This window comes from Puma concolor, chromosome F2 (assembly GCF_028749965.1).
Source record: "Puma concolor isolate L17-30 chromosome F2, mPumCon1.1.hap2, whole genome shotgun sequence".
Lineage (NCBI taxonomy): Eukaryota > Metazoa > Chordata > Mammalia > Carnivora > Felidae > Puma > Puma concolor.
The window spans coordinates 35127527-35608392 of NC_141684.1; the positions used below are offsets into that span (position 1 = coordinate 35127527).

The 480866-nt window shown below is 43.4% G+C and overlaps 3 protein-coding genes and 12 long non-coding RNA genes across 30 annotated transcripts; 9 read left to right on the top strand and 6 right to left on the bottom strand.

The window, feature by feature from the left end:
• The first annotated feature begins 49723 nt into the window (after window positions 1-49723).
• Window positions 49724-73350, top strand: LOC147571927 (uncharacterized). The gene is made up of 3 exons (XR_015246519.1): window positions 49724-50614; window positions 66706-66896; window positions 72988-73350. It is a non-coding gene; the product is annotated as an uncharacterized LOC147571927 (long non-coding RNA).
• Window positions 73351-86600: 13250 nt separating this feature from the next.
• LOC147571928 (uncharacterized) lies at window positions 86601-91018 on the top strand. Its single transcript, XR_015246946.1, has 2 exons — window positions 86601-89234; window positions 90325-91018. It is a non-coding gene; the product is annotated as an uncharacterized LOC147571928 (long non-coding RNA).
• A 2919-nt stretch (window positions 91019-93937) lies between these two features.
• On the top strand, window positions 93938-114414 carry LOC147571929 (uncharacterized). The gene is made up of 3 exons (XR_015246945.1): window positions 93938-94273; window positions 111512-111638; window positions 113974-114414. It is a non-coding gene; the product is annotated as an uncharacterized LOC147571929 (long non-coding RNA).
• A 3773-nt stretch (window positions 114415-118187) lies between these two features.
• Window positions 118188-124747, top strand: KLF10 (KLF transcription factor 10). Of its 2 annotated transcripts, none has more exons than XM_025922835.2 (4): window positions 118188-118370; window positions 121419-121652; window positions 121755-122667; window positions 123149-124747. In XM_025922835.2, exons 1-4 carry the CDS (start codon window positions 118335-118337, stop codon window positions 123406-123408), a joined length of 1443 nt encoding a protein of 480 aa, XP_025778620.1. In that variant the 5' UTR covers window positions 118188-118334; the 3' UTR covers window positions 123409-124747. The 2 variants fall into 2 exon arrangements, with proteins under 2 accessions (XP_025778620.1, XP_086551997.1); XM_086695871.1 differs by lacking the exon at window positions 118188-118370 and adding an exon at window positions 120052-120452.
• A 26409-nt stretch (window positions 124748-151156) lies between these two features.
• Window positions 151157-193130, top strand: LOC112859470 (uncharacterized). The gene is made up of 3 exons (XR_003223514.2): window positions 151157-151227; window positions 156225-156324; window positions 192961-193130. It is a non-coding gene; the product is annotated as an uncharacterized LOC112859470 (long non-coding RNA).
• LOC147571930 (uncharacterized) lies at window positions 172159-184438 on the bottom strand. Its single transcript, XR_015246492.1, has 4 exons — window positions 184138-184438; window positions 174693-174942; window positions 173289-173346; window positions 172159-173002 (listed from the first exon to the last, which is right to left on the bottom strand). It is a non-coding gene; the product is annotated as an uncharacterized LOC147571930 (long non-coding RNA).
• Window positions 183456-188085, top strand: LOC147571931 (uncharacterized). Its single transcript, XR_015246493.1, has 3 exons — window positions 183456-183736; window positions 185792-185879; window positions 187642-188085. It is a non-coding gene; the product is annotated as an uncharacterized LOC147571931 (long non-coding RNA).
• A 4868-nt stretch (window positions 193131-197998) lies between the features above and the next one.
• Window positions 197999-207706, bottom strand: ODF1 (outer dense fiber of sperm tails 1). Its single transcript, XM_025922715.2, has 2 exons — window positions 207260-207706; window positions 197999-198561 (listed from the first exon to the last, which is right to left on the bottom strand). Exons 1-2 carry the CDS (start codon window positions 207574-207576, stop codon window positions 198129-198131), a joined length of 750 nt encoding a protein of 249 aa, XP_025778500.1. The 5' UTR covers window positions 207577-207706; the 3' UTR covers window positions 197999-198128.
• Window positions 207707-207806: 100 nt separating this feature from the next.
• On the top strand, window positions 207807-220696 carry LOC112859471 (uncharacterized). Of its 6 annotated transcripts, XR_015246487.1 has the most exons (8): window positions 207807-208154; window positions 208406-208637; window positions 209684-209818; window positions 212059-212228; window positions 213121-213243; window positions 219406-219613; window positions 220329-220446; window positions 220531-220696. It is a non-coding gene; the product is annotated as an uncharacterized LOC112859471 (long non-coding RNA). The 6 variants fall into 6 exon arrangements; XR_015246486.1 differs by lacking the exon at window positions 213121-213243; XR_015246489.1 differs by lacking the exon at window positions 213121-213243 and having other exon boundaries at window positions 220333-220446.
• An 8812-nt stretch (window positions 220697-229508) lies between these two features.
• Window positions 229509-233378, bottom strand: LOC147571932 (uncharacterized). Its single transcript, XR_015246743.1, has 2 exons — window positions 232399-233378; window positions 229509-230116 (listed from the first exon to the last, which is right to left on the bottom strand). It is a non-coding gene; the product is annotated as an uncharacterized LOC147571932 (long non-coding RNA).
• Window positions 232696-318817, top strand: LOC147571933 (uncharacterized). The gene is made up of 4 exons (XR_015246741.1): window positions 232696-232917; window positions 307234-307393; window positions 317060-317290; window positions 318379-318817. It is a non-coding gene; the product is annotated as an uncharacterized LOC147571933 (long non-coding RNA).
• LOC147571934 (uncharacterized) lies at window positions 233403-235968 on the bottom strand. The gene is made up of 2 exons (XR_015246742.1): window positions 235460-235968; window positions 233403-233729 (listed from the first exon to the last, which is right to left on the bottom strand). It is a non-coding gene; the product is annotated as an uncharacterized LOC147571934 (long non-coding RNA).
• Window positions 318818-319632: 815 nt separating the features above from the next.
• UBR5 (ubiquitin protein ligase E3 component n-recognin 5) lies at window positions 319633-458064 on the top strand. Of its 8 annotated transcripts, none has more exons than XM_086695593.1 (59): window positions 319633-319766; window positions 361748-361792; window positions 362172-362253; window positions 362757-362833; window positions 363939-364058; window positions 375424-375613; window positions 375803-375962; window positions 376553-376702; window positions 378493-378704; window positions 388656-388772; window positions 388853-388963; window positions 389786-389940; window positions 390769-390886; window positions 394188-394372; window positions 397066-397175; window positions 398004-398116; window positions 399467-399610; window positions 399707-399818; window positions 400285-400439; window positions 400686-400883; window positions 405065-405275; window positions 406451-406577; window positions 410565-410716; window positions 411144-411239; window positions 411565-411688; window positions 414990-415087; window positions 416302-416450; window positions 416969-417060; window positions 418175-418321; window positions 418409-418527; window positions 418610-418736; window positions 418826-418955; window positions 420278-420438; window positions 420560-420799; window positions 425077-425200; window positions 425805-425916; window positions 427356-427487; window positions 428004-428265; window positions 428816-429080; window positions 429251-429462; window positions 432252-432482; window positions 432971-433044; window positions 434228-434400; window positions 434502-434615; window positions 435634-435854; window positions 437278-437398; window positions 437488-437592; window positions 440500-440743; window positions 442418-442529; window positions 443103-443247; window positions 444315-444445; window positions 446292-446352; window positions 448553-448728; window positions 448954-449038; window positions 450440-450595; window positions 450946-451059; window positions 452503-452647; window positions 453895-453980; window positions 457458-458064. In XM_086695593.1, exons 1-59 carry the CDS (start codon window positions 319705-319707, stop codon window positions 457668-457670), a joined length of 8403 nt encoding a protein of 2800 aa, XP_086551719.1. In that variant the 5' UTR covers window positions 319633-319704; the 3' UTR covers window positions 457671-458064. The 8 variants fall into 8 exon arrangements, 7 of the variants coding, with proteins under 7 accessions (XP_086551719.1, XP_086551721.1, XP_086551720.1 ...); XM_086695595.1 differs by having other exon boundaries at window positions 446292-446346; XM_086695594.1 differs by having other exon boundaries at window positions 437488-437586.
• LOC147571935 (uncharacterized) lies at window positions 382113-387846 on the bottom strand. 2 transcript variants are annotated; one of them, XR_015246814.1, is made up of 2 exons: window positions 387098-387846; window positions 382113-382958 (listed from the first exon to the last, which is right to left on the bottom strand). It is a non-coding gene; the product is annotated as an uncharacterized LOC147571935 (long non-coding RNA). The 2 variants fall into 2 exon arrangements; XR_015246815.1 differs by having other exon boundaries at window positions 382113-382995.
• LOC147571936 (uncharacterized) lies at window positions 388010-399548 on the bottom strand. 2 transcript variants are annotated; one of them, XR_015246817.1, is made up of 3 exons: window positions 399455-399548; window positions 392092-392424; window positions 388010-388148 (listed from the first exon to the last, which is right to left on the bottom strand). It is a non-coding gene; the product is annotated as an uncharacterized LOC147571936 (long non-coding RNA). The 2 variants fall into 2 exon arrangements; XR_015246818.1 differs by lacking the exon at window positions 399455-399548 and adding an exon at window positions 392944-393593.
• Window positions 458065-480866: the final 22802 nt, after the last annotated feature.

A 480866-nucleotide genomic window follows, 5' to 3' on the forward strand; every position in this document is an offset into this window, starting at 1 on the left:
CTTGGAGTCTCTCCCTGCCATCAGGCACCTTCTCATTGTGACTCTGCATTGCATGAAAGAAGGGAAGGGAAGGGGAGGGGAGGGGAGGGGAGGGGAGGGGAGGGGAGGGAAGGGAGAAACTTTGGGGTAAGCAAAATAGCATGGAAGACATATTGAAAAGGTCCATGCTGATGTATGTTTTAGCAGAACCTGAGGTTTATCTGCGTGGCTATGCCATGCCGTGGTAAGGGATGGGTCGGGAAGGTATTTAAACCCTCACTGAGCCTCATGGGTTTTAAAATGAAAGAGTGCAAGTAGGATTTCTAAAGTCTCTTCAGTAATCAGTCCAGGCCTGAAAGCCACAAGGCCAGGCGGCCATCCACCAGAACCTGCTGCCCGCACGGGGCCTGAGACCCCGTCGCATCACGGAGCTCTCCAGATGTCTGGCGGGTGGGTTCCCTCCTGGACCACAGCTGAGCTGGATGGTAATGGATAAAATCACCATCTTTGAAGGTAGGACCTTTCTCTGTCCTGTATGGCCTGAGCTGTGAACGAGGAAGAAGACACTCATTTGTTGAACATATATTTCTTTGGCACCATCTATGTGCCAGTAAATAAACCAGATAAAATTGCCTGCTCCTGGGAGTTTCCATTTGACACAAAAGCATAGGAACTTCCCCTCTGTGTTCATTTCCTGGGGCTGCTGTAACAAAGTACCACAAACTGGGTGGCTTAAACAACAGAAACGTATTTTCACCCAGTTCTGGAAGCTGGCAATCTGAGATCAAGGTCTTGGCATCGTGGTTCCTTCTGGGGACTGCAAGGGAGAATCTGTTCCATGCCTGTCTCCCAGCTTCTGGTGGTGCGCTGGCCATCTTTGGTCTTCCTTGGCTTCCTGATGCAGCGTCCCATCCCTGCCTTCATCTTCTCCCTGTGTGTCTGTCAGTGTCCAAATTTCCCTTTTCGTAAGGATGTCAGTCATATTGGATTAGAGCCCACCCTAATGACCTCATTAACTTGATTATCTATGAAAAGATTCCATCTCCAAAAAAGTCACATTCTGAGGTACTGAGGGTTAGGATGCTAACATATCTTTTTTTTTTTTTTTGAGGGGGGGTAGACACGATTCAGTTTATGACACCCTCTAGAGAAAAGCCTAGGCAAGTATGGAGGAGAGTCATTTGCCCTTGAGGTACCTGGTATCTCCTGCTTCTTCAAGGTCTCATGTGAATGCCCCTGATTGGTGGAGCCTATATCATGTGCCTCTTTGCTGCAAGGCAGGCTGGGAAATCAAGTTTCTGGCTTCTACCTTGGGGAGGCATGGACCTCTACTGTAGGATTTTCCCCAGATATAGGAAGAACCTTCGAAGGATTCATGCAAAGATGGCCACAAAGCACAACAGAAATGCTATGCAGGTACTTTCAGGATTTCTCCAAGGGGACACAAGAGCAGAGAATGGAGACAACAGCTTCCATTTCTTACTTTAAAAAAAAAAATCTGTTTTTAATGTTTATTTTTGAAAGAGAGAGAGACAGAGAGAGAGAGAGAGAGAGAGAGAGAGACAGAGCATGAGTGGGGGAGGGGCAGAGAGAGAGGGAGACACAGAATCCAAAGCAGGCTCCAGGCTCCCAGCTGTCAGCACAGAGCCCGATGCAGGGTTCAGACCCACGAACCGCGAGATCGTGACCTGAGCCGAAGTCAGATCGTAACTGACTGAGCCACCCAGGTACCCCCACAGCTTCCATTTCGTATGGCTTCCCTTTAGTGCCTAGTATTAGGTGCTGTTCACTATAGGGACAAAATATTGATGCCTACAGAGGACACCTGGCAAATCTAGATAACGGCCAATAAGTAACATTTAGTAAACATTCACTATGTGCCAGACATTTTTCTAAGCTCTTTATAGGCATTGCTTCATTTAATCCTTACAACAGCTTTATGAGATAGGGGTGATTATCAGCCCCCTTTCACGGATGAGAAAACTAAGGCACAGACAGGGTAAGTAACTTAACCTAGCAGGTGGGAAAGCCAGGATTGGAACCCAGCAATTTCAGTCTGAGACTGAGAGCTTAACCACTGTGCTTCCTAATAGAGATGGAAGAAGATGGAAAGTGGAAGAAAAGCCTCCCCAGCCAGTGCTCAGGGAAGGCAGATGCGTGCCATGAGCTGGACGGAACTACCCCTGAGTGGCATGTACGTTGTCACACTCTCTGAGTCAAGGTGGGTGTGGTGCTGGCCTGAGACACACTGACAAAGTCGTTGGGAATCCTGGGAGAGAGGTATGGGAAGGGGTGGGGGGTGGGAAGGAGGAGCGAGCCTGCTGCTAGAGTCCGGGAGCTTCAGCCCAGGAGGCCCTGCCTGGTGTGCCTGAGGAAGGCCTACGTCACGGCACTGGCTTCTGAGCTTCCAGACTCAGCTGGGCTGGGCAGCTGGAAGCCCGTTTCCCTGCAAGGGCAGGGAGGGCCCAAGCCAGTCCCTTGCCAGGGTGCTGCCTGGAGAGGACCGGCATTTCTCCACGAAATCTTCTCGTGGTGACCTAGCGTTGGGCCTCGGAGGGACCAGGTGGCTGCCAGGGCAAGACCCTGCAAGCTGAGGTGCATTTGAACACCTCAGCTGTGGCAAAGGTGGCTCAGGTACCTGCCGCCTGCCCAGAGGCAGAGACCCGGGACTTCTGTGCCCCCCCTGGAGGAGCCCTTGCTCCTCCCTACTCCTGTGACCCTGGACATTGGAACATTGCTATTTCTTTCAACTTTTTGCACAAGGAGGCAAAAATAGACAGGACACATTCTTATATCCCCAGGCATACCCAAACTGGAGGCTCCCCTGGGGCCCTGGCCCAACGGATCAGGCCCCAGACCTCACATCCTCCAAGTCCAGAACACAATTTCAAGAGTACGCATGCACTGGGAGTGTTTCCCATTCACCGGTGAGCCCGAGTAATACATATTTGTCGAACATGAGAAGCACTAACGCCCTGCGTGTACCCTCATGTCCGGTTGTCTCCCCACAGATAAGATGTAGAGAAAAAGGACATTCTCAGAATTTAAAGAATGAGGTGTGGCCAGGGTTAAAATACAAGGTGGCCTATTAAATTTGAAAGCCAGATAAAACAAGGAATATTTTGTTAGTAGAAGTATGTTCCAAAGACTGCATGGGATATATCTATCCTAAAACAATTATTCATTGTTTCTCTGACACTCAAATTTAACTGTTCATTGTGTATTTGTATTTGTTCCATTTGGCAACCTTGGGTAGGTGTTATCCATATCCACCCCAGTAGGGGAAGATAGAGGGGAGAATTCTAGAAAAGAGGCTGGTAGGCCTATGCCAAATCACGGGGACTCCAGGGAGGCCAGCCACCCCCCCCCCCCCCCCGCTCCCGGGCTGCTGCAGTGGGGCCCTGGGAAGCAGCTCTGGGCCTCTTCTCGGAGCCCTGTCTCCCTGGACAGAAGAGGCAGGGCCCAACGGCTGCAGAAGGAAGCCTTGAAAACAACCTGAAAACAGTTCTTCTCTGGGCAGTTGCCAGTGCAGGAGAAGATAAGCTCAGGGTATTTGGCAACGTGTCTGGCTTGTCTCCTACGGGCTTGAGGGGTCACACTGACTCCCAAGGGTATGGAAACACGGCACCACGCCTCAGCTGACCCTCTAAGCTCCCTAGCCTACACTGACCTCCCCTTCAGGTCTGGCTGTGTCAGCCCTGCCTCACACTGAATTCCCCCACATTCTCTGGGGCTGAGGTCACTGAATATCTCTGGGCCTTTCCTGCAAGGTTGGAGTGCCTACCCAGGGGCACGAGCTGGGTGAGTTATTTGTGCACTGCACAAAGGTACCCTGGGAGGCGAAGCGTGGACACCTGTACCCAGGAACCTGGAGAAAGCACTGGGTGAGAGAGTCCGGCAGTCTCCTCCACAGGCCGGGGAGCCCCCCCCACCCCCACCCCCACCCCCAGGCCTGAGAGCCGCAGGTCCACCCCCCTCCCAGCCCCCCTGCTATGCTAGCTCTGATGCAGTATAGGCCTCCTCAGGGCCTTTCCCAGGGCTGTGTGGGAGCTGCTCTTGTGTCCTTTCCCAGTGAACAGGGCAGGAGAGGGAGGGAGAAAGGGCAGGCCTGCTCTGGGAAGTTTCAATTTGTATGTTGGACCAGAGCATTCACGGCAGTGCTGAGAAACAAAGCAAGGACGGCCTATGAGCAGAACATCTCTCTGATAATCTTGTGAGGTGCTTTTAATCCCATTTTTACAGAAGATGAAACAGACCCAGAGAGGTTATGGACCTTTCCTCAGGTCATACAATTAATAAGTGGTCGGGGGTGGGGGATAGGGGACAGAAATCCTACCCAGAATGCTCTGACTCCAAAATCTGGGCCCATTCTATTCCATTTGACTGCCCAGGAAAATTCTGGTCTAGCTCAGGAGGAAATATCTACTGTCAACTCTGTTACTCTGTTATTGTCAGGTTCCTGGCTTCCCCGTGACCTCCAAGACTTGGCTGTGACTGAAATTTCCACTAGAAAATAATGCTGAAAGGACACAGCTGTGCTCCTCTGTGTCTACACCAGGAACTCCATCTCCCGGGCTCTCAACCCTCCTCCCACAGAGCCGAGTGGGTGCTCAGGGCCAGGCTGTGGTGGTTTCAGCACACGGAATTGTCCCCAGTCCCTGCCCTTGCACGACTCACCTGGTAATTCCCGAGACTAAAAACCACACTCCCTGGTGATCAAACTCCTAAATCTAACCATGTGATTGGTTGAGTTTGGTCAAATTGTGGGATATAGGCCCCCCATGATGTCCTCCCCACCTACAAGGAATGCTGGGTGTTATCCCCGCCACCTGAGCCCTTCTCAGATCTCTCCGCACACAGGGAGTCAAGCCTTCCTTGTCTTCCCCTTTTGGCTTTCAGTGTTTCCATTGTTTCCATTGCTCTCTGACTCTCACACCACCTCGCCTCACTAATCTTCCCCCCCCCCCCCCAACACCTCACAGCAGTAAGATGACAAAAGACTTCCAGTCCTGAGCCCGGTGGGGGAAAAGTGAGGGGAGGCTTGAGCAGGGTGAGCTGGGAGGGAAGAGAGAGTTCTCTTTCTCCTAATCATGAACCTCACTCATGTATTCGTTTGGTTGCCCTGAGTATACGTTGGCTGGATGGGGAAACACAGGAGGGGTTGGAGGCTGGGCTTGACAGCCCACGCAGCTCTTTGCCCAAGGTCTGTTCAAAGAAGTGCGCTGTCTATCAAGGAAGTCATTAAAATGGACTTCCAAGCCCTCCTTGCACTTCCTCTGCTGAGGCTCAACTCAGCTGTGCTTCTCAGAAGCGCCTTTCTTCTTTCACATTCGTAGCTCCTCCAAGTTTCCAGAACCATCCAGCCTACACCATGTCTCTTCTTGGCTGGAGTGTGGGTTTCGGAGCCAGACTGCCTGAGTTCTAATCCTGGCTCAGAAACTTATCAGACTTGGGCATGTTACTTAATCTCTCTCTGCCTCAGATCCCTTGACTCTGATGTGGGTTGAGAACATCTACTGAAGCGTACTGCTTAAAGTTGTTGCAAGGACTGTCGTGGTAACAGTCCTAAAAGATGGAAAGTAGCCTTGGCCCACGGCAGGCACCATGTAAGTGTCGGTAGCGATCAATGTTGTTACTATTATGATTATTCTCTCTCCCCTTCCCTCTTACCCCACATCTGCAGTTCGATCTTTATCACCCCACTGTCCTCCCAAAGCCTTGGCAGGCTGGCTGAGGGTGGCATGGGTGGCTTGGAAATCTGCAGATGCTCACACGGCAGGGAACCTGTGCCGAGTGTTGGAGAAGCCGTCGGGACCCTGCAGATGATCCTTAGGTGGAAAGGACAGCCGGCCTCCACTGCACTGGGATGGATGAGCATCCTCGTTCCTGCACAGGAGGAAGTTTATCTCCCGGTAGCAGGAGAGAACTTCTCCTTCAGGTCCAGTCTAGTTTGGAGGGACAACTCATCTGTCAGAAGCCTGCTGAGTGTGACCAGCTGGAGGTTGCAATCAAGACACTCATGCAACAGGACTCTGGTGGGTTGGCTGGTGGCCTCCCAATAGGTATGTTCGTGTCCTAATCCCCCAAACCTGGGACTATGACCTTATTTGGACAAAGGATCTTTGCAGATGTAATCAGGAATCCTGAGACGAGAGCATCATGGATTATCCAGGGTGTACTAGGTCCAATGACAAGTGTGCTTTGAGCAGAAGATAATTCACAGATATGGACGAGAAGGCCATGTGGAGACAGAGGCAAAGGTTGGAGTGATGTGGCCTCGCACCAGAGAAGGCCTGGAGCCACCAGAAGCTGGACAAGGCCGGGAAGGAAGACTCTGGAGAGAGCATGTGACACACTGCCTTTGAGCTTCTGTGAGAGAATACATTTCTGTTGTTTTAAGCCACCCAGTTCGTGGTAATTTGTTACCACAGCTCTAGGAAACTAATACAAGGACCAGTTGCAAACCACCCCCCCCCCCCCCAGAGGAAAAGAGAACCTTGGCCATGGTCTGAAATGGGAAAGACAGAGCAAGGTGAAACTCAAAGGATCAATGGAGGACTTTCATTGAGGTAGCTGCATATGATGGTGCAGGTTGTGCACTGCACAACAGTGGGGGTGCCATTTACAGCTTGGTTGTAGTGTGACTGCTTATTGCTCAATTGTTCCTGCGAGCGTCAGGAAGGTGTCTTGAGGAAGGGGTACCTTTTTCTGAAACACACGAAGGCACCCTATGGCCTTGTTGGGTTTTAGTGAGAAAATCTAGACAGTGCTGTATGGCCACACTCCACTGATACTGTTCAACACCCAACCCCGGATGGTGCAAGGACCCAATAGCTGAAGGAGGAAGAGAGAAAGGGTTGCCTGAGGAGGTAAGAGTTTCCTCTCCAATTTGCTGATTCCCCACATCTCTTAGCAATCTTTTATGAATCTGCCAGTCATGAAGTTAGCTAAACTCTTTTGAACCTATTTTTTTGTTTTCTTCCCTTGATTTTGAATAATGAACTTTTAAAAAAGTTTTTATTTAATTAATTAATCTCTCCACCCAACATGGGGCTCAAACTCACAACCATGAGATCGAGAGCCGCACAGTCTTCTGACTGAGCCACACAGGCACCCTGGGAATAGTGAACTTTTTTATGGAGATGACCATAGAGATGGGTAGGGGGTGCCAGTTTGGGACTCTTGAGCCTCAGGGTCATTCGATTTTTGAAAGCGGGTTCTTTGGAAGCAGGTCTGTTTAAGCTCCCGGTCAACTCTGCAATGGGAAGGTTGGGAGCCCTTCCTGTCTGAGCCGCCCCGTGTTACCCAAGTACAGCTGCACGTGAGCAGAATGTGGTGTCAAAACTCATGTTTTAACTGCCGCAGAGCAGGACATTTAGCTGGGTGTGGTTTCATCTCTCCGAGGGACAGGAAGACTTCTCTGAGGTGGGAAGAGAGGTCTAACATGTCACTTGGTGATCATCACGTTCTGCCTGCATGTTGGTAAGAGATGAGGTTGGACTCACCAGACTTTTAGGGGTAAGTCTCAGCCTGACAGTGAGGACCTGGTTATTCTGGCAGCCTCAGCATCTCCTGGGAGCTTGTTAGAAAGGCAGACTCTCAGGGGCGCCTGGGTGGCTCAGTCGGGTAAGTGTACGAGTGTACAATTTTGGAGATCGAGCCTTGTGTCGAGCTCTGCTCTGTCAGTGCGGAGCCTGCTTGGAATTCTCTCTCTCCCTCTCTCTGCCCCTCCTACGCGTGCACGCATACACTCTCTCTCTCTTTCAAAATAAGTAAATAAACATTAAAAAAAAAAAAAAAGATAACAACCCAGGCAACAACAGATGTTGGCGAGGATGCGGAGAAAGAGGGTCTCTTTTGCCCTGCTGGTGGGAACGCAAACTGGTGCAGCCACTCTGGAACACAGTATGGAGGTTCCTCAAAAAGTAAAAATAGAACTACCCTACGACCCAGCAATTGCACTACTAGGCATTTATCCAAGGGATACAGGTGTGCTGTTTCAAAGGGACACATGCACCCCCATGTTTATAGCAGCACTGGGGCGCCTGGGTGGCGCAGTCGGTTAAGCGTCCGACTTCAGCCAGGTCATGATCTCACGGTCCGTGAGTTCGAGCCCCGCGTCAGGCTCTGGGCTGATGGCTCAGAGCCTGGAGCCTGTTTCCAATCTGTGTCTCCCTCTCTCTCTGCCCCTCCCCAGTTCATGCTCTGTCTCTCTCTGTCCCAAAAATAAATAAAACGTTGAAAAAAAAAAAAATTTTATAGCAGCACTATCGGCAATAGCCAAAGTATGGAAAGAGCCCGAATGTCCATCGATGGATGAATGGATAAAGATGTGGTAAATATATATATATATATATATATATATATATATATATATATATACATATGTATGCAATGGAGTATTACTCGGCAATCAAAAAGAATGAAATCTTGCCATTTGCAACTACGTGGATGGAACTGGAGGGTATTATGCTAAGCAAAATTAGTCAGAGAAAGACAAATATCCTATGACTTCACTCATATGAGGACTTTAAGAGACCAAACAGATGAACATAAGGGAAGGGAAGCAAAAATAATATAAAAACGGGGAGGGGGACAAAACATAAGAGACTTTGAAATATGGAGAACAAACAGGGTTACTGGAGGGGGTTGGGGAGGGGGGATGGGCTAAATGGGTAAGGGGCATTAAGGAATCTACTCCTGAAATCATTGTTGCACTATATGCTAACTAACTTGGATGTAAATTAAAAATAAATTAATTAATTGAAGGAAGGAAGGAAGGGAGGGAGGGAGGAAGGAAGAAAGAAAGACTCAGACCTGGCCCTAGACCTGCAGAATCAAGATTTGTTTGTAAGGATCCCCAGGTGATTGGGGAGCAGAGCAAAGCTTGAGAAGCACTGAGCTAGAACAAGGCCTATTTCCTGGCATTGATTTAATGGACTTATCTTAAATTAGTTCAGAGCTGAACTGACCTTGCTGTTTCAGAATTTTGTTGGCTTTGCTGCCTTGGAGAAACTTCCTCTGAAATAGAAATCTACCGAAATGGTTCCCAAGCCTGATTATCTCAAGTGGACACCCTTCTAAGGCAGTGAATGTTCTCGAAGCTGACGGTCAGCTGTGTTCCACGTCCCTGATCTTTGGGTGGGTGACCCTTTGGGAGTAGAGTAGGGAGTGGGAGCCTCCTTTCAGGGCCAGCTCTGAAGCGTGGCTCTGCATCTGTGGCCACTTGTCCTGCCTCACCTGTGCTCTGCCTCCCCGGAGACCAGTTGCAGCACCTCCACCCTCACTTGTGGCTTCCCCACACCAAAGCCTGAAGGATTGGGGATCCTTATCGGGATTTTCGAAGACAGCCAGCAGCCCAGGGCTGATAGCAAAAAAGCGTATGAGCCTACTCTCTATGGGCTTAAAGAGACACAGCATCACACAATTAGAGAAAGGTATCAGCAAGTCTACAACAGCCACACAACAAGAGACGCAGCTGTTTAAAATGATATTTTTTAATGTTTCTTTATTTTTGAGAGACAGAGAGTGAGCGGGGAAGGGACAGAGACAGAGGGAGACACAGAATCCAAAGCAGGCTGTCAGCACAGAGCCCGACGTGGGGCTTGAACTCACGAACCATGAGATCATGACCTGAGCCAAAGTTGGATCTGAACAAAATAGGGTGTTCAAAAATGATGATTTTTTTTTTTTTTTTTTAATGGGGCGCCTGGGTGGCTCAGTCGGTTAAGTGACCGACTTCAGCTCAGGTCGTGATCTCGCAGTTTGTGAGTTCAAGCCCCACCTCGGTTCTATGGTGGCAGCACAGAGCTGACTTTGCTTTGGGTCCCCGCTCTCAGTCTGTCTGTCCCTCCCCTTGCTTGTGCTCGCGCTCTCTCTCTCTCTCTTAAAAAAAAAAAAAAAAGCTTGTTAATTTAACAAAAAGTAGAGTGCAAATTAGAATCACAGTGCCTTCTCATTTTTAAAATAAAACTATATCTGTGTGAATAGGGAAATGATATCTGGAAGGATATATTCCAAAATCTATGGTGTCAATGCTCTTTAGCTGAAGGCCACCGGGAATACACGGGGAGTGGGGTTTATCTGCTTATTACAGTGAGGGAGGGGGCACATCATGGGCAACACGAGGTATCTCAGGACGAGGCTGAAAGCAATTAGTTCCAGACTTGGGCTTGCGCTTGGTGCTTTGGGGGGACAGTTCCAGCAAGCACGGCTTTGCTCTGGGTCGGATGCGGCGGAGGCACCGGGGGTAGTTTTATGATTGGATATCTTAATAATTCTGGTCAATGGAGTGCTAAGAACGAAGAAGGGGAGCTAGGCTATAATTGGTAAAAACAGGAACAACGGTTGCCATTAGCCAGGATAGGGGGATGCTTGGTTGTTTTTGTCGTTTGCACAACGTTCTTGTTTTTGTCTCATTCAGACATGATTGCAGAATGGTCTTGTTTTCGTCTTGACCTTCACAATCCAGTAGCCTTGGCTGGTGTTCTGTGGAGCTGGTCACGCTAAACAGCAGAGCCAGACTCGGCTGTGAGGGCCAGGCGAGCGCCCAGCTGTCAGGGGCTTTGCGCTACCTGCATGGGGCCACCTCCGGGTGTTGGCACGAAGGGTGATTTTTACTTTCCACCTCACATTCTGGGAAAAAAAAAAAAAAAAGGATTCTTCTGACGACAATCAACAACAAATAGACAATCTACTTGTCTTTAGAAAACAGCTGTTTCCTTTCTGGGAAAAACAAATCACCTATATAAGAAAATGCTAAACCGGATAAACCATATGCCAGTGCATTTGGTGGGAAAGGCAGACAGCCCAGCATGCTGAGCCCCCGCCCCGGGGAATGAGAGTCCCAAACAGCTGTCCAGTTCCACATCCTGCAGAACAGCCCCAAACATTCTCCCAGGAGGCCAGCCGGGCGTGCCAGGGTTAGAGTTTAGATTGGATGGAAACTGGTGTTGCTCAAGACCTCAGCCCGGGGTCCAGACGGTGAGAAATGTGGCTGGCCTGTCAACAATGGGTGGAGGCCACCTGGACACCTGCTTGGTGGGGTCCCCAAGGCAAGAGGCGGTGCCATGACCCAGAGCTCTATTGGCTTGGACTGCCAGTGGAATCTGCCGTTAGACTCACCGGGGAAATGAAACCCGCCCCACCCCCACCCCCACCCCCACCCCCACCCTCCCGCCTCGCAGCCACCTGGACCAATCAAATCAAGATCCCTGGGGGCAGGGCCCAGGTAGGAGTATTTCTTGGCTCCTCCCCCCCGCGATTCCTCCAACTTTCCCCTGCTCTGACCCTTGTTCATTCTACTTCTGTGATCTCTACCCTCTTCTTTCCATTCCCATCACCTCTAGTCTGGGTCAGGCCCTCACTTCTCTCCCCGCAACCACCTCTGTCCTCCACACTCCCTGACTGATGTTTGTAGATAAAAATCGGGGTCACTGGTTCTCAGCCCTGGCAGCGTATTAGAATCACCAGGGGAGATTGAAAAAGCACTCCCGGTGCCTGGGCCCCACCCTCCGAGTTTCTGATTCCTTTGGGCCGAGGTGGAGCCCGGGCACTGGTGTTTTGTTTTTTTTTTTAATTTCCCAGGGGATTCTACGGGGTAGCCCGGGCTGAGAACAGTAGCTTTCCAGGCTTTTATTCCCTTAGCTCCGTAGGGGCCAAATGAAGAGCTAACCGTGTAAACTGAGGCACAGGAGTTCTTGAGGGCTCCTCTAGGCGAGTGTGTCACAAAGGGGAGGGGGCGGCCTCCCCTATTTTGCCAGAAAAGACCTTATGGCTCTCTGTGCCTGCGCAGGCAGCCAGGTGGTGTGGTAGGGGAGGAATTCAACAGCTGCAGCAGTGATAGCTGGTGATGACGGGGTGGGGGGAAGATAGGAAACACGTTCTAGGTGATGTCCCAAAACACTTGAGGGAAGCTTTGCTGAGGGCTGGCTCTCTGGTAACAGATGGGGGCATAAGCTGAGGGAACAACATTCATCTCTGTGAACCCCTGACTGCAAAGAGCTCTGAGCCCAGGAGGCTGGCAGTGGATGTTGTGGGGTCCTGCCCAGATCCCCCTTCAGAACCCAGGCACTCCGCCCGCAGCCCTTCCCCAGGAGGTGCCCCCAGCTGAAGGGAGCTGCCGCGTTCCAGGCTGTACCCCTCCGGGACAGCAGCCTGCACCCCGTGACTGGCCAGTCAGTGAGGGGCACAGAGACCCGCCCCTTGCCTTATTTAGGACATCCCAGCTTCGGAGCTTTCCGTGGGATCAGCTAAAGCGGTGCCTGTCGCAAATGCACCCCGGTCCAGCCTCTGCCCCTATGCTGTCTTGCTTCCTTTACTCACCTGTGGGTGTCACTCTTCTGTTCTCCCCAGTAGGCCACCCCACACACAAACCTCTCCCTCAGTCTCCGTTTCCGGGGCAGCTGACCTATGAGAAAGTCCCTGAATATATGTGTGTGAGTGAAGAACGAACAGGGCCCGAGGGGTGCGAAAGGGGGGTGGGGCACCACCGCTGCTCTGGGGGCCTCGTGGAACATCCATAGGTTCAAGGACCAGCAAACTGCGAATCTGATTGCGTAACTCCCCTTCGTAAAATCCCTCAGTGACTCCCTACTGCCTGTGGGGAGCTGGAGAGCTCTTGGCTCAGGTGCGTGAGCTCCTCTGTAATCCGGCCTGACCATCAGCTGCAGGCACCTCTTCCTCTCCCTTGCTCTCCAGGCTACCAAAACTATCAGCAGTCTTCCAAAGGCGGAGCTGTCTCTCACCCCTGCCTCCACGCGAGCAGCTCGCTGGCGGCTCAGAGTCTCTGGAAACCCTTTCTCCACATCGGTCATTTGCATTCCCCCTGCACCGAATCATCTGTCTCCTTGCTCCCCTTCTGGCCTGAATATTCTTGAGGCTCAGGATGGGACTTAGTTATCTGTCTCTCCAGGGCCCAGCACTATAATACCACGGCAGTGGCTGCTTCCTTCCTTTCTTGTATTTTTAAATGTTTGTTTATTTATTTTGAGAGGTGTTGGGGAGGGCAGAGAGAGAGAGGGAGAGAGAGAATCCCAAGCAGGTTCTGGGCTATCAGAGCAGAGCCCGATGTAGGGCTTGATCTCATGAACCGTGAGATGGTGACCTGAGCTGAAATCAAGAGTTGGACGCTTAACTGACTGAGCCACCCAGGCACCCTATTTTTTAAATTGTGGTAAAATGCATGTAACGTGAAAGTTACCATCTTAACCGCTTTAATATATATTTTTTAAGTAAGCTCCACGCCCAACGTGGAACCCAACTCGAAGCCCGATGCGATGCGGAGCCCAACGTGGGGCCTGAACTCACGACCCTGAGATCAAGAACTAAGCTGAGATCAAGAGTCGGATGCTCAACTGACTGAGCCACCCAGGCGCCCCACTGTCTTAACCATGTACAATTCAGGGTGCCTGGGTGTCTCTCTCCCTCTGCCCCTCTCCCCTGTTTGCGCTTTCTCTCTTTCATAAATAAATAAATAAATAAATAAATAAATAAATAAAGTGTACAATCCAGTGGCCTTTAGTATAGTCACAATGTTCCAGAACATTTTAATCACTTCCAAAGAGAACTCCCTCCCTCCTCCCAGTGCATTAGGTAGTCACTCTCCATTACCCTCTCCTCCCAGCTGCTGGCAACCATTAATTTACTTTCTGTTTCTATGGATTTGCCAATTCTGGATATTTTATGTAAATGGAATCATACAACGTGTGGCCCTTTGTGTCTGGCTTCTTTAGCTTACAATGTTCATCCAAGTCAAAATATGTATCAGTAATTCATTCCTTTTTATGACTGGATGATATTTCATTGTATTGATATATCACATTTTGTTTATCCATTCATCCAGTTGATGGACAGTTGGGTTGTTTCCGCCTTTTGGCTACTGTGAATAGTGTTAGGGACAACACTGTACAAGTTTTTGATTGAACAACTGTCTTCAGTTCTCTTGGACACATGGCCAGGAGTGGAATTGCTGGATTATATGGTAACTCTATGTTTCACTTTTTGAGGAGCTGCTAGTCTTGTTTTCCATAGTGGTTGCCCCATTTCACATTCCCATCAGCAATGTACGAGGGTTCCAATTTCTCTACATCCTTACCAACACTTGTCAGTTTCCATTTTTTGATTATTGCCATCCCAGTGGGTGTGAAGTGTCTTCTCGTTGTGGTTTTTTTTTTTTTAAATTTATTTTTTTTAACGTTTATTTATTTTTTTGGGACAGAGAGAGACAGAGCATGAATGGGGGAGGGGCAGAGAGAGAGGGAGACACAGAATCAGAAACAGGCTCCAGGCTCTGAGCCATCAGCCCAGAGCCCGACGCGGGGCTCGAACTCACGGACCGCGAGATCGTGACCTGGCTGAAGTCGGACGCTTAACCGACTGCGCCACCCAGGCGCCCCGATTCTCGTTGTGGTTTTGATTTGCTCAGCACCTCTTTTTGACGCCCTCCTGTGACCCAGACACTGTGCTAGGCTCTGGGGACACTACAGAGAACAAAATAGACAAAGACTCTGCTTTTGTGGAAGTTCATCCTGGTAGGGAGGTGACACAGGAGAACGCAGTTAGGAGACTTAACTCCATTAGTTAGCAGGGACATTAGTATCGTTTGGTTGCAGCTGGGGAAAGAGAAACGCAACCTCTTCGGGCTTCTTCTATCCCTCCTCACCCTGGCGGGATGGAGCAGAGGTTGTAAACTCAAAGGCTTACGGGGCTCCCAGAGGAGAGGGACAGAGTGGTGAGTGTGCCTGCGTCTGTACGGGTATTGGGGGGGTGGTGCTAAGGTGAACTAGGGGGCACCAGCCCTGCCTCCCAGGGCAGAAACTGCTTTGTACTGGCTTCTTCCTGCCAAGTGGTAATGTGGACCTGGGCCTGGCCTCATACAGGCTGGAGATAAGATTTTTACACAAAAGCTTCCAATTGGTAATGATGGCACAGAAATTTTACGACATGGTTTGCGGGCCAGGTTTGGTGAACTGTCTACCAGTATGTGATTCTGGCAAATACGGAGCGTCATTCACAGCGTCGAAATGTCTAGGGGTGGACCTGGGAACCTGCCTTCTTTTTTCTTTTTTTTTTACGTTTTTGAGAGAGAGATGCACAGCGTGAGCGGGGGAGGGGCAGAGAGAGAGGGAGACACAGAATCCGAAGCAGGCTCCAGGCTCGGAGCTGTCAGCACAGAGTCCGACGCGGGGCTCGAACTCACGAACCGTGAGATCGTGCCATGAGCAAAGTCAGACGCGCTTAACCCACTGAGACACCCAGGCGCCCCGGGGTGGGGGGGGGTGGTGGAATCTAAACAAGCCTCCTCTCTGTCCCCTCCCTCACCTCTAGGGTGGTCTGGTGCTCAGTGGAGTCTGAGAGCCACCACGCTGGAGTTGCCAGGGAGGCAGCTTCCCATGGAGTCGCGGGCTGGGCAGGCAGGATCACGTTCCCTGTTTGCGCTGGCATGGAGCATCCGTGGCTCGGTCCCAGTTTGTCAGGGCAAACAGTGTCCAGAGCACATACTTCTCTGTGCCAAGAGCAGGGAGAGGCAGAGAGGGGCCCCGTAGGAAGAAGACGCCCGTGCTCCCTCCCAGCCTTGCTCTGGCTCTCCACAGCCCCACATGGTTTGATGTCAGTCCCAGTGGCTTTTACCCTAGTGGGCAGTGCGACTGCCAGCCTGATGCCTGTTGCTTCCTGGGAAACTTTCTCTGGATGGGAACCCTTTGTGGGGAGATGGCCCAAATAGAGATGTCAAGTTCTAGGACAAGGCAGGCGCAGCCCTCCGGACAGCCTGGGTGCTGATAGATGGGTGTTAAGCAATATGTTTGTAGGTCTCTTGCCTAATTGTCACAAGCGCAGTTAAAACCGGCAGTTTTCCGGCAGGGGGTGTTTGTTCTGAAAACCCACAGACATCTCTTTAACAGCTGGGAACCACCTGGCTTCTGGAGGTGTTTATTCTGAAGCCACCATGACACTTCACGGGGTTCACCTAGTGAGTTGGTTGCTCTGTGGGGTTAGCATTCCCATCCAATATTTATAGGCATGTAGTTCAAGAACTCTGAAATGTCTCCTTCCCTCTCCGTGTCCCCCGTCCCCTCGCTAGGGCAAGGCACATGGGAGGAGCAAACATGTTGGTAGAGAGAGTAACATGAAGGAAAATATCAATCTGGGGTTTGTCTTCCCGGGGACGATTATCAGAGGGATCCATTCCATTCACCCCACCAGCCTGTGAACACTCATTTACATGTTACAGCTAAGGAAGAAGCTTTGATCTCCCCAACAGAAAATAACAAGAAACAAATTAATGAGACATGTTTCTATGCACATTTCTATCCCTAAAGGGTCTGCTTTTAAGTCTTCTTCCTAGATTGCCCTCGGTAAATATTGTCAGTTGTTAAGAACCATAATCAACACAAAATATAGCTGCTCTGAAGCGGTATGGTAGTCTTAATCCCTGTAATAAGAGAGCAAACTTAGTGGAGATCATGGGTCATAACAAGAGCTAACATTTGCCGAGCACTTTCTATGGGCCAGGTCAGTACTGCGTGCTTTACTTGGGTTATTTCATTTAATCTTCACAAGTCTGTGAGATTTAATCCTCAAAACCATTCAACCAGGGAAGTAATACCACTATTTTACGGGCAGGGAAAGTGCCTCTTAGAGGCTGAATATGCTAGATGCTTTACATGTTTTATATGATGTGATCCTTCGGCTAATCCTGTGAGATTTCCCTCCCAACAGCCCTATAGGAAGGCATTATTACCTTTTCAGGGATGAAGGAACTGAGGTGTCAGGCAGTTAAACATGCCCACGTTTGCACAGCTGTTAGGCAGAGGGGATGGAATTTGAGCCAGATACACCCCTTACCCTCTAAATTATACCGGGAAACACAGCTTAGGTAGACATGTGCATATACATTCATTGTGTCAGTGTTTATAAAGGAGAAAAACCTGGAAACCACCTAAATGTCCATCAGTAGAAACGTGAGAGATAATAAATGAATACTGTTGCTTTAATCTGGGGATGAGTCATTATTCAGGAATAAGTCTAATGCAAGCTGAGAGGGGACGGTGGGGACTAATTTCCAGCAGGCATCCTGACATTCCCTAGAAACTGTCATTGTAGAAGAAAGCAGAGCATGGGTCCCTGTTGACTCCTCACCCCTGACCCAGGAATCCAAGAGCATTTTGCCCCTCATACTCATGGTCGTCTCCCAGCCTGTCTCAGGGACAGTAGTCTATCGTGCCAGCCTCCATTCTTGACTTCTCTCCTTCTCTGCTTACCCTCGTCTCCTTTCAGAGCAATGAAGTCCTCTTATTTCCCCTTTGCCCCCACCCTGCTGCCCTGTGAGGATCCTGGCCCATGGTGTTATTTGGGCCTGGATTCCAAGGCTTTTCTCACCACTGTCATTTGTGTCATGGACAGCGGGCACTTGGGTCTAAAAAGGACTCTCTACCCCCCTTTCTTCTTGGAACCGGTCCCTCCCACAGTTCTGGCCAAGAATTGGAGTGGGGGCTCCCATCTTCTTACAGATCCGTTCTCCTTACTCTCTATAGACTGGCCAGTCAGGGCTCTCTTCTGGAAGTTTCCAACTTGGGAGCACAGAGAGAGGGCAGTCTGTGTCTCTGTGGGGACTGAATGTAGTTCTGGAACTGCCAGAAGTCGGTGCCCCTTTATGGGTGGGGAAAATCAAGCTGCAGTAGAGGAAAACCAGTCTAGCCTACAGGAAAAGAGGAACTAAATACCCAGAAGGGGCATCTGCAGGCACCCTTGTTCCTGTCACCTGTTTTCCAGGCCCCACCTGCATCCTGCCTCTGTGTGACCAGGGGACGTGAGCTAGCACAAACCTCTTTGTTCCTGTTCAATCTCAAGAGGCAGGAAAGTGGAGGGGTTAGGAGGAAAAGCCTCCCTGAGTTTTAACCCTGGCTGGCCACGTTGTGTGATCCCGGGCAGATGACTCAGTGACTTTGTGTAAAGTGGGGACAAGAATAATAATTCCTTCCTCATAGAATTGTTGAGAGGAGCAGCAGTTACGGTATAGAGGACTTAGCTAGAGCTTGACGCACAGTAAACGCTCTACAACATGACCTATTATTACTTGTGCTTGAGTTGAATTTTCTGTCACTTTGGCTGGAAGAGTCTTGATCAACACAAAGCCTTCCCTTACTTGCCTCTGGGTTAAAATGTTCCCAAGCACCCATGTGTCTCAGGAGCAGGAAATTACCAAGCCACTCAGGTGTGCCAGGAAATGCCAGTCAGAAGTGTTTTCTCCGTGCCGTGCGCTGGCACCCGCCATCCATCGCTGAACTGTCCTGTTCCCACACCTGGAAAAGGTAAAGTCAACATGGCTCCTCTCCCTGCCCTCTGGCCTACTAAGGCTGTTTACAGACTTCTTCCCTCTGATTAGGAAACCAGATCCCTTCCTTCTGGGGAGTTTGCCTGGGTCTGCAGCCAGACCCTGCCTGGGTCTCTGTACCTACAGGAAACCGGATGTGAAGCTGGCTTATGGAGGAGCAAGCAGAAAATACAATCTCTCAGGATATTTGTTCCAGTCCTTTTCTAACTCTGTCGGCTTATTCAGTTACCGAGCGTCTAGGAAGTATTTGTGCTCACCACCATCCGGGTAACTGATTTAGAGGGACGAGGGGACTTCTGGGAAGACAAAAAATGCAGGGAAATTCAAGTCGGTGGGGAGTCGCTGGACACCTGCTCTGTGCACACCATTGCATGGGAGAGATTGGAACCACAGAGGCCCTGGTAAAGAGTAAAGGCGGTAACTAATTAATAGCTCCCTGCAGGATGACCTCCCTCTGCTCCCGGCCTCCCTTCTGCTATCACCTCTGACCTCCAGGAGGGCAGGGGGTATTCTGCTGGGCTTGGGGCATGCTGGGAGGCAAGGCGCAGGAGCAAGCAAAACTGAGGGGTGAATGGCCAGCGAGGCTGAAATGGCAGTCTCAAGAGAAGCCCTGGACAGTTCCGCTCAAGGCCAAATGATGGCCAGGGAGCTGCAGGCCAGCTCCAGGTATAGATCTGATTTGAAAGAGCACAACAGGGTCTGAGCTTCCAAAGTGTGGCACAGAGATGGTGTAAGGGTTAATAGGCTAACGTAGGAGCCAGCCTGGGAGAGTAGGAGCCTGAGGGACCCCAGCAGAAATGGCTGTGAGGGCAGCCTGACCTCTCCTTGAAATATTCTGGAATACCTAGAAGAGAGAGAGAGAGAGAGAGAGAGAAACTCATGACTCTCTAGGGATAGAAGCCCATGGGACTATAGTGTCAAGGTCAGTTTTTCTAAACCCCACAAGCCAGTGGGGAAAGAGGGACTAGTGTCCTGCTTTGCTGCCCTCCTCTCCAGACAGGGGTGGGTAGGGATAGGGATCTGAATGTTCTTGTGGGCTGCTGGGCTAGGCAGAGCCTAGGCGGGGTTTGGCATTTGTTTAGCAGATCCCCAAGTTTGGCTCACAAGCAAAAGGAGGGGGTACAGCTTTCCTTATCTCTCAAGGGTGCTGAGATGAGTGAAGGCCACTTGCTGTCTTCAGTTAAATATTTGGGCTGGGCCAGTTCATTGTGAGGCTCCCTTTTATCTGCATCACTCACTCACTATCTCTTAAACTCCTATGTTTAAAGCACTGTGCTAGGCATAGTACTTTAAAAAAAAAATCTTTTTAATGTTTGTTTATTTTTGAGAGACAGAGACAGAGTGTGAGTGGGGGAGGGGCAGAGAGAGGGAGACACAGAATCGGAAGCAGGCTCCAGGCTCTGAGCTGTCAGCACACAGCCCGACGTGGAACTCGAACTCTCAAACGGCAAGATTATGACCGGAGCCCAAGTCGGAAACTTAACTGACTGAGCCACCCGGACACCCCTAGGCATAATACTTTCACTCATAAGAGCTTTACATGCATCATGGATGATCTCATTTAACTCTCAGTTCAGCTCTATAGGGTAGATACGCAACTCTACTCTGACAGTCTATGAGTCTATGTGATCATATATTTAAAACAGGCTCACTACGTGCCAGGCACTGTTCTAGGTGGTGGGAACAGGACCAAGTCCCTGTTCCCATGGTGTTTGCTCCCTGGGCAGAGATATAATTAGCAGGGAACAAACACATAAAGGGGATGGCTTCAAGTAGCTAAGTGAACCTAAGAAAGTAACAGGGGATGATGTGCTGGGGGTGGGTGAGTAGCAGTTGATGACAGCCATATCTCCTGTATTGCTCTACCCATCTCTCTAGTTGAGTCAGGAGGAGGCTAGAACACCCGGGCCTCTGCTCAGTGGAACTTTCAGGCTAGTCAAATTGTGAACTAGGCCGGGAGATGCGAGAACCCACTTGTACCGCTCTGCCAAGGTGGTGACAGGTTATTATTTATCACAATAAATCCCCAAAGCATGAAGCGCTTGGCTGGTTCTGGAGGCTGGCAGGTGTCACAAGGGCTTGTGCTACAAAAAGCATGTATTGTGGGTCAGTTTGAGGTCATAGCACCTTCTGAATATGTTTGAGTTAACTTTAAAAAAAAATGTTTTATCTAAAAAAAATTTTTTTTAACATTTATTTATTATTAAGAGGCAGAGACAGAGCATGTGCAGGGGAGGGGCTGAGAGAGAGGGAGACACAGAATCGGAAGCAGGTTCCAGGCTCGGAGCTGTCAGCACAGAGCCGGACGTGGGGCTTGAACTCACAAACCGCGAGATCATGACCTGAGCCAAAGTCGGATGTTTAACCGACTGAACCACCCAGGCTCCCCTGTTTTATTTTTTAAAAGGCCAGATATATACATAATACTAGATTTAAAAGATATAAATCTGGTATACACCGCAAAGTCAGTCTTCCTCCAACCCTGCCTGCAGGCTGCCCCCGCCCGGCCCCTTCCCTCAGGCCACCACCCCTGTCCAGGTTCAGGTGAACTTGAGGGGTCTACATGGCTCCCATTCGGTTCTTGGGCTTCTTATACTTTTGCATTTGGATTGATATTCATCACACTTTACAACCCTTGACCCTCCCCTCTGCCAAAAACTATGCCCGCTACCTGAAGAGAAGGCCCAGGGGAGAATCCCGGAGGCCTGCACGAGGTCTTTAGTGGGATGAATAGAAGCAGGTCCTGTCTCAAGGGGGGCAGATCCTGGCATGGCTAAGAGAGTGGGTTTGGAGTCAGCAGACCTGGGCACAAATCCTGGTTCTGTCTCTTTCAAGTTGAATAACTTAGGCAAGTGAAGGAATCTCCCCCAGCCCAGCGTCCTCCTTTGTAAGCTGGAGATAATCATTACTGCACCGAGGCCACGAGGATTACATGAGCTAATGCAGGTAGTGCCTGGTCCCGTACTTGGCACAAAACTAAGCTTGTCATCATCCTATAGTGAGTTCCAGGCACCTCCTGAGTCCTCATTTGTATGCAAATGTATTCATGTCAAAAGACACTCTCACTAGGGCGCAGGAGTCACAGAAGGGTCACCTGCCACCTGTGTGTGTATATGTGTTGCGGGTGGAAATTGAAGGCCGGTGTGACTGGTGTTGCTTTGGTGGGTCCCAGGTTCTAGTTTTGCTGCCCACCCTCTGTCTGGATTTGAGCGTGTCATTTAGCCTCTCCGGGCCTCGGTCTCCTCATCTACTAGATGACAGAATTGGTCTTGATCATCTTCAGGTGCCTCCTGCCCTCACACGCGGGGATTCTGTGCTCAGGAGGGGACTCCGGGTATGTGTTCTCACGGCTCTGGCCTTCGGGCTTGACACTGAGCTGGAAGAAGCCTGGGCTGGCCCTGCCCACTGGTGTGAGGAATGGAGGGCTCTGACTGCCTCCTCAGTGTTCTCTCGTCTCCTGTGTTTTCTGTAACCCTTCTCTCCCCTGATAGAGTCTGGGCAGGTGAGGTGTAGGGCCCCTGCTTAGTCTGGGGAGGTCAGGGGTAGGGATCAGCCAAACTCAGACTCATAAGGGACGTGCCCAGCTGACATCTGTAGGCGCATGGGACCAGAGTCACCGTGGCACGTCGCCACCGTACCTGTCACCTGGAGCCGGGCTCCAGGCCGCCGTTGTCAAGAACGGGGAGGGTTGCTATGAAAATAAACCCTGTGCAGCTGGCCGGGCTGTGCTCGCAGGCGACGTGCAGACCTGAACTCTTGTTTGACAGAGTTTGCGTTCATCAGCGCAGTGAAGGGGAAACTTCCTGGCAGGCATGACAGGCTCCCTAATGCCTCCAGGGAGGGGAGCACCGTGGGGGACTACCTCTTTCAGCTGGCGTGACAGGGAGCCGCTGGAGAAAGAGCTTCACTGTGACTGCTCCTGCAGGTTAAAATTCGCTGGGGGATCTGGGAGCGCGCTCTGTAGGGAGCAGCGGATTGAACTGTTCTTCCATGATTTCCGTGTACAAGTGAGAGTCCAGAGAGCAAGGCGACGCTTAAGTGATGTGCCCTACCTGCGGTGGTCATTCTGCGTCCGGGCCCTGTTTCCTCAGGTAGACCGCAAGCTGCAGAGGGCAGGGAGCAAAAGTGATGTTTACGGGTAGCAACCTCCCTGCCCCTCTCCTCCAGACCCCCACTGCCTTGCCCCTAGTCTTGGGGCCGCCGGTAAAAGCTGTGGGTGATGTTTGTTGGCAGGGACAGCGGGGAGGAGGAGGAGCTGGCCTCCGTGCAGAAGGCCGAGCTTTTCCACAGGAAAGGAAGCAGCAGCCTCCCCTGCCCCTCTGCAGCCCCACGCTCCCCACGTGACCTGACAGTGCTGACCAGATGTCATCCCAGACAGCCGTAGCTCAGTGCCCGCGGGCCTCTCACCGTAGGCCTTCCGCCCCCTCTCCCTGGACCGTACCGTGCATCACATGGCTGCTGCAATCTGAGGGACCCTGCGTGAGAGACAGAAAGCTCTGGATGTCTGGATGTCTTCCGAGCTTTTACTTAACTCTTACTCTTTCGAGACTGTTGTCTCTCTGTCAGTTTTCTTCTGGAAGAACAAAGCCCACCTGGAAAGGCCCCTCGAAGCGGGCTGTGCCAAGCCAAGGGCAAGGGCACTCTTGGGAGACTGGCTGCTTTGCCCATCAGGGCCCTTTTCTCCTCAGGGCCAAGGAGCCCAGCTGGCCCCATCCATGTGCAGGAGGGAGTTAGGGAAGGGCATGGACCTTCAGGAAATGACCTCTGCCTCCTCTTGTCTGTGTGGTAGACTTATGTTAATATGGCCCTCTTCTGCCTTTTCCAGGGGTAGGATCTTTTTACAACATTGCGGTAGTCTGAATAATGGCCCCTCGAAGATGGCGATGTCCAGATCTCTGGAACCTGGGAATACGTAACCTTACACGGTCAAGCAGACTTTCCAGATATGATTTAGTAAGGGATTTTGAAATGGGAAGTTTTTCCTGGATTACCTGGTAGGCCCAAAGTAATCACACAGGTCCTTATACGGAGAAGGCAGCAGGTCAGAGAGGAGACAAGTGCCATCTCCTGGCTTTGAAGACGGAAGAACAGGTCAGAGCCAAGGAATGCAGATGACCTCTGGAAGGTGGCAAAGGCGAGGAAACAGATTCTCCCCTAGAACTTCCAGGAGGAAAGCAGCCGTGTCGATTTTAGTCTTCCGACTTCCAGAACTGTAAAAGAGTAAATGTAGGTTGTGTAGAGCCACCAAACTTGCCGTAATTTGCTGCAGCAGTAACTGGGAGCGAATATACACATGAACAAACGCCATGGCTCCTCCTATGATTGTTTTCAGCCACATTGGATTGATGAAGAGAATTCATAATGACAATAGGCCACCTCGAGTTCAGTAATGCACTTACAGTCTGTTAAGCACACAGCAGCTACAAACATTGGAGAAGCAGTATAACCCACACCCGGCTCATACCAGGTGATGGATTCATTCATTCATTCATTCATTCATTCATTCTGAACATGAGCTCTCTCCCAGACCCTCCAGGTTCAACTTTCAGCCTCAAGGTCCTCACCTGTAAATGGGAACAATTATAATACCTACCTTATATTATTATGAGGAATAAATGACTCAACGTCATTTGGGAAACGTCCTAGGCACACTGTAAGTGCTATGAAAGTAATTGCTACGATTTTTATTAAGACATAGGATAGCTGTGAGAGACATGCTATTTATTCCGTCAGTAGATAATGTGCAAATAATGTTTAGTCCTGCTCTACTGCACTGTACTTTTGCTTTGTTTTAAAAAAAATTTTTAATGTTTATTTCTGAGACAGAAAGAGCATGAGTGGGGGAGGGGCAGAGAGAGAGGGAGACACAGAATCGGAAGCAGGCTCCAGGCTCTGAGCCGTCAGCACAGAGTCCGGCGCGGGGCTCGAACTCACAAACCTTGAGACCATGCCCTGAGCCAAAGTCGGTCGCTCAACCGACTGAGCCACCCAGGCACCCCTGTACTTTTGCTTTTTAATATGTCCCAAGAATGCTTAGCCTTGCAGAGAAGAAAATACGAATGCTCACCTCAAATCAGCACAAACACAACGGATTCTTTTCTTATGGGTTCTCAGCCTGATCACGACGCCCAGTTTCTTAGACATTCATTACTACCATCAGCCAAACTTGGAAGACAAACCCCGCTCCCAGTCCAGCTTGTCTTATTAGGACCCTCCAAACCAGATAGGGGTCTCCCGGGCCCTGGGAAACAGAAACTATGGGTGTCAGCACCATAGCCATTTACCTCTTTGTTCAAGTGTGAGGCAGCAATATGCCCAAGCCTAGCGGGTGGGGAGCGTGAATGTGGCTGGGTTTAACCTGTTACGGTAATCCCATTTATCTTCGCCAATTAGCTGGGGTCTGAAACCAGCACTAGCCCCTTAGATGTGAGTAAATGTCTGATGGTGGATTTCTGGGAACGTTTTTCTTTTCTGAAAAAAGAAAAAAAAAGTTTAATTATGGTTCAGGCAGGAAGACAGACACCACTCTAGGTATTTCCAGCAGGAAGGAGCTCTACACATGGAATTAAGTGGTTACACAACTGCTGAAAAGGCTGGAGGAGCAAACGTAAAACGAGCCGCAGGGAGAATCACAGGTCGCTGCAGACCACAGCGGGAGATGTTCACGCGCATTCCTAGAGGCCACTCTACGTTCTCGTGTTCCCCTCTTCTCTTCCTTCCTTCTCTTCCAAGTCTTACACAGGCACCTCCAAGGACCGCATTCGAACCCCGATCCTTGCCAGTGAAGGATTCTGGGTTCTGTAATTTTCAGGCTCTCAGCCTCCATGGCAAAAGGGACGCACTGGCAGTAGGTAGTGGTGAAGACACTCTGGGACAGAGAAACTTTGTCTTCCTCCTTTTGCATTTTTTTTTTTTTTTTAAATCAGTACAAGAAGTATGGGACTCATAGTGCTTGGGATCAAACTGCGCTGGAGAGTTACTCTTACTGTACATCCCTGTGCATCGCTTGTCTTTTTCACACGTGTTTCTAAAGCTAAATAAGGGCATTTCCCAGCAGTGGAGAGTTTAGCGGGCAAGTTCCTATTTATCCCTCAAGACCCAGCTCCTTTAAGAAGACTTTCTTGATCCTTCTCCCAGATCTTTGTTCTTTTCTTTATCTCTGTGTCGACACCTCATACCTGGTATATACTTGGTTCCCAGGAAACGTTTGCTAAATAAACAGCCCCTAAAATCCACCAAGCTTCCTGTCCCTTCTGCCTGGCCTTGACAAGTTTTCTTAGAGTGCCACTTCCTCATTGTTATTCCTTTGCTCAAACCCCATCCTATTTCCAAACCCCATCAATCTGGAACTTGGCCCGAGTTTCCAGGGTGTTCCCAGGCTGGCCTCGCCTGGCCTCACTAAACGTGCTCCCAGTGCTAGAAATCCTACCCACCCATTGAGACTCAGCCTTCGGGAGGCTGCATGTGTTGATTCCAAGCCTTTGACTGTTAGTGAGGTTGACCATCTTTTCATCTGTTTATCGGGCATTTGTTTTTTTCTCTTGCAAATTATCCATGCATGTTCTTTATCCACTTTTTCCATATAGTTTTTTTTTTTTTATCAAATTTTACAAACCCTTCTCAGAATGTAACAATTAGCACCTTTGACTGTCAAATATGGTGTCAATATTTTCCCTGATCTTTTGCTCCCCCTTCCTGTGTGTATGTGTCGATTTTTCTTTATTACTGAGGAATTTAACTCTTCGTGTAATCATATTCATTGACCATTTCCTTGATGAGAGCTGGGCTTCCTCTCGTATGAGGCTTGGAAAGTCTTTCCTAATTTCAGAATAATAACAATGCTCATCCGTAGTGTCCTCTAATACTTTAATAGTTTCTTTTTAACTATGAGCATGAATTTTTTATGAATATTTAAATTAAAAATGCTCCTGGGCTATCTCCTCCCCTGTATCCCCACCACCACTGCCCTAGATCCTTATGCACTCTTGCCTGAACTATGAAAAGAGCCCCTGGCTGTTTGCTCTGCAATTTCCATTCAGGCCCTTTTAAGTGGGGGGTGGGGGGTGGGGGCTCCTGCAAGTCTGTCTGTGATGCTTGAAGAGCCAGTGGGGGTCCACTGTGGCTCCAGCATTGTTTCTGCTCGCTTCCTATTGGCCAGCTCTGCCACTCCTTGCTTCGGGCCTCCCCCTCCTTCCGACCTCTCCTCCCCCTCCAGCCTCCCCTTTGGGCCTCCGCTCCTTGACAAGCTCCATCCACCCTTTGGACTGATGACCCAGTGTGGAAGCTGCTGGCTCTGACCTGCACGTCCCCATATAGACCACCCATGGTGTCTGCTCTCCGGTTGTTGAGACCTTTGTCCCCTGGGCTTGCACTACCTCGGGGCGTTGTCTTCCGGAGGAGGCCCGATCACCAGACTCCCCACCACTGTTCCCATCACCACCACGTGCTTTCCTAAAACACAGCTCGCTCCCTGGCTCTCCAATTCTCCCCACGTCTAAGAATGAAGTCCAAACTTCATTTGTTTCACATCGCATGCCAGGCTCGGCTCAAGTATATTCATATATACTGGGCTCGATATATAAGTATATTCATCTTATATTCGAGCTGTGTTTGTAGTTGTCACTCTTGCTTTGTAAGCTCCCCGAGGGCATGAACTGTACGTTAGCTAGGACCCCACATTTAGACAACCACAAGAATAGAAATGTAATTCAAACTCACTTAAGGACCTACTAGGGAAAAGTTTTGCACCGAGGGCTGAGAACGTACCAGGGTTGGCCCAAGCTGGGTCCCCGTGCCACCCTCAGATTAATCCATTAGGACATGATGTCAGAGTGGCTTCCGTGGGAACCACGGAGATGCAGCTGGGGCGGGGAAGGAGCAGAGAAAGATTTCAGTAGGGAAGGGGCGTGGGGTGTGGCTTCCTGGCCATGAACCGTAGGTGCCCACTACTCCTGCACTCACGTTGGGTTCTGGTCAGGGATGTCTCCTCCCTCTGTCTCATTCATGATTCATTCCAACTCTTTTCTTTGTCGTTTAGCCTTCCGAATTTCAGACCCTCCTCTTCTCCTCTGCACAGGGGGTCTGTTGTTTTGCTTGCCCAGGCGATTGTTTGCCTGCCTTGTTCTACTGCGTGCTGGTGAGAGTGGTCTCCTCTACTTTTCCTTTGAGGAATTAGTCCCTTCCACCCGAGTTCCAAATCACAGGCCACGTGCTCCCCCCATCCCCCACAGTTGGGCCCACGGCCCAAAGTAAGCCAATCCAGCTCTTTCCCTGAAAATTCGAGTCCAGGGGAGAGTTAAAGCTGCCACTTCATGGGCCACCCTCTAGAGACCTTCAGGGTTCCCAGTCTGCCCCCAGAGCACCCAGTCTTGTCCTTCCTGAGTGCAGCCATTCCTTCTGATTCATGAACTTCCTTCAGGATCTGGTTCTGGATCCCCGCACAACCAGATGTGACCAATTCCTGCCTTTTAGCATTTTGCTCAGACCTTTCTTTTAGTATTTGTCGCCTTCTGACTCGCCTGTAGTTATTTGGCAGTTCATCTCCATTGATTCAACCTCTATTCACACACTGATTATATGTGCCAAATAAATTCTCTTTTTGCTCAAGTTGGAATTGTATTTTATAGTTCGAAACCCAAATCACCCGAGCTGATAAGCCACCCTAGCCTCACAGAGCGGGGAGGAGGTCTGGCACTGTCCCAGGCGCGCCCATGCACGGCTCATCCTGGCAATGTCGGATCATAGAGAGCTTGGGCTCACACTTGGGCTGTGCACCGTTCACCGCTGTCCCTGCTTGTTTGTCTTGCCCCTTAGCTGCGCTGTGAGCAGTGTGGTGCAGGCACCATAGCATCTACTCACCGTACCTGGGGGAGAGCTGGGCCCGTGCCATGCAATCCATTAGTATGGATGGAACACTTTCCGTCAGCCTGACTCTATTTCGAGGCTGGCTACCGCGACCTTTCCACCCAGAGAATCCTCTCCTCTTGTTGGGTAGCAAAGAGGGACAAATATCTGACTGGGATCATTCCTGCCCAGCAGCCTTCGCTGAATCCCTGTTGGCAAGCCCACAGCTGGCCAGTGGAGAGCCCCTCACGCTGTGTGAGCTTCCTGGGGCTGCCACAACAGAGCACCACAAACTGGGGGTGGGGGGGGGGTGGTTTAAACAACACAAATTTATTCTCTTACAGTTCTAGAGACTGAAGTCTAAGATCAAGGTGTGGACAGGGGGGCTCCTTCTGGGGGCTGCAAGGGAGAATCTGTTCCATGCCTTTTCACCTAGCTTCTGATGGTGTGTTGGCAACCTTCGGTGTTCCTTGGCCTGCAGACACAATCGTTCCAATCCCCACCTTCCTCTTCGTATGGTGTTCTTCTGTGCACAGGTCTCGCTCTGCCCATATTTCCCCCTGTTATAAGCAATCGTTTTGGATCAGAGCCCACCCTAATGACCTCGTTAGCTTGATCATCTGCAAAGACCCTATTTCCAAATGATCCCCCATTCACAAGTACTGGGGGTTGTCAATATCTTTTGGGGGAACGCCAGTGTACTGCACTTACCCTCTTCTCCCACTGCTGCTCAGTATGCTGTTGTGTCCTCCGAATGCATAGCTGTGAGCATACCCTGTATTTAAGCTCCTAGGGAGGCCTATGCTCTTCCCTTGGCTGACATCCTCTCTCCCTCCTCCCCGTGCTGAGTGCTAAAACCCAACTGGGCCCAAGGTTCAAACTCAATGCCACTTCCCCTTTCCTCAGAAAAGCTTTCCTGATTCCCCACCCAGATGCGACCACTTCCTGCTCCAAACTCCTTTGTTGTTTGGATCCCCCTTCTAGTATTTGTCAGTCTGTCTAGTATATTGTTATTTGCCTATTTATTCGTTCATTCAACATTTATTCAATATGAGTCAACATTTGTTATGCTCTGTGTACTAGGCGCTCTGCTAACCCCTGGACATCCAAAGATCAAACAGAACCCCTACCCTGGAGAACTTCCTACACAGAGCAACAGTCAGGACAGTAGCTACACTGAAATGAGATATGGACAATGATGGAAATCTGTTGCTGTTGTTTTCAGTGTTCACGTATTTGTTTTGAGACAGAGAGCGAGAGCAAGTGGGGGAGAGGCGGAGAGAGAGAGAGAATCACAAGAAGGCTCCATGCTGTTAGCATAGAGCCTGACACAGGGCTCGATCTCACAAACTGTGGGATCATGACCTGAGCTGAAACCAAGAGTCGGACGCTTAACCGACTGATCCATCCAGGTGCCCCAAGGGAACTCTGTTTTTGAGCCCGTTAATTAATTGCATCTTGGGGGTGCAGTGAACCTTTCACTTCCTGGGTGATGTCGGAGACTGTTTGGTAATGACACGGGTATGGAGTCCAGCAGCCGTGGTTTGGAACCCAGTAAACATGAATGATTCACGATGCTTAATCTTGAAGCCTGGGCACCTTTGGAAGTGGGGGCAGGGAGGGAAGAGCATCTAAGCAGCTGGAATAGCACGTGCAAAGGCATCAAGGCAGGCAGGAGTGCAGCATCTTCAGTGGGAGGTGGGGTGGGGTACACAAGGAGAAGATGAAAAGAGAGGAAGGGAAGGTAGAGAGCCTGGTCTTGGTGCAAAGGTGGAGTGTTTCTAACTCTGTACCCTTTATCCTGAGCAAGCTCATAGTCGTAATCCCTCAATCAGTGTTTATTAAACGAATTCAGTGGTTGGATTCAATCCCTCCAGGGACATACTCATTCTTACTGGGAAAATACAAGCCAGCCAAAAAAATCTTCAACCAGTTTAAGTCAGAGAGATGCCGTGCAGAGCATCTCAAGGCTGTGTGAGGCCCTACAACCTTCCAGAAGTGGCACAGCTTCAGCTGGGAGTCTGGGCCCCTTGGTGGCCTAGACCCTCCTCCTGCCCTCCGGTTCCCGTCTCTCCTCTTCTGCTCTCAGAGGGTCCATGCGGCTATGCCTAGGATTAGGGCTATGTTAGGGGCCAACTGTGTGACTGTGGCCTCTCCTGGAGTTTGGACCAGCGCTGGCTGGGTCAGCTGAGGACAAGCAGCAGCCTGTGGCGTCTCCTCACACTGTCCCAGGGAGAAGTAGTCCTGGGAACTGCCTCTGATCTTCTGGGAATCCATCTCCCGGCTTTCTAGTTCTTCTCTCTTTTCCTTTTTCTCAGGCTTCTTAGCAATCCCGTTGGACCAAGACAGGCGAGTCAAAAGTCCCCAGGACCTGTGGCAAGCAGGAGATATCCTCTGAGTCATGTGCTGTCTCACACCTGGCCCACCCAATGGTCTCACTTCCAACAGGACAGACTCACCTTGCCAAGGTCATAGGACATGCCAAAGGTCAGAGAACACATTCTCTGTCAGGCAGGAAGGCACTGAGATCATGCCACTGGGGTCCTGCCTTTCCTGGCCCAGTGACAGTTGCTAGAGAGGGTTATTTCAAAACTGAGAGACGGTTCTCCAATTCCCTCTTGATTTCTTGATTTTTGACTCAGCAAGGCATACAACACTTTTGTGCAACATAATAATAATAATCGTAACCAACACTTTTGTAAACACTTGCATGTTGGCATTTTTCTAAGTGCTCCATGCCATTAAAGAGCAGCTCTCTCCCTGACTGGGCTAAGCTGGGTGGCTTGTTCTGTCACCAATTATGGCTTCCTTTAGCAATACTAGATTGTCCAACTCTGATTCAAGAAGGAGGCAGAAAAAAAGTGCTGGTCTTAGAACTAGATTCGCGGCTCCCCTGGGCCAAGTAATTAGCTCTGTGACCTGGGGCAAACCACTGAGCTTCTCCGCGCTCTAGTTCCATCCACGGTGACATGGACTTCACGATCATTCCTTCAGGCTCACCTCATGGTGCAGGTGGGAAGCCCAAATGGGATAAGGGGTGGGAAAACCCTGTGGACGCTTAGAACTGTACAGATGGAGCTTTGTCATTAATGGCAAGAGCTCTCACTGACCTCCCTGGCCGAGGAGGGGACTGTGCCTCTCACAGGAGAGTGGACCAGGGCAATAAGGAAGCCAGGGCAATCCCAGTCTTGCCTCGTCCCACATGGGCAGGCTTTTGTGTGTTGGATGAAGAAAGCTGGGTTTTGAATTCAGGTCTGAATTCCCGTCGCACTTCTGCCCCTTAGTCGTGACAACTCCAGAGTGACAACTCTTGAGTCCCTTAATGTCCCAGCAAGTCAGTTAGTCACCTGTAGTGTGGGCCTGAGGATACCCCGTGAGGCAGTGGGCGATGCATAATAGGGGCTTGAGAAATGTTAGTTTTCTCCTCCTTCCTCCCTCAAGTGGTAGGTTGGGTCCGCAGTGGTTCTGCGGAGATTCACGATGTGAGCTGCATCTTAGAGCCACCTGGGGGACTTCTAGTAAATCCTGCCCAGGACCCATCCGAGATCAATGAACATAGAACCTCTGGGCGGTGGGGCCCAAGCTATGGTTGTTTTCAAAATTCCCCAAGTGATTCCTGGGGGCGGTCAGCTGGAGAGAGGCATAGGGCCCCGGGATAGAATGCAACTGCCCCGTAGCTGGGGCTGGCACCCAGGCTGGCCCCGACTCAACTGCACCCCCTCTCCCATATCCTCACTGTGCTTCACTTTAATGCAGCCTGTGTGAGAGCTGAGCAGGGCAAGCGTACTCACACGGTTTTTCCCACCCAGCCTGGTCGTCCCCGAGGAATGGTTCCTTGGCACTGGAGTTCCTGTCTTGGTCACCTCTGCTTTCCTTTCCTTCCCTGCCCATCTTGGTAACAGTGCAGGGGCTCTGCCCTCACCACCGGCCCCCACACCCTCTCTTCTGTCATTCACGGCACATGTACCCAGGCATAGACACCATGACAGGCATTAGGAGTTTCAGACCCAGGTGAGATACCAGGATGGGCTCCAGGAAGGCACTCACGTGGAACAAAGCCAGTGAGGGCCGCCTGTGGAGGGGCGGGGCAGCCAGCAAGGGCCCTGCGGCCCAGCAGAACTGGCTCCAGTTCTGGATCCATGGTGTAGCCTTGTCCCCTTAATTTAAACTCGTCTACTCCATCTACAAGTAGGGCTTATCATACTCCTAGGTTTGTAGTGAAAGTCAAAGTCAGTGAGGGAAGGAAAGAGTATGCATATGGCAGGTGTTCAGGCGTGACAAAGGAGGCCAGTGCGGAGTGACCGAAGCAGGAGCAAAGCTCTGTGGGCTTCCTCCTTCCTCTCATTCTCAATTGATCTCTCAATGATCTCATTGATCTCATTTCATTGCCACCCCATCTTTCCCTCCTCCCTCCTTTTTCTCCCCTTGGATTCTCTCCTCCCTTTCCTTTAACTAGGGGGGTAATGGCCATTGCCTCCATTCAGCTGGCACTTGATCATGCAATTGATAAACATTTATTGAAGAGCTGTTATGTCCCTGCTTTCAACTTTAAAAGCAGATGACTAGAATTGATTATCCTCAACTAAGTTTCCTGGGTGCACGTGTGCACCTGTGTGGGTGTGCGTGTGTGCATGTGTGCGTGTGTGCACGGGGGGTTCTCCTTTCCCAGCGCTGCTGCTGGCAGGAAATCACAGTTTCCTGTCCTGGGGGCAGAACAGCTGCTGGGCAGACTGAGTTGGAGACTCAGTTGGCTGCTGAGCCCCTTAGGGTTGGTGTCAGCCTGAGAGTTTCCTAGAGGGAAGGAATCAGACAGGCTGGGGACCGGCTCCCATCTGAGAGCTATCAGCCCCTTCTTCCTGACCAGAAGGGAGCCGGACCTCGGGCCTGGAGGCTGGGCCTGCTTCCAGTGACCCTGTACGGAGTATAGACTATTTCTCGAGGCGCTCCCAAATGGATCTCATTCTATGTCACTCCCACAGCTACTGTCCCCTCACCGGCCACCTGACTGCTCCCTCACTGGCCTCACTGACATCACCCACACCCTAGATGCCTAACTCAAAACCTACGTGCTCCGGGTGTGCCTCTTCCCTCTCCCCCACCCGAGGCCCACATTTCCATGGAAGAGAAAAGTGGCACCACTGCCCACAAAGAAACCACTAGGGGAGCCTTACCTGCGGCCCTCCAGCTTCCCATGACTATCCAGATGGGGCAGAAGCTGATACCTGTACAGGGATTCAAACCCAAAGGCCGGGCTGACAATCGCATTGTACTAACTTCGCAGAGTGACAGAGGGTAACTAGAGTGACGGAGGTGAGCGTTTCATAGTGTATAAAAGTACCGAATCGCTGTGTGGTACCCCTGAAACTTACATAATATTGTATGCCAATTACAATTCAATTTCAACATTGTTATTCATAAGAAGTCCCCCGCAGCTAGCTGCTCACTCCTGAACTGCTGGCTGGTCAGAGTTTTGCTTGTGTAACATTTAAACTACTAATTCTTCCATAAAATATTACCACCACCTTACTTACTCCTTTGTTAAATCGGAGAGCCGCAAAAACAAGTACTGTAACCCGGAGAAATGATAATGTGCCAGGCCTCAGGATTCAGGTTATCAGTGGGAGGCTCCCAGACAAACCCATCTCCAACTGATAAAGCAGACCAGTCTCCAGAAACTTCTAAGGCCTGTTGTGCTGCATGGACAGGCACAAAGAGAAAGGAGTCGGGCTCTTTTAATCTCTCCACAAGTGGGGTCTGAAGTTCTTCGCTCATAAAAAGCTACATTTTCAGTAAGAACATGATGGAGTTGTTTTGTTAATAGCTAAAGTAGGAGCCTTTTCTGTTTTTTAATGTATGTTTATTTTTGAGAGAGAGAGAGAAAGAACGTGTGAGTCGGGGAGGGACAGAGAGAGGGAGAGAGAGAGAATCTGAAGCAGGCTCTGAGCTGCCAGCATAAAGCCAAACGTGGGGCTTGAACCCACGAACCGAGAGACCACGACCTGAGCGGAAGTCAGATGCTCAAATGACTGAGCCAGCCAGGAGCCCCACAGCTCTTTCTTTTTATTTTTTTGAAAAGTTTTAAAAATGTTTTTATTTATTTTTGAGACAGAGAGAGACCGAGCATGAGCAGGGGAGGGGCAGAGAGAGAGGGAGACACAGAATCGGAAGCAGGCTCCAGGCTCTGAGCCGTCAACCCAGAGCCCGACGCGGGGCTTGAACTCACGGACTGTGAGATCATGACCTGAGCTGAAGTCAGATGCTTAACTGACTGAGCCAGCCAGGTGCCCCACAGCTCTTTCTTTTTATTTTTTAAAAAAGTTTTAAAAATGTTTTTATTTAATTTTGAGACAGAGAGAGACCGAGCATGAGCAGGGGAGGGGCAGAGAGAGAGGGAGACAGAATCCGAAGCAGGCTCCAGGCTCTGAGCTGTCAGCACAGAGCCCAACAGGGCGCTCAAACTCAGGAACCGTGAGATCATGACCTGAGCTGAAGTCAGACGCTTAACTGACTGAGCCACCCAGGCGCCCCACAGCTCTTTCTTTTTAAAACACGTTTTGAAAATAATCATCTTGGGGTAAAAGTAACGATCTGTGAGGAAGTCTTTGAGTCCAATTTTTAGGACTTCTCTGGGCAATGGTGCCATGCATAGTCATGGCACGCATGGTCCAAGTGCATCATAGTAAACATGCAGATGTCCCCCTTGTGCTGACAGGACTCCTAAAGCCCTCTGTTGGGGGAGCCAATTCCTTTTTGCTCTCCTCAAACTCTCAGAGGTCCAGGGCCTGTCTCGGTTCCATACCTGGCTCCATATCCCCAGCTTGAAACTTGCTGATGACTTTGGCCCAGTAGTCTTTTCCTTCCTTCCTTTCGTCTCTCTGGAATTACCCATCACCTGCGTGATTCTCTGTTTAGCCTAAGCTTCCCCCACATAGACAGGGAGCTCCCGGAGGGTAGGCGCTAGTCGGCTTGCTCACCTCTGTACCCCTAATGCTTCGCTCGGAGCTTGGCACACATCGGAGCTCCACAGCTGGCTGCCGGATGAATGAGCTGAACGGCCACAGCTCTGGGTCCCAGTTCCAGGTTTCTGTGGGTGTTCTGCTGCCCCAGCCACCCCGGTTCCAGTTGCTTTAGACTTGGCTCCCCATCAGGGAGAAGGTGGGATTCCACAAGGAAGCTAGCAGATGGGTAAGCAGCAGTCCGTTATCCATCTCAAAGGGCCATTATGAAGATTCCGTGTGGTTGTATCTGGCATATCAGTACCTACAGGACGTTAGAAGACTGTATTTGTTTATTTCTGCCCATCTCTCTGACCTTAAGTCGCCACAACGGCCTTACCCACTGTGAGGACAGGACCCTCCAAGACTTCCTGGGACACCAGAAAAGCGTGCAGAACCCGTGCAGTCAGAGGCCCATTGGGCTCTGTTGCCACTATTCTTTTCTTTCTTTAAAAAAATTTTTTTTGGGGGTTTGCCTGGGTGGCTCAGTCGGTTAAGCGTCTGACTTCAGCTCAGGTCATGATCTCACGGTCCGTGAGTTCGAGCCCCGCGTCGGGCTCTGTGCTGACAGCTCAGAGCCTGGAGCCTGCTTCAGATTCCGTGTCTCCCTCTCTCTCTGCCCCTCCCCCGTTCATGCTCTGTGTCTCTCTGTCTCAAAAATAAATAAACGTTAAAAAAAAATTAAAAGAAAAAAATTTTTTTAACGTTTATTTATTTTTGAGAGACAGAGACAGAGAACAAGCGGGGGGCGGGGGGGGGCGGTGGGCGGGCAGAGAGAAAAGGAGACACGGCATCTGAAGCAGGCACCAGGCTCTTAGCTGTAAGCACAGAGCCCGACGCGGGGCTCGAACCCACAAACCGTGAGATCATGACCTGAGCCGAAGTCAGTTGCTTAACTGACTGAGCCACCCAGGTGCCCCATCACTGCTCTTTTCGATAGTAGGATCTAGGCCGGTGCAGTGGCATGGACAAAATAGGAGTTTATTTGCCTGCTGGTCAGTGAGACCTTTTAGGGGAGACTCTACCATTCTCCTTACATAGACCTCTGGCTCCGAGTTGCTTTAGTTCTTGGGATCTGCCAGCTGACCAGAAGAGGGAAAGGGAGACAGGCGAGCACTCACCTAATCAAGAGGACAGAAATCACTTCTGTTTGTACCCCATTGCCAAGAACTCAGTCGCATGACCACATCTAGCTGCAAGGGAGGCCAAGAAACATAGTCCTTAGCTGGGCAACCATGTTCCCGCTTGAAACTCCATTATTATGAAAGAAAGGAAAAGCGGATGTTGGAGAACAATAGCAGGTTCTGCCACCGTGGTCTTATGAAAGCTGGTGAGATGATCAGAAAGTCCATAATCAAGGCACTGCCCTGCTGAAAACATTTCAGTGGTTCCCCCATTGCCCTCAGGATAAAGCCCACATTCTTTAACATGGCTTATAGTCCCCCCTGCATATAGCTCTTCAGCGTGCCATCATTCTGGAACATTCTTGCCCATCCTAACCTGTCCCAGCTGCATGGAACCACTTTTAGTGTCCCAAGTGTATCTTTATGTCACCTGAGCTGACACGAACATGCCTTCCTTTCTGCCTGTTCTTTCCCCCCAGGGTTTTCTCTTGAGCCTCCCAGCATAGATGTCCAGCCCCACCTATGTGCCTCGTTAGACCCCCATCCCAAGTGGTCTTCTGAGCCCCAGACTCTTGTGTACATCTGTCTTCTGGATTGCCTCTACTTGGAGGCCCCACAGGTACCTTAAACTAAAGTCCCAAATGGGATCATCATTTCCCTTCTGTCCAATCCTGTTCTCCTTCTGGATCCCTGAGACTAACCCCACCATCCATCTACCCAGAAGCCCAGGACAGAATCCTGGGAGTCATTTTCTCCCCTTCCTCTCCTTGATCCCACATCCTCTCAACCACCCTGGCTCACCTGCACTTCCTAGTCTCTACCCTCATGGCTGTGACCTTGGTTCCAGCCCCTACCACCTGGCACCTGGATTTCTGCAGCAGACTCTGAGCTCTGAGCTCCGAGCTCCTGTCTTGTCCTCCCATCCATTCTTCACACTACAGCCAGAAGGTGGTTCTAAAATACCAGCTCAGTCAAGTTTCCATCTTTGTAAAGCCCTTTAGTGGTTCCCCATTGACCTGGCTCCTGCTCGCCTTCCTACTGCCTCCCTTACTGGCTTGCTCGCTGAATTCCTTGCAGATCTTTAAAGCGATGCCAAGCTCCCTCTAATAACCTTCTTGCATCATTCTGTGCTTCACCCCAAGGTACTTCCCACGTTTGCCTGGCTGAGCCCTTGCGCTTGGCTCCGACGCGATCTCCTTCGGGAAGCCTTCCCTGAGCACCGAGGGGCGGCAGATCCCCCTCACGTGCAGTCCCATGTGCTCTCTGCGACTGTGGGGAGCACATGGATGTCACAGTTTCCTCATCTGCCGCTCAGGGAGCCAGGCGGTCCGTTCTGCGGGGGTCACCTTGCCCACCTCCCCCTGAGCCTTCACCTGTTTCTCAGGACTCACGGCTGCTGCACCTTGTTCTGGCCTTCTCCACGCAGTGATGAGGGCGGCCACGTAGAGGACACGGTGTGCCCCGTGCTCTCCTCACTGTCCCTTTGTGATGGAGTCATCCAGCTGACACCAATGCTGCCGGGACGGTGACTGTCCCTTGCAGGTGCGGAAACACGCGTCCACACATCTGGGACACATTGGGTCTGTCTGACCCCACCGTGCAGCTCTTTGTGCAGGCGCTCTTTTAGCTTCACCCTTCCCCAGAAATCAGGGCCTCTCACAGAGTCTGGGACCATCTCGTTCCTTGCCTCAGGGCTCTTGGAACTCCGCAGGCCATCGCTGTGGCCTTTTGCCAGGACAGAGTCGTGTCTAGCCTGTGCTGTGCCAGGGCAAGGATGGCCAGGCTGACCAGCCCTGGTAGTGGCCTGGCCCGGGGCTCCTGGCTCTGGTTCCATCATCATCCCACAGCTCAGCACGGCTATCACGTGGTGTCCGATACCACCCCGGGGACACAGAGCAGTTTCCCTGGAGATGCCAGCCTTGCCGTTTTCCTGTGAAGCCCACACATTTACCCAGAACAGCAGGAATTTCTAAAGTGAAGGCTGGTCCTCCTTTTTTCCCAGGGAAGAGACACTTCATGCTTAGCTCCAGTCCTTCTTATTAACAGGCGGTTTGAACCCTCAGTAGTCCACTGGCTCTGTGACCCCGGGCAGGCACCTCAACCTCTCTGAGCCTCAGTTTGCCCAGATGTAAAGTGCAGTAAATACTTGTGAGGGTTAAAAGAGGCCACTTGTGGAAAGCACCAGAACAGTCCTGACCGTTAGTAGGTGTTCAATCGCCGATAGCCCCTGCCATTATGATTGTTGACTTCGTTCCCTCTGCCCACCTCTTGAGATTTCTAAGCTCCTGGCACAGGCATCGGCTCTCTCCTTGGCATCTCTCTCCTTTCCCTTTTTAAGGACATTTCTGCTGCTCCAGCTGCGCAGTCAGCCCCAGTTCAGACCCTCTCGGAGTCCTGAGGTCCTGCCAGCAGTCCCAGCCCCAACCAACCCGAGTCCTCCGCCCACATTCCTGCTAACTGTAGTCAGGGATCTGCCGAGGTCTGGCAGGGTGTGTCCCTGCCTGGGAGGGAGGGAGGGGGTGGAGGAGGTGGGGGGGAGCGAGCGACAGCTGCTCTTTTGTCAGCCAGTCACGGCGGGTGAGGCCAGGGCACAGCCTGTCCAGGCCAAGAACAGGAAACAGGTGGACTTTGCTGAGGCCCAGATGGGGGTGGGACGTGAGGCAGCCCACGTCTGGGCTTGAGGAGGTGCATGGCGAAATGAAAAGGACTCGCTGCGTTCCCAGGCCGGGGAGTCTGGAGGCCCTCAGCTGGGTTTCAGGTTGCTTTGGGACAAGGCAATCGACTGACTCATGCAGCTGTGCATTGAAAATTGTTTAGTCACCCTCCGCCTCTCTGTTAGGGTGCAGGTTAAGTTGCTGTAACAAAAAGCCCCCAACAGACGATTGTGTAAATGAGGCAGGACTTTACCTCAAAGAGCAGCCAGCCCCCCCCACCCCCACCTCCCCGGCGTGGCTCGGCCTCAAGCAGTCATTCCTGAAGGCGAGTTTTCAGGCTTGTGGTTCTACCATCCCCAGAGACTGATATTCTAAACCTGGGCTCCAAACAGGGCTGGCCAGAATTCGGGGGCTGTCTGAACTTGCATGAGAAAACATCACTTCTTGATTTCCACCATGGTGTACCTGAAAATTAACATTTCTTTCCATCATGACATCAGGCCACAAACACAGGAGTGTTGGTGGTACCTGCCACCTCGTCTCTGACAGAAACCACAGATATTTTTGTATCACACTTAGTTGTTGTAGATGTTGGGAAATCCCACTTATACTGATTGCCATTACTTTGAAAGCAGGGTAGTTAGTAATATGTACTATTAGGCCGAATCTTTAATATTTCAACAGTATTTCAATATAACTGTTTTCCTTTGTAATCTTATGATTTTTTTCTATGAATTTAAGAACATTCTTCTGAGAAGCATCCATTGACTTCTCCAGACAGCCAGAGGGGTCTGAGGCACAAAAAAACAAAAAACAAGCAAAAAAAAAAAAAACCCAAGCAGCCCTGCCTCGTGCTTTGCTCTTGCTGTTGCTGGGAGCTAGGCCACCGCTTGTCAACATTCCAGAAAGGGAGAAGGGTACAGGTGCAGGACAAACAAATTCCTTCTGTGCAAGCAATATGGAACTTGCACGCTTCACTGCTGTCATCCTCTGTTGCCAGAACTCAGTCACATGGCTATACCTAGCTGCAAGGGAGGCTGGGAAATAGGGTTTTTCCCTTGGCAGGAATGTGCACAGCAGGACTCTATAGTTATGGAGGAAGGAAAGAATGGATTGGGGACCAGCTAAGGGTCTTCCACAATCTCCAACAATTCTCCTGCCCCATCAGGACCCGGATCTTCTGAAGCCATCACCTTCTCACCATTCCTGCTGTCTGCCTCATGGCCACACCCCATACCTGGCCTTCTTCAGTTCCTTCCTACACCCCAACTCCCTGTCTTCCCTCACGTGGCATAAGGGTCCAGAACTCCATCCTTCTTGTCTGCCAGTCTGGGTGTTCCCCTCCTAGGCTAATGCTCCCACTGTGCCCCCATCGTCACCCTCTGCCCACTGGAGCCCTTCGCTCCCGAATTCTCTGTTCCTCTCCTCCTGCACCATCACTTCCTTACTATGTGGTTCCCACCGCCGTGGAAACATACCCTTACTTCCCCATCCTCAGGAAACTTCTCCTGACCTCACTTCTCCCACCAGCTCTTGTCCGTTTCTTCATCCCCCTTCATAGCAAAACTCCTTGGGAGTGGTCTGTACCTGCTCTCCACACGGTCTCTCTCTGCTTCTCTCTCAGACCACCCCAGGCCACCTTCCTTCCCCACCACTCTGTAGTAACTTCCACTGACAAAGTCACCGAAGATCCTCGTGTTGTTAATTCAGTGATCATTCCTCTCATCTACCAGACTCAGCAGCCGCACTGAGTCCAGATAATCACTCCCTCCTCCTGGAAACACTGTCTTTCCTTGGCTTCCAGGATACCGCGCTCTCTGGGTGTCCCCGTGACCTGGGGGTTTGCGCCTTCTCCCTGACCCAGCACTGGCAAGCCCCAGAAGTCAGACCGTGGCCCCCTTCTCTGTCCACAGTCCCTTGATGGTCTCACTCATTCTCATGACCTTGAATGCTAACCATATGTGGACAACTCCCAATATTATTTCTCTACCTGGTCTCCCCTGATGCAAATCTCATGTATCCAGCTGCCTACTTGACTTCAAAAACCATCTCAAGCTTCACGTGTCCAAATCTCATATCCTAATCTTATCCCCAAAAGCTTCGCCTCCCCTAGACTTCCCCACGTTTCCAGTTCCTTAGGCCAGAGATCTCAGAGTCAGACTTATTCCACTCTTTCCATCACATCCTATCTCCTGTTGTCATTGTCTTCAAAATCACCTGGAAACAGGCCACCACTTCTCATCTTCCACAGCCACCAAACCTGTCCTCATTGCAGCCATCTCCCACCTGAATTCTTGGAATAGTCTCTAACTGGTCTCCCCGGTTCAAGGCTTGCCTTCTATAGTTTCTTCTCAACTTGGCAGATGGAGGGATCCTTCCAAAATAAAAGTCAGTCCCCCCATCTCTCTTTGAGTATGGTCCAAATTCTTCATGATGGCCCACAGTACCTATCTCATCTGGTCCCTGTCACCTTACTGATCCCTCTCTTGCTATTTTCCCCTCACTCACAATAGGCCTTTTTGTTATTCCTCTCACTCATTAGGCATGCTCCTGCCTCAGGGCCTTTGCATTGGTGGTTCCTTCTGCTGGGAAGGCCTTTCCCCAGATGGCCACATGAGTCCCTCTCTCACCGTCTTCAGAGCTTTCTCATGTGTCACTTTCTGCGTGAGGACCTCCCACACACCCTCCTTCCCCCAGCAAACCTGATCTCCTTTCCTGCCTTATTTTTTTCCATAGCACTTATCAGCATCTGCCAGGCTATGATATTATTTATTTCGTTACAGTGTATTTCTCCTCAGTAGTATGCAGTCTTCTTGGAGGCAGGGATATTTATTTAGAACAGTACCTAAGAAACAGTTATTGAATGTATAAATTGACTATCTTCTTCTAGAGCCCTGTTAGGCCCTATAGGAAGGTTTCTTTCTTTTCTTTTCTTTCTCCACCCCCCTCCACCCCCCCTGATGCTGCTCCCTAGAAACTCTATCCAAAACATTAAGGTAGGGCTGGGAACCCATGAGCATGAAACAGATTAGTTGGTGGAGACCAAGGGCACAAAACAGAGAAGGTAGAGTGTGTGCATTTATTCAACATGCCTTTGAGTGCCTTCTATGGACCACCCCTCCCCCCATGCAAACACTGACATTATAGTGGAGACAGCTGGGCAACTCCTGTTTACAGTGTCATGTTTTCACAGGGTGAGCCCTGCAATGGAGGGGATGAGACTGATGACAGTCCCGGCCCATCCGGGACAGCAGGGAATGCCGGTGTGGTACAGTGACCAAGGGCACTGTCTTAGGCAAATGACTTCTTCTCTCTGAGTCTCCCTGTCAACATCTGGATATGGAGATACTTATGGGGACAATTCTTACCAACTTCACTTGACTACTGTGGGGTTTACATGAGACTAGAGAGGAGTTTACTGTGAATCTGACAAAGCTTGAACGTCAAGGCCCTTACTTGCCCAGGCTCCTTCCAAAGCCCTAGCTATTTGTTCATAAGGTCATTTTTGGGGATAATTTTTCACTCCCCTTTAAAAAGAAGGCCTCCTAAGTTGCTTAAGTGTCAGGGCCCACAAAACCTGAGTCTGCCTCTGCATGAGACCATATGTGGAGTGCTCAGCATAGATCCTAGCATAGAGTGATCGCTTAATAATGTAAAAATAGGCACACCTGTGGGAGTGCAAGCTGGTGCAGCCACTCTGGAAAACAGTATGGAGGTTCACCAAAAAACTAAAAATACAACTACCCTACAACCCAGCAATTACACTACTAGGCATTTATCCAAGGGATACAGGTGTGCTGTTTCGAAGGGACACGTGCACCCCCATGTTTATAGCAGCACTATGGCAATAGCCAAAGTATGGAAAGAGCCCAAATGTCCACTGATGGATGAATAGGCAAAGAAGATGTGGCATTTATATACAATGGAGTATTACTCGGCAATCAAAAAGAATGAAATCTTGCCATTTGCAACTATGTGGATGGAACTGGAGAGTATTATGCTAAGTGAAATTAGTCAGTGAGAGAAAGACAAAAATCATACGACTTCACTCATATGAGGACTTTAAGAGACAAAACAGATGAACATAAGGGAAGGGAAACAAAAATAGTATAAAAACAGGGAGGGGGACAAAACAGACGAGACTCGTAAATATGGAGAACAAACTGAGGGTTACTGCAGGGGTTGTGGGAGGGGGGATGGGCTAACTGGGTAAGGGGCCCTAAGGAATCGACTCCTGAAATCATTGTTGCACTACATGCTAGCTAATTTGGATGTAAATTTTAAAAAATAAAAAATAAAATAAAATAGGGGCACCTGGGTGGCTCAGTCAGTTAAGCATCTGACTCTTCATGTCGGCTCAGGTCATGAGCTCATCATTCCTGGGATCGGCCCCGCATTGGGCTCCTCACTGACAGTGCAGAGGCTGCTTGGGATTCTCTCTCCCTCTGTCTCTCTGCCCCTCCCCCACGCTCTTTGTCTCTGTCTGTCTCTCTCTTTCAAAATAAATAAATAAACTTCAAGAAATTAAAAAATGATAAGCATGAAATAAATAAGTAAAATGCATTTATACATAAGCATGGGAAAGGGGCGTCACAGAGGAGGTGTCACTTGAACAGAGTCTTTACAGACAAGTAAAGGTTTACCAGGTTCCAAATAGGGTACCAGGAACACAAGCATCTCCCAGGTTTTGCAGGGATGTCTCCACGGGCCTCATTAGAGACCGCAAGGGATGCCTCTGCTCGGATAATAAGAGCTACCATTTGTTGAGCCCTTTGCATGGGCCACTGTGGTGCACTAAGAAATCTGTTTGGTCTTTGTCCTCAGTTCCTGGTACAGAGTAGGACGTCCAGAGGGAGAGGGGTGCTGGAGGCATCTTTTGTTATAATATTTGGTCTTTGACCCTGGTTCCTGACACAGAGCTCCTAAATCCCTTGTAGAGTGATGGGAGTTACAGGAGTATTTTTACACAGAGTTCCTGGATCCCTTGAGATTTCCGGGGTGACAGGAATATCTTTTGCTCTGATGGGACAGCTCTTGGTGGGCTCCTGGATCAGGGCTGGTCACCAGAAAGACCAAGCCTGAGTAAAGCTTGGAGCTTCCAGTCCCACCCTTCATCCTCTGGGGAGTGGACAGGGGCTAGAGATTTAATTAATAACGAGCATGCCTACGTGATGAAGCCTCCATAAAAATCCCTACAGCGTGGGGTTTGGAGAGCTTCTGGGCTGGCGAACACATGGGGTGCTGGGAGGGCAGTGAGCACTGAGCAGGCATGGAAACTCCACGTTCCTTCTCCCATAGCTCGCCCCTAGGCACCTCTTTATCTGGCTGCTCATCATTGCATAATAAACTGGTAAATGTAAATAAATAGGTGTTTCCCTGAGTTGTTTTTTTTTTTTTTTTTTTTGAGCCATTATAACAAATAAACCCGAAGATGGGGTTGGGGGAGCCCCATTTCTAGGCAGTTGGTCAGAGTACAGGTAACAGCCTGGGACTTATCAGTGGCATCTGAAGTGGGGGGAGGGGTGCAGTGTTGTGGGACAGCAGCCTCAACCCTGACTCGGGGCAGTTAGTGTCAGAATAGAAGTACAGGACACCCAGTGGATGTCCGAACGGTTGGAAAATCCCCACCCGTTGGGTGTCAGAAGTATTCTGTGAGTGTAGAAGAAACACGGTTTTGTTTTGTTTTGTTCTGTTTTCCTTTCGGCCACTCTCAATGCTTTCCCTGAATCAATGTGTTGATCTTCACCACAAACCGTGAGGCAGATAGGTGCTCAGAGGTGCAGAGAGATTTAAGTACCTGCGTAAGTTCAAGCTACCCAAGGGCACAGCTGGGACTCAACCCCAGCTTTCTGCCTTCAGAGCACCGGCCCTCAGTCTTTCCTGGATCTGCCTCCTGTGGGTGGCTCATGGAAGTTTCATCTGCCAGCAGTGGCTCCTGGTTTCCCTCTGTGCCTCTGGGATGGATTGTGCCCCTGTGACCCCGCTTCCCTAGGGCCCTAGTTCATTCTCATATGCTGCCCTGAAGGCCGATGCGGGTCCCCTATCCGGTCCCAGGCAGCCCTGCCCCTGACTTCAGGGAAGGAGGCTCAGACGCTGGCCACCTCCCCCAGCCTGAGCGCCTGCCACAGCCCAGCTCACAGAGGGCGGAGGCAAGGCAATTACCCGGAAAATGCAGGCAAAACTCCCACAGAACCACAGGGCCTTCTTCTTCTTCTTCTTCTTTTTTTTTTAAAAAAGCTCTGATGCGACAGTGTGGTGGCAGGAATCTTACCCAGTCTCATTTCCCAGCTCCCATCACAGCTCAGCCCCTGAGAACCTGCTGCTGAGCAGCTCAGAGCATCCCTTTGCTCTATGTGAAAATGAGAGTGAGACCCCCGGGAGCCAGCCTAACACTGTGTGTGCAAGATGAAAGCAGCCAGCATCCCTCAAGTCTGCAGTTCCTCTCCCTTCCCCTCTTAAATCTACAAAACACCCAGATTCTGGCGCCGCAGGAAAAAAAATCGAGGCAATTGCCCAATCCCCGGACCTTTCCAGAGTGATTATCGTTTGAATAAGTCAGGCAATTGCCTTGCCTTGCTTTGGTATACTCTTGCTTTAGGCATTTGACAGATATTGTCCATTATGCTACATTTCGGGACAAACACGGCTTCCCTCATTTCTTACACCCTCACCTCACAGGGACCCAGCCAACCGGAGCGGAGAACAAAAAGAAATTGGGCAGAAATAACCAGTACTCCTTGCACGTGGACAGCAACCTACAACATCGGATGTGCCACTAACCCCTTAAACCACTTTGTAGAGGAGAGCCCGTAGGGGTTGAAAGAGAGTCATGACTTCTCAAGGTCACTAGTCTGATCAGTGGCAGAGCTAAGACTGAAACTCAGAGCTTCTGGTTCCAATCCAGCTCCTGTGGTAGGGTTCCCGTGGTAGAGGAGTGCACATGAAAACGTAGCTCTGACACTGTCGGTCCCTGGGGGGGTGGCGGGGGGCGGGGAGGTGGCGGTTGACAATTGCTAGCTTTAATGTGGTACTTTACTGTGGATTGGGGTTATTGCCTAGTAAGTACACTTTTAGACCAGAGCTGTGGGGTACATACGATCCCTTCTTTTCTTTCCTTTCTTCTTCTTTTTTTAATGTTTATTTATTTTTGAGACAGAGGGAGAGCATGAACAGGGGAGGGTCAGTGAGGGGGAGACACAGAATCCGAAGCAGGCTCCTGGCTCTGAGCTGTCAGCACAGAGCCCGATGCGGGGCTCGAACTCCCGGACTGCGAGATCATGACCTGAGCCGAAGTCGGCTGCTTAACCGACTGAGCCACCCAGGCGCCCCTGATCCCTTATTTTCTTATGGAAGACTGTAGACCTGGAGGGTGAGGCCCGGCCCCACAAAGGACCCCAGCAGCAGGGATCCAAAATTCAGCATCTCCAGTATGCATCTGGCCAACAGCTATGTTATACTTGGCCCCCAAAGTATCCTTTAGAGTGTGGATATTTTTGCTTACATTTAAAAATTAGGAGGGGCGCCTGGGTGGCGCAGTCGGTTAAGCGTCCGACTTCAACCAGGTCACGATCTCGCGGTCCGTGAGTTCGAGCCCCGCGTCAGGCTCTGGGCTGATGGCTCAGAGCCTGGAGCCTGTTTCCGATTCTGTGTCTCCCTCTCTCTGCCCCTCCCCCGTTCATGCTCTGTCTCTCTCTGTCCCAAAAATAAATAAACGTTGAAAAAAAAAAATTTAAAAATTAGGAGAACTCACATAAAACTTGGTGTTTGCTGCGGTATCTCTTAAAAATGTGAAGATGGGCGGGACGAGGAGCTGAGCAGTCTTGCTCCCCCTAGAAGGAGGGTGTATTCTCCTGGACGCCAAGTTCACAGCCATTCCATACTGTTTCGTGATGCCACCCGTCTGGCCCCTGTGGGTACTGGGGCTTTTGACTTTTGCTACAGGACAGAAACTCTTAACATTCTAAAGGTTATGGATAGAATTCAGGGGATCCACGAACGTGAGTGGGCAAAAAACGATATCTTTATTTTCATGAGGCTGTACCCAAAACTGAACTTTCCTTCCATTATGACTGTAGGCAGTGATCATGATAGTCATGGGATCTGTGACTTTGTCACCAGAAGAAATCACAGACATTTGCATATCACATTAGAGCTTTGGGGATGTCTCCAAATGTCATTTGTGTTTATTGCTACTCTAACATCAGGGCCTGTCACTAGATCTCGTTCTTTAATGCATTTGATAAAGAAGCACATTTGTTGTGATAGAAGTTTGATTTTCAAAATATAGTGTGATAACTGATTTTCAATGTAATTGGTTTCTTTTGTAATCCCATGTGTTTTATGCATTTTGAGTATTTTTTAATTGAAGTATAATTAACAGTGCTATATTAGTTTCAGGTGTACGATATAATAACTCAATTCTGTGCAGTACTCAGTACTCATCATAAGTGTACTCTCAATCGCCTTTATCCATTTTACCCACCCCCCAACCCACCTCCCCTCTGGCAACCACCAGTCTGTTCTCTGTATTTAAGAGTCTGTGTTCTTGTTCAGCTTTTTTTGTTGTTTATTTTGTTTCTTAAATTTCACATGAGTGAAGTCATGTCATTTGTCCTTCTCTTTTTCACTTAGCGTTATACCTTCTTAGGTACATCCTTGTGGTTGTGAATGGCAAGATCTCATTCTTTTTTTTTTTTTTTTTTAATTTTTTTTTTTCAACGTTTATTTATTTTTGGGACAGAGAGAGAGCATGAACGGGGGAGGAGCAGAGAGAGAGGGAGACACAGAATCAGAAACAGGCTCCAGGCTCTGAGCCATCAGCCCAGAGCCTGATGCGGGGCTCGAACTCACGGACCGCGAGATCGTGACCTGGCTGAAGTCAGACGCTTAACCGACTGCACCACCCAGGCGCCCCAAGATCTCATTCTTTTTTGTGGTTGAGTAATATTCCATTATATCTATATCTGTGTAGCTATATCTAATCTATATATCTCATGTCTTTCTCCATTCATCTATCCAATGGACACTTAGGTTGCTTCTGTATCTTGGCTATTGTAAATAATGCTGCAGGGGCGCCTGGGTGGCGCAGTCGGTTAAGCGTCCGACTTCAGCCAGGTCACGATCTCGCGGTCCGTGGGTTCGAGCCCCGCGTCGGGCTCTGGGCTGATGGCTCAGAGCCTGGAGCCTGTTTCCGATTCTGTGTCTCCCTCTCTCTCTGCCCCTCCCCCGTTCATGCTCTGTCTCTCTCTCTGTCCCAAAAATAAATAAACGTTGAAAAAAAAAAATTTTAAAATAATGCTGCAATAAAATAGGGGTGTATATCTTTCCAAATTAGTTGTCATTTTCTTTGGATCATATGGTAATTCTATTTTTAATGTTTTGAGGAACCTCCACCCTGTTGTCCAAATCGGTTGCACCAATTTGCATTCCCACCAGTTGTGCTCCCAACAACAGCTGGGGAGGGTGACATTGTCACCAACACTTGTCATTTCTTATCTTTTTGATTCTAGCCATTCTGACAGGCGTGAGATGATACTCATTGTGGTTCTGATTTGCATTTCCTTAATGATGAATGATGTTTCCTTAATGATGAGTGACGCATCTTTTCATGCATCTGCTGGCCATTTGTATGTCTTCGTTGGAAAAATGTCTATTCAGGCCTTCTGGCCATTTTTAATAAGATTTTGTTGTTGTTGTTGTTTGGTGTTGAGTTGTATCATTTCTTTATATGTTTCGTATTTTAACCCCTTATGGGGTATATCATTTGCAAATCTCTTCCCCCATTCAGTAGGTTGCCTTGTCATTTTGTTGATGGTTTCCTTGCCGTGCAAAAGCTTTCTATTTTGGTGTAGTCCCAATAGTATATTTTTGCTTTTGTTTCCCTTGCCTGAGGAGACCTATCTAGAAAAAGTTGCTATAGCCAATGTCAAAGAATCGCTGCCTGTGTTTTCTTCTAGGATTTTTACGGTTGCAGATCTCACATGTAGATCTTTAATCCATTTTGAATATATTTTTGTGTATGGCATAAGAAAGTGGTCCAGTTTCATTCTTTTGCATGTAGCTGTCCAGTTTTCCCAACACCATTTGTTGAAGAGATTATCTTTTCCCTATTGTATATTCTCGCCTCCTTTGTCCTACATTAATTGACCATAAAAGCACGGGTTTATTTCTCGGCTTTCTGTTCTGTTCCATTGATCTATATGTCTATTTTTGGGCCAGTACCATACTATTTTGAATACTACAGTTTTGTAGTATATCTTAAAATCTGGGATTGTGATATTGCCAGCTTTGTTCTTCTTTCTCAAGATCCTTTTGGCCATTCGAGGTCTTCTGTGCTTAGATTTATTCTAGTTCTGTGAAAGATGTTGTTGGTATTTTGATATATTTTATGCATTTATCCTGCGAAAACGTCCATAGGCTTCACCAGCCCGCCAAAGGAGTGGAAAGTGCAAAACTGGGCTCACATCTTCAACATATGGCTGTCAGATCCCTTGGGCTGGGGAGAGCAGTTCTAGAACCTTTTAGAGGAGTGGGGCAGGAGGTTCTACACACTCCCATCCAGTCCCTCCCCAGTGGCTTCATACTAGGCTCCCAGCCCAGGGCGTGGGGCCCTCTGAAGTCTCCTAGAACCTGGGGAGCACTCAGCCTCCGAGCAGGAGGCTATGCTAGGCTTCTGCATTCAGGGGCCTGAGCCCCAGGTCTCCAGGGTCCTCTCTAAAGCAACCTGAATTCGCACCTGCAGGGAGAAAAGCTTAGCTCCCCCGCCCCAAGCGCGATGCCGGTTTGACCCGGGCGGGAGCCAGGAGCTGGTCTCGGTGCCCGGGCGGCTCCCACCTCTCACGGACTGAGCGCCCCGGGTGCTGACTCATGCTCGGACTCTCCCGTCCAGCCGGGTGCACGCCCACGACGTGCCCTCCTTCTCGCTTCTCCACTGCTTCCTCCCAGGCGCTTCCAGGCGCCCACACGCGCGCTCCCGTCCCGCCGCCGCCCCTCCTAGCAACCGCCCTCCGCTCCCCCTGCCAGATCCGGAAACGGGCGGTCTGGTCCGCTGCTGCCTCCGGAACCCTGCAAGCCGCTAGGCCTCCGCCTCCGGCTCCCCTGCCCTCTGCTGAAACCACCCTGCTGAAGGTCGACCGAGCCCGCCTGCCCCGCGAGGACAGGTGGCCCTGGGCCTCCCACTCCCGCTCCCGCCCTGCGGCGCCGATGCTCCGGCAGCCGCCTCTTCCCGGATGGACCTGCTCGCTCCCCTGGTTTCCATGACACTGCACTTTCCCACGCCGCCTCCGAGTTTCTGACAGCTCGTTTCCTCGCTGGCATCGCCCCCCCCCCCCCCCCCCCCCACTCAGCCTCTCCCCGTGGGCCTGCCCGAGGCGCTGCCCTGGGCTCTCTCTCCCTCCTCCCGCTTGCGTGCCCACGGGCTCCCCCTCCGCCCCTGCCTCGTGCCACCCCCCCACTGCTGCCTCTCCAACGGCTGCCGTCCCTCCGTAGCCCCCAGTCCCACGTGGCTAGGGCTTACGGAGCTCTTACCCTACCCCCACCCCATGTCCTAAATCACTGGACGTCAGACTGGTGCCCCTGGAGGTGTTCAGGCGTGGTCTGGCCCACCAGCCACATGACCTGGTGGGATGTCCTGGAGGTGACTTCACATGCCCCCTGCGCCTGAGCCCCGCGGCAGGCCTGCGCGAGGTAAGGCTGTGAGGGTGCAAGGCTTACAGGATGGGATTCTGTAAAATGGCTGCACGAGTTCAAATCCTGCCTCTGCTACTTGCCTCGGGCAGGGTCCTGTATTTGTTCATCCATTTATGTAGCAAATGTTAATCGAGCCACTTCTGTGTGCCAGACTCTGTTGAAAACACAAATGGAAAAACCAAGCGGCTCCCCACACTCTTGAGTCATGGCCTTAATCAAATAAGGTCCAAACAAACGCCAAACTGTGACTCTGACGAGCATTGTGACGCAGAGGCACAGGCTGCTGTGAGACCCCCACCTCCAGAAGGTCTCCTCTGGGCTGTCAGACACAGTTTCCTTGAGGACATGCTCTTGAAGCTCAGGTGTGAAGAATGAGTGTGGGGTTATGAGGTGTGACAGGCTGAATAATGGCCCCCAAAGATGTCTACATCCTCATCCTCGGAATGTAGGAATGTGTTACCTTACAGGGCAAGAAACCTGTGATTCTATTAAGGAGTGGAGCTCTGAGTCTCCTGGATTATCTGGGTGGCACAATGTCATCACAGGAGGCCTTATAAGAAGGCGGCAGGAGGGTCAGAGTCAGAGATGTGAAGATGGAAGCAGAGGTCAAGTGATGGCGTTGCTGGAAGGGGGCTGTGAGCCAAGGAAGCCTCTAGAAGCTGGAAGAGGCAAGGAAATGGATTCTCCCCCTCGAGCCTCCAAAAGGAGCAAAGCCCTGCTGGCCCACTTTGGAGACTTCTGATCCTCAGAAGTATGAGACAATTTGTGTTGTTTTAAGCCACTGTTTGTGATCATTTGTTACAGAATCAATAAGAGACTAACATACTGTTTGAAGAATGGAAAAGCGTGTGCCGAGGCCGGGGAAGCGAGATGGGTACCTGTGATTTAAAGAAAGGAAGTATGGTTGCAGCGTATGTGTGGGTGTATGTGTGGGTGTGTACGTGTGAGTGTGTGTGAGGGGGTGGCAGCCATGGGGCTACACAGCTGGGCAGGCGCCAGACCGTGACCGCCAAGCAGCTCTTTCAAGCAGCCATTGATTGGTTGATGTTATCAACCCCTTTAAGCCTCAGCCTCCTCATTATAAAAAGATGACTTTATAGGGTCATGGGGAAAATGAAATGAGGGGTGCCTGGGTGGCTCAGTCGGTTAAGTATCTGACTTCGGCTCAGCTCATGATCTCGCGGTTTGTGAGTTCGAGCCCCGCGTCGGGCTCTGCGCTGACAGCTTAGAGCCTGGACCCTGCTTCAGATTCTGTGTCTTCCCCTCCCTCTGCCCTTCCCATGCTCATGCTCTGTCTCTCAATAATAAATAAACGTTAAAAAGAATTAAAAAAAAAAAGAAAATGAAATGAGACAGCGTAAGTCATGATAGCTGTCGGTAAGTGCTCATTTAATGTTAAGTCCTATTCTGATCCCGTGGCGTTCCTGCTGGGAATTTGGTGGAGCCCCTCTGGGGCTGTGGAGAATGGAAATGGAAAGGCAGACGGGGTGGGGGGGGGGGGGGGGGGGGGGGGGGCGGCAGTTCGGCCCTCAGTCAGAGCAGTCGAGCTTGTGTTCGTTTGCTCATTGGATTTGGCTTATGCTTACGCTCCTGTTTAAATAAAAGGTTCCTCAGCTAAAACAGTTTGAAAACCACTGCTCTAGTCCGTCTCTGCTTCTTCCCGTAAAGGAACCCTGCTGTGGAGGTGCCACCATGATTCGTCCTGCATCAGAACCAGTCCCCGACCACTAATGCCTCAGCCCTTCGTGGTCCAGCGGCCTGGGCTTTGGGGTCAAACTGGGCACTTTGTAACATAGAGTCCATTTTCTTTCCTGGCACTTCCTGTGATCTGTGTTATGTTTTCTTGCATCTTTCCTTTACATCTGTCTTCCTCACGGGACGCTAAGGTCCACGGGGCCAGGAATCTCTCGTTTTGTTAACCACAATATCTCCAGGGCCTGACGCTGTGTCCCGACATGATAATAACGGGGAACGCTTGGAAAATGCCCCCTCTGTCCCAGGCACATGTCCTCTATACACATCCATGGACTTAATGCTCAACCCTACCTCACATAGTCAGCATTCAAGGTTTGTGTTGAATTCACGGCTTCCCATCACTTGCGCGCCTGGTGAGTTTCTTAGCCTCTTTGAACCACGGTGGCCGCGTGTGTAAAGTGGGGAACAGCGTCATGGACGGTGGTGGTGGTGGCGAGGAGGAAATGGTGTCACGATGTCTGCCCGTCTGCAGGCTTTGGGTCTGGCGGCAGCAGGCACCCAGGAAAGGGTAGCCGTGGCACTGACCTCCCTGTGCTGGGTACCGAGTGCCCTGGTTCTGGCCGTACCGTCTGGACAGGGCCTCAGCTTCAGTCTCATGCCCCGAGCCGCAGTGGATTCCTTCCCTCCACCAGCCTAGTCACTTCCTGCGAAGTTTCTCCTGCTCACTCCTCCTCCTCTTTCTCCCCTGGGCCCAAACCAGCACATCTGCCTTTCTGGGCTCCCACTCCCCGCCCCCCCACCCCCCGCCCATTCCGATGAACCCTGCAGGCAGCTGCTTCCTTCTGTACTCCACTTCCGTTCCCACCTTCCCTCTGTGGGGGGGGGGGGGGTCCCCAAAGGCTCCTACAACCCATACCATCAAGTGTGACCCTGCTGGGATCCCGAGGACCAGCGTAAGTCCACACCCTGCCCAGTGCCTCCCAGGCCACCACTATCACCTCTGGCAGGAGCCTCTACCTGTGGCCTGGCCCTGTCTGTCAGCCTTTGCTGAGCCCTCTCCTGTACCCTTCCAGTGTCCTGCGTACCTCCATTGCTACTCATCTGGCGTGGTCTATACGTGTCTGTCTTTCACGTGCCTGATGTAAGTGTGGTGGAAGTGGGAGATCCCCGAGGACCAGGATTCACTTTTTTTTTTTTTCAGTGCGAAAAAAGATGATCTTTATTAAAGCACAGGGGCAGGGCCCATGGGGCAGAAAGAGCTGCGGTCACTTTTGCTCTTAAGTAATTCTGGAATGTGTCCCCTTGTCCCCTATTCCACCACCACCCTAGTTGAGGCCACCCCAGTCTCTCACCTGGATGATCACAAAATATCATGGTCTGTCTCCTCTGGCCTTGTCTCCTCCCATTGGGCATTAAGGTAATCCTCGGAAGGCACCAGTGAGTTTATGGCCCTCCCTTTCAGGGTCTCCATTGGCCTCAGAGCCCTTGTGACCGGTTTCCCTCCCTCCCCATCTAATTGGATCCAGACACACTGAGCTGACTTGTAGCGGCTTGAATGGACTGAACTCTCCAGATGATTGAAATGTTCTTCCTTTTGCTCAAGACTCTCCCTTTCTTCTCCTGTCCGGCCCTCCTCTACCCGTGGGCTAATTCCTGCTCATACCCAGATCTCAGCTGAGATCCTCCACCTGGGAAAGGGCTCCTTGGCTACCTGTAGCCTTGGCCACATGACCTCCTCCGACCCTACACACTCCCTGCTTTATTGTGGGGAACACAACGGGGAGTGTTGCCTATTTGTTGTATCCAGCTTGCCTGTCAGTTCTTTAAGGGCAAGGCCCCTGTCTCCACTACCCCAGAGCCAAGCACAATGCTTGGTACATAGTTGGTGCTTAATAAATAAATAGAACTGAACTACTCCAGAAGTTTGGTCAGGCCTCCCAATCCCTAGCCGTCTCTAAATTTCACCCACTCTTCTTGATAACAAAAGCCATGGCTGACATTTATCGAGTGCTTATCTTGGGCCTGGCACTTTGTTAAGCACCTTGTGCATATCGTTTACTCCTCAACAGCCTTGCGAGGTAGGAACTATTTTATAGACACTAAGTCTTCGACAGGTGACATAACTAACCTAAGGGCACACAGCGTGACAGGGTAGAGCTGGAGGGGAACCCTGCTAGTTGACTTCCTTCTCAACCTCAAGATGACCCTGTCCTCCACGCCCACTCGTTCCCCACCTTCTTCACCAAGTCTTCTCCTGCCTCTGGCCCCCAGGGTCTCTGTCTCACTAGATCCTTCTGGCCACTTCATCTGTGCTATTGCTCCCTGATTGCACACTGCCCTGAACAGCTCTGTGGTACAGAGGTTTTGCAACAGTTAATCTCTCTCGCTAGTGACAAAGTCCCCAGGGACAAGGGCTGAGTGAGATCTGTTTGTCTAGAACCCGTGGGATATCCAGCACAGTGCCAGACACATGGCTGACACCCAGTTCACCAGTAAAACAAAGGCCAGGTCTCCAGGCTCCTGTCCATCTGAGGAGGTGGCTTGGTTGGTTCTGGTCTCTCTTCTATTCCTAGATCCATTTAAATAATGAGGAAAAGTGTCAGGGCTCAAGGGCATTCGTTGATGGAAAACTCCAGCATTTTTCTAATCCCAGTGCTTGGGGGAAGGGAATGCCAAGATTCATTGATGCTAAGTTTGTGAGCAGCATCTTGACTTCATTTTTCTGGTCAGGGAGTCCCATTTTTAACCATAGCATGTTCCTGGAAACCATGTCATAAATCAGATTATCAAAAAGAAGATATTTAAAAGAGGATATTTAATCAGCAAAAATTTCATGCCCCGAGCACTTACTATATGCCAGGCAAGCAATGAGCTAGGTGACGGGAGTCAAGTTAAATATGACATGACTGTGCTGTCAGCGGTCTCACTGTCTGGCTAGAGTCATGAAGCAACACATCACGGCAAAAGGCACCTGAGTTTTGCATGTTCTTCCTCCCATCTGCCTCTGCGAGCTCATACCAAGTGTTTCTAGAAGTTTCCCATGGGTGTTTCCCATGGGGCTCATGTCTAAGTCCAGGCATTGCCACTAACACGTGATTTCCATGATCGCTTCCCCCTCTTCCCGGTGTAAAATGTACCACACCCCTGCTGGGCACCTAAGGCTGATGATGAAGCAGGTCTAGGACCTGTTCTTCAGTGAAACAATTCTGCAATGCCTGACATGGCTGGACCATGTCAGGAACCCCTCCCCTCTCCCCTCCCCACATGACCCAGACTTGATTCCATAGGTTCTGAGCTCTCAGGCTGAGCTAGGTTATATTCAGATGCAGCCCTTCTTTAATGACGAGGGCTCACTCACTAAGGCAAAGACATCTGCTTGACCTCTTGTCCCCATGGGACGAGCCCTCATTCAGAAGGTTCCTCGCTCCTTCTAGAGCATCAGCCCCTGGCAGCTGCCCCACCACTTCCCTACAGAAGCCCACACTTGTCCCGGTTTTGCCACAGACACAGCTCTCTACTCCCCCCTGTTCCTCTTACACACGAACTACTTATTTATACTCAGATTGAGAAAAAAGACAAGAAGGAAATATTCTAAGAGGTTGTGATTCTGGGAGACGTTATTTGCTTTTTTATACTCTGCTATCTTTTCTGAAATTAAGAAAATAAGCATATGTCGCATTCATAATCCCCACCCCCCAATAAAAGCTTTTAGCTGTGGTAGATGTTGTTACAATACAAAATTAACAACACAAGCTGTACAAGCAAAGAGGAAAGAAAGATACATTTTAAGGTGTCAAGGAGAAGTAGAAAATCTTCCAAAAGGAATAATGTTACAATTGGAGGTTCCTAAACAAATGAATCCTAAATACAGCCAAAAAATATACCATAAAACCAATGCCATAGTGACTATAAATCTCCACAATTATTCAAAAGAGTAAAATTATTTTCCAGGCCCTACAAAATACACACATCACATTGATTATATAAAGGCCTGCAATGAACTTTTAAGTGTGTGTATCACATATTAAACAACACCCACAACTTCACAACCTTTATAACATAGCAAGGCATGGTAGGTTAGCTATAATAAACAGTACACATTTAATTGACGATAGTTATGTTCACTTTCCACTTTAGAAGTGGGGCAATGCTTGGTCTCATGACTTCCCTTTCTCTGAAACGAACAGGGATGTTCAAGATCACTCCTTGGAGATCAGCGCTGAGCATAAGGGGTGTGATTTAAGTGTCTATTTGCTCTCGGTAATGATGCTCTACTGAAAGTCTTGTATTTATTTTATTTTATTTTATTTTATTTTATTTTATTTTATTTTATTTTATTTATTATTTCATTTCATTCCTGCTTATTTATTTTTGAAAGTAATTTTGATTTTTTAATGTTTATCTTTTAAAGAAGTTTTTTATAATTTTTTTTAACATTTACTTATTTGAGAGAGAGAGAGAGAGAGAGAGAGAGAGAGACAGAGTGTGAGGGGGGGAGGGGCAGAGAGAGAGGGAGACAGGATCTGAAGCAGGCTCCAGGCTCTGAGCTGTCAGCACAGAGCCCAGTGTGGGGCTCGAACCCGTGAACTGTGAGATCACAGACTGAGCCAAAGTCAGACGCTCAACTGACTGAGCCACCCGGGCTCCCCTAACGTTGATTTATTTTTGAGAGAGAGAGATAGAGTGTGAGCAGGGGAGGGGCAGAGAGAGAAGGAGAAAGAGAATCTGAAGCAGCAGGCTAAAGGCTCTGAGCTGTCTGCACAGACCCTACCATGGGGCTTGAATCCACAGACCGCAAGATCATGACCCGAGCCAAAGTTGGACACTTGACCAACTGAGCCACCCAGGCACCCGGGAGTCATTTTAAATATCTGGAAGGGCTGATCTGGCAACTTCTCCTTCCTTCTCGTCTGCGTACTGAAAGCCACAAGGCAGGGATCAGCATCAGGTTAGCGCGGGCCGTAGGAAGGCTGCCACGGGCTCTGAAGTCCGGCCTTTTCATCCTTTCCTTCCTGCGGACCACCCAGCAGCAGTAACTGTAAGTGACCGCAGTCAGTGTACAGACCCCGCTGCTGGGTGGCTGTCTTCATCTGGGACAGTGACAAGAAAGGGATGGCTGGGGGAAATCAGGCGTAGGAAAAGACCTTGGCCATGAGCTGCTCTCACGCCTAAGAGCCGCCACCAGTGACATAGAAAGGGCACGCTCTGTGCCTGGAATTACGACAGAGATGGTTAATCGTACGTCATTGCTGCAGCCGTGAGAGGTAGTATCATCCCCGTGTTATAGGTGAGAAAGCAGAGAATCAGAATCCGCGAGCTTAAGAGACTTACCGTATATTGGTTTGCTGCAGCTGCCGTAACAATGCATCACAAACCGGGCCCCTTAACAGCAATTTCTTGCCTCCTGGTTCTGGTGGGTGGAAGTCTGAGAACAAGGTGCCTGCAGGGCTGGTTCTGGGGGCTGTGAGGGAGGACCTGTTCCACGCATCTTTCTCCTAGCTTTCGACGTTTGCCCGCAATCCGTGGCGTTCCGTGGCTTGTGGTTACGTCATCTCAATCTCTGCCTTCATCTTCGACGGCATTCTCCCCAGGTGCGCGCCTGAGTCCAAATTTCCCCTTTCAAAAGGACAGCGGTCGTATTCAACTGGGGCCCACTCTCATGACCTCATTTTGACCATTACCTCTGTAAAGACCCTATTTCCAAACAAGACTCCGTTCTCTGTATCGGGGTTAGGACCTGTCTTGGGGGAGAGAAGCGGACGCAGTTCAGTGCAGTCGCCTCTGAAGATCTCCCCTCCAAAGAGTTACAGAGCCGATATTCAAAACCGTAGACAGTCTGACGCCAGCTCTTAGCCAAACCCTATGCTGCCTCCATCCCGGCTCTTCCTGGCTACCAGCCTCTCTCCTGTAGGACACATCTATCACATGGGACCCGTGACTATAGAGGACAAAGCCCACCTACCACTTTCGAGGACTTCCTAAGTAGAATCTCTTATTTTCTATGCTTTCTCCTGGAGGGACACGCCGATGGCTCAAGTCTTTTTTTCCACATAGGGACGGACGGACATCTGCTCTACTGAAGGAGTGTTCCCCTCCCGCAATTTTTTTTTCTTTTAATTAAAAAAGCACCGTCCGTATAGCCCCAATTTAGACTTTGTCTTGGTTGGTTCTCTCGCCAGAAGATGGCCAGCTCTGGACTGCGTCACACCCGACTGGGGTAATGTTGGGATCCACCTCACTCCTTTCTGGGGTCTCAGGGACCCCTCTGGCTGGGTGAGGTCGTCAGTGAATAAGGCAGACGCGCACTGAGGGTCTTGTGGTGGCACGGCCGGCCGTGCGCCCAGACCCCCCTTCAGAAAGCACTTGCCGCCCCAGCTGTGGGGAGCCCCTCCCTGCAGAGAGCATCACGAGGCCGAGGCCAGGCCCCCAGCCGGTGACGGGCTGAGGCTGGGGTATGAAGGCCCAGAGCTTCAGCCTACTACGTGGCAATTCTTAGGCGCTATGTTAGTTCCAGAGTCCCGTGCTGTCTGCCGAGGTTGTCCTTGGGCCTAAACCAGAGCTCAACGTCTCCAAGTCATTCCAGCTTCCTGCCCCTCCCTTCCTTGGGTGTTGCCCTGAAGAGCACGCCCTCATGAGCCCCCACACTCAATTCCATCCCAGAGCTTCCCAAGAGCCTGCCCTGGGACTGGCCTCTCCAGGGACTCAAGTCAAAGTTTGGTCCTGAAGTTGCAAAGAAGCAGCACTAAGTGTCCACAGATTACTTCTGTTTGGGGGATGGGCCTCAAACTTGAGCTTTCCCAACATCTGGCCAGGATGCTCAGAGGCCTGTCCAGACTCCCTTCTGTTTGCACCACTCGAAATGAGCTGACCAACATCTTTCTCCCTCCCTCTCCTCCACAAAGATTTATTGAGAAACTACTATGTGCCAAGTGCTGTTCTAGACACTAGAAATACAGCAGTTAAAAAAAAAAGAGAAAAGTGTTTAAACTCATGAAGCTTACATTCTAGCAAGGGGAGCAGATAATTACCTAATAAATCAGTAAAATAATGTCACTGGGTGATGGTACTATAGGGAGGAAAAAAGCAGGGAGTGGAGAGGGTTTGGGCAGGACAAAGGGGATAAGGCGAATAGGGTAAGATTCACTGAAAAGGTGATATTTTAGCAAAACCTGAAGGAGGTGAGGGACTGAGTCATGAAGCTATTTGAGGGTCAGCCTTTCAGACAGCGGAAACAGCATGTGCAAAGGCCCCTGAAGCAGGAGCTTGCTGTCCGTGTTGAAGCACAAGCAAGGAGGCTGGTGGAACTGCAGCAGAGAGGGAGAACAGTAAGGAGTGAAATCAGAGGTCATGTGTGGGGGGATAATGGGACTGCAGGTGTGGAGGGCCTTCTAGGCCACTGTGGGGACTTTGGCATCGACTCTGAGTAAGACATGAGCCACTGGAAGGCTCTGAGCAGAGGAGAGACATGATCAGAGGGAACACCTTAAAGGCTCACTCTGCTGTGTGGAGAACGGCCAGGGAGGGTGAAGGCGGGAGACCCATTAGGTGGGGGATCTCAGTAAATTCCGGTGGGAGGCAGAGGTGGCTCAGCCGAGGGGCTGCGGTAGACGTGGTCAGATTTTGGAAACGTTTGGAAGGTAGAGCTAATGGGATCTGCTGTTGAGCCTTCCAGGGAAGCCAGATGTGTGGCTGGCAGGATCCCTCATGTGAGCACAGCCAGCAGCGTCTCTCAATGTGACAAGCACTCTGTCGCGGCCTTGGAGCCAGACACACCTACGTGTGGACCCCGACTCCATCCACACTAACAGATTGCCTGGAGTAGGTTACATCAGCTAAGTCTGCATTTCTTCACCCGTAAACCGGAGAATCCTTATATCACGGGATCATTGTGAAGATTAAATTAGATAATGTAGACCAAAAGGGGCAGGCACAAGGGTAAGATGATTATTTTAAATAATGCAGTTTCCCATAAGCCCCGGAAAGAGAGCAGGGGCCCGCGGAGGGGAAAGGAGAATCTGAGGGCCAAGGGAATGTGCAGGAGGGGCTGGGGCAAAGCCGGGGGGCAGCAAAGACAGCCCGGGGGAGCAGGAGCGCTAGGGTGGGGAGAGGGCAGGAATCCAGGGCACATGCTCGCCTTCTCCAGTGAGGCTGGGGGATTCCACAGCTTGGGCGGGTTGGGGCGGGGGCGGAGGAAGGTGGAGCAGTGGAAAATGGGAACATCCCCAAATTCTGGAGAGGATGAGGTCATCCCAGCTGAAGCCAATCAAAACTCTCCCCTGGGCAGGCAGAAAAAGGGTTTTACTAGGCCAAAAACTGCAGAGATGGCTAGCAGCTGCCAAGAAAGGGGGCGAGGCAAGTTCTGGGCCCGAGGCCATGAGCCCCAGGGGCCCCACCCTGGCTAGAAAAAGAGACTGGAGGAGTGGTGGGGGGCAGCCCAGAAGCCAGGGGAAGGGGGGGCCTGTCTGAACCGTCTGGTGGTGATGGGGTATGCTCCTGGAAAAACCGATAGGTCCTGGTCACAGGCAGCTGACAGAGCTCTGTGAACCAGGGCTCTGCGATTCTGTCTTTTCCTTACGAAAGGACAAAAAGCAGGATTCACATTCCTTCCATCAGAGATGTCCTACTGATTTATGCATGTGTGTGTTTTTGGTTTTGTTTTCTTTTGTTTTTGCAGCCAACCAGGACATAGGCAGAGGTTAAACTGGGGATCCTGCGCGAACCTCCCAGTTAGGGCAAGCCGTGGTGCTGAACAGGATGTGGGTTCAAATTCTGGTGTGGCTGTTGACCTCGGGCACGATGTTTGACCTCCGAGCCTTGTGAAAAGGAGATCACGGTTATTCGTGGGTGTCCCCTGATGGCACTTCTCTCCCCTCCCCCACCCCCGAGGTCAGGAGAATGAAAAGACACCTTTCGTGTGTCACGGAGGCCATGGGGGCTGGTTTCTAGGGGCCAGAGTGGAGAGGTGGGGTCTGGAACCTCGGGGAGTGGGCACATACCCCAGGGTCTCTGGAGCAGCACCCCAGTTGCAGGATGGGGTGCCCTCCTTACGCGATGTCTCCCAGTTCGGATGCCTTCCCCCTCCACACCGTCATCTGTTCCCAAGTCAGCAGGGCCCCAAAGAAATGGGACAGAGCACTTGGGCGAGGGACATCCTCTCCCCAGTCGTCCCTTAAGGTAGAAGTCCCCCCAAGCCCAAAGCCTTCCAGAGGCACTAACGTCAGCCAGAAGCAGGGCCGTGGAGCTTTTCTGGAAATCTCCTTCTCGAAGCGTCACCTCCGGGAAGGACACTGCTGGGATGGGGGCCAAGTCCCACAGCTGCTCGGCACCCGCCTGGCCTGGAGTGGCTTCCTGTGTGCCCGCTCGCACAGTCACAGTCCTGGGGTCCCGGGGGCAGGGGTGCTGGCTGGCCATTCCCCTCCCTGTCACCACCCTCTGCAAGAAGCCAAAGCAGCCCACTGCCAGCAGATTCCCATAGTCTCTTTCCCTTGGGCAGGAATGGAAACAGAAGTCTCTCTCCCTCCTCCTCCCCCATCCCTTGCCTGCCTTCCTCCCCTTGACTGTTCTTTCTCTGGTCAGGTCGCAGGCTTTGAAAGCCATTTGGGTTTTATGTCCAAGTAACTAGGTAGAAGACAGAAGCTCTGACTCCTGGTCCCCAGTCAGTTTTTCAGGCCAGCACGTCATAGGATTTGAACACAGGCTCCAGGATCTCCCCAACCAGGCCAGTGCCCTTTTCCCGAGCGGTTTCTGTGTGCCGGGCACCGCACTCAGTGCTTGAGGGGCGTTATTTACTCCTGACGACAAGTTCAGGAAAGAGCCACTAGGAGCTCTAGTTTACAGATGTGAAAATGGACATAAGCAAGTTGCTTAAGGTCACGCGCACCACAGCCTGCGTCGGGAGCCAGGTCTTATGACTTCAAAGTTGAGCTCTTTGCCACCATATCACACTTCCCAAAGCATGTTCCGTGAATCATTCATTCCTCTAGGTCGGCCAGGAATGACAGAGACCTGGGGTCAAGCATGCTAGGATGATGCTAGCCTCTCGACTTCTTGGAGAGTCTCAGAACATGTTAACAGATTAAAGGCTCTGAGAAGTCCTGCAGGGAGTAAATCCGTTTAACTCTCTGTAACCCAATGTGTCCCAAACTTGTCTGCACTTGGATCCCACCTCCCCACCCCACCTTGTTTTGTTTGTTTGTTTGTTTGTTTGTTTTTAAAGGGACACTGTTTCCATCCCAGAGAAGGCTCTGGGAAGTGCCACCCAAGGTCACATTACCTGTCGTGTTTAGATATTGCCTGGCAATATGGCACAAGTTCTGTGCCTGGACCTCAATAAATATTGGTTGGATAAAATGAATATGCTTCTCCCATTTTCAGCCATCCTCACCCATTCCCCACTCTTCTTTTCCCTGAGAAATTCCTCAGCTGGGGGATATACCCAGGCCTGCAGATAACCCACTCTTGATGTCCTCCTGGGTGGCTCTTCCGGGCTGGACTGGTCACGTGGGAAGAAAATTCCATTCAGGCAGCTCCTGAGGCCTCCCCTAGTCCAGCCCCTCGGAGGTCTCTGTTCTAAGGATGAAGGGAAACGTTGGAGACAATCCCGTCCTGTTTTGGCCCCAGGAATATGGGTGTGGAAGAGGGGGTAGGAAGTCTGCAGCCCTCCCAGCCCTTAAGGCAGAACAACTCAGCCCTTGAGGTGTCCCTCCTCCCCTGCTAGCGCTCACACCTCCATTTCCACGCTCCTCCACTCCCTTCCTCTGCGTGTACCTCTTCCTCCCTACCCTCCCCGCCTCGGCCTCAACTCCCTACTGGAATGGAATCAGAAGTCCTCACCGGGGACCACGAACACACGCCCAGTTCGGGAGATTCAGGGGTAATTGCTACGGGACGGGGCTCAGCCCTCCTGTGCCTTCAAATGCAGCCGGGGTCAGGAACCGCGGTCTCCCACCAGTAGCCATGGCCCTCTCCCCCACCCTTTGGCAGCACCCCCTCGGCAAGCCTCCTACCCTGGCACGGCAGCCACTGTGCCCCTTCCTCCCCTCTCCTGACCCCGGAGCGCCGCTGGAGAAATGCCGCCTCCACCGCTACCAACTGGGACTCCAGCTCAGGGCCACTCGCCAGCACGAGTAGCGGGCCTGAGTCTTGTCGTCTTCAACCTCCTCCTATTCTGGGCCTTCCTCACTCCCTCTATGTTCCCTCCTGACCCCAGGCATAACGCTCAGCTCCCTGTCTGCTACCGGAAAACAAAATTGAGGCCGCCGGGAGCACATGATCTCCATCAAATTCTTGCCCCCTACCGATCCTGCTATCACTGTCCCTACCGCTTTCCTGTTAATTTTAGAAGCGGGCCGAAATCCAGGTCAGCTCCCCCTAGCCTCTAAAGTCAGGTTGCCAGGGTTCAAATCCCATTTGTATCACTTGCAGGCTGTGTGATCTTGGGTAGGTCTCTTAATCTCCTCGGTTTCCTCATCAGGGAAATGGGATCATCCTTGCCTTTACCTCATAGAGTTGACGGAAGGACTAAATGAGATAAGCCCCACAGAGAGCTCGGCACGGCCCTGGCACGTTGGCAAGTGCTAACACAGGCTAGTTCTTGTCGGCTGCTCCCTGCCTCCTCCAGACCTTGTTCCGTCATCGCGAGCCTCTCCTGCTTCTAGCTCTCGCCTCTTGCTGCACAGAGATGCACGAGTCCCTCTGTCCTAAAAAGCTCCTCTTGATCCTGTGTTCCAGATTTCTCTTGTTCCTTCTCATCCAAGCCTCTTGGAAGCTTTATCGGCTCTCTCATCTTTTGCTCCTCGGTCCACCAAGGACCTGGCCAAAACCACCTGGTCCCTAACTTCTGCCGACTGCACTGGACTCTCTTGCTCATTTCCTCTTTACAAACAGGCTCGGCTTCAATGCCTCCTCAGCCCTCGCTTGCTTCTCCTTGTGTGTCCGTCCTCTGCCCGTCCCCTCCGGGGCTCATCATCCTCTGCCGGCCCCAGGAAGGCTATCATTACCCTGCGTTTGTCCTTAGTTGATGGGTCTCCTCTGCCCCCTCACACTCCACTAGAGTGATCTTAGCAGCTCTCATGGGCCCGACTTCCTCTTGATGATCGATACCTGTCAGGGACTGAATCGTGTGCCCCCCAAATTCCTATGTCAAAGCCCAACCCCCAGTGTGACTGTATATGGAGATGGGACCTCTAAGGAGGTAATTAAGGGTAAGTGAGGTTATAAGTGCAGGGCCCGAATCTGATAGGACTGATGTCCTTATACGGAGAGGGAGAGTCACCAGAGATCTCTCTCTCTTTCTGGGCTCGCACAGAGTAAAGGTCATGGGAGGACACAGCAAGAGGGTGCCATCTGCAAGTCGGGAAGAGAAGCCTCACCACAGAGCAGCTCTGCTGGCACCTTGGTCTAGGACTCCAGCATCTAGAGCCACGAGAAAACAAATTGAAGCCACCCAGCCTGTGGCATCTTGTTACAGCAGCCTAAGCTAACAGGACATCTAAGCGGATCAGTTAGCTTCGCCTGCATAACAAGCAATTCCAAAATTTAGTGGCTGAAAACAACAGCCATGTATTTAACTTCCCTTTCTGCGGGTCAGCGGTTTGGTCTGGGCTCAGCAAGTTGGTTCTTCTGCCCTTGGCCAGGTCCACTCATGTGTCTGTGGCCAGCTGCTGGCTTGGCTGGGTGCTGGCTGGTCAGGTGGCCCCAGGAGGGACGGCCCGTCCCCACGCCATGTTCTCTCTCATCCTCCAGCATGTGGGCCCGGGCTTGTGTTTATGGCAGTGCAGCATCAGGCTTCTAAGAAAGCAGAGTTGAGGTTTGCAGGAAAAGCCTCAAGCTAGAGGCAGAGATCCAGGTCTTTCCATTCACACCTGGTCCCCTGCTAGTGGACTTCTCAATATCAATTGTCATTGGGCAATGAACTAGGAATATAGACTAATAATTAAATAAGCAAATTCTGGGAGAAGCACCTACCACTTTAAAATGTGGTTGATGGGGCGCCTGGGTGGCTCAGTCGGTTAAGCGTCCGACTTCGGCTCAGGTCACCATCTCGCGGTCCGTGAGTTCGAGCCCCGCGTCGGGCTCTGTGCTGACAGCTCAGAGCCTGAAGCCTGTTTTGGATTCTGTGTCTCCCTCTCTCTGACCCTCCCCCGTTCATGCTGTCTCTCTCTATCTCAAAAATAAATAAACGTTAAAAAAAATTAAAAAAAAAATAATAATAAAATAAAATGTGGTTGACAGGACTTGACAGACATGGGATGAGGAAGGATAGGGAAAATAGGCCTTCTCCTGGGCAGATGGCTTGGTGGGCTGGATGGAAAGTGGAAATAACTTGCAGAGCACTTATTATATGCCGGATACTGTGCTAAGCACCCGGCACCCAGAGGACATCGAGGTGCTTGAGAAAAGGTCTCTGGAGCCAGACTTGCTGAATTTGAAGCTCAATTCTGTCATTAAGCCAGAGAAAGTTACTTAACCTTTCTGTGCCTCGGTCTCCTCCTCTGTAAAGGAGGCATGATCACGATACTTCCCCGGGCGCCTAGCTGGCTCTGTAGGTAGAGCAGGCGACTCTTGACTTCAGCCCCACGCAGGCCTGGAGCCTACTTCTATTGTTTTTTAAATCATCATCATCATCAGTAATGATGATAAATAATGGCACTTACCTCACGAGGCTGTTGCAAGGATTCAATGAAATAATACACATCGGTCCCATAGAAATGCCCAGCACGTGTGGTATCCTATAAACATCTGCTCTTGGCCTTATTGTCTCATTGAACCCTCGCAACCGACTTAAGAGACAGGCACTTCTGTCTCCACTTTACAGGTGAGGACACGGAGGCCTGGAAAGGTTAAATAATGGCCCTACCACGCATGGCTAGGATGTGGCTTAGGACCCAGGCAGCCATAACTCTAGAACCTGTTCTAGAACTTATGCTGTTAACCACCACTTCCTCCATACCCCGCCCACCCACACCCCCCACCCATTTACCATTCATCAACAGCAAGAGAACGTGTTTGAGGCTGAAGATCATGAGTTTGGTTTAGATGTCGATGTGGAATTGCTGCTGAGACATCCAGGTAGAGACTTCTGGCCAGCAGCTGGGTTTGTACGTGGAGTACAGAAATCAAGACACGGTGGACTGATGGGGACATGTAGACAGATTGAGTCACGGCTGGTAAGGTCACACAGGGAGATGGTGTAGCACGACAGCAGGGGAGGGCCCGGGACACATTTAAAGAGTAGATGGAGGAAAAGGAGTCTGAGGATAGACAGCCACGGAAGAGAGAGGGAGGTTTTGAGGGAGGGAGACCATACGTCTGGGTTCACCTTGGGAGAGTCTTAGTTTATGACGGTTAGCCTGGCATAATAATTCATTAGTGCCCTTTGTCTCTTTAAATAGTGGCCCAGTTTGGAAGACAAATGATATATTCACCCTCCTTCGGGGGTCAAGGAGGAGAAAGCATCCGGGAGGAGGAAACACAGGTGTAAAATACCACGGAAAGAACAAGGAAGCGGTGTTTGCAATGTGGTCCACTGGAGTTGGGTTTGGCAAACTGCTGACTTTGAGAGAGGTTTCTGAGGAAAGAAGTGGTAAATACGTGCATGCTGACATCTGAAAAGGAGCTCAGTAGAGATAACAGATATGCACACGTCACTATCTTTGAGACTGGGGTTACAGAAGTGAACAGACAGGACTGTCCTGATGGAATTGTGTGTGTTTTGGGGGTGGGGGGTGGGGTTGGAAGAATCAAGTAGAGTGACCTGGTAGAATCACTAGGAGCTATTTGAGGTACATGGGGTGGGGTGGGAAGCCCTCTCAGAAGCCCTAACACTTGACCTGAGAGCTCTGTGAAAAGGGTGAGTCTGCCTGGGAAGCTTAAGAGATGGAACCTTCCAGAGAGGGAGGTAAGAGTTCATGCAAAGGCCCTGAGGTGGGAGTTTGAAAAACACAAAGGAGGCTAGTAAGGGTGGCCGTGGAAACCAGAGGGGAGAAGACGGATTCGAGCGCTAGCACAAGTGAATCGACGGCCCTGGTGACGGACTGGATATGAGGCGGGGGGCGGGGGGAAGCAGGGGATAGTCTAAGGGTGACTTCCCATGTCAACTTGGGAAACGTGGGTACACCCCTCCCCACCCTCGACGGAGCTGGCAGAAGGAACTGGTTTTGAAGGAATGCGATGAATCATGTAGTGAGTTAAATAGTGGTTTATCCACTTGGACATGTCCTTTGTCCAACCCTATCCTGTGAACCTGTGAATGTAACCTGATTTAGAAGAGCAGTCTCTGCAGATGTAATTAAGGATCTTGAGATAAGATCATCCTAGGGTTAGAATGGGCCTTATATCCAATGACAGGTGTTCATGTAAGAGAAGGGCAGAGGGAAATCTGAGACGCAGAGGGGACAGGAGAAGGCCATGTGAAGATGGAGGCAGAGATTGGATTCTTGGCAGCCATGGCCAAGCAATGCCTGGGGTTACCAGAAGCTGGAAGGGGCAAGGAAGGATCCTCCCCTAGAGACTTCAGAGGGAGCGTGGCCTTGCTGACACCTTGACTTCAGACTTCTGGCCTCCACGGCTGTGAAAAACTAAAATTCCTGTTGTTGTAAGCCACCAAGAATGGGCTAATTTGTTATGGCAGCCACGGGATACCAATACGGACTCCTCCGCATTGAGTTGGGGTGGGGGGCACATAGAGGTGTTGACTGGGCAAGTGCATGAGCTCCCCTCAGGAGAGAGAGTCCAGGGCTGGAGATAAAGCTTTGGAAGCCCATTGAGCAGGTGGCAGTTTAAACCAGTGTTATCTCTGAGGGGACCCTGGAACATGGCTCCAGAAGCTCTTTCTCAGAAGCACAGAACCAAAAGCTTTCCAGATTTTTAAAAACAGATTTCACTCACCGATATAACCAAACACCCACACTATATATATATCAATGAAATGTAATGTTCATACCAAAGAATATGTTTATATGCATTTTAATATCTCCCAATAGATTAAAGAATATTTTTATCAGATTATTTTAAGTCAGGAATGCTTGCACTTCCTTGGACTTCTTTTGGGTCTGATGTGAGGCGAGCCTGTTTTACATCTGACACTACTGAGAATATATAGGGAGAAGGGCGTATACATTAGAAGGAAGTGCCAGAAATAGTATTTGTTAGTTTCTGAAATTGCATAGCATAAATTTCTCCCAGGGCCCCTGGGTGGGCAGAGGAAGTGCTTCAGTTTCCTCTTTATCACTTCTCTCAAAATGGTCCACTCGCCGATATTGCAAAAGTGACATTCCTCTCTTAGCACCTGGTATGCCTCTAACATTTGCAGGGCCTGGGCCAAGAGTACAAATAGAGGCCCGTGTAACGCATATCTAACAATCTCTCAATTATTAAACCCATAAACAGTTAATTAGAATGCAGTGTTTCTCTCTACCTTGACGAATAACTTCCTAATGCCCTGGAAGTCCCAGATCAAGTTCAGAACCAGCAGGCTTTTTGGAGTTCGCACTGGAATGTGGAACATGGGCAGGGCTCCCTCCCGGCCCCTTCACCTCCCACTCCCTGCTCAACAGCACACCCGGAGGGGCCTCCCAGGATGCAGGCTGACACCAGGCTGACCCAGAGCCAAGCTTCGGCCACACGCTCCTACAAACAGAGCCTCAGGCCACCCTCAGGCCTGAGCACCACCGTGGCTCCAGAGGACTGGCCCAGAAAAGAGGCCCTGCATAGGCCCTACAGTTGATTTGGGACATTTGGGGCAGGAAATTCTGGGATCTAGGAATTTCTGGGATCTGGAATGGCCTAGGGACAAGTTTGGTCCTGTGGCTCTGTGGACTTCTTGACCAGCGAGAAGGGGCACAGAGCACAGGACCAGGACAGGGGCTCCTCTTGCCTAGGTAGATCTAAGGTGGGGGTGCTGGTCAGCCTGCACTCTAACAAGAGAGTCAGAGAAGTAGACCAACACCTGGCCAAGCTCATGTGCAGACTTTCTTGTGTACTTTTCAGTTTTGAGAAAATGCCAGGTTAAAAAATGAAGTACCATAGATATTTTGAGCCCTGATTAATAAACACTATTACCATGCCAGTATTTCACTGAGTTCTAGAAATCAAAGGTCAAATCCCTAAAAAGTTTTGAATATAGTAAAATAAGACAATGAAGCAATAACGTGGGTGGCAGTGCTTTCTGGAAGTTTTTCCCACTTCTTCCTTTCTCCCTGCCTTCCTCCCTCCCTCCTTCCAATCCATCTCCTTCTTTCCAAAGCAGGAAGAGCCTAAATGAAGGCCATAGGCTTGGATGCAGTGGGAAAGTGCAGCTGAAGTACAAAGCAAGAGGGCCATGGCAGAATTCTAAGAGATGTCAATATCCAATAATCAAGCCAAAGAAGAGCTTCTACCAAGGAAAGTTCTGGAGTGGCATGGGAGGGAGAGGAGAGACTGGGGATCCATAGACTGGGGAGGAAAGAGTTCCACAGGAGGGAGTTGTCCAGAAGAGCAAATGCCTCAAGGAGGTACCATCTTCCTCAGGCCGACTGAAGCAAATTGGGCCCATGCCTCTTCCAGCCCAGTCCCTCTACTTCTCTGGAGAGCACCAGCTCTTCCTCATACCCCATGTGGGGCTGCTTCAGTCCTGCCCCATCTTTTCTCACCCTGCATTTCCCCGCTTTATCACAGCTGTCCTCACCGTTGGCTTCCCAACGTCCATCTCCATCCCTGGTCTCTTTCTTGAACCTCTAGCAGAACAGTGGGTCCCAAGCATGTGCTTTGGTTAAGGGAGATGCTCACCAGATAATGGTCCAATGACCTTGTCCAAAACAGAAATGTTCACCAGTGTTCCTGATTCCCAAAGCGAGGACAATCTACTTCATCTCTGGAGAGAAAAGTGTGCATAAGCCCTTTATCCTGTGCTCTTCCTGTCCCCTCAACATTGGAACGTTCTTGTCCTTTCCCCCGCTCCCCAGAAATGCTCTTTCCTTGGTCTGAAATGTTCTCTCCCCCATCCTGCCCTCCCAGTTCAAATGTCACCTCTTGGTGACTCCTCAGGCAGGAAGGCTTTTCTGGATAGTGTGTGTGTGTGTGTGTGTGTGTGTGTGTTCACCTCTTATATTTTTCATTTTATATTTTCATTGTCTCCTTTCCTCCACCAAAATTGTAAGGCTGGTAGGGAAAGTTTGCTTTACCCAGTGTACCCAGTGTTATAAACCAAATTTAAGTGCCCCAAATTTGTAGAACATAGTAATACTCTCTCATAGAAGTTTATTTAAAAGTTCAATGGGTGATGGGCACTCATATTAAGGAGGGCACTTGTTGAGATGAACACTGGATGTTACATATAAGTGATAAATCACTAAATTCTCCTTCTGAAACCAATACTGCACTATATTTTAACTAACATGAATTTAAATAAAAATAAAATTTAAAAGTTCAAATTTGATGAAGCAATCAGGAAAGATTTTGTTTAAGAATCCTTCAGTCTTTGTTAATCTGTTTTTCAGGGATCAGCCCCTCCGGGTTTATCCAGGTTTTAAAAGGGCAACCTACTATCTCCCATTCTGGGTGGGATCTGAGCCTAATATCTGTATTATGTATCATCACTTAATTATAGGAGAAAAGCTCTTAGATGTTCTGCACGTATCTGGAATTTAAAATGCTTTAAACTCAGCCCCTTCCCCAATATCTGTGAACTTGATCCCTCATCTCTAAATTTTGTTCAAATGTTCCCTTCTCCAGAAAGTCTTCCTTACTCATTCTATTGAAATCTACAGCTGCCTCTTCCCTAGTCATTACGTACAACCTCTTTCCTGCTTCATTTTCCTCCATAGCACATATCACTCCCTGATATACTACATAGTTTTTTAATAGTCTATTAATTACCTATCTCCCCTCAATAAAAGATAAGTTCCATGAGGGTGGAGTTTGTTCATTGCTGCATCCCAGTGCCTAGAGCAGTACCTGGCACATAGTAGGTCTTTTTTTTTATTTGAGTGAGAGAAAGAGAAAGAGAGAAAGAGAGTGCATGAGCAGAGGAGAGGGGCAAGGGAGAAAGAGAGAGAATCTTAAGCAGTCTCCACATTCAGTGCGCAGCCTGACGTGGGGTTCAATCCCATGACCCTGGGATCATGACCTGAGCTAAAATCGAGAGTCAGATGCCCAACCAACTGAGCCACCCTGGTGCCCCTGAACTATTTGATATTTTAAAAATCAATAGAGTTGTCCTAGAGAGTGGTGGCTTCCTATCACCCATTTCTACCTCAACTTCCATACTTCCACACTTCCACATGGCCCATTACCTGTCCAGGAAATGCTCACTCTAACTCTTCAACTTGGCTGTCAGAGAAAGGATGGGTCCTGATTAGTTTAAGCCATTATCTATCTGCATGTATATTACCACCCCCTTCAGGAGGGCACAAGACGGAAGTTGACCCACTCAAGTGTTTTCTCTTTCCTCATAGATGTGGACAAGATAATGCCAACTGTCTCTGGCAGCCATCTTGTGACCACAAAACCAGCCAGGGGCAAAGCTGTCATTGAGCATGCAGAGCTGAGAGAGAAAGAGTTTGGGTCTTCCATGCACCCTATGTCTGTACTGCTGGTCCATTCATTCCCTTATTCTACAAATACTGATTGAGCACCTGGTATCCATCAAGTACCATTTTACATGCTGGGGATACAGCTGTAAATCTAAACAGACAAAAATCTACCTCATGGAGCTTCCATTCCTGGGGCAGGAGGTGGTGGGGAGAGTAGTGACATCATAAAAATGACTACAATACACAAGTAAATAACATATAAGTGCTATGTAAAAAAAAAAAAAAAAAAAAGCCATTTGCTAGAATGGATTTTCAAACACTGAAGTCCTATATGTGTTGTGTGTTCTTTTCAAAGATAAATCAAAACATCCCTTTTGGAAATTGACAATCGTTTAGTTTCCAATGTGTAAGAATACATCATTGTGCACTGGAGTTGGGATTCTGATCTTATTTTTTATCTAATCCAATGGTTGAAGACAGGTGGAAATTGTGAAGGACTTGGGAGCACTCCTGCTGATTGGGATTTAAAAAGGCATTTGTCTTTGGACGAGGGTAATGACCACATGAATAAATATCGGAACTGCCTGTCAGTGTTGCAAAAATATCAGACACAAACAAGGCAAATGACAACAGAACAATAAAGCACGCATACACATATGTGGTGGTAATTCTTTGAAATGTGGATTACCAATGCACTGGCAATGAAAATGAACCAATGCTATCATGCATCACACATTTTGGAGATGCTCCTAAATTCTGGCATAAATTTATCCAACATCAAGCATCATTTTGAAATGTACATGGAATACCATATAAAAATGATCAGAGCAACTTAACATTACAACCAGAATACAGTGTATCAGGAGATAAAAGTGTAAACTCTGCTGAAGCCAAATGCATATGATTATATTTAATTGCAAAGCCTGGAACTGCTAAGTTTATTGACAAATTGTCAGTCCTGACACCAAAAAAAAAAAAAAAGCAGAGAATGATGATCAAAGTAAACATAATGACTGACGAGATATCTCTGTCCAGCAAAATAAATGACAGAAATGGCAGCCGATATAGAGCAGCCATTTTTATCGGTACAACAAAGTGAAATGAGTCACTGAAAACTGGCAAACCCAAGTGATATTCTGAATCCTGGTGGTTTTTTTTTTTTAGGATTGTCAGTATGACAGCCTATGAGTCAAGTGAAGAAGCCCATGAAAATATTTTATGCTGCCAATTTTGGCCAGCTTGTACGGACAACTGATTGATAACTTGCGGTATGGACTGGAAGCAAGAATTTAGGGTAGGCATGGATGGGCTGAAGCTCTGGCTGGCAACATGAGAAATCTGTCTCCATATTCAAGCTGTTACCGCAAAGCTGTGTCTCCTCAGTGCCCTTATATACAAAGAAACCGTTGCCCTCCAGAATGCGTGTGCAGATTTAAGACAAGTACTTAATGAAGCTGATAAACTTGTCAATCATGTCACAAGCAGGCAGTTCAATAAAGACCGGACCTGTTTTCTTGGCTGAGTGAAGAGACGGGTGGTGACTACAAAGAACCACTGTTTCAAATGAAAGCTCATTGTCTTTTGATTAGAAAAGTTTTTACTCTACCGAGTTATAAGGGGAACTTTATTTTTTCAGAGAAAACTTTCCTTTGGTGAGATAGTATAGCAGGGTGGGCGTGGCTTACAAGTTAGTCTGTGTGCTCATCTCAACTCCTGTACATGCTGTTACCAGGCAAGTGTATGAGGAGTCGGCCATGGACACCCGGGAGATGCATTGGCAGAAACCTGGCCCCGTCTGGCAGAGACTTCGATCCTGGGACTTGAGGTTTTTGCTGTTGCCTGAAAGACCTGGTTTTTAACTCATCTGAAAATAGGAGGAGACATTAGACGACTTAATAAAAAGGCCAAGGAGTCAAACTGGAAGTGGTTTAGTAGACAAGGAAACTTTTACTGCACTACTTTAGGACATCACCAAATAATTTTGGACCTTAGTATGAAGAGCGGATCCTAGAGATAGTGTCAGATGGTTTCTTCAAACTACTTTTCTGGTTCCTTCGTTCGGGGTTTTTGTTTTTGAATATAGTCATTTATATCATTTTCTTCCACTCGCATCATTTTGAGTGGGAATTATCTTTCAGCATCTGATCCAGTCAGGGGAGACAGTTAAACAGAGTAGGAGTCAACGTTTACTGGCACTTTCTTTGTGCAAGGGACCGTTGGAAGTGCACATACTCATTTAATCCTCTTAGTGACACCGTCAGGTAATATCATCCCATAAATAAGTGACTGTTATTATCTTTGTTTTATAGATATTGAAACTTAGGCACAAAAGGTTAAGCACTTTGCCCAAGGTCGCACAGGTAGAAAAGCCAGGATTAAAGGCCAGACAATTCTGCCTGCCAAGGGCAAACTTTCAACCATTGCGCTATATTTTTTAAATATATAAATATGCATGTATGTATATACTTAACATAAGTGGTACTTTATTGCTCCTGCAACAAATGGCCACAAGCCTACTGGTTAAAGCAGCATGCGGTTATTATCTTAGCATCATGGAGGTCAGAAGTCCGAAATGGATGTCACCAGGGCTGCGTTCCTTCTGGAGGCTCTAGGGAGAATCTGTTTCCTTGCTTTTTTCATTTTCTAGAGGTTACCTGCATCCCTCGACTCTTGGCTCCCTTCCCCCATCTTCAAAGGCAGAAGTGTCACACTTTCAGTTCTCTCTCTGACTCTGACAATGATTCTCCTGTCTCCCTCTTTTGCTTGTAAGGACACTTGAGATTACATCTGGATAATCCAGGATCATCTCTTGATTGTAAGGTCATTGACTAGCAACCCTAATTCCATCTGCAACCTGAATTACTCCTTGCCACATAGCATAACATGTTCACGGGTTCTGGGAGTTGGGACATGGATATCTTAGCGAGGTCGCCATCCTGCCAACCGTAACTTTCTTAGTTCACACTCCGAAACTTAAAACCCAAAATGGTGTCCAGTGGATAATCTCCCTCTATGTCTGCTCCCTGGCCACATAGCTCCCTTCCTCAGAAGCAACTGATGTTATCCTGTGTCCTAGATATATTTTATGCATGTAAAGGCAAATATGTATATTTGTTATTTTTTTAATTGTTTGATCTTCCCTACAAACACTGTCCTACATATTGCTTGTTTTCATTTAAAAGCTATGTCCTGGAGATCGGTCAGGTTGATATATAAAGATCTGGGTGTGCTTCTTTTCTGTGTCTACATCATCTTCCACTCCATGAGTGTATATTATGTTGTATTTACCTTCTTCACTTAGCCCACAGGACAGGTCGGGGGGGGGGGTCTCCAATCTTTCAGTTGTTTTCAGTGTTTTGTGATACAAACAATGCTGTAGTGAACAGCTTTGTACCCTCGTCTGGAAAGTGTAGAGTGTGTCTATAGGATTAACCTCTAGAAGGAGAATGACAGGGTCATGGAGTCTGTGCATGTGTCATTTAGCTAGCTAATGCGAAACTGCCTTCTTTTACCCTTTCCAATTAGGAATTAAAAAAATAAATAAAGGGGCGCCTAGGTGGCTCAGTCGGTTAAGCGTCTGACTTCGGCTCAGGTCACGATCTCATGGCTCATGAGTTCAAGCCCCAATCAGGCTCTGTGCTGACAGCTCAGAGCCTGGAGTCTGCTTCAGATTCTTTGTCTCCCTCTCTCTCTCTGCCCCTCCCCTGCTCACACTCTGTCTCTCCCCCAAAATAAAATAAACATTAAAAAAGTTTTAAAAAAATAAATAAAAAAAATAAAGAACTTACGTTTACCTAACAAATGTAATAAATAGCTCTTGATGTCTAGGAACGTGTTCTAAAAATGTCAGTAGATATGTTATTTGCTTTTCATTATTGTCTTTTAATCCTCTTAACGTTTCAAGTTTAACAACCTGTTTTGCTTTTATTGTAATTTTTAAATTTTCTTCTTTATGGTGAGTGATATTGGCTTTCTGTTTATAAAGTACTATAAACTCCCATTTAAATATATTTCTTTTAGGGGCGCCTGGGTGGCGCAGTCGGTTAAGCGTCCGACTTCAGCCAGGTCACGATCTCGCGGTCCTGTGAGTTTGAGCCCCGCGTCAGGCTCTGGGCTGGTGGCTCGGAGCCTGGAGCCTGTTTCTGATTCTGTGTCTCCCTCTCTCTCTGCCCCTCCCCTGTTCATGCTCTGCCTCTCTCTGTCTCAAAAAAAATAAATAAAAAACGTTGAAAAAAAAATTAAATATATTTCTTTTGGGAAAAAAAACAATATATTTCTTTGGGACACCTGGGTGGCTCAGTTGGTTGAGCATCTGGCTCTTGATTTCAGCTCAGGTCATGATCTCAGGGCTGTGGGGTTGAGCCCACATCAGGCTCCATGTGGAGCCTGCTTAAGATTCTTTTTCTCTTCCTCTGACCCTCTCCCCTGCTCTCTCTCGCTCTCTCTCAAATTAAAAAAAAAATTAAGGATGGTATTTATAAAAATAAATAAGTGAATGTATATATTTCTTTATGTTAAAAGGGTGAGATGATTTAAAGACAAATAATATGTCAATAATAATACAGAAGTTACCCTGACATGGCCAAAAATTATGAGGGAGGTGTCCTAATGGCTGATTCCTCGCATCAAATCACTACTACCTGATTAGTTTTTGTTGAGGTTTTTTTTTTTTTCCATAACAGAGAATCATTGTCAACAGCAAGATCCTTAATAGACAAAGGGGGGTGGGGACTGGCAAAGCAGAAATTCTGCAGAAGCTGCCTTTGTGATATTCTCGAATGCTTTTAAATCCTATCTCGTGGATGGAAGCCAGAAACTCGGGCACCCAACAGAGAAAAAGTCAAATTCAAACAGATAAACTGAAATAATTAAAACCAGACAGTCCTAGAGCGTTAGGCTTCCTGCTACTAGTCAGGCGACAGCTTTTAGGGAAGTCTAGCCTTGATTCATGTGCTATAAACATGCTCACCTTTTTCATCCTTTGCTATGAACACTCAGCCTAGCTCACCCACTTTGTGGATCGCGGGGGGCAAACTTTAATCAGGGCTCTCCCCTGGGGCGTATCCTTGTTGTGACGGAGCGTATCGCATTCCTTAGTTGAAAAATGAGGGGATGCAAACTCTTTTTAATGTTTGCTATGCCAACATTCCCCAAGGGAGGGGACTACAGAAAAGAGTTTTGGGGGACTTCAATGAATATTACTTGGAAAAGGAATTCTATGATTAGATGTTTGGAAAACTTTGAGTTAAAAGCTTTCTTTACTGCAGGCCAGCTCACAGCATTTAGTATGCTCTCTGGCCAGAACCATGAACTCAGTTTATCTCAAAGGACCAGCGTTTCATGGACCACTGGGTGTTCAGTGGTGCTAGCCTAGACAAAACATAATTAGGAAAGTGAAACTTTACCTGAATTAGACAACGTACTCTCAAAGCTAAATTTGGGATAACTGGGGTTATCTGCTTTCTTGGATTATTCACATGCTGATCATTTCCAATGACCAAAGCACTTGCTTTGTGCCGGCTACTGTGCTAACATCTCAATGAATCTTACGACGACCCTGAAAAGGTCTTCTTTAATCTCTACTTTAACAAAAATAAATTAAGGATCAGAAAGACTAACTAAATTCATCCGTTTAACAAATCTTTCGGTTTATTTATTCTGAAAGAGAGAGAGCGCACGAGCAGGGTGAGGGCAGAGAGAGAGGGAGAGAGAGAATCCCAAGCAGGCTGCCCACTCTCAGAGCAGAACTCGACACGGGGCTCAATCTTATGATCCACGAGATCCTGACCTGAGCCGAAATCAAGAGTTGGACGCTGAACCAGGTCACCCAGGCACCCCCATTTAATAAATTTTTATTATGAAGCTCCTGCTAAGCACTGGGCCTGACTCACTGGCTCCACAGCCCTAATGCCCTGCAGATTGGGCCCTGTAACCAAGAGTGAGCACTCTTGGCAAGCAGAAAAACAAACCTAACAGAGCTCCCGGCGTATGTTTGGGAGATACTGTGACATAGTGGCTTGGAGCAGGGGCTCTAGAGTCTAAATCTGTTAGAATCTCAGCTTTTCTGTCTGAAAAATGGGTCTAGAAAGAATACCCCACCTCAGAAGGAGGTTGTGGCGATTGAGTGAAATCATACCGGGAATATGTTTTGCGTGGAGCAGTTACATGGAAATGCTCAACAACTGTCAGCTTGACCTGTGGGTCAAGATGTGAGGAACTCAAGTGTTCAGGCTTTCCGTGAACACACTGCCTGTCTCCTCTATCTAAAATCGCCAAGAGAGGGAGGAAGGGAGCAGAAAAGGAAGGAAGGAAAGCAGACTATCAAAAACGTTGATTCTTCTGGTCACACTGATTTGGGGTTGGTGGTGGCGTTCTAGAGTTGGCTTCCATGTCAAGCAAAACTCCCCACGTAGAGATCCCAGCTCGTCTGGAACAGAGAACACTGGAGGTCAGAGTAGCTCTCCTGAGGGGAGAAACATTTTTGGACAAGAACACAGAGCGTTCAGAATGCACCCAGAATCATCAAACTCAAGAAATCTGACACTAGGATTGAAAAATCACAATTAATGGGAACTGAGCTGATGTCTTAAAGACTCTGGGAAGTCTGGTTGAGTGAGCAACTCCTAATTAAAGAACAGACCTGGACACAATGGGGACTTTGTGGGGGGTGGATCAGGCCAACATTCCCTGAAGTCCTGATCAATCTGAATTCCACTAAGCACTATGTGCCTCTAGAGGTCACACAAGAGGAAGATCCCAGAACTGCCTATGAAGAATTCTTACAAAAAAGTAAAAATTAAAACTTGAACATGACTCCAATCAAGTCTCTAGACTTGATGTGATAGAAAACCCAGGGGAAACAGAACATGTTAAATGACACCATAAAGATGCAATCAGCCAACCCAGAGCCAGGAAAACTATCAAACAAATGAACAAATAACTTTTGTTCAAATAAATGGATTTTTTTTTTAATTTGGGAATTGTTAGAGATTCATTCGGGAATTGTTAGAGATTTGATGGGATTTAAGAAATGCAAAGTGTGGTACTTGTTTGGGTTCTATTCAAAGAAACCAACTGAAAAATGGCATTTTTTGGAGACAACTGGGGGAAAATTGAGCCAATTGGACAATAATGGAGTCTGAGTGTATTGTTATTATATCTCACCAGCAGGATATTAGATGATGTTAAAAAGTTCTTGGTAATTTTAGGTATGATAACAGTCTCATGTTATATTTTTCTTAAAGTACTTATTGGTTAGCGATAAATCCTGAAGTATTTACAAGCGAAATGACACGTCGTCTGGAATTCACTTTAAAATATTCCAGCAAAAGCAAACAGACCATTAAAATTGTTTGGTTGGGGAAGACTGAATGAAACAGCAGGACAGTGCTTGAGGCTGAGTGTTGAATACATGGGGCTTCATTACCCTCCGTTCTACACGTGTGTATGTTTTTAAAATGCCATGAGAAGTTAAATGAATACAATTAATTTCTGAAATCTTGAGAGCTGAAACAGAGGAGTTTTCCAGGCTCCAATCAAAGGGAAAACTGGTATGTGGTGAGATTCCAAGAGGTGGCAGCCCCAGGGAGCCCTGCCGGGCAGCAGTTTCTCAGCAGCACAAGACGTCTACTCCCCACACGGCCATTGTAAAGCTGTCTATTTGACATGCTGCACTGGCTTCTATAATGTCTAACTATCTACAGAGCTAATTAAATTATTAGACTCAGAGCTGTGAGATGGCCCAGTTTACATGCAGAGAGTACCTCTTCCAACGCTGTAGCCACTAAGCGAATCCCCCTTGAAGTCATAATTAGTCATCCGGAGTGCTTCCCAATCAAGTTGTGTCTCTGATAAAGAATTCCCAGTTTGCTCCTAACACTTCCCTGGTGGTGAGATTGTTTATTTAATTTCAGCACAAACAGATGGAGGCGGGGGCAGCCCAGGAGAAAAAGGTTTCTCAGTCTGGCCTGGAAGGGCCAGTTTTTGAGTTAGGGCGTCCAGTGAGAGGGGCCTCTACTGAACTGACAGGGACTGAGTTTATGCCTCTTCAAAGGCTCAGACACGGCCTGTTGCCTGTGATGTCTTTGTGATGAGGGAACTGTGCCCCCCGTCTTCTCTGCCAGCATCCATCAAGGTCAGAGAAGGGGCCTAACCCCCTTGAAGAGAAGCGACAGGGATGAACAGTGTGGGAGATGGAAAAGCCACTGTGCTGAGAACCAAAGACGTGGGCTCAGGGTAAGTCTCCACACTCATCTTGGGCCCTAGGGTCCTCGTCTACAAGATGGTGGCTGAACAAAGAGATTTCAAAGATTCTTTTCCGGTTACGAAATGGGTTTAAGTGGCTGGGGTTCTTTTGAGAAATGGTCCAAAAACTCAGAGTGACATGTTTGCAGTTTGCATCCTCAGCAGAGCTATAAGCATCATAGCTTAGTGGCCAAGAAAGGACTCTGAAGCCAGAGTGCTTGGGTTCTGGTGCAGCTACTGCCCAACCCCCCACCCCACCCCCCCACCCCCCCACCCCCCCACCCCCCCACCCCGCCGCAACAGTGTGGCCTATTGCTTAACCTCTTGAACCTCGTTTCCCCTCTGTCAAATGAGGATAACAGCAGGAATTTCCTCGCAGGTTTTATGAGGACCAAGGAAATGAATACACATACAGAGCTGTTGCTATGACGTTTATCAAGAAAAGTAACACTTTATACACCTTTACAGCCCTAGGAGTGAAGCATGATGCTGTTGACATTTTGTGATTGAAATTAGGCCCTCCCCACTGATTTTAGAGTCTGGAAGACGGGCATTCCTATTAAAACCTTGGCCCTAGGTGCGTCTGGTTGGCTCAGAGACCCACACTTAATTTCGGCTCAGGTCATGATCTCACATTTGTGACATAGAGCCCGTCTTGAGTGTGAAGCTTGCTTGGGATTCTTTCTCTGCTCTTCCCCTCACTCATTCCCTCTCTTTCTCTCAAAATAAAAACAAACCTTGGCCTTGACACTGATACTATTGATATGAAGTAGTGTTTATTGAACACATTATTTTCTTTTTTTTTAAAATTTTTTTTTTCAACATTTATTTATTTTTGCGACAGAGAGAGACAGAGCATGAACGGGGGAGGGGCAGAGAGAGAGGGAGACACAGAATCGGAAACAGGCTCCAGGCTCTGAGCCATCAGCCCAGAGCCTGACGCGGGGCTCGAACTCGCGGACGGCAAGATCGTGACCTGGCTGAAGTCGGACGCCTAACCGACTGCGCCACCCAGGCGCCCCTGAACACATTATTTTCTAAACTTGCTTTAAAAAATTTTCTTTTAATGTTTATTTATTTTTGAAAGAGAGAGAGAGAGAGACAGAGAGACAGAGCATGAGTGTGGGAAGGGTAGAGAGGGAGGGAGGAAGACACAAAATCTGAAGCAGGCTCCGGGCTCTGAGCTGTCAGCACAGAGCCCGATGCAGGGCTCGAACTCACGAGCTGCGAGATCATGACCTGAGCCAAAGTCGGACGCTTAACCGACTGAGCCACCCAGGCGCCCCTCTAAACTTGCTTTTTAAGTCAGAAGGTTGGAAGGACAGAAGGTTGGAAAGGACCTCTAGGGTTTTCCAGCTTTAGCCTCAATCAGAAGTTCAAGGCCATGTACAAAATCTGCCCAGTGACACGTCGTGTTCTGCTTGAATTCCTCCGGGGACATGGGGCTTACAGCCTTCCGACAGACCTGCTCTTTGAACCTTGCCCCAGGAGAAAACATGAAAAGAACTGACGATCTTTAAGCTGGAAAACAGGTTAGTGGAAACATAGCTGACTTTAAATATTTGAAGGATCGTTATCAGTGTTAAAAGAAAAATGAACATTAAGCATGGCCATTAATGTATTGTCATTACGGTGATCATTTATCCACCTCGCGCCCTATGTCAGACACCACACAAAATGCCTTGTGTGACTTCCAATTTAATCCTTCAACATCCCCCTAAGACAGTATTAGTATTCTGATGTTATAGTTGAGGAAACTGAGGTAGAGGACAGTTAGGTAAAACTCTGCCCTAGGAGATACAGTCAGGGGCAAAAACAGGATTGGTCTGACTTTGGAAGGTAGAATGAGAACTGTTTTTGCAGAAATTCCTGGGACCCTAAGGCACCCACTGTCTGGGAAGCAGGTTTGGGAGCAACATGACGAGAACTTTAACATGAGACTGAACTCATTTCAGGTAAGGAAGGGTTGCAGGGCTTTTGTAAAACACACACACACACACACACACACACACACACACACACACTCTGATCAGCCTGACATGGGTTTCTGGAGAGACAGTGGGTAGACAGGAAGGGTGGGGACCTGGGGAGGCCAGACGGGTGAAATGGGGTGGTAGAGAGGGTTGCCCATGGCCGGTGACAGGACTGCAGAGAACACCCAGGAGGCATGACTGGCGTGCCTGCAAATGTGTGGTCTCCAGCGCAGCTCTGCCTCCCCACTGTTCCCTCCACAGTGGACCCTATTCTGGACCAATCTCCCTGAGCAAACGCCACTCTTCCTACTTCAGAGGGAAGGTAGAGGTCATTGGGCATAGCTGACCTCAACGGTCAGCCTCTCTTCATGACCTTCACTTCCTCCTCCCCTGCTTCAAGAACGGGGCTCCAAGAACATCTCGGGATCTTGACTTACACACTCTCCACTCTCTTTCTTGAACCTTTATCTGCCCTGTCCTGGCTTCTTTCCATCTGCCTGCCACCTTGTCAAAAACACAGGGGAAGATAACTCTTGTGATCCTGCACCCAGCTCGCAGCAAGTGTCCCGACCCCCTTTTCAAACCAAGCTTCTAAAACACAGTTGGCGCTCACTCTCTCCAGTCCTTTGAGGATCTGCCGTCAGCCCAGCCCATCCAGCTTCCAAACACACCCACGTGGGAACTGAGGACACCTCTGGCCTCTCAGTTCCTACTGTCCAGCAAACACTTGTGGCCTCAGCCTTACCTGACCGGATCTGTTACTCACTCCCTCTTTATGAAATTCCCATTTCTCCTAGTTGCTATAACACACTTTCTTGGTTTCCCCCTTACCTTTCTGGCTCTTTCTGGATCCTCTTTCTCTGGGGCCTCTTACTTGTTTACCAGGAGCCATCTGAGCCCCTATGCCCAGTCTAGACCCCCTGCAGGACCATTCACCCCCAGATGGCTTCTCCACACTGCCCACCCTCCCAATCTAGACATCCAGCTGTCACCCAACAAACACCTCAGCCCCTACATAGAGCTGCCTACTAAGGGGGGGCTCTGGACCCTCCATGCAGAAAATAAAAAACTCCCCCCCGCCCCTGCCCTACAAATCTGCCAACAGCTTTAGGGGATTCCTGAGAGATGCTGAACTATACTCACCACCCTACACAACATGAAGTGTTAAGGCTTCCTATGGTCCCAGGCTAGAGCAAACTCTAATGGGATCCTCTGACCCAACTCCTTCTGTCTTCCTCTAACCTCAGACCTTCTGGCTCTGCCTTTGCCTCGGCCCTCCAAGGCTGAACTGTGGGTATGTGATCTTTCCTCCACTAATTTGCTTCCTTTTGGTCCCTTTTCTCAACCCCCTATTCTCCCACTTCCCCAACACCTGCAATGCCACACATTACATCTCTATCGCAGCCCTCTCCCCTCCCCTTGCATACACTATTTATAGAGGCCAAATACATTATTATGTCAGCTACCTTTGCAGCTCACTTACATGTTGGGAGAATAGAAATGGCTCACACAGACACCATGACAGGTGCTGTGTCAAAGTCACGGATGAAGACCACACATGGGTGCTTCTCAGTCCTCAGCACAGGCTCCAGACTATGGAGAGGCCGCATCAGCTGGGCCTCAAGGCACAGACTGCCTGAAAAGGAAAAGAGTAGCCTTCCCCACGGAGGGCTCCCAGGGGACCCAGAGCACCCAGGATCTCATAGAAACAAGAGGTGTCCTGGCCTCAGGACAATGCTGAGGGTGGGTGAGGGGAGGAGCAAGAAGAGGAACATTCTGGCTGGGAAGCTTGCAGACGCCCTGCTGTGGGTCTGCGTCCCAACGGGGCAACTGAATCAGGCTTCTCTGGGCTCCCTCTGTGCCCTTTGGCCTTTTTCCTTCACCAGAACCAGTGTTTGTTCTTTGTCAGGAGCAGTTGTCCTAGGCTGGTGCTTCTCCTTTTTCTTTTTCTGAGGCCAGCATTTCGGTGTGCTCCACCCCTGCCCTTTTCTTTGCCCCCCCCCCCTGAACTGGGCTGACCCTGGGGGGGGGGCATACCTTCCTCCTTCCCTCCTCCTTCTCCCTTTCTACCCTCCTCCCCCCCATCCTCCTCCTTCCTACATACTTCCTCCCTCTCCCTGCCTCCTCCCTCCCTCATCCCTCCTCCCTCCCCTCCTCCCTCTCACCTCTCTCCTCTCCTCCCCCTCTTACCTCCCTCCTCTCCTTCTCCCCCTCTTACCTCTCTCCCACCTCCTTCTCTCTTCTGTCTGCTCCCTTCTCCCTGTACTGGGACTCAGAACTGTGCCCACCCCAGGGAGCTCAACATGCATTTCATGAGGGACATTGGGTGTTGCTCGGATATTCTCAGACACCCCAGAACAAGCGGTAGATAACAGGGTGGTTATAGACCCTCAATGTACACGGGGCTCTCCTGTGGTTGCTTTCTGATAACCAAACACCTCGCTCAGGATGGGGACCCGAGATATTCTTACACTGCTCTGGCAACTCTCATTACATCTCTGGACAATAATTTTTGTCTGAATACCCAATAACTTTTATTTCAGCTTGGCCCACTCTTGAATTCTCCGTAGATCAAAGCAGCTTAACCAAGAATGTCAGAAAGCAAGCATTTTCTGAATTAACAAGAACCACCACCACAATCTTTCAAGAAGAAGAAGAAGAAGAAGAAAAAGAAGAAGAAGAAGAAGAAGAAGGGGAGGAGGGGGAGGGGGAGGAGGAGGAGGAAGAACACCAGAGGAAATATAAAAGAGATTTCAACAGACGACTCTCACCTAAAAAGTTCTTGTAAAAATAGGTAGATCGTGTATCTGTCCCACATTGCCTGGGTCTCTAAAGCCCAGATAACAAAAATCAGTTCAAATCCTTTTTTTTTTTTTCTCTAAAATAAGAATTTATGGAATGCTGTTGCCTTTTAGAGGCTGGGAAAGTGGGAAACACCGTGAAGCTGAGCTTTGGCGTGATAACCACCGCCACCACCGGGTGTCACACACCAAGGCGAGGCGCTGTGCCAACCGCGGCAGACACGTTACTTAATTTCACCCCCTTGGAGCCCTGTGAAGCAGATATCATCGTCCCATTTTGCAGGCCCCAGAGAACATATTTCATGACCCAGGAGTCAAACTCGATTCTTTCAAACTGCAAAGTCTTGACGCTTAGCCCCTGCACTCCCCCTGCCTCATGCTGTATTTCAGGTACCCGCCAGATCCATTATCATTCACTCCCATCGCCTTTAGCAAGACTCCCAGCATCATTCCCAGCTCAGCTAAGGGCAGAAAACACAGAACTCGTGGAGTGCTTGTCCCTTAATGTCTTGAAGGCAATACCAGTGCGATCTAGATCAGGACTTCTCAACCTCAGCATTACGCATGCTTTGCCTGGGATAATTCTTGGCGGGGGGGGGGGGGGGGGGCTGTCCTGTGTGTGGTACGATGCTTAGTAGCATCTCTGTCCTCTGCCCACTAGAATCCAGCAACATCCCTTCCCGCCACCCGTCGTGGCAACAAGAGTATCTCCGGACAGGGCCAAGTGTCCACTGGGTGGAAGACACTGCCCTCAGTTGGAACCACCCATCTAGACGTCCAGACCATCAGCGGGGACTCAACACCTCATCCCTGCCCCACCAACTTTGCTCTCTATGCTTTGCGTACTCCTACCTTGAAGCAACAGACCTGGCAATCCCACAGCAGGATGGGCAGGAAGAGAGTGGCTGTGAAGAACTCAGTAACAGGTGATCTCTAGAAGTCAGGTAGGTTGGCAGCTGGCATCGGGTTTCCGGATTTTTCCACATAGGCCAGTATTTTCTTTTATTTTTTTTCTTTGTTTTAAAAATTTTGTTTTTAACGTTTATTTATTTTTGAGACAGAGAGACACAGAGCATGAACAGGGGAGGGCAGAGAGAGAGGGAGACACAGATTCGGAAGCAGGCTCCAGGCTCTGAGCCATCAGCCCAGAGCCTGACGTGGGGCTCAAACTCATGGACCATGAGATGGTGACCTGAGCTAAAGTCGGACGCTTAACAGACTGAGCCACCCAGGCGCCCCAGGCCAGTATTTTCTTGACGAAAACGTCAATTTTACTTCCCCTCATGTCAAGTCTTTTACACAAAGACCATTCTTAGTATGTTTCTATTTTAAAGGTCATAGATGTGAAGACTAGGAAAACTAGGCAGAAAAATGCTCACGACAATGAAAAGAGCAGGTGACAAAAACTGTATGAACTCTGTCGTGGCATCTAACGTGACAAGAGAAATGATGGAATGAAGGATTATGGGTGGTGTCTTCCTCCTTTTTCTAAATTCCCTTCCTCCTCTTTCTAAAGGTAACTTCCAACGTACCTTCGTAATTTAGAAGGTAAAATTCCAGATGGTGTCCCCAGACGTAGGTCTCCCTACCCCCCTCTCCAGGTCGTGTCTCCAGAGCAGTAACCTCACAATGAACAATTACTACCTGCTCCCTGAATTGCCACCTAGATCCCCAGCGTGACCATAGACAATGTCATCTGTATAGGCTGTGCCGTATCTAAACTGCACTTAATACGTTTGTTTAATGAAGTTTATTAAAATTCAAAAATGATTACATTATTTTTCAGAAAAAAATGAAGATTGATTCTTCCATTGCCTGATCCCATTTGAGCATCTGAAACCAACCGTGGCTGAGACCCCCCCCCCCCTCCCTCCCAGGGATTCCCTTACCTGGAGGCAGCCTGGAGGCAGAGGTGGACCCTCCTCCCTCCACTGTGGCCACTTTGGCACTTTAGGCCCCGCCCCTAACCTGAGCTGGACCCATCAGATTCTCTTTCTTAGAAATTCGGAATTTTGAACCAATAGACCTAGGCCCTTGTCCTGTTCATGTAAGCGGCAGCTCTCCAAAAAGTCTGTAATAAATTCCTGCTACTTGGATCCCCGATTTCTGTTCCTTCTGCAATCTGGTTGGTCCATTTTGCCTGGAATCCTCCCCCACCAAAAATAATAATTTTATTTGTTTGTTTGAGCTGGTTCTAATTCGAATTGACTCTTGCTTCTTCCAACTCAAAGAATCTTAACTCCTAGATGTCATAATTGACATCTCTTTATTATCCACATAAATATCAGGCCATAAGTATTCTGACCCTCTCGCCAGTGGTGATGTCTTTTATGGTCACATCTGAAGAGCAGAAATACTGGCTTCCGTCAGACTGGTTGCATTCTCAGCTCTGCCCCTTTAAGCGCGAGTTTCCTTATAGGGTATGTGGGCACTTAACTGCTGTTGCAGGGGATGAAGGGCTTTGAATGAGGGGTGTGCTCGGGGCTATTTCTGCAAGGGGCTGTTTCCCCTTTACGTTCTGTCTCAAGCAAGAAGATACTTGCTCTTCTTTAGTAACTCATGGTCTAAAAAAACAAAATCCCATTTTGCAAAAACAGTCTATATTTCTCTCTGTGCACTTCCCACATTTTTTTTTTTTTTTTCTCTCCCCAAATCCCAACACTTGATTTGAAGCATGTCTTCAAGGCCTTCCGTTTCCTATCTGGGATTTCCTGACCTTAGAGATGCCCGTTAGGTTTCTTCTGACATAGAATTTGGGTCCTCAGGAGAGTCCCTAACACTGAGTAGTGGTTAACGAGCTTGGAACCTCTTTAGAGATGCTTTACCAACATCTCATACATTTGATCCAGAAGTACTGATGATTACTGAGTGCTTACTGTGTGCTTTGCTTAAGTGGTCTTATATAATCCTCATGCAACTCTGTGAGGTAGGTACGATCATTCCACCCATTTTACAGAAGAAACTAAGGCTCCGAGCGGTTAAATAATCTGCTCAGTGTCACATAACTGGTAACCGGTAGACCTTGTGTGCTTAGCTGCCATCTGTGCTAAATTTGCTGCCTTTACGTTACATATGACTAACTTCCTGGCCTGCCCTCAGTGAATGATGAGCCAAGCACCAGGACACCCATGTTCATCTTGGGCCCAGAGCAAAGTTCTCCGTATCTAGGGGCCTGAAGGGTCCTTCTGCACAGGGCCTGGGAGCAAATACCCTGCTTTTCCCGAGAAAGTCCCCGTGTGTTGTGCAATCCTGTCATTTAGAGTTACTGCTCCTCCTTCTCCTGTCTCATCCATCTACGTGCTGTCTACACCCTCGGCTTCTTGCACTTCTGCTTTTTTTTTTTTTAAATTCTTTTTTAACGTTTATTTATTTTTTGAGAGACAGAGAGAGACGGAGCAGGAGCAGGGGAGGGGCAGAGAGAGAGGGTGACACAGAATCCAGAGAGCAGGCTCCAGGCTCTGAGCTGTCAGCACAGAGTCCGATGCAGGGCTGGAACGCACAAGCCGTGAGGTCATGACCTGAGTCGAAGTCGGACGCTCAACCGACTGAGCCACCCAGACGCCCCCTTCTTGCGCTTCTGTTTAGTGAGCACTTGCTATGTACCACATGAATGCACAGAACATATTTCACAATAAATATCACCTCTTGTTTTTGTCATTAGGGTTCACACCACCGCCCCCCCCCCCCCCGAGCCCACACACACACATGGGCCCACATGGCCCTGTGTGATCTATCCTGAGCCACCTCCCTGACCACCTCCCACCCCCTCCCTCTCCCTCACAGGCTCCGGCCGCACTAGTTTCCTTGCTGCAAGCTCGCTCCTGCTTCAGAGACTTGGCATCTAGCATTCCTTCTGTCCGGATTGCTTACCCACTTCCCTCAGTTCCCGCCTCAAATATTTCTCAAAACCTGTGCTATGCCCTCTTCATAAATGATCTCATTTCGTCCTCAGCAATCCTATGAGGTAGGTACCATGTTGGGTTAAGCACCTATGAACTTGCCAGTATTTGACCATTTGACTTACCGGAAAGCAACTTCCTATTGTTCAACTTAATATTATGCCTATTTTACAGAGGAAGGAATTGGGCCTTAAATAATTTGGCCAAGGTCACACTGTTATCAAGCGGCAGGGACAGGATTCAGTCTTAGACCTCTTTTATCCTAAGGTCCACACCCTTAATGTCTAACCATTTGCCCCCAGACCTTCCCTGTTTCTTTCTTGGATTTTTGTCCTTCCATTTGGTCAAGGAGCATGACATACCCTCTACGAAGCTGGGGTACCAAGAAACTGAAACACTAATGTTCCCACTTGAAGAGCCTCGAGCCTTCCAGTCAACACAGAGGCTGCCTACCTGGATCTTTCCTGTCTCTGCTATCTGGCTCCAAGCCGCTGGTAAGTGAGCCCAGACAGCCAAGGATGAGCCCTACAGACCAGATCTGCACTTCCTGAAAAGTGAGGGGGCATCGCAAGCTATTAGGCCTTGGGGATCTTGCCTGAAAACAGAAAAATGGCTCAGAAACTGGGGAGGAGAAAATAAACCTGGACACTTAAAAACACTATTTTAACACTGTTAAACCCTGTTATAACTCTCTCATCGGCTGAGCAGAAGCCTCCCTAGGTAGTAAGCACATAGCCAGGGGCTTGGGGAAGTGTCTGAGAACCAACATCAGAAGAGAGGCAATGTTAATTAGCACAAGTGTATGGGGCACCTGGGTGGCTCAGGCGGTTATGTGTCTAACTCTGGATTTCTGTTCAGGTCATGATCTCAGGATCCATGGTCATGATCTCAGGGCCCAGGTAAGGGCCTTGATCTCTAAGGATCCTGATCTTGGCTCAGGTCATGATCTCAGAGCCCTGTGTTGGGCTCTGTGCTGACAGTTCGGAGCCTGCTTGGGATTCTCTCTCTCCCTCTGTCTCTCTCTGCCCTTCCCACACTTGCGTGTGTGTGTGTGTGTGTGTTTATCATGAGAGTAGATAAATATTCTGAGCAAAACCACACCGTGCACTCTCTCTCTCTCTCACACACACACACACAAAGTAAATAAATAAACTTAAAAAATATATAAGCACAAGTGGAGGGCTTTGGGGGAACACCAACCATCATCACTTCTCGCCCCCAGCATACATGCAGTCTGAAGACCAGATCTGGCCCAAGCTTGATTTTGTTAATGCCATTTTGAATATCATTGCCAGACAGTAGCGTATGTTACAAACTTTACCAGTTATGGCAAATCTGCTCAGGGGAAAAATGACTCCCATCCTCTGTTTAGCTCTCTGGGTTTCCAGTTTTACTTGGATTTGGGTCTATCTGCCAGTTCAATATCCTGCCAGGTCTTTGATACCTGGAGGATTTTTAGAGGATGTACCCTGGAGGGTCATTCCACATCCTTATCTCACTGTGTTACTGAAAAGGAAAGTCTATTAAGTGTTCTTAAGCAGAGGAATCACATACTATCAGCCCTTTTGCTTTGTTTTGTAAAAGATGACTGACAGCTGTGGGAAGAATGGATGAACTGGGGACAGAACCCGAACAAGGAAAACCATTTCAGAGGCCATCGCATTTGCCCCGGTGAGAAATGCTGTTCACTTGGCCTGGCCTGTGCCGGCGGCAGTGGAGGGAGACAGAAAAGAACCAATTCAATAGGTATTGTGGATGTATCTGTACCAGCTGGCAACCTGCCTCTGGGGGTGAGCTGAGCAGGTGCTCCAGGTGGTCTATCCTACGGTCTCGGCCATACAGCTAGTGGGCCAAATGACTCTAAAATCCTTCCCAACTCGATGATTCTATTGATCTAGAACACCAACGACATGGCTATGGCTATGGGTAGAAATACGCACTGTTTGATAGTTGTGACCCATGCCCATGCACGTGGTCATTTTTGAGCCTCATAGCAATCCTGGGAGGTACATATTATTTTTTCCACTTTAAAAATTAGAAAATTCAGGCCCAGAGAGTTTAAATGATGGATCCAAACACTGACCAAATCCAATGGCTCTTGGGTTCAAATGCAAGTCTTTTGACTCCAGAACCCACCTGTTTCTTCTATCATGAGAGTAGATAAATCTTCTGAGCAGAAGTGCCAAGGAGACCATAAAGCTGAGACTAATAAAATCAATGCTATTATTTTAAAATAAGTATCTGTATTATTAAACTGATACAAGTGTAATTATAACAACGCCCTGTATTCGAGTGCTTACTCTGTGTAAGGACTATTGAAACACCAAGTGTATAATCATAATTGGTCCTCACAAGAACCCAGGGAGGGAGGTACTATTATTATCTCCATATGACATATAGAGAAACTGCAGTATAGTGGTTAAATATATTGCCCAAGTTCACACAGCTAGTTAGCTGTGGAACTGGAATTAAAACCCAGGCCACTTAGACACCTGAGTCCTTTGGGCTAAATGGCCTCCCAAGAAAGAATATATACACAGGTGATATTATATGCATAGGAAGCTTCTGAAACTCCCTGTAGGAAGGAAGACCAGAAGCTAGAATGGGAAGGAAGATTCTAGCTTTCACTGTCTGCCCTTTTGTATTTTTTCCACTATAGTGACTGAGACTGCCAGCAGGCCACCAATATCCATTCTCCCCTTCTTCCTTTAATTATAGGAATCCTGAGTGTTAGCTAGGCATGTGGGAACCCATCCTGAGTGTATACTCCCCAGCCTCCTCTATAGTAATAGGTATGGCCATGTGACTAAGTTCTAGCCAGCAGAAAGGATATATGTAAATTCTGGGCCATGTCCTTACAAGGAATGGAGAAAGGTTACCCTAGCCTTTTTCCCTCTGGATCGCTGGGATGTAGCTATGATGACAGGAGCTCAAGCAGCCACCTTGGACCTAGAGACAGAAGCAATATACTGAGGATAAGAGAGCTACCTTACTAAATTGGGGAACTCTATTTCTGGAATTTTACCTGAGGAAAAAAAAATCAAACTTGTATCATATTTAAACCACTATATTTTTAGGTCTATTTTTAACAAGTTTCTGCCGTATCTAACACACACACGCATATATTGCCTTTTTCAAGGAAAAAACTAATTAAAAGGGGTGCCTGGGCCGCTCAGTCGGTTAAGCATCTGACTTCAGCTCAGCTCATGATCCCACAGCTTGTGAGTTCAACCCCCATGTTGGGCTCTGTGCGGACAGCTCAGAGCCTGGAGCCTGCTTCAGATTCTGTCTCCCTCTCTCTGCCCCTCCCCCACTTGTGCCTGTTCTCTCTCTCTCTCTCTCTCTCTCTCTCTCTCTCTCTCAAATATAAATAAACATTAACAAAATTTTTTTAAACTAACTTAAAAAATCATGACATATGGAACATAGCCACAATTATATATTTGAGATAATTATTCAGTGAAATAGTAGTAAGTACTTAAAAACAGCTCTCCAGGGCGGGGAAAAGCCCTGATTTGTAGCATTTTCCAATTTTCCTGGTGTAAATACTCTTCCAGGGCTGATTTCAAGCTACCAATGTGAGGTCACTGAGCACAGAGTTGGGAAGAGAGGGTACACACTTGGCTCCCAAGAGTTAATAGGAACTAACTCTAGCATACCACCACAATTATCCCTATAACCTTTGGAGGAAATGCTTTAAATACTAACTGCGACAAAATCTGGACATGATCAAATAGGATTCTAAGGAGCCTCTGGTATAGACGAATAGAAGGATTTTTTAAAGTATTTTTTTCTAACTGGAAGACATTGCTCAAATCAGAAAATCTTACAAAACATGAAAGATATTTAATTTTACTTCTCAAACGATGGGTTTGGACTCTACATAAGTTTCATACTTACTGCAATAGAAGTATCAAAAGATGAAAGCTAGAAATGATGTTGGGAACACACAGTCCTTTAACAACCATTAATCATACCTACTAGCATGGGAGGGAAAGAGGGAAATCAAATATGGCCCCTGCAAACATTGGTGGCTTTAATATGCGTGTCTAGAAATGAGGCTCCATTTCCGAGTTGTAAGATTATGAAGATTAAGGAGAGTATTTCTCTCTGTCCAACGCCACAAATTAAAATGAAGTCTTCCTTATTAGTATTTTAGCTCAGTTTTGCAGAAATGAAATTCTCTCGTCCTAAGGGAGCAATGGCAAGTTCTACCAAGAGCGTACTGTGCAGGAGGAAGAAGAAGGTGGGTACATTTGGGAAGGGCTGCCACACGGAGCAATTGCCACAGTTACAGGATTTTTAAATCTCGAAGACAGTGAGATTACAATAGCAAATGCTGGAAACGTGTGGGGCTTCAAACGTTTCCCTAGGGAAATGATGGAAGCCCTATTGCCTCATGGAACCTCACAGATAAATTCCAAAGAATCTGAGCCCATCCTCATCAGTCTGTCAAATTTCCACAGACCCTCTTCCCACAAACCAGTGCTAAAACAAAAAAGATACCTAGGTGAAAAGAGCTAAGGAAATGCTGTCTCAGAGTCTGAATTCTTCTTTTACTTAAAACAATCCTCTACTCCTAGAACTTGCCTTATTAGAGCTAGAATCAAGTGGTTTAATCCATGGCTCTGAAAACAAAGTCTGGTCAGGACGGAATCCAAACATCTGAGATCCGCACGAATAAATGTCCCCGGGGGTGACTATTGCATCTGGAAGGGTAGGAGCCATTTCTACTCCGTAGGAGTTGCACAGAAAGGGAAGGAGAAGCATGTTGGATTCCAGGCTGTCTTGCTCCTGGTGTCTGATGTCATTGCAGAGGCCACCAGTGGCCCAGAGTAAGTCCAGCTGGCAGATGACTGGATAGCCTACAGGGCTACCCTGGGCTTATCTTCTTGGCTGCAAGCCTCTGAGCTGTGGGTCTCTGTCTGAACGGCCGGATTCCATACCCAAGCAGAGGCTGCACACTACCGGTGACATCCAACCAGTCGGCAATGAGCTTCTGGGCAATTCTTCCAAGAGACTAGATGGACACCTGGAGCCAAACTTTATCAGACTCACTGAAGTTTGACCCTTATAAACAGTTCAGTTCTCCAGAGTTTTCTGGCTTGCATGTGGTTGGAAGTGGGACCGTGCCAAGTTCCGAGTCCAGCTTTGAAATGTTTATCCTGTACCACCTGCTCCAAAACACGAGGTGAGTAAGTGCCACGGCTCGTGGGCTAGGTATGTGTGGTGCTGCCTGACACGCCAGAGTCACATGGTCGTACAGATGGCCACCAGCCACGCGTCTGGGCTTTTAGCTTCTGACAGTTTCCATTATGGTTCCTCTGACAGGCTGTGGTGTGGGATGATTTGGGGGGACTATGTTTTCTTGCGCCCATTGCCATCAGGAAAACTGCATACTTTGCCAAGAGACACTGTTCTTCAGAGTTCCCTGGGGCTGAAGTGCAATGACCAGGATAAAATCAAACCTGAAGTACGAATAGCTTACCCGAACCCTAGTCAGCAAAAATGACTAGTGCCTTCTAAATGCAAGGTACTGTCCCGGGAGGTATGATGTGGGGTGGGGGGCGGGGAGACAATACAAACAAGTAAGACTGGGCACACATACAAAGTAAAAAATTTGGTCCTTGCTTTTATGCAGCAGAGGAGCAAGATCTGAAACAAATACTTCCTGTGTCTCTCCTCCTCGGTGAAGTTTGATCACCACCCCCAACTCAGTCCAAAGTATTTAGGTTAAACCACATTTGTGGCCGCACCATACAAAATTGCTGTTTTTCTAGTCAAAAAGGTAGAATGTCAGCAACTTCATTTGGTTCAACTTAATGATCAGTTCTCCCAAAGCACTTTGCCTCTGTGTGTGTGTGTGTGTGTGTGTGTGTGTGTGTGTGTGTGTGTCTCCAAGCAGTGTGCTGGTCCTGGGGATGAAAGACTGAATCGACATGGTCACTGCTCAGGATGAGCTTGGGTCTCAGTGAGACACAGAAAATTTCATACCATCAAGAAGGGTTCAACAGCCGCACTATTGGCATTTTGGGTCAGGTAATTCTTTGTTGTGGGGATGGCTGAGCTGTGCATTGCATGACGCACTTACTACCCACTCGACACCACTGGTATACCCCATACCCTCCCACACAGTCATGACCATCAAAAATGTCTCCAGATGTTGTCAGGTGTCCCCTCGGGATCAAAGTCACCCCTGATTGAGAACCACTGGTACGCATGTGCTAACTGTGGCAGGATGCCAACATGGTGATTCAGAGAAACTTCCTGGAAAGGATGACACCTGGGGTAGGTCCTGAATGACATGTAGGAACTAGCAAGGGGAAGCAAAGCAGAGGCCATTGCACAAGCAAAGACATGACCCCTTGCCTGCACTTTACCTTGACGAGGCATAGGTGTGGCCCACACATGAGTGAAAGCCAACTTTCAAAAGTGAATTCTGAAAAGAATATTAGTCCACATACTTACACTTTAAAAAGTAGATCCCCCCCAAGTCTTGGTTTCTGATATAACCTTCTTTCCATGAAATCCTCTTTCTTTAACAATGCGTGACCCAAACATAGGACCTCGATGAATTGAGGTCCCTCAGAATGATTTTAATGCTTGTGCAGAAGCAACACCAAGAGTTAGAATAATACTATCTTCTTTTGGCAAGATACTTCATAGGGCTTTTCTCTCTCAACTATTTTTTTTTGCATTAGTTTTTTAAGTGCTTTAATGAGATGTTGAATACATACAAAAGAATATTTTTTAAGTTTTTAATTTTAATTCCAGTATAATTAACATCCAGTGTTACATTAGTTTGGGGTGTACAATATTGTGACTCAACACTTCCATATATCACCCAGTGCTCATGAGGACAGGTGCACTCCTTAATCACCATCACCTATTTCACCATCCCCCCCACCCACCTCCCCTCTGGTAACCATCAGTTAAGAGTCTGTTTCTTTTTTTTTTTTTAATGTTTATGTATTTTTGAGAGAGAGACAGAGTGTGAGTGGGGGAGGAGCAGAGAAAGAGGGAGACACAGAATCTGAAACGGGCTCCAGGCTCCGAGCTGTCAGCACAGAGCCCGATGTGGGGCTCGAACTCACGAACCATGAGATCATGACCTGAGCTGAAGCCGGACGCTTACCGACTGAGCCACCCACACGCCCCAAGAGTCTGTTTCTTGGTTTGCTTCTCTCTCTCTCTTTTTTACCCTGTGTCTGTTTTGTTTCTTAAATTCCATATATAAGTGAAATGATATGGTATTTGTCTTTCTCTGACTGACTTAATTTGCTTAGCATAATACCCCCTAGCTCCATGCATGTTGCTGCAAATGGCAAGATTTCATTCTTTTTTTATAGCTGAATAATATTCCATGGTGTGTGTGTGTGTGTGTGTGTGTGTGTGTGTGTGTGTATCACATCTTCTTTATCCACTCTTCTATTGATGGACACTTGGGCTGCTTCTATAATTTGGCTATAGGTGATGCTGCAATAAACATAGGGGTGCATATATCTTTTCAAATTAGTGTTTTTGTATTCTTTGGATAAATAGCCAGTAGTGTGATTATTGGATCTTAGGGTATTTCTATTTTTAATTTTTGAAGAAAATTAATTTTTTGAAGAAATTCCATACTGTCTCCCACAGTGGCCGTACCAGTTTGCATTCCCACCAATGGTGCGAGAGGTTTCCTTTGTCGCCACATCCTCACCAACACTTGTGTCTTGTGTTTTTGATTTTAGCCATGCTGAGAGGTGTGAGGGGATACCTCATTGTAGTTTTGATTTGCATTTCCCTGATGATGAGTGATGTTAAGCATCTTTTCATGGGTCTGTTGGCCATCTCTGTTTTCTTTGGAAAAACGTCCATGTCATTTGCCCATTTTTTAGATTATTTGTTTTTGGGTGTTGAGTTGTATAAGTTGTTCATATATTTTGGATGCTCACCCTTTATCAGGTATGTCATTTGCAAATAGCTTCTCTCATTTAGTAGGTCGTCTTTTAGTTTTGTTGGTTGTTTCCTTTGCTGTGCATAAGCTTTTTATTTTGATGTAGTCCCAAAAGTTTATTTTTACTTTTGTTTCCCTTGCCTCTGGAGACATGTCCAGAAAAACATTGCTCTTGTTGACGTCTGTTTGTGCTTTCTTCAAGGATTTTTATGGGTTCGGTTCTTACGGTTAGCTCTTTAGTCCATTTTTGAGTTTGTTTTTGCATACGAAAGAATATTTAACATGCAAACACACAGAGTACTAATGAAGCACATAACTTCCATGCTGCTGTGGACATAGAATATCACTCCCACCTTTAAAGTCTTCTGTGTACTCCTTCCTGATCCCATCCCTCCCTCAACCTCCAGGGGAGAAAGATTTTTTTGTTCACATTTATTCATTCAAAAGACATTTTCCTGACCACCCCACTAGCTATGGGTCAGGCTCTGTGCTATAAAGTAGTGAACAGAACAAAGCCTTTCCCTCCCTAAATTAAAGCGCTTTCACATCAGCCATTTCCGTTTGATTTCACGTTCTTAATATCCCAATGAGACTCATATAAGCAGCTAATAATTACTCTTTCCCTGGCCTGCTTCACAGATGAGAAAATGGAGGCTCAAACTATTGACTTACCCCAGGTCACGTGGTTTCTAAGTGGCAGAACTGGAGCAAGAAGACAAGTGGTTGCTCCCCTCCCATCCACCTCCTTCCATTGCCCCACATCTCTCCTCCTCTCCTGGCCTCGCCCAACAACAACACACTGGGGCTTCGACTGCTGCCGAATGCCAAGTGAGGCAACCGCAGAGCAGAGAGCTGGGTGGGGTCCAGAGACCCCTAACAGCCATGCTGGATTCAGGACTAACCAGCCTGCATGTTGGGAGGGACGTCTCTGCAGTGAAACAGCCCCCAGTGGGGACAGACTTGTCCCCAGGAATTTGAGACCATATCCAACCCCGACTTTAAAGTTGCACTATATCATACGCACAAAACCATCTTTTTGCCTTTTCCATTTCACTGGGGAAAACATGGTTTACTTGTGGTTCATTTATTAGCTCCTTAAGTTGGATAAACTTGGGGCCATTTATGTACGATTCGATTTCTGCTTCACTTGTTGGTATCCTTTGGTAAGGACCTCCCTGTAAACAAAACTGCTAATGCCTGATAATGCCAGGTGACAGAAAGACAGTTCTCAGAGGCTTCCCAAAGGTGAAGAATGGCTTCTATCTAGTGTAGCAACGCTGATCCATTGGCAGCAACTAACCGGGGTGTTGTCTTAAGAAGGCTCAAGGATCATAATAGATTTGCAATCATGGGCTCTGGAGAATGGAGTGGGGGCTCTTACACCACGTATTTATCAACCCTGATGTGGCCTGTGATCAGTCAAGATTAGCCAAGCACCAAGGAAGGCCTCAGACCAGAAAGGTCCATGGTGCCCAGTAATTGGCCTATGTCTTGGTGTGTGATCCTAGTCACATACTCAAAGGAAGGCAAAGATCTGGTTCCTGGTTCCAGACCCTTTCGAATGAGGACATAGCATGACAAGAAAGTCCCAGCTCTAGAACCAGATGTGACCTCTTGTGACATAATAAAAAAATATATTTGGTCTCTGCCTGCGATTCCTGACACAGAGCTCTTAAAACCCTTCTAATCTCCTGAGTGATAAAGATGCTAAGACATCTTTTGTTCTAATATTTGGCCTTTGACCCTAGTTCCTGACAAAGCTCCTAAGTCCCTCGGGGTTTCCTGGGTGATAGGAACATCTTTTGTTCTAATGAGGTGACTCTTGGTGAGCTCCTGGATAGCTTCAGGACGAGGGCTGGTCACCCGAAAGACCAAGCCATGACTAGAAGCTGGGAACTTTTAGACCCACCCCCATCCTCCAAGGAGCAGCGAGGGGCTAGAGTTGGGTTAATAATCCATCATGCCTACGTGATGAACCTCCATGACAATCCCTCAGCTATGGGGTTTGGAGAGCTTCTGGGTTGGTGAACACTTCCATGTGCTGAGAGGATAATGTGCCTCAACTCCATAGGAGCAGGAGGTCCTGCACTAGGAATCCTTCCAGACTTTGCCCTGTGTACTTCTTCTTCTGGCTGTTCATCTGTATTCTTTGTATCCTTTACAATAAGCCAGCAAGTGTAAGTGTTTCCCTGAGTTCTATGAGAAATTCTTGAACCTGAGGAGAGGGTCATGCAGACAAACCTCTGATTTATGGCCAGTGGGTCAGAAATACAAATGACCACCTGGGGCTTTCGATTAGTGTCCAAAGGGAGCAGAGGAAGACAAGAGTTTTCCTTTAGCTCTGTTGGACTCATTGACTCCGTCCACGAATATTTTTGTTGCGGGCTCTTCTGTGCCAGATCCTCTGCTGGACACTGGGGATCCTGAGGTGACCAAATCAGAGACCCCGTCCTCAGGGTGCTCGCTTACTGTCAAGTGGGTAAGACAGATATCACATAAATAGCAACACTGCAGTATAGTGAGGACCATGAGGGGGAAATGCAGAATCCTACCAGAGGTTGTTCACACGGGTAGTCAGGAAAGGATGGCTGCCCATAACACTGGGGGCAGAGAACATTCTGCAATGAGGCAAAGAATCCCTACTCTTCCCTGAAACATGTTGGTGAGGTTGTTTTGTGACCTGCTGGGTCTTGATGATACTAGGAAAGCAGGTAGAGGCTGGACTCTTTGCGTTAAGGGGCAGAATAGGTACCCAGGGCCGCTGTATACGGTTATGCAGGTTGTGGCTTACACAAGGTAACTGGCTTAAAGGGGAAAACAGGAGGGAGGAAAGGGTAACTTTTACTAACTCTGCCCAAAGAGGTAATCTTTCCATTACCCTATAACCATGGAAGGTAGGACTGACTGGATTACCTTTTAGCTGCTTTCATGGTGTCTACACATCTTAATATCCTTTGATCTAAATGGACATCCAGACATTTCTTTGGATCTACATGGAAGGGTTCACTCAGAGAAGCCGAAGCTGTGGGTTCTGGTTAAGGGTTTTATTACAGGCATGAGCCTCCCTCTGAAGGAGACGCTGGAGGGGTGAAGGCACAGGAGGCCCTGAAGGTCAGAGAAGGAGACACCAGGCTGTTAGTCAAGCAAACTGAGTAGATCCACCACTGTGGAGGGACCATATGGAGAAGCCTGTGGGAGGTCTTGGGGGGGGGGGGCGTGTGGGTTCCTTCTCTGTGGATCTGCCACGAAGCATCTGAGGAAGAGCCTGGGACTGCTGTCACGTCTAGAATCAGCAGTCAGGAAGAGGAGCAGGATGTGGAGGGGAAGCGAGTGAGGACAAGTGAGACCCTGGCACCTTGGTATCTGCCTATCACCACATCTAACCCCGATGACCTTCCAAGTGTAATGGCCACTGCTTCAGTTTCACCTTCCAGATCCTGAACAGATTCCTCCATGGGCCAGATCTAACTCAGAACCATGTGGGAGAGGGGGTCTGGGAAAGGGAGTTCCATTTCAGCCAAGTCGCCAGAGTGTAGCCCGCCATGCTTGAAGAAAACATAGTGGGTGAGGGCAGCTCCAACCTTCTTTAATAAAGAAACAATTCAACAAAGTTAATAAACCTCCTGGTTTTAATAAAGAAACCAACTCTGCAGAAGTCCCCAGTTCAAAGCACCGGTGGTCCTGAGACTCACGGGTATAGCTGAATTGCTTGGGGAGCTGATAAAAAGACCAATTCCCAAGGCTCGTCTCTCCAGATTCCAAGGTGCAGCTGGGTGCCTATTTCAGCAAGCTCTATAGGTGATCCTGATGGGCACGAAAGCTTGAGACCCACTATCCTCAACCTTACAAGCAAATAAATAGGTTATTAAGCAATGCGACTCAAATGACCTCCTATTGGAAGCCCTTATCAATTACCTGCCATTTAGGGACACTGACATGGTGACCCAGATGTTCGATGCAACCCCAAATTCCCTCCTGAGCTGGACTTGATGGGTCCCCCATCTCCCTGCCGGAACCCTCCCAAATCCAGACTCAAGATTCACTCCTGAACTCTTCTCTGAGGAAGCTGGGTGTGGCTGGACAGCCAGAGAAATCTCACGCAGACACTGCCAAGGGGCTGATGGATTGGGAAAGCCAGAGGTATGCTCCACCCTGCAAACTGGGTTTACTGGTAATCACGCAATTGATTTATCTCATTCAGGTGATCACTATTAAACAGCATGCCTGCGACACCTTGAAGTGCGTGGGCATCCATGCAGAGTGCTATGTGTCGCAAGTGAAAATGATAGGCACCTGCCTTGGAGGTCAGGGATGACCAGACCTGCAGACCCTCCCATGTTCTTGTTGGCCCTGGGGCTCTCAGATCCTCACCCGGGGAACATACCTGCCCACCTGTCTCCTCCCCAGCACCACGGAAACTTTTGACCCAGCTTCCAAGGCTACTGAGAGTGCCAGCCTCTCTCTCCTTGGGGAGGTAAGGCAGGCAGCTTGAGAATCTCAAAGGAGGATGGGGCAGGGCCTGGAGTGGCCCAGCTAAGGTGCAAAACAGAGCTGAGAGAAGATCTTCCTGCTGAGTTCCACAGGGTCAGAGTCAAGGCCAGCACGCACCCCTCACATTGTTCCCTTCCCATGCCTGCCTTTCCTGCCTTTGCAAACAAAGTCACAGAGGAATTGAGCCACATTAAAATGCCCTTCTCACCCTGTCTTCTCCTACTACTGGTCAGTTTTAGCATTTCTGACTGAACAAATTGAGCCGGAGGGGGTGGGGGCGCAGATCCTCAACCAGTAAAGTGCCTTGACCACCCAGGGAGCTTGTCAGTGACAGATTCCTGAGTTCCACCCTCAAAGAACCTGACTCCATAGGCAAGACTGGGAAACTGCATTTTAAGTAGTCACCAGGGATTCCACTCAAGTGGCCAGGGACAAGATTCTGGAGAACACCACCCCGGGAAGAATGCCTGTGGAGGTGGGATGAGCAGAGGAGGATGGGGGAGAATACAACTCCAGTCTAGGTGGGAAGGCAGATGGTACACAAATGAAAAAGACTTCAGGGTGGGCAACACGCATAGCTTCACAAAGACCCCGGGAAGGGAGATCGCCTGGATCCATTTATCCCAGTCTGCTTGGTTCATGGCTGTATCTCTGGCATCTCATAGGGTGAGGACAAGGGAGGGGCAAACGAGGCGCCCGGAGCATTAAAGGAGGCTCTCACTCCCAATTTCCAGCCCTGGACTGGTGCGACCCTAGGGAGGGCACCTGCTAAATGTCGCCCCTCAGCATAGCCCTGGCACCTGCAACCGTGCCTGGTACACAGTAGGCACTCTGTAAATATCTGTTGACTGACTGAATGAATCTATTTAACAGACATCGCATAAAGCGCAAGCCTTTACACTCGGTGTGTGCAGCTGGATGTGGGGGGTGGGTCCGGGAGGCAATGACACCCTCAAAACGAATTGGACCCAGATCTAGCTCCGAAAGGAGTTTCTGATCTGGTTAAGTTTGGCAAGCCCGAAAATAGAAAATGCAAGGGAACAAAGGCTGGTGGATAATGGAAATCTGGGGGCAGAAGAGAGGGAGTCAGCCAACATGTTCCGTGAGAGCAGGGCCCCGGCCTCTCGTGCCATTCTCTGTTCCTGGCACAGCATGGGTAGGTACGTGGTGGGCACAATATACATTTGACAAGTGACCGAGTGGTAAGCGCCAGCCTCCAGCTTCTAGAGATGTACCCTGGTGTGCTGTGTAGCTTTATAACTGAAGCTAAGGCCGGTAAAGCAGGTGCCTGGAATTAGGTGAGGCTCATGACAAAGGCCCCCCCCGCTAACAATCGAGCCACGTGGTTGCCAAATTTGGCCGGATGATCCAAAACATCCGATGAGTGTTTGGAAAATAATGACTCCCAGGCCCCACCCAAGAGGTGCCAAAGCAGGATCTTTACACTCAGGGATCCGTATTTGAACTCCCTGGGCGCAGTTCGTGAGCACCCAGGCCTGGGAACTACTGCTCTCATCAGGACTCAAATCTCCAGCTTTTCGAGAGCACTGGGTCCCAGCCTTCAGGAGTGGCCACATCCTCCCACAGCCCCGGGGCCAGGTGGGGAGGCAGAGGCAGGTGAGGCACAGAAAGCAGCGTGCCTGGGCTCACGCCTACTGACCAGCTGGGTGACCCCTTTTGGTTTTAAAAAGTGCTTATTTAATAGAAGTTAGATCATAGTATTAGTAATTAGGTTATTAATAATCATTCAGCATGGATATATTAATTATTAATATATAGTAATTATATCGATATAATAATATTGGTAGATTGGCAGATTATTGTAGATCATAGTATTGGTGGTTAGATTATTATGCTTATTGGTTTATTAGTGTGTTAGTTGTTATTGATGTGTATATATTAGATAATTAATGTAATTTGAATATTAATCATTATTAGATTATTAATATACGCTGAAACGCATTTAATGGTATGCTTTTTTCCTTTTTTCTCCCCAATCTTTTATTGTGAGAAAATACACATAAAATTTACCATCTGAACCTTTTTTTTTTTTTTTAACGTTTATTTATTTTTGAGACAGAGAACGACAGAGAATGAACGGGGGGTGGTCAGAGAGAGAGAGACACAGAATCCGAAACAGGCTCCAGGCTCTGAGCCGTCAGCCCAGAGCCCAACGCGGGGCTCGAACTCACGGACTGCGAGATCATGACCTGAGCCGAAGTCGGCCACTTAACCGACTGAGCCACCCAGGCACCCGTGAACCATTTTTAAAAAACGTTTATTTATTTTGTGAGAGAGAGAGAGAGCACACATGAGTGGGGCAGAGGAGGGAGGCGCAGAGAGAAAGAGAGAGACAATCCCAAGGGAGAGACCATCCCTGGGCTCTCAGCGCAGAGCCTGATGGGGCTTGATCTCACCAATCGTGAGATTCTGCAAACACTTTTACAAGTCATTTATTGGCCTGTGTTTAACCTTTACTTAATAGGTCCTAAGTCACTTTATTAAGTGATGCCCAGTGCCAGAAAAAGCTCTGGTTCTAAGTTTACAGCCTACTGAAAAAAATGATTGAGATGTGTACACACAGGAGGAAGATTCTCACCACAGTTCAGGTGATAAGATGCTTCAAATATATGAGAGGCATCCACACAGCAAAGGAATTCTATTTGTCTGGGGGAGGAAGCCCACCGTGCCAGAACTGGGATTAGTGGGGATGGGAACTTCAGGAAGGAAGACATCCATTTGGCACAAGGAAAAACTTTTGAACAATTATGATTATTTTCAAAGAAAAATAAAAGCAAAGTGCTGTTGAAGCTGCTGTGAGCACCCGAACACTGAAGTATTGAATCAGGGGATGGAAGTGTCACCAGTCAAGATGCTGAGATGGGTCCGAGCTGAGGTCAGAGGAGGTCCCAGCCAGGTCTAGGACCCTGTGATGGTGTGGGCTAGAAAGCTCTCTACCTTATCTGGACGGACTTATCTTCTGTGGAGGGCCCGGGGAAATGTTTTTCAGACTGGATTAAGGAGAAAGGATTTCTACCTCTGAAGACCTGTTCTGGAATATTCCCAGTTGTTTCAACAGCCAGTTACCGAAATAGAGCGTGCACGTGAACTTATTTACAAAATGGAGGGGGCATTATGCACCTCAGTCACAGGGCTGCTGTAAATACCAAATGAGCAAATATGGGAAGGTGCTCGAAAGGGAGCCTCGGCTCAATAAGTGTTAGAGATTATTATTAGCATTATAATGCATAAAAACTAGACAGGCAGTTTCTTTCTCAGGACACAGTTATTAAACAGCTAGAGAAATTACTAGAAAGAGGGGCACCTGGCAGGCACAGTTGGTAGAGCATGTGACTCTTGACCTTGGGGTCGTGAGTTCAAGTTCCACATTGGGTGTAAAGCCTACTTAAAAAAAAATTTAAAAAGGCCTCCTTCCAGAAATTACTAAACGTCTATGAAAATTGCCAGCGGTAGAGTAGGGGGAGGTAAGTTGTTGAGTTTAGAAACCAAAAGTTGGTTAACATCCCCGCTTCTCTAAGTACAGAAATAGTGACATTGCCTAATTCCATATCGGCCCAAATTACAATAACTTATGTTATTGTGATTATGTAACTTATGTATCGTTTAAATAGCATATACTTTACAGTATACAGTTTCCTCTTTTGTGTATATATGGGGATATATGGGGTAAGTATTTATATGTATATTTATAATTATTCAAGTCTCCATTATCCAATTCCTTGAAGTTAGGGAACTGAGTAGTGAAAATATTTTTTAATAAACAAATCACTTATAACATTGGTCCCTACTAAAACATTTCTCAGCTAACACTCCTGTCTTACCAAGTAGGTCTGTGTGAGTCAATCTCTTGCTATTTAAAAAAGTTAGGAAATATAATATAGTAAAACTGCCAAATGTGCGAAAGACGCAGGATTTCATGAAGTTGCCAAAATAATATTGGAGAATTGCTTGCATCTCAAGCAAAGACATCGGTAAATGAAGGTGTGGGATGTTTAAACCAGTTGACAATTGAGAAGCCACTCTGAGAAAGGTGTGCCATATAAGCCCTTCAGAAGCAAACGATTTAATATCAAAGGATAAAGAGAAGCTTTAGGAAAAATTGATAAACTCTTAAATATATTGCAAAAGCAACAAACAAAACCCCAAACCTGGCCTCTTCTGTGATCGTGCTTTAAAAGCCAAGTAAAGTGAAAGATGTTACAGTATATAATTTTGTCGGGAAATGTATGCTGAGAAAAGTAACGTATAATTCATTCTTTGAGAATTAGTGCACATTTTCAGTTATAACCTAGATTTGTTACACCTAAGAAAGCATGTTTTAATATCACTCAGTTTCATTTTTCAGTATGAATTTCCAGTCAAGCTCCCCCCACCCCATTACCAAACCATGATTCTCTTATTAAGTGGATTCATATTAAATGTCCTTGCCTGGCAGCAATTATCCCCAGATATGGCAAGAGAAAGAGAGGGAGTGTGAGTGAGCACTAGAGACCTTTCTCAGTAGTCGCCTAATTCTTCAGCTAAGTAGCAATGTGAGACAAACAGACCCACTGTCCTTTCTTTAAAGTCTTGTGCCATGGAGGGAGAAAGATATTTCCTCTTACTAGGGAAAGCCCTAGAAAGTTACCTAGGTTCTTTTCCCAGACTTTCACTGGAAGAGTTTGTAGGGTGAGCGTGAAGTGGATCGCGACATTCAAATCAGATACTTCAAGGCACCTCAGAGTTTGAACCTCAACTTGACTCTGAATCGCTGCTTGACTGTGTTCTTAGAACTTCAAACCTAGAAAACCATTTTACAAAATGGTCCCTGAGGGTCAAAATTGTGTTGCTTTTGGTCAAATACGTTTGGAATCGATCCCCCCATTTCATAGGTAAGAAAACTAAAGAGATTGCGGACATGTGACTTTCCCCAAACTACACTTGCTATTAATGGCTCAATTAGAATCAAGACCCAAGTCCCCTGAATATAGAGCTGTGATTCTCAACCTCGGTTACACATTGGAATCACCTGACAGCTTTTAAAACTACTGATGTCTGGGTGTCATCCCCAGAAACTCTGGCTTAATTCGTCTTGAGTACGGCTGAACTGGGGATTTTAAAGAGCTCCCAGGTGATTGTAACATGCAGCCAAGGTTGAGGTCCTGATCTTTCCTAATTTTTGCTCGTGCAAAAGGACCTATGTCACTTAGCACTTAGCACTTAGCAGTCTTTCACAACCTTCCACTTTTCTCTCCCAATTAATCCTAGTTCTTCTCTAGTGTTGTCATATCCCAATAATTGTCAAAGCCTAATGCTCGAAAGGTGGGCTGTGTGACCACAGAGCAGTGGGCACCTAGTCGCCTCACTTGCTGACACTGGACAGATGTTGAATTCCAAAGCCGAATGTAGCACAGAACCAATGCCACCCTAGCAGCAGCCGTATACCCAAATTTGAGTTGAAATAGTCTGCATATGCTCAGGCTTTGGATTCTCTCTTGGAGCAACAGGCAGCAGAAACTAACCACCCAAGTCCTAGCAAACAGCAATGACTTTTGGAGCTGAGAACTGTGGGCTGCTGTGATAATGGGAGCATGACCAGGCGCTGGACCAACCCGCTTCACTACCTAATTGCTCTGCCCTCAGCTGTGAGATGGCCTTTACATCCCCCCCTTAGTTGCGTGCGTAAAAATGAGTGTTGGATCCCACCACAAGAGGAGCCGTGGTGAAAAAAGCAGACCTAAAAAATTAATCTCTTTTTGAGAAAAGTGATCAGTACAAGGAGACAAGCCTATTCCAGAGGCCCAAGCCCTTGCGGTGCTGGGCTTCAGGCCCACGTGGCTCATAAGGGTATGCAAGCTCCACCTCCAAAGGCCATCACGGCCAGTCTCTCAAATCTCTCCAGAAGCTCTGACCCCGCCTCCTGGAGAATGAATCAATCAGGACAGGCCCACTGCGGTCCGCAGTAGGTTGGGGGATTCCCATGATGCTCTGTAACAATAACCTGTTGCTTAGGAGGTGGGTTCCGGCAGCTACTTCCGGTTCCCGCCACTCCGAAAGCGGAAGTGCAGGCTTTCCAGCGAACCGCCAACCAGACAAATTCCGGCCCACTGGCCGTGTGCACCCCGGAGCTGACTGCACGTGCAGAAAGTAGCTTCCACTTCTCTGAAAGGTGTACGGGCCCACTGAGGAATACCCACTCCTTGCCTGCATGGGCTTTCACCCGCAGTTTCAAGCGATTTGGATTTCCATCCCAAACCATAGGACTCCGGCAGTTCGTCTTAACGGTATTCAAACTCTGTTTTAGTTTTATCCAGTGCATTTCTGGAGCATCCATTCCACAGTTTCTTGAAGGATAGCAAAGTAGAGATGGTACTTTAATGCCTCAGGACACAAGAACTTGAGCAACACTCTCCTTATCGTGTACTAAATCTGTGGCTTATTCTAGAACAATAATACGAAGCGTAATACAAACTATTACCAATTACAGTTTTGAATTAGGTGCGGAAGCTAATTAGAGGCCAGATTGCTCCATCTTTTGGCTTAGGGGCCCAGGGAAGCCATTTCTCAGAGCTTATTAGGGAGGTGCCCCTTATGTGATCACTTCTGGGCAGTGGACACAGGCAAATAAAGTTCCGACCCTCCCTGAGTTTATAGTCTAATGGAAAACAGAGATGTTTGAATTATAGATAACTGTGCTGTGTGATATGTATGCAGGAGAAAGACGCACGATTAAATGACTTCCTTAAAAAATAAAATAGGGGCGCCTGGGTGGCGCAGTCGGTTAAGTGTCCGACTTCAGCCAGGTCACGATCTCGCGGTCCGTGAGTTCGAGCCCTGCGTCGGGCTCTGGGCTGATGGCTCAGAGCCTGGAGCCTGTTTCCGATTCTGTGTCTCCCTCTCTCTCTGCCCCTCACCCGTTCATGCTCTGTCTCTCTCTGTCCCAAAAAATAAATAAATGTTGAAAAAAATAAAATAAAAATAAAATCGGGGCACCTGGCTGGCTCAGTCAGGGGAGCATCTGACTCTTTATCTCAGGGTTGTGAGTTCCAGCCCCAAGTAGGCATGGAACCTACTTAAAAGTAAGTAAATAAAATAAAAAGTAAAATAAATGACTTCCTAAGGTTCTCTGTCAAATCAGTGGTGTCACCAAACCTCAGGAAAGCAAACCCCCTGACTTAACGTACCCTGACACATCTTTGGCTAAAGTTGGCCACATCACTTTGGGGCCCAGACCCTGCCTGCTAGGGACCACTTGAAGGTGAATGTAGCATGAAGCTTTGATGAAAAGAATTTGACTGCAGCCAAGATGACAGCAAAGAGGGTATGTTGTGATCTGTTGTGAGGTAACAGTGAAGAACACGGCACCTGAAATGGGGAGCTAATTTTGGGTTAGGTCGTGTGGGGCTGGATTGTAAAGCCTTTATACATGTGGTAGAGGAGAGTTTTAGGGGGGTTTGTGTGCTTTTATCTTTATTTTTAATTTTTTTAATGTTTATTTATTTATTTTTGAGACAAAGAGAGAGAGAGCATGAATGGGGGAGGGTCAGGGAGAGAGGGACACACAGAATCTGAAGCAGGCTTGAGGCTCCGAGCTCTCAGCACAGAGCCCGACGTGGGGCTCGAACTCACGGACCATGAGATCGTGACCTGAGCCGAAGTCGGACGCTTAACCGACTGAGCCACCCAGGCCCCCCGTGTGCTTTTATCTTTTTGGTCTTTACCCCAGGTGAAGAAATTTTCAAAAACTCAATTTTTAAGCAATTCGCCATTAACCTACGCAAGATTCTTCCCTATTTTTTCTTTTTAGTTCCAAACCCTGATTCTATTTTTCTTTGCTCCCGTAGCACCCACTCTAATATGTTTAATATATCTTTATATGGGCATGCATGCCTTCTTACAAAAGGTGTATTATTTTTATGCCAATGTGTCTTTACAGAAAGGATAATGTGCTCTGATGATAACGTGTTCTGTTTCCTATATTTTTTCCCTTAATGCTAGGTTTTAAGATCCATCAACGTTGTTAATGTGCATCTGGTTGACACTTCTGGATTTAGTTTTCAACAGCGCACATCTGCCATATTTCACTCACCCCCTTCTCTATGATGAGCATCTAAACTGCTTCCAACATTCAGCTACCCTGTAAACATCCTTGAGTCTGCGGGAGAATTTCCTACGAATATATGTATTCTAGCATTTTCCCACAGATCATAAGGCATGCGCATGCTGGAGCTCAACAACTGCCAGATGACCTTCCTGAGTGGTGGTGGTACCAGTTGAGACTCCCTCCAGCAGTGCCCCAGAGTTCCATCTTCTGTATTCTCACCTGCACCATTTTCTCCCTTCTGACATTGACCATTCTTAGACATGCAAAGGCAGAGCTCAGGTAGATGCAGTAGGTCATAGGGAGCTGGCGAAAGCTCTTCACCTGTGGGCACCATGAGAAAGGGGCTGCTTTAGAAGAATTGTGCAGGAACGGATCTGATTTGCAAAACCCAAAGATGCAATATATATATGTATTCTCTGAGAGGTTTGGGAGATGTTTAGCGTGACAAATAAAAACTATTTTGTACATACACTTCCTTTTTGTTCAAATGTCCTCTTCGGTATTTGCTCCTTCTTCCCATGTTTGGTTAGGTGGTGCTGATTTGGTCTGAAATGTGGTTTGACTTGGCCGTGGCCGGTCTCTGCCATGGCTGGTCGCAGGAGGCGGGGAAGAGGCAGAGCTGTGAGATCAGAGTGTCCTGCTGAGCAGAAGCCTGGCCTCACTTGGTGAGCTCTGTCTCCCTCCCTGTCTTCAGCTGTCATTCCCCTTGAGGGTTGGGTGGAATATTACAGTGACAATAAATAGTAACAATGAACATTTGTAGAGTACTGGCTACTCAGAATGTGATCTTCAGACTGGCAGCTTAGGCGTCACCCGGGACACGGTTAGAGATTTGGAATCTTGGGGACCACCCCAGGCCCACTGAATCAGAATCTGCCTTTGGCAAGATCGCCAGTGGGTTCTGTGCACATTAGCACTGCTTCAGTCTTTACCAAACATTTTCACATAGATTGTCTCATCTAAACTCTTCCCAACACCCCTGATTTCCTTGGGCATAGTTGTTACGTACCTCCCCTGTTACAGTTGAAGAAACTGAGGCTTGGCAGGTGAAAGGGACTAGCCCAAGAGTATCAGAAGAGCCCAGGGCAAACAGATTTTCAGACTCTGCCACTGCATCTCAAGGTCATACTTTATTTATAGCCCCCTTCTCCCCATGCCCCTTTTCCCTCAGTCCAAAAGGAAACCACCCAGGAAGAGCTCATTTCAGAGCCAAAAGCAAGTGGAGTGGAGGTGAAGCCTCCCGGTCTCCTCAGGGATGTAAACGGCCACTGAGACCAAGAAGCACTCCCTGCTGTGCAGCCTTGATCCCCCTCCTGCTGCACTGCAGCTTTGAGCTAAGAGGGGCAGCCCGATCTCACCGAGTGTGAAGTAGGTGGAGATATTAGTGGGTCCCTCCCTTGAGCAAAGTCTACCAGGTTCCATTTTCCTTCTTAAAAGCAAGCCAAGCAGGGGTTGCTTAATCTGGGGTTCCCCAGATCCCCAAAGCATTTGTGGGTAGAATTCAGGAGTCTGGGAACTTAGCATTATCTCCACCCTAACTAAAGGAAACAAACCCACACAGTAGCATCAGCAGGACCTGTGACTTTGTAACTAATAGAAATCACAGATATTCCCATACTGAGTTGCAACTGTTGCACATCTTGAAATCTTGTTCCAGCTCTTCTTGACTCCAGTACTTTAGGTATTAGACCCACACTAGATCCTGTTGTTGAATATGTTCAGAAAAGGGCACTATATTGCTAAATTTCAACTTTATTTTTTGATATTTTGCTAACTATCAATATAATAGTTTCCTTTGTAATTTTACAAATTTCATCTATAAACTTGAAAATATCATTCTGAGAAGGAACTCATAGGCTTTACTAAACTGTAAAAGGACTATGTCAAACTTTGGAAACCATCACATCCCCAGGCTGTTTTTGGTTGGTTTGGGTCACCCCCTATATTTGTTTTATGTCTTTTTTTTTTTTTGTCAGCAACATAGCACGTAAAACCAAAGTGGCCTATATGTTTGTCTTCAGGGGTGAAACAAAGGATTTCCTGAGAAGATTGTACTCCATTGCATAGCCAGGCTTGATGGGAGTGAGGGCTGAAGAACTCCAAGGGAGACCATTTATGACCCTTCTGTTATTCTAGAAGATCTTCTCAACATTCAGAAGATTTCAGTTAAAAATGCATGCCACTTGTTGGACAGAGGGACCATTAACTATAGCTTTCCTTGGTCACTTACCTTTCTGCAGGTTTGTGTCATGATCTCAGTTATAATTCACAAAGAAGCTGGAAGATGTTTGGCCTTTGAAAAGGAACACCCCTCTCTTCATACCCATGACATTAACCAAGATTACCAAGATTCTGAAGTCTGAAAAGGTAAGTTAGTGACTGCACTATCCAGAGAAAATGGAGGCTCAGACTTTTATGTAAGCTGTAAGAATTCTACCTTGATAATTATCGATGCACAGAGAGATGTCCATGATAAAATTTTAAAAAATCAGGTTACAAAATAGCACATTTTACTCTGTAGAGAGAGGGGAAAGTGAGAGGGCAGGGCAGAGAAAAAGAGTCTGAAAAAAAATATATACATTAATAATGTTAATTCTGGGGAGTGGAATTACAGGAGATTTTCATCTTTTATTCCTTTTTGTATTTCTTTTTCCTTTGTATGATCAGCATGTACTACTTTTGTTTTTAAAAAAAGGCAGTAAGCCTATTTTCACTTTGTAAAAATCAAAATGTTTAACAATTATAGTTTACTGCTAGTTGGAACCTTGCAGAGTCACTTAACCGCGTAACTAGCTTCATACCTCTTGGGAAGATAAAAAAGAGCAGAATGGAAAGTGGGAAAAAATTTAATTGTGTACAAAAAATTCTTTTTTTTTTTTTTCAACGTTTATTTATTTTTGGGACAGAGAGAGACAGAGCATGAACGGGCGAGGGTCAGAGAGAGAGGGAGACACAGAATCGGAAACAGGCTCCAGGCTCTGAGCCATCAGCCCAGAGCCCGACGCGGGGCTCGAACTCACGGACCGCGAGATCGTGACCTGGCTGAAGTCGGACGCTTAACCGACTGCGCCACCCAGGCGCCCCCAAAAAAATTTTTTTTAATGAGCTTAAAACCCATGGTAATTGGTATGATGAAAATAACAAATACTATTCACTAGTCAGTAGGGATGTTTTTCCTAATCTGTGTGACGCTTTCACTTCCTGAATCATCCCTTACTTGCCTCTCATCTCCACTTTATGTCATATTAGGCTGGGTATGTAAGAGAAGTCCTCGCCATGTCCCCCTTCGCCACGATTTCACCACATGGCCGTTCTCTCTCAGTCTCCTTCCTGAGCCCATAGTTCCCAAGAGACCTAACCTCAGTTCTCTTATCTCTTGTTTACCCTTCCTAGGGGATTGCATCTACTCCTCTGGCTTCAACTATCACCTATACCCTGATTACTCCCAGATTTTAATCTCTGGCCCAGATCTTTATCTCCTGGGCTCCAGACCTGAAATTTCAACTGCCTCCTGGGCATCTCTATTTGGAAGTCCCACAGGTAATCTTATCTTTATAGGTCCTAAATCAAATTTGGCATTTTATTTCTCTACACCAAAACCTGCTGCCTCCCTATGGCCCCTACCTTGGGCAATTGGGTCTTGTTTCATCCAGTGAATCAAGCCAGAACCTGGCAGCCCTCCTCCACATCTCTCTTTCTCATGCCTCCATCCAATGAATTGCCAAATTCTGTTGTTTCTTGGTATTTCTTCCTTCCTTCCTTCCTTCCTTTCTTTCTTTCTTTCTTTCTTTCTTTCTTTCTTTCTTTGTGAGACAGAGAGACAGAGCATGAGCAGGGGAGGGGCAGAGAAAGAGGGAGACACAGAATCTGAAGCAGGCTCCAGGCTCTGAGCAGTCAGCACAGAGCCCGATCGATGCAGGGCTTGAACCACAAACTGTGAGATCATGACCTGAGCTGAAGTCGGCGCTTAACCGACTGAGCCACCCAGGCGCCCCTCTTGGTATTTCTATTCCATTCTTTCCATGCCTGCCACCATTTCCTTAGTTTAGGCCAGCATCATCTTTGTTGCCTACATTACTGCAAAAGCCTTCTCACTGGTGTTAGACCCCACTTCTCTGGCCCATTCTCCATAATGAGCCCAAATGGGCTTTCTATACCATCATTCCTTGCTAAAATCTCTCAGTAGATCCCTATTGTCTTCAGGATAAAAGTTCTACTTCCACATTCCTTAGCCCTGTTGTGCAAAGGCCCTTTATGTTTGGGGCTACTTCCCTTAACACCCTAAGCTCCCCACCCTACCTCTCAAATCTGTGATCCAGACGGTTTAGAGCATCCTGAATCCCCAGCGGTCTGTCTACTCTCTACCTCCACCCCTGCTCTCCTCTAGCTTAGGGATCAGCTGAGGGAAGCCTTCCCTGACCTCTTCCTTGGCCCTCCTGGGACACTGTGCACACCCCTCTCCTGGCATAACCCACACTCTATAATAATGGCTGCCTCTCCTGTTTACTCCTCCCACTGTCCTGGAAGCCCCTTTGACTTGGTTTTAGTGTTATTCCCCAGTGTTCAGCTAGTGCCTGGCATATGGTAGGGCAACAGATGAATGGTGAGGATACCCACTGACTTTAAGGAGCAATGAGAAGATGGCTGTCGGTTACAATATGCTCTAATTCCGTAACTAAACTGAGGGATCTTTACATGTCAGCCCCCCTGCCACTTCCTTCATTATTCTGATGGAAGGGGAAACAAGCACCATCAGCAAGAAGGGTCAGCATCTATCTGAGGTACCGCTTACTACCGCCCAGGACTTTTTTTCAGTCATACCCAAGATGACAGTTTTCCATGCATGGTCCTACACCGATGGAAGCCAAGGGTGAGGTAAAGAAGGATCTATACTTCTGTCCTCGGTGTTTGTCCACATTCTGTCTGTAACTCCATTGGGTCTTCAGAGACAACCTACAATTCTATTTCCTCCCCTTGAGTGCCTAGGGGCGCCCGGGTGTCTCGGCTGGTTAAGCGGCTGACTTCGGCCCAGGTCACGATCTCCCGGTTGGTGGGTTTGAGCCCCGTATCAGGCTCTGTGCTGACAGCTCGGAGACTGGAGCCTGATTCAGATTCTGTGTCTCCCTCTCTCTGCCCCTCCCTCGTTCACACTCTGTCTCTCTCTCTCTCAAAAATAAATAAACATTAAAAAAGGTTTTTTTTGTTTTTTTGTTTTTTTTTTAAATCTTGAGTGCCTGATACAGAACAGACACTGGACCAGAAAGATTATGACATGGCTGCCATCTTGAAGGAGGTGTTGTAAGATACTTCTTGCAATAAGATGTGATATGTGCTCCACTCCCAGCATGGAGTGTGGACAAAATGCTATGGGAACAGAGAACAGTGGATTCATCTTGAAATTACCAAAGAAGGCTTCAACAAGGTGGCTGTACAGCAAAGAAAGCCAAATGAGCCCTTCAAAGATAAAAATGTACATTTCTTCCAAGACACCATGGCTCCTGCTACACTTTGAGGAAAATCTGTATTTCACACTGTGGCCTGTAAATTCCTCCTAGTCTGACTGCTACTGCTCACTCTCCAACCCTGTCCCCCCACACCCCACTTTCCCCAGCACCCTCTACACCTCCAGCCACACTGTATCACCAAGTGAGCTCCTTCCTGGTAGGACACTGTCATAGCTGTGTCTTCTACTCAGGCACATTCTCCATGAATCTGCCTATCCTATCGTTAGTTTTCAGCTTAAGAGTCTCTTCCTCAAAGCAAGATTCTTTTTTAATTTTTCTTAATGTTTATTTATTTTTGAAGGAGGGGGAGACAGAATGTGAGCAGGGAAAGAGGGAGACACAGAATCTGAAGCAGGCTCCAGGCTCTGAGCTGTCAGCACAGAGCCCAACGCGGGGCTCGAACCCACAAACCATGAAATCATGATCTTAGCCAAAGTCAGTGGCTTAACCAACTGAGCTACCCAGGCGCCCCAAAAGCAAGATTCTCTTATCTCCTAAACCAAATCACAATCATAGGCACAATCATATTATCATATCACCCCGTCGTAATTCTATGCATTAGTTAGCTTCACCATCGTAAGTGATAGTATTATATATATGTATATATATATATAGAGAGAGAGAGATGGAGACAGAGAGACTTGTCTTTGCCTTCCCATCCAAGCTTTCTGAGAGCAGGGACCTGGACTCGTTCCTTGCTATTGTTCTGGTACCTAGGACACATAGTAGGTGCTCAGCAAATACTTGTTGAACAGATTGGGTAAATGAGCAACACAATGTTTGCTAAATGAGGACTGTGGCTTAGAGATGTGGAATTGTACACATTGAAGAACAACAAGTCATTTGCTCTGGCTTTGGGCAAGGGTATGTCTGGATAGGAGAGGAGTTGGAAGAATGGGGAGGGGAGTTGGGGGCAGACTATACTCCTCTGAATGGAATGGCTTCTTATCTCCTAGACAACAGGAGCCAAGGACCATTTTTAAGTAGGGAGTGTCCTGATTGGATCATGACTTTCAAAACACCACTGTTGTGGCAGTATGGAGAGTTTGGGCACTAGAAATCAACTGGGATGGGGTTGGAGGTTGGATGGGGAGACTACAGATTATTCAATCCAAGGGAGAGTTGATGGCAACAATTAAAGGAGAGAAATGAAAAATGAGGAAAGAGAGACGTTTCTGAGGCAAAACTTTTGCGATCTGGGGCCCAACTGGATCTAGGACTTTGGGGGAGAAGGTGAAGGCTGGATGGGAGATGATGAACCTATACAGGAAGGAGCAGAAATGATTTTAGTTTTGGTAATGTTGAGTCTGAGGTGCCTGGGGAACATCTTTCTCTGAATCTCTAGGAATTGTGCCACCACCACACTGTTCCTCCTACCCCTTTTCTCTTTTCTTTCCTGTTTTGAATCACTCCCACAAGCCATGAATGCTCCCTGCTTCTCAGCGTGCTAGGGCATCACGCCAGCAGGCCCCACATTCCTGAAGAAAGGACTGGATTCAGACCTGGAGGGCTGGCTGTGGCCACCTGAGGGGGCGGATCCCTGACAGGAAGGAAGGCTGGCCTGTGGAGGGGGCGGATCCCTGACAGGAAGGAAGGCTGGCCTGCTGGTTGGGCGCCGAGGGGAGCTTCCCCTAATGCAGCAGGTGCCCTGGGCCAGCTGCTCCAACCCCTCCAGCTCAGATCAACAGGATGGGACAGCCCTGGAGGAAGGAAGCCTACAGGAAGGGACACCCCTGCAGACAGAGTGGAGGCAGGGAGTGGAAGGGAGATAGGAAGAGCTGCCTGGGCTGCTGAGCTGGCCCCCCTCCAGCTGATTAAGGAGGGGCAGTGACAAGAGGCCATTCAATCCCTGGCCCTGGTCAACTGTATTTTTACTACTGTTGTTGGCTACCCTGGATCTTAGATATACCAGAAGGAACCACTAGAAGATGTTCATGGATTTAACAGTTTCTAAAATAATTAATTCCCTTCTATGCTCATTCTGTGGTTATTGGGAAAGGAAGGACACTTAAATTAGCCTTTCAGTTACACGGAGAGGTGAGACAGCTTGAGGGAGGGGCCGTGATTTTTGCCACGTGTTCAGCCCGTCCAAAGGAGATAAAATCTTTGGTTTGCTTTAAGCCGGGTTATCACTGCCCAACTCTCCAACAACAGCTGCTGTGAACGGGACCAAACGGCCAAAAGAGAGCAAACTGGGAACGAAAGCAAAGTCACGGGCTCCCCATCTGGAGGCCTTAGCCCGCCTCGGAGACCTGGGGGTCGGAGGTGGGGTAGTCGGAGAGAGGAGGGCCGGTGGCGCTTTGGAGGGGCGGGTGTGTCTTTGACTAGGCGGGCTTCCCCGCAGCAACCCCGCCCCGAGGCGTGCTCCGACCTGCGCTGGGTGACCCTAGGAGACCCCTCCCCACAAGCCGTTTCCCGGCAGGGCGTTTCCGGAGGCCTTGGCCCGGGGTGGTGGGGTCTACCTTTGAAACAGCTTGTAGACTGCAATTTAAACTTTACAACGAGCTCAAAACTCGATTCTCCAACCGAGCGTCGGCTCCGGAGAAGGATAAAAACTCGGGTCTACAGCCCCTCATCACCCCATTGGTCCAGTCCTCAGGGCTTCCTGCAGTCCCCACACCATTCTCCCAGCTGCCTGGAGGAAGGATGGGCGGGGCGGACGGGGCGGGTACTGCTGCCAGCGACGCAGATGGGGAGGGTGAGCCCGCGCCGGCGGCGGGGGGCGTGGGCGGGGGGCGCAGGAGCAGGTGTCGGCTCTGCGGCCGGGTTCCCCTCCCTCCTCACCCCTCCCCGCTTCGGTACTCCCCACGGCTCAGCGAGGCAAAACCCAGTAAATGCTCGAGAAATGCAGCTCAGTCGGTCAGCGGGCTCTGCTTTCTTGCCAGACGCCTAAGGACGGCGCTTCCAAATGCAAATCTCTTGGCTCGGGCCCCTTGGCTAGCAGCCGCTGCCTCCCCCGCCCGGCTGCCCGGCGTCCCGCCCACCCCGTGGCGGGCCGAGATGGGGCCCCGAGCAGAGGGGACGGGGCGGAGCGGGCATCCCTCCCCACCTCCCACGTGGGGCCGGCCCTCCGCAGTGCCTGGGCGCGCCGCTGCCGCGCCTCCGGGTTAGGCCCCCGCCCGCGGCACCGCCCCCTAGGCCGGGGCCGAGGACCGCTGTTGGGGGGGTGGGCGAGGGATGAGAGGGTGTCACTGAGTCAGGTGGCGGCGGGAGTTCCCTCGGGCCGGGCCGAGGGAACACGCTGCCGGGGATTGTGTACACGCTCCACTGACACAAGCTTCACGCTGCCGGGCAGCCGCTGATCACGCGTGGCCCCGGGAGCCCATTGGCCGGCGCCTCACACACCTTTGCCGCTGATTGGCCGTCCTCAGGCTCCGCCCCCGCCCCCGCCCGCGGCGCGGGGCAGGCGGAGAGGCTACCTGAATGGGGAGGGGGCAGACGGCGCGGAGCGCGGCGGCGGCGGGAGCGACGTCGAGTGTCTCCGGGCGCCCGTCTGTGGCCAAGCAGCGTAGCAGCGTAGCAGCCAGTCAGCTCGCCGCCGGCAGCCAGGCAGCCAACCATGCTCAACTTCGGCGCTTCTCTCCAGCAGGCTTCGGTAAGTCACCTGGGGATGCCCCTGTCCTTCCTCTCCTTGCTGCGTCTCAGGGGCCAGCCGGGGCGCCAACCCCGAGCCCTTGACATCAGCGGCGCCCGAAGACAGGGGTGCAGCGGGGTCGTGGAGGAAAAAGGAGCTTTCTTCCTGCAAACTGGGCATTGGTGAGAGCGTGTGTGTCGCGGAGTGGGTCAGGAGAGGCGAACGGGGCTCTAGAGACGAAGGGAGAGGTGTATAATGAGGAGGGGAAGGGGCAGCTCCGCAGGGAGACTTGAGGTGGGCGAGAGGGAGGATGGCTGGAGGAGCGCGAAGAGTGAGGAGGGGGCTGCTGCCCTGGCAGCGAGGACTGGGGAAGGTGTAGAGGGGAGGGGGGGACAAGGGGTCTACCCTGCACCTGGCACCCGAGAGAGATGCCGCCGTCTGGATCAGGAATGCGACCCAGGGCGGGAGGGGGCTTCTGGCGAGCATTTGAGGGGCGGGGTGTCCGCTGGCGAGGCGAGGGGGCTGCCCCTCTCAGGGGTCTGAGCCGAGCCTTGCAGGACGGGGGCTGCTCAGCAGACAGCCGGGTGCTGGGGGAGGGGGCGCCCGGCGTGGGCGCGGGGGAATGGCACGTGGGCCCCGGACCGCCGAGGGGAGACGAGGCGCCGGCAGGGGACTCCCCATCCCTGGCGGGAGCAAGTGGCCACCTATTGAGGGCCCCCTGGAAGGGGGTAGGGAGCCGCCTTGGGGACGCGAGGGTGGAAAGCGGGAGCCTGCCGTGGGGCGGGGGATGTGGGCGGGGGGAGTCGGGGCCGCGAGACGCGGGGGCCGCGTGTCGAGGCGGGAGCCGCGGGCCGTGCGTCTGGAGCCGGAGCCCGTGGGGGCTGCACGTCTGGGAACCTGTGGAGACTCGGCGGGCGGAGGCCGGAGCTGCCGGAAACCGCGGGGAGGGGGCGCCGCGTCTGCGGGAAAGACGGGGTGGTCTGAGGTCCCGTGGGCGGCGTGGGCGGGAAGCGCCGAGGGCTCGGCCGGATCCCCGGGGGCTGCGCCCGGGAGGAGGGAGGGGGCTGGGTTTCCGCGGGGACACGGCTCCTCCTCCGGCAGCTGAGGCGGAGGCCGGGGGTGGGCCGGGAGCGGGTGCGCCCAGGGAGCCTCTCGTCCCCGAGTGACCCAGCCCCGGCCTCCGCCAGGGGCGGCAGAGAGGCCCAGCCCTGCTGTCGGTTCCTAAGGGAACGGCGGCTCTCCGGGAGGGGGGAGGGGCGGGCACTCCCGGAGCCGGCGCCCGCGGCCCCGCCCCTCCCCGCGGGCTGGGGCGCGCACTGCCGGGCGGTTGGCGGCGGCGCCCGCGGCCCCTCCCCCGGGCCGGCGCGAGGGCGGGGGCCCGCGGGCTCAGGAAGTAGGTGAAAGGTGACGGCGCGGCAATTCCCAGTTCACGTTTCCTGCGCCGCCCGTTGCAGCCGCAGATCACGCTTTGTTCACATGCCTCGCCCCCACCTCCCCCGCGCCCCCGCCCTTCGCGGCCCAGCCAATCCGGGCCTGGGCCGCCGGGCAGGCTGGCCAATGGCGGGGGCAGGGGCGCGGGGACGTGCGAGCGGCGAGGAATGTTCCCAGTGACTCACCCTCGAGCCTCATTGAGGTTAGGGCGGCCCCATCCGTCTGTCCCCGCCAGCGAGGATCTCCCCCGCCGTCCGCCCCCGCCCTTCGTCTGCCTCCCCCGCCCGCGCCTCCACCCGCTCTTCCCTTTCCTGCCTTGCGCCCCACTCCCTTTCCTCCCCTCCCCGCTTCTCTTCCTGCCCTTCCCAGCTCACGCTCCCCTTCCTTGCTTGCCTGCCTTTTTTCCTTTTTCTTTGCTTTGGCGTCTTGAGGCTTTTAGACATACGTGCGCTGTCCATTGCAGCTTACATAAAGGGGCGCGCGATTATGCAATAGCGTTGTTGGTGAAATCTCCAGAGCAGTGGCTCCTTTTCTAAGGTTATCAACACGAAGGGTTTATGTATTTTTTAAAACTAGCGTCGAGAGTAGTACTTTGTAAAGAATGCTTTTCGGTATTTTTACACAATTTCTACTTCAAAAGAATGGCATCACATTAATGGAAAATGGAAGCTGGTGGGTAGTGCCATTTTTTTTTAAGTGCTGTTTAAGGAACTTTAATATGAAACATTAAACACTTGATAGAGGGAGCTGTACAAATGGCAAGCATGCACTATCATTCTTGTCATCTGGCAGTTATTTTAAAAAATTTAAAAAATGTTTGGACTATCGCAGACTCACCAGGCAGTTTTTACAAATTCTGGGTGGAAGATTACATTTTGATTGTCCATTTTTTAGTATCGCATTAGCTGGTCATAGCTATGCATGGCAAGCCATTGTTTAAATCTAGTGAAAGGGAACACAAATATGAAGAACTTGGAGCCTAAATATGGCTTTGGGATTTTTCTACATATTTCACTTTATTCCTCTCTACCATAGATAATCAAGCTATGAAAGGTATTTTACCTTTAAAATAACCTAATGTAGTAATTTTAAAAAGGCACTGAAGATTTCTATTCTGTTGATTTTATCTTAACGTGCCAAGTGACTTTCAAAAGATCAGACCCATATCGACAGACCTGAGTTCTGTCCACTACACTTTGCTTTTTCCCCACTACCAGTTGTGGGGAACTGGTACCTCAAAAGTCCTCATACCTCACCTGCAGTATTGAAAAAACTTTTGCATAACCTTCCCTTAGTTATTTCATTTGATCTCATTTGCAGATGGCTGTTCTGGGAAGAATATAATTTTTCTAAATCAAGTTCATACATGCATTGTTGGATCATACATGCATTGTTATCTTTGGCCTTGGTCTCCTTAATGGTAATATGCTTCTCTTCTACCTTGCAGGGATATCTGTGTTCAAGCCTAAGTATTAGAGAAAGAATGAGGAAAATTTTATTTTGAGTAGGGGTGAGAGAAAAAATTATTTCGCAAACTTGGAAATTTGTGCAATTGTAAAGGAAAAATTGTACGTTGCTTTGCGTGTTATTTGGAGGACAAAAATATGGTTATAAGCATTTGATCTTTTGTTCTTATAGGAAGAAAGGATGGAAATGATTTCTGAAAGATCGAAAGAGAGTGTGTATTCCTGGAACAAAACCGCAGAAAAGAGTGATTTTGAAGCTGTAGAAGCACTTATGTCAATGAGCTGCAGTTGGAAGTCTGATTTTAAGAAATACACTGAAAACAGACCTGTTACTCCAGTATCCGATATGTCGGAGGAAGAGAATCTACTCCCGAGTACACCTGACTTTCATACGATCCCAGCATTTGTAAGTTTTGTTTTTAATATGAGACTGCAGATGGTCTAATTTTTTATAATTTACGTAACGAACTTAATTTCTCATGCCGATTTCTGTGTATTTCTTTTCTAGTGTTTGACTCCACCTTACAGCCCTTCTGACTTTGAACCCTCTCAAGTGTCAAATTTGATGGCATCAGCGCCATCTACCGGACACTTCAAATCATTCTCAGATCCTGCCAAGCCTCACATTGCTGCACCTTTCAAAGAGGAAGAGAAGAGCCCCGCACCTGCCCCCAAACTCCCCAAGGCTCAGGCAACAAGTGTGATCCGTCATACAGCTGATGCCCAGCTGTGTAACCACAGATCTTGCCCAGTGAAAGCAGCCAGCATCCTCAACTATCAGGACAATTCTTTTCGAAGAAGAACCCACCTGAACGTTGAGGCTGCAAGAAAAAACATACCCTGTGCAGCTGTGTCACCAAACAGATCCAAACGTGAGAGAAACACGGCGGCAGATGTTAATGAGAAAGCAAGTCCTGCACTTTATGACTTTTCTGTGCCTTCCTCAGAGACAGTCATCTGTAGACCTCAGCCCGCCCCTGTGTCCCCACAGCAGAAGTCGGTGCTGGTCTCCCCACCTGCAGTGTCAACAGGGGGAGTGCCACCTATGCCGGTCATCTGTCAGATGGTTCCCCTCCCTGCAAACAACCCTGTTGTGACAACAGTTGTTCCTAGCACTCCACCCAGTCAGCCACCAGCTGTGTGCCCACCTGTCGTGTTCATGGGCACTCAGGTGCCCAAAGGCGCTGTCATGTTTGTTGTTCCCCAGCCTGTTGTTCAGAACCCAAAGCCTCCGGTGGTGAGCCCAAATGGCACCAGACTCTCTCCCATTGCCCCTGCTCCAGGGTTTTCCCCTTCCACAGCAAAAGTCACTCCTCAGATTGACTCATCCAGGATACGAAGTCACATCTGTAGCCACCCAGGATGTGGCAAGACGTACTTCAAGAGCTCTCATCTGAAGGCCCACATGAGAACACACACAGGTAGCAACCATTTCTTATTCGTGTCTTTGAGATTTAGTTGAATGTTTTTTGGCCATGATCACAGGTACAAGCCAGGCATGTTAAAGAAGAACTTGGCCTTATTAGCCAGTTCAGTGGGGGATATTTACAGGTTTCTCAAAGATTTCATCAAGGTGTTTGTTTTAATTTCTCAAACGATGATTCTTTATGTGTCTGAGTAGTTACTTTAATAAAGTATCTCTAAAGCCGTTGTACCATAGTTGAAGTCAGAAAACCTTTTTGTGTTTGGCATTTATAAAGGGAAGATTCCTATAAATGTGATTGAGTGAAAGTTGGAAATCTATGTAGCATTCAGTTAACAGTTGATTCATTTAGTAGCTTTTATTTTAAAGAGCATCTCTTAAGATATTTTAAAATGTATGTCTTTGGATATAATTAGATCTGCAATTTATAGTGACTTGATGAATGCATAGTGACGATGATCTGAATTTCTTTGTCTCAGGAGAAAAGCCTTTTAGCTGTAGCTGGAAAGGTTGTGAAAGGAGGTTTGCCCGTTCCGATGAACTGTCCAGACACCGGCGAACCCACACAGGTGAGAAGAAATTTGCTTGTCCCATGTGTGACCGACGGTTCATGAGGAGCGACCATTTGACCAAGCATGCCCGGCGCCATCTGTCCGCCAAGAAGCTACCAAACTGGCAGATGGAAGTGAGCAAGCTAAATGACATGGCCTTACCTCCAACCCCTGCCCCCACGCAGTGACCGCTCAGAAGGTGAGAATCCGAAGTAACTTTGGTCACAGCCAGGAGCCAGCGGTGATGTAAAAATGCTTCCACTGCAAGTCTGTGGCCCTCCGGTGCGGCGGAACGCAGAAGCCCCACAGCCTGAGGAGAAGCCTCAGCCCTGGGCTGGAGGACAAGAAGTGCTGCAGCCACAAGCAGGTCACAGAGTGGCAGGATTCATTTCTTATCACATAAGAGAGATGAGAAAGCTTTTATTCCTTTAAATATTTTTTGAAGGTTTCAGATGAGGTCAACACAGGTAGCACAGATTTTGAATTTGTGTGCACAATTTATTACTTCGTTTTCACCGTTTGTACTTGAGACCAACTTTTCAATGTGATTCTTCTAAAGCACTGGTTTCAAGAATAGAGACTGGAAATAAACATTATGGTACGGAGATGGAGATGGAAAATTGATTTGTATTACAAACTTTGGCATCTTTTCCTAGTTACCTTGTTTACTATTCCTAGTCTTTCCAGTCAATTTCGTGGATGTAGTTGTTAAATATGATCTAGAACTAGCATTTTTATACTTGCTACCATTTGGAATTAAGCAGCTTGTATATTGCTAAAGAGGGCCCAAAGATTTGGAATCCTCAGTAATTTAATTGCTTTGAAGTATAGCTATAATTTTTTTGCATTTTTGTTTTGAAAGTTCAACAGATGACTATATCTAGGCATTTTATTATGCTTTGAGCTTTAGTTTGCCTGCAGTTTCTTGTGTAGATTTGAAAATTGTATACCAATGTGTTTTCTGTAGACTCTAAGATACATTGCACTTTGTTTAGAAAAAAAAATGGAAGATAAAAATATATATTGTAAAGAAGGGATACCAAGAATTTTAGATAACTCCTTGAAAAAGATGACTTATGTCATCAGTAAAGTACCCTTATATTATGAGGATATAATGTGTGCTTTATTGAATTAGAAAGTTAGTGACCATTATTCACATGGGCAAGTGTTGTCCTGTTAATTTATAGGAGTTTTTTTTTTGGGGGGGAAGTGGAATTAGGTGAATAGAAGTTGTTAAAACATTCACTTTTGTTAACAGTATTTCTGTTATATTCTGTTATATAGTGGATGATACATACAGTGGTAAAACAAAAGTAAATTGTTTAAAATCTACAGTGAAAAATGGCACTATATCTTTCCATTTAACATTTTTCTCTATTGGGTATTGATTTCTGACATCAAAACTTGGACCCTTGGAAAACAGGAATTTTCTTTTAATAATAAAAAAACTTTGTGATTTACAATTTGCACAATATTTCTTTTGTTGTACTTTATATCTTGTTTACAATAAAAATTTCCTTTGGTATATTTACTTGGTTGATGGCATTTGTTGAAAACCGTTCTCACTCTAAACATGACATTGATCACTTATGAGTGTATCCAAAGACTTAGTGTCTGCATTTTTCTAAGAGCTTCATTCAAATTTAGAACTGCAGGGGTGTATCTCTACTGTGAATCAAATTAGTATACAAAGTGAGGACTGGTATCCATATATTCACTGAGATAACTTACAAGCCTGCCCAATTCAAGAAACCAACACATTTTAATCTTGAAACATTCTTGTACATTTTGATGATTTGGGATTGAGATATAGCTCTGGCTCTCAGCAAAACCTTAAGTAGCATTAAATTAAGGGGCATACCACGATGAATGATTACAAGCAATAAGACTGCTGTGGCAAATGAAAAGAATCCTGACCTGTTAAATGGAGAGTAAATTACCTCTGGAAGTTAGATTAGCTTAGGCCATTAAGTGAAACCTTAAATGCAATAAACATGCTGATACTTAAGCTGCATGAAAGGTAATACACCTGGCAGGAGAAACACTTGCTAGTCACTTGTCAGTGGAATTAGGAGCTGTAAATGCTAGTTGGGTGTATTGAGTATAATTTTGGAGGTTGCTATTTTAGTTGGCTCTGAAATCCCCTTGTCATGAGAGAACATTGTCCACAGTATCCAACTTAGCCATTGACCTAAAGTCTGGCTCACTGTTGAACACGCATGGTAAGGGGCAATGTGCTCACTTGGCACCAGTTATAAGACCAGCATCTCGGGTCATCTGTGCACCTGTTACGACTTATTTCTTGGAAACTTATAACACCGTGTAAGTACAGCACAGCCGCTGGGGAGGGTATTGTTCTGCAATACCAGGTCTCAGTGCTGGGACCTGGACCATCCTAATGGTTTCCTCATGATGGTAGGTCTCCAGAAGTGGGAGTAGAGGAAGGTAGCTGCCCTAGTGCCCACACCCTTGTGATGACATGGCCAGTGGAAATGTGCCACCCGTGGCTGTGTTCTTCCCAGTCCTAGCTGGCATCAGACTTGAACTTCAAAATTTTGTAAATCAAATCATTGGAACAGAGTAATGAATTTGAGTTGAATGTTCACGCAAACTGATGTTGGTGCAAAAGTTGCCCCCAGACAAGAACATTTGCAGCATGTTATGATAATTACGGTATTAGTGTAGCTTTAGCAGTTTTGGCTGCTTCTTGTCTGACTTCTGTATAAGTTGGACTGTATGAAATTACTGATATTCAAGCTATTTTAATAGTTCATTCTTTTTAGATAATTTTAGACTTAGAGTTGCAAAAATAGAGTTCCCATTTACCTTTCATCCAGCTTCTGCTGGTAACATAGCCATAGAACATTTATCAAAACCAAGAAATTAAAATTTGCTTAAGGTATGTTTATTTTGAGAGCGCAAGCGAACAAGCAGGGGAGGGGCCGAGAGAGCGGGAACAATCCCAAGCAGACTCCGTGCCTGTCAGCGCAGAGCCCCACGTGGGGCTTTGAACTCACAAACCGTGAGATCATGACCCGAGCCAAAATCAAGAGTCGGATGCTCAGCTGAGCCACCCAGGAGCCCAAAAGTAAGACATTAACCTTGCTACAATACTTACTAAAGTTTAGAACCTGTTTGGGTTTCACTAGTGTTTCTACCAGTGTCTTTTTTTTTTTTTTCTCTATCAGAGAACCTAATCCAGGATCTCAAACATTTACTTGTCATTTCCAATTTTTTCCAATCTATGCTCACTCATTTTGTCTTCTCTCATCTCTTTGAATAGTCCTTCTTGGTTATTTTGTAGAATGACCCTCACTTTGGGTTTGTCTGATGTTTTTTCATGACTAGATGAGGTTATGTGTTAATTGGGAAGATACCACAGAGTGATAATGTCTTCGCTGCATCATAGGAAATACATGATGTCTGTATTACTGGTGATGCTAAGCTTGATCACTTAGCTTAGTGATGTCTGCTAGAATTTTCCGATGTAAATTATTTTTCTCCTTATAATTATTAACTATTTGGGGAGATATAATTTAAGATGGATAACCTGTTTCTGCTTAAACTTTTGCCCACTCACTATGCTTACATAGATCTTGCATGCGGCAGTTATTACTGTGATATGCTAATAGCGATTTCATATTTTCTTCATTATTAATTGGAATTCTGGGGAAAAGAGTTGTTGCTTCCCCCCTCATTTATGTATTCATTTATTTATGTCACTGTGGGAATTAGGGATATTTATGTCATTCTTTATGTTCCAACTTTGACCCTTGTTAGTTCTCTCACTATTCAACCATTTTTGATGGACTAAGATGGAAATTTTATCTGGGTGCAACCTATCATGTTCATGTTTCACCGGAATGAGAGCTGTTTGGTGTTAGTCATCTCACTGTTTGGAAGTCTTCTCTGTCCTCATGGCTACCACCCTCTCTCACTTGAACAACCACAGCTATCCCTAATGGGTCTCATCTTGTCTCCCACCATCCAGCCCCCTCAACCAGTCTTTTGAAAATGCAAACCTGACCATGTCACCTCCTCATTTAAGACATTTCACAACCTTCCCAATGCTCTTAGGATCAAGTCCAGGTTTCTTAACATGGTCCAGAACAGTGCTGACCAATAGCAATATAATGTGAGCCACGTACGTAATTTGAGACTTTCTAGTAGCCACATCAGAAAAAATTTTAATTAATTTTCGTATTTTTATTTGACCCGATACGTCCACAAAGTTTATCGTTTCAACATATAATCAATATAAAATTGTTAATGAGATATTATCTTTTTCTGCACTACACTTCAAAATCCAGTATGAATTAAATGTCTACAGCATATCTCAGTTGGAACTAAGCACATTTCAAGTGCTCCGTAACTATATGTGGCTGATGGCTGCTGAAGGCACAGAGCAGAGCTGGAAGGCCCCACACGGTTACACTTCTAACAACCTCTCACACCACTTTCCACCTTATTCTCTACACCATGTCCAAGTTCTGAGCCTTCGTACACATGATTTCTCCTGCTGGAAATATTTTCCTGCGCTTTCGCTTTGACATTTCTGCTTTAATAATTACACTTTGCCAAAATTGCTTAATATCTTTTTCCCTTTCACTATAAAACTCCATGAAGACAAGGACTCCATGAATCTCGCTCACTGCTCTGTCACCAGTGTCTGACGCACTGCAGGGGCTCACTAAATTTTGTCAGACTGAAAACTGAGAGGTCTGTGCAGCTTAGGGAGAGAACAATTAGGGAGCTGTTACAAGACATGCAGGGTACAGACAAAGGCAATGAAGAGCTGAAGACTGCCTTTTTCTTGTTCCCATCAATCTCTGCTAGTGCTAGAAGCATTCTCACTACACCTTCAAAGCTCTCAAAGCGCCACTGGAATTTAGGGTCTTTTCATTGCATTTTTAACTGGGCAGGGAAGAAATCTGATCAAGACGGACATATACAAGGCTCACCAAGTCCCTCTCAGTGAGTCTAATTCCTCAGCCTTGGAATGGCTCAGCTCTTAACCTGTTCTTTCTCTTTGGAGGAAATGAAATCCAGGGACACCTTAAGGGAAGCCTTGTCTCTAGAGATGTCCCACTGATTGTGTGTGTGTGTGTGTGTGTGTGTGTCTGTCTGTCTGTCTGTCTTAATCCAGTTCTGGCATTTTTCTGACCAACTTAACAACAGTTTGAGAAATGGCTTAGAGGTGGTTCTCAAATAGAAATACCTCTAATTTTCTACACAGGTAGCTGTGCTCTAGAGAAGGTATAGGGAAAGAGCACTGATCAAATTAAAAGACCTGGTGTATTAGGGTTCTCCAGAGAAAGAGAATCAGTAGGATTCATATCAAGAGATTCATTACGAGGAATTGCTTCATGTGATTATGGAGGCTGGCAAGTCCCAAGATCTGCAGTGGTCAAGCTGGGGACCCAGGAGAGACAATAATATGGTTCCAGTCCAAATGGGGGCAGGCCCAAGACTCAAAAAGAGCTGAAATTTCAGTCACAGTCAGAAGGCAGGAAAAAACTGAAGTCCCAACTTGAAGACAGTCAGATAGCAGGTATTTCCCCTAACTCAGCCTTTTTGTTGTAGTCTGGCCTTCAGCTGATTGGAGGAGACCCACCCACATTGGGGAAGGCAATCTGCTTTACTCAGTCTATCTATTCAAATGTTCATCTCATACGGAAACACCCTCCCAGAGACAACCAGAACGTTTGAGCAAATATCTGGACACTCTGTGGCTGCATGAAGTTGACACACAAAATTAACCATCACACCTGAATTCTGGTTGTGGTTGAACTGATAACTAGTTTATTCCTTGGGAAAATTGCTTTTATCGTTCTGCATCTCAGCATCCGCTTTTAAGAACAGGGCTGAACACACTCATAGAGCTACTGGCAAGCTCAAACAAGGCTCTGTATACAAAAGCTCTTGGAAAATATAATACATTTTACATTTCCTGGCACTGTACAGCACCCATGTGTGGGAACATATATATGGCAGTAAATGGATTAAAATTCCCATGTAAGGTGGCCACCTATTCTGGGAAAGGAAAGCCACTCAAAGCTAGGGAGATTAGAGAATTTTGATATCCAGGGTTTCCATACTTCTCTCAATGTGTCTAATTATTTGGGTGACCCATTTGCAGTAACTGTCATTACAATTAGACCAGTCTAATGGGAAGGAAAGCACAAAGTGGAAAGCCATGGCTATTTGCTGAGCATAGCTAAAGCATGGACAATTGTCATTTGATTATAAAATACAAACTTGGACAGAGTTACCGTAGAAGCACCCAGTATCTGAACTTAACTACCTTTATGGAGTCAGTCAGTTAATGGAGCTTCCTTTGTTCCCCTTGTAATGACCCCTGCTTGTGTGAATTCTCCGTATCTGGTCTTAGTTATGATAGATGCCCAACATCAGATGTTCTATCCAGCAATGGCTAAAAATGCTATACAGACCTCTAGGAGTTGGAGCCCCAGGGTCAGCAGGAGTGATAAAAACATCTTTCCTCCCAGAAAATGATCAGGTCACACCTCTGCCAGGTCTGCCCAGGTAACGTGACCTCCTTCTATTGACAGGCACCTTCCGAAATTCTCTCATCTTCGGCTTGTTGTTCCAGCGGAAGGAATAAAACCAAATGGGGCCACATAAATGAGGTCTGTTGTTTTAAGCATCCCCCACCGGTTGGCATCTTAATCTTGACAGAGACTTAGAAATTTGTGGCTTTCTTCCCCGCGGATGCCAATAATCCCAGTTCGATCTTGATTGACCAGTGTGGAAGTGGGATGTGAAAAGGGTGGAAATACCCCCACATATAAGATGATACCTGATCATCCTTTGATTTTTCTTAGGATAATTTGATTTTAATTCTAAGCGTAGCTACTGGTCAGTGGAGGCACAGCCTAGGTTTGGAAAAATCCGTGTGAGGTTCTGGGGAGAAAGAGAGAAGTTAGGAATAAACCGAAGTGATAAAGGGATGATCACTGGTGGGTGTCGGTAGATGAGATTGGATCCTCTGATTAAATTCAATTATCCAAACCTTGACCATAGTTTAAAAAGGCAGCCTTTTAGTTTGCACAGTCTCACTGAAAAGATAAATACAAACATCAAGTGTTTATTACCACTGTTCAAAGTAAAGCAGTGTGGTCCTGGAACAGGAAACATCTCCTGGGGTCATGGAGCCTGTGAGGGCCTATGAGCTCTGAACTGACTGTAATTATGAGCTCAGCAATGTATTTCATGGCTCTGTTAGCTCTGTTAGCCCTAAAATGGGGATTCTGATGCTTATCTGACCTGCTTCCCAAGAGAGAATTAGGCGGGAAAGCCGTGAACAAAACAAGCAAACAAATGCTAAGGGAACTGCCCCAGTACAAGCAGCGGATACTGCAATTGTCACAACTCAGACCAATTGTGAAAACAGAACAGGCTCCAAAGTTTCTAACGTTAGTTAGAAATTGTGATGGCGTGGTCCCTGTTCCGAGGGAAGGTCAAGTTCCAAATGTTCACACTTCGAGGCTAGAAGTCTGAGATCAAGTCTCAGCAAGGTTGGTTTCTTCTGAGGCCTCTCTCCTCGGCTTATCGACGGCTGTCTTGTCTATGTCTCCCCGTGGTGTTCCTTCTGTGTCTGCCTGTGTCCTAATCGCCTCTTTTTTTAAGGACACCAGTCATATTGGATTAGGGCCCACGCCAATGACCTCATTTTACCTTGTTAACTCTTTAAAGACCCTATTTCCAACCACAGTCACATTCTGAGGTCCTGGAATTTTGAGACAATGCAATGTGACTCATTGGGCAACCTATGTCAGTCTATACTGCCCCATCTTAATACACAGAGAGCAGTGAACTGGTCTTAAGTTCCTATTTTTAGTATCTGGTAAATTTCCCATGAGAACTAAGTACCCTCAACTCCCTACCGCGTGTCACACAGTGACATCATGCCCAGTGCAGTGTGTAATTCCTAGCCATAAGGGAGACATATTATTCTATTATGCACCCAGGTATTTCTTAGTCATGAAATAATCTTTATCCTCGACAAAGCTTTCCTTCATTACATACTTACAAACTTTATTTGCAATGTAATTTGACAATCCCCTTTTTCCTCTTAATTATCTCTAAAGGTAAGCTTGTTCTGCCTTGGACATAAAGCGGATACAGCATCTTCTGCCTGATCCCAACAATATCGTGAAGAGAATAGGTATAATGGTGGTCTTTTGATACCCATGTTTGGATTTGTTCAGTTTTATTTTGTCTACGAGATTAAATATTCTCTTCCCAAATTTCCATTTAGTTCAACTAGGGAAATTCGGTCCAGGCTGTAGTCAGCCTTGCAGGCTGGAGACATAACCCAGCCGTGTTACCTTCCAATTCCATTTATCACATCCATTCTGTTCTGTGTGAGTGTGGTTCTAATAACGGTGATCTTCAAACAGAGAGGGAGCCTGGGTCCCCATCCCTGTAAGGGTCATAATAGTGAGTTCATCGAATAGTTCAGGCTCTCTCTGCGCTTCAGACACATGTTAGCGTTCCACTTCTCCCTGGTGGCTGGGCGAGGTCATGCATTCTGGTCTGGTCACAGAAATGATATGTGTCACTTCTGGACCAGAGTATGTAACTGCTGGTGTTAGGCCCTCCAGAGCTGTCTTTCCCTCTATTATGGTGACCAGCAAAATTCCAGCTAGTCAACCTTAGCTCTGGAATGAGTATGGTAAGGAGCGAGAACGAAACTTTTGTAGTTTTAAGATGTGATTTGGGGGATCGTTGGTTGCCACCTCATAGCCTTTACTTGTAAAGGTGTACTGACTGATACAAGCCCTTTTGTCCCATGAGGTTGCTTTGCTCCAAATGAATTTATTCTCCTCCCTCCAGGGGTCGTTTCAACATATCATGTGGTATTGAGGGGTATGACTTTAAATTCTTTTTTAATTTTTTTAATGTTTACTTATTTTTGAGGGAGAGAGAGAGAGAGAGAGCATGTGCACGTGAGTGGGGGAGGGGCAGAGAGAGAGGGAGACACAGAAGCAGGCTCCAGGATCTGAGCTGTCAGCACAGACAGCGACGCGTGGCTCAAACTCATGAACTGTGAGATCACGGCCTGAGCTGAAATTGGACACTCAACTGACTGAGCCACCAAGGCGCCCCTGACACGTGTGACTTTAAAGGAAAAAAAAAAAGACCTGTTACACTTCCCCCATGACATTGGGTGCCTTATATTTGCATAACTAAATGCGGCCATATCCTATTTTTGATCCTGAACAAGGAAGCGCTTCTACAAGGTGTTTGGTCACATCTACCTTGTCTACCTAGAGAGAAAAGCACCAGCAGTCACACCATTCCCCCTTCACACTACCAGTGCCCTGCTTGAGTTGGTGGAGACAAAGCAAAGGTTAGAAACCATTGTTTAGATAGTGCAATGGCGCCATCTTAGATCACACACAAGACATCCTGGAATTAATGCCTTGGTTTTGAGACTCACAAGTATTTAATGGGGACAATCTACTCCCTTCACCTGAAGTATCTTGTGTGTAGGGAGGAAAGCTGGGGAGTGGAATCCTCCGAGGAGTTCGGAAGGTGACAGAGAAGGGTGAGCAGGTCTCTCCCAGCATTTTGCACTTTGCAGCTCTAAAGAGTAGGGGAGAAAGAGTATTGGGCTGCCCATTGCTGCCTCGTGCCTGGTTTTGATGGTGAGGATATCACAAACGCTAAGTGGGTAAAATGCTGATCTTCTTCCCTAAATATTTTAAGAAGGCAGAGTATCATGGTGGCCCAGAGCATGAGGTCTGGACTGTTGACTTGTAAATCCCAGCTCTACCTTTTAGTGACTATGTGACTTAGGGCAAGCTAGGATTAAGTATGATGATGAAATGAATCTGCATCTATGAAGCCCTAGGAATGCCTGGCACCTAGTGAGCACAACCTTGAAGTGTTGATGAGTTGATGATTTTCTACCTTTCAAATCCCCCAGCCACCGGCATCCTGTCAGGTACAAGGTTGATCCATTTGCAATCTCTGCCCTCAGGGGAAATAAAAAGGTGGGGGGGGGGGTTCTAACTGAGGACTTTATAAGCATTTGGACTAAGGGAGGACTTTCTAGGCTCTTCAATCCTGAAGGTTCAGGTTAGGCAAGACAGCCGGCTCCCTGATTGTCCCCTACTTTGAGCTAAAGCTGGCACTACAGGCCAGCTTCTTCTCCCCGGGCCTGGTGCTTGGGTGAAGAGGTGTTTAACCTTTTTTTTCTGAATCTGAATGTTTTAGGGATTGTTCGGTTTTGTTTTCAGGCTTTCGTTGGCAGCTGTGAAGTAAATCCTTTTCAGCAGGAGTGAGCGTGGCTGTACTCAAACCACCCTGCATCTCTTGGCCAGTGTGCAGGCGCCCTGGGTGGCCTCATAGTAGCCACTACTCACTGTGGGAGAGACTTGGAACAAGAACTTGGCCCCAGTGCTGGTTCCTCTGTTCTGGCTCGGCTGGCTCAACGCTGAGTCTGCCCAGTGGCCGCGTCTGGGTTGGGGATAACAGGGAGGAGCTACTTCATGTCACGCTTGTCCTAGTTCAGCCCGGCCCCAGGCTCAGTGCCCAAGTGATCCCAGGCCAAGTGGAAGATCAGAGGGAGACTTGAGGCACCAGTTCCGTCCTCCTCTGTTTGAAAAGTTGAAAACATCATGATCTTGGCTTCAAACTGTGGTTTTCTCACTTACCTAATCTTGGGCATACTGTTTAAACTCTCTGAACCACGTTTTTCTCATTTGTTTTAAGGACAGGCCTCCGTAACGTGTTTGACACAGGAGGCGCCCGAGAAATGTCGGCTAGCAATGACCTGCACTCCCGCCTTTGCAAAAGCATCCCGCCAGCGCTCATTTCTGCTCGCATTACTTCGCTGGTCTCTCGTCTCGAAGTATCTCTTTTTTCTCCACTGCACATACACAAGTCTTGTCCGTTATTGATGTCCATTTCCGAGCAGGAAGGGGGAAGGGCCCATCCTGGAACCACTTGGATCAAATCTGTGTTAGTTTACCAGGGCTGCCGTAACAAAGTACCACAAACTGGGTGGCTTAAGCGAGAGGAACTGATTGTCTCACAGTTCTGGAGGCCAGATGTCTGAGATCAAGGCCTTGGCATGGTGGTTCCTTCCGGGGGCCGCGAGGGAGAATCTGTTCCATGCCTCTCTCCCAGCTTCTGGTGGTTCGCTGGCAATCTTTGGCCTTCCTTGGATCGTGGAAGCAGGCCCCGTCTCTGCCTTCATTTTCACATGGCGTTTCACATGGTGTTCTCCCAGGAGGCATGTTTTCTGTGTCCAAATTTCCCCCTTATATAAGGACATCAGTCATGTTGCATCAGGGCCTGGTCTAATGACTTCATCTTAATGACATCCCTATTTCCAAATAAGGTCACCTTCACAGGTATTAGAGATTCAGACATATGAACTGGGCAGGGTGTGGGGACACAACTGGCCCCCTACAGGGTCTAGTTCTAAACCCTGGGATTCCTCCCCAGGATTCCCAGTCTCTGTGAACCAGGGACCCCATCTGTTCTCATTTCCTGGGCCTGCCCTACCCCTCTATCCCTGCTGGTTTGACTGCTGACTTCCTTCCTTCTTTGCTGTCCTCTAAGACAGACTCACAGGACAGGCTTCCCATGTAATTGACTACTGAGAAACAGATGGCTGTTAAATCAGGAAAGATCTGAGCTCCTGGGGCAGCTGGGGATCCCCATAGAAGCACACTAGACCCCTGGATTCTTGATGTTCAGGCTCCCTTCCCTTGGGAAGAAGTAATATATAGGGGGAGTAGAATAACGTCTATGGCGGGTGGTATAGGTAGGAACTGGCCACCTTGAAACTTTCCTCCAACCCGGGGCGCCTGGGTGGCTCAGTCGGTTGAGCGTCCAACTTTGGCTCAGGTCATGATCTCATGATCCGTGAGTTCCAGCCCCGCGTCGGGCTCTGTGCTGATGGCTCAGAGCCTGGAGCCTGTTTCAGATTCTGTGTCTCCCTCTCTCTCTGAACCTCCCCCGTTCATGCTCTGTCTCTCTCTGTCTCAAAAATAAATAAATGTTAAAAAAAAAATTTTTTTAAAACAAAAGAAACTTTCCTCCAACCCTGAGATTCTTTTAGAAGGGAGAGTCCAGGGTCTCAAACCCAAATATCTATAGGAAGGGTTGGGTGAATTCTTTAGAGGAACCAAGTCTGACATGTAGAAAATGAGCAGAGATGGCTGAGGTACCAATGTTGCTATGTGGAAAAGCAATTTTCAGAAGAATCTGATTTTTTGAAGAAGCTGGAAATCTGGATTTTTTTTTTTTATTGTGATAAAATATATGTAATATAAAGGGTTACCATTTCAGCCATTTTAAGAATCCAATTCAGTGGCATTAGGTACATTCACAATGTTACACACTCATCATCACGGTCCATGGAAATCTAGATTTTTATATCAAATGTTTTGATTTTTAACTTTGGCATGTAAGTCATATAAACATAAACCTTTTGTGTTGGCAGTTGCCAGTTTGGAACTCCTAGGCCCAGGAAGTGATTATTTGCTATTTTGGCCCTGGGATGGTAAAGGTGTCCTGAATGGTGGGCAAGACAGGTCCCAAACCCTGGAGCCCCGACGCAAAGCCTGGCAGGGGTGACCGTTCAGAGGAGCGGCCCCCCACAGGAGCAGCTGCCAAGTTCACGGGCCAGTACTTAGCACAGATGTTATATAGAAGACATTTTTGTCTGAACTAAGGAAGCACTGAGGTTTCTTGTGTAGAGTGGAGGAAGGGAGCCTCTGAAGGGACCAACTTCGGGTTTTTCCCCACGCTGGCAAGTTGAAGCTGGGATGGATTGAATCCGATTGATCAAATGTGACCTTTCTTGCCTTCCTAGAGGCCTGGAGTGGTTTGTAGCCGTATTGGGTGTGATGTCTACAGGCATTCACACTCGGTTCCTTGTCTACAGCTCCTGACTCCCCGAGCCCCCTTCCTGCTCCCAAGGTGGTCCCAGGCGGCCATTTGAACCTCTGTCCTCCGTGTTTATTTCCAAGAATGGGGCTTATCGAAAGTCCCCTTCTCTTTGTGCCCTGCCTAGAGAAAAGACTCTGAAGCCTCATCCCCTGATGCAATCAAGAGGCGTGGGAAGCTGAGGTGTGGGGCATTGCCCGCAGACGCTCAGTCCAAAGGCCCAGTCTGGGCAGTGGCCAAGTGTCCCTCCCAGAGGGTCTCAGGGGATAAAGGGGGAACCCAGCATTACAACTGAGGCAGACCAGGTTTAGGACCAGGACTGTAGCAGCAAGCAGCAGGTCAGAGTAAAGGAGCATGGAGGCTCCAGGAGGAGGATGGGCATCCGGAGCCGAAGCCTCGTGAGCTGAGAAGGATGGAATTGGAACAGTTCTGGGTTTCTCTCCAGTGGGTCCGTGTCCCCTTGGCATCTCGGATACCATACCTTCTTAACATGCTGGGGCTGAGCCCCATCTTTTCCATAAAGTGTTCCTAGGATCCTCTGCGCTCCCCGCCACCTTCTCTCCTTCCTGAGTGTCCACTCTCCCAAGCTCCTCAGCCCCTGGCTAAACCCTGTCCTGTCCTGACCTGTCCATGACCCGTCACCTTCTCTGGGCGGCTTCGGTGTCTGATGCAATGTTTATCTCACTCCCTGGGCAGGGCTTTGAGCTGGACGTATTTGGTATTGAGTCAACCCCACCGAGTTACCCAGGACTCTCCTTCAACTCACCTACTTGAAGTGAGGGGTTTATCGTCGTCACTAATGACCCACCGTGACTTCTCTGGACCACACGCTTCCAAGAACATTCTCAGGCCAGACAAGAAAAGGAAGAGAGGAAAGGAAAAGAGACAGGGGAAAACAAACAGGAAACAAAACCCTGGGTTCCAGGGAAATCTCACTAGCCTAAAATCTCCACGGTAGCTGGGAGGCTGACTCCGCCACTGGCTGGGATCTTGTCCAAGGGTGTCTTACATTCATGGAGCACAAATTGAGGGTGATGTGATGTTATCTGTATGGCTGAAGTAGCCTTTTTTCTGACTTTGGACCTGGCACTTCCAATCCTTACCCTCAGTGACCTCTGTCTTCGTGGGCTCATTCTTGGGCAGGAGAACTTTGCAATGCAGCCTGCCCTCAGGGGAGTCCACTGGAAACTAGCCACCCACATAACGTCTTGCTTTTAGGATCTAGTGGGACATGTGTGTGTGTATAAGAGAGAGACACTGAAATACGTTACATGGGGAGGAAAACACTGAAATTTTTAAATGTTTATTTATTTATTTGGGAGAGAGAGAACGTGCACACACGAGCAGGGGAGGGGCAGAGAGAGGGAGAGAGAATCCCAAGCAGGCTTTGTGCTGTCAGCGCAGAGCCCCACGTGGCATTCAGTCTCATGAACCGTGAGATCGTGACCTGTGCCGATAACAGATAAATCCAGAAGCCCAAGTGGCTTCTGCCCCACAGGCATTCCTGCTCCCTCAGAACAGTGATGCAGGAACCCAGGCTCACTCCATCTGGTGGCCCCCGCAGCCTCAACAAGATCACCAGGGGCTTGTCCCCATGCCAGCCGGCCAGAGGGGGAGAGCAGGGAAGACTGACTGGGAGGGGTTTAAGGCCCGTCTCATTGCCTAGGGCTGCCGTAACAAACCACCCCAACCTAGGGGCTTAAAATATCAAGAACGTATTCTCCCCCAGTTCTGGGGAGCACACGTCCGAAATCAAGGTGTCAGCAGAGTTGATTCCTTCTGGAGGCTCTGAGGGAGAACCTGTTCCATGCCTCCCTCCCAGTTTTGGGTGGCTGCTGGCAATCCTGGGCATTCCTCGGCTTATACCTGTATCACTCCATTCTCTGCCTCCATTCCCATGAACTGCTCCCCTATGTGTCTCTCTGTGACTTCTCCTTTGTTGTCTTATATGGACACTTGTTGTTGGATTTAAGGTCCACGGTAATCCAGGATGATCTTATGGACCCTTCTTCCAAATAAGGTCACAGGGACATAAAAAGAAATATATATTTGGCCTCTGCCCCTTAGTACCTAACACAGAGCTCCTAAAACCCTTATAATCTGAGTCATAAAGATGTTAGGACATGGGAATGCAAGCTGGTGCAACCACTCTGGAGAACAGTATGGAGGTTCCTCAAAAAACTAAAAATAGAACTACCCTAGGACCCAGCCATTGCACTACTAGGCATTTACCCAAGGGATACAGGTGTGCTGTTTTGAAGGGACACGTGCACCCCCATGTTTATAGCAGCACTATCAGCAATAGCCAAAGGATGGAAAGAGCCCAAATGTCCACTGATGGATGAATAGGCAAAGAAGATGTGGCATTTATATACAATGGAGTATTACTCGGCAATCAAAAAGAATGAAATCTTGCCATTTGCAGCTACGTGGCTGGAACTGGAGGGTATTACGCTAAGTGAAATTAGTCAGTCAGAGAAAGACAAAATCATACGACTTCACTCATATGAGGACTTTAAGAGACAAAGCAGATGAACATAAGGGAAGGGAAACAAAAATAATATAAAAACAGGAAGAGGGACAACACAGAAGAGACTCATAATTATGGAGAACAAACTGAGGGTTACTGGAGGGGTGGTGGGAGGGGGGATGGGCTAAATGGGTAAGGGGCCCTAAGGAATCTACTGCTGAAATCATTGGTGCACTATATGCTAACTAATTTGGATGTAAATTTTAAAAAATAAAAAATGAAGTTAAATAAATAAATAAATAAAATAAAAATGTTTCCTTTAAAAAAAAATGGTGCTAGGACATCTTTTGTTCTAATATTCAGTCTTTGACCCTAGTTCCTGACAGAGCTCCTAAGTCCCTAGGGGTTTCCTGGGTGACGGGAGCATCTTTTGTTTTAATGAGCTGACTCTTGGTGAGCTCCTGGATAGCTTCAGGATGAGGGCTGGTCACCCGAAAGACCGAGCCATGGTTAGAAGCTTGGAACTTTTAGACCCACCCCCATCCTCCAGGAAGCGGAGAGGGGCTGGAGATGAGTTAATCATAAATCATGCCTACGTGATGAGCCTCCATAACAATCCCTCAACTATGGGCTTTGGAGAGTTTCCAGGTGGGTGGACTTTCCATGGGCTGGGAATGTACTGTGCTCCCCCTCCAAGGGGGCAGAAGGCCCTGTAGTCGGGACCCTCCTGGACTTCGCCCCCTGTACCTCTTCATCTAGCTGTTCATCTGTATCCTTTATTATATCCTTTATAATAAACCAGTAAATATAAGTGAGTATTTCCCTGAGTTCTGTGAGCTGTTCTAACAAATTCTCAACCTGAGGAGAGGATGGTGAGATTCCCCCAATGTATAGGTACATCTGATTGGTCAGAAGTACAGGTGACAACATAGGACTTGAGATTAGTGTCTGAAGTAGGGACAGTCATGTAGGATTGAGCCCTTAACCTGTGGGGTCTGTGCTAACTCCAGGTAGTTAGCGTCCCAATTGAGTTAACTTGGAGGATAGTCAATTGGTGTCCACTGAGAAGTGGAGAATTGTTTGGTATGAGGGAACTCCCCTCCCCAATATTTGGGGTCAGAAGTATTCTGTAGGTACAAAAAAAGTCTTTCTTTTGGTCACATCGGAGGTTCTGGGTAGACATGAATTTTGGGGGAGACACTGCATCCCACACTACAGGGCACACCTGGATATGTTTCACCTCTTGTGCTCACTTTCCACTGGCCAGAAATTAGTCACATGGATGTACCTAATTATGAGAGACACTGGAAACTGTAATTGATCTGTGCCCAGAACAACTAGGAAACTGGTTTAGGGACAGAGGGGAGGGTCCTTGTCCAGGACCAGAAAGCCTAGGCTCCCAGGGGAAGGAATGACTCTCCCTTAGGCAGAACCAGTTACATACTGACATCTCTCTTATCTAGTCCCCTTGCCTGTGGCAAACACTGGCTGATCTGCCATCAGACATTTTCTCCTTGATTCGCAAGTTTCAAGGTCTGTTCCAGGTGCTTGTATGAGCTAACAGAGCTGGTTTCACAGCTTGTCCTTCAGGTGAAATCCTTCAAGGCCCTCGCGTCCTAGATTACCTGGGCCCATTGCAAATTCTTCCCCACCCTCCTAGGCAGTCTCTCCCTCTTCTCGTTATACCTCTTGTCAGGGGAAAATACTTATTCCTCACTGCAGTTGCTTCCTTCCATGGGAGAGTGTTCCCTCGGCCTAGGCACTCCTGGTAACCTTCTATCACTTACTGGCTGGAGGGAGACAAGACAAACCAGGTTGGTAATTTTGGAAGGCAGAACCCAGACTTTTCCTGTTTCCTTTTTCTTGGGTGCTAGTTTCTAATAAGGACTGCAAGTTATATTCTGGTCCTCTAGCCTGCCTGGTTTGGGGCTTCAGAATTAGGAAGCTGATTTGCCTGTGGATGTAAGCCAGATTTTTCAATATTAGCTTAACAAAGGTGATATTTTTGACCCTAAACACCTTACTCTTTTTGTTGTATTTCTCATTTGGTTTAGCATCAGGCTGGGAAGAGGGGTGCTGTTGATCGAGGCTTGATATCTCTACTACAGTCTTTTTAACTGCATACTACTTAGTTGAATACACATTTATTTTTTTTTCAACGTTTTTTTTTTTTTTTAATTTTTTTTTTTCAACATTTATTTATTTTTGGGACAGAGAGAGACAGAGCATGAACGGGGGAGGGGCAGAGAGAGAGGGAGACACAGAATCGGAAACAGGCTCCAGGCTCTGAGCCATCAGCCCAGAGCCTGACGCGGGGCTCGAACTCACGGACCGCGAGATCGTGACCTGGCTGAAGTCGGACGCTTAACTGACTGCACCACCCAGGCGCCCCACACATTTATTTTTAAAGGCCTTGGATAGTGCCTGACACATTCGGTGTTTGTGTTTGTTGAGGGAATGAATGAAAACTGGGAAAATGATAAACACTACAAAGAAATATCACCGCTAAAAAAAAACACCCCAGAGAACTGCAAAAATGGGACATTAAAAATTCCTAGTTTTCTGGAGCATAATTTGGCAACATTTATCAAGAGCCTGGGAAATGTTTATACTTTAAATTCGGGAATTCCAGTTCTAGAATTTAACCAATGGAAATGGATAGATATGTAGAAAGCTGTGTCTAGGGATGTCAGCCCCAACATTTTTTTAAAATGGCAAATGTTGAGCAGCACCTGGGTGGCTCAGTCAGTTAAGTGACCTACTCTTGATTTTGGCTCAGGCATGATCTCACAGTTTGTGAGTTCGAGCCCTGCATCAGGTTCTCCACGGATTCTCTGTCTCTGTCCCTCCCACACTCCCTCTTTCCCTCTCAAAAATAAATAAACTTAAAAAAAATTAAAATAAATAAAATGGCAAATGTTGACACTATATATTAATACATATATAATATATATATGAATTCCTTTTTTTTTTTTTCTTAAAAGAGCCATACTTAGTTTTTGTTGCTTGTAACAAAGATGTGTATGGGGTTTTTTTGTTTGTTTGTTTTTTGGGGTTTTTTTTGGTTAAATTAGGCAGGGATCTTTGTTACAAACAACAAAAACCAAATCTGGCTCTTTTAAGCAAAAAAACAAAAAAAGCAAAAAAACCCAGGAATTTATTAAAGGACAGTGGATAGCTCACAGAATCTCCAGGAAAAGCAGGAAATCAGACATGGAGGGTGTCAGAAAAAACAGTCAGAATAAGCCACAGTATGTCTAATGAAGACACTCTGGTGACATTCCTGGGCACAAACACTGCAGCTGATGCTGTCAGCACCACAGCTGCTAAATGACAGGGTTCTGGAAGCTTCTGGAACCTGATGGAGCTGTCACCCTGCCTCACCTTTACCTGACTGCAGGCCTGTGATCCCTCTGCTTCTTCATACTCCAGTTTCTGGGGCAAATTCATCTCATTGGCATGGCCTAGGATACGTGACCACATTCTTGCTGCAAGGTAGCCTGGAAAAGTATTATTTCCAACTTCCCTTGTGGGAGGCAGGTTCTGTCTCACTGGGAGGAGAGTCTCTAAACATAGGAAAGGGTTCAGATACAAAGTCTACTGAGTACTAAGTATCACAAGAATGATGAACATCCATTACAGTGTTCCCTAAGGATTAGTAAGTACACTGTGGCACAAACAATTCCATTCCATGGGAGTCTTTACAAAAAAATCATGCTTTGGAAGAAAATATAATGACCCAAGGAAGTATCATTATCTTTAAGTAAAAAAAGCAAAAAAAAAACTTGAGTTATAAAATAGTGTGATCCAGGGGCACCTGGGTGGCTCAGTCGGTTAAGTGTCCAACTTTGGCTCAGGTATGATCTCACGGTTTGTGAGTTCGAGGCCCCACGTCAGTCTCTGTGCTGACAGCTCAGAGCCTGGAGCCTGCTTCGAAATCTGTGTCTCTCTCTGTGTCCCTCCCCCACTCCATCTCTCCCTCTCTCTCTCTCTCTTTTTCTCAAAAATAAACACTAAAAAAATTTTTTTTTAGTTAAAAAAATAAAATAGTGTGATCCCAAATACATTATTCAAAATTCAACAGACATAAAAACGGAACTATATACAGCAGAATGTTAATAGAGGGAGTCTGGGTGGGGGGAGCTTTGTGAGTTTTTTCTATTTTATGCCTTTCCGGGATTTCCAAATTTTCTGAATGAGCACGCATTTTTATAATTAGCAAACAAGTAATGCAAAGATTTTCAAGAGACTAGAACTGAGCAAAAGAGAAACAGTAGGTGAAACATCTTAGTAACAAGCCCTTGAGGAGCACACTAGCCCTTCACTTGGAAAAAAATGACAGCAGACTTTCATCAAAACCTCAGACACACCAGCATCTGTAAGTCTGCAAGACCTTAGGAGACACAGTCTTCATTTTCTTTTCTTTTTAAAAAAATGTTTTTTTAACATTTATTTATTATTAAGAGACAGAGAGAGACAAAGCATGAGAAGGGGAGGGGCAGAGAGAGGGGGAGACACAGAACCCGAAGCAGGCTCTGGGCTCTGAGCTGTCAGCACAGAGCCCGATGCGGGGCTCGAACTCACAGGCCGTGAGATCATGGCCTAAGCTGAAGTCGGACGCTTAACCACCTGAACCACCCAGGCGCCACTTATTTTTCTTTTAATGTTTATTTTTAAGAGGCGGGGAGGGGCAGAGAGAGAGGGAGACATAGAATCCCAAGCAGGCTCCAGGCGCTGAGCTGTCGCACAGAGCCTGACGTGGGGCTTGAACGCATGAACTGTGAGATCAGGTCCTGAGCCGAAGTCCCACACGACTGAGCCACCCAGACGCCCCCACGGTCTTCATTGTCTGTAACGCTCAACTAGTCAATTTCCCCCAGAGGAGGCTCTTACGTAGGCGGAGGCCTGCTGGCCTGGAGGCACCCTTCTGCACCTACCCCAGGAAACACAGTAAATATACATAAATACCACAGGTGGCTTCTTTGCGGGGTGCGGCGCCGGCTCTGGACCCGAGGTCTGACTGTGGGAAGGGTGTTGATACCCAAGTGGGGCGCAGGTGGAAATAAATGATGGCTCCACTGTGAGCCCCAAGACATTTTTCAACCAGGGAGCCTTTGTGAGAAAGAAAAGGTCAAGCTTTCAGGAGTTTGAGAGACAAGAGAAAAAAAAAAGTGACAATTAATGGTGGTGAAAAAGACAAAAAAACCCAAACAGCTACAAGCAAAAGTGGGACAAAATTCAAAATTAGCCTAAGAATATACAGCCAAAAGTTACTGGCATTGAAGAGAAGGAAGAAAGAAACCAACACTTTTTGGGCGTTGCCAAAGTACCCGAGAGTGGACTAAGGGCTTTAGGGTATATTTATCTTCCTTTGGTGGGTTAATCACTCTGACAGGGCCTCCAATGTAGCTTGAGCCAAGGGCTTGAGGGTTGCAGGCACAATTTTCCTTTCAAAGGGCTTTCAAATCCTCACCAGTCAAATCATTCATTTTTGTCAAACCACATAAACCAGTGAGATCTCCATGAAGTGTGTTAAAAGGCCTCTTGCTATGTTCGATTCAGTTGGAGGTGCGGATTCAAATGCAGATTTCTAGGGGAACTGAACCTGCTTAATGCTCAGAGGAGGGTCTGGAGAGCTGCATAGACACTCCCCAGGGTGAGTTCATCATAGCCATGTTGGAGAAGCAGGTGGCCAGCTGCCTCCCCAGGTCTGCTGGCTGAGCTCTGAGCAAAGACTCAGACCTTAGTCCCCACGCTGGCTCTGCCACTCAGCAGGTCTGTGACCGTGAGCTCTTGGCTCCACCTCTTTGTACTGTCAGATATCCACCGCCCCCACCTCCCCCACCCCCGTACTTCCTGGAGGACAAACTGAGATAATAGAAATAACAGAAATGAAAGCGCGCTGAAAGCTAACAGTGCTCTGCAAAATGAGGCAGCGTGACCACATCAGATAATTTCATCAACTTAGAAAGTTCAGAACTCAGTGTTCTGGGGGAGAGCAAATGGGGCGGGGTGGGGGGGGGGGTGCTGTACTGCTTTAACAAACTAGACCTGGTCCAGGAAGGGCAAACCTCACTCCAGGGAAGGCTGGAGGGTGGCTCTGTGTGGTTTCATGGGGTTAAACCGCCAAGAGTTCCTGCGGCCTCTCTTCAGGCTGACCCCAGCGCCACCCTCTAGGCTCAGGGTGGTGTGGCTGTCTCCAAGTCTGAGGTCGGTTCCTGTTCTGTCAAATTCCAATCCTGAGAGCCCGACTTGGTTGGCCTGGCAGTTTGTTGGAGACAGAAGCGTCTGACTGCAGGGTGGCCTTGCTGGGCCCTGGGCCAGGGCTGGGGCTGCTCAGACGTGGCTGAGCCACAGGGCAGGGCAAAGGAAGGCAAGAGGGGCAGGGATGCCAGTCCCCAAGCAAGAGTCCAGGAGGCCTTGCCCTGGCCTAGGCAGGCCTGAGCCCGCCAGGAGACCCTTCCGTGAGCTGACCCCCACCCCAAATGGTGGTGACATAGCTCCCGGTGTTCATTCAACCGTCTGCTAAATACTTGCCGATCACTCACCAGTCACAGACCCTGTGCCAGGCTCCAAGAAAACCACAGTGGACAATACACCGCTCCTGTTTTCAAACTGCTTACAGTTTAGTGGTTCTTACCCTTGAGTTTGGATCTAAATCCCTAGAGAGCTTGTTCAAAGGGCTAATTCCTGAGCCCCAGCCCCAAGATTCTGACTTTGCAAGGCTGGAAGGGGCACCAGGCATCTCACGTGATTATCCTGGGGAGGGCTGGGGCGGGGGGGGGGGTGTCTTCTCACCAGGTTTGGAGACACGCTGCTGTAGCCCAAAACTTTGGGGAAGAACGAGGTGAAATGCAGCCTGGAGAATGTTGCCTGTTCCATGGGGACTACCCATAGGTAGCTTTAGACGGAGAAGGAGAGGGTGCACACTGGTGAACAAGGCTTATGTTGGGAGTTGGGGAAACACTTTCTCTGCATTGGGTTACACACCTTCCATCAGGCAAGCCCCCTTGCCAGCCAGCCTCCTCCTTCCTTGGATTTTCAGCACCCTATGAGGTGAGATGTTTTGCCCGGCTGGAGGCTCATTTGGGCTGGATTCTCCTGTGCTCTGTAATTGTCTGTAGCTGGCCTGGCTGGTGCCTTTTGGGTTTTTTTCTGGATACCTTGCCCCCTGATTATTTTCCATCCTGGTTTTCTGGCAAACTGTGAGCCTGGGTAACTTTGTACTTCTCATGCATTCTAGAATCTTAAACGATATCTCTCTGTTCAGACTCAGAAAGCTACTGTAATTAACCCTACTCCCCCTCAAATCCATTTTAATACAGAATCTGGATTAGGAGGCCTAGTAAATGCACAGTGGAATCAGGACTCTATTCTGTGACCACCACCTGCCCACCCCCTGCCGCAAGTTTTAAAAAAGTTATTATCAAAACTAGAGCACTTCTTTAAAAGGAAAATAACCAGATTTAAGAAAGATGTTAGTCTGGAGGAAAACCGATTGGGGTCTTGAATCTTGTGTCCAAAATACATTTGTGTAAGAATTTTGTTGTGTCTGGGGCAAGCGTCTCCAGTTGAAGTTCTCTCAATTCTACTTATTTTTAAGAGTTTTTCTAGTGCTTAATAAAGGGAGGGGGGCAGTCTCTGGAAAGGTTCTAGAAAGTAAAATGAAAGAAAAGAATTAAAACGCAAAAAGTGAAGCTTCCATATTCTAGAAAGGTTTAGACGGTTTGTTGTACCATTGGGAAAGTAGCACCAATGCTGACTGCAGTGATTTGGAAAGGATGGAAAACAAACCAGAGTGGTTCTCTGCCTGGGCTCCCCTCAGGCTCCACTATTTGCAACGTGGCAAGCTTCCCAATTTCTGAAAAACTCCGTTTCCTGACTGGCAAGATGAGGATACGAGGACCAACTTGTAGGTTAAGTAAGATAATTTGTGTAGAGTTTAGCAGTACAGTGCCTGACACTGGGATGTAGTAAAATAAATGCCTACTATCCCCATCCCCATCCTCCTCACTATCACCATCCTCCTCACCATTGCCTTCCTCCTCACCATCACCTTTCTCATCATCATCTACCTCACCATCAGCCTCCTTATCACTATCAGCATCATCTCTCGGTGTTAGAGTTCACCAGGTTGCTTTCTGTAGTAAAATGTGGCCACTTTAAGGAATACAGTTTTCTCTCATCCTTAAGGTAGTAGCCCCTTTAGTTCTGTCATTCAGCTAAGCTTTTGGGGGACTTTTTCCCAAAGTGAGACTTATTGAATAGTGTAATGCCAGGTTCTGAACTTTACATGCCATTTCTCTTTCAATTCTCTCAACACCCCTGCGTGGTGAAGTTCCTCTATTGTTAACATGAGTGTGGATGAGGAAATTCAATCAGAAAGGATAAGGAACTTGTCAAGGTCGCACAGCTGTTACGGGGCAAGCTAGCTCTTTCATTTGAGTCTACGTTTACCATTATCATTGACGAAACACTTTACCACTATGAACTCTGGTCTTTGTCTATATAGAAAAATAGAGGATCACTGATAAGAGCAATTTATGAGTGATCAATAAATTATTCAGAAATTGAAATTATCCACTTCATCTTGAAAATGCAGGATAGAGGGGCACCTGGGTGGCGCAGTCGGTTAAGCGTCCGACTTCAGCCAGGTCACGATCTCGCGGTCCGGGAGTTCGAGCCCCGCGTCAGGCTCTGGGCTGATGGCTCAGAGCCTGGAGCCTGTTTCCGATTCTGTGTCTCCCTCTCTCTCTGCCCCTCCGTCGTTCATGCTCTGTCTCTCTCTGTCCCAAAAAAATAAATAAACGTTGGAAAAAAAAAAAGAAAATGCAGGATAGTTATGAGATTTAAATGAGAAAGCACATTTTTATAAAGCATCTAGCATATTATAGTCATTTAAGAAATGTCAAAGTCCTCCTGTTTATACCTTAGTATACCGTCCCATCATCAGTCACCCCAAAGGACCTACCAAGGGGCATGCAGAGTAAGTGCTCAATACTTTCTTCTTACTTGAATGAACTTGAGCTTCTTGAGGGGTCTTGTAATTGAGAAAGTGTCCTCCAATTTCTCGGTTGCCTGGCTTGTCCCACAGAATAACCTTGAGCTGTCAGGGCCCTAGGCACAGATGGTCCCCTCTATTCCACGGGGTCTCTTATCAGAAGACAGCAGGAGAAAAATGAGGAGTGACAAGGAATATTTGGAGAGTTGAGCAGGGGTTGGAAGAGGGAAGAGATTAGAGGGACAGAGGGAAAAACTCAAGGAAAAATCGAGGGGAGATGAGGGCAGTGACCTGAAAAGCAGGGTGCCCTCCCCTCTTTCTGCTAATGCATGCTTCAAGGCACTCTGGGACTCCTTCACTTCATGCTGTCAGTTGGGACCCTTTCCATGGCAGACTTCCTTCCATCTACCTTCTGTCTGTCCCACTGGCCTTACTCTTCGGGTCCTAGTTATAGGCTAGAACTCGAGTAGCCTGCCTGCTGTGATATTTAGGACAAAGGCTAGGTGGCTGCAACAGGGGGCTGAAGTTTACTTTCCTCACAGAACAGTTCTGGCCGACACTCCGGGGTTGGAGTGGGGGGCTTGATCGTGTCAGAGACCCAGGCTCCCCCCCATCCTGCCCTGCAGGCTCCTCCAGAATGCTGCCTTCCCTGCACAAACATGGCTCAGCCCCAATCCACAGCCCACGAGAAGGAGAGACGAAAGGGAAGCACGAGGTCCTCGCTTCGTAAGCACATGATCTGAAAGTTGCACATGCTATGCCCTCGGCAGCCTGTTAACCACAGGGATTTGGTGTTAGTTTGCTGAGGCTCTCATAGGCTGGGGGGCTTAGACCATGGAAGTTTCTTTTCTCTCACTTCTGGGGGCTGGAAGTCCAAGATCAAGGTGTCGGCATGTTTGGGTTCTCCTGAGGCCTCTGTCCTTGGCTTGCAGATGGCCATCCTCCTGCTGTGTCTTCACGTGGTCTTTCCTCTGTGCGTCTGTCTCCAAATTTCCTCTTAAAACAACACCAGTCCTACGGGACTAGAGCCTAACCTGAGGGCCTCGTTTTCATCTAATCACCTCTGTAAAGGCTCTCAGTCACATGCTGAGGGACTGGGAGTTAGGACTTCAACATGGGAATCCGGGGAGCACATAATTCAGCTCACATCAGGGGCCATATGTCCAGCTGAACCAGAGAGGAGAGCATCCCTCGGGCCTCTCCCTGCCAATGCGTATCTCTTAGGGACTATCTAAGTCACGGCCCCTCCTTCCAGACTATGCCTTGGGCTTTCTGTCTCTACCTTGGCTTAGGCGGTATCTTTCCTGAGGATGTCTTCCTCCCACACCCAAACCTTGCAATGCTCCCCACCTCTTCCCCCCACAGTGCCCTGTCCTTGATAAAAGTTGTCCTTTTACGGCCCCACAAAATGTCATTTCACTCCCTCAGTCATACATTCAGTCGACAGACACCCGCTGATGCCCCACTGTGTGCGGGGATGGATGAGCCGCTGGAAACGAGCAGTCCCTGTTCTTCAGTGCTCACAGTCTGGCCACGGAGTTTCACCCCTCTGCTCTCCCTTCCATACTTGATCGATCCTGCTCAGACTCTGAAGGAAAACCACTCTTGTGCGTCTCCTCTATACTCAATGCTCTACTGCAACCTGCTTCACTTCTGACGCTCCAACCCTCTTTTTTTTTTTTAATATTTATTTTTTTATTTTTTGAGAGAGAGAGAGCACGAGCTGCAGAGGGACAGAGAGAGAGGGAGACACAGACTCCGAAGCAGGCTCCAGGCTCTGAGCTGTCAGCACAGAGCCCGTCATGGGGCTCGAACCCGTGAAACATGAGATCATGCCCTGAGCCGAAGTCAGACACTCAACCAAATAAGCCACTCAGGCTCCCCCATCCAATCCTCTAATCAAGACTGTTGCCCCTGGCAACCAGCCCCCATCCTTAGGTTACTAGCAGCTTTCCGAAAGTCACCTCCTTAACATAGGGTGTGTTTGAAAGGGGCTTGTTATGAATAACAACATAACAATCCATTTCGCCTTTACGGCTCTGCAGCTACATCAGGAACCAGGAAAAAGAGATGCCTCCTTAGCTCATATCACTTAGGAAATTAAAAAGGTTTTAGGAGCTAGTTCCAGGATGGAAGACGAACTTCTTATTCTAAATTACAATATCACAGATGCTTATGCCACACTTTGCTGTGTGAGGCTGCTATTTATATACTAGCTTTATTTCTTCTTCTAGAGAGGAAGTGCAAAGTCCAGGGATGAGCATACACTACAAGCTGTCTGAGTCAATAACACTTAATTTTAAAAAGTAAACCTGATCCACTTCTGGGTATATACCGAAAGGAATTTAAAGCAGGACTTGAACACATATTTGTACCCCCACATTCACAGCAGCATTATAACAATAGCCAAAAGGTGGAAACAACCCAAATGTCCATGAATGGATGAACAGATAAATGAAAACCGGTATATCCGTACGATGGAATAGTAGCCTTAAAAAAAGAGAGGAAATTCTGACATATGCTACAAAATGGATAAACCTTGAATCCATCATGCTAAATGAAATAGGCTAGTTACAAAGAATAAATACCGCATGATCCCACTAATATGAGGCACCTAGAGTAGTTAAATTCGTAGATACAGCAAGTAAAACAGGCTCCTGGGTGGCTCAGTCTGTTAAGTGTCAGACTCTTGATTTCAGCTCAAGTCATGATCTCACGGTTCCTAGGATCGAGCCCCACATCGGGATCTGCGCTGACAGCATGGAGCCTGCTTGGGATTCTCTCTTTCTCCTCACTCTTTGCCCCTCAGAGAAAATAAATAAACATTAAAAAAAAAAAAGAAAGAAAGTAGACTAGAGGTTCGGGGGAGGGGGAAGGGGGCAGGGAGATTGGAGCTATTGTTTAACGGGAACAGTTTCAGTTCAGGAAATGAGAAACTTCTGGAGATGGATGGTGGTGATGGAGGCACAACGATGTGAATGTGTGTAATGTCACTGAATTGTACCCTCAAAAGTGCTTAAAATGATACATTCTGTTATGTGTATTTTACCTCCCTTCTCTCAAGAAAAAGTAAATCTGGTAACGTGGACAGCTTGGGACGCACCGTTCTCCTATCATCAGCCCAAGCCAGCTCCTTGTCAGAACACTGTGTGAGGTTTATATGCACACACTTCAGCTGGATGTCAGGCCTGGGAGCCTCAGGGATTATTTTGGAGGAGAGGGGTGAGAACAGGTACTTCCTGTTAGCCTGGAGACTTGGACCACCGGCTACAACTTCTGTTCACAGAAAGCTTCAATTATTGCAGGAAATTTTGCATATTTTTTTTCCCTAGCAGTGTTTTTTCTTTAGCTACTAGAACAACTGTTAATTATCAGAGACAGCGTTTTTACTGACAGGAAAAACAGAGTCTCATTCCTGTCTCAGAGGGTCCGGGGGTCCTGGTATCAGACAGGATGCAGTGCCTTCTTGGACTCCTGGGGCCTGTCAATCACCTTGTGGTTCAGCCCGCCCACTGCTTCCGGAAAGATCAGTGAACTGGAACAATCCTCCCAGTTCTTCCACCCACATCCGTGTTACAGGAAGGACCAAACTTTGAACCCAACTAGGTAGGTGGTGGGCAGGGAGGGCACCTACTTGAATAAGTTTTAAAGAAACACAGGCGCCATTTCTTGACTCTTTGCTGACCCCTCCGAGAGCGCTTTGGCCACCCCAGAACTGTTGTGTGAGCTTTGATAAACCTTTGAAGCAGCAAAGCTGGCCTGGCCCAGCTATTATTAGTAGGAGAACTTTTGACCCTGGTCTAGATAGGAAAGGGTGTCTGACAGCCCCCAACTGGCTAAGCCTGGAGATAATTAATGCTCCTGTCACCTTTTCATCCCCTGTTGCTCTGTCTGGAATGCTCCTTAGTGCCAGAAACCTAAGATGAGCTTGTGACAGAGTTGCTCCTGGGTATTAGGGGCACACTCCGACTGGGCTGGGCTGATGAGTTCTGTTTGCCTCCATCCTGCGCTGTTCTCAATCTTCCAAGTTCCGGAAACCTGAAGTATGTGGAAATTAGGGATTTCCTGTGATTATTGAAAATAGCCAGTATGAAGTCGCCCTGATCTTACTGTAAAGGAATATATTATTTAAAAAAAAAGTTTTTTAATGTTTATTTGTTTTTGAGAGAGAAAGCACGAGTGAAGGAGGCACAGAGAGAGAGGAAGACACAGAATCTGAAGCAGGTCCCAGGCCCTGAGCTGTCAACACAGAGCCCGACGCAGGGCTTGAACTCACAAACTGTGAGCCAGAGTTGGATGCTTAACCGACTGGGCCACCCATGCACCCCTGTAAAGGAATATATTCTTTATCAAAACTAATATGCCAAGTATAACCTTATACATGGTGAGGATTAGAAAGTAATGAAAAGTCAATCTTCCTGGGTTCAAATCCCAGTGTTGTCACTTACTGTGTGACCTTGGGCAGGTTATTTGACCTCTTTAGCCTCATTCTCTGTATCTATAAAATGGGAATACTAGGTAGGTACCTCACTGAGATATTGTGAGGGGTACGTGAGATGCTCCATATAAAGTGCTTAGCAGTGTCTCCAACAGAATATGCTAGTTATGGTAATTGTTACTTTGACATTCAAGCAGAAGAATGTATTTATGCATGACTTTCATTTGTAATATTTTCTAAGACATTTTCATGCCCAGTCTATATATCTTTTTAGTAATCGGTATGTAGTAAAAAGCGGAGAAAAACATGACCGTCTGAGAATGCAGAACTCTGCGAAGTGCTTTGCAGTATCACAGCTCTCCAAACACCTGGGTGCCCAGCCCACGCACGTGCTGTTTTGACACCTGGAAGACTGAGCATTTCCAGGCAGATTACGCGTCCCTAAGTTTTAGGGAATCACAGAAGGAGAAAGAATGTCAGAAATGCACTTGATTTTTCACCGTCCAAACGGGCAGTAACTAAACGCACGTACTTGGCACTGAATTGCATGTCTGAGGAGGCAACCAGAGGCGGAGAACTTGAAGTTCTGCAACTTGCCCTCCAAAGAACACAGATCTGACACGGTGCTCCCACCACCATGCCACTTCTGGGAGACCAGGCTGGAGTGTTCTATAGTCCTTAACCTGTCTTACATGGGTCATCTTTGAGGGCAAGACAGAATTTTGCTGGGGATCCAACCCCAGAATGAGACCAAGTCACGTCATTGTGAACAACAGCCTTCTGTACCAGTGCCTAGAGCTGACTTAACAGAACGCAGGGAGGTTTTCGTATTCCGGTTGTACTCAAGGGCCAACGTTTGGGATCTTGGTGTGAGATGGTCACATAATACAGAACTATACAGAGAAGACCATTTCCATTGATGGGACCGAATCATTTCAGCAATTGGCTTGTACTCTGAAATCATGAGTAGCAGTGCTAGTTAATGCTGTTGCTTGGTGACCTGCCCATGGGTCCATGTGGCTACTAGCGACTTTACAGGACTTCTTTTTCTTTCTTTCTTTCTTTCTTTCTTTCTTTCTTTCTTTCTTTCTTTCGGACTTCTTTTTCTCCTTCTTCTTCCTCCTCTTCATCTGGTAAGGTTAATGCATATTTAGCCATAGGTTAACCTCCTTATCTAAGTGGAAACCAAAGCGTCACCTTGAAAATCTTCCCAAACACTCATACCTCACATCATTTTCCACAAATGAGCTGTGTAGTCTGTATGACCAAACATAGTAGTTAAATAGAAGGGGATCTTGGACCTCATTTTGATATTTTTGATGTTTGGAATGCTCTCTAAACATCAAACCAGATGGTCTGATCAATGTCCAATATTACACCTGATAGATTAAGTATTACAAATCCTAATTTAACGTAATTTTGCCAGTATAGTTTCCTATAGCATCCTCAGCTTTCCCTTTGTGGAACTCAATTATTACTATCCGTCTAGATGATGCTACTGACCCCCTCCCCCTTTAGAAGGCCCTTCCTGTACTCTAAATTGCCCTCCCCCCGTCAAGAGTAATGATGAATTTGCACTGGACCATACACATCTATCTTATGCTCATGTACGATGACATTCATTTCACAGACTTGGAGTGCAGCAGGCATTTGTCACATTTGCTTGCTCTAAATTCATTAATTTTTTTTTTTTAATCTGATTTTCCCTGGGAAACCAATTCCCCACTCTGAGTGCATATGTTTGGAGTGGCTAAATCCATGAGCCCCCTCGCAATGTCCCCTCCCCTTTGCAACATGGGCCACCTGCAATCCAACCTCAACTGGCTGTGTAATCTACCCTCAGGCACAGAGATGGCACAGGAGTGAGCACTTGGTCCAGATGGCCCAATGACACTTAGTGTCGGGAGGTTTAATGGAACACTTGTAAAAAGGATCTCTCTTTCCTGGAGCAGGTGGGGCGGGGTGGGGGGGATGTTTTTGACTGGAATGTGAACCTGGAATAACTCTTAGCCATTTCACCTCTGAATGAGAGGAGCTTATTTAAATGAAATCAACACAGAGAAAGCAGTCAAAGGACCCACGTAGAGAGAGACCAGGTCTTAATGACAGCACTGGAGCCCCTGCAGATTCCCCCAAATTTCTTCTGGACTTTGGTTTTATGTACTAATAATACTTTTTTTTTTTTTTGGCTTAAGTCTATTTGAGTTGTGCTCATTGAATCAGTGAATGACTGGGTGAATGAATGAATGAATCTGGCCACACACCAACAAAACCAAGAGCACCTGCTACCATCCAAGTCAGTTTCTGTGCCATAGCTTTATATCACAGTGAGTCATTCCCATGTGTGACAGGCATTGTTAGTTGCCTGCCGGTCTGCCACTTCTCCTGTCCCCTCCCCCCCCCCACCGCCCCCCACCTGGTTTCTTGTTAACAGGGCAACCAGGATCCAGCCTGCAGGGATAACTCATAATTGATCCCTAATATGTCTCAATAGAGGACACATTACAAGACTTTTAGGATAGCTGGTCCCCACTCATTAAATGACAGTAACCATTTTTGACCACTAAAAAGGCCCTCCTCACTGTCCACTGTCATCCCCCACATTTTCAAACTCTTGTTGCTTCTTTCTGACAAATACTTGTTTTCCAAAATTTTCTTATTTTTTAATAAGAAATAAGGGGAGTAGAATTCTGCTAATGAAAAATAAAATTCCTTCCTGTCCCTGCTCTCTTTCTTTCCACCGTGAATAAAGGGTGTGAGGATGTGATGCTTGTGAGGCAGCAGCCATATTTAGACCAGAAGTGTATTAGTTTTCTAGAAGTGCTGTAACAAATGACCACAAACTCAGTGACTTAAAACAACAGAAATTTATTTTCTCGTCAGTTTGGAGGCCAGAAGTCTGAAGTCAAGACACCGGCAAGGTTGGTCTCTTCCAGAACCTCTGAGTGAGAATTTGTCATTCTGTGCCTCTGTCTTCACAGCTCCTTCTTGGTATTTTTCCTTGCTTTCTCTTCTAAAGACACTTGTCATAGGATTTAGGGTCCATCCTAATTCAGGGTAATCTTGTCTTGAGATTAGTTATATCTACAAAGACTCTTGGTCCAAATGAGGTCAACGTCACAGGTTATGGGTTGATTGCTCTTTTGTGAGGCATCTTGAGATTAATTATGTCTACAAAGACCCTTGGTCCAAATGAGGTCACAGTCACAGGTTCTAGGTGGACATATCTTTTGTGAGGCCACCTTTTTTTCTTTTTCTTTTCTTTTCTTTTTTTTTTTTTTTTTTTTGAGAGACAGCATGACAGGGGAAGGGCAGAGAGAAAGGGAGAGAGAGAATCCCAAGCAGGCTCCACACTGTCAGCACAGAGCCCGATGTGGGGCTCAACCTCACAAACCACGATATCATGACTTGAGCTGAAATCAAAAGTTGGACACTTAACCGACTGAGCCACCCAGGCACCCCATGAGGCCACCATTCACTCATGATAATGAGGTAACAAATCTAGGATGGAAAGTCAACACGTGAGAATGCAAGAGAAGAATGTTGGAAATCCAGGGTTCTCAATGATATTATCCACTCATGGATGGTTTTTGAGGCACTCATTCGAGTCTATGATCTGTCACCTTGTGTCAGCTAGTCAAGAAGCCTCAGAACAACCCTTCCTCATACACACACACGTCAGTCAGGTCTCTGGCTCAGGATTTCACTGTAGTTCATTTGCTGCTTTCACCTGATGGTCAGTTTAGTGGAACCTGGCAAATTCAGCAAGAAGACAAGGAAATTCAATTTAATTTAAATTACCACATTTGGGGGCGCCTGGGTGGCGCAGTCGGTTAAGCATCCGACTTCAGCCAGGTCACGATCTCGCGGTCCGTGAGTTCGAGCCCCGCGTCGGGCTCTGGGCTGATGGGTCGGAGCCTGGAGCCTGTTTCCGATTCTGTGTCTCCCTCTCTCTCTGCCCCTCCCCCGTTCATGCTCTGTCTCTCTCTGTCCCAAAAATAAATAAAAAACGTTGAAAAAAAAATTAAAAAAAAAATAAATTACCACATTTGGTGGATTAGGAACGATGTGAGAAACAGGAAAAATCAGGGCAATGTGTCATTCAGTGTTGATTTATTTTGACCAGGAATGTTTAATTTCAATTATTCATTGTAGACTTTTGTAGGAAAGCGGCTAATGTGTTCCAGGAAGCTGTGTTAAGGGAACACATGAAGCGAACGGCAGCTTGTGAGCTCACAGTCCTCTGCACAAAACCCTTCCCTGAGGTAAGATCTGGAAGAAGGGAGGGAAGAATTCAGTCCTTCGTGCAGTCAGGCAGCTGGCATTTTTTGTTTTGATTTTTTTTTAATCAGCCAAGTAGCGTGGATATTCTCTTTGTCTTTTTAATTTTTAAATTTAATTTCTTTTTATATGCCTTGGCATATGCAGAAGTTTCTCCAGATGCATAAATGCAATTGTATGTGGTTCTACTCTGCTTTGCTTTTCCATTTATTATTGGCCCCCCGCTTCCCTCTCTGGTCTTCCCTTCACCACATGGCCCCTACCCCCTACCTACGCACTCCCGTAGTGCATGATTACAACCAACTACGTGTCCGTCCTTACCATTCCCCATCTACACACACTGTAAGAAGCCATAGCCAGGCCTGTCCACGGAAAGCTCCCACGTGGACCTGAATGGTAAAGCCCTGGATCATGTAAATGCAGACACAGATGCTGGGAAGCCATAGGACCTGAGACTCGGGCACCGCAAAGGGGAGTAGCTCGGTGTGGATGAGTCGTGGATGGTGGGCTTGGCCAGCCGGGTTCGCAGAGCACCTGAATTGCTGGGTGACGTGTGACATCATCAGATGCTGGCCAGGCCTTTGTGGGGGTGGATGGTAAAGCCCAGGAGGCCTCTGTTTAGGGCAGCCTCCTCTGGCTGGAGCCTTCTGTAGGAGGAACAGAAGGCAATCCCTGGAACCTCCCTCTCTCTGATGCACTCTTTGTGCTGTTCTCGCAACTTTTTACACTCGGTGGAGCTTGTGAGTCGGACTGAGCAATACTAAAGACCTTCATCTCTGCCGTCTTTGAATCCAGTATAAGGCCTAAATAGGGAGGAGTGTTCATACAGTGAATTTGTATAGGGGCCCCTGGGCGGCTCCAACTTTGACTCAGGTCATGATCTCGCGGTTCATGTCGCAGTTCTCCCGCGAGCCCCACGTCAGGCTCTGCACTGACAGCTCAGGGCCTGGAGCCGGCTCCAGATTCTGTCTCCCTCTCTCTCTCTCTGCCTTTCCCCTGCTCATGCTCTGGCCCTCCATCTCTCTCTCTTTCAAAAACAAGCGGACATTTGAAAAGGTAAATAAATGAAATAAGTTTGTAAGTTGGGGCACCTGGTTAGCTTAGTCGGTTAAGCGTCTGACTCTTGATTTCGGCTCAGGTCACGCTCTCACGATTTGTGAGGTTGAGCCCTACGTCAAGGCTCTGTGCGGACAGCACAGAGTCTGCTTGTGTTTCTCTCTCTGCCTCTCTCCCACTAGCGCGCGCTCTCTCTCTCCCTCTCAAAATAAACGAACTCCTCCCAAAAAGTATTTTAAAATGAGTTTGTAGATCAAAAATTGGATTTGAATATCTTGTGCATCCTTCTCTATCGTCCTTTTTCTTGCTCAGGGAATTCCCTTCAGTTCAAGTGGCCTGGTGCTCGTGCATTCTTTTCTAGTGGTGTCACCTTCCGGGCCCCGTTCCGATCAATGACCATCCGTGACACTGCCAGCTTTCCTTTTTCCTTTCTCTCTTTTTTCTGTCGCGAACATTTCTGCCATAAACATCCTCGTACATATGTCCTGAGGCACAGGTGCTTTTATTGCTATGGAATGGATTTGCAGGAATGAGACTCCTGCAACAAGGATGAACCTTGAACACATGACACTGTGTGAGAGGAGCCAGTTATAAATACGATTCCACTTATATGAAGTGTTCAGAATAGGCAAATTCAAAGAGACAGATATAGATTGTTGGTGGGTGCCTAGGGGTGGGCGGGAAAAGAGGAGTGATTGGTTGCTAACGGATGCCAGGCAGGGTCGGGGTTCTTTGGGGGGGCGATGAAAAGAATCTGAAATTGGTTGTGGTGGTGGTTTCACAACTCTGAATGTGCTAAAAACCGTAGGATCGTATACTTTAAGTGGGTGACTTGTATGGCATATACACCATAGCTCAGGAGAGCTGTTATTAAGAAAATAATGAGAGGGGGCGCCTGGGTGGCGCACTCGGTTAAGCGTCCGACTTCAGCCAGGTCACGATCTTGCGGTCCGTGAGTTCGAGCCCCGCGTCAGGCTCTGGGCGGATGGCTCGGAGCCTCGAGCCTGTTTCCGATTCTGTGTCTCCCTCTCTCTCTGCCCCTCCCCCGTTCATGCTCTGTCTCTGTCTGTCCCATAAATAAATAAAAACGTTGAAAAAAAAAAAAAAGAAAAGAATGAGATTACTGGGCCAACATGTATATGTATTTTTATTTGAATAGATGCCGGCAGACCAGGTCCCAAAGAAGCGATAGCTCTTCCCATTTCCCCCAGCGCTGAATGAGAACACCCTCTTCCCACATCCCACCAGCAGTAGGTCTTATCCTTTTTTTTTTTCTGATTTTGCCCGTCTGGTGCATTGAAAGTGATTTCTCATGTTTACTTTAATTTGTATTTCCTGGGAAGATTCTCATCATAAAAGTTAGCAATAATGCTTGAGTACACAAGTTAATAAGCACAAGGTCCCTTTCACCTCTTAGGTCACCGCCGACGTAACCATTCTCAACAGTTAGTTGGGTTTCCAGGCCCCTTTGAATGCATTTATAAACTAATAGACATACACATATCATTTTATAAATTTTTTCAATGTTTATTTATTCTTGAGAGAGGGAGACAGAGCACGAGCAGGGGACCGGCAGAGAGAGAAGGAGACACAGAATCTGAAGCAGCTCCAAGCTGTCAGCACAGAGCCTGGCGTGGGGCTCGAACTCACAAACTGTGGGATCATGACCTGAGCCAAAGTCGGAGACTTAACTGATTGAGCCACTCAGGCGCCCCATTACATATCATTTTATAATTAATAAATAGAGTCACACTGGGGCTCCTGGGTGTCTTAGTCGGTTAAGTGTCTGACCCTTGGATTTGGCTCAGGTCACGATCTCACGGTTTGCGAGTTCGAGCCCTGGGGTCAGGCTTAGCACTGGTAGTGCAGAGCCTGCTGGGGATTCTGTCTCTCTTCTCTCTCTCTGCCCCTCCCCTGCTCATGTGCTCTGTTTCTCTCTCTTTCTCAAAATAAATAAATGAACTTAAAAAAAAATAGAATCGCACTAGAATGTTCTATGACTTTTTTTTTTTCCATGTTACTGTATGTCTTAGGGATCTTTCCAAGTTAGTATATACAGCTCTAGCTCATTCTTTTAAATGGCTAAATGATATGCCATGGTGTGGGTGGACCCTAATTTATTTGACATTGATGGATATTAGACTGTATCCAGTGTTTTGCTTTTTCAAACCGTGTCTCCGTGAACAGCCTCGTGGATATGTTTACTTTACTGAGGTGAGATTCACACGGCATAAAATTAACCATTTTAAAGTGACTATCCGGTGGCATTTAGGGCACCCCCAGCGTTGTACAACCACCCCCTCTAGCTAGGTCCAAAACTTTTCATCACCCCAAAAAGAAATCTCTTACCCATTAAGCAGTCACTCCCACTCTCCCCTCTCCCGAGCCCCGGGCAACCACCAATCTGCATTCTGTCTCTATGGATTTACTTCAAATATTTCATGTAAATAGAAATCATACACTGCGTGACCTTCTGTGCCTGACTTTTTTTTCACTTCGCATTATACTTTTGACATTTATCGTGATCGTAGTATGTATTAGCATGTCATCCCCTTTTATGGCTCAACAGACCACAATTTGCTTACCCGTGCACTCACCGATGCGCTGCTGATACGTCTTTGAGCTCATAAATAACTAATGCTCACTGAACACTTACTATGTGCCTGGGACTGTTCTATTGCTTTAAATGTGTAAACTCATTTAATCCCACAGCAGTCCTGTAAGGTAGGTCCCTTATTCTACCTCATATCCCCAGTCCCAGACATCACTGACCCACTGAATCCACCAACTCTCAATTTGCCTACCTCCTGACTTCTTATGCTACATAATATAGCACTCACTGCTTACGCCACTTTGTTTTTTTGGTTTTTTGTTTTTAATTTTTTTTTTCTTAATGTTTTTATTTATTTTTGAGACAGAGAGAGACAGAGCATGAGCAGGGAAGGGGCAGAGAGAGAGGGAGACACAGAATCGGAAGCAGACTCCAGGCTCTGAGCCATCAGCACAGAGCCCGATGCGGGGCTCGAACTCACAGACTGTGAGATCATGACCTGAGCCGAAGTCAGACGCCCAACCGACTGAGCCACCCAGGCGCCCCTGCTTATGCCACTTTGAATGAATTAGTCTGTTTCTTGGAGCCAAGAGCACTCTAATTTGTCTATACTTCCTACCCACCTCCCATCCACCTAGACCCTAAGTTCTATGAGGGCAAAGGCTGTGTCGTTTGAGTTCAGCAGCTCTGGGAACAGTGCCTGGCACACAGGAGTGCTCGACAAATATTTGTTGAATGATGGATTAATCAAGTGTTTTGAAATTGAAACTAAGGACATGACTGTTTTTGGTATGAGTATTGTTGAGAAAGTCGTCGCCATCATCGTCGTGGGAGATGGAACCCAAAAGACAGGTGGGTGTCCATTTGGTGAGAAACGGCACTCATGCAGAAGGAAAAGTCTAAGCAAGCCCTGGAGCTGTGAGCACATGGCCCATGGTTCTGGCACCAAGGAGTGGTCTTATGTAAACTGAAGAAATGGAAACGGCAGGAGATGAGGTTGGAAAGGTTGGCTCAGATGCCAGAGTCTAAGGAAGGCCATGCTGAAGAATTTGGGCATTCTCCTCAATGGCTGGGGGTCACTGAAGAGTTCTAGGCAGGAAGATGGTGTCTAGATCAGCAGCTTAGAAAGATCCATCTGGATTGGATGCTGGCAAGCCTGGAGACAGGAAGACCAATTAGGAGATATATTTATCAGGTCCTTTTTTGTTGCAGTTGGCAAAAATCCAATTCAAATGGCTAAAAGTGGAATGTCTGAGCTCCATGACCCCAGGAAGGGCAGATGCATCGTTGGGCTTTAGGAACACCTAGAACCTGGGTCCGGATCACTGCCAGGCCTCCCCTTGGCTGTCCTGGTCTCAGTCCCAGCTGCAGGTTCCATTGGCTGCCTGGGGACAAGTTCCAAATGGCAGAGGCTTGAAGCTTCCCTTTAGCTGAAGATGAGACTGTTGCCCTGGGCAGGAAGAGAAGCCCATTTGCCACACTGCTGCTACCCACCAAAGGCCACCTCCTGAAGAAATACCATTTGGAACTTTCCATCTGGCCTTGATTCTGGGTGGAAAGAAGGCCAAGGGAACAGAGATGATAGTGTCACTCTTGGTTGACGGGAGGGCAGAGTGGTTGTCCTCAGCTCACCCTGTGGTGGCTGCTGGCTGCAGGCCTCTGGCAGGCTGGCTGGGGCTGGGGGGGGGGGGTGAGAAGGGGCGCTCAGCCAAGAGAACTCACGGGGACGGGTGTCTGCCCAGCGTCTGTTAGCAGAAGCACATCTGGCTGTGACCTCAGCAATTCCACCCAAGGCCCAGGAAGCCCAGGGGCGGGTGGGACGCACTGCGCTCGGCCAGCCCCACAGGGAGGGAGAAAGCCAGAGGCCTTCACCAAACCTGGGCCAAGAGAGGCAAGGCCCCCGGCAGTGTAGGTGAAAGTGAGGTGAAGTGGGTGGAGGGGGTGGTCGTTTTAAAGCATGCACCTACGCTGCCAGGAAAAGCTTACCCCACCTGGAAGATCCAAGGAGGCTCTTAGTGGGTCAGACCTTTGAGTTATTTTTAACCCTGGATCAGGTTACAGAAAGCATTTAGCCCACAGGCTGAACAGCTCTGGAAGGCAGACCACTGTGCTGGCAGGAGCTGGCAGGAGAGGGCCCAGCAGCTGATTCTTAGGTCACGCTGACAGGGACAGCCGCCAGCACGGGGGCCAGCTCAAGTGCAAAACCACGGAGCCCTGAGCTTCAGCAGCGACCTAGCTCCCTCCGCGGGTCCCCTTTCCCTTCAGGAAGTTTTGCACTTTAGCAAGAAAGTGGTCATAGAGTTAGATTCGCAGCAAGAGGAAGGAGCAGACGCCTGCGACCCTGCGTGTAGGGGAGACAGTGTGCCAAGGGACAAAGCTCAGGGCTGTCCCTCAAGGAGAAGGCATCTGGACGCATCTAGGCAGGCTGGGTCTAGGACCAAACAAGAGTTTATAAGTAAAGGGCCACAAAAGCAGAGAAGCCTGGGTGTTTGGGGTGGGGGGTAGGGGTGGGGTGGGAGCTGGAACTCGAGGCAGGGACATGGGAGGAGGTTGACTGCTGGGCCTTGGAGGCTGGGTAGGATTTGCTGGGCACACGGGGTAGGGGGCAGGCGGGAAGAGCCACAGAGGAAATAGCCTGAGCCAGAAATAGGAGGGCTCTGGGCCCGCTGGCGAGAGGTTTTGTACCTATGGTTTGTAACTCTGGGAGTCCGGGGAGAATCTCCAGAGGGTATACTGTTAACTGCCTCCCCAGGAGCTCTGACTTTCAGCCATAGGCAGGTGGAGTCAAAGAAGGGTTTGAACAGGGAGTATCGTGGTCTGAGTTACACTTTATAAACGCTTCTTGGATGGCTGTGAGTAAGGCCAGGCTGGAAGGGGAGAGCCTGAATGCGGAGAGGCTGGGCAGGAGGCTTGTACGGCAGCTCGGGTGGTGGGAAGAAGGAAATGGACAGGAACGGACAGGAGCCCTTATCTGGGGATCACTCAGTCATGTGGGAGCACGAGGCACCAGGGCTTGGGGACGGGAGTTGATGATACCACATTTGGGGCCTGAGTGACCAGGAGTGTGGTGGCTCCTCTAGAGGACAGGGAAGGCAGAGGGAGGTCGTGGGGAGAGCGTGCAGGTGGATCTGGGTGTGGGGCAGCCCGGGATGCAGTCGGGCTGGAACCTTGCGGGTCACCGTGTGGAGGACAGAGCCACTGCAAGGAGACAGGGTGAGGTGCCCAGGGAGAGAAGACAGAGAAAGAAGCCAGGGATGCTGGCAGAGACTGCTCATTGTTGCCGGGATCCACTGTCCCTAGTTGGAGCCGGGCACATGGCCACCCGGCTTGAGATGATGTTTCTTTCCCAGGTTGACCGCCCCCCTCACCCCACCTTGCTGTGGCCACGTGACCAAGTGGATGTGAGTGGAAGTGGCGATGTGTGCGACGCCTAGGTCATGCCTTTTAAAAAGGAAACTGTTTCCTTTCGGTCATTCTCTTTCCCCACTGTCAACAGGCTGGAACACTGGGGCTGGGGGGGAGGCAGCTCTGATCACCAAAACAATGATACCCCTCGTAGGAATGGTGGGAGAGCTAGACAGAAATAACCCGGCTCCCGGATGGTCTGTGGAACACAGACGGCTAGCAAGTGAAAGGGAAACACACTTGTCTCTCGTGGGAGCTGGTGTCGTGGGTTACTCTGTGGGGAAGCCGGAGGGCGAGAGTGTCTTTTTTGCCACAGCAGCTAAGCCTGTATCCTAAGATCCACTAAGTTTCATTCTGTGGAGAAGAAAATGTTGAGAGATGCCAACCCTTGTGATGTACAAGTGGGGGAAAGTGGAGATAAAAAAGAGAAGAGAGGGGCCCCTGGGTGGCTCAGCCGGTTAAGCATCTGACTTGGGCTCAGGTCATGTGGTTCGTGAGTTCGAGCCCCGCATCAGGCTCCGTGCTGACAGCTTGGAGCCTGGAGCCTGCTTTGGATTCCGTGTCTCCCTCTCTCTCTCTGCCCTTCCCCTGTTCGCACTCTGTCTCTCTCTCTCAAAAATGAATAAACATTTTTAAGAAATTGCTTTAAAAAAAAAAAAAAGAGAGAAGACAAAGTAAACTGTTAACAGGTATCCAAAGGAAGAGAATAAAAAAGCAGAGGGCAAATAGGGTTAGATGCAGCAGAAAAGTCTACAAAAACAAAGGTCATCAAGAGACGCTCTGCAGCGCCGCAGATTGACAGGGGCTGAAGTGAGGCTTACACCAGAATGGAGGGAAGAGTCACATTTAGGCCATCCCTGTGCAGACAGCAGACTTTTTGTTTTTTTTTTATTTTTATTTAAAACAAAATTTTTTTTTTTAACGTTTATTTATTTTTGAGACAGAGAGAGACAGAGCATGAATGGGGGAGGGGCAGAGAGAGAGGGAGACAGAATCGGAAGCAGGCTCCAGGCTCTGAGCCATCAGCCCAGAGCCTGACGCGGGGCTCGAACTCACAGACCGTGAGATCGTGACCTGAGCCGAAGTCGGACGCTTAACCGACTGAGCCACCCAGGCGCCCCAGACGGCAGACTTTTTGTAAAGGTGTCACTGATTTGGACATTTTTAGTTCTGCATTGGCCTTTTAAACATTGCGTTGGCCTTAAAAACAATCGAGGCAATACACGTGTGCATACTGGTGCTTATCTGCATGAATCATGACTTTGGTGGTATAATATGATGCCACACAAAACTTTTAAGCATTTAAGTGTTTATATTCATCAAAGCATGCTTATTTTTCTCGTCAGTTGACTTTGTAATAGTGAGAAGTTATATAGGCAGATTTATGCAGTTGATGAACTAAGCTGTACTAGCTAGGAATTTTTTAATCTAATGTTTTCTTTATATTGAGAGAGAAAGAGAGAGAGAGAGCCTGCTTTGGTGGCTCAAACTCACAAACCATGAGATCATGACCTGAATCAAAGTCAGACGCTCGACCGAAGGAGCCACCCAGGTGCCCCATAGCTAGGAATTTTTTTTTTTTTTTTTTTTTACACTGCAAGTCAAAGATAAGTAAAACCAATCTTTTTTAAACAGAAAAGTAATTCACTAGCTCACCAAACTGAAAAAGTCAGAAGTAGGCCTGCCTTCAGGCACAGTTTGATCAGGGGCTCCCAGTTTGTTGCTGAGACTTAGTTTCTCTCTTTCTTTCCCTCAGTCCTATAATGGCTTCCTTCATAAAGAATGTGGTCACCAGGGGGCTGGCTGCACTGCTCCTCACATCTACCCTACTTCAAGCACAAGTGAGAACGAAAGTCTCTTATGGAGAAGCCCCAGCATTTGCATCATATAGGCTCTTATTTGCTCCCAGGTACAATGCTGAACCAATCATACTAGTGAGAGGAAAATACAGCTTATTAGCTGTGTGCCTTGGGCAAGTGATTTAAGTTCTCTTAGTGTTCTCCTTTCCAAAATGCGAATGGTACTCATCCAATAGGGTTGTCGTGTAGCCTAAATAAGTTCACATTTAGAAAGTAGTTAGGAGGGGGATGCCTGGGTGGCCCAGTCTGTTAAGCAACCAACTCTTGATTTTGGCTAAGGTCATGAGATCGAGCCCCACATCGGGCTCTACCTTGACAGTGTGGAGCCTGCTCGGGATTCTCTCTTTCCCACTCTCTCTGCCCCTCCCCTCCTCAAAACAAAAAAACAGACTTAAAAAATATATTTTAAAAAAGTACTTAGAAGAGTGCCTCGGTCAGTGTAAGCAGCAAGTATCTGTTGACCAGGCCCGAGTCATAGGTCCCCGTAACTTCCCCCCTTAGACCATAGTGACTGTGTGGGAAGGATGGCAGGTATAGGACAGAGGGGAGATCGATCCCAGGGACACGAGTGACCCATGTTCCTAAAGGGCTGGAACAGCAGGAATGGAAGACCTCACTGTTGGGTGAGGTGGAAGGCTAGATTTAGGAGGGTAGGAGAGTATAATCAGGGAGGGGAATTTGGGGGGTGGAGGCTTAAACAGTGCTACAGTTCATGAAAAGGATCCACAAGTGGTTCTTCCTTGGGTTACTGAAGTAAATAAAGCTGGAAGCCTAAGATAATTATAAGTTCAAATTATCCAAAGATTTATCTGTGACAATCCTTGGAAACCTTTTTTTTTTTTTGGTAGGAGACCTGCCCTCATTCCTTTTTCTAGTCTTTTTTTTTCCCCCCTTTGGATAAATTTCATAGGATTTTAGGTCCAAAGCGATCTAAGAGGTCCCCACCAGCCCAACTCCTTCTGGTCTTGAGGGTCAAGGGAGGGTAAAGAGATTTAACCTGAAATCCAAGGGTGGTGGGAGCCCCCACCCCATCTCTGACTGCCCTGCCCCATCCTGTTCCCCTCCTGGGCTTTGTCAAATAGACGGCAGGAGCCACAGCGGCGAAGTGAAGCGTGAGTTTCACCACGAGTGGAATTAGATCGAATGACTCAGGACACTTGGGTGGAAACGGGGCTTCTTCTCTCCCCTCAGGGTGGAGCTGCCTGGACTTTGGCCCGCACGAGTGGCCCCAGCACAGCCTGCGGGTGGGTGTGTTACCCTAGGCCTCCCGCAGACAAGCTGTATTATGAGGCCAGGCTGCAACCTGGAACTTGTAGGACTGGGGAGCAGTCAGGGCAGCCCTTCCTCTCCACGGGGAGGCTGAGCGAAGGGAGAAGGGAGTTTGCCAGCTCAAATATTCCACTCACTATTGCCTTAACGATCCTCATCTCCTTAAGCCCCATGTCCATGGAGAGTCCTCTGAGAACCTAGATATTCTTCTGTCAAAGCACTGAATCTTTCTTGCATTTTAGTTTAGAAATCCAATCTGGGGGGACTCCACCCTCCTTCCTACATTGATTCCTACTGGGTTTTTTTTGTCTCAGTGTTAAAACATGCCTAATATGACAGTGTGAGAGGTGGGAAGTTAAAAGGGCATCACACAGACCCCAACTGAATCCCAGCCACCCCCTTGCCATGTGACTTTTGGGAGAGAGAGTAGACCTCTCCGGACATCAGCTTTCCTTTCTGTGAAATGGGGATCATGATGACAGTTATCTCACGGGGCTGTGCATGGGGCGGGGGTGGAGGAATGATGTTTGCAAAGTGCCCTGCACGGTTCCTAGGACATAGTGATTAATATGTCAGGAAAGTGGGTGATTGTCTTGCTTCCTGGAAATCAGTGAGAGATTTGCATGGAAGGTTCGTTACAGCCTCATAGCCCGTCTTCACTGGGGGGCTCTCCCCTGAAACACAAGTCTTTGTTTTGAAGAGTCTCAGTGGTTTAGTCCCCTGGGGGCTCAAAAATTGCTTTGTAGCCTTGAAATCACTTCCACAGCAATCTTGTTTGCCCATCATTAATCCTGTTTTTAAGCAGTTTCCTCAAGCGATTAAAAAAGAACAAATGATGCAGGGCAAGTTGGAAAATACGTGCCACACTGAAAGCTGTCTCGAGGTGTATAGGTTGCCTTTTCATAATTATTTTTACTGTTCATTTCATAATAAGCAAAAATTTGAGAGTTGGATCATATTAATATACTAAAATACATTTTTATGTTTGTGAAATGAAAGTATAATCCCCATAAGCTAGTATCGATATAATGTCCTCAACACAAATACATGTAGAACCGAAAAATAGAAACATTTAGGGGTCTATTTTTCTTGCTTGCTTTTATTTTTAATCTCTCAAACCTGAATTTTATTGTAGCTTTTACCTTGTTTAAAATATTTTTTTATGAATCTGCAGATATTTAAACTTTATGTGATGAAGCTTAAGGTGTATGTTTTTTTCTGTAAACAGATTATTAGGGAAACAGCTTTCTTGTACTTCAGTTTTCCTATGGCTACAAACTTAAATCCAGGAGCTGGCTTCCCTGTTCTAAGAACCAGATAGTCTTTCTAGTTAACTTTATCTTTGAACTTAAACTATTCACTTCTTTTTTTTTTTTAAGTAATCTCTACACCCCACATGGGACTCGAACTCATGACCCTGAGATTAAAAGTCACATGCTCTTCTGAGCCAGCCAGGTGCTCCTCAGACTATTTAACTTTTATACAGATGGCATAAATAGTTCAAAAAGCAGTATCTCTTCTTTAGCATTACATAACTGCAATTAACATGTAATTTATAGCTCTAGGTAAAAAAAGAAATCAATCCCTCCCTCAAATATTAAGAGTCAAGTGTCTAATGTTACAAGCTAAACTTAACACCATTTGACCCTATTATATATATTTTTTGCTGTTTATTGAATTATCTTTCCTTTTTCTACCAAAATGGAATCGGTGCTTTTTATTTTTTTTCATGTGTCTCCAGAAGACTGAACCACATCTGGATCTGTCTCTTCCTCTTCAGCCTCATTTATAATTTTTTTTAACATTTATTTATTATTGAGAAACAGAGACAGAGCATGAGCAGGGGAGGGGCAGAGAGAGGGGGAGACACACAAACTGGAGCAGGCTCTAGGCTCTGAGATGTCAGCACAGAGCCTGACGTGGGGCTCGAACTCACAAACCGTGAGATCATGACCTGAGCCAAAGTAGGATGCCCAACTGACTGAGCCACCCAGGTGCCCCTGGGATCAGTGCTTTTAAGGCAACTTGAAAAACAGCATGATCTTTTGAGCCGATCCTAAGTTTTAAAATAATTCACCTTTTTAAAACCTTTCCTTCAAAGTTGAGGACATAACATAGGACTCATAAAGCAATACTTAGAAATACAGATCGAGATTTCATACAGAGATGTTTCATCACAGTGAGATGGTGGAATAAACACAGTTTTCATGTATTGCAGGGAAAAATTGTGAGCCACCCAGATGTTAGGAAAAGGTGATCTATTCCGATAGGCTAAAGTGTAGCTATTACAAATAATAGATTATGTATCATTTTTCCTTTTTATTTCATTATTGGCTCCTTTTTATTTATAAATTAACTCAGTACAGTGTACTGATTGAGAAGCTTCCAGCACAAACACTACAAAGGAAACCTGATTTAAAAAAAATTTTTTTTTAAGTTTATTTATTTTGAGAGAGAGAAAATGAAGTAGGGGCAGAGAGAGAGAGAGGAGAGAATCCAAAGCAGACTCCACACTGTCAGCACAGAGCTTGATGCAGGGCTCGAACTCATGAACTGTGAGATCATGTCCTGAGCCAAAATCAAGAGTCGGACACTCAACCGACTGAGCCATCCAGGTGCCCTGGAAAACCTAATTTTTAAGGACTTTACTCACAACCCAACAGTAAGAAAAAGCATAAAATTCAACATATAACCTGATCTCAGTCACATAGATTTATCCGTGGCAATATCCCATACTAATGTCGGCTGTCTCTGGCTTATGGAATTCTAGGGTATTTTTAATTTTCTCTCTTTCTTTCTTTTACTTTTTAGCATATTCCAGAATCTCTACAATAAACATGTAAACTTTTATAATCAAAATTAATAAAAGGTAAAATTTTTAAAAGAAAAATATCTAGTAGAAATGAAAAGGACAGAAAATACAGAGGCCAAAGAATTTTTTAGACTTTGGGGTGAAAGACCATACCGACTAATGAATGTGTCTCGGGGTATTTCATACCAGCAGACCTCAGCCTGGGGATAGTTTCTGATGTCACTAACAAGCTTTGTTCCACCAGGAAAGGTGCTCATGTGTCAGCCGGGCTGCTGACATGTGGCTCTGCTCTGGGCAAGCCATTTCATCTTCAGGGCCTTCCTTTCCTCTTCTGAAGGTTTAGGTCTGTGCAGTGTCCAAGTCCTAAGATTCCCTTTCCAAAACCGTCTATTGAAAAATATTCCATTTTGGCTAAGAGGGTTGATTTCTACTGAACACACTTGCCCTTTTGCCAGGCACTGGGATGAATTGGCCATAGTCAGGCAAGGAACAATCCCAATCCCTACTTGAAAGGCGTTTGCCATCCGATGAGAGGGCAAGATATGAACAGACAGTGGGGATGTGTTACAAGAATGCATGGATTGCTGAGAGCACAGAGATGGGAGTTTAGACCAGTCGACTCTGGGCTTAGAGACATTCTGCCAGAAGAGATGACATTCGAGCTGAGTTGTAGAGAAAAAATAAGGTAGCCAGAACCGGGAAGGTATAAAGGTCTTTCTCCTCGCAGCGCACCGGGCAATGCTTAGGCAGTGAGAATGATCAATTTAAAATTTGAGGAATTCAAGACCCAACGACTTTCTAGTGGTTACTCAAGAAGGTCAGTGAGTAGTTAGCACCAAATAGATCACGTCATCCACTGTGATGCCCCTCAACATCTGGGATGACAAAGACACTATTGTTTTTTTCTGGTAATTAATATACAGTGTTGTATTAGTTTCAGGTGTAGCAAATAATAATTCAACAATTCTCTACATTACTCAGTGCTCACCATAATGAAGTGTATTCTTTTTTCATTTAAAAAATTTTCTTTTTTAATGTTTTATTTATTCTTGAGAGAGAGAGAGCATGAACAGGGGAGGGGCAGAGCGAGAGAGGGAGACACAGAATCCGAAGCAGGCTCCAGGCTCTGAGCTGTCAGCACAGAGCCCGACGCGGGGCTCGAACCCACAAGCCGTGAGATCATGACCTGAGCCGAAGTTGAACGCTTTACCTAACTGAGCCACCCAGGCACGCGCCCCTTAGGTGTATTCTTAATCCCCTTTATTTCAACCATCCCACCACCTGTCTGCTCTGGCAACCACCAGTTTGTTCTCTGCATTTAAGAGTCTGTATTTTTATCTCTTCTTTGTTCATTTGGTTTGTTTCTTAAATTTTACACGTAAGTGAAGTTGCATGGTATTTATCTTTCTCTGACTTATTTCACTTAGCGTAATACCCTCTAGGCATCCATGTTGTTGCAAATGGCAAGATCTCATTTTTCTATGGTTGAGTAATATTACAATGTGTGTATATATATATATATATATATATATATATATATATGTATTTACATGTGCTTCCATATCTTGGCTATGGTAAATAATGCTGCAGTAAACATAGGGGTACGTCTATCTTTTTGAGTTAGTGTGTTCATTTTCTTGGGTAGATACCCAGCAGAGGTATTACTGGATCATATGGTAATTCTATTTTTTATTTTTTTGAGGACACTCCATACTGTCTTCCACAGTGGCTGCACCAATTTGTGTTCCCACCAATCGCGTATGAGCCTACATCCTCCCCAATACTTGTTATCTCTTATCGTTTTGATTCTAACCATTCTGACAGGTGTGAGGGGGTAGCTCATTGGGGTTTTGATTTGCCTTTTCCTGATGATGAGTGATGTGGAGCATCTTTTCATGTGTCTGTTGGCCGCCTGGATGTCTTCTTTGGAAAAACAGTCTACTCAGTTCCTCTGTCCATTTTTAAATCCGATTATTTGGCGTTCTCTTTGGTGTTGAGTTGTAGGAGTTCTTTATATATTTTGGATATTAGCCCCCGATTGGATATTGTCATTCACAACTATCTTCTCCCATTCAGTAGGTTGCCTTGTTGTTTTGTTGACAGTTTCCTTTGCCGTGCAAAAGCTTTTTATTTTACTGAGCTTCAATTGTTTATTTTTGCTTTTGTTTCCCTTGCCTGAGGAGACGGATGTAGAAAAGTGTTTCTATGGCTGATGTCAAAGACATTACTTCAGGAGACACCTGTTATTAACAGAAAAAATAAAATCTGATTTCAAGGGTAGTCCGTAACTTTTCCCACAGAGGCATTTAAGCATTTTTTTAAATGTTTATTCATTTTTAAGACAGAGAGAGAGAGACACACAGAGTGTGAGTGGGGGAGGGGCAGAGAGAGAGAGGGAGACATAGTATCTGAAAACAGGCTAAAGGCTCCGACCTGTCAGCCCCAAGCCCGAGGCAGGGGGGAGCTCACAAACGTGAGATCTTGACCTGAGCCAAAGTCAGACACTTAACTGACTGAACCACCCAGACACATCCCACAGAGGCATTTAAAAAAAATTTTTTTTCTTAATGTTTTTATTTATTTTTGAGACAGAAAGAGACAGAGCATGAGCAGGGATGGGGCAGAGAGAGAGGGAGACACAGAATCGGAAGCAGGCTCCAGGGTCTGAGCCATCAGCACAGAGCCCGATGCGGGGCTCGAACTCACAGAGTGTGAGATCATGACCTGAGCCAAAGTCGGACGCTCAACCGACTGAGCCACCCAGGTGCCCCCACAGAGGCATTTTAAAATTGCTACCAAGAGACCACCTCCCTTGGAGTCTTTGCCTCTCTGACATCACCGCCCCCCACTTACCCTTGTCACCGCCCCTGCCGCTGCCACCACCGCCACCATCTGCAAGACAGCCTAACCTGCTTTTTGCGAAATCAGACCTCTCAGAGCACAACTTGCCTGAATTAGGCCAGCGAGTTGCTGTGAGCGTGGTGCATGTCCTTGGACACATGCCTAAGGCCCTTGCCCTTTACCCCACTGATAAGATATAGAAAGAGCAGTAATAAAAGCTGGATATTATAACCAGGCCAAGGCACTCCCCACTGGGCCTGTGTCCTGCTTGGAGGGACCGGAGAAGAATCAGTTATGCAGCACCCGCAGCGGGGGCCCCGGGGAAGGTTGAAGGGTTTACCTTGGAGCGCTCCTGTGTGTGTTTCCTATGAATTTCCCTGCTCTCACTGCTCTAGCCCATTCCAAAATAGATACAAAGATTGTGCACAGCCTGAGACCTGAGTGAGTGTTGCCAGCTTGCGAGGGAGCTTCTCAGCTCTCAAAGCATGGTTCAGACTAGGGCTGTGGGAAAAGAGAGGAAACAGGGAGGGAAGGGAAGGGATGGAGTGGGTGATGCTCTTGAGACAGCGCAGGAAAGAAGGACCACTGCCTCCAGGAAAGTGGAAAAAAGGAGATGGTCTCAGAGATGAACTAACTGCCCTCGATTGTGGTTCCCTCAAGGATCCGTTGTGACTGGACAATTCTAATACTCAGGTTAATGCTAGCTGCTGCTACCCATCAACTGAAGAATTTTCAGTGAACACGACGCAGGTTTATTTCTGGCTCCTGTGACTGTTCCTTGCTGGTCATTTCGAACAGGGGCAGCGTTGCCGGGACAGACACCCGTGTCTGCTGGCTACAGGGAACTTTGGCCACAGAGTGTAGGAGGCCTTTGGAAGGAAGGAACGAGGAGGACGAGACTGAAAAGCTGTCATCTAATCCTTCCAGAAAGCCCTGTATGGTATATACCATGCCTCCCCTCGGACTCTTAATGCTCCTGGGTGGAGTGAACACAGACGTTGGTTGGTGTTCAGATCCCAGGTCTGTCATTTGCTGGCTGTGCCACTGTGGGCAATTTACTCAATCTCTCTGAACCTTGGCTCCCTCATTTGAGAAACAAGATGCTGACACCTCACATGGTGGTTGTGGGGATGAAATGACATTTAGAACACTTACGTCAATCTGTGTTCTTCCTCTCAGCAGGGCCCCTTGACTGGTTCTTGAATGGCTCTTGCTGCTTAAAGGAATCCAGAGAAATGGGGTTAGTGTGACTGCCATCTGGGAAAAAATAAAGCAGAATTTCCTGCCTCTCTCCTCAGCCCCAAATAAATCCAGGATTTCTTTCATTATCTGGGAGTGAGATGCCTTTCTGAGCAGGATTCAAAATACAGAAACTGTGAAGGAAAGAAATGGCCAGTATGACTACATAAAGATAAGAAAAAATATCTTCCAGGGGAATAAAATAGACATAGTGAAAGAGAGGTGGCAAATTGTGGAAACATTTGTGACCATATCCTGAAGAACTAATTTCCTTAATAAATAAATAGTTCCTATAAATCCATAAGAAAAAAGCTAACAACCAAATGGAAATGATAAAAGGCTACAAACAGTTCCCAGAGAAGAAATGCAAATGGCTTTTAAAAGTTGAAAAGGTGCCCAACCTCAATTTTAATAATAAAAATGTAAAGTAAAACTACAATGAGATGCCAACTTAAAACCTTTCAGGGGTGCCTGGGTAGCTCGGTTAAGCATCTGGCTCCTGATTTCAGCTCAGGTCATGATCTGACGATTTGTGAGTTTGAGCCCCACGTCAGGCTCTGCACTGACAGCATGGAGCCTGCTTGGGATTCTCTCTCTCTCCCTCTCTCTCTGCCCCTCCTGCATGCGCTTTCTCTCTCTCACAAAATAAATAAAAAAACTTAAAACGCACACACGCACGCACGCACACACGCAAAGCCTTTCAGATTGGCAAAGATCAAAAAAATTTGGTAACCCTAATCAAAAAAATTTGGTAACCCTATTAGTGAAGGCATAAGGAAAGAGACCTTTACATATATTGCTGATAGACGTGGAACCCGATTCCCTCTTCTATGGAGACTACGTTGGTGATTCGGTCAACATTTAAATTTTGTATTCGCTTTGATTTAGCAATGCTACTTTATGAATTTCATCTTGTAGATACACAGACACAAACTACTTAAAGATCGGAAGCAACCTAAATATCCATAAATAGAAAAGTTAATTAGAGTGTGATAATGGCATATAAGTGAGTACAGAGTTAACCCTGTATGTGATAATATGCAGATTTTTCCCAAAGTGGAAAAAGATGCAAACAGTGTGTATTTGCAGCGTGCCCTCATTCATGTTTTTAAAGAGTAAGTAGTATTATCCTCATTCTACAGGTGAAGAAAGTGAGGCTCGGAGGACTTAGGTAGCTTGCCCACAGTTATCACATAGTCTGTAGTCAGACAACAGAGTCTGGGCCAGGCCCGGGGCTATCTGATCTCTCTGGTAGTGAAATCCAGGTTTTTCACACCATGCTTTAGGGCCCCTAACCTAGTAACCAAGGGACTTTCCTACCCTGTTTTCTACTTCTTCCCTTCATATAGTTCCACAAACAAAGCTGCACTTTTGTGCATTTCTCCACGCACGTCTCTACTTTCCCACGCATCTCTGTGTCCGTGTTCATGCTGCTTAGAGTCCTGGATGAGCCAGACCAAATGCTCCCTCCTCCGGGAAGCCTTCATTGATTCTCCCAGACAAAATTCATCTTTGCCACTTCTAAAGCCTTGAGCACTTCCTCCCTTTGGGCAATCTTGGAGGGTAGGTTCTGGGGAGAATACAAGAAAGGAAGGGAGGAAAGAACAAATAGTTATCGTGGGCCTGCTCTGTGCCAGGCATGACGCCAGTGCTTACACACGGGTCTTCGCATCTAGTATGTTGCGTATTTATGATTGGGCCATAATGTCACTGAGGGTAGGATCTGGGTCTGATTGACCAAGGGCCTAGCACTCTCCATTCCTTCAATGCAAATAATTTTTGAGATTCCGCTACATGTCAGGTGCTGTGTTTGGTGCTGGGGAAACCAAAACGAATAGGATGAACAGGGCAGAGTGGCAGCGGCCCAGCTGCCTGACTCGTGGGGGAGGCACTAAGTCATATTTGGACATTATCATAAAAGTGGGGGGAAGAGGTTTGTTGGCTGGATGGATGCATGCGTCTGATTGCGTCTGTCTGACGACTGCCTTCACGTCTGAGCTTGCACGGTCCATCGTGAATCCAGTCCTGTGACTGCCCTTTTCATGCACACGACTGGGGTTACAAAGTTCTCCCTCTCCCACTGTCTAGAACTACACTGTCCCATACTGTGGCCTCTTCCTTCCTCTCACAGCACAGAACCACAAGACCTGAGTGGCTTCCACGCCGGCTCCCCTTGCAGGGCTGGGCCCTCCTGCCATCCCCAGGGCGGGGACCTTCTGGGTGCTGCCCTGAGTCAGGAGAGCTCCTGCGGCTGCCGGTGGCCAGGCCTGTTTTCCTGCCTGGGAGCGGGGAGTGGGGCAGAAGAGCCTGGCCTCCCTGGGGCAGGAATCTTCCTCTGTCCCTCCCCTGCACAGCCTGGAGACCTTCTCAGTCTCTCCTCCCAATGGACGCGTGCCCCACACCCCTGCTGACCCAGCTTCTCTGCGGTTTCAACCTGACAAGGAGACCAGAGCCAGCCACTAGAGGGGAGTGAAAACCCTCTTTTTAATCCTGAATAAAGTGGGTGAGAAGGACAGCTCCCAGGGTGCTCCCCAGCCCCGCAGAAGCGAAAATAAAACAGACAACATTTAAGAAAGAAATGAAGGCAAACAACATTTTCACATTTTCCATGAATTTCCAAGTAGATATGAATCGAAAGAAATCCCTCAGGAAGTCAAATAAGAAACCTCCCAAAGCAAGATGTTTCGTGTCCACTCATTACTGTGGGATCTGCATTCACAAATTCCTCTAAGAACGCATCTGCAAAGCCCTGACCATCTAACAGCATTGCAGTAGAACACGTTTTTTTTTTTTTCCTCCAGGAGGTATTTTACAAGAGAAAGACCAATATGTACATTTCTCTCACTCGGTTGTAATTCTGTCTCTTTTATTCTATTTGTCACACGGCTTAAGAACTAAATTTAGAAATGAGATGAAAATTCAATACCTGCCTCAGCTTAGTTCTTGACAATTAGCTGTGTTCTCTCTTTTCTACCTTCCACAGGGAAAGCAGAGTCACTTTGCAGTCAGGCCACAGTTTAGTTTCCACAGACTGATGCCACCTAGTGGCGACACCAAAGCCTGGACAAGGATATCACCTTTCCACCTTTCACCTTTCACCTTTCACCTTTCACCCAGCAAGGTGGGGTTTAATTCTCAATAAAACTCAAAAATTCCCCCAAACAGCGTTTCTTTCAGGTTATAATATGCATTACCATGTATTATTCTTATTTTTATCTCCAATGTGTTTGCATATCTTTAGAAAGAAGTAAGTTCCCTTCCTTACGGGGCTGTTCCATTTTTTTCTCGACAGAGAAAACAAAACAGAAAAATTCTTACTGTGTAAATCCGAAGAGCTAGATTGCACCGTGTCACTTTCAAAACAGCCCTGAAAGGTACATGTTACTCTCTCTATTTTGTGGCTGAAGAGATGGGAAGTGTCCGTGGAAGTGTCTCAGTCAATGTCACATAACCATCCCCCCCCCATGAAGTCCCGATTTGGAACCGATTGCCTTGTTCTCCCCTCTGATGAATTCCTGGAGGACAGGAAATGTGTTGGGTCGTAGTCTCTGAAACCCTCTGGCGCCTGGCCTGGCGGCTGGCACATCCTAGCCCCTCAGGGCACATGCAGTAAGAACAGGGTATGGAAGATATGGAATAAGGGAGTAATAAAAATAATCAACAGGCCCAAAATGGAGTCCCTTGTGCTAACGCCATGTCGCCACACTGGGACTTTATACCCAACCTAACTGCAGTTTCAACCCTTCCCAGGAATGTCATCTTAACTGGTCAGTCTGGAATTTCCTGGTCAGCATGGGTAAGGGAATTCACCTAAGAAGACAGGCCTTTTCGTCCCCCAAAGGGAGGTGATATTGCCCGAAATAATTCTTTCTTTCTTTTTTTTTTTTTTTTAAATGACTTCCTTGTCTTGCCTTTAAAAACATTTTCCTTTTTGTAGCCCTTTGGAGCTTCTTTCTATTTGCTAGGTGGGATGCTGCCCGATTCATGAATGATTCAGTAAAGCCAATCATTATCTTTAACATTTACTCAGTTGAGTTTTCATTGTTTAATAGGAGAGAGATCTAGAAATCACCAGACCCCTGGGACCTGAGGGATAGAGAGAGTGAGAGAGTGGCAGAGAGAGAGGGAGAGAGAGAGAATCCCAAGCAGGCTCTGTGCTGTCAGCAACAGAGCCTGAGGTGGGGCTCTGTCTCACGAACTGTGAGACAATGACCTGAGCCGCAATCATGAGTCAGACACTCAACTGACTGAGTCACCCAGGCATCCGCCATGGGGGTTTCTTCTTATCTTCAGCCAAGACTGAGGTGGTTTACTGAGGACCTACTTTGTGCCTCTGATTCTTTTTTTTTTTTTTTTTCAACGTTTATTTATTTTTGGGACAGAGAGAGACAGAGCATGAACGGGGGAGGGGCAGAGAGAGAGGGAGACACAGAATCGGAAACAGGCTCCAGGCTCTGAGCCATCAGCCCAGAGCCTGACGCGGGGCTCGAACTCCCGGACCGCGAGATCGTGACCTGGCTGAAGTCGGACGCTTAACCGACTGCGCCACCCAGGCGCCCCATCTGATTCTTATTTAGTGCTCTCAAAGCATAGCAGGGCCATATCCTTGCTACCATAAGAAAAAGAAGCCTCAGAGAAACTAGTTACTTGTCCAAGGAATAAAAAAACAAACAAACCTTCTTTACCCTCCTATGTATACATATTTCCCAATTTAAATGTGCTTTTAAAAAGTGAATGTATGGCAAGGACGTGGAGAAAATGTGGATGCTCTGAGGAGAAATTTTACTGTGAACTGTGGCTGAAGGGGGCAGGGGTGGACAAAGGGTTTATGTTGCTTGGTTAAAGAAGATGTGTATGTTGGTGTGTGGCTGGGGAGGATCTAACAGGCAGAAAGGAACTGATGATATCAGAGAAGGAGGGAAGGTTTGGGGCTGCAACCTTGGCAGTCAGAGAGAGGGGACAGGACCAAGGTCCCTGGGAAGGTCCGATGGCAGGGGCTACTGCATCCACTTTGCTCCCAGCTTATGGCGCCAGCTAGACTCAGTGCAGGGAGGAAACCCTTTATTCTTTCCCCATCTCTAGGGGTGTTATACCCACAGCGGGTACCTTCTCCAGCCTTCTGCTGGTAAGCAGCACAGGCATCACCCGCCAGACATGGAGAACTTAGGCTCACCTCACCTGTTGAATCAGAATCCACATGTTAACAAGAGGCCCAGGTGATGTGATCAGCAGTCCAGTTTAAGGAGCTCTGGCTTACATCTCCCCCAGCCCCCCAACCTCCAGCAGCATCCCTCTTTGCTGGGTCACCTTCCCCTCCAGACAGATCCTTCACCAGTGTCCCTTTTCAGGCCTCCAAGTGTAGCCCCCTTCCACCCATTTACACCTGGCCCCTGGAAACATGTGTAGGAGGAGGGGGGGGGAAACTTTTTCCTCTGCCCCTCTTAGGTTCTTTGGCTAGGGCCCCACCAATTAGACTGACAAAAGATAGAACAATAAGAGAAAACAGAAGTGTATTAACATGTACATTTGCATGGGGAGCATTCAGCCATGAGTAACTCAAAGGGGTGGTTAGAACTTGGGCTTATATAGCATGACAAAAGAACAAGAAAGTTGTAGAGAAGTGATAAGACAAAGGAAAAAAAACTCTGAGCTCCTCAGGCTGGCAGATTGTGGGAAAGCAAATATATGGGGAAACGAATGGATAAGGGCTACTTTTAGCAAGGTTTTGGCGCTTGTAAGAGTCTAGAATTGACTCCAGTGATAAACTTCTGTCCTTCCTGGTAGTGAGGGTGGGGGTATACCTTTACAAACGTCCTGCTTTTAGGCAAATAGGGGGAAGGCAGAGACCTTTTCTTGTATCTGCTGCTTCTCGGTTGCCTTTAGCTCAAAATAATCCTTATATCAAAGTGGAAGGTTGGGGGTGTCCTTTTCTGCTACTCTTCACCTGCTCGCCTCTTTCCCTCTCAGATCTGAAGCCGGATAGAGGCACCCTCAGGCAGAAGGGTGTTCCCAAGGTGGGGGTCAGGTACCAGCCACTCTTCCCCCTAAATCCAGGGGACACATGTCACACTCTTCAGTTCTCTCAAAGCTTCAGTAGAGAAGGAAAAAGTTTTCCTTGACTCTCTTAGGGTACCAGCTAGGTCTAGTAATTAAACTGACAAAAATATTAACAGGAGAAAAGCATACAGATTTATTTGCTGTAAGTTTTACATGACATGGGAGCCTTCATAAGGAAATGAAGATCTGTGTATTTTTGTGCTGTGTCTGACGAGGAGTGGTATAGATGAAATTGTGTAGGAATATGATAGACTGAGGAGTATGGAGTAAGCAGAGTGAGCTGGGAGAAGACCTGTTTATTGGGGTTCTTCTTGGCATTGAAGGGGAGCAGATTTTGCCACCCCAAGGAATGCTTCTTTAGCATATTGATTATTTTAAGCTGGTTCTTTTTAAGAAGCTGCAGACACAGAAGAAGCTTTGAAAATGGAGAAGTTCCCCTTTTGTAAAAGACATTTACATTTACAAAGGAAAGCTCCATTAGCAAGGGTGTCTCCCCATCTGTAACTTGAAGAGGAGGATGAACAAATCTTTAGAAACTCTTATGATGAAGGAGGCAGTAATTTAAATCTGCATAATAACCTTATCCTTATTTATTGTGCTTCCTTGTTTATTGCGATTCCTGGTAATCTCCCATAACTGACTCCCTACCCCAACACCTGCTTTGTCCTTAGCTTGAGATGGTACTTAAAAGTGATGGCTTCAGGCATTTTGGAGCGTTATACCTCCTTTTCCTGGATCTGTCCCGTGTATACCGGAGGTATATCAGTTATTAAACTTTTGTTTGTTTTCTTCATGGTACTCTGTCTTATGTCAATGTAATTATTAGACCAGCCAAAGAATTTAGAAGGGAAGAAAGGAAAACTTTTCTGCTCCTACAGTGTCCTGTTGTCTTCCGATATTAGGATGTTCCTTTCCTCCAGGTATAGGGAGGCCACCTCTCACAGGAGGGTTTTATGACCCATTCTGAGAAGGGCAGGGAAAGGTCAAAGTGAACATCCTGCTTCTGTTGTTTTCTCAAACTCCTCCAGTTTAAAATATTCAATATGCTGTTTAAAATTTTTTGAAACATTTATTTATTTATTTATTTATTTATTTAAGAGAGACAGAGAGATAGAGCACAAGCGGGGGAGGGGCAGAGAGAAGAAGACACTGAATCGGAAGCAGGCTCCAGGCTCCAAGCTGTCAGCACAGAGCCCGACGTGGGGCTTGAACTCACGAACCTTGAGATCATGACCTGAGCCGAAGTCCTAACCTGAACCCCCTGAGCCACCCAGGCGCCCCATATTCAATATGCTGTTGTAAACAGTTAACCTTAAGAATAAAAATGCCGGGGTGCCTGGGTGGCTCAGTCGGTTGAGCGTCCGACTTCAGCTCAGGTCACGATCTCGCGGTCCGTGAGTTTGAGCCCCGCGTCGGGCTCTGGGCTGATGGCTGGGAGCCTGGAGCCTGCTTCCGATTCTGTGTCTCCCTCTCTCTCTGCCCCTCCCCCATTCATGCTCTGTCTCTCTCTGTCTCAAAAATAAATAAACGTAAAAAAAAGAAATTTTCAAAAAAGAATAAAAATGCCAGTTATGTTACCAGCAAAAATGAGTTTAGTCGGGAATAGCAGAGAGCTGCAATCCAGGACAAGCAAGCTAAGGCAAAACCACGGCAAGTGCAGGGAACAAAGGAGATGAAGGCTCTGTGATGGAGGAAAGGAGAAATTGGCAAGGCTGGTGTAAACAAAGTCCACTGGAGTAAAATGGGAGTTTGATGTACGGTGGCTTTTTGTTGTGACAGTGTCTCATTGGCTGGGCTATTGCTGGGGAGGAGGAAAGCCTTCCTTCCTCTTTCGGGAGAGTAAAGTGGTGTCCAGATGGTCATGGCCTTCTGTAGGGTCTGTGATGACAAGTGAGGACTGATGGGGTGTGAGAGCTCCCCCTGCTGGCTGCCCTACTCCATTGTAAATGAGGTTTCCTTTTATTAATTTTCACACACACACACACACACACACACACACACACACACACAAATTCAACTGGGTAAATCGAAAGATCTAATTGGCTGTATTCTACAGTTTATGAATTGGGGAGCATCCCCATCTAGCAAATAGAAAGGAGCTCTGAAGAGCTGTACCAGATGGAAGGTTTTTTTTAAGGCAGAGGTGAGGTGGGGCAAAGACCTCGGTGTAAACAACAACAAAAGGATTCTTTTGGGCCAGGTCACCTCCCTTCAGCAGACCAAAGGGTCTTATTAGGTAGATGACCTCACTGGTGCTGACCAGGAAATTCCAGACTGACTGGTTAAGATTACATTCCAGGGAAAGGTTGAAACTGTAACTAGGTTAGGAATTAAGCTGTGCTTTGGTGGCATGGGCCTAGCACAAGCGACTCCATTTTGGACCTGTGGTTTTCTTTTTAACAATACCAAGGTGCTGTATTTTGGGGTAGCATGTCCTGACATCTGTCACTTCCCACACCAGTTGAGGCGAGGTGGATATGTTCCTTTGCTTCCAGCGATGGGGGTTGGGGAGGATGGTAACAGCTCAGCACACTGACATACATCTCTCTTTACGGAAAGCCTCACTAGTGCCTGCTTCCATGCCCAGTGAAACCCCCCAGTCTTCTTGGAGATGTTTGGAGGGGGGTCATGGACAGAGAGACAGTTTCACAGTCTCTTAGAAAGTCTCACCTAGGCATTTGTATTTGTTATCTATTGCTGTGTTCCAAGTTGCCCCAAATTTTAGCATTTAAAACAACAAATACTTATTATCTCACGGTTTCTGTGTGTTAAGGATTGAGCTGCGTGGCTCCAGAATTCATAGGTTGAAACTCTAACCCCTAGTGCTTTAGAACGTGATTAGATCTGGAGGTCGTGCCTTTAAAGAGGTAGTTAAGATTAAATGAGGTCATAAGGTGGGCCACGATCCAATATGACCAGTGTCCTTGTAAGAAGTGGGATAGGTACCAGGGGTTGTTGCCTACAGAGGAAAGGCCCTGTGAGGACACAGAGAGAAGGTGGCCATCTGCAAGCCAAGGAGGGAGGCCTCAGGAGAAACCAAACCTGCCAATGCTTTGACTTTGACTTCCAGCCTCCAGAGCTGTGAGAAAATAAATGTCTGTTGTTTGAGCCACCCGGTCTGTGGGACTTTGTCATGGCAGCCTCAGTAAACTGATACACTGTGAGTCAGCAAAGCACAGCTCAGCTGGGGGCCTTAGGCTTAGGCTCTCTCCCAAGGCTGCAATCAAGATGTCCGTTTCAGGCTGCGGTCATTTCAAGGCTTGACTGGGAGCATCCACTTTCAAGCTCATTTTCATGGCTGCTGGCAGGCCTCCGGTCCTCACTGACTTGGCCAGAGATGTGAGTTCTTTGCCAGGTGGGCCTCCTCATAGGGCAGTTCAGAACACGGCAGCTGGATTAACTCAGAATGAGCAAGGGAGCCCAACAGAAGCCATAGTCTTTTAATAACTAATCACATAAGGACATGTGCCACTTTTACAGTATTGTTTATTAGGAGTGAATCTCCAGGCCTAGGTCACCCTCGAGAGGAGGCAACGAGGCAAATGCACGAATACTAAGAGATGAGGACCATGGGGAGCTATCTTAGGGGCTGCTTTCCATTATCAACTGGCACTCCACTTTGGGATTGAGGGGTACTTAGCACCTATGGCACTGTTTTCTGTCTTTGTCTTCAGTCAAGATGTAGACAACAAAGAAAGGACCATGTGACAGGCGTTACACCAGTGTCAAGAGAGAAGCGTGGGTACATACATTTCCTGGTGGATTTGGTAGTAGGAAGATAAGGAAATGTCTGAATGGTTCTATTTTTCAGAGAAGTATGAAGTATGGTCATTAGCTGGAACTGAGGCTATGGAAGGCAGACAAACTTGGCTATTGGTACAGCAAAGACTCATGCTCCCTCACCTTCCCCTTCCATATTATAGAGTAGACAAGCTAGGAACTACACGTCCCAGACTCCCCCACATCCAGATGGGGCCATGTGACTAGTTGCCAATTGAGTATAAGTTTGTGGCATTTTCTGCTAAGGAAGTTACGCATTTCTCCATTTTCCCTCTCGTATGCACAAGCTGTTGGGTGGGTATGGAGATCTTTAAGGCTGTAGGAGAAAGGAGCCACAAGATGAAAGGCACCTGGGTTTCTGAAAGCCATCTTTCAACCAAAGAAAACCTGTCTCAGACTTGTCCGCAGGACACCGGACAAGGGTGACCCACTCAGATGTCTCCATAGCCAGAAATGGGCCGAGGAAGAGCAGAGCTGCGGACCAAAGGACTTCTTGACCCTGTATGCCCCAGGACCCGAGTACAACCGTAAGAGAAGAGTGCCCCCCAAAATGACTGAAAATGACTTCCTAGCACCCACATGAAAAATTATATGAAATTGCAGTGACTTGTGCTCCATCAATACGGGTGTGCCAGAAACATCACACGTTTTTACTTTGTTAAATTAAATTTAGTTTCTAAGCCTCCACCCTGCCAAAGTGGTGGAAGGTCAGTTGCAGGCGTTATTGGTGCTCCAACCCTCTCCCCAATGTCGCAGAGCGTGCGGGAGGCCAGCGTGGTGTCCCCAAACAAGGCAAGGCCTATGGTCTTTGATTCAGTGCTGATATTCATAAAGGGAGTACCCAAAGTCCTCAGTAGCCCTGCTGTGTTCTCTGGGCACAGTTCTAAGAATAGGACCAGGTCCATTAACTACCTAGGAAGGCACCAACCTCAGGAATCTTGCCGCATCTTCAAGTTTCCTGTCATTATTACACATCTTTGTCCTCTGCTTTCCACGGTCCCTGATCTTGTCATCACAAAAAACAAGCTGAGTGAAAGTTTCAGGCAAGTCCTAGAAAAAGTTTAAATAGAGGTGCCACCACTCCCTGAATGATGTCATGACCGTAGTCCAAGCATGGACATTAGGCCAGTTCACAAACATTTGTGGACAAAACTGAGTTTGCCAGTGGTGGCTACGAGAATGCATCACTCATATGCAACTGCGGGTAGTGCAACTGACCAAAGGCCTCAGCCGCCGCTGCAAAATCTTTCACGTTTCACGCCAAGGCCACGCCTCCCCACCATGTTTCCCGTTGCTAGGGGGCGTGCCCATTGCTAGAGGGCGTGGCCTCCTCTGCCTTGTGACTGCTTGGGAACTCCCTGACAGCCATATCAGTCCTTCTTTAGATTGCAAGGCAATGTCAGTCAATTCTCCCCCAGAGTGCCTTCCCCCTTTCCATTGCTCAGTGCCAGACCCACATTATGGTTCAAAGCCAGGCTCCCCCACTCTCTTCTGGCTCCCTCCAAGTTTGCTCTCTCTGATGCCTCCCCTAATAAATTTCTCCTATCTTTTATCATCTCACGTCTGCTCCTGGGAGGACTCAGACGAACCTGTTCTCCCCATTCGGTACGCTCACTTTCCTTTTTATAAGTATGTCATGTATTTAGATAGCAAATATCAGTTAAATGTACTTCCTCATTTGAACTGTGAAATGCAACATATAAGGACAAATGTTTTAAGTATAACTGTTAAGACTTCTTCCGACCTTCAAGAGTTAAGTCGTTTCAACTGCACTTGAACATTGATTTTTGCTGAATTTGGCAACTGCTACTATTCATTCTGAGCTTTAAAATCTCAAGTGGCTGTTGAGTTCCCTCATGACCTTTAACTCTCCCTAGAAACTCTGAACTACTTAAAAACAAAAGTCGATGGCATTGAAAATACATAAAAGCAATGCAACATCATTCAGAGTAGTGTCGAAGAGACAGGAAGGGGGTCTCTTATAATGCCACCCATCCAAACACAATAGCTGCCATTTTAGGGGTCCGTGTCTCCCCTACGACCCTCCCTTCTCTCCAGAGCCTCCTCCTGTCTAGACGGTTGTTCACCGAACTGCCTGTGTTCAGCATGAACCTCAGGTTCTTAGACCTGGAGGCACATCAGAATCATCTCTGGAGCTTTTAAAAATGGCCAGGGCCCAGGCCTGAGCTGGATCTCATTAACCTGAATCTATTCTTCTTCCATTTAGGGGTCCGGGTGCAGAACTGAATTGGTCAGACTTTACCATATATACCACTTTACCAGCACTGAGTTATTCAAAGAGTCCTGCTTTTTATTTTCTTTGACCTCTTGGTCCCTGATCCCTGCTCTCACCCGAGGCACCCCATGGACTTTATATACGTTCTTAAGTACGCATCTGTGTTTGCAAATGGATCATGTTCTGAGTCTTTGTGTTTTTAACGTACATTCATAAATTGTATGCTTTCTTACCTTTTGCCCTCAATACTATGTTTTGAGGTTCTGTGCTGATGGACGTATGAATGTCTATTCATGGCTTCTCATTTCTTCACGGTATCCCTCGCACTTGACTGTCTGTCGCCTAGGGATGGACACCTGTGTTGCCTTCAGCTGGCCTCTGGACCCAGCAGTTCTGCAGCGAGCGTCCTCACGCACGTCCCCTCGTGAGCCTGGGTGAGAACTCCCCTTGGGAGGAGTGTTCTAAGCATCTGTGACTGATTCTGATCTCATGCACAGCCAGGGGTGAGGACCACTGCCATTCCTCAACAAACTTTGTGATCTTTGAAGGCCTTCTTCACACATCTCTTCTATGGGACTGACTCCTCCCTAGCTGAAATCTGAGATACGTTGGCTACTTCGTTTTTACCCCATAAAAATCTTCCTTTGGGAACTCAGAATACTAAAGTAAAAATGACGGGTCATATCTTAAATGTGACCCTGTGTTTATTTCCTATTGTTGCTCTAACAAAGTACCACAATCTCGGTGGTTTAAAACAACACAAATTTATCTGCTTACAGTTCTGGAGGTCAGAAGTCCTAAAATTAAGACGTCCGCAGGACTGTGTTCTCTCTGCAGACTTTGGGGGAGAATTCATTTCCTTGCCTTTTCCACTTCTCAGAGGCCACCTGCATTCCTTGGCTCGTGGCCCCTTAGCTTGCATCACTACAACCTTTGCTCTGTCCTACTCTGGATGGGACCCTCCTGCCTCCTTTTTCGAGGGACCCTTGTGATTACATTGGGCTCACCTGGATAACCCAGGATACTCTCCCCATTTCAAAATCTTTACTCACACTTGCAAATATGACTTAAAACTCTTTGTCATGTAAAGTAACGTATCCACAGGTTCCAGGGATTAATACCGGGTGTCTTGGGTGGGTGGGGAAACCACTCTGCCTACTACGTGACCATAAACTTTCCCATTTAAACGCCATTAAATTTCTTAAAATGTAACACACGCTTGTTCTGTGTTACAAACGTTACAGAGCTGCGTAAGGAAAAAGATGATGGCTTGGCCCACCCTTTCCTGATAATTCCTGTGGGGAAACAGCCTTGCGTCCACGCCTAACCTCACACATGCAGATCTGCATGTTGTGCTGCGTGGTACAGAACCAGGACCGTAAACATTAACCTGCAACGTTTTCCTCTTCGTGTGTCATGGAATCCCTCCAGGCCAACCCAGAGGGACCTCACTCATCATTTCTTTTAACTAGCCAAATAAATATTCCACAGGATGGGTAGACTAACTGATTCAGCTATTCTCTCGTTGGGAGATATTCAGATGGTGTTCTGATAGCCCCACCTTCAAACCCAGCTTCAAAATGTGCCCTTTTGTTTGTTTGCACCACTGCTCTTATTTCCGGAAGATTCCCCAAAGTAGAATGGGGCCTCCAAAGATAAGCACATTCTTAGGGGACAATGTCAGGTTATTTTCCCAAAGTTTTAGTCATTTACACTTTTACCATCAAGAAATGAGTGTGTCCACTTTCCTGCAAAACTGCCTCTCAGCCACAGTTAAATAGTATTGTTCTCTATAGCGTATGCTAATTGGATGTGCGAACGAAGAGTGTGCCATTGTTATTTTGATTCATATTTCCACGAAGACCACAGGCGTCGTGGGGTTTTTTCCGTGTTTATGGACTACTTGCATTTTCTCTTCCACAAATTGCCTGCTTATATTCTTGCTTATCGTTTAAAAATATTTTTTTTTGTTTTATTATTTTTGAACGCATTTTGTATTTAAGAAGAGTTTTAGATTTACAGAAAAAAATTGTGAAGCTCGGGTAGAGTCCAAGCCCATTTCCCCTACTAATAACATCTTAGGTTACTATGGTACATTTGTTATAGTGAATGAACGAATATCGATACATCTTTATTAAAGTGAATACTTTATCCAGATTTCCTTAGTTTTTACCTAATGTACTTTTTCTGTTCCAGAATGCCACTTTACGGTTGGTTGCTGTATCTCCTCAGGCTCCCCTCGGCTTTGACAGCTTCTCAGACTTGCCTTGTTTTTGATGACCTTGACAATTTGGGGGAGTACTGGTCAGGCATTGTTTTTTCAGAATGTCCCTGTACTGAGATTTGCCTGAGCCTTTTCTCGTGTCGAGACGGGTGTTAGAGCACATACCATCAATGTGACTCATCACTGTTGGTGTTGACTTTGATCACCTGGCTGAGGTTGTATTTGTCAGATTTCTCCGCTCCAGTTAATCTTCCTTCCTGCCTTTTCCGTGCTGTATACTCTTTGGAAGGAGGTCATGTAGACACCTCACATCTAAGGAGTAGGGAGTTATGCTCTGCCTCTTTGAGGACAGAGTCTTTGTGAATAATTTGGAATTCTTCTGCGGGAGAGATTTGTTTCCTCTCCCTTATTTAATTATTTAAGCATTCATTTCTATCCATGTAGATGCACGGATATTTACTTTACACTTTGGGCTTAATGCAATACCACTTTAGATATTCTGGTTGTTCCAGCTTTGACCACTGGGACCTCTTTCAGTTGGCTCCCATGTCCCTTCGACATACCCCCACCAATGTGATTTTGGTTGCTTTGTTTTTATGAGTACTTCCTTGCTTTGTGCCACTACAGGATCCTCCAGGTTCCTCTTGTATATTCCTTCCCTTATCCTAGAATCAGCTATTTCTCCAAGCAGTCTTGGTTTCTTTATTGGAGAATGGTTTTACAAACCAAGGCCTGGGCATAAGATATGCCCATTACTAATTGAGTGTTGCTGCTTCTACGTCCTCTCCGCTGGCAAAGCAAAGGAAATATATGTGCGCCATAGAAACTAATGTTTATACACATATCTATAAGTATTTCCATATGAACATGGGTTCATTCCTATGTCTGCAACTCTAGTCCATGGCCACTCCAACAGTGAGAAGCCTGGCTCCCGCCATCCCCCAATATTTACTTAACTGTTCATTTCCAGCAGACAGGTCTCACTGTATCAGAATTGTTAACCTCCATCCCCTGATGGGAAACTTCATCAACAAGAGTAAAGTTTTATGTACAGTTCTTTTTGCCTTCAGTCTTATAATTCCACTCATTTCCAAAGCTACTCAGGTCACCACCTTCTTCTCCCACCTACTTCAGTAAGATGTTTTAATACATTTATAATACAGATTATTTTGCCACGGTCTATGCTCTATCCTGGTATGCCTTGACCTCCTAAATGGTTTTTTAAAATTTGTATATACTGGTTCACTCTTTGTGCTTTAAAATTCTGTGGGTTTTAACAAATTATGTAGTGTCCTGTGCCTATAGTGTCAGTATCATACAGAAGAGCCAGGCTTCTCACTGTTGGAGTGGCCATGGACTAGAGTTGCAGACATAGGAATGAACTCATGTTCATATGGAAATGCTTATCGATATGTATATAAACATTAGTTTCTATGGCACACATATATTTCCTTGCTTTGTCAGCTGAGAGGACGTAGCAGCAGCAACACTCAACTAGCAATGGGCTTATCTTATGCTCAGGCCTTGGTTTGTTGAAGTCCCTTGCTTCATTTATCCAAGCCTCCACCCCCTCCTGCCAAACCCCCAGCGATCACCGTTTCTACTGTCTCTTTTAGTTTGGCTTTCCCAGATCTCCTATCACTGGAATCATATGGTAGATAGGCACTCATTGAGAAAATGTAGTTAAGTTTTACCTGTGTCTTTTTGTGACTTGATACTTTAAAAAATATTACCACCCTATTCTGTGGATGTACCACAGTTTATTTATCCACTCAGTGTCCTATTGAAGGACATCTTTGCTGTTTCCAGTCTGGGGAGATTATGAATAAAGCTGCCATGAGCCTTCTTCTTGCCCATTTTTAAGTTGCTTGTCTTCTGTTTTCCACATCGTCCATTAAGGATATATGCTTTGTCAAGTTACAACTATTTTTCTCTAGTCTATTATTTTTCTTTTGACTTGATTTTTGCCTCAGTATTGTAAAATGTAATTGACCACATCTGTATTTTCTGTTATGGCTACTGGATATCCCATCTTTTGTTTGTTTCTTCGTTTTTGAGGTATTGTCAGATTATAAATATATTTTTAAAACTTACAATTGACATGCAATATTATATCCGTTTATGCATTATGAAAAGCTCACCATGGGTGTAGTCACCATCTGTCACCTTACAAAGTTATTACAATACTGTTGACTATACTCTCTATGCTGGACTGTCCACCCCATGACTTACTTATTTTATAACTGGAAGTCTGCAGCTCTCAATCTCTTTCACCTGTTTGGCCCATTTCCCCCTACCTCTCTCACCTCTGGCAACTACCAGTTTGTTCTCTGTATTTATTCATCTGTTTCTATTTTGTTTCGGTTGTTCATTTGTTTTGTTTTTTAGAGTCCACATATAAGTGAAATCATATGGTATTTGTCTTCCTCTGACTTATTTCACTTAGCATAACACCCTCTAGTTCCATCCATGTGGTCGCAAATGGCAAGATCTCATTCTTTTTGATTGCTGAGTAATACTCCGTTGTATATATATACCACATCTTCTTTATCCAATCATCTGTCGATGGGCACTTGGATTGCTTCTATATCTTGGCTATTGTAAATAATGCTGCAATAAACATAGGGGTGCAGGTATCTTTTCAAATTAGTGTTTTCATTTTCTTTGGGTAAATATCTAGAAGTGAAGTTGCTGGATCGCACTGTATTTCAACTTTTAATCTTTTGAGGAAATTCTGTACTGTTTTTCACCGTCGCCGTACCAATTACATTCTCACCAACAGTGTGCAAGGCTTCCCCTTTCTCCATATCCTTGCCAACACATATTTCTTGTTTTTTTGACACTAGCCATCCTTACAGGTGTGAAGTGTTATCTCATTGTGGTTTTGATTTTTATTTGCCTGATTAGCAATGCTGAGCATCTTTTCGTGTGTCTGTTGGCCATTGGCATGTCTTCTCTGGGAAAAGGTCTGTTCAGTTCCTCTGCCCGGGTGGTTTTTTTTTTGGAAGGGGGTGTTGAGTTGTATAAGTTCTTTATCTGTTTTGGATATTAATTCCTTATTGGATATATCATTTGCAAATATCTTCTCTCATTCAGTAGGTTGACTTGTCGTTTTGTTGATGGTTTCCTTCACTGTGCACTGGGAACCCCATCTTGCTCTGATGGTTTTCCTCCTCCCAAGGTTAAAAAACATCCTCCTGAATTTCTCTTCTGTTACATATTATGGAAGAGTGTATAGGTTTAAGCAAAAGGGGTAGAAATGCTGAAGGATAACAGAGGATCTGGGGACAGTGACTGTGGAGCTGAGAAGCATTTTGCCCCTGAATTTTGAGTGGTCTATCATGTGGGCTTTCTAGGACCTGCTCTCAGCGAGAGTTTTCATGGGGTCTCTTCAGACACTGTAGTTCTAGGAGCAAGGAGCTATGTGGCCACCTTTGGAGAATCAAAACCAGACCTCAGGGTTGTTTCTCTGAGCTTGTCCATCCCATTCCTGTATCCCTTTATTTGTATGCTTTATATTTGTCTCCCACCTAGACTATGAGCTCCATAAAGTGGAGATCCAGGTCTGGCCTGTTGATCCCTGATCCTTTAATGCCTGGCATGAGGCCCTGTCTAGCAGGAAGGCAGGTAAGGAGGAAAGATAAAAGGAAAGAGCCTTGGCTTTTTTCCATTAACCCTGAAGTTTCATATTAAGGTCTTCTCTGTTTTGTTGTTACCCCTCAGTGGCTCACCTCATCAAAGCACATCACCAGGGCTCCCTCACCTTCCACTGTGGTTGGTCAATGGGACGCACTCTCAGGGAGGAAAGAGCGGGCGAGAGTATTTATTCCTCTCACTCCCCACCTGCTGGGCAGTCCTTCTGGCGGCAGGTGCACCCTTCTATAGCCACACCCTTCAAGCAGCTCCTCGCCCAGGGTCCCAGATGTCATCTGGACACCGGTGATCCCATTTCTTCCCCTGCCTCTGCAGGTCAGGTTGAGAGCAGCTTCTCTCTGTTGGTAGTTACCGTGGGCATCAACATCCCTTATTACTTAAGGCTTAAAAAAATTCCAGCTGAGTGTAGGCTCAGTTTCCTGCCTGGACTCTGACAGATCCCTAAAGGGCAGAAAATAGGGAAAGAAGCCAAAGAGCTTGGAAACATAAGGGGGCTCCTCAGAAGAGCTCACACAGACCCAGGAGGAGCAATTCATTTGTCCACTGAGGGAGTGAGGACTTAGAAAGGGCGTGTGTCAGGCCTGCCACCCGACGGGCCACCTGAGTCACCCCAGCTGCCCTGTGGCTAGTGGAGCTGTCCTCTGTGTGTCCCTCAGGGCTTGGTTCTGTCAGAATAGGAATCCTTGATAAGGTGTAATTATAACTTTTCACTTTATGTGTCTCCCACGCTGGACTGAAAACTCATCAAAGGCAAAGATTTGGGTGTGGGCCATTTCTGCATCCTGCTTGCTTCTCTCAGTCTGCTGGGCACAGAGCGCGTCTTTGTGAGGGTTCACGTGAAGAAGGAACGAAGGCTCCTCCCACAGCTGAACCCCATGGGCCCACTCTTCCAGAACCCACCCCTTCGTAGGAGGTGGATCCGCCTCAGAAGGCCCTGGCCAGGTCCTGAAGGCTAAAAATATTGGATCCCGATAATACCGGAAGGTGACTAAGCTGCTGACTCAAGAAAACCAACTTCCTCTTCCAAAATAGTTGCCTACTCTATCATCGAGTTGTTTTGCCCAGATACATGCTGGTCTCAGGCATTCCTGCCTCCTTTGAAAGCTTCTTCAAGGGCTGCCAGTTTGGCTCAAACACCTTTTTTGCTGCTGTGCCTTTTCACTCTGTTGCTGTTATCTGAATAACCTGTCCCAGCTCCTTAACACCTCAGTCAGCAGACCCCGACTCCCACACGGGCAATACGCCTGGACCACAATATTCCATCCCCAAACCAGGACTCAGTCACCGGGCTGTCCCGGAAAATCTGGGATACAGACTATATTTATATAATTTATAGAACCTATATTTATAGAAACAACAGTAAGCCTTGATCCATTTTCAATCTAAATGGTTTTAATAACCACAAACATATGGGAAAGAAACTAGTGAACAAAACTTATTTGTGTTTGACCCCAGTAGTTATTTTCACAGGCATGGTGACTGTATTCCTATAATCTTTTAATGCAGTATTAATTTCAAATGTTCCATGAGTAAAAATATTTTTAAATGTTGAATATTATGTCTTAATATTGCTGTATTGCTTTCAATAAAAGCAATTGTTTACACATATGGTGACATTTTGTATGCCGCTGTTTAAGATTTTTCACCTGAAATCACGGACCAGGTGACCACATCAGCTAAGCTCAACCCTGCAGTCATCCCGTCCCAGGTGCCAGAGAGTGAGTGAAGAAGCCTCCAGAAGATTCCTGCCATGCTCTGTCTGAATTTCTTACCTATGAATTTATGAGTGTAAAAAATAAATTGACAACCCAGGGTAAAACTCTTTTCAGATCATTTTCTTCAGTGTGTGAAAATGCAGTTCTACAGTTCAAATTTCAGTTGAAGAGAAGGGGTATCTTCCCCCCAGAACCTTCCAGGCTAGTAATTCCAGATACTCTAATGCTTGGTGGTCCCAGTTCTACTAAGGGAAGAAGTTATTCCCGCTGTGCAGGGTTATGTGCATGCCTGTCGGGGAGCTCTCTACTATGCAAAGAGAAAGATGACCCTACCGGAAAAGATTCTAACTGGTAGACCAGTTGCCTCAGGAACAGTGAATTCTGGATTTCCAACATCTCTTCTTGCATCCTGGCTCTAGGAGTCCTCCGTTAACTGACACGTTCTCTGAAGCCCACCCAAGGCCCTCGAATCATGGGCCTCATCACCTGTCAAAGCCAGGTTTGTTGACCTTTGGGTGACTAAAAGTGGTACCAGAACTTGGGAGTGGTTAGGGAGAAGAGCACGTAAAATTGTCAAGTTTTAGCCATTCATCACGATCCAGTGGCCTAAGCAGTGATGTAGTTAGTTTTTGTTTTATAATTTTAGAAACAGCCCCCAATACTTCCTGTACAGCTCCAGACTGGAAAGAAGTGCTTCTGGGTCAGCGTGGAAAGCAGGTGCTCCCTGAGGGCAACTTCTGAGTTCATCTTCTACCCGTGATCACAAATCATGCAACTCCTCCGAGAGTCTATTGAGAATGCTATGGTACATGCCCACAACCCTACAAACTTCGCTTGATTTCATCTAGGTCACCCAGCAAGACCCTCCCTCCCTTACTTTTCTTACAAACCCACAGTTTCTTCTGGCTCGGGTATCAATTTTCCCTTAACTTTCAGCATAATGTCCTCAGCCGGAAGGCTTTATCGCAGTGTCCCAACCTCTTCCAGTGTGTGACACTCCTAGGTTTGTATGGGAGAGAGGGAGACAGAGAAAGAGAAACAGACACAGAGAGAGACAGAGACAGAAGGAATTTTTGTGCAGGGGAGAGAAGTTGGGATTCCAGATGGTCCAATGGTTGGTGGCCCCCATTCTACTAAGGGCGGAAGTGACTCCCAACAGAGCGGGGTTGTGTGCGTGCCTGTGGGGCCTGTGTGTGTGTGCCTGTTCCATTAGTTCTGGGGACATGAACAACTTGTAAATAAGATGACTTTACAATGACTGAAGAACAGTCAACTGAAGATCTTTTTTTTTTTTTTTTTTAATTTTTTTTTAACGTTTATTTATTTTTTTGGGACAGAGAGAGACAGAGCATGAACGGGGGAGGGGCAGAGAGAGAGGGAGACACAGAATCAGAAACAGGCTCCAGGCTCCGAGCCATCAGCCCAGAGCCCGATGCGGGGCTCGAACTCAGGGACCGCGAGATCGTGACCTGGCTGAAGTCGGACGCTTAACCGACTGCGCCACCCAGGCGCCCCTGAAGATCTTTAATGTCACTTTATACAATCCTTTCCTACACAAGTTTTTTTTTTTTTTTTAATTTTTTTTTCAACGTTTATTTATTTTTTGGGACAGAGAGAGACAGAGCATGAACGGGGGAGGGGGAGAGAGAGAGGGAGACACAGAATCGGAAACAGGCTCCAGGCTCTGAGCCATCAGCCCAGAGCCTGACGCGGGGCTCGAACTCACGGACCGCGAGATCGTGACCTGGCTGAAGTCGGACGCTTAACCGACTGCGCCACCCAGGCGCCCCTGAAGATCTTTAATGTCACTTTATACAATCCTTTCCTACACAAGTTTTTTTTTTTTTTTTAATTTTTTTTTCAACGTTTATTTATTTTTTGGGACAGAGAGAGACAGAGCATGAACGGGGGAGGGGGAGAGAGAGAGGGAGACACAGAATCGGAAACAGGCTCCAGGCTCTGAGCCATCAGCCCAGAGCCTGACGCGGGGCTCGAACTCACGGACCGCGAGATCGTGACCTGGCTGAAGTCGGACTCTCAACCGACTGCGCCACCCAGGCGCCCCATTTCCTACACAAGTTTTAAAAGAGAACGCCCAGTACATGGGAGCCAGGGGGTATGGATTCCCCTCAATCCTGTCCCTGAGGAGCTTTTTTGGGAGAATACTATTAAACAGCTCCCTAGCTCTAGAATGCATTCGGTGTCCACTAAGAAATGCAACAATCTTCATCTCCAACCTGAGTTCTACAATATTTACCAAGCACGTGTATTAGAAGGTGGTGTATTAATTTGTACGTCCGTTCGCCAGAACATGTTGGACAGTGAAGTAGCCCAGAGGCTCCCTCATCTTTCAGTTACCCCCTGGGCCAGTGTCTCACCTCTGCTCACTCCAGAGTCTCCCCCTTTCCCATCTCCCACCCTGGTGGATGAAGGACGGTGTTTCAGTTAGACTCTGAGCTGCAAGTGTACCAAAGGCCGCAGCAGAGCTATCTAAGCCCCAGCGGCCCGTCTGACCAGTGAAAGACAGTTCTGAGAACAGCAAATGTTCCCTCTTTCTCCTCGCTCGTCTCTGCTTTTTTCCTCATTCTCCGGAGCCTGGTTAGTTCACGGACCGAACCCTGCTTTATGCCTTTCCTCAAGGATGCAGACAAGACCCACACCCAACCTCTGCCTCCTCTGCCTGGCTTCACCCTCCCCCACCCCTTCCCCTTGAACGGAAGGCACTTAACACCTACACGGCACAATTTAGTTCTTGATTCCACGCTGCCAGGTGTCATGACAATTAGATCACGGGTGTTGGTCTTGTCTTTGCTATGAGAAGCTCCCGGACAGGTACTGCTCATTGACGATAGCTCCTGACACTGTGCTTTGCTCATAGCAGGTACTCACCAGACAAACACTTGCCTTTATATAGAGTCTTTCATCGTGAGGGTGGGCGAGCAGAGTCGGGCTACCAACCCACTACAGGCCGGGCTGTGGGCTGAGGGGTGGCCTCCTGCTTCCCTGAAGCATCCCGCGAGGCACTGATGTCCACAATGCATTCCAGGGAAATGCCCAAGACCCGGAAGGCCCCTCTGGCCTCTCCTAGCCCTTGTAAACTCAGTTTTTTGGCACTTCTTCCCCAATCCCTCCACGCTACCCCTCCTTGAACTCAATTTGAGGCATTTGTGAAAGGGGTATTCTCTTCTCCCCATCCCTGCCGCAGAGCACAGTAGGGGCATTTAAAATCATAAAGTCTGGCTGGCAGGTGGGATGAATGAATGAACTGCTGGACTAACAGAGGGTGAGTGGGTAAGTGGGGAAATGAAGGAACATACCACTGCCGAGAGCACCCTGGGTGGCGCCTTCCAGAGGACAGGGATTCCTGTTTGTTTAGGACCCGTGTGGGGATTCCATGGACTCTACGGGTGAAATGTTTTCAAAATCATTTTCAAAAATTTGTGACTGAGCAACAAGAATATTTATAAATCAAATCATGGCAAGACACTTGTTAAGTGTACCTCTACTATTCGGTCCACACAAACAGACTTACTTATACCTAGTTCCTGGGTAATCAGTTTTTGAGATGTTCAATGTTTTTTCTTCACCACCTGTATTAGAGGGCCATTACTTCCCTCAATTGAAAGCAAAATAGGTCTGCTATCACCATCAATATTCTTTAACCTTGCACTTGAAGGAAGCTTTTAAAGAAAAAAGGCTGGGAGAGCTTTAAGATCCCATGCGGAGTTTCTTAACCTTAGTTGCATGTTTGAATTACCTGGGGAGGCTTTCTAAAGTCTTGAGGCTCAGGCTGTACCTTAAACCTACTACCTTACAGTCTCTGGAGATGGGACCCAAGCATCAGCTTTTTTTTTTTCTTTTTTAAAAAAGGTCTCTTTTTTCTTTTTTTTAAATCTTTCTTTCTTTTCCTTCCTTCCCTCCCTCCCTCCCTCCCTCCCTCCCTCCCTCCCTCCCTTCCTTCCTTCCTTCCTTCCTTCCTTCCTTCCTTCCTTCCTTCCTTCCTTCCTTCCTTCCTTCCTTCCTTCCTTCCTTCCTTCCTTCCTTTTTTTCTTCCTTCCTCTGTTTGGCATCCATATTTTTAAAGCTCCCCCAAGTGATTCCCATGTGCGGCCAAAGGCTGAGAACCACTGTTCAGCCCACCCACAGCTGAGACCATTGAACGACTCACCGTGCACACGTGAGGGTGTCTGTTGTGTTCCCTGCAGGAGTCCGCTCTGCCACCCGCCCGTGTCTCATTCTGATCCCTCCCCAAGGGCTCCTTCCTCCTTCGCACTTATTTCTGTCTTGGCAATCATGGATGGCTCGTGGGCATGTCCATGAGGATCCCATTCAGGTGAATTAGGCTATCATTCTGTGCTAGCTAGCACTTTGGGAAAGCTGTATTTCTCCACTCATGAACTTTGAACTGAACTTCTGTGCCTACAAGAAGTTTCAGGGATTGAGAAGAGCAGATGGTTGAAATAAATCACAGGGAGGTTGCACACCATCCTGAACCCGAGCTGGCCGTTCTCCCCAATCAGTTATGTTGAGAAACGAAAGCTGCCTAGGGACACCCCACCCTCGGTCCGTGGACACGCTTCCCCTCAGTCCCGCGCGTTGGCACTCCGATCTTTGCCCCAGTTAAACCCCGGCCCATTTCGCGGGCCGAGCCACACTCTGCGGTGCTTCCCACTGCGGCAGCTTTTACAGTGCTTGCCTTCTACCTACCGAGTCTCCGTGTCTGCTTTCCCAGTTTGGTTTGTGGGCTAGGCCATTTCACTGGATCTTTTGGAAAAACAGTGTGGGGATGCCCACCCAGAAACTCTCTCTTCCTGGGATTTGGCGGTAGCTGGTGTGGAGGAGGACTCAGAGAGGGCAGACCTCCCCAGCTCGTCTCTCGTGCCCCACCGCCAGTCCTACGCCCACCCACCAGGCAGGGTTCCCGCAGCGATTGAACCAAGAGACCTGCACACAGCGCGGGTGGATTGCAGTTATGTATTCAGTTTCCTACCGACTTAACTAACATGGGCCGCGGGAAGAGGAGAGAGAAACACTGGAAGAGCTGCCTGACTGGAGTAGGTGCCTTTCACTAAGTCATGCGTTCCTACGCTTTACAAAAGCATCTTCCTACAGGAAAAGCGACTCCCGCAGGGATAGCAGGGGCTGCAAGGGTCACAGGGGTGGCAGGGGCTGCAGGGGCTGCAGGGGCTGCAGGGGCTGCAGGGGTTGCAGGGGTTGCAGGGAGAGGTGCAGGGGTAGCAGGGAGACTCGATCTTGACGCAACTGCCGAGCCCGTAGGAGTACGTCACGTCTTTCTCGTCCACGCAGGGCGGCAGGCTGAACTCTTTGCAGATGTTCATGTAGCTGTACTTTTTCGACCCGAGGCAGTCGTACCTGTTCTCCCGCTCTGCCGACACGCACACCTTTCCGTCCTTCACCCGAACTTTGACTTGATCCGGTTCAAAGCCGCACACGTTTACCGATCCTAAAATGTTACTGCTACAGCAAGAGGAGGCCAGAATTCTATTTGTTGTTCTTCTCAATCTGGAAGTTAGAAAAAAGGAGAGGGTGGGAGGAAGAAGCTCAGATCTCAGACACAGCTTGAGAAGCAATATTTTGATCTGTTTTTCATTATTATTATTATATATATATATTTTTAAAGTAGTACACCCTCTTTTTTTTTTATTTTTTTTTCAACGTTTATTTATTTTTGGGACAGAGAGAGACAGAGCATGAACGGGGGAGGGGCAGAGAGAGAGGGAGACACAGAATCGGAAACAGGCTCCAGGCTCCGAGCCATCAGCCCAGAGCCTGATGCGGGGCTCCAACTCCCGGACCGCGAGATCGTGACCTGGCTGAAGTCGGACGCTTAACCGACTGCGCCACCCAGGCGCCCATATATATATATATATATATATATATATATATATATATATATATTTAAGTTAGCCCTGGGCCCCTCTTGGGGCTTGAACTCAGATCAAAGGTCAAGGGTCACATAGTCTACCACCTGAGCCAGCCAGGCACCTGATCTCTTTTTTTTTTTTTTTTTTAAATAGTCAAAGGAACACTAGTCATTCTGAAAAGTCAAACTTTTCCCCAAGTGTATAAAGGAAACACTGAGAGTCCACCCGTGTAAATCGCATTCTGCCACAGGTAAACCTCTGTTAACAACAGATGGTTGCTGGAAGTTCCAGATCTTTCTCTTGCATTTAAATCCCAGATCCTCCTTTTATTAATTGTGGAAACTTGCCTTAGTTTCCTCATCTGTAAAATGGAAATAATAACAGTACCTACACCATAGGTTTTTTGGAAGATTAGATGAAATGATGAGCATTGCTTAAGATTGTGCTTAGTGTGTTAGAAGTCTTGCTTAATTATTACTGTGATCATTATTATTACTACTATTATATGTAGACTCTTAAGAGTTTTTTTAAGGGGATGCAACTAATAAGATATCATTTAAAATCATTATAAAGATGTCTTTCAGCCTCAGAACCCAGCCCTGCTACCCACAAGATTGGAGCCACCCTGGGCTGTCACACAGACCCAGCCTGAAAGTTCCATCAACAAATGACAAGGCAGGGGCGCCTGGGTGGCGCAGTCGGTTAAGCGTCCGACTTCAGCCAGGTCACGATCTCACGCTCCGTGAGTTCGAGCCCCGCATCAGGCTCTGGGCTGATGGCTCAGAGCCTGGAGCCTGTTTCCGATTCTGTGTCTCCCTCTCTCTCTGCCCCTCCCCCGTTCATGCTCTGTCTCTCTCTGTCCCAAAAATAAATAAACGTTGAAAAAAAAAATTAAAAAAAAAAAAAAAAAAACAAATGACAAGGCAAAAGTGCCCTGACTCTGCCCTGCCCACCGGGGCCTGTCTCTTCCTGCCACTGTGAGACTGCTCCAAATGCTGGATGGCTGGCACCCTCTGGAACAGTGAGCTTGGAGGGGTCGTGAACCGGATCCGGGTCCCATCAGCGTGCAAGGGCTAATTGTGTACCTCCCTGGCCCCCTCCTACCCCCTGACCTCCTGTTGACCCTTGAAATCCATGTGATGGGGTATTTATACTATGGAAATGGGAAAACTCTACAAATGAGGGCTTTTTATCTCCTGTCTCCCTCCACGTGGCTAGCTGTTAAATACCACTGTCTGCGGCCCCTGGAGCGGCAAACACGGGTCCCCGGGGTCCCTATAGAGTTGCCTTGTTGCCGCTCAACAGTCCTGTGTGAATCCTTCATAATAACAAAATAACAACAGCAGCTCAGGCTAATTGAACACCCGTGGTGTGTCGAGAACTAGTAACACAAAGTGCCTAAGGGCACAGGCTCTGGAGCCAGAGCATTTAGGTTCAAGCGTTGGTTCTGCCGCATAGACAAATTACTTCGCTTCTCTGTGCCTCAGTTTCCTCATCTGTCAAATTGGGACAAGAGTAGTAACCTACTTCTAGGGTTTGGGAGGTTTAAATCAGTTAATGAACGAAAAGGATTTATTGTAGTGCTTGGCACACAGGTTGGGCAGCCCGGCATTAGCCTTATGTGCTCTGGCTTTCCCTAGGGTCCATTTTCTTTCTACTTGGCGATCCTTCCAAAGACAACCTAATGTTCTGAAATGGTCTTCTTTTTATCCTTTAACATAAAATTTTTTTTTTTTTTTTTTAAACTCCGTGTTCTAAGAGACACTCCTGGCACATCTTGCAACACTTGGCCTCCAAAGGAAGGTTTTGGAGCATGTGATTTCTAGAACTTCTTCCAGTTTGACAAGTCTGAACTTTGCAATTGGATGATTGGTTTGAGATACCTTTTTAGTTCTTGCCTTTTAGGCTGAATTTTGTTTATACCCTGCTTTTTGTTAAAGAAGTTATATGAGTTCATTGTAGAAAACTTAGAAAATACACAGATAAGCAAAAAAAAAAAAAAAAAAATGGAATAGGTCGCAAAATACCCGTAATCGTACAGAGCATCTCACATTTTGGTGCTCGATTTTCCTCTGTGTGTGTATTTCTACATACATATGTAGATTCTTGTGTGTGTTCTTATGAAGTCATGCTCTATGTACTGATCTGAATCTGTATTTTTCACATGGTTGGCTTAACAAGCGTGAGCCCTTGTACCAAAGGTTCCGAAGCAAGGCTCTTAGAGGCTAATTTGCAAAATGACGCAATGGACTGCTGTCCTGGAAGACACAAAGGCCAACAGAAACAACTTGCGCAAGGCACCCAGAGGACTGTGAGGGTCACTGAGCTGCATTTCTGCCTCCGGCCCCAAGGAACCTGGGGAGCATGGGGTACAGATGTCTTTCAGGCCCTGGGTGTTCCAGGGTACCCACGGGCCATACTAAGGAGAAAGGAAAAGAACTGGACTTAAAAAAAAAAAAAAAAAAAAAAAAGGTCTTTATCTCTGTGGAAAAAACAAAACGGGAGAAAACGCACTCTACTCTCCCTGGATGGGCAGAGAGGAGCTCACAAAGATGTCCCGCGTCCTCTCTGGATGGGCCAGGACCGGGAAGCCTGAGCAGCCAAAGGCAAGAGTGAAACAGAGAGCAGAATGGGTGCCCCTGGATCTCTCCGGAACCTCCCATGGTGTGGCCGTGGAATGAGAAACCTCAAACCCTGGCACGAAGGACCACGAAGGTCCTCACAAAACAGGACCAAGGACCCCAGGCAGGGGTGCCAGGACCCCTCACTACTGCTAAACTGATTCTGCTGAAGGCCTCCTGCCCTCCCAGATATGGATCTGGGAGCCAGTTCTACAAGCCGAAGTGGGCTTCCAGATCCTTCTCCTCCTGTCATCAATCTGAAGTCTTGGAGTGCAATTGCATGTTGTTGTTGTTGTTGTTGTTGTTGTTCAGATTCCCCCTCTTTCTCTGGCCGGGTCACTCTGGCCCCTTTGCCCCTGCGGCAGCTGCACAGAGGTCTCACAAATCTGAGTCTTTGGGGAATTGCCTAAAAATTCTAGGGAAAGGGAGGTGTCTCCTTCCTTTTGCTTCTTGGTCAGGGCTTACCTGTGGGGTGGGGTGGCTTTAGGAGAAATTGCAGGAGCCACATTTTACTTGTCAGATTTAACTGACTCCTGTCTGGCCAGGTACCTATCACCCCACAAGGGATTTTCCATGGCTCTGTAGTGTTCTGGGCAAAGGTGGGTGGGGGGGAGGTTGCCTCCTATAATTGTTATTGTGAGGCTGGAGCTTGGCCACAGCAAACGTAGGGAAATCAGCCCCCTGGCTCGTTGCAGAATCCTCTCAGGGAAGCTGAGGGAAAGCGAGTGGACAGATGGGGTCCATGACTGCCACTCGGGAATACGCATCTTCTCCCTACTCGAGCTGCAGTTCACCTGAGTGTATCATCACCAAGCTCCCGAATGTGCAACACACTGCCCTCAGCAACGGTGAGCTGTACGGTCAGCCATTTTCACAAAGCCATAAGTGAGCTTCAGCCTGGTGCTGAATGAAATAATGAAGGTGTCAAAAAGAGGCCTATCTCCACCCAGGACCAAAGGGAGGTAGGCCTTGGAGTACTGTGCTTTTTCTCCTAAGTTTAGACCCCTTCCAAAGACCCACCAAACTCTATTCCTCCTTTCCAACTCATCTTTCCTTTTCTCTTCTTCCTTCTGTCTCTTCCCCTTTCCTGCCTTGTCTCTCTTCTGACTTTTGGATGATATTGAAGAACAGTGTCACTCCGCGGGGGCAGGGTAGCAAATACAGGGGCATCAGAGGCCCCAGCAGTGCTTGTTAGAACACAGGTGCTGGTCCCCACCCCCAGAGTTTCCAACTCAGCGGCTTGAGGGAGGAGCCAAGAATTCACATTTCTAAGCAGTTCCACCTGATGCTGGTCCCGAGCCCATTCTTTGAGAACCACTGACGGGCTGGTTAAGCACAGGAATCCCAGACTCAGGCAAATCTGGCTTTCCCAGCTCCTAGTGGTCAAGAACACTGCTCCTGAATCTGTTTCATCATCTCTAAAACAGCCAAGACGTCACAAGGATCAGGTGAAGACGAAAGGCGGCACATAATTTTCGCTCAATAAAGGGTGAGTGTCTTTATCAGGCTGGACCGGGCTCCACCTTCCTCAGACTTCCCTGAAACCTGAGGCTTTAAGTGACCCAGCCTCAAGTCCTGTGTCATTAACCAATAAGGTGAAACCAGATAATAGACATGCCTTTGGCCTAGATGGACAGCCATTCCTGCCCCTACCCCCTGGGGTGACTGGGCTCGGAGACCTGTGGGTATGAAGGAATTATGGGGAGGGGTAACAAGGGGCCACACTCTCTTCCCCCTCTGCAGGGACTCTGAGGGAGAGACTGCTCTGCCCTGGCCTATGGGTCAGAGCATGGGGAGGTAGAAAGAGTTCCCTGAGGTACAGCTGGGCCCACAAAGCACTCACCAAGAGGCTGTCATAAGCCTCACCAAATAAGAGTGAGTCGGTGAAAACCTTGGTCTTAGAACAGGAAGGGGTAAACAAGGAACGAAATGAGAGGGCCCGTTTTTGAAGTTTGCAGAAGATGGTGCCCCTCACGTGGGGATTTTCAAGGGAGATTCAGACCCATCACAGATAGTTGGGTGAGTGGAGGAAATCAGGCTGAGTTTCTGGGTATTAAGCAGCAAAGGGTGCGAGCCTGAGCCCAATGAGCCCCTCCAGCTCAGCTGCAAATCCAGCATTTGTCTTCAAGGCACCGGGGGTCAGAGCTGAGAAGAGGGCTCCATCCATTAGATGGTCAACCTCTAAGGGCAGGGCTGAGGAAGGGCTGGTGTGCATTTGTCTGTGCCCCTTCGGTATAGAGGAAAGGGAAGCCCACGAAGTGTGGTAGTGAATCGGGTGCAAACTTAAGACAGGCTAGTGGCATGGCTTCTTACAAAGGGAACCAGATTCAGTCACCATAGTCCCTCTATCCAGAAGAGGAAGGAAGAGTCAGGGAAATTGCTAGTGCTTGCGGTGCAAAGGGTAGTTGGGGGAGGAAAAGAGAATATCAAAGAAGGTAAAAAAAAAAAAAAAAAAAGGAAGTACTTACTTGAGTCTCTACTAAAGAAGATACTGCCAAGGTGCTAGGAAAACAATGGAAATGGATTGGACCTTCTATACCTGGTCTAAAAACACACACGTACAACACACACTCATCAATCAACTAACATACACGCGGGAATGCTCAGGAAACTTATGGGAGAAATGAGCCTTCTTAACCAGTTGTTAAAAGAGCAGGTTGACTCTCAGACAGAAAGACAATTCCAATGGGGTAATGGCAGCTATAGACCGGGGAATCTTTCCTGTTGGACAAAGAACCTTCAGGACAATGCAGCCTGGCGTCAGAAAGGGCATGTCATACCTAACCAAACTGTTAGCGTTCTTTAAAGGGATAGAAGATCATGTGAATATGACTTCTAAACCCACAAAGCCTTGGGCAAGTTTTCACAGCAAAGATTGTTTAAAAAAAGTGAATCAACATGATATTTCTGGATCTACTTAGTCATGGATTGGGAGCTAGCTGAGAACTAAGGAAAAAGAAGCATTTCATTGGAAGAAAAAAATATTAATAGTAGGAGTCCTCTGGGATTGGGGCTGGATCAGGCTTCAACATTTTCATCCACGGTCAGGAAAATTGAATATTTAGGTTTGCAGGTAACAACACAAAGCCTTTCTGGATAGTGAAATGTCAAGCTATCAGAAATAGAGCATAGGAGGGTTTCACAAGGTGGTATGAATGGGAGGAAAGTGGCTGGGAGGAGACACAGCAGGCAAGACTGAGGTCATTTCCAGAAAGGACTCAGCGTTATCAGTTCAGAGACCAGGGAATTAATGTAAAGACATCACCAGCTTCCCATACTGCCTCAGGCACAGGAAAAAAGTCAGCAAAATCCAGACATTGTCAGGAGAAGTATCACAACGCATAGAAAGCATCATCTCTTATATAAACCACACTGCCGAGAAGTAAGTTTGAGGTTGTGTCTATTGCATGCCAAGAAGTAGGGAGTCCTAGAGCTGGTGGAGGGCACCCAGGGGGTGGACAACACAGAGGCACCCTTATCTGAAGAGTCTGGGGAGGAGGGCCAGTCAGGAGACAAAGGCTGGAAGAACTTGGATCAAGGGTATTCAAGGATTCAGAGGCACAAAGACAGTAGATACAGGCCTGCTCACAAGTAACCCTTCATGTAGACCAATTAAAGAAGGAATTCCTAACTCCCAGTGTGCAAAACTTATATAACTTGATACTCTGAGCAGTAAAAAATAAAAACTATTTCAGGGGCACAGAGGTGGCTCAGTCGGTTAAGCATCCAACTCCTGATTTCAGCACAGGTCATGATCTCACAGTTCGTGTGTTCGAGCCCTGAGTTGGGCTCTATGCTGACAGTGTGGAGCCTGCTTTGGGTTCTTTCTCTCTCTCACTCCCTCTCTCTCTCTCTGCCCCTCCCCTGCTCTCTCTTTCTCTCTCTCTCTCTCTCTCAAAATAAATAAACATTAAAATAAAATCTTTAAAAAAAATTTTTTTTTAACGTTTATTTATTTTTGTGACAGAGAGAGACAGAGCGTGAACAGGGGAGGGGCAGAGAGAGAGGGAGACACAGAATCTGAAACAGGCTCCAGGCTCTGAGCTGTCAGCACAGAGCCTGACGCGGGGCTCGAACTCACAGACCGTGAGATCATGACCCGAGCCGAAGTCAGACGCTTAACCGACCGAGCCACCCAGGCGCCCCTAAAATAAAATCTTAAAAAAAAACAAAAAAACTGTTTCAAATTGAGTGTAGATTTGTTTAAACGCAATAGCCCCATCCCAGACTATTGTCAGAGGTCCATTCCTGATCGTGGTGACTGATGACTTGGACAATAGTTGCCCTATTGTCCTTTCTTCTGGAACATCCTGGTCACTGTTATCAAGTATCTGTCTCTGTCTCAGACTCTATCTCTCCATCTGTCCATCCATCTATCCATCCACCTACCTATCTATCTAATCTATTAATCTATCACCTGCCTCCTTAGCACAGAAGGCAGCACGTCAGTCTCAAAACCTATTAATTGATTGTTGGGATAGGAACAATGTTGTTTAAGGATAGAAACTTGCAACGAGTAGGAAATAAGTCTCAGAGATCTAGTGCACAGTATAGTAAATACAGACAACAATGTTGCATTATAATCATCAAACTTGCTAAGAGACTAGAATGTAAATATTCCAACCACTAAAAGGAAATGATAATTATGGAACACGGGAGAGGTGCTAATTGTCACTACAATGGCAATCATTAGAATATAGAAATGTATCAAACACGCTATAAATTTGCACAATGTTAGGTGTCAAGTATATTTCAATCAAAAAATCTATCATCCATTTGTGCCCATCTTTTTAAAAGTAGTAGCATATATTAAGTAGTTTTTCTTGCCTTTTTCATGTAATACATCAACACATACAATACTTCATCAGCCTGCTTTACATCTACTTAGCATCCTAGTGTATAGACGTACCATAATTTATTTAACCCGAGGACAGTACTTTCAACAATTGTTTTCGTCAGTTGTACCAGACCGGATGGCATGTAGCAGAAAGTTAGAAAACCTTCTCCAGGCCATAAAAGGAAATGCAATCAAACAAAATTGTAAAAAGTGGCTTTAAACATTACCCAATTCAATTAAAACCCTCTCGACTCTGTTCTGAAAGCTGCGACTCTCAGGTCTGTAGTTCAGGAGCACAACTTTTGCTACTGCCGGAGAGGGCACCGAGGTAACAGGCCCAGCTCCGGATGGGTTTTGAGTGGGCCTGGGGTTGGGGCATGGGAGAAGGGTTCTCCTACAAAACCGAGGGAACGCCTCTGTTGTTCAATTTTCTCCCCTGCTCTTAGAGCCTCTGGCGAACATTAAGGATTTGATCAATTGTTATTGCTTCTCCTGTAGTCATTTCTGTAAGCCCAAATCTACTCAAATCACTTTACTCATAACCAGAAAAAATGTTTAGTTTGCTCCTTCCAATAGCTTTTTAATGACACCTCCTATTTCTTTCCCTCATTAAAGCCGCATTATTTATCATGTCGGCACTCCTACCATAAACCAACACAACCTTGGCAATCGACATCATTCCGTTGTCTTTTGAGAATCTTACGGTTCCTGTCCTGGACCCATTTACTCTTCTGTTCTTAAATCTTTGCTAAATCACCAGAGTTATCATCTTGAGCCCTTTTCGTCTTTGTCCGGGTACCAGCTGTCGCATCCCCTCCCCCATTTCAGCTCAGAAGGTTAATACACCGGCTATGAAAAATCTTAAAACGTGCTTTTACTTGGCAAGCTCTCTCTTTTCATCTTCTATGGCTCTAATGGCTTTCCTCTCCAAACTTCTGAGAGATGGTCGCAGGCAGTAAAGCTTGACGTCACACAGGCAACACGGATAGAGGTCGCACAGGCCACAGGAGCGCGCTCGCTTCGAGTAGCACAGGCAGTACGGGTAGGGGTGCAGGTCGCAGCAGCAGTAGGGGTGCATGTACAAGTCGCAGAGGCATCGCGTGCATTCGTCGATGCATCTCAACTGCCTTAGTTCTCGGTCCACCTTCTTTATGTCCCTTCTAACACTGTCCAAAAGACAGCTCAGTGCAGCCATTACAGTCACACCTTATTGTTTTGTGAGTACCTTTGGGAAATGGCACTCAGGGGGGAAAAAATTGTTCTAAGCTCTTCTCAGAAGTTTCTTTTAAAAATAAATGAGGCCCACATGATTCACTTACTTTAAAGCTTGTGTTCTATGACCTCACCACCCTCCAAAGTATGTCATAGTCTTCTGGTTACCATGTGAACTGCACACAGTCACGGTCTCCAGAGGCCCTCCTTAGAGTTACACAGCTACTCGCAGAACCATCCTAATGTTGAGATTTCATTTACCTTGAAGGTGGATGGGTCCCCTCAAGCACTCATGGCCCTTTGGGGTTCATGGGGGTAACCGTCAATGTCCTTGGCTTGTGTCTGTCCTTAGGCCTGGCTACGGCTGCAAAGGTCTTGGTGTGGGTGATGGAAGGAGCTGCCTGGCTCCTTTCTCTATGCCCTTCCAGCTCCAGCCTTGACTTGACATCTAGCCTTGCCCCTTATACTCTAGGATTTGTTCTGACCCCTACATTTCTACATGTAAAAAGCTTGCTTTCTTCACAGAGCTTTCCTGCGGTTCTTCTTACCAAGTCATCTCAGGTCAGCCTTTGTCCTTGACCTTCTTAGCCCCAAGTCTCTGAGTCCTGCCCATTCTTTGCTATCTGGTATCCTTGCTGTCTCAGAACCTCAGTTCTCCAGCGCCTGGGGTCCTGCTCTTAAGCTCCCATCCCCTAGTGCTCAGGCTCCTGTCCGTCACCACCTCCCAGCAACTTCACCTCGGTCTGTGTCCAAGCGTCTAGATGCCTTGTCCCCAAGGGATTCCCAAGTGTTGACCCTTGATACTCTTGTAGCCAACTGCCTGAAGTTGCTTGAAGTCAACTGCCTGAAACCCTCATTTGGGCCAGTTTCCTGTGCTCTCAGCTGGATCAATATGCTGGACCTTGGGCTCAGCCTCAGCCTTGGTTCAGGTACTTTTACTCCTCTGGGCCATTCCCCTCAACCTGCTCTCCAGCTCTTAAATCCCCCTTTTAAGACGTAGGGTACTTGAGGACAAGCAGTTGGATGTGGCAACCAGAGAAGGAGGTAAGAGCCAGGTTTGAAGGGACTTGTGGGCCGGCTAAGGAGTTTGAACACTGAGCACAATGAAGAATGACTAATTTTCTTTTCTGTTGAGAGAAATTCAAAGGAAAGTCTGATAGCTGCATAGAGTCCCCAGCATTGTAAGGGGACAACAGCAGAGGTGACTCCTGATGGAAAGCAAAGACTGCCGAAGTCTGGACTGAGGATCATGGCTGTAGGATGGCAAGAAGGAACCCAGTGGGGTCACCTTCCCCTCCCATCCACTCAGGCGCATCCAATATACTCTCCTCATGGCAGCCAGAGTGATTTTCATGTGTAAGTCTGTCATCCGCCCCAATCCCACCCACCCTTTCCTGTCCTCCTAGAGCAAGGGCCAAAATCCTTATAAGATGCCGAATAATAGGGCCTTTGCCTACCTCCCCATCTCCACCCCCATCTTTATTCCTGTAATTCATTATGCTTTGGCCACAATGGCCTTTCCCACCTCATTCAGGACTTGTGCATACACTATTCTCTCTGCTTAGAAATTAAACTCCCCACCCCATGCCCTTGATCTAGTTAACTCCTGAGGCATTCTTTAAATCTCTTCTTAAAGGTCCCTTCCTCAGAGAAGCCCTCCTGGTCCCCCAACTAAGCACTTATAACTCTGCATGCTCCTTTCATAACATCATTTCTCTGTTTCCCTGACTAGACTGTGAGCTCTATGAAGGCAGGGACCTCGTCTACTTTTGCTCACCATTAGATACCTAATGCAATGCCTAGGGCTCAAGACTGACTCACTAAGTGAACAAATGAGTGAATTAAACAGAACTTCGTGCACAGAATGAGGACGGAGTGAGGGAGGAATCCGTAATGATTCCTAGGTTTCTAGCTTGGCAGGATCGTTGCCATTGACTGAGGAAGAAAAGTAAGTTGGGGGGATATGCCGAATACGAGGTACTGACAACTTTAAGGTGGCAATGTGGAATAGCCTGCAGATAAGTGGGTCTGAAACTCCAAAGAAAGCTTGGCCAGAGATAGAAATTCAGGAGTCACAATTCCATACACAGCTGGAATCCTGGAGTGGCCAAGATCATTCAGCAGAAGAAGTAGATTGAGAAAAGAAGAGGGCTCAGGTAGAATCACTCAAGGAACAATAACAAGAAATGGAGGAAGTGATGGAGTTCATGATGACTCAGAGAGAGGTGAGAGCCTCCTACACTGAAGTCCCTTGTGTATGACTAGACCAAGCCTAGTATTCCCCAGTATTCCCCAGTGTTCTCCAGCTATGAACCAGGGGGCCCCTCTCTGTGCAGATGAGATGTCTTAGTAAAGAAAATAAGTTTCCCTGGAGGTATTAGAATGGGAGGCTGGCCCCTGACTCACATGGGATATGTCAAAGCAAAAATGAATCATCCTCCTCTATAGACAAATGCTAAAGTCTTTCAAGAGTGATTCCACCCAATTCCGAAGAGTGAACTCTGTTAATAGGAATATGGCCCACTTTTTTCCTGAGGGCTCACTGCAGGAATTATAGAGATTTCTCTAGCTCCAAGTGATAGACTTCTGAACTCTTATATCATGATGAATTCTATCCCTTAGCAAATGTCAGCAAAGGTTAAAACAAGCAAGCTTTTGGTTTTCGATTCTTAAATACACAGGTTCAGGAATTTAAGTACACACACCTGAATATACATGGCACATTATGAAGCTGGTTACAGCTTTATTTTAGCTAGGGTTCTCCTGTGATCCTATTCTGCCAGTGATTTTACTCTTCATCATAAAGCATATTTTTGACATCATTTCAAGTGACTTAGCAAAGGTTAACGGCTCCTTTAAAGATCAGATGGAAACGGGGTCTATTCAGGTCAGAAGGAGAAGAAACTCACCAGATTCTACAGAAACCCACAGAAGTGATCTACAGTCAGTCTCCTGAAGCATAAACACAAGGAGCTTCCATGGGCTCTAACATGGAGGTGGGGGCCCTTTCCCACATAGCAGTATGTCTGTGGAGGCTCCCATCTTACCCTGGCTCATGTCCAGATAGAACCTGGATCATGGGACTTTTATAGGCTGCGTATATACATGAGTAAACTTCCTCGTTAAGATTTGAGGAGTGGATATGGTATTCGTGATCACCATCCTGCTTTGCCTGGGACTGAATAATTTCCTGGATGTGGGCCTTTAATGTCAAAACTGGGCCAGGGGATGCAGGCTGGAGAAGAAGGTGGGAATACAAAGTGCCTGTGGTGGTCTATCCACAGTACGCCCAGTTTAAATGGCGGGGCTGGCCTCAGCAAGATGCAGTCCTGTGTTTCTGCTTTAAAGGCTACTAAGGAGCCTCATCCTGAGCGCTGAGTTGTCTGTGACAGCGGTAGGCTCTGACTCCTCCGTCCCCCACCCTCTCATGTACCCACAGCTCCCTTCTCCTCCCCCTCCCCTTGAACTCTGCAAGACAAATGGTTAGCTCCAATCTGGATTGTTCTTGATGACGACAGAGACCAAAACATTTCCTTGAACTTCACGCTGGAATCATTCACACGTAAGAGGCCATTTCCCTGGACGCCTGCTAGACACAGAAGGGCTTGCTTCTACCGCAGACAGTGTCCTGATTAGTTTGAGGGGGTCGAGAATGTTTATTCTCCATCTACCACCACGTAAGTGCCTAACTCCTAACCGATGCTTACTTGAACAGTAATGATAGTTTACATTTAATGAGTACGTGAGCCTGTCTGTGTCAGGCTAATCCTCACGATAACGCTATGAAGTAGAGACTATCCCCATTTTACAGATGAGACTGAGGCACAGAGTTCACCCCCAAGTGGCAAAGCTAGGGTTCCACCCAGGCGGCCGGCTTCCAGTCTCTGTGTCTTCAAAGGCCAGTGACCCTTAAGACAATTTCTCTTCTCTCTTCGCCTTAAAGATGAAAGAGAAATTCCATTTGAACATTAGGATTTGGGGGTTTCCTGCTTCTGTCATTAGCCATACGCCTGTAGCTTGATTGCTGCACATTTTGTCCTTCAAACGGAGTAATGTGCTTTGCTAAACTGCTTCGCCCTGGGTCCCACCGACAGTCACTCTGCCATGGGTGTGACGGCTTCCTGAGTGCCTCCTCAGGGACGCGGATGCAGTCCTCAGGAGGACTTGTTTCCTCAGGAAACAAGTTTCCCCTCTCTCCCAAAAGAACACCTCTTACCAAGAATTCCTTCCCTCACGCAGCATGGGGGGCTTACTTTGTAAAGAAGCAAGAACTTTCTCTGTCAACTCATGCCAAGGAAGATGCATGCAGAACAAATAATTCCCACAAAGGAGATGCCACCTGTTTCCGCCATGGTTCTCCACAAGGCAGTGGCTTTTCTGCCTCTAGCTGGGGTTGCTTTTAACCAAAGAACATGAAAAGGAAATCCCTCTTTTGACCTAATGTTCGTCTGACTTGGCTTTGCAGGGAAAGCTCCTGGGAGCTGAAATATATTCAGATTCCTGACTCTTTCTCAACGCCCTGCAGAAACCCAGCAAAGACAGGACAAGGTACGACCCTCGATGCCAGAGCTGGAGAGACGCCAAGACCCAGGGTCCCTCTGAGCTGAGGGACAGGAAGCCCAAGGAGGAGGTTAGGTGGGTCTTATTCATCCATATGTACATATTATTACAGACTATGTAATCACTTAAAAATAGTAATAGCAAACCCATTACATGTTAATACAAGTAATGCGTTTTTATGGGAGCTCTGTTTTCCATAACAACAAAAAAATGAAAATGGTGGCAATATTTTGCATTTTTACAAATCTTTCCAATGTTCGGCTTTATACAGGATGGCTAAAATATCTCCTGCTGCCTTTCAGCCTGTTGTGATATGTCCTCTTTTGTCACCGTACGTTTGCGTTAAGTAGAAAAGAGAATCTTGCTTTGCACAAATGTGTAGTTGAAAAAGGAAGAACACTTCACACCCCCAAAAGGGTCTTAGGATCACATGTTGAGAATCGCTGCTTTACTTATAGTTCTGGAAGTTATTCAGTACCTTGGCGCTTCAAAGTCACAATAACTACACTTTCCCTAAAACATTTAAGTCAGCCTCACATTGTGGAACTTTATTATAGAGCTTTTGAGGCCTCTGCCTACCTGTTGGTCCCCTTCTCAAAGAACTGAACCCCAGGGCGCCTGGGTGGCTCAGTTGGTTAAGCGTCCGACTCTGGGTTTCGGCTCAGGCCATGATCTCGTGGTTGGTGGGTTCAGTCCCAGCATTCGGCTCTGTGCTGACAGCACGGAGCCTGCTTGGGATTCTCTCTCGCTCCCTCTCTTTCTCTGCCCCCCTAGCCCCCTGCTTGTGCTTGCTCTCTGTCTCTCAAAATAAAAGAACTAAAGCCCACTCCCACCCATCAGGGGGAACATCTGGGGAGACCCTGGTAAGAGTCCTTCTAAGACGCGACCTGCTTCCCATCCTAGGTCTAAATTTCTGCACCAAGTGAGGTCCCCAACCATAGCTACTCAGCCGGGTTCTTTCTTCCAGGACTTGAGCATCTGGGGACACGGACTAAGGGAATTTGAACTAAGAAATCGAGGCTGACAGTGTGGGTCAACCTCCTTAGCTGTGGAGTCCATGACTTCTAGGTCCTCCTTCAAATTTCCAATGGTGAGACTCCTGTTTTAATGCATTGCTAACTTATTATCCCATTTATTTGTTCTTCTAGCAAACTTCCAAAGGTCAATGGCAACCCTGCTTCGGGTGAGCCCCACTTCTCTCTCCCTCTCTCTCTCTCAGTCCCTCATGGGATTCTCTCTCTCTCCCTCTCTCTCTCTGCCCCTTGCTCATTTGAGCTCTCTCTCTCTCTCTCCCAAAAAAAGGAAAAAGCAGCTCTCTCCGTTAGCTGTTCTGTAAGATAGGGTTCTAAGCAGCAATGATAACTACGCATCCTGGGCAATATTCGAGGTGTTGGTCACGTGTTTCTGCATTCTGTCCCCACTGTCAACCGCTTGGGGTGGCTGTTGTCACTGTTTCACAGATGAGGGATCTGCAGCACCCAAAAAGTGATGGCACTTTCCATGACTGCCCAGCTGGCAAGTCCCAGAGGAGAAGGGTGTGCCTGGGGCCATCCCTGCGGCCCCAGGCATGACCACCACAGGCCTTCAGGGCTGCCTGCCCCTCCACCAGCCCTCCCTAACACTTCCAGTGGGACATGGCGTTCTTGGAAGCGGGCACAAGGATCTCCCTTAGGGAAGAAACTCTCTCTGTTCAAGAAGGGGAGGGGGAGAGGGGTCAGAGGAGTGAACCCTGAGGGATCGGGAGCCAGGGCAGAGAGACCGTTCACTCCTTGTGCCTTAGAAACCAACAAACAGGACCTGCAGGGTCCAAGACATGAGCGGGAAGGGGGAGGAGAGGGAGGAAGGTGAGGTGCAGGCCAACATGGCCAATAGAAAATTCCTCGGGCAGGAGGGTCTTTTATTTAACATACTCTTTATTGAAGAATAACATCCATACTGAAAAGTGACAAATCAGGAGCATCCGGCCGGGTGAATTTCACAAGTAAACGTACCCACAGAACGCATACTTACATCAAGAAAAAGGGCGTTCTGAGCATGCCAGAAGTCCCTGTCCTGCCTCTTTCTTAGCGTTAGCCTCCCCGCCTGCTCTCTGGTTTTGCCAAACACTCGTTTTGCCTGCTTTTGAACTTCAGGTGAATGGAAATATACAAAAATCTGCCTCTCACATCTCACTTCTCTGAGTCAACGTTCCAGTGGTCTCATCTCCGTTGGGACCTGCAGTTGTGTTTTGTTCCTTTTCATCGCCGTGTGGTAACCTGGGACCTAAATGCGTCGCGCAAACGCGTGCTTCCTCTGTGGATGGGCACGTGTAGGTGGACATGTAGGCGTTCTCCATCTGGGGCTGTTGTTGGGACTAAGGCCATATGTGGTCTTTCTCATACACACCTGGGCGAACACTTATAGCGTTTTTGTGGGATGGAATCGCTGGCTCAGGGTATAAGGTATGCACGTGTTCAACTCGACCAGACGCTGCTGAACGGTTTTGCCAAGTGTGTGTACCCGTATGCAATCAGTAGCGGGCTTTTTTTTTTTTTTTAAATGTTTATGTATCTTTGAGAGAGAGAGAGGGCAGGAGAGGGGCGGAGAGAGGGGAAGAGAGAATCCCAAACAGGCCCTGCACTGTCAGCACAGAGCCCGGTGCGGGGCTTGAGCCCCCAAACTGTGAGATCATGGCCTGAGCTGAAATCAAGAGGTGGATGCTTAACCGACTGAGTCGGGCACCCCGGGAGTGGGTTATTTTTAGGACTAGAGAATGTCCAGTCTCTGGACGCATTTGTGCTAGTGGGATAGAAACTTCCACCCCCTCCTCAATGTTCAGTAATGTCAAGAACATCTCACAGATCACTTATGTGAATGGAGGGGTTTTTTTTTTGACAAAAATCAAAGAATAAGCTGAGGTTCGTGGCAGGGCCACGTTGATGTAGAACAGAAAATAGCACGTGGGAGCTGGCGAGGGACCCATGAGCTGTGGGTGACACCAGAAGCCCAAGCCCCGGGATGACCATGAGAATGCCAGTCCTCTATAGGGATCTTAGAGGGCACCGTGGGCATGCGCAGAAGGACCCAGCCTCTAAGTAGCCAGGGCCAGAGGGACCTCAGCCGACTTTTGGATCGCACACAGAAAAGGAGGGAAATAGTCTGCTTACTTCGACATGAAGCAGGAGACAGCTTTGTTGCGCCAAAGGCTCCGGGACACAGAGCAAAGCTCCGTCGCCTTCCACCCTTCCCCAGCAATGGCCCCAGATGTGCCCAGAGCAGGAGGCCTCGAGGAGGTCCCATCAGTGCTAACAGAGGCATCCAAGAGCAGTGTGGTTCCAGGAAGCTGCCAGAGGCAGCACCCATGCTGGGAGTCCCAGGAGATGGCACCCTTAGCTAGGATGTCAGAACTGGATGTCAGAACTGCCCTGGGAAAGGTGACGAGAAACCTGCAGGTGGCTTCTAGGCTAGAGGACCAGGAACGTCCATAGAATGAGCTGGAGCAGTAGACTCGCAGTGGGGCGGAGAGGGCCATTGTGAGCTTCTGGGAACAGTTGTGCAGAGCTCCCCTAAATAACTAGGAAAGGCCCAGCAGAAGGCTGGGGGTGCCCAACCATGGGTGGGCGCCACCCAAAGAAGAGTGGTTTGTTACTGTTTAAGTTGCTCCTCCAGGGGTGCATCTGGGTGGCCAGAGAGCCAGGGTATAGTCAGAATACTAATAATGCCTGAGTTTATGTTTCTCTTTTTAAATTTTATTTACTCCTAGTTTTGGAAACAAGTGTTTATCTCTTACATAAACAAAACTGGAGTGTTGTTTTCCTGATGTTTCTCAAAGATCTGTCCCCAAGCCCCAGCTTTTCACAGGGTCCTAGTTACACCCCCCCCCCCCCCCCACAGCAGTACAGTTCACGCCAGAAGCAGAGAAATGGGGGTGGGGGTGTGGGGGATGGTTGCAGGTGGGGGGTGGGGGTGGGGGATGGTCGCGGGGTGGGGGGGTGGGGGGATGATTGCGGGTGGGGGATGGGGGTATGGTCAGGGTGGGGGGGTGGGGGATGGTTGCAGGTGGGGGGTGGGGGGATGGTCGCGGGTTGGGGGGGTGGGGGGATGGTGAGGGTGGGGGGGTGGGGGGATGGTGAGGGTGGGGGGTGAGGGGATGGTTCTATCATCTCCTGGAGTTGCCTCGTCTCTCTGATCTTAATTCGGGAAACTCCACTTTCTCAACTCAATCCCTCAGTCTCTAACTTTCTTGTTTTTTTTTTTCAACAATATACTGAAGGTTTTTTGTTTTGTTTTGTTTTGTTTTTTACTGTTTATTTATTTTTGAGGGAAGGGAGGGGCAGAGAGTAAGGGGGACAGAGGATCCCACGCAGGCTCTGCACGGACAGCAGCAGTGAGCCAGATATGGGGCTCGAACTCACGAACCTGAACCTATGAGATCATGACCTGAGTGGAAGGAAATTGGATGCTTAACCAATTGGGCTACCTAGGTGCCTCCTGAAGGTTTTATTTATTTAGTTTTTACACTCATGGGGACTGAAGTCCCTGAACAATCCCCCCAGCCACCCCTGCTCCCCCTCCCTCTAGACTCTGAGTTCCTCCTCGCCTCTCGCCCCCTCCCTACCGAACAAGGACTCCGGGGCTCATCTGAGCTGGGTGAGGGGGTGACAGGACACATTCCCAAAGTGAAGGGGAGCAGTGACCGCAGACATCAACACGCACCTCGCTCCTTCTTCCTCGGTGCCTTGGCCAAGCGGCTTGCTCTGTGTCACCCATGCTCAAGCCCCTCTGCTTAGCTAACACTACTCAGGCTTCAGATCTCAGTTCAAACACCACTTCCCCTGGGCGTCCGCCTCCTCTCTCCTCCTGTGTCTTGTCCTGCCTCAAGCATGCATCACAGCGGTGACAGTGTGCTCCCATGTCCAGAGCCTAAGCCTGCCTCGTGCACCTCTGTGCACGTAGCGCCCGGCACAGTGCCTGTCACACCACAGACGACAGAGAGGATCGTTTGGGTGAAGGGACTGACAGAACACGCAAGAGGCTGCAGCTGATGGCAGAGAAGCAGAGGCGGGGAGGAAGCGCCAGGCAGGCAGGGGTGTCTGTTAGACCCACCCCCCCCACCCCGCCCCGCCCCGCCCCCCGGACCTGTCTCCTCCCCTTTGGCTGTGGACTGCTCAGCCGATAGCCAGCACCGCCAAAGGATGAGACCAGCCTCCCCGACTTTGAGCCCAGGCATATCCTTGTGGGGGGGTTCTAAGGTTCCCACACCGCTGGCACCTTCAAGGGGACGACTGAAGGAGACTTCGTCCAGTTCTATTGCCACAGCCCCGTCCTGCAGGACTTTCTCGCTCCTCCCACCATCCCCTCTTCTCTCTCGTGGGATATATGCGTGCATAATCACGTTTGAACCGTTCGTTGGTCGAGATGGGGACAGTGAGTGATTTGAATGGATGTATGATAATGTGACTGAAACACTGAACTGGTACCTACAGCTTACTTGAACCACCTCCCGCACCTCCCCCACACACAGCGCTCTTGTATTATCACCCCTGAGAAGACTATTTTTACTGTGAGTAACAGAAAGCCCAGTAAAAGTGAAAACGAGGCTAGAAAACAAAAGGGATTTGTTAACTTAGATAATTAACACATATAATCTGCATGTGTGTACAGGAGGGCTGCAGGCATGGTGTGATCAAGGCTTCACCTCTCTGGGCTTCTTCCCTCTCTGCCCTCCTCAGAGGGTTGGCCTCCTGCTCAGGCCTTCTTCCCCTATGCTCACAAGATGGCTAATATTAGTAACCAAGGATACACGTTTCCTGAGTTACGCCTGGATGAGAAAGAGTGTCTGCACTATAGCTCTCAGTGAGTCCCGGGCTTCGTTCTGATGGCACCAACTGATGTCACATGCCTAGTCCTTATTGCTGTAAAAAGCCTTTACTCTTATGATAGTGCTCAGCACGTCCTGTGTAAATACTCGGTCTGGAAATTTCAGAGTCTGCGCTTCTCTGGGATTCCATCTTTAAGAACAAGGCTGATAGCTGCCGCCCTTTTTTCTCTATTTCACCAAGTTGTAAATGATGCAGGACCTGGCACCAAGGTCTCCCAGGGCTCCCGGGGAGCAGACGAGTGTTTCCTGACACTTACGTTGCTAGTAGGACCACAGCCAAAGTGAAGGTTCCTCTGATTCACAAAATTATTACCCCCTTCCCATGGCCAACCATGCCAGCAGGTTTGAAATCCCTGTACCTACACTGCCCTGAAAATAAAATGCGTCCTCCCCAAGTGTCTGTCATACAGTGTAATGGGCTGAATTTTGTCACCCCTGGAATTCATATGTTGAAGTCCTTTCTCCCAATATGACTATTTGAAGTTGGGACCTATAAGGAGATCATTAAGGTCAAATGAGGCCGTATAAACGGGCCCTAATTCAATATGACGGGTGTCCTTGTAAGGGGGAGGAAAAGACATGAGGGAGGTGCACAGGGGAAAGGCCACGTGAGGTCTCAGTGACAAGGCGGCCATCTGCAATCCCGGGAGGGAGGCCTCAGAAGAAACCAACCCTGCAGATACCTTGAACTTAACCTTCTGGTTTCCAGAACCGTGAGAAAGTAAATTTGTGTTGTTTCGGCTGCCTGGTCTGTGATCTTTTGTTACAGCAGCCGACCAGACCGACGCACTTGGTTATGATCCAACTTCTCAACAGGATAACTTGCCGGCAGCTGTAGACCTGTGAGGACTGCTTCTCCAGCGACAATTGGCCTGATTTGCAGGATTTGCCAGGCACTGTGGTGTAAATGTCCTTACCGTGGCCCATTTTAAGGTGGCGGTGTGCTATCGCTGATGATCTACCAAGCCGAGAAGAGATGTATGCCATTGAATTTCACCAGCAGTGCCACCAGCTAGTGGCCCAATGTTTGTCAGCCAATCCCAGGAGCAAATATTTATAGTAGCTCATTGTATAGCAGGATCTCATTTGCTTATTTTTGTTTTGTTTAATTTTTTTAAATGTTTATTTATATTTGAGAGAGAGAGAGAGAGAGAGAGACGGTGTGCAAAGGGGGGGGGGGCAGAGAGAGAGAGGGACACACAGAATCTGAGGCAGGCTCCGAGCTGTCAGCACAGAGCCTGATGCGGGGCTCAAACTCACAAGCCGTGAGATCATGACCTGAGCCAAAGGCATGACCTGATCCTTAACAGACTGAGCCACCCAGGCTCTGTTTTTGTTTTTGTTTTTGTTTTTAATGGTATTTTACTAGCTTTGCCTTATTCCCACCCCTAGGCTAGGATTCTCAGAACCGGAAGTAGCTTGAAAATAAAGCCATCCATGTTTCCTGCTGTCTCTCTACTCCTCATCTTTTGCACGAAATCTGGTTGGCACACTTATGGAACCAGTTCCCCTTGAGGGTCGAAAGTGGCCAGGATGTTTCCCATCTAACGTGAGATCTGCATTTTCGTCTCTTCCTTGTTTCTTCACCCGTGCAAAAGAGGTAGTTCCCAGAAACCTCTGCTTTCTTTCCATTTCCCCAACACATGTTAGCCTACCTGGGAAAATATGTGCCAATTTTATATCCATCATGGGTTTCACATCTCTCCCCAGAGCGGTTCTTTAAAGTACTTCAAATTCACACCTGAGCATCGGGGTTACTTAGACACAAATCTGAATGATTAATTGGATATTTTGCACTCCACTTCAATTCAGGTTGTACAGAATGTGTTCTACCAACCTCTCCCACCCCTGCCTGTGGCTGCAGCTAATGTTGAAGAATCTCCCTATCCATATACCACGGCTGCAGGCAACATCTCCATTTCCTTTAGTGTGAACTCTGAGTCTTTACTGAGTGATTACTAGCCGAGGTCAAAAAGAAAACCCTAGCCACTTCCCGGACCTGAAATGCTTAGTTCCTGTTTCTTCTGTATGTCCCCACTTCCCTAGGAAACTGGGCTCCGTCGTAGGCACGCTGCTGACTTTTTGTTCAGGAAGCATGTGCTTGGGCATCAAGCATCAGCTCCTGGCGGGGAACAGGCTGGTGTTCACACCGCTGGGTGCAGAGCTCGCCCTCGATGGCGCGGTCGGTGTGCCCTCGGGCCCAGTTACTCCCTCCGCCTGTTCTGGTCCCAGGGGGTTCCAGTATGGCACATTTCGGTGATGGTCCTGCAGATACTGCTGGATTCTTTTTTTTTTTTTTTTTTTTTTTTTTGCAGGAAGATCTCCTTTGAATCTGGGGACTGGCTGAGGTGTGCTGAAACAGGCTTGTGCCAGTGGAGAGACCTAATCTGTGCCTCTCCTCTCACCTTCATGCTCAGTGATATCGTGTCGGAGGTTGGTACGGCCATGGGGGCAGTATTTACCCAAGGGAAACCAACAAACAGTAGAAATCAAGACTAATTCTTTTTTTTCCCCCAGAGCGCCCACTGACAGCACGTCACTGGAAATACCCCTTTAAAAAAATCTCTCAGAGGAACCAGCAGCCGGTGCAATTAGAATCTTCTCCATGCCACTCCCCACCTCTCTGGAAGCTCCAGTGCTAAGTGGGCGCAAAACAAATGTGAATTACACAATCTCTCTGGAAGGGCCCGTTTTCTTTTCAGTTCTCATCGATCGCCATCCCCTTATCAGGATTTCTGGTAGACTTCACTGACTGCAGAATCACAGTTCCCCTGCCATGTTCTTTTCATTACGTTGCCTTCTCTGTGGGTTTATTCCTAATAACCCTCAGAGCCAACAAGCAGGGCTGTCTGCTCGCAGGGGTTCCAGAGCCCTAGGGAGGATTGCTATGAATATGGATTTCGAGGCCCAGCCTCCAAGACAGTCTATCCGTGGCTCTGGGTTGGGGCCCAGGAATCTGTATGTTGAATAAGCTCCCCAGGTGGGTCTGGTGGAGGCAGCCGAGGCCCAGAAACCTGGGTGGGGCAGACTTTTGGAAACCACTGCATTAAGTGTCGGCGGATATGCGGGGCTCCTGCGAGGCAGCTTGTGTGTTTGTTCAGAGCCAGCTGGGGTTTTCCTGGTTGACAGGCAACGTCTGAGGGCTTCTGCTCGGTCATCCTTCAGCCCGGAAGACATGGGGAGTCTCGGTGACCTTCCTGATGACCCAGGGACACAAAGGCTGGCTTGGAGGTCCAAGAGGGGGTGAACTGATTACCTGCCTCTTGAGAAGCTCAATTCCACATCATTTTCTAATTTGTCATTTCCAAATGAAGCCCAGAGGCTGCCAGGGGAGCTCGGCTGTGCCCAGTCGAAGGTCAGGCACATCATGCCCTGACTCATCGTTGCACCGCAGTTTTGCTCTGATGAGGAGTGGGTGCCCCCCCAACCCCCCGCCCCGCCCCGTGACTCCCAAACTTCAGGATGCAAATGAATCACCCAAGGAGCTTGTGAAAAAGCCTGATTCCCAGGCTCCTGCCCAGGTTCCTGTTACACAATGTCCAGGGTGGATCCGGGAAACCCCTCGTTCAACAAGCTCACCAGGTGATTTATTTAATATTAGCTAGTTTCATTTACAGCAAAAAGTTTTACATGAAACGTCTAGTCTTCAGGGTATTCTCTTCCCTTAAGGAATTCCTCTGGAGAAACAATGAATCAGCTTTTTCCACAGCTCTTCTTAAAACTAAAAACCGAGTTCTAGAAACCCAACCACGCATTCCCGCAGAGGAAAGTGAGTAATGTTGGGGGCCGGCTGGCCAGTGACACTTCCACTCAGAAAACGGTACATGGTGAGTGGCGAGGGAGCACCCCCAAGCAGGTGGGTTCTTCCTCCCAGAAAGCCCCGGCTGTAACAGCTGGATGCAATGGTCCCCCACCAGGGTTCATTCAAGTGGTTCCTTTTTGTGAGGGTAATCATCCAATTAAATGTTTTAATTACTGAAATTATATATGCGTTCCTTCCGAGGAAAGAGCATCATCGGAACACGGTCTCCACTCCCCAGAGGGTAAGGCTGCTTTGCTTGCTGCGAAGGGGCTGTCTGGAGGAGTCCATTTTAATTTCATTACGAAACCAGCTTGAGAAATAAAGGCATAGATTGACACGTATTCCCAGCCAGCTGTGACTTAATGAGCACAATTCAGAGCTTGGAACCCGCCAGCCGCATCCATATTAATATGTCTGTGGAAAAAAACAACAACAGAGAAAGTGACAAACTGCTATTCCTAGTATTGGAAATGAATTTCAAATCACGGGTAAAATGGCTAACGCGGGGGCGCCTCACTTGGAGGCGGCCGGGCTGTCGGCCTCCCTGCCTGTCAATAACGCCCCTTGCAGCAGCGGCGGCCAGGGTCCTGGAAGGAAGAAACCCCTTGCACGCGCTTTGGCAAGCCCGGACTCCCGGGTTTAGCAGCAGCGGTGTGGCTGCTCTGCTCCCCGTTCGGAGCCAGATCCCTGTCCCCGCCGCTGGCGCCGGGCAGGCCCCCCCACCTCCGATGCTTTTTATCTTGTATGGTTTGTTGCGTAACCGTCCAAGTCATCACGATCGTAACGGTCTTTGTGATTCTGATTTCCCTAGTCACGAGCACAGGAAAATAATAAAAATGTCTTGTTTCCACATTTTGAGATCCTAAAAATAAAAGGTGCCGGGTAAGCCTGCAGCGTTAATAAGTACAAAGTGAGAGGGTGGGTGTGGGTGTGGGAGACAAAGGAAACGCAGCGTGAAGAGGAACCTCAGTCTGTGTACTTTGACAGTCAATGCGAAATAGCCACCTGCTCCAGCAGGGAGAGAGGGCCCCTGGGTGCATGAGCCTTTCTTACAGTACGATGTGGGTGGGGGGTAAGGCCCCCTCTCAACGGTGCTGGAGACCAGGGCATGAACACTTGAACGCTCTCAAGGTGAAGATCTCTGCGTCTCCCTAAACGTGACCGCGGCTGAGGGTTCATTTGCTGTCGGTGGTGATGGGGGTGTGTGCGTGGTGGGCGGGGGAGGGGAGGCCCGTGTGTTGTGTAACTGGGGGGCAGTCATGATTCAGAGCCTGGGTTTTCAAACCAAACAAACCCTGACTCTCCCACTTAAAAGAGTTTCAATTAGAGCGTGGGCCTCCAATTTTTCATCTGGAAGTGGAGCTAGAATACCGACGTCATTGGGCATTTCCTGATGGTTAAAGGAGAAAGTATATATGCGTGTTTAGACTTGGGGCCTGGCGTGGGGGTAATGATTCTTGGTACCATCTCTGAACGTGTTTCAGTGACACGAGGTTTCAGGTTATTCTTCCATTAAAAATGTCTTTCAGCACATGCTGGGCACTTGAAAATCAGCGTTTCGATTCAGCGCCTAGTTGTAAAAGTCAGAGCTGCGGCACCTTTGAGAAAAAGAGCAAGATGTTTCACTTCTTCTTTCAAATGATGCTCATGGGTAAATCCAGATAAAGGATGTGACTCAATGAGTCATGTCTAAAACTGAGAGAGGACACTGTCTCTGTAATCATTGACTAGATTCTAAACACACCCACAGTCCAGAAATAAAGGAGGAATGGAAATGACGCAGTCACGAGCACAAGCAGCAAAGCCCGCTCTCTCTGGTAGACCACAGCTAGAATCCCAAACTGATCAAGTCCTGGTCTATTGGCCTCACCAGGCCTCAGTTTTCTCATCTGTAAAATGGTCACAGTAACACCTACATCACAAGGGGATGGTGTGGATTTAACAGGTGATGTTGGCAACATGCTTTCTATGGCACTGTGCGCATAACAGCACTGAACTCATGCTAGGTTCCTTCTCCAACCCGGTACAGAGACTCTAACGCATCCACATCCCTGAGGTCTCTTCAGTCCCTCCGGGACACCTAGGCTGCTTAGCAGTTGCTCAAACCTTAGCAGCTTGGACAGTCTTCACTGCCATCTGTTATGGGTTGAATTATGTCTCCCCTAAAAAAGATATGTTGAAGTCCTACCCCCGGGGCTTCTAAGCTTAATTGGTGATAGGGTCTTTACAGAGGTGATGAAGTTAAAATGAGGTCATGAGGGTGGGCCAGAATCCAATCTCACCGGTGACCTTGTAAAGGGAAAATGTGGACACGGAAGACAATGTGAAGACTGGAGCGTCGCATCTACAAACCAAGGACTGACAGGTATGGCTGGTAAAGCTCCAGAAACTGGAAGAGGCAGGGAGGGATTCCCCTTCGGCTTTCAGAGGAAGCACAGCCCTGTCAAAACCTTGATTTCAGACTTCTAGTTTCCAGAACTGCGAAAGAATAAATTTTGGTTGTTTTAAGCCATCCACTTTGTGCTAATTTGTTAGGGCAGCCCTAGGAAACTATTACACCACCCTTCTAACGGAGGAAACTTGGTTATGCACAGGATAGAAATGAAGATTTGGGAAGTAGGTCAAAGTAGGGGTGTGGAAACCCACCAGAGGGTTCCTCTGGGGTAAACTGAGCAACTGGACTGAGAGGAGGCGGTCGTTTTGCTTTGAGATGCACAAACACATGCAGTGTTTTCCAAGCTATGTTCCCTGAAGTCTTACAGCTCCTTGGAGAATTCTATAAACAGTTGCTTTTGGGGTGCCTGGCTGGCCGCGTCAGTAGAGCATGCAACCCTTGATCTCGGGGCTGTAAGGTCGAGTTCCACGTTGGGTGTAGAGATTACTTAAGATAAATTCTAAAAGAATCGTTTGCTTTCAATGTACATTTCTTTAGTATATTTTAATTATCCGCTTCAAATAGCAAAACTCCACCAAGTTCTTTACGTGAATCATTCATTTAATCTTTACAACTACCCTATGAAGTGGGTGCTATTATTACACTCATTTTACAGATGAGAAAACCAAGGCACAAAGAAGCTACGTAGTTTTCCCAAGGCCACGTTGCTAGTAAATGACAGAGCTGGGATTCGAAGTCAGGGACTCTGCCTCGAGAGCCTTTCTTTGTAGCTTCTTCACTATGGTGTCTCTAAAAGCTCTAATAAACAAACACAAACACGTACTCTGACTTTCCGTGTCCGATTGCAATATGGTGGATGCTACCACAGCACAAACTTGTGCCGCCAGACTAACCCCTCTGCAGAGAGTTTCATTCCTGTATTCATTCCATTAGCACATGCTCACTGAGTATGTACGATATGCTTCTATGACCTTCCTGTAACTGTATCGATTAGGAAGATCATAGCTTTATCCTCATTTCTGAAAAATATTCACATCTGTTCATCTCTATTCCCTTCAAACCGAACCCAACATCGTAGTGAGTTGTATAATAATTGATACTCCGGTAATGAACACGTATTAATCATTTTGATGTTTGTCATAGTTTTGGATGATACTCGATTGCCTTATATACCCACGATAAGGAAGATTAGCAGTTAGAAGAGAACGCTAGTGATTCAGTTTTGGAGACAAAAAGTTTCTATTACTCTTCTTTCAAGCTTTTGGAGAGTTTAATTGGAGAGTACCCTGAGGTTGCAGAGAAGGCGGTTAGAAGCTGTTACCCTTTGCAATCACACACAAGTGAGAATCAGGGTTTTATTGATTCCATACGACAGACACATAATCCGAACATAATCTAAACCTAATTTCAATTTGAACTTTTAACCAGACAACCCATTTCCCTTGTTGTTTGATTACTATAAGCAGTAACTATTGCCACTGGAAATTATGAAATAAATTAATACAGATTTAAAACTGGAGATATATATATATATATAGGAATTCAGTGTAAAGTTTCTTTGAAAACAGATAAAAGGCTTGCCAGACCGCCACTGGTGCAGACCATTACTGGACAAAGAGGACAGAGTTCACTTTTCATCTTTTTTTCAGCTGCCTGGATCTCCTCTAAACTGTGATCATGGACCCAGTCTTGGGATAGTCACTTCCAATCAAATGTGCCATCTGCTCTCGGGCACTTTCAGGGGGCAGGCTGTCACACTTTGTGGCTGGAGGTCACTCTGGAGGCCTCCCATTCTGCCTGTCCCCACAAGGCAGAGCGGGACTTTGGAAAATCCGATTCAAACTTGGGGCTGATGAAAGTGTTCTCCTAGAAAGTCTCGGCTCCGATGCGGTTCTGAGCAAAACACAAGGGCTTCTCTTCATAGAAAGGCTTCAGCGTCAGTGCAGTTTTCCACTCCTAAGGAGAAAGAATGAATTCCATAGAGTGAGCCTACTTCCCAAGCAAGAATGCAACAGAGCACTTCCACCAGGGGTACACTTATCAACATCACTGGAGGAATAGTTTCTTTTTAGAGAACTGATTTTATAAATAGCTTATTTTCTTCGTTACATAGTTAATATGTGTTCATTACCAATAAAATGAGAACATACAGATAGCAGGGGTGAAAAGTAAATTAAAATATTCATAATGTAAATACTCAGGAAAACTCACTCTTAACATTTTGGGAGACATCCTCCAGATCTAAGCTCAGCAGATTCTTCCTTCAAGGACTAGATGGGAGATATTGCAGGCTGTATAGGACGAGAGCTAAAACTGAGGATGTTATGTAGGTACTTATACAACGACAGAAAATACAATTTGCCATAAAATCCTTACTGATGAAATGCAAAATCTAACAACAACAGTAACAATGCAAATAATTACAAATAACAATTACAGATAATTTTCTGTCATGTAGGTCTACTAATCCTAAGAATGCAATTCTTTTTTCAGAACTAACCTTTTGCTTAATTAGGGCTCAAACTTAGTATTCCTACGAGCACTCGTCAAAATCCATTGTAAATGTTCATCTGTTGATACGAATCTGTAATGAAATTTAATGTATTTCATCTTTTTAAAAAATTTTTTTAAATGTTTATTTTTGAGAGAGAGAGAGAGAGAGAGACAAAGCTTGAGTGGGGAAGGGGCAGAGAGAGAGAGAGGGAGACACAGAATCCGAAGCAGGCTTCAGGCTCCGAGCTGTTAGCACAGAGCCCGATGTGGGGCTCGAACTCACGGACCATGAAATCATGACCTGAGCTGAAGTTGGTTGCTTGAGTGACTGAGCCACCCAGGCTCCCCACATATATTTCATCTTTGAAGATGTCTTTTCACACAGCTGGGCACTGTCGAGTACCACTATCAACCCACGAACATAATTTTAACTGAGCGTCTTCATTGCTTGGGAGGCATTATTAGAATTCTGCATTCTCTTCTTATTGGCCTGTTTGCAACTCATTACAATGCGATAATCACTTCCAACTGAAGGTTATGTGGAAGCCCCTCAATTGCAGGCAATTGGATTTTAATACTGAAATTCCCTTCATACTTCCATGGGGGCTCAAAAAATGCTGCTAGAACTATGGTTTGAGCTCTGAAAGTATTTCCCCTGAAAACGTACGCGGCAATGGGAAATCTCCCACTTTATTTTAGCTTTCGAAAGCACGGAAAGTATATAAAGCAGGTTGGTACTACTTGTGATTCAAGCAACATTAGGTATTACCAAAATGACATTGCTGCAGTATGTAAGTCTGATACATACACAGTTTTCTCTTTTCATTTTATATTGAGTTCCTCAAGAGGCATTATCAAGCCTGCAGCAGAAGTTCGTTTTCAAAGCCATTCATTCGGTGTTCGATAATAACGAGCGCTAAGTAAATAAACAAACAAATAAATATTGAAGGGAAATGCTTCTCATTCAGAAAAATGTGAATCTCAGGCCCAACGTTCAAAAATTGCTATAAATCTTCAACTGTGCTAAGTCCCAGAACTGCAGTGTAGTGGTGAAAGTCAGGGTGTTTGACTTCTATTTGTGACAAAAATCCACAGAACTGACAATGATTAAGTCCACAAAAAATGACATACTGTTTCAATCCCACAGGATAGATTGAATTTTTTTCTGCCAAGTTCCAACTGATGAATGATACAATGAATAACCACAGATTTTTAAATATCCTACATTTCCACAAGCTTTGTAAATTTCCCAACAAATACTTTCTCTTTCTGCCCCATACCTATTTTCAGTTGTGACACATCTTAGCAGATTCCACTTCAGGTTGTACTGAATTGATTTTCTTAACTTCTTTGAAAATATTCTCCACTCTAGGTGTTCCAGGCAGACTATTCACAGAGGCTATTTCCTCAACCCTTTCAAACTTGGCATTGACTTCTCAAATAAACAATTGACTAGTATCAGCAACATCAACTCATCAAGAGCCGTAGAAAACCACTCACCGTTATTTGCTTTGTTTTTTTTTTTTTTTTTTAAACGTTTATTTTTGGGACAGAGAGAGACAGAGCATGAACGGGGGAGGGGCAGAGAGAGAGGGAGACACAGAATCGGAAACAGGCTCCAGGCCCCGAGCCATCAGCCCAGAGCCTGATGCGGGGCTCGAACTCACGGACCGCGAGATCATGACCTGGCTGAAGTCGGACGCTTAACCGACTGCGCCACCCAGGCGCCCCATTAATTGACTATGTCACCCCAAAGTCCTCAATTCTCTAAGCAGTTGTAGAAAATCGAACAAACACATTTCTTTTCTCTGGACATATTTCTGCAGCGGTTGTGACCAAACGTTATTTAATTAACTCATTATCGATAGTTGTCTTTCCTTGTTTGGCTAACAATGGGCCGCTCAAAAATGAGCCACTTTGGTTGCGGGTGTGTTTTCTTGTTTTATGTCTGCGACGAAATTTTCCTATCATGAGATATGCCATTTTAAATTTCCTGACTTTTCTGATTGTTGCTTTCCTGTGAGTTGAGAGCGCTGTGATGCGTGCTTCATCTAGCAATGCTGGTATGTACTATATTCTTTTAGCACAGCTACGGTGTGATCCTCTGCTTTGCCATCAGATTCAGCAATAACCCACACTCCACCGTACTTCAAACATGTGACGTTCCAAGTCTACTTTTCTTTTTTTGTTTATTAAAAAATTTTTTTAAAATTTTATTTATTTATTTGCAGGGGGAGGGGAGGGTAGAGAGAATGGGAGAGAGAATCCCAAGCAGGCTCTGTGCTGTTAGCAAAGCCTGACTCGGCGAGGGTGGTGGTGGTGGGGGGACGGAGGTGGGTGCCAAGGGCTTGAACTCACAAACCTTGAGATCATGACCTGAGCTGAAATCCAGAGTCCGACGCTCAACCAACTGAGCCACTCAGATGGTCCTTTTTTTGTTGTTTATTTTGACATGACTGGTATACACATATATGCACGTATTATATATGCATAAAATAACAAAATACATTTAATGCCACCACGCTGCGATATGATTGACTCTGAAAATGCTGTTGAGTCATAACCGTGCCACTGCATTTTGTCGTGCACCATTGCCATGCACTTCTGAGTCAAACTACCTGGAGTTGTGTCACATTTCACAAAAGCGTAGTTCTCCACAAGATTCTTCTCACTTCAAACACCAGTCTCAAGCCCTGGGGTTTCCAGGTCATCCGCACTTCTGACCAGCCGGCTATAAATTTAGGAGCTCTCACTATCCCCTCAGGTTCAAAAATTCACCAGAATAACTCATAGAACTCAGCAAAGTGCTATACTTACGATGACTTTTATTATAAAGGATACAAATCAGGACCAGCAGAATGCAAAGGCGCACAGGGGGAAGTTTTCCCATTCCCAAACGTGAAGTCGTCCATTTTCTTAGGACATGTCAGTCTCCCAGCATTTCAATGTGTTTCAGCAACCAGGGAAGCCCATCTAAGGTTCGTGTCTAGAATTTTTAATGGCGTTTCATTACACAGACACGATTGAATCAATGGCCAAGCAAATTAATTCAAGCTCCAGCCCCACTTCCTTCTCCAGAGGTCAAACTGATATCGAGTTCCTCAAAAGGTTCTAATCACATGGTGTGGCCTGTCCCCAATCTGTATCATCTCATTAGCACAAACTATCCAGGGAGGACCACGTGTCACCTCTCTAGCATAAACTACCAGGCTACACCATGAATGACAAAGACGCTCCTATCACTTGGGAAATTCCAAGAATTTACAGGGTAACTTCCAGGAACCAGGAACACAGGCCAGCCCACCTCTATCACGCAACAGCCACTGAGCCACAGTGCAGATCGGTGAGGGTGCCACACGCAGTCTCTGTTGCATCTTTTCAGCCCTGCCTTTGCAACATGAGAGCGGCCATAGCTGAAACATAAACAAAAAAAAATGTGTTCCAATAAAACTGAATTTATGGACACTGAAATTTGAATTCCCTATGATTTTCATGTATCATAAGATATTCTTCTCCTGTTTTCCAACCATTTAAAAACACGTTCAAATTATCCTTCGCTCACAAGTTACAAAAACAAGAAGCGGTCAAGATTTGACCCATGGGCCATAGTTTATGGACTCCTCTCTCATTTAGATAAAAGATTGACAGACTATAGCTTGTGGGCCAAATCCTGCCCACTGCCTGCTTTTATGGGTAAAGTTTTATTAGCACAGCCTTGCCCATTCGTTCATGAATTGTCTACGACTCCTTTGGGACTGAATTGAGTAACAGCAACACACACTGTGGCCTTCAATGCCTAAAATATCTATAGTTTGGTCCTTTAGAGAGAAATTGGCTGACCCCTGCTAGATCAGCGAAGAGGGGGAGTCCAGGTACTGCATTGAATACATTGACTTTGTTGCATCTAATCCTGTTAACGCTGTTAGGTAGGAGGTATTATTGTCACCTTGCAAATGGGTAACTGAAGCTTAAAGAGGCGAAGGAACTTGTCCAAGGTCACACAGCTTATAAGAGTTGAAATTGGGTTCAAAGGCAGACTTTCTGGCAGCTGGTGGCATTTCTTGGCTTGTGGCCCCAGGACTCCATTCTCTGCTCTGTGTCATATTGCCTTCTCCTGGGTCAAATCTCCCTCTGCCTCTCTGTTATAAGGATACTTTGTGATTGCATGTAGTGCCCACTTGGATAAGCTCTCCAGCACAAGATCCTTAATCACATCGGCAAAGATCTTTCTTCAGTAGATGGTAACACTTAGAGGGTCCAGGGATTTGGACCTGATTGTTGAGAACCATTACACAGCTTCCTAAAAGTGGTAATGCCCAGTATTATATGGGTATTCTAAAAAATAGGTGCTCTCTCACACTGCAGTCGGAGTTGAAGTTATTAACACATTTCTTCACAGCACGCTAACCTCAGTTTGCCTCTCCAGGTCCACTCTCTACCCTACTGCATCTTTCTGTGCCTCTGGGGGCTGACCAAGTGTGACCCAGGGCTCTGGCCTCTGGCTGGGCCCTGCTAATGAGAATCATGGGAAGGACCTGGGAAGCATCTTCCTCTGCTGCCTTGATTTGCTGTATCTTTGCACTGAAAGGATCCTATCAGGTGACCCTTCCCATAAGCTACCCTCTCTAGCTTCTGGTAACTGCTTCCTCTCTGCCCCTCAAGCCCAGGGGTAATCTCTGGGCACTGTACCATCAGACGTCCCTCAATTACCCAGTTTTAGTGTGCCACCTGTTTCCTGTCAAGCTTTAACTTGTGCTGGCTATATGTGTCAGATCAAATACCTATTTATAAGAAAGTTCATTAGCAGAATTATTTATAATAACAGAAACTCAAAACAGCCCAAATAACCAAAAGAGGAGATTGGTTAAGCAAATTATGGTCCCTCCACATAGAACATAAAAATAAATTAACAATCATATTGTAAAAGAATATTACCGAAAGGATAAAATAGTCACAGTATATTCCTAAGCAAAAAACCCCACGAAACTGTATATATAATAATGTCCCATTTCTATAAAGAAAAAAAATTAATGAGGCATAAAATTAAAATGATACATATTACATTTTAATAAAAACGTATCTAGGGGCGCCTGGGTGGCGCAGTCGGTTAAGCGTCCGACTTCAGCCAGGTCACGATCTCCCGGTCCGTGAGTTCGAGCCCCGCGTCAGGCTCTGGGCTGATGGCTCGGAGCCTGGAGCCTGTTTCCGATTCTGTGTCTCCCTCTCTCTCTGCCCCTTGCCCGTTCATGCTCTGTCTCTCTCTGTCCCAAAAATAAATAAACGTTGAAAAAAAAAAAAACCAAAAAAAACACAAAAAAACGTATCTATATGTGCTTGTATATCTTATACATAAAATATGCTTATTTTGTCACGTGTGTATGTTATATAACATGTTATATAATGTAATCATGTCACATTTATATAATATGTACTATATATTATTTAGATTTGTTACATTAGATATGATGTCACTTTTGTAAAGAATGATCTACATATCTAATTGTACATGTTTTATGTCACGTATATTATATATAACATAACACATACATATGATAGAAACCATACATGCATATGTATATGCATGCATGAATGTATATTTCTTCCAGATGTGGACTTCAGTCCTTTGGGCTTGAAATAGAATAGGTTGTATCTTCTAGTTCACGTTTACGTGAAGTTCAATATACGATGTCCTTACTCAAGATTTATCCGGATTCCCAGCGGCTCACAACTTTCTCCAGACTCTCCGCCCACTCAGGTTTCTTTTCCCCTTTCACTGCCCCAGCTCAGACGTGGGACTCGGCCTCTTCTCTGGAATTGGAGACATTTGGGATTTCTCCAAAACCACGTGCACAAGGCAAATGTGTGGGTGGTGGACTTTTTCTGAAGGTTCAGAGCACGAGGTGGCTACCTTCCCTGATGTCAGCAGCACTTCAGGTGCCCCTGCCTCTCAGGCTCTGCCCACAGTGGGCGCGGGCCTGGCTGCACGGGGTGGTGGGCGTGGCCGTGGGCGGCCTGCGTGGGTGTGGCGAAGGGCCCAGCCTGAGGCTGGACGCCAGGCCCGAGCAGGCCCTCTTTCTAGGCTCGCCTCGCATCAGTTTCCCCCACCCCGTGTTTATCTCGTGCTCTCCACCGCAAGATTACAGCCCAGGCCTCCTTGGTGACTCTAGCAGCGGTCACTCTGGGCCAGAACCGACCAACCAGAGGAAAGTGAACCGTGAGTCCCTCCCCTCCGCTAGTCTCTAAAAGGGAAGCAGTGAGCCGTGTGGGCGCAGGTGGGCACCTGAGTTCTTGCTTCCCGCAGAGACTGGAGCAAATCCCCGCTCACCACCGACAGGCAGTGTGATTTGGGGCACGGTTTTTCATGTGCCTCCGTTTCCCTATCTACCAAATAAATATGACAGTAACAAAAGGGTGCTGAGTATTAAATGAGTTAAATGCAGAAGAATATCTTTGGACTTGGTGGTAGGCAAAAGTTTCCTCGAGTTAATATGTAAGGAGTGCCCAGGATGCTTGGCACCAAGTTAATACTGTTAAATGTTAGCTATTTTATATATTTTTTTCTCCACAGATGTGTTTTATGCATCACCTACCCCTCCCGTGAACACGCGGGAGTGGCCGCTATAATCAATTTGCTTTCAAGCGAGGTGTGTGTTAGCTACATCTAAAATATCAGAGGAAAATATTTCAACACGTGGGAGGTGGGATTACGGTGTTTATTTTTTCATTTTCTTTGTGCTTTTTCAAGTATTCCTAGTTTTGTACACTGAGCATTTGTTATTTTTGCAACTATGGAAAATGCGAGTTTTCAAAAGAAAGGCGCGTGAAGCCTCTTGGGAGGACAGTGAGTGGTGTAGGTTAGGAGAGATCTTTCCCCTGTGTGTACGTAGATTAAACCCTCAAGACTAGGCATGGCTTCTTGGCTCCTTGGGAAATGGGTAGACCTTTAAAATTAATGGTTCCCCACTGTTTGCATTTCATAAGAAATCTGTAATGACTTCTTGCTCTTCGGACTTGCCATTTCAGCATCTTAAAAAAAAAAGAGAGAGAGAAATTAAAGCGTAAGACTCGATTCCTTTTTACAAACCAAATTGTTCTGAAGACTCCCCCTTCGATTCCTAGATTTTAAGAGGCTTAGCCTGCTTCCTGCCCCCTAATTGCTCTATTAATTTAATCTGCTCAGCGTCTCCCTAGAGTGTAAGTCATGGGTCCTCAGGGCTAGTTCTGGCTGGTTCTGGCTGCTCTGGTCTCTTCCACAGAGTTGCACTGAGCTGTTCTACATGTTACCCTGAGTTCTATTTTGCTGGCTGTTTCTTTCCAAGAGGGTTTCTCCTGGCCTAATTAAGTAAGCTCCGGTATTTGCACGAAGTTGCACATTAAGTGAAATGATGTGCGCTCATTTTCCCTTTCTCCAGCAGACACCTGGAGCTGCGCATTCGTCCTGATTTTCCTGTTTTGGATCCTGATCATTTCTCTTGTGGGCACTCAGTAGCTTTATGTTTGGGTAGCTCGAATCGGTGCTTTGCATAAAAAGAGACCCCAAGCAAGTTAGTTCACTTTCGTTTCCTTCCCTGTAAAGTGGGGATAAAAGCCTACGAATTAGTTTCCTAGGGCTGTTGTGACAAATGGCCACAAACGCAGTGGCTTGAAACAATGGAAATGGATTCTTTTCATAATTTCAGAGGCAAGAAGAATTGAGGTGTCAGCAAGGCCATCCCCTCCATAGTCGCTAGAGGAGAATCCTTCCAGCTCTGATCTTCCTTGGTTGGTGGCAACATAACTCCCACTGTCTGCCTCCAGCTTCATGGGGCCTTTCCCGTGTCTCCTGTCTCGCGTCCTCCTTTCTCTTCTGCGGTCGCCAAGTCTTCCAGTTTAGGGCCTACTCTAAATCCAGGATGATCTCATCCCGAGATCCTTAACTTGGATTACATCTGCAAAGACCCTGTTTCCAAATAAGTTCGCATTTACGGGTACTTGGGACTATGATTTGGACATATCTTTTGGGGGGCATGCTATGCCATTATTACAACCTCTCTACCTTTCTGAGTTGCTGTGTGAGTATTAAAAATGATATGATAATATACATAATGCAGCTACCACAGAGCCTGATGCACAGTAGGTACTCAACCAGTGGTCATCTTTTTTTTTTTTTTTTTAAAGTTTATTTATTTTTGGAGGAGAGAGAGACAGAGTGTGAGCGGGAGAGGGGCAAAGAGAGAGGGAGACACAGAAATCGAAACAGGCTCCGGGCTCTGAGCTGTCAGCACAGAGCTAGATGCAGGGCTCATACCCTCAAACTGCGAGATCATGATCTGAGCTGAAGTCGGATGTTTAACTGGCTGAGCCACCCAGGTGCCCCTCAACCAGTGATAATCTTAATAATTACTATCGATAAGTGAGTGCTGTACTTACATTGGGACTAAGCCTATCTCTGCCTTAGTCCACTTGCTCCTGACAGTATCTCTCCAAAGGAGATAATGCCCCATTTTACAGATGAGCAAACTGAAGTTTCGGAAGCCTAGACGGGATAGTAATAACAAGTGGAGTGGGACTCAAACCCAGGTTTTTGTGACTCCGGAACCTGTGCCCTTCTCTACTGCACGCAGTCACCCCAGTGTTGCCTCTTTCTACTCCTCTGCTGTGACCCGACACCTTCCTCTCACCCCCATCACACTTCACACTCTGACCCAGAACTATGGTGGGAATAATAAGCAACGGAGAAAGAGAAGAAAGAAGTTTCTTTCTAGAGGTTTCCAGACCTGCTCGAGTGTCCTGGTGACATAGCAGCTGGCTTGCCCCAGGGTGCATGAGCTGTGAGAAGAAAGTCATAGTGCCTTTTATGTGCTCACCTGGGAAGTCACACATGACTTCTGCCACATGTATTTGTTGGAAGTGAGTCACTAGATTCAGCCCACGCTAAGGGAGAGGGGGATTTGGTGTCACCCTTTGAAAGAAGGATCAGAGAATCTGTGGACATGTTGGAAACTCCCACACTCCATGAGAAGAAGATGGCCTTCATCGAAGAACTTAATCTGGTGATTTAAGTCAAGTTAGCTATGCAAAGGTTCAGGAGCAGGGGCTGAGGAGAGCACGATTGCTCCACATAAACAAGTGGGAAGAATTTGAACTATAGGTCAAGTGAAGGGAAGAAGGAAAGAAAGGAAGTGAAGAGAGGGAGCATGAGCCCGGCAAAGACTTGTGAGAACACGGTCTCGCTAATATGTTTGATGTTGACCCCCCTATTTTGCCAAGCCAATAAACTTTTCTTTTCTTTTCTTTTCTTTTCTTTTCTTTTCTTTTCTTTTCTTTTCTTTTCTTTTCTTTTCTTTTCTTTTTTCTTTTTTTTTGTTATTTATTTTGAGAGAGAGAGAGCGCGCAAGCAGGGGAGGGGCAGAGAGAAGGAGAGGCAGAATCCCAAGCAGGCTCTGAGCTAGCCCTGAGCCTGATGTGCGGCTCAAACCCACGACATGAGATTGTGACCTGAGCTGAGATCAAGAGTCAGATGCTTAACTGACAGAGCCACCCAGGTGCCCCCAATAAACTTCTACACACACACACACACACACACACACACACACACACACACCACTTTGTGTGAGATGCTTTTAATGGCAGTTATGAAACGGGCAGAGTTTCAGGTCTCCGTTGACGGAGTCTAAGCAGGGACCACGCTTGAGGACAATAAAGCCCATTTGCAGATTTACCCTGTGTTACAGAAGCGGATGCTAGAGGCCAGAAGGCCCCTGGGAATTACCAGAAACCTTGAGAAAAGCAATGACATTTCCATGAGCTTGGAAGGGGAAGGAATTGTAAGAAGCAATTAGGCGGGCCCTGTCCTGGAGTTGTTACTAAACACAATGCACAGAAGAGGGCTTCACCTGGGAGGGGCGAAGCCTGTCCTAATTTCCAAAAGCAGCTTTCAGACGAGAGGATGGGTACCAACTCTTTGGAGTTAAGTTTGCTCTTAAGGGTCTTTGGAGGATTTAGTGTTTTTGACAAAATCCTAAGATGCTGTTTTGTTTTTTCTTCATTATTTCAAGTCATTTGCTTCCCTCTTCTATAATGATTGGGGACGGGGTATTTCAGGGGCTGCAGGCTTAATTAGCTCTGAAAAATAAATTTAATGTCGCTCAACTTCAGGCATGATGTCAACATTATAGTCCCCGTCATTCTGTTTCATGTAGTTACTGGATTTGTACATCTCTTTTCTTCCAAGAAACATAAAGCCCTATTGAAAAATCTCTTTTTTTTTTTTTTTTAAATTTTTTTTTTCAACGTTTTTTATTTATTTTTGGGACAGAGAGAAACAGAGCATGAACGGGGGAGGGGCAGAGAGAGAGGGAGACACAGAATCGGAAACAGGCTCCAGGCTCCGAGCCATCAGCCCAGAGCCTGACGCGGGGCTCGAACTCACGGACCGCGAGATCGTGACCTGGCTGAAGTCGGACGCTTAACCGACTGCGCCACCCAGGCGCCCCTGAAAAATCTCTTAAAGAACATCCCTGATATTTTAATATTTAACGAAAACCCCTTTGACAAGGAAAGTCTCCAAAGGAAAGAGGGTTAATAGGAGGAGAGAGCATTATGAAGTTCAAATGTTGAACATTCCTCCGAGACTCTATTTGGCCAAGTCATTACACATTTAAAACTCATGCCTGGGTTCTTTCTTATAAGTCACTATGCCCTTCAAGGGAGGGTCTTGACTCTCCCTGTAACCCCAGTGCCTGACACGGTCTATACACTATAAATATTTGTTGACTTGGGCATTCGTAAGAGATTATTAACACTTAGAGACTAATTGGGATCTAGTTCTAGAAAATTCCCAAAGGTAAAAATACTTTGGAATAATGAAGTCCTTGATCAAAGTCATGAATTTTCTTGTCCCTCACTGATTTGGATCAAGAGGAAGGCAGAGGGGGCAGTTCCCAGGGTGGGATTTGGGGGGAATGTGGGGGAAGATGGCATAGGGTTGGTGCATCTGTCCATGGTATGTACACACATTGAGATTAGTGTTTTAAGACATCCTTTTGCCTGTTTTCAACAGTTTTGCTGCTGAAGTTCCTTCAAAATAACTGAATGATGAATAGATTTTGAAAGAAGTCCATCACCCACTGAATGAGATACTGTCTTGTATGACCCTCCCTTACTTTTATCTGCAAGGATCCCCAAATAGATGTTGCATTCCATGAGAAGAAACCATATTTTTCCCATCTCAAGCCCTACAGCAGTTCATTCTGGCCCCACCCTCACTCCACTGGTAGCCTCTTCTCCAAGTGCAGTGAATATCTCCTGCCTTCAGGTTCAGTGCACTTGCCTAGCTCCTTACATAGTGGAGGCGTCAGCTGGAGCCTTCTTAGCCCTTAAGACACAGAAGGAATTGTCTCCAATACCCCATTCCACAGACTTTGGAAAGCCTGGTGCCTTCTCCAAGCACATTCTGCGGGGGACCTAAGTTCTGGCTTACCTCTTGTGCTGACCTGCTGTTCCTGTGAATTAGTTCAACTTAGGTTGTATCTTGCTGCTTTGGGTAACCCAAACGTGAGACTCCACTATTTCCTTATTTTCTATAAACTCACGTGGCCATATCTTTGGGTGTATGGCAGACTGTGATTTTTGCTAAAAATTCAGGAAGAAGGAAGGCTGGGTGTCACAGAAAATCAGACAAGTTGCTTTTACTCATTCTTTTTTTGTCTGTCTGTTTTTTGTATTTTACCTATTTGTCTTGGGAGAGACTGAGAGAGTGTCTCAAGGGGAGGGGCAGAGAAAGGGGGAATCTCTGTCAGTGTAGACCCCATTGTGGGACTCAAGAACCATGAAGTCATGACGTGAGCTGAAATCAAGGGTCAGGTGCTTAACCGACTGAGCCACCTAGGCGCCCCTACTTTACCCATTCTTTATAGCCTCCTTGGTCATGTTCTTTTTTTTTTTTTTTTTTTTTAATTTTTTTTTCAACGTTTATTTATTTTTGGGACAGAGAGAGACAGAGCATGAACGGGGGAGGGGCAGAGAGAGAGGGAGACACAGAATCGGAAACAGGCTCCAGGCTCCGAGCCATCAGCCCAGAGCCCGACGCAGGGCTCGAACTCACGGAGTGCGAGATCGTGACCTGGCTGAAGTCGGACGCTCAACCGACTGCGCCACCCAGGCGCCCCTCCTTGGTCATGTTCTTAAAAACATCCCTCTGGGGGCGCCTGGGTGGCGCAGTCGGTTAAGCGTCCGACTTCAGCCAGGTCACGATCTCCCGGTCCAGGAGTTCGAGCCCCGCGTCAGGCTCTGGGCTGATGGCTCAGAGCCTGGAGCCTGTTTCTGATTCTGTGTCTCCCTCTCTCTCTGCCCCTCCCCCATTCATGCTCTGTCTCTCTCTGTCCCCAAAATAAAAATAAACGTTGAAAAAAAAAATTAAAAAAAAAAAAAAACATCCCTCTGCCGTTTCTGCTGCCTTTGGCCAGGTTATGTCACTTCCTCTCCATTTTCTTTCCTTCTCCTTGCTTCTTTTCCTTTCCTTCAGGAGAAAACAAAACGACACAAAAATCACCCCTACTCCCCACAAATTCTTCCCATTTTCTGGGCCTCCCTTACATATTCAAGGACACACTGAAGTTTTAAAATTGCTACCCCCAAGAAAAGGCTTTTCGTAAACTCTAAGACAAATCAACCGTCATCCTAGTTTTTGTCAGGATATCAATTAGTAGGGCAATATGGTGATGGTTTAGCTTTCTAGTTACTCTGATTCCCAGTTTCTCCGTCTGTAAAATGGGAATATGACAGCACGTGCCTCATAGAAGGAATGTGAGGAGGAGTAAGTTAATGTGTAAAGTCCTTAGCACAGTCCTTGGTACAGGATTCACAAGAAAATGTCACCTATTCTTACTAGCTCCCTCACTTCCTGGTCACTGAGGTCCTGTTCAGACAGGAAGGTGCAAATCAAGTGCCAGCAGCCCCGTGGAGACTTCTGTGAGCTTTCCCAGCCTGAGCTAATCAGTCGAGCTCCCTCCCTCCACGCATTCTTGTGCCACTGGGTTTACACTTCCCTTCAGGCAAGGAGGAGTGCTCAGATGCATAAGGCAAGCCTTGAAATGAATTTACAGTCCGGAGGGAAAGAAAGGTGTGGGCATATTGAAAGGGAATGACGCGGCGCCTGGGTGGCGCAGTCGGTTAAGCGTCCGACTTCAGCCAGGTCACGATCTCGCGGTCCGGGAGTTCGAGCCCCGCGTCGGGCCCTGGGCTGATGGCTCGGAGCCTGGAGCCTGTTTCCGATTCTGTGTCTCCCTCTCTCTCTGCCCCTCCCCCGTTCATGCTCTGTCTCTCTCTGTCCCAAAAATAAATAAACGTTGAAAAAAAAATTTAAAAAAAAAAAAAAAAGAAAGGGAATGACGCAAGGAAGCTACAAATGAGTGGAGGAGGGACGAGCAAAGAGGTACAGTCACCAGCTTCAGGGTCTGAAGGTCAAAGTCAGCAATGTGATCATGTTGCCAGTGTTGTCAGCCCTGAATACCATTATGCAGTTCTTCTGTCAAGTGTCCGTCTGTTTGGAAAGTTTACCATGGTGCAGTTTTAGGGCTTGCCACTGTAACACTGTGTTGATTATTTCAACATGTGTCTATCAGTCAGGACCTGATCAGGGAAGCAGAACTACTATGAGTTATGGGATAAGGAATGTATTATAGGAAATGGACCTTACATAATTTGGGGAAGAAATGGGGGAGCAAAGGCCTGGAAAGGGGAGTTGAAGAATCAGAGAAAAGTCACTAACCAGCCCTGGCTTATTGGGAAATGTGGAAGCCAGGCAAATCCAGCCACTGGAATAGAATTGGGAGGGGGCCGGGGGCCGGGGTAGAGGTCTACAGGGGATGGTTGGCTCTTCGTGATAGCTGCTTCTGTATGTTCATAGCCTCTGCTGGCAGGCCTGGGGTTGCTGCTGGCAGAGCAAGCAGGTGGGAAGGAGGGCTGGAGGCAGCACCGGGAAGGATGAAGCACACTGGAACTTGCCAGCGTGTCTGTCTGTCCATTTCTCACCTCCTCTTACCAATGACCGCCTTTCGACTGTAATGGTACCTGCTTCATTTCTGCTTTCTAAATTTCATACCACTTCACTTATGGCCCACTCAACCCAGAGTCACACAGAGAAATGAATTCTAGGAAACAGCTCCCAGTAGAACAATCCAGTACAATATGTATTATGAATCTCAGTATTCACTGCAAATTGGAAAAATGGCTGATGGCTAATTTCTACTTCTTGGAACAAAGAATAAAGAACAAAGAGGGAAAAGTTATAGGATCTGGGTAAATGGCAGGGTCAAATTTTAGAACAGACAGTCCATAATCAAACTCACACATATATAGACACAGAATATATGACAGAACAGTGGGGAAAAGATAGTCTTTTCAGATAAATGGTTCTGGGTCAATTGGATGTCCAAATGGAATAAATAGTAATCTTGACCTCACCGCATATATAAATATCAATTCTAAGCACATTATAGATCTAAATGTAGAAGATAAAACAATAAATCTGCTGGGGTGCTTGGGTGGCTCCCCAGTTAAGCATCAGTTAAGCATCCGACTCTTGATTTTGGCTCAGGTCATGATCTCACAGTTGGTGAGATTGAGCCCCTTGTTAGGCTCTGCGCTGACAACGTAGAGCCTGCTTGGGATTCTGTCTTTGTCCCTCCCCTGCGTGTTTGCTCTCTCTCTCTGTTCCCCTCCACAAAAAATAAATAAATAAACATTAAAACATAACAATAAATCTGCTAAAAGATGAAATAGGAGACTAACTCCCATGACACATTACCCCAATTGGGTAAGATTTCCTAAATAAAACCCAAAATCACTTCTTTGTGGAGAAAAAACACTTCTTTTTGGAGAAAATGTAGAACGATTATAAAGTACAGTTGTTGGATGGAGTATACATTAATTCATCCACTTTAGAATACTGTTTGATGACGTCTACGAATGTTGAATATATTCACACCCTATATTCCAGCAATTTTGCGTTTCGATATGTACCCAGTATAAAGATGTATGTAGGTTTACCAATGTATTTATCTAAGAATGTCCATAGCTACTTTACTAATAATCAAAACCAGGAAGCAAGCTAAATTTCCATGAACAAAAGAGCAGATCAATACATTTTGGTGCATGTGTGGAATGCAGCAAACAGAACAAACTACTGTTTCATGCAACAACATGGATGAATTTCACAAGCATAATTTTAAGCAAAAGAAGCCAGACAGAACTGAATATACAGTGCGAGACTCTATATAAAGCTCAAAATGGGTGACTCTGTTATGTTAGAAGTCAGGATAGTGGTTTCCTTTACTCATTTTAGTAGTGGGTGTGGATGACTGAGAGATGTTATGAGGGAGGCTTTGGATAAACTGGGCATATTCTGGGTTTTGATCGGGAAGGTGATTATAACCTCTGATAATTCGTTAAGCCACACACGTATGACTTAGGCTTTTTGTATGTGTGTTTTACTTCAAAAATTTTTTAAAGCTTATTTTCTATTATCTAAATATCTTATTATCTATTATCTATTTTTATTATCTAAAAGCTTATTTTTAGAAAAGCTTTTACAATGCCCTGGCTATCCACCACCAATTGTCAAACCTAATAGCCTTTTTCTTACCTTTTGCCTCTTTTATCCCTCCTACATTATTTCCTACCCTCTGGCTCTAAAAATGCGTTTCCTTTCATAATTCTTCCTGCACCTGGCACACCTAGCTTTATTGCTCAGCAAAGATTTCTTGAGTATCTGCAATATGCCAAGCACTGAACCAGGCCTAGAGTTCATGATGGTGAGTAAGCTAGCAAAGGTTTTGACCTCATGGGGCTCCAGCTTCCAATGGAAAGAAGCTTATAAACAAGAAATTGCATCATAACTGACTCTTCTTGAGAAAAATTTTGGTCTTCCCCAAAGTTCCAGATTAAAGCCAGCTTCTCACAATCTGTTGTTTATGCCCACTAACGACCTCATCACTCCCTGCATCATTGCCATTGCTGGGTAAGACCTCAGCATCAACTGACAATTTCCTCCACCCTCCATCCCGAGTTCTGCCTCATCCTGCATATTTCTGCTTTTGAGACGTACACACCCATTCTTCCTCATTTCCAGGCCTGTTGCTTCCAACCACTCTGGAGTCCTTACTCCTTCTGTTTCCTCCTTGTTGTAGGGTTCCTTTACAAAACTAGAAGCCACTTGAGCTTGTGTAGTCAGAACTCGGGTTTGGAACGCCAGCAAATTGTTGAAAAATCTGGAGAGGGCATTTGAAACAGAGCTTCCGAGACCCACCCACAACCCTTGGAATCCTACGATCTCTGTCACAAAGTGGCAAGTGACTCTTCCTGTCACTACAGAAGCTCCTCAGATTAGGAAGCAAGCGATCCCAGTACCGTGTTGCCTCTGTACCGTCAACTGTCAGAAAAATGGATCTTTGTCCAGAAGTCCAGCTACAAAGAAGTGTGTGAATTATAGTTTCCAGCTTGCCAGCCTTCACGGTTCAGGTTAGAATGGATGTTGAGCACGTCGGTCCTCACTGCCTCCCTCACCAACTGGCTAGACTTCGAGTTTCCCTGCTCTTGCCCACCATTTCCATTCTCTTTATTGCTTCTGACTCTGATTATTATCACTCCACAGCTCCAAAGCCTGCTATGACTCATCCTCTCCACTGAATCACGTTAAAATGCCCTTACTTGTCATTCAAGGCCCTGTGTGATCCAACGCCAACTTGTTTTTCTGTTTGTATATCTTACTCTACTCCTACAATTTCCTTTACACATTCTGCTCTTTCCCACCTTGAGTCTTTGTGCATCCCCTACCCCTTCCCACATCATTTCCCATTAAAATACGTAATTTATTTAGACGTGGTGTCTGAAGACAGAGATGTGGGCTGGAATCTTAGCGCTGCCTGGGAAAACCAGATCACCCTGAACTCAAAGCCTCAGTCCCCTGCCCTGTAAGATGGAGATAATAATAGTACCTACTTTATAGGCATGTTGGAAGGACTGGATGAGATCAGAACCCAAGTGGCTGGTGCATGCCCTCCACAGATGGCAACTACAGTATTGTCCTCTTTAGCTTTGCACCCCCTTACTCGGGTGCTCAGTAAATATTTGTGCAATGAATGGACAAGCCAAACCAAGCAGCAATGTTGACCTCAGCTAACCTAAGGTCAAACCAGGATGCTACTCGTCCCCTTCCTGGTCAGTATCAAGGCCCTGGGCGGGGTCCGTTTATAACACCGGTATAAGCAGGTGAAGAGTTTCCACTTGTTTTTATCAGATCCGGAGAAATAAAAGCTAAGAGTCTTAACAATTAGGCTGGGGCACAACCCCAGTGTAGGCCACAGCATGTTACTAGTGCCTTATGGATTGAACACAGTTTAGGAGAGATTCTCCACCCAAGCCTTTCTGTGGGGGGGCGCTCGTCTCAGTGCTTGGGGAAGGGGCTGTCTGAACACAGAAAGTGGGAGGAGACAGGAGGTCTCCCATCAGGTACGTTCCCATCTGAGCCCCAGTGGAAAATATTCGAGTCATCTCAGATACTGCTGGAGGAGTGAAAACTGATCTGCTCCACTTTGGAGATCCATTTGGCTGTATTTATTAAATATGAAGATGCACATACCCTATGGCCCAGCAGTTCCGCTTCTAGGTCTCTGCCCTAGGAAGACGCTCGCACAAGGAGACTCGCTCAAGGAGATGTTTATCAGATCCAGGAATTAAAGCAACCTGAACATCCATCAGTGATGAATGCATGAAATGTGCATTTAAACATTAAAATAGCAAATGGAAAGGCGTGAACTAGGTTTTTATACATCACTGTGGATAGACTCCAAATGTGTAATTTTGAGTGAAGAAAACAAGTTGCAGGACAATGCATTCAGAATGTTACCACTTAAATGTTTAAGAGCAATATATAGACTGTTCAGGAACACATACCTGTATAAGCTTTAAACAATGGGCTGAAGGGATAGAAGCTGAATTCATCATAGCCGTTACTTTCATAAAGAGGAATTTGGTCAGGAATCAAGAAGACCTAAATTGTATCTATAATGTTTTTTCTCTTTTAATTAAAAAAAAAAAAAAAGCCTTAAAGGACAAATATTAACAACTGAATTGAGGCTGAAGGTATAAGAACTCTATTCTAAAGGAGAATATTCTTCTCAGAAACAAAGGCATGGCTGTGAGTCTGATTCGGGGTATATGTGTGTGTTGTGCTGGGCCGTGTTGGGGGAGGAGGTGCTGGTAAATGACCTTCACTCGGTCCTCGAGGAATGTCCACCTGCAGGCAAGAGAAATTAATCAGTGTCATGGCATTTAAATTTGAACAACATAAATACCAATGGACCTTTTGGACCCTCTGATGAAAGCTGTGTCCTCTTGATTCTAGGAGGGGAAATGTCCATACACACAACCGGGCAGATAACGTTACAGGGTCCGTAGGCCTCCGGCTGAGCCTGCACGACTGCAGGAGATCCAGAGGTTAGCTTTTTTTGACCTCCAGAACAGCTGTTAGAAATGCGTGGTAAAGAGACCAGAGAGACTTGTTAAAATAAAATATAAATACAGTGCTCTCTTTGCAGAAAGTTGGGAAGGAGGGGGGGAGAGAGAGAGAGAGAGGGAGCGTGCGCATGCCTGTGTGTGTGTGTGTGTGTGTGTGTGTGTGTGTGTGTGAAAGCTGCTGAAACCCTAAAAAATTAAGCACAGCTTCTCCAAAGCTCTTAGTTTGCATCCTGAAGTGTAATGCCAGTGTAAATGCCAACAGCCCAGCCTTGGAATTAGCTTCTCTCACCCTGAAACCAGAAGTTTAGAGAGCCCCGTTTGGTCTCGCGGAAGGACCACGATGTCTGTTCCCACAAGGACCATGCGGTGTCCAGCTTGCTGCATGGCCAGCCTCTTTCGCCCCTTGCTGGAAGCCTCAGGCTTTCACCCAGTGTCCCTGATGAGACAGAGTCTTCCCATGCAGGGTCCACGCAGCCCCCTTTGGCCCTCTGACCTCAGGCAGGGACTAAGATGTCTTTGGAAACTGAACATTTTTTTTAAAGAATCATTTTGGTATTTGGCATTTTTGAATTGGACTCCCAGCAAAAGAATTAAAATAGAGGAATATAATTGAGAAATCGTTTGAAAATTTTAGGTAGGCTGCATCTTTTCCAGTTGATGCGAAGGTCCATTGAGGGGAGGGTGACAAGCTGCCAGCTGTCCCGAGGGCAGCTTCCCGACCGTTGCGTTCCCACTGGCAGTACTGTGGCCAAAACACGAGGGAACGCATTAGACGTTTAGGGGAAATTTAATCTCTTCCAAAGACTCAAAGTCAGATGTAGCCTTAAATATTTTATAGGAAAATATTTGCAAAAAATGTGACTTGGCAATAAATCACAAGTTGGTACTCATTAAGGTTACTTGCTGACAGAGACAACTGAAAAAAATGATCCAGGCCCAGAATTCTTTTGGAGCCATGAAAAATCTATCAAGATCTATGCATAAAATCTCGTTCTTTCATGTTGCCAAGGCAAACGTTTTCGGGTTGGATGAATAAAGCCCAGTTTGTCTGTCCACTCTGAAATCCAGAGAGGCAAAGTGACCTGCATGAGCCCCCACTCTGCTTATGTTGAAACAGAAGAATGAGCCTCCCAGCCTTACTGCTCTCCTTCAAAGTCCCGCTTCTGCAGGTGGGGGCAGACATAAGAATTCCTTGCCTGTAGACAAGCCATGGTTCCCCAGGGCCTCCCCTGGAACCTCCTGTGGGAGGCTCTTGTTTATTTTATTTTTATTTTTTATTTATTCATTTGTTTATTTTTAATGTTTTTATTTGCTTTTGAGACAGAGAGAGAGAGAGAGAGAGAAGAGAGACAGAGCATCAACAAGGGAGGGGCAGAGAGAGAGACGGAGACATAGAATCCGAAGCAGGCTCCAAGCTCTGAGCTGTCAGCACAGAGCCTGACGCGAGGCTCGAACTCATGAACCGTGAGATCATGACCTGAGCTGAAGTTGGATGTTTAACCTACTAAGCCACCCAGGCGCCCCAAGGAGGCTCTTGTTTAGAAACCCATCTGGGAAATGCACACGGCACTGGCACCAGTTCTCTGGGGAAAATATCTATTTCCAACAAACACCCAGAAGTTTTAGGATCCAGATGGCAGTTATACACTGTGTGGCTCTACCCAGAGAGAATCTCCTGGGTGCCCCTACTGTGCAAGGTGCCTTCTTTTTGCTTACAGGCTCCATTCTGCTAACTTGGATGCCAAGGCAAATGTCAGTGGCTCCTATCAAGAGCAGTGGTTCTCAAACATTAGCTTTAGAATCACCTGGAGGGCTTATTAGAACAGAGTCTCCTAGGCCCCATCCCCAAGGTTTTTGATTCGGTAGGTCTGGGATGGGGTGCCAGAAGTTGCATTTCTCATGAGTTCCTAGTTGTTGATGCTACTGGTCCTAGGACCGCACTTTGAGAAACACCGGTCTGTGCTTTTCATCTGAGGTGCCCCTAATTCGTCAGCTTGGTTCCAGTCCCAAAATGGAGCCCTCAACACACAGCCTTCCTCTACACAAACTTGGAAGTGCACATACGGTTAGCCAGACACGGAGTTCAAAGTTACGTGAAAAACAGCCCTTTTACGTTCAGCAGAAGTTCTAATCCATTCTGGAGACCACAAAGCAAGTCTGGAGTGACTCACATGCTCATTTCCACCAGCTTGCCCTTCTTGGGGCTCTCTCTCACTAAAGAGGGACCTTATTGTGACCCTCAGGCACCCAGGTGGCAGTGCCCTCCCTTTGGAGGAAGAACCTCTTCTTCCAGACATCCTGTCCTGTCCCCTTTCCCACTTGGCCCCGTCTTGATTCTTTCTTTCCATCTTGATATCACATTTGGTTCTTTCTTTCCATCTTGATATCACAAGGCTTCAGGACCTGGGGAATGGAAGGTGGAAAAGGGGAAAAGAGGCATTCCATGACTTCTGTCCTCAGGGTAGATTGTATACAAGATAATCAGAACTTTCATGCTGCCTGATTAACAATGCCACGGTTATGTCCTGGAGTAAATACGCTAAAAGAGTGTCCCGTATCTTAGACTGAACTGTTTCCAATCCTAGGGACAATCCCAGGAAGGGGGAGGGGCGGTCTTGCTATTGCACAATAATGGGTCAGTGTGCTGCTGATCTCCATGGTAATTGCTGTCTTACCCCTCAAAGGGTGGATTTAATACCGGGAATCCCTACTCTCACTAGCTGAGGTGATTTCAGACAGGGATATTCATTACCCTGAAACCACACCTGCTAGGCAGTAGTTACCTTTTCATATGACTGGAGGTGGCTGACACATCGAATATATTCACCCTAATTAATATACTGAGCCTGGGTGGCTCAGTCAGTTAAGCATCCTATTCTTGGTTTCGGCTCAGGTCATGATTTCATGGTTTGTGGGACCAAGCCCCACGTCGGGCTCTGTGCTGACAGCATGGAGCCTGCTTGGGATTCTCTCTCCCTGTCTCTCTGCCCCTCCCCTACTCATGCTCTTTCTCTCTCTCTCTCTCTCAAAATATATATATACATATATATATATATATACTACATATATACACATATACATATGTATACATATGTAATACATGTATACATATATATACACTATTTGCTAGCAGTTGTTCCAATGTGGCTGTCCTCAGAATCACCCAGGAAACTACAAAAATATGTATGCTGAAAAAAATACAACACAGAAAGGAAGGGTATCCTTATTTTCTTAATATAGAAAGAACTTTGCAAATCCATAAGAAAAGTACTAATAACAATAGAAAAAAAGGACAAAAGGTATGAATAGGAAGATCATACACATACAAAAATTCTAATATTAACATGAAAATATAATTGATATCACAAAGTGTGAACATTTGAACATTGAGGTACCATTTTTCACCTATCAGACTGGCAAAGATAAAAATTTTTAACAGTATACTTCATTGTCAAGTGTGAAGAAGGAACATTCTCGTACATTGTTGGTGGGAATATATGTTACCATAACCTTTTTGGATGGCAGTTTGTCAATCTATGAAAATGTTACAGGCGTATACCCTTTGGCCCAGTGTTTCACTCTTGCTAATTCAACATAGTGATATCTTAACACATGAATGAAAATGTATAAGCATGTTCTGTTTCATTAAAAAAATATATAACATATTCTTGGGCTCTCTCCCTAAGACCAACGGGATTTTAGTCACTGAGGTTGAGAGGCAGGAATTTATATTTTGAAAAACTCTACTGGGAGAAATAGCTGATTCTAGAGTTGAGACAGGGAATACACAAGACGAACTTGGAGTATCTCATTAAGATGCTCAAAAAACAGGGGCACCTGGGCGGCTCAGTCGGTTAAGCATCAGACTTCAGCTCAAGTCATGATGTCACAGTTCATGAGCTCCAGCCCCACGTCGGGCTATGTGCTGACAGCTCAGAGCCTGGAGCCTGCTTCGGATTCTGTGTCTCCCTCTCTCTCTGCCCCTCCCCCACTCATACTCTGTCTCTTTCTCCCACTCTCAAAAATAAATAAAACATCAAAAAAAAAATAAAAAACAAACAAACATGCTCAAAAAACAAAAGGATGGGGCTATGTCAAAGGGACACAGGAGTCAATCTGAAAAAGCTCCCAATGGCCAAAGCTGGAAAATTTGAGCACAAAATATATAACATACTATTAGATTATAACCCAGGATATACAATAAATATCTATGAGCCCATATTGGTAAGCATAAATGATGAAATAAATAAATAAATAGGGAAGAAGAGATACATCTCCCTTACAAAAAGATTTCAAGAATTCCAAATAATTTATGTAGATCCTCTCCGCTCCAGGAAGTGAAGCTGAATTCCCACCTCCCCCTTGATCGTGGGTTGTGCTTTACGATTCCAAAGACTACAGTGTTGGAGTAGAAGAGTAACTTCCAGTAGAGAAACATGGCAAACACTATGCTGGCCATGTGATCAAGGTTAGCATCAACAGTGATAAGTCTTATTGAGGATATATACCTTTGATATGATGTGATTAGAAGGATGCTTCCTCTGAGGTATTCTTCCCCCAATCCATAACCCTGGTTTCACCATGAGAAAAACATCAGGCAAACTCAAATTGAGCATTCTACAAGATAACCTGGCCAGGACTCTTCAAAACTATCAAGGTCATGACAAACCAAGGAAACTCGAAGAAGCTATCACAGACCAGAAGAGACTGTAAAACGCAATGACAAAATGTAATGTGGTATCCTGGATAGGATCCCACAGTAGGAAAAATGAGTGAACTCCACATAAAGTATAGAATTAACTTAATAATTAAAAACAAAAACAAATCTCCAGGCAGTTGTTATTTAGCCAGCGTGGCTCCAGGCTGCCATTAAGCACTTTAGAATCACATCAATAGACGGAAGTTCTCAAACTTTGGTCTGCAGTAGAATCACCCAGGGAACTTTTTAGCTCCATAGATCCCAGCAGAAAAATTCCAAGTAGCTTCATAGTGGGCTTGAGATATACATATTCTTAAGCCAGCGCCAAGTGTTTTCTTTGTTTAGTTTTTGCATTTGAAGCATTCTTCATAACATCCTCGAAATTCTTTGCTACCTTTGTGCGTTACCACACAACTCTACAGGGTTTCCCCTCTCTGTCAGTTTTACAAGGGTCTGCCCATCCCCCTAGTTTCTTGTTGTCTTGAACCTTAATTAGGTTAAGTTGTTGTTCAGCTACAAAGAACCCCCACCAATTTGACATACATAGACTCATAGTTGGATGCAAGCACACGGAGATGGCCTTGGTGCTAAGACATGGGCAGCTTCACAAATTCCACATGCCAGGACACAGCGGAAGAGGGCAGTCCTCAGCACCTCTTAGAAAGTAGTATTACTGGCCATTTCACCGCCAGTAATCATGATGGTGCATCACAGGTGAAGCCAAATCTTTTTTTTTTTTTTTTAATGTTTATTTATTTTTGAGAGAGAGAGGACAGGGGCAGGGCAGAGAGACAGGGGGACAGAGGATTCCCAAGGAGGCTCTGCACTGACAGTAGAGAGCCCGATGCAGGGCTCAAACCCATGAACCGTGATTTCATGACCTGAGCTGAAGTCGGACACTTAAGTGACTGAGCCACCCCAGCACCCTACAGGTGAAGCCAAATCTTGAAAGGACCTGAGCCTCTGCCTCTGCCCATCTTGTTGATGGCAAGAAAAGAGGGAATATGCATTTTTAATAAACACTACAAGGGCTTCTGAAATGCCACATTTTAGACACACTGCCCTGGAAACCAAATATGATATTCTACTCGTCATTACTACGTCCATCAATAAGATGTGAGTTTAGTTGGAACAAAAGCCTTCTGAAGATAAAAAGATCACGAACTTCCATTCATTATGTAACATCTCTAGTCTATTTGGGGCATTCAATGAGTTTCTTAATAGAATTCTTACCACCATTTGACATGTGATAAGTGTGGAATGAACAAATACTGGAAATAAGGAATTAATAGGAAACCTCCTGACACATCATCCTTTCTGATTATCCTGACCTGGTATAACCAAGAGAGTTTATTTCCTATGGCACTTAATTCACATTTAGGACATCCTCTTTTATTTTTCAATACAGGTACAATGTCACCCATGAATTTGTTTGCAGAATTAGAGCCTGATGGATATGTGTACTTCAAAGGTGTCCTGTGCCCCCTCTCTTCAGGTTCTCCCTGTCCAGAGTTCTCTATCCCTGGAACTGTCTTTCCAAACCAATCCATAGCACCCTCACCCTCCTAAACATACATTCCTCGTTAATTCCTACTCAAATCTTAGCTTAAACATCCAGCCTCTCCCATTGGTAAGGACTCCTCCAACATGGTCCCAGAGCACATAATCATTCCTGTGATACTACCATTACTTAAAAAGAAATCTAGAATTCCTGTCTTTGGTGTTTCGTTATTGTTTTAATCTGTTGCTTGTGTTTTCACAAGTATGTTCCAGTTCTTCCCAGTAGAACTTTCTATGATGGCAGAAATGTTCTTTATCTGTGCCCAGGTTTCAATCCAGGAAATCTGTTGCCTACACCACCATGGAAAACTATCTCCCGACACCAAATAATTACTTCATTTGTAATTTACCTTTTCTGTTAAGTTGTGTGTTTCTTCCTATATTCATTCATTTGGCTGATGGGGCAGGAAACGTTAGAGGAAACTCTCACACAAGAGATGACATTGAAAAGGGTTGAGAGCAATGAAGAGCGTTTCCCTACAGAACAGAGAAAGGTCTAGCAGGCAGATAGAATGCCATGGACAAAGGCTCAGAGCACGGAACAGCAAGACAAAGCACAGGAGGTCTCACAAAGATAGTTAATGTCTACAGAAGATATGAATGGAACCCAACACAAAAGTTTCATGTAAGATAGGGAAAAAATTGGGATGCCTGGGTGGCTCAGTCAGTTGAACATCTGACTTCTGATTTCTGCTCAGGTCATGATCCCAGGGTTGTGGGATCAAGCCCTGTGTTAAGCTTCACGCTGAGTGTGGAACCTGCTTGGGATTCTCTCTCACTCTCTCTCTCTGCTCCTCTCCAGCTTGTACTGTCTCTTTCTCTCTCTTAAAATAAATAAACATTAAAAAAAAAAAGGTGAAAAACTGATTAGAATTTGATATTGAAAAGTGAAAAGAAACATTATAAATACAATCTATGTTGTTATATATATTTGATGTAAGTTAGGTAATAGCTGTGGTCAGTCCTAATTTTTAGAATAAACAAAATTAGTTGATTTATGGCTTGAGAGTATACTTTAAAAAATAAAACATGTCTGGTAGCTCATTTGAGGACTAGGTTGAAGTCCTTCATTTTTTTTCAGCTGCCTCCCTTAATCTATGATTTTCAAATGTTTCTAGTATGTCCGTTTCTTCCTCTTTAATTGTTAACTGGTCTCACTCTGAAAGACTCTTATTTATCAGTGTTTGCCTGTATTCTAGCATTTCTCCTACGTCCCTTGCATCAATTTCATGAAACTCTGCATCGGGGTTGTTCCCATTATGGTGATTTTGTATCCCGAACCAGAGACATTGGACAATGATTACCAGCTTAGGAACTGCCTACAGTTCAGCATGGCTGGAGTGGTGGCTGTGAGGCAGGGAGCAGTGGGAACACCTTGACATTTACCAGGGAGAGGCATTCAGCAAGTAGCTGACTCTCTGGCCTTCAGGTTTCTTCTCTACTTTGAGGAAGCCATTGCAAGAGTTCAAGAAAAGTGCAAAAACAAAGGCACCTAACATGTGCCAGGAAGATAATTGTCCCTCAGCAAGCACTCGTGTTTTTTCTCTACCATGTTTTGGCTATCTTGCGTTATGTTTGATTGGCGGATTCATCTGTGCATGATTGGATTTTTTATCTTGTTACTGTGTCACATAAGCACAAAACCTGATAGATGAACTTGTGTGCTGCCGAGGGACAAAGTTAGGAAATATTTGTCAATTTTTAAGGCGGGGGTTCCCAAGAAGCTAGTTTCCCATTGAAGAGAGAAAAGCAGAACAAGAATGCAGAATATGACATATGCTAAGAATGGCATCGCTGAGACTAAACAGGGCTGGCATCTGCAAGACATGCAAAGATTTTTTTTTATTCCAGGGCCAAGGGATTCTGGAATCCAGCCCTTCCTCCATGTCATTCATTCTAAAGAAATAAGTTAATTAGAGAAAGAGGAGGATCAGCATGCCTCCTTGCAGTCTTAAAATTGAATTTATAAATAAAAATAAGAAAATGGAGCTCATCCTGGGCTCTTCTGAGGAATTATTGATAAATGTGGGGCTCATTGACATCGAATCTGAAATGCAGTTTTTCTCTCTATTGTTTTCTAAAATCATTTTTGTATTCCTATTTTAACGTATTTGTTTCTGGAATGTTTTATTTCCCTAAAGAACAAAAGGGTTCTTGGAAAAGAATTACATGTGAAAATTAGCTGAGTGGTTTGCAGCCATTTACAATGGAAATTTCTATGCGGCGGCGGTAGTCAGGAATGTAACATTTACCTTATCATGCAATTCCCAGTACTTCAAAGATAGCTCAGAGACTAAATCTCAGCAAGGTCCTGATTTCCTAATGAGAAACTGAAAGTAATAATGAGGGTTGTTATGAGATTAGAATCATGAAATCATGAGCAGAGGAAGGAACAAATCTGAGATTTTAATCTTTGTGTTCTGTGTTCCAGCCACATAGTAATAGTATCTTAAGAGAAATTTCTTGGAATTTCTGTGAGGTGTGATTTGCAGCTATTTTCCTGCTGTGGGTTAATTTCTTGGAAATAAATCCCAGGGATGAATGATCATGTCTAAAGGGGAGAAATGCTGATAGGCTGTGGCTTAATCATATACATCCTCCTTGGGAAAATTTTAACCAAGAATTGAGCATGTAAGCATTAAGGGAATATTTAAAGACACTATTGATTTGAGAAAAACTGTTTTGGAAGAGCAAGACCAGATATTAACAACAGGGCATAGTGAAAATCTAAGCTTCCCAACACAAATGTTGGAAAAGTTCCACTCATCCTCTGTTACTGCCATTTCCAATTTCCCCTTAGAAAAGCATTCTTTGGGGTTAATTTTATTAATATATAAATAATAATATAACCTTTAGAATAATTTTAATTTAATTTAATTATAATTTTATAATAATTATAATATTATTACTTAAATAATAATAAATAACTTTTCTAAATTAATAAGAGAAAGCTCAACAGTTCAACAGAGGACATCAGCATACATTTCACGGAGAAAGAAACAAATGGCTTTCAAATCGGAAAAATGCTTTAAGTAGGCAATTTATTAACTCAAAGAAAAACTAGAACATTGTCAAAGAAATGCAATCGTACTTCACAACGTGGCTCAGCAACAAATAATATTTATATAAAAATAATAACCTAAATGCTGAACTTAATATACCTGTAAGGAGCTTGTTGAACAAGACAGACGTGGAAGGCTCCTCTGCCTTCTCAGTTTTTCAGCCCCATGGATGAAATATCAGACAATTTCTGTAAGTTTTCTAAGTACTTTTAGGTTATTAACGAATAGTCTCAATTTTTTTCAGGTTATCCAAAGTCCAATGTAATCTTATATCAGAACACTAAGCTCTTATCCAGTTTATACTTCTCCTCTCCCACAGCTTGGGGCTGACGCAGGCTTGAAATTTGCAGTGGGCAAGAAGGGTGGGGAGGGCTGCCAAATCAAACACAAAACGCCCAGCTAAATGTAAATTCCAGAATGCAACAGATACTTTTAGGAGAACTGTGTCCCAAATATTACATAGGCTGTACTTATACTAAAAAAAAAGAAAGAAAGAAAGAAAGAAAGAAAGAAAGAAAGAAAGAAAGAAAGAAAGAAAGAAAGAAAAAGAAAGAAACATTTTTATCTCAAATTCAGATTTAATTGGGCATCCTGTACTTTTATTTGCTAAATCTGGCCACCCTAGGTAGAGGATTGACATTTCTTCATTCCATCTGGCTCACTCTGCTGCCCTTGGCTCCTCTGGGGTTAGATGTAGACATGGAAAGGCTAGAAAGGAGGGGAAGGAAAGCTCTTGGCCTGTAGGATTGTCATCTGGCATGAGTACCCTCCTTCAAGGTCTGAAGGAGGCTGACTCATGGGAGCACCTCCATCTCTGGGGGTGTTTTAGCTGGAAAGTGCCTCATTTGACTGACCACACTGACAGTTCGCCAGTTGGCACTTGGCTTCTGGTTGTTCACTCTTTGTTGGAGTCGTTTTTTTTTATCCTTCCATGTGATACTGTTGGGTGGGGAACTTTTGAGAGCCACCTATTGGCAGCTCTTTTCCACAGAATCCAATCTGGCCTGCAGAAAACCACATCCTTGCTCTACTAGTCCCCAGAAATGTTGGCCAACCTTGACTCTTTGTCCTGAACTCCAGCCCACGTCTGGCCTTTGTGCTTTTTTCAAGTGTCTGTCACCAAGTATGCACCTGCCCCCTCAAACTTCAGGGAACACCTATCATTCTCTCTGAGGGTCCTCTTAAAATCCCCTTTACTAAGTTTAGGGTGAGTGGAAGGAGTCCTCCCATCATGGCTTGGGGATGTGGTGGAAAACAACACTGCTAACTCCATCCAAAGCAATCCTCAACACAGGCCACTTCAACTCCCTAGTTAATTCTTTTTTTTTTTTTTTTTTTTTTTTAGGTTTTGAGTAATCTCTACACCCAACATGGAGCTTGAACTCATGACCCCAAATTCAAGAGTTGTGTGCTCTACTGACTGAGCCAGCCAGGCACCCCATCCCTTAGTGAATTCTTCAGACTGCAGGTAGTTAGTGGGTAAGGCTGGAAGAATCATTTTGGGGCCACCCTATTTGCAAGCCTTGCATGAATTGTCTATCTATTTAGAATGTGGGGGCTTTTCGTACCCATTGTTCTCATCTTTGGTATCTCCATTCAGTCTCAGAGATTAAAAAATCTATTTTAACAATTACATAACTAAAAATGGTTATATAATCATATTGTGAATATTATGAGAGGGTGCGTGTGTGTGTGTGTGTGTAGGGATAGAGGTTGTCATATATTAAAATCCTCATTTATCATAACAGGAAGGCAGAAGAGTCTCAAACTGATAAATCAAGAAGTAACAGTATAAGCACATTACTTAGAAATATGGGGATAGATAGTGGAAGGAAGATCCAGGTGACTGAAATGTTTACCTTTGTGGAGTGAGACTGTGGGTTTAATGTGGGTGAAGAAAGGTACTGTTATTTTTCAGTATAAGTCTTGAAGTGCTATTTTTTGAAACAATACTATTGGCTTGATAATATATATTTAAATGACAAATTTTTTCAAAACCACAGGAAAAAATACGCATTCATTAAAAAGCATGAGGCAGGGGCCTCTGGGTGGCTCAGTCGGTTAAGCATCCGACTTCAGCCCAAGTCATGAACTCACAGTTTGTGAGTTCGAGCCCCATGTCTGGCTCTGTGCTGACGGCTCGGAGCCTGGAGCCTGCTTCGGATTCTGTGTCTCCCTCACTCTCTTCTCCTCCCCCACTTGCACTCTGTCTCTCTCTCTCTCTCTCTCTCTCTCTCAAAAATAAATAAACATTAAAAAAAATTTTTAAGCATGAGGCAGATCTATGTAATAATGGCAGCTAACCCTTCTACAGTATTTGATGACTATCAGATATAGTCTATAATTCTGGGTATATGTTAACTCAGTTAATCCATGTGAGTTTGTTTGCTAGAGCCACTGTAACAAAGTACAACAAACTAGGTGGCTGGAACAATGGCAATTTATTTTCTCACAATCCTGCAGGTGGAAGTCAGAAAGCAAGGTGTCTGCAGCGCCCTGCTCCCTCTGGAGCCTGTAGGGAAGGGTCCTTCCTATTCTCTTCCAGCTTCTGGTGGCCCCAGACAGTCCTTGGCTTTGGGCACGTCACTATCATCTTCACGTGGCCTTCTCTCTGTGTGCCTATCTGTGTCCAAATTTCCTCTTTTATAAGATCATCGGTCCTTTTAGAGTAAGGCCCACCCCATGACCTCATTTTTACTTAATTAACCTCTCAAAACACCCTATTTCCCAATCAGGTCACATTCTGAGGTACTAAGGATTAGAACTTCAACATATCTTTTCTGGGGAGGCACAATTCAACCCATATCACCCATGCAAAACAACCCATAACACCATGCAAACGCCCATTTTGCAGATGAGGAAACAGGAGCATCGGGTGGTTAGGTAATTTGGTCAAGGGTACATGGCTAATTGATGGTAGTGCTAGAATTTAAACCCAGGAAATCTGGCTCCCAGATTCTGTAGCCACGAGGCCACACCCTCTACATGAAAGGCACAAAGCAAGGCAAGAGCAGCGTATGGTTCATGCTGTCATTTGTGTGAGCAAAATTGGGGATGACTGTTACAGACATGCTTACACACGCACAGGACATCTTCGGAAGGGTGCCCACAAGAAACTGACAACAAGGTCACCTCTGCAGAGGAGAGTTTGGGGGCAGGGAAATGAACCTTTTCTTCAATATATATACATTCAACATATTTACATATATGTATGTATGTATACATATATTGCTGGGTGTTTGTTAGATTACCATATATTACCATATATAGGAATTAATTTAAAATATTTAAATTAAAAACGAAAGCAAGAAGAACGTCCTTTCACTATTGCCATCCTCCCACACTACGGGCGACTCAGGGAAGATGTTATGAAAGTGTGTGAGGAATCCAGGGAGAAGTGATCTAAGCATTGGTTCCCAGACAATCTGTTTAAGAAAGACCATTGCTTTAAAGGACTATTTTGGGGGCTGTAGAACATGGGGTAGAACTTTGGATTATGGAATACGGTGCAGCCATTACACTTTACACTTATGTAGCATTTTTTTAAATGATAATGAGACATATGTTTAAAATATTAAGTGAACTCGTATAGATAGATATTTGTCTCTCTTTAAAAACAAAAGTAGGGGAGGGGCGCCTGGGTGGCTCAGTCGGTTAAACGTCCGACTTCAGCCAGGTCACGATCTCGCGGTCCGTGAGTTCGAGCCCCACGTCAGGCTCTGGGCTGATGGCTCGGAGCCTGGAGCCTGTTTCCGATTCTGTGTCTCCCTCTCTCTCTGCCCCTCCCCCGTTCATGCTCTGTCTCTCTCTGTCCCCAAAATAAATAAAAACGTTGAAAAAAAAAAAAATTAAAAAAAAAAAAAAACAAAAAAAACAAAAGTAGGGGCGCCTGGGTGGCTCAGTCAGTCAAGCGCCCAACTCTTGATTTCAGCTTAGGTCATGACCCAGCTAAGCAGGGAGGCTGCTTGAGATTTTCTCTCTCTCTCTGCCTCTCCCCACCCCCCCCCAAAAGATGAAGTAAAATAACATTCCAAAAAAATAAAAATAAAAACAACGCTGAGTAGAAAAAACTGGAAAGAAATAGACCTAAATGTTAGCCACGGTTCTTTTGGGGGAGGGTGAAAGAATCACGGACGATGTCTATTTTCTTCTTTGCACCCTTTTGTGTTTCGTTTAAGCCTGAAGATAGAATTTAAAACAGTTCTTAAAATGTGCCAGCAGTGTTTCTGGTGAGCTGGAGTCATTCATTCCTACATCGACCGGCACCGACTGCCCTGAAGAGATCATAATGACAAAATGAGTATGTCTGCCTCAGAGGTTTCTCTCCTTCAGAAGTCAGCCTAGAAACCCATATCCCCACGTAGGCACTTCCACTCAAACTGCCACTTTCCTAACTTGATTCCTCCAGTTAGAGAGGGTGTGAGGGTGTCCTGCAGGGCATCAGCTTTTATGCTTGGAACTCCATTGGAATTATTCTCTTTCAGCTGGCCACAGGATATCAGTTAGTCCTATGGGCCCAACCCCAGCTGACCGGTGTGGGCCGCCACTTAAGGCAGCAGCGCCGCCATGATGCAAGGTTTTGTCCACATAGATTGATGAGGATAGTGTGTCCTCATGTGGTGCATGGGAACAGTCCTCATCATTGCAATCTGCATGGCTTTCTGGAGAGGTTCGGACTTCTCTCAGCCGGTCACGTGTCACCGTACAGCTGAAATAACATAACCCAGGCTACTCAGTTCAGCTTCGCCACCAACGGTATGTGTCTGCATGCTGGGCTTCCGCTGTGCCAGCCGGCCACGTGACCCAGATGTCACTAAACCAGCCTCGGCCCAGAATCCACCCTAATTCCCCAGAGAGCTGGGGTCAGGCTCTCACGCCCGAGTCGCTGGCCAGCAGCACGTCTGGGCTTGCATTCTAGGAAGAATTTTTGTGGCATGCTCAGGGATGGCTACGTTAAACGTCAGACTAAAATGAAATCTGTGGGGCCCCTGGGTGGCTCAGTCGATTGGCAGCCAGCTCTTGATTTCTGCTCAGGTCATGGCCTCGGTTCATGAGATCCACGCTGTCAGTGCAGAGCCTGCTTGGGATTCTCTCTCCCACTCGTGCGCACGCTCTCTCTCTCTCTCAAAATAAATAAATAAGTTTAAAAATAGTAAAAACTGGGGCGCCTGGGTGGCGCAGTCGGTTAAGCGTCCGACTTCAGCCAGGTCACGATCTCACGGTCCATGAGTTCAAGCCCTGCGTCGGGCTCTGGGCTGATGGCTCAGAGCCTGGAGCCTGTTTCCGATTCTGTGTCTCCCTCTCTCTCTGCCCCTCGCCCGTTCATGCTCTGTCTCTCTCTGTCCCAAAAATAAATAAACGTTGAAAAAAAAATAGTAAAAACTAAAAATAAAATAAAATCTGCCATGAAGCAAGGCATGAGTCCTTCAGGGACTGGAAGCATTCTGGTCTGGGGGGGGTCTCCAGAGTCCCCCCGCTTCTGGAGTCCCCCCCCCCCTTCTGACCAGGCCAGGAGGCTCCCATCCGCTCTAACTGTTCTAATAACCAGAGGGATGTACATAATGTTGTGATGCCTATAAAGGGTGGCTGACATCCAGGTGACGTGATAGAGTGGAAATAGTAAAATACAAGACTGTGTGCTTGATCCCATTTACGCCGTGATGACTGTAAATCAATATGATCCTAAATATATAAATATATGAAGAGATGTTTGGAGAAAGTTCACTTATATATTATCAGTGGTTGTCTCTGGATGATAGAATTTGGTGCAAATTTTTTTTTTAACTTTTAAAAATTGTAATTCTCAGTCTTGTAAGAACTTTATTTTAAAAAAATTGTAATGTTTTGTTTATTTTTGAGACACAGAGAGAACACGAGCAAGGGAGGAACAGAGAGAGAGGGAGACACAGAATCCAAAGCAGGCTCCAGGCTACAAGCTGTCAGCACAGAGCCCCATGTGGGGCTCCAACCTACAAACTGTGAGATTATGACCTGATCTGAAGTCGGCTGCTTAACCGACTGAGCCACCAAGACACCACAAGAACTTTAAAAAAAAACATAGCATGCATCTTTTTTATGGATGAAAAACAAAAATATTCTTTTTCTAAAGAGCAATTATACATATCTCTTGATATGTGTATAACCTTAGGCAAGTTAGCTAGCCTCCCTGTGCCTCAGTTTCCTCCATTATAAAATGGAGATCATGATCATTCCCATTGGATGAGAGGGTAAGGGTGAAATGTGCTAATATATATAAAGTACCTAGAACAGTGCTTAAAATGTAGAAATGCTCAATGCTCTTATTATTTGGGTGGTGACGGTGGTTGGTGTTAGTTGTATTATTGTAATCTCACATTATGCACCAATGTCTGCAGGACAGGAATTACCTAGAACAGAAAAGCCAAATTATTTTTGCAAGGCCACAAGATAGATTAGTTATGGTTGAAAAGAAGGACATACGTAAGTGTGTGGCTATATTTCCACTGACAGCCAAGCAGTCTAATATATTAGTATAACTGACAATTAGTACGCTAGTAAAGCTAAATGTCAGGGGGTGAAAAAGCTTCAGTCTGGCAACTTTCTGAGCATAACTTTCCAGGAAAAATATAGTGATTTTTGGACTGATGAACTTCAAAGAAAATGTGTGAAGGTCATAGTGAGACAGAAACTTCTATGTGAATGCCTTTACAACACAAACCACCTGCACAGGTTTTAGTCTGTTTCATCAACACAGAACCCTTAAGAATCTGAGAGGGATGGTGGGGCAGTGTTTGGGTATATTAACCCCTAAGATTTTTTTTTAATATTTTACTTTATTTTTATTATTGTATTATTATTTTTTCTTGTAAATAACCTCTATACCCAACATGAAGCTCAAACTCACAACCCTGAGATCAAGAGTCGCATGCTCTACCAACTGAACCAGCCAGGTGCCTCATAACCCCTTGGGTCTATATTTGCAGTGGGGGGAGGGGGAGGTCTCTGCTGGGCATGCATATGTAGTTGAAAGGCCCAGAAAGTTAGGTTTCTGAATGTGCACAGTTTAGGGCACCAGGCTCTCCACATGGTCAAGACCCTGGAGTCTGACCCTGAAATACTTTGAAGCTCTCCCTAATTCAATTCCTGGCTCTCGATACCTCTGGCTCCTGCTTTCTGGTGGTGAGGGCACCTAGACTTGAATCCCTAGTCCAGGTTCTTTTATCTGATGACAAACTGATAAAGGATATGGCAGTAAATGTGTGTCATCATTCAAGCTGATTTGAACCAGAGACCCAAGTGAAGAAACCAGTGTGTGTCTTTGTCATTGCCAATGATAAACTCCTGAACAAAGCTGACACCTGCACATTAAGGGTGTACAAGAACAAAGACCCATTCTCATTCCACTTAGAGGAATTCTGTGCTTAAAATTCCACAGTAAATGTAAGCACTTTTCACTAGCAATGTCATGGCTGAAAAGAGGAATTACTGTCCGTGGCATAAATAGATAATGTTTATGAACCCAGCCTCAAGAAGGGCTTCCTTGTGGCAGATGAATTGCTTTGTCACCCAATGTCACCCCATGACAGAAGTAAGATATCAGAACCACTGGTGGAAAACAACAAATGCAGACTCTTTGAAAGGAGAAATAAAAACTATTTTCATATATATATATATATATATATGTATATATATATATATATATATACACACATTAGTTCTTATAAAGACTAAATACAAGTATTTTGAAGTAATATTTAGCTTACTGGCCTGCGTGTTGTAGGCTCAATGTTGCTTTCTTTTGTTTATTTACACCATACCGAGGGTAGAAGTGATTACTTGGCAAATGATTTGGAGCCTGGTCTAATATAGACCATGGGAAAAAGCCTCAAGCCTCCACTCCACCTCCATAGAGATACAGAAATTATTTTGACCTTGAAGGGTTTTAGAGAAGTTATACCGATGACCACCTGGGTCAATAAATGAAAAATGTTAATTGATTTGAGACACACAGCTTCTTGGGGTGGTTTACAAGGTAAACAAGTTGCAAAATATTTGTTTGCTGCTATTTGTTGGCTACTGAGCTGAGTCCCAAGAGTTTGGAATAAGATGATCCTCTGAGAGCTAAACTATAAAATCAAAACATAGTGGATTGACATGGAAATCTTCGCTGAAGACAATGCTACCTGGAGGGGCTTGGCATGGAGGGAAATACAAGCATTGCCTGGCCACAGGGTACTGTGTAGGGCACTAAGAAGTCTTAGTCGACAGCTTTTGAATCTTGACTCTTTTTTTGCCTGTAAAGGCCATTTCCCATGTGGTGGTAGAAGCAGGAGATTGTCACCAGGTGGCCACAAATGTTCAAATTCCTGGACAAGGACCTTCCTAATGTGAGCTGAATGTATCATGCTGTGTGTGTGCCTGATACCATTAAATATTCAATTAATCTCACTTCTCTTGTTCTCTTTCCATGTTTATGAGCATCTCTTGATTACTCTGGCTTCCCGTGTCAGTGTCCCTACAGAGGACTTTTGTAAGGAGAATATGGGCATTATGTATTCCCATCACAACAATTATCTTTGATGTGGTAAATGAATTTAATCGTTACTCAGTTCATGATTTGGCTTCCCACACAACTTGACTACAGGGAGAAAATGGGTTGCTCGTGCCCACTTAGGTATTCCAGGCTATGGTCTCCATTTTGTTTTGATTTCGTAGGCCAAAGTCTCAGTGGACACCTTCTTTTCGTGGTTCTTAGAAAATATCCTCTTTGTAGCCTCAAAGATATTGAAGCATGTATGGAACATGCCTTTCAGTACATCAGTGCATTGGTGTTTGGGTTTTATATCTAATCTCATATGCCTGGTGAAGGTAAGCGTAACAAAACTAGGTTCCTGAGCCTATAAGACCAAGGATCACCCAGCAGAGCATGGAAAATTGCCAGAGGTAACAGGTGTCACCTGAGGTCTCCTGAGAATCAGTCTGATCACCTTCCCTGGAAAAGCACTCTCTTGTTTCTAGGTGGGCAGATCATGTCCCTCTTCCTTTTCTGCATAAATCTCAGACCATAAATGAGCTTGCTGGTTTTATGGAATTATCTGAGACAAACTGGTAAAAAGTTGAGGAATAGCTACTCAAAACAGTGAATTTGGCTTTTGAATAATTGACCTGCAGCTCTTCTTTTTGGCACTAATTAGCCATTAGGACCAAATGACTGTTAAGGCCACCCTTAGATCGTGATAAATCTACATGTGTAGTCTGCATACAAGAGAATGTTTGTCTTTCTGTTCTCTGTAACAGGAAGTTAGGCGCATAGCTGACCCAAAAGTAGTAAAAATATTATTGTGATGTAGATTAAGTCTGAGGCTAAAGGAAGCGAGGCCTAAACAAATCCAGTTTTATCCCATTAGAGATTATGAACTGTTTTATCAAGAGACCTTTCCTACTCTGACTCTCAAGATGGTTTATAATGTAAGTTCTTATGAGCGTCACTGGTCAGGGGTCACACAACTTAGCCCAGACCCATTTGAGGGCCATAAAGTCACAGCCCAAGGAAAAGCCTGTTAAGAACCACCTTTTATGTTGTTGGCAGATTTCTCTTCAAGGTAGCAAAGAATCTAACAGTGGCTTATAGTGGAACAGTTACACCTGAAACCTCTGGTTCCTCATGTTATGTAATGGCCTGCAAACCCAGACTTATATTTTATAACATAAAAACTGGCCGCTCTTTGCCTGGAACATCTGATAAGTTACTAGATCTGTAATCAGGCACAGAAAAGAGTTTTCCACTTTTTAAATGAAACTTTTTGTTTTGAGATGGCTGTAGGATTCATGTGCAATGGTAAGAAATAACGTAGAGATTTTGTGTCCCTTTACCCAGTTTCCCCCAAAAGTAACATGCTATAAGACTGCAGGACAAGATCACAACCTGGGTTTTGACATTGATGTGGTCAGGATACGAAACATTTCCATCACCGCAAAAATTATCATGAAGCCTTTTCATAGCCACACCCACTTCCCTCCCACTCCCTTCTCTTCTTGACCCTTGGCAATTACTAATCTAGTCTCCATTTCTAGAATTATGTCATTTCAAGGGTGTTATGTAAATGGACTCATACGGTATGTAACCTTTGGGGATTGGCTTCTTTCATTCAACATAATCTTCTGGAGATTCAGCTAGGCTATGGCATCTATCGATAGTTGGTTCCTTTTTATTGCTGAGAAGTACTCCACGGTATGGATATACCCCAGTTTGTTTGTTCATCCATTGAAGGACAAATGGATTGTTCCATTTTGGGGCTGTTATGAATAAAGCCATTATAAATATTTGTGTACAGGGTATTTATCAGGGGTAAATGCCCAGGAGTGCAATTGCTGGGCCATGTACTAGTTGCATGTTTTGTTTTGTTTTTTTTTTAATAAACTGCCAAAGTGTTTTCGAGAGTAGCTGTACCATTTTGCATTCCCAGCAGCAATATGTGAGCGATTATAGTTTCTCCACATCCTTGCCAGCATTTGGTATGGTCACTATTTAAAAAAAAATTTTTTTTAATGTTTATTTATCTTTGAGAGAGATAGACAGAGCACAAGCAGGGGAGGGGCAGAGAGAGAGGTAGACACAGAACTCAAAGCAGGCTCTAGGCTCTGAGCTGTCAGCACAGAGCCTGATGTGGGACTCAAACCCACAAACCATGATATCATGACCTGAGCCAAAGTCAGACACTTAACCAACTGAGCCATCCAGGCACCCCTGGTCACTATTTTTTGTTAGACATTTTGATAGGTATTAGCAATAGCTTACTGTGGTTTTAATTTGCATTTCTCTAATGGATAATGATGTTGAACATCTTTTCAGGTATTTATTTGCCATTTGTATATCTTTTTTTTAACTTTTTTTAGTTTTTAAAATTTACATCCAAATTAGCATATACATCCAAATTAGCATACCATAGTACAACAATGATTTCAGGAGTAGATTCCTTAGTGCCCCTTACCCATTTAGCCCACCCCCCCCCACAACCCCTCTGGTAACCCTCAGTTTGTTCTCCATATTTACGAGTCTCTTCTGTTTTGTCCCCCTCCCTGTTTTTATATTATTTTTGTTTCCCTTCCCTTATTTTTTTAACTTTTTAAAAAAAAGTTTATTTATTTATTTTGAGAGAGAGAGAGAGACAGAGTAGGGGAGGGGTAGAAAGAGAATCCCAAGCAAGCTCTGTATTGTCAGCACAGAGCCTGACATGGGGCCCATCTCACAAACCACGAGATCATGACCTGAGCTGAAATTGAGTTAGAAGCTTAGCCGAATGAGCTACCCAGGTGCCCCGTCATTTGTGTATTGTTTTTAGTGAAATGTCTCTTCATACCTTTAGCTCAGTTTCTGAATGGATTGTTTGGTTTTCTTTACTGTTGCATTTTGAATTCTTTATATATTCTAGATACTAGTCTTCTGTCAAATAGGTGGTTTGCAAATATTTTCTCCCAGTCTGCAGCTTGTCTTTCCATCTTCTTAACAGGATATTTCATAGAGCAAAATGTCTAATTTTGTCAGCTCCGACTTAGCCACGGGAGATCACAAGGTAAACAACCAACACACTTATAACCATTCTGTACCCATACAACCATTCTGTTTTTTCCTTTCAGTATTCAATAAATTACAGGAGATATTTAACTGTTAGGCGATTTATCTTTGTGTTAGATGATTTTGCCCAACTGTGGTCTAATGAATTCTGAACACATTTAAGGTAGACTAGGCTATGATGCTTGACAGGTTAGATGTATTAATTGCATTTTCCACTTACGGTATTTTCAGCTTATGATGGGTTTACTGGGTCTACAACCCCACCATAAGTTGAGGAAGATCTCTACTGTTATATAAATGAGTCAAAGATGGCCTCTGTGTATTGGGCCCTCGGTTGTTTATTCTTCACTGCAGATTGAGACCCATTAGCTCAAAAGCACACTGGCATCAAACTCAAATTTTTATACAACTAACATGCAATTATTTAAAAATAGTACCAACAAGCAAATGTTTAGCCATGTAGGGCTTGCCTGACTCACATACCCCACAAAATCTAATCCAGCATCTCCTGGTCTTTGATAAGATAGAGCCTTGTGGTTATAAGGTGCTGCCTTTCCAAGTTCTCTGACCCAGAGACTCCCCACCATGCTGCCAAGAGCAATCACCCAGACTTACATGTCTAGGGACATGTTAATCCTCTGGGGGTTCCCTTGCCCTCCTTCCCTTCTGGATGGTGGTCTTCTTGCCACAAGCCTCTGGATGGTCTCATACTGTGAAGGACTTCCATTCACATGCAGCACTGCCCACACACAGCCCAATAAAGCTTGCATGTTACTTCCTTTGTGGCTTATTTTTTTTTCTTGATCACCCCTTAAATCCTTCAAATCCCCTGTAGATATCAGGGTAATACTTAGCTTCATACAATGAATTGGGAAGTGTTTTATTTTCTGGAAGGGATTACGTAGAATTGATGTTAATTTTTCCTTAAGTGTCTGGTGGAATTCTCCAGTGAAAGTCCATCTGGGCCTGGAGATTTCTCTTTAAGATCGTTTAATAAAAAATTCAATTTCTGGGGCGCCTGGGTGGCTCAGTTGGTGAAGCGCCTGACTTTGGCTCAGGTCATGATCTCACAGTTCGTGAGTTCGAGCCCGTTGTCGGGCTCTGTGCCCACAGCTTAGTGCCTGGAGCCTGCTTCAGATTCTGTCTGTCTGTCTGTCTGTCTGTCTCTCTCTCTGCCCCTCCCCTGCTCACACTCTCTCTCTCAAAAATAAATAAATATGAATTTTAAAAAAATTAAAAATTCCATTTCCTTAATAGTTACAAGGCTATTCAAATGATCTATTTCATTCTCGGTATAGTTAGGTTGTTTTTGTTTTTCAAGAAATCCAGTACACTTTCAGTGCTATCCTCTTCCTCTTCTCCTTCTAGGAGTCTGATGATGGACATGTTAGGTCAGTTATTATAGTCCCACAGGTCTGAGGCTCCGTTGTTGTTGTTGTTGTTCTTCTTCTTCTGTTGTTGTTGTTTTCCAGTCTATTTTCTCTCTGTTGTTCAGACTGGATAATTTCTGTTGCTGTCTTCAGCTTCACTGGTTTGTTCCTCTGTCTACTCTGTTCCGTGATTGAGCCCATCCACTGAGTTTTTCATTTCTGCCGTTGTAGTTTTCAGTTCTAAAGGTTCTCCTTGGTTCTGCTTTCTCTTTTCTATTCCTGTGCTGAGACTTTTCTGTTTCTTTGCGGGGCCTATTTTGTTTTGTTTCAAGCCTGTTCTTAAGTGCTCAGTGAAGTTGCTTTTTAAGACGGCTGCTTTAAAATCTTTGTTAGATGTTTCTGACATCTCTGTCGTCTTGATGTTGGCGTCTCTTGATTATCTTTGCCCGTTCAGTTTGGGCTCTTCGTGGATTTGGGCATGATGAGTGAGCTTTTATTTAAACCTGGAATTTGGGGTATCATGAGAATTTGGATTTTAGGAAAACCTGTTTTAGCTGGCCTTCTCTGACATTGTTCTTTTGCGGGGGGAAGGGTGCTGCCTCATTGCCGCCAAGTAGGGGTTGAAATCCAGATTTCCCACTCAGTTCTGTTGATACTGATTGGGGGTAGCAGGTGCTCTTCATTACTACTTGGACGGGATGGGAGTGCCAGCTTTCCAATTGGCCTGCATTGGTACTTCTCTGGCTGGGAAAGTTGGGGGTGCCTTGATACTTCTCTGCATGGGGCCTCAACCAACACCACAGGGTGGGGTGTGGCCTTGTTACAGCTGGGCAGCGGTACAAGTCCCGACCCTCCACTAAGCCTCTCCTGGTATCACTCCAGTGGGAAGGAAAGGGGTGCCGCCTCACTGTGGGTAGGGGTGTAAGTCCAGGCTCCCCCCCCGGGATATTATAACGGTCCGTTGCTGATGAAATTCTTGGCCCTCTATTCTGCCCTCTCTCACACCACCCTGGCTGTGAGTTTTACATTTTGCATTCACACTTGATGTTATAGCCTCATGAGGGTAGACATCTAGTCTCTCCACTCAACCTCTGCTAGCACTGGTATGGGCGGGGACATAGTTTTTTCTCTGGTGTTTGGCCACAGCAGAGCAGCTTCCAACTGAAAGTTTTCTTTTCTTGCTAGGCTGCCCTTTTTCTGTTCCTTTGGCTGGAGAGAGCAGGCTTTTGTTGGGGCTTTGCTTTTTTTTTTTTTTTTTTCCCTTAGCTTGTTGGCATTTCTAGGTTGCTGGCTTTTTTAGCTCCAAATCCGAGATATGCAAGGCAAACAGAGCTCAAAGGACTCACAACTGTGCTGTTCCTCAGGCTTCAGTGTTCTAGCTGCTCTGCCTTCTCTCCATCTCTGAGTCGTCTTACATTTGTTTTATATATAATGTTCAGGGCTTTTTGTTGTACTTAGTGGGAAGAATAAGGAAAAGCTCATCTATATTCCGTCCTCCCAGCCGCATAAGTCTCTACATGCCTATTTTGAAAAATGGACAAAACCCACACCCTGGGTTATACCAGAGAGCAGCATACCCATGGGATTCATGAAGGTGGGCAGATTAATAATTACCTGAGCCAACTGTTCCAAGCGATCCTTCAAGTAACTTTGGGGGGGGGGGATGGAAATTTCCTCCAAGCATTTATTCAGCTTGAAGTTTTTCATCACCTATTTATTTATTTTTGATCAACTATTTAAAAAAAAATTTTTTTTAAATGTGTATTTATTTTTGAGAGAGAGAGCAAGAGTGCATGAGCAGGGGAGGGGCAGAGAGAGAGGGAGATGCAGAATCCGAAGCAGGCTCCAGGCTCGTCAGCGCAGAGCCCGACATGGGGCTCCAACTCACAAACTGCAAGATCGTGACCTGAGCCGGAGTCGGAAATTCAACCAACTGAGCCACCCAGGCACTCCTTGATCAACTATTTAAAATGAGGTACAGTTACCAGGTTTCAGTCAGGAAAAGATCTGAGCAGTTGACCTTGTTTTGTAAATCAGCGAGAGTCACCCGCATCTCAAGCAGGATCTTTGGCTCCACGACCTTAGTCGTCAAGTTTTTATCTTTGCTAACTGTCCCTAGAATCTACACCCATCACTGTGTCTGACAACCAGACTCTCAACCTCCCACTGGGATTCATATTTTCTGTTTTTTTAGGTGATGAGAAATGTATAATAAGCTTCAAATCTGATGATATTTTAATAACTTGTATATCCCCAATTTTCGTCAGTGCAGGTATTTAGAGAGTATCTATCACATTTACCAAAACACTCCTGTAAGTAGAACAGATTTGGGGTTATCAGTGGTTCATTAGTAAATGGTAAAAGTAGAAATTTCACCTCGAAGGCAGAGTTTTAAATAGATCTCAGCCAGTAATAGGTCACCAATTGCCCTGAAAGACTTCAGATTTAACCTCCCCATTCCATTCTCATGTGCAGGTAGACTTTGCCTTAGAAAGAAAAAGAGGGGCACGTGAGAGGCTCAGTGGGTTAAGCATCTGACTCTTGATTTATGCTCAGGTCCTGATCCCAGGGTCATGGTATCGAGCCCCACATCAGGCTCCACACTGACAGTGCAGAGCCTGCTTGGGATTCTCTCTCTCTCTCTCTCTCTCTCTGCCCCTCCCTCACTCTGTCTCTCTCAAAATAAATAACCTTTTTTAATAAAGGAAGGAAGGAAGGAAGGAAGGAAGGAAGGAAGGAAGGAAGGAAGGAAGAAAGGAAGGAAGGAAGGAGGGAAGGGACTTTTTGCCTGATCCAGAATATTCATTCTAAACGTGGAGACTTTATCAGGATTAGACTCAGCTGCAAGTGACACAAAAAATCACAGACAGTAGGTAGCTTAAACAAGATAGTAATTTACTTCTCTTTTACATAAAAGTCAGAAAGGGCAGTTCATAGCTGGTGTGATGTCACTGCACTGAAGGGACCCATGTGCCTTTCATCTTCTTGCTCAACATATGGCTTTCACATCATGGTTCAGAGAGAAGTAGGACACACCCTTTCCTACAGTGAGATTTCCTCAAAATCATGACTGTGCCTTCCCACTGGCCTGGCCTGGGTTACTGTAGCAGGATTCTCACACAGAGTCCTGACACCGAGGCTTTTCTTTCCCAGAAGCAACTTTATTCATGCCGGCACTGCTCAGTTGGGTTCGTACCCGAAGAACTGAGCCCCGAATGCCATGTGATGTAGTTTTTTATATATTTTTTACTTCTTTGTCTCTCTTAAATGGTAACACACAAACATGCAGTCTGATTAACTGGTCTCATGTTACAAGGTCGTGAGGGATGTTGTCATGTATGCGTATAGTCAGGTTACCTTGAGGTGTTTTTCTTTCCTTAGGGAGGGGACCCTACCCCATTACAGGGTTACAGTTAATGGCAAGGGAGGCTAGGTAAGGTCGTGCTTATTCTGAGTAGCTTAGGGCCCACATAACCATCCATTCTATTATGAGAAAGAAAGAAAGGGAGGATGAATATTGGGGGCAAATAACAATTTCTGACCCTGGGACTGACAATAATGAAAATCTATAATGCTAACTATGACCACTCAACCCCGATTTACCTTCATATGCTCTCACTCCTAAGTATCTGAGGGTTTTTCCATCCGCAACTACATCTGTCTTTACGAGTAGGGTCCATAAGGAAGCAGCCCTCTTCTCCAGCAGCTCCAGATGAGTATGCTCTAACCCACCAGCCAGTTTAATATGCAGGTTTCAAGAATGATTAATTCTGCCATGGAGTCTGTGGAATAATACAGAATAAATATTATGGCAAAGAGATCAGAAGTCCAAGCAAATAGCATGCCCTTGGCAGGGGAAATACAAATGTTAAAAAAAACAAATCACATCCAGTTTGCCAGAGAGCCAGATGAAAACTATAGGAAGCTCCGGTCTCTCTGAAGCTAGCAGGGATTTTAGGGACCAGTTCAATCCCTAATCCCGCCCTCAAATTTGTGGAGAGACAAATCGGCAAGCGTGGGGAGATTCGTTCTAATGTCTGGCTCAGTTTTAAGCAGATGATGTGAAAACCCACCTGCAAAACCAGTGTTAAGAGGCTTATAATTTGGGGGTGCCTGGGTGACTCAGCGGAGCGCCCAATTCTTGGTTTCAGCTCAGGTCGTGATCTCACGCTTTGTGAGTTCAAGACCTGAGTTGGGCTGCACACTGACAGCACAGAGACTGCTTGCGATTCTCTCTCTCTCCCTCTCTCCCTGCCCCTCCTCCCTCACATGTGCTCTCTGCCTTTTTCAAAATAAATAACTAAACTTAAAAAGCTTTGAAATGTAGGGTACCAGCTTGCTGTGGCACCCAGTGACTCAGAACTAAGTAACTGGATCTGGGGCGCCTGGGTGGCCCAGTCGGTTAAGCGTCCGACTTCGACTCGGGTCACGATCTCGCGATCCGTGAGTTCGAGCCCCGCGTCGGGCTCTGGGCTGATGGCTCGGAGCCTGGAGCCTGCTTCCGATTCTGTGTCTCCCTCTCTCTCTCTGCCCCTCCCCCGTTCATGCTCTGTCTCTCTGTCTCAAAAATAAAAAAATAAAAAAAAATAAAAAGAACTAAGTAACTGGATCCGAAATTGACTGAAATCAAAAATTATCTGCTGCTACTTCCCTACTTTAAGATAAAAATGTTACCTATTTACAAACTCTCACTTCTCTAAAGCTCAGCAATCTGCAGCCTCTCAGGAACACAGCTGAGAAACACGTCAATGAGAAAATAAAATAGATGTTAAAAGAACTCATGTATTTTTTTCCCCTAAGGAAGTCAAGACTGTCCACTGGGTCCTGACTCACAGTCCATGTAGTCTTGTACTACACACAATTCTAATAAGCATGTTACCTGGCTTCCAACTCCCAAGCATATCGGGACTATAGAAGCAGGAAGAGGGCTGTGCAAGATGGCATATGAACGGCATTAGGAAGTGCTGGTTATCAGCTGGCCAGCAGGGGAAGAGACAGAAATCTACAAACGATAGAAAGGAACTCCAGTAGGGGCACCTGGGTGGCTCAGTCGGTTGAGCGTCCGACTTTGGCTCAAGTCATGATCTCCTGGTTTGTGAGTTCTGGCCCCGCGTCCGGCTCTGTGCTGACAGCTCAGAGCCTGGAGCCTGCTTTGGATTCTGTGTCTCCCTCTCTCTCTCTGCCCCTCCCCTGCTCATGCTCTGTCTCTCTCTCTCAAAGATGAAAACTAAATCTTAAAAAATTGTTTTTAAATTAAAAAAAAAAAAAAAGAAAGAAAGGCACTCCAATAAATCTGGTTTTGACAGACGTGATAGAAGGACAAAGAGCCATGCATCTTGGCAAGCACTGGTTAAAATACCATGCCTTCACTCCAAACATTCATGGAATAGTTACCCTGTTACCCTTGCATCAGGACATGGGAATTAATTCTGGCCAGTGCACGTAGACAAAAGCGCTGGGAGCTATATTCAGGTATGGTTTTAAGATTTCTTGTAAAATATTTCAAACTCTCTGTCTTTATGTCCCCAAATTCAGAGGATGCAGGGGGGGAGTCTGAAGCCCTGGACTGTATTAAGGCCCCAGATAAAAGAGCCTGATTCCTGTATGACGGCCTGATGCAAAGCACCTCTGCTGACCCACACAGGACTGAGATGCCAGCTAGAAATATGTAGTTGGGTCAAGCCACTGACTTATGGGGTTGGTTGTTTGTTACGGCAACCAGAATTTCTCATCCCAACTGATATAGAAATTAGTACTGGAAAGTGCTTTTAAAAACAGCAATCTCAGGGCGCCTGGGTGGCGCAGTCGGTTAAGCGTCCGACTTCAGCCAGGTCACGATCTCGCGGTCCGTGAGTTCGAGCCCCACGTCAGGCTCTGGGCTGATGGCTCGGAGCCTGGAGCCTGTTTCCGATTCTGTGTCTCCCTCTCTCTCTGCCCCTCCCCCGTTCATGCTCTGTCTCTCTCTGTCCCAAAAATAAATAAACGTTGAAAAAAAAAATTTTAAAAACAGCAATCTCAAAACTCATGGTATCATTCAGTAGACGGCAAGAAAACACATATTGCAGACTGATGGCTAGAAATCTATGTAACACAGTGGCAAAAATTTGGTAACGTTGTCACCTGTGATATTTTGGATGCACACCACCTACCTGTTGAACTTGTAGCTCTGTGGGAAGAAATTCGAAAACAACACATCAGTAGTATATACTGGTTGTTACTGGCTGCATTTGACAGGCTACAAAAAGAAAGAGATGAGCAGGAAAAAATTGGCCAATTTACAAGCAAAAGTAAAAGGAAATAGAGAAAAGTCCGGAAAGTCAGGGTCTCACAGGGTTGGAAGATCAAACTTTTGTTAGCCTTCAAACTGGAAGCTATAAGAACACATAAGGCTTTGGGCAACAAAGTCCCAAGAAAACTTTCTCAGTTGAACAAATTGGCTGAGCCTTGCATCAGAGATCAGATTGAAGGCGTGGCCTTTTTTGACAGGTTGAAGGTAGCTATCATTAAGCTGAAGAGGATGTGGGAAGAGGGTGGTTGGGAACAAAAAATAAGGCAGGCTCAAAAACTGTGTCTAGGATGAATTTGGGGTGAGGTTACTGGGAAATGGAACTGGTTGGAAGTAAAGGAATGAGAAGCTCATAAAGATTTTTAATGCAGGAACCCAGACTAAAAACCTTTTGGCTCTTCAAGGTTGAAGCCCCCAATCTTACTTCCAAGGAGGGCCTCCCCCCAAACACACACCTCGGTTGTAACCAGAGAAAACGAGGTACAGCAAAGACCATGCCGGAGGGTAGATCCAGGAGTCGCAGAAAACAATGGAAGGTTCCTCCCAAAGAGCAGAATTAGGACCTAATCAAGGGTAAGACTGCCTAGAGGCTTTCAAATTTTTATTGCCCTACAACCGCTATGTGTTTTCCATTTTGTCTTCCAAATGTGAGTGATTATGCGGCATTTCTGCATACTACCATTTTATATTACTATGTGCAGAAAGCAGGGTCAGGACCAAGGTGAGGCAAGTGAGTTGCTTAGAGTGCAAATTTGAGCTAAGTACTCACTCCCAGAGGGTGCAACGGCTGACTTTGCACACATGGAGCCATATATAGCCTGAAGAGGACAGCACATCAACGCATCATCTGCAGATCCTGTTTTTGAGCTGAATGTAGTAACTGACTGCGACTGAATTATTCCTCTCTGCAGGATGAAGGGGTGCGGGGGGCAGTGTTCTATGTGTGGAAGAAAGAATGAAAGAGACATTTGGTTACCAGAAGCATGGACATTGGCAGAGACTAGCAAAGCATTCCCAGTACCTATGCTGTCCCTTTGTTGGCACATCGGTAGCCCACATTTTCTTGTCCCTATAATCTGGGTGGGGCTATGTGACTATTTTGTCCAATAGGATGTGTGCTGCCCAACAGAATAGTATGAAATTTCAGGCCTGCTCCCTGAAACCTCTGATGCAATTATCACCTGCCACCATATGCAGACAATGCAGTGAAGAGCTCCCAGGCTCTAGAAGGCAGCAGAACCTCAAGATAGAAAGAGCCTTAAAATCCACCTCGTCAGCAGAACACACATTTTTCTCAAGCTCACATGGACCTTTCACCAAGATAGACCACACTGTGGGCCATAAAACACATCTTAACAAATAAAAGAACAGAAGTGCCTGAGTGGCTCAGTTAGTTGGGCGTCCGACTTCAGCTCAGGTCGTGATCTCATGGTTCATGAGTTCGAGCCCCGTGTTGGGCTCTCTGCTGACAGCTCAGATCCTGGAGCCTGCTTTGGATTCTGTGTCTCCTGCTCTCTCTCTCTGCCCCTTCCCCCACTCATTCTCTCTCTCTCTCTCAAATAAATAAACATTAAAAATTTTTTTTAAATATATAAAAGAATACAAATCATACAATGTGTGCTTTTAGACCACAATGGAATGAAAGTAAAAATCAATGACAGGAAGATAATGGGAAAATCCTTCAGTACATGAAGATTAAACAACACACTTCTAAGTAACGCATGAGTCAAAGAAGAAATCTTAAGAGAAAATACATTTTGAGCAAAATGAAAATGAAACCACATCTTATAAAAATTTGTGGGATGCTATGAAAGCAGTGCTTAGAGAGAAATTCATAGCATTGTAGAGAAGAAGAAAGATCTAAAATCAATCACCTAAGTTTCCATCCTAGGAAACCAGAGAAAGAAGAGCAAGTTAAATCCAAAGGAAACACAAGAAAAGAAATATTAAGAGTTAGAGAAGAATCTTGTATGATATTATAATGGTAGATATATGTCACCATAACCTTGTCCAAATCCATAGACTGTATAACTCACAGAGTGAACCCAAAGGTACCCTAAAGACTCTGGGTGATTATGATGTATTGATGTAGGTTCATCCTTGGCAACAAATTTACCCTTTGGTGAGTGATGTTGATAATGTGGGAGGCTGTGCCTATGTGTGGGAAGAGAGTATATGGGAAATTTCTCATTTTTTCATAATGTTTGTTTATTTTTGAGGGGGGAAAGAATGTGCATTGGTGGGGGAGGGGCAGAGAGAGCAGAAGGGAGAGAATTTCAAGTAGGTTCCGCACTGTCAGTGCAGAGCCTGACGTGGGGCTTGAACCCACAAACTGTGAGATCATGACGTGAGGTGAGATCAAGAGTCAGACGCTGAGCTGAGTGAGCCAACCAGGCACCCCAATATGGGAAATTTAAGTACCTCCCCTCGATGTTTTTTGAACCATAAACTGCTTGGAAAAAAATGAAATCTTAAAAAAAAACTTAATGATTGGAAGTGATACATTTGTGAAAGGCAATATTATAAAACATGTCTTAGATGGGCTGCTGGAGAGAGAACTAAGAAAAATAAAAATCTTGCCATTGTCACAAATAGTAGTTTCTAATTTATTCTCTCAGCTGGGCGGGCCTATGGTGCTGTGGAAGAAATCTTCATGTGAGCCAGTTGGTTTTCCAGTCCCAAGCTGTGGATAAATCCTGTGCATGCAGATCATGGGCTGAAAACTGTTGGACCATTAGCACTAAATGGTCTCTCCTACTATTAAAATACCTACTATTAAAATACCTCAAAGCATGTAACTATTGATGGTATATGGGTAGCAGTGCCTTCACGTAGGAATGACTTTTACATAATAAAGTTTTTTTCAATGAATTGAAGCAATTTTTTATTGAACCTCCTTCAACAGCATCCAAGTCAGAAGTGCTTGGTCTTTGTCCACATAAAAAAATAAACCTTGGGGCGCCTGGGTGGCGCAGTCGGTTAAGCGTCCGACTTCAGCCAGGTCACGATCTCGCGGTCCGTGAGTTCGAGCCCCGCGTCAGGCTCTGGGCTGATGGCTCGGAGCCTGGAGGCTGTTTCCAATTCTGTGTCTCCCTCTCTCTCTGCCCCTCCCCTGTTCATGCTCTGTCTCTCTCTGTCGCAAAAATAAATAAACGTTGAAAAAAAAATTTTTTTAAATAAACCTTAAAATACTTTTCGTAAGTACATGGTTGAAGTGTCTCTCTGTTCTTCACTCCTCAACTAAAAGCGCTTTGGAAAATGAATAGAGCTGGACATTGTATATGTCTTTTGTTTTCATCTAAAAGTTATCCTTAATGCTACTCACCCCTCTAAAAAAAAAAAAAAAAAAAAAAAAGATGAAAGAAACCTGAGATCATCTAAACAAAATTGGACTAAGTTCCCCAACCACTTGTAAACACCAAAACCAAGTATGTGAAAATCCAGTTGCTAGTAGGGGAAATTAAATGAGGTTTGAAGTTGGGGAAAGAAAGGATGAATAGGTTCATGTATGTGTTTCCACTTAAAGAGTTAAAAAAAAAATCAACCTTAATTCTTACTTAGATTTCAACAACTGGGTTTTCTAGTTATATCTATGGTTTCAAACATTTTTGGAATCATGGGCCACTCTGGGAATCTATTGAGAGCTATGGACTTCTCTCCCAGAAAAGTGCAGATATACACATACATAAAACTTTGCATGTAATTAATTATATTACCTTGGAGTAATATAATTTCCCCTTCTCTTAGAGAATTACAAAAAAGTTATGCTTTCCTAATTTGATTTTCAAGCAAAAACTAATGACCACTTCTTGAAAAAAAAAAAATTACAGGGGCACCTGGGTGGCTCAGTCAGTTAAGCATCCAACTTCGGCTCAGGTCATGATCTCATGGTTTGTGAGTTCAGGCCCCGCATCTGGCTCTATGCTGACATCTCGGAGCCTGGAGCCTGCTTCAGATTCTGTGTCTCCCTCTCTCTCTGCCCCTCCCCCCACTTGTGTGCTCACGTGCGCGCTCTCTCTCTCTCAAAAATAAATAAACATTAAAAAAATATTTTTTAATTACAGTAAGTAAAAAAAGTGCATATAAAACAAAAATAAGTTAATTCTGCTCAAAGGTAATTTTAATGAAAAAGATGCTGCTGTTCCTTTGGTTTGTCTGTTTTGTTCTTTTGGAGCAGGAGGAGGAACTGTTTCCTTCTTATTTCAGGGTTTCTGTTGGTCTACGCACAGTAAAGCACAGGGTTTCAGAAGTCTACGCACAGTAAAGCTAAGAACCCTGCAGTTGTCATCTAAAGCTTAGGGTATCCTTCAAGGCCTATTCAGATGGTTAGCAGAATTCCAACGATAGGACTGAGATCTCCAAATTCTTTCTAGCTGTTGACTGGGGAGCACTCTCAGCTTCTGGGCGCTGCCCTAAGTTCTTTGCCACGTGGCATCCATAGGCAACTCCTGGCATGGATGTTTGCTCGCTTCCAGGCCAGCAGGAGAATGTGTGTCTGCCTTCTGAAGGGCTCAGTCCCTTTGAATCACTCACCTGATTAGGTCTGGCCCAGACGGATCATCTCCCTTTGGATGAACTCAAAGACAGCTGATTAGAAACCTAATCTCAAGAGGGCTATCCTATCATATTCACAGATTCTCCCCACCCTCAAGGTGAGGAGATGGTACAAACTGTGTCTACCAGGGGGTAGGATCCTTGGAAGCCATCTTAGAATTCTGCTTACCACAGCTACTTCTCCACAACTGCCTCCAGGGAGGCTCCTTTGGTAATATGAAGTTGTGTGGTTTTCGAAAAGGTGAGACAAACATCATTGCTATACAACTGACTTTAACAACTTTTGCTTTGATGGAAATGGGGTTGGTACCCAGACTCACTAAGGTCCGCGGTAGCAGATGGAATCAATGGCCAGTTAAGAATAGACTTGGATCAAGAACCCCAGGATTCTCTACAATTCATGTTACTTCATTTCTTTTGTTCTCAAGTCAATGAAGTCATCTTTGGCAAGGTCTGCCTCACCGCTGCTATCTATGTCAACAAGGGAAGGATTACAGATTCACTTTCCACTTGAAGATTGAGCAGGATCGCTCAGAGGTATTCTGAGGGCTTTCGGGTTGCTATAGTTTTCTGACCGCAGAGAAAGCAAGAAATCTTCATCGTCCCTCTCAATTCCAGCCTGTAGAAGCATTTGCTTCAGTGATAGAAAGTTTGAAGCTTCTTCCGACTAAGTTACTCTTCCAAGTATATAGGCTTGGCCCAAAGAGCTTGTAGTTTTGTTTCATTTTTTTCAGCAGAACTGCACCGATGATTCCAGGACCTTGAACTAAAGGATTTACCTCATTCAGTGTGACCAAAGCTATGTGCCTAATAATCTAAGCTGGGAGCAAACCCTTCCCAGTAGCATTGCCTGGGGGGATCATCTTTCCTTTTCCTTTTGTCTTAAGCACCCACACAAACTTCTGCTTCAAGGTCAATAAGCACTTCATGACTTGCCTTATTCTGTGCGCTTGATAATCTTCTTCTATTATTTGACAAAGTCTCTTAAGATGGTGATTCAGGGGCGCCTGGGTGGCTCAGTCGGTTAAGCGGCCAACTTCGGCTCGGGTCATGATCTCGCGGTCCGTGAGTTCGAGCCCCGCATCGGGCTCTGTGCTGATAGCTTGGAGCCTGGAGCCTGTTTCAGATTCTGTGTCTCTCTCTCTCTGACCCTCCCCCGTTCATGCTCTGTCTCTCTCTGTCTCAAAAAAAAAAAAAAAAAGATGGTGATTCAAAGTCCTGGCCTGGGGGAAGCTGAAGATACCCACTGCATAGACAAGACTGTCCATGGGGTCTATGGCACCGATGCCTGCTGACCAACATGCAGAGAGCTGCTTTCTTCTAGAAGACAGTGTGAGCACGCAGGCAGCTGAGCTTTTAGGGGGTGCCTCCTAGAACCTGAGCTAGGAGTTTTCTGTCCATCACAGTTTGCTTGGCGAAGACTTTTTTTTTTAATTACAAAAACGTTTTTAAAGTATTTATTTATTTATTTTGAGAGAGAGTGAGCACGAGTGGGGGAGGGGCAGAGAGCGAGGGAAAGAGAGAGAATCCCAAGCAGGATCACACTGTCAGTGTAGAGCCCAACGTGGGGCTCGAACCTACGAACCGGGAGGTCATGACCTGAGTTGAGATCGAGTCGGACACTGAATCCACTGAGCCACCCAGGCACCCCAGGACTTCACATAGTTGGTTTTTTTTTTTTTTTAACGTTTATTTATTTTTGAGACAGAGAGAGACAGAGCATGAACGGGGGAGGGGCAGAGAGAGAGGGAGACACAGAATCGGAAGCAGGCTCCAGGCTCTGAGCCATCAGCCCATAGCCCGATGCGGGGCTGGAACTCACCCACCGTGAGATCGTGACCCGAGCTGAAGTCGGAGGCTTAACCGACTGAGCCACCCAGGCGCCCTGACTTCACATAGTTTTAAAGAAGTTAGTAGTATGGGGACACCTGGGTGGCTCCGTTGGTTGAGTGTTCGACTCGATCTCAACTCAGGTCACGACCTCCCCGTTTGTGGGTTCGAGCCCCACGTTGGGCTCTACACTGACAGTGTGGATCCTGCTTGGGATTCTCTCTCTTTCCCTCGCTCTCTGCCCCTCCCCCACTCGTGCTCACTCTCTCTTTCTCAAAATAAATAAATACACTTAAAAAAAAAGAAGTTAGGGGTGCCTGGGTGGCGCAGTCGGTTAAGCGTCCGACTTCAGCCAGGTCACGATCTCTCGGTCCGTGAGTTCAAACCCCGCGTCAGGCTCTGGGCTGATGGCTCGGAGCCTGGAGCCTGTTTCCGATTCTGTGTATCCCTCTCTCTCTGCCCCTCCCCCGTTCATGCTCTGTCTCTCTCTGTCCCAAAAATTAAAAAAAAAAAAAAAAAAGTTAGTGGTACACATTTTTTCAAAAATGAAAACATGGTTTTTTTTTCCTCTGATGGCATTGGTCAGTATGCAGATAATGAACAAAACCCAGAAAGTCGTGAGGAATGCTTATAGTTTCTTTCTTTTCCATGACAAAAAGAAACATTATCACTTTCAATTATTCAAAGATCTGCTTCAAAATATGAGAAAGGAATATTACATATTTTGGAGTGTCAACCGAGATATTCCACCTCAGCTTCAAGCCCCTTCATTGTCCAAGTTCAGGGTATGTGGCTTTGCCAAGGTCTCTCCAATCACATGGAGACAAGCATTCTTTGCTTGGCAATAGGATGAGTGATCTTGTCAGATGCTTCCAAATAAGGTTCTTGATTTGAGATGAATCTATGTGATAAGATTCTGGTATTTCCCAAACAGGATCCTTCTTATGAATCTACACTGCCTGAGACAGATTTCAGGATGTAGAAGTGTCAAGGGCTCCTTTAGCTTCGTCGGTCTCAGATTCCCATCGGCAGATTCGTGCCTCATCCAGGGTACCGAGCTGTGGTATCTGATTGCATTCAGCAATGAAAGTTGACCCAAAAGCACAAAAATTTGGTCATGCTATGCTTTCTTTCCTTCAACATTTCCAATTTAAGCCAGACCTAATAAAAGCAAAGGCAGATATTTGTATTCAAAGTGACAGAGTATATTTTATTCAATTCTCATCCATGGGAAATGATTTTAGAAATACTCAAATGGCAACAGGGGCAATTGTGTGTTACCCACCACACACGTACTGAGCATGTGATAAAGACGATTTAAGCAAGAAGAAAGTCAAGTTTGGATTTATACCAGCAAATTGCTCCATTTACTAACTGTGTAATTAAAGAGCCAATTGCAAAAGCTTTTTGAATCTTCCAAAAATCTCTGGAAGTTCCCTACTCTTATATAGAACTATTATGTCCAGTTCTGTAGGTTTAGAAAGAGTCACATAGCTTCCAGTGTGTCATACTTTCAACTGCATGTATAAATGTTTCTAGAAGCGCCTGGGTGGCTCGGTCGGTTAAGTGGCCGACTTCGGCTCAGGTCACGATCTCACGGGCCGTGAGTTCGAGCCCCGCGTCAGGCTCTGTGCCGACAGCTCGCAGCCTGTAGCCTGCTTCACATTCTGTGTCTCCCTCTCTCTCTGCCCCTCCCCATTCAGGCTCTGTCTCTCTCTGTCTCAAAAATAAGTAAAAACATTAAAAAGTTTAAAAAAAAATAAATGTTTTTATATTGCCAATATTTTCACAGATGAGTGAGTAGTAGAAAACAAAGACAGTGTTGAGAGACCTGTGACGTTCTTTCATTTCCCTGTAGACCTCATATGACTAATGTAGAGGATGACCATGACATGGGTACGTGGGGAAATAATCTTGGCTTTTCTTACACTTCACAGAAACTCTTGGCTAACTTGCCGTTCATGTTAGCAGCACTAAGGCAGACATAACCTTATTTTATTCATATTTGACTCTGATTTACTGCTAATAATCTTATAACTATGGAGAGCTAGTCTTGGCCATGCCTTTATCATCTAACTTTCTTTAAGTATAGAATTTGATGTTTTCTGTATCATCTTGCATAAATCAATAGTTGTGTTTTTTCTTTGAACGATCAGTTTTTTGTACCATGGTACTGAATAAGCTGAGGGAAAGGATCCGTTTATCACATCCTGCAACTATCCTGTCCTTATCATTCCAATGATTATGAGTTTATACATTTATAGAAATCAACTTACGAATGCTAAACATTACTCTCATATACAAATGAAATAAACATTTAAAAGTATTTGGTACTTCCCAAGAAAAGTGAAATATTTTCACCTAAGAATTTCAGATATATTTTAGTCTTCCAACTTGTCTTGAATGAGTGAAAGTGTAATCTATTATCAATGGTTTTACCACAAAAATCAATATCCATTCTCGAGTTGCAGTGTGTTCAAATATAGAAGTTTTTCATGCTCTCTGAAAATTGTCAGTGTTTCCTAAAAATTTTCAAAGTTATTTTTCTTCAGCGATTCTTAATGACTCATTTTTTTAAGTGGGGGAGACCAATAGATATAAGTAATAGAAAATTGCATTTTTGTTGGGTGGAATATTGCATTCCAACCACTGAAACCATTTTCTTAAAGGTTGCAATTTACCTGGGATGTTTTGTAATCTTCAGGTAGATGTGTATTGATACTTCCTATCATGTAATTTCTTTTTTTTTAATTTAATTTTTTTACTTTTAAAATTTTACATCCAAATTAGTTAGCATATAGTGCAACAATGATTTCAGGAGTAGATTCCTTAGTGCCCCTTACCCATTTAGCCCATCCCCTCTCCCACCACCCCTCCAGTAACCTTCAGTTTGTTCTCCATATTTATGAGTCTCTTCTGTTTTGTCCCCCTCCCTGTTTTTATATTGTCTTTTTTCTTCCCTTATGTTCATCTGTTTTGTCTCTTTTTTTTTTTTTTTCAACGTTTATTTATTTTTGGGACAGAGAGAGACAGAGCATGAACGGGGGAGGGGCAGAGAGAGAGGGAGACACAGAATCGGAAACAGGCTCCAGGCTCTGAGCCATCAGCCCAGAGCCTGACGCGGGGCTCGAACTCACGGACCGCAAGATCGTGACCTGGCTGAAGTCGGATGCCTAACCGACTGCGCCACCCAGGCGCCCCTGTTTTGTCTCTTAAAGTCCTCATATGAGGGGCGCCTGGGTGGCTCAGTCGGTTGGGCAGCCGACTTTGGCTCAGGTCACGATCTCGCGGTCCGTGAGTTGAGAGCCCCGCATCGGGCTCTGGGCTGATGGCTCAGAGCCTGGAGCCTGCTTCCAATTCTGTGTCTCCCTCTCTCTCTGCCCCTCCCCCGTTCATGCTCTGTCTCTCTCTGTCTCAAAAATAAATAAGACATTAAAAAAAAAAATTTAAAAAAAAAGTCCTCATATGAGTGAAGTCATATGATTTTTGTCTTTCTCTGACTAATTTCACTTAAAATAATACCCTCCAGTTCCATCCACGTAGTTGCTAATGGCAAGATTTCATTCTTTTTGATTGCCGAGTAATACTCCGTTGTATATATATATCCCACATCTTCTTTATCCATTCGTCCATCAGTGGACATTTGGGCTCTTTCCATACTTTGGCTATTGTCGATAGTGCTGCTATAAACATGGGGGTGCATGTGTCCCTTCGAAACAGCACACCTGTATCCGTGGATAAATGCCTAGTAGTGCAATTGCTGGGTCGTAGGGTAGTTCTATTTTTAGTGTTTTGAGGAGCCTCCATACTGTTTTCCAGAGTGGCTAGAGCACCAGCTTGCATTGCCACCAACAATGCAAAAGAGACCCTCTTTCTCCGCATCCTTGCCAACATCTGTTGTTGCCTGAGTTGTTAATGTTAGCCGTTCTGACAGGTGTGAGGTGGTATCTCATTGTGGTTTTGATTTGTATTTCCCTGATGATGAGTGATGCTGAGCATTTTTTCATGTCTTGGTTGGCCATCTGGATGTCTTCTCCTATCATGTAATTTCACGAACGTCAAACTATATGCAGAATCCCAAGTGGAAGCTGAGTCACAGTCTCACCTATAGATGAACTGCTATCAGTTGTGGGTGATGATAAAGCCCTTCATTGCCCGTTACCATCTTTGACATCATTTTTCAATTTACCATGGAGTATCAGCACACTTTGTAAATAATAATAAGAGACTTTTTTTGGTAATGTTTTAAAATAACTACTGTTCCCAAACAAAATCACACAGGTATACACAACCGGCGACAACTGAAATATCACACTTCTAAATAAGTTCAGCAACAAAATGCACATACCAAGCCTTGCAAAACTGTGTAATTGTTAACAGGAAAAAACAAGCCCACCCGAGGAGACAGGCAGAACACCCACTGCACAACAATGCCAGGACTGACTATCATTTTAGGTGAGATGCTCCATACTGTCCTTAGTGCATTTAGGCTACTATAACAGAAATACCACAGACTGGATGGCTTCTACGCAACGGAAATGCTGAAGGCTGGAAAGTCCTTTAGGTGCTGTTGGATTCAGTGTCTGGTGAGAACACACTTCCGGCTGACTTCTCGTCTCTACATGGTGGAGAGCTGAGAACGGAAGGAGGCTGTCTCATGACTTATGAGGGCACTAACCCCATTCATGAGGTCCCCAACCACACGACCCCATCTAATCTTAACTACCTCCCAAAGCCCCACCTCCTAACACCACTCCATTGGGAGGCAGAGTTTCAACATGTTAATTCTGTATGCACACAAACATTCCATCCATAGCAGGTCCCTAGTTTTTCTTGGTTTTATTTTTTGTCTACGTGAAAAATTGAATAATTTTACCTTTTCACAAGACAAATAGAACCATGACTTACATTTTATACTTCTCCTGGCTGGTTTGAGAGATATAATCATTGTTCCCTCTGGCATTTTGGGTAGGCCCAGGCCCACCACCACATCCCCATCTCCAACCCTACCTCATTGTCACCCTACCTTGACATTATATTTATGCAGTTCTTCCAGAAACCAAAGAATACCCACTTAGGCATAAGCCTGTTTTTTTAGCGTATGATACTTTTTATAAAAGCTAAAGTACTTTTTTATTCCGTACTTGAGAAAGGGAGCCTGTGGTGTTCTCCTCTGAGGTCATTAACCAGTAAGATTGTAAAGTGTGCTTTCAAGTACGTTTGACAATGATTTCAAAGAAGAAACGACAGGATTATAAAAGGAGCTAGAAAGAAAGGAAGTAAAGCTTAGTAGCAAGATATCGAGGGTCCTTATTTGCCAGAGATCTGCAAACAAGTGGCAGGGGTATCCCAGGGGTCCAGAGAATGGTTTCACAAGCACGTGAAGTACTCCTTGCAGAGTAAAGAACTTTCAAAGAGGACCTTAAGACAGCCTGAACCATTTCACATGCACATCAAGGACTTAAGGCCAAGGAAACTGACAGAGCTTTACCCCTCCCAGAAAAACTGAGAAAGGACAATGTGACCAGCTTAGTGGGCCACTGCTATCTGCGAGTGACAGCTTTGTAAGTGAGGCTTGGGAGCACAGCAACATCCCCTAGGGCTTTGGTTCCCAGTTTCTGAGGAAGAACTCCACACTAAGTGGTATTCCTTGCTTCTTAAAGTCTCGGGGACCCTTTGGGCCAGGGCGTCCGTTTCTTGCACAAAAGTTGAGCTAAGTTTAACCAATAACTCGTGTACATGGTAACCAAAATGCAGAGCAGAGATCTCATATACCGACTGGGGATTCATGTTGGTAAATGAGGATAAGTAAAAGAAACTATTTAAAAAGATGCAAAATAGGGGTGCCTGGCTGGCTTGGTGAGTGGAGTATGAAACTCCTGGTCTCAGGGTTGTGGGTTCAAGCCCAACGTTGGGCTTAGAGATTACTTAAAAGTAAAATCTTAAAAAAAAAAAAAAGACGCAAAATAGGAAAAGAAGCAAGGTATTCTGTGAAATATAGTTAAAATCAATAAAAACATAATTAAAATACAATTTTGTTAATTTTAATTTTATTTTTTAATTTACATTCAAATTAGCATGTAGTGCAACAATGATTTCAGGAGTAGATTCCTTAATGCCCCTTACCATTTTAGCCCCTCCCCCCCTCCTAAAACCCCTCCAGTAACCTTCTGTCCTCCATATTTAAGAGTTTGTTACATTTTTCCCCCTCCCTGTTTTTATATTATTTTTGCTTCCCTTCCCTTGTGTTCATCTGTTCTGTGTCTTAAAGTCCTCATATGAGTGAAGTCATATGATATTTGTCTTTCTCTGACTGATTAATTTCACTTAGCATAATACCCTCTAGTTCCATCCATGTAGTTGCAAATAGCAAGATTTCATTCTTTTTGATTGCCGAGTAATACTCCATTATATATATATATATATATATATATATATATATATATATATATATATATGTATATACCACATCCTCTTTATCCATTCTTCTGTCGATGGACATTTGGGCTCTTTCCATCCTTTGATTATTGTTGATAGCGCTGCTATAAACATGGGGGTGCATGTGTCCCTTTGAAACAGCACACCTGGGGGCGCCTGGGTGGCGCAGTCGGTTGAGCGTCCGACTTCAGCCAGGTCACGATCTCGCAGTCTGTGAGTTCGAGCCCCGCATCGGGCTCTGGGCTGATAGCTCAGAGCCTGGAGCCTGTTTCCGATTCTGTGTCTCCCTCTCTCTCTGCCCCTCCCCCGTTCATGCTCTGTCTCTCTCTGTCCCAAAAATAAATAAACGTTGAAAAAAAAATTAAAAAAAAAAAAAAAAGAAACAGCACACCTGTATCCCTTGGATAAATACCTAGTAGTGCAATTGCTGGGTCCTAGGGTAGTTCTATTTTTAATTTTCTGAGGAACCTCCATTCCCACCAGCAGTGCAAAAGAGATCCTCTTTCTCTGCATCCTCGCCAACATCTGTTTTTGCCTGAGTTGTCAATGTTACCCATTCTGACAGATGTGGGTGGTATCTCATTGTGGTTTTGATTTGTCTGTCCCTGATGATGAGTGATGTTGAGCATTTTTTCATGTGTCGGTTGGCCATCTGGATGTCTTCTTTGGAGAAGGGTCTATTCATGTCTTTTGCCCATTTCTTCACTGGATTATTTGTTTTTTGGGCATTGAGTTTGATACGTTCTTTATAGGTTTTGGATACTAACCCTTTATCTGATATGTCATTTGCAAATATCTTCTCCCATTCCATCAGTTGCCTTTTAGTTTTGCCGATTGTTTCTTTCGCTGTACAGCTTTTTATTTTGATGAGGTCCCAAGAGTTCATTTTTGCTTTTGTTTTCCTTGCCTCTGGAGACATGTTGAGTAAGAAGTTGCTGTGGCCAAGGTCAAAGAGGTTTTTGCCTGCTTTCTCCTTGAGGATTTTGATGGCTTCCTATCTTACATTTAGGTCTTTCATCCATTTTGAGTTTATTATTGTGCATGGTGTAAGAAAATGGTCCAGGTTCATTCTCCTGCATGTCGCTGTCCAGTTTTCCCAGCACCACTTGCTGAAGAGACTGTCTTTATTCCATTGGATATTCTTTCCTGCTTTGTCAAAGATTAGCTGGCCATAGGTCTGTGGGTCCATTTCTGGGTTCTCTATTCTGTTCCATTGATCTGAGTGTCTGTCTTTGTGCCAGTACCAGACTGTCTTGATGATTACAGCTTTGCAATACAGCTTGAAGCCCGGGATTGTGATGCCTCCTACTTTGGTTTTCTTTTTCAAGATCGCTTTGGCTGTTTGGGGTCTTTTCTGGTTCCACACAAATTTTAGGACTCTTTGTTCTAGTTCTGTGAAGAATGCTGGTGTTACTTTGATAGAGATTAAAATACAATTTTAAATGAATTTTAAATGTTTGTTGATTGTTATGGTTGTTTTTTGTTTGTTGCTGTGGCGTTTAGAAAAACCCCAAACATTCAAAACAAAAAAATTCCAAACATTCAAGTCATAGCTGGAACATTCCCAAATAAAATTCTTTACTTCCAAAGTACTCTCTGTGAAATCAGAATAGTGACTGTCCTTAAGGGTGGCAGTGCTTGCAGAGGGCAGGAGGAGTCTTCTGGGCTACTGGTAAAAGTCCGTTGTACCTGCAGCTTGTTGTATGGGTATGTCCCAGTGCTATGCTGGAGACCCTGCAAACAAGCCATGAGAACCAATTATTTTCATTTTCAGGAATTTGTGAGCCAGTTGTTAAACACAGACATCATTACAAATTAAACAACGTAATCTTACAATTAAAGTACACTAAAAACCTTCCAAGGATTTCACTACCTTTTATTATTATGCATGCTCTTGAGGTTATTTATGTGTGTTGTATCTGTCTGAAGGAAATATATAAGATTTATAGGTATATGTGTTACTGCCCATCTTTCCCAGCTCTGCATTCGGTGGTATCATGTTGGCAGTTTGAAATGGGTGGTGGTGACCGATTTCATTTGCAGCACAGACATCAAAAATTCTACACATCAGGGCTTGAGTTTTGTTGATCTTCCAAACTTAGGAAAGTAGTGAAGAAAATGTTAAGGATGAAGATTCAACTGACAAGTACATCACATCTGTAGCGATTATATTGTAAATAGCGCAGAAAAATGAGGAATTATTCTTCCAATATTTGAAAACTATTATCCAGTTCAGTGAAGTTGCTCACATCATTGACAAATGAGTGAAGTGTTCAGACATACCTCTTAGTTAGTTCACTTTTGTGAACTCTTAAGTGTAAGGAAAAATGTAACCAAGATTCATGTTGGAATTACATTCATTAGTCGTTTGCAACCTTAGATTGCCTATAGGTACAAGAACTCAGCAAAAGTCCATTTTTTCCCATGATTTCTTCTTTTCCACCCCTTTGTTTCTGTTCTCTTTCTCTGTGATTCTAATTAATGAGGTATAGACCTCATTGCCCTTGTATTTTCCACCTTTATCTTCCAAGCCGGTTAATTAAAAAAAAATTTTTTTTTAAATTTTTATTTATTTTTGAGAGAGAGAGACAGAGAGTGAGCACAGGAGGAGCAGAGAGAAAGGGAGACACAGGATCCGAAACAGGGTCCGGGCTCTGAGCTGTCAGCACAGAGCCAGATGCGGGGCTCAGACTCAAATCCTTGGGATCATGACCTGAGCTGAAGTTGGACGCTTAACCGACTGAGTCACCCAGTCACCCCTTTCTATTAAATTTTTAAAATTTGGCAATCATTTTAAATTTCCAAGAGTTCTTTCTTGTTCTCTAATTCTATTTTTACAGCATCCTTTCCTTGTTTTGAAAGTGCAATTCTTATTTCTCAATTATTTTTGAATATACATAAAAGTTTTTTGTTTTGTTTGTTATCTACTATTCTCCAAATTTCATATATCTTCTTGGAGCAGTTTCTCTGTTTAATTTGGTCCTTCTTTTTTTTAATGTTTATGTATTTATTTTGAGAGAAAGAGAGAGGAAGAGAGAGAATCCCAAGCAGGCCCCATGCTCAGTGTGGAGCCCGATGCACAGTTCAATCTCACCACCATGAGATCATGACCTGAGCCCAAATCAAGGGTTGGAAGTTCAACTGACTGAGCCACCCAGGCGCCGTGGTCCTTCTTTTTCTTGTTGCAGTCTCTTCTCCAATGTCTAGTGATACTTGGTTGCTCATGTATATTTAAAAATGAAGTAAGAGAAAAGTTCATTCATTGGGAGATTGGCTTTGTGGATGGCCCTGTTGAATGGCAGGCTTTGTTTTCAGATGATCAGTTGTGGATCAACCAATTGCTTGGGAACTTCAAAATGCCAAAATGCAGAGGTGCTGCACTGTTACCTAGTTGTCCTTATGATCAGTTTCCTTAGATAAGTACCTTCCTGTTCATCCTAAACTTGGGGGCTGCCTGGTATTCTGTGGAAGGGACAGGAAAGATGACTGTTCCATAGGCAGACTCCAGTGTTATGCCCTCTTTTGGATCCGCCATTTTCGAATCTTTGTGTCCTGAACCAGAGTTTCTATAGGCAAATCAGCTTCCTTCTCGGTGGCGGGCCACATCTTAGGTAATCCAAGAAAGTTTCCTACAGTCTGCTCCATCAGTTAACATTCCATTTTCAGCTTGCTTTCTCCAGAAATGTGTGGAAATTCTCAGCAGTTGATAGACTCCCCCATAAGTTCACCATCTTGAAACAGGAGGCTCAACTGCTCAACTCATTTCTAACCTTGTTTGAAATGTACACTTCATAAACTGTAGTGTTTCCTTTGGGGTAGGAGTGAGAAGAGTTATGATAGGGATATAGGAGTACTATTGACATTGTTTTTTAAGACCTGAGCTAATATTCCTGTAATTATCAGTCCATGCAAGACCTCTCTCTTATTTTGTTTTGTTTTTTTAAGTTTATTTATTTATTTTGAGAGAGGTGGGGAGAGAGAGAGAGAGATAAAATGTGAGAGTGGGGGAGGGGTAGAGAGAGAGGGAGAATCCCAAGCAGGCTCTGAGCCACCAGTGTAGAGCCCCACACGGGTCTCCAACTCACGAACCTGGAGATCATGACCTGAGTCGAAATCAAGAATCTGAGGCTTAACCAATTGAGCCACCCAGGCGCCCCTCCCTCGTTCTTTTAAATGTATTTATCCCCTTTCCTCACTCCTCTCTCTCCTTCCACTAGGCAACCATTTTACTGTGGGCGATAAATATCCTTCTACTTGTATGTATGCCAGTAAAATATGTGTCATTATTCTTTGTGAACCTATTTTTAATCTACACAAATGACATTGTGCTGAAGATCTCATTCTCCTTTTTACTTTCTTCAACCAGCTCAAGCCTATCGATTACATTTTTCAGAAATTCCCTCATCCCTATTATTTTTTTATCTGCTTGATCTGTCAGTTAAAATCTCCAGCTATAATTTTTGATTTGTCTGTTTCTCTCAGTTGTTTATTATATATTTGAGACTGTTTTATTAAGTACTTGTAGGTGCATGATGGTTATGTCATGTTGTTTTTATTACCAGACTTGCTAACTTTTATGCTATTTTTTACTCGGATTTTATTTTGTCAGATATTAAGATTGCTACCTCAGCTTTCTTCTAATTTCTCATTTTTGCCTGGTATTTTTATTTCAATGCTTCTATTTCTAACTTTTCCATGTCTTTCTATTTTAAATTTTTTTTTTCAACGTTTATTTATTTTTTTGGGGACAGAGAGAGACAGAGCATGAACGGGGGAGGGGCAGAGAGAGAGGGAGACGCAGAATTGGAAACAGGCTCCAGGCTCTGAGCCATCAGCCCAGAGCCTGACGCGGGGCTCGAACTCCCGGACCGCGAGATCGTGACCTGGCTGAAGTCGGACGCTTAACCGAGTGCGCCACCCAGGCGCCCCAATGTCTTTCTATTTTAAATGTGTATTTTACAGGTAACATCTTTCCTTTAATCCAATCAGCATCTCTGTTTTTTAATCAATAACTGTGATGATTAATTTTATGTGTCAACTTGACTAGGCCACACGGTACCCAGATATTTAGTCAAACATTCTTCTGAGGGGGCCTGGGTAGCGTAGTCAGTTGAGAGTTAGACTCTTGATTTTGGCTCAGGTCATGATTTCACTTCATGAGTTTGAGCCCCACGTCTGGCCCCATGCTGACAGCTCAGAGCCTGGAGCCTGCTGCGGATTCTGTGTCTCCCTCTTTCTCTGCCTTTCCCTTTTCTCACATTCTGTCTCTCAAAAATAAATAAATGTTAAAAAAAAATTTTTATTAAAAAAAAAGATTCTCTCTTTCCCTCTGTCCCTCTCCCCCACTTGTGCACGCGCTCTCTCTCTCTCAAATTAAAAAAAGGGCACCTGGGGCGCCTGGGTGGCGCAGTCGGTTAAGCGTCCGACTTCAGCCAGGTCACGATCTCGCGGTCTGTGAGTTCGAGCCCCGCGTCGGGCTCTGGGCTGATGGCTCAGAGCCTGGAGCCTGTTTCCGATTCTGTGTCTCCCTCTCTCTCTGCCCCTCCCCCGTTCATGCTCTGTCTCTCTCTGTCCCAAAAATAAATAAACGTTGAAAAAAAAAAATTAAAAAAAAAAAAAAAGGGCACCTGGATGGCTCAGTTGGTTAAACGTCTAACTCTTGACTTTTTGCCTCAAGTCATGATCTCACAGTTCCTGAGATCAAGCCCCACATCCGGCTCTGTTCTGATATCGTGGTGCTTGCTTGAGGTTCTCTCTCTCTCTCTGTTTCTGTGCCCCTCCCCCATTCATTCCCCGCCCCCAAATACATAAATAAACATTTTTTTTAATTAAACATTATTCTGGGTATGTCTGTAAGGGCACCTTTAGATGAGATTAATATTTGGCTTTGTAGACTGAATAAAACAGACTGTGCCTCCCGATGTGAGCAGGCCTCACATATTTCAGATGAAAGTCTAACTGGAATAAAAAGGCTGATCATCCAGCAAGTGGGAGGGGATTTCTTCCTGTGGGACTGTCTTGAGCAGGGATATTGGTCTTTTCCCGCCATTGGGCCTGAACGGCAACATCAGCCCTTCCTGGGTCTCAAGCCTACTAGCATTTGGCCTAAAAATACATCATTGACATTCCCGGATCTCCAGCTTGCTGACTGCTAATCTTTGGATGTGCCAGCCTCCATAATCACATGGGCCAATTTTCTATATTTATATGTCATTATGCATATAATTATTTTTTTTAATATTTTTTTCACCTGTTTCACCCATCCTCCTACCCCCCACCTCCCCTCTGGTACCCATCAGTTTGTTCTCTGTAGTTAAGAGTCTGTTTTGTTGTTTGTCTCATTTTTCCTTTGTTCATTTGTGTTATTTCTTAAACTTCACCTACAAGTGAAATCGTATATTTGTCTTTCTCTGACTGACGTCTTTCACTTAGCATCCTTAGGGTCCAATAGATCCATCCATGTTGTTGCAAGTGACAGGACCTCATTCGTTTTTATGGCTGAGTAATATTCCATTGTGTATACATACCACATCTTCTTTATCCATTTATCTATTGATGGACACTTGGGCTGCTTCCATAATTTGACAACTGTCAATAGTGCTGCAAAAAACATAAGGATGCATATTATCTTTTTGAATTGGTGTTTTTGTATTCTTTGGGTAACTACCCAGTAGTGGGATTACTGGGTAATATGGTAATTCTACTTTTAATTTGGGGGGGAACTTTCCATACTGTTTTTCACAGTGGCTGCACCAGTTTCCATTCCTATCAACAGTCATACAGTTCCTTTTTCTCTACATCCTTGCTGACACTCGTTTCTTGTGTTTTTGATTTAGCCATTCTGACATGTGTGAGGTGATATCTCATTGTAGTTTTGATTTATATTTCCCTGTGGATGAGTGATGTTGACCATCTTCTCCTGTGCCTGTTCGTCATCTCCATGTCTTTGGAGAAATGTCTGCCCATTTTTTAATCACATTTTTTAATACATTAAGAACAATTATGTTTTATTAGTTAAAATATATTAAGTTTACATGTAGGCTAAGTTATGCATTTCAAATCCACTATGGTCCTTGTTCAAAATACAGAATACAAGCATTCAAGAAGCATTCTTGTGATATAATGATCTGGGAGTAATGATTTCCATAATTTTCAGGACTGAGGTAGTTATTAAGAAACGTGGATATAAGGCTGCCTGGGTGGCTCAGTCAGTTAAGTGTCTGACTCGATTTCCGCTCAGGTTATGATCTCATGGTTCGTGAGTCCAAGCCCCGCATCAGGCTCCATGCTGACAGTATGGAGGCTGCTTGGGATTCTCTCTCTCTCCCCCTCTCTCTGCCCCTCCCATGCGCTTGCTCTCTCTAAAAATAATTAAAATAAACTTTTATTTTATTTTTTTTTAATTTTTTTTTCAACGTTTATTTATTTATTTTTTTTTTTGGGACAGAGAGAGACAGAGCATGAACGGGGGAGGGGCAGAGAGAGAGGGAGACACAGAATCGGAAACGGGCTCCAGAGCCATCAGCCCAGAGCCTGACGCGGGGCTCGAACGCACGGACCGCGAGATCGTGACCTGGCTGAAGTCGGACGCTTAACCGACTGCGCCACCTAGGCGCCCCTAAAATAAACTTTTAAAGAAATTATGAAGAAAAAGAAATGTGATATACAATTGTATGCCCTATTAAGGGAGAGTTAGCTATCTTCTGGTATCTCTGAAGATTTCTTCATTTCAACCACATCAACTATTATTCTCTACTTCAAACTATTGCTATTATGAAGACATGTCAGTATTTTACTGGACTACCATCTCTTTTTCTTAAAGACCAATTGGCAAAACCTTTTACTTAATAAATTCAGAACATTCCTTAGTCTTATTAACCCGGAATAATGATGCTTTGATCACCTATTTCATGGTAACTTACATCAATATCATAAATCAACCACAAACATCATCTCCATTTAGATTTTCTTCATATATTGTGTATTGTATTTTGTTTTTAATGAATTTAACTAAAACTTTGTGTTAAATATACACTTTAGAGAACACTTTAGAGAATATATATAAAGTATAAATATATACTTTAGGTGCATAAAGTAACTTTGAAGATCTAGAAATATAGAAAAGTATTTAAGTGAAAATCAAATGTAAATAATTATCACAGAACTCACAGTAGAAAGCAATAAGTCAGTAACTTTTCATTATTCTAACTCATTATTTTAAATCAGAGTATTTATTAAAGGAATAATCCACAGTTAAACCCTTAGATAATGTATTTGCTAATATGCTTCAAAAGATTAAAGGAATGGATTTTTGGACAGGTATAATTAATTTCAGCATATGCTTTTTTATATTGACCTTATTTGAGATTTGTGACCAGCATATATTAATGTATTTCTACTCTCAAATAACTCCATGCAATACTTTTATTCCCAGTAAGTGTGTAAAATCATGTGGTTGATTATTGCTGCATCAAAGATATGAGATGTCCTTTTTCATTAGGTGGGATTCATGCATATCTCATTTTTCATGAAAGATTAAGGGCAACATTATATACAATATGTGAAGAATAAAAAATGTATATATCCATGCCATTGGTTCTGTTTCTCTGGAATGCCCTAATATACTAACTTTACCATTTACATTTATTTTAATTAATATTATATTGGGATTTATTTCTTATTTGACATTTCTACATTTATTTTCATTTGTCCTTCTTTCCTGCTTTCCTTTTCTTTTCATGAAGAAAGTATTTCCTATAGAATGCCTTTCTAGTCAATGTTCTGTCAATAAAATGATTCTTAATTTTAATATCCAAATTTTTTAGGACATAGGTATATCATGATATAAGATTTTTTTGGCTGATGTTTATATAGGAAAAAAATTTGTTTGCACTCCCCAAACTCAATACAATATTTTTAACAATACAATGTGAAGGAAATCTCAAGTTACATTCCCAATAAAAGTGGTAAAACGTGGACATTTTGAAAAGTGCACTGTGTGACAAGCAAGGGGACATGTGTTTCAGATATTGTAGAAACAGAGACAGAGGAAACAAAAAATTTAAAGTTGTAAAGCATATGGCCAAGTGGTAGGACTGAGCAGGGAGGAGAGAGCCGAAACCTAGATAACTCAAGCAAGAAACTCAACATGAACCAGCAGAACTCAAGCAATTGGCAGCATTGGGTCATTCTGAACACAGGGAAAAAGTACGATCTGAAAACAATGGCAGAAAACATTTTAAAGTCTACATTCTGTACCACTGGCCCCATTCCCAAGCTTGGCTCTCACAGTACTAGAGGTTGGGCTTCTTCCTATCACCAGCTCCACCCCAGACTGAGTTCTAGAGGATTACCCTCCAGAGAAAGTGATCAGCCAACAAAGAAGAAATCTCAGACACTTTCATCTGGGAGGGTTGCCAAAAAGAGGCTGGGACCCCATCCAATACCCTTTAGAGAATGCCATCAGAACAATCCCCAACCACTCAGAGTTCCCAATCAGCATTTTTCAAGATGATCACATGGCTGTTCTTTCATCTGTTTCACTAGAATTGTGTCAACCGACTTACATTCATCTGATCAATACTCACCATCTCTTGGGGAAATACACTGACAAATGTTTACGCTATATTGCATGCTCACAGCTGGTAGGCTACTTCCCAGGATAATTACAGACTTCTGTTCCTCCGAACTGAGTTGTTGAGTTGTTGTTTGTGCCCAAATTGCTTTTGCCACTTGTAATTCTTATTTTAAATATTTCATTTAATCAAATATTTCATAACGTGTAAAATATGAGTATAAAGCAAAAGAGCTGTTGATTCTATTTAGCGTAGGCAGAATTCTAAAGATTTTCTGGAAGATTCCCATCCCCTAGTTATTCAAACACTAATCTAGGTACTGATCTAAAGGATGGAATTAAGATTATTAATCAGTTGACCTTAAAGTAAGGAAATTATCTTGGATGTTCTGGAAAGGTTCAAAGTCATCACATAAATGCAGAAGAAGTCAGGAGAGAGGAGGTAGAAGGAAAGATCAGAAATACTAGAGGTGCGAGGATTTACCCCAGCAGTGCTGGTTTTGAAGATTCAGGAAAAACACCAAGAGCCAGGGAATGTGGGTAGCCTCCAGAACATGAGCATGACCCCTGGCCAACAGCCCACCAGGAAACAGGGACCTCGGTCCTACAACCTCATAGAATTCAATTCTGCCAACAACCCAAATGATTGTGGAAGGGATTCTCCCCTGAGAGCCTCCACTAAGGAATGAAGTTCTATCAACACATCTATTTCAGCCTTGTGGGACCCTAAGCAGAGCCCACTGAACTTCTGACCTACAGGCCTATGAGACAGTAAATGGGGATTGTTTTAAGCAGCTAAGGTTGTGGTAATTTGTTCCAACAGCAATAGGAAAGTAATACACTATTGAAAACTAAATTTATTACTTCAAAATGATTTGGTGAGTTGCCGAAAAAGCCACTTTTGAATTTGATGTGAACACCACAATTGTAAAAGATTGGAAAGAAGATTGGAAAGATCTGGTAGAAAAAATATGTTCTGTTTGTTTTCCAAATGCCCTTAAGATTTTGCTTTGCTTTATTACGACCCAAACTGGAAATCGAGGGCAATTCATAAACCTATGTAGGAAAGACATATGCAAGAAAGGCAACTCAAGAGTTCCCTTGATCCATACTACAAGAAAGTAACTAAGCTCTACATTTAAAGACTGGTGTTTATGCGTTTTAAGTTAAAATAAAATATATAAGGTATCTATTGTCTTTTTTTTTTTTTTTTTAAGATTCTGTGCTCTAAGCAAGTTGTGCAATGAACAGACTATCAGTCCTGATTGTCTCTGATAAGAAAGCTTCTCAACCGTTTTCCTAAAATTCTGCACTCCTGCTGTTACTGGCTATGCTAGGTTTGTGCATTGCTGTTTTTCACTATAGGCTCTCTGCAAAATGACGCCTGTTATCCTGAGAAGGCTTTTCCTTTCTGGGCTGAACTGTGGCCCCCTCCCTCTGCAGCTGTCTATGTTGTAAATGTGAGACGGTTTCCTTGGTTATCATGAATTTTCAGAAGAATTTTCAGTTCCAAGTTGGGTAGGACCTGAAGTAGCCTCCCTGCTCCACAGAAGTCCTTGAATTGCCGAGGTGATATATTCCTGGCTTCAGCGATTCGGGTTTTTACTGTCTCAGGGGCTGCAAACTGAAACGCTTTCAGGGTGAGGCAGGTAACCTGAATGAGAAAAGCGGGAGAAAGGAGTCATGAGAGCTGGCATAAGCAACAGGGAGCAGTAAGTCCAGCGACTAACCAGAATGCCTGCCAAAAAAAAAAGAACAGAGTGCCTGTTAGTGACCAAGGATGCTAATTTCATGCCCATTACCAGCTGCGTTTTAGATCTTTTTTTTACTTTTCATTTTTTAATGGCCCCTTTACCTGACCCCCCCAAAAAAAAATGCACGATGTTGTGAATAACTGAAAGGTATATTAATTATGAGTAGTTGCCTAAAGTTGTATTTTGTAATACAGCACACGATTTTCCCCCACACTTTAGCGAATAACTGATAACACTTTTTGTCATTGTATTGTATTGTCAAACCATGAAAAGGAACCAGAAGGTGTGGGAGGAACGGTATACTTTTTGTGGAGAGAAAGTTGAGAAAAGAAGTTGAAGAAGGAAGAAATGAAAAAAAAAAAGAGCAAAATAAGAATTTTGAGAGGCACTAGGTAAAGGCCCTTGAAATTTTTGATCACTAACTTGGAAAACAGAGTTTTCTAGATCGTAGGCACACAGCCTGCTCAAAAGTAAGTTCAATTGTCTACCTTGACTTTTTAGATACTGCTTTATACCCTGCAGAAGTTCATAAAATATTTCTGTGTGCTTTTGAGGGAATCCTGACAGATTCTTCTCTGATCACTGGTGAGAAATTAATTCTAAATGACTTCTGAATCCCCTCGAGAAGTTGTGTATATTGTTTCCCACAGCTTAACTGCACTAGAACATTAGCACAGAGATTTTTGGCAGAGCAAAAATCTGGAGTATTTGGACTATTTAAGTGTTAAAAGTTTTAGGGCGAGGTTTCGTTTTGTTCTACAAAGTCTGCCAAACTCTGGCTAAAACAAAGCAAACAGGCCAGCAGCATAAATTCAGGCACCAGTCACATGTCTTTCTTCATGAAATCTATTGTAAGTAGGTAACTATATGAGAAAATTACGGAGTGGTAGTAGTGATAAGAAATGAAAAACTTTCGGGGCGCCTGGGTGGCGCAGTCGGTTAAGCGTCCGACTTCAGCCAGGTCACGATCTCGCGGTCCGTGAGTTCAAGCCCCGCGTCAGGCTCTGGGCTGATGGCTCAGAGCCTGGAGCCTGTTTCCGATTCTGTGTCTCCCTCCCTCTCTGCCCCTCCCCCGTTCATGCTCTGTCTCTCTCTGTCCCCAAAATAAATAAACGTTGAAAAAAAAAATTAAAAAAAAAAAAAAAAAAGAAATGAAAAACTTTCTGAAAAGCATCGGTGCCAAAGGCTCAGAAAGCTCTGCTTCATGGTTCAAGCAAATGATAATCAAAAGGTATAAAAGTTCATTCCCTTATTCTATTATATTTTGGAGAGCTATTAAAGTTGCTGAAGATTAAGGGTATTGAAACAATTATAATTTCAGAGGCTGTCTCGTGATGTTGTATAGTTTGAAGCAGGACATGATGAGGAGGTAATTTTTCACTAATAGAAAATAGGCAGGAATGTCTAGAAAGAAAATTTAGGATAATTGCACATTGACCACTTGTATAATTCATGGATTAATTATGAATATGGAGGGTAAAAATATTTGATATTGAAACCTTGGTAACTAGGTGAAAATGAAATGTTACCCATAGTAGGGGACTTTAGTTTTTGACATTTTATCTCTTATGTGCACTTGAGTAAGACTTTTACCGTAAGTATTGAGTTTTTATCTGAAGCAGTAAGCTAGGACAGGAATAAAAGATTAAAGTAATGTCAAAGTCAAATGCCTACAAGAGCCAAGCAGAGGACATGAGGGTGGCCCAGTGTGAGGACGAACTGGGAGTATGCATTCCATCTGAAGGGGGCAATTGTTGAATTGTGGGAATCTGGGTGAGGGTTACCTTCAAAAATATTTAAATGATTTTGGATATCTAGATTTATTTGACATCTCTGTTTTTCTTTAAATTTTTTTTAATGTTTATTTACTTTTGAGAGGGAGAGAGAGGCAGCGTGCGAGTGAGAGAGGAGCAGAGAGAGAAGGAGACACAGAACCCAAAGCAGGCTCCAGGCTCTGAGCTGTCAGCACAGAGCCCAACGCGGGGCTCGAACTCAACAGACCGCGAGATTATGACCTGAGCTACCCAGGCGCCCCATAACATCTCTTTATATTTAATTCAGTGAACAATTCAATTAAAAACAAAACCCTAGAAGACAAATAAAACTCATATACTCTCTGGATTCAGCTTGCAGACCATCCCTAGATTACCAGAATATGGATGACATTAATATTAACTGAGCACCTGTTTAGTGCCAGTTAATAGACATAAAATGAGTTTATTTATACGTCAATAACTCAGTGCAGTAGATGCAATCATCTCCATAACGCAATTAAGAAATCGAGGCTTATCGAGATTAGCATATTATTGATAACCACTTCCCTGGTTAGCAATATGTTTAATAAGGAAGGTGAATAAATCAAGTGATAAACAGACTGCAGATGACCTAGCATAGAAGAGTTGTTTAACAATAATGGGGGAAATCAACGATGACATATTTAGCAAAACACACTAATGGAAGACTGTATGAATAAGACTATTTTTATTTAACCTTCCTTGGGGTTTAAACGTGAAAAGGCTTCTTGACATTTGTGATTCGATTTCCATTTCAGAATACTCAGTTTTACTGAGATGGCTCCATGCTCTTTCTCTGAGTTCTGATCCTGTTTTTCTGCATTTCCACTCACAGTAGAAGAGAAAGGAGTGGAACCCCCGAAATACTTCAGAGTTACGAGAGGAATCTCTTCTCTCAGTGCATTTAAATAAACGTTCCAGAGGGAGAGGTTTTCGGGACTTACGGCTGAGTTGCTGTAAAACTTGAAATGGTAGACATGCTCTAACCATATAATTGCGTTAAGGATTTGAATTCTTCCTTGTATTCCCTGAATTTTACTTTTTAAAAAATTTTGTAATGTTTTGTTTATTTTTGAGAGAGAAACAGGGTGGGAGTTGGGGAGGGGCAGAGAGAGGGAGACACAGAATCCAAAGCAGGCTCCAGGCTCTGAGCCGTCAGCACGGAGCCGGATGCACAAGATCATGACCTGAGCCAAAATAGGACACTTAACTGACTGAGCCACCCAGGCGCCCCTAGTCTCTGAATTTTAAATGTATATTATCTTAAAATCAGAAGTAAATGCTATTTTATGAAGTTTAATCAATACAGGAAACAGCATATAGCGCATATACTTCAAGCATCAAATATGTAAACATCTTAAAGAAACAACTTTCCTGGACAACTTGGCCACTAAATATTCACTCATGCCACCTTTAACCCCTGGGCTCAAATATCTGTGTCTGGATTCAGGCCTTTCCACCTCCCTAGAATTCCATGACCTTGGTCTCTTTGAAGACCACTCTGGATGCGTTGTCTCCTCTCATCTTGGCCTGGATTTCTCCGTGAGCACTAGACAGTGTGGGTAGGGAATTCCTTCCAGATCTTCCCCAGTGCGATTGCCTTTCTCCTCTCCGAGAACACCATCCGTTTTCTTCTCTTCTGATGTAGGAGTCATTCATTCAGTTTCTATTATTTTCCTAGTTACCCTTAAATCTCCAATTCAGCATGTGTAATTTGGCGAAGTTCAAGTTAGCCCATGTTGCCACATCTTTGTCCTCTCTCCAACCACACTAGGACTGTGCAGGGACATTCGCCTTCCTCTAAACACACTTTTTTGTAGTCCCTTCAGTAAGGTTCTGTTGGTGGGGAGCTCTCACGTATGCCTGAAAATGTCTATTTTTCAGTTTTTCTAGCCTCAACAGTAAACGAGGCTGGCAGCTATTTTCTCTCAGCACTTTGAAAATATTATTCCATTAGTTTTTAGTTTCTATTGTTGCTCTTGCTGTCAGCCTAAGTGTGGCTCTTACGTGGGTAACCTGTTCTGTCTCTCTCTCACTCTGTTTGGTGTTGTGAAATTTCCTGCAACATGTCAAGGTGTGACTTTAATTGTTATTTATTCTGCTTGGGACTTAGTGTGAATATTGAATTTTCTATTGTCATCTCATCTTCAGCAAGCTTTTACCAGAACAGTCCCTGAGCAACCTGGGTTGAAGGTACGCTTTTCAGAGGTGTGTGCAAGAGTGAAGGTGTGTGTCTGTGTGTTTGCTTCTGCTGGAGGGGTAGGAGAATCCTTGGCCTAGAACCACGTTCCTATGTTAATAGCTTGAAGATTTGCATATCATAGAAGTGGAATACACCTGGGGCTCAGAACTCCTGTGAGGGTAAGTCATGGCAGGAAATAACTAGCTTTGACTCTTTTTTATCTCCACCCAGAGCCTGGACTGAAACAGACATACTTCCTTCTTATCTCTCCATGCTGGTGGGCGGATAGTTTCTACTTCTTCCCTTCCCCAAGGACATAACCCTTCAAGGGGTGTAGCTATAGGCCCGGTTCTCAGTTCCAACTCTCTGCCTACTCTACTGTCCCCTTGTGGCCACAAAATCCCAAGTGTCCTTCCTGATTACCTGGATGGAGGCAAATACCCCCATCCAAACAGATGCAGTAGCAACCTTGGCTCTTCTCTCTCTAGTCTTTGGTTCCATCTTTCATTTGGACCTTTGGATCTTGCTTGCTTTCTTAGGAGCTCAGCTACACAGGGATGTTTGCTGTGTTTTATCTAGCATTGAAAGGAGTTTGTGGAGGGAAGGATTTTACATTCTCTAACCCCCGAGAGTTCTGGAAATGGAAGTCCATGCGGTTCCTCTACATTCCCTTCTTCTTTCTCTTCTTCCATTGAATCTCTCAGACCAGACAAAGACTCCTGCATCTAGAATGTGGACAGGAGTTCCAAACTTGGTTTAGCATTCTTCTTACACAATAAATCCCACCACAGTCTCCTGGATTAAATATTTTATTGCAGCTATAGTTCTTTATAGAGCACAAGAAGCTGCCCAGAGAGTAGATTCCAGGGAAAGAGCCAGGTCTTCTCTTTTTATTCTGCTTTTTGCAGATTCATTTAGAATGGACAAAAAAAAAATTTTTTTTTTAGTTCAAAGGATGCCTATTAAGGTTAGGTCTCATCCACATTTTTGAGATTCCCAGGAGTTGGGGAGGCAGCCCCTTTTATTGGGTGTATCAAAATGAGTGGGAGGGCTTAGTTCACAAAGCTGCTCTTTGACACACTGTTTTTTTCACTTTACATATATTTGGAATGAAATTCACTGTAACAGCCTGATAGTCTTGTCTTCTAGAGAGGATTTTTGTTGTTGTTGTTGTTGTTGTTGTTCAGGTCAAGAAACATTGCCTTAGGGTATGTTACTTTCATATAGATTGATTGGAATGATGTAGATGAACACCAAAGGAACTGGCAAGGAAAAAGATTAGGAGCTTTGGATTTGTAAAGTGAGGAAAGAAGGAAGGAAATGCAGGAGGATTTCTGTGAAGGGGCTGGAAAGTAAACAGGTTGAAACCTCAGGAGGAGCAAGCTTTGGGATGGGATAGTGGTTAGGGGTCTGCCTGAAGTCAATGGCACTCTTAAAAGACGATATGTAATAAAATTTAATGAAGGGACTATGTCGAAAAAGCACCAAGTGTTGGCGAAGCCCCTGGGGGAGAGTAGCCCCCAGATTCTCAGCCCAGTCTGAAGGAAGGGAAGGGAACCATAACTGGAACCTGGAGGGAGCCATAGGTGTAGGAGACAGCTGTGCCCTTCAGTCAGCAATGCTACCCCTCTGAAACCTTGGCCTATAGGGAGGGAGCTGGGGGGATAAATACCCATCATTCTCTGTCCTCCAACGCTTTGAACTCTCTTAGTGCTACCATAGACCTAAGACAAGTAGAGGCCAGAGGGCAAGGGAGCCCCCACTGATGCAGAAATCAATGCGGAAGTCAGCCTCCTAGGACAAGAGCACTGTGAGGGGTGTGGAGGATCTGGAAAGGCAGACAGACTGTCCAGCAGAGGGGCGGGGGGGTCTGCACCCTCGATCAGAGGGCATGTAGGTTAGTGTGGGTACAGGACAAACACATAAAGCATTAGCGCCGTTAGAATGCCTTCCTTTCATTTTTATAGTGTTGCTTTTTCACTGCTTCTAATGACTTTTCATGTCGAAATAGCACCTAAATAATTGCGAAGTGGTACCACTTTTGGAGACTGTCTTCAGTTGGTGGAAATACTTTTCCTGTTCCCCACTTGCCCCTCCTAGCTACACTTTTCAAGGAAAGGTGACAAGAATCAAGCCCATATCCTGGCTGGTTTCAGCATCTTGGTAGCAGTCAGAATGGCAATGAACAATAGGAGCAGTGCTGAGTTACCCTCCTATGGATCAAAATATCAGGGCAAATCTAGAGCTCTACCAACCTTGCCATTTCCCCAATGGAATCCAATCTCCCCAGGCCACCAGGTATGGTACGCCCTCACCAATTTAGTCTCTCGTGTCTCCATGTAATCACTTATCTTTCTTCTTTGGGTAGCTGTAGAAAAAGAGTAAAAAGAAGAGAGGAAGAAGTGAAGAAAAGATAGCATGTGGCCTTGTCTTCCTCCTCTGTTAGTCATTGAAATCATATACCACTGATTTTCCTGTGCATGGGGCCATGGGCACTTGAACCCGGTCAGGGGAGGGCTCCAGAGCCAACCTTTAATCATTTGTTGATTCAATAACCATGGCCTGTAATATTATTCTCAGCATCTGATGATGACATTACTCATAATGATTGCTCTCTTTGTACATGAACAGGGCTTGTAGACCAAGGCTAGGCTAATGTTTCTTTTAAGGCTGCGCTATAAAATCTATTTTCTAGTCTGTAGAAACAGCCACTAATTGAAGCATCTGGTGCCATTTGTGAGCCTGCCTTTTTTGCCCTATGGCAGGTCACTTCCCTTCTGTAAAACTAGTCACCCCATTTCTGTTTACAAAATACAAGGTTGGGGGGGCGCCTGGGTGGCTCAGTGGTTGAGCATCCGACTTCGACTCGGGTCATGATCTCACAATTCGTGGGTTCGAGCCCCGTGTCGGGCTCTGGGCTGACACCTCAGAGGCTGGAGCCTGCTTTACATTGTCTGTCTCCCTCTCTCTCTCTGCCCCTCCCCTGCTCACGCTCTCTCTCTCTCTCTCTCTCTCTCTCTCTCTCAAAAATAAATAAACATTAAAAAAATTAAAAAAACAAAAAACAAAAAAACAAAATACGAGGTTGGTCTTTCTGCCCCTCTCATTTCTCAGATAATCACAAATATGATGTCCCAATTCTTGTAACAGTGTACCAGGAGAATCAGGAGTGCAGAAAACATAGGCTTTGCCCACAGTAACCAGGACAGAATCTTACACATAGGTGCTCAAAAACGTCTGTTGAATGAATAAATGAATGTTCTTGAGAGTTGCATTTATGACTCTAAGATGAAAGGGTGTAATAATGAGACAGCTGGGAATTTAAAAGCAATATCGAAATAATTAATAACAGTGTCTACCTATAAGGGTTGTTGAAGATTAAATGAACTAATACATGTGAAAATAAAACTTTAAAGCCCTATACACACATGTTAAATATTATCATTATGTATGGATATTGTCAATAACTAGTCTCTCTGGAAAGAACATAAGATTTAGACTCAGAAGATACTTGCCTCCTTCACAGTCCTCAATTGTGTTGACTGTGGAAAGTTGCACAGCGTTGCTCTCTGAGACTTATTCTTCACATCTGTAAAGTGGGGATATTGATATTGTCAGTTTCTTTCCATGTGAGACTCAGAGGGTTGTTGTGAAATGCTGTGAAAGTTGTAAAGCCCAGCGTAAACACTGACTTTGGTTTGTTTGTTTGGGTGATTAGTACCCTGTGACCCAGTGGACAGAGGGTCGATAGGGTGCACATGTTACTACTCCAGAATGACAATAAACGTGAAAATGTATACTTCTCAGAAGGTGTGCCTGTCTGGGGCCAAGACTGCATGATTGTTGAAGCTGTGGGCCCCTCGAGGGTGGATGCCACCACCATGCTGCCCAAGTGGATGCTCCAGGCAGCTGGGCTGAGAGAATTAAATGTGCGGGTGATTCCTACTCGTGGTATCAGGAAACCACTCTCCCATCCAGCTCTATTCACCACTTCTCATGGATAGCAAAGTGGGAAACTTGCATTCCCTGATGGGCTTAACAGTAATGACACTGGACAGAGAATCAGAAGCCGGGTTCAAGACCCAATTGTTGTACTTTCTGGCTGTGTGATCACAGACAAGTCATTTATCATTGCTTAGCTGGGAGAGGAGAATAATGAAATCTATTCCACAAGACTGTTAGGAGGCTAAAGGAAGTTTATATATGTAATGTCATTCTGTAGCCTGCAAAGCACTAAACAAATGTAAGTATTAGTATTCTGCCCAGACACGGAGGGAGATGTTACCCAACAGTAAAATTTCCTCACACATAAATGGCAGAAGTGGAGAGGAAGAAAAGCAAACGGGCTAGATAATTCACAGACTAGAATAACCGGCTCCTGAATCATATAGACTGGACTAGGCTGGGTCCAATATACAGCCCTGGTAGCAACTTCAGTAGCTGGAAAATGGCACTTAGGAGGATAAGCCAAAGGGCTTATTTCCTCAAAAGACAAGGTAGATGGGAAGGAACCTAGTGATCCGAGTACACGCAAAGCAAGCAGCCGTGTGCCATTCCACAGAAAACAGGACTCGCGTGTGGTCAGGATGAAGATCTGTTGGGTCAGTAGATGGGAGTTTTCTGTACGATAGAAAGATGGGGCAGGCCAAAGCTGGTGCCAGAGCTTTTGTGACCTGAATATGTACCCAGCCAGACAGCCTCTTCCTGACTTGGGGGGAAGATGCCGTCCAGGAGTTTAGTCATGTTGATCAACAGGGGCTGACCCCTAAGACAGAAAGGTTAATCTTTGTGAGATGGAGCTTAAAGGGGCCCATGGGACAGGAACTTATTTGGGCAGGTAGCTTACCCCAGACCTACCCTGTACGTTCATCCCTGCATTAGTTACTTGGGACAACTTACTAAATACCTTCATAACCTTAAATACAAAACAAAATTTGGAGATAGTCATTGTCATTCACTCACGCATTCATTTTTGCCTCTTGAGCCAGTACTGGTGACAGCTTCTCGCTGGCAGAAAAACCCAGGTGCCCATGACATAGACATTTCCATGAGCAAGTGCACTGCATACAGAAAAGAGTTAAGCCCTTTCGTAATTGCTACAGTAGATGGCAAAAGGAGAAGTGTGAAGGGTGAAACTTAGATGTCCAGAGGAGGGAGCAGTCCCACCTGACAGTGGAGGTGAGGGATCACAACACGGAGAAAGTGGCATTTGAACCAGGGAGTGAGGATAAGCAGCTTTTGGCAGGATGTTTGTGGCAATGGGTATTGCATGAGTTTTTGTGCAGAAGTATTTGATTTTTTACTCGTGGTTTTTATTGACGGTGTCTTTTTTTTTTTTTCAAGGTTATTTATTTATTTATTTATTTATTTTGAGAGAGATGGAGACAGAGAGAATCCCAAGCAGACTCTGTGCCAGCACAGAGCCCGATGCGGGGCTGAAATCCATGAACCGAAACCTGAGCCGAAACCAGAGCGGAAACCAAGAATTGGACACTCAACTGACTGAGCCCCCCTGGAGCCCCTCCTATTGATTGATGTCTGTAATCAAAGTGTAAATAACTTTGTTAAGCATAGTGATTGTGCATTACACTTCTTTGACGTCTGTGCTGCTTCTACCCAGCGTTCTATACATATCCAGAATGAATGTCCATTCTTTCCACAATTTCTCCTCAGAGACTCTTCTAACAAAACCCTTCCTCTAGGCTTTTATCCGTCATTCTTGTGGTCAAATCATATCCATGTTGTAAGACCACCTTCCCCTTTTTTTTCCTGGTGAGAAAGGACTCTACTGCTCTCTAATGCCTATTTATAAAGCTGAACCACAAGCAATTGTTTCTGTAGATCAAAAATGGTCAAATATTGACAATTTTATATGGTTCAACCTAATGTATTCTCTTCTACTGAATGCACTCACTTGGTCTCACTTTGTACTGCTTCCCATTATCAGAGTTTAAATTACCTTGTTTCTTTCTTTCTTGGCTTTCCCCCTGCCTACCCCCGACTCCCAGCAGATGTAAGCCCCATGAGAGTAAGAAAGGTAGTGTCTTTTTTTTTTTTTTTAATTTTTTTTTTTCAACGTTTATTTATTTTTGGGACAGAGAGAGACAGAGCATGAACGGGGGAGGGGCAGAGAGAGAGGGAGACACAGAATCGGAAACAGGCTCCAGGCTCCGAGCCATCAGCCCAGAGCCTGACGCGGGGCTCGAACTCCCGGACCGCGAGATCGTGACCTGGCTGAAGTCGGACGCTTAACCGACTGCGCCACCCAGGCGCCCCAAGAAAGGTAGTGTCTTATCTTCACTGTAACCCTATCTCCTAGCAAATGTAGGCGTTCATTATTTGTTTAATGAACAAATAAATGCCCCCGGGTTTGGACATTAAACAAATTTTATCCAGCCTTGGGATTGGGTGAGTCTTTCCAGGCCTCACTGAGCTCCAAAAGCTAAGTTGTTGGGTACATTAGGTCAGTGGTTCCCAAAGCTGGCCGCTCATGAGAGTGGCCTTCAGAAAGTGTTAAAAATACAGATTCCAAGGTCCACTCCAGACCAATGGAATCATGATAGTGAGGAGGGGTTAAAAGAAAACAGGTATTTTTGCCTCTGAAGATGACTCTTAGATAGTCACTGAAACAGGTGTCAGCCTGCACTTGGGAGCTGCCGGACCCCATGAAGTCATGGGGAGAGGACCATATCTGTCTTGCTTGCAACCTGTCACTGCCAGGTTCCCGATACATGGCACAATGGTTAGCACATGGCAAACAGCAATGATCAATTGTTGGCTGCATATTGAAGGGCTTTTCCATTTCTGAGAGGCATCTTAAGCTGCCAAGCCCCATTCGGTTATCCGAAAGAGGTCTTACGTGGATTGACCTTGAGAGTTTTTTAGGGTCAGGGTACCTGGGCAGTTCAGTTGGTTGAACATCCTGCTGGGGCTCAGGTCACGATCTCACGGTTTGTGAGTTTAAGCCCCATGTCAAGCTCTCTTCTGTCAGCACAGAGCCTGCTTTGGATCCTCTGTTCCCCTCTCTCTCTGGCCCTCCTGGGCTCACGCCCTCTCTCAAAAATGAATAAACGTTTTAAAAAATTATTTTAAATTTTTTTAATTTAAAAAAAGGAGAGTTTTTTAGGGTCTCCTTGGGCTCCCAAACTTGAGATGCTTATATATTTATGACAGTGTGTAATAAGCCACATGTCACTGGGCACTTTCACCTCTCTGAGCCTTAGATTCCTCTGTGAAATAAGGGTATTGGGTTCAAAAAGACCACTAGTGTCCTCTTGGACTTTACCTTGCTTCCCTTAATAACTCCCCTAGTTACTAACTGTGTGACTCTGGGCAAGAGATTTATCTCTTGCTGAAGTTTCTGTAACCCCATCCTCTCACCCTCCACTGTAGGATTGTAAGCGTCCCCCCTCCCCCCCAAGAGCAGAGACCTTGCCTCTCCATTGCATCTACCCACAATACTTAGTGCTTGGCATACACTAGTCACTCAGTAAATCAGTCTTTGAATGAATGATAGAGACTTTTTAAAAATGCAATGAGAAGGTAATTAAAAACTGTACATATCAACCCGAATTCACTGCACTGCTAGAGGAAGTATACAGTGACACAACTACTTTTCTTTCTTCTTTTTGAATAATAAATTTAAGGTATAATTAATATATCATAAAGTTAACCGTTTCAAAGTGTAAATTCAGTGGGTTTTACTATTTCACAGAATTGGGCAACCAGCACTAATCTAATCCCAGAACATTTTCATCATCCCCACCCCCACCCCCCACCCCGCCCAGTAACCCCCGGGTCCATTCGTCTCGCTTTCCATTTTCTCCTCCTCCCAGGCCCTGGCAACCACTCGTCTGCTTTCTGTCTTTATGGATTTGCCTCTTCTGGACACGTCAAGTGAATAGAAATGTGCAATATTTGGTCTTTTGTGTCCTCTGGCTTCTCTCACTTATCACAGTGTTTTCAAGGTTCATTCTAGCTGTGGCAGGTATCAGTGTTTCATTCCTTTTTATAGCAAATAATATTCTATTCTGTTGATATAGCACATTTAACTTATCCATTTATCAGTTGATAGACATTTGAGTGGTTTCCACTTTTTCTCGATTAGGGATAATGGTACTATGAACATTTGTGGACAAGTTTTTATGAGGACATAAGTTTGGGGACATACCTAGGAGTAGTCTTATGGTAACTGACTTTTTGAGTAACTGTCAAAGCTGTCGAACTGGTTTCCAAAGTGACTGCTTCATTTCACAACCCAATCAACAATGTATGAGGGTTTCCATTTCTTCATGTCCTCTCCAATGTTCACTGTTGGTTGTCTTTTTTGTTTTCACCATCCCAGTAGGAGAGAAGTGTTATCTCAGTGCAGGTTTGATTTGCATGTCTCTAATGACTAAAGATGTTGAGCATCGTTTCATGTGCTTATTGGCCATTTGTATATATTCTTTGGGAAAACATTACTCACATCCTTTGCCGATTTTTTTTTTCCTCAAGATTTAAACATTTTTTATTTGCCAGTATGGTGTATGGTTTATCTGTGTCTGGAAGCTTGACTTCATTTAAGACAACTCAGTGCTCTCTGATAGTCTTTTTTTTTTTTTTTTTTTAATCTTTTTAGAGAGAGCATGAAGAGGGGGAGGAAGAGGAGAAGAGTGGGGGGAGAGAGGGGAAGAGAGAGAGAGAGAATCCCAAGCAGGGATAGCTGATAGCTATCACCTGATAGCAAGGAGCACAAAGCAGGGCTCAATCCATGACCTTGAGTCATGACCTGAGCCAAAATCAAGAGTCAGATGCTCAACCGACTGAGCCACCAGGTGCCCCCTCTTTGATAGTCTTCACTCCTAATCTGAGCTTTAATTGTTCAACCTTCAAAATCTTTTTTTTTTTTTAATGTTTATTTATTGTTGAGAGAGAGAGACAGTGCAAGCAGGGGAGGGGCAGGGAGAGGGACACCGAATTCAAAGGAGTCTCCAGGCTCTGAACTGCCAGCACACAGCCCAACTCAGGGCTCAAACTCACTAGCTGTGAGATCATGACCTGAGCCAAAGTTGGATGATTAACTGACTGAGCCACCCAGGTGCCCCCGCCTTCAAAATCTTTATTTTCCTGTAGTTTCCAGACTCAGCTCTGTGATGGAACAATCAGGAGTAAAACACTCTGCCTTTTCTCTGCTATGTGTTACCATTTCTACATCTTCACAAACCTGGCTTTATCCTTTCTCATTCTTCTTTCATAAACTGTTGCTCATTACAGCCTTTTCTTTCCCTTTATCCATTTGTAAATTGGATTTTGTCTTTTTATTGTTGAGTTGAAAGATTTTTTATATATTCTGGATGCTAGTCTCATATCAGATAAATGACTTGCAAACACTATCTCCCATTCCGTGGATTGACTTTCTACTTTCTTCATGGTGTCCTTTGGAGTACAAAAGTGTTAAATTTTAATGAAGTCTAATTTATCTACTTTAAAAATTGTATGTGCTTTTGTCGCTAAAAAACAATTGTCTTATTTGAGGTTACAAAGATGTACTCATATCTTTTCTGCTAAGAATCTTAAGGCTTTAGCTCTTACATTTAGGTCTATGTTCTATTTTGAGTTAATATTTCTGTATGGTGTGAGGTAGAGCCATTTTTCTTTTCTTTTTTTGTAGTTTAATGGTTTTATTAACACAAATGTGACGTGCACATAAGCTGTCTGTCTATTCATTTTCTTGCTGTGCAGCCTGGCATTGGGTTGGGTGACTCTGACAGCCAGCTGGGATGCTCTTTCTGCCATGGCTTTGTGGTTCTCGGAGGAGACACTGTGAACAGTCTCCGCACAGTAAGATCTGTTACACGTCAGCAGCACTTAAACTCCTTGATGTTGTGGACTAGGAACTTCCAGAAGACACTGGGAAGCACATGCTGTTTTCTTGTTGCTACCATAACCAATGTTGGGCATCAAGATCTGGCCCTTGAATCTTTTGCACACCCTATCGTCAATGCCTCTGGGTTTCAGCCAGTTGCGCTTAAGTTTGACATGTAGGTCTGACGTGCCAGATGAACCTCTTGGTCCTCTTTTTAACAATGTTGGGCTTCACCAGAGTCAGCCATGATGCAAAGTAATGGATGGCTGCCACCTCCACAGGCTGAGCCATTTTCTTTTTAAAAAATCTTCCTATAATGAAATTTAGCACACATATAGAAAAGTACACAAAATAAAAATGTATAGCTAAATAGATCACCATAAAATGAACATCCTGTAACCAATATCCAGGTCAGGAAATAGAACATGATTAGCATTCCAGAAGGTCCTCTGCTGCTGCTTCCCAATCAATATCCTGCCTTCCCCATGAAGTATCTGCTACCGTTTAAAGTAATCTCGTTTGCTTTTCTTAGTTTTACTACCTTAGCATGCATCCCCAACAATATAGCTTGACTTTGCTTATTTTTGAAGCTCATATCAATGGAACTATACCATCTCTGACTTTTACTCAACATTTTTTTTTTTTGAGATTTATTCAGGTTTTGCAAGTAACTGTAGCTCATTCATATTTATTGTTGTATGATGTTACTTTGCATGAACATACCATAATATTTTATTTTTTTAAGTTTGTTTATTTATTTTTAAGAGAGAGAGCCAGTAGGGGAGAGGCAGGGAGAAAGGGAGAGAGAAAGAATCCCAAGCAGGCTCTGCACTGTCAGAGCAGAGCCTGATGCAGGGCTTGAACTCATGAACCGTGAGATCATGATCTGAGCTGAAATCAAGTCAGATGCTTAACCAACTGAACCACCCAGCTGCCCCCATAGTATTCTATTTTTGATGGTCATTGAAATTGTTTACAGTTTGGAGCTATTATAAATAGTGATGCTATGAACATTATTTTTCTTGTCTCTTGGTACACTGTGCATGAACATATATTGAATATAGCTTAGAGTGGAATTATTAGACATGTGTATGCTTCACCCTCACAGAGAATGACAGTTTTACAAGGTGATTGTTATCAGTCAGTTAAAGCTCTCACTAGCTGTAAATAGAGTCCTTATTCCACACTGTCCCCTGACCAACACTTTTTATTACCATGAACAGTTTATTTATTCATTTATTTTTTATTTAAATCCAAGTTAGTTAACATATAGTGTAATAATGATTTCAGGAATAGAATACAGTAATTCATCACTTATTTATAAACATCCAGTGCTCATTCCACCAAGTGTTCTCCTTAATGCCCCTCTCCCATTTAGCTCATCCCCCCACCCAACACCCCACCATCACCAACACTTTTTATTGTCTATTTGATTACAGTCATCCTGGAGGGTGTTTAGTAGTATTTCATTGTGTTTTAATTTGCTTTTCCCTGATGGCCAATGAGGTTGAGCTCCTTTTCATATGTTTATTGCTCATCTGAATAAGTGAGCATTATTTGTATTTCTTCAGAGGAGGGCCTATTCTAGTCTTTTGCTCATTAAAATATTTTTTGGTACTCTCTGTTTTACTTTGCTATGTAATTTCTAGGAATTTAAAAATATATTCTGGTTATGAGTCCTCTGTTAGTAATATGTATGCAAATATCTTCTTTCATTCTGTGGCTTATTTTTTCAATTCTTAATGTTGTCTTTTTGATGAACAGAAATTCTTAATTATAGTATAGTCTAACACAATGATCTTTTTTCTTTATGATTAGAGCTTATATGTCCAGTTTAGGAAATCTTCCTCTATCCTAAGGTCATATATATATCCTTTTATATTCTTAGAGATTTTATTATTTGCCTTTTACATGCAGATCTACAGTCTACCTGGATTTTTGTGTATGATGTGGGTAGGGGGTTAAGTTTAATTTTTTCATTTTTTTTTTTTTAATTTTTGAGACAGAGAGAGACAGAGCATGAGCAGGGGATGGGCAGAGAGAGAGGGAGACACAGAATCTGAAACAGGCTCCAGGCTCTGAGCTGTCAGCACAGAGCCCGACACAGGGCTTGAACTAGCAGATTGCGAGATCATAACCTGAGCCGAAGTCAGACACTCAACTGACTGAGCCACCCAGGCGCCCCTAAGTTTAATTTTTTTTTAAATAATAATTTCCAATCATCCCAGCACAACTTATTGCATACTTTTCTTTCCAAACTTCTCTAAAGTGCCTATGGTGTTAAAGTCATGTGTTTATTAACCTTTGGTCAATGTCTGTGCTATTTATTATTTCATTGATTTATTTGTTTCTCCTTACATTTCCATATAAGTTTGAAAAACAATTTGTGAAGTTCCACTGGGGTGGAGAAAAGAGTGTCAGAATTTTGAGATGATGCTAAAACTATAGATTAGGGAAGATTTACAACTTCGCCATGTTAGTTGTACTAGCCCATGACCATGGTATATTCCTCCATTTGTTTAGACCATCTTTGATTTCTTTCAGAAATATTTTAAAGTTTCTATGTAGAGGTTTTTACACATATCTTTTTGAATTTGTTCTTAGATACTAGATATTTTATAGTTTTTATATTAAATGTATTTACAAATTTTCATTTTCCTAATTCTTTTTGGTTTTTTGATATATAAAAACAGCTCAAGTTTTGTTGGACATTAACCTTATTTCTGATTATTTTGCTAAACCTGCTTATTCTAATTTTTTATATATTAAAATATGTCCTGTGAAAATAATGATGCTTTTATATCTTACTTTCTAAAACCTATATATATCCTTTAAGAGATGAACAGGTTTTATTGGGCTCAGATCAGAAGTCTGTGAGTCTTGAGGACCTCTGTTTATTTGCTGGTTTTCTTCCCTATGTTGTCCTTGGCCTGTTTGAGCTACTCCTTCTGTAGTGAACCTTGGCCTCATTGTACTTCTTCTTCTCCAGAGTAGCTGTCAACATTTGGTACTTCTGGTCAACCTCGTAAGTCAGGTGCCTCAAGTAGACAAACTTATGTGTGGGCTTCAGACACACAGATTTAAGGAAAAATAATCACTTGCTTTTTCTTGTCAAACATCTTGAGGTGTTCTAAAGTGGCCTGGAAATGCTCTATCTTGTGGGGCCACATGCATTGCACAATCTATCTAAAGATGTGCTTGGATATCCAGAAGTAGTAGGGACCATAGGATGGGTTGGTGTCTATGTGCTTGTGGAAGAAGTCCAAAGCCTCGTACCTCCCCCTAATTCTGTAGAAGTTGTCAGAAATGTTAATATTCTTACAGTGCATGACCACCACTTTCCAGTCCAGCACTACCTGCCTGGTCATTCTAGCCTCCAGGTGATCCTGTAGATGGTGTCAACCATTGATCACCAGCACTATCCCTCTGTTAACTTTGGCAGCTGCCTTGGAAAATTAATCCCTATAAAATTTTTTTCTTATCTTATTGCACTAGCTGGAACCCTAGTGCAATGTTAAAAAGGAGTGGTGAGAACAGACATTCTTGTTTCCAATGTTAGGGGGAAAACTCAACATTTCACCACTGTAGAAGATGTTTTCTGTAGGGTTTTTAGAAACATCCTTTATCAAATTAAAGATGTTTCCTTCTATTCATAGATTACTAAGGCATTTTCTTCACGAATAGTTATAGAATTTCAGCATTCTCTTTCTTTCTCTATTGAAATGATTTAATGATTTTTCTCCTTTCTGTTAATATGGTGAATCACATTTGTTGATTTCCATGTTAAATTATCCAACTTATTTATCATCCACTGTCCTTGCTATATATCCTGTTGAATTTGTTTTGCTGATATTTGTTTAAGATTTTTTCATAGACTTTATTTCTTAGAGCAGTTTTAGGATCTCAGCAAAATTGAGAGGAAGGTACAGAATCTCCCATGTACTCACATGTATAGCTTTGTCTGTTATCAACATCCCCATACCACAGTAGTCTATTTGTTAAAACTGATGAATCTACACTGACATATTATTATCACCCAGAGTTCATACAGTACATTACGATTCACTCTAGGTGTTGTACATTCTATTGGTTTAGACTGAAATTCTATCGGTTTAAAATGAAATGTATCCACCCTTAAGAGTATTATACAGAATAGTTTTACTACCTTAAAAATCCTTTGTTGCTTTACCTGTCCATCCCTCTCTCTACTAACCTCTGGCAACCACTGATCTTTTTACTGTCTTCACAGTTTTGCTTTTTCCAGAATGTCATATAGTTGCAATCATGGAGTATGTCACCTTTCAGATTGGCTACTTTCTCACTTAGTAGTATGCATTTACTACTCCTCCATATCTTTTCATGCTTGATAACTCTTTTCTGTTTAGTGCTGAATAATACCCATTGTGCAGATATACAACAGTTTACTATGCATTCACCTGCTAAAAGACATCTTGGTTGCTTACAAGCCTTGGCAGTTTTGAATAAAGCTTCTATAAACACCTGTGTACAGATTTTTGTTTGGACATAAAATTTCAAGTCCTGTGGGTAAATAGCAAGGAGTATGATTACTGGGTCATATGTTAAGAGTATGTTAGTTTTGTGCAAAACCACCAGACTGTCTTCTAAAATGGCTGTACTATTTTGCATTCTCATTCTTGTTGCTCTACATTTTTGCCAGCATTTGGTATCAATGTTTTGGATTTTTAAGCCCCATTGTTTAACTCAGTCAACATTCATATACCTACATATTTTCTTCTCTTTTCATACTTTTTCATACCTTTATGCCTATCTGAGCTTACACTGGGGAATCATTTTCCTTTTGCTTAAACAATACTTTTTAATATGGATTGACTGCCAAAAATTTCTCACATTTCTTTTTCTTTCTTCCTCTCTTCTTTTTTGGAAATGTCTTTATTTTTCTTTCATTCTTTGGCCTTAGGAGTATGCTTTGCCCATGAGTGTGGAAAGCGTAAAGTGTCAGGGATTTAACCCAGGAACAATCCTCAACCACCGAGGTATGGAGTTGATGGATAAATACCTCTAGCTTCCTCCCTACTCAGATAATTCTGAGATGTGTTCCCCCACTGTCTCTCAGATTGTCCCCAGTGGGATTGCATTCCTGTTGCCCACAGTGGTAAAACATGCATCAGCCCATCTTTCATTGAGCTTTCCCCCTTTCCTGTCTCATTTCTCTGTTCATTTGTTTTGAAAAGGAAAATTAGTCTAAATTATTAGAAAAGAACCCTCCTCCCCCTGGTCTTCTTTTCTGGGTTGTATTGCACTTTGATGCTTCAAAGAGATTCTGCTTGAACCCTGCTTATTGCCATTCTCTATCTGTATTCCCTCCTCCCCTAGGTGATGGGCTTGCAAAACTCCATGCCTTTATTCTTGTTTTTCTGTCTGCAAAGTGGGACCCACTAACGTGTTGGAGCTCTGCAAGAGGAAAATTTTCCCTAACATGCCAGCCTGGGATAACAAAAAGATTGCAATGCCAGGATGGTCATCGAAGACCAAATGTGCAGTTTCAATAAGTGAGAAAACTGGCCTTCACCCGTGAGAGAAAGTCTCAGAACTAGGAGACTAGGGGTGAGTAAATCAAGGAAACAGAGTAGAAGAACAATGAAAAGATGAAAAAAGACAGATTTGGAAGAAATAAGCAATGTGTGGGTGTGGTGTGGAGTTTGTTCAGGGGCAAATATAAAATGAGTGAGCTTAAGCTAGATATTTTATTTGCCCCGAACATTATTGAAAGCTCAGCTTAAATGACTTTTCTTAATTGTCTTGGCTTGAATCACTTCCTCTGTTAACTTCCATAGCACTCTTATTGCATTTATCATATCACATTTTTCCTATGGCTTTGAATAATCTGTTCCTTTTAAATTATTAACTGGATGGCAGCTGTGGTATAGTGGAAAGAGCAATGTAATCAGAGTTAGATGACCTGGGTTTAAGTCTCAGCTTCAACACTTAACTGCACATCAGTGTTCTCATCTATATAATGGGGATATATTATTTACCCCACAGTGCGTTGAATATTAAAAGACATAAGTATATAAAGTCATACATAGTGAACACTGTTGACTAATAAAAGCTTCCATTTGCTGAGCCTACCAAGTGTTATGAACTGCTCTAGGTGCTTGACAAACGCTATCTTATCTAGACCTCATCACAACCCTATGTAGATCTGTTACTATGGGATATTTTACTAATGAGAAAAAAGACATTATGAGAGGCTAAATAATTTAAGCAAGGTCACATAGTTAAGTACCACAAACAGGACACAAATCCAGTTCTGTCTAGCTCTAAAACTAGCAGTGTCCGTTGGTCTACCCTGCTTCCCTTCTGCTTGTGAGGACTAAATACCAGCCTTGAAATCACTTTTTAGTCTAAACTAATCTGGGCCAATTTTGAAGCTGGTGACCTACAAAACTGTTCCATTATCTGTCTCAAGGGGGTACCTACTCTATCCTGATTTATAAATAAATTTTCATATATTTTGCTCAAAAGAAATTCCTAAGCAAAACTGTGCAAATGCAATGCATTAACAGAAAAATAGGGATATTTTACCTTAAGAACTTTTCCCAGGACCCCCGATTTAATGAACATCTACACAAATTGCAGACGGAGCTTAATGTTTTTACTCTGCTTTGAAAGGGGTACTTGATTTTTTGAAGGTGCTATGGAAGCCTTTGAGAAGAAAGCTATGAACTGGTTCCTTAGAAAAAAGGAGTTCCCTAGAAAAAAAGATCCATTCAAGAATTTGCCGTATGACCCAAATGATCATGAATTGAAGAACACCTTTGTAGAAGAGGTATTTTTCATTAAACTCATGAATCATTTAAATCAGTAAATTAGTGGAAATTTCCATTTTGTTTTTGTGCGAGTGATGGTGTTGCTGGGGACATTGGGGAGACTAGGGTGATTAAAGAAGTTGCTGCAAAGTCAGTTCTCTGATCCTACGATAGGACCTTCTGGAAAGGTCCTTACATAACTACCTTACTTCTCCAATAAAAAGCTGTGCATTTCTCGCCCCTTAACTGATTTTGCACTTCCACTTTAAATGTAATTGCAGATGAAGGACTGGAAACAACAAAAACCCCCTAAAGGTCCGCAGAATAATTAGGGCTGCCCGAGGGAAATCAGAGCGAGAAACGCAGGAGCCCCTCTTCCTCCCACCTCCCCGGGGACGCACACTTAGCCTCCCTCCCAGACTTCTTCCCCGCCCCAGCGGGCTCCCCTCCGCCTCCTCCTTCCCTAACACGTGCTCTCCGGAACACTCACTCGGGAGCTATCCCACCCCCCAGAGGGCTGGGCTCGAGGCCGAACGGACCAATCCGCACGCGCCTTACAGCGCCGTGGCCCGACAACGTTGAGCCGCCCAATCGAAAGGGCCTTACCGCCCGTTTCCCGGAGCCCCGCCCCCTCGCAGCCGTGCCCCCGCCCGCCGGTCTCCTCCCTCCACCTCCTCCTCCTCCCGTTCGCCCCTCCCCCGCCGCTCGGGAGCGGAGCCTGCGAGACGGAGAAACTGGGGCAGAAGTGAAGATGGCGGCGGCGGTGCTGGCGGCGGTGGTGGCGGCGGCTTCTCGCCAGTGACGCGCGGTGCGGGCTCATCTCCTTCCCCACCTCCCTAGTCCGGACCCCGTCCGCCGCCGGGACCACACCGTTCCTGCAGCCCGTCCCTCTCCTCCCTCCCCAGTCGCCCCCTCTCCCGACGCCCGGTCGCCGGCGGCGGCGGCGCGCCCGGGTCCCGGCCGCCGGCCTCGCACTCCAGCGCGCTGTCGCCGCGGGAGCGGGTGGCGTGTTGATCCGCCCCGCCGGACCGCCGGGCGGCGGACACACGCCCGGCAGGGAGGCGGCGGCGGCCCCTGCGCATTTGCTTCCCTCCATTTGGGGACTGGGAGGCGGCGGCGGCAGTGGGTATTGGGGAGGGGAAGGGGGTTGGGGGGGTGGGCGAGAGCGGGAGGGGGCCGTCCTCGGGAGGAGGACTAGAAGGAAGCACCATGACGTCCATCCATTTCGTGGTTCACCCGCTGCCGGGCACCGAGGACCAGCTCAATGACAGGTAATAGGGCCGGCGGGCTGGCGGGCGGGCGGGGGGAGGGGCGCCTCCCCGCCCTCCCCTCCCCCAACGGGGCCGCGCCGCGGCGGGCGCCGGTATTTACGCGCAGGCCGGCCGGCTGGCGGGGGGGGGGGGGGGGTCTTCACTGCTCCCATCTAGGCCCCTTCCGGGGCAAACTTCTGGTCCCGGGGGCTCGGGGTCGCGGGGGGAGCTCGGTGTGGACGGTGCCCGCGGTGTAGACGGGAAAAGCGCGCTGCAACCTTTTCCCTCCCCCCCCCCCCCCCCCGTCTCCCAACGAGGAGCCGCGTTTAACTCGGCGGAGATGGGGGGGGAATCCGGCTCTCGGGGGGGGGGGGGCGGGCTGTAATTACCGCCCGGCCCAGGCCCGAGGAATCCATATTAGTCAAAGTTGAATTGAGACAGACAATGCGGATGGGGGATGGTGGAGGTAAAAAGAGAGGGAAGAGGAGAAGCGGGGCGAGGGGCCCCGGGGTAGACTGGGTTCGCCCGGGTCCCCGGGAACTGTGTCCGGTGGGGAGATCTGGACCTGCCAAGCCTAGAGATCCCGGGGGAGGGGGAGGCTGATTCCTGGCAGATCGCGGGGGTGGGGGGTGGGGGGGGGTAAGCGCCATGATTATTGTTATTATTATTAAATTTGAGCTCCTGCAGTGAGGTTTGCCCGCCCCGGGAGGGGATGAATTCAGGCGGGGGTGGGGAAGTGGATTGGATTCCCTTTGCTCTCCTTCTTCCGAAACGGGTCTGGTAAGCTCCTTCTCCCAGCCCCTATGGTGCGAGCTTTTTTGTTTCCTTTTTTATTCTAATGATAGTGTTTTCCTGAGTTGTAATTTGACAGCTGAAAACCGTGCGTAGAGTCTAAGGAAAACTCTTACGTTTGCAGTTCGCAATGCTGCTTTCTTAAGCGGTAAATTTCTGGGATGGGTTGCTTTGGGTGGAGGAGGAATTATGATTTTTTTTTTTTTTTGTCTTTAATAAGAAGGCTGTTTTGGCTGTGTGGGTTCCTCCCTTTGCCTCCTCCACCGTTCCCTGCCAGTTTAGGATATTGAATTGCAGGGCCACATGCTCTCAGGGAACTAAGATAAAGCAGGAAAAGTTCCTTCACTGTTGCAAAACAGAGACTCGGAGAAGGTTGAGGGAGGCCTCCATTAAAGTAAGTCTTAGAATTTAGGACTCTGATCTGATGATGGGCTGATAAATATGGGGCCAGAAAGTGGGGCACTTTAAGCTTCCCTCTCCCCCGATAATATAAGTTGCTTTCTACTTCTTTTGAGTATAAAAGGCCATTTGGACCCGAGTTTAGAAGTTAGGTATGATTTTTGCTAAGTGACTGGGTGACATAAGTTGCGTGACGCCCTGTTTGCCGAGCGCTTCCCGGAGGGAGGAAGAGGCCTAACTTGCTAAGATACTGGCCTTGGTCTCCGAGTATCTATCCGCCTCAGGTGCGGGGGACAGCTTCTCATCGGCAAGCTGGCCACTCAGTTTGTGGCACTGGGTTCAGATTTGTCTAATCTTTGCTGTAGCTATATTGTATTAACACGTTTGTGCAACTTTTGAAATCCTTTCTGAAAATATTAGCCATTTGGAGTTGTCACATAGTTCCTTTAAATACCGAAATAAGTTTTGTCATTTATTTTGACATTTTATGTGATCCTTACTCTGATTTTATTTCATTAGAGATAGAGATCTTTTTTAAGATTTTAACATAAGATTTTTTGGTAAATTTTGGAACCAGGCTGGTAGTGAGGATAGCTCTACTGTCATTCATAGAGCAAAGTTGATGGTGCTTGTAGTGTAACTTGGCTTGTGACTTAGAAAATTGAACCAAGCAGGAGAGAAGTAGGCCATGTTTTCTATATTAGTCCTGCTTTATATATACCAAGAATCCTGACTAGCTTACTCAGTTGACTGTGCATGCCAAAACCTATTTTGCAGTTGTCTTGGGCACTTTGATTCATTTTTGAGCATTCCTTTTGCTTCGGCTTGTCTGAGAAATTTCCAAGTAATGTATCCTTTTTAAAGCTACCTTTTTTTTTTTTTTTTTTTTTCATTCCTGGGGTAAACAAGTAGTCTTGTTTTTGATTCCTGTAATGTCAGTATACAATATTAAGAATATTTAGGTCATCTTGAGTTTTCATTTCATGAAATAGAAGTGGATTTGATTTAGTTTATAAAATGTGTGCATCGAGGTGGCAGATAATTTGACAAATAGGAAACTGTCATCCGTAAAATTTGGGGGACATAGTTGTGTCTGGTAGCAGTAAAGAATGGTTTGTTGAGATTTGTGAGGACAGCATTTGAGACAGGCATGCACTCTTGATGTAGCTGACTTAGGATGGAGCTGTTCTGTGTCTCCCCTTCTAAAGGAAGGATCCTTTTTGCATGCCTAGTTGCGGAGTAACAGGACCAGACTATTGCTGCATTGCTTGAGAAACATCTGTTTACAAAACAAACTGGCCTTCTGGAGTCTTTTAACTGGAATCAGAAGCTCAGGATGTTTTCATCTTTAGATAAAATCTTTACCAAGATTGAGTACGTTTTGGTAGTAGAAAAGAGTGTACTACTCTAGCTTGACTTTTATATGAGAAATGTTGTCTGTAACAGAAATGAAGTGATAAATGATAGTTTTGGATGAAAAGTAGACTTTATTCTGTATATGAAAAGCAGTAAGATTGGACAGGGAGTGTGATACTGCAAATAAATTGCTGAGTTAAAACGTATGGGGCCTCAAAACATCAACATTTCCTTCTCCAAATAAGTTTTCTTTAGAAAATAGCCACATCCTGTTAAAAATAAAATATTCTGTTCAGTGTAATGGTGTGATGTATCAAATATCTAAAAGGTACTTAGCATAAAAAAAAAAGCGTGCTTTTTTTTCTTTGCCTTTTCAAAATGCTGATTCTTTAATAGTCTTTGTATATCGGGTTAAAATCTTTGATTATTGCCCTGGGACACCAAATAATGAATGTAGTTGGTGAATATGGGTGGGGGTGGCTAGGGCGGAGAAGAGGAATTCAGAGAGCCTGGGATGTTGGTTGTGGTTTCCAGAGTGATTACAAGGTTCCTGGTGCTGAGTGGCTGGCCCTATGCAAATATTCACTGTTGAATTGAAACCATCCCTGCTCATATACTTTTGTGACATTTTGATTTTCTCTCTAGTGAATTTCTTGAGTTAGTGCTATGTTCCTGCTTAAGTCATTGTTTCAGAGAAACAGCAAAGGGATACCAAGAACATGGTTCTGCTGTGGAGACCGAGGGAAGGGCTGGAAATGCCTGCTCACTAAGATCTCCCTAAGTGCCAAAAAAGTCCCATAGACTGGTCTTTCACTAATGAGTTGAGAAAACAGGCCCGGAGATTCGCAGAATTTATCCAGGGGCACACAGTGGGCTACTGACAGATGAGGTCCACATGACGGGTTTTTTTTTTTTTTTTTTTTTTAAAGTCCAGGTCTCTTTCCACTTTTCCACATAGCCTATATTCTGGGATATTCCTGCCTTCTGAGGTATTGCAGCCTTAGAACAGGCATCTGTCTTAGAGTTTTGATTTCCCCTTCCTCTCAAGTCCTCCTTTCACTTACGCCTTTTGTCAGGTGGCTGACCCTCTTAACCCTTTTCTAGAACTAGCCTAAGAGAGGCCTTTTTAAGGTGATGTGGGTATGCCATGACTTGTCCCTGTCCTGAATTAATCCTCAGGATGTAGGTTCGTTACAGTAGGAACCAGTTCTCATTGTTTGTCTCTGCGGAATTTTCCTGTGAGCTTTGCTTTTTTGGCATTGTAATGTGTTGTGCAATCAGACAGTCTTGGTTGAGATTGTCATATCAAAAGGGTTTTTCTTTAAGGAGCTTCCCCTTCAGGGGCTGTAAGGCTGCCAGGTAAGATAATACAGAGAGGAGTTTGAAATGTGGAATTCTTAAATCTGGGTTTGTTTCAGCCAGGCTACTTAACATGGGTGGGTGAGTCATTTAACCACTTAGAACCTTACTCCCTTGTGTCTCCCTCTGCCGCCAGCACCTCAGTCTCTAATCAGGCATAGTACCCATCTCAGGGTTGGTGAGAAACAGCTGAGATAGTGGGTAGGAAAACAATTATAATGTAGGTTCTGTGGAAAATATGAAGAGATGGTTACTTTTAACTGCTTCTGTGTGTCGTCTGAATTTCACATAGAAAAGCAGGAAATCAAAGGGATTGCTCTAGAATGTCCTTAGCATTGATACAAAATCCAGACCCTTAGTCTTAGATCGCTGTTTCTCAACTGGATGCTGTTTTGCCTCCCCGGGGTATACCTGGCAGTGTTTGGCGATACTTTTGATTGTCACCGCTGGGGCATTGCTACTGGCCTCTAGTGGGTAGAGGCCAGAGATGCTGCTAAACGTCGCGCAGTGCACAGTACAGCTCCCACACCAAAGACTTACCCTGGCCCAAATTCTAGTTGTGCTGAGGTTAAGAAATTCTGTCCTCGATTATCTTGAATACATGTAGAGGTAAAAATAAATAGAAATGACTTTTGTGAAGAAAAATCCCAGCAATGCAGTTGTTAGTCTTATAATGTGACTATTTACAATTAAAATGAAAAAGTCAGTTCCTTGGTAACACTAGCCAGATTTCAAGTGCTCTGTAACCACATGTAGCTAGTGGCCACCCTATAGGACAGTGCAGATACATATCCGTGCCTTTATCACTGAAAGTTGGCTTGGACAACAGTGAAGTAGAAAGTGCTTTTTTGCACAGGCCATTGGCATTTAGTAAGTGGTCCTGATTTTCATTAGGAACTGTTGGGTTTTAAAGACTCAGGGTATTCTTGCCCTCTCAGTAGGAGCTTATGTGCCAGGGGTTACATGGAGGTGAACGAAGGTTGTGATGGGCAGATGTCATAATGGTCGAAAGCTGTCTGAAATTTCAGTACGCTACACCAAAAAACACAAGTCTTAGTCTGTGTGGGACAGAGCATCACATCACCAGACCAGAGGGGAAGCTCACTGTTTATTTATTGATTGATTATTGAGATTGTTACCCAGACACAGTAATACTAGAGGACTGTGCTGGGGAAGTACAGGCAAGTTTAACTGAAATGATTAAATGAAGTTGATTAAGGAAAGTAAGATAAAGACAGTGTATGAAATAGCCAAACAAAGTATTGAAAATCAAAACATACAGTGGCAAACCAATTTTATAAATCAAGAAATCAGTGACTAAATCGCAGGCTTAGGAGTAAACAGACACACTTGTGAAGGAAATTACACAGTACACGGAAGTGCAACTGGGAATAATGGGGTGAATTTTAAGAGAGATCAGGCTTTTCCCCTAGCAATTAGGTTATTTAGGAAATAGTTTCTGAAGGAAAGTTGAATCACTGAAGGCTGTGTCAGATTGCACTTCAGTAGGGGCGCCTGGCTGGCTCAGTCTGTAGAGTACGCGACTCTTGATCTCAGGGTTGTAAATTTGAGCCCCACATTGGATGTAGCGATTACTTAAAACAATAAAATATTAAAAAAAAATTACGCTTCAGTAGATACTATGGGGTGTATTGAAGGAAGCAGTTTTATATTGCAGGAGGATTTACTTACGTCTTCTTTCCCCCATTTTTATCATATCTACTTCTAATTAAGAAACTCCAGTTGTGGTCTGTATTTCTGTCATTTTGCCACCTTGGCATCCTAAGTAAATGAAAACGGCCTCTCCTAGCTCTGTGTGATTGTGAATTGTTGATTGATTATTATACTTGATTTTTAACTTTTACTCTGAAAATTATTTTTAATCTTCATATTATGGAGAATTTCAAGCATATACAGAAGTAGAGGCAATAGGATGATGAACACACGTGTATAACAGTTATCACATAATCTTAGCACTTACCAAATCCGTGGCCAGTTTGGTTTCAACACTCTCTCCATCAGATAATTTAATCGATAATATCTTCAGTATGAATCTCAAAGATGAAGGCTTTAAAATTTTTTTTAATGTTCATTTATTTTTGAGAGAGAGAGAGAGAGAGAGCACAAGCAGGGAAGGGCAACAGCATCTGAAAGCAGGCTCCAGGCTCTGAGCTGTCCACACAGAGCCCCATGTGGGGCTTGAACTCAGGAGCCTTGAGATCATGACCTGAGCTGAAGTCGGAACCTTAACCACTGAGCCAACCAGGTGCCCCTCAAAGATGAAGACTTTAAAAACACCCACACACCGAAAACAATTCCTTAATATTAAAATTCAATTTGTTTAGATTTTTCTATTGGCACATAAATGCTTCTTTTTCTTTTTTTAAAAGTTTATTCATTTAGAGAGAGAGCGCAAGTCGGGGAGGGTCAGAGAAAAGGGGAGACAGAATCCCAAGCATGCTCTGCAGCATTGGTGCAGAGCCCGATGTGGGGCTTGAACTCCCGAGCTCTGAGATCATGATCTGAAATCAAGAGTCCGATGTTTAACCGACTGCGCCACCCAGGTGCCCCATAAATGCTTGTTTTTCATTGACAGTTTTACACGATAAAACCAAATGGGTTGTAACAAGTTACAATATTTGACATTTTTTGTAAAGATTTTATTTTTAATAAAATTTACTTAAATTTTTATTTAAGTACTTAAACTCGAACTCACAGCCCCAAGATCAAGAGTCACATGCCCCACCGACTAAGCCAGCCATGCGCTCCAAACTTTGACATTTTTAAGAATAAGACAATATTTGTGTGGATTGTAGCCTTAGAAGGAGGGGTAGTATCACACTGGGAATCTTTTTTTTTTTTTTTTTCCAACGTTTATTTATTTTTGGGACAGAGAGAGACAGAGCATGAACGGGGGAGGGGCAGAGAGAGAGGGAGACACAGAGTCGGAAACAGGCTCCAGGCTCTGAGCCATCAGCCCAGAGCCCGACGCGGGGCTCGAACTCACGGACCGCGAGATCGTGACCTGGCTGAAGTCGGACGCTTAACCGACTGCGCCACCCAGGCGCCCCCACACTGGGAATCTTAAGGTTCCTTGTAGCTTGATGCTGGCACTTCATAACCTCCCGTGGTAGCATTGTATTAGCAGTCACTCGTAATGGTTATGTAATGAGATTCTTGAAATTAAACTTGAGCGATTTTCTGCAGGGCACACTGAGGAATAATATTAAGTCATGTGGAACTTTGCAATGTTCTTCTAAGTTAATGTATAGAAGTGAGACTTAATAAGTTGAACTTGGCTATAAGAAATTATTCTGTTTCATATTTCATAGTATTTCATACTTCTTGATTGAATCAATGTTGTGGTTATAAACCTCTTGAAAATGAGAATTATGGTGAGTTCTTAGATAACTGTTTTGTGACAGTCTCATTGTTTTTTCAGGATATTAAATAAGGTGTTAAATTTTAATGTTATTTTAAGGGTAAAGAAGACACATTTGTCTTGCCTGTGTGGCAAAAGTAATGTCATTTGTTTAGTTTCTGATGGTATCATTTACCTTAATGAAGTGCTTTCAACCTTCTCTACTTTTAACTTGTAAATTGGCTTTATTGAAGTATAACTGACATACAGTATAACTCACCCATTTGAAATGTGCAGTTTGATGAGTTTCGACAAAGGTTTACAGCTGTGTAACCACCATAATCAAGAAAATGGAACATTTCCATCACCCCAAAAAGTTCTCTAGTGCCCCTTTGCATTCTTAGTCCCCTGTCTTGTTCCCACCCATGAAAAATGCTGTTCTATATTCTCTAACTGTAATTTTGCCTTCTTTAGAATTTTGTAGAAATGGAATAGTGTGTGGCATCTTCTGTTTAGCTCATGTAGCCTGTAGTAGTTTTTTTCCTTTTGTATTAGTGGTAGTATTTCATTGTTTGGATGTGCCACAGTTTCACAAATCTGTTTTTTTGCTGGTGTAAATTTGGGTTGCTTTCAGTTTCTGCCTCTTCCTTAGTTTTTATTTATTTATTGTAAAAAATTGTTGTAAAAAACATTGTTGCAGAAGATATGGAAAATATAGAAAATCAGTGTAAAAAGTCTAATAGTGGGGAGCCTGGATGGCTCAGCTGGTTAAGCGTCTGACTCTTGATTTTGGCTCATGCGGGATTGAGCCCCGAGTTGGGTTCCGTGCTATCAGTAGATAGCTATCAGCTATCCTTGCTTGCAATTCTCTCTTTCTCGTCTCTCTTTCTTTGCATTGGTAGATCAATGGTGCTACCAGTGTTAACATTTTGGTGGCTTTCTAGTCTCTTTTTCTGTACATAGAGATTTTTGTTTGTTTTTATAAAGTTGTAATCATCCTGGGTAAAAATTTTATGTACTTGAAGTTTTTTTGACTTTAGTATGTTAAAATATTTTTCATACAAGAAAGCTAGTTATTGTAAGAAACCTACATCTCTTTTCTTTCTTGCTTTCTTTCTTTCTTTCTTTCTTTCTTTCTCTCTCTCTCTCTCTCTCTCTCTCTTTCTCTCTTTCTCTCTTTCTTTCTCTTTCTTTTTTTTAAGTAGGCTTCATGCCCAGCATGGGGCCCAATATGGGGCTTGAACTCATGACCCTGAGATCAAGACCTGAGCTGAGATCAAGAGTCAGATGTTTGACTGAGTCATCCAGGCACCCTGAAATCTACATTGTTCTTACAGCAAGTTTGTGTGTTAATTAAAAAAATACTTGTCTATATAAAACAATGATATTTTAGAATCCATTAGTATTGATGGTATTCTAGATTGCATACAGAGCTATGACAGTGGAGATAAGTCCAGTGTAGGGAGCACTGTGGATTGAATGAATAGATAGATTTTTTTATTTCCTTCCCTATCAGTTCAGGCTCCATTTTTTTGTGATTCAGAAGAAAAAGTATTGAGATCTACCATTTTAAAAAACTGGATCTGCTCCAGCATGAGTCTGCTGTTTCACAATTCAGGTGACAAGGTGTTCCAGATCTTTATGTGAACTCAGATACTAGAGCTTCCTCACAGATGATCGAAACTCCAGAGATGGCCTGTGTGTGAGCGGCTCGAGACCTTCTTACTTGGCGTGGTGGAGATTCATTTAAGATGTTTTGTGACAGTCTGCTAGCTTTGATGTGAGAAGTGGGGGATGACTGATGTTTTAAGCCTTAAGAAAAGGCCAAATTTAAGATTAGGAAGTTAATAGGAAGACCATTAAGAAAGCAGAGACAGTATGGTAGGGTTATTTTAATATCTAAATTAGGAAAACAGAGTTCTCTATGGGGCTTTGTGGGGAGAGGTATTGGGCTTTTGCAGCTCAATGTCTGTTTTCTTATTTTGTAAGAATGGCTTTGTTTCTTGTCCAGAAGTAATTTGAACTAGTCCATATATTGCTCTGTATCCTCATCTGCATGTAGGAAATCTGTTTTGTCTTTAAAGGAAGCAATCAAGTGATTGGTCTTAAATTGTAAACTAAGCAGGTTTAAACATTTTCTTAGCATGCTTGTGTTTCTAGTGGTGTTTAACCTGAAGTCTTCATCTCCTGTCAGAAATCCCATAAGTGATTGTGTTTTCCTTCTTATCAGGTGTTCTGATTATTATGTGTAGATGGAGAGTAAGGGAGGGGCAGTGATGCTGTGGACAGTGTGCTCTTTCCTTTCCGCGGTTCCTCTTCGGGGAGGAAGTATAGGAACTACTTTTTATTTGCCTCCTGCAGTCACCAGCAAGGGATGAATCCAAATTACGGCCACGTGTTCCTCCTGATTCCTTGTTAGGTTTCTGTCACTTCTGAAGGGACGCAAAACCAGGACCGGGTGTCTTCCCCTGGGCAGGTTGGCAGCCCAAGGTCTATAGGTCAGAGATGACGTGTGGGCTGATTTTCTTGGCAACAGCTGCTCATCTTTCTGCCACTCCAGAGAGCTGGAGGCTACTGAAGAATGCACACAGCACCTGCACCCAGACACAGGAGTTGTATGTGCTTAGCAGTCACCCCATATCATTCCAGAATGTTTCTGGTTTCACAAAACTCTTTTGAGTGGAGGGGCTAGGGTATTTTTTTTTTTTTCTTTTTCTTTTTTTCTCTAGGACCTCTTGACTCCTTAGAAGACTCTTTGGAAATGTAAAAAGCTTTTTCAGTTTTCATGAAGATTTGATCATTTGATGAATTCTGGGACATTCTTGAGGGGTGATAGCATGTGTTTTTTGGGTGTGGTTTTTTTTTTTAATGATTTTTTTTTGTGAGATGGAGTTTTTCTGACAACATTGAATTTTTATAAGAGTAACATAACCAAATTGTAGTAAAAACATTTGTGGCTTTTCTGAGTAAGTAGTGTTTTTCATAGTGTCTAAGTGGACCACCATCATCAGGAGCACAAAAGCTTAAGCATTACTTTATGAAAGGCTCCTGCTCACATTCCTTTGTCTTTAAATTAAAATAACTGATGACAGCCGTCAGAGCTCTGTTTGCCTAGCCCTTACTGCCTGCAGCCTTCCTTTTCCCCTCCGACTACTGCTGCTATAGCTATTGCTTGAGAGTAAGGTATTATCCTGCTCCTCAACATTAGAGTACATTGGTTTTTTTTTCTACAAATGAAATTTTTAAAAAGTTTGAGTACAGTTATACACATAATAGGTCCTCCCTACAACTATAAGACACCCGAGAGGGTAGCTTTAGGAAAACAAAAACACATGTCAGTACTCATAGGGTTACAGTTCAGTGCGGAGAGTGAACCTGGTCCGGACCACTAGCAGACTTGGAAAGACTGGTAGGAGAGGTAGTCGAAGTTTAGCCTGTGCAAATATTTGCCCTGTGTTGCCAGCACAGAGTTTGACCATGGTATTAGATTGGTCTTCCTTGTTCCGTAAATGTTTGTGTGCTTCTCACCTTCAAACATTGTGCTAACCAAGGAGTAGGTTTCCCTTGGTGCAACAACTGTGATTTATTTGTTGCACCGACCCTTTTTGGAACTTTTGGGATGAGAGGCAGTTGGAACATTTTCTGGCTTATTGGGCAAGTTTGGAGAATAGTGAGGTGATAGATGAGTGGGCCCAGGGAGTGGCATCAGGTGACTGCCATGTATTTTTTTTTAACTGTTTACTTTGAAATAATTATAGACTCACAAGTAGTTGCAAAAATAGTGCAGAGGGCCTGTGTCCCCATAACCTGGCTTACCCGAATGGTAACATCTTGATCGTATCAAGTATTTTTGACATCCTTGCAAACTATTAGAGATTTAAAGGAGCATTTTCCTCATATTTTTGAAAATTGCTTATTTCTCTGCTAAGATAGCATAGATTAGAAGACATAAATTTAGAGAAGATTTGGTATTCTTAGTTGATTTTGAATTGATGAGATATATTCTAGGTAGTGATTAAGTTTTTAGTCAGTCTTTGACATGATGGTGAGTGGAATATAAATTGGTAGTCAGTGGTCAGGGATTTGTTTTTGTTTTGTATCTGACACTAATTGGCAGTGTGACCATGAATCAGTGATACAACTTTTTTTTTTTTTTTTTTTTTTTTTTTTTTTTTGTAAAGTGAGTGGATTAGGCCAGATCATGTAGATTTTCTCCACTCAGTGTCTGTGCTGTTAGGATGTGGTAGGGAAAAGGGTTTTTGTATTGTAGAAAGGCTAAGAGGGAGAAGGAAGTGTGTCTATGGTTGTCTATGATTTCTTTCTCTTAAATTTCATTGATGAGGGGCGCCTGGGTGGCGCAGTCGGTTAGGCGTCCGACTTCAGCCAGGTCACGATCTCACGGTCCGTGAGTTCGAGCCCCGCGTCGGGCTCTGGGCTGATGGCTCAGAGCCTGGAGCCTGTTTCCGATTCTGTGTCTCCCTCTCTCTCTGCCCCTCCCCTGTTCATGCTTTGTCTCTCTCTGTCCCAAAAATAAATAAACGTTGAAAAAAAAAAAATTTTAAATTTCATTGATGAATGGAAAAATGAACAAAGAAAGTGGGAAAATAGGGTTTACTCTTTTACCATATTTGTCAACTAAATTATATACATTGGGATACAAAGATGATGGCCTCTACCCTCATGGGGCATTCATTTTATAGGAGAGGCAAACATGTAATGGAGAATTCAGTGCTACTGGATGGTATAAATGACAGGGAAGAAGGACCTGATGATTAAACCTGATGCTTACAAATGGCTTTGAAATTGCTTTGAAGGCAAAGTTGCAGGGTGTGGACCCTGGTTCATCCTCTTATTTCTGTTCTCTTGAGCCTAATGAATTTTCTTTTAGAGACCTGGAAGATACTGCCAGTAACCAGGGTTCATCATAGGTGCCTGTATTTGATATTGATAGAGTTTTAATAGTAGTTCAGAACTCTTTTGCTGTGTGAGAGTAGTTTACATATAGATAGTGGTTTTTTCCTTTGCTTTTGGTTTGTAAAAGATACTGTCCAGGGATAAGATAAGAAGATGTGATTCAGGGGTGTGTGAAAACAGGTTGCTTTGTTAGAGTTGACTAGGAGGGGAGGGGGCATACTTGAACAGCTTACGTAGAGGGTCTGTACTCCTTTGTGCTCATCCATGGTGCACAGGTTGAGATTGACCCTGTGACCACCTTGAAAACTGCCAGGAGAGCAGTGTCATAGCACAGAGACCCTTAAATGTGAGACTGAGTGTCCTCAGATTCCTTGATTGTTATTGTCTTCATTCAAAATACCCAATTTCAGGGGCGCCGGGGTGGCGCAGTCGGTTAAGCGTCCGACTTCAGCCAGGTCACGATCTCACGGTCCGTGAGTTCGAGCCCCGCGTCAGGCTCTGGGCTGATGGCTCAGAGCCTGGAGCCTGTTTCCGATTCTGTGTCTCCCTCTCTCTCTGCCCCTCGCCCGTTCATGCTCTGTCTCTCTCTGTCCCAAAAATAAATAAACGTTGAAAAAAAAAATTTAAAAAAAAATACCCAATTTCAGGGGTGCCTGAGTGGTTTAGTCGGTTGAGTGACCGACTTAAGCTCAGGTCATGATCTCGCTGGTCCTGAGTTCGAGCCCCAGGTTGGGCTCTGTGCTGACAGCTCAGAGCCTGGAGCCTGTTTCAGATTCTGTGTCTCCCTCTTTCTCTCTTCCCCTCCCCCACTCATGCTCTGTCCCTCTCTCAAAAATAAAAACATTTAAAAAATAAAATACCCAATTTCATATAGTGCTCTGCCAATGAATATGCCAGGATTATTTATGGTTATAGATATTCATGGGATAGAACTATTTTAATGGGTATTGAATTTCATATCTGATTTAAGACCCCAAGGTGAGACAAAATAGTCAAAAATACATATCTAGGAAAAAAAAACAAAAATACATATCCAGGGGCTGGCTGGGTCAGTGGAGTATCCAACTCTTGATCTCGGGGTCATGAGTTCAAGCCCCACGTCGGGTATGGAGATTACTTAAATAGAATTGCATATCTGAATTTATTTTTAAATATTTATTTTTGAGAGAGACAGCATGAGTGGGGGAGGGTCAGAGAGAAAGAGGGATGGAGGGAGGGAGACATAGAATCCTAAGCAGGTTCTAGGCTCTGAGCTGTCAGCATAGAGCCTGATGTGGGGCTTGAACTCATGAACCGTGAGATCATGACCTGAACTGGAGTCAGACACTTAACCCATTGAGCCACCCAGGTGCCCCTTACATATCTGAATTTAGATGTGTGTGTTTAATTCTTTAAGTTTTGTACTAAGTTTTTATCTTCAGAAGGTTTGTTCTGTGATACTGACATTCATTATCATGTATTCAAATTCGTACAGAATTTGAGAGTGTTACTGTGTACCTGAAAGACTTTGTGTACCATAGATGGGTCCTGGTGGGACAGTTTTGAGAACTAAAAAGCCACTGGACTCAGTGTTAGGAGGCTTGGTCCTTCTTCTAACCAGTTGTGTAATCTTGGGCAAGTCATTTCCCTGCAATGAGGCTTAGTTTACTCATTCGTAAGATGGGGGGATGTGTTTGATGTCTGAAGGTTCATTTCAGCTCTGAATCTGTGGGACTGTAGGCCTGTGGATACTGTTTTATGAGCCATAATTGATGTATATTGCTCAGCTTTGCCACTTTAAGATTTGATTTTTATTTCCTGCTGCAGACCTCATGTGCCCTTTTGTCCTCATTCTGATAAGTATGTAAAAGCAGTGGACATTCTAAACCCAGCCCAACTCTTCTGAGTCTTTTTAAAAAACTTTATAAATTGCTAGGGTCGATGTATTTAACTTGATGTGAATGAATTTAGTGCAGTTATATTATCTTTTAATTATACTTCCCGTATAAACTTAATGGGGAAGTTTACATGTGTGGCAAAAACTTACTTGAAATGAGGTATGATAAAGCAAAAGTGCATTGACAGTGTAACACCTCCTGGGGTTGGGAGTGTGTGCTCGCCTTTGATTTCCAGTGAAATGAGACTGTTCTCTTTGCAAGGCTATTTAGTAGGTTCTAGTACTGTCAGGTGCTTGTCGGGGATTCATGTTCTGTTTTTTAGGATGCCTATTGTCATTCTGTATATTAGGCTATAATAGTTGATCCTAGCTTTTTAGCTCTAGTAACCTTAAGTGTACTTGACATTGCTGAAATGTTCAAAATTTTATATCTAGGAGTATTTTAGAATTTTCATATTTTATAGCTGAGGAAATTGAGGGCTGGAGTGCCCACGTGACGAGTTAAGTGGCAAAGACTAAACTCTGCATTAATTCAGTTTTATTTCTTTTTTCTTTTTGGGATGTGCATGGGAAGTTACTTCCTTTTCTCATACGTATTTACTACTATATATAAGTGCAATTAAATATTAATATACACACTTTGTTTACACACACGTACCATTAAGACAGCAAATTTGGGGGTCTTGTGCTACTTTTCAGTTCTAGTCTTGGTGCTACAGTGGTGGAGCTTAGTCTGTGGGAAAGACAGGCCATTACAGGGCAGTGTGAGTACAGCGAAACAGGTTTGGGCTTCTTCACCATAGGCACATAGCGTGATCTTGTGAAGAAGGAAAGCTTGCCAGAAGAAGTGGTTAAAGGGAAGATCAGGATTTTGAATAGTAGGAGGTAGGCTGAGAGGCTGGTGCTGAGGGCATGATGCAGGGCCGGATGTTGAGGACTGGAAGAGCTTTGTAGGCAGAAAGAACTACATGTGTGAAGACCCAGCGGTGAGAGAGGGCAGTACATTGGAGGAACTGTAGGAAGCCCAGAATGCTTTGAGCAGTGAGTACATGGGGTTTCATATCATTTGAGTAGTTTTCTTGTAGAAAGGGATGCAGTGTTAACTGTCTTCAAAAATGAGGTTGGTATTATCATGAAAAACATTATTTGATTGTGCTAGGTCATATGCTGGCTGTGACTTGTTAATTTAGCAGGTTAGGGTTAGCAACTGAACCAGTGAAGTGAAGGGTGTGAATTTTCCATCCCAGTTTAGGCCAGTTACTTGATTTCATGACTACAAATAGCATCCTTCACCTGTGTCCAGCCTAGTTGTTGGTATTTGTTATTGATAATGAGGAGAAGCCAGCTTAGATGGATGGTTCAGTTCAAATGCTTCTTTGCTGTTGGGAAAACACTGCAAATTCTACAGATGGGTTAGTAGTATCAGTTAGATGAGTAATAATGCAGTTTTCTAAGAGAGGAAACAGTCTATGATCTTAACCATGTTAAGAACAAAAGTTTCATAAGAAGTGCTGAAAGAAAATGACAGTGCACTTGTCTTTAGGTTATGGGTGATTACTTTTGATGTCTCAGTGTGATTTAGCATTTTATATGCTTCCATATGAGTATGTTTTTTAAAGACTAGAAACAGAATAAGTCCCTAGTGTAGTGTTTTCGTTTAGTTAACTGTTCATCTAAAATAAGAACATGGAAAGCATTGAATAAAGAATACTTATTTAATTTCATTAAGTTTTTTTTTTCTCTAGAAACCTCTTATATGAAATACAATTCTTTGTGTAAAAGTAATTGAAGGATGATTCCGTACATAAATGTATTGTAAAAATTTTATTTTGAGCTTTTATATAGAACAAAAGCCCATTAGGATTAGATATTTGGGCATAATTTTTGATTTGTGCTTACAAAAATTTGTTCACAGCCCTGCCCAAAGGAATGGTGTGTAATGAAAGTCTGTTGGATTTTGGACAAGAATTTATCATTTCCATTTTGCACACATAGTTCACCCAGGAAGAAGACAGCTTGTAAAAAACATTGTGGTAAAATTTAAGCACTTATTTTTTCTAGTAAACTGACAGAATTTTCATTATAACATAAATATAAATGAACACTCTGGAGAAAGCATTTAAAAGAATGTGGCCTAAAGTTTGTTTGTTTGTTTCATTCATTCATTCTTAGTCAACAAATATTTATTGAGGGCTTATTTTGGGCCAGACTCTTGGGCTACAGCAGTGAACAAAAGAGGCAAAAATTCCTGCCCTTGTGGAGTTTTCGTTGTAGTGACATGCTTTTTGTTAATGATTATGAAACACTTCTTTTGAGATGTGAGGTGTTTAATTTCCGTGTTCCATCTATGTGAAATGTATTTTTATTAAAAATTGCCATCACTTAGAAATGACGGGAAAGCCCACTGAATTAACTCTTCTTTGTAATATCTCTAAGTGGTTTATTAAACATTTTCATCACTGTGCGGGGCCACTCTTTACAACTTGCTCTTCCTTCAGTTTGAGGCTGTGAGCACCATCTGGGAGTGCTGAGAGAAGGCCTCTTTGAAGACAGGCTTATTGTGTGCGGTCTTTGCATTCCAGTATCGCTTTTCCTAGACCTCATGAAATCTTGCATCTTTTGCAGTTTCACTTTGCACATATTTTGCATTGGATTACATTGTCTTGTCAGAAAACATCCTATGATCAGCAACAGCTTGACTCCAAAAGATGTGGAAATGATAGGCCAGGTTGTGCAGGGATGTTTGGAGACCCTTTTAATAAGAGATAAGTGGTTGGTGAAGGTTTTAGCCTTGTCAGTTTTTGTTTCCTTATGCACTCTCCTGACTGCAGGGATGAGGAAATGATAACATTCTATCAGTATATATTTCCTGGTGTGATTGACAGGAGAGCTGTCCTGTCGGTATTCTGTTAGTTACTAGGGAATATGGAAGTGTAGGGTTTTGTTGATGTTACATAAACGTTGGTTTTTATTTTGAGATAAGATTTACTACTCAGTTAAATAGATTTGGAAATAATCTGCTGGAAAGAAGTGTTTAAAGGAGTTCACAGGTGTAGATAGTATAAACTACTGTTTTGTTTTTAAGTTTAGCCCATTTGAAAGGAAACTGGTAAGAAAGATATCAAAGATGAAGCATAAATGAAGCTTTATTCATATACCACTGGAACTAGGACCGAAGAAAATGGGGAAGTTTTCTTTGATCTTCATTCTGGTTTTTTATTGCTCTGTAATAAACCACTCCAAATTCAATGGTATAAAGCAACAATCATTTGTTATTATTTCTGGAGATTGATGGTACTCGGCTGGGTGGTTCTTACTCTAGGATTTTTATGCACTTGGAGTCAAATGGTGGCTAGAGTCATGGAGAAGACTCCATCAGCTAGGGGCTGGAACAAGGGAGATTCCCAGGCATCTCTAACCCCAATGGTCTCTCTGTGTGGTCTTTCCAGCACGGAGGCTTCAACGTTGCTAGACTTCTTAGGTGGAAGCTTAAAATTTCAAAAAAGTGTGTCCCTGTCCCAAGAGAGCACCAGCCTGGAATGCCTTTTTATGCCATAGCTTTAGAAGCCATGCAGAGTCACTTCTGCCTGATATCTTCCTCAAGAAGCAAGTCATAAGGCCTGCATTAAAGGGGAGGGTAATTAGACTCCACCTCTAGGTGGGAAGATTGTCAAAGGACTTCTAGGTTTTTTATGTAGTTTGTTTATTTTGAGAGAGAGAGAGAGAGAGAGAGCGCGAGCTTGCGCAAGCATGAGGGAGGGGTGAGCAGAGAGAGAGGGAGAGAGAATCCCAGGCAGTCTCTTTGCTATCAGCGCAGAGCCCGATGAGGGGCTCAAAACCATAAAGGGAGATCATGACCTAAGCTGAAATCAAGAGTCAGATGCTTAACCAACTGTGAGCCACCCATGCGCTGCTATAGATTTTTTTTAAACCTCTGTGACCATTAAAAAAGATGATAAACTAGTGATTATCAGAAGGAGATTTGGATGCCATGAAAGTTTTAGAAAAGATTGATATCATGTATTTGAAAATAGAAGCAATGAAGATTTGACATTTGTGGCACTGGACATAATGCATTTTGTGATAGTAGGAACTGTTAATGAACCTAGTATTTCCAGACAGAGGTACTGAACTTGACATTTGAACAGTTGAACATCGCAGAGGCCCCCACAAAGCATCTAGGTCCGAATCACAAGGGAGTGTTCTTTTGACATCACTGGTATTACTCCTACAGTCAGGTGGTTGATTTGGTGCATTATTTAGGAAATAATGAAACATTTGATATGTTCTGAGACTTAAAGATTGCAGTGTGGGCAAGTAGTTCTTTACTATAACTGTGCTCAGGTGCAGGATGTATTTTCTATGAAACAGAATTTTCTTTGGATAAGAGCTTCTCGGCTTCATCATCCATTTGATTAGTCAGCTCTGGGATTGAATATTTTCTATTTGCAGAGACCCATCTGCCTTGAAATGACTAGGTTTTGCTGCTGAGTCTATTTTAATGGTCCTTTGCATGCCTACTATGTACCAGGCATTGTGCTAGCTATGGCTGTGGTGGCATTCCGGAGAAACCTTAACAGCCAGTTCTAAAAGGAGAGTTGCAAGCATTTTTGGGGCAGAGTCATTGTGGTTGAAATAAAGGCATAGCTTAACAGATGATTAATAGGAACACCATGTCTATTTGCATGTAAAGTTTGTTAGAAGTAGTCCTTAATATTTCATAGCTCTGCCTGAGGTGGTATTTTGATATTTGTGGTCAATTTTAAAGGAATGTCAGTCATGTGTCATTTTTCTTGGTGTTTTGCAATTTTGTTAAATGGAATATGTGATGAAATTGCAGTATCTTTTGTGTCAGTGTGAAAAAGAAAGACCCTGTATTCATTTTGTATATTCAGTACCTTCTGCCATTTTGTCTGTTTCCAATCAGAAGAGGCCGTATTGTTGTCATTAGAAAATGAGAATGTGGGATCAGTCAGTTACTAAGGGCCTTCCCAGGTCTAACACTCAAAGTGGGATGAGGGGCAAGAGACTGGGTAGAAGTTTTGGATGGTAAGGTGGTAGGAGGTATCAGCTAAGTTAATTTAAGTTGATTTGTATTTTAGGCTTTCTGGAAGCTGAGACAAAAAAGCAATGGCTAAAAAATAACATTGCTTATTATGTTATATCAGAATGAAACTTTTTTTTAATCGTGCTCTGAGATAAATTTTTAGTGAATCCTTTTTCCAGTTAGAGATCTTAAAAAGCCCAGTGGACAAGGAGTTTTATAATTGACACGCAGGTTTTCTTTATGTGGTACATCACGAGGTTTGCTCATTTGAAACATTATTTTTAGCGTTGTTATTTCTTACTATGTACAAAGCATTATGGCTTCCAAACATCCTCTCATTTAACACTCTGGCAGCACTGTGAAGAAACTGGACTTGGAGGAGGTTAAGCGTGTTCCCAGGCTGCACAGCAGGGAAGTGTTACGAGGGTCTCCAAGCCCAGGCCCTTAGTTATTAAGTGGCATCAACGGGCTCTGTTGCTGAGGCTCAAGGGTACTTTTATGTGAAATGAAGGAAGTTTTAAACATTCTTAGATGAAAACAGAATACCATAGCAAAGGCCTGTGTTGTAGTCTTTGAAAGCTGTACATTAACATTTATCTTGTGCCTCCGTGAATTTTTTTTTTTTTTTTTTTTTTTTTTGCTTTCAAATTTTGATCTGTTTGCGGAGGACAGGATCATCATTGTGTCTTTTCTTCCCTCTTGCCTGGGGTTTGGTGGAGGAGAGGGGACCGCTGTATGAAGTGACCCTGTTGGGTTGAATGTTTGTCATTCATTTCCGAAGCCAGTATGCTAGTACCTATTTATTAAGCTCTCGCTGCACTCTATCCTGACATGCTAGTGTGTGAGATGGTGGGCTGGGGGACACATTAGACTCATTCAAATGGTGACACTGAATTGTTTCTGCCCTTTATGTGCTGTTTGGGTAAGGAGGGTTGTGAACAGTTGGTCTCTGGTTTTGTATAATATTCTAGTGTTTTTAATCTATGCGGTACCTACAATGTACTAAATATACAGATGTGCAAAAAGTTCAGTCATAGGTCATTTCCTGAAGTTTACCTATATAGCTGGGAAAATAAAATAGAAATGTAAGAAGTAGAAGAGCAATATCAGAGAACAGTTCAAAGCAGTAAATAATTAATTTGTAGAATTGAATAGAATTGATGAGAAGTTTTGGAGGAAGTCAAAAGACAAAGTGCCTACTGTACCATAGTATCTTAATTATACTTGTAGATATTTGATGTGTAGCGTGGGTAGGATAGAAGCAAATTTGGAGAAGTTGAGATAACCAGGATTTTAATAGATATAGTTTTCATCATTGTTGTAGTACATAGGAACTAAGTACAGTTTTCTCCATGAACTTCAGTTCTGTCTAGTTGGTATTGTTACAGGTCAGTGAGGAGATATATTTCAGATGTCTCTCAGTGCTTGATTTTTAAAAGGTTATGACTATAGATATTTGGAATTGCTCTTTGCTGTGTTCATCCAAAGTAGTACTGCTCATAGATAATAGAGTTCTGTGTCCCCAAATTCCTTTTGTTACCAGTTCCCATTTAGCAGTTCCTTTTCTTTCATTCGGTCAGAAGTGGTAATGACAGTAATAGCAGGAGCAGCTAACATTTTGTGCCTGACTGTACTAAAGATGCCATGTGCTACGATACCCTGTTGGTTCAAGTGTGTGACTAAAATTTGCCATGATAGAAGTAAATTTATGGTCCAAGGTATTTCTGGGATGTGTTGAGGAACTCAGAAACCGTTTGTGGATCAAAATTCTTGATTAAGTTTAAAGGTCAGGCTTTTTTAAGTCCTGATTGTTGTGGTTAGAGTTTTTCTGGCTTGGTTATTACTTCATGGACTCTGGTCAAGCCAATAACTCACTGGTAAGAGAGTTTAAAAATAAAGAGATAGGGGTCAAGGTGCTCTAGACTTGGTAATTTCAGGAAGAGTTTGAGAACTTTAGTTTTTTAAAGAGACCTTTGTCCCTAGGGTTTGTTTGTTTGTTTGGCTCTGTTCCTAGCTCTTGTCCCTTACCCCAAGCTCTTGCTTTGCTGATACTCATTCATCTTGGAGTATTTAAAGCAGTTGAAAGTTGTACGTATACATTTAAACACAAATAGTACCTTTACTTTTCTATCACTTTTGTAGATGAGACCATAATCGCTGCTGTGAGATTGAATAAGTGAATCTATATAATTTCCATGCCCAAAAAGGGAGGAGGGTGGATTTTTTTTTTTTTTTACACTTAGTTAACTGTTTTGGTGACATTTTAAGGACTTTTGGATCTAGTTTTGAAAGTTTTAAAGAGTTCTTTTTTCCTTAAAGCTTGTACCTCTTTCATTAGTGTGTTTTGTTCCTTTATTTAGATAAATGCACATTTAAGTTTTGTCTGTATACTGTTATTGGCTAAGATACAATCTTTGGTTGGGAATAATTTTTCCTCATAATTCTGAAGGCATTCCATCATTGTCACGTAGCTTACAGTATTTCTTTTGAGGAGTTCAGTGCCCTTTTGACTCCTAATCCTTTCTACTTGACCTGTACCCCCAAGGCTTTTAGGGTCTTCTCTCGATCTCTGTTGCTGAGAAGTTTCCTACTAATGTGCCTTGATGTAGGTCTTTTCCCCATTTACTGTATTTTGGGCCCCAAACACTTGGTAGGTCTCTTTATTTGTATTTGGGCTTCAGTTCCTGGAAATTTTAGAATTTCTTTAGTACTCTTTTCTCCCATCCATTTTCTCATTTTTCTTTTCTTTTTTTTTTTTTTGAGAACTCCTAGTAGTTGGATGTTTGACACCTCCACTGCTACCCTGATTTACTTCTTTTTACCCCTCTTTTCCATTGCTTTGAGTTTTTTGCTTTATATTATGTTGAAGCTTTTTTTCTTCTGTTGGGTCAGTTTCCCCAGAGTGGAATCCTGGGAGGTAAGAGCTTGGCTGCGAATGTCTGGGATGGGAGCTGGCTTAGCCCTCTTTTCAATAAACAGCTTTTACTTCTTCCACTGTGCTGGTGCCTGCCTAGCTGGGTGTCCCCAGGTTGTTACTCTGGTTGAATTTCTGTAAGTAGGGACCAGTTCTGGCAGAGTCTCGAAGGGACAATCTCCTGTTCCTAGGATGGGGATCTTAATTGCTCCTTATGCAAAAGAGTCTTCTGTTTGGGTACCCCCAGACTTCATAAGTACCTGGCACCTCCAATTAAAATTCTTAAGAGTTGTCTGTTCATTTTCAGCATCTCCCCTGCATACTGTAGGTTTCAGTTTTCTCTTGTCTGCTAGGTCATTTGCCACTTCTCTATCTGCTTTCCTGCTTCCAGCATTTTGTTGACATGCTGTTTGAATGCATTAGCCTTCTCTTTCTCTTTTTCCTTGTAACTTCTTTTTAAAAAAGGTTTTTTTAATTTATTTTGAGAGAGAGAGAGCATGAGTAGGGGAAGGACAGAGAGAGGGAGGGAGGGAGGGAGAGAGAGAGAGAGAGAGAGAGAGAGAGAGAGAGAGAATGAGAATCCCAAGCAGGCTCTGTGCCATTAGCACAATTGAACTTGCAAACTGTGAGATCATGGGCTGAGCCAAAACCAGGAGTGGGTTGCTTAACTGACTGAGCCACCCATGTGCCCCTGTCCTTGTAACTTTAAAATTCATTTGTTGTCTTTTAAAATTCATTACTTGTCTTTTTAGAGGATTGCAGGAGGTAGTGAAGAGAAACACGTTTAATTACAAGTCCTATACGAGAAGAGAGAGACAGAGCACTAGCAGAGGAGAGGCAGAGAGAGGGAGATCCAGAATCTGAAGCAGGCTCCAGGCTCTGAGCTGTCAGCACAGAGCCCATTGCAGCGCTTGAACTCACGAACCGCGAGATCATGACCTGAGCCGAAGTCGGACACTTAACTGACTGAGCCACCCTGGTGCCTCTGTCGTAGATGACTGTCTTTGCATCCTATCTACTCCCCTCTGTGCAGAAAGCACAGAGTGAAGAAGCCAGCTCTCTCCCGTCTCTTCTTAAAAGGGCACTAATCCCATCAGGAGGGCCCACCCTCATGCCCTGATTACCACCCAGAGGCTCCATCTCCAAATGCCATTACATTGGGCATTAGAGTTTCAATATATGGATTTGAAGGAGGGGGGACAGAAACATTGACTCCATAGCACCCAGTGTGATTTTTATATGATTTCTTTCTGTAGCTTGTATATATTTCGTGTAATCTCTGCTTATGTATCTGAGGTTCTTGGCCACGGCACTGTGCTCTCAGGAGAGGCCTGAAGTGTACTATTGACTACTTCACCGTAACCCTGTGTTTCCCTCCTGAAAATGAGTATCCCAGGATGTGCAGACTTAATAATTTTTCAAAATGTACTCAAGCCTGACTCAACATTTAATGTGGGGAGGCCTCTGTTGGTCTTTTCAGACATGAAAAAAGTTCTTCAAAAGTTACTATAGTCAGGGCTTGTTTTTTTCTTTTACTACCTTTTTTGGAAGGTTTTCTTATATTCTTCATCTGGTGAGGAGCAGGAAGAAAGATTTTCTTTTACTGTATTTTCTTCTTTATTAAGGTTCTCTTCCAAGCACTTAGGTTGTTCTGTAGAGCCTTCATTTTGTATGATTTCATATCCACACCAGGTAGCCAAGTGCAAGGATTCTTGTGTCTGTGCCCCTCATATCTGCTGTGTTAGTAATGTCCACGTCTGTGAGGTACATTCGTCTTTCTTTTTTGTGTTTCTGTCCTATCAGCTGCCTTTAAGTAATCTATTTTGATATTCATTCAACCTTAAAGGGAGATTTTGATTAAGAAAATAGTTATTTGATCACAGGAAGGTGATATATAGTTTGCCTCCGTTATTCATTCTCATAGTTGTACGTTGACTAGCAGATTGCTCTAGCACCGTCCACGGTTTAGATGACTTATAAGGAAAACTAATTCACATCTTAGAATTATCTTCTTGGCTTCCTGAAGTGTTTTTGGAGAACTTTAATTTTTTTAGTTGTGTAAGAGCCAAACATTTTTGTTTGTTTAACAGATAAGTCATTATAAATGTTGTTATTCGAATATGCCCCTTTTTGTGATGAATCCCAGCACCCTTCATGGCCTGTTCCAAAATACTGACGCTCCTGAAAGCCCTGGCCATCCCTCACAAAATCTTTTTCTTCCTCTTTCTCCTCCTCCTCCTCTTAACTAATCTCTGCATGCAACATGGGGCTCTAACTCAAAACCCTGATATCAAGAACTACATGCTCTACCAACTAAGCCAGCCAAGCGCCCCTCTCACGAAATCTTCTAACTCCAAATGAATCCTGTCTTCTCGGTGATTCATGCTTAGAACACTCCTCTCAGAACCTGGTTTACCATTTTATTATTTGTCTGTCTGTGTGTATAGTTTGTTTTTACAAGTATATTGTAAACTCCTTAAGGTGTGTGGATTGAATCAGTGGGTTTTCAATGTTCCTTTTTTTCCTCAGGCTTCCTAAGGGGTAGATCACACTGTCTTCTGTAGCTGTGGCTCATGGTTAGGGGCGGTGTCTCCAAGTATGTAGAAAACTCCCTCAGGTGGTTTGATACGGCTCCCTGCCCTCCCTAGGGCATTTTATAGTGCCACTTACTTGTAATACTTAACATCAGGCCTTATACTCTGGGTGTTCAGGAAGTATTGTTGATAGAATGGGACCCTTGGCAGGTGTTGGTATGACAGCAAGAGTAGTGGCCTGGAGAGGTTTTGTCTCACACCCTCCCTCCCACCTTTTACTTGACAATTGCAGGTAAACCAGTCTCTATGTCTATAGTCTGCTGTTTTCTCAAATGGAAAATGAGGACACTGTTACATCAAGGACTTGATGTTAAAAATCTGTTATGTGTTTGTTTTCCTGAAATCAAATTAAATATAATTCTGTGCTGGTGCAGTTTCTAAGAAAATGTTCACAGTTCAGGAAACTTTAACCAGTTCATGGTTAGTGAGAAAAGATTTTTGAGATTGTTTTTACTACTTTCCAAATTTTAAAGTAATCTTTTTATGAAGTATTGGTAATGGTGTCCCTCCCCCCCCCCCACCCCATCTAATTTGGCAGTATGAAAGGTTGGCAACCTTATCTTTGTCTTTATAATTTGAAGGAAATTTTATTTATCTGTTAAATCCAGAAGTCAGAGATAACATGCTTTTTTATACCTTAAAATCTGTGACTCCCCTTTGGGGACAGGTTTCTATATATTTGTTAGCTCAAGCTTGTAAATATACCTTTTCAAAGTCTCTGTCTTTACTAATATGTATTTTGTCTGCTTAAATTATTAGTTTCTGATAGAGGTATGTTAAATCTCTCCTTGGAGTTGACCGTTTCTCAAATGGTCAGTTTTTACTTGGGTGTATTTTTGAGGTTGTGGTGTTGAGAGTATTCAAATTTATGAATGTTAATGTTCTTGGTGGATTATTCCTTTGATTGATATGTAATGTGTCTCTTTATTCCTCTTAATACTTTCTTTTCTTTACTCTGATAAATTTTGACTTTTAATTGTGGGATGACAGTTTGAATAAGTAGATTGATTTCTCCTATCTGGATTTCATATTTTCTTATCTTTTATCCTGCTGCTTTTTTTCCTTCTGTTAGAGTCCTAGTTTTCTGCATTCCCTTCCCTTTTTCTTCCTTCTTGGTTTGGAAGCCATAGATTGTGTTTCTGTTCTTTTCGTGGTTACCATTAAAATTTTCAGCTACAGTGTTTTCAACAAAACCGGCAGCCCATTCCAACTTCCTTGTGAGGAACTCTGCTCTGGTACCCGGTCACTGACTGGGGAGCACTTTGAGCTTCATTTCCCTCCTGAGGAGATGTTTATCTCATGTATGGTCTCACCTTTGTCTTTTTTCTCTTGTCTACCGTTGTCTTTCATGGCTGTGTATTTAGAGGAGGGGAGGTTTTCCCAGAGTGAACTCACTGTACCAGCTCTGCTCTACCCATTTTTCCTCCCTTTGGTCCACATACCTGTGCATCGTAATCACTAACTACTTGCTGATACATTTTGTTCCTTCTGTTTGTTTTAGTGTTAGCCACTTTTTTTCAGCTTCAGATGGAAGGAAGAGAAAGAACAGGAGCACCCAAACCTGTGGGAGGCCTTTTCACAGGCTGTCCGTATCAGGCTTGGTGAAATGCTCAGGGTTAAGAGGAGGAAAATACAAAGAACTTAGTGCTGGACAGAGCGACTGTAGGGCCTTATTGTGAAGTGGTCATCTTTCCCAATTGTATTCCCATTGTGGACTGGCTCCATTTTGTTCGATTTGTTAGCTGTTTTGCTCTGTCAGCATTAAAGCATTATAAAGATGCCGCTTATTTTTGTGGGAAACGGGAGGGCTTCGCTGCATGTTTCAGCTCTGATGATGGCGACTGAGTTTTGCAGGCCTTCCTGTTCTAGCCCAGCGCTTGCTAGGACAGGTCTGCGACGGAGGCGGTTCTGAAGAGTGCCAGGCTAGAGATGAGTTTAGTGTCCGGATGTGTTTCACAAATTACTCCACCACCTTCCCCTTTTGGGGGATTGACGTTTATTATGCAGAGAGGAGGTAGCTGATCAAACCAGTAAACCTGCTAGCTCCTGGTGCTGCAAGATTGAGAACTTAGTTCTCTGGCTAGTAAGCGATTTTCAGGCATTAAAAAAAGCATGGGGAAAGAATTTAGCAGTTTGGGAGGATAAATAGGGATTGGCAGGTAGGAGGCTGATGTCCTTCATAATCTTCCCCAGGGTTAGCCCTTTTAAAGCATCATTATCCACACGCTATGTAAAAGCACTGTGTGTGTGTGGGGGGGGGGTGTGGGTGTGTGTGTGTGGGTGTTAAGTGGTTGTGAGATGAAGAGAGTGGGACTGAGCTGGGATGCAGAACTCTCTGTCAGTGATGTCAGTCTGGAAATCGGACACTGCCTGTTAAGTCAACTTCTATTGGGTTGAGTGTTTATTGTAAGATGAGGAATGGGAAGCGTTTATTGGTGGATTTCTGAAGGCCAAACTTGGGAGCCAGGCCTTGGCTGTGGTAGCTGTGTTGCCAGAAAGAACTTTGTATTCATTTGTGCTCCCTGGTGATAAAACAAAAGGGATCTGGTAAAGCTCTTAAATTTGACCCTGGTGTTTTGTAGTTTTGACATTTGTTTGACTCTTCCGGTTTAGCTCTCTGGATTATACCTAAAGGAAGGCTTTCTGGATGAGAGACCCAATGTCAAGAACTCTTAGTAGGTGCAAATTTCAAAGAAGCTGTTTGATACAGCTTTCAGACCCCCTCTAGGTACAGTGGTGAACACGTTCTTTTAGTAAGTGGGGTTGTCGGGCAGTTTGATTGTAAGGCTTACTTGATTAGTCTGGCTTCATGGAAATAAGGATGCCTAGCAAATGTCTGCTTATATTGTAGAAGGAAAATGATACTGAAATCTTGCCCTCTCCTACAAGTAGATAATTTCAAATCATAAAGATCTTTTATTTTTCCATTTTAAAGAATAAACATGCCTGTTGCCATATTATTTGGATTTAAAAATGATCTGTTGTAGATAGTTGTGTTTTCTAACCATAAAATTTTAGGCAGAGTAGGATTGTTAGGAGTATTTATGCTATTTCCTTTTTTTTTTTTTTTTTTTTTTAATCCTTGAACAACAAGAAAATTGGGACATAGTTTTGGTTTAGGTAAAGGGAAAAGTTTTGGTTTAGGAAAGACAGCCTGTCACTGTTGAGCTCTACATTTTGGAGAGGCTTTCTGTGTGCTAGGCACTCTATAGGGGTTCTGGGGTAAGGAGATGGTCTCTGCCTTAGGAAACTTGGATCTTTTTTTTTATTTAATTTTTTTTAAATTATTTATTTATTTTAGAGAGAGACACAGAATGCACGTGGGGAGGGGCAGAGAGAGAGAGAGAGAGAGAGAGAGAGAGAGGGGACACAGAATCCGAAGCAGGCTCCAGGCTCCAAGCAGTCAGCACAGAGCCCGATGTGGGGCTTGAACTCATGAGCCGCGATATCATGACCTGAGCCAAAGTCGGACGCTTAACCAACTGAGCCACTCAGGCACCCTGGGTACTTGGATCTTAAACCAGTGTCTTCTAGTTCCCCAAGATCTTACTAGAAAAAATGACCTGAACAGTGTGTCCTGTTCAACTTCAGTTTGAGAAGCACAAGATTAAGCATAGTTAAATGGGTTTCTTTATTGCAGTGCTTATAAAAGTGTAAGAGAGATATGTGAATTGTGAATTTCTGAGCAGGAGCTATCCTAAGCAACATTCCTAAAACTTGAAATAGTAGGATTTTAATGTCTCCCTTAATGGACTACTAATCCTATGACTATTTTAAGCATTCCTTACCTGTATTTGTTGTATTTAAGAGGAGTGATTTCCAGGGGCGCCTGGGTGGCTCAGTTTGTTAAGTGTCCCAACTCTTGATTTTGGTTCTGGTCATGGTCTCACAGTTCCGTGGGATCAAGCCCTGCATGGGTGCTGAGCCTGCTTGGGATCTTCTCTCTCCTTCTCTCTCGTTCCATCCCTCCTCGCTCTCACAAAATGAATAAATAAACTTTATACGTACATACATACATACATGTATGTATGTATGTATGTATATATAAAAAAAGTAGTGATTTCCGAAGGTAGTTAATCATCAGAATCACTTTGGGTGTTTAGAAATGAAAAAAAAAAAATCCAGCTTGTGAGTGGATAATATGTTTATGTGCTTTAAAATTCAAAAAGTGTACGTTGGCACACAGTGAAAAGTCTGCCTCCCTGCTCTGTTCCCTAACTGCCTACTTCCTTTTCCCATAGGTGACTAATGTTATTCCTTCCAGAGATACTTCATGTGTGTGCCATAACTTACTTAGCTAAAATATAAACCATAGGGCCTTGCATTTGGAGATTTCTGGTTTAGTAGGTTTGGGTGGAACCTGGGAATATGTCTTAAAATGTTCCCTAGAGATTGTGATGATGAGCTAGATTTAGGCACTATTATTTAAGATGGTACATGTTACTTTTACATGTGGTGTGTTACCCAGTTTGTAAGACAACTTTCTGAAACAGATATGATAACAAGCATTTTTGGCAGGGGTGGAAAATTGAGAGCAGATGTTAAATGACCTATTCAAGGTCATGTTCTTTTTTTTTTTTTTTTTTTTTTTTTTGATGGTGGAGCTGAGACTCAAAACCCGGGGCTGTTTGCAGGTATCTAGGTAGGACAAGGCTGCCACTCAATGTGACTTTATGGCCACCTTTATGGCGGTGAATGGCTAAATAGCAACAACAACAAAACCAGACAAAAAATTAATACAGGCATTTATATCCAGTTCTTCCTGTTTTGGTATTACCTGAGTTAGAGTGTTTTGTTTGATTACTTGCCAATAAATGTCCAGTGATTAGACTTTCTCTAGTTTGTATTTTAAGGCACTGAGCCCATTAGATTCGTGTTACCAACTTCAGGCGCTTAAATAGGAGGTTGCACACCGACTTTTATCTGTAATTTTGCTTCCTCATGAGCTGTCTCTCTCCCTTCCCTTTGCTTCCAACTTCCTTTTGGCCCATTTAGGACTTTTCCCTAACACCAACCCAGATTAAACCATCAAGGAGGGAGGGGGGGAAAAGAAGGAGACTGCTCTCTGGGTGAAGGGGACTGAGAGAGTATCCTAGGCTGAAAAGTACTGAGTGATTTTCCTCACTGTTTGGTCAACTCTTTCTGTAGATGATTCTCCAAGAGTTTCATAAATTCCTCATGGTCTTGCAGGGCCATTTGAATTAGGGCAGAGACTCCAGGGGGTTATTTTGTAGGACAACATTCCTTTGGTGTATTTTTAAAAACCTGGTCTTATAATATTGGTCACATAAGAGAATATATAAAAATCTTTAAAAATAGCTATGAATCCATCATTTTGAGGCAGTGTGCAACTCAGAGCCAAGACATATGAATGTCTATTCATTGGTTCAGCCACCCATCCATTGGCACACAGTTACTAGGGATTTGGTCTGTGCCAGGTCCTGGGGACTTAGAGTTAGTAAAACATGCTTCTTGCCTTCATACAGTTTGTCAGGCTGCAAAAGAGGCAAATACTTCATCAAACAAGTAGTTACATCATAGGAAGTGTTCTGGAGGAAGTGTGCCCCCCAGGTATAAAGTAGGATTCAGAGAAATGCCTAGGTTAGTGTGGAGTGAAAGGTAAGTTAAGGTTTCCCAGGTTGTTTCAGCCTAGCCTTGAGGGGCTCGTAGCTAGATGTGTAGAAGGCAGTGGCATGTAGTTACTCTAAGCTGAGGAAATAGGTGTGTTTAAAAAAATAAGAGAGTAGTTTATGAGTATAATCTAGTTAAGGAATTGTGAGAGGATAGTGATGTTTGGAGTATAGAATGCTCTGGAAGAGCGAAGAGATGAAATTAGAGAGGTAGTAGGGGCAAGAAGAGGAATTTTTCATGCTTTTTGAAATAAAAACCCATGCACAAGAAACAAAGGAATTATTGTGCACATACAGATTTCTAACACCAAGAATTCCCGGACTTCGCTCTCATTCTCTGGAGCCCATTCCCTGGATCCTCAGGTTCCTCCTACCCTTGATCTCAGGATTAGAGTTGGGCCCTATTTAGGTTGGCAACCAGTTAAGCCAGAACTTGGTTTGAGCTGCAAAATATAGCAGGCTCTCTGAGGATATAGAATATAGTTCAGTAATGATAATGGTTGCCATTTATTGAGCATTTAAATGCTTAGTTCTTTCCAAGGTAAATCACAAAATTAACGTTAACCCTATAGCAGCACTACCAGACAAGTGGTTTTATCCCCATTTAACAGACCAAGAAACCTTCCAAGTTCTGGGAGGTTAAAGTAAGTTTGCCCGAAGTTACAGAGCCAGTTAATGGTAGGGATGGAATCAAACCCAGGTTGGTTTGTCTGACACCGCAGCTCATCCTCCCCTCCCCCCTTCTCACAAGACTGCAGCTGTGGTTCCTAGGGCAGATGGAATGGCAGCTCAGGAATGTAAGATGACCATTTCAAAAGCAGTGAAACTATTTCATCTTTGATGTTAATGTTATCAAGATCCTTGGTTATGAATATAATCTCCTAATTGTCTTGTTTCTCTGGGAAAGTCAGATTTCATTACAGGTATTTTACTTCAGTTTACAGTTCTATCTCAGGGATCAAATAACTTGCCAAATGTCAGTAGTTGTCCTGTGATGTGTATCAGTTGTCTCATGACACATTCGATTTGTATGTAGAGTTAAAATTGGGATTATAATGATTTGAATACATTAGCTGCATCTGGCAGATGCTTTAATGAATGATGTTGCAGATATTCAGAATGTAGATATGGCCTAAGGGTAAAGAAAACCAAGAATTTTCTCTTGAATATTTGGCTGGCTGCTAGGCTTTTTGGATGGGGGCTCAAAAGAAGTCTTCTCAACCTGTTTAGTATAGTTTGATTCTTGTAGGTGTGTATAGTCTTGTTGTTTAACCAAGTTGGAATTAGAAGGACTTAAGCAATTGTCAAGAAGAATTAATGTATAAAGGCTGTATCTTGTATCTTTTTCTACCAAATTTCTTGTCCATTTGGCATGTGTATTTCCCTTTTCCTGTTTTGAATGGAGCTGAAAATAACATGGTATTTTGGCTTTAAAGGAAAATGACTCATTTTGTTGTGTTCGGCATTTAGTTTTTCAGAGATGTGTTTGACTTTCAAATGGCACAGGAGTTTGGGATTTTGGTCTCCTTTTCATTTTATTAGGAAAAATGTTATTCATGACACTAGATAGGAGTTTGTAAGCGGGATATTTTCCAGGTTAGGGGAAGAAATTATTTGTAAGTAGAAAGCCATTTTTTTTTTTCCTGTGAGAGAACATTTCTGTAATATGAATTTTCTCATTTTAATTTTATAGCACTCTTTTCTTTTTGAAAGGTTATTTATTTATTTTGAGAGAGACAGAGGCAGCATGAGTTGGGGGAAGGCAGTGAGAGAGGGAGACACAGAATCCCAAGCAGGTTCCATGCTGTCAGCATAGAGCCCTACATGGGGCCTGAACTCACAAAACCATGAGATCATGACCTGAGCTTGAAACCAAGAGTAGGACATTTAACCGACTGAGCCACCCAGGTACCCCATTTTTTAGAACTCTTTTAACGGTTTTAACTGAAAACCATTTTAGGGGAAATAGTGTAAAGAACTTCCCATTTAAAAAAATATGTGACATTTAATGAATTTATAGTATTTATTTAGAAACTTATTTCCTTTTTGGTCTTGAATGCATCTTGAAGGTGAATGTCCTGTATCATTTATTTAGGGCAAAGTGAACATATTACATAAACTGGCATTTGTCATCTCCGTAAGTGTGAAGTATGTATAGAAGTCCTACCTATAATTGTCATTCAGGAAGCTGACAGATGGGTTTTCCCTCTGTAAAAGCTGTCATTTGTGTGATTTGGGGTCTTTTAATAGTAAAGTCAGATGTTGTCTGCTTGGCTTAGTTCTCTTTGGGTAGGCAAAAAGTGAGAAAAGTCAGACCACTATTTTAGAAATTGTAAAGTCAAATTTAAAGAAATAAAATGTGCTTATGGCTGAGCAGAGATATATTAGGGATCACTGTACATGCTGAGATCTGAATTATAAAACTGTAATCAGATTCCTCTTTAGCAAGCAAATACTTTCTTCAGAGGTTGGGAGGAGTAATCCTTCCATATCAGTGGTCTCAAACCCAGATGCCTGCAGTCCTGGGTACCTCTCTAGTCACCATAAGGGGAATAAGCACAGTTTGTAGATCTCATTTTTCAAAAGAAGCTAAAAACCTGAAATTCTGTGTGAAATCCTCCAAGTTTAAATGTTGGCCAGGAATCTTTAAAAATCTTTTAAAAATTTAAAATGCTATGTGATTCAGCATCATGTGTACATCTGTAGGCTGGCAGTTTGTGAGGCTCCCTCTGCCCCCTTTTAGTAATTGACTATAGCTTTTGTATATAAATCTTAGGGAGGCTCTTCTGTATCTTTGTCCCCACTGCTGCGTCTTCTGTTGAAAACCATTGGCAAGTGAATTATAGTCACTTAATGTCTTTCATAGGAGTTTAATACTATCAGGGAGGCACTATTAAAAATTAAATCTGTTTTATGCTACTTCATGTTACTTCACTCTGCCATTGTACATCTAAACGGAATCACGTATGGGCAAATGATTTATTCGAAGTGTAAGACAGGCCAGTGGGTTTTAGTATATAACAAATAGGTTTTAGTGTAATAATATGGAAAGTTCATTAATAGGGTTTCAGATTCCACATTGCAATCAACCTTTAAGAAACTATTACTTGTTGAGTTTTAGTGTAGTATCAAAGAATATGCATAATTTAAAAACTATTTTAAAAGTGCATAATTAGATTATTGTGGCTGTATTAGTAAGAAGAATGAACAATTACTTGTTTTCCAACATCACTTTAGTATTAGCCACTTTCATGGCACCATGCATTTTAGAATAGAGTATTGCAGTTCTCAGAACGTGGTCTGTTGACTCTGTGAATCCCTACCTAAGACCCTCTCACGGCCTTGCAGGTCAAAACTACCTTCATAATAATACTGAGGTTTTGTCTTTTCCACTGTTTTGAAATTTGTGCTATTGTTCAAAAGCAGTGGTGGGTAAAATACTGGCTTCTTAGCACAAATCAAAGTAGTGGCACCAAACTGTATTGAAAATTACTGTATTCTTTACTTTTTTGTACTTACAGGATAAGAAAAGCCAGTTTCACTCAAGGGTCTTCTTGGTGAAGCAGTAAATCTTAACCTGTGGATGTATGCCCCTTTAATACATAGTGTGACAAAATGAAAAGAACGTCGGCTGCCTTGAGGAAAACCACCTTTGCAGTTGTTTCAGTTACAAGCCAAACTAGCTGCTTTCTTCAAGAATACTATTTTTGTTTAAAAGACGATATTTGACAGACATTTTCTCAAAAATGACCATAGTGTGCCTGTCACTTCAAGGAAAACAGCTGAAGCTATTTGTTGTCAGTAATAAAATTGAGCTTTCAGTCACATATTAGAATTTTGGGAAATTTGTATTCATCATTGTGTGTTTGACCCTGTAGATCGTTAGTGACTTTAACAAACATGATTTTTGAAGATCTGTATAAGTCAGTCAGCCATTATTTTCCAAATGACCAATGCATGCTGTTCTAGACTCACACATGGGCAAAAGATGTGGTAGGTTTCAGGTTTCACATTGCTGCCAACCTTTAAGAAATGATCACTTGTCGAGTTTTGGTATAATATCAAAGAAGAAAATCTATCGTGACCTGTAAGGAGTATTAAAATATCACTCCCCTGGCCAGCTCTTCTTCACATACTTCAACCAAAACAATATACTGTAACATACTGAATGCAGAAGCAATCTGAGATTCTAGCTATCTTATATTAAGACTGATAATAGAGGTCTGCAAAAATGTAGAACAGTAGAAATGTATTCCTATCACAAATATTTTTGGAAAAATAGTTATTTTTCATAAGGTAATTTTTGTCAGTATGTAATGAGTTTATTATTTTTGAAATAAATATTCAAATATTTTCTCGGTGTTTAATATTATAAATATCAGTGTTTCTGACTCTTATAAACAAAAGCAATTTGGTGTCCTCAATTGTTAAAAGAGTGTAAAGTGGTTCTAAGATAAAATTTTGAGAATCCTTAAAGTACATGAGGAATTGGGAAGGGAGACTCTTCCCTTTTGGGAAGACTCTTTAGGAATATGTGGGGAGGTGAAAAACATGTATCCAGGGATTCTGATGTACTTTCAGAGAAAACCCTTCATAGGAGATAGAAAGAAATAAACTTAATGGTCTCTGTGTTCTTGAAGCCCGTATTTTGGTAAATTTTTAGTTTCTCTTTGGTCTTTACCATAATCTTACTCTTTGGTTCCTTAGTGTTAAATTTTCTGAAGTTTTCTGTGGTCAGCTGTGACCTGAGGAAAATTAAGGACAAAAATAGGAGTTTTTAATAGAGCTAAATTTATTTAGTTTATATTTAATATAAGATTATGGCCTCACATTTTTGCTGTGAAAATGAAGTATAGTAATTTTTTTTTTTTTGAATGTGTGTGTTGTCCAAATAGCTACATTGCTTCTCTTATTATTCATCCATTCCTATTCCCATTCGCCATTTTGGAAATCCTGAAGCTGGGGAACCCATGAGCAGTGTTAATTAAATTCAGTTAGAAGCAGTACAAAATGGATTTAAAAAAAAAAAATGTATCCAGAAGTTGAATGTCTTGAAGTAAAATTTCAGACATACAATGAAAAAGTCTTTCATGATCACAGAGATAAGAGAATCATCCCTAATGTGTTGGTGCTTCTTGCTTGGGCCAAAGCAGCCCTAATCTTTCCAGGTTCTTCCCTGCCATCCTGTTGGTCAGGGTATCTGTAGCTCCCAATATTTAAGTCATAACACAGGGTGGGTGGGTAGCAAGAAAGGTTTTAGAAAAACAAATCCACAGTGTAGATGAGAAGACTCTGTTGACCCCTTCCATCTTACACCCAAGACCTCCTAAAGAAGCTTCCCTAGGAACATGCCTTAGGTGGTTTCCTGTTGCCTTGCTCTGGGACTGTGTGAAAAGGGGTTTTGGGGTTGGATGCCCTCTGGACTGGATTGAATAAGACAGCACCAGGTTTTCAGTTATCTGGTGGGGGAGGGTGTGCTTACTAGATGCTGGCACAATTAAATGATGATGTAAAAATGCCCTTGGTAATTTTGCCCAAAACAAAGCCTTTTCTCCCTGTGACAGTGGCTGGCAGGTGGGATCACCATGTGATAGCTTTAATTTGATGTCAGTGATAATGTTGAGCAGCTGGCATGCAAAGAGACTGTTCAGAGGTGGCAGTGTATATAGTATGATGCCATAGTTGTGTAAAAGAACAATGTGAAAATTAAGGACTGAGTGCCTATACTTAGAAAAGTGCAGGGTGATATAGCAGAAAAGGCCTTAAGTTTGACTCCTATCTCTACCATCTGTCTAGCAACATAGTTGCTTAAAAAAAATTATCTGTAATTTCATTGCTTCTTGAGTTTTGGGCTTTAAGATTTAGGGAGTTTTCTTCTGGAGAAATGCCAGCAAGAAGATAATCTGAGCACAGATTTTTATTGTACGATTTAGTGATGTAGGTAAACACTACTGTTGGCTGTTGTTTCTTTATATGGATTATTAAACCATTTATTCCAAAATAAAATGATAAGGGTATGCAAAAGTTTTATTCTGTGGATGGATAGGTAAAGGTTGGAGTGAGGTCACTTTAAAGGCAGTATGATAATAATGATTATTGGGTTAAGTGGTGAGTTATTAAACGTTTTCTGTATGTTAACTCGTCTGCTTATAAGAGGTATATGGGCAACTGTCCTAAAAGAAATCTGTATATTTGCACTTTTGTTGCCCATTTTTTTTTTAAGTTTATTTATTTTTGAGAGAGAGGGAGAGAGAGGGAGAGGGAGACATAGAATCCAAAGCAGGCTCCAGGCTCCAGGCTCCGAGCTGTTGTCAGCACAGAGCCTGACATGGGACTCAAACCCATAAATCACAAGATCATGACCTGAGCCGAAGTCAGATGCTAAAACTGACTGAGCCACCCAGACGCCCCTCTTGCCTGTTTTAAACTTTAGTTTGAGGTGGAAGACCTAGGGAGTTAATTTTGTTGAGATTAGGATCAGGAACCTTTTCTTCTTCTGAAATGGATTATATACAAGTATTATATATTTTTCACTGTTGGAACTGTATCTAAAGAAGCGGAAGAGTGGGGAAAGACTTGGTTTATCCTGTCTTTGCTTGGGAGAAGTTGTTGACTTCTGTAGGAAGAAAAGTAGGGCTGTCAGGAAAAGTTCATGGGGGAGGTAATATTTGAGCTGGTCCTGAAATAAGTAGGAGTGATGCTGGTAGAAATGTACTGGTGGCAGATTTTGTCAGTTTTCCACCATTAAGGTAATTACTGGTAAACATGAAACATGGGAAGGTGTAGCCTGTCTTACAGCTGCAGATCTATGAAGGCCATCATCTTGTAGTAGCTAGCTGGTGTGTCAGGAATATCTTTCCATCCTGGAGAATTGAAGCCTTTTTGTGATCTAAATATACCATTTTTTAGTTTTAGAAATTCAGCTAGAAATCCACCAGGTTTCATACAGTGTAGGGGTATGTAGGTCTGAATGGGCAGGTGTGATATGTGACGGGTAGATAGAGAATTCTAAAATGGAGGAGCCTGCATTGATGCTATTACCAGTTGAGGCTCAGTGAGAAGATGAATTATCTTTGAAATTAGAATATTACATTTGGGGAAAAGGAGATTGAATTTATAGGGGATTTTCAGGGCAGCAATGAAATATGTTAGAGTCTAGTAGGAGCAATGAAATATGTTAGAGTCTAGTAGGTTATACTTTGATTTCTTGTCTGTTTTTTCAAAAGCTTATTTATTGGGGTGCCTTAACAGCTCAGTCGGTTAAGTGTCTGACTTCAGCTCAGATCATGATCTTGAGGTTAGCAAGTTTGAGCCCTACATCAGGCTCTTTGGTGTCAGCATGGAGCCTGTTTTGGATCCTCTGTTCAACCCCCCCCCCCCCCCGCCCCTGCCCTGCTTGTGCTTACGCTCTCTCTCAAAAATAAATAAAACATTAAAAAAAATAAATATTTATTTTGAGAGAGAGAGTGTGCCCTCATGCACGCACAAGTGGGGGGAGGGATGGGGTGGGGAGGAGCAGAGGAAGGGGGAGAGAGAGAATCCCGAGCAGGCTCCATGCTCAGCACAGAGCCTGACGGTGGGGCTATGCTGGGCTTGATCTCATGACTGGTGAAATCACAACTTAAGCCAGTATATCGAGATTTGGACACTTGACCAACTGAGCCACCCAGGCGCCCCTCTTGTCTCTTTTTAAACATCAGTTTGCTGTTACCTTACATTGGTGCGTTAAGAAAAAAATTCCAGCCTTTGGATCTGTAAAATGCCTATAAATTTAAAGGAATGAAATAGGTTATTGAATTGGAATATAGAATAAATCTTTGGTGTAGGAGTACTAAGGATTGTCGGGAGCTTATTGCTAGCCTATCCATTGTGTGTTACAGGCACTTCACAGAGGCTTTCCTGCCTGTCCCTGAATGAGATTAAATGTTGAGTTATGAGGTTATTTTGTAATATTGTGCAGTGCTCTTAAAATTGTTTTCCATCACAACCACATGTAAAGATTTATTCTGAAATGGAATTTGGTGAGTTCTAGGGTAGTTTTCCTTTTATTTTGAAAACAAGGGAGATTTTTTTGTTCATGTTGCTATAAGAGAGAATATAGTTAATGAGTTTAAGCATTGTAAGCCTTTGGAGAAAGATCCTTTAAAGTAGATGAGTGCCTAATAATCATGTATAGACATTCAGTAACTTAGTACATGAATGTGATCCTTGGTCTGCAGTGATTCTGTGATTTGTGTGTGCGCTGAGGAGTCCATGATGTAAAAGAGGGAACTAAATACCCTTTTATTTTATTTTATTTTATTGTATTTTATTTTTTAATGTTTATTTATTTTGAGAGAGAGAGTATGAGCAGGGGAGGAGCAGAGAGAGAGAGGGAGAGAGAATCCCAAGCAGGCTCTGGGTTGTCAGCACAGAGCCCGAAGTGGGGGCTCAATCCCATGATCATGACCTGATCTGAAATCAGGAGTCAGACACTTAACCTACTGAGCCAGGCACCCCAATACTCCTTTTTTGTTTGTTTGTAGATTTCTTTGTCATGATTATCTGGGATTTATGCTTAGGGGACCAATTTAGTACTAGTAACAGTCTTGATATTTGCAAGAATGATAAATTTTTTGTGAATTTTGGGGTTAAATTTAAGAAACTTAAAAAACTTGATACTTGGGGAAACAGCCTAAATGTCCATGTAAAATCAGTTTGTATATGAAAGTTTCAGATGGGTTAGATGCAATTGAATATGACAGTAGGTGCTATTCTCATGTAAACTGTATGTATGTATTCCCCACTGATATATGTATTTGCTTTTCATTCTTAAGAATTCCAGGACTGAAAAGAACCACATTTTCCCTTACAGGGTGAGAACATGAAACCTGACAGACTCAAATGAGCCCTGTCAGTAGTAGATGAGCTGGGAGTAAGTCCCAGATTTCTTGCTATCCAGTAGGCATTGTTTCCAGTACAGATGGTGTACATTTCAGATGTGGTGAGGAGTCCACTGTGATTTTTAAGATTAGAAAATTAGTAGTAACCAGCCCCTCAGTGGCCTGAAATTTGCTGTTGAGTTCTTGACTTAGTACTTTTAGCGTTTTTATGTTCTCAAAGCTTATTTAGTGTTGTAAGTACTGTGTACATGGAATAATATTTGGAGCCGTGAAATATGCTGTGAAAGCGGCATTTAATTTTTAAAATCAGTTATTCCGCAGTTTGAAAAGACTTTGATAAATTTTATCTGCCCCAACTCCTCTCTCTCTCTCCTCCACAACTGTGTACTTTGTGAAAGTTGTCCATTCAGTGTTGGTTGAAGAAAAAGGAATGGGGTTGAAATGGGTTTACTTGTATGCAGGAAAACACATACCTTCTCAAAGTGTCACTACTGTTCTGTTTAGGAAGTAAAACCTTTCTTAGCCTTTTCCCTCCAACTCTGCCCCTTTGCTCCAGGGGTTCTGAAAGAGCCTTCCAGTTTATTTTATCCCCATTTTCTAGTTGGTCTTCTCTCAGAGCTCATGAATCCCATAATGCTTTACTCTTAAGGTATTTTATCTTTTTTGGAACATAGAAGAAGCATGCCTTGTAAGTGAGCAAACTCGGATTTGGTGAAAAGGCTTGACTTGACTGGACAAGGAAAACACATTTTGTTAATGAAAGTAAATGCAACGGTAGGCAACAAAAATGAAAATGTATTTTCTTTGGGGCCAGTTCACACATGGTCAAGTGCTGTTCTTTGGGAGTGAGAATAAAGTCACCAGTGAGTGGGAGAGAAGTTAAGTATGGCATCGTCTGAAAGTAATTCTTGCTTAGGAGTAAGCTTCAGAATTGGAAAGTAACTGTATATATGTTAGTGTTTGAAAGATGTTCCTCAGCATTAAACAGAGAATAGAATTTACAGGATAAAGTAAAGTGGAGAGACAGCTGGGTCCTACTAGAATCTCTTACCGACATATTATTTGCCCATATAATATGGTTTGTGGCAGCTTTTTAATCCTGAACTGGCTTTAAGCTATGATGTATTTTTGGAGTATGTATACCACTCTCACCTGTCAGTACAAATTATTGAAATTTGAAGTTGTGTATTTTTGTCACTTGTTAGAATGCAAAATTCATGGAGTTTCTTAATGTTTTAATTTTTTTCTATTGCTTTCTAAAATTGTTTTTAAGAGAATTATTTATGAAAAAGTTTCAAAGACCAAGCAGTTGTTTTGGTTATAGAAGTTGACAAAAGTGCCTAGTTTAAATTAGTATTATAATATTTTATATTCAAGACTGTTTCCTTGAGAGAAACTGCAAAATCATAATAGATAACATGAGTTAATGTCTTCTAGTTATTTAGCCCTTTGAGATTTTTCGAAGCATACTTGACACTCTTGGAAATGATGGAGGTGTATGTGCACCCCAGTGTTTATGACATTATCAGTATTAACCAAATTATGGGAAAAACCCAAATGTCCATCGATGGATGGCTAAAGAAGTGGTATATATGTGCAGTGGAGTAATATGCAACCATCAAGAAGAATGAAATCTCGCCATTTGAATGACATGGATGGAGCTACTCAGAGTGTATTATGCTAAGTGAAATGAATCAGTCAGGGAAAGACCAGTACCATATGATTTCACTCATATGTGGAATTTAAGTAACAAAACAGATGAACATGGGGGAAGGGAAAGAAAAGGCGGTGGGGAGACAAACCGCTATAAGAGACTCTTTAACTATAGAGAACAAACTGAGGGTTGATGGAGGGAGGAGATAGGCGAAATGGGTGATGAGTATTAAGGAGGGCACTTGCTGTAATGAACATTGAGTTTTCGGTGTAAGTGATGAATCACTACATTCTACTCCTGAAACCAGTATTATACTATATATTAACTAAAATTTATTTATTTATTTTTTTAATTTTTTTTTTTTCAACGTTTATTTATTTTTGGGACAGAGAGAGACAGAGCATGAATGGGGGAGGGGCAGAGAGAGAGGGAGACACAGAATCGGAAACAGGCTCCAGGCTCCGAGCCATCAGCCCAGAGCCCGACGCAGGGCTCGAACTCACGGACCGCGAGATCGTGACCTGGTTGAAGTCGGATGCTTAACCGACTGCGCCACCCAGGCGCCCCATAACTAAAATTTAAATAATAACTGGAAATATTAAAAAGCAAAAGAAATGGGAGGAGGTGTTATTCGTGTTTTATAGATGATGTGGAGGTTTTAATTTGTACAGTTTTGCATCAGAAGGTCCTTCAGGAACTTGAGACTGTGTCTTAAGTCAGTTAGGCTTTCATGCTTTTTCTGTCCCATTATGTTAAATTCTTAATAGATCTTTGCTCCTCCATATTTTCATTCCATGGTATACGTGTACAAAGAGATATGCAAGAATCTCTTTTGACATATGTAGCACACAGTGTTTAAAAACTGGCTTTCCACTGGTGTTGCTTCAAGAACCAGCTTTATTGCCACTTTTTGTATTATAAATGCTAGGAGCCTCAGTTTCCTCATCTGTAAAAAGGGATTAATGTTGTTATTATTGAAGTTGCTAATGGGGCAGTGAGGGAAAGTAGGAATTATAGGGAAATGAGGGAATTGTAGAGTTGACTTGTGACTCTTTTCTTGGGACAGAAGTCAAAGACAATATAAAAACATTCTTGCCATAGCAAATTTCTTTGTGTGCTACTATTAGAAATCACCAAATAATGATACGAGTACCTATCAGAACTACTTTTGTTTAAAAATAATTGGTACATGTAGTTTATTCTCCTTTTGTTTTGTTTTTAAAGGTTACGGGAAGTTTCAGAGAAACTGAACAAATACAACTTAAACAGGTAATAGTTTTAAGGTATTTTAAATTTTCTGAAAACGATTTTTCTTAACTAGGAAAAAGAACTCATTTAGGTAGAAGCTACTAAGAATACTGTAAACTATCAACTTTTATTAATTCGTTTCATTTGAATTATAGGTTCTATTCATACTGATTTTTTTTAAAAGTCTGGCATACCAAGGACATACAGTAACTATGAGGATATCACAATTATTATTTTTCAATATTGCTTCAAGATATGTAAATAATAATTTTTAGAAACAAGTTTTGCCAGCTATCTTTTCCTTTGGTTAATTGGATAAAAACCAAACAACCAACCAACCCTAGAATGTGTTTGCCATTTAAAAAATTATTTTTCTTTGTCTTTCTTTTTTATTCCCTAGCCATCCCCCTTTGAATGTATTGGAACAGGCTACTATCAAACAGTGTGTGGTAGGACCAAATCATGCTGCCTTTCTTCTTGAGGTAAATCGTTTACTGTAAGATACAGAAATGAAAAGGAACAGTTAAAATAACAATTGTGCATTATCATGTGTCTTCCTTTTAAGCCAGAAAATTTTCTGTTTTTAAAATAGAAGGTTCTTGCAAGAGTTATTTCAGAGATCACCCAGTTCTATTTCCTTATTGTGTACATTCTCTGGCTCAGAGAAAGCTTAAATGATTTACTACAGCTTGAAACTAGTTAGTAACAGAATGGAGAAGTTCCTGATATCCAGTCATTTACTTACTCTGAATTCTGTTAGATTGGGATACTTTACCTTATTTTTGCTGCTATCCTGATCATGTATGTAACACATACTTGCGCACGTCAGGTGTGAGTGCCTTCTGGAAAGGAGCTTATATGTTGTCTTATGAATTGACAGTGATGGAGACATAATCTGTTTATTGAATAAATTCATATTTTAATACACATTTTTACTTGGGCCATTTCTTCTTCTTCTTTTTTTTTTTTTTTTTTTTGCTTTCAGGATGGTAGAGTTTGCAGGATCGGTTTTTCAGTACAGCCAGACAGATTGGAATTAGGCAAACCTGATAATAACGATGGGTAAGACATTATGCCCTTTGCATTTAGTAAGTATTTAGCTCTTAAAAGATATTATATTAAGGGGAGCCTGGGTGGCGCAGTCGGTTAAGCGTCCGACTTCAGCCAGGTCACGATCTCGCGGTCCGTGAGTTCGAGCCCCGCGTCGGGCTCTGGGCTGATGGCTCAGAGCCTGGAGCCTGTTTCCGATTCTGTGTCTCCCTCTCTCTCTCTGCCCCTCCCCCATTCATGCTCTGTCTCTCTCTGTCCCAAAAATAAATAAACAGAAAAAAAAAAAGATATTATATTAAACCTGTGTTTTGATTCTGATAGCCCTCAAGTTTAAGAAAAAAGCATTGTAGAAAATGAGGGACTTAAAATAGTGAACTGGTTATTTTGTAGTTTGATTATAATTTTTCTGCAAGTGGTGATTTATAGCTAAAATATTAGCATTAAAAATAGCAGAAGAGTAGATCACTTAACAGAAATTTGTTACCAGAAGAATGATTTATGTATGTGGTAGGTCCCAAGTCAGATCTGTTCTTTGATTGAAATGACTTTTTAGATCTTTTTTTTTTTTTTTTTTTTTTTTAAGATTTTTAAGTAATCTCTACACCTGACGTGGGGTTTGAACTCATGACCCCAAGACTGAGTCGCACGCTGTACCAATTGAGCACTGGCACTCCGTGTTTTTTCCTTTTTAATATTTCCAAATCCAGTAACTCAATTTGAGATTGACAATGGTGTTTAAAATTGTAGTCTTTATAAATGATGATATATTAAAAGAGTTACTGGATAATGTATGATGAATTTCAGTTGACTGCCTCTAAGGAAAGCAGGATTCCTTTAAAAAATCTAAAGAACAATTCATTTGCAGTTAAACCATGAAAACACTTTCAACCAGGAGTGAGTGCTGGATTGCCAGGAGCCTGTGATTTGTTAGGCTTGCTCTTTGATGTGAAGTATACATTCCAGGAGGAGCAGTGGGAGAATTTGTGGGGTTGGTATTTGAGCACAGTCACTGCCAGGGTAGCGAGGCTGGGAAACCCAGGCTTGTGCCTAGGCAGTTTGGAACTGTTCTGTAGCTGTTCTACCTCCCATTTTTGTTTTTGTTTTTTCCCCTCCCCAGGTCGAAGTTGAACAGCAACTCGGGAGCAGGGAGGACATCCAGGCCTGGGAGGACGAGTGATTCCCCATGGTTTCTCTCAGGTTCTGAGACACTGGGCAGGCTGGCAGGCAACACGTTGGGGTAAGTTGTGACCACTTGATGGCCTCCACTGGTCTGGGCCTGCGCTCTGTGAATGCTGTCACTCTGGTTGATTGTCTTCAATATTATCCGGCTCTGTAGTGAGGAAACTCCTGAACTCTGGGCAGGCATTCCCATGGGTCTTGGCGAGGCAGTGTGATAAAAATAACCCATGCAGGCTAATTACAATTAACCCAGGCCCTTGACCTTTTAAAAATGTCTAATGTTGAGATGTGTTTATTATATCACTTACCATGTCATTTGTGTTATTTCAGTTTCTCAGTCATGCCGCCTTTGGTCTTACTTGTGCTAACTCTTGGGTAAAAAAATCTAACATTTATTTCTTTCTAGTTTCCAAATTTGGTAGTTCTTTCTGAATTAATTTAGTGAGGTTTGAAAATCATGTGACTAAACCTGACAGCCTTTAATAAAGGTATTTTCATGTTTTTTATTGATATATTTGACATATAACATTATATTAGTTCCAGATGTATAACATAATGATTTGATGTTTATGTATTGTGAAACGATCACCACAATAAGTCTACTTAACATCCATTGCCATACATAGTTACAGATTTTTTTTTTCTTGTGATGAGGACTTCTAAGATCTTTGAAATAGGCAATAATACAGTATATTAGCTATAGTCATCATGTTGTACATTACATCTCCATGACTTATGTATTTTATAACTGGAAATTTGTACCTTATTTTTACTTTTTAGATTATTTATAAAATGTATACCTCTTAAACTAGATAATCAACTCTTCCATTTTATCTAAAGTTGATAAGCTGTCAAATTAAAGAAATCATATACAGATCCCAAGCTAGATGATTTTACTCATTTTATGCCTTGATTCTTGAATAGCTAGATTTTCTGAAATTACCTGATGAATGATTAGATAATGCCAAATCAGTTAGAAAATATGTTCAAAGACTGATCTGTGAAATATAACTAGAAGCAATTTAAATTGTTTTAAAGTATAGTAAGGGGAGGAGGAAGGTTTTAAGTATTTTAAAAATATTTTGACACAGAAATTCTAGGTAAAGTTAGATTTGAAAATTGAGGGCTCCAAATGCTTATATATATATATATATATATATATATATATATATATATATATATATATGTATTTTTTTTTTTTTTTTTGCTTTTTTGTTTTTATGCTGAACTAAGTTTATTTTGAGGTGAGAGGAAGGTTATTTATTTGAGTACATCCTTTATTTAGCTCATTCTGTGCTAGAACTATTTTTTTTTTTTTTTAATTTTTTTTTTTCAACGTTTATTTATTTTTGGGACAGAGAGAGACAGAGCATGAACGGGGGAGGGGCAGAGAGAGAGGGAGACACAGAATCGGAAACAGGCTCCAGGCTCTGAGCCATCAGCCCAGAGCCCGACGCGGGGCTCGAACTCACGGACTGCGAGATCGTGACCTGGCTGAAGTCGGACGCTCAACCGACTGCGCCACCCAGGCGCCCCTGTGCTAGAACTATTAATAGGAAATGTAGCTCTGATCTTTACTAAAATATTAAGTATCTCCTTTTAATGGTCCTATGCACATAACCAACAGAACAACAGTGTATGAGAAAGAATTTTGAAAATGATATGTAATAGAAGAGATTTTTATTTCATTTGATAAATCTGGAAGAAGTTTGATTACATTTATTTAAGAAAGAATAACTATTATGTATGATACTATGTCAAACTATACCGTATTCTTTAAAAAATTGCTGTGTTTCATTGCAGAGTCAGCAAACTATAGCCTACGGGCTAAATCCATTCCTTCTTGTTTTTATTGAAACACAGGCGTGATTGGTACTTTTACTGTCTGTGGCTGCTTTGTGCTAAGATGGCAGAGATGAGTAGTTTTGATAAAGACTTAGGCCCACAAAGCCTAAATGAACTATTTAGTGTTCTGCTCTTTACAGAAAAAGTTGGCTGATCTCTGGTTTAGTTTATGCATTTATATAGTGGCATTTGTTAGCTAATCTGTACTCTGTATTTATTTTTAAATTAAAGTTTTTATTTTGGAATAATTTGGCTTTCTTTCTGTTGTTCTTGAAGTGCATCACTGAAATAATTTGACTTTTAAAAAGTAAAAACTTTAACCTAGTCTCCTCAAATGTTATTAACGTTTGGTTTTTTTTTAATTTTTTTTTTTTTATTAACGTTTTTTATTTATTTTGGGGACAGAGAGAGACAGAGCATGAACGGGGGAGGGGCAGAGAGAGAGGGAGACACAGAATCGGAAACAGGCTCCAGGCTCTGAGCCATCAGCCCAGAGCCCGACGCGGGGCTCGAACTCACGGACCGCGAGATCGTGACCTGGCTGAAGTCGGACGCTTAACCGACTGCGCCACCCAGGCGCCTCAAATGTTATTAACGTTTTAAATAACTGTAGTACAGTGTTCAAAACTAAGAAACTAAGTGATTAGTGTGCTTAATCTACAGAGTTTATTTACATTCCACTAATTGTCCCACTAACACCCTTTCTCTGGTCCACCCGTTCAGTTCAGGATCCCATATTGCATTTAGTTGTCACGCTTCTGTAATTTCTTCCAGTCTGGGACAGTTTCTCAATCTCCTTATCTTTCTTGACCCTGATTAGTTTGAAAAATGGTTGGTCCTGTTTTAGAATGTTTAAATTTGTCTATTAACTCATGATTAAATCCAGGTGATGCTCCCCCCCCACCCCCCATAAGCGTAACTTTTTTTTAGAGTGGTTTTCAGGTTTGCAGTAAAAATGAGAGAAAGATAGAGATTTCCCATATATTCGCAGTCTCCATACGTGTACAGTCTCTTATTATCAGCATTTTCCACCTGAGCAATCCATTTGTTAAAATTGATGAACCCACATGGGTACATCATTATAACCCAGAGTCCATAGTTCACATTAGATGTTGTACAGTCTGTGGGTTTGGACAAATTTATGACATGTATGTATCCTCCATTATAGTATCAAACAGAGTAATTTCATTTCCTTAAAAATCTTCTGTGCTCTGCCTCCCTTTCTCCCCTCTGACCCCTAGCAATCACTGATCTTTTTATTGTCTCCATTGTTTAGTCTTTCCCAGAATGTCATTTGGTTGGAATCATATGGAATGTAGCCTTTCCAGATTGGCTTCTTTCACTTAGTAATAGGCATTTAAGTTTCCTCCATGTCTTCATATAGCCTGATAGCTTGTTTGTTTTTTGTGCTGAATAATATTCCATTGTCTGGATGGTACCACAGATTATTTGTGCATTCACATACTGAAGGACATCTTGGTTGCTGCCAAGTTTTGGCAATCATGAATAAAACTGTTAATGTTGTGTGCAGGGTTTTGTGTGTGTGTGGGGGGGGGTTGGTGGGTATACGCTTTCAACTCCTAAATACCAAGGAGCACAATTGCTGGAATATATCTTTTTTTTTTTTTTTTAACGTTTATTTATTTTTGAGACAGAGAGAGACAGAGCATGAACAGGGGAGGGGCAGAGAGACAGGGAGACACAGAATTGGAAGCAGGCTCCAGGTTCTGAGCCATCAGCCCAGAGCCCGACGCGGGGCTCGAACTCGCAGACCTGCGAGATTGTGACCTGAGCTGAAGTCGGACGCTTAACCGACTGAGCCACCCAGGCGCCCCTGGAATATATCTTAAGAGTATGTTTAGTTTTTTGTTTTTTTATTTTGGGGAGAGAGCACGTGAAGGTGCGTGCACGAGTAGGGGAGAGGGACAGAGGAGGAGAGAGAGACAGACAGACAGACACAGGGAGAGCAAGAACCTCAAGTAGGCTCCACGCTCAGCACAGAACTCAACTCAGGGCTGGATCCCATGACGCTGGGATCCCGACCTGAGCTGAAAACAAGTCGGATGCTCAGCCAACTGAGCCACTGAGTATGTTTCGTTTTGTAAAAAACTGACTACTGTTTCCAAAGTGGCTATCCCATTTTGTTTTCCCACCATCAGTGAGTGAGAGTTCTTGTTGCTCCATATCCTCCTCAACAATTGGTATTATGTTGTCAATGTGCTAGATTTTGGCCATTCTCATAGGTATATAGTGATATCTCGTTGTAGGTTGCATTTCCTTAGTGATGTACCATGTGGGACATCTTTTTATATGCTCACTTGCTATTTTTTCTGGTGAGGTGTCTCTTGAGGTCTTTGGCCCATTTTCTAATTGGATGGGTTATTTTTATATTTTTGAGTTTTAAGAATTCTTTGTATAATTTAGATAACAGGCCTTTATAATATGTGTCTTGCAAATATTTTCTCCCAGTCTATAGCTTGTCTTCTCATTCTTTTGACAGTGTCTTTTACAGAGTGTCTTTTACAGAGTGTCATTGTGCCTTTAGTGTCCTATCTAAAGTCATTGCCATACTTGAGGTCATCTAGGTTTTCTTTGGTGTTTAGCTTGTAAGAGTTTTATAGCTCTGCAGTTTACATTTAAGTCTGTGATCCATCTTGAGTTAATTTTTGTGAAGAGTGTGAGGTCTTGTGTCTAGATTCAGGGTTTTTTTGGTTTTGTTTTTGCATATGGATGTCCATTTGTTCTGACATCATTTGTTGAAGAGACTGTCCTTGCTCCACTGTGTTGCCTTTGCTCCCTTGACCCAAAGATCAGTTGACTGTATTTATGTGGGGGATTGGGGGGGGGGTGTCTATTTCTAGCCTCTGTATTCTGTTCTTTTGACCTGTTTGTCTCTTTTTTTTTCCAATAGCACACTATTTGGATTACCCTAGCTTTATGAATCTTGAGGTTAGATATAGTGTCTGTCCTTTAACTTTGTAGTTCTTCAGGGTTGTGTTGGCTATGCTAGGTCTTTTTCCTCTCCACATAAACTTTAGAATTAGTCTGTTAGTATCCACAAAATAATTTGCTGAGGTTTTGATAGGGATTGCAGGTGATGCATTTTTGGCAAGAATGCACAGAAGTAATGATGGGCCTTTCTCGGTGCATCATGTCAGGAGGTGCATGATGTTGATATGTCTCATCTGATGATAAGGTTACCCCTCATTAGTTAAGGTGGTGTTTGCCAGGTTTCTTAATTATATTAAGTTACTATTTTCCTCTGTGTAATTAATGTGTACTTTGTGGGGAGATCTTGATGACTATGTAACTTGATTTTAGCACAATGATTTTTTGCCTTAATTATTTCTGTGGTGTTGGCCAAATATTTTTTTTTAATTTCCAAATTTTTTTTTAAATTTTTATTTGTTTTATATTTACTAATTGGAATTTGTCTGTAAAGAATTTTCCTTCCTTGTCCATTTATTTCTTGTTTATTTCTATTTAGTTCTTTATATCATTATGGTCTCATTAACATTTGTTTTATTCTATAGTTTATAATTCATTACTATTGTGTTGCTCAGTTTGTCTTGGATTTAAGTTCTCTTTATAAATAAAACTTGGATATGACCACTTATAGTGGAGTGACTGAAATATAGCAGTGGAATTTTAGGACTTTCCTGATAAAATGTGTGACAAATATGATAATAATAAAGTACAGGATATTTGATCTTGAATGAAACCTCTGTAGATCTACTTCAGAAGAAGATTAGGGCTAATCTTAAGACTTTAAAATGCAGAGAGAAGCAATTTTTGAGTCCTCCATACTTATCCTTGCCCACACTGCTTTGTGTACCCACTCTTTTCTGTCCCTCACGCTCTCATCCAAACACATGTGCAGAATAAACTCTGTGTGAGCTTTCTTTGGCGTTTCATGCGTTGAAGTATTGAGAAATGTCACAGGTATCAGAGCATCCACTAAGTCATTGTCAGTCATTTGTTTACCTTTATTTGGTCCTGCAGATGTCCACAAAGCATAAGCGCTTAAGGGCTAATTGTTTCTGTTTGGCCTCTGAAAATCAGTCTCAGTTTGTTGATGGTGAAATTGTGATCAAGTTATTTTGTAAATTAAATTTTATAGAGTCAAAAATATTTTTCTTCATAATATATTTTTTCTGTGAGTTGTATAACTCTTTCCTCTTTCTGTGTTTTTTCCTCTTTCTGTGTTGATTACAGTGAACTTGAAAGAAGTTTGCAATTTATAACATGTCCTAGAGAATCAAGGAAGGCAGAGCTTAAGTCTCCCAGAGGGGATTTTTATCCACAAGTTTACCAAATGCAGTCAAATATGAAAGGGACCATCCCCGTAGACTGTGGCCACCCCTACCCCCTGCCCTTCCTTCAGAGTCCAGTTTTGCTCCCTCTGGGCTGTGAATCAGGGAGTGAATGGACTGTATCTGAGAGCTACATTTGGAAGAGTTGGGGATAGTTGGCTTTTCTTTTTCCATTAACATAGATAATTGAGAATTGATCATTTATTTTGACCGACCATTCTTAGGAATGCATAGTACACAGAATTTATGGGATTTTTAGTATTTTTCCCTTTGGCCTTTTCACTGTTGGCAGGTGTTTGTGTTAAAGATTTCTCATTCCTCCTGTTTTCTCCCTTTCATAACTAGCAAGATTTAGCCTGGGAAATATTTCAAACATCTCCTATGTAATTTTGTTCAACTCATTTCAGACCAGGATAAGGGTAAGAACACCAAATTTACTTGGGAAAGAGAGTTAATTGTGCTCAGTAGTAAATTTTAAATGGAGATATTTGTATCTAAAGTCTTTTTATTCTGTTTGATGTCACTGGATATAACAGGTGATAGGTGTAAGCTGCTTTTCATTCATTTGAGCTACTATATTTCCTTTGGAGTCTCATCTGAGTTAGTAATTAGCACTGGATTTGGAATGTAAAAGCCAAGTAGGTCACTGTAATTGTAAATAATAATTGAAGCTGGCTAGGTGGGTAAGATAGTAGGTAAGTAGTAAGACTGCGACAGACTAAGCGAATGCCCCATTTTTAGAGGAGGCAGCTGATCAGCTGATTATTCCCGTAGGAGAATACAGAGTCATTGTTGCCAAATGCAAACTTCTGTGTCCCCTCCAACCTGGTTTTGTTTTGTTTTGTTTTGTTTTGTTTTTTGTTTTGTTTTTTTAAAGTAAGCTCTCTACCCAGTGTGGGGCTTGAACTCATGACCCTGAGGTTGAGAGTTGCATGCTCCACCGACTGAACCAGCCATGTGCCCCTTACCCCCACCCCTTTTTTTGTCCCAAGGAAAGCTGCAATTCTCTATCCTTATGTGAACATCTTGGCTTAAATATTAGAACTAATTAATATTTTTATGTAAATAAATATATACACAGGGACACACATAACCAATCATATGTATATAGCGTATGTGTGGTGTTTATGTGTGTATAAGCTCTTTTTTAAAGTTTATTTATTTAAAAATTTTGTTCTTTAATATTTATTTTTGAGATAGAGAACAGGGGAGGGGCAGAGAGAGGTGGGGGGGGGCGGACAGAGGATCTGAAGCAGGCTCTGCACTGTCAGCACAGAGCCTGATGCAGGGCTTGAACTCATAAACCACGAGATCATGACCTGAGCTGAAGTCGGATGCTTAATCGACTGAGCCACAGAGGTGTCCTGGAAGTTTATGTATTTTTGGGGGGGGGGGGGAGGAGCAGAGAGAGGGTGGAGACAAAGGATCCAAAGCGGGCTCCATGCTGACAGCAGAGAGCTGGATGTGAGGCTTGACCCCACAAACCGTGGGTTTTATGTATATATTTTTAACTAACCAACCAGCTGTAGGGACAAAGCTTGGCCCATGGACTTTGAGTTTGCAAGCCGTGGACTAATTCCTATGGTGTGATCTCCTCAGTTGATTTTGAGTCATTCTGTTACCTTGAGTACTATGTAATGGGATCAGAATTGTAGGATTCATTTTGATGAGCAAAGTATAGGTAGTAGAAACTGGTTTCCCCAGGAGTTTGGAGGTTTTTTTGTTTTGTTTTTGTTTTTGTTTTGTTTTGTTTTTTTAATGTTTATTTTTGGAAGAGAGGGAGTAAGAGTGTGAGCGGGGAGAGGCAGAGATAGAGGGAGACAGGATCAGAAGTGGGCTCTGCACTGACAGCAGAGAGCCCCATGGGGGGGCTTGAATTCACAAACCATAGGATCATGACCTGAACCAAAGTCAGGTTCAACCAAAGGCTTAACCACCTGAGCCACCCAGGTGCCCCAGGGCTTTTGCGTTTAGTATTAAACAATATATAGCTTACTAGCTTACTAAAATTATAGATAACAAGAATCGCTCATTCCAGTACTGTCTTTTTTGACCACTGATAAATTTATATTACTGTATGTTTAGTTCAATATATTATTCTCTCTAGATAGCAAATTGATTACAGAAAGGAATGTAAAAGAGCAATTTGAAGTAGGGAGACTCTGGAAGGTTGTTTGGATTCTGATAGAAGAAACCCTGCACAGCAGATATGAGTGGGAAAACATGGTATCCTCCATGGTAACAGGTTAATGGACAAACCAGAGATACTTTGACAAATGTCTTTCAACACCTCAGTTCAGGGTTTGTGTAGCAGGTTTGTGTTACAAAATGGCAGCCGTTGGTGTTTTGATGGATGAATCCAGCAGTGAACTTGGGTGTTTTAGGTAGGCTGTTACTTTCCACTCTTCCCTGTTATCTTGACTTCATTTATTAATGTAATCTGTCTACCCCTCATGGAGATTTGAGTTTGTAAGGTCTGCTCAGGAGTAGATGTATACTTCGATAGGGTTATTTTAACCCTTTATATCAGTTACATGATTTACAAATATTTTCTCCCATTTTATATGTTGCCTTTTCACTGTGTTGATTATGTCCTTTGAAGCACAAAGGTTTTAGGTTTGATATAGTTATTTTGCCTGTTTTTGTTTTCCGTGCTTGTGATTTTGGTATCATATCTAAGAGATCATTGCCACGTCCAGCATCATGAAGCTTTTCCCCTATATCTTCTCAGAATTTTATAGTTTTAGGTCTTATATTTAGGTCTTTAATCGTTTTAAATTAATTGTTCCAGGGACGCCTGGATGGCTCAGTTGGTTAAGTGTCCGACTTCGGCTCAGGTCATGATCTCGCAGTTTGTGGGTTCGAGCCCTGCGTTGGGCTCTGTGCTGACAGCTCAGAGCCTGGAGCCTGCTTTGGATTCTGTGTCTCCTTCTCTCTCTCTTCCTCCCCTGCTCACACACACATACACACACACTCTCTCTCTTTCTCTCTCTCTCTCTCTCTCTCTCAAAAATAAGTAAAGATTAAAAAAAAATTTTTTTTAATAAAAAATAAGTAAATTAATTAATTGTTCCATGTGGTATAACATAAGGGTCCAGTTTCATTCTTTCACTTGTGGATATGTAATTTTCCCTGTGTCATTTTTGAAGACACTGTCCTTTCCCCATTGAGTGGTTTTGGCACCCTTATCAAAGATCATTTGACCATATGAGGGTTTATTTCTGGGCTCTCTATTCTGTTCCATTGGTCTGTTTGTCTTTATGCCAGTACCATACTGTTTTAATTATGGTAGTTCTGGAATAATGTTTCAAAATCACAAAGTATGTGTTCTCTAGAATTTTGTTTTTCTTCTTTTTCAAATTTGTGTTGGCTCTTGAGGATCTCTCAAGCCTCTACATGAATTTTAGGATGAATTTTTCTATTTTTGTAAAAAATGCCCTTAGCATTTTGATAGGGATTATAATGAATCTGTAGGTTGCATTGAGTAATGTAGACATCTTAACAATATTAAGTCTTCCAGTCCAGGAGCATGAGGTTTGTTTTTATTTATTTGTGCCCTCTTTAAATTCTCTTAGCTGTGATTGGTAGATTTCATTATGCAAGTCTGACCTACTTGGTTAGGTTTATCCCTAAGTACTGTTTGTTTGTTTGTTTGTTTGTTTTTTTGATGCTATTGTAAGTGGAATTGTTTTTTTTAAATTTCCTTTTTGTTAAAGCAATGTACTCTTAATGCACCTTAGTTTTTCTTTTCGTCTATGAATGGTTCTTTACTGTTATATTCATGACATCTATTGTATAACTGAGATTAAATGATGGTTCGTAGTATAGTCCTGAGAATGCACAATATTGTTTTTCTCTAAAATTATCTTGGGCAGTTCTCAGGCTATAGATACAAATACCACATAAACAATTGATACAGTGCATCAACAAGTGTAGAAAACCATCAAAAAGGATGACACTAAGTTTTCTGGAGATTTGTTCTTTTTCCATTTTACTGAGGAAACTTTTTAAAAGTTTTTTTTTTATTTGTTTAGACATAGATTGTGCTTTCCAATTAAGTAAGAAGAGAGATCCAGTAGTTTGTTGTATATTAGAATTGTTATGGTTAATATAGTCAGACATTTGTAAGGGAACAAAAGACTTGGAAAATCAAATTTAAACTAAATCTGCATGGGCAAGTTGAAGGTTTCAGCCTTAGATGAGTACCATGCACAATAGTTGAGAATAAAGTACCTTTATCTAGATTGAATGATCTCTAAATATTAGATTCATTTTATTTTTTTTTTATTTTTTTTATTTATTTATTTTTTCAACGTTTATTTATTTTTGGGACAGAGAGAGACAGAGCATGAACAGGGGAGGGGCAGAGAGAGAGGGAGACACAGAATCGGAAACAGGCTCCAGGCTCTGAGCCATCAGCCCAGAGCCTGACGCGGGGCTCGAACTCCCGGACCGCGACACCGCGACCCGGCTGAAGTCGGACGCTTAACCGACTGCGCCACCCAGGTGCCCCTATTAGATTCATTTTAAAGAGGCATCAGCTATACTAAAAAAATTTTTTTTAAATAAATAGATTGGCACTGTCATAATTTCTAAGGCTAATGTGATTTGTGAGAACATTTTCTTTGAATACAGAAAAGCAGTTGTTTATGGTTATCTAGCTTTGTTGATTTGAAAATGCTTAATGCTCATGTTCGGGGCAATAAGTAAAGATGGAAATGTCATGCTTTTTCTAAGTTTTCTCATACTCAAGAAAAAATTAATGACTTTTAAATAATAACTTTTCCTTGGTTAAGGTGGTTAATAGTGCTAAATATCAATGGACTAATACCTTTGCCAAATAAATGTTTTATTCCATGCAAAGCAGTTTGAGCCCTAAACTCTGAATTACACTTTTTGTGTAACATGTTGTTGGTAGTTATTGTCTGATGAGTCTTCCAGGTAGAGGCAAGGTGTGTCCTATAACACATTTTAGAATTGTGACTAGAAATATTTGGTATGTGGAGCTTTAAAACATTACATCAAAAGATGCATAAATGTGATACTTATCTTTCTGAAGAGTGATTTTACATGTAAGTTAAGCATTAAAACACACAGTTTTAGTTTGAGGCTCAGTTCTATTGTTCTATTAAAATACTGTAAACTGTTACGTCAGTTAGACAAATAGCTTTGTCTCCACTTAGGGGAATGAATGTGAGACCCAAAGTGATCTATTCAGAATGACTGTTAAAAATATTAATTGTCTTAAATTCTCTCCTTTTTTAGAAGTCGATGGAGTTCTGGAGTAGGTGGAAGTGGAGGAGGGTCTTCTGGAAGGTCCTCAGCTGGAGCTCGAGATTCCCGCCGACAGACCCGAGTTATTCGGACTGGGCGGGATCGAGGGTCTGGGCTTTTGGGCAGTCAGCCCCAGCCAGTTATTCCTGCTTCTGTCATTCCAGAGGAGCTGATTTCACAGGTATGGATCTTGTGGAACACTTCACACAGTCAGCAGAACAATATTCAGTTAAGTACTTAAGTGAATATACTGGGCTTTAGTCATGACTTGCAGCATGAATTGTGAAATACTGCTTCTAGAAAGCTGATTTTGATAAAAGTATAGTCACAAGAAAATTAGCATAGCACTCTTCTTTATTTTTTATTTCAGGCCCAGGTCGTTTTACAAGGCAAATCCAGAAGTGTCATTATTCGGGAACTTCAGCGAACAAATCTTGACGTAAACCTCGCTGTAAATAATTTACTTAGCCGGGATGATGAAGATGGAGATGATGGGGATGATACAGCCAGTGAATCTTATTTGCCTGGAGGTTGGTGGATCACCATCATGGTTTTCTTAGCTTTAGAGGGAGAAACTTTTTTTTGAGTGGGTAATGGCATTATAAAGTACAATGGGTTTTCTGACTGTTCTTTCCAAGGTGGTAGGTATTTCTCACTGTAGTGTTTAATTTGTAAAATACCTTTTAGGGGAAATGGGGAAATGTTTTTGCTCAGTGGACTTGCGTTCTATCCCAGTAAAGACATAGATGTATATGCATGGCTTTATCACTGTCTGACAGATGACTCTGGAAAGTTATTTTCTGATGCCCTTATTACCAAATATGTAATAATTGCATTTAGATTTTGGCTACATTATATCTATGATGTTACAAATATCTTAATAGAGATCTTTTTTTTTCTTGTGATTATTTAGGTAGCCCAAGTGACACTCATGCCTTTGATGTTCCCTAAAATCTTTGTTTAGTAACATTAACTTTATTTCCTAGGTAGTTAGGACTTTTTCCTCAGGGTATGTCAGTAGTCTGCATCTCATTCTAATCTGATTTAATTTTCAGAGACCTTTCAGTGGTCTACAGATATTTTCTGTATCTGCTTTATTTATGTTTCTTTCTGTTTATAGAGGATCTTATGTCCCTTCTTGATGCTGACATTCATTCTGCCCACCCAAGTGTTATTATTGATGCAGATGCCATGTTTTCTGAAGACATTAGCTATTTTGGTTATCCTTCTTTTCGTCGTTCATCGCTTTCCAGGCTAGGCTCATCTCGAGGTAATTTTGCATTTATTTCTTTGTGATCATTGGCTGGCTATATGGAGAGATAGTGATGGAGTTCACTATGTTTTAACTTTTAATATTGTAGTAATTATACGTTAATACTTATTACTCTTTTTGAATGCTTTGGTATTAAACTAGTTATTTTTGATTTGGAAGAGCCACAAATAGTACTTCACTTTAGAGATGATCTTATCTACATTGTGGAATACCTGTCAAGGGATTTGACTTACCTAACTGTATTTTTAATTAGGAAAATGGATTCTGAACTAAAAGCAGAATTCTACTTTACAGTGACATGCAGCATTCAGAAAACAAGTCTCTTTAGTTTCTTTGATTAAAATAAAGTGATTATTCTGTTCATTTTAAATCCTGGCTAGATGGAAGTGAGAAGTATGAAAAAATTTAATAGAAATGGGATTGGCTAATAATTAATATGTGGAAATGTATAGCTTATTAAATGTTACTTTCAAAAGTTTGAAATTCTTGAAAGGTATAGTACATAGTAGAGGTTAGAAGATTTTGAAATCCTGTGAATGTTAAGACTTTTCTCTGTATATGTTGGTATAGATTTAACTTGTATTTTAACTTTATTAAGTCAATTTTTTTAGTTTCCAGAATGTAAAACTGCTTGATTCAAAGAACAGACAAGAATCAGTTATATTATCTACTGATCATTAGTAAACTGGAAAAATTGCTATGTTTTATTAAGACCTTGCTACAAATATCGAGTACTTAAAAGCAGAGTTTAAAAATAATAAACCTATGATGATCTTACAATATACTGAACCTGTTACGTAATAGCTTTAAAAAATTTAAATAAATCCATATTTTACTGCCTTTATCAAACATTTCATTTTCAGATATTTAATATCAAGCACAAATAACTCCTTCTAAATTTCTCCCCTTTTTTTGGTCATTCGGTGTAGGCATTGCTTTTCACTTGAACCATATGAAATTGCTGCTGCTTCCATTTTGACCTGCATGGATGGCAGTTTCATATGGTTCAAGTTAATGTTGTTTCTGATCCTTCTTATCCAAGTCTTGGGAAGTATATTTTGATTACTTACTTAAAAAAAATACTGAGCAAACAAAAAACACCCCCCCCCCCCCCAACAAACTGTCTGTAGAGAGTTTGAAGGCCAATTGCAGGGGAAGCATTTTTGTAAGGAAATCTTTATCTTTCTATAAAGATAGTTAAAAAAAGAAGGCTTGTCTGTTTCTCAAAAATTTTTAAATGAAACTGACCATGAACATCCAGTCTATAAGATTACTCTGAACAAGGGCTTGAATTATCAACATTTTTATAGTTAATGTTAATGGATTTATATTTTATCCTTTTCAGGTTTTTTCCTTGTTTGTATAAGGTTTTGTTTTTGTAAGGCATTCTACTAAATACTCTTGATTTACATATGTATCTGATATGTTGAAATTCTTATTTATGCACATTATCTAGTAGATAAAGTTATGGTAACCATCTTTAATGAAAGCCAAAAATTTTTAATTCCATTAAAAATCCATTTTAAAATAAAGTAATTCTGTTCTAAAACTAGTGGTTGGAATTCAAAAAAGTCTGCCTCCACATAGTTCTCAAAAATGCTAGTGTATAATTTTCATAGATTCACTTGAAAGAGTTAATGTTTTGAATGTTGCATGTCAGGCTTACTAGATATACATTTACATTAAATTTTTGTGAGTAGATAAACTGCTGTTAGTTGCATCCTGAAGGGTCTTTACTAGAGAGTGGCTTACTTTTATCCCACTGGTGTGACCCAATTGCATACCAGTTCTCCTTCTTCCCTTAGAGAGAGACTCTGAGCTGTTGCGTGAACGTGAATCCGTTTTACGTTTACGTGAACGAAGGTGGCTTGATGGAGCCTCATTTGATAATGAAAGGGGCTCTACCAGCAAGGAAGGAGAGCCAAACTTGGATAAGAAGAATACACCTGTTCAAAGTCCAGTATCTCTAGGAGAAGATTTGCAGTGGTGGCCTGATAAGGTATTTGGAAAGATTCCCACCCTTTCCATTTAAATGGATTCCTGGCAAACCCAACTGCCTCCCTCCCCCACCAAGGTTTCTATTTTATTTCAGAGTTTTGTACTACCATTATTTAAAAAAACAAAAATTTTTTTAATGTTTATTTTTGAGAGAGAGAGACAGTGTGAGCAGGGGAAGGGCAGAGAGAGGGAGACACGGAATCTGAAGCAGGCTCCAGGCTCTGAGCTGTCAGCACAGAGCCCAATGCCGGGCTCAAACTCAGGAACCGTGAGATCATGACTTGAGCCGAAGTCAGATGCTCAACTGACCAAGCCACCCAGGCGCCCCTGTACTCCCATTATTTTATTTTAAATATTTGTTTATTTTTGAGAGAGCACGCGCAAGCGAGCATGAGTTGGGGAAGGGCAGAGGGTGAGGGGTTCAGAGGATCTGAGGTGAGCTCTGTGCTGACAGCAGAGAGCCTGATGAGGGGCTCAAACTCACAAATTGACAGATCATGACCTAAGCCGAAGTCAGACGCTTGACCAGCTGAACCATCAAGGAGGAGCCCTTGTACTACCATTATTTAAAACACTCACACACTCACACTCACACACACACACTCACACTCACACACACACACACACACACACACACACACACACAGACATAAGTGATATTTTTGTTTTGTTTTAAAGTATACATAGAACATCTTTATTTGGCACTACAGGAGTCACCTTAGATGTAGATTCAGTGGTGCTATTATTTGTTGTTGTTTTTCTACTTGATGAAGTAAATTGGAGAAATCGAAATGGTAATTCCAGATAACACATCAGCATTCTGTTTCAGAACTTCTTTTCTGGTGATAATTTTGCCAGTAACTGATAACCCTTGGTAGAAATTTGTTTTATAATGTCAAGTGGACCCCAGCTACTTCAGAGCAAGTTTGTGGTCATTGATAGAAGCCCACAAGTCAGGGCAAGATAGGGATCTGTGTTTCTTTTGACTAATTAGTTGCCCTGTTTCATGGCACTGAATTCTGACAGACCCTTTGCTCTAAATGCTGTGGGAGACAAAGCAGGCTGAACAGGAATGGACTGGGAGATCGGCTCTGCATCCTGAAAAGTACAGTGACTGGCTTCGAGAAGGCATCCAGGATTTGTTAAGTTGATTTGAATCTTTAAAAATCCATCACTGCTGCAGAGGAAACATAGTGTCTGATCCTGTTGATGCTGTGTAGGTTTCGTTGTCCTGAGTGCTTGGTAATGGCTCCTACAGGAAGCCATGTTTTTCATCTCTCTTTTGATGTGCCTTTTTCTTCTTATTTCCAGAGCCAGTGGGCAGGAAATTTTCTTAAGTAGGAGTAAAAGAACATAAAAATTTTGAGGTTAATCTCTAACAGATAAGGAGATTCTGATAGAGATTTTTTTTTCTTTTTTTGAAGTTGAATTTGCATTTGGGATATTAAAGGAAAATACTGTTTAACTTTTAAATTTATTTTTCATAGTTATTGCGAATCTTGATGTAGTTCATTTATTTTCTTCTGTATTCAGCTCATGTGGAAAGCTTGAATACAAGAAGGAACATGAATTTTAATCAGTCTCTTTGTAAGCAAAGGTTATTCTGTTTTCTTTGGCAGCTGACAAACTTTCCCTGTATTGGCATTCTCTTACTTCTTTCCATAAAACTAGACATGTCCTAAGTTCTGCTTTTATTCCATGTGGTAGAAGGTGATTTAAACCTAGGGCCTTTTTTCCCCCCTCTCTTCCGTACATTGTTCTGTGTTTCCTATTTCTCTTGCCTGGATCATATTAGCCTGTGTCTACTTCCATGTTGGCAGGAAGTAATAGAGGATTCATGAATCTTGTTTTAATAGTACCATCACATATATATTAGTCTGGGCTTCTTTATCATGTACTATTTTTGATGAATGAGTGTTTTAAACAGTACAAATCTAGCAAGTTTTTTCCCTGGCCAGCGTATGCTCTGTTAGGCTTAGACAGTCTTTGTTGCTCTTTACTAATAGGCATGTTTTTAGTACAGCTTGTTTTCAGAAACAGTTAATAAGTACATCGTGATATCTTGAGACTGTGCAGACTTAATAACACTTAATGTGTTATTTCCTTGATGTTTAGACATCAAGGAGGAATAGGAGTGTGTGAAACAAAATATATCCTTCCTGTACCTTTTTTTCCTATTAAACCCCTAATTTAAAATATTTGCACTGGAAAAGATATACTTTTTATTAGCTTATGATTGAAATTTAGATATAAAAAATGCAGTTTAGGGAGAAAATAGCTTAAGCCTAATCAAACTCTTAAGCATTATCATAGTTATCAACAAATATCAGTAGTTGACCATATTGGCCCCCCCCCCCCCAAAATTGGGGGTAGTGATCCCTGGGAAGTACAAGGGTTTTGGTGGAGGGGAGCTTGATGTGTGATCAAGTGTCAGGTGGAGGGTGCAGGGAGATAAAGGGTGTTGTCAGCATTCACTACTTAGAAGTAATGTCTCTTTCTTTCTTTTTTGGGTGAGGAGGGTTAAAGAATGCCTGCCAGCTTAACTTCAGAAATGACTTAATCCAGTATTTTTAAATTGGAAGTTTGTGTAGTAACCATAGTATCTTCACTCTTCATTGTGTTGGGGTACATGAGAAATTCCATTGGTTAATTATCTTCTGGATTAGTACTGACTTTTCCCTACTCCCTATTTAGAGAAACAGCAATTTCTTCAAAGTTTCACCATTTTGTAGGCTAATAAAGTTTCTTTCATAGTAGAATGAGTGTTCTCTTTAAGCCTTTTATAGTTAATATTGAACTGAAAATATTTCAGGTAACCTTAAACTTTAAATATTTCTATGAGTTATTCCTTGAGTTGAATGTCAAAGCTAGTATAAGAGCATACTTGGGAACTCTTGTGCACTGTTGGTGGGAATGTAAATTGGTACAGCCACTTTGAAAACTAGTATGGAAGTTCCTCAAAAAATTAAAAATAGAATTAACATATGATCCAGCAATTCTGCTTCTGGGTGTTTATCCAAAGAAAATGAAAACACTAACCCAAAAAGATACATGCACTCTCGTGTTCACTGAAGCATGTACGATAGCAAGATATGGAAATAACCTTAAGTATTCATCAGTGGATGATAAAGAAGATATAATACATACATATACTCATATATACAATTGAATTTTGTTCCACTATAAAAAAAGGGAAATCTTGCCATTTGTGACAACATGGATTGTACCTCAGTGGCATTATGGCGGGTGAAATAAGTCAGAGAAAGACAAATGCTATATGACCACTCTTATATAAGAATGTGGAATCAAAAAAACAAAACACCAAGCTCATACACACAGAGAACAGATTGGTGAGTACTAGAGGCAGGGGGTTGAAAGGTAAAAAGAAAAAGTTTTAAAAATTGTTAAGTAGGCATAAAATTTTTTCCTTTATTAATTTTTCAGTACCTTAAAAATATAAAAATTAGAAATTATTATAAGGATGTCTTCATGAAGACAGGTGAAGGTCAGTCGTTATTAATTTAGTAGCCTTGATTAAATGCATACTTCCTTTTTTTTTTGAAGCTTATTTATCTATTTTGAGAAAGAGGGTGAGTGGCAGAGGGACAGAGAGGGCAAGAGAGAGAATCCCAAACAGACTCTGTGCTGCCAGCACAGAGCCCAACGCGGGGCTTGAACTCCTCAAACCGTGAAATCGTGACCTGAGCTGAAACCAAGAGTCAGATGTTTATCTGAGCCACCCAGGTTCCCCACTGCAATCTTTGTGTTAGGCCTTTTGCTTAGGTGTTAGGGTAAGAGTTTTGTAGAAGGCAGAACAATGATATTAATGCTTTGGACTAAGTACCGTTATAGAATTAGGTACAGGAGGCTTTGGGGAATCCTAGGAGGCCAGAGTGATTGCCGAGTGTGGACTCTGGAGTCAGATTGCTGGAGTTCATATTCTGGCCCTGCCACTTACTAGCTGTGTGGCCTTGGTTAAGACCTTTAACCTCTTTGGGCCTTTGTTGCTCATGTATAAGATGAGGATAATAATGGGTTTTGCCTTGTGAGATTGTCATGAGAATTAGATGACCCATTATATGTAAAGTGTAAAGAACAAGGAGAACAAAGGGTCTTTGTTCTACAAAGAGAACAGACAGTTTCTGTAAGTCACGGATGGGTGAGACCCCAGCGGCAGCATTTGGGTATTCCAAGTGGGTCCATGTGGCAGTATTTTGAGCACTGGATTCTCTGCTGGTACAGAGTTGAGCACAAGCTGAAAGAGATATGACCATGTCCATTGTCTGACTTGGCTAAAAAATGCAAGAAATGAAAACATTTTATTGCTATAATAATGTAGCATAATAAAAAATTAATGGGTTGTCTGTATCTACCTAAGGGAGAGATGGAGGGAGGGCCTCTAAGTCCAAGTTCCTCATGTTCACAGTTGAACCAGCCAAATCTATACTGGTTTCTGCATAGTTTTACCCCAGAAAGTCAACTTTTTTATTACGCTGCCCTGCCTCTTCATCCATCATTCCTCCCTCCCTCTCCAGCATACCACTGTCCCTCATTCCTGTCCTTCCTCCTGTTTGCTTTTTGTACTTTATATTTCTGGAAGTAGCTGTGATAATTCAGTTACTTTGGTAAGAGGATGCAATCTTCCCATTAGGTGATTATCTCACAAAGCTTCATTTCATGAGACTTCTCAGTTCTGAAATTTAATTTCCTCAGACTAGAAATTTAGTTCTATGTGCTGAATGTCTACATGTAAAATGTAGCTATATATATATATTTATGCCAGCCTACTTCCAACAAGAATCTAAGGTGACTTATAAGGGAAAAAAGATGCAGCTATAGTCACGAAACACTGTTACCAAGAGAATGCACAGATAAGAGGGAATAACAGACGTGGGAGGGAGAAGGAGGAGTAATTACACAGAAATCCATGCTGAGTAAATCTGCTAAAACTGAACATAAAAACTTTGCTTTGTGCCCCATAATGCTTTCAGTTTCAAGCACGCACATATCCTTTATTTTTAAGCAAGTTGTTAGAGAAGAGTGTGGTGAGAGTTGTGTCGTGGGTGATGAAGAAACAAACTGATGGAGCAAGTCAGTGGTGTTAATTTGCAGTCCTGTCCCTTACTGCTGTGGACCTGTTTTCATATGGCCTAAGAAAAAAAGAAAATATATTCACATTGGTCTTTTGAACTGCAGAGTTGCATGTGATTCTCCATTTGTTTGAATGGTGTTGAGAGCAAATAGGCCATGACATTTGGTTCCTTACTTAAGCTATTTGGAGCAGCCTCACTGTTGGAACCAGTTGACCAAACTTGTTGATCATATTGCTTCACCTTCAGGGTTCTAGAAGGGCAAGTTGAGTGGGGAGAGGTCTTTGTTGTTGTTGTGTTATTGACACTTGGATGTTGCAGGTAGTAAGTACCTGTTAAGAATTAGCTAAATGTGTCACAAACATAATGTAAAAGGAGAAATTGTCATAGAAAGGAAACGAAGGCAGGCAGAAGGAGACTAGGGAAAGTGGATAGGCAAGGAGAAATGAAGTGTGAATAACTAAAGTTGATCAAATTGCACGTTGTAACCCTTGGTTATATTCCATCCACTTCAGGCATAACATGTGATAATGTTGCTGTTGGTGCTGGTACATCCTGGGAGAGGTAGTGTTGGCTGACGGAACATTTTTTTTAAAAAGATGAAAACCGGGGCGCCTGGGTGGCGCAGTCGGTTAAGCGTCCGACTTCAGCCAGGTCACGATCTCGCGGTCCGGGAGTTCGAGCCCTGCGTCAGGCTCTGGGCTGATGGCTCAGAGCCTGGAGCCTGTTTCTGATTCTGTGTCTCCCTCTCTCTCTGCCCCTCCCCCGTTCATGCTCTGTCTCTCTCTGTCCCAAAAATAAATAAACGTTGAAAAAAAAAAAAAGATGAAAACCAAGTTTTATGGGAGAAATATAGGAATAGAAAGGCCAACGTTTTCAAAATAGAAGTCACTAAATATAGATGTGGTCAGCAGGAATTTACACTGCTGCTGGACTACATGCCTTTTTTTTTTTTTTCTTTTCAGTTTTGGCCCCTACATAATTTCTATCATTTTTGACAGATTTCCATCTCCTTTTGGGGAGACATTTCTAGTTTGATTGATGGCCTCAGTTCAGTTATTTATTGTTATTCAGACAGTTGCAAATTCATTGAGTAGTGTCAACTTTTAGTGACTTGATTTTTGTTAAAAAAAAAAAAAATAGGGCTACAAAGTACTGATATTTCAGGAAACATGCACATCTACTTTTTCCAGTTGGGTTGAAGTAGGCCCTAACTTGCTCAGAGGCAGCCATTGTTATTTCATAAATACAGTGAAAACAATGTTTTCTATGACGTTATAAAATGAGTGAGCTAAAATACTGTTCTTTTCTGTTGTGTTTGTTTTGTATTTCTTCACATAACAAATCTAAATTGGGCAAGAAGCGATAGGTGATTATTCCATCATCTTCCTTTGGTTGGACACAAACATTTTCCACATTTGTCCGTAATGGATTTTCAGTGCCTTTGGCATTCAGTTAGTTCATTCAGGACTTACCTTGGGGAACGTTGGTCTGTCTTGGAGTATATAGGTAAAGTCACTTCTGAGAGGCTTTGTGCGCCATGTTCTTGCTATAGGGATGATTTGTTCAGGATTGTATTGCTCTGGCAAGGCATTTTACTTGGAGAAGTTGGGGTTAAAACTCATTTATTCATTCAGTTATAAGAGTGTTCTTACTGTGTACCATGTGCCAAGCTGGCCTTTGGGAATGTAGAGGTGAGTATGATATGGCCCCTCTCAGTGGGGAAGACATACATTCACATACAGTATAATGTGTTCACAGTGTGTGATCGGTGGTAGACTTGAAGGTGTGAATACAGTGCTTAGAGTTTCACAGTGGAGAATGGCTAATGCCACCTGAGAGATTTGGTAGAGACTTCACACAGGAGATGATATCTGAGCAGCATTTTTAAGGTTAAGTAGGCAGTGACTAAGATGCAGAGGCATTCCAAGCATATCAAGCATGGGCCTAGAGTCAGGAAAGGGCACGGTGTGGTTATGGAACAATGAGAAATCTAGTGTGGGTAGGGAGTAGAAAAGAGCAAGGTGGAGCAAGACTGTGAGTGCCCCCCGGCAACTTGCCACGGGGTTAAGATGGTCTGCAGTCACTAGGAAGCAGAGTTCTTAGAGAAGTGACATCATGGGATCCATGGGGTTCTGTTTGTTTTTTTATGAGGTGAAGGCTCTTGGCATTGTAGGAGAAAGATAGGAATAGGAAGAATCTGGAGTCTGTTCAGAGACTGATAGAATTGTCATGGAAGGGAATTATGAGCATCTCAACTAAAGTAATGGCAGTAGAGATAGAGGAAAGGAAGAATGTAAGGAATTTGAGGCAAAGGCAGTACTGGTTGACTAGTCACTACATTGTTAAGAGAGAAGAAGAGGAGGTGATGAGAGGGCCCAGGTTTTCATGTCTCTCCTCTGTTACAGGGTGGGTGGTGGATGTCATTCATGGAGAGAGCAACTGCAAAGGATATGCAGCTTTGGAGGAGATGATGAATTTATTTTGTAGATGTTAGGGTGCTTTACGACATCCAGTAGACAACTCTTGCAACAGGTTAGTTTGGAGGTAGGAGATGTACATGTTTAATAAGCATGATGCCCCAATGGCTGCTGTCAGTTAGGCTGAGGGTGGAGCATATTTGAATAAAGGAACAGGGTGGAATCTGGGGCAGGGAGTGGATGGTGGTATGAGGGAGATGAAGAAAATAGCCATGAAAAAAGAAGGAAGACCAATAGGGAATAGTGACCTATGAATAGGGACAGGAGAAATTCCAGAACAGATGAACAGGGTCAAATGGTTTGAAGAGTTTAAAGAGAAGATGGGCTAATTAAATGCATGGGGCATTGATATGACTGTTGGAGGTGTAGTTGTACCTCTGAGTGAAAGCTGGTAAGGTGAAATATGACAAGCAATTCACTTTACCATGAGTAGGATTGAAGGAAGGATTAGTTTGGTTGATTGTTGGGGTTATGAGAGAGTGTTACATCCTGTGTGTGGGGGTTACCCTTAAATAAGAGAGAAGGACACTTCTTTCTCTGAGATGAAGGCGGGGAGGAGAGGAGAATGGTGTTTTTTTTGTTAAATCTAGAAGTAGGAATATTCAGCAAGCTTGTGCTTTTCTGGGTAAGTAGAAGGTGATGTTGGGGGCAGAGTAATCATAGTTGAATTTGAGCACTAATTTGTGCTGGGCTGTGTGCTGTCTACTTTATATATGTTACTGTCTTTTGGCTTTTATTCTCCCCCCATATATATTATTAAACCCACGTTAGAGGTAAAGAAAGGGGGTTCAGAGAAGTTATAAAACTTACCCAGAGTCACATACTTGATAGGTGTTGGATCCAGGGTTTGGGCTCACTTGGCTTGATTCCATCATCCTTTAACTGAAGGGAGGAGAAGGAAGTGTGAGGTAGAGATGTTAGGATTTGATGCAGCCACCTTGGAGAGAGTAGACACAGGTTTTCAGATACGCTTGGCGAAAGATAAGCGAGGAATTGGTAACTTGCAGAGTTTCAAATTTGGTCTCTCCTGTCCCTCTGTGGAAGTGACTTGACAATAGGGCTGATTGGTATTGGTAAAATAGAAGGTTAAAATTTGGGTTCTTTCGGTACACCTCTGCAGCATAACCTGTTGTTACATTATAAATCGTGGCAGACTTTACAGGCTTTAGCTGACCGGTGTAACCCATCTGACCAAATAAGATTGGAATTTGACAGAAAAGCAAAATGACACCATTAGTTTAGCATACTCCAGAGCCAGAATTCCAAAGAGAAGCAGTGCTTAGACCAGTAGCAAAAGTACAACCAAAAATCTCTTAATGGCAAGTTTTGCCATGTGATTTCTGGGTAGCTTCATGACTCTGATCATATTAACATTATGTTAAAAATAATACTGATACTGGGGCACCTGAGTGGCTTAGTCTGTTGATGGTCTGACTCTTGGTTTCAGCTCAGGTCATGATCTCATGGTTCGCGGGTTTGAGCCTGTGTCAGGCTCTGCTCTAAGAGTGTGGAGCCTGCTTGAGATTCTCTCATTCACTCACTCGCTCACTCTCTCTTTTTCTCTCTCTGCCCCTCCCCTGCTCTTGCTCTCTCGCTCTCAAAATAAACAAACATAAAAAAATTATTGATACTGTTCATTTACATTTATTGTCAAAGATTTTTAGAATTTAATTACATTTAACACCTGGCATGTGCATCACCTTAAAACTAAATGAACTCTCACCTTAAAAAAAAACAACGTAGACGTTTGTTTCAGCAGCTTGGAAGAGTCTAGAGAGAAGGAGTCTTCTGTCTTGACACTTGATTTTCCCAGCTTCAGCTTATTGTTTTCTTCATTTATTTGGCACATTTATATCACCTACCATGTGCACTGTTCTAAAAAATGGGGATACAGTAGTGAACAAGACAAAGCTTATATCCAAGTGAATAGACCGTAAATGAGTAATACAGTATTGTGAATATACTATTACTATCATAATGTAGTGTAGTTGTGAAATGCTATCATCTACAAAGAAAGCAGAGTAAGGAGGTGGAATATGAGAGTGGTGGTTTTGTAGGTAGTGTGGTCAGAGGTTTCATTTGAGCAGACTTGATTAAGGATAGGGATGGAGTCACTGAGAAACAAGGCAAGAGAATACCAAGGACATGACAGGATCCTGCGGACATGGTCTAGGAGCTGGAAGAAGGCCTGTGTGACTGAAGGACAGTGATTTCACAGAGGAAGCCAGGGCTGCATTACGAAGGGCCTTACAGGCTGTGCTGAAGACTTTGCACAGTTGTGGTTTATATGTTTACTGAATTAATCCCGATTTGATGAAGTGATTAAAGTGATTAGGTTTGGCCAGTTGTACTTACACTATTGTATTATTTTTTACTTTATAGGATGGAACAAAGTTCATCTGTATTGGGGCTCTATATTCTGAGCTTCTGGCTGTCAGCAGTAAAGGAGAACTTTATCAGTGGAAGTGGAGTGAATCTGAGCCTTACAGAAATGCACAGGTATTTTATATTAAGCTTTCATCGAATGGTTCTATATGTCAACATACAAAATAGTGATCATTTTTCTTGTGCTTTCTAAGAATCCTTCACTGCATCATCCACGAGCGACATTTCTGGGGCTAACCAATGAGAAGATAGTCCTGCTGTCTGCAAATAGCATAAGAGCAACTGTAGCTACAGAAAATAACAAGGTAGGAAATACTTTGCATTCGTTGAGAAACATTTCATGCTTCAGTTCTTGGTTTTCTTCCTCTCCCTCTGCCCCTTTTCCATCTTTTAATTTTCTCTCTTTCTAAATCCACAACTTCAAAGCATCTCAAGCCTAAAGAGAGTAATCCAGTATATAATCTTTTTGTTGCTGGTTTATCCCTATATTATAATCCAACTTTAGAGGTGGCTTTTTCCCTTAAGGAAAGGACAAAATATTTGAGATAAGTGCTAACAAAAGCTGTCCGAGATGGATTGGGGAAGTATGTGGGTATTTTGCCTTGGATTCTCTTTGGCTTTAGAGTCACTAAATTTTTTTTTTTTTTTTTTTTTTTTTTTTAGTTTATTTATTTTGAGAGCGAGAGAGCGTGGGGGAGGGGCAGAGAGAGAGGGAGAACTCAAGCAGGCCCTGTGCTGTCAGTGCATGAAACTGTGAGATCATGAAACTCATGAAACTGCCATCATGACCTGAGCCCAAATCAAGAGTTGAACGCTTAATTTATTGAGCCACCCAGATGCCCCTAGAGTCACTAAATACTTTTTAAAATTGTTGTAGCAAATGTTTACTTTTGATTAATTTCTTTGAGATGGCTTTAGACGATCATTTCAATAACTGCTACTTCAATTTATTTGTGTAAGGAAAGTATTTTAGATTCTTAATTAAGAACCTTTTCTGAATTACTTATTTTTCTGGCATTTAGCTCAAAACATTTTAGAATTGTAGTCCGTAGAGTATGTATGTTGTTTCCTAGTTTTGACCACAGTCCTTTCTTATTTATTTAAGCCTCTAATATTTTACTCTTTAGGTTGCTACATGGGTAGATGAAACTTTAAGTTCTGTGGCTTCTAAATTAGAGCACACTGCACAGACTTACTCAGAACTTCAAGGTGAACGGATTGTTTCTTTACATTGCTGTGCCCTTTACACCTGTGCCCAGCTAGAGAACAATTTATATTGGTGGTGAGTAACACAGGGAGGGGGAATTCCTTATCAGTGAATGCTTTTATGTGCATAGATAGGTGCTTTGAGAAGTGGAATACCAACATGAGAAGGTTGGTCAAAAGATAATGCTTTGTAGAGAGGGAAATTTCACTTTGGAACAAAGTAACATTAAAAAAACTTATAAAAGTAACACATACTTTAGTGACTGTAATTATGGAATTTTACAAAAGTATAAAGTGGAAACAAAAATTACCTATCATCCTGCAACCTGAAGGTAACTACTGTTAGCAGTTGGAAGTATTTTAAATCTTTCTTTCCTATACATAAATACGTACTTTGCTTTTACATAATTGGAAACCTAGGCTATCGGGTATTTTTTATGCTTTTTCATTTAACAGTATTACTTAAAATATAATTAAATACAAAATATAATTACAGTATTTCGTTGGATGTATATTTTGTGTCTTCCTTTATTCCTTTACTATTAGGGACTTTAAAGTGTATTTTTTCTGTTGTGTTTTAAGGAGTTTAGTAAATCTGCATTGGCAGAAATAATATGTAGGGGAATCTACTAATGAAATAAAATTATTTGGAAGAAAATTTCAGGTGATCAATTTTCTATAAAATTTTAATCCCTAAAGGTTTTTTTTTTTTTTTTCAACGTTTATTTATTTTTGGGAATTCCCTAAAGGTTTAATAAAAACAGGACCAGTTATGTATTAAAGCTATGCTCAAGTTATGATTAAGAATAAGTTGTAAATACAACAAACAAAAATATTACATGTAATTTCAGATTAATAGGCTTCTTTGCTGCTTGCTTGACCAATTTATACTTTTTCTTTTCAGGGGTGTAGTCCCTTTTAGTCAAAGGAAAAAAATGTTAGAGAAGGCTAGAGCCAAAAATAAAAAGCCCAAATCTAGTGCTGGTATTTCTTCAATGCCGAACATCACTGTGGGTACCCAGGTAAGTGATTAGGGGATGTTGTTACTCTTCAAAATCACTTTCTTCCTCTTTAATTAATTCCCTTCTAAGCAGTTTTATAAATGAATGTTATTTGAAGGACCAGGTTCCAATAGCATGTATATGCTTTTTTATTCAATAGTTGAGTGACATGGAGATTCTGCCCCAGTGTCACAGTAGGTTTCCTTATGGGGCAGGGTTCCCAGATTTGCCTAATTTTAAGAATCATTTGGTACTTGAATGCAAGAGTGTGGAGCTCCTGGGACGTTCCTTCAGTTTGTCTGGTGGTAAGGCCTGGGGTTGATTATGTTAACAAGCATCCCAGGTGATAAACAGCCAGGCAGTTTTTGAAAGATCCTGCTCTTGGGGATGTTGTCAGCATAGGGCAGGAGGCTTCCTCAGATCTGTTTCCACCAGAGATGGATTCCACTCTGAGATGGTTTTAGGCTTCTATGTTATAGAAGGTGATTTTTCTAATACCTCAGTGGATCAAATTGTGGTTGGTTCAAGGACTTCTGGCTCCTCCATTCTTTCAGGGAGTCTGCAGAGCCCTTTCTTTTCTTTCCATTTACATATCTGTGAAGCTGAATTGTCTGCATACACTTAAGTCTAAGTAACTATCACAACAGATTGAATGCAGAAGCAGACGTGGGAATCGAACTGTCTTCCATTAAATCGAACATTAAGAGATTTGCAAAAATGTAAACAGTGCCACTTTTCTTGCTATTTTTTTTGAAAATCAGTTTTTTATAAAATTGTTTATATTAACATGACATTTATTACTGTGAAGTATTTAAAAATTTCTCAATTTTAATTACTAATACATTAAATACCAGCTAGATAGGACCCAAATAAACAAAATATTTTTGGGTCCTCAGTAATATTTAACAGGGAAAAAGGGCTCTGATACCAGAATAGTTTGAGAACTGTTGTTGTTCTTTTCATTCATTATCTTGAGGATAGTTTATCTTGAGGATAAAAACTGGTGTATATTCTAGCAAGCACTACAATGACTATTTTGTAAGATCTAGGAAATACAAAATATAAGTTATCCCACCTTGTAGTGATAAGGAAAAGAAAAATTCAAAGTGCAAGATGACACATCGTGTAATAAAAACTACCGTTTGTCTAAGTGCGAGGGATTATAAAGTGCTTAAAGAGTTACTACTTCATTTGTTACTTTTCAACAAAACCCAGCTTATACGTACCCGTTTTGTGTTTGTGCCTCTATGTTGTTGTTGTTGTTGTTCTTCTTCTTGTCGTCGTCGTTGTTTGGTCCTAGTCATGGTTGTCTTATTCTGACTTATTTCTTGCTTGGCCTCCCAATTGGGAAGTGTTTAGTGATTACCCATTATTTTGAATATTCTTCTTCAGCCTTCATTATTTATTTCAGTTGGTTTGGACAGGAGCTTCAAAGAGCTCCCCTTTTCCTGGTTAGTCCAATTACTGATTTCTGTTGTTCTTAAAGTTTCTTGTTCACTGGACTCACTTAATAGCAAGATATCCTCGCATTTGCCTTATTAGCATGGAGGATGATGTTGCTACAGAGAGAGACAGCAGAAAAAAACACTTTAAAGGTGCACTGAAGAAAATTTTTAAACGAAATAGCTTGGAACTAAATTGCTAAGAGATAGGTATATTAAAATATTTTGGTATAGAACTAAGATTTTATTGTAAAGCTGTGGAAAACTAGAGATTTAAGATAGTCATAGCCACAGAATAAGGAAAGCCTTCGTGTGTTAACTGTTGATTACTTAGAATTATCAGCTACACCTACACTCTGAGATCATAATGTTGAGAATGATGTATTTAGCAGTTATCCATTGACATGTCTCGTTATATGCTGGACCCCAAATACACACCACCTTGTCTTTAAGGTGATTTATTTTTTATAAGAAGGCACTAATAAATAACCTCCTATCTTCTAATCTTACCACATTTCTCTTTAAAATACAGCCTTCTTTCTTATTGATCCTCTTTCAGACTGTAAGCTTTCACCAGTCTTCTCTGAAAATTTGTGGGTGAAACTTCCCTTTAAGTCACAGCTAAGCAGGACATACCTTTTTCCAGAAGTCAGCTCTTCATGAACTGTACATTCTAAGCCACAGATCTATATTTAGTGACGCATAACTGTCTGATGGAACTGCAACTCTGCTCCAGGATTTCCAGTTGTGATACTACTCAAATGTATCAGCGTCTTCTGTGTCACTTACAGTTAATTATAAACCACCACATGATCTTCGTATGTGCCACTGTCAAGGACAGCATAATACTTCATTACTGGGTGACTGAACAGAATGTCCATGAGATTGAGCTGTGGGAGAACTCAAAAGAGATGTCCAGAAATAATCTTTCTCTCTCATTTGGAGCTATTCTTGGTGTGTTTGACGGTGCCATCTTGCGGGTTATTGCTTTCAGAGTATATGACCTGAGGGAGCTCCTCGGCAGTGAGAAGTTGCAGGTTATTTACTCCTGCACTCAATTAACTTCTAACATTGACATCAACACACTCTTTTTTAACGTAAGAGAAAACTTATGTTATCCAGTGAAGCTTTTGGTTTGTAGAAAACAAGTCTTCTGGGGGAAAGAAACCCCCATAGAGATGAAGTTTATAGAGCCTGTATAATACATAGCATCGTGAATTAGGAAAGTCATTTCAGATGTTAAGAAACTGACAGAATGTGTAATTATTTTCTTATTTTTTTAATGACAATCTTTAAAAAAAGTTCTTTGCTATTTCTATTCTGTTTCTTTATAGCAGAATGGTCAGGATATTTGTTGCATGAAATTTGTTAGGTTGTATGAATTTTTTTTTTTAATGTTTATTTTGAGAGAGAGCATGTGCATGTGAGCCAGGGAGGGGCAGAGAGAGAGAGAGAGAGGGAGAGAGAGAGAGAATCCCAAGCAGGGATTCGATTCTGCAGGCTCTGCACTGTTAGCACAGAACTCACATCGATCTCATGAGCTGTGAGATCATGATCTGAGTTGAAGTCAGGAGTCAGTCACTTAACTGACTGAGCCACCTAGGCAGCCCTTTTGCATGAAATTTTAAAGTTTTTTTTTTTTTTTTTTTTTTTTTTTTAACAAATGTGCTAAAATAATTACTGCTCCTTAATTTTGGGAACAAATTCTTGATAGAGATAATGCTTTTAAGACAATGCTTTAAGAGCCTTATTTGATTGTGTAAGATTGTTTTTGGAAAACCTAGGAAATAATACTTTTATGTGTTGTATTTTTATGCATTTGGAACAACTCTTCTAGTTTTGAAAATGTCATCTTGATGATTTTTTTTTTTGTTTGCTAGGTGTGCTTAAGGAATAATCCTCTTTATCATGCTGGAGCAGTTGCATTTTCAATTAGTGCTGGGATTCCTAAAGTTGGTGTCTTAATGGAGTCGGTTTGGAATATGAATGATAGCTGTAGATTTCAACTAAGATCTCCAGAGAGCTTGAAAAGCATGGACAAAGCTAGCAAAACTACTGAAGCTAAGTAAGTACTGTACTGTAATGAATCGTGATTTTACACCAGTTTCTAGTTTGCTATGTATACGAGAGGGGTAGTCAAGGCAGACTTAGAGGTGTGCAGTGACCTAGAAAATTGCTACCGTGGTGAGGTCTTGTGAAGATGCCCAGAAGTTTTGCAAGGAATTGGTAAAGTTTACTGTTTGCCACTTGGTTAATATTTGTATATTATAGTTGTTCTTGATGTTCAGCAGCTAGAATGACCATATATATAGAGTTCTCTTTTGATATCTTTGTTTTGTCATTAGAGTGTGTCCTTTGCCATTACTGTGTGGAAGAAGAATATGTTTAGCCTTATCTCTATCAGGCCATCTTTGCCCTCCTCTCTCCCTGTGTAATTATCTTAATTTCTACCTAATGTCTTAACTGCATCTTGATCCTTGAAAGGATTTTATAAGTTAACATTCTGGAGAGGGAAGTTCTGTAAAGGATTTGCAGACTTTCGGGGTGGAGGGATACATGAACAGAGTTACCACTGAATTGTGTGGAGCCCGCATACAGAGGCTGGCTTATTGTTTGCGAGTCAAGTATATAGTTACTTAACACCTGTACTTTTAGAAGCATCTATAAGTATTTGTGTGTGGTATAATTTGGTTGTTTGGTACATGAACTTCAAACCTTTAATAAAGTTTATAAGTAACTTTTTTTTCTTAATCTTATAAAAATATGTAACCATTATAGAAACATAGATGAGTAATAGCATCACATTCCAGAAACAACATTTTAATATTTTGGTGTCTTTTTTTTTTTTTTTTTAATTTAACAGGCATTAAAAAGAAATGGGGATTGTACTATACATCTAAGTTTTTGAAATGCTGAAATTTGTTTGCTCAAATGAGTGTAATGATTGTAAATTTACTACCTTTTTTGCTATTTCTCTTAATGTTAAAAATCCAAGTTGTAATTAAGAAAACACAGGGATTACTGTCAGAGAAAGACAAATATCGTATGATTTCACTCATATGTGGAGTTTAAGAAACCCAACAGGTGAACATAGGGAAAGGGAAGGAAAAATAAGATAAAAACATAGGGAGGCAAACCATAAGAGACTTGTAAAGACAGAGAACAAACAGTGTTGCTGGAGGGGAGGTGGGTGGGGGAATGGGCTAAACAGGTGATGGGCATTAAGGAGGGTACCTGTTGGAATGAGCACTGGGTGTGACACTAACACTAATGAATGAATGAATCACTGGGTTCTGTTCCTGAAACCAAGACTATACTGTGTGTTAACTAACTTGAATTTAAATAAGTTAATTAAAATTAAAAAAATGGATGACTACTAAATAAGTTAAAGAAATACTCTTTAATAAAGCAACGCTACTGTAATTTATGCCACATTAAGGCTTTTTTGCTTTGTTGTCGTGATCTCTCTCTCACCGTCCCTGTCTTGTTATACATAATAGATTTATAGACTTCCTCTGTAATTACATTGATTTTTATCCTAAAAATAAAAGTGACAAAACACATTTTCATTTTTTATGAAATTTTGTAAAGAGTGATTGAAATGTTTTTGATGTGCACAAATATAAATGAGTTTATATTTAACACATAGAATATGCTACTGGAATTGTGTAATTTATAAAGTTTTTCAGTATCTTCCTTGAAATTTGCCATCTATATGAATAAACTTAGTAAAAGAGCTTATTGAAATTTAGTGTTAAGAACATAGTCATTTTCATGTGAAAGACTCTTCTTTGCTAAGTGTTGAGATGCGTTCACTTTAATGGCATGCTAGTGATTAGTCAGTATCAGCCTGTTTCCACCATCACAAGATTTGCAGAGCAGCCATGAGTGTTCACGTGTACTTGTACTAAGCACTTCGCCAAGATGCTGGTGAAAATGATACTGGTTTACTGTGGACTGTTTCTAAACTCAGGTGAAATTCCTGGTGGGGATAATAGACGAGGGGGTTAAGATGATGGCCTTGATAACAATATTTATAACAGATTTCTTAGTAATAGGTGACTTTTCTGACTAAAAATTGACTTCTGCCTTTTAAGGACTAAGATATATGTGTGTGTGTGTGTGTGTGTGTGTGTGTGTATTTTTTAATCATCTGTAGAATATTGTATAGTTGCTGACTGTAGTTATCTTCCTAGGTATAATGAAAGAATTCAGTGACAAAGGATAGTTTATTCTGTAATTTCTCAGTTAGGTTACAACAGGTGATGGTTCTTCATCAGATGGTTCAAGAATAAATTTTTGTAAACCATGCGAGTTGAGTTCCTTTTTTGAACTCTTAAGAAATTAATGATAGATCTAGTTGGTATTTTATTTATTTTCCTTTACCATTTCTCAATTAAATTGCTATGTCCAAGTCAGGGTTTACGAAGTGTGAAACTTGTTTGCTCAAGAGCTTGTAATAATTGAGTGTAGTTTTTGTTGTTATTCATAGATAAAGCTTATCTGAATCATTGTTCAAAGTTGTTGATAGCTTTATATGGTGTAGTTTTCTTTCCTTTCTTTTAAAAATATTACTAAGAATTTGAAGTATGCACCGTGTACCTTTTTCAGTACCTGGAGTCCTAGAAATAGACCATTTTGTACAAGTTTTAATATTTCATTCCCTTATAAGAATAAACTTGATTCTAAAAAATAAACCATCTGACAAGTTCTAATATTTCATTTTCCTAATAATGAGACTCTTATTTCTAATCTCAGGCCTGAAAGTAAGCAGGAACCAGTGAAAACGGAAATGGGTCCCCCGCCATCTCCGGCCTCCACATGCAGTGACGCGTCCTCAATCGCCAGCAGCGCATCAATGCCATATAGTAAGTTTTATGTGTAGTGTACGTTGGTCAAAGTAAGGTCCCAGGCAGAGAGCTGGGTGCAGTCTGTTTATGATTTGAGGCAACTTCTACCATTTTCAGTATTTTTTTGTATAAATTTTGTTTCTAATAGTTAGATTTTATGTGTATGAGCAGTTTTATTTAAATGAAAAAATAGTATTTACAGTGTTGCCTATTCCTGTTGTTTTTTAGAGTTCTATTGAGTTTATAATTTGTAAAATGCATTGCAGTGATAGTGGGAAATAACTGCCACTAATTAGAATATTTTCCCACCTTTGTGGAGACTGTTTTTAGTATAAATTGGTTATGGCTTGGTCCCAACTTGTGCTCAGAATTTGCAATTTATAAACCTAGACTCACTACTGCACATTGGATTTAAGGAGGTTTTTGAACGGTCCTCAAAATAAATTTATAGTGTATTTGCTTTGCCCTTGAGGAAGTTGAAACTTAATAATTACATGATAGTTTTAAAAACAGACCAACAGGTCTTTTTTTTTTTTTTTTTTTTAACCTTCATCAGGTAACTCTAATTTTAAGGGTTCAAAATAAGTTTTTTATTTCTTCTTTGTGTGTTTGCAGCAGTGTTAATATCATTAGGCATTAACAGACGTGATTTTTGCTACTAAGTCATTTGAAGTGGAAATTGGTCATAAAACGTCAATTCATAAAGTGGTAGTTCACAGAATTGTTATTTAGATATCTCAGTTATGTATCCCTTTACAAATGATCTTTTTTCATATATTTAGATGAAATCTATAAAGTCTCTTTCACATTTTCTTTTTGGTACTTACCATTTTGTTGTTGTCTAAGAACGACGACGGTCCACCCCTGCCCCGAAAGAGGAAGAAAAGGTGAACGAAGAGCAGTGGTCTCTTCGGGAAGTCGTTTTTGTGGAAGATGTTAAGAATGTTCCTGTTGGCAAGGTTTGTTCAAAACGTCTAAGAGTTAGTTACTACCAGAACTAGACCAGTATTGGTTATCCAAGAATTTATGGTTGGTGAGTGTTCATCAGCCCTTTCCTCAGAGCTGCTCCATTCCTCACCTTTAGTGAGCCCTTAGCCTGTTGCAGATAGCTTCTGTTGAATAGATGATTATGAGGCCTCTTCTTGAGTATTTATGGTGATATATTGCCTTTTTTTTTTTTAAGTGTTATTTTGGAAGAATTTTTGCAGAAAAATTGCAGAGATTATATTACTTTTTGATGCAGTCCATTTTTTGGAGCTATCAGAGAGTTCTGAAGGAGAGATCCTCTTCCATAACACTTAACAACTTCCCTTGACATTTAAAAATCTTACTGTCTTCAAGTCACTTCCAGTTTCTTTTCCCTTCTTTCTGGAGAGCGTTTCTTGCTTTCTAAGAAACCCAAGTGGGTAGAGTCCATCAGCTAAAATGCAATTTCACCTTTCTCTCCACACATACTGAAAAACAAAATGGAACTATATCTGCAAAGTAAAGGTTTTTCTGATTGCTCATTTGTTTCTGAATTGATGGTCTTTCATTTGTACTTTAGGGAAAGAGTAGATATGCCACGCCCTGCAATTTACAAAGGCTTTCTCATACATGATTCCATTTGATTCTCAAAATAGAACTGTAGCTTATGGGCAGGTGTTTCTTCTGAGATCACACTGGCTCAAAATCAGAAGCAGTTAGCATAGGTAGGACTCAAGTATTCTGGTTTCAAGTCCTGTGCTCATCTTTCTGTACATTGCTGACTCTCTACCCGTGCTGTTCAAAATGGTAGCCACTAGCTATATATGTGGCTAATTTATTAAAATTGAATAACATAAAAAGTTAGCTCCTCAGTCACATCAGCTCCATTTCAGGTGCTTCATAGCCACTTATGCTAATAATGGTTACCATATTAGGCAGTGCAGATACGGGACATTATCATCGTCACAAAAGTTCTTTCACACAGCGGGGCTCTAAACTAGTAAAAAGCATAATAAGCTTTTTTGGGGGAGCATTTCATGGGTTATACTTAATTTTTATAGCTGGTTGCTAAACATCCCAAAGACTGTAAGCGCTGGCTATGTGGGTCAGTATTTCTTTAGAAAATAAGTCTCAGATACAAACATCAACAATAAAGCTTTGGTGAGTCTGTTTAGGTACCCCCCCCCCCCCCCCAGTTCAGGTTAATTTTATAACTTGGTGATCATTAAAGAAATAGAAGAAATTAAATGCCTTCAGTATTAAATTAGTTCAGTGAACATAATTTGCATATTAATTTCATATAAGTCGGTGGTAATATTCAGCATATTTACCTGTACTTCCAGGTGCTAAAAGTGGATGGTGCCTATGTTGCTGTAAAATTTCCAGGAACATCCAATAACACAAACTGTCAGAGCAGCTCTGGATCAGATGCTGACCCTTCTTCTCTCCTGCAGGATTGTAGGTTACTTAGAATTGATGAACTGCAGGTAGGTGTAGAGGGATCACTCAGCAGGTGAATGTTGGCACTGACGACTTGAGTGTGTTATGGTTTCTGAGAGCAAGGTTCCTTTTGTGACATGCAGGTTGTCAAAACTGGCGGGACACCAAAAGTTCCTGACTGTTTCCAAAGGACTCCTAAAAAGCTTTGTATACCTGAAAAAACAGAAATATTGGCAGTGAATGTGGATTCCAAAGGTAAAGATTTTGTAACATTTTCACCTGACATACTTTATATCCTATTAATATTTGTGTAGTAAATGGTTGTAGGCTAGGAGCTGCCTGGGTGGCTCAGTTGGTTAAGCATCTGACTTTTGATTTCAGTGCAGTTCCTGATCTCAGAGCTCATGAGATAGAGCCCTGCATCGTGCTCTATGCTGACAAGGTGGAGCCTGCTTGGGATATTCTCTCTCTCTCTCTCTCTCTCTCTCTCTCCCTCTCTCTCCTCCCCCCCCCCCCAAATAAATGAATATACTTTAAAAAAAAAAAAGGGCATAAAATAAGTGATTTGGGGTGTTTGGAAGTTTTGTTCCTTGTGTATAATGTTATGGAATGAGATAAATCACATTTCACATGTGACCAGAGATGTTAAAATTTGGCAGGTACTTACTGGAGGTTATTAAAGATGCATAAATTTTTTTTTTACATTTATGTGTTTCTGAAGGTGTGCATGCTGTTTTGAAGACTGGGAATTGGGTACGGTACTGTATCTTTGATCTTGCGACAGGAAAAGCAGAACAGGAAAATAATTTTCCTACAAGCAGCATTGCTTTCCTTGGCCAGAATGAGAGGAATGTAGCCATTTTCACTGCTGGACAGGTACTGAGGCTTAACTTTTACTTGTGAAAACTGATGGGACAACATTGGCATTTTTGTAAAGCCTAAAGTTGGGCTCTAATTTGCTTGTTACTAAACTACTGAAGAATTTAGAATATCAAGTACAATTAATACTGGGTTTCTTATTTGGTTAGCATAATCTAATATGAAAATAAATATACCTGTTGTAAAAATCAAAGATCCATTTTTGATTGGGAGCCAGATTTTATTGTTTTCCCTCTATTATAGGAGTCTCCTATTATTCTTCGAGATGGAAATGGTACTATCTACCCCATGGCCAAAGATTGCATGGGAGGAATAAGGGATCCTGATTGGCTTGATCTTCCACCTATTAGTAGTCTTGGAATGGGCGTGCATTCTTTAATAAATCTTCCTGCCAATTCAACAATCAAAAAGAAAGCTGCTATTATCATCATGGCTGTGGAGGTAACTTGACTTTTGAAACTACTTGACATTTTAATTCACATGATACTGCTAGAAACTAGGGAAACCAATCAAATAGATTATTTGTTGACCCTTCTCTATAGGTGGTAGGAGTTTATTAAGACAAGAGAGATGAGTGAACCGTAGATGGCAGTGTAAGTGTTTGAGTTAAGGCGTGCACAGTGCTGTAGGAGCACAAAAGGGAGGGATGTCAATCAGACTGTGACTATAGAGAAGGCTTCTCATAGGAGGCGATGCCTGAACATAGATAGCTTTGCATAGTCAGGGGTCTCCTGGACACAAGGTGAGGGCGGGAAATGTTATCCTTGGTGCCAAGTCTTTGTGAATCTTAATGTTTTGGAAGACCACGTACATTGTTGATATAAACAGAAGGTAGGGCTTATATGGGTCAAGTGAGTGGCAAGTGCAGAGACTGGAGAAAGGCACTGGGGTACCTGTGTGCTAACCTAAGGGGTGTGAGCTTCCCCCTGAAAGCTAGGAGAAGGATTTTAAACTGGCTTTTTAAAAAAGGATTAGCAGTGGGTGGAGAACAGAAATGTAGAGACCAGATAAAGAAACAAAGTAAGCTTGAAATCTTGGAAATGAAGAAGAGGGAATGGATTTCAGAGTTCTTAAGAAAGTAGATTCTCTAAAGCTTGGTGCCAATCTTCAGCAATAAATGAAAGGAAGGAGTTATAAAGCTTCTTACTTGGGTGTGGTTGGTGGGGAGAGGAAAAATAGGAGGAATAAAATGAATGCTGGAAGAGGATGAGTTTAGTTTTGAACATGTTGTAGCTGAGGTGTGTATTAGATGTGGCGGTGGTACCACTGGAACTTATTGGAGCAATTTGAGTAGAGATTGACCTGATTTGACTTAACATTTTCACAGGATTGCTGCTGACCTGCTGAGAATAGTAGGGGACGGTGTGGAAGTAGGGAGGCTTGTGAGGGGGGCTATTGAAACAGTCCGGGTGGGAGGGGAAGGTGGCTTGGCCCAAGAAGTAGAGCTGTGAGGGAGAAGGGATTCATTCAATTCTAGGTATATTAGATAGGCTGACGGTAGAGCCAACAGGATTTGCCAATGGCTCAGTATAGGGTGTCAAACAGAGGAAGTAATAAGGCCAAAGATTCTGAAGGAATGAAGTTGGCATTTATAGAGATGGAGACTAGGGATGAAGCAGATTCAGGAGGGAGGAGGGGCAGACAACAGGAATTTGGTTTTAGACATGCAGAGTTTAAAGTGCTTGTCAGATAGGTATCCAAGAGAAGGTGGTAAATAGTTAGATGTGTAATTCTGAAGACCCGGAGCAAGACGGAGAATTAGACATAGGAGCCTACAGTACATCTGTGATATTTAAGAGGAATTACATGGAATGAGATTACCAAGGTTGTGGAGAAGAGGTCTAAGGACTGAGCTGTCAGAATAGCATCAGCATGTAAATACAGGGAGATAAAGAGGAACCTGCATAAGAGACTGAGAAGGAGCAGCATCCATGGGGTTGGAGGAAAACTAGAGTGAGTGTTGTCTTGGAAGCCAGGTGACAAGCATGTGTCAAGTAGGATGCAGTGATCAACCATGTCTGGTGATGCTGTGGGCCAGGCGAGGCAAGTGCTGAAGAGTGACTGGGGATTTGGCTCCATCTGGGTCATTCTGGACAGTAGGGATGAAAGCCTGATTAGAGTGAGCCATGGAGAAAATGGAAAAAGAACTAGAGATCAATATGGACAGCTCTTGTGAGGAGATTTTCTATAAAGGATGGAAAGTAGAGCTTAGTATGAGGGCTTATTTACCCTTTATTAGGTTGGAGGTGAAAGCAACTTGTTAGAATTGCACCTAAAGTAGTCTGAATCCAGGTACTCCTGAGAGCTTCCTGTGAGCCTTGTGTATAGAGACACAGTGCTTGTATTCTTAGTTTAGTTTTGATTGCAACCTACTAGACTAGAGGTTATAGACTGGTAGGGGTATGATTCAGGAGGTGGCCATGGCCTGAAGTTGGCCTCTAGAAATAACCTTCATATCATTTTAAAATTCGTAATTGGTTGCCAACATTTAAAAACCACAGGATTTATTTTTAAAATCCAGATTTTTAATTCTTAAAAAATGAGAATATCTGGTAACATTGGGCCACCATAAAGCCATTAACGTGTCCCCTTTAGAGGCTGTATGTGGTCTCTCCAATTTATTGCAGTTCCTGATACTTAATTGCTTGGAGTCTAAATGTTGCCATTTATTTATGATGCAGTTTATGTTATCTTTTTACCCCCAGCCTCCTCCGCTCATTTGTATTACTTCAGATGCATCTGTAGGCATTTGGTTCTGTGACCCCTGCACTCTGTCAGCATCTCAAGGGTAAAGATAAAATGTGTCGACATCCCATGGGTAGGGGTAAAGTGTACCATCATTTATCTTTGTACCTCAGCGAGCAGGGCTTGGTGCACAGTAGACCTGCAAGAAATGTTTTACTGAACTCTCTCTGCCTTTTGCTGTAAGAATAAGTGACAAATACAATATATAGTGATGCAGAGTAAACTCTTTTGCTTCTAACACAGTCATTGTGGTATTGATAACTCTCAGGGTGAGAGCCCATATAAAGCAGGTTGGAGATAAGGGTTCCCTGTAGCTTCTTCCAACCGAATGACTGATTGGCTGTTTGAAAACATTTTATGTCACAGAGTATGCAGCAGAATATCTTGACTTTATTTACTTTCAAAAGTAGTGTGCTTTTTATTCTTGGGAGAGACTTTGACATATTCTCTTAGCGTATTAATTACTGCATATATGTCACTGGACTTGGGCAAGTTTAATCTTGTGTGTCCCACCTCATACTTTTGAATTGGAGCTTACCACGTATGGGGTCACCTCAGAGTCTTAGTGCGCAATCACAATAGCCTATCTCAGGTACTAAAATGTGGCAAATACTGGAAATAGTTTAACTGTATTTTTTGTCTTGCCTCCACCCCTTACCCACCCCTCCATACACTTTGGGGGAGGGATGGGATATTTAAGTACTTTGGGAGAGAAGTGGCAAGTTGTTCAAATGCACCTTTCTTCTTCCCTTTGTATTCCCGAACACTCTTTTCCCAGTTCTTAATTCTAGTTGAAATTTACAAGTTCATCTGTAGTCCAAAACTAATGCTTTATATTTAGTCCAATAAGTGTCCCTTAACTGTAGCGTTACATTCTGAAAGAAGTACATTTGAACTCCTTGATATGTTCATGCTGTGTCTTAGTCTGTTCAGGTTGCTATAGACTGACTGGCTTATAAACAACAGAAATTTCTCACAGTTCTGGAGGCTCGAAGTCCAAGATCAAGGCGTGGGCAGATTTGGTATCCGGTGAGGGCCCACTTATTGTTTCATAGACAGCCATGTATTCTCATATGGTGGGAGGGGAAAAAAACTGGTTTTTTTTCAGCCCCCATTAAGGGTATTAATCCCATTCATGAAGACCCCACCCTTGTGACTTAATCATTTTGGAAAGGTCCCACCTCCACACACCATCACATTGGGGAATAGGTTTCAACATACGAATTTTGGGGGCCGTAAATCTTCAGTCTATAGCATGCTGTTTCTCATGTAATTAATGACATGTTCTATAAATTATTAATGCTACCATGTCTTTGACAATGAAGTTACATTAGTTGTAACCTCTGAGGGATTGCACCTGTCGTGGTTTCTGGGGAAGTTGAAGGTATTGGTTTTCATGTACTGCAGTGTGATACAACGTTTATGAGCATAAGGGGGTATGTGTAAGCCTGTATAAAATACACAGAATGTATACCCTTTGCTTAATTGGTTAATAGTACTAATAGGGTTCTAATTTGATAATTACGTAAGAAATAATATAGACCAGGTGTCGGCAAAATGACCTGCTGGCCAGATCCAGCCACTCCCATTCATTTGTGTATTGTGTATAGTGGCTTTCCCACCATAGCCGCAGAGTTGAGTTAGTTGCAAAAGCTGAAAATATTTACTGGTCCTTTACAGAAAATTTATATACCCTTCTCTATTCCTGTGAATTGTACATTCTGCTTAAAGGGCACCCTTAATTTTAACTCCTTTGGCAGGCTACCTGAAATTGTCTCTCCTTACTTGCAGAGCTGATTATATTATTATGTTTTTTTACATGTGTGATGTGCTATTCAAATTCATTGAAGTTTTTTTCGTAATTTGTCTGAGCACAGAAACAAACCTTAATGCAGCACATCCTACGCTGTGACTATGAGGCCTGTCGACAATATCTCATGAATCTTGAGCAAGCGGTTGTTTTAGAGCAGAATCTACAGATGCTACAGACGTTCATCAGCCACAGATGTGATGGAAACCGAAATATTTTGCATGCTTGTGTATCAGTTTGTTTTCCAACGAGCAATAAGGAAACTAAAGAAGAAGAGGGTGAGAATAAGAACTATAACCAGGTCTTTAAAAGGAATCTTAGGCAGTTTTGGGGTACCTGGGTGACTCGGTTATTTAAGTATCCAACTTCGGCTCGGGTCATGATCTCACAGTTGGTGAAGTCAGGCCCCACATCTGGCTCTGTGCTGACAGCTCAGAGCCTGGAGCCTGTTTCGGATTCTGTGTCTGCCTCTCTCTCTGCCCCTCTCCTGCTCACACTGTCTCTTTCCTTCAAAAATAGATAAACATTAAACTTTTAAAAACAATAATAGGAATTTTAGGCAGTTTCGAAAATAGAACACTGAAAAGGAAATTACTATGAAGAATTTGTGTGTACTTTTTCTGTTTTGTAAAATCTAGGAGTTTTGACATTTCTTAGAAGGTGAAGATGCCCGTCTTCTTATTAGGATGAGTATGTAACATAAGCCAATAAATTTTTATCCATGTGTTTTGTTGTCTTGAATTCTGTTCTTTGATAAATACAGACATTATATGCAATGCTTAAAATGAGATTTAATGATTTTATAATAACAGATGACTTTTATTACCATGAGAATTATGTAACAAATTAAGGCAAGTTATATTGAAGCCATCTTTATCCCAGTTTTCATAATGTAGAGGGAAAAATAACCTAGTGAGTTATGAGATGTTTTTGGAAAAATAAGGTTTTTTGCCATAAAGGTTTTAGTTGGCTACATGAAGGGGAAATCTGAAAGTCTAAAAGTGCAACTGGGTGATTCATAATGTTTTTCTTGATTTTGAATTCTGCCAGTGACATTGTGTGGCTGCATTTTTGAGTGGTGGTTTACTTCCTTATCATTAAAGGGGGATGAGTAGTATATAAACCAAGACTGAGGTACCGAATTATGGGTCTTTTTCTCCCTTGGTAGTGAAAGCTAGATTTCAGTCTACTTATGAATCATCTTATGTTTGACCTTTGGGGGTTGAAAGTTAAGGCAGAATAAGGAAATAACTCACATATTAAAAATCATAGTTAAATCTGTCTTCAGTGTCTGTTGCTCTAAGGAGGAAAAAATTAAGCTATTCATTATCTCTAGTATGTGAATTAGAGCACTAAAGTACAGAGTAGTTAGCATTTAATGGCCTATACATACTTAATCTCTTAATTATTTTTGAAGTTTAAATTAATCCTAGTTTTTTCTCTTGTATTTCAGAAGCAGAGCGCTCTGAAAGAAATACATTTGCAGAAAGGCTTTCTGCTGTTGAGGCCATTGCAAATGCAATATCCGTTGTTTCAAGTAATGGCCCAGGTAATCGGGCTGGATCATCAAGTAGTCGAAGGTAATGTGATTTTTACCAGGAAAGTTTAATTGGCGGAAACAGAACCCAAGTTCAGAAAAATACATCTTTCACCTATCATTTGCATGAATTGACAGGTCCTTTTGCTTTGTTTTTGTTCCTCCAAATATCACCCTGGGAAAAAGATCTGATAATATCTAATTAGATTTTAAGTATAGAACAGTAGGACCTAGGATGCTTCAGAAACTTGAGATAATTTAGGCATATAGTTCAACCTTGATCCTTTGGATGTATTTTATCACCCTTGTTTCCTAGGAAATTACTTTCTTTAGTTGGAGAACAAGTAATAACAATAATGGAAAGAATTTCAATCTTTTATTTTCAGACTACTTATTTAGATCAATTTCTCAGATGTCTTAATGATCTGGGAAGAAACGAAAGGCTGGTGTGTATTATGAATGTTTGGTATTTAAAATTTTCAGCTCTCTGGGCTGTGGGATGGACAAACCTTAATAACATTAAAAATCACTAGGTGTTTGAATAGATGAAGAATATAAAGAATTCAGGATATAGTTTTTTTTTTTCTTTCCTTTTCTTTTTTTTTTTTCTGAAGGAAAAAGCACATGTATATTAGACACGAGAGCCAGAGTTCTTGGACACTTGACAGATCACTGACGGAAACACTGCTCTCTGTGCTAATGTGATAGGTTGTAAAGTCTACTTAAAGTGAAGAGTCTCTTTGCCTATTTTCTGTTCCATATCCAACTTTCCCTTTAAAAATGATTCTTCTAAAATTGGTACCAAGTTGATAGCTTCCCAGGTTCAAAAATATCCTGAAATGAAATTTATCAAAAACTATGGGTGACCAAATTGTAATTTAAAACAGTACAAAGACCTTATATAGACGATACAAAATGGAAATTATCACCAGCTTATTTGTTTAGGACTACACTAGGCAGACAAAGTGTTTGGTCTAAAATGGAAAGCAACTTAAATTCTTCTTGAAGAAATTAGTGTCTGAATTATTTCAGGTATTTCATTTCCTCAGGGAAAATACAGGTGCAGATCAAGTTGGACTCTGATATGGTTGGTCCAATGCCAGTGCTGCCATCTTTTTTTCATGTAAGGATTATTTTGAAGGCAAAGACTAAAAGGAGCTTCAAGAGTGGGTGATGTGTTGCTCACAGAAATAATTTGCAGAGTAAGCTCCTTTGAGGCATTTGCCGAAGATTTCACTGCAGTGCTCTTAACCAGTTCAAACTCAGGGCTGCCGGTTGAACAGATGAAAGCACAGGAGTCTTATTATCCACGCCGGGCAGTAGGAAGTCCACAGACTCTGCTTCATTGAAGTGAAACCCTCCTCTAGCCTACAATGGATTTTCTAGGCGATGCCCCTTGATGAGTATGCAGGCTGGGATTCATGAGCTGTAAGCTCAAAACTGATGCAATTTCAATATTGAATGGAGTACTGTTAAATGTCTTCAGATGATGATTTGACTCAGAAGTTTTGTTATGTGACTCATAGTTCCTGAGTACAAAGGGCAGATTTAGTGGAAAGCTTGATTGATGCATCTGATTGCAGGTGTATGTACTCTAGAGATTGTTAATCTGGAAGACACATGACCTTCGCTTTTTTGTCACAGTGGTATGTTTGAACATGACTGGATTCTAAGGCTTCTGTAGCATGGATATAACGTGCTTACAAAGAGGAAATTACATCATCCTTGAATTCTTCCATATTGTCAGAAAATACGATGACTCCAGGCAAGCCTATCGAAGAAATGTCAAAACTCTGAATCTTAGCAGCCAAGGTGGTATCTCCTCAGTATTGTCCTCAGCCACTGAGGATACAGGTGAATCTTCATGAATTGTGTACAACATCTTGAAGAATAATTTTCTTTTTTTTGTTTTTTGTTTTTTGTTTTTAAAGAATCTATATGAGGAGCTGGGCATTGTACTTAAAAATGTTCCCAAGACCTAATGAAGAAAAGAGGTTAAGGACAATTTTTTAAAATGACAAAGGAATGACCCCCTCATTTAATATTGAATTGACTACATCACAACAACAGAGTTGGGAGTTTGCAAGTTCAAGATGAGACTATGGTCTCCACTTATCTTCATTTTATTCTTAATCTGCTCTAAGCTAGAGGTTGGAAAATAGCCCACATATGTTTTTTGGCCTGTGCACGGTTAAATTTTTTTTTTTTTTTCTTTAAAATTTGAATGCCTTCACATGAGCATGTATGCTTCTAGTTTGCCATTACTCCCCATTTCTTACACCTGACTGCCCTTTCCTCAACTGATACTGCCTTCCAGGCCCAGGAGGCATTGAGTTTGTGACCCTGATGTAAGCATTCTTCTTAATAGGCCCCAAACATGTATTTATTTTCAGGTTATATGCAGTGCCTCCCAGCTACTACTGATTTTTTTCTCTATTTTGAGTAAGACACATTAGGATACCAAGTATATATATTGAGCTTAAAATTGTATAGGAACATCACAATGTGAACAGTCACCCTGGTGTGTGCTGTTAACTGGTAAGGAGACTGCCTTTCTCTGTGGGTGATGTCTTCGGACAGGGAAGTGACCTCGACTGACATAATCCCTATGTCCTGTTCCCCTCCATATTATAAAAACTCAGATATCTAAATTGCGAGAGAGAAGGTCTCGATACCATAAAAGAATTACTTGTAGGTATTTTTTGATAGTGAATACTATAATAACTAATACATTATTTAAGACATTAAAATTTACTTTGCAGAATCTTCCAAAGAATGTTTCTGTTCCCAGAGGTATATCGTCATACATAAGCTTTATAAAATAGATGTGTTCTTGAAAGTAGCCTCTAAAGGAAATTTTTGTAAAAGTTTTAGAAAATTTGTCCTTTTGAAATTGAAAGTGTATCAATATGGAAAAACACATTTACCCTCGGATTACATAACAATTATAATTAGAAGATTCAAACATTAATAAAAATCTTTCTAAATTACTTATTTGTAGACATATATATAATGCTCACCTGGTAAGGTGGTAGGTCTTTCACATCAGAGAAATGTTGTGTCTGGGATTAAATCTGCATGGGAGAATGAAGTCCCTTATGTGTTGCCTGGCCCTTATAATTGAATTTTTAGTCTTTATTCATTTAGAAGCTCTAAAATTGTGGCTGACGGAAAGGATTTGCCTCATATGCTCTCTCTTTAATTGCTGTTAGTTCATAATGTGTTAATTTTGTAGGCTTTGTAAGCTTTTATTCAGAGGTATAGATTTTTATACAGGTAGTTACCAGTTCCCCTAACAAGGTCTGTGTTTGTGATTATTTCCTTTTCTTTTTAGTGATGTGCACACCTGTGCAGTATTTTTTTTTCTTGTATAGCAGGAGGAAAAAAAAAATCACGCCCAGACATTAATCTAACACATTTTATAAGCTCCAGTTGCATTAAATTCCTTGGGATACAAATTGTACTGTTAAAAAAAAACTCCTTTTTTTTTTTTTTTTTTTTTTTTTTTTGGGTATAAAAAATAAATCTAAATTGGTCTTTGTTTTAAAACTACTCACTGTGTGGACATTAGTTTAATTGTTTTTGAGATCACAGCAAAGGGATTTTATTTAGTGGGCTAACAATATTGGTTTTGTGCTACTTAGTATGTTTGCTGATGTCTATTATTAAACTTAATTCTCACTGATTATAAACAGGGGACAGAAATTTTTTTGTCTTAATGTTCAGCTGTTCATTTACCTTAATGTATGAAAGATTATTTTCTAATCTTCACCGTAAGTTTTGTTCCCTGTGCTTAAGTTTGTGTGGGAGCTTAATATAGTGGTTTTAGTGCTGAACTGGGTACTAGGTGCCCCCAGTTTCATTTCTATCCCTCACTGACTTTGTGATTCCAGAATTGGCATTTGTACTTCACTTCCCTTGCCTGGAGTATTTGCTTATAGAACAAACTTTGATCTCAGATGAGTTCTGTACACCTTTTCATTACATTTAGCCATGGTAGTGAGCTCTGATTTTGTCCATGTTCTTCTAGTTTGAGGTTACGGGAAATGATGAGACGTTCGTTGAGAGCAGCTGGTTTGGGTAGACATGAAGCTGGAGCTTCATCCAGTGACCACCAGGATCCAGTTTCACCCCCCATAGCTCCCCCTAGTTGGGTTCCTGACCCTCCTGCGATGGATCCTGGTAAGATCTGTTATTTTATTTAGTGTTTAGCAAAAAAACAAGGTCCTGAGAGAAAGGAAATTGAACACTTGAATGGGATATTTAGAAATCTGAAGTATTTAAAAGTAGCATAATGAGCAAATTGTAACCAGTTTAGTTGCAAAGATTTGGTTTAAGGGGTTTATAACTTAAAAATTAAAATTCTAGAAACTGTTTTATTGAGATAATATATTTCCACACTGGCAAGAAGCTAACTAGTAATACATCATAACAAGTCAATAATTCAGAGGATTCCTTCTCTCATAATTTGGAAAACAAGTTTCCACTTAAACCTCTGTCCGATTTGACCTTTGGCTTGCAGAGAAAAAGCCTTAAGGCCAGTTAAGAGAAAATGTTAGGGATATGTTGCCTATAATGATGTACATCCTGCTGTTCTGTTTACTGAAAGATGGTGACATTGATTTTATCCTGGCCCCTGCTGTGGGATCTCTTACCACAGCAGCGACTGGCACCGGTCAAGGACCAAGCACCTCCACCATTCCAGGTGAGAATCTGTACTATTTTATCTGCCTAGGCATTTGGGTTTCTACAAAGCCACAATTTATCTCAATGAGACTTACCTTGGCTTGAAAAACATCTAATTCTCTGAATTAGATCTTCATATGTCAGTGAGGTTGTAGTGTTGTAAAATCATTTGGGAGTTGTAAAATGTGTTGTGTTTAAATTCTGTATAATGAAATTAGCAGTTTATTGCTAATACTAGAATATTTTTCTGTTGGTTTATTTAATGGTTCCTTGTTAATGTTATTTCAGAATATTCTTTTCACTCTTGTTTACTCTTGTTACCAAATGGATTTGCTTAATTACAGGTCCTTCCACAGAGCCATCTGTAGTAGAATCCAAGGATCGGAAGGCCAATGCTCATTTTATATTAAAATTGTTATGCGACAGTGTTGTTCTGCAGCCCTATTTACGAGAACTCCTGTCTGCCAAGTAAGAAGTTTAATACACTTTTTTTAATGAATTTTTTTCTTCGATCTTTATTTATTTTTGAGACCGAGAGCGTGAGAGTGGGGAAAGGACAGAGAGAGAAGGAGACACAGAATCTGAAGCAGGTTCCAGGCTCTGAGCTGTGGGCGCAGAGCCAGATGCAGGATTTGATTGTACAAACTGTGAGATCGTGACCTGAGCCAAAGTCCGCCGCTTAACCGACTGAGCCACCCAGGCGCGCCTAATATGCTTTTGATATGAAGATCTAGCTTAGCTCCTTTTACTGTTTAAGTTGATGTTGCAATGTATGGGCAACAGTTATCTTATGTGAATTTAAACTAATTGATCAGAATCTAGCATTTATTCCCTCTGTAATTAACTAAGCTCTCTTCAATGAAAGACATCAGTATAATACAGTGCACACTAAATGAATACAAACCAATTTTACGTAAGTTTGATCAGGAGGTGTGTGTGCGTGTGTTAAAAAATCACAGCATAGCTATTCTCAAATGTGAATTCATAAATTCCATCACTGTCACCTGGAGAACTTAAAAAATTATACAGATTCTTCCCCAAACTTTGCAGCAAAAGTATGACTCAGTAAGTCTGGGATGGGGCCTGGAATCTGTATGCTAAAACTCTGTGGATGATTCTGATGGTTTCTTTGGAAATCTTTTTGGACTTGCAAAATCATGATGAGATTATGAAGTTTTTGATAAGTATTATGTGATAAGTGCTCACTAACCATTGACAGAGTATAGCTCTGCTTTCAGCATGATTGTTTATGTTCCTTTACAAATTCATAACAATAAGCATTTTTATAAAAGTTAGCTCTTATCTGTGCCAAAGGATTAACTCTTCCAATTCTAGCAATAGCTGTCTGGAGTAGGTACTACTATTCCCATTTTATATTTGAAGAAATGGTCTTAGAGATTAATTAAGCCACTCAGGGTCACAAAACTAGTGAGTGGCTGGAATTCCATCCGTGGTCCATGTCTTAATTCCAGAACTGAGACTCCCAGGCATCACCCTTAAGCAACCTCTCCATATTTAAGTACAAGAAGGTGTTTTGAGTTTTTTATTATTAAGGGCAAGGGGATTTTTGTTTAAGCCTTATTGACCTTAGGCCATAATGAACATAATTTGTGAACTTACTACTTTAATGAAGGCCACCCCCGCTAGTAAAATAAGTCACTGACTTGGAAATAAGTTATTATTACAGAAGAAGCTTACTAATTTATTAGTGGTTTGAGGCATAGGTAAAAATGGTATATATGCCAATATATTCTTTCTGTTTCAGAAAGGTATATCTTTCTATTGTTATTTCCTCACTTGAATTTTTGGTGTTTTTTAAGGGTATTATCTTTGTACAATTTGTTCAATCATTTGGTGTTGTCTCAAAATTCATTGAAAGTTCTTACTTCCTTTCTCTCTATTTTTAATCCATTTTGCATTTCTGCAGTGTGTTTCTAGTTCACTAGTTATTTCAGTGCCCTTTCAATAGTAGTTGCTTTCCCCCAACCCCTTTTCTGAGAAAATACATGAACTATTTGGAAAACACTGAATACGTCGTTCTATTAATAAGCTGGTACTGTTGATGACAGCTTTGAAACAAATTAGAGGAAAGGCAAAGTTCTTTTGCCCTTTAGTTGATAAGCATAGGAATTCTCAAATTGGTCATTTGTTTCCTTTTTTATATTACACATATAGGAGAATTTCCTGGAGTTGCTAATAAAATTTTCCAAGTGGTATAACTGGAAATTGGTTACCATACAGATGACCCAGTTAAGAAAGGTTCTTGGCTTTAATTGTATTTGGCAATATATAAAGTATTAGGAGAATACTTCAGAGCATTGAATCTTAGTTTGAGAGCATGCCTGTGATGGTGATGCGTGTGTGTGTGTGTGTGTGTGTGTGTGTGTGTGAGATGAGGATGAAGGATTGTTTAAAAATACATTATTTCCAATTTAAGCATTCCGTACCCCCCTTCCTCCCAAGTCCCTCCAATCCTAGGTGTGGGTGGTTGGAGTTTGCTTTAATAATATAAGCTAAAGAAAGTAAATTTTGGTAAAATCCTCCTGGCTAGTAAAGATGTAGAGGACTTTATTCTCAGCTGGCTCATTCTTATCTGAGCAGGGAGGTAGTATGAAGCTGGGGGAATAGGTAGGGAGAAGAGTGAGCAACAACATAAAAATGGAGAAGTATAAATACTTAAGGAAACAGTGATGCATCTGATTAGAAGAGGAGAACAATAGCCACTGAATCTGAAGAAGTAGGTTAAAGCCACCACTTTGGTCTCTGTTCTTTGGGCTTGAATCCTCAGATGGCTTTGGTTAGACTATAATAGTATCAAAGTGGGTTTATAAGAATAATAATGTGATGGTGGCATAAAAAAAAGGAGTAAAATAGGTAAGAGTAGAGACTGGAGTTGAGGCTTTGTTTTTTTATGTCTACCTGTTGCCTTTAGTATATGTGTTATAATAAACTGAACTGGAAAATGGAAAAAAGGGATTAGATGCAAGAGCAAAAAATTGAGTTAGAAGGGGGACTTCATGAAGAATCCAAATTTTTTGTCTTAGTTCCCAGGAACAGTGATGCTGTTGGCCGACATAGGTAGAGAGTAGGTTTGGGGAGAAAGGTGATTTTAGTTGTTAGACATTTTGAAAGTGCAGTATCACTGGGAAATCCTAAGTAGACTTACCAAGTAAGCAATGTAGATGTTTAAACTGTGTTATCATCATAGAAGTGGTAGTTGCTTTGGTGGATCAGAGAGAGAGAGAGAGAGAGAGAGGCACAGGTGGTTGAGGACTAAATTTGGGGAATTGCAAAGGATCCAGGAGGGAATAGAAATTTAGTGAAGAATATTGAAGGTACATTTTTAAGAGAAAATACATAAAAATAGCTAACATTTATTGAGTACATTTTATTTGCTAAGCAAATGAAAAGCTTTTAAGTAACAATTGGCTTAATCCTCATCACAATTGTATGAGATAGAGCCTGTTATCACCACATCTAGAAAATATTAGTCTGACTCTAGAGCCCCTGCTGATTTATTTTTTAATGTCACTAAGACCAAGAAAGGAGAGCATGGTTGAGAGAGACAAGGATTCTTAGACAAGGGGCTTCCTTTTTTACATGTGGTAATAGGAGACTAGAAAATACCACCAGGGATTTCCTTTGAGTGGTAGGATGTTATTTAATACAACAAAATGACTTTTTTGCTTCATCTTGAACATTTCTTTTATAATGAAGAAAGGAAATATTTAAAAATTAATATTTTTATGCATAATTTTTCTCATTTTAGGGACGCAAGAGGGATGACCCCATTTATGTCAGCTGTAAGTGGCCGAGCTTATCCAGCTGCAATTACCATCTTAGAAACAGCCCAGAAAATTGCAAAAGGTAATTTATTACAAGTCCTAAAAGAGTTGTTTATTTTTTAATTGAAAAGATTCTTTTCTACATTTATTATACAATTAATCAAACCTAATTTTTGCATGATGAAATAATTGAGTAGAAGCTATCAAGATAATTCTTTTGTGTATTTGTGTGTGTAAAATTCATGTTTGTACCTTTTTCAAGTATATTGTATTTTCGAACTTTCCACCAAAAAACAGCTGGTATAAGTTTTTAAATTAAAAAAAAAGTGCATGATGGGTAACGTAATGACTTTCTTTTTAATTTTTATTTATTTTGAGAGAGAGAATGGGGAGTAGGGGAGGGGCAGAGAGAAGGAAAGAGAATCCCAAGTGGGCTCTGTGCTGTTAGTATAGAGCCCAGTACAGGGCTTGCTCTCCTGAACCGTGAGATCATGACCTGAGCCAAAATCAAGAGTCAGGTGCTTAAACCAGCTGAGCGACCCAGGTGTCCCATGACTGATCTTTTGAAAATAAAGACGGGTTACTGATAGAACCTGCCAGTGGTTAACTGTTGATCATGATACAAATTTATGGAAATAATAGGCCAGATTTCTTATTGTTCTTTCTTCTGACTTGGAATTCTTGCTTAATAGAAAGCAGTAAGGAATATCAGTTCCTACACCCAGCCTTTAGAAGACTCTAAAATTTATGTGATTGTCTATAATTTATTAAATAGAGCTAGAACTTGAATCTTAACTGCATAACATAGAGCTGTGTATTCAGCTGAGGTGTGGTGTATTGTTGTCATGTGGTTATGATATAATTACAGTTTGCTTTATTTTGCACCAGAACTGACTGGATTTCCTTGCATGTTGACTTGTATATCAGTTTTGGGTTTTTTTTTTAACGTATATTTATTTTTGAGAGAGCAAGAGAGAGTGCGCGCGTGGGCACGGGGGAGGAGCAGAGAGAGGGAGACAGAATCCGAAGCAGGCTCCATCCTCTGAGCTGTCAGCACAAGAGCCTGATGCGGGGCTTGAACTCAGTATAACCACGAGATTATGACCCGAGCCGGAGTCAGATGCCCAACCAACTGAGCCACTCAGGCACCCTGTATTTCAGTTTTTAAAATTAATATATAGTAGTTTTGATTTATACTGTGTAAATGTTAGAGCTTTTGCATTTGAGTAAAGCAGTAGCTGATTGTGATTAAGGCCTGTCTTGGTATGTGAACTACTGTGTTCTTAATCTTTTTAGCTGAAGTATCCTCGAGTGAAAAAGAGGAAGATGTGTTTATGGGAATGGTTTGCCCATCAGGTACCAACCCTGATGACTCACCCTTATATGTGTTATGTTGTAATGATACCTGCAGTTTTACATGGACAGGAGCAGAGCACATTAACCAGGTAGGCCGTTTTAGACTTCTTTGTATTTATGCTGTCTTCAGGTATTCTTTTCTTTTTTCCCCTTTCACCATTACTAGAATTACAGTTCTATAGTTCTTAGCTCTGGAATTGTGAGTCTGATATTTCTTTTTATTCTGAGTTATAAAATTCTCCAAAGAAAAATAATTTTTATTCCCAAATAAGTGAGGCAAAGGAGATGATCATTAAATTAGTTATTAGATATCACGAAAATTAGAAATCTTCACTCAGTAGCATAATTTGATTCACACCTCTTGACACAGATTTTATAGCTATAGCACCTTTTTGGGGGTGGTGATATGAATTATTTTTGCCCTACTGATAAATATTTGATTTCCATTCGTTGTACCTCCAGTGCTGTACCCGTTTATGATTCTGTTTCCATAGCACATTAGCTTTGCTCTGCTTTCATTGTGATGGACTTTAGAAAATACTAGAAATAATTAAGCTAATGAAATGTACATTATATTCTTCTAAGAAATAAACCCTTCTAATTGTAGGATATTTTTGAGTGTCGAACTTGTGGCTTGCTGGAGTCACTCTGTTGTTGTACAGAATGTGCAAGAGTTTGTCATAAAGGTCATGATTGCAAGTGAGTACAGTTCTAGTTTTCTTTAATTATATAAACTGCTTAGATTCATATTGCTGTATTAAAATAATCTATACCAAGGTAATGTTTTATTTCATTTTTCAGGAAGCATAAGGTTTTCTCAAGTTGTTCTCTTTAAGCCAGTTTATTTATTAAAATGTGGTTCTTGATTTAAAGTGTACTTTGAAATGTTGTTCATTTGCTTTTGTCTATATTCTCTCTCCAGAGTCTCAGTCTATAGTAGGGTCTCCTAGCAGGAGATCATAACAGGTATTAAGTGAAAAATGGTGAATGTTTGGCCTGTGCTTTATTTACTTCTTAAAGTGAATGTAATAACCTTTCATCCAGCAATAGAGTTACCATGGCTAGTGTGTTAATTTTCACAGACTTAAGAAGCAATAAAATACTCCAGCATGAACATTTGCAGTGCCTTAGAGTCTCAGCAGAGATATCAGCTATAATTGTGCCACAGATATGTAGATGTTACGGTTAACAGAGAATTGGTTTGTAAAAACCATCTATTGTGCTTTAAAATAAATGATTATATAGGACAAGTAGAAAATGTTTATAGATATTGCATTGGTGCTTATTTATTACTTTTATTAAAAGAACTTTGGCTAATATGTTTTTCTTCCTTAATTTAAACATCTAAAAGTGAATCTATTCATTGATTGCTTAGCAAGTGCTGTTACACACTAGATATTTGGGTGGTGGTGGACAAGGGAGTCTCTGTCCTTGCACGGTTTACAGTCCTATCAGGGGACACAAGCAAGAAACATTTGCTCATAAGGGTTTTAGGGCTCATTAGATGCACATAGGAGGACCACTTACACTGAATGGGGGCTATAGGGAAGTAAGGAAGATGTTCTGGAAGACGTGACTATATTCAAGTCATTACAAGATCCCTCAGGAGAGTTGCTCTGTAGACTTCATCCCACTAAGTAATACTTGTAGTTAAGCATGCTTTAAGAATTGTTACACTTTGCATTTAAATATTAACAAGGGTTCTATCTTGGGTCAGTAAATTATATCTCCATGATTTCAATAGAGATCTTTGTGGTTTTTTTTTTTTTTTTTTTAATTTTGTTTTTTGTACTTGTGTATGAATTCTTTCTAGACTCAAACGGACGTCACCAACAGCGTATTGTGATTGTTGGGAGAAATGTAAGTGTAAAACTCTAATTGCTGGACAGAAGTCTGCTCGTCTTGATCTACTTTATCGCCTACTCACTGCCACTAATCTGGTCACTCTGCCAAACAGCAGGCAAGTGGGGTTTTTTAGGACATAAATTGGAAAAACACAGCACATCTGAGTAGCCCTCCCTGCTCACAATGATGTTCCATTTTGCAGGGGAGAGCACCTCTTACTGTTTTTAGTGCAGACAGTTGCAAGGCAGACAGTAGAGCACTGCCAGTACAGACCTCCTCGGATCAGGGAGGATCGTAATAGAAAAACAGCCAATCCTGAAGGTGGGTGAGTCTGACAATTGTGACCCATATAAAAAGGATTTTATTTATTTCTGTCTTACCCACTGTTTCTTTTTCTGCTTAGATTCAGATATGCCTGATCATGATTTAGAGCCCCCAAGGTTTGCCCAGCTTGCATTGGAGCGTGTTCTACAGGATTGGAATGCTTTGAAATCTATGATTATGTTTGGCTCACAGGAGAATAAAGACCCGTATGTATTCATTAAAAACGTTTTAGATTTATGTATTTCCCCTGTTAATGGAGGTGATTACAATGCATTGTTTTTCCTTCCCCCTCAAGTCTCAGTGCCAGCAGTAGGATAGGCCATCTTTTGCCAGAAGAGCAAGTTTACCTCAATCAGCAAAGTGGCACCATTCGGCTGGACTGTTTCACTCATTGCCTTATAGTCAAGTGTACAGCAGATATTTTGGTAAGTTCTTTGGATGTTTGTTTACAAGTACATTAAAAGAATGTTTTCTGACTTAGTTTCCCATAATTTTATTGATCCAACCTCCTAAGTACTGATAAGGTCTAATTACACAGTACATTCAGGGGAATGGAATTTGGGGGTGATTTAAATATCTCAACACAGAAACTCCTTTCATTCTAAACAAAAATCCTAAAATGTGCTAAAAATATAACAGTATATAGAAATGTATGGAGCAGTGTTCAAAATTGACTCAGTGCAAATGTTTTTTTTTAAGTACTCCTTTTTGCTCTGAAATTAGAAAAGAATATAAATCATAAAACCTAGTGCTGGTGAGGTTATGGGAAAAAGAACACATTCAGACACTGATCGGGTGGCATTGCATTGGTATTCTTTTAGAAAACAACTTGGCAATAATATCACAAGCCATAGGAATGTCAGTGCCCTCTGGGGCGCCTGGGTAGCACAGTCGGTTAAGTGTCCAACTTCAGCTCAGGTCATGATCTCACGGTTCATAGTTTTGAGCCACATCGGCCTCTTGACTGTCAGCATGGAGCCTGCTTTGGATCTTCTGTCCTCCCCTCTCTCTGCCCCTCCCTCGTGTTCTCTTTCTCTCTTTCAAAAATAAACAAACATTTAAAAGAAGAAAGAAAACCTGTGCCCTTCGACTTATCATAAAGAAATAATTTGTGACATGAGAAAAAAGATCATGTTACAGAATAATAAAAAATATAGAAAAGAAATACTTGATGGAGCCAATAATAGATTATTGAATCAAATTATAGCCCAGCCACTTGCTGAAATGTAATGCGGCAATTTAGAAATAAAGGTTATTTTAAGTAACATTTAAAAACCCCAAAATAACATGAAAATTGGATGTTCTCTATAATTAATATGTATATGATAGATGATGCATAGAAATGAGACCGAGAAAGTAACAATAAAAATGGTTAAGTGAGAGGGATGGGATTATGAACTTACTAATATAAATATTTGAAACTACTTTGCTGTTTCAATATGTACCCTATAGTGAGTGAAATTATTCTTTCTCTGATTTGATATATTTGTTATTTTTCTATGTATGATACACATAGAACTAGAAGACTAAAAACGGAAGACATTCGAGGCCTACTGTAGGTCAAAGACATGGTAGGCATGGGCATAAATTAATCAGTGATATTAGAGGTGTTTTGGTAAAATTTATTTTGAGATTTTTATTATGAAATGGTAATACTGAAAAGGTGTTTGAACTTTTTGCTTTATAAATGTCCAAACATCTTAAGAGATGTCTCAGCATATTAATAGAGTTATTACAATTTTTAAAGCTTTTAGATACTCTACTAGGTACACTCGTGAAAGAACTCCAAAACAAATACACACCTGGACGTAGAGAAGAAGCTATTGCTGTGACAATGAGGTTTTTGCGTTCAGTGGCAAGAGTTTTTGTCATTCTTAGTGTGGAAATGGCTTCATCCAAAAAGAAAAAGTAAGACATCCTTTTTGATCTGAGCTTTTCTATCACTTTACACACATTTTTTGTGATAATGATAACATTGTGTGTATGAAAAGATTTCATAAAAGATTCCTATTTTTTCCTTTTGCTTCAGTAACTTTATTCCGCAGCCAATTGGAAAATGCAAGCGTGTATTCCAAGCACTGCTACCTTACGCTGTAGAAGAACTGTGCAATGTAGCAGAGTCGCTGATTGTTCCTGTCAGAATGGGGATCGCTCGCCCGACTGCACCTTTCACTCTGGCTAGTACTAGCATAGATGCCATGCAAGGCAGTGAAGAACTGTTCTCCGTGGAACCACTACCACCACGACCATCATCTGATCAGTCTAGCAGGTAAATTTCTATCTGGTAACAGATTCTAATTAATTCTTTCTTTGGAAATGTCACATTTGGCTTACTAAACCTTTCTATTAGCACTCTGGAAGTGTCCTTGATCGTTTATGTAACAAATGGTGAAGATTTTATTTTGTTTGAAACCTGTGAGAGCACTTGAAAAATTATACATTGTGCCTGCACATCTAAGGTAATAGGCTTATAGTTGTAGGTTTTACTTTTGGTTGGAAAAGCACTGTTTTTATTATGCCAATAAAGTAATCTGGTAAGAAAGTTCAGACTTCTGTAGACATACTTCCTGTCTAGGGGGCGGGCAGGTTGTTATTCTCAACAACCATATTGTCTAGGAGAGAGCTAAAACAATTCATCAACTTAATATTTCTAGTTTAAGATTATTTATTTTTTAAATTTTACTTACCTTTCCCATTGGTAATTAGACTGTAAGCTTGTTGAGTCAGAATGTTTAGAAACTGAAACGTTTTGGTGTCTTTTAGCACAGTGCTTTATTAAATATGCATGCAAATTACTTGGGGATTTTATTAAAATGCAGAGGCAGATTTTGGAGGTCTGGGTGGGGCCTGAGGTTCTGTATTTGTTATAAACTCTCAGGTAGTGCCAATGTGCTCACGGTTTAGGGGTCATGCTTTTGAGTTGGAGGGCTATAGTGATCTTTAGCAAATACTTGTTTATTTGGTTTTCTCACGTCTGATTCTGTTACTGTGTGTAATCATAATGATGTTTAATGAAGATCTTTGGGACTTAAAGACCCTCTTCTTCTTTCCTGGAAAACATCTCTGTGATACTAAGGCACGCCTTCCTTATTAAATTTAGCACAATTTCCCTAGACTTCATTCCTGGGTTTCATCTGAGTTGATTTGTTCAGTATCTGCTCTCTCACTGTTCTCATTATTCCCTGTGCCAGTATGTATCCCAGCTTTTCCTTTATTGTCAGGTCTCCTAGGATACCCTGAAATGTAAGTCCAGGTTTGTCTGTCAAAGCTTTCTCATGGTAGCTTTGTCACTGATAGGCTTTCAGGATTTGCTGGAAATGGTTACGAATCAAGCTGTATATTTTCAGACTTGCTAAACATACCCCATCATCCAGTGATTCTGTTAGCAAAATCTGCTTGGGCGCCATATGATGTCTGCTAAGCCTGATAGCCCTGTGAGGAGCTCCCTGGTTACTTAAGTGGTATTACTTTGTGTTTATGTTCCGGAACATAAACACTTTTTATCTGTTGAAAAGATTTTTGGGGTGATCTTCACTTGAAAAAGTGCCCATCAGCCTGTTCTTACTAAGTATCAAGATTTTTGTGTCCCTTTGCCCTGCTTCTTAGGCTCTTTATTTAAGTATTGTGCATTCTTCAGCTCTCCACTTTATCCCCCTTGATTGATTGAGTCAGTCTGTCATGTCTTCCCAGAAGGAGATCTCATTGGATCATCAAGAAAGATAATAGTGTCATGTTTTCTTCAACTGTTGATATAATGTAAAAGTCCTTCATTATTATACGGTGCAATCACTCCCTCTTGTAAGGATGTATTTTGATCAGTGTTTCAGGCATGTCTTAACTAAAAAGTACACATTTGGCTAGTCTCTGCGATTTCCCTTGTGTGGGGTGGTAGGTGGTATATTATCACTCCACTGAACGTAAAGTTTTGAGTTTAGTATTTTTCCTTCTTCTGTCCCTTCCCTTCACCTCTTTAAAACTCTTACTGTCCTTATTAATCAACCTGTTTCTCTGTCTCCATGCCTCATATAAAAACTGTTCACTGAAATTTTAATATGAACTAGGAACTTTTAAGCGTTGTAAATGCATCACCTGTTTTAATCTTCCCAATAACTCATAGATAACCACTATCATCCTAATTTTAAAAGTGAAGAATATGAGACTCAGGTTACTTGTCCAAGGTCATACAGTGATTAAAGTTTAAACATATTTAGAGATAATTCTAGACGGATATTTACCTTTTTCCTATATTCCTGAATATTAGATGGCACTGTAAGGGGAGATAATTGCTGTTTGGTCCTTATTGATAGTGTTGAGACTTTGGATTAATCATCACAAACCCACCGTACCTTACAGTACAAATTGCAGTCCTAAACTTTCATGAGCGCAGGTTTGTAATTAGAAGTTCCCTGAAGAGGGGCACCTGGGTGGCTCATTGGTTAAGTGTCTGACTTTGGATTAGGTCTGTGATCTCACAAGTTGTTAGTTTGAGCCCTGCATTGGACTCTCTGTTGTAAGCATGGAGCCTGCTTCAGAACTTCTGTCTCCCTTTCCCTCTCTCTGCCCCTCCCCACCGTGCTCTCACCCTCTTTCAAAAATAAAACCACCACCACCACCACAAAAAGTTCTCTGAAGAGATATTTTTCCTGCCCCATCCAGCCATGGCTGATATAGATAGGTAAGTCTCTTGAAGTAGGTTACCCTTTCCCGATTTATGTTTGGCTTTATTTATGTGGGGGGGACAGAACAGATTTCTATGCTGTAGAAGCTTTATACTCCAGACTGTCTCCTGTGAAATCTGTGGCTTCTTGGAACCCTTCTTGCCTAAGGGACATCAGCAGATGCCTTTGGTGTTAATGGTGGCACCATTGCTCTCAAGCTTATTCAGTACAAATGTTTCCCTTTATCACCAGGATAGCTGTGCTTTGTTTTTAAATATTTAATGTATTTAGGTGTTCTACACCGAGAGGGATTTCTCTTCAGTTGGCAAATTGCTGAAACTAGAAGTTCCCAAAATTTGGAAGTATTTTAACAACTCCTGTTAGGGCTTCAGGACTATAGTTGTGCCAGGAAGTCTAGTGGGAAAAAAGTTGAATCGTGCTATGAAGAAAACTGAATGGGGGGTATCATATATTTTGGGTGTTATTAGTATTATACATACTAAGTGCATAACTCCTTAATGTTCTTTGAGGGGACGATAGATCTTGTGGATGTTTGTTTCAGGATTTTTTTTTTTTTCTTTTTAAGGAATACTAATTAATTGTGGCTTTACACAATGTTGACTTTTATTTTTTAATACTGGAAATATTGAAATCTTAGTTTGGAAATACCCTTTTTTATCTCTTCAGATTTTCTTTGAGCTTCCTCATATGTTTTGTAATTCACTGGCTCTGTGAAGAACCAGTTACTTAAATTTCTAGTATTAAACACTATATTGAGACTACTTGTGTATTTGAAGGTGGAGAGTTTGAGTGGATTCTTCATGTGTAACTGGTTTGATTCTTATTTCTTTTTTTTTTTTAATTTTTTTTTTCAACATTTATTTATTTTTGGGACAGAGAGAGACAGAGCATGAACGGGGGAGGGGCAGAGAGAGAGGGAGACACAGAATCGGAAACAGGCTCCAGGCTCTGAGCCATCAGCCCAGAGCCTGATGCGGGGCTCGAACTCACGGACCACAAGATCATGACCTGGCTGAAGTCGGACGCTCAACCGACTGCGTCACCCAGGCGCCCCGGTTTGATTCTTATTTCTAAGAGCAGCTGAGGTGAGGAAAGAACAGGATCAGTGTAAACACGTTTAAAGGTCTTTAACATTTCTTAATTTGTAAATAAAGGATAATAGTAGGTCATAGGATTATTTAACAACCATCTTCTGATCTCTGACCTGCATTTTAAGCTGCATTCTGTCATTCTCCCCTTCCTTTTATAATGGAGGCATCTGTCTTTTCTTGGCTGTTTGTTTCCAAGGCAGATTTTTAAGGAAGTAGAACTTTTTGGCCACCCACATTTTGTTATGATTCTATTTTCAAATTCATACTTTTCAACTAATGTTTTCCCTCTACATGCGTAAAGTCAGTGGTTAATAAGCTGATGCAAAGTAGGTCATGTCAGATCTCTTAGAAGAGTAGATCACTTGTAATAAGCATACTTATCACCACCATTCATACTTTGTTAATGGATGAATGCTGCTGTTGGAGCCTTTGGAAGTTGAGGACTGTTGTTACTGAAAGCAGTGGAGAAGGAAAAATATTTCCTGGAGATTATTTCAGTGGGAAGGACTCATGTGCTTCAGTTATGTGCGTTAACAAATATGAAATGACTTACAGAAAAGTAGAAATAATTCTGAGGTTTCTAAGTTAAATCTCTATGGTAAAATTAATTTCTCTGGGGTCCATATTTTCTGATCTATGGATTATTAGTTTCCAAGAATTTTTAGGTCAGATTTAAAATAACATCCTAGTAAGTGGGTCACACCGAATGACACTGAGAAGCATAAAAAGTGTGCCGTGTGGCAGCAGTGGCCTCATAAGCTCCTGATTCTCCACAGCTCCAGTCAGTCTCAGTCTTCTTACATCATCCGGAACCCACAGCAGAGGCGCATCAGCCAGTCGCAGCCTGTTCGGGGCAGAGATGAAGAACAGGATGACATTGTTTCAGCAGACGTGGAAGAGGTGGTTGTAATTGTTTTAATTGTGGTAGATGAGAGGCTTTTATTTGGGAGGGAAGAAGTTTCACTAATAGTAGTTTACTATCATTACATGTGTTTGCTTCTAACGTTTAGAGTTTTGTTATGTGTTCTCATTTGTGGTTGTATGTGTTAAAAATACTTTAATTTAAATCCTTGATTTAGTGGATAATACAAAACTGGAAACAGAAGCTTGCTTTTTACTTAGGGTTAATAGAAAGGATATCCTCAATGTTAAAAAAAGTTTTAGTAGTTTTGTGCAATGTATCTGAAGGCAGAATGGATACCGCATATTCATTAGGTAAATTTTATTACTGTGGAAGTTAAAAAAAAACATACACTTTCTACCCAGTTATTAAACTATTAATTTTAAGGTTCTGCACAGGGACGACAATTACAAATTTTAGGATATCTGACATAATTTTTGATTGCAAGTTGTCACTAGCCAACGATTTTCAAACTCTTGACTGCTAATAATCTCTGTAGTTAGCGATCTTTGTATTTAAGTTTACGTTGCTGTGGAGGAACACTGGTAGAGATGTGGGTTTCTTATGTACTTTGATTGTCTACAAATGAGATTCTGGATTTAGGTTGAGGTGGTGGAGGGTGTGGCTGGAGAAGAGGATCATCATGATGAACAGGAAGAACATGGGGAAGAAAATGCTGAGGCAGAGGGACAACATGATGAGCATGATGAAGACGGTATGCAGGTTATTTGAGAAATTATTCAGTATGAGTACATCAGGTATCTTTAAGGATATTAACAGAGAAAAGCCCCATTTGACTGTAATGTTCAACATATTTTCAGCCTAGGGATTCTGTAGCATCTGTTTCAAAATTTTAGGAAGCAGCTATATATATATATACACACACACACACCTGTAAATATATATGTACATGCTCATATATATTTATATGTATAAAATAACGTATCCTCTTTCTTTACCCTTTTTTTCCTTTAAAAAATTTTTTGGTATCGTTTGTTTATTTTTGAGAGAGAGCGTGAGGTGGGGAGGGGCAGAGAGAGACAGAGACACAGAATCCAAAGCAGGCTCCAGGCTCTGGCTGGCAGCACAGAGCCAGACATGGGGCTCAAACTCACAAGCCGTGAGATCATGACCTGAGCCGAAGTTGGATGCTTAACCAACTGAGCCACCCAGGCACCCCTGACTTTCTCTTTTCTTTTTCTTTTCTTTTAAATGTTTGTTTATTTTTGAAGGAGACAGAGACAGAGTGTGAGCAGGGGAGGCACAGAGAGAGAGAGGGAGACACAGAATCCGAAGCAGGCTTCAGGCTCTGAGCTTTCAGCACAGAGCCCAACACAGGGCTCAAACCCATGAGCTGTGAGATCATGACCTGAGCCGAAGTTGGACACTTAACCGACTGAGCCACCCAGGCGCCCCTAACTTTCTCTTTTCTTACAAGGAAGTTAAAATAGTCACAATCATATTAGGAAATATTTGCAAATTTAGAGAAAAGGAAAACAAATGACCCATAATCCCACCTGGACCTAACAGTTTGTATTTTTACTTTCAGCTTTTCCCTTTGCTGCCCCATTCCCATGCATGTCTTTTAGATACTGTATGTGTAATTTTTGTGCCTTTTTTTTTTTTTTTCCCCCACTGACTAATTCTTTTGGCCTTTTTGCTACCACCATAACCATTCTTACTAGTAGCCATTGGATAGACTTTTTGGGATCATCTTTGTTGAGGTGTAATTGACATACAATAAACTGCACACATTTATAATTTTATGTTTTGATGTGTATATACCATGAAATTCTAGATAGACGTTTTTAGCTTTCGTCCTTCTTCTTTTGGAATCCCAATATGTAAAACAGATGAAAATGGAGCAGTGGTCCCAGCCCAGAGTTCTACCCATTGGTGGAAGTTCTCCTGCCCAACCCTTTTTACCTAAGGCTGTGCAGAACAGATTTTGAATTGCTGTGTAATAGTCTACTGAGGACCATAATTTGCCTAGTCATTTTTCTCCTTCTAAGCAGGCAGTTATGCTTACTGTAATAATAATCACTTTTCCCTCCCCCCCCCCGCTAACTTAGGATATTCTGGCTTATTAGACCCTGTCTGTTCCAGAGTGCGCTTATATTTTTTCCCTCCTTCTTATTTAAATATATTTCCTAGGGAGTGACATGGAGCTGGACTTGTTAGCAGCAGCTGAAACAGAAAGTGACAGTGAAAGTAACCATAGCAACCAAGATAATGCTAGTGGGCGTAGAAGTGTTGTCACAGCAGCAACCGCTGGCTCGGAAGCAGGTATGTTACCTTTTCCTTATCCAGCTTTCTTGCTTATACTAAGGCCATATTTATATTCAGCATGAAATGGTTGAACTATACTCCTTATGATTTGTACAAGGGGTGGCTAAGCTTTTTTATAACTTTATCCTTTTTCCCTTATTTTAGAGAGCACATGAGCAGGGGAAAGGAGCAGAGGGAAGGAGGGAGGGAGGGGGAAGTAGAGTGGGGGAGAGAGAGAGAGGGAGAGGCAGAAATTAAGCAGGCTCCACGCCACACCCAGTGTGGAGCCCAACACAGGGCTCGATCCCATGATCCCAGGATCATGACCTGAGCTGAAATCAAAAGTTGGATGCTCAACTGACTGAGCCATCCAGACACCCCAGTAATTAAACTATTTTATGATGAGTTTTGTGGGCTATTATAGCCTGGCATTCTGTTTAATATATGTAATATTTTCCTGAATGACGGAGTACACTGTAGTTTTAAATATCAACAGACTGACATTGATTTTGGTTTTAAAAATGAAAAATTTAGGTGCAAGCAGTGTTCCTGCCTTCTTTTCTGAAGATGATTCGCAATCAAATGACTCAAGTGACTCTGATAGCAGCAGTAGTCAAAGTGATGACATAGAACAGGAGACCTTTATGCTTGATGAGCCATTAGAGAGAACCACAAATAGCTCCCATGCCAACGGTGCTGCCCAAGCTCCCCGGTCCATGCAGTGGGCTGTCCGCAACACCCAACATCAGCGGGCAGCCAGCACGGCCCCTTCCAGCACATCCACACCAGCAGGCAAGTCTGAAAACTTGGTATTCTTGAAAGTGCTTAAGTAGGTTTTAAAAATTATGTATGTTCATCTATACAAATCAAGTAGTTTCATAATAGTTCTTCATTGTTTTACCGAGTTCAAATACAAAGTATTTACATATGATTATATCAAGGTTTCTCAGTCTCTGTACCATGATTACTTTGGGCTGAATAATCCTTTGTGATTGTGCATTATAGGATGTTTAGAAGTATCCTTGACTTCTATGCATCAGATGCCAGTAGCAGTCTCTCCTCCAACCCCACCCACCTATTGTGACAACCAAAACTGTCTATAGACATTGCCAAATGTCCCTCTATGGGCAGGGGCAGTAGCAAAATTGCATCTGGTTGAGAACACTATAGTAATTCTTGTCTCTCTCATCATTGCCCTCCCTTAAATTAGTGTGGTTTAAGACCACGTTTTTCACTCGGTGACCATATTTGCCGTTACAGTTGATCTTTTAAATATATACAGTGCTAGAGAAACACAATTAACATCTGACAGCTTGTTGTGGTTGTCCTTTTTCCTTTGTAGCAAGTTCAGCGGGTTTGATTTATATTGATCCTTCAAATTTACGCCGGAGTGGTACCATCAGCACGAGTGCTGCTGCTGCAGCAGCTGCTTTGGAAGCTAGCAATGCCAGCAGCTACTTAACATCTGCGAGCAGTTTAGCCAGGGCTTACAGCATTGTTATCAGACAAATCTCGGACTTGATGGGCCTTATTCCTAAGTATAATCACCTAGTGTACTCTCAGATTCCAGCAGCTGTGAAATTGACTTATCAAGATGCAGTAAACTTACAGGTATGAAAACATTGAAAAGTTACTCCAAATAAATTTTGGGATGTCAATTGTGAAAATTCCACTGTAATGGGAATTAACATTACAGATACTTAAATGTTTATAGATTACTACTATATATCAAATTTAACTTTATTTGGATAGTTTTAACTATTTTAGTTTGGTCTTCATAGAATTATGTAGAAGAAAAGCTTATTCCCACTTGGAACTGGATGGTCAGTATTATGGATTCTACTGAAGCTCAATTACGTTATGGTTCTGCATTAGCATCTGCTGGTGATCCAGGACATCCAAATCATCCTCTTCATGCTTCTCAGAATTCAGCTCGAAGAGAGAGGATGACTGCACGAGAAGAGGCTAGTTTACGAACCCTTGAAGGCAGACGGTATGAAATTCTTCATATATGCTTATATGTTAGAGCCCTTATATCCCAGGAAGTTAGAGCTTTTTGGTTGCTGTTACATTAGACCTCACTTTGTTTTGAAGGGGGGGAAGTGTATTACTTCTTTTTAAATTGTTGTGTGGTTGAAGCAGAATAAGTTAGTTTATAATCCAAGCTGTTTTTTTCAAAATTCATTCATATGTTAGGAATCTGATACTAAATACTTCTCATTTTTGAAGTACTTGATCTACATCCTTGTTTCATTGTCCTCCAAGCTTCCCCTCCTCCCTCCCCTGTCCCTTGAAAGACATGTATTTATAGGAAGATTTTGACCATGATTGAGTATGAATGCATTTTGTATTCGGGAAGAGGAAAGTATGTGGGATTACCAAAGCTGTTCTTTGATCTCCTCGAATCCAATTTCTTTTTCTACAGCCCCCAGTCTTTTGAATTGTATTTAAAGTATATTTCTTTATGTATTTGTTGTCTTCTTTCTTTCAGTTATAAAATGACCTTTTTCAGGAGTAGGAATTAGCCCAAACATTGAACACTAGAGCACTGGGGCTGTGCCGTATAGTGCAAGGGCCCGGTACCTGAGGTCAGAGTCCTAGGATTTGGTTCTAGCTTTGGCTCAGGGGAAATAACTTTGCTACTTTGGGAGGCTCATAACAGGGGAAAGACAAGGGCCTAGGAGACTGCTTAGGAACCTTAACAAGATTATGGTTGGAATTGGCCATTGAAAGGTAATAGATTTATTTAAGTGGGGCTGGTGAAGGCCAGGAAGGAGGAGAGAGAGAAGCATTGAAATCATATAACAATTGAGGGCCTTGTTGAGGGGTAGAGCAGGAGGAGGCAGAATTTACAGCTAGACTTTGATTCTGAATAACTAATAGGAAAATTAAGAGAAAAATCTAGAGCAGTAGAATGGACATACTTGGCTTTTGAAAATACTGAGGAGCTGGGAGAGGTTTTGGTGGAAATGTCTAGAAGGCAAAATTGAATGCTTGGCAGAGAGATCTGGACCACTTGGGAGGCCTCTGCTTTCCTGTCCTAGGAAGCCTGCTCCACCAACAGGCACAAGCCTTGTCTTTGTAAGGCTCATCACTCCCCGAATAACAGAGTTCTGATAATAGATCTAGATTGGTGACTTGTTCGTCTCCCTTTACTTCACTGTGGCTCTCACCCTAATATAATAACCTTATTGAGATATAATTCATGTATATTTCATCCATTTAAAGTGTACAGTTCCATACTTTTGAATATATTCAGAGCTGCACAACCATCATCACAGTTAATTATGGAATATTTTTTTTTTTTAATTTTTTTTTTCCCAACGTTTATTTATTTTTGCAACAGAGAGAGACAGAGCATGAACGGGGGAGGGGCAGAGAGAGAGGGAGACAGAATCGGAAACAGGCTCCAGGCTCTGAGCCATCAGCCCAGAGCCTGACGCGGGGCTCGAACTCACGGACCGCGAGATCGTGACCTGGCTGAAGTCGGACGCTTAACCGACTGCGCCACCCAGGCGCCCCTGGAATATTTTTATCATCTCCACAAAAATACCTACTAGTGGTCACCTCCCATTTTCCCCTACTTTCCCACCCTGAGCAACCACTGATCTACTCTTGGTCTCTATAATGTAATTTGCCTGTTTTGGACATTTCATATAGACGGAATCATACAATATGTCTGTTCTATGCCTAGCTTTTCTTACCTAGCATAATGGTTTTAAGGTTCATCAGGTTTAGCATTATCAGTCAATATGTTACTTTCTAGTAATATTTCATTGTATGGATGTGCCACATTTTTATCCATTCATAAGTTGGGTTTTTCATCTTTCTGACTCTTGTGAATAATGTCACTGTCAGCATTAGTGTACAGGTTTTTATATAGATACGTTTTCAGTTATGTTGGATAATATACCTAGTTGTAGAATTGCTAGATCATATGTAACTCTGTTAAACTTTCGGGCAACTGCCAGACTTTTCCAAAGTGGCTGCATCATTTTACATTCGCAGTAGCAAATGTGAGGCCTCTCATTTCTCTAAATCCTTGTTAGCACTTGTTACTAGTGGGTTTTTTTGTTTTTTGTTTTTTTTAATGGTAGCCATCCTAGTGGGTGTGAAGTGGTAACTAATTTTGATTTTGATTTGCATTTCCCTAATGGCTAAATGTTGTGCATCATTTCATGGGCTTATTGGTCATTTGTATATCTTCGGAGAAATGTCTATTTAGATCCTTTGCCCATTTTTTAATTGGCTTGTCTTTTTGTTATCGAGTTGTGTGAGTTACTTACATTTTCTGGACTTAAGTTCCTTATCAGACTTGCAGAAATTTTGTCCCCTTTTGTATGTTTTCATTTTCTTGATGGTATCCTTTGAAGTACCTATGTTTTTAATTTTGATAAAGTCTAGTGCTGTGTTTTCTTGTTGCTTGTGTTTTGGTATCATGTTAGACAGTGGTTCTCAAAGTGTGATCCCCAGAACAGCATCAACATCACCTAGGAGCTTGTTAGAAATACAGATTTGGGGACCCTACCCCAGACCTACTGGGGTCTTCTGTAGGGAAGGAGTTCCTTGTCCATTTCCAAAGGACACTAGAATTCCTTTCCTGTATAAAGTACATGACAGTAAATCATGCACAATGTTTTTATCTCTAAAGCAGAGTCACAGGGTTAATGAGTTTTTATTTACAGATATTCTCAGTTCCTAATTTTGCATATTTATGATAATGGTAAGTTTCACATTTGCTTTCTTTTTTTTAAACATTTTCATTTCTTTTTACTCCTACAGACGTGCCACATTGCTTAGCGCCCGTCAAGGAATGATGTCTGCCCGAGGGGACTTCCTAAATTATGCACTGTCTTTAATGCGGTCTCATAATGATGAGCATTCTGATGTTCTTCCAGTTTTGGATGTTTGCTCATTGAAGCATGTGGCATATGTTTTTCAAGCCCTTATATATTGGATTAAAGCAATGAATCAGCAGACAACATTGGATACACCTCAACTGGAACGCAAAAGGTATCCATACTTGCCGTGGGATTGGTTTAGGGAATACTTGTTTGCTCAGTGTGGTCTCTTAGTATATTGTCTGATTTTTGGAGTGAAGAGAACAGTGAACTAAAGAGAAAATAGTAAAGGAATGTTTCATTTGGGATAGTGGGTTTGAGTCTGTTCACCCTTTCTCCATTGCTGCTCCTCGCTTAAAACAGGAAAGCTAAGAATTTAGTTAAGCTTTATGCCTGAGATAGTTTGTCATGTTTTCTATTAGAGTCTGTGTAAGTCCTCACTATTTCTTAATGTGGTTATCCTTTTGCTTTTCTTGAGCCTCTTTTGTAATTGTAGTATAATTTGGCTGGTCAGTCTAACATTCCCCAAGTCTAAAACTTGATCACAGTGTTTGAAATTGGCTAGATACTTAACTGACTTTTTCAGTGCTTTTTTTGCTTGTAGTTCCCATCACCTTTGCTCCATACTTCACATAAAATGACTCACTTGTCTTTTTAAAGGACGCGAGAACTCTTGGAACTGGGTATTGATAATGAAGATTCAGAACATGAAAATGATGATGACACCAATCAAAGTTAGTGTACAGAAAATCTGCTAATCTACTTCAAGAAATGGCTGCCTCAGTATTTCCCCTTCAAGCTTTTTAACTTCATTATTTTCTGTCTGGGTGGGAATTTCTCTTTTCTTCTCTATGTCCCATTTCTTGCATTTTCTGTCCATTTTTCCTTATATATCCTTGCATTATTTGCTTCATAAATAAGGATGAATTAAAGAAATGTAGTGAACTTGTTAACAGTCAGTATTTTTTGTTTTTGTACCTTTTGCATTTTAGTTTTATGTTTACCTTTATTCTTAAGTGTGTAAGTACTACATTTTTAAAGTCTTAGCAGAACCTTTATTGATATTGGTGCAAGATATATTTAGTCAAGAAAATGAGAAATATCAGTTATAACTCCCAAATATGAAAAATCTTAACAGTTATTAAATGCAATAAAAAGAAAATATTCCAAACTCAAGAAATTTTGGGGTCTTCTGCAATCTCTTTGTAATTTTTAGCTGTTCTTTGAAGTAGAATTTAAAAAATTTGTCCTCTTGCCTATTTTCTTATTATCAACTAGTGCTTTTATTCAGCCCAGGGAAAGACAACTGACGTAACTGCTGTTGTTTGAAACTCAGCCATAGCTCACTATTTTTACAGCATGTACTGTAAGCTTACTGTCGACAGTTGTATTACATTAAGGGGAGATGGTGTTCTTGTGCTGACTTAGTGTTGAGATGAAGGAGATGCCCAGACATTTTTGTTTTGTAGAGAAAGCAGAACTTGGAAGTAAACAAATGCTCATATCTCAGCTCCTGACCATCTCCTCCTTTTAGAATCCTCAGTGAGCCGCATCCTGAATGTGCTTAGGAATCTAGCTATATTCAGGTCTGAATCTTCTAGAAAGACAGAGGATATGGGAAATGTCTGTCCAGTACAAAGTGAAACAATATTTGTTATTCCTAATACTTTGTAAAAAGTCTTACTGTTGTGTTAAAATATACCTAATAGAATTTACCATTGTAACCGTTTTAAACTGCTAGTATTTTCAATTATCACCTAAAAATACCATCAAAATTTTGGACTATTGTTTTTGAGTGGCATTAAAATTTTGTAAAGAGGGAATAGGAATTTCAGATTGAGCAGATTAAGATTCTTTTATTGTTCCCCAATAACTAGTTTTTTCTAAAAAACAAATACTTTATCTCTTTATGTTTAGGTGCTACTTTGAATGATAAGGATGATGACTCTCTTCCTGCAGAAACTGGTCAAAACCATCCATTTTTCCGACGCTCAGACTCCATGACATTCCTTGGATGTATACCCCCAAATCCATTTGAAGTGCCTCTGGCTGAAGCCATCCCTTTGGCTGATCAGCCACATCTGTTGCAGGTGATTTAAATAAACTAGTCTTAGAAGGTTTCTTTTTAAGTGACTTTTTTTTTTTTTTTAAAGTGTTCAGTGTAACTAGAATATTTCTGTTAAAATTCCAGCCAAACGCTAGAAAGGAGGATCTTTTTGGCCGTCCAAGTCAGGGTCTTTATTCTTCATCTGCCAGTAGTGGGAAATGCTTAATGGAGGTTACAGTGGATAGAAACTGCCTTGAGGTAAGATAGTAAAGATCTTCACAATATAATATTTGTGAGGACTTATCCCAGTATCTAGAGTTTTGGAAATGCATTAATCCAGAATATCGTGTTGCCTCAAATAATGTAAGTATCAGAAATTCCTGCCTTATGTCATAATTCCATATAATTTCAGAATTCCATCAGTATCACTAGCCTGCCTTGATACTAACTTGTTTCATCAGGTGACTTCATCTGTAAAATGGCAGTTTCATTTTGTGTTTTGCCTGTTTCACAGAGTTGAGTGTTGTAATGCTGCTGAAAATTAAAATCTTTAAATGTATATATAATGTGAATATATCTTTTTATATATGAGCATACACAGTATTGACTTGAAACTTTTCTTTTTGACTGTAGGATGTGAATAAATAAGGTAATATTAATAATGACTTGTTGAATAATTCTGTCTCAATCTTTATAACCATGTTGGGTAAAAAACATGTTTATCTTGATTTTATGGGTAAAAAAAATTGAGGCTTGCAGAGTTTACATACATTTCTTGTGGGAATGTCTGTTATTACACAACTAAGTAAGTGGCGTATCTAGTTTTTAGATAAAAGGTTGATTTGAGAGCCTAAAATTATACCATCCATACTATTTCTCTAGTGAAAATGTAATGAAACGTTTAAGAGCAGGCACTGAATGTAGTTGAATAGAATTTTTTTTGTTTATTATCTAAGTGATAAAGGAGAGTGCAGTCCTGCAAATATTGAAAATATGTAAGACATTTGAGTAACCACAGGTAAAGAGATTCCTTTAAAAGTTCTCTGAGGCTACTGTGGTGAATGCACTGAAACTGCACTGGGTGGTTTCCTGGTGGTCCGCCCAGGGAATCAGAGAAAAGGAACAGGCTGCATCTTTTTAGTTGAAACACCAGAAAGGAATTACGTAACTTCCGTGTGATTTCTGTGGAATATTAGTAAGTTGAAAAGGAAATCTAGTTAGTTTTGTTTTTGTTTTTGTTTTTTAATGTGTAACTTTTAAATGTAAAAATTCACAGGTCCTTCCAACTAAAATGTCTTATGCTGCCAATTTGAAAAATGTAATGAACATGCAAAATCGACAAAAAAAAGAAGGGGAAGAACAGAATATGGTGCCAGAAGAAGCTGAAAGTTCAAAACCAGGGCCATCTGCTCATGATCTGGCTGCACAATTGAAAAGCAGTTTACTAGCGGAAATAGGACTGACTGAAAGTGAAGGGCCACCTCTTACGTCTTTCAGGTATTTGCTAAGTAGAGATAGTTCTTCTGTTGCATTACTTTATGGATACTATAATTCTTGTAAGAATTTTTATTTAGGTATTTTAAAATTTCGTTTGTATGTAAATAATAGAATTAACCGTAATCTTATTTCTGTGTTTTCCTCGTTTATAATCAGATGTTTAAATATTAAATTTGAATTTTCTGGATTTTTTTGGTGACTTTAGTCGTTGATTGACATTCTGACTTTCTTTTATTGAGGATATTCTGACTGTGTTTTTTAATGTTCAGTACTGAGTTAAAGTATATGTCCATGTCAGATTGCCAATTATAGACTTGTTACCAGCAGCTCAGCAAAGGGGACCATGTGAATGACTAGAAAGAACTTTCTAGATTTGTGACTATTTCAGTTACTTGGGCTTCTTTGCCAGGTTCACAGTCAGTAATTACTTTGCAAAAGGTAGGTTCTTTGCTTTCCCAATAAAAATTCGCTAGCATATACATACTGTGGCTCAGTATGGTTAATCACCTAATGATTTGTTGAGTTTCTGCTTTATGCTGTTGTTTGGTTATACTGTCAGATAATTAATTTTGCTTAGGAGTTAAGTGAGTTTAGGAAGCTATATGCATTTTATGTACACAGTTTAACAACCATAAAAAGCAAGGAAGAATTGTGGGCTGGGGTGGCCCAAGTTTTTCAGAGGCAATATGGCTTGCGCTAAGATGTGTAGAATGTGTAGAAGCAAATAGATTGAAGGAGAGAAGAATTAGAGGTAGGGAGACAAGTTAGAAAGAACGCTGTTACTAGGTTCTGGCTAGTGGTAAAAGGGGGCTGAAGTGTAGAATATTGCCTTTGGGGATGAATTAGGAAATTATGGAAAGGAAGAGAAACTCATGAAGTACTTATTCACTCTGGAGGAACAGGGGAAAGAAAAATTAAAATTTGTTTCAAGTTTGTGCAGTAGGGAAATAGATGGTACTACTGAAAGAAATCAAGAGGCAGTGGCATTGAAGTGAAGAAGCCATGTTCAATTTTCCCGTGTTGAGTTGGAGTTACATGTCACGGACATGGGTATATTCAACCCATGGGCTGTTGTGGAAATTCTGGTCTGTTGTGGAAGTTTGAACTAGAGAGGGATCTGGGAATCCTCCAAATGTAGATGGACACTGGACTTTAGGGGAGGAGGTAAAACTGAAGATAAAAGGCAGCTGGGAGATGTATCCTTATGTAAAGGACAGAAGGAATAATGGAGTAAAAATGAGAAGTTCTGTGAAGAATGAGTAGTTATAAAAAGATTCTCTGTTAGAGAGGATGTGTGGACTGAAGTGCTATTAAGAGTTCAGAATATGAAAAAACCAACTAAATTACTGTCATTGACCAAAAACCAGGGGCTTCTTACAGTTGGCCAAATTACTTCCCCCCTCTTCTCTTAAACCTCTTGCAGGCCACAGTGTAGCTTCATGGGAATGGTTATTTCCCACGATATGCTGTTAGGACGCTGGCGCCTCTCTTTGGAACTATTCGGCAGGGTGTTCATGGAAGATGTTGGAGCAGAACCTGGATCAGTATGTGTTGTGAGCACTTTTAATTCTGTTCTGCCTGATAAGAACATACGTCAGAGAATAATTCTGTCATGCATTTTTTTTTTTTAAAGATCCTAACCGAATTGGGTGGTTTTGAGGTAAAAGAATCAAAATTCCGTAGAGAAATGGAAAAACTGAGAAACCAGCAGTCAAGAGATTTATCACTAGAGGTAAAGGTATTTAGATTTTCTAATACTATATATATAGTATGTCACTTATGAAGTTTGAAAACTATTATAACAACCATGTTTCATGTTTAGGGATATATATGTTGTATAATTAAAAATTAAAATAAATGGTAATCACCAAATTTAGAGTAGTACAGTTGGTTTCCTAACATCTCATGATGATCAGTGAATTTTTCAGCCTTTTTTTGTTGTTGTTGTTTTTTAACATTTTTGATGTCCTTCATTCCATTAAGGTGATTATTTTCCACTGATGCTCCAGTGGTCTCTGGGTAGTGGGAGTCCTGAGTCTTTTTTGGCTCCTCAGTCCTTTTCACAGGACTCCAGTAATCTTTGATAACTTCCTTACTTTTTGGTATGTCTCATCTTGTGTATATCCTGTCACAGACCTTAGATCAGCCATTTCTTCAAGAAGCCCTGGTTCCTTTTGGCAGGAAAAAAGGTACTTTGAGTTTATACTCTGGGCTGTAGGGTTGCTCACTACCTACTAGGTTGGTCGTTGTTTCTAGGTCTTTTCATTGCACAGAGCTAGGAAATTCTCCTTTAAAAAAAAATTATATCATAAGTACATACTGATATTTCCAGTTCAGAGTCACGATTTAGGATCACGAGGTTTATTTCCACCTCTTAGTCTTTATTCTCCTTTCTTCCAAACTGAATATCCAACTTCCCAACAACACTAATAAAAGTACTCATTTGCTTTTACCCTACAGCATGTACATAGCAGTCTTGGAATCACAACATCAACACTACCACCCCAAAATAATTATCAAAAAGAGCTTAAGATTTGCAGGGTTTTGTTAGCATATCCAAGTAGAGATATAGTCCAATTGCTTTGTTTTAAAGTCATTTGAAATAATTTTTCTTAGTGTGGTTTTGCTACTAATTTCCATACAACCAGGGTCTTTGTTTCATTTTGCTTTCAGTTTTTAGGGATTGCTTTCTCTTTTTTTTGATTTTGTTATTAATGTAAAATATCTACATAGTGCATGATCAGCTCTGCTGAAGAAGATATATTTAGGGAAATCTAGTTTCCATTTCTGTCTCTTTCACCATGTCCCTCCTCTGCCTTTCATGTTTTTGTTCTTTTGTTGTTGTTTTATTTTCCTCCCGCCTTTAAAAAAAAAAAAATACAGTCGTGTATGTGTGTGTATATAATTCTTTGCCCATCTCTGTCCCCTACTCCTGACTCTGAGTGTGCTACACATTTTACTGTATCTTGCATTTCCCAGTTAACAGTACATCCCAGAGGTAAAGCCATTTCTGTATAGAGCATTGTTCTGTCTTCCTTTTACAGCTGCTCATATTTTGCTGTTACATATAGTAGTGTGATGAATAGCCTTAGGTGTGTTTTTCTTTTGGCAAGTGTGTCTTTGAAATTCTTAGGGGCACCTGGATGGCTCAAGTTGGTTAAGCGTCCGACTTCAGCTCAGGTCATGATCTCATGGTTCATGGGTTCAAATCCCGCATTGGGCTCTGTGCTGACAGCTCAGAGGCTGGAGTCTGCTTTAGATTCTGTGTCTTTCTTCTCTCTGCTCGTCCCCTGCTCACGCTCGCTCTCTCTCTCTCAATAATAAATAAAACAAAACAAAATTTAAACAAAAAAGAGATTCTTAGACATAGAACCTAGACGTGGGTTAAAGGGCATATGCATATATAATTTTGGCAAATACTGGAAAATACTTCTGCCTGATGGTTACATATTTTTGCACTTGCAACATTAATACAAGAATGCCTGATTCTCTATAGTTCTGCCAGCAGTTTGTCAGAGTTTTAGATTTTTGCCCATCCAATATGTGCATCTTAGAGTAGTTTTAATTTGCTTTTTCTTATGAGCAAGTTAAACATTGTTTCATATATCTAAGAATATTACTTTTTCTGTGAACTGTTTGGTACATTTTGCCCATTTTCTATTAAGTTTTTCTCAATTTTTTTATTCTTTATTTTTTTAAATTTTTTTTCAACGTTTTTAATTTATTTTTGGGACAGAGAGAGACAGAGCATGAACGGGGGAGTGGCAGAGAGAGAGGGAGACACAGAATCGGAAACAGGCTCCAGGCTCTGAGCCATCAGCCCAGAGCCCAACGCGGGGCTCGAGCTCACGGACCGCGAGATCGTGACCTGGCTGAAGTCGGACGCTTAACCGACTGCGCCACCCAGGCGCCCCTTCTCAATTTTTTTAGAAACATATCTTAACAGTAATATGTATACTATTCATGAATACCTGTCTGTAATAGAAGGCACCAGTTGCTTTTCCCAGCTTGTCATTTTTCTTATACTTTGTGCTTTTTTGTCACCAAAGGAATATCCCATGTTTTCTAGTATTTGCTGTTTTTTACACAACACATACTTTTGATTCACTTGGAATTGATCCTAGTATATTACAAAATTGAACAGATTGCTGTCTTCCAATGAACTTACTTAGAAAATGTTAGAATTTAGGGGGCGCCTGGGTGGCTCAGTCGGTTAAGCGTCTGACTCTTGTTTTTAGCTCAGGTCATGATCTCACGGTTTCATGGGATCGAGCCCCAGCTTGGACTCTGTGCTGGCAAAGTGGAGCCTGCTTGGGATTCTCTCTCTCTTTCCCTCTCTCTGTGCCCCCTCCTGCTTGTGCTCTCTCTGTCTCTCTCAAAATAAATAAATAAAACTTTGAAAAACAACAACAACAACAAAGAAAATGTTAGAATTGAGTTTAATTCCATTATCCTGATTTAATGCAGGACATTCCTGTATGCTTTAGAATGTTTCTTATGTGGAATGTATAAGCTTCTAAGAATCCACATTACTTTGTAGTTAAACTGTCAACAGGAAGCTAAAATTACATTTTCAGATTTTACATAGGAAAATTTCAGGGTGGTTTCTAACATAGAACTTTACTACTCTCTGGTGTTTTCATAGGTTGATCGCGATCGAGATCTTCTTATTCAGCAGACCATGAGGCAGCTTAACAATCACTTTGGTCGAAGATGTGCTACTACACCAATGGCTGTACACAGAGTAAAAGTCACATTTAAGGATGAACCAGGAGAGGGCAGTGGTGTAGCACGAAGTTTTTATACAGCCATTGCACAAGCTTTTTTGTCAAATGAAAAACTGCCAAATTTAGATTGTATCCAAAATGCCAACAAAGGCACTCATACGAGTAAGTACAGATAATAAACATCATAAAAATTATTTGGATAGACGGACTTGGTGAAGGGGATTAAGAGGAAAAAACATTCTTATTTGAGCAAAAACAATTACAGTCACAGTTAAATGTATTTATAGTGGGAGAACTTTACTGCACATTTCCATTTTTATACAATTATATTCTAGATTAGTGATTTATTCTTATTTAAACTATTTTAGTCAACAGATTAGGACTTTGTTCTTTTACTGCCATGTTTTCATAAATGTTTGTGATGGTACTAGTGAGTTTCTCCTCTCAATTGTTACATGTTTTGAGGAGTGGGAAGTTGTAAGCTCTATGGTAACAGAAAAATTCAGTGAGCACATTACATTATTTCCATCACCCCTGTATATTTAATTAGTACAGACACTGAAAATCCTTTTCTCTAGAGCAGTGCTATTCAAAGGACAATGTGCAGAGTTGATACTGGTCCCCAACGAGACACAGAGCTTGCAACCAAATGTAGATTGGTTGACTGTGTTACTAACCTCACTGTATAATTTAACAAGACATTGTTTTTTTGGTAATAAGATTTTCTTTATTAATATCCTACTGTAAGCTCTACCTCTTTGAGGACCAGCACTTTGGGATTAGGATTCTTACCTAATTTTCAAATTAAAAAGATCTGTGAAAATGACAGATGCCTTAAGTAGGTATAATTGGGGATTCATATAAATAAGGGGCAGAAGATTGTCATTTCATAGGTGGCTAATTCAGCGAGAGGACATTACTAATAAGAAAATCCTGTATTTCACCTAGGCTGTAGTGCTGTTGTGTTGAGTTCTGAAAAATGCCACCATAGACTAGGCTCAGTGAGCTCTAGGAAGGATTGAGGATGAAAAGATGGGGAGAGCCCTGCAGCCTTTCATCATTAGTTTTACCGTTTGACTTTCTATAGTCTTACAATAAAAAGAAAATGGCAGATGTGAATGAGGGAGCCTTGGGAAGTCATAACATTTTAGAAATCACTGTTTCCTGCACATTCTTTAGGAAACCATACTCTGGCTTATGGTTAAGGTTTTGAAAATAATAGTAGCTGATGTTTTGGGTGGCCTATATTTTGCTTAATGCCCAAAACTAAATAAATCTGACTCTAATCATATACGAAACTTCAGCATTATTTATGGTAAAACTAACAGCCCCAGTTGCTATATATCATTTCACAACTGTGACATAATTCATTAAATACATACTGATCGGGGGCGCCTGGGTGGCGCAGTCGGTTAAGCGTCCGACTTCAGCCAGGTCATGATCTCGCGGTCCGGGAGTTCGAGCCCCGCGTCAGGCTCTGGGCTGATGGCTCGGAGCCTGGAGGCTGTTTCCAATTCTGTGTCTCCCTCTCTCTCTGCCCCTCCCCCGTTCATGCTCTGTCTCTCTCTGTCCCCAAAATAAATAAATGTTGAAAAAAAAAAAAATTTAAATACATACTGATCGAACATCTATTACGAGCCAAGTACATTCTATATAATTACCCCTAGCCTTCAAAACCATAGGGAGAATGAGTGGAAGGTACTAACAGATGTTAAGGGAGGTAATTTTCACCTGTCATGTTCTTAAGTTGGTCTCATGTCCTCACATTAACTTTGACAGTTAAAATAGTTTCATTTACATTTATCTAAACAAAGTATGTTTTATATTTTCTTTCAGGTTTAATGCAGAGATTAAGGAACAGAGGAGAGAGGGATCGGGAAAGGGAGAGAGAAAGGGAAATGAGGAGGAGTAGTGGCTTGCGAGCAGGTTCTCGGAGAGATCGAGATAGGTGAGATAATTTTGTTTCTTTTATTGAATACCACCTTAGGGAATGAAATTGGAGGTAGGCCTGGAATGAGAGGATCTCAATTATGGACTATTTTTTAGGAAAAGTTTTAGTATTTGGGTATATGTATAGTAACTGTACTGTTATTAAAATATTCTGCTTTAAAAACCCAGGGGCAGTTGAAATTACATAACTATCATTCATTCTTTCCTAAATTTGTCTTAAAATTTTAATTGTGGCAATTGTATTATATTTAAACCTTAATTTTTGTATGAGGGTGGGTGGCATTTAATTTGGACTAAAACTCCTAGGAAATGTGAGTGGATTCTTGATAATCTGGTATTTTATGGTCCTACTCCCTTAGAATCAAATTGAACTACGTATTACAAATTTATAGAGTTTTGAGTATTAATGTCTAGAAAACCTTTATTTCCCAACCATCATCTATTAAGCATTCTGCCATCTTGATAATTAGAGCTGCCTATATGCTTTGGTTTTCCATCTCTATTACTGGTTGTGCTGATGTTATTTTGCAGACAAGGGAGATGAATTATAATAGCTTTGTTCTTCTTTCAGAGACTTTAGAAGACAGCTTTCCATTGACACTAGACCCTTCAGACCAGCTTCTGAAGGGAATCCTAGTGATGATCCTGATCCTCTGCCAGCACATCGTCAGGCACTTGGAGAGAGACTTTATCCCCGAGTGCAAGCAATGCAACCAGTATGTATGGTACACTTAGTCCCTCTTAACTGGCTGTGCCATTTTTGTTTTTGAAAGAGAGACACAGTGTGAGCAGGGGAGGGGCAGCGAAAGGGAAGGAGACACAGAATCCAAAGCAGGCTCCAGGCTCTGAACTGTCAGCGCAGAGCCCGACATGGGGCTCAAACCCACAGACTGTGAGATCATGACCTGGGCCGAAGTCGGACACTTAACCGACTGAGCCACCTGGGCGTCCTCATTTTTGTTTTTGGATTAAAGCTGGTATTTTAAAAAGTTGTTAGCTACTGGCCATTCAAGTGGTTGAGGACTGTAGTAACAAAATGGAAGCTTTAAGAGGGAAAGCTGCAAAATGTGCTGGAGGGTAGCTTGAGGTTTGTTTTTTCCACCTATGTTAAGTTGGCTTCTACCTGATAAGTTCCTTGTGTGCTAAAGAATTATCTGTGCGTTCAATTTGTACCTTTATTTGTACAAATTGTTACCTTTTGACGCAGACTTTTTAATCTGTTAACAAGTTGTAGCTAAAACATTGCAAATACTGTACTTTCTTTATTGCTGTTACCTGTTGCTAGGAGATTTTTATATTGAATGTCCTGTCAGGTTTCTTTCATATAGTATGAAACATAAACTAGTGGTTTTTTGTTTGTCTTTATACATAACATATTTCTTTCAGTAAATCCTTAGCCTTAAACATAGGCATCTTTCATCTCCCTCCTTTACTTCTTCCCTCCCTTTCTTTTCTTCTGCCCTACATGTAAGAAATGTTTCTGCCTCTCTGTAGTGAGAAAAAATGGAAATCAAGTATTTGTGTGTTTACTCATGGATATCAAAAATAAAGGCTTGTCATACAAATTTTAAACTAGCTTTAACAAGACTACCAAAGTTCTCTATAATTAAGCTTCTCATTTAATAAAATACCTTACTGGTTTAGAAATGTTTTGTTTCCAGGTTTCTTAATTTTCTTTCTCCTTTTTTTTTTTTTTTTTTTTTTTTTTTTTTGGGATAAAAGATTGTTGATTTAGACAGGTTTCAGAGAGTGGGGGCAAGTAACATTTGCTCATTGTTTGCAGGCGTTTGCAAGTAAAATCACCGGCATGCTGTTGGAATTATCCCCAGCTCAGCTGCTTCTCCTTCTAGCAAGTGAAGATTCTCTGAGAGCAAGAGTGGATGAAGCCATGGAACTCATTATAGCACATGGACGGTAAAGTATATAATTGGGAAGGTATTTCAGTTTAAACATCAACTACTTTAAGATATGGTGGCACTACATCCTAAAAATAAAATTTATACTATAAATACATGACATTAAATGTTTTTTGAAGAGATGGCTTAAAATTCACGAGTGACAGTTGAGTTTCAAATGTATTAGAAAGGTAGAATTTTAGCGTGACTTATGCTCTAAAAATCTTTTATATACCTGAAATTTAGAAATTACTTGAAAAAAGTACATCCCAAATTCTCTACCAGAATACCCCTGATGGCAGAGGCCAGATACTTCAAGGAATTGGTGTGTAGTCCCTGAGTTCTTGCCATAAGCATGAAATTTCTTTTAGGACTTCTGATTTGTTTAAAAAATTCCTGTAAGTTTTTGCTTTCTGTTGTGTAATATATTTCTTTTACTGTAAAACCTAAAATCATCTAACAGCTAAATAATTCTTTTCCCAGGGTGACATCAGGAAGATATGCCAAACTTATTCGGTGCCTTCTGTTCTGGGGCCACTCTGATATCCAGTTTGGCTTTGAAATGTTAATTCTTATTTTCTTAATGTTTATTTTTATTTATTTTTTTTCAATATATGAAATTTATTGTCAAATTGGTTTCCATACAACACCCAGTGCTCATCCCAAAAGGTGCCCTCCTCAGTACCCATCATTTTAATGTTTATTTTTGAGAGAGACAGACAGATCGCAAGTGGGGGTGGGGGGTGGGCAAAGAGAAGGGGAGACCCAGAATCTGAAGCAGGCTCCAGGCTGAGCTCTCAGCACAGAGCCCAATGCGGGGCTGAAACTCACAAACTATGAGATCATGACCTGAGCTGAAGTCAGACACTTAATAACCAACTGACCCACCCAGGCACCCCTAAGTGTTATTTTAGTTCCATGAGGAACTTGGATTGGATATAGTCCTAAGAAATGGATAAGTGGGTAGGCTAAGCACTGAAACTTAATAGCCACTTATCTGTTTCATAGCCTTTGAATGGTCGAAGCAAAAAGACCACTGCTAGTTTATTTTCTTTACTGTTAAATTATTTTTTTTCTTCTCTGGGCTTTTATGTGCTGTTTCTTCATTCCTTTTCCCAGTCTCTGGACGTAATCAACACCATGATAGAGCTCAGCCCATTATAGGAAAGGTTTTGAGGGATGTGCATTTTGATAAAAAGATGGTTATAAACGGGGGCTCCTGGGTGTGGCTGAGTTGGTTAGGCATCGGACTCGACTTTGGCGGAGCCTGCTTGGGATTCTCTCTCCCTCACTTTCTGTCCCTCCCTGGGTCATGTGTGTACTCTGTAAATCAACAAATAAATTTTATAAAAATCTTTCTTAAACATATGTAAGGTTTCCATTATTAGTAGTATTTTCTACTGAATGCAAGTCAAAGACTTGCATTCAGTAGAAGACTTGAAGACTGCTTTCAGCTGGCTTTATAAAGTAAATAGTGAATTTATTAGTATTCTAGAATAATTAAATACACTAAGGAATTCAGTTCCCATTGTGATTGCTTTCTGAACATTTTCTGTTCTCTTACAATGCTCCCTGTGAGCCTAATCTTCAGTCCTCCTGTGAAGACTGCATTTATTTTGTCTTAAACCAGGTAGCCTTTGTCTCATTATCTTGAATCACACACGTAAAATCTGTTTTTTGTGTGTATATAATACTGACTTCTCTGCTCTTATATATGCACTAAGACTAGTAAGTGCCCTAGGTATTTATTTCAAAACTTTAAATGTATTTATAAATTCTTATAAATTCAAATGCATGTTTCTCTACACTAAATTTTAGAAGTTTCAGTTATCTGGAATGTGAAAGGTTATTTTGTTTGTTTTTAGGGAAAATGGAGCTGATAGTATCCTGGATCTTGGATTATTAGACTCCTCAGAAAAGGTACAGGTAAGAGATATTTTGTACATGTGCTAATAATAAGCACTTGGAACTCTAATTTAGCACAGCCTGAATTAAGCTTGAATTTAGAGATGTCATGAATTTCTTAGGGCTTATTCCTTAAGGAAGAATTGAGTGCCAAAGATGCAGAGAAAATGAGACATGTGGAGGAGAGCAGTAAAGAAGGCTTTTTTAGCACATGATGTATTTCATTCTTGAGCTACCTGAGAACTTCACTGCCACTCAAGGTGGAGCAAACCCAGTATAATCTTATCTCTTCCATTGACTACAACTAAAAACTGAACAAAATGCGAAAAGGAACTGCCTGAGGATTCTAAAAAGTAGACAATAGCATACAGATTATAGAGGAAAGTCAAAACTTGAAAAACAGCTGGTATGGTATTGTTTCAGGCACGAGAGTAAGCTGATCCCCTTTTACTCCCACCATAGTTGGAAGATAGAAAAGGCTCTGAGAACTAAACTGTGGTATGAAACCATTGTCCAAGTCCCAGACTATTACAGATGGTGCTGGGCAGACCCAAACAGTATGATAGAAGGCTGTGAAAATTTGTTACTGGAATCATTGCACATAGATGTGACATTTCAGTCTGAATCTAACCAGGTCGATTGCCTCCTAAAACCGCAAAATATCACCATTCTCCCCTATCATTTTAACAAGACCCAGAGTTTCACAACATAATATTTAAAAGGCCCGGGAGGCATTCCAAAATACAAAGAGCCAGGAAAGACCAACCAGTTTTCCTGGGAAAAGACCCAGTAGATACCAACTTCAAGATGAACTACTTGTGTTGGAATTAAAAGAGTATCTAAAAGAAAAAAATTCGCCAGATAGGTCAATAGCAGAATGAAGATGATGGGAAAGTGTCAACTTTTGTAGATAGAAATTATCTACTCTGAAGAACAGAGAGAAGATTCTGAACAAAAGAACAATTTTTTGGATCTGTGGGACCATATCAAAAGATCAAACATCCAAGTCATTAGAGTATCCAGAAGAAGAGATATTCCTGTAGCAACAGGAAAATATGTGAAGAAATAGTAACTGAAAACTTACCAAATGTGGTACACGACATAGATTTATAGATTCAAGGTACTCAGTGAACCCTAAATAGGATAAAGTGAAAGAAAACTATATATTATCATCGAACTGCTGTAAAACCAAGCAAAGAATAGTGCCTTATGTATAGAGAAACTGATTTGAAAGACCATGGATTTCTCATCAGAACTGGTATAGGCCAGAAGACAGTGGTTCATCATCCTCAAGAGTGCTTTAAGAATTGTCGATCCAGGGGCACCTGGGTAGCTCAGTCGGTTAAACATCTGACTTCAGCTCAGGTCACGATCTCACACTTGTGGGTTCAAGCCCCATGTCAGGGTCTGTGCTGACAGCTCAGAGCCTGGAACCTGCTTCAGATTCTGTGTCTCCCTCTCCCTCTGCCCCTCCCTTGCTCTCTCTCTCAAAAATAAAACAAACATTAAAAAAAAAGAGAGTTGTCAATCCAGGGGCACCTGGGTGGCTCAGTCAGTTAAGCATCAAACTCTTGGTTTTGGCTCAGGTCATGATCTCATGGTTCATGAGATCAAGCCCCACATTAGGCTCTGTGTTGACAGTGCAGAGCCTGCTTGGGATTCCTTCTCTCTCCCTCTCCCTCCTCCTCCCCTGCTTACAGTCTGTCTCTCAAGAAGTTAATCCAGAATTCTATATCCAGCACAAATATCTTTGAGGAATTAAGGGGAAAGAAGCTACCATTTTCATTAGTGATTTTTTTTTAAATGGACAGAGAAGGATTTAACAGGCCTGAGCTTCCTGTACCACAGTTCTGAAAGGATGAATTTAAAAGTTTATTTACAGGGGCGCCTGGGTGGGTCAGTAGGGCATCCAACTGGATTTCAATTCGGGTCATGATCTCAGAGTTCAGTTTGTGAGATCGAGCCCCTCGTGGGCTATGCACTGATAGCATGGAGCCTGCTTGGGATTCTCTCTCCCTCTCTCTGGGCCCCTCCCCCATGTGCATGCACTCTCTCTCAAAATAAACTTTAAAAAGAGTTTATTTACATTTAAATGTTGCTTTACCTGCCTGACTTCACTTTCAATGACTTTAGAAATGACTTTAGTCATTTCAATGACTAGTTTATATGTTTTGTTTTAAAAATCAGTTTGGGGACTTAATCTCTGATATTCTATTATTAGGAAAACCGAAAGCGTCATGGTTCTAGTCGAAGTGTTGTAGATATGGATTTAGACGATACAGATGATGGTGACGATAATGCCCCTTTGTTTTACCAACCTGGAAAAAGAGGATTTTATACTCCACGGCCTGGCAAAAACACAGAAGCAAGATTGAATTGTTTCAGAAACATTGGCAGGTAAAATAATCCTAATCTTACATTTGAATTTTTATAAAATTTCAGTTCAAGAGTTTTCTAAAACAGTTTTTAAAATGTGTATATGCTCTATTTCATACTGATTAGAAATGAGGCTGTAGAAAATTTCTCAAAATACTGTATATATATTATGTATGTATGTGTGGGGTTATATATGTTCTAGAATTATTTTCAAATTTAAATATATTTCCCTGTTTTTATTTTTAGGATTCTTGGACTATGTCTGTTACAGAATGAACTATGTCCTATTACATTGAATAGACATGTAATTAAAGTGTTGCTTGGTAGGAAAGTAAGTGATTTTAATGAACCTAACTGCTTTTACAATTGCAAAATTTTCCTTTTATAGCCATTATAAGTCATTTTCAAACCTTTAATGACATGGGAAAAAAAATCTCAATACATGGAGGAGATAGCATAGCAGAGTGGGTGACACAGGTGGGTTTGACAGTGTCTGACAGACCTGGATCTTGTTGCAGACAAATCCCCTGACACCTATCGCAGATTTTCCCATTTAGAAAATGGTAAAACTATATAGTGCCTGGTAAGTGCTCAATAGATTTTAACGATTATTATTTGTTCAAACAGGTGGTAGTGGAAGTAGTAGTAGTATTTTATTGAAAAGAGCATTGTTGGCTTCAAAAATCTGTGTAAGATGTACAGGAGGGAGGGGGACAAAAGAATGTAAGAAAATCCAGCATAGCATGCTTGATCTTTATCTCTGGGTGATAGAATTAGCTTAATTTCCTTATATGCTTCGATAGTTTGCCTGCCTGCACATTCTTTTTATACTGGGAGGAGGGGAAAAAACCACATCCTTTAAAATTAATGCATAATACCAACTATGCAGCTTTTGGTTTAAAATGTAACTGCCAGTGTTTTAAAGGTATTATAAAGAAATTACTTGACACAAAACAATGAAATATTTTAGTCTTTTCCAGCAATGTATATCGCACATCTGATACAAATTAACACTGTTAAAGCTGTAGTCGATTTTTTTTAATCACATTCACTGATGAATAGTTTTCTATTAATACAGCATATCATATGTATGTGGGTGTATATACATGTGTGTGTGTATATATATATATATACATATATATATGTATGTGTGTATATATATATATATTTTAACTCTGACCCTGTTGAATTCTTAAAATATTCCAGCTAAATGTTCTTGTCCAAAGAGGAACTAGGTTTAAAGCTCAGCAACAGCTCAGAAATGTTGATATGTGGATTCTTTAACGAGGTTTATGGAAAAGATCATGGAATCAAATAGACTCCAGTATAACCCAATGATATGACTGTCAACAAGTTATTGAATTCCTTTGAGCATCAGATTCATCATCTAGAATTAATAATCTATTTTATTATAATCAAGACTAAATAGGATATATATTAAGGACCAGCTGCTTAGCATAATCATTGTTTAATAATTAATGCAGGATTTTTGCAAATTATTTTGTAACTTAAACTCCTCCATTACTGGCTTTTTTTTTTTTTTTTTCCAAAATATATGTTACATTTTTTATACCTTGAAAATTAAATATGTTATCAGAGCCAAAGATTAAAATTTTATCTTTTTAAATCAGTTTTAATATACTTAGTGGAATATTATTCTTTATACCTTCAAATTAGATAAAATTGTAGTGAAGATGTTTTATAATTGAGTTCCATATGATTACTTCCTTAGGTCAATTGGCATGATTTTGCTTTTTTTGACCCTGTGATGTATGAGAGTTTACGGCAACTTATCCTCGCTTCTCAGAGTTCAGATGCTGATGCTGTTTTCTCTGCAATGGATTTGGCATTTGCAATTGACTTGTGTAAAGAAGAGGGTGGAGGACAGGTAAAGCAAATATGTAACTTTCTGATTCTGGCAAGAGAATTTGGTTAGTCTGTTGTGCTTATTTTATACAGAAACAGTTTGGATGGGGACATAGAGCGAGAGACACACACACAAACATGCAGAGAAAAGACACACTGGACTGACAGGCATAGAGAGAAGGATGGAGGGTTAATGAGACAGACTGAAAGGTAGTTTTTAGTGCTTATTTAGGCCTAAATTCTTGCATCCCTTAGATATTGGTCAGCAATTTGTGTTTAGATTTTAGAATTTTAGGGAATTATTTTATGAACTGTAGACTTACTACTGCTTTGACCAAATTGCTTTTAAATGGCAGTGCTAAATTATTACAGGTTGAACTTATTCCTAATGGTGTAAATATACCAGTCACTCCTCAGAATGTGTATGAATATGTGCGGAAATATGCAGAACACAGAATGTTGGTAGTTGCAGAACAGCCATTACATGTGAGTATTTTCTCAAAAGTGTTATTTGATCTGATGAGGCTATTTGTGTCTTCACGTGGTAAACTATTTCAGAGTGTATTCAGCTTGCCTATAAAAGGTTAAAATTTTTAAACCAAATTAATTTATGTACAGTGTAAGTTACACCTGAATCCAGACCAAGCATTCACCTTCTGTTGGGTAAAACTACTTGGATAAACTATATGATCATCAAAGTCAATTTGGTGAGTAAAAGTTCAGAAAGGATTCTTGTGGAACTGAAATGACTACTGTTTTGGGGTCCTACCACCACCCATACTTGAAGGCGACTGACTAGAAGGACTCCAAGGCAATAGTACTGATAGTTATGGTTTATTGTAGCAAAAGGACTCCCGGCAAGGGAAAAAAGTACATCAAACCAAATCTGGAGGAATCTAGGTGCAGGCTTCCAAAGTTCTCTCTCTGGGGCCATGGGTTGTCACAAAGAATATACTACTTTCCTCCAACAGTGAATTAGAAACACATGGACAGTGTTTGTGTTTAGAGAAGCCTGCTTAAGAGTCACAGCTCAGGTTTTATATTAGAGGCCAGTCCTGTAAGCATTTTCTGCCTATGCAGCCAGCCCTGATTACTGAAATTTAGACTGTTAGAGGCATGTGTTCATCATAAGTCACATTGTCTGCACAAATAGTCTAGGTAAGCTGGCACAGCAGGGTTCATTGCTCCAGGCATTCAGAACAGCCGTATCAGTAATGTAGGGGGAACATTCCAAAAACCAAGTTTCCAGATGCCAGCCAAGGACCATCCCCCTCCAGGAGAGCCTTCTAAAGAGCAACATCAGGCCTGCTGTATTTGTCAAGTGTTCTGATCTCTGTGCTGGGAATAATTGTGCAGGCTCTGAAGTCCTGTCAGGATTCAAATCATGGCTGCAACACTCTTTAGCTGCTATATGACACTAGCAAACTAAGTATTTTGTGCCTTGGTTCCCTCTTCTGCAAAATGAGGATAGAATTAAATGCATTAATACATGTAAGGTGCCTAAGAACAGTTCATGGCACATTGTAATTTCTCAGTGAGCCTCTAGATTTTGAGTTTGTGTTCTTTTGTCGTACTTTTCATAGCATGTGACAGGATAGCATGTTCGACAAATTGAAGCTATTCTTGCTTCATGAGTAGCCTATTTTATTAATGTGTAAATTATTTCAGTTAAATCCTGGTGTATAACAATATGGTTTCACTTTTGAACCTATTGCCTGCCTATTCGTGATGCCTTTTTTCCCCCCTCTGCCTCTCTTTTGAATCTGTCAATTTAAAAATACTTAATTTTATTTCTTTCTCTCTGGTTTAAATGAGAACTAGTATTCTTAGGCTGCTAAAGTTAGATATTGGGCTTTAACAACAAAAAATGCTACATGGAAAATAAAGTACTCAGAGTAATAAAAAGGTAATTTTTAAAATATTCTGTAGGCAATGAGGAAAGGTCTACTGGATGTGCTTCCCAAAAATTCATTAGAAGATTTAACAGCAGAAGATTTTAGACTTTTGGTAAATGGCTGTGGTGAAGTTAATGTGCAGATGTTGATCAGTTTCACCTCTTTCAATGATGAATCAGGTAGGAGATTTTGTGAATGTTTATTTAAGGAATACACTTGATAAATTTACAGGGTTTAGAAATGCTGTATAACTCCGGTGTTCAAGGCTTTTTGTGTACATTTTTAAGATATTATTGAACTATGATGGCTTAGCATTAGGTTATTCTTAAATCTTTGGTTAACATTTCTAGGTTTTTAAAGAGTATATGGTTTAGATTGAATACAAGTAAAACTTCATTGTGGTGAGCAGCTATGTAAATGGATTTTGTATACTAAGAAAATATAATCCATGTGACAGTTCTATTGGCCTTTCCCAATTCCTCCTAATCTCTTAGACTCTCTAATTAAAGAATTTGACTGCATGGTGTTTGCTCTGTAGAAGTGGACCCAGAGCTCACTTACAAAGACATAATAACATACAAACACATGGAAAATCCAGAAAGAATAACAAGAGGTAGTGATATTCCTCCTAGAATAACATTTACCTTCAGCGCCTGATTTTCTGTAACACTTCGTTTTCAAGTGGCCTAGGAATAGAATTTGAGCTGTGACTATACCATAAAGACACTGGAAGCCATGAAATTCCTTATGGAAGGATTACACCTATAGTCCAAAATTATTGCCTACGTGAAGGCACTGATTTTTCCCCCTTTTTCATATTTTGCAAACAGCTTCAGCTAAATTATAGCAAGTTAAATTTTGTTTTTTCTTCATGCTTGACAACGTATAGATTCATTGTAAAATAGTTTCTGTACTACTTTTTAGTATAGTTTTCAATACTGGTGAGATGAGAATTTGTCTCATTTACAAACCAAAAACCTAAGAGGGAAAAATAAATACCTAAGGACCCTCCATATATGATCCTCAGATTAGCAGCATCGGTGTCATCTAGAAGTGTTTTAGAAATGCAGAATTTCAGTTCTTTTCCTCCCTTCTCCCAGACCTAGTAGATGCGAATCTGTATTTTAAAAAGATCCCCAAGTAATTTGTAAATTCATTAAAATTTGTGAAGCACTGGTGCAAGTTCAACAGATAGGATTAAAGTATTGATGATCAGTTTTGAGGCTGATGATCCATTTTTCTTGGTCATCTTAAGTCAGGATTGAGTAATGAACTATAGAAGTTTTACATTGTACAAATGGTCCTAATTTCCTATATTAGGAATTAAACCCCTGATCCTAAATAACAGTTCTGTATCTATTTTTTATAAGAAGCAGTGTTTTAAAGTAATAATTGGTACAGTATATTGGATTTATATTTTTCATAGGAGAAAATGCTGAGAAGCTCTTGCAGTTCAAGCGTTGGTTCTGGTCAATAGTAGAGAAAATGAGCATGACAGAACGACAAGATCTTGTAAGTTAAAATTTTTACAAAATTAGCAAAACAAAATATGAAATGTTAAAATACTGTGTATGATAACCTTTTAAGTTTGTAATGGTTGGTCATTTTAATTTTGGTTAAGGAAAATTATAGAAGGTCAGAAATATAAGGCAGTTTTGGTTTTCTTAGTCCCAGAAGAAAATACCAGTTGATTGTTGAGACAAATGTTTCTTTTTCCCTATAGTGCTTACATATGCTGGCTGCTCCTTTTATATATCCTTAATCCTTTTGACCAGTGGCAAGCCTTTGCAAAATTTCTAAATAGTATCTTGATTGCTATCTGTATAGTGTACTAAGAATAGAGTAGCTTATGATATGTATTAAGTCTGTGATTTTAATGTTACTACTTATTTTTAGAATCATAAATTAGATAATATAAACTTTGATCATAGTGAAAGCCTACCAAGTCAGTGGAATCGTAGTCTTCACTAGACTTTATTTGAGAAATTTGTGGGATGTTCCTTACCTAGAAAATTCCAGAGATCCTTTCTGCCATATTCCTCATGGTTCTTTGCGGCGTCTTCCCTATCAAACCAGCCTTAGTTCTTAGTAATTAACAACCATACTTCTTGTGGAATATATTTTTAAAAATCCAGTTTCTAGATATATTCTCCAATTTTATCTGAAAGAGGGGAAATGGTTAGTGTGTGGGAAAGCACAAAACTTGACAGTTTCCCATTTATCTCCAGCTCAGTAGTAACTTATTTTTTGGAGTGGGGGAGTCTGCATTTAGCATCCTTGATTTTTTTTTTTTTTTCATTAAATTTTTTTAAACATTCATTTTTGAGACACAGCATGAGCGGGGGAGGGGCAGAGAGAGAAGGAAACACAGAATATGAAGCAGGCTCCGGGCTCTGAGCTGTCAGCACAAAGCCTGACATGGGGCTTGAACCCACGAAGCATGAGATCGTGCCCTGAGCCAAAGTCTGATGCTAATTAACTTAACGACTAAGCCTCCCAGGTGCCCAGCACTACTTAATTTTTAAATGGACCCAGGAGTCTTCCAGTATTTCTGCACTATAGTGAAACAAGTTGTTCAGTAGTCCTTTTAGCTAGTTCTGTTCTTGGTTTAGCCACTCTGGTAATTTCTACTTCGGTTGTTCCCTAGGTGGATTCCATATAATTCAACTTTCCCAATCTTGTGGACCCTAAAGTCTCTACCAGTGTGCATGGTTTCAGGACCACCTGTACTCAGTTTTTTGATTCAGTTACCTTGTTTCTTTAAGAGCCCATTATTGGTTCAGTAAGACCTATCAAAAACAGAGATAAAAATGATTGGCTATCTGGTATAAATTCTAAGGTTCTGATGGACTTTTTTTTTTTTAAACTATTCCCTAGTACTAACTTTGTTTTTAAACCTAATGTATCCTTAGTCCAGTCAGTCAAGTTAAATTTCACTGTAGTTTCTGCCTTCCACTGGAAGAAAATTTGCTAACTATTCAGTCTTTAAAATCTTTGTAAAGGGCCTCAGGATTTCCTATTAACAGCTTTAATTTGAGGGTCACTCCTATTTACAGGGCTTAAGCATTATATCAAGGGGTTTCCCCCCTCCTCTTTTGAGAAGGATGCTTCACAATTGTTGGTTTTATCCTGATGTGCTGAGGAGAAAAACTAAAGGACATAAGAATATAACAGACCATTCAGAGCAAACTCTTCTTCCTTGGGTTACTAGTCTTGCAAATTATAGGGTTTTTGGGTTAATGGGTAAGACCACATAGTGTATCCTCCTCTTAGAGAGTCACAGTTCACTAGTAAAAGTTCTGAAAAGTCCTGTAGTATTTCTTTTCTTCCAGCTTCTTGACTCTCCAGCAATGGTAGTTATCTACCCTACCTAGCCATATACAACCTTGGAGAAACATTTTACATTAACTTTGTTTTTTTTACCTGTAAAATGAGTAGATTAGACCAGCTTTGTCTCTAGAGCATCTTCCAGTCCTTAAAGTTCTTTGCGGGGGGTATCTAGATGACTCAGTTAAGCATCCAACTTCAGCTCAGGTCATGATCTCATGGCTCATGAATTCGAGCCCACATTGGGCTCTGTACTGACAGCTCAGAGCCTGAAGCGTTCTTTGGACTCTTGTGTCTCCTTCTCTCTCTCTTCCCCTTCCCTGCTCGTGTGCGCACTCTCTCTCTCTCAAAAATACACACACACACATATACATATATATGTAAAGTTCTTTGAAGATTTTATAGACCTGACATTTAGAGTTTCTTTTTCTGCCCCTTCTAGAGAATTAGATAAGATTTCTCATAAAACCATTCTTCAGGAAAGCAAATCATTATGGGGGTTAAGGGCACCAATCTACTGCACAGTTGAAAATCTGAGTATAACTTCTGACTCCCCCCAAAATTTTACTAAAGTTTTTATATTAGTAAACAGTGCATTACACATATTTTGTACATTATTGTATTTTTTTTAAGTTTTTATTTAATTTGGAGAGGGAGAGGGAGAACAAGTGGGAGAGGGGCAGAGAGGAAGAGACAATCCCAAGCAGGCTCCGTACTCTCACAGAGCCCAATGCAGGGCTTGATCTCACAAACTGTGAGATCATGACCTAAGACAAAATCAAGAGTTGGACACTTACTGAGCCACCCAGGCGCCCCATATAACTGTATTATTAAGAAAATCATAAGGAAAATATATAGTATCATACTATATTTATAAAAAAGTTTGCCTGTGGGCTCCTGGCTGGTTCAGGTTGCTGGAACATGTCATTCTTGTGAGTTCGAGCCCTATGTTGTATGTAGAGATTACTTAAAAAAAACCTTTTCTATGTGGAATTTAAGAAACTTAACAGAGGATCATAGAGGAAGGGAAGGAAAAATAGAGAGGCAAACTATAAGAGACATTTTTTTTTTTTCCAACAATTTTTGAGAAAGAGCACACGCAGGGGAAGGGCAGAGAGAGGGAGACATAGAATCTGAAGCAGTCTCCAGGCTCTGAGCTGTTAATGCAGAGCCTGATGTGGGGCTTGAACCCATAAACTGAGTCTTTGAACTCTTTAGAGATTTTGTGCCCTATTTCCACTAAACGATACTTTGTGGAATTTAACCACCAGAAAGGCCCACAGAGAAACTGAGGCCCTGAAATATAGTCACTTTTCTACATACCTGACACTTTTTTCTCTTTTGACCCTGAACCTTTCTTGAGAGGGGCAGAGAGAGAGGGAGACACAGACTCTGAAACAGGCTTCAGGCTCTGAGCGGTCAGCACAGAGCCCTATGCAGGGCTTGAACACACAAGCTGTGACATCATGACCTGAGCTGAAGTCAGACGCTTAACCGACTGAGCCACCCAGGCACCCCAGTGCAAGAAATAAATTTAAAACCCCATTCAAAATCCTATCCCTCTGTAGGTTTTACCTGAAGAATGGGGTTCTGTGTAGATGTTGGCAGAGTTAATGTTATTATATTAAAAGCCAAAATTGTAATTATTATACTCCTGTTTAGGTTTACTTTTGGACATCAAGCCCATCATTACCAGCCAGTGAAGAAGGATTTCAGCCTATGCCCTCAATTACAATAAGACCACCAGATGACCAACATCTTCCTACTGCAAACACTTGTATTTCTCGACTTTACGTCCCACTCTATTCCTCTAAACAGATTCTCAAACAGAAGTTGCTACTCGCCATTAAGACCAAGAATTTTGGTTTTGTGTAGAGTATAAAAAGTGTGTATTGCTGTGTAATATTACTAGGTAATTTTGTAGATTTTTTTCCATTTGTCTATAAAAGTTTATGGAAGTTAATGCTGTCACACCCTGGTGGTACCTTAAAGAGATTAAATGCAAACATTCCTTGCTGAGTTTGTAGCTTAAAGGCCTGAGGAGCACTAGCAACATTTGACTATAATGGTTTGCTAGTCAACAACTTCTGGGTCTAACCCCAGCCAAAGATGACAGCAGAACAACATAATTTACACTGTGATTTATCTTTTTGCTGAGGGGAAAAATGTAAAATGTTCTGAAAATTCACTGCTGCCTTTGTGGAAAGTGTTTCAGCAAAGGTTCTTGTATAGAGGGAATAGGGAATTTCAAAATAAAAAATTAAGTATGTTCTGTGTTTTCATTTTAACTTTTTTTATGGTGTTTAATTTGTGGTTGGCTGCAATTGTGTATCATGTATGTGGAACTTGTAAAAAGTTCTGGACATTCAAATCTTAGAGATGAAATCACTTTTACCTATGAAAACCACTTTTATTGCGGTTTATTTTAGCTGCATTGAGCTCTAGGATATTAAATGATATCACTAATATTTTGCATGTAATTTGTTCATTTGAGTAAGGGCACTTTTTTTGTACATATGATGGGGCCAATGCACAATACTTTATCACAATCAACTTTTTTTTCTTTGTATCCCTATTTCAATGAGCAGTCAGTCAGGAGGTTACTGCACTTCAGTTCTAACTAGACATTTGTACTAAGGTATTTCAGTTATGTAAACTCAGCCTGGGCACTTTCTGATAACTGTAAAATGTTTTATAAGATCATGATTATTGAAGATACATTTTGGAAAATTTTAAATGTTCGTGAGCAGCTTAACTACTTTTGTATCTAGCCTTTTTTAAGTATCTTGTTACATTTACTTTTTTAAATAAAGAAATTACAGAAGAAATGTCAAGTAATATTGAAGAAACAATAGTTTTTATTTATGTAGTTGTACATTTTTAAACTAAGGGTAATACACCAACATGGTTGTGTGCATAAAATTTTTTGATTTAAAGAACTGAAAGTTTATATACACATGGACTATAAGAAAGAGAAGTAAATTAGTCCACATTTTACAGTTAGCAGAGAATCCTGAATGGCACTGGCCAGGCCACCTTTTCTTTTTACAAATGAGGGACGTGAAGTGTGACCCTTACTTGGCATAGGAAGTTAACTCACTCACTTATACTTAGTAACTAAGTGACAGGTTCTTTTTTTGATGACCCATTAATTATGTAGCCTAGTACCAATCTCTAAATTCTTATGGTTTTAGTAGCTTTACTCAATGGCATAAAGAACACTGTTTTCTTCACTAAGTCTTCAAAGGTGACTTAAAACTAGTCACTTTACATATTGAAAATGAGAGAAATTCTCTGAAATCTCTACCTTTCAATTCCTTTAGAGGACTCCTAGCCTTTGGGATGTTTTTCATGTTCAAAGGCACTATGCATTTATTATATAACTTCCTGCAGAAGACTGAACCATGTGATATTCTCAGCCCTGCTGACACAAATATTAAAAACTAAAATGATAGTAGTGAAACTCATTGTATTACTTAAAAGTTACACAACATGCTGTATTAGATTTGTGTAAATTAACCAAAGGTTATTTTACAAAGTGAGACATTGGTTTTTATGTCTAAATGCTATTTCTGAATAAATGAAATAGTAATTAGATTAAGAGCTAATTATCATCAGTGTGTCTGAAAGAGATAAAATTTATTTATCATCTTAACTTCTGTATGCACATGATGGGATAAAATATTAAATGAAAACAAACTAGATATGATTAGGACATTTGAAACCCTAATTGTGAACTTATTTTTAATAGTTATTGAAAGAATGAAAATATTTAAAATAATGCACAATGTCTTAAGTCTTCCTAAATCAAGATTTTGGTTAAATGCTTTTAGGATTATTAAAAGCAGAGTGAGTTTTTTTTTTTTTGTTTTTTTTTGGTTTTGTTTTTTAAGTAAAGCATAAAATGGTTCTAAATGGAAAATAAAGTCATGTAAAATAAAGTTCTCTTTTGGTCTTGTTTAGTGATTAAATCTAATAGAATTGAAAACAAATTTAGGAAGAGAAGACCAAGAATGAACTTTACCAAGGGGTTTTCAATGTTTTCCTATTTTTGCCTTTTTTTTCCATTAAATCATCTGAATATCTTGACTATCCAGTATAATAGTAGCTTACTGAGACAGACTTGAGTTTTTAAATAGTATGGTATCAGTCACTAGTACTTAAGATGATTATTTTTGTCTGTTTAAAGGTAGCCAGTGATTTCTAGGTCTGAACTCCAACAGATCTTCCTGTGAAGTAGTAGTTCTCGTGATACTTTATACCTAAGATTCCCTGGTAGAGCTTGTTAGTGCAGATTTCCTAATCTTTGCCCATCCTTTCAATCACATTCTGATTCAGTAAACCTTAAGTGGAGTACAGAAATCTTTATTCTTAAAACAGAATCCCAAGTGATATTTTCAGTGTTTACATTAACCTAAGTGGGTAGGCATGGACAGAGATGAATTCTCCTCTAAACATCATTTAGAGATGTATTAAAAATGTGATTTGTCTATTCATCTCAAGATAAAGCAAATTGTTACCTCTTAGAATTAAAAAAAAAAAACTGCATTGCTAGGACTGTGCAACATGAAATTTCTCCTTTTATTATTTCCTGTGTGCCAGGCACTTTGTCAAGTGCTTTACACATAATATCTCATTTTATCCTTTGAGATAGGGGCTATTGCCATCCTCACAAGCAGGAAACTAGACACAGGTTAAACAACTTGCTCCAGTTTACACAGCTAATAAGTGCTGGAGTAAAAGATTCTAGGCATTCTGGAGCTTGCATTCCTAAACACTGGGCTATACAATTTTGTGGAAGGTATGGTTATAAGCGAGTTGGTCATTAAGGGTTCTGATACCCAATTCATGTGTGTGTATGCACATATGTGTATGTAGGGGATTTCTTCCATACCACCAAGCATTGGGCTGTAATATTTTGTGGATGGTATGCTTATAAGCAAGTTGGTCATTAAGGGTTCTGATACCCAATACCAGTGTGTGTGAGTGTGTGTGTGTGTAGGGGACTTCCTCCATCCACCAAGCGATGCACCAACACTAGCACAATTTATCTCATTCTGACGCTGTCTACCTGGAAGTAGCATCAGATTCCACAGGTCAAGGGCTCAGTCCCACAAGACTGCTCTGCCCTTCATTTCAGATATCAATTGCAAGCCCAGGTTGTTACCTGTACCTGTGACTGACGAGCTGTAAATCAGAGGTTCCTATGAACCTCTCATTGGGTATTAATGATTCTCTAGAGTGGCTCACCAAATTCAGGTTTATTATAAAAGGCTATAACTCAGGAACAACCAGATGGAAGATGAGCATAGGACAAAACACATATTAAAGGGTATGGAGCTTCCATGCCCTCTCAGAGCATGTGACTCTTCCTGCATCTCCACATGTTCACCAACCTGGAAGCTCCTTGAACCCTTTGGGTTTTTATGGAGGCTTCATTACATAGACTAAGTCATTGTCCATTGATGACTGATTGAACCTTCCAGCACCTTTCTCCTCTCCAGAAGTGTGTGTGTGCATGGCAAGGTGGGACTGAAAGTTCCAACCCTGTAATCACATGGGATCAATTGGCAACTAGCTCCCAGGCTTAGATGTGGTCCAGAAGGTAGCTCATTAATATAACAAAAGACACCTTTACTACTCTCCTTACTTAAATTCCAAGGGTTTTAGAAGGTCAAAAGATACTGGCTTATTACTAGAATTCCATTCAGTCAATATCTAGTCCATCAATCATATCATGAAAAATATTTCCCAGGGCAAGACCACTCAGGTCTGTAAGCTTCCATTGTATCTTGTCAGGTTCCAAAAGCAGGAGTAGTGTCAGAAATAAATGCCTTCACCCTTTCAGGCAGCTGGTATCATCAGCACCACCATATGGTGGTTCCTGTGTGGTTACTTGCTCTGAGTCTCTTTCTAGGTGTTAAAGTAATACTGGATTTCCCTCATTACATAAACCATTTATTCATCCTTTTACCCATAGCTGCTATTTTTCCTTCTCTCCATTTATACCCAAACTTTAACTTTGGAAGGGATATTAGGTTTGGCCACTGTGCTTGTCTAGATTGCATGCACCAACAGTGGTCTGGCGTCCGTCCCCTCAAGTCCAGTTCTGTTCAAATAAGGTTACACAAGTGTAAAACTAATGGACTATTTTTATTCTCAGGCAATACAGCTGAATTCAGTTAGCCCCAATTTGTTAGACGGGGTGAAGGTACATCCTGCCTCATCAGGCCCTTAGGAATTGTGACATAAAGGTTAAAAGCACAGTTACAATCTCTTGCTTAAGAATTATCCCTGCTTCCAGCCCTTGTAGTTGCAATAGGCCTGAGCTATGACCAACGCATCAAGTTGGAGGAAAAAAAGTGGAAGTGATGTCAGAAAGAATATCAGCACCTTCCCCCCGCCTCTTTTCCCTGGATCCAACAGAAAAACAAACACAAACACAAATCTATCTAGCAGGGACACTCCCTTAGCCCCACTCATGTTAATGTTGAGTGTCCGTGCATAACTCATAAAGGCATGTAAGCCTTCATCCATTTACTTCCCCGTTTTAGACAACCAATGTTTTAATTGACCATTCCAATCCTCTAGCAAACTATTTTTCTGAGGGGGAATATCTCTGCCCATTGTTGGATATTATGGGCTATAAAGTATGTTTGCTCCCTGGTCTGAAGACGTGACAACTAGTTATCCAAATTGGTGCAATATTTGTCCTGGTTCTTTCATAATACTCTGAGTATCTGCATCTACCACTGGGTATGCAAAGCCCACTCCACAGTAAGGATCTATTCTTGTCAGGACCCATCCGTAGCCCCCCCACAGCTACCAGCATCATTCTGACTTGCCAGCTATGTTCAGGGCCATCCAACCAGAGAACCTGCTACTACATTGCCACCCATAGTCTCTGCCTCTTGTTCGCAGACAGAATAGCTCTTACTGGCATTTTGTGCCTCAGAAGGTACAAGAGGGAAACATTTAGATTCATCCCATGTGTTCATTGCTGCAGTGTCCTCATATCCATTCATTTCATGGATCCAGGTAGCTATCTCAAGTGAGCACACAGGAATATATGCTGGTCGATTTCACTCCCTTTCCAAACCTGGAAGGGAATTCTGATGGGCATCAACATGTCCTACTTTAATTCATTCCTCCAATTTCCACAGGACTATGTCCCATGTGGGCATATCTTTAATGGGCCAGGTTTCCCCAATGGCTATTGGCCACTGCCCAGAAGTCAGTAAAAACCAAAATTTAGGGACTTTTACTGCCATTCAATTCTTCCATCACTGCCAGGAAAACAGCATGCAATTCAGCACAAGACTGATCTGTTTTTAACTTCTTTAATCAGAGTGGCGGCTTTCCAAACAGAATGCTATCTATTTACCTTGGAACTGCCATCCACAGACCAAGTGGCTCTTTGTTGGTCAGTCAAGAGCTGTCTATAGGGCACTATCCAAGTGACAGTAAAATCCACACAGTTCCAGAGTCAGTCCTATGGAATAAGAGCCTCCTTCCTTGTAAGTATCTCCTCTTTGCATTCCCCAGGTAGCATGATACTGCATAACCCATTTCCATTTTATTATGGAAACTCTGTGCACTATCCTCTCCATTAGAGAATTTCCTAGACATCACCTAAGATGTGGCTATTTCAGACTTCAAGATCATGTTATGTCTTTCAGTCATGGGAATAGCTTCAATAAATAATGTCAGATAGCAAGGTAGTAAATGCCCCTCAAATGAAAGAAGATTCTCTTGTCCCAAATCCTAGTGGTCATCCTTAGGAGGCAAGAACTTAGGAGGCAAGAACTTGCAGGTTCTTGCCATAAGCCCCAGTCTACGCTCCACATAGGGCTATTGCACAGAGAATTTGACCCTACCAGTACTCCAGCTTCTATTCCACACTGTGTGGGCTCAGGCAATCTTATTGGTTCCCACCTAGCACGTCCAATTAACATTGCTTGAAGGGTGGATTTACATGCCTTCTGTTTTATAGTACGAGGTAGGGAAAACGTTCTCAGTGCGATACAACATCTATCCCCAAATACAATCAAGTAAAAGAGACACAACCACTTCTCATAAAGCCTATTCAAACATACCAATTCTTCTACAAACTTTTACTGTAATTCCATCAACTCCTATATTCCTAGTTTCCATTAGGATTTCATTGACAAATTTTGGTTTTACAACACTAGATGGAAGAAGTGGTTTGCAGTCGAACATGATATCCATTCCCATAAAACATCCAGGTAACAGAGACACAACTTTACAAGTAGTCCCCAACTTACGGCAGTTTATCTTATGATTTTTCAACCTCATAATCGTGCAAAAATGATTCGCATTATAAGTAGAAACTGTACTTCGAATTTTGATTTTGGGTCTTCTGCGGGGACTAGTGAGTGGTATATGGGAATGATACTCCCCTGTGATCCTGGGCAGTAGCAGGGAGCACAGCAGCTACCAGTCACCCACATGATCACAAGGGTAAATCACCAATACCCTTACAACCATTCTGTACCCATACAATCATGCTGTTTTTCATTTTCAGTACAGCACTCATTAAATTGTGGGAGATATTCAACACTATTATAAAATAATAAATGATTTTGCCCAACTATAAGCTAATGTAAACTGTTCTAAGTACATTTAGGGTAGGCTCGGCTGAGTTACGATATTTGGTAGGTTAGATCTTTTAAATGCATTTTTACTTACAACATTTTCAACTTAGGATGGGTTTATCAGAACATAACCCCATTGTAAGTCAAGGAAGATTTGTATATCATACCTGCTGAAACATTCCAACTTTCATAATCCTATCACCCAGGAGTCAGGGCTTCACCACTGGGTTTTAGTATCACAGTTCAAGAGACCCAGAAGTCCTGAAAACTTTTCACCTCCTGATCATTTTACTCACTCTTACACAAAAGACTGGATCTCCAGTGAGATGTGGAGCCAAGAAACCCTGGCCCTTTTGTCAATCTTTAACTTTATTAACCTCCCTAACCCCTGCCTGAAGTGAGTCCTGATCAAGTTTCTCATAGTAATCTCTACCTTCCTGCTTTTTAAATTTCTCCAAACAGGGATAAATACAGTTGACTTCTTTGGGGCCCTTTAAATTAGGGGGATCAATCAGGACTCCATTTGGCCCAGCCAACCTCAGGTAGTGCTGTATTAAAAGCTCTGTTTTAACCCCCATCAATGTCCATTTTATTCATCCCATTTTTTGATAAACATCTGAAGATTTCTACCCTGCTGGGAAAAATCCCCTCTCCCTTGCACTCCTCTTTGTTTTGCTCCTGTCAATATTTGTTTTATTCACTTTATTTCTTAATAATCATTTAAGAATGTCCACCTAGTTGGGAAGAGTCTTTTGACGCTCTCTTGGACCTTTTGCCATTCCCTTGTTAATTAACCTAATGTTTATTAACATCTGGAGGACCCATGAGGGGAAGCTGGGACAGTAAATTTAATGAGGCTTCCTTAACTATTTTTTGGTTTTGCAGCAATAGGGTTATATGGGGTGCCCATGTGAAAGGAACCCTTTGAACCTGGGTAATAGGCATATTTAGTGGGTGAATATCCCAGGCATCATAAACCAGTCACACATGGCTTGCATGTGATGCATATCAGCCGTTTCATCTGGGGTGCTCCACTTGGCAGTCCTAGGGGGAGGATAGTCCCCCTTCTCAGGATAAAGGGAACTTACAGTAGCTTTTATATAGTTCACCAGGCTGGCTGTTCCTTCAGGAATAGCCCCCTGTGTGTACGGCCATCGGTGATTGTTCCATAGTGAGCTGTGGGTCCTGTATCAACCCAAACGTGGTCTTCCATCCTGCAGCATTCAAAACCAAAGACACAGCCATATTTGCTAGTCTCACAATCCATTTCAGTAAAGATCCCTCAGGAAGCCAATGATACCGATTCATGAAGTGAAACAACTCTTTCACAGTATATACTCCCTGGTTTTAAGATTTCTTGATTTTATCCTCCAAAAACCTACACATTAACAAATGCTTGACCTTTCTACCTTAAAGAAACTTTGGCTAACTTGATCGATTTATGAACCTGTTTTTGCAGAAGTTGACTAATAAGACTAGCTAAGACTGGAGCAAACCAGAAATAATTCTTGCAGTTGCACAGAAGGGACCAAGAGTGAATGAAAGGAACCTCTGTGATGACACATCCCAAGATCTCTACCCCTCTGTTAGTCACACTTATGCCGCCATAATTTGGACATATGTCCCAGGAAGAGACAGGATTCCTGAATGCACATGCTCAGAAACGAGAACACCATCCTTTTCCCCTATATTTAATCAGCATATTCCACATCCTGACCTTATCCTTAAATACTTCAAACCCCAACCCTTTGGTGGGTTGTGGATTTAGGCTTGCCCTCCCATCACCTCATTTGTCTGTCTCCCAAATAAACTCTTCCCTTGCTGTGTACTCAATGTCTCAGTGATTGGCTTTGCTGAACGTCAGACAAATGGGTTTGGTTACACTCTCCATGCACTGACTACCTTCCTGGTGACCACAGGTCCTAGAGGTACTTTCTATTGCTCCTGAATAATTTTTTTCTTCTCTCAGTGGCTTTTAGGCAAGTGGCCAAGGCACAGAGCCAAATATGAGCTTGGTTTACCATCAATGCTCTACCCAGCACTTGCTGTTAATTTCATTTTTGCTATTATAGATAATAGCCAAAAGATTGTATATGTTAAAAATAATAAACATAAGAGGTCCAAAAGCAAATCATTTGTGCTAAGCCCACATCACCAAACCAAGGCTTAAAACCTAACCTAGTTGCAGTTTCAAAGCCTTCTCCAGAAATGTAACAGTGTAAAATTTTCTGGTCAGTACCAGTGAGGTAATCTGCCACATAAACCCTTTCCATCCCTCAAAAGAAAAGAAGGTAATCTGCTCTCTCCTTATCCCTTCCCACACATAAAAGCCTTCCACCTAGTTAGAAGGAGTACCCAGCTCCTTGGAGCTCCTTTCTATTTGCTAGATGGGATGCTGCCCAATTAACAAATCATTGAATAAAGCCAATTAGATCTTCAAATTTACTCAGGAGGAATTTTGTTATTTAACAGATATGGTGGCAGTAACAGTATCCAAAGCAAACTCTAATACCATTATTCAGAAAAATGAGAAACATAAAGTAGTCCCTGTGAACCCCTTTTAGAGTTCTTGGTGTTTCTGAGGGCCAAGGGTAAGTTCTTCTAGGCTCTGAGATTCTCTCTTGGCATTGACCTTCAGATCTAATTGGCTTTCCATCACTGGGCAAGTCAACTTAAAATGGCAGATGGTTCTGCCCAGAGGTAAGCCCCTAGCCTTTCAGACCACAATCCCCAGGTTTTTGAGTGGAAAATCTCTAGCTCTTAATTCTGTCCTGAGATCCACATGGGAACTGTTAGTGACAGCATGCAGCTCTCCATCCATGTAGAGCCCCCAGTTCAAAGTTCCCAATTGTTGAGGTCTGCTGGTTCAATTCTTTCCCTAATCCCCAGATTCCACACTGAAAACTTGGTGGTTATTGGCTAGAATTGGACTGGGTCCAACTTAAAAACCAGACTGAAATCAGAATTGGGCTGGGTCTGATTTAAGCTGGACTGGATCCAGGGTGAGGGATCAGGAGCATAAGATTTTGTTTTACATAAAGGCTACTGCTAAATAGGAATGTCACAAGTAAACAAAACAAAACTCACAAAATTGGTGGGCACAGGGCAAAGCATTTAAAAACTGTGAAGTGCTCGCCACCAAACTCAAAGACTTCCATGTTCAGATCAGTTGATCATGGAATGGATTAGACTGACACTAGTTCACACACCAACTTCAAGAAAATTTCTGTGCAATGAAGTACACTGTAAAATCACACAATTCCCAACCCAATAGCATATCCCTTTCAGATACTAGTTTGGATCCAACTGACCCAAAGGTTAGCTAAACAAATAAATTATTTAAAAAATGGTATTCCTGGGGACACCTGGGTGGCTCATTCGGTTAAGTGTCTGACTTCAGCTCAGGTCATGATCTCACAGTTCATGATCGAGCTCTGCATCAGCCTCTCTGCTGTCAGCACAGAGCCCGCTTCAGATCTTCTGTCCTCTAACCTTATTCGTGCCTTAATGTAAATTCGTGCCTTGTAAAGGTCAATGATCTCTTTGAGTCTTCCAGCACAATAGATAACATCTAAAGAGTGACCAGGCAAGGTCATCATGAACTTCTAAGACCACTGACTCCAGATACCTTGGCACCAAGACCCCTGGCTCCAGGGCATAAATGACTTACTGAGGACACCTGAGCACCTATCTTTGTTCAACCAGTTCCTGGATGCATGAGAGGACACATACACTAGATGACCAACCTTAATAAAAATCCCAGACCCGAGGCAAATACGAGACTCATTCTCCTTTTCTTTTCCGAGCCTCTCAGACCTTCCATCTGTATCGGCTCTCTCTAGATCTTCAATAAACTTCTCTCATTTCCTGTTGGCTCATGTTTGATTTCCACCCTGTGCAAAGCCAACAACCCTCTTTGCTGGTCCTAGAGGACCGTCTCTGGGTCCTCAACCTGGCCTGCCTGCATCAAAACCACCTAATTAATGGTCCATGTCTACCTTCCAAGGTAGGCCCCCATATGGGCCCTACCCAAAGTTGATGAGACTCAAGGGGAATAATGTAGCAGTTTACCAGAAAATCCCTCAAACAGCCAAAGTAAAACTGAAATTAAAAATTAATAAGAACTAAGGTGCCTGGATGGCTCAGTCCATTAAGTATCCGACTCTTTTTTTTTTTTTTTTTAATTTTTTTTTTTTTCAACGTTTATTTATTTTTGGGACAGAGAGAGACAGAGCATGAACGGGGGAGGGGCAGAGAGAGAGGGAGACACAGAATCGGAAACAGGCTCCAGGCTCTGAGCCATCAGCCCAGAGCCCGACGCGGGGCTCGAACTCACGGACCGCGAGATCGTGACCTGGCTGAAGTCGAACGCTTAACCGACTGCGCCACCCAGGCGCCCCTAGTATCCGACTCTTGATTTTGGCTCAGGTCATGATCTTAAGTTAGTGAGTTCAAGTCCCACATGGGGCTCTGTTTTGACAGTGTGGAGCCTGCCTGGGATTCTCTCTCTCTTCCTCTATGTCCCTCCCCCACTTATGCTCTCTCTCTCAAAATAAATTAAAAATAATTAATAAAAACCTTGCCAAATTCTGATAAATACTGGAGCTATACTCTCCACTTTAAATACTGCTCAGAACCTATAGATGGGATCCTGGAAAAACTAGCAAAAACTGTCTACAGTACAAGGCAGAAAAAGGAAAAGAAAATATCTTTTGCATCCTCTCTGGGGACACCTCATAAGTCTTAGAGGTTGTCAATACTGCCAGTGATATTTATTGTTTGTCCTGGCTGGAAACTGACAATATATTTAAATTAAAAGAAATTTTAAAATAGCTCTCTAGTCAAAAAATGGGTAAATTAGAAGCTGATATTCAGGGCCTGATATGAACTTTTTGTTTTAGGACTTCTCCCCTAAGCAAATTGAAGATAAAGGACTTAGATGGGTGGGTCAACTTACGAGATCTTTTAAGTGTCAACCCAATCCTTTGAGGAATTAGAAGCAACTATCTTTATCTTATAATCCTTGCAAAACTAGAAATGTACCTCTAAAGGCAGTTCAAATTCACCCATTTCTTTTTCACCAAACCCCAAACCTCCCCTATTTATCTTAAAGGGTTGTAACCTGCATTCTTCCCTGTGCCATTGAGATGTAAATGTTCGAATATGAATGTCAGGGAGGTTATGATTACTGTTATTATTACTGTTATTATTTTAGGGAAGTAATTCTTATCATAAGAAAAACAAAACAGGGAAAGGTCATTTGGAACTTGGGCTAATAGGAAATCTTAAGTGTACAGAAGCAATAAGATCCCTATGTTTGTATCTATCTATATATCTATATATGTTGTAGATGCAGTATTTTCTAACTCTGGATGATACTAAAATTAATTTGTAAAAGAGCTATATTTAATTGGCTCAGGGAAAATCAAGTGCGTATATGAATTAAGTATACACAAAAATTTCAAAAAAAAGGAAATTAACCCAACAATTTTTCAAGTTCACATGATCTGGGATAATCTTTGGCAAATAAAAGCTGGTTTAAGTTTGGTTTACTGAAAACAGACGTCTTCAGAGTTATCAGCATTAAATATAATGCAGACACACAACGTCCATTCTAACTGGGTTTACTAGTCAAATACATTCATGTTATTCCTCACGAAATCTGTCAGCAAGAAAAATAGCTTGGGATGAATACCTGACTTTATGTAATGTCTCATCAAGCTTTTGTAGGTAACCTAAATATAATTATTAAGAATAAGTAAGTTAAATAGATGTAAGTAGGACAAAAATGTTTGAGGTGAACTTTTTACGTAGTTTTCCCAAATCTTTTGGTAACCTTAAATCTTAAAATTTTGCTAAGTTAAATGGTGAGTTAAGTTCAACTCATTAAATATCCATCCAGATCATTCCAAGTAAGATAAAATACTGAAAAGTATGTTTCTAAAAATTATAAAGAGTATTTAAATATTTGCCAAGCCAGGGGCACCTGAATGGCTCAGTTAGTTAAGCGTCTGGCTTCAGTTCAGGTCATGATCTCCCGGCTTGTGAGTTTGAGCCCCGCGAAGAGTTCTGTGCTGACAGCTCGGGGCTGGAGTCTGGAGCCTGCTTTGGATTCTGTGTCTCCCTCTCTCTCTGCCCCTTCCCTGCTTACACTCTGTCTCTCAAAAAATGAATTAACGTTAAACAATTTTTTTTTTTTTAATATTTGTCAAGTCAGAATGCTAAAAGGTCATGATTGCTCTTTATTTTCACTAAATTTAAGGATTTTTAGGGTGAATATTCTAATATATGTAATTAAAATTAATAGAAATGATAAGGAAAATAAATTTTTAGTGGTCAGGACTGGCTAATATTAAAATTTCAGTATCAAAAGTAAGCTGGTGCAAAATTTGGTTTTTCTCTCTGTTAAAAAGACAAAGTTTTCATGGACTACTGGGTTGCTCTTGATAAGAGGCTATAAGGAATTTTATTTACCTTTATTTAAATTTTTTTAAATGTTTATTTTTGAGACAGAGAGGCAGAGCACAAGTGGGGGAGGGGCAGAGAGAGATGGAGACACAGAATCCAAAGTGACTCCAGGCTCTGAGCTGTCAGCACAGAGCCCCAAAGCAGGGCTTGAACTCCCTGAACCCGCGACATTGTGACCTGAAGCCGAAGTGGGACGCTTAACCGACTGAGCCACCCAGGTGCCCCTATTTCCCTTTTTAAGTAATCTTCGTAGAAAGCAAAGACGTTGTGTTTTATCAAAATCATTTCCCTTGCTTCATTTTATCTCCATTATCAGGTGTTTGATTATTTAACAAAGATGAATCTGTCTATTAAAAAAGCTAAGGTTTTGTGGGTTTTTTTTAAAACAACTATTTAACTTTCTGTATTTGCCTGTAAAGCCTTCAATTGTCACTATCTTTTTTAATTGTCACTATTGTTAAATGGATAACTAAGTATTGTTTCACAGCGACCTATGCTACTATCTGACCAAGTATCCTAAAATCTTTTAATATTTTTGACAAACTTTCCCCACATCAAATTTTAAATAAAGTCTTTTTGACCTCAAACTAACTTTGGAATTTCCAGAGGGTCCTAGAACATCTCAAAAGATTTGTTCACTCTCCTTACAAAAAAAGAGATATTGAATTAGGCTTGTTTGATATGTTAAGTTACATGGGAAGCACTGTCAAATAAGTGATGCCAAACCTTCTTAGATTATATTTGTGTAGATATATATTATTACTATGTGTTACAAAATTAGGTGAAATTCCTAGAAATCTGAAATGTCTTAGTATAATGATAATTAGACATAATTCTTTTTAAAATGTTGTATGTTATAGAAATCACTAAATTTCCTTGTCAATTCCATCATAATGAACTCTCAACATATCTTTAACAATGGGAATTTTTAAGTCTTTTTGTCATTTACAGTTACTGTTTTACTCTGATGTTTTGCAAAAGTGTTCTTGCAAAAGTACTTTATCTTCAAGAAGATTCAAGGAAAGGATTTTTGACAAGCACACGTTTCTGATAACTTTAAGATCATAAACTTGGGGTAAGAATTTCCAGAACAACTGAAAAAACTGGATTCAAGAATAATAAGAATTAATTACATGGGACTGAAAGAACTGAAGAGGACAATTATCATTTTTATAACTTTTTGTCTGAAAGAGTGCTGGTTCTTTAATGTGCTGTCTTTCCAGATTTAAGAAAACTTTTTATGTTAAGCTATCAATGACACACAATTTGGTAAAAGCATACCTTTGTAAACAAAGATGAAATATTTACTTTTACTTCCTCCCTGATCCTTCTGGAATTTGGAAATCTTGAGTGCTCTTTTCCTGACAAAACAGTTAGTTATGTAAGTTCAGTAAGAATCTGTTCTTGTAACAGGACACAATTGGAAACACAAGGTTATGGTACCAAGGCTTTAACTGGAATGTCATATTTGAGACAGATGGGTATAGACTCAAATATGACGACAGTTTTAGGGAAACTAAGGTTGACTTTGTGGAGCCACTAAAGGTTGTTAGAAAATCAACCTGTGTACCTTGCTTAGAGATTCCAGCAAAGCTGTGTTAGAAAGAGCTTGTATGGCCAATCACTATTCCTGCTGTACTTCTACAATCAGGCCAAGTTTAATGCAAAAACAAATTAGTTTTATGATGATTATCTTTGGTAAAAAATGGGGGCAACAGCCGAGACAAAATTTTATTTGCACCTTTGTCTATATTAGATTATGATCCTGTTACTTGTCTTTGACATTCTGTTATATACCTGTAAACTAGACTGGATCCTGAATTTTTTGTGGTTTCCTCAAATATCTGATTACCAAGGTTCACCAAACTAACGTTTCCAATTTTCCTCTCACCCTCTTGATTTGTAATTGCTAAGAACAAAGATTGTCCTTGAATCTCCTTGGAAGGTCCTTCTCACTACCAAGATGACAATAAAATTTCAGGCACCTGAAACTTAGATACACATCTCAAAACTAAAGAAGGCTCCACTTGATATCTGGTCCAGATAGTTGGGAGTTGGGGACCAGACCCCAACTAGGAAGAGAAGTAGCCTACAGGGAGGTAGACTACTTCCTCCAGAGACACAAGATCAAGACTTCATATTTTAATTAAACATACTTTCCTTTCTTTGGCATTGATCTGAAAAGATAACACCATCATCTGTATCATCCAGGTCATTGCCAAGGGGGACAACCTCTGGAATTTAGAACAACTTTTCATTTCAAGTTAGGAGAAAACCCAACTGATCCCTGGCTTGAATGGGCAAATGCAACAATCCTTGTGAATGAATCCATTAACAGTGCCACCTTAATGGAAGTGGTTTGCCCAATCCTTCCAACAGGGTCTATCTTTGTGGTGGTTATCATTCTCCTTGGGCCTATGAATGCTTAGATGGCTGTTGCATAACAGGGCAATGCCTCTTAGGTTATCCAATTATACTCCTAACTGTTACGCCTCATTGGTCAATCCCCCTGAATTAACACTGTCAAGTTAGAAAGGAATTATCAGATTGCCTGGGAAAATGGCAGAGTAAGAGGATCCTAAGCTCACCTCCTCCAACAGACACAAGTGGATAATACCCATATTAGCGTAAATAACCCAGGAAACAACCCGAAAATTGGCAGAACAAACTCCACAACTAAAAGGCAGGGAGGAGATAACAAAGAAGATAGGAAGGGTGAAGATGCAGTCTGGGAGCAAAGTGGACTGTGGCCATCTGCCGTAGGGAGGGAGCTGGTGGTGTGGTGGAAGGCGGAAAACAGACTTTTGCTCCAGGGAGCTCACAAATGGGGAGGACGAATCTCTGTAATACTTGCCTTTGAACGTGAGAGGGGCTGAATTCCATGAGTTTTCTAAACCAGTGGGACTTAAAGCCTGGAATTTTAAAAATCAGTGGGCTCAGCTCTAGGAGAGCTTGGAAGTGTTAGGAAACCGAGTCCCTGCAAATAGCCCATGCAGACAGAGTGTAGAAGTATCAGTTGGAAAAACACTGGGGGCAGACAGGAAGGAGAATGATTTGTTAATCTCAGAACGTGGCCTGAGAGACAGGGATCATGGAGAGAACCCTCCAGAAACAAAGGAGCTGGCAGGTGCCATTTTCCTCCCGTTGCCCAGCATAAACATCCACCTGTGGGAACAAGCACAGCCCCAACACTGGTTACCCTAACTTGCTTGCACCAAGTCCTGCCTCCCTGGGCTTCCTTGGATCCACCCTTCCCAGTCATGCTCACCTGAGTCCCAGCACTGTGGGCCCCTCCTCCAGAAGACCAGCACAAATCCTGCCCACACCACACCTCCTGACTTAGGATATTTGTGGAACCTCAATTCTGGCAATGGCAGGGATAGGTCTAGTTTTGCAAGCAGACCCCCACACACTTTGCTATCCACGATAGGCAAAGAGAGCCTCTGCAGGCAACTGGACTGAAGAAAAAAAGAGGCCAAGACTCAACAGCAAAGCACACACAACACATTGGAGACACCCACTTAAGTGCCAGGCCCTGGGTAACAGGGAAAACTGCACTGCAGGGCACTACAGGACCTCTTCTTCATAGAGCTATTATCATTAAGAGCAAGAGAAGTAGCTGACTTTCCTAACACAAAGAAACAAACACAGAAAGCCTGGCAAAATGAGGAGACAGAGAAACATCTCCCAAGTGGAAGAACAGGGCCAGACCACAACAAGAGACCAAAATGAAACAGATGTAATATGCCTGATAGAGAATTTAAAGTAATGACCTTTGCTGGACTAAAAAAAAGAGTGGAGGACATCAGTGAGACACTTAACAGAGAGATAAAAAAGAACCCATCAGAGATCAAGAACACAATAAAGGAAATTAAAAATACACTTGATGGAATAAATAGGCTAGATGAAGAACAACAACAAATTAATGACACAGAAGACAGAGTAATGGAAAGTAACCAAGCAGAACAAAGGAGAGGGGAAAAATATGGAAATTGAGAAGTCTTAGGGAACTCAGTGACTCCATAAAGTATAGTAACATCTGCATTATCGGGATCTCAGTAGAAGAAGAGAGGGATAAAGGGACAGAAAATTTATTTGAAGAAATAGCTGAAAACTTCCCTAATCTGGGGGAGGAAACATATATCCACATCCAGGAGGCTCAGAGATCCTCCCCAAATTCAACCCAAGAGAAAAAAATTCAGCCCAAGGAGCTCAACACCAAGACAAAGAGTAACTAAAAATGGCAAAAAGTAGCGATAAAAAAATTTTAAAGCACCAAGAGAAGACAGTTACATACCAGGGAAACCCCATACGGACATCAGTAAATTTTTCAGCAACAACTGTAGGCTAGAAGGGAGTGGCATGATATATTTAAAGTGTTGAAAGGGAAAAAGCCAAGAATACTCTTTCTTTAATTCAGAATAGAAAAATAGATAAGAGTTTCTCAGACAAACAAAAACTAAAGGAGTTCATGACCACTAAAACAGCCTGCAAGAAATATTAAAGGGAACTCTTTGAGTGGAATGGAAAGACCATAAGTGTAAGTATAAAAAGTGAAAAATATAAAAGCAGTAAAAATAATTATTTCTGTAAAAATTAGCAAAAAAAACCCTCATAAAATAAAAGGATGTAAAATATGACAACATATGCCTAAAATGTGGGAGGGAGAAGAGTAAAGAATGGGTTCAAACTTAAGCGACCATCAAGTTAACATAGACTGCTATATGCTGAAGATGTTATATACAAACTTAATGGTAACCACACATCAAAAACCAGTAATATATATGCAAAGAATAGAGAAAAATGGATCCAAGGATATCACTAAAGAAAGCCAATGAACCAAGAAGGCAAACAAGAAAGGCTAGAAAAAAATCTATAAAAACAACCACAGAACAAGTCAGAATAGTAATAAACACATATCAATCACTAATTACTGTGAATGCTCCAAGACATAGGGTAACAGAATGGAGAAAAAACCAAGACCCATCTATATGCTGCCTACAAAGGATTCATTTTAGACCAAAAGACACCTGCAGATTGAAAGTGAGGAGATGAAGAAACATTCATCATGCAAATGGATGCCAAAAGAAAGCCAGGGTAACAATTCTTATATTGGACAAAACAGACTTTAAAACAGACTGTAATGAGAGATAAAGGAAGGCACTATATAATAATAAAGGGGACAGAAAGGGAAAATGGCAGCAGAGAATAAGGACCCTAAGCTTACCTCATCTCATGAATACAACTAGATAACTATCAAGTCATCCTAAATATCCCAGAAACCAATCTGAAGACTGGCAGAACAAACTCCACAACTAAAGGTAGAGAAGAGCCCACATCGAAGAAGGTAGGAAGTGTGGAGATGTGATTTAGGAGAGAAACAGATTGTGGCTGCTTCTCTAGGGAGGGAACAACAGTCACAGAGATGTGCAAGACACAGACTAACACATGGGAGCACACATGAATCTCCATAGCAATTGTCTTGGAAAGTGAGAGGGCCAGAATTTTGTGAGTTCTTGCAACCAGCAGGGCTTAAAGCCTAGAGTTTTAAAGGTCAGCATCCTTGACTTTGGGAGAGCTTGGAGGACACTGGGGCTACTCTTGGACAGTAGGCAGGGCAAAGAACCTACAGATGTACAGCATGGAAACAGCGATCTGAAGACAGCCTAAGGCACACAGTGGGGAGGTTATTTGCTCATCTTGGAGCATGTCCCAAAGAAGCAGTGTTCATGGAGAGACCCCTCCTGGAACAAAGGGACTGGCAGGCACCATTTCCCTCCCCCACACCTCAGCAGAAGCACAGTGTAGACACTTGCTATGTAACTTGCTTGCACCAAGCCTCCCTCTGCCCCCCCACCCCGCTTTGCTATGGTGGACCTACCCTTCCTCGTCATGCTTATCTCAGTCCCTGCTTGGCAGGCCCCTTCCCCCAGAAGACCAGCCCAAACCCCTGCCAAGACTGCATCTCCCAACTTGAGAGTTTTGCCAAGCCTTGGTTCTGGTGACACATCTCATTTCACAAGCTGACTAGAGCACACCCACTTAAAACACACCACATTCAGGCCAGAAATCAAATGCCCACAACAGGCAAAGAGAGAGCCTCTACAGATGACTGGCCTGAAGGATGAAGTGGCCAAGACACAACAAAGAGAGCATGCAGCACACACTGGTGACACTCTAGGAAGTGCCAAGCTCTGGGGACACTACCCTGAAGGGCACTACAGGACCTTTTCTGCATAAAGCCATTGCCCTCAAGAGCAAGAGATGTAGCTGACTTTCCTAACACAAAGAAACAGGTACAGAGACTTAGACAAAATGAGAAGACAGAGGAATTTGTACCAACTGAAAGAAAAAGACAAGGCCATAGCCAGAGATCTAAGCGAAACAGATATAAATAACATGCCTGATGGAGAATTTAAAGCAATGGTTATAAGGATACTCACTGAACTTGAGAAAAGAGTTGAGGATACCAGTGAGACTGTTACATGAAAAGAAGGAATAACATAGCAGAGATAAAGAGCTCAATAAACAAAATGAGAAACACGCTTGATGAAATGAAAAGCAGGCTAGAAGAAGCAGAAAAACAAATTAATGACCTAGAAAAAAGTCAAACTGAATAAAGGAGAGAAAAAAAGAATTATGCAAAACAAGAACAGACTTAGGGACCTCAGTGACTCTATCAAACACAGTAACATTTGTACTATAGGAGTCCCAGAAGAAGAGAGAGAAAAGGAAGCAGAGAATTTATTTGAAGAAATAATAGCTGAAAACTTCCCTAATCTGGAGAAGGAAACAGATATCCAGATCCAGGAGGTATAGAGAACCCCAACAAAATCAACAAAAGCATACAAGACGTATTGTAATTAAAATGGCAAAACACAGTGATAAAAATATTAAAAGCAGCAAAACAAACTCTGAACTATAGAGAACAAACTGAGGGTTGCTGGAGGGGAGATGGTCAGGGGATGAGTTAAATGGGTGATGGGTGTTAAGGAGGACACTTGTGATGAGCACTGGGTGTTATATGTAAGTGATGAATCACTAAATTCTAGTCCTGAAACTAATATTACACTATGTATCAACTAACTAGAATTTAAATAAAGACTTGAGACAAACAAAAAGCAGCAAAATAATACAATTACATACAAAGGAAACACATAAGACTATCGGCAGATTTTTAAGCAGAAACTTTCCAAGCCAGAAAGGAGTGGCATGATATATTCAAAATGGTGAAAGGGGAAAACCTGCAGCCAAGAATATTTTATCCAACAAGGTTTTCATTCAGAATAGAAAAAGAGACAGAGTTTCTCAGACAGACTAAAACTAAAGGAGTTCATGAGAATTAAACCAGCCCTGCAAGAAATATTAAAGAAGAAGATCAAAAGTGAGAGTATGAAGGTAGGAGAAACAACAGCAGTAAAAATGAATATTTCTATTAAAAAAAGGCAGTCAAGGAACTCACAAAATAAAAGGATGTAAAATATGACACCATATACATAAAATGTGGGGAGGAGAGAAGTAAAGATTGGGTTCAAACTTAACCATCAACTTAATACAGATTGCTATATGCAAAAGAGGTCATATACAAACCTAATGTAACCACAAATCAAAAACTACCAATAAATACACAAAGAATAAAGAGAAAGAAATCTAAATAAATTACTAAAGAAAATGAGCAAACCATGAAAAAGACAACAAAGGATCAGAGAAAATCTTCAGAAACAACCACAAAACAAGCAATAAAATAGCAATAAATACATATCGGTCAATAATTACTTTGAATGTAAATGGACTAAACATTCCAATCAAAAGACATAGGGTGACAGAATGGATTAAAAAACAAGATCCATTTATATGCTGCCTATAAGTAACTTATTTTAGACTCAAAGACACCTGCAGATTGAAAGTGAGGGGATGAAGAAACATTTATGCAAATGGATGTCAAAAGAAAGCCAGAGGAGCAATACTTATATCAGACAAAAGACTTTAAAACAATGACTGTAACAAGAGACAAAGAAAGACATTATGTAATAATAAAGGGGATAATTCAACAAGAAGATATAACAATTGTAAATATTTATGCTTCCAGCTTGAAACCACCCAAATACATAAAACAGTTAATAACAAACATAAACGAACTAATCAGTAATACAATAATAGTAGGGGGCTTAACACCACACATCAATTGACAGATCATCTAATCAGAAAATCAACAAGGAAACAATGGCTTTGAATAAGACACTGAAACAGATGGATTTAACAGATATACTCAAAACATTCCATCCTAAAGCAGCAGAATACACATTCTTTTCAAATGCACATGGAACATTCTCCAGAATAGATCACATATAAGTCCATAAAAAAAGCCTCAACAAATTCAAAAAGATCTAAGCCATACCATGGCATTTCCGACCATAACATATAAAACTAGAAGTCAAGCACAAGAAAAAATCTGGAAAGACCACAAATACATGGAGGCTAAATAACATGCAACTAAACAATGAATGGGTCAATCAGCAAATAAAAGAAATAAAAAAGTACACGGAAACAAATGAAAATGAAAACATAATGGTTCAAAACCTTTGGGACACAGCAAAAGTAGTTCTTAGAGAGAACTGTATAGCAACAGAGACCTATCTCAAGAAGCAAGAAAAGTCTTAAATAAACAATCTAACTATACACCTAAAGGAGCTAGAACAAGAACAACATATAAAACTCAAACCCAGCAAAGGAAAGGAAATAAAAAAGATAGAGCAAAAATCTAAAAACATTAGAACACTAATCAAATAAAATCAGGAGACTGTTCTTTGAAAAGATCAACAAAATTCATAAACCTCTAGAAAGACTCACTAAGAAAAAAAGGGGGCCCAAATAAAAAAAATTACTAATATAAGAGGAGAAATAACAAACACCACAGAAATACAATTATAGGAGAATATTACGGAAGCTTATATGCCAACAAATTGGGCAACTTAGAAAAAATGGATAAATTCCTAGAAACTTATAAGCTACCAAAACTAAAGTAGTAGGAAATAGAAAATTTAAACAGACCAATCACCAGCAATGAAATTGAATTGGCAATCAAAAAATTCTCCAAAAACAAAAGTCCAAGACCAGATGACTTCACAGGCAAATTCTACCAAACATTTAGAGTTAATACCCATACGTCTCAAACTACTCCAAAAAAATACAAGAGGAAGGAAACTTTCAAATTTTTTGCATGAAACCAATATTACCCTGATAACCAAAACCAGATAAAAACACCACAAAAAAAGAAAGAAAGAAAGAAAGAAAGAAACAAAGGAAGGAAGGAAGGAAGGAAGGAAGGAAGGAAGGAAGGAAGAAAGAAGTTAAGAGAGAAAGAAAGAAAGGAAGGAAGAAAGGAAGAAAGAAAGAAAAGAAAAGAAAAGAAAAGAAAAGAAAAGAAAAGAAAAGAAAAGAAAAGAACGAATGAACTACAGGCCAATATCTCTCATGAGTATACATGCAAAAATCCTCAACAAATATTAGCAAACTGAATTCAAAAAATATATTTTAAAAATATACACCACTATCAAGTAGGATTTATTCCTGGGATGCAAGGGTGGTTCAATATTCACAAAACAATCAATATGATATATCACATCAATAAGAGAAAGGATAAAAAATCATATCACTTCAATAAATGCAGAGAAAGCATTTGACAAAGAACAACATCCATTCAGAATGAAAACGCTCTGCAAAGTAGTTAAGAAATCTAAATATACTCTTAAAGAAAATGAGCAAACCATGAAAAAGACAATATCTCAACACAAAAAAGGCCTTATATGAAAAACCCACAGCTAACATCATACTCAATGGGGAAAAACTAGAGCTTTTCCCCTAAGGTCAGGAACAAGACAAGGATATCCACTTTTATTCAACATAGTACTGGAAATTCTAGCCACAGAAATTAGATAACATAAAGAAATAAAAGGCATCCACATTGGTAAGAAAAAAGTAAAACTCT

Excerpts from the sequence above, each read along its gene's own strand:
- KLF10 (XM_025922835.2), top strand. The coding sequence starts at position 118,335 with ATGCTCAACTTCGGCGCTTCTCTCCAGCAGGCTTCG. Across the intron at positions 121,653-121,754 it reads TTCATACGATCCCAGCATTT|TGTTTGACTCCACCTTACAG; the intron begins GTAAGTTTTGTT and ends TTTCTTTTCTAG. Across the intron at positions 122,668-123,148 it reads CCACATGAGAACACACACAG|GAGAAAAGCCTTTTAGCTGT; the intron begins GTAGCAACCATT and ends TCTTTGTCTCAG.
- UBR5 (XM_086695593.1), top strand. The coding sequence starts at position 319,705 with ATGACGTCCATCCATTTCGTGGTTCACCCGCTGCCGGGCACCGAGGAC. Across the intron at positions 389,941-390,768 it reads GAGAACAATTTATATTGGTG|GGGTGTAGTCCCTTTTAGTC; the intron begins GTGAGTAACACA and ends TTTTCTTTTCAG. Across the intron at positions 429,081-429,250 it reads AAGATGCAGTAAACTTACAG|AATTATGTAGAAGAAAAGCT; the intron begins GTATGAAAACAT and ends TGGTCTTCATAG.
- ODF1 (XM_025922715.2), bottom strand. The coding sequence starts at position 207,576 with ATGGCTGCACTGAGCTGTCTTTTGGACAGTGTTAGAAGGGACATAAAG. Across the intron at positions 198,562-207,259 it reads GAAAAGAGAGAGCTTGCCAA|ATTGAGAAGAACAACAAATA; the intron begins GTAAAAGCACGT and ends TCTAACTTCCAG.